Consider the following 576,716-nt stretch of genomic DNA (forward strand, 5'->3'; position numbering starts at 1 on the left):
ATGCTCAGAGAGAAAGAACACATACAAAACAATATAGCACATGACATCACTTCTGAAGTAGAATTCTGTCGTACGGGAAAATTCGTATGAAAAAAACCTCTTCACTTTCCACGTCAGACTAGCATGCCACAAAAAACGGACGACAGATCGTTCGATAATCTGATCGTGTATACGGGGCTTTAGTTAGATTGTGCATCAGGATGTCAGAGTTCTTTGTTTTGAATCTGATAGGAAGACTGTTAATTGCAAGTCTAGGCTGATCGCTACACACATAATGAACAACGGAAAAGTTTTCCAGCCAATGTCTATGATCTAACACCAGATTCAAATCTTCACTGCCCTGGAAAAATAGGAACTAAAGAAGAAATAATTTAAGATACTTTGATGGGTACAGCTAGAATGTACACTGTAATGCTGACCTACAGAATGCATAAATATCAGTAATAAAAAAAAAACAATAGCTTGGCTCCTGTGTCTGATATTAGTTTGATTCAAGATACTTGTAAGTATGCCTGGGACATCATTGTCTACTGCTACAGTAGTTCTCAGAAAAGCTTGCAATAAACGTAGACACCCAAAATCAATTCCAGGTTTTGGTTATTAGAAGGTGGAACCATAACCATAAAAAAATAAATATGCTCTGTAACTGTTTCAGCTGCAATATGAATTTCAACCAGAAGATGTCAGAAGTGCCCAGACTTTTTTCGAATTTAAAATTCAGGCGCAAATATGGGAGCTGCCAAATGGTGATTTGGTTTTAAATTTGCATCCTCTGGGGCTGTCTCCCTAAGGCTGGCCATACACACATAGATTTATTTTGTTCAACCAGAGTTTAGCTGTTTAGCATGAATGAAGGAATGTCCAGTGTCGGCTACGGTATTCATACAGCCACAGCATAAGTGGCTGCCTAAATAACTATGCAATGACTACATCTGATAGGCTCCAGTTAATGTTTGGCTGATAATTTCCCACCGTGGCTAATTTCAAAATTGAAAAAGTATATGGCCAGCTTTAACCTTTGTTCATTACTTCATTGATTTAAGTGCCCTTTTTGTATGTGCTATCCCAACATGACCGACTCAAAAAAAAATCAAACATAGGATAAGGATGACTGACCCAGAGCTAGGCCAACCCCTGGCATATATACTAACCAAGCAACCCCTTCCCACTTCATCATTGTTTCTAAGCTCCAGATGTGGCTATGTCAGAGCTTACAGGGACACTGTTTGGGTCTGGGGAATGTCCGCTCACTTACTTTCTTTTAGAAGTATGGGGAGGCAGTGAGAAAGAGTGGCTGGGTAATTATAAGCTTGGGAATGTGGTCTATGTTCAGATACTGTCTTTCTATGCATTTGGGTGCATTTAACAGGTGCACCTGCTAAAGGAATGTGTGCTTCTTTTTTTTTTTTTTTTTGCATGTGGGAATGCATACAATTTTGAATGTTTCTGAATCACACAAATATGACCCTAGCCTTAAGCCTAGTACATGTCAGGTGGCATCGGCCAGGTCAATAGAAACCAGTTAACATTCGACACGTGTGTACTGTGGCCAGTCCGACAGAAGCCAGCCTTTCAGCCAGCTTCTGTCGATCGGGCAGTCAGTTTTATTTTTTCATTCAGTCCAACTGGGTTGAACAAAACAAAACTAGTAGTGTTTATTAGGCTTTAGAGAGATGCTGGAATACATGGCTGCCCACAGTAGGTAAACTAGATCCCTACACTGAGACCAGCATTTCCTGCTGTGAGGGGAATCTTCATTTCCTGCTCCAGGAAAATCTTTGTTTCCTCCTGCGAGGAGAAATCCTAATTTTCTGCTGCAGTGTTAGTCTTCATTTCCTGCTGTGGGGTAAACCTTCATTTCCTGCTATGCGTTGTGTCTTCGCTTACTGCTGTGGGGTGAGTCTTTATTTACTGCTGTGGGGTAAAGCTTCATTTCCTGCTGTGGGGTGAGTCTTCACTTACTGCTACAGATTGAGTCTTCATTTCCTGCTGTGGGGTGTGTCTTCACTTACTGCTACAGGGTGAGTCTTTATTTACTTCTGTGGGGTAAACCTTCATTTCTTGCTGTGGGGTGAGTCTTCACTTACTGCTACAGATTGAGTCTTAATTTCCTGCTGTGGGGTGTGTCTTCGCTTACTGCTACAGGGTGAGTCTTTATTTACTTCTGTGGAGTAAACCTTCATTTCTTGCTGTGGGGTGAGTCTTCACTTACTGCTACAGATTTAGTCTTTATTTACTGCTGTGGGGTAAGCCTTCATTTCCTGCTGCAGGATAAGTCTTTTTTTTCCTGCTGTGGGGTAAACCTTCTTTTCTGCTGCAGGGTGAGTCTTCATTTCCTGCTGCAGAGTGAGTCTTCATTTCCTGCTGCAGGATGAGTCTTCATTTCCTGCTGCAGAGTGAGTCTTCATTTCCTGCTGCAGGGTGAGTCTTCATTTCCTGCTGCAAGGTGAGTCTTCATTTCCTGCTGCAGGGTGAGTCTTCATTTCCTGCTGCAGGGTGAGTCTTCATTTCCTGCTGCAGAGTGAGTCTTAATTTCCTGCTGCAGGGTGAACCTTCATTTCCTGCTGCAGGGTGAGTCTTCATTTCCTTCAGTGGGGTGAGTCTTCATTTCCAGCTGCAGAGTGAGTCTTCATTTCCTGCTGCAGAGTGAGTCTTAATTTCCTGCTGCAGGGTGAACCTTCATTTCCTGCTGCAGGGTGAGTCTTCATTTGCTTCAGTGGGGTGAGTCTTCATTTCCAGCTGCAGAGTGAGTCTTCATTTCCTGCTGCAGGGTGAGTCTTCATTTCCTGCTGCAGGGTGAGTCTTCATTTCCTTCAGTGGGGTGAGTCTTCATTTCCTGCTGCAGAGTGAGTCTTCATTTCCTGCTGCAGGGTAAGTCTTCATTTCCTGCTGCAGGGTGAGTCTTCATTTCCTGCTGCAGGGTGAGTCTTCATTTCCTGCTTCAGGGTGAGTCTTCATTTCCTTCTGCGGGGTGAACCTTCATTTTCTGCTGCAGGGTGAGTCTTCATTTCTTGCTGCAGGGTGAATCTTCATTTCCTGCTGCAGGGTGAGTCTTCATTTCCTTCAGTGGGGTGAGTCTTCATTTCCAGCTGCAGAGTGAGTCTTCATTTCCTGCTGCAGGGTGAGTCTTCATTTCCTGCTGCAGGGTGAGTCTTCATTTCCTTCAGTGGGGTGAGTCTTCATTTCCTGCTGCAGAGTGAGTCTTCATTTCCTGCTGCAGGGTAAGTCTTCATTTCCTGCTGCAGGGTGAGTCTTCATTTCCTGCTGCAGGGTGAGTCTTCATTTCCTGCTTCAGGGTGAGTCTTCATTTCCTTCTGCGGGTTGAACCTTCATTTTCTGCTGCAGGGTGAGTCTTCATTTCTTGCTGCAGGGTGAATCTTCATTACCTTCTGCAGGGTGAGTCTTCATTTCCTGCTGCAGGGTGAACCTTCATTTCCTGCTGCAGGGTGAGTTTTTATTTCCTTTTGCAGGATGAGTCTTCATTTCCTTCTGCAAGGTGAGTCTTCATTTCCTGCTGCAGGGTGAGTCTTCATTTCCTGCTGCAGGGTGAGTCTTCATTTCCTGCTGCAGGGTGAGTCTTCATTTCCTGCTGCAGAGTGAGTCTTAATTTCCTGCTGCAGGGTGAACCTTCATTTCCTGCTGCAGGGTGAGTCTTCGTTTCCTTCAGTGGGGTGAGTCTTCATTTCCAGCTGCAGAGTGAGTCTTCATTTCCTGCTGCAGGGTGAGTCTTCATTTCCTGCTGCAGGGTGAGTCTTCATTTCCTTCAGTAGGGTGAGTCTTCATTTCCTGCTGCAGAGTGAGTCTTCATTTCCTGCTGCAGGGTGAGTCTTCATTTCATGCTGCAGGGTGAGTCTTCATTTCCTGCTTCAGGGTGAGTCTTCATTTCCTTCTGCGGGGTGAACCTTCATTTTCTGCTGCAGGGTGAGTCTTCATTTCTTGCTGCAGGGTGAATCTTCATTACCTTCTGCAGGGTGAGTCTTCATTTCCTGCTGCAGGGTGAACCTTCATTTCCTGCTGCAGGGTGAGTTTTTATTTCCTTTTGCAGGATGAGTCTTCATTTCCTTCTGCAGGGTGAGTCTTCATTTTCTTCTGCAGGGTGAGTCTTCATTTCCTTCTGCGGGGTGAGTCTTCATTTCCTGCTGCAGAGTGACCCTTCATTTCCTTCTGCAGGGTGACCCTTCATTTCCTTCTGCAGGGTGAGTCTTAATTTCCTTCTGCGGGGTGAGTCTTCATTTCCTTATGCGGGGTGAGTCTTCATTTCCTGCTGCAGAGTGAGTCTTCATTTCCTGCTGCAGGGTGAGTCTTCATTTCCTTCTGCAGGGTGACCCTTCATTTCCTTCTGCAGGGTGACCCTTCATTTCCTTCTGCAGGGTGACCCTTCATTTCCTGCTGCAGAGTGAGTCTTCATTTCCTTCTGCAGGGTGACCCTTCATTTCCTTCTGCAGGGTGACCCTTCATTTCCTTCTGCAGGGTGACCCTTTATTTCCTGCTGCAGAGTGAGTCTTCATTTCCTTCTGCAGGGTGAGTCTTCATTTCCTGCTGCAGGGTGAGTCTTCATTTCCTTCTGCAGGGTGACCCTTCATTTCCTGCTGCAGGGTGAGTCTTCATTTCCTGCTTCAGGGTGAGTCTTCATTTCCTTCTGCGGGGTGAACCTTCATTTTCTGCTGCAGGGTGAGTCTTCATTTCTTGCTGCAGGGTGAATCTTCATTACCTTCTGCAGGGTGAGTCTTCATTTCCTGCTGCAGGGTGAACCTTCATTTCCTGCTGCAGGGTGAGTTTTTATTTCCTTTTGCAGGATGAGTCTTCATTTCCTTCTGCAGGGTGAGTCTTCATTTTCTTCTGCAGGGTGAGTCTTCATTTCCTTCTGCGGGGTGAGTCTTCATTTCCTGCTGCAGAGTGACCCTTCATTTCCTTCTGCAGGGTGACCCTTCATTTCCTGCTGCAGAGTGAGTCTTCATTTCCTGCTGCAGGGTGACCCTTCATTTCCTTCTGCGGGGTGAACCTTAATTTCCTTCTGCAGGGTGAGTCTTAATTTCCTTCTGCGGGGTGAGTCTTCATTTCCTTATGCGAGGTGAGTCTTCATTTCCTGCTGCAGAGTGAGTCTTCATTTCCTGCTGCAGGGTGAGTCTTCATTTCCTTCTGCAGGGTGACCCTTCATTTCCTTCTGCAGGGTGACCCTTCATTTCCTGCTGCAGAGTGAGTCTTCATTTCCTTCTGCAGGGTGACCCTTCATTTCCTTCTGCAGGGTGACCCTTCATTTCCTTCTGCAGGGTGACCCTTTATTTCCTGCTGCAGAGTGAGTCTTCATTTCCTTCTGCAGGGTGAGTCTTCATTTCCTGCTGCAGGGTGAGTCTTCATTTCCTTCTGCAGGGTGACCCTTCATTTCCTGCTGCAGGGTGAGTCTTCATTTCCTTCTGCAGGGTGAGTCTTCATTTCCTGCTGCAGGGTGAACCTTCATTTCCTTCTGCGGGGTGAACCTTCATTTCCTGCTGCAGGCTGAGTCTTCATTTCCTGCTGCAGGGTGAACCTTCATTTCCTTCTGCGGGGTGAACCTTTATTTCCTGCTGCAGGGTGAGTCTTCATTTCCTTCTGCGGGGTGAACCTTCATTTCCTGCTGCAGGGTAAGTCTTCATTTCCTGCTGCAGGGTAAGTCTTCATTTCCTGCTGCAGGGTGAGTCTTCATTTTCTCTGTGGGGTGAACCTTCATTTCCTTCTGTGGGGTGAGCCTTCATTTCCTGATGCAGGGAGAGTCTTCATTTCCTTCTGCAGGGTGACCCTTCATTTCCTTCTGCAGGGTGAGTCTTCATTTCCTTCTGCAGGGTGAGTCTTCATTTCCTTCTGCAGGGTGAGTCTTCATTTCCTGCTGCAAGGCAAACCTTCATTTACGGCTGCAGAGTCTTCATGTCCTACTGCGAGAGGGAGAAATGATGCACCCAAATAACAAAAATCATACATGTTGCCTATGACTTAACATATGTATCACTTTTTTACAATTTTTTTTTTTTTTGGTGTAGTTTTCCTATAAAATGGCACACTGACAAGTGTATTTTAACTTGTAATATCTAATACGATTTTTACAACTAATTCCCTTTTACACGGCCATTTTTGTTCTTTTGCGGCTTCCAGATTCATGTGGCAATAATCTGTGAATTCTTGTTGCAGGAATGACTGGGTTTTGCGATTGGCCGCTCAGCCTATATAAACTAATGGTGGGCTGACAGCTGCCGCTGCTGATCCCACATAGTCACACACAGAGCGATTATCTGCGATTCCAGGACAGATTTCCAAGCCTGGATCCAATCAGCTGCATTCAGGCTCAGACATCTGTTCCCGGAACCACAGCTAATTGCTCTGTGTGTGGTTACGTGCGATCAGCAGTGGCGGCTGTCTGCCCGCCATTAGTTTAAATAGGCTGAGTGGCCGATGCTAATCGCTACCAATGATAAATACATTTCCATATTCCACATTTACTCTCATGTATTTTCATCATAATTGTTGCCTGGATACAGTTTATATTTTGTGGGTCTGTACAAACCAAGAGAGTCTGGGAAGCATAAGATGTTTTTTTATATCACACAAGAAGCCTAATCTGGTGACATCTGACATCTTCTAGCTCTTATATAGTCATGGTGTATTTATTTGGAGCTCGCTGAAGGAAACCAGAGTCAATGCCAGATGTAATGAACATTTTCTACAATCTTTTAAGCAAGATGGTTTCCAGAATCCAAACAGCTAATATTTCTTTGCAAACACATATTACACATTTGTACACCTTAACAGCAGATATGATTGTCTCTATGGCATATATTGCTCACAATGTGAAAACTTTATATTTTTATATGCTGTTTTTGCATTGTCTCATTACACAATTTTTTAAATAGAACAAAGAAAAGTAATTATAATTATAAATATAATAAAAAAAAGAACAATAAGGTATTCATACATATAGCAGGATTTGGGTATAAGGAAAGGCTGCATGGGATTCAAGTCTATAAATGGAATATTTATGATGCTAGACAGCATATCCAAAAAAGGAGAAATGTATTACACTTAAATATCAAAGGCAATTAATCTGAATCGCTAAGTGTTCGTGTTTTTGGGGAGCAGCTAAAACTGTCACAGAGACTGAGAAAATCCAGCTGGCGCACAACTGACCTCTTACTGTATGAGGCACATGCTAGGCCTGATTAATAAGAATGAAAACTGATCATCAAATACAGTACTTTGTTCTGTAGCTGTCGTGCATCTACCGATTACTATGTTTTCTTGTATTTGTATCTTTTCTATGCCAGGATCCAAAATGATGTATACCAGGAGATTTTAGTGATCCAACATTGGAAGTTTTTTGTTTCACAGCACTGGGAGTTAAGACGTTGGAATAAAAAAAAGAAATATTCCTCCTACTAAAGCACCGCCTAACACTTAAAGCGGAGTTCCGGCCACATACACATTTTTTAGCTTATAATACCCCCCTAATCCTAAGCTAACCCCAATTACACTAACACTAACCCCACATTACAGTAGTGTACAGTAAATAAATATAGATAAAATCTTACCTTTAAAATTGATTGAAGAGCGTGGCCATCTCCGGTGTGGGCGTCTAAAGCCGATGTGTCCCCCGCTGTGTCCTTCTTCCTGGTTTCAGCTACCCAGAATGCCGATCGCAATCTCGCGCATGCGCTGTAGATTGCGATCGACAATCAGAGTAGCAGCCGGCCATTCCCATTGCATCCTGGGATTGATGATGCTCATCTCCCAGGATGCAATGCAAAGGAGGATGTGACATCAGGGGCCGCAGCCGCAATAGGAGGAAGAGGAAGGAAGGTAAGTTAATTTTCATTAAAAACAAGGTAAGTGAAAATAAAAAAAATATTAACTATGCAATTCTTTTTCAGGTTTTTTTACTCTACCTGATGCTGCAAAGTTTTTTTTTAGGGTGGAACTCCGCTTTAGTTCTCCCCCACCTGATTACTAAAAACCTAATCTAATCAGGAAAATGAGCCCTAAACACCCCTCAATACTACATAATTAAATACCATTAGAACTAATGGAATTTTTTCAATTTTGGAGAAAGGGAGGGTTATAATCCCTGTCAGTTTTTTTTTTATGTGCCATCTGTGTTCTATTTGGGAGATTTCTCTTCACTTCCTGTCCTATATTCAAACCAGGAAGTGAGAGGAAATCCCTCCAAAGTGGGAAAATCTCTGGTTGTCACCAGGTTTCCCCTCTATTCCTGTTCTGGTGACAACTCAAAATTTGGAATTTTCTTTCACTTTCACGCTAGATAATGATAAACAGGACAAAAAGTGAGGGTGAATTTCCAAAGGCAGAGACAGCAATAAAAACCTGACAGGTGTTCTAATCCCTCTTCACGCTATCCAAAATAAAAAAAAAAAAGGTTTACTTGTTGTTATCCTTACATCTGTTCCGTGACACTTCACCACCTAACCTCAAAACTCCTAAAGTGACTTCTTACTATTTAACCACTTGCCGACCGCCGCACGACTATCTACGTCGGCGGCCAGCCCCTCACAGGCAAAATGACGTAGGGCTACATCACTAGCTTGTGAGGGTCTAGGGAGCGAGCGCGCACCGCCGGAGGCGCGCTCCCGCTCCCACGTGGTCACGGACCCCCCCCGCGCGTGTGACCGGCGGACCCGATGTCCGCCGGTCACTCTGCGATCGGCGGGGGAGAGGGAGAAAGTCAGGCGGCTTGTGTAAACAAGCTGCCTGTCATTCTCCCCTGTGTATGAAGGATGATCATACGGTTCTACTATGTAGAACCGTTGATCACTCTTCATACATCTGAAGCCACAGCCAATCACAGTAGAAAGCACGCCCCTAGGGACACACATAGCCCCTCCCTTTCAAAAAAAGTTAACCCCTTCACTGCCAGTGTATTTTTACAGTAACAGTGCATATGTATAGCACTGATTACTGTAGAAATGTCACTGGTAACCCCAATAGTGGCAAAAATGTCAGTCAAGGGTCCGATCTGTCCGCCGCAATGTCGCAGTACCGCAAAAAAAAACGCAGATCGCCGCCATTACACGTTAAAAAAAAAAACAACAAAAATGACAAAAATCTTTCCCTTTGTTAGTAAACGCGATAACTTTTGCGCAAACCAATCAAAATACGCTTTTTGTGATTTTTTTTACCAAACATAGGTAGCATAAAACAAATTGGCCGAAAATGTTAAAAAATTTAGATTTTTACATTTTTTTGGGGGGGAATTTCATATAAAAAAATGTGAAAAATATTGCTATTTTTGCAAAATTTACGCTCTTTTTTTGTTTATAGCGCGTGATCAAAAAATCGCACAGGTGATCAAATACCACCAAAAGAAAGCTCTGTTTTTGGGAAAAAAAGGACACCAAATTCGTTTAGATACAGCGTTGCACGACCGCGCAACTGTCCGTTAAAGTCACGCAGTGCCGAATCGCAAAATACCCCCTGGTCAGGAAGGGGGTAAAATCTTCCGGGGCTTAAGTGGTTAAAAGGGGAACTAAACTCTTTTAACCCTTTTACACCCCAATAACCCATATGGGCAGCAGCAAAAAGCTGAGCTTTAATGCTCACACACTGCACATACAGTATGTGTCGCTTCCAGCACAAGGACCGAGCTACTGAAAACGGCTCTTGGTCCCAAGAAAACATTGGTAGCTGGTGGAACTGGCTTCTGGTCGTGTGACCACTGTGACAGCCATTCACATTGGTCATTTAATTACCACTCCTTTCTGCCCCCCTGACCATTAGGAACTTTTAAAGTGGACTCGAGGGAGGAAAAGGGATAATCCTTATGATGCTAACCTTAATAAATATAGTATATAAATAGGAAAGTATATCACATTTGCTTGTTTTAAACTTTTTTTTTTTTCATTTCTTCAGTTACTTCCTGGTTTCCAGGCCTAGGGAAATTATGTCATACATCCCAGGTGTCTTTAGAAGAGGAGGAAAAGTTTACTTAGCTAACCAAACCCTCCTGTCTGAATGTCTGAGCTAAGGGCAGACGGATCCCAAGAAGAAGGGGCAGCACAGTGGCTAAGTGGCTAAGTGGTTAGCAATTCCACCTAACAGCACAAGGTTTGCCAGTTCAAATCTCAGCCATGACCCTACCTTACTGGAGTTTGCATGTTCTCCCTGTGCCTTTTTTCTGGTTTCCTCCCACCCTCCAAAGATATGCTGGTAGGTTGATTAGATCCTGTCTAAATTAGCCCTAGTGTATGAATGTAAGTTAAGGGCTTTAGATCGTAAGCTGCTTGAGAGCAGGGACTGATGTGAATGTACAATATACATGAAGCTCTGTAGAAATTGACAGCACTATATAAGTACCTATAATGAATGCTCTGGACTTACTCAAGATGGTCATTGCCAGAAATGCTGGGTGGGGGAGTTGGTTTCAAAGAAATTCCTTTACAAAATAAAGCATGACCACATGGAGAGGTGAGTTTGTTTTTGAATATTAAAAATGAATAAACAGCATTTTCAGATAAAAATCTGGACCTCTGAGCATAATCCAACCTAACCTCTAAATTAAATCCTAACACAAAACCCAGATGGTCTCTTTTGCACTTACTGAATTAATAGCTGTATAATTAAAGAAGACAAAACATTTTAGAAATTCAAAGCAGTAGAAAAAAGGCAAGATACAGAGTAGTTTAGGCCTAAATCCTGCATTAAGACAATGTCCTTCAGAGCTGTAGAGCTTTGAGTAGGTAGCAGTAGGCAGGACAAGCTATGATGAAAACACCATTAATTAATTTGCAAATTCATGTATTACAGCAGACCAGCAACAAAATACCAAAGAATGTTTGAACGTATGTTTTTTGCATTCTTTCAGATCAGTAATGTGTACAGGGTTTGAATCAGACGTGATGTCTTACAAGTCTAGCATTTCATTTTTTACTTGACTGACTCTCAATGGAGCTGGTTCACACAGCTCCAGGACAGCTGCAGAGTGATTTGCAGGAAATTCATCTTCTGGTCTGTTTCAGGTCTGAATTCAGCCAAAAATTCGGATCAAATTTGGACCTGAAACGGGACCGGAATGGGATTCACCAGACCTCCTTCTGCGAGGCACTCTGCAATCCAGCGTGATTCCCAAGCACATAACATGCAGGGATGAACGTTTATGAGGAGATAAGAATGTATGGACTTCAGTTCAGGTTTAATTGATAAAAACAGCTCAAATATAAAGGTATACGCGTGTATAGTAGCAATCTACCCCTTAAAGCTGAACTCCAGGTATAATCATAATTGCATACTGTAACGGATCAACTGGCACCCCGACTGGGTACCTCCGTTGACGGATGCTCCTAGTGCTTCCTGAGGGCTCCAAGCACTCCACCAGACACCATAACCACCGCAGACCCCCACGAACTGCCGCAACTTGGTTGGGGTCTCGCTTTCTCCCACCCACCCTGGACCTACGACAAGGCTCCAGGTTCCAGTGAGTGAACCTCTCTTTCCCCAGAGAGTGAAGCAGGAACAAGAACAAGCTCTTACAAGAGCTTAGTAATTATCCAAGGGAGTATGAAAAGCATAGCAGTCCCTTGTACCCCAATAAGAGACAGGACTCTAGATTGAGGGTGAAGTAGAACTCTTTATTGAACAGTCACACAGAATTTATATACAGCATGAGCACATCCCCCTCCTGATCAAATTACTACACACAGGTCAGGGGTTGTCTGATTACATTATCATATGCAGTTGAAATTGTATACAGAAACAGAATCAACCTGAACGAATTATCTAGCTGTCTGGACAGAATACACATCCCACCTCATTACACAAACAATAGGGAGAGCCTGTCTGACATTAAAGTTCAATACACATTAGCATAAGTGTAAATACAGACCCCATTTGAAGCAATCCAAATCATTAAGTATCTGTCTTTCACTCCCAGTGATGGTTAATATCATCACACATACTTACATTGGTTCAGCTTGGCTCAATGTAAGTATGTATATATCATACTTGAGGGTTCTACTGGGGAAGTTGACAATCGCTGTCAAATTTGGCCCTTCTACAGTGATTACTGCAATCTTCCTGTCCTGTGCCATACAAAGCATTTTCTGATGGATGAGGTGGACAATGTGACATCACCACGCCAACTCTCCACCTCATCCCATTAGGGAACACCTTGTGATCATTGAAAAAAAAACAAAAGGCATTGTGTGAATGGTAGTGGTGCTGAATGAGCAACCCTCTGTGGTCAGTGTGTAGTAGGGTAGCTTGCTTTTTTTTTTTTTGTAAATAAAAGGCATTCTCTGATAGGATAATGTGGAGAGGAGGGGCAGGATATCAGAAAATGTCTTGTATGCGTTGAAAGAAAATACAAGATGTTCTGTGAATGACGGTGGGGTTGAGCGAGCAACCCCCTGTGGTCAGAATGCAGTCGGGCACAGGACCTGGATGAACAGTGGTAATCACTTTAGTAGTGCCAACTACAACAATGATTTTCAGCTTCCATAGCGGTCCCTCATATATTCATAACTACATTGATGCAAGCTGGAGTTACCTGGAGTTACAAAATTTGGACACAATGGGGTTGATTAACTAAAACTGGACAGAGCAATATTTCGTCTAGCTATGTGTGGTAGCCAATCAACTTCTAACTTCAACTTGTTCAATTAAGCAGTGATTAAAAAAAAAAAAAAACTGGCAGCTAATTGGTTTCTTTGCAGAGCTGTACCAGATTTTTCACTCTCCAGCTCTAGCAAATCAAACATAACGTGACACTTAACAACTTTACCACCGGAGGATTTTCCTGCTTTACGTCCAGGCCACTTTTTGCAACTTGGCACTGCGCGACTTTAACTGACAATTGCGCGGTCATGCAACCATGTACCCAAACTAAATTTATGTCCTTTTTTTCCCACAAACAGAGCTTCCTTTTGGTGGTATTTGATCACCTCTGCGCTTTTCATTTTTTGCGATATTAATAAAAAAAGAGCGAAAATTTTGCAAAAAAATTAAATTTTCAACTTTTCTTTTAAAAAATATCCAATATATTACATTTTTGTCATATATTCACACCAAAATGTATTTAGCTACATGACTTTGACAAAAAAATCCTCAATGAGCGTATTTTTAACCGCTTTAAGACCAGAAGATTTTACCCCATTCCTGACCAGGCTATATTTTGCGATTCGGCACTGCGTTAATTTAACGGACAATTGCACGGTCGTGCGACGCTGTACCTAAATTAAATGTATGTCCTTTTTTTTCCCCACAAATAGAGCGGTGGTATTTGATCACTTGTGCGATTTTTAATTTTTGAAAAAAAGAGCGACAATTTTGAAAAAAAAAAAAATTTTTTTACATAGAGGGGGCGGGATCCAGCGACGTATGTCTACGTCGCTGGACGATAACGAGACACTTTGCTGCAGTACCAGCTCAGTGAGCGGTCGGCAAGTGGTTAAAGGCAACCAATCTATAACTTAGCTGACAATATTTGGGAATGCTTCACTATGTTGTACTCTTAGTGTATAGCAAGAAAAAGGTGGGTTCAGCATTGTGAGCAGTTTTCCTAGATTTCCCCTACAAATACATTCACAATTATTTCTCAATTTTTTGTGCATTTCATTTACAGAAGGTTTTCGAGAACGTTACATGATGATTCACTCAGTTAAAACATTTTCATGTGACAACGTTAAATAGTTGCCTGTAAAAAATGTTTGGCTGATGTTGCTGAGATTTGGATTTTTGTTAACATTTAACATATGTACTTTGCTATATAAACATTTATACAGTGAATGATTCGAACAATATATGTTCCTGACAGATCTTTTGCATTTCCCGACAAATGAATGCTGTCTACTTCCTCTTGTTTTTCAAACATTATGTCTGGGAAATATGTTTAACAAAAGCAATGAGGCAACATTTATGTCTTAACGGGAGAAAACGCTATCCTTTCTGTTCCTCATGTTCATAAAACAGTTAATAAAACAACAAAGTTATTTCCTCAATAAAACAGTGTTGATCCTAGATATACTGCTTTTGTAAATAGATGTGCATAGTTGTTTAGTTTCTGTTTTCCAAAAGGACACCTGGATGTTGGGTAGATAGATTTTGGTTGTTACAGCAGTGAACTAATAGCCTAAAACAGGGTTGCTCAAACTACGGCTCTCCAACTGTTGCGGAACTACACATTCCATGAGGCATTGTAAAACTCTGACATTCACAGACATGACTAGGGATGATGGGAATTGTACTTCCTGAACAACTGGAGGGCCAGAGTTTGAAGACCCTTGGCCTAAAGTATACAACTGTCAGCCTTACCAATGCTATCAATCCCTTGATTGTGCTTTGTACCCCACCACTGTTGTTCCTTCTTTCCCCTGTAGGTGTCCAACCAGGGCAAAGGTTTACAAGACCAAGCATAGGGTTTCCAAGGCCAAGCGTAGGGTGTCCAAGGCCAAGCGTAGGGTTTCCAAGACCAAGCATAGGGTTTCCAAGGCCAAGCGTAGGGTGTCCAAGGCCAAGCGTAGGGTTTCCAAGGCCAAGCCTAGGGTTTCCAAGGCCAAGCATTAGGTTTTTAAGACTAAGCATAGGGCTTCCAAGGCAAAGCATACGGTTTCCAAGGCTAAGCATAGGTTTTCCAAGGCCAAGCAAAGGGTTTCTAAGATTTGAAGCATTATTAAAGGCATCTCTCATGAGAAACAGAGGGCTTCAAAAGATCTGTCAGCATGCTTTACAGCCTCCTTTCCTGCACACACTGCAACTTTTCCTTCCAACTCAGATGTTAAAATATGGCACATGCATCATAAAAGGATTGCTTTATTTTATAGAAAGGAATGCAACAATTCTGAATTAGTAAAAAGAGATTTTTCTAATATGTTGAAAAATTGTATCATAACAAGAACTTCTAACGGTCACATGTGCTATTTTTTGCTCAGCTGCTAACCTTAAAAGGGGTAGTAAAGTCAAAATTTAAAAAAATCACTGACATGCAGGGTTTTTATAACAAAAGAGAACTCTAGGTCTCTACTGTCCTAAATGTTCCCCCTGTATCCCTAGTATGTGGAAACAACAGGCTGCCCGACAGTCGCCCAATGGATTGCAAGAGTGAATGATATTAAACTAATGGAGGACCTGACCTTGGCCCTTTGGGACCAGGCTGGGGAACAAAAGACCAGATGGTTCTACTGGAACCTCTTTCATTTCTCGGATGAATACCCTCAATATGTATGACCTGCCCTGTCCCAATTTCATATTGGGCTACTGGCGGTGTAATGGTTTGGCTCCGGCTTGCTCCACAAATTTTTTCTTCTCTTTCTTCCTCTCCCAAAATCAATATGTCAGCTTACATAATCTTTTTCGGCTAGTATAAAAATATACCAGCATATTGGGTCTCTTGGATTGATGCAATTTTTATATACACACTAATACCTCTTCTGTAAAATTGATTATTGCATTATACAATTGTATGCAGTCAATGTATCAGTGTCATCTGGTGCATGCTACTGAATAAATCTATTTTAAAAATAAACAAATAAATGTGTCAGTGGTGATGTGATCTAAGCCCGCGCATGCGTAGCTCAGTTCAGGTTTACGGCCCCCTCTGTGTGTAGCTGCAATGTGACTCCCTTGTGCATGTGTGAGAGATGGAACACCAGGTAAAGTTGGAAGCGTCAAGGACCAAGGGGAGCAGTGACAGCGCTGAGCTGGAGGGCTCCGTTTGCAGGCAAGTCTGTCATAATGACATGAGACTTCTACTAGTATATTATGACTTATACCTGCAGGGGGCCCATTTTATTCTGGAGATTTTTACTACCACTTTAAGCTATCTGATCATTACACTGCAAACACTTAGTTGGGTGAACATAGCATTTAAAGTATAACTTAAGACAAAACTTTTTATAAATTTGGAAAGATGAGTGAAATTTGAACAGCTGACATTTTTTTCCTTTTGTTGTCAGTGTTCTTATTAGAGAGATTCGCCCTCTCTATAGCCAGCCATAGATGGATCAAAATTCGACCAGTCCATCTATAGGAAGTCTGGTTGTACAGAACTCAATCTCTCGTGTAACTTCTGTATAGTCAGCCTGTTGGAAAATTTCCACTCGATCAGTGCCTGCTGGCTGTACCAATGAGTGTACCCTCCCCGCTGTCCGGATACTATAGTGCTGCGGGAGGGATTCCCCCTTCCACATCGAATGTGTGGATGGGGGAGTCAATTCATTTGTTAAACCTCTTGGTTTAATGAAAGAAAATTAATTATATATTTGGCCTGCATAATTGCCCTGTTTACCTTTTCCACTGAGAGTAAAAGTGAAATAAATTTGCTTAGAGGGGAAATCTTGCAATGGGGATATTAGCTCTGGGGATCCTGGTGACAGCCAAGGATTTCTTCTCTTTGGAGGGATTTCCTCTCACTTCCTGTTTTGGCTAAGGGACAGGAAGTAAAGGATAATCTTTCCATTGGAACACAGATTGCAAAAAAAAACAGACACAGGTTATAACCCTCCTGTATTCTATGCAAAATTAAAAAATATATTTGCCTTAATATATACTGTGTGTATATATATATTGTGACAGGAAGTCAGGTAAATCTGGGAATGTAGTCACTGAGAGGAGACACATTTCCACCTGCTTTGAAAAGTTCACTAATTATTATAGGGTGTCGGCTGCCAAAGGCAGCAGGAAGGTGTAAAGAAGTTGAAAGGCCTTCAGCTGTTCAGAATGAGGAAATTAAGGCCTCTATAATTTGTCCAAAGAAAGTCTATGCATTGCTGCATCCTGACGCCATGTGGGTAGAGGACAGTCCTGTGTGCCCCCTGAAAGCTGAGTGAGCATGGGGAAGACCTCCTGAAGCGGTGTGCGCTCAGGAGGGTAAAAACGAGTGAAGACGTCTCAAAGGGGAGAAGACGAAGTGTTTCTGTGTGAAAGAAAACAAAGGGACATGTTCAATGGACAATGTTTATATGTGAAAGAAAACAAATGGACATTTGAGTGTCTGCTGTAGGATCAGCAGTGTCGGCCCAACAGTAGGTTGGGAAGACTTCTTAGGTAGGTTCCAGCTGTGAGAAGGTAGACGCCCACAGCGGCCAGGATTTATTTTGTGTTTTATTTTATTTTGTTGTTTTGCTGCATGCGCTTGTTTGAAGAAATTGGAAGAATAAACCATAAACCTGTTGTTTGCAAGCACTTTTGGGCTATTTCTCTGTGAAAACGCACCCCCCAAGGAGTCATCTACGCCTACCACCGAGCTAATCCCTTACATATGGTGGAGGTATGCAGTGGGCAGAAGCGAAGATCCCTGCAAGGAAGTGCAAATGTTTGATGAACTTTGTCTGGTGCATGAGATTGCACAATCTATGTGTGCAGGAGAGAAGATCCTGACAGAAAAAAAAAACAAAAAAAAAAAACGTGTTTTAAAGAGACAGGGGTCTCAAAATTTTTTGATGAACTTTGTTGTGTCTGGTGCAAGTGACTGCATAAACTGTGTGCGCAGGAAAAGAGATCTTGCAAGAGAGAGGAAAAACTACATGTGTTAAAGAGACAGTGGTCTGAAATTTTTTTTTGCTGGACTGTGAAAAATTTGTGGAGTTATTGAAGATGGGGCGATCCAAACGCCTGAAAAATGCAAAGAGAGATGAAATGAGAGACCGGATTCTATGGATGGAGGGGATGCTACCGTCTGAACCAGCCCCATCCATGCCTAAAGAGAGTCTACTAAAGAGGAAGGGTGTTGTCCCTAGCAACACTGATGAAACTGCTACGGAGACGCAGTGTGCTCAGATGAAAAGTAAACCCAAAATGGGGGAGATGCTGAAACAACGGAGCTTTGCAGCTCAACAAAAGGATCACCAAGAGAGCATGGCAGGCTGGAAACAGAGACGCCAGCAGCCAATGGAGGCCATCGGTTTGGAAGAAACCGAGTATGTGTGCAGGGCTGAGTTGGATGCCTTGCAACGGAAAATGGAAGAAAAGGAACAAGCCGTGGAATTGCTTAAGTTGGAGCATAGAAACTTGCAGGAAACGAATGAACTACTCAAGTCTCATGTGTCACAGTGGGAAGAAACCACTGCTCTTCTTTTGGTCGAGTTGCAAAAATGTCAAGACACTATAAAGGAGAAAGATACCATCCTCATGGAAAAGGAAATTGAAATTCAGACTTTGCAGAAGCAAAGCATGTGTGAAATGTTGGAGTTGCGTAATCAGCTGGAAAAAAGTCTTCAGTGTTTGGAAGTTACAAAAATAGACCTGCAGGAGTCGCAGGAACAGAATGTCGCTCTGAAAACGACATTGTCTCTCAGCGACAACGAGAAAAGTGAAAGAGAGGCTAAATTACTGAGTACTGTGTATGAGCTCACCACTTTGAGCAATGTGGTAGATGAATTATGTGCAGACTGTGAAAGTTGGAAAGGTGAAGCCCAACGTTTCCAGCAGCAGTTAAAGGAGAAAGAAGCCTGTGTGGCAGAATTACAGTCTCATTCCCAGAAACTAGCCAATGAGGTGAAGGCTCTTATGCAGGGAAAAGGAGATTGTGAACATAAGAGGGAAAAAGTAGAGGCACAGCTTCTGGAATCGCAAGTCAAGGTGTCAGAAGGTGACCGATTGTGTGCTAAGCTGTCAGAGAAGGCAAACCGACTGCAGGTTGAGTTGGACAATATTACAAATCAGCTTTCTCAAGCAGACAACAAATCTAGAGAAATTGCGGAAGATTTTTCTATCTTGGAATCGCAGCTGCAAGACACGCAGGAACTCTTACAGGAAGAGAGGTGTCAAAGGCTGAGTTTTAGCACAAAACTCAAACAAATGGAAGATGAGAAAAATGGCTTCCTGGAACAATTAAAAGAGGAGGCGGAAGAAAAGAAAAACCTATCAGAGCAAGTCGCAACATTGCAAGCTCAGATAGCGGATATGAAAAAACGCATGGAAGAAAGCGTTGGTTCATTACAGTGTGTTGAAGATGTGAAAAAGAAGTTTGATCAGATGCTTGGTGAAGAGAAGACTGTGTCTGCAAAATATGCAGAAGAACGCGACCGCGCAGAAGCGGAGGCGCGTGATAACGAGAGCAAAGCCCTGTTCTTGGCTCGCTCTTTGGAGGAAGCTCTAGAGTCTAAGGCTGAACTAGAAAGAGTTAACAAGCAGCTATGTACAGAGATGGAACATGTGGTCAGCTACAAGGATGAGGTTGAGAAAAGCGTTCAGGAGCTAGAAAAGTCTAAACGAGCCTTAGAACAGCAAGTAGAAGAGATGAAGATTCCGTTGCAGGAACTGGAAGAGGAATTACAGGCAACAGAGGATCTGTCCCAAAGAGGGGATAGTGTGCCTGATGCAGTTTTTAAAAGGATCAGTGTTTTGGGGTCTGTCCTGAGTGAGCCTCAGAAATGTGATGACATGTGGCTTGAATCACCCCTTTGGAATAAACCGTTCCTTCAAAAACTTCAAGCATTGGAAAATGTATCATTAGAACTTCAGCAAACAAAGGAGCTGAGTAAGAAATGTGATGATTTCTCAGTTCAGGCTGAAAACCTAGTGGGGAAAACTAAGGCTGTTGGTGAAAACGTGAAGCAAATGAATAAGTGCCTTTCAGGGAGTGTTTCCAAAATGGAACTGGTGAAAGACGGGTGGCAGAAGTTTGATCGTGATCTTGAGATGCATTCCATGTGGAATTCAGATAGAGAAAAAGAACTAGGTGACCTTGAGCGGTCAAATAGTTCAGCAGAAAGTGCATTGAAGAAACCTGTAAAAGAATGTGTTGCAGTTCCATGCTTCTTCACTGATGCAGAGAGGAGGTCTATAATGGATACCACCCAGATCGCTGGGTTCAACTGTGTTGTTGCCTTTAACCCCTATGTTGGTGGAAGGAAAGTTGATGATGTTCTGGTTGGCTACTTCTGTGAAGAGTTTGGCAAGAAATATAAACTGAATATCAAATCAAATAGTAGGCCTTTACTGCGACTCGCTCAGGAGGGCGAAAAGTTTAAGAAGTTGATGAGTGCAAATGCTTCAGATCTGCCTATGAATATGAAATGTTTGAATGATATTGATATCTCTGGGAAAAGGAACAGGGGTCACTTTGAAGAAATGTGTGACAGCCTGTTGTCTCAATTGGAAAATCCTCTGCACAGCATCTTAGAGCAAGCAAAGCTCAAGAAGGAAGATCATTCCCTTTTACAACAAAAAGTCAATGATTGTGTACAGCTGTATGGAGAGGCAACTCAAGTCACAGAGGGATGTCAAGAGTCCCTACTTGGAACAAAGCTTAGTGAAGCAAAGGTTCTCAAAGTTTTGTGGAAAACATTTATGGATTGCAGAGAGAGGCGTCTTAAGAATGTTGAAGACATTAAGACTAGCCCAATTGAGTTGCCTATGGATCACGGTCCTCCATGGTGGATTGGACAGACGGTTATGAGGGACAAGCTGTCTGACATTTATGAGAAAGCTGTCAATGAAGATGACAGAAACGAGAAGGAGCAAAATGATGCCAAAAATGCAGTTGAAGAATGTGTATATGAGATGAGAGACAAACTGTGTGGCATTTATGAGAAATCTGTCAATGAAGATGACAAAACAGTTTCATCCGGAAGCTTGAGGATAATAGGAGGCTTATCAGTGAGTCAGCAGTGCCTGACACATGCGTGCCTGGAAATATGTGTCCCAACCCTAGGGTTGAAACAAGAGGGGGGGGTATGTGACAGGAAGTCAGGTAAATCTGGGAATGTAGTCACTGAGAGGAGACACATTCCCACCTGCTTTGAAAAGTTCACTAATTATTATAGGGTGTCGGCTGCCAAAGGCAGCAGGAAGGTGTAAAGAAGTTGAAAGGCCTTCAGCTGTTCAGAATGAGGAAATTAAGGCCTCTATAATTTGTCCAAAGAAAGTCTATGCATTGCTGCATCCTGACGCCATGTGGGTAGAGGACAGTCCTGTGTGCCCCCTGAAAGCTGAGTGAGCATGGGGAAGACCTCCTGAAGCGGTGTGCGCTCAGGAGGGTAAAAACGAGTGAAGACGTCTCAAAGGTGAGAAGACGAAGTGTTTCTGTGTGAAAGAAAACAAAGGGACATGTTCAATGGACAATGTTTATATGTGAAAAGAAAACAAATGGACATTTGAGTGTCTGCTGTAGGATCAGCAGTGTCGGCCCAACAGTAGGTTGGGAAGACTTCTTAGGTAGGTTCCAGCTGTGAGAAGGTAGACGCCCACAGCGGCCAGGATTTATTTTGTGTTTTATTTTATTTTGTTGTTTTGCTGCATGCACTTGTTTGAAGAAATTGGAAGAATAAACCATAAACCTGTTGTTTGCAAGCACTTTTGGGCTATTTCTCTGTGAAAACGCACCCCCCAAGGAGTCATCTACGCCTACCACCGAGCTAATCCCTTACAATATATATATATATATAGATAGATAGATAGATAGATAGATAGATAGATAGATAGATAGATAGATAGATAGATAGATAGATAGATAGATAGATAGATAGATAGATAGATAGATAGATAGATAGATAGATAGATAGATAGATAGAAATATTCACTTATCTCTGTATTAGCGTCAGTTGTGTCATCAGTTAGCGTCAGATAACGTCAGGGTCAGTAAGCATCTCTCCCAGCCAGGGTAAGCTAGCCTTAGATTGCCCACACACAATGCACACACACACATTGTAAGTCGCTGATCACTGCAATTGCTAGTAAATTTTCTGTAAGGATCAATATATTGATCACAAACAGAACTATTCTAGTGTCCCCCTTGGTATAGTGTCCCCAAAAACCCAGTTTTAGCGGAAAAAGCCCTGTTCGCTGCCAGCACTTGCGTTTGGCCACTACCACCCACCACCACAAGTGCAGTGTAAGTAGATAACTGCCACCTCTGATACATTGCACGCATACCTGCAGTGTTAGAAAGAATAGCAGGTATTTTTATGTTTTCAAATATTTTATTTGTAGCAGTTCAAGCAGTCCCTGACAGCCAAGAGCTCTTTTTCCCGTGAGTCGCAGTAGGTACCTGTAAATTTAGGGCCCAAAATGTCCAAAGAAATGTACACTAGTGAAGTATGATGAATGAGGGCGAAGGGGAAGCCTCACTGTCAAAATCAGGCTCAGAATACAAACCTGTAGAGAGTAGCAGGACAACAGGGAGTTTAGATGATGGAGAAGAGGTCCCTGCTAAGGTCAGGCGTACCCAACCCCAAGTAGCTGAAGTGCTAGGAATGCATGATTTATCTCATATGCAGCAGGGAGCCAGTACTAATACTGCTCTACATTTTGGTGGTCTGGCAAGCACCTGCGGCCTAGTACATCCTGGCCTTTTACACACCAGCACTGCAGTATCTCATGGTGACTTGGCGAGACTTGGCAGTACAAGCTGGTGAAGTGGCTAGCACTAGTAGTGTCCCACAGCCACCAAGAATTCAAACACATTTACATAGAGCCCATAGTGTCCTTTCAGAGATGCTTGCAAATCCTGATTGGCAGCCCACAGATTCAGCAGCACCCATAATTTCCCTATTCACTGCCCAACCCAGAATTCAGGTAGAAACAGCAGATTTAACAACTCCCCTTGATTTTTTTGAGCTGTTCTTCTAGCTGCACACATGTTTTTTATGTCTAAATTGTAGACACTGTTTTACCATGTTTATATAAATAAAATTCTTATTTTTAAAAAATATACATGTGTATGTGCTCATCTCAGTGACACCACCTCCTTCAAAGTCCCCTGATTTGATAGGGGTATGGTTTAACCCTTTCCCATCGTTTTATTTTTTTCCTTGTGATTACTTGGGATGTGGATGTGGTTAGTTGTCCCTGGAACTGGTAAAACATATTCCAAATCTTACATAACATGCATTGCCTGTTCCAAACCAACATAAGTGAGGGGGAAAAGGAGGGTTTCTGGAGCTCACTGAGGACATTACTGTGAGTGGGCGGAGCCGCGATGAGGTCACTCCCGCGCATGCGCGCAGGAGTTTCACTTTCTGGCAAGATCCGGCAAGGATCTCTGAAGGCCCGCCAGACCTTCAGAGTGCATGCGCCGCTGACGTAAGCGGCTGCATGCAGGTTGAATATCTCCTAAACCGTGCAGGTTTAGGAGATATTAATTGTACCTACAGGTAAGCCTTATTATAGGCTTACCTGTAGGTAAAAGTCAAATAGCGGAGCATACTACCGCTTTAAGTAGTGGATATTTATGAATTATTTTAACCACTTAAGCCCTGGAGGATTTGGCTGCTCAAAGACCAGGCCCCTTTTTTCAACTTGGCACTGCGTGACTTTAACTGACAATTGCGCGGTCATGCAATGCTGTACCCAAACAAAATTTACATCCTTTTTTCCCACAAACAGAGCTTTCTTTTGGTGGTATTTGATCACCTCTGCGCTTTTTAATTTTTACAATATTAATAAAAAAAGAGCGAAAATTTTGAGAAATTTAAATTTTCAACTTTTCTTTTAAAAAATATCCAATATACTTAATTTATGTCATATATTTTGGCCAAAATGTATTTAGCTACATGTCTTTGACAAAAAAATCTCAATGAGCATATTTTTATTGGTTTGCGCAAAAGTTATAGCGTCTACAAACTAGAGCGTCTACAAAAAAGTTGTCATTGAAATGATATCTTGCTCACACATGCCATGGGTATATGTGTAATTACACCCCAAAATATATTCTGCTGCTTCTCCTGAGTAGAGGGATACCACATATGTGAGACTTTTTTTGGGAACCTAGCTGTGTACGGGACCCCGAAAACCAATCCCCACCTTCAGAATTTCAAAGGGCGTACATTTTTCATTGCATTTTCTCACTACCTATCACGGTTTAGGAGGCCCTGTAATGTCAAGATACCACAAAACCCCCCCAAATGACCCCATTGTGGAAGGTAGAGACCCCAAGCTATTTGCTGAGAGGCATGGTGAGTCCATGGAATATTTTATATTTTGCCACAAGTTTCAGAAAAATTCCATTTTTATTTTATTTTTATTTTTTTAACACAAAGTTGTCACTAAATTATATATTGCTCACACATGCCATTCTGCTGCTTCTCCTGAGTATGTGGATACCCCATGTGTGAGACTTTTTGGGAGCCTAGCTGTGTACAGGACCCCGAAAACCAATCACCATCTTCAGGTTTTCTAATGGCGTAAATTTTTGATTTTACTCCTCACTACCCATCACAGTTTCGGAGGCGCTGGAATTTCAAGATAGCACAAACCCTCCCCCCCCCCCCACCCCCAAATGACCCCATTTTGCAAAGTAGACACTCCAAGCTATTTTCTGAGAGGCATGGTGAGTCCATGGAATATTTTATATTTAGCCGAAAGTTCCAGGAAATCTATTATTTTTATTTTTTTGTTTTTTTTACACAAAGTTGTCACTAAATGATATATTGCTCACACATTCCATGGGTATATGTGAAATTACACTCCAAAATATATTCTGCTGCCTCTCCTGAGTACAGGGATACCCCATGTGTAAGACTTTTCTGCAGTCTAGCCGAGTACAGGACCCTTAAAAGCAATCACCACTTTCAGGCTTTCCAAGGGCGTAAATTGTTGATTTCACTCCAAGAGTGCACAAACCCCCCCCCCCCCCCCCCAAATGACCCCTTTTCGGAAAGTAGACACCCTAAGCTATTTGCAGAGAGGCATGTTGAGTGTTTTGCAGATCTCACTTTTTGTCACAAAGTTTTGGAAATTGAAAAAAAAAGGAAAAAAAATGCATTTTCCTGTTTTTTCTTAATTTTCCAAAATAAATGAGAGCTGCAAAATACTCACCATGCCTCTCAACAAATAGCTTGGAGTGTCTACTTTGCAAAATGGGGTCATTTGGGGGGGTTTTGTCCTATCTTGGCATTTCATGGCCTTCAAAAGTGTGATAGATAGTAAGGAGTGAAATCAACAATTTACGCCCTTAGAAAGCCTGAAGGTGGGGATTGGATTCGGGGTCCTGTACGCAGCTAGACTGCCAAAAAGTCTCACACATGGGGTATCCCTGTACTCAGGAGAAGCAGCAGAATGTATTTTGGGGTGTCATTCCACATATACCCATGGCATGTGTGAGCAATATATCATTTAGTGACAACTTTGTGTAAAAAAAAAAAAAAAAAAAATTGTCACCTTCCCGAAACTTAGGGCAAATTATAAAATACTCCATGGACTCAATATGCCTCTCAGCAAATTGCTTTGGGTGTCTACTTTCCAAAATGAGGTCATTTGGGCGGTGTTTGAACTGTCCCAGCATTTTATGCTCAATCTTAGCCACACATCACCCACTCTTCTAATCACTTGAAAACCAAGCCTTTTCTGTGACTTAAAAATTTAGTTTTTTTACTAGAAAATTACTTTGAACCCCCAAACATTATAAATTTCTTTAAAGCAGAGGCCCTACAGAACAAAATGGTGGATGTTGTAAATTTTTTTGTCACACGGTATTTGCGCACAGATTTTCCAAACGCAATTTCTGCGAAAAAAAAAACGGAAAATTTATATCAAATACTTACCGAAATTTTCCTTTCCTGATGGACTCCATGGCAGCATACATATCGGGTTTTGCCCCGCCTCCAAACCTACCCATAGGACATCACTCCCATAAATCTTTGCACCTGTTCAGCACACGTTTTCTGTAACTATCCTCCTCAGAATCCGGGAGGGAATTCCTGCTGCCATGGAGTCCATCAGGAAAGGAAAATTATGGTAAGTATTTGATATAAATTTTCAGTTTTCCTGACAGACTCCATGGCAGCATACGTATCGGGAAAAAACTCGCCGTACACAAAAGGGTGGGCAGGTGCGGAACAAAAAGTTTAATTTTACTCTGTCAAACAGACAGGACTTGTAAAAGTTAACAGAAGAAAGAGCCGGGCTGGACAAGGATGCAATATGGTGCCTTGAGATAATAGATCTTGCCTGAGAGGCAGCGGAATTGGTTCCTGAACACTTTGGAGTGTTAGAAGAGGGAACCAGGGCCTGTTGGGCCAGAATGGAATCACCGCTGCTATTTCCGCTGCTTCCGAGCTGAGTCTCTGGAGAAACTGAAGGATTATGGGAACTGGGGGAAAGGCATATGCCCTGTTGAACCTCCAACAATCCGTGAGGGCGTCTATCCCTAGAACTTGAGGATCCCTGAACATCGCATAATTTTTTTTCAACTTGCGGTTGCGAGGAGAGACAAACAGGTCTACTTCTGGGGAGAACCCCAGGCTCAGGATCCACTCGAAGACCTCTTCGTGGAGAGACCACTCGTTGTTGTCTAACTGCACTATCACGTTCACCGGAGGGGACACTCTTAGAAGGTTTCCGCGAGGAGGTTTGTCTTGCTCTCCAGTTGCGACCAAATTATCTGCCAGGCCTATAGGTGTGTGCTTCCCTGGCACGGTCAGGGACATACCTTCTGGCTTGTCCTTTCCTTGGATAGAAAGGGCGCCGATCCTGAGGAAGGAAGCCAGACTTCCCGACCGTAGCCCTGGTTATTGCCTCATCCAGCTTATTCCCAAAGAGGGAAGAACCCCCAAAAGGAATACGATACCAGACTTGTTTGGAAGCTGGGTCAGCCATCCAAGGACGGAGCCACAGGGCCCTCTTGGCTGTTACTGAGGACAGCATAACCCTGGCCAACAGACGTATAAGGTCAATAGATGCCTCCCCCAGAAAAGATGAAGCCATCTTAAGTTCCTGAATCGGGGAACTTCTGGCAGCCTCCTCAGAAAAACTTCGGAAGGACTCATCCACTGAGTCAGACCACAACTCCATTGCTTTGGATAATGAGGCCAAGGCCAGTGCCGGCTTGCAGGCCATCCCCGCAGTCAGGTAGATTCGTTTGAGATCAGAATCCATCCTCCTATCCAAAGGATCTTTAAAGGAGGCTGTGTCCTCTAGTGGGAGGGTCACATGTTTGACCAGCCTCATGACTGCGGCGTCCACCAAGGGAGGAGATTCTAAATGTTTTACATCTTCTTCCTTGAAAGGCTATAACCAGGACATTTTGGAAAGCATGGGATTTTTCCTTTCCACTTTATTCCACTCTTCAGTAATGATATCCCCTAATTCACCCAGAAAAGGGAAGTTGAGTCGCTCTTTGCAGAGCTGCTTAAAGAATCTCTTCTGTTTTGGAGGAGAAACAGCCGAGTCTTCCCAATTCAGGGTCTCTCTTACCGCTCTGACTAAGGAGGGGACGAGAGCATACTCAAACCCCAAGCAGGGATCTTCAACTTCTGAATCACTTTCTGACAGGAAAGTTGACAGGTGACTAGGTTGAGAAGTTTCAGGATCTTCCTTAGGCTGTCTTCCAAAGGGAGGCCTTGGAGGAGTCACTTCTGGGCTCTGCACCTGACCTACTCTCTAGTCTGCCAGGGAATCCTTGACGACCCTCTTGACTAGGGCCTCCAGTCGCTGGTCTGGATTGTCCCTCTCTCCCGCAGCTTGAGAGAAGCATTTGTCGCACATTGACTTGCTTTCAGGGACACGTGCACCACAACCCCAACAGCCCACTCTATCTGGGTGTCGCCTGGGGCCCGCTGAGGCAGATGATTTCCCATGATGATGGGACCCTGACTGTGACCTCCGAGTAAATCTCGAGGAGGAGTGCCGGTGGTGAGGACTTGAACGATGTTCACTCTTGCGTGAGGAATGCTGTTCCGACCTAGGAGGGCTGTAAGACAAAGGAACAAAAGCAAGACCAACAGGGAGCCAGGACATAAATAATGCCCTAATCCCCCCTCTCTACACACCCCAACCCCCAGGCCCCGCATACCTATTAAGGGTGGGCTGACCACCGGAGGGCGAGGAGGCTTCCATCTGGCGCTGACCTACAGGGATGAGCCGGACAACGGGATCAGAGAGGAAGAAAGAGGAGAGGGGGGAACAACTCCCACAAACCTGGGGCCGGTACTCACCAGGAAGACCATATGGGCAAATTCAGAGCAGCAGCGGATGCAGCAGGTATACACACCGAGAAACCGACAGCAAAATATCGACTTCCTGCAGCAGAGTGTGTAAACTACACACTCTGCTGACATCTGAAGGCTTCAAATATGGCGTCCGCTGATGTCATCAGCATGCGCCGCATCGTCACTGAGCATGTGCGAGAACCAAGCCTCGTTCCGAGGCACCCACACATGCTCAGTAGCTCGCAAACCAGAGGCCGATCAGGAAGTACATTCTGACCGGCAACGGAGCCCTAACTACCAGGGTATATCAGGAAATAAAGGTAAGAACATACAAAACCAGCTGAAAAAAACTTAAGCTGCCATGGAGTTACACAAATATAACAGGCAAGGGGTACTCACGACCACCAACGAACCGCTAGCCACCAGGGATAGATGAGCATACAGCACACACCGGACTTCATAATTCTTTAAGGGGAAAGGCCACCCGCAGCAGCTGGGCTTTTTGGCCAGGGTGCACGTCAGAAGAATCTTCACCCCTGCTCCATACCCCGCAACAGCTGGGGCTTATTGGAGAACTCAATACCCGAATAGTAGAGACATCCATCTCCTGGGATCCATCTTCAAGTAGGATACAGATAATCCATTAGGAGGACAAAAAAGGAACACGTGTGCTGAACAGGTGCAAAGATTTATGGGAGTGATGTCCTATGGGTAGGTTTGGAGGTGGGGCAAAACCCGATACGTATGCTGCCATGGAGTCTGTCAGGAAATATATTTTTTTTAATTTAATGCACAAATACACTATATAATTCCAAATTGTTTGGTAAAATTTAAAAGATGATCTTATGCCGAGTACATAGATACCAAACATGACATGCTGTAAAAATTGCGCATACCTGTGCAGTGGCAACAAACTACGTACATTTTTAAAAGCCTTTAAATGTTTTTGTTTTTCGGTCTACAGTGCACACATGATGAGGTCAATATGAGGGATCCCATTTTTCCTCTTGTATTTTTTGTATTTGTTTTATATTTTAAAGAATGCAAACGAGGAGGGCAGGAGAACCCAAAACTCCAGGGAAGACAGGAATGGACCCAGAAATGGTAGCACCCTGATAATCCTGTTTGAGAAACTAAAATATGTGAGGAGCATGAAGCTAAGTCAGCCGACCAAATATCAGTTTTGGGTGGACTGATTCTTTTTAAAGGATAGCTTTCTTCTATTTCATGTACAGTGAGCTTTTATATTTCATATTGTTGTTGTGCTTATTGGACCAGGGCAGGGCTGTTGTTCCAGGGCAGGCTATTGTCTAATTGTTCCACATTTCTGGATTAAACCTAATCATTTCCTGCAAGCTTCCTTTCTTATAAAAACTGTGACTTACAAACGATACTTTAAAAGTGCAAGTAAAAGTTATGTGAAAATCTCCTAGCTTGTTTTGGTTTTCATAAATGAGCTTAGGGCCATCTAGTGGACACATGTATAAATACAAATAAATCCCCCCATGCTCAATAACATTTAAATCAGGGGCGTCCAACCTTTTGACTTAACTGGGCCTTATTGGAAGTAGATTGTCTTGAGCCACAAATAAAATAAACTAACAACAAGGATAGCTGATGAGCAGATCACAAGTTATTGATAACTGATATAAATAATGTTCCTATTTGAGTAATAAAACTTCATTTTGTAATATTTGTTTTTATAAAAGTAAAAGAGGGCAACATAAAACTAGTGCAATATTTGATAATATGTTTTGATAAACTAACGCATCAATATCTCTTTCGATGGATGTAGTAGCAATTCTCAAGGTGCTCATCAGATATTTTGTTTCTAATTCTGCCCTTCGTGTGCTTCGTCCTTGAAAATAGTTGCTCACAAATAAAGGTGCTGCCGAAAACTGATGACACAAATAAGACATGATTGTGAATAATGGGATATTTGTCTTTGGGAAGATAAAACTTGTAACAATCCAGTAAACAGACACTATCAAATTTTTATTTGGCTGCACGTTTCCACGTGTAAATGCATTTTTACAAAAAAAAAAAAAAAAAGAAAGAAATTCCACCAAAAATTTACAATTTTAAGAAAGTTTACAATTTTTTGTTGGGCAGCATTCATAGCCTTCTTGTGGGCTTTAGGTTGGACACCCCTGATTTAAAGTCTAGCTATAGCCAAAACTGTCAATCAGCTGGGTGAATCCCATCAATGTTGTTGGGAACCTTCTCAAACATCATATGGCTCTGCCCTGTCAGCTGACAGCTTATTTTTGGAGAATAAGGATATTGTTTAGTGTCACTTTAGGTTAATTTGACCTTACATGTAAATTGGTCAAATGGTAAATACTACATACAAGTAAATAATGTAATTACAGTAATACCCTCCTATGGTCAGCATAAACCCAGAGATTTCTATGTGAACAAAGACGCACTTGTGAGATAGACAGTCAGCACAGGGGTATCATTTCTGTGAACACAGTCTATTCCCTGCACCACAACATTATTTTAGCCCTGTAACAACAATAAATTGAACAGGGAAAACTACAGAGATAATTTTTTTATATTGTGAATAGAACCTTTTACATATCTATTTGTCGTAGCTGCAAACAACAGATGCTTGTTCTGTTTGGATAATTGACTGTGCTGGAGGTAATATAAGAGATTACCAGCATATTTAATGTATGTAGTTAATGTAATTTCAGTTTGTAGTCAATAAGCATATAGTATTTCTAATTATGCCAGCATAATTTGAGATAATTCAAGCCACGAATACTGCTAATATAATAGCATAACTAAAAAATGGCAATGCTGTCAAAGTAACAGCATGTCCCTGGAGTGCTTAGTATTTGGACCAATATTTACAATTTGAAGCACTGTAAAAAGGATAATTATATACCATATACTGTATATTATTATTATCATTATACAGGATTTATAGACAATACAGACCAGCAACTGGAGGCCCTAGTCAAGAGGGTCGTCAACTGTTTGCGCAGAATTTATACAACACTAGGGCAAACAGTACAGTTACAATACAATTCAATACAGGAGCAATCAGAGGGCCCTGTTCGTTAGAGCTTACAATCTAAAAACAAAGATGCTGATTTACTAAATGTGTTTTTCACACAATAAAGTATGTGAATATTCACATCAATTATACAGTACCTATTACATCTGAACACGATTGGATAATTGAATTGCATATTAACAAAATTATATTGTGTGAACATTCTCAACTTCTTTATAAAGTCATCCAAACTATCAATAAAAAGTCAATGTATTGAGCATTCATTTGTCATTTAAATATAATCATTTGCTTATAGTTATAGCATAAGACCCCTTTCACACCTGTCCGTTCCACCGATGGACTCCGTTCTGCTCAGCGGGGGATCGATCCGCCGATCCCCGCTGAGCAGGCGGATGACAGCTCCGTCTCCACGCTGTGTGCGGAGACGGAGCTGTCAGACCCCTGCTGTCCCCTATGGGGGAATCGGGTGAGAACGGACCGCCTGTCCGTTTTCATCCGATCCACCAGACGGATGGAAAATGGATTTGACGGACAGGATCGGATGTCAGCGGATATGTCTCCGCTGACATCCACTGCCCCATAGGGATGCATGGGGCATCCGATCAGATCCGCCTGTCAGTTTTTCAGGCGGATCTGATCGGATGCCCCATGCATCCCTATGGGGCAGTGGATGTCAGCGGAGACATATCCGCTGACCGTATGTGTGAAAGGGGCCTTAGGAAATTCATAGCAAACTTTTTAAATGACAGTAAAGTACTAGTAAAGGTATACTCAATAGAGTCTGTAAACATTAAAGTCAGTATTGTAAATGAGCAAGTCTGAATGCATTTCTAAAATGTCATAATATGCAGCAACAGTATTATTAAAAAAAAAAAAGAAACTCTACCTTTTATATGCATGGTCTGCATGGGCAGCCGTTCCTTCAGAGTGCATGTGCCAGTGATGTCACTGGCTGTATTCAATGTAAATATCTTCTAAACGGTGCATGTTTAGGAGATATTTACAGTACCTATAGGTAAGCCTTATTATAGGCTTACTGTACCTATAGGAACAAGTTACAGAGGAAGCTTTACTTCCTCTTTAAACAAAGGTGTCCTCAATAATTGAGCCAGTAATCGACTAAATGAGCAGGTGCACATACTTGTCTTTATACTTTATGAGCTGCAGGTGACATGGTTACACTTAAAGCATAACCCCACTTTTGATTAGAAAAAAACATTCCCCTCTGGGTAATCTCTGTACATTGCAAGGATTTTAACAAACTTTCTTGCAGATTCCTAACTTTTGTTATTCTGAAGAAAACCCTGTTTGCTCCTCTGTGCCCCTGTTCTCAGTGAGTCTAATGGGAGTGGTTTCATAATTATCAATCAGCTGTGCAGCTGCAGAGCACTAATGAGGACATCTGCTGGGCCTGCATCCCTTTAGACGTGTTCCTTTTGGGAATATCTCACCAAAAATGAAATTTTTGTTGCAGGGGATGCCAGAAATCTGAGTTGTATCTTAACCACTTAAGCCCCGGAGGATTTGGCTGCTAAACGACCAGAGGGTATTTTGCGATTCGGCACTGCGTGACTTTAACGGACAATTGCGCGGTCGTGCGACGCTGTACCTAAACGAATTTGGCGTCCTTTTTTTCCCACAAACAGAGCTTTCTTTTGGCGGTATTTGATCACCTGTGCGATTTTTTGATCACGCGCTATAAACAAAAAAAGAGCGTAAATTTTGCAAAAATAGCAGTATTTTTCCCTTTTTTTTATATGAAATTCCCCCCAAAAAAAATGTAAAAATCAAAATTTTTTAATATTTTCGGCCAATTTGTTTTATGCTACCTATGTTTGGTAAAAAAAATCGCAAAAAGCGTATTTTGATTGGTTTGCGCAAAAGTTATTGCGTTTACTAACAAAGGGAAAGATTTTTGTCATTTTTGTTGTTTTTTTTTTAACGCGTAATGGCGGCGATCTGCGATTTTTTTGCGGTACTGCGACATTGCGGCGGAAAGATCGGACCCTTGACTGACATTTTTGACACTTTTGGGGTTACCAGTGACATTTCTACAGTAATCAGTGCTATATATATGCACTGTTACTGTAAAAATACACTGGTAGTGAAGGGGTTAACTTTATTTGAGAGGGAGGGGCTGTGTGTGTCCCTAGGGGCGTGATTCTAACTGTGATTGGCTGTGGCTTCAACTGTATGCAGAGTGATCAATGGATCTACATAGTAGATCCATGTGATCAGCTCTCATACAGAGAGGAGAATGACAGGCAGCTTGTTTACACAAGCTGCCTGACTTTCTCCCTTTCCCCCGCCGATCGCAGAGTGGCCGGCGGCGATCGGGTCCGCCGGTCACACGCGCGGGGGGGTCCGTGACCACGCGGGAGCAGGAGCGCGCCTCCGGCGGCGCGCGCTCGCTCCCTAAACCCTCACAGGCGAGCGACGTAGACCTACGTCACTTTGCCTGTGAGGGGCTGACCGCCGCCGTAGATAGTCGTGCGGCGGTCGGCAAGTGGTTAAGCAGACTTCTGGGAAAATTGGTGAGCCAATCACACAAGCCAGAAATGATGTTTCTGGGGTGTGTTCAGTACACATTCTGTGACCTCCAGGTAGCCATTCTGCATTGCATTTTCAGAAAATTACAGCGGCTGCAGATTGAAAAGGAAAGGTAATTTTTAATAACATTCAATGGCAATATGACTTGTGTCGCTATATAGTTTTTTCTATATTTGCTATTTGTTTTTCCCATGAAAGAGGAGTTACCCTTTAAAAGCACAGATGCCTGGTTCTGGAGTTTGTAGGTATACTTGAGATTTAGCCATTTATGATTGTATGTAGGTGAACTGGTATTTCATTCTCATTGCAGGTCTGTGCGCTGAATATGTTTCCATTACATCATTGCATTCCTTTCCTTCCTGGAAGGGGGGATCGAGATGACTTTAAAAACTCTAGATGTTCTTTTTTGTAAGATGCTTTGCTTTTTTCTATCCTTGACATTATCCTCTCATACTGACAATGTGATGGAAGGCTTACCACTTTTTATATGTACTACTGTCTAAACAAAAAAATGCAAAACTGGCTATGTTTTACTAGAAATTACTTGATTAAAAAACGAGGGGGGGGGGGGGTCTCCAATTGCCCAAAACTAGAAAAAAAGTTTGGCCGGCAGCTTCACTTCAGAATACAAAATTATATTCGGTGCTAGACCCTCTTTACTGCAATATAGAACATGAGTTTCTTTACACACTAATAATTATTAGATGTAAGCAGTGATTATTTTAGACACTGCTTATTAAGCTGGCCATACATGGATGGAAATTTTGCCAATTCAGCAGGGACCAGATGAGATTCAATCCATCTATAGGCAGGCTGGTTATACAAAAGTTGATCCATCGACTTGGGTACAACCAGCCTGTCAGATTTTTTACATGCGATTACTGCCAGCGGTTATAGCGGCTAGCAGTTATCAGTGCGTTCTGCTGGCAGGGAAGGCTCCGCCCCCGCCACCACGCTAGCAGAACACAACAGCGCTGCAGGAGAGGAATCAACTGATTTTGTTTCCTTCTACCCGTGGTGGAAGGAAAGAAAATTAAATTATCTATGGGCTGGTTTACTTTTGCATGCCTCCCAACTTTTGAACTTGACAAAGAGGGACAATTTAAAAATAGTAGAATGCATAGATTCTGTGAAAAGTGGGTGTGGCCAGTATAAAGTGGTAGTGATTGAATGGGTGTGGTTTAATTTTATAGAGGCAAAGACAAACGCTCTTGCAGAAAACACATAAGGCATAAAATATTTGGAAAACATAATTTGACACTGACCTTTCTGTTGAGTAGTGTGACACCTGATGGGCATATTTACTGTATACACAGCACACAAATTCCACAGCTCGTTTACCCACAAAATATGCTTTAATGGCACAAGTGAGCACATACAAACCTCAGCACACTCATTCTTAAAAAATGAAACGATTCCATTACATATGATTTAACAAAAAGGCTACCTTAAAGAAGAATTTCAAAGTGCTGTATATCATTTACTTAGAGTGCAGGAGATCAGGAGTATGTCATATAAAACCAAACAGAGTGCAGCAGTCATCATGAGTCTATCGTGACTTTGTGTCTGTCATGCAGGGTTCATGAGTGCATAACGCACACATTGCAGGGTTTAGGAGTGCATAATACAGAGCAGTGTTGCACATGAGTGCACAAAACACAGTAAGGGTCAGGAGTGCAGACTGCAGGACTGAGGAGTATGTAAGGCACAGATTGCAGGGGTCTAGACTGTATAATGCATTGAGTGCTGAGCTCAGGAGTGCATAGTGTTCAGGGCTTGGAAAGCAGAGTTCCTAACACACATAGTGCAGAGGTCGTGAGAGTGCATAACACAGAGAGTGTAGGGGTCTGGAGTGTATAACACACAGAGTGCAAGGTGTGTAACACATAGAGTGCAGGGGTCATCGGTGCACAACACAAAGAGTGCAGGGATCTGGAGTGCATAATGCACAGAGTACAGGGCTAAGGAGTGCATGAGGCACAGAGTGCTGGACTTAGGTGTGTGTATGTCACAAAGTGCAAGGCTCAGGAGTGAAAACGTTGTAGCGTGCAGGGCTCAGGAGTGTGTAGCACACAGAGTGCAGGAGTGTGTAATGCACAGAGTGCGAGGCTCAGGAGTGCAAAACGCACAGAGTGCAGGTGTCAGAGATGTGTAACCAGCAGATTTCAGGGGTCTGGAGTACATAACACACAGAGTGAAGGGCTCCGAAGTGTGTGTGTGAAGGGCTCAGAAGTGCCTAATGCACAGAGTACAGGGGTCAGGAGTGTGTAATACAAAGTGCAGGGGTTAGGATTGTGTGACACACAGAATGGTAGAGGTCTACAGTGCATGAAACACAGAGTGGAGGGGTCTGGAGAGCGTAATACAGGGTGCAGCGGTCAGGGATGTATAACACACAAAGTGCAGGGGTCAGGAGTGCCTAATACAGAGTGCAAAGGTCATGAATGCATGATGCAAATAATGCAGGGGTCAGGGGCACATAGCACACAGAGTGCAGGCATCAGGACTGTGTGACACAGAGAGTGCAGGGGCCAGGGGTTTGTAACACAGAGTGTGCAGGAGTCAGAAGTAAGTAACACACAGGCTAATGTACAGATTATAACCAAAACCGATTCCCTCCTCTCAGTACTAATCCTCCCTAAGCACATATCCTCTAAAGTACATATTCCCCCTCACAGCCATAAAACCCCTCCACCCCAGCACAGACCCTCCACCCCAGCCTACCTCCTCTGTACAAACCTCCCTGGTACAAACTGCCCTTCCCAGCCCAACCACTGAGTACAGAGTCCTCCTCCCGGCCCACTTCCTCTGCACAGACCTTCCTGGCACAGACCCCTTCTCCCAGCCCAACCACTGAGTACAGAGTCCTCCTCATGGCCCACTTCCTCTGCACAGACCTTCCTGGTACAGACTCCTTCTCCCAGCCCAACCACTTAGTACAGCCTCCTCCTCAGCCCCTTCTCAGTACAGACCCTCAGTCAAGACCACCTCTTTAGTCCATCCCGCCCCACAGACCCCCTTCCTCACTTACCCAATGCTGAATACCTGACATACAATAGCAGAGGGAAGTCTTCCCCCCCAGCTGTGAATGTGACAGGAGCCAAGGAGGAGCCTCCCTTGGCTTTGCTTATGGATAGGTGGCATTTGCATATATAAGCCACTATAGCTCATTCATAGGCACATTATGTATTCATATAATGTATATGCAAAGTACTGTGGGCACAATGTACAGGGACAGAGCGTTTGTGGGACAAAACCCCTATGCAAATGACAGGAGGACTAAAGAGGCAAGGACTGTTGGGGTGTATGCTTCTGTAAAATACTCTGTTAGTGGAGGTTGTTTTCTGACAAAGTAGCTGCTTTTCACGTCACTTATCCAGTCTGCGCAATAAAATCAAAATTTGATGTGTTTACAATGTTCTAATCATAGGATTTGGTAGCAACATCTGTTTGATTTGGTTTGATAAGAACATATTTTATCGTCTTGCCTGCCTATGCTATCACATAGTTATGGTGATTGCCTAGGCAATTTTTCTGTGTTCATGTAGGAAAATGTGCATTACAACATACAGCATGTAGTCAAATTAGGCAAATTCCACATAGGCTAATTAGTTGGTGTCACATCTGCCACGGTCTGCATTCCATGTCGAGGATGCAAAATACAGTTAAATGCACACACAGATGGGCAAGTCTGTGATCATAAAGGTAAAGGTAAGAATTTTTTAAATTGATAACGTAACTGATTTTAAAATATTTGTAATAGTTACTATTCACAAGTCAGAATTAAAAATAGATGTCAGTAGAAACATCTCATGCTGCCAATACTACAAGAGAAACATTGTAATAACATTACTAGGGCTGGGTTCATTTGTAAGGCCTCATGCATACTGGTTTGCCCATCTCTTCTGAACATCTTTTCACCTGGCAGGAGAAAAGTAGCGCAAAAAAACGCACCTAAAGTTGCATTTGAAAACGGATTTAAGTACGTCAGACGTTTGGGCGTATAAATTATTCCATAGGCTGGAATAATCATTTACTTTGGCCATCGAAATGAATAAATGCTCATGCACAGGCTTTTAGACGTGATTGGTTGCGGCAGGTGTTTTTGTTGCCCAAACGCTCCTCTTCTGATTGCGCAAGTGATGTTTTGGGGTTTTTTTGCTGACTCCAAACACCTGTAAATGCCTATGTGTGCATGGATGCACAGGCTAATATAGAGGGGCATTTAGAGGCAGAAAAAAAGTCAAATGCCTTTTTTGCCCAGTGTGCATGAAACCTAAAAGTGCTAGGCAAAAGTGGCAGGTGATTGGATGGCAGAATAAAGTGGGGTACACACTATAAGAAAATGGGGCAAACGATCATCTGATTTTCTTCTTTGTTTCACAGCAAATTGAAACCGATGAACAAAAACGCATACGAAAATTTAGGTATGACAAAGGATTTTTTTTTGTTCTTTATTGTTTATGATCATGCGCAGTCTTTCTTTTCTGATTTTTCTTGTACGAAAATCATATGAAAACAGTACACATTAAACGAAAATCGTTCGTTCTGCCCCCGTACGAGAAAAATTTTGGAGTTTGTCCCTTTGAGAATTTTGGTACAAAAAGTCATAATCGGCTGTCCAAAGTTGTGTACACACTACATGAAAATCATACGAAAGTTCTTAGGACAAAAATTCTCGCCCGATTTTCTTATAGTGTGTACGAGCCTTAAGAATCACATCTAGGAGCAGGGTGTGATGGGTTCAAATATGGAGCCCCTCAGCATTATCTTGGTATTAATAAAACCTATCATACAAACAAATGTCTAACATGACATAACAAATGCTGTTAAAAGTCTTAGGCCCCTTTCACACATGTGGACCGTTCAGATCCGCCTGTCAGTTTTTTAGGCAGATCTGAACGGATGCCCCATGCATCTCTATGGGGCAGCGGATGTCAGCGGAGATATCCGATCCGTTAAATCTGGACGGATGGAAACCCTATTTTCCATCCGTCTGGCGGATCGGATTGGATGGGATCGGATGAGAACGGACTGGCGGTCCGTTCCCATCTGATTCCCCCATAGAGAAGAGCGGGGACCTTAGATCTCCATCTCCGCACACAGAGCAGTGATGGAGCTGCCATCCGCCTGCTCAGTGGGGGGATCGGCGGATCGATCCCCCGCAGAGAAAAATGGAGTCCACCGACGGAGCGGACAGTGTGAAAGGGGCCTTATTCTATGTAACAAACACATCATAAGGGCTCCTGCAGACAGTGTGAAAGGGGCCTTATTCTATGTAACAAACACATCATAAGGGCTCCTGCAGACAGTTTAAGGGGCCCTTATTCTATCTAACAAATGCATCATAAGGGCTCCTGCAGACAGTGTGAAAGGGGCCTTATTCTATCTAACGAACACATCATAAGGGCTCCTGCAGACAGTGTGAAAGGGGCCTTATTCTATCTAACAAACACATCATAAGGGCTCCTGCAGACAGTGTGAAAGGGGCCTTATTCTATCTAACAAACACATCATAAGGGCTCCTGCAGACAGTGTGAAAGGGGCCTTATTCTATGTAACAAACACATCATAAGGGCTCCTGCAGACAGTGTGAAAGGGGCCTTATTCTATCTAACAAACGCATCATAAGGGCTCCTGCAGACAGTGTGAAAGGGGCCTTATTCTATCTAACAAACACATCATAAGGGCTCCTGCAGACAGTGTGAAAGGGGCCTTATTCTATCTAACAAATGCATCATAAGGGCTCCTGCAGACAGTGTGAAAGGGGCCTTATTCTATCTAACAAACACATCATAAGGGCTCCTGCAGACAGTGTGAAAGGGGCCTTATTCTATCTAACAAACACATCATAAGGGCTCCTGCAGACAGTGTGAAAGGGGCCTTTTTCTATCTAACAAACACATCATAAGGGCTCCTGCAGACAGTGTGAAAGGGGCCTTTTTCTATCTAACAAACGCATCATAAGGGCTCCTGCAGACAGTGTGAAAGGGGCCTTATTCTATGTAACAAACACATCATAAGGGCTCCCACAGGCAGTTTGAAAGGGGCCTTTTTCTATCTAACAAACACATCATAAGGGCTCCTGCAGACAGTGTGAAAGAGGCCTTATTCTATCTAACAAACACATCATAAGGGCTCCTGCAGACAGTGTGAAAGGGGCCTTATTCTATGTAACAAACACATCATAAGGGCTCCTGCAGACAGTGTGAAAGGGGCCTTTTTCTATCTAACAAACGCATCATAAGGGCTCCTGCAGACAGTGTGAAAGGGGCCTTTTTCTATCTAACAAACGCATCATAAGGGCTCCTGCAGACAGTGTGAAAGGGGCCTTATTCTATGTAACAAACACATCATAAGGGCTCCTGCAGACAGTGTGAAAGGGGCCTTTTTCTATCTAACAAACACATCATAAGGGCTCCTGCAGACAGTGTGAAAGGGGCCTTATTCTATCTAACAAACACATCATAAGGGCTCCTGCAGACAGTGTGAAAGGGGCCTTATTCTATGTAACAAACACATCATAAGGGCTCCTGCAGACAGTGTGAAAGGGGCCTTATTCTATCTAACAAACACATCATAAGGCTCCTGCAGACAGTGTGAAAGGGGCCATATTCTATCTAACAAACACATCATAAGGGCTACTGCAGACAGTGTGAAAGGGGCCTTTTTCTATCTAACAAACGCATCATAAGGGCTCCTGCAGACAGTGTGAAAGGGGCCTTATTCTATGTAACAAACACATCATAAGGGCTCCTGCAGACAGTGTGAAAGGGGCCTTATTCTATCTAACAAACACATCATAAGGGCTCCTGCAGAAAGTGTGAAAGATGCCTTATTCTATCTAACAAACACATCATAAGGGCTCCTGCAGACAGTGTGAAAGGGGCCTTATTCTATCTAACAAACACATCATAAGGGCTCCTGCAGACAGTGTGAAAGGGGCCTTATTCTATGTAACAAACACATCATAAGGGCTCCTGCAGACAGTGTGAAAGGGGCCTTATTCTATGTAACAAACACATCATAAGGGCTCCTGCAGACAGTGTGAAAGGGGCCTTATTCTATCTAACAAACACATCATAAGGCTCCTGCAGACAGTGTGAAAGGGGCCATATTCTATCTAACAAACACATCATAAGGGCTACTGCAGACAGTGTGAAAGGGGCCTTTTTCTATCTAACAAACGCATCATAAGGGCTCCTGCAGACAGTGTGAAAGGGGCCTTATTCTATGTAACAAACACATCATAAGGGCTCCTGCAGACAGTGTGAAAGGGGCCTTATTCTATCTAACAAATGCATCATAAGGGCTCCTGCAGACAGTGTGAAAGGGGCCTTATTCTATCTAACAAACACATCATAAGGGCTCCTGCAGACAGTGTGAAAGGGGCCTTATTCTATCTAACAAACACATCATAAGGGCTCCTGCAGACAGTGTGAAAGGGGCCTTATTCTATCTAACAAACACATCATAAGGGCTCCTGCAGACAGTGTGAAAGGGGCCTTATTCTATCTAACAAACACATCATAAGGGCTCCTGCAGACAGTGTGAAAGGGGCCTAATTCTATCTAACAAACACATCATAAGGGCTCCTGCAGACAGTGTGAAAGGGGCCTAATTCTATCTAACAAACACATCATAAGGGCTCCTGCAGACAGTGTGAAAGGGGCCTAATTCTATCTAACAAACACATCATAAGGTCTCCTGCAGACAGTGTGAAAGGGGCCTAATTCTATCTAACAAACACATCATAAGGGCTCCTGCAGACAGTGTGAAAGGGGCCTTATTCTATCTAACAAACACATCATAAGGGCTCCTGCAGACAGTGTGAAAGGGGCCTAATTCTATCTAACAAACACATCATAAGGGCTCCTGCAGACAGTGTGAAAGGGGCCATATTCTATCTAACAAACACATCATAAGGGCTCCTGCAGACAGTGTGAAAGGGGCCTTTTTCTATCTAACAAACGCATCATAAGGGCTCCTGCAGACAGTGTGAAAGGGGCCTTATTCTATGTAACAAGCACATCATAAGGGCTCCTGCAGACAGTGTGAAAGGGGCCTAATTCTATCTAACAAACACATCATAAGGGCTCCTGCAGACAGTGTGAAAGGGGCCTAATTCTATCTAACAAACACATCATAAGGGCTCCTGCAGACAGTGTGAAAGGGGCCTTTTTCTATCTAACAAACGCATCATAAGGGCTCCTGCAGACAGTGTGAAAGGGGCCTTATTCTATGTAACAAGCACATCATAAGGGCTCCTGCAGACAGTGTGAAAGGGGCCTAATTCTATCTAACAAACACATCATAAGGGCTCCTGCAGACAGTGTGAAAGGGGCCTAATTCTATCTAACAAACACATCATAAGGGCTCCTGCAGACAGTGTGAAATGGGCCTTATTCTATGTAACAAACACATCATAAGGGCTCCTGCAGACAGCTGCATAAAAAATGATTGTTTTTCTCTTATTTTGTATGGATCTCAATGCAGGTATATGATTTGCTAAGGCCCCACCTACACAGCCATGTTAAGTTTAATTAACTTGCGCTGCATTCAGATCTGTAAAACCAAATTAGAAAAATCTGCATCCTGCATTAGAATCATATTTTACACTGTATGTAATGTATGTAAAGTATGTAAACGTTTTTGGACTCCTTATATAGCGCCAGCAGTTTGCGCAGCATTTTACAACATAAGGATAGACAGTACAAATACAATACAATTCAATACAGGAGGAATCAGAGGGCCCTGTTCCTTAGAGCTTACAATCTAGGAAATCAGCATTGTTTCCTCTTTGCAGAATACACGTGCAAAGAGCAGTCTCCTTTTATAGTGTTTTTCACCAATAGATGTTATTGATGAACAATATAAAATGTAACAAACTAAGTAAAAATAGTATTACAAATCGATGCCTGTCTGAGAAGTTTAACATGCTACTTCCAGGGCACAGAAGCCGAACCTACTGAGCGACTGGGAAATCTTTGGCCTGGAGCTAATACACAAATCAATGGTTACTTTCATTACACTTTTTTCACACAAGTGGTTTGATTTTTAATTTTAATGTTTACTGCCCTGTATAAATTCTTCAAAAGCTACATCAGATGCTTGATTTACCATTAAATGTATATATTTATAACAAATGTATCGTATGAAATACCTGCTTACCACAGCCACAGCCACTGTCCTCCAAAACTTTCCAGGCATTGTGCTCAAGCTGTATAAATTCCAATCCCCTCTTAGAACTGATATCCTTGAAAATCCGTATGAAGAAAAGACAGACTGAAAATATGCATCCTCTGAAAGATCACATTGTGCTACAGTGGGATTTAATGTCTTTGCATACTTGTAGTGCAGCAGTGCCATGTGAATGGGACAGATAAACGTCACTTGTACTAGTAGGAGGAAAGGCTACATTGCAGGCATTTTTGGCACAGTAACTACATTCTTATTGTAAATTAAATCTACGATGTGTTTAAAATGTAACATTGTGATTTGTCAGAAAATCTTAGCATGTTGTAAAGCAGCCTTTTACAACCAGGGTGCCCAGGAAACTGCAGGGTGCCTTGAGGTTTCTTCAGGGGTGCCTTGGCAAAACGCCTAAAAATGTATCAAAAATTGTATACAAGCCAGCAGGTGAATCAATCCTGCCTTTTGATTACACAAATCCACAGTTTTTTATTGTGCACCCAACTTTCTAGACACTGGCATCCTAACAACCAATGACATCATCAGTTAATGAAGATGTCTGTTGCCTCCACAGCATCCTTGTTTGATCCTCCTGTGCGTCTCTCCCTCAGTACTGGGGTCACATTGGCTGACTGATAAAAAGAAATTGAGGGAGAAGAGAAACATTAGAATACTAGTCAGTAGCAGTGTGCAAAGGTTTATTTGCTCTGGAAAAATAATTCACCTCTAACGTTGGGTGTCCTACGTGTGGATGTTGCTGCATTGGTTAAAGCTATTAGATTCCTTTATTACATTTTTAGAATGGAATACCTCGAGACTGTCCATAATTTTAAAGGGTGCCTTGACTGCAAAAAGGTTGAGAAACCCTGTTGTAAAGATTTAATACTTTACTCTGAAATAACTTCTGATAATGATTGAAGTAGACATCTTTCTCGTTACCAGCTTTCCCTTACTGTAAAGCAGGGGTGCTCAACTTTTTGAGGAGCAGAGCAAGGGCCACTAAAAGTGTTTGTTACCCCAACATTTCATATTCCTGATATGTGCCTGCCATACCATGTACTTGTATTAGGAAGTATCTTGTTCTCTTTGTACTGCTTCCTTTGTGTAAAATCCTGGTGATCTGGGCAGTCCCTCTGTTTTTCAACTTAATACTGAGCACTCTAAGCACACCATGGTCAGATCTCAAGCCATGCTGAGAACTCAGCCTGCTCTCCTCCAATTATCAAACTTGTCCTGACATGCTCCCCCCTCCCCCGCACAGCCATTCACTGGGAAGATCAGTGTGCTGCTGCATCTCCTCCCCCCAGCTCTTATACAACTGAGAACAGAGGGAATAGGATCTCTTATAAAAAAAAAAAAGGGAAAAAAGGTATTTATAATGTTTTTTTTATATCCATATACATAAGTTTTGGCTTTCATGTCAATTTTAAACTGACTGGATTGTTTTACAAGATGATTGTTTACAAACACTTTAGGTGATTTGGTAACCAGTCGTGGGCCACAATGAAATGAAACGGGTCAGAATTTCAGAGTTTTTATTTTGAATAGCATAATGAAGATTTTAAACACTTAGCCCCCGTTCACACTGGGGCGACGCTACTTCGCACCGCGACCTCGGAGGTCGCGGTGCGAGCAGCGCGCCGCGACCTCGGAGCGGCCGCCACGGACTTCATAACATTGAAGTCTATGGCGGTCGCCTCCTGGTCGCCCCAAAGAAGCTCCGGACCCTTTTTCTGAGTCGGAACGACTTGTGTCGCTCCTATCAGAACGGGTCCGCAGCTTCCCTATGGGAGGCGACCTGCGGCGACCTGTGAGGCGACCAGGTCGCCTCACAGGTCGCCCCAGTGTGAACGGGGGCTAAAGCTCCAGAACATTTTACCCCCTTTATGACCAGAGCTTTTTTTTTTGTTATTCGTCACTGCGCTATTTTAACTGGCAATTGTGCAGTCATGCAACACTGTACCCAAATTCAATTTATATATTTTTTTTCATACAAATTTAGCTTTCTTTCTGTGGTGTTTGATTATCACTGTTTTTTTTTATAATTAATATATTAATTATTTAAAAAAGACTAATTAAAAAAATAAAATTAACATTTTGCTTTGCAAACATATCCAAAAAGTAAAAAAATCCATTTCTTAAAGATATCCATAAAAAGTGTAGTTTAAAGTTTGCCACAAGCCACCTGGGAGACACACCAAACATGTGGAAGAAGGTGCTCTGGTCAGATGAAACCAAAATCAAACTTTTTGGCAATAATGCAAAACGTTATGTTTGGCGTAAAAGCAACACAGCTCATCACCCTGAACACACCATCCCCGCTGTCAAACATGGTGGTGGCAGCATTATGATTTGGGCCTGCTTTTCTTCAGCAGGGACAGGGAAGATGGTTAAAATTGATAGGAATATGGATGGAGCCAAATACAGGACCATTCTGGAAGAAAACCTGATGGAGTCTGCAAAAGACCTGAGACTGGGACAGAGATTTGTCTTCCAACAAGACAATGATCCAAAACATAAAGCAAAATCTACAATGGAATGGTTCACAAATAAACATATCCAGGTGTTAGAATGGCCAAGTCAAAGTCCAGACCTGAATCCAATCGAGAATCTGTGGAAAGAACTGAAAACTGCTGTTCATAAACGCTCTCCATCCAACCTCACTGAGCTCGAGCTGTTTTGCAAGGAGGAATGGGCAAAAATGTCAGTCTCTCGATGTGCAAAACTGATAGAGACATACCCCAAGCAACTTACAGCTGTAATCGCAGCAAAAGGTGGCGCTACAAAGTATTAACTTAAGGTGGCTGAATAATTTTGCAAGCCCAATTTTTCAGTTCTTTATTTGTTAAAAAAGTTTGAAAAATCCAATACATTTCGTTCCACTTCATGATTGTGTCCCACTTGTTGTTGATTCTTTTTTTTTTGAAAAATTCTTTTTATTGTTTTATAACAAGAAAAAAATACAGACAGTGACAAACACCAGTCCCTAACATGGCGGGACGGCACAACAACCCTTCCCAACCCACCCCTCCCACCCTCCCAACCCTGGCAGCTTACCTATAGAACCGAGTAAAGCATAGGGGGCCGGGGGCGGCCGGGACAGCATAACCCGTCCAGACCGCCCCCCCCAGGCCCAGGGGTACAGGACAACAAAAAAAAAAAAAAAACATACATGACAACTGGATCAGAACACAAAGTTACAGGTCAGAAATAGCAGAGGTTTCCTGACTGAAAGAAAAGAACCAATGAGAGTGCGGGCCCAAATAAACCATAAGATACAGACACTTCCCATTCACAATTAGCCCGCCGTCTCGGTGGATTCCACCCATGCCTTCCACACCTTTTCGAACTTCCGGAGACAACCACGGGACTCATAAGTGGCCTTATACAAAGGTAAAACAGCGTTCACCAGCCCCTTCCAGAAGGGTATCGAAGGGGGTGACACTTTTTTCCAGTGTAGTAGGATGGCCTTCTTGGCATAAAACAGTAGTATAATCAACAGCGTCCTATGAGCCACCGAGGGGACCACCTCCTCCACCAGGCCCAGGAGACAGACGCTCTGGGTCAGCGGAACCGGAGTCATAAGCACCCTTCCAAGGCAGGAGACGACCTCCGACCAGTAGCGCTGAACCAGAGCACAGTCCCAAAATACATGTCGGGCATCCGCTGGGGCAGCCGAACATCGCCAACACTCAGCGGACACCGACGGAAAGATCCTGGCCAGGCGGGCAGGCGTATAATACACTCTGTGGAGAAATTTAAATTGGATGAACTTATCTCTAGCCGCCACCAGGTGTTTAAAGGGATCTGTCCACAGGTCATCCCAGTCGTCCCCCTGCAAGTCAGGAATATCCTCCGTCCAGCGCTGCTTGCAGCGCACAATCCCCGGAGGGGTGAGGCGGAACAGTTCCTTGTAGACAGTAGACAGTGTTTTACTAAGGTCAGGGTTAGTCAACATCAATTCCAGGTCCGACGGCACTGGCTCGATCCGGAGATCTGCAAACTGACTCTGGAAAGCGTGCCGCAGCTGTAAGAAACGGAAGAAATAAGTCGTGGGTAAGTCATGTCGGGAACGTAAGGTGTCAAAGGGGACCAGTGCACCCTCGGTGGTAACGTCCCCCAACGTCTTTATACCAACAGCAGCCCATACCCCAGGGTCCGGGAGGTGGTAAAAATGGGGAAGTCTGGGATTCATCCACAAGGGGGCAGAAGGTGAGAAACCAAGGTAACTAGGGCACGCCAGCTTCACCGTCTGGCCCCACGCCTTGATCGTAGCCTTCATGGAGTCGGTCAACGGCAGATCGGTGCTCACCCCTCGAAATAATGCCAGGCGTAAACTCTCATAGGACCCCAGGTGTGCAGCCTCCAGAACCGTAGCCGAATCCTCCGCATCCGCCCTCAACCAACGTCTCGCAAATACCATCTGCCCAGCTAGGTAATATTTATGCCAATCAGGAAGAGCAAGCCCACCACTGGCCTTGGGCTCCTGGAGGGCCCGCAGGCCTATCCTAGGGGGCCCAGGAGACCACAAAAAGGATCCGATGATGCCATCCAACTTGCGAAAAAAGGCTCGAGGGACCCAGGTAGGGGAGTGCCTCAAAAAATACAATACCACGGGAAGAAACTTCATCTTCAATAAGGCAATACGCCCAAGCAACGAGAGCGGGAGCCTCCTCCACACCTGTACCAGCTGTTGTAGCCTAGGCACAAGCGGGAGGAGATTCAGGGAGTAATAATCCCCCGGGCACCGCGTGACTTTAACCCCCAGGTACGTGAAGGAGTCCACCCAACATAGGGGAGGATCAGCAGGGGAGACCGCCACCGGCGCCCCAGTAAGGGATAGGACGGAAGATTTCCCCCAATTCACCCGGAGCCCGGAGTAGGAGCCGAAAGTGTCCAGGATGCGTAAAACCGCCCGTAGGGAGGGACCCGAGTCCCTAAGGAAGAGCAGCATATCGTCAGCATACAGAGCCACGCATTCCCTAATGGATCCCACCTGAATGGCATCAAAGGCATTGGAGGTCCTGAGAGCGGTGGCCACCGGTTCAATCGTGAGGGCAAACAAAAAGGGAGAGAGGGGGCAACCCTGCCGGGTACCCCGCCCCACCCCAAAGTACTCAGATTTGGCCAGACCCAGCCGAATGGCCGTACGAGGAGAGGAGTATAGTAGTTTAACCCACAGCCGGAACGTAGGGCCGAAGCCCATCAGCTCCAGCACTTTATGCATGTACGACCAGTCGACCGAGTCAAAAGCCTTTTCAATATCGATAGAGACCACAATCCGCTGCGGATAGTCAGCAGTGGGTAGCTGAAGATGGGTAAAGAGGCGTCTGATATTGGTATCCACTGACTTCCCTGGCATAAAACCCGTCTGGTCCGGGTCAACCAATGTATGGATGACCCCCGCCAGTCGGGATGCCAGGATTTTGGAAAGGACCTTCAGATCTGCATTTAGAAGGGCTATAGGCCTGTAGGAGGAGCACTCCACGGGGTCCTTACCTGGTTTCAGCAACAACACCATGGTGGCATCGAGCATGGAAGGGGGAAGAGCTTTCTCCTCCAAACAATATTGAAATAGACTACTAAGGCGTGGAGCCAGCTGCTCAGCAAATGATTTATAAAAATCTGCGGGGAACCCATCCGGACCCGGGGCCTTATGCGGAGGAAATGCGGCAATAGCCTTTTCCACCTCCAAAGGGGTAATAGGGGCGTCCAGAAGGGCGCTGTCGTCAGCAGTCAGTGTGGGGAGGTCGAGACCTTGAAGGAGCAATTCCATGGCAGTTTGGTCGTAGTCAGTGGCAGGGGTATACAAGGTCTCAAAGTACCTCCTGAACTCAGCCAGTATGTCCGCGGGGTCCGTCAAGAGGTCACCCCCCGAGCTCCTGAGAAGCGGAACATTAATCGGGGCCTTTTGATCCGCCACCAGCCTCGCCAAAAGCTTGCCGTTCTTGTCCCCCTGCGCAAACACCGAAGCCCGCACATGTGAGGCCTCGGTGTGGGCGAGGTCAGAGAAGTGGAGAGAGAGAGCACGCCGCGCCTCCATTAAAGAAATGTAAGTGGAATCAGAGGCCGACTCCGCATGTTCTCTCGCCCGCTCTCTCTCCTCCTCCTGTAGGGACACAATCGTACTGTTATGATCCTTCCTAGCAGACTTAATACCGGCTATACATTCACCCCTGGCCACCGCCTTAAATGCCTCCCACACCATCCCAGGTTCCGCAGAACCCTCGTTGCTCTCCCAATATGTCTGAATAACCTTCTCCAGCCGGGAGGTAATCTGCTCATTTTGGAGCCATCCAGAGGACAGCCTCCAGCCCCGCTCTCTAGCCTCCACCTGGAGGTGCACTGTCAAGAGAAGCGGGTTATGATCAGACACCCCCCCGGCCAGATAGTCAGCAGTGGAAAGGAGGGATTGCAGACGAGCGTTCCCAAAAGCTAGGTCAATGCGGGCCGCAGAACGATGCGAGGCGGAAAGATGAGAATAACACCGATCATCAGGATGCTTCCAACGCCAGAGTTCCACCAGGCCCAAAGCAGATGCCCAGGCCAAGAGGTCAAGCGAGGCCGGCCGACTGGAGTTGGAAGTATCCAACCCACCATCCAGAATGGCATTAAAATCCCCCATCAAGAGCACTGGCAATGAAACATGATCAGAAAGTTTGTTCATAAGGTCATACAGTAGTTGCACCCTAAAGGGTGGAGGCACATAGACATTAATCAGAAGCAGTTTGAGAGAATATAAAGTAACGACTAAAGCCACATAGCGTCCCTCCGGGTCGGAGACCACCTGGTGGATGGAGCAAGGAATCGCTTTACTAATCAGGATCGTGACCCCCCGTGCATAGGTGGAATGAGTGGCGTGAAACGCCTTTTGTATCCAGGGTTTTCTAAGTGCCGGACCAAACTACCATCCAGGTGAGTCTCCTGAAGGAGGAACACGTGTGGTCTGTGTTGCTTAAGATATTGAAACACAGCAGCCCGCTTATACTTGCTATTAAGCCCCCTCACATTCCATGAGAGGAATCTATAAACATCAGCCATGGGGGGCATGTAGAAAAGGAAAAATAAAAATAAAAATAAAAGGGGGATGAAAAAAAACAGTCAGGGATGGCCAGGAAGGCCACAATCCAGTTGTCCGAGTCACATTCAGTGCACCACAGAGACCAACAGGCCCCGAGGATCCATATAGTCAGGAGGAGGTAAAGCTGCCCAGAAAAAAACAGCCCAAATGCCCTTGTACCAGCAACATCAAACAAGCCAGGGAGTCCTGGCAAAACCCAGCTGGCACGGGCCTGAAGCCCCAAACTTCCCAACATGAGAGTCAGTGAACGCTGTGCAGTGCAAACAAAGTTCGACAGGAACCAAATGAGTGTAGTAGAGACTCCAGCGGAGCCCCCGGGCAGTCAGGAGCACATGAGACCAAAAAAGGGATACAAAACGGGGGGGGGAAAAAGAAAAAAGGAAAACATTGCACAAAGGGACATCAGCACTCCAGGAAGCAGGGGACAGATCCGTGAAGAAGAGCAGTCCGCAGCCGGGAATCAGCGAATACCGTCCATCCACTCTGAGACCTCTTGAGGGGATTCAAAAAATTTCACGGAGCCGTTAAATTGAACCCGGAGCCTGCTGGGGTACAGCATGCTATATTTAATTTCCTTATCTCGGAGGCGTTTACGGACTTCCGTGAACGACCGGCGTTTCCTCTGGGTTTCAGCCGAAAAGTCGGGGAAGAGCATGATCCGGGTATTCTCAAAGTGTAGGTCTTGATGCTTCCGGGCCTCGGCCAGGAGCATGTCCCGATCCCGATAGTTCAGGAATTTGACCAGGAAGGGCCGTGGCGGGGCCCCCGGCGGCCTAGCGCCCAGGGGAACGCGATGGGCTCGCTCCACAACATATGTGGGGGGGAGATCCGTGAGGGCGAGAAGATCCTTAAAGAATTGTTCCGCAAATATGGCCGGTTTAGACCCCTCCACCCCTTCAGGGAGCCCCACCACTCTCACATTATTGCGGCGTTGGCGGTCTTCAGCATCGTCCGCACGGTGCTGCAGGGACTTGACCAGGCCCTGGAGTTCCGCAAGTTGGGCGGCATGAGTGGTCGTGCTGTCCTCCACGTTGGAGATGCGGCCCTCCGCAGTAGCAATGCGGCCCCTCACCTTATCAAGGTCGTGGCGTATCAAGGTGCACTCCGAGGCCAGATGGTCGATCCGCACCATGAGGGAGGCCTTGCAGTCATCGATGGCCGCCAGGATCGGAGCTGTAATGGCCCGCTGGTCTGCCTCCTGCTGTGTGACAGAGGACTGGGACGTAGCCGGCTGCACCTGAGGAGAACCGTCCGCCCGCTGCTCCGGCTCCATGGTCACACTCTCCCTCGAGGCGCGCTGCGGTGTGTGCAATGGCGCCAAGATGGCGGAGGCGGAGCTCTGTGCCTGGCCGCGAGCGGAGCGGGTCTGGCGTTGATCCTTCCGGGTCCCACCGGGAGTGCCGGAGGCCGATGTAGGCATCCCCAGGATGAGCAGAGGTTCCCCCACCGAACAGGAGCGGTTACAAGCCCGGGAAAACGGTCAGGAAGGATTAATGGCAGGATAGAACCAGGAGCTCCGCCGAGACACGTCCTGTCTTGCTCACATCCGGACACGCCCCACATCCGGACACGCCCCCTTGTTGTTGATTCTTCACAAAAAATTACAGTTTTATATCTTTATGTTTGAAGCCTGAAATGTGGCAAAAGTTTGCAAAGTTCAAGGGGGCCGAATACTTTCGCAAGGCACTGTATATAGAGTAGGAAAGAGTTATAAATCTGTCAGTTTTTGTTTTGCCATCTGTGTCTCATTAGAGAAATTTCCCAACACTTCCTGTGCCATAGCCACAAAAGGAAGTGAGAAGAAAGTCCTCCATAGTGAGGGAATCCCTGGTTGTCAGTTGGATCACTAGAACTAGTGTCCCTATTGGTGAGTAAATCCCTTTCCGCTGTATCCAAAAAAAAAAAGTTTTGCCTTTAGTTATAATTTAGAAGTAGACTAAGTAAGCCTTAGCATAGTTGCAATTTTTGCTAGTGCAGGAATCTGCCTTCCTCTACTCTTTGTAAGTGGTTGTGCTTCTTATTAATCAGAGTTCTTTATGCACAATACTTCCCTGTCACCCAATCACCACGTCTCTTTGTGTCTGGGAGAGAAACCCAAAAGGGAAGAAGTAAATAGAGAAAATCTAATACCACATGTCCTGCTATGGAAGAGCTACTACTAACCCAGACCAGAACCAGGGTTTATTAGGCAAGTATTCCTATCTTTAAGAATTTACTATTGTACCTGTAGTTTCTGGGTATATATATACTGAATGTATATATTTAAATACTGGTGACAAAGTATATCTGCCGTCCTGTTGTTATCTCACATACACTATACCAGATAGCCGAATCTGTGATATGCTGTGCGTTTGCAGTGGTCACCTTGCTGCATGTTAGTAGGTGAACCTGTTTATTGCAAAATAGTTTATATGCAGCTTCTGTTAGTCTAGTGAACCCTGTCCCTTATGGTCTGGGATTCTATAGCTAGTTTTAACTTGGGGCCCCAAAACCAGCATAGGCGAGAAGCAGGTTAGGTATCCGATGACCACTTCTGGTAGTTAGAGGTCCAGTTGTATGACAGATTAGAATCTACTAATGACTAGGGACTAAGTGCAGAGTAGAGAAGCTGACTTTAAGTTCCAGTGCCACTCTACGGCTTCTGCTGGTAGAAAGCTGCGTTCCAGGATGGTTGGACAATGGCTAGAGGGTTTCCTCATAATTGTAGATCTTGTCTTCAGGTCTCTGACACCAAGACAAGCACTGCATCATGATCATTCACAGGGGCCCCTGCAAATGGACTTTGCTGTCACATTCATCTGGAGGTATCTCTGCTAACAACTACAGTATATATGCTTGGGTCAGTGTTGGGGGTAACTAGTTACAAAGTAACTAATTACAGTAACTAAATTACTTTTTTTGGTAACTAAGTAAAGTAACTAGTTACAATACTAATATTGGTAACTACACTACTTTACTAGGCTATAAGAAGTAACTACACTACTTTACTAGGCTATAGGAACGCGATTTCCTGCGTTACCCAAGCCGTGCGATACAATCGTTATTTCGAAGAATAGAGAGGGATGAAGTTTATGACTTTTTGTTGCACTTTATGTTTTATTCTGTTTTTTCAGGTTTTGTTCTCATGTTTCCCAAAGCTTGTGTTTATACAATAAACTCTATGCAGAAAGAGTGTCATGTATCTTCTTCTACACGGTCAATTAAGAAAGAGAAAAGTAAAGTAATAAGTAGTGAAGTTACTTTTCAAATGCAGTAACTAGTAAAGTAATCTCATTACAATTTACAGAAGTAACTAGTAACTAGTAACTAGTTAAATTTTTTGAGTAACTACCCCAACACTGGCTTGGGTATACAGAATGTGCACAATTCCGCCAAGACCATTGTTGGACCCTTTTCTTATAATAAAGAGGGCTACACTACACAGTGTGACAATGTGAAAATTCATTTATTGCCTTTCATTGCTCTTTAATAATTCAGACTGAAAATTTCCAGGACTACATGTACCAATCTTGGATGCATTGCAAACATAACAGTAAATGCTGTAATGCTAGTAAATAGTTACTATATGTTCAGCAGATGGCAAAATCACTCAGATCTTGTGAGCAAATCTATTTCTAGATTTCCCAGGGTGCTAGCATTGTTTTGAGAACTGCATATTTCATAGAATTGCAGAATGAGCACCTGGGATCCCAGGGGAATGACATACCATCACTTGGAGTTTCCACTTCCTATCTCAATCTCAACAATGATATCACCAAAATGACAGATGAAAGCTGACTGTGTGCTATGGGCAACAGCAAGATTTCTCTTTGCTATTTCTCTTAGTTGTTTATAATGTATTAGTAGTTTTAGAATAAAAAAAGGGAAACCAAAAGTAGAAAACCTATTGAAACTTTTCAGAAGATTATCACATGGGTCACAAGAAAAAAAAAAAAAAACAGAAAACAAACAAAATTGGTGACTTAAATCATTATACCCATGGGATTATTTTATCATTTTAGATGGAGGTCAGTAATGGCAGCCATTTTGGATAGAGTAAGGGAGGGTTATAACCCCTGTCAGTTTATTTGTTTTTTTACATCTGTGTCCCATTGGGGAGATTTACCTTCTCATAGCCAAAAAAGGAAGTAAGAGAAAATCCCTGAAAATTCAGGTTATCAAGTGGAGACCCTCAGGCCACCAGAACTAGTGTCCCCATTGGAAGATTTCACTCTATTACTTTTCTGGGGACAGCCCAACATTTGGGAAGCTTTCATTTTCAATGATAATCAATGATGATAATGGTAAATAGGACATATAGAGAGGGTGAATTTCTCTAATGGGCCATACACACTATAAGATTTTCTGAAGACTTTTCCTTTAGACTTACCAAAACCATATAATATGAGGTCAAACCTAAACACTTTCAATTTGTATGCAATCTGGCAGGCCCTTGCACTACATAGAAAAGGTAAATCTGAAGGAAATCTAACCACAAAAGTTGGATAGTGTGTATCCAGCTTACCAGGGTCACAGACTGCAGTAGAAACCTATTAGGTGTTCTAATCCTTCTCCACTTTGTCCAAAACTAAAAAAAAAAGTTTTGCCTTTATCTAAACTTTAGGCCCCTTCCACACGGACCGTTTGTTTCATCAGTTCAGTCACTTTTTTTCAAATAAAAAAACAAATTAAGTTTACATCAGTTTGTCATTCATTTTTCATCTGTTTTTACATCAGTTTTTTTACATCTGCCAGCTGGAGTCCCAAAGTCATTCTTTCATGCAAAAACGAATCGTTAGTTGATCCTTTTCTAAAAATGGATGTCAACAGATAGATAAAAATCAGACAAACGGTCCTCTTGTCTGAAAGGGGTCTAAGGCATCTCTTCTCAAGATAGAACAATTTTAATGCTTGTAGTGGTTCCTCACAGCTGAGGTCCTCCAGACCCATTATTAGCTCTGTTGCCCCTCTCTGGACCCTCTCCAGTTCCAGCATATGACTTCTTAGGATTGGTGACCAAAACTGATGGCATACTGAAGATGTGGCCGAACCATAGTTTTGTAAAGTGGTAGAATAGTAGTTTTAAATCTTGAGTAGATACCCTTTTTAATATATGCCATTACTCTGTTAGCTTTGCTTGCTGCAGTTTGGCATTGCATGCTATTTCTGAGCCTGTGGTCTACTAGAACCCCCAGATCCATTTTCATCCTCAATTCTCCAAGGGGTTCACTCCGTAGAAAGTAACTTGCATTCATATTTTTAGCCCCATGTGCATTACTTTACATTGGTACGTTTACGTGTAGTCTCCCACTATATAGTTTCTATATCCTGTTCCGAAGTAATTACCCTGCTTAGCCTTGTATCGACAGCAAATACAGAGATTGAGCTATTTATACCAACCTCTATATCATTTATGAACAAGATAACAGAATTAGTCCAAGGACAGAGCCTTCGGGGTACCCCACTTACAACTCCAGACCATTCAGAATATACGCTATGTATCGCCACCCTCTGGACGTGCTCTTGTATCAAATTTTATGTCCAGGTACTTACACTAACGTCAATGAGAAAAGACCTCAAATTGTAAATTAAGCATTTATGGGGATCTGTATTGAATGCTTTGGCAAAATCCAGATACACCACACTCACAGGCCTTCTTCTATCTAGATTACAGCTCACTTTCCCATAAAATGTTTAAGAGATTAATCTGGAAAGAATGACCTTTCATAACTCCATGCTGGTTACTACTAATGATTTTCATCAGCATATTCTTGTATACGGTCCATTATCATCCCCTCCAATAGTTTGCATGCTAGTGATGTTAGGCTGACTGGTCTGTAGTTCCCAGGTATACATCTTGGCCCTTTTTTTAATATTGGTTCTAGTCAGTAAGTAGTTCTTAAAAATTAGGAATAACGCTCTGGCTATATTATCTGGAATCACTTTTCTCTAGATCCAGTGGAAGACATAGGGATATGTTGAAGACATTTTATAGTGGTAGAAACTATCGTTTGGGCACTTGTACCTAAGCTTATAATAACGCTTACCTGTAAGTACAAAGAATATGTCCTAAACATGCATAGTTTAGGACAGTGTTTCTCAACCTTTTTTCAGTCAAGGCACCCTTTCAGAATTATGGACAGTCTCGAGGCGCCCCATTCTAAAATGTAACAACTATTCTAATAGTCTTACATAATGCAGTAACATCCACAAGTCCAAGTAGGACACTCAACGTTAGAGGTGATTTATTGTTCCAAAGCAAATACACTTTTGTAAACTGGTACTGACTAGTATTCCAATGTTTCTCTTCTCTCTCAGTTTTTCTCTATCATTCAGCCCATGTGAGGGACAGGAGAAGGTCAAACAAGGATGCTATGCAGGCGACTGACATCCTCCTTATCAACTGATTATGCCAATGGTTGTTAGGATGCCGGCAGTTAGAAGGTTTTTTCTAAAGCAATTTTTGGGCAATTTTTAGCTGTTTTGCCAAGGCACCCCTGAAGAAGCATCAAGGCACCTGGGCACACTGGTTGAAAAAGGCTGGATTAGGAGATATTCGCTGTTTTCTTCGAAAATCCCCAACATCGCAAACTAGTACATTATGATATTGCCTTGCAGAAGGAATTTTTCTTTGAAAGTTTAACACCACTCTAAACCAAATATTTTTAAAGGATAAAGTGAATGGGTGAGTTAAATAAACACAAGAAATTAGAATTTGTTGTCTGTTATCAGTTTAAGCACCTTGGGGTTTGATTTACTTAACCTTCCTATCGGTATTCCCGAGTGTGGCTCGGGGTTAAATTTCAGTGCCAAAAGCGGTAACCCCAAGCCACACTCGGGGTACCGCTAGAAAGATCGCTGGATCCTGGTAGAGGGGTTACTTACCTTGTCTCCGGGATCCAGCGATGTATCCCGGCGGTGTGTGGCGGTGGATCTTCCTCCCGATGCTCTGTGTGCCCCGACTTCCGTTATACTGTCCCCCGTCTGACAGTATAAACATATTCCAACATGCCCATGTTTTGGAGTATTGCTCTCGTCTACCCTGTGCGGAGAGTACCAGGTCCTCCAGTTCATGAATCCATTTCACTCTGCGCAGCCAGAGAGAGATCGTCGGGGGGGGGTCGTGCTTTTCCAGCAGAGGCTAATACAGGACTTAGCCGCATCTGTGAGGTGTCAGATCACAGAACGTTTGTAGCGCTTCGGCGCCATCCCAGAGCAGTGTAGTAGGAAGAATGCTGGGTCACCTGGAATAACAGATTCCGTCATTAGTTGGGTAATCCTGCGTACTTCAGTCCAGTAAGCCCGAAGCAGAGGACAGCTCCAGAAGATGTGAAGCATTGTACCCTCATCCTGTTTGCAACACCAGCACCTGTCAGAAGTTTCCGGGAAGATATGATGGAGTCTGACCGGGGAGTAATACCAATGAGTAAGAATCTTATAATTAGATTCCTGGATACGTGTGCATATAGAAGACTTAAGGGAGAACCGAAGGATGTTGCGTCGCTGGGGTTCAGAAAATGTCCTGTGAAGCTCCCTTTCCCACTTAAGGATTCCCGGAAGAACAAAATCTTCAGGTGGAAGCGAGAGAAGGGCGTATAATTGGGAGAGAGCATGAGGCATGTGACCCTGGGTGGTTAGAAGATGCTTGAATGACGTCAAGTCCCTTGCAAATAGTGACGGTTGACCCAGCTCTCTGAGAGAATGGAGAAGCTGCAGCGCCTGCCAACGGGACAGGCGGAATTTCCCCCCTGTGGCGGTCAGTCGAGAGAGGGTCGGCCATTCCCCACCCGTGATAAAGTGGGACGCCTGGAATGAGCCCTCACGCAGGAGGTCCCCAAATCTGTCCCCCGCACAGCCCGGGGGGAACTTCGGGTGTCCCAAGATTGGAGATAACGGGGATAGTCCGTCCGAAAGGCCCTCGCTATGAACAACCGCAACGCACGTTCGAATCGTCGGACCGATGGTGGGATGGGACTTAACTGCATTAGATATGTCCCGAGCGATCAAAGGCGCCCTGGGCAGGAGAAAGGGAAAAAGTTGTGATTCCAAGGGCACCCACTGTTTAAGGTGAGCATGTTGGGCCCAATCAATCCACCTCGTCAGCATAGCTGCCTGATAGTAGCGGCGGGGGTCCGGCAAAGCCACTCCTCCATATTTTTTAGGCAAGACAAGAAAGCGGCGAGCCAGCCGTGGTCTCTTCTCGGCCCACACAAAGAGTATTTTGAATTGAATTCGCTGGGCAATCGGGAGCCAGTGTAGGGATTGGCAGAGAGGGGAAGCAGACGCTGAGGTATGGTAAGGTGAATAAGCCTGGCAGCAGCGTTCATGATAGACTGTAGAGGGGATAGCCTATGAAGTGGTAGGCCTATGAGAAGGGAGTTGCAATAATCGAGGTGAGAAATAACTAGGGAGTGAATGAGCAGCTTGGTGGTTTTAGTTGTTAAATAGGGGAGAATTTTAGAGATGTTGCGGAGGTGAAGTCTACAAGCTTTTGACAATGATTTGATTTGGGGCTGAAAGGACAGGTCAGAGTCCGGGATTACACCTAGTACCCTGGCATGAGGGGAGGGATTGATGGTTGCATAACTAATTTTGATAGAAAAGTCATGGAGGGGGGCACGGGCGGGAGGGAATATTACCAGCTCAGTTTTAGAGAGATTTAGTTTGAGGAAGTGGTGCGACATCCATGTTGATATGTCAGTAAGTAAGTTAGCAATGCGAGAGGAGACTGAAGGAGTGAGGTGAGGAGTAGACAGATAGATTTGAGTGTCATCGGCGTATAGATGGTATTGGAAGCAGTGGGCGGTTATCAAGTGACCAAGGGAGGTGGTGCAGATAGAGAAGAGGAGGGGTCCAAGAACATAGCCTTAAGGAACCCCCACAGAAAGGGGCAATGGGGAGAAGGAGGGTAGAGTTGTGGGTAACACTGAAGGAGCGCTGTGATAGGTAGGAGGAGAACCAAGTTTATTAAGAAGGAGCGGGTGGTCAACAGTATCAAAGGCCGCAGAAAGGTATATATATATATACACACGTATATATATATATATACATATATATATAATATATGAATATTATAATTTATGATTTTGTGTTGCAAACTTTATCATAACCGAGATGTTATAAAGAAGAACGCACAGTAAAAAAAAAATCATATGTAAATAGTTGGTTTGCTTACATGCAAAATAATGGTACCGATTTCAGCACCTAAAATCCGAAAGAATCATACCGCCAGGGAGTTTAAACTGGAGAGTGCAAAATCTTGTGTAACTGCTTAGAAACCAATCAGCTTTGAGGTTATTTTGTCATTGGCTACCATGCACAGCTGCACCAGTTTTGCATTCTTCATTTTCAGTAAATCAGTTTTAGTAAATCAATCACATTGTGTTTGTCAATTGATCAGCTCTTATGGCAAATTACTGCACAAAACCAGGTTATTTCAAGGGGTTCACATACTTTATATTTATATATATATAGTTTTAATGTGGTATACTTTTTATGACATATGAAGTTCTTTAGTTAGTTCCTAGATCAGAAGTCTCCTTATTCTTTTAGGATAGATGTTGACATTACATCCTTTTGTACACACTTTTTGTGGATGATGTTTTAAATGTAAGTTCCATGATTAGACACATGGTTCCTTCATTTTCCCTTTAGCCATTTGTCCCCCCCCAATATGCAAATTTAAGATGGTCCCTCACATTTCCCCCCCCCCCCTTCTCAGGTGTGAATGGAGCTTAAATTACTGCGCTCAGGTGTGAATGGAGCTTAAATCGCTGCGCTCAGGTGTGAATGGAGCCTAAATTGCTGTGCTCACGTGTGAATGGAGTCTAAATCGCTGTGCTTAGGTGTGAATGAAGCCTAAATTTCTGCGATCAGGTGTGAATGAAGCCTAAATTGATGTGCTTAGGTGTGAATGGAGCCGAAATTGCTGCGCTAAGGTGTGAGTGGAGCCTAAATTGCTGCGCTCAAGTGTGAATGGAGCCTAAATTGCTGCGCTTAGGTGTGAATGGAGTCTAACTCACTACGCTTAGGTGTGAATGAAGCCTAAATTGCTGCGCTTAGGTGTGAATGCAGTCTAACTCACTACGCTTAGGTGTGAATGAAGCCTAAATTGCTGCAATCAGGTGTGAATGAGGCCTAAATGGATGTGCTTAGGTGTGAATGGAGCCTAAATTGCTGCGCTAAGGTGTGATAGGAGCCTAAATTGCTGCGCTCAAGTGTGAATGGAGCCTAAATTGCTGCGCTTAGGTGTGAATGGAGTCTAACTCACTATGCTTAGGTGTGAATGAAGCCTAAATTGCTGCAATCAGGTGTAAATGAGGCCTAAATTGATGTGCTTAGGTGTGAATTGAGCCTAAATTGCTGCCCTTAGGTGTGAATGAAGTGTGAATGGAGCCTAAATTGCTGCGCTTAGGTGTAAATGGAGTCTAACTCACTACGCTTAGGTGTGAATGAAGCCTAAATTGCTGCAATCAGGTGTAAATGAGGCCTAAATTGATGTGCTTAGGTGTGAATGGAGCCTAAATTGCTGCCCTTAGGTGTGAATGAAGTGTGAATGGAGCCTAAATTGCTGCGCTTAGGTGTAAATGGAGTCTAACTCACTACGCTTAGGTGTGAATGAAGCCTAAATTGCTGCAATCAGGTGTGAATGAGGCCTAAATTTATGTGCTTAGGTGTGAATGGAGCCTAAATTGCTGCGCTAAGGTGTGAATGGAGCCTAAATTGCTGCGCTCAAGTGTGAATGAAGCCTAAATCGCTGCGCTCAGGTGTGAATGGGGCCTAAATTGCTGTGCTTAGGTGTGAATGGAGCCTAAATTGCTGTGCTTAGATGTGAATGGAGTCTAAATTGCTGCGCTCAGGTGTGAACGAAGTGTGAATGGAGCCTAAATTGCTGCGCTAAGGAGTGAGTGGAGCCTAAATTGCTGCGCCAAGGTGTGAATGGAGCCTATATTGCTGCAACCAGATGTAAATAGAGCTTAAATTGCTTTGCTCAGGTGTGAATGGAGGCCAAAAATAGCTGCGCTCAGGTGTGAATGGAGCCTAAATCGCTGCACTCAAGTGTGAATGGAGGCTAAATTGTTGAGATCAGTTTTGAATGGAGCTTAAATCTCTATGCTCAGGTGTAAATGGAGCTTAAATCGCTATGCTCAGGTGTGAATGGAGGCTAAATTGCTGTGCTCAGGTGTGAATGGAGCCTAAATCGCTGCACTCAAGTGTGAATGGAGGCTAAATTGTTGAGATCAGTTTTGAATGGAGCTTAAATCTCTATGCTCAGGTGTGAATGGAGGCTAAATCGCTGTGCTTAGGTGTAAATGGAGTCTAACTCACTACGCTTAGGTGTGAATGAAGCCTAAATTGCTGCCCTTAGGTGTGAATGAAGTGTGAATGGAGCCTAAATTGCTGCGCTTAGGTGTAAATGGAGTCTAACTCACTACGCTTAGGTGTGAATGAAGCCTAAATTGCTGCAATCAGGTGTGAATGAGGCCTAAATTGATGTGCTTAGCTGTGAATGGAGCCTAAATTGCTGCGCTAAGGTGTGAGTGGAGCCTAAATTGCTGCGCTCAAGTGTGAATGAAGCCTAAATCGCTGCGTTCAGGTGTGAATGGGGCCTAAATTGCTGTGCTCATGTGTGAATGGAGTCTAAATCGCTGTGCTTAGTTGGGAATGGAGCCTAAATTGCTGTGCTTAGATGTGAATGGAGTCTAAATTGCTGCGCTCAGGTGTGAATGAAGTGTGAATGGAGCCTAAATTGCTGCGCTCAGGTGTGAGTGGAGCCTAAATTGCTGCGCTAAGGTGTGAATGGAGCCTATATTGCTGCAACCAGATGTAAATAGAGCTTAAATTGCTTTGCTCAGGTGTGAATGGAGGCCAAAAATAGCTGCGCTCAGGTGTGAATGGAGCCTAAATCGCTGCACTCAAGTGTGAATGGAGGCTAAATTGTTGAGATCAGTTTTGAATGGAGCTTAAATCTCTATGCTCAGGTGTAAATGGAGCTTAAATCGCTATGCTCAGGTGTGAATGGAGGCTAAATCGCTGTGCTCAGGTGTGAATGGAGCCTAAATCGCTGCACTCAAGTGTGAATGGAGGCTAAATTGTTGAGATCAGTTTTGAATGGAGCTTAAATCTCTATGCTCAGGCCGCAGAAAGGTATATATATATATACACACGTATATATATATATATATATATATATATATATATACATATATATATATATATATATATATATATATATATGTAATATATGAATATTATAATTTATGATTTTGTGTTTCAAACTTTATCATAACCGAGATGTTATAAAGAAGAAGAACGCACAGTAAAATAAAAAATCATATGTAAATAGTTGGTTTGCTTACATGCAAAATAATGGTACCGCTTTCAGCACCTAAAATCCGAAAGAATCATACCGCCAGGGAGGTTAAACTGGAGAGTGCAAAATCTTGTGTAACTCTGCATAGAAACCAATCAGCTTTGAGGTTATTTTGTCATTGGCTACCATGCACAGCTGCACCAGTTTTGCATTCTTCATTTTCAGTAAATCAGTTTTAGTAAATCAATCACATTGTGTTTGTCAATTGATCAGCTCTTATGGCAAATTACTGCACAAAACCAGGTTATTTCAAGGGGTTCACATACTTTATATTTATATATATATAGTTTTAATGTGGTATACTTTTTATGACATATGAAGTTCTTTAGTTAGTTCCTAGATCAGAAGTCTCCTTATTCTTTTAGGATAGATGTTGACATTACATCCTTTTGTACACACTTTTTGTGGATGATGTTTTAAATGTAAGTTCCATGATTAGACACATGGTTCCTTCATTTTCCCTTTAGCCATTTGTCCCCCCCAATATGCAAATTTAAGATGGTCCCTCACATTCCCCCCCCCCCCTGCTCAGGTGTGAATGGAGCTTAAATTACTGCGCTCAGGTGTGAATGGAGCTTAAATCGCTGCGCTCAGGTGTGAATGGAGCCTAAATTGCTGTGCTCATGTGTGAATGGAGTCTAAATCGCTGTGCTTAGGTGTGAATGAAGCCTAAATTTCTGCGATCAGGTGTGAATGAAGCCTAAATTGATGTGCTTAGGTGTGAATGCAGTCTAACTCACTACGCTTAGGTGTGAATGGAGCCTAAATTGCTGCGCTTAGGTGTGAATGGAGTCTAACTCACTACGCTTAGGTGTGAATGAAGCCTAAATTGCTGCAATCAGGTGTGAATGAAGCCTAAATTGATGTGCTTAGGTGTGAATGGAGCCTAAATTGCTGCGCTAAGGTGTGAGTGGAGCCTAAATTGCTGCGCTCAAGTGTGAATGGAGCCTAAATTGCTGCGCTTAGGTGTGAATGGAGTCTAACTCACTACGCTTAGGTGTGAATGAAGCCTAAATTGCTGCGCTTAGGTGTGAATGCAGTCTAACTCACTACGCTTAGGTGTGAATGAAGCCTAAATTGCTGCAATCAGGTGTGAATGAGGCCTAAATTGATGTGCTTAGGTGTGAATAGAGCCTAAATTGCTGCGCTTAGGTGTGAATGCAGTCTAACTCACTACGCTTAGGTGTGAATGAGGCCTAAATTGATGTGCTTAGGTGTGAATGGAGCCAAAATTGCTGCGCTAAGGTGTGAGTGGAGCCAAAATTGCTGCGCTCAAGTGTGAATGAAGCCTAAATCGCTGCGCTCAGGTGTGAATGGGGCCTAAATTGCTGTGCTCATGTGTGAATGGAGTCTAAATCGCTGTGCTTAGGTGTGAATGGATCATAAATTGCTGTGCTTAGATGTGAATGGAGTCTAAATTGCTGCGCTCAGGTGTGAGCGAAGTGTGAATGGAGCCTAAATTGCTGCGCTAAGGTGTGAGTGGAGCCTAAATTGCTGCGCCAAGGTGTGAATGGAGCCTATATTGCTGCAACCAGATGTAAATAGAGCTTAAATTGCTTTGCTCAGGTGTGAATGGAGGCCAAAAATAGCTGCGCTCAGGTGTGAATGGAGCCTAAATCGCTGCACTCAAGTGTGAATGGAGGCTAAATTGTTGAGATCAGTTTTGAATGGAGCTTAAATCTCTATGCTCAGGTGTAAATGGAGCTTAAATCGCTATGCTCAGGTGTGAATGGAGGCTAAATCGCTGTGCTCAGGTGTGAATGGAGCCTAAATCGCTGCACTCAAGTGTGAATGGAGGCTAAATTGTTGAGATCAGTTTTGAATGGAGCTTAAATCTCTATGCTCAGGTGTGAATGGAGGCTAAATCGCTGTGCTTAGGTGTAAATGGAGTCTAACTCACTACGCTTAGGTGTGAATGAAGCCTAAATTGCTGCCCTTAGGTGTGAATGAAGTGTGAATGGAGCCTAAATTGCTGCGCTTAGGTGTAAATGGAGTCTAACTCACTACGCTTAGGTGTGAATGAAGCCTAAATTGCTGCAATCAGGTGTGAATGAGGCCTAAATTGATGTGCTTAGCTGTGAATGGAGCCTAAATTGCTGCGCTAAGGTGTGAGTGGAGCCTAAATTGCTGCGCTCAAGTGTGAATGAAGCCTAAATCGCTGCGTTCAGGTGTGAATGGGGCCTAAATTGCTGTGCTCATGTGTGAATGGAGTCTAAATCGCTGTGCTTAGTTGGGAATGGAGCCTAAATTGCTGTGCTTAGATGTGAATGGAGTCTAAATTGCTGCGCTCAGGTGTGAATGAAGTGTGAATGGAGCCTAAATTGCTGCGCTCAGGTGTGAGTGGAGCCTAAATTGCTGCGCTAAGGTGTGAATGGAGCCTATATTGCTGCAACCAGATGTAAATAGAGCTTAAATTGCTTTGCTCAGGTGTGAATGGAGGCCAAAAATAGCTGCGCTCAGGTGTGAATGGAGCCTAAATCGCTGCACTCAAGTGTGAATGGAGGCTAAATTGTTGAGATCAGTTTTGAATGGAGCTTAAATCTCTATGCTCAGGTGTAAATGGAGCTTAAATCGCTATGCTCAGGTGTGAATGGAGGCTAAATCGCTGTGCTCAGGTGTGAATGGAGCCTAAATCGCTGCACTCAAGTGTGAATGGAGGCTAAATTGTTGAGATCAGTTTTGAATGGAGCTTAAATCTCTATGCTCAGGCCGCAGAAAGGTATATATATATATACACACGTATATATATATATATATATATATATATATATATATATACATATATATATATATATATATATATATATATATATATATATATATATATATATATATATATATAATATATGAATATTATAATTTATGATTTTGTGTTTCAAACTTTATCATAACCGAGATGTTATAAAGAAGAAGAACGCACAGTAAAATAAAAAATCATATGTAAATAGTTGGTTTGCTTACATGCAAAATAATGGTACCGCTTTCAGCACCTAAAATCCGAAAGAATCATACCGCCAGGGAGGTTAAACTGGAGAGTGCAAAATCTTGTGTAACTCTGCATAGAAACCAATCAGCTTTGAGGTTATTTTGTCATTGGCTACCATGCACAGCTGCACCAGTTTTGCATTCTTCATTTTCAGTAAATCAGTTTTAGTAAATCAATCACATTGTGTTTGTCAATTGATCAGCTCTTATGGCAAATTACTGCACAAAACCAGGTTATTTCAAGGGGTTCACATACTTTATATTTATATATATATAGTTTTAATGTGGTATACTTTTTATGACATATGAAGTTCTTTAGTTAGTTCCTAGATCAGAAGTCTCCTTATTCTTTTAGGATAGATGTTGACATTACATCCTTTTGTACACACTTTTTGTGGATGATGTTTTAAATGTAAGTTCCATGATTAGACACATGGTTCCTTCATTTTCCCTTTAGCCATTTGTCCCCCCCAATATGCAAATTTAAGATGGTCCCTCACATTCCCCCCCCCCCCTGCTCAGGTGTGAATGGAGCTTAAATTACTGCGCTCAGGTGTGAATGGAGCTTAAATCGCTGCGCTCAGGTGTGAATGGAGCCTAAATTGCTGTGCTCATGTGTGAATGGAGTCTAAATCGCTGTGCTTAGGTGTGAATGAAGCCTAAATTTCTGCGATCAGGTGTGAATGAAGCCTAAATTGATGTGCTTAGGTGTGAATGCAGTCTAACTCACTACGCTTAGGTGTGAATGGAGCCTAAATTGCTGCGCTTAGGTGTGAATGCAGTCTAACTCACTACGCTTAGGTGTGAATGGAGCCTAAATTGCTGCGCTTAGGTGTGAATGGAGTCTAACTCACTACGCTTAGGTGTGAATGAAGCCTAAATTGCTGCAATCAGGTGTGAATGAAGCCTAAATTGATGTGCTTAGGTGTGAATGGAGCCTAAATTGCTGCGCTAAGGTGTGAGTGGAGCCTAAATTGCTGCGCTCAAGTGTGAATGGAGCCTAAATTGCTGCGCTTAGGTGTGAATGGAGTCTAACTCACTACGCTTAGGTGTGAATGAAGCCTAAATTGCTGCGCTTAGGTGTGAATGCAGTCTAACTCACTACGCTTAGGTGTGAATGAAGCCTAAATTGCTGCAATCAGGTGTGAATGAGGCCTAAATTGATGTGCTTAGGTGTGAATAGAGCCTAAATTGCTGCGCTTAGGTGTGAATGCAGTCTAACTCACTACGCTTAGGTGTGAATGAAGCCTAAATTGCTGCAATCAGGTGTGAATGAGGCCTAAATTGATGTGCTTAGGTGTGAATGGAGCCAAAATTGCTGCGCTAAGGTGTGAGTGGAGCCAAAATTGCTGCGCTCAAGTGTGAATGAAGCCTAAATCGCTGCGCTCAGGTGTGAATGGGGCCTAAATTGCTGTGCTCATGTGTGAATGGAGTCTAAATCGCTGTGCTTAGGTGTGAATGGATCATAAATTGCTGTGCTTAGATGTGAATGGAGTCTAAATTGCTGCGCTCAGGTGTGAGCGAAGTGTGAATGGAGCCTAAATTGCTGCGCTAAGGTGTGAGTGGAGCCTAAATTGCTGCGCTAAGGTGTGAATGGAGCCTATATTGCTGCAACCAGATGTAAATAGAGCTTAAATTGCTTTGCTCAGGTGTGAATGGAGGCCAAAAATAGCTGCGCTCAGGTGTGAATGGAGCCTAAATCGCTGCACTCAAGTGTGAATGGAGGCTAAATTGTTGAGATCAGTTTTGAATGGAGCTTAAATCTCTATGCTCAGGTGTAAATGGAACTTAAATCTCTATGCTCAGGTGTGAATGGAGGCTAAATCGCTGTGCTCAGGTGTGAATGAAGCCTAAATCGCTGCACTCAAGTGTGAATGGAGGCTAAATTGTTGAGATCAGTTTTGAATGGAGCTTAAATCTCTATGCTCAGGTGTGAATGGAGGCTAAATCGCTGTGCTCAGGTGTGAATGGAGCCTAAATTGCTGCGCTTAGGTGTAAATGGAGTCTAACTCACTACGCTTAGGTGTGAATGAAGCCTAAATTGCTGCCCTTAGGTGTGAATGAAGTGTGAATGGAGCCTAAATTGCTGCGCTTAGGTGTAAATAGAGTCTAACTCACTACGCTTAGGTGTGAATGAAGCCTAAATTGCTGCAATCAGGTGTGAATGAGGCCTAAATTGATGTGCTTAGGTGTGAATGGAGCCTAAATTGCTGCGCTAAGGTGTGAGTGGAGCCTAAATTGCTGCGCTCAAGTGTGAATGAAGCCTAAATCGCTGCGCTCAGGTGTGAATGGGGCCTAAATTGCTGTGCTCATGTGTGAATGGAGTCTAAATCGCTGTGCTTATGTGTGAATGGAGCCTAAATTGCTGTGCTTAGATGTGAATGGAGTCTAAATTGCTGCGCTCAGGTGTGAATGAAGTGTGAATGGAGCCTAAATTGCTGCGCTAAGGTGTGAGTGGAACCTAAATTGCTGCGCTAAGGTGTGAATGGAGCCTATATTGCTGCAACCAGATGTAAATAGAGCTTAAATTGCTTTGCTCAGGTGTGAATGGAGGCCAAAAATAGCTGCGCTCAGGTGTGAATGGAGCCTAAATCGCTGCACTCAAGTGTGAATGGAGGCTAAATTGTTGAGATCAGTTTTGAATGGAGCTTAAATCTCTATGCTCAGGTGTAAATGGAGCTTAAATCGCTATGCTCAGGTGTGAATGGAGGCTAAATCGATGTGCTCAGGTGTGAATGGAGCCTAAATCGCTGCACTCAAGTGTGAATGGAGGCTAAATTGTTGAGATCAGTTTTGAATGGAGCTTAAATCTCTATGCTCAGGTGTGAATGGAGGCTAAATCGCTGTGCTCAGGTGTGAATGAAGTGTGAATGGAGCCTAAATTGCTGCGCTTAGGTGTAAATGGAGTCTAACTCACTACGCTTAGGTGTGAATGAAGCCTAAATTGCTGCCCTTAGGTGTGAATGAAGTGTGAATGGAGCCTAAATTGCTGCGCTTAGGTGTAAATGGAGTCTAACTCACTACGCTTAGGTGTGAATGAAGCCTAAATTGCTGCAATCAGGTGTGAATGAGGCCTAAATTGATGTGCTTAGGTGTGAATGGAGCCTAAATTGCTGCGCTAAGGTGTGAGTGGAGCCTAAATTGCTGCGCTCAAGTGTGAATGAAGCCTAAATCGCTGCGCTCAGGTGTGAATGGGGCCTAAATTGCTGTGCTCATGTGTGAATGGAGTCTAAATCGCTGTGCTTAGGTGTGAATGGAGCCTAAATTGCTGTGCTTAGATGTGAATGGAGTCGAAATTGCTGCGCTCAGGTGTGAATGAAGTGTGAATGGAGCCTAAATTGCTGTGCTAAGGTGTGAGTGGAGCCTAAATTGCTGTGCTAAGGTGTGAGTGGAGCCTAAATTGCTGCGCTAAGGTGTGAATGGAGCCTATATTGCTGCAACCAGATGTAAATAGAGCTTAAATTGCTTTGCTCAGGTGTGAATGGAGGCCAAAAATAGCTGCGCTCAGGTGTGAATGGAGCCTAAATCACTGCACTCAAGTGTGAATGGAGGCTAAATTGTTGAGATCAGTTTTGAATGGAGCTTAAATCTCTATGCTCAGGTGTAAATGGAGCTTAAATCGCTATGCTCAGGTGTGAATGGAGCCTAAATCGCTGTGCTCAGGTGTGAATGGAGGCTAAATCGCTGTGCTCAGGTGTGAATGGAGCCTAAATCGCTGCACTCAAGTGTGAATGGAGGCTAAATTGTTGAGATCAGTTTTGAATGGAGCTTAAATCTCTATGTTCAGGTGTGAATGGAGGCTAAATCGCTCTGCTCATGTGTGAATGGAGCATAAATCGCTACGCTCAGGTGTGAATGGAGCTTACATCGCTGTGCCCAGGTGTGAATTGAGCCAAAATTGCTGTGATCAGGTTTAAATGGAGCCTAAATCGCTGTGCTCTGGTGTGAACGGAGCCTAAATCGCTGTGCTCTGGTGTGAACGGAGCCTAAATCGCTGTGCTCTGGTGTGAATGGAGCCTAAATCGCTGTGCTCTGGTGTAAACGGAGCCTAAATTGCTGTGCTTTGGTGTAAACGGAGCCTAAATCGCTATGCTCAGGTGTAAATGGTGCTTTAGTGTACCATCTACCCATATTATACAATATAAAACTGGCAGCACAAGAAGTGGGACTCTATAGAATGTGTGCGATCTATAGCAAGGCAGGACAAACAAAGCAGTCCCTATGTGACGCTTGGAGCTAGTGACCTGGGGACGTTCAGCACTGGAATGCTATTATAGAGGAAGTGAGAAGGCTGTAGATGAGACTGCAATGTGAACCTCCGAAAGCACAGGTGGCGCTGTCTCTATGGGAGCGCTTAGCCTTTACTCCAGCCGCCGCTGTAGACCAAGCAATCCGGGGGGGGCCCTTTTCCTCCTCCCGGTTTGTGTATGTGTGTCAGGCTCCTCCTATCACTCTAGCTGCGGCCTCCTGGATTTTCTCCCGGCTGAGGCCTGTGTGACATATCCTCCTCTGACTGACTGACTGACTGTCTGCAGACTCCGGAGCCGCGCTCTTCGGGATTTCCCTTATTGACTGGCATGGAGTAAGCGGAAAGATGGCGGGCGGCGGGCAGAGCCGCTTTCTGGATGGTGAGAGTGTGGCCCTGACTAGCTGTGTTGTGTCTGTGCATCTCTTCGTATTGTGTGTGTACAGCATTGCTTTCCTGTGTTCCCTCTCTGTACATCAGCAGGGGGGCACGGATCAGTCAGGCTCTGCACCTTTCTCTAATGCACTATAATATATGTCTGTGCATTTTCTATCACAGGCTCCTCCAGTCACAGTGATGCTGTGCTCTAGGTTATTGCAGAATGCATTGCAATGCTTCCAATGTCTGTGAGTGCTACAGATGTGTACATGCAATGGTCCGGGGTCCCCAGGCTGTGAGGGCATGGGTCTGCTAATAAATGTTTTCGCGTGCCGGCGGCCCCCAAGGTTCTGTTTGCGCGTGCCGTCGGCCCCCTGGTTCTGTTTGCACGTGCCGTCGGCCCCCTGGTTCTGTTTGCACGTGCCGTCGGCCCCCTGGTTCTGTTTGCACGTGCCGTCGGCCCCCTGGTTCCGTTTGCGCGTGGCGTCGGTCCCCTGGTTCCGTTTGCGCGTGGCGTCGGTCCCCTGGTTCCGTTTGCGCGTGGCGTCGGTCCCCTGGTTCCGTTTGCGCGTGGCGTCGGTCCCCTGGTTCCGTTTGCGCGTGGCGTCGGTCCCCTGGTTCCGTTTGCGCGTGGCGTCGGCCCCTTGGTTCCGTTTGCCTGTGCCGGCGGCCCCTTGGTTCCGTTTGCCCGTGCCGGCGGCCCCTTGGTTCCGTTTGCGCGTGCCTGTCGGCCCCCTGGTTCCGTTTGCGCGTGCCGGCGGCCCCTTGGTTCCGTTTGCCCGTGCCGGCGGTCCCCTGGTTCCGTTTGCCCGTGCCGTCGGTCCCCTGGTTCCGTTTGTCCGTGCCGTCGGTCCCCTGGTTCCGTTTGTCCGTGCCGTCGGTCCCCTGGTTCCGTTTGCGCGTGCCGTCGGTCCCCTGGTTCCGTTTGCGCGTGCCGTCGGTCCCCTGGTTCCGTTTGCGCGTGCCGTCGGTCCCCTGGTTCCGTTTGCGCGTGCCGTCGGTCCCCTGGTTCCGTTTGCGCGTGCCGTCGGTCCCCTGGTTCCGTTTGCGCGTGCCGTCGGTCCCCTGGTTCCGTTTGCGCGTGCCGTCGGTCCCCTGGTTCCGTTTGCGCGTGCCGTCGGTCCCCTGGTTCCGTTTGCGCGTGCCGTCGGTCCCCTGGTTCCGTTTGCGCGTGCCGTCGGTCCCCTGGTTCCGTTTGCGCGTGCCGTCGGTCCCCTGGTTCCGTTTGCGCGTGCCGTCGGTCCCCTGGTTCCGTTTGCGCGTGCCGTCGGTCCCCTGGTTCCGTTTGCGCGTGCCGTCGGCCCCCTGGTTCCGTTTGCGCGTGCCTGTCGGCCCCCTGGTTCCGTTTGCGCGTGCCTGTCGGCCCCCTGGTTCCGTTTGCGCGTGCCTGTCGGCCCCCTGGTTCCGTTTGCGCGTGCCTGTCGGTCCCCTGGTTCCGTTTTTGCGCGTGCCGTCGGTCCCCTGGTTCCGTTTTTGCGCGTGCCGTCGGTCCCCTGGTTCCGTTTTTGCGCGTGCCGTCGGTCCCCTGGTTCTGTTTGCGCGTGGCGGCCGTGGCCGGGTTCTGTTTGCGCGTGGCGGCCGTGGCCGGGTTCTGCCTGCGCTGGCCGGTTTCTGCCTGTGGGGGCTAACATTTTACATACACTGGGGACTTGGGATGGCTAATGGAGAGGCTCTGGGGGTGTGGGGGGTGTTGGGAAAATTGTTTAGTCCAGGTGTTTCACCTTGCATCTGGAATCATCAATAATAAAGTTACCTGGGCTGCAGGGTTACTGGTTATGTCTACATAGACCTACAGACACGGGGGGCAAGAATTGGAGATGGGCTGACTTTAGGGGCGTAGATGTTGGTAGGAAAATTTAGGCCATTACCCTAATCTTACATGTGGGATCATCATTAATAAAGTTATCCATGGTGCAGTTTTATTGCATGTACTTTCTGGAGGTAAACTGCAGTAACTGTTAAACTGATTTAAATTCATAGGCGGTAGTTTCCAGCAATGTATTTTGCATACATGTTGTAAATACTACAGTTTTTGCATGTTCATCCACAGAAATACAGAAAAACATGAGAAAAAATTCAGCATGCTACAACATGTACATTTATCTATCAAAATTGCACCCCACCCCCAATGGAAATGCAGGAATGCTCATTCAAACTACGCTTTTCTGTGTGTTTTTACATGTGGTTATGTGTGTTGGAGCACCTTTGTTTAAAGGTGCAATGCAGATTTTGTAAGAACACTCACAGATATGAATGGGTCCCTTAAAGCTGATCCCCAGTTTTTAAAGAAACTTAAAGCGGAACTCCACCCAAAAGGGAGTCTTCCCCCTGCAGCTCTTGCACAATTGGCACTTTTGAAGGGGGTGCAGGTACCCAGATTTGACTGGTACCTGCTCCCACTTCTTTTCCGAGCACCGCGGAACAGAAGCTTTGTATTCATTCATCATTGTAAATGGCTGAGCATCACTCAGCCTGACCCGATTTTGTCCTGGGTGTGAGATAGGAAGTAACCATCCCATTGCCAGAACACAGCACTGTTTGCTGTGTGTAGCTGAGGGTACATACAGTTTAAAAAGTACTCCCAACCACTGCAGGGTAATAGTTTTTCCAACTACACTAATATCTGGAGATCCACATTAGACCCTTATGCACATTTATGCCTAAAAATGCATCATTTTGCAGGCTTTTTTTTTCTGATCGTCTTCCAGGGCAGCATCTGAGATAGGCTCCTCCCACCTGAAACAGGAAACACAATATTCCACCATTATAAAAATGTCAGTCACACCTGTGTGCCTCAATTTGGTTGTGTTTCTTCCAGATCGACAGGAGCTGCAGACGTTTATTTTTTTTTCTCTATTTTCTGTGCTAATTGCAGGGGACTCCCTGGCCAGCCTCCCATCCAGCTCAGCGGGCTTTGGGTTGTGCAAGTCAAGGACAGTAACTCGGGGCGAGCTGGCCCCCTACTGAGGGGTATGCAACCATCCCCCCAGCTGCACTAAATGTCAATGGCATTCCCCCAAAAACCACTGCCCCTGGAGTTAAGCTAACCTTGAGCTGCCCCCCTAGCCGGTGGCCTCATTACAGAACAGTTGATCCACACTGCTGGAGGAGCAAGATGGCAGCGTCATTTACAGAGCCGACGGAACTTCCGGTGACGCACTTCAGGTCCGCAACCATCTTGGTGAAGGCGGAAGCTCTGGAGCTGGGCGACAGAACAGGGCAATTCCGCGTTCGTCATTTCCGGGCGGCGGCTGAATTTAGAAAAAAAAATAAACAAAGCGAAAGGAAATGGGTAGATGGACCCTCTTCTCTAAAGCAATACACCAGAAAAAGCAGATGGCAGTGCAGGTATATCCACCAACCTGCATGGGGTCAGCTAGGGGAGGGGCTGCAGCAGGAAGCAGTTAAGCACCTATGCAGGGTTTTTTTTTTTTCCTGAGGCTGACAATGTCAGATGCTTCTCCACCCTGCCCTGCAGATCCTGCTTGTCACTACAGCTCCAAGGAAAGCCAGAGCACTCTGGAGTTTCCTCGGTCTTTACTTCACTACAAACTGTTACTTATGATTATGTATGGCAATCACCTGTCTCACTGGGTCCTTTGTGCTTATTTACAAAGACCCCAGAAGAGATAAGGGCAAAGACAAGTAGAGGTCCCAGGTTTCCTCCATAATGGGAAAAAAACATTATGCCAAAAATGCATCAACAAAATGGTGGCCAATCAATCACAGGGGTTCCTTTAAAGACATGCTCAACTCCTTTAAAAAGGAGATAAAAGCATGATTTGGCCACTACGTTCGACTAAAAAAGCTGGAGGTTCCAGTCACATCAATACCCTGTCTTCCAGTAAGCCATCCATCCCCTCGTGCAGCGGGGAAGAGGTGGACCCAGCGTTCCACCTCTTCCCCGCTGCATGAGGGGATGGATGGAAACCAATTCAAATAGCTCAGAATTAGAAGACTGCTCAAACTCAAATGATGAAGACCCAGCATTAGAAGGCAACCTTTTTTCCTTCGGAAGACAGGGACAATTTGCTGAGAGCCATAGCAGATATACTAGGCATCAAAGAGCAAAAAGTCGCAGAGCTTTCCTTACACGATAAGATATACAAAGGTTTACAACCGAAAAAACCAAGAACATTTTCGGTACATGAGACCCTGATATCCTTTCGCAGAGGAGGATATGGAATCCTGGGCAAAATGCCCTAAAGTAGATGCCTCCCTTGCCAGAGTCGCAAACATGTCCGACTTAACCTTCGAAGATTTCGGGACCCTCAGTGATCCTATGGATAAGAAGATAGAGGCACTGCTAAAGAGAGCTTTGGGAAGCTGGAGCAGCGAATCTAAATCCGGCCAAAGCCTCCATTTACATGGCTAGAACCTTGCTAGTCCGGCTGACTCAGCTGCAAGAGTTGCTAGAAGGAGAAATGCCAAAAGAAGAGTTATGGGCCATACACACTATAAGATTTTCTCAAGACTTTTTCCTTTAGACTTACCAAAACCATATAATATGAGGTCAAACCTAAACACTTTCAATTTGTATGCAATCTGGCAGGCCCTTGCACTATATAGAAAAGGTAAATCTGAAGGAAAAAGTCTTCAGAAAATCTTAGTGTGTATGGCCCTTTAGTAAGGACCATGCACACTAAGCAGCAGCAGCATTCCTTGCAGGTGCTTTGCCTGAAGCAGTGAGGGTATCGGCCAGGACAACTGGCCTAATTAATTCGGCCAGGAGAGCCCTGTGGCTGAAGTCATGGGGGGACAAGACATCGTTGCCAAAAATAGATTGTGTGGAATCCTTCACAGGATCCAAAAGGCACAGACCACGCAAAGGCTTTATCTGCACTAGAACCTACTAAAACAAAAAGTGATTTGTCACATACCACCGAAAGAAGAAAAAAACAGGAGTTTATTCGCACAGCTCTACCTTACATGTGCCGATTTAGAAAAAAAAAAGCCATCAAAAATACTTTAAGATTTGCGTTCCAAGGCCCAGCTACCACAGTAGACAGCTCCAGCTTTGGGCATTTCTTTGGCACCCAGGATTTTCCTGAAAATTATGGCAGAAGCCCTGAAAAATCTAAGATCGCAAGGCATAGGTGTGGTTCTATACCTAGACAATCTACTGTTCATCGTGGAATCAGCATACAGCCTGACAGCCAATCTGCACAAAAGCATCTCTTTCCTACAAAGCGTTGAATGGATTGTGAATAAAGAAAAACTGAGGAAAAGGTCATAAAAATCACGAAGGCGATAGTATCTCTGATAGGAGCCAAATTCATGACCATGAGGTGGGGCATGGCAGTGCTGGGACTAACAACGTCCTCAATTCCAGCCATCTCCTGGGCACAGCTCCATATGAGGCCTCTACAAAATCACATCCTGGCCAGATGGGATGGCAACCCGTTGATTCCTACAGATGAATAATTTGGTTTCTCGTTCAATCAAAAGAGGGTTCCAATGGTGGCTCAACCAACTGATTTACCTCAAGGGACCCAGATGGATGCAGTCTGGTGCGGATCTCTACGGACACCAGCACTCTGGGATGGGGAGCGCATATGGCGGATGATTGCGTACAAGGAAAATATATCCCTGATTGGTCCCAACCATCCTTAAACATGAGGAAATTAAAAGCTGTGGAGGAGGCGCTAAGAGCATTCCAATCTGCCATTCAGGACAAAGATGTTCGGATTCAGTCAGACAACACCACAATGGTGGCATACCTTAACAGACAAGGGGGAACAAAATCTAATGAGTCTGGCAGAAACTACACTGTCTTGGGCCGAAAGAAACATCAGATCCATCTCCACCATACATCTGAAAGGAACCAACAACACGCTGGCACACTTCTTAAGTCGAAAAGCCATAAAACAAACCAAATGGTCCTTTAAATCAAGCAACCTTCTCTTGGATTACTCAAACCTGGGGGGGGGGGGGGGGGTACCTGAGGTGGACCTGTTTTGCATCAAGCATAAATCCTAAACTCCCAAAATTCTTCTCCCTGAACCCCACAGATGGAAACATCGGTGTAGACACGTTCAACCAAAATTGGGCATACCAGCTGTGTTATGCATTCCCAACTGTCCTCATACCAAAGGTAGTACAAAAGATCAGGGAAGAAAGGGCAACTGTGATACTTATTTCACCTCATTGGCCCCAGAGACCACGGTTCAGTCACTTGAATCTCAGTTTTCAACCATATCTAATGCTTCCAGATATAGCAGACCACCTATTGCAGGGGCCAGTCAACCACCCGAACCACAAGGTCATGAAGCTTTCGGCCTGGTTCCTGAAAGGGTGAAACTACAGAGGAAGGGTCTGTCAAACAAGGTGATAAGACACCATTTTAGCCAGCAGAAAACCTGTAACCATCTACAGGAAAGTGAGAGAGTTTTCTCTACGGGAGCAAAGGAGACCCCGATAAGGAGACTATTCCAGAAATTTTAGATTTCTCACAGGAAGGAGTGGTCAACAGCATTTCCCATAACACTTTGAAGACCCCCCCCTTCTTATGGGGGGGTCTTCTTCCTGCCAGATATCAGGCTGGCAGAAGACCCCCCCCCCCCCCCATAAGAAGATTTACTCTCTCGTTAAAAAGAGCCAGACCCACAAAGTTCACCAGAACTCTGACGTGACCTCTCCACGGTACTTAAAGGATTCTTCTCTTCTCTTCTACACCTTTTGAACCATGGGAAGAATGCTCAGATACCTTTCAGTAAAAACAGTACTCCTAGCGGTGCCTGTGTCAGCGAGGAGAGTCAGCGAAATACAGGCTCTATCTATGACAGAACCGTATTGTCTGATTCAGATGGATAAAATAATCCTCACCCTAGACCCAGCTTTTCTACCTAAAGTCTCCTACATTCCACAGAACACAGGATGTGGTTAGCCCCTCCCTTCCGGGTTGGCTGGATAGCAGGAAAAGCGATACATACAACAAGCTGGATGTAAGAAAAATTCTAATAACTTACCTTGAGAGGACTAAGGATTGTCGAAAAACTACCACACTAATCGTTCTCCACGCAGGAGTCAACAAATGGAAACAGGCCTGGAAAAGTACTATAGCCAGATGGATAAAGCTTGCTATTCAGGCAGCCTACCAAGCACAAAACCTTGCAGCACCAAGCGGAGTCAAAGCCCACTTGACAAGAGCTTGGGCATCCTCAAGCACAGAAAGGGCCGGAGCAGATCTGCAGGGCATCGACATGGTCAAGCTTCAATACCTTTGCAAGGCATTACTGCATCGACCAGCTGTCCAGTCAGGGTCAGACATTGGTGCCCCAGACTTTATTCCCTCCCCTACTAAGTATTGCTTGATACATCCTCTCATTTGCTGCCCTGGAAGACAATTAGAGAAAACATTTAGGTACCGGGTAACCTTTTTTTCTTTTTCAAAGAGGTCTTCCAGGGCAGCACTCGTTTCCACCCTAAACAACAATACAAAAGGGTTTTGCGGATTCATAAGCTTAGTGAGGGTTCCTTCGATGCTTTACTATTACTGAGCCACAGTAATGTGTTCCCTGTTTCAGGTGAGAGGAGCCTATCTCTCAGATGCTGCCCTGGAAGACTTCTTAGAAAAAGAGTTACCAGGTACCTAACTTTTTTTTTTTTTAACACTGATGTAAATACACCATAAAGATCCTTAAGAAAAAAAACATATGCGTTGCCAGTTAGTATTGCATGCGTGCGTACAATGTTAATTTTGAATAGATTAGAATTTCATTCTGGGAGCTAGAATTTACTTTATGCATGTACGGGCAAATATGTGCAAAATAAACGCAAGAAATTTCCGCCAGAATACTGATGATCAAACATCAGTATCGTGTGCAAGTACCCATAAAGGAGTTGTAAAGGCAGAAGGTTGTTTTATCCTTATACATTAAGATGAAAAGCTTTCTATCTGTAGCAGCTTCCCCAGCACCCCTAATACTTACCTGAGCCCCATCTCTCTTCAGCGATATCCACGAGTCCCTCAGCTGTCCGGGACTACCCCTCCTTATTGGCTGGGACTCAGGAGTGGCGCCATTGGCTCCCGCTGCTGTCAATCGGGAGAGAGGGCGGGGCCGAATGGCAGCTCTGTGTCTGAATGGACACATGGAGCTGCAGTTCGGCCTCGGTGCCCCCATAGCAAGCTGTTTGCTGTGGGTGAACTCGACAGGAGGGAGGGGCCAGGACCAGCAAAGAGACCCAAGAAGAGGAGGATCCAGACTGCCCTGTGCAAAACCACTGCACAGAGGAGGTAAGTATAATATGTTTGTTGTTTAAAAAAAAAAAAAAAAAAAAAGGCACAAGACTTTACAATCACTTTAAGTCTGGGTTCACATCTTCGCATTTCCCAGTGGCCAAGCAGGGAAAATATCCCTGCACCTTTTCAGAAACTAGGCTAGGTTCATATTTCAGCATGCTGGAAACCGTGCCACTTGTTTTAGTACGTAGGGTTGCCATTCAGGGTTATTGTCACTGCCGCATCTTGTTAAAATCAGCGAATTTTTGATGCAGCTGTGGAAATGCATGTGATTCTACGCCTTCCGGCAACAAAGTGAACCTAGCCTTGCCATTTTCTGTAGAGAAGTGTAAGCAATTTGGTGCAGAAGTGAAAGCAGGATTTTTACTGCACTGTTTTGTGTTTTACCTGCTCTCTACTGGTCTCTTGATAAGTTAGGACAGTGAAACAAAGCAAGTGTTTCTCTGTACTATCACATGAAAAAGATCTGTATTGAATGCCTCACAAACTACCAATCCGATGCCAATCTGTGCTGAAAATTCCAATTAGAGTGAAAGCTTGAGAGGTACATCTCAATGGCCCTGCTCTCATATATATTTTATTCTGTTACAGAACATGGCAAAATGCTTAGCTATGGTAAAATAAATTTCTTCCATTGGTGCTATTCTCACCAACATGCAAGGCAAGGTGACATTGTCTCTGAAAAGGGCTCCCTCCCAATCAATATATAGTTTCCTTGCCTGTTCTCCTTTGCAGCTCCTTTTTTCCTCCTTTTTTGTCACTGTTTTGTCATGGTATTACAGTTGGCCATGCACCACCTTTTTAAAGCTCAATGTTTTAGTGAAGTTTGTATAGTTAGTTTCGACCGAGCTGTTCCAAATAAACGATTGACTTCACTAATGCATGCAGCAGCTGTCAGCGCTGTATGAATTGTATGCGATGCTGTGTTCCAGTAGAGGGGTGGGAACTGCCCATCGTGCTTCCGGGAAAAAATGACTCACAGGGAGCTTTGTTTTTTATGAATACAAAACTTGCTATGATTGGCTAAGGTGAAGAGGTAGGAGGATGACATCACAATATCTGACTCAGCCAATTTGAGGAAGCTTTGGATTCATTCAACATACAGTACATTTAGCTGCATGTGTTATTGACCAGATTGGTCCACATAACTATTTAAAAGAGAAAAGCAGGATTTGAAATAAACAGTCAAACTTGCCTTTGTAAATGCAACATGCAGCCACCGATGCTGCATCTGTCCCCCCACGCCTCTACATCGAGAACTGGCCGATAAAAGACTGCTGATCATTCAGTTCTCGGGTCTGCTCTGTGTGCTGCCCCTCCAGTGCTCACTAGAGCGTGGACTGTGGACAGGACGGGAGCAGCTGGCTCAGGCTCTCAGCACCGTACTGAGATTCTGGGCCAGCTGCCAGTCAGGCATCTGCACAGATCTGACATTGTCAGGATCCCTGTAGAGTCTGGACAGGCTGTGTAACATCAGTAGGAAGCGGGCTTTAGCCTGCTGTCGGCTGAATGTGGGTCACAGAAATTAACTTAACTTTGCTAAGAGTTCTCATTGTAAGTGGTAGTAAACCGCCACTAAAATAAAAAAGAAAATGCCCCCCCCCCCCCCCTGCAGGGTTAAGCCATAACTTAACTCAGCCACATACTAGCATATTATGACAGACTTACCTGTAAATGGTTCTTTCCTCTTTATTTCCATTTACTAAAACTGGTGGCCACTCGTCTTGTGTTAACCCCCCCCCCCCAATAGCCTTTTTTTTTTTTTTTCTCTGTGAATGGCAATGTAGTTATGCTGCCACTTGCTGTAGTGGGCGAACCGTGGCATCTCCCGACTCCCAGCCTAACGCGCCCCTCTCATTGCGTTGTTTTAAATGAGTGACACGCTAGGGGACTCCTGGTTTTTCTTGCCTATCAGGGCCTCACACAGTGACTGACAGTCAATCCATGGCTGTAATTCACAGGCTGTGCAAGTGTCCCGTTTTGTGTGTCCTAATGCATTAGAAAGCCATTGACAAACCTGGGATGGCATGAAAGGCACACTTCTGATCTGCCACAAATGTCCACAGCCCCAACCAAATGAACACCCATTGTTGTACACTTGTTTACATTGCATTATGGGAATTGTAGCCTGACAGTGAAGAAGAAAATAACAGGAAGTGACATTGGTGCTCCCCTGTATGTAGCTTCTAGTTCCTGCTATAGCAATGATGCCTCACAGTTTTTTTTTTTTTTAATCAGATTCTACTTCAGCCATTCCCTTCTCTGTCCAAAACTACAAAAAAAAAAAAAAAAATTAGGATGTTCTTTTACATAGTAAGGTGTGCTCACTTTGGATACATATTCACACATGAGGGAAATTACAACCCTAACTCCCAAAAAGTTAGGACTCTAGATAAAAACGGAACACAATGATTTGTAACTCTCATAAATCTCACCCCTGAATGAAAAGAATTTACTCCTTTAATAAGTTAAACCTATTCTAGTGGGGAAAATGATTATTAAATCCCCTGCAGATTTTGAAAGTTTGCCCACAAAAGGAGGTTTTTAATTTTTATTCTAGGTGCGTTTTAAATGATGGAGACAAAAATCGAGAAAAAAAAACAAATAGAAATGTTATAAATTGAGTTGCAGTTCAGTGAGTAAAAGCAGTATTTGATCTCTTACCAACCTGCAATGTGCTCGTGTGGCACACAGATTAGTCGTGTCAATTTAAGAAGGTGCTCCTAGCAAAAATGTATTCTATGTATAAAAGTCACCTGTACACAGAATCTTTCTTCCATTCTTTCTAACCATCATGGAAAAGACCACGGACCTGTCAAATTGATGTCGGGGACAAGATTGAAAGACCTGCACAAGACTGGAAGTGGCTACAAGACCATCAGCAAGAAACTTGGTGAGAAGGAGACATCTGTTGGAAGAAATACAAAATAACCATCAATCGCCTTCGGTCAGGAGCCCCATGCAAGATTTCACCTCATGGGGTAAGGATAATCATGAGAAAAAAAAATCAGTCCAGAACTGCACAAGAGACGCTTGTGAATGATCTCAAGGCAGTTGGGAGCACAGTCACCAAACAAATCAATGATAATACAATAAGCTGCCATGGATTGAAATCCTGCAGGGCCCGCAAGGTCCCCCTTCTCAAGAAGGCACATGTACAGGCCCATCTGAAGTTTGCCAAGGAACATCTAAATGATTCAGAGAGAGACTGGAGAAAGTGTTGTGGTCAGATGAGATCAAAATTGAGCTCTTTGGCATTAACTCTACTTGCTGTGTTGGGAGGAAGAAAAATGCTGACTCTGACCATAAGCACACCATCCAGCACGACCATACGCACACCATGCAGCGTGACTTAATGCAGAAGACGTCTGATGACGAAACGCGTACAGCGCCGTCACGTCACTTCCGTTATCCTGGTGGAACGCATTGCGTTCCAGGACACCATTTCCTTGCTCTGTATTTGCTTTTAACATGGGAGTACCCATTTATTGTATATCCATTTAAATAAAGGTGTAAACGATATTACACTATAATATCGAGCCTTTCTTTGCCCTATGTGACCTTCCCGCCTGTACATACTAACGACTGACCGGACCCCACTCACGGACATTATCACCATACCAGGAGAAGACCCACTAAGCCCGTTTTCTATTTGGGACACCCCGGACTCCCAGGGACGGCCCACAATCCTATCCCCCAGCACAGAAGGGAGTTAAGGAGTCATAGGAAGGAGCACCCAGCCACATTCCAAATACCCGCCCTATACCCCTGTGTGGGGTGGGTATATCTGGTTAACAAGTGTGATACTCGTTGCTGTGCATTTTCCAAATGCACCGCCAAGTATGCAGTTATGTTGCCACACATGCGTTCCTATGTGTTTTTGAAACGCAGAACAAAGTTTTTCTGTGCTGGTTGCATTCGGAAACATGACATACATTGCTGCGCATTTTCGAAAAACACTGCAAAGCATATTTTTTTTATTTTTCGGGCTGCCGTGCATTTGGAAACAGGCAGATGCGAACAAGTGGTAACACACACAAGATTTTGTTTTCAAAGCACACAGCAAAGCGTGGACAGGTTTTTTGCGAGTGCAGATCAGAATGCAGCCTAAATGATAATGAAAGTGCAACGTGCATTGCCGCGCATTTTAGAAATGCACGTCAAAGCGTGTGTTTTTTGTACGGGTTGCCATGAATTCAGAAATGCAGATGTAAACCTAGTCTAAATGACACAGTGCAATTGATGTGTTTGGTGGACGTAGCCATGCATTTTTCTGTGTGGGTTGTGTGAATGAGTGCCTCTTAGCAAGTTGCAGTGGGGTAGGAGGAGGATCAGGGCTGCTCTCTGCAAAACCATTACACAGACCAGAGAAGTATGGCACACCATTACACAGAGCAGGGAAGTATGATGCACCATTACACAGAGCAGGGAAGTATAACAAACCATTACACAGAGCAGGGAAGTATGACAAACCATTACACAGAGCAGGGAAGTATGACAAACCATTACACAGAGCAGGGAAGTATGACAAACCATTACACAGAGCAGGGAAGTATGACAAACCATTACACAGAGCAGGGAAGTATGACAAACCATTACACAGAGCAGGGAAGTATGGCAAACCATTACACAGAGCAGGGAAGTATGGCAAACCATTACACAGAGCAGGGAAGTATGACAAACCATTACACAGAGCAGGGAAGTATGACAAACCGCTACACAGAGCAGGGAAGTATGACAAACCATTACACAGAGCAGGGAAGTATAACAAACCATTACACAGAGCAGGGAAGTATGGCAAACCATTACACACAGCAGGGAAGCATGACATGTTTGTTATTTTTAGAAAATAAAAAAAATTGCCTGTAGAATAACTTTAACTTTCTGACTAAAGTTCCACTTCCTGCTTATTGCACAGAGGAATGGAGTGTGGGTGGGGATAACACAGTTCCGATATTCCCATAATCACCCAGACGAAGGCCCAGAAACACCCACAGTAACCCTTACTTGCCCACATCAACTCCCACAACTGCTACAAGTGACTTCCATAGCCAACCCTAAAATTACAGAGGCTCAAAAAAATCATAGGACATGTAGTATCAGGACTGGCAAAGCAAGCAAACAGGAAGTCGGAGAACTTTGCTATTCAGTCAGGGGGAGGAGTGACATCAGACACAGAAACCTGCTGTATACAGCTAAATGAGGTAAGATACAGAGAAACTGATACTGGGATTGTGATTCATTTACATGCACAATGCATCTGTTGTTTTGGGGAGGAAAAGCTAGAGTTCTGTTTTAAGGATTTAGAGAAGATCTGTAAAGAAGAGTGAACCAAAATCCCTCATGAGATGTGTGCAAACCTGGTCACCAATTACAAGAGACGTCATAACTCTGTGCTTGCCAACAAGGGTTTCTCCACCAAGTCATGTTTTGCTTGGGGATCATTTATTTATTTTTTTTACTCACTGAACTGCAACTCAATTTATACCATTTTTATCATGTTTTTGTCTGGATTTTTAGTTGATATTCTGTCTCTATCATTTAAAATACACCTATGATACAAATTCTAGACCCTTCAATTGGTTTGTAAGTGGGCAAACTTACAAAATCTGCAGGGGATCAAATAATAATTTTCCCCACAACTGTATTTGTAAAGCTGTTACCTGGTATTTGGTTCATAGGTTTACAAAGTTTTATCAGATGGTTGTTAGAGCAACTGAGGGCTGCTGCATGAGATTCTAATCTTTTGTGGTTTGGTTTTGGAGCATGTTGGTTTGTTGCTGTGTTGCCTTCCCCTCATATTCAGTACTTTGGGACATCCCTTGCGTCACGGATATTTAGATGCTCTTTTGTCCTATATTGTACAATAAAGCAATTCCTTTTTTAGAGTACATCACAGGACACGGGGATTTTGCCTGTCCACCTTTTTGGGGTTTATGGCTTGCTACAAAAACTGAAGCCTTGCCCTAACAGGGAGAGGGTATACCTATAAGGGGATTTACTGTCTTTTTTCAGTGTCGAATAGCTGAAGATGGCAGCATGATCCTATCGTCTTGGAAATGAGGATGCTCTTTGTCCCGTGATGTACTCCAAGAAAAGGATTTTACGGCTAAACCAAAAATTCCACTATTTTATAGTGCGGCTTACGTATCCTTAAAATATAAATGTGATGAAATGTAAGGAGTATGGCTTGGTAAGCTAATATTATATTAGGTAGAGCTGCCTTCAATTTAAGTAGTAATACCTAAATAAGAATATGGGTAGTAGTGAGGCACTGCTACTAAATGGTATAAAGTGCAGCTGGAGTATGCAGGATAAACCTTTCCGATCTTGTTATAGTATTACTTCATGTATATAATTCTCAAGGAATGCAGGAGAAACTTCTCATTGTGTAGTATTTTTATTAAAGTATAAAAGCAAAATAAAGGTAATGAACTCACATTTGTGGGTGCCTCTAAGGCACTTGCTGCAAGCCAAAAAAAAAACACAGATTCCAGGGATCGCCGCTCAGGTGTGTGGCGTGCATTCCACAGTGCGTGTCAACCTCCGCTCTGACCAGCCGCAAAACCGGATGTGATGTAGTGCTTGGGAACCTCAAGGCATTTTGCCCGGATATGGCGTCATCGGGAAGTTTCTTTTTTTTTTTTTTTTTTTGTGTATTCATAACACACACATGTGCATGACTCCTTATGTTTTATCAATTGGAATTTTATATTAATTATTGCACAGATCTGGACCTGGCACGTTTTAGGACCAACAGCACGGTCCTGCACTAGCATTTTATCACCTATTTGGTATTATTTATTATTGCCATCTCTTTTTGGCAATTTTTGATGGTGCAGTCACAATCACCTCATTTTCTTTTGATTGTCATATATGTTTAAAGTGAAGTCACCCTAACTCGGGAATTGGAGCCACTTGATCACATTAATTATTGCATGAAGTGTTTATACTATAACAATATTGGAAAAGTTTATCCTGCATACTTTATCTGCACTTTACACCATTTAGTAACAGCACCTCACTACTACCCATATTCTTAAAATATAAATGCTGTCCAAGGGTCCAGCGTCATCCTCACCTAAACCGCTTCTTCATCGGTCTTGGGGTACCAGCGCCAACATGTAAATTGTGGGAAGCCGGCTGTGACTACTTTCAGTTTCACAGCGGCTACCCGCTGCGCTTGTGCAAGCTGAGATGTGCCCTGTGAATGGACCTGCAGCCTGGGACCTGTGATTCATCCCAAAAAGTTGCGGGCAGGGATTGAGGAGGGCAAATTTCTGCTTGGATCTCCTAGGCCAGGGATCTTCAAACTATGTCCCTCCAGTTGTTCAGGAACTACAATTCCCATCATGCCTAGTCATGTCTGTGAATGTCAGAGTTTTACAATGCCTCATGGGATGTGTAGTTCCTCAACAGCTGGAGGGCCGTAGTTTGAGGACCCCTCTCCTAGGCGATCTGACCAGGAGCAGGAGCTAGTACCTGTAACAGGCCCAGAAAGTTGGGGGGAGGGACTTCGGACTTCCAGTGGATTGCCCCGAGATCTATCCAGAAGTGGGAGTGAGCATTCAAGAGTGCCCCATAGCAAGCGGCAGGTGTGCCAGCCAGGGACGCCAAAAGAAGATTGGGTAAGTAGAACATGTTTTAAAAACAACCTATAGCTTTACAATTACTTTAACACACCTCTCCCCTGCCTATGCTGAGAATAAAGTCCCTTAAAGACTCTTCAGAATTCAACCTTTCTGAGGTTGTCGAATTGGGGGTCCTTGCCATGCATTGTGGTTTCTTCTGCTGACAGTACTGATGCAGAGGTCAGAGGGGGGGAACTGCAGCCACAGAGGGGGACATGAAATACTCCCAGTAGAGTCGAAGAACATTTTTTTTTTTTTTTTTTATGCAATGCAGAATTGATCGGTGGCACAGGCAGGGGGATATTAAATATCTACTCACTTTCCTTACTTTTATTCAGGTGACAATGAGACCTGTAACTTGGCCATTCTGGGCAAAAGAATGTTACCCTGCCTTTCACTTGACTCTATGCCTGTGGAGTCTGGTTTAGTACACTATTACCCTGCAGTGATTGCTGGCTGAGCCATCAGATGTTTGCATGCAACAAATTTCAGAGAAGGCAGTCAGTGTCAGTTTAATCAAAAATTAACAAGAACTTTGGGATGCGCTGACAGTTGACCAAGGAGTTGAGGAAGGGACTGCCGGGGGGGGGGGGGGGGGTTACGTCATTAAGATCTATTAAGTGTTTCTACTGCAAAATTAACCTGCTTGTTTTTTTTAGTATAGACAAACTTGTCGTAAATTTAAAATATCTTTCAGATCATCCTACTAACTACTAAAAGTAAGGTTTTACTGTTGCCTGGAGTTCTTTAAATTAAAACTAAACTGGTTGGTTTTACCTTAGTTTGTTGGCAATTAGAACTGTACATGCATTGTCTGATATGGACTGGCTCTGCTTTGTTTTAGCTTTGGGCAGATCAGAGTCCAAGAAAGGCTCAGGTTTTAGAAATTGGAATTTTGAAAGCACGGACGAAAGTGATGGTGATGTTGAAAAAGAGTAAGTATAGTTCTGTGGTCTATGCATTCCATTTTGATGGCATATTGGAAAAAAGTAGCATTTACAATTTCATTTTTCTTTGCTATGTTTCCATCTATCCTTGGTGTATTTGTTACAAAATGCTGCTCCTAAACTTCCAAGTACTAGTAATCCATGTCCCTAGTCCTGTATTTTTCTTTCCAGTGAGAACATATTTGCTTATTTTAGCATTCGCAGAAATTCGTGTTGGCTTTGCACAGTTTGTTCTGCTGCGCTAACCTGTTGCATGTGCATCAAATTCTGCGCTTAGAAATTTTGAGTGTCGGTGGTATGCAAATTCAAATGTAGGCCATATGCATACAATACCTTGCATCTTCAGTGTTGGGCTAAGGCAGGCAATACATTTAAGGCTGTTAAAAACACAGGTAATTCAAACTAATTCATAATGTACAAGAGCTTACCTTTGCAAAAACTTAAATTCTAAAAGCAACAAATAGTTCAGTGATAAAGTAAGCTAAAGTAATGTGCTCATTTTGACTTTTACTGGAAATGTTACATTTGGATACATCCAATTCCAACCCCTAGTGGACAGTGAGGTCATCCATGACCATACTACCAGGAAGCTTTGGAGGCAGTAGGGTCGGGACCAATCTTGTCTTTTACTGTCAGTTTGTTGGCATCTTTCACTGAAGGTAACCTCAAATTTTGTGTGTTCATTTTTATTTCTTTCATCATATGCTTTTCTTTGTATTGCCCAGGCTTGTGATAGGCTTGCTTTAAAGTCCAACTCCACTGCATCTAAGCACCACAAACCAAAAATGCAGCTTAATTTGTTGTTAATATTCAAAGAAAACTCCATATCTCCACGCTTTCTTTTGCTGAGAAATCACTTTGAAAAACACCGCCTAGCATTTCTTGCCATGGTCATCTTGAGTAAGGGCAGAGGATTCATGTAGCATTTACTACCTGGAATCCATGTGCCCTTAGCTCAGGCAGGAAGGTGTGCTTAGCTGGAAAAACCCCTCCTCCTCCTCTCCTGAAGGCTCCTGGGATTTATGACGACATGGAAACCAGGAAGTAACTAAAGAAATGTAAAAAGATGTAAAACAAGTAAATATGCTTCCCTATCTATTTACTAAGGCTAGCAGCATAAGGAATTAAAAAAGTTGATTGGGAGAGTGAAGTTCCGGGTGGACTGCCTGCCGCGTTTTTACGTTGCTACTTTGACGTCAAGTACCCGTGTTATGGCAGCAGATGTGTACCATAAACCTGGTATTTTTATACGCAGCCGGCGGTCCTCTTTCACATAAGTGGTCCCAGCGGGATCACTTTAATGGGTGGCGGGAGAGGTGCTCACCCCCTCCTGCCGCTTCCCGTTTTTCTCTGCTTCCTGGAGCAGAAAGTCAGGTGAGGGCAAGATGGCCCCCACTCGACTCTATGGCTTGGAGGACCAAAGCCACATCATACATCGCTTCCGCCCAACGACCTTAAAGGGCCTTTTTTGGGCTGAAATATACTTTATTTTTTTATTTCTTTTTCATGCAGATGTGAGATCTAAGCTCTTTTTGACCCCAGATCTCACATTAAAGAGGACCTCTCCTGCTCATTTCTATGACAAGGATGTTCACATTCCTTGTAATAGGAATAAAAGTGTTGAAAAAAAAATGTAAAGGGACAGTGTAAAAGTAGAAAATATAAAAGGCAACCTAAGGGGAAAAAAAAAAATGAAAGTATGCCGAAGTGAACGCATACGCAAGTCGCGCCCTCATATGTAAACAGTGTTCAAACCACACGTGAGGTATCGCCACGATCGTTAGAGCAAGAGCAATAATTCTAGCCCTGCACCTCCTCTGTAACTCTAAACTAGTAACCTGTAGAAATTTTTAAGCGTCATGTATGGCGATTTTTAAGTACCAATGTTTGTCGCCATTTCACAGGCGTGCACAATTTTGAAGCATGACATGTTAGGTATCAATTTACTCGGTGTAACATTCTCTTTCACATTCTAGAAAAAAATTGGACTAAATTTACTGTTTTTATTTTTATTTCAAAAAAGTGTTTTTTTTCCCAAAAATTAAGTTTGTAAGACAGCTGCGCGAATACAGTGTGACCTAAAGTACTGCAACAATCTCCATTTTATTCTCTAGGGTTTTTGCAAAAAAAAAAAATATATATATATATATATATATATATATATATATATTTTTTTTTTTTTTTTAAGTACGTACTAAGTAATTTTCTAGATAAAACTGATTCTTTTTAATTTGTAAACAAGACCTGTCAGAAACGGATCTGGTTAAGGAGCATCCAGGTTTTTAAAAATTTGCTTAGAATCTAGGAGCTAGTTTTTTAAATCCGATGCCCAGTGCCCAGAACTGCATGTCTGGGGCGTCGGGCAATAAGAATTGCTCACGCCTAATGCAAAGTGATAAAAAAAAATGAAAAAAAAAGTAGGGCTGAAACAACGAATCGATTATGAAAATATTTTCGTAATCGATTAATTGGTCAGCCGATTAGTTGTCCTGCATACAGAATGCATTATTTGTTTACATATCAGAAAATACAGTGAAACGCACATACAGCTCAGTACACCGTCCATACATGTATGTAGGTGGCAGAGAACTTGTGAATGTGTGAGCAGCAATGCTCATGGGAAATGTAGTCCTGGGCGAGAGAAGAAACCAAGTGATTCTAAAGGCAGAGGTTTTTTTTTACCTTGGTATATGGACACTCTATAGTCTATACAGTACTATACTTTGCTGCTGCCTATAGGGGCACTTTGAAGGCAGGAGGGGCCAGAAGTGCTGTGGGGGGGGGGGGGGGATGGGCAGAAGAGGAGAATCAGGGCTGCTCTGTGCAAAATCATTACACAGAGGGGGCAAGTATGACAAGATTGTTGTTAAAAAAATAAAAAATCCAACGTTTGCAATCACTTTAAGTAGGGATCGACCGATTATCGGCAAAGCTGATATATATCGAGGGCCGATATGCACTTTTTCTGATATATCGTAATCAGCCCCTGAGGTTACCGATATTGCTGATATTCTAGGAAAGTGCATGATATTCTGGGAAAGTGCATGTACCGGAGTAATGCCTGCAGCTAGAGGCATCACCCTGGTACCGGCATCCATAGCTGACGGTCGGCTGTCTTGTAATGACAACCGATGCGGCTTAAAAGCCGCTTGGCTGTCATTACAAGGAGCGGGAGGGACCTCCAGCCGCCTTTCTGCGGCTCACTAGGGTCTTCTTTCCCACCGGGAGACCAGCCTGCACGTCCGCCGAAGACCTGACCAAAGCCGCATTTGGCTCTGATCGGGTATCCATGCAAAAGCCTGGAAGTGATGTCATAAGTGACATCACTTCCGAGTACTGTCTGGCGCCAGATTAAAAAAAAAATTACAGCATTCTAAACGGCAAAACTTGGCATTTTGAATGCTTTAGTGCAGAGGAGGGGTTTGGGGTCTTTTAGACCCCCAGAACCCTCCACAAAAGTACTTGCCAAAAAAAAAAATGTTTTTTAAATGTACAAAAATATCAGTCGATACCGATATGCATTGGCCAAAATATCGGTACCGGCAACGAAAAACCGATATCGGTCGATCACTAACTTTAAGGGCTCTGTGCAGGGAAGATCAGCATCTGAACCCAGAGAAGGTGGAGGCCGATATACTAGAGGTGATATAAGGCATTACAATTACATTTTAAGTAAAAGTTTACAAGTATTGTGCATTATATTTAAAATTATTATATCCATGAAAAAAAGTCTCAGCTTTTAGTAGTACTTTAATGTAAAAATGTGATTTTCCCCCTCCACCCTTCATATAGCTTCATGTCTGACTCCCAGTTAAAATATCCTGCATATCCGACTTCTGTGCATATTTTTTTATATACAAACACATGATACAAGATATAATACTTTCACTGTTTCACAGTAGAAATTATAATTATATTACAGTACCGATATCTGCTGTTTTTTTTACTATAAAGGGCTGTTTTTTATTTTTTTTAACCCTATCATGACCGGTGATAAAAAAAAAAAAGCATGCTGCTGCTACTGAAGGTCTTCTGCTACCCATACATGTATTGGATTTTTTGAAAAAATATTTGCATCTATATTTGTACAAAAATGATTTGTATATTCGTTGAATGGAAGAGTGTTTGAAAATTCCACTTGCTTTTAACATTCAATTTTAAAATGAATATAACTTCTGAGCAAAAACCACATACACTATTTGAAGATTCGTTTGATCGAGAAATTTTTCTATTCTGCTCCTTCAAATTTTCCTGTCACTGTGGTTGACAACGAACACAGAATAGACCCCACTAATGGTTAGCAAATCAGATGAATGTTTTTAGAAATTTGCTAAAAAAATGTAGTTGGTTTATGGCCAGCATAAGTGACAGCAGGTGCAGGGAGCTTGTATCAAGCTACCCGCCTGTTAATAAGGGAGTCTATCGTGAATAATAAGGGAGTCTATCATGAATATTCTATACCAATCTGGTCTGAAAATTTGCAAAACTGTGTTTTAGTTCTTTTAAAAATGTTGATCTTAGAGTCTATGTACCACATTTAAACCTTTAACAATACATATATCTGTCTCAGAGTGGATTAAATATCCAACTATATAGCTGGGTATTTAGATTTACCACTTCATATAGATATTCAAGTATATTAACTAAATTTTCCACCAACTTTTTTTTTTTTGTTTAGGCTTTTATCCGATAATCGGCCAACTAATCGATTATGAAAATAATCGTTAGTTGCAGCCCTAAAAAAAAGGCACTGACGAGGCTACGCTGATGGGCAATGATGAGGTGGCACTGGCAGGCGACCCTAATAGACTGCGCTGATAAGCACTGATAGGCTGTGCTGATAGATGGCACTCCCTGTACCCTCAGCAGCAGTAAGGAAAGGGAGACTGATCAAGCCCAGCTGTCAACCTGGGAAGATGATGTCGGGGGTGGACAGGCAGTGAGAGCAAGCCGTGCTCATCACATCACCGTTCACCAGAGGGTGCCGCTTTTCACATAACTTGTATCCCCCTCCAGCAGGCTGCTGCCTCCATTATCGCCCAGCCCGATGCTAGTCCGCGCACCCGCTGGTTGGGCCACGTGGGAAGAATCCCGATCACTGCTGCGGTGTAACCCAGGCTCCAGGGTGCAATTTCCAGTCGCCATTGCGACCTTGCGCCTAGGTTTTGTCGAGCCCTGTATTGGGGGGGGGGGTATAGGGACATCTAATGTTTACAGTTATTCTGGTTGGAAAATGACACAAGTCCATCCAGTTCAGCCAAAAGAGGGAAAAAGAAAAACCGCACACAACCTGTAAAACCTCCATTTACACTATCCCAGGGACCTTCAAACGACGGCCCTCCAGCTGTTGCGCATGATGGGAATTGTAGTTCCTGAAAAATTGGAGGGCCATAGTTTGAAGACCCCTGCACTATCCTATACCAACAGTTGATCCAGAGGAAGGAAAAAAAAAAAAAACCACAATAAAGCATGATCCAATTTACTCTAGTTGGGGGGGAAAAATCCTTCATGATACCCCAAAAGGCAATAGGATATTCCCTGGATCAGTAAAGCAGAAAAGAAATTCACCTTTGGACCACATTGCATGTTACCCTGTATTTAGAGTGTAATAGGTTTCAGTTTCCCTCCTCCATGTGCCAGCAGGGGAGGAGTTCCTCTCCCTGGCAGCCACTGTCACATTTAATATCAATGTGATTAAGGGCTCTGCACACTCGCCCGTCATTTAGTTGCAGTGATCTGTGTATGAATGAACTACAAGTCCCGTCTGCTGCGGCAGCAGACGGCTTGTAGTTCTTATTGGACTGCGAGCACACTGATTACTGTACTCTTAGTCTATTCACATGTCATTCAAATTTCTAAATGAAAGCCCATTCAGAGGTACGGGCATAAAGCAGGAGGACATGTTTACAGGAGCTTGACATTTCATTCATGATCCACAGATCGCAGGTGCAAGACTTGCAGGCTCTTGTAGTGAAAAATAATGCACATTTTGCTCCTGAAGGTGAACTTGGCCTTTAACCACTTAAAAACCACCAGCCACAGTTGTATTGCTGCAGGCAACCCCTCCTGCGTGAACCAACGTAGGGGTACGTCGGTCGCACGCCTGGTGCTAGGAGGCAAGCGTGCGGGGTCGCTCTCCTGCCCCCACTCGGCAGCAGTGATGCCGATGCAGTTGGCCGGCGATCGCTCACTGCTGAGAGAGGACGGGCAGCTGTTGTAAACACAGCTGGCCATTCTTCTCTCTGGAAGGATCACAGAGCGCCTGTGATCCTTCTATATAGGATCACCGGTTTCTATCTATAATTTCAAAAGCCCCTCCCCCCACAGTTAGAAACACTCCCCTAGGCTTACATTTAACCCCTTGATCACCCACTAGGTTAACCCCTTCCCTGCCAATGTCATTACTACAGTAACAGTGCATATTTTTAGCACTGATTACTGTAGTAATGTCACTGGTTCCCCCAGTGTTAAAAATGCAGGTTAGGGGTCCAATCTGTCCGACACAATGTCGCAGTCTTGCTAAAAATCACGAATCGCCGCCATTACTAGTAAAAAATAAAAAAACATAAATCTTTCCCCTAGTTTGTAAGACTCGATAACTTTTGCGCAAACCGAAATACGCTTATTGCGATATTTATATATTTTCTTTTTTTTTAATATTTTTTTTTATATGTATTAATATCTAAATATGTAGCAGAAAATAAATTGGCCTAAAATGATGAAAACATTTTGATTTTTTAATTTTTTTTTTTTTTTTTTTTGGAAAATGTTATATAGCAGAATGTGAAAAATATAGTGTTTTTTTTTTTTTTTTTTTCATAATTGTCGCTGTTTTTTATTTATAGCGCAAAAAATAAAAATTGCAGAGGTGATCAAATACCACCAAAAGAAAGCTCTATTTGTGGGGAAAAAAAGGACATCAATTTTATTTCGGTACAGTGTCGCACGACTGCGCAATTTTCCGTTAAAATAACGCAGTGCCGAATCGCTAAAAATATGGCCTGGTCATTAAGGGGGCAAATCCTACTGGTCCAGAATTACTGTAAATTAATAAATACATTGTAGCATTGGTAACTTTTCTCAGGGGAGAGCTCCTGAGAAAATGCATACAAAGGACACTGGCATGTGTGTGGGTTGCTCTACCCTCTGAAGAAGCACAGAGATCACACCACTTCTGTGGCAATATAAGATTTTTAGTTACAAAAAAAGTTAACATCTAACAAAAACCGAAACATCAGCTTTTGGATGGACTGTCCCTTAAAGAATTCACCTTCACTACATACATTCATACATAGTGTGAACATGATGGTGAATACTCTGCAAACAGACACTTTTTTTTCCTAAATATGAACAGCCAGATCTGACTGCCTGATGAAAATCTCAGGTAAGGATCAGGTTTAGTGGTGTACCTAAAAAGCACTTGTTTTCACCTAGAGAGACTTGTAAAATAGTTCCTCAATAATTCCCGAGTGACCTGGCTCATTCCTGTCATACAGTCATGGCCAAAATTATTGGGATCCCTGCATTTGTCAAATAATGCACCACTTCGCCCAGAAAATTGTTGCAATTACAAATGTTTAGGCATTCTCATGTTTATTTTTTTTCATATTGGTATGACACAAAAAAGTGGAGAAACAAAAAGCCAAATCTGGGACACATTCAACACAAAATTCCAAAAATGGACTGAACAAAATGATTGGCACCCTCAATTTAGTATTTGACCGCACACACAATCTTTGGGAAAAATTACTGAAATAAATTGCTTCCTGTAACCATCGATGAGTTTCATACACCTCTCTACTGCATTTTTGGACCACTTTTCTTTGGCCAACTGCTGTTTTGAGATCTCTCCACAGTTGCTCTATGGGATTTAGATCTGGACTTATCACTAGCCAGTTCAGTACTCTCCAACGCTTTGTCTTAAACCATTTCTGGGTGCTTTTTTATGTGTGCTTTGGGTCATTGAACTGCTGTAAGACCCATGACCTCTGACGGAGACCCATCTTTCTGACATTGGGCCCTACTTTGCACCCAGGATTCTTTCGTAGTCTTCAGAAATAGATGGATAATTCGGCGGGTAGTTAGACTGTGTATCTATTGCTGTAGGTTAAAAAATCCACATGGTCTGTACAAGCTATATATTCCATAGATCCAAATCAAAGCTGGGTATGTGGAGCATATTTGAAATATGGACATTTTTCCCTATTTCAAATATTCAGGATTAGATATGGTACCTTTATGGATAACAGTTTTTGAATACTAACATACAGCTAATCAGAATAAATTTACCTTTTCTATGCTTTTTTAGATGTCTCCATATACACTATATACCCAATTCTGATTTGGATTTTTGGGATATATTGCGATATATGTTTAGCGAGCTCGTATAGACCATGTGAATTTTTTTACCTACGGCAATAGATACACAGCCTAACTACTCGCCGATTTAATCCATCTATGTCAGATGTTTATAGTAAGCAGATCCCCTTTTCATCAATCTTTTTTACTTTCCTCTTTAATAGTGACTTTCTGAAATTTCTATGCTAACTTTTAAATATTTGATGAATTGATCGTTGAAACATATATTGTTTTTGGGTTCTATTTGCACCTCTGTGTCTGCCCCCCAGACGTTTGCACACAAGAGTCAGATATACGCTGCCTCTGATAAGCCATGTTAACCGCTTGCCGACCGCTCACATGGATACTACTGCAGCAGTGCGGCTCTCCTGGGTCAAGCGACGTAGACCTACGTCGCTGGACTCCTCCCCTTAGCGGCGCACGCACGCCGCCAGAGGCTCGCTCCCGCTTTATTCGGACACAGCGGGAGTCGGGCCAGGGGAGGAGAGGCGGTGATCTGGAATTCAATTCCCAACCCTCAGAGAGGCTATTACCAGTCTACCCAGGGATCGAGTCAAAGCAGCTGCTTTAAAGCGGAGTTCCGGCCACAAAATCGACATAATTGATTTTGGGCCATCCGCTTGCTCTTGGTCACCTGAAAAAGAAATGGATAGTTACGTTTTTTTGTTTACTTACCTTGTTATTGAAGAAAATAAACTCACCTTTCTTCCACTTCCTCCCTCTGTGGCCGCGGCCCGCGTCGTCACTTCCTCTTTGCATTGATTCTTGGGAGCTGAACGTCGTCGCTCCCAGGAATCAATGCGACTGCACCTCATTCCCTGCTAAACAGCTTCTGGGCATGCCCAGAAGCTGTGGAGGGATGACGCGCCCGCATCGGAAGTGACGAGCGGGGCCGGTGCAGGCGCATTCTGGGAGAAGAGGACACGGAAGAGGACGCGCTGGCTTCAGCTGCCCACATCCGAGATGGCAGCGCTGGAGAAGAAATTTTCAAGGTAAGTATTTCTTCTAAAAGGTAAGTGCGACCCGGGGCAGTACAGAGGCTATCCATTGTGGAATGTACAAGCCCTGACTGTCCCGAGGGTATTTTTAGCTAAATTTCACACCAGTGGCCGGAACTCAGCTTTAAGTCTCCAGATCGGTCACTTAGTAGATCAAAAGGTATTGATACCTGTTCCAAATGAGGAACAGAGCAGAGGGTTTTACTCCCACATCATTGTGATAAGAAAACCCTCAGGGAGGTATAGTTTGATTTTAAATCTACACACTTTAAATCTCTCGATAAGGTACAAGCATTTTCGCATGGAATCGGTGCATTCCATAGGAAGTCTGCTGTATCCGAAATGTTTCATGGCAACACTGGACTTAAAGGATGCTTATTTTCCATCCCCATTCACCTGGCTTACCAGAAGTTCTTACGACTTGCAGTGAAGCTAGGGCCGGAAGTCAGACACTATCAATTTCAGACGCTGCCCTTCGGGTTATCCTCAGCCACTCGTATCTTCACCAAAGTCTTGGGGGAAGCTTTAGCCCTGCTGAGACAAGTCCATTCTGATCATCCCCTACCTGGACGACCTCCTAGTAGTGGCGGATTCAGGTCAGAAACTGGAAAAGGACCTCCAGACAGTTCAGGAGTTCCTTGGGTCACTAGGATGGATGATCAACAAACCGAAATCTTGCCTAACACCCTCCTAGAGAGTGACATATCTTGGATACGAGATCTCCTCTCTGGATCAGAAGATTTTTCTCACAAAAATCAAAGTTTTAAAGATGTTTCAAATGGTGGCTTCTTTATAAACCAACCAGTGGGTCTCACTCAGGGACATCACAAGAGTCATAGGCCTCGTGACCTCCTGTTTTTTTTTAACAGCGTCCCCTCCAATGGTTCCTGTTAAACTGGGACGGATTTCCAGATTCCTTGGAACTGAATGTGAAAGTTCCCCCCCAGGGTAAAAAGAACCCTATGGTGGTGGAGATCGCCACTTCACCTTACGAGAGAGTTGAACTGGGTTATTCAAGTATCGCAAAGAATAACCACAGACGCAAGCTCTTCCGGGTGGGGTGCACATCTCCAGAGCCAATTAGCACAGGGAGAATGGTCCCCGCTAGAAGCGCAGACTTCGATGAATCAGAAAGAGCTCATGGCAGTACAAAAAGCCTTAGAGGTCTTTCAGATAGACATAAAGGGAAGTCATCTGCAGATTCGATCCGACAACATCGCAACGGTGGCATACCTCAACAAATGGGGAGGTACACGGAGTCGGGGATTGCAGTTCATAGCCCAGAAAATATTCTCTTGGGCCGAGATGAATCTTGCCTCCATTTCAGCTCTTCATCTGAAGGGGACTCAGAATGTCTTAGCAGACCACCAAAGAGGTCTACAAAACAAAGAGGTTTTTTTCCCTGAACCAATAGGATCAGTCCCTGGGGATCGACGCCTTTGCAAACCACTGGTCTTTCAAACTCAGCTATGCCTTCCCTCCAGTCAGGCTAATCTCGGACGTCCTCCGGAAATTTCTCCAGGAGGATACCGATCTGATTCTAATCGCTCCCTTTTGGCCCAAAAGGCCATGGTTTTCACGCCTACAGGCCTTAACCTCAAAACCTCCAATAACTCTGCCTTTGAGCCAGGACCTGTTGACTTAGGGTTCGGTATCCCATCCGCACATCACGTCCTTGAAACTGACAGCTTGGTATCTGAAAAGCAGATACTAAGTTCCCAGGGATTCTCAGACAAGGTAGTGAAGACCTTGATCAATTGTCGAAAGCCTGTCGCAAGAGCAATATATTCCAAAGTGTGGAGGAGATTTAACTCTTGGCTGGCTGAAAATCATAGACCATCCCCGGATGTACCGTCTATTCTGGAATTTTTTCAAGAGGGCGTTGATAAGGGTCTCTCCCTTAGTTCTTTGAAAGTGCAGGCTGCTGCCATTAGCATTTTTCTCCAACAGTCCCTTTCAAACCCTTGAAGGATTTAACAGCAAAACTACTCACTCTGAAAGCTGCATTTCTTATTGCAGTGATGTCAGCTCGAAGAGTCCGTGAGTTGCAGGCCCTCTCAATTAGGGAGCCTTTTCTTATGATTTTTGAGGATAGAATAGTGTTAAAAACCGATCCAGGGTTTTTACCTAAGGTAGCTACTTCCTTCCATAGAGCACAGGATATTGTACTACCTACCTTTTTGTAGTTCTCCAAAAGCTGACAAGGAGAAGAATTTTAGTTTTTTGGATGTCAGAAGAGCTCTTCTGGCTTATCTAGAGGTGACTAAAACCTTTAGGAAGTGTGATACCTTATTTGTACTTTTTTCTGGCACACATAGGGGTAATAGAGCTTCTAAAGCCACCATAGCTAGCTGGATAAAGCAGGCTATTACAGAAGCTTATAAAGCAAAAAAAGTTGCTCCACCGTTTATCAACGCACATTCAACAAGGGCCTTGTCCGCGTCTTGGGCCGAAGGGGCTGGTGCCTCACCAGAACAAATCTGTAAGGCAGCTACCTGGTCTAACTTTTCGACCTTTGTTAGACATTATCGCCTGGACCTCCTCTCTTCTCAGGAACAGGCATTTGGTCGAAAGGTGCTCCAGGCAGTAGTCCATCCCTAGACTGGTAAGTTTCTGGCTCATCGTCTCATGGGCTGTCCTGGAAGACGACTTGAGAAAAGCGGAGTCAGACTTACCGGTAACTCACTCAATTTAATGCGTTTCCTGTCCTTGTAGGAGGAGCCCTAGGTCTCATGGGCTGTCCTGGAAAACTCTCAGAAAAGGAGTTACCGGTAAGTCTAACTCAGCTTTTTTTTTTCCCTGCAAAAACGTGCATTTATTTTTAGAAAAGTAAACCAGTTAACAGCCTTTTTTTTCCTTGAGAAAGCCTTGCCTTTCTATTGTCTCCGCCATCTTTATTATTGGTTTTTAAATCCGAGGTAATGTTCATTGACGTTCAAAGCGTAAAGAATGAGCAATGTGTACAGCCAACCAAACTACAAAAGCGTAAAAGCGGTACAATGTAGTAAAAAAGTAATATAGGATCATAAATAAGACCGTAGATCTCTTGTTCTAGCATTAACTTTCAAAAAAGATTAAAGAAAAGACCACCTTCTGATATAGACATGGCAGACAAACCTTTGCAACTACAGAGTGCTACACTCATGAGACCTAGTGTGAGGTTAATTATAACAATCTATACAGTACCAAATAGAGCGGGGCAAGACCTGGGGTAGCTAACCAAGCTTCCCTATGTTTATCAAACTTGTCAGGGCACCCACAATGTAAATAAATAACCTATCCTATCGCATACAGTTCCCCGACTTCAAATGTATGAGATTAGCCATGCATGCCTGAAACAGGACCTTGGAGAGGACTTCCAACACAAAGGCATCTTGCGTAACAATGTCTAGGATTCCCAATAAGCATTGCTTCGGTTCAGGGGCTAAGGTGATTTGAAATAGAGTTAGGAGTAGTGACTACCCAGTGTAATTTCGGGCAGCGCCATAGCATATGGATTAGGTCCCCACATTCCTGTTGACACCTGCTACATATAAGATTCTGTTACAATTACAAAGTATATAGTTTAGTGGGCGTGCTCTGAGCAGAATATATATTTGTGATATGCGATTAGAGACATTAAAAGAGCTGAGCTACCCTGCCTGTATTGTAGGTTCCAATTGGTCCTCCTCAAAGGCCTCAACATTTCATTACCATTTCTCACTTTCCCTACTCGGGTGTTCATCCAAATAGTCCAATAGGAGCCCCTAAGTAGTTTTAGCTGTTTGCAAGTGATTAAAAATAGGGGTAGGGGAGGAACGCCAGAGTTCTGATGGGCTCTGAGTGGAGAAGGCATGTTTTAATAGTAAGTAGTAGAACCACATATTTTTCGGTAGGTTAAACTTGGATCGTAAAGTGTCAAAAGGGAAAAGGTGACCAATTTCAAATATATGCGGTAGGTGTGTCACTCAAAAGGATTTTCACTTAGTGTATTGTAGCTTAGCTAGTTCGGGTTAGGCCAAGTTATGCTAAATGGGGCTATTGACCGTATGACTCGTGACTTGCTTCAATTTAACCCAGATTTTGTGTAACAGTCTATAAGTAGGAATAGTGTGTTGGGCTTACAAAAAGACTGTGATTCATGGCCTTCTGTTGGGAGCTAGAGGGCGTGCAATACAACTGTACCAGCTAGGAAAGTAGGAGAATATACTAAGACCATTGGACCTATGCTGCAATTGTCTGGCTAAGTAATACAGCCAGAGATTCGGCAAAACTATGACTTCCCCCCTGTCTATCTTTTGGGTGCTGTAATTGTTCTAGACGTATTCTTTTTATTCTTGGTGAGCAGTCTCCCCCCCCCCCCCATATCAAAATTTTGTGTTAACAATGGAGAATACTTTAAGACCACTACCAGTGAATTTTTGAGAAAGTATAACAATTGGAGCATGAATATAATTTTCATAAGATATGCTCTACCTGCCAGGGAGAGTAAGAATTTGGGCTATACCTTAACCACTTTGCATCTGGGCCAATTCTGACACTTCACTTCTACATGTAAAAATCTTTATTTATAAAATATAATTTTTTATATTTTGTTGCTAGAAAATAATTTATATCCCCAAACATTATATATATATTTTTTAGCAGAGGCTCTATAGAATAAAATGATGGGTTTTGCAATTTTTTATATAATGCGTTAATTGTGCAGCGGTTTTTTAAAAGCAATTTTTTTGGAAAAAGTACACTTTAATGATTTAAAAAAATAAATAAAACACAATATTTACCCCAATTTTTCTATAATGTGAAAGATTATGTTACATTGAGTAAATAGATACCTAACATGTCATGCTTTGGAATTTGGTATGCCCGTGGAATGGCGGCAAACTACAGTGCTTAAAATTCTACATAATCAACGCTTTAAACGCCTTCACAGTTTAGCAGTTTAGAGTCACACAGGAGGTCTGGTGCTAGAATTATTGCTCCCGCTCTGACGTTTGCGACAATAACATAAGTCGTGAGATCATTGTTTACATATGTATGTGGGAATAACGTATGTGTTTGCATTTGCGCATAAGCACGCGGGGACGGGGTTGCCTTTTACGTTTTTTTTTTTTTTATTTATTTCATACAAAACTTTGTTTTTTTTTTTACACTTTTTTTTTACACTTTTTTTTTTTTTTGGATTAATGTTATTGCTATCACAAGGGATGCACAATATTCCTTGGAACAACATGGGTCGTAACAGGTCCTCTTTATGGAGAGATCTGGGGTGTACTAGACCCCCAAATCTCTCCTCTGGCCTCCAATACACACATCAAACACAGGTCAGTCTGAGTGGCTGCTTTCCTGGCCACTAACGGGCAAGTAAACAAAGAGGCTGAACCGGAAGTGACAACATGCTCCTCATTTCCGGGGTCACAGAGAGGCAGGAACAACCTCAGTCTCCCGCATATGGTCTGCGGCTCCCTGATACCCGCTGGTGTCGTGCGATATCCCGGCTATCTGTGTCAGCTGTCAGAATGGAGCCGATGCTTCCTGTATAGTTCCGGCTCCGTCCTGTCATAGGCGGAGGGATATTAAATGCATTCCGCATGTGAGGAGACTGAGAAATACAGGAATCATCGGCTCTGCATGCTTCCTCCAATGCCGCTCCTCACACACTCCGCCAGCAGTACCCCACAGCAGTACTCACCAGCAGTAACCGCCAGCAGTAAGTCACATGTGCTAGGGGTGCAACTAGCCCACAGCACATGTAAATATCATGTATACATATACATTGTAAATATCCCATGTCAAAAAAACCAAAGAATTTCCAGTCAAATTTTACCAACCAGCCTGCGACCAACCAAACTAACCTGTCTTAACAGGATGCGTTAAAACCAGGGGTTTAGTTCAACACATTTGCAAATACAGTAAGACCAATATTAGTGCCAGACTCCAAATGTCACTAAACCAAGGGAACACTCGTCACATCCCTAATACATGTAGAAACTAGAGAGAAAACAGGTGTATCCAAAACAACGGACCCTGAAATGGCCCCATAGGACCCGTGTGTAGCGACAGGATACACCAATGTGGGACTTTAAAGGCGGGGTTCACTTGGTATATGTAGATAAATAATAATGAGAGCAATGAAATGAAATACAATAATTTTATTGATACATAGATAACATGAAATCTAGACCACCAGAGATGCAAAGCATCAGTACAGATATTAAAAATTGTGCAATAAAAAGGGAATGGGATTAAGAACCATATCCTAAAGCAACGGGTCACACAGGTCCGACATGTTTCGCTGCCATTTGTGGGCTTCTTCAGGGACCATAGATACTGGTGACCTCCGAATAGGTTCTAGATACAAATGATATATTATAAGTATCATATATACAGTTTTATTTTAACATTGCAAAAAGGTTTAGACAAAAACCATTTATATAGACATGTCAAATCAGACACTCACCAATATAATAAAATCCGGGGCACAGTTAATAGATCAATGGCAAATGGCATAATCTGCAAGTCCATCCGGAGAGTGCTCACACTCCTGGTTTAAGTCCAGCTAGGTATGTTCTCCATAATGTGGTAGAAACTGGACCGAACAGTGGCAGACCACGGGGGTTAATAGAGCGGCCAGCAATAAAGAAGATTAAATCGCTGCCTCCTTAAAGTCAAGCAAAAAAAGGAAGAAGAAAAAATTGGCATAAAAAAATCCATCAATGTATACGTGGTCTGGGATGGCGTCTATGTAAGCCAATATTGCCAGACCACTATTGTTATCAAGGTTTTAAGCCAATGAAGCGGACATAAATTGGGCAGTATATAGAGATAAGAAAGAAAAAAGTGCTTGATTATTTGGGCATCAGTTTTGACCAAATAATCAAGCACTTTTTTCTTTCTTATCTCTATATACTGCCCAATTTATGTCCGCTTCATTGGCTTAAAACCTTGATAACAATAGTGGTCTGGCAATATTGGCTTACATAGACGCCATCCCAGACCACGTATACATTGATGGATTTTTTTATGCCAATTTTTTCTTCTTCCTTTTTTTGCTTGACTTTAAGGAGGCAGAGATTTAATCTTCTTTATTGCTGGCCGCTCTATTAACCCCCGTGGTCTGGCACTATTCGGTCCAGTTTCTACCACATTATGAGGACATACCTAGCTGGACTTAGCCCAGGAGTGTGAGCACTCTCCGGATGGACTTGCAGATTATGCCATTTGCCATTGATCTATTAATTGTGCCCCGGATTTTATTATATTGGCGAGTGTCTGATTTGACATGTCTATATAAATGATTTTTGTCTAAACCTTTTTGCAATGTTAAAATAAAACTGTATATATGATACTTATAATATATAATTTGTATCTAGAACCTATTCGGAGGTCACCAGTATCTATGGTCCCTGAAGAAGCCCACAAATGGCGGCGAAACATGTCGGACCTGTGTGACCCGGTTGCTTTAGGATATGGTTCTTAATCCCATTCCCTTTTTATTGCACAATTTTTAATATCTGTACTGATGCTTTGCATCTCTGGTGGTCCATATTTCATGTTATCTATGTATCAATAAAATTATTGTATTTCATTTCATTGCTCTCATTATTATTTATCTACATATACCAAGTGAACCCCACCTTTAAAGTCCCACATTGGGTGTATCCTGTCTCTACACACGGGTCCTATGGGGCCATTTCAGGGTCAGTTGTTTTGGATACACCTGTTTTCTCTCTAGTTTCTACATTTGCAAACACATGCGTAAGCTGCAGACACCCCGGCAAGGCACCCTGATATGTGCAGTCCTTAACTCTACATTTTATAGAGTCTCCACACTTGGAGCACATGTATTCTGATGGCTAGATGGAGGACAGGTGACTGGAGGGAGCCCACCCCTCCTTAAAGGCACATTGCATAATGGCCGCAAAGGTGTCAGTGTGTTGCCTGACCAATATAACAATACAAAAAGTGGTCACTTCCCCCACCTATAATTGGCCTAAACTGCAAGGAGCACTGGAAGGGCAAACGCATTTCAAAAAAGCCAAGGAATTTCCAGTCAAATTTTACTAACCAGCCTGCGACCAACCAAATTAACCTGTGTAACAGTATGCGTTAAAAACAGGGGTTTGGTTCCACACATTTGCAAATACATGCGTAAGCTGTAGGCCCCGGCAAGGCACCCAGATATCTGCAGTCCTTGGCTTTTTTGACATGCGTTTGCCCTTCCAGTGCTCCTTGCTGTTTAGACCAGTTATAGGTGGGGAAAGTGACCACTTTTTGTATAATTATAAATATCCCAGCATGTGCAGTGCTCCTACCACCATGACCACTTCAAGTTACTGATGTGGTCATGGTGGTTAGAGCTTTCCTTTACTATCTCTCAGAAGAAGTAAACCTCTGTATACTTTGCATTTCATTTTATCATCCTCTGGTTGTGTTAAATTGGTGGTGGGAGGGGGGCCCGGAGTTCCACCTCCCTGAAATTAGTTTCTGCAAGTTGGGATGTCTGTTGTCCCCACACGCCCCCCCACCCACGGGTGCGCGGACTAAGATGCTGCGCCGGCCGGTAATTGCGGCCTGCTGTAGGAAGATGCTTACATCAGGGAACTGGCGCCCTCTTGTTGTGGCTGGGGCTGCAGCAAGCAGTCACTGGTGGCGCTGAGGGTTTCCCTGCCTGCTCTCACTGCTTGAAGAGGTTGAAGATATTGAGGGCTTGATCTGTCGCCCTGTCCTTACCGGTGAGTGGACAGGGAGTGTGGGGCAGCTGGTCGGAACAACCTCAGTTCCATTTACAAACCCACAAAGATGGAAACAGTTTTTTCATTTATTTTAATTTTTTCCATTAAAATTATTATTTTTTTTTTTTCTCATGCCACCCAGCCGAAGGCCCCTTTCATATGGGCTGTCTGATCAGGTCCGCCTGTCAGTTTTTCAGGCGGACCTGATCAGACCCTCCAGTCTCCTCTATGGAGTGGCGGATGTCCGTTGACAACCGCCACTATCCGATCCTGTTGGCCAAAAACAGACAGATGGTGGTCCTACTTTCCATCGGATCGAATCAGATGGCATCGTATTGAGATGGACAGGCAGTCAGTTTCCATCTGACTCCCCCATAGAGGAGAGCGGGACTCTTCTGTCGCTCTTTATAGCGGAGCGGAGAAGACCTGTCATCAACCTGTTTAATGGGGATTAGCAGAGAAATACCCACTGAGCAAGCGGATTCCACTTAGCGGAGGTGCACATGTGAAAGGGGCCTAAGGTGGCATGAGTTACTGGATCTCCTATCGCCTCCAACTTGCAGCACTGCCCTTCCCTAGTGAGCCGCTGCCCATCACACCATCAAGTACACACGGGTCGAATGTCGCGCAACATCAGCCGGTTCATTAAAAACTGGTTGCCATTCAGCCTGTGTCTGAATGTGTCTGACATAAGCCGTCCATTCGGCATGCGTGGGAAAAAATTGGCTAACTTTTTTTTTAGCTGGCTCCTGGATTTCAAGCAAATTTGTTAAGCCCTGTCCTACTACTACTACTTAAAAGCTCCAAGTCTTTTTGTTAGGTCATCATTAGATTTCTTCATCAGGACTGCACATCGCTCATTCAAATCTTCAGCTGTGCATGCAGTGGTCTGATTACACTTTGACACCACAGCAGGACTGGACTGTTGATGCCCTACTTTCCATATGCACAGCATTGCTAGCAAATGCTTGTTTCTGTTTAGGGGAACATTCAACAACAGTTGCACTTCCATTATCCCACAATCCTGTAGGCTTTCTCCTCTCCTTGCTGCTACATACCTCCCAACTTTCTGAGATGGGAGATGGGGACACCTTTTAGCAAAAAGTATGTAGGCAAAAGACACACTTCTGCCTCACCCTCATTACATGAAAAAAGGGTAATTTTAGTTTATTTTTGGCTGTTGAAATATGTTAATGAACCACAATGGATCGTAAAAAGGTGTGAAGGGAGCTCCGTTCAAGCACCCGACAGCCCTTTAAAGAGCTCTTGATGCTAGAGGCATTTCCTGGGCTTCCTGATCATGTGATATAATATTTGCCTGTCACAGTGATCTCTTGATTCTGAACCCATCCAACCAGCTATTGATTTTAACCACTTCAGCTCCGGAAAGTTTTACCCCCCCCCCCCCTTAATGACCAGGCCATTTCTTGCGATTTGGCACTCCAATTTAACGAAAAATTGCGCGGTCGTGCGACGCTGTACCTAAATACAATTGATATCCTTTTTTTTCCCCACAAATAGAGCTTTCGTTTGGTGGTATTTGATCACCTCTGCAGTTTTTACATTTTTGCGCTATAAACAAAAAAAATAAAGTGACAATTTTGAAAAAAAAAACACAATATTTTTTACTTTCTGCTATAAAACATCGCCTATAAAAAAAAAATCCATTTTTTTTGTTACCGTTTAGGCCAATTTCTATTCTGCTACATATTTTTGGTTTAAAAAAAAAAAACCCAGAAAGCGTATTTTAATTGGTTTGGATTTTTGGACTTTTTATTTATTTTGCATTAGTATTGGCGGCGCTCAGCGATTTTTGATTTTTTTTTTTTTTTTTAGCAGGGCGGCGGACAGATCGGACCCCTAACTGACATTTTTAACACTTTTTGAGGACCAGTGACATTATTACAGTAATCAGTGCTAAATATGCACTGTTACTGTATAAATTAATACTGTATAAATGACACTGGCAGGGAAGGGGTTAACACTGGGTGTGATCAAAGGGTTAAATGTATGCCTGTTTGTGCTTACTGACTGTGGGGGGGGGGGGGGGGGGGCTCTTTGATGGGCACAGAGAGATCGGGGTTTCAGCTGAACCTCATGATCTCTCTGCCTGTGTGACAGAAAAACCGCCTGCTTGTTTACATAAGCAGGCAGGTCTTCTGTCAGTTTCTGTGAAGATAGTGGAAGGCCGGTGGCGATCGCCACCACTCCTCCCACAGTCTGACTTTCGCTGTACCTAATCACAGCGGGAGCGCGGTGCGCGTGCCGCCGACACTGCGTGCACATAATCACATAAATCTACGGGATTATACACAGCCGAGCCTCCGTGCTGCAGTGTATCTGTGTGGGATTGTCGGCAAATGGTTAAACAGTGACTGGTAGCTGTCAGTCCCCTCCGCCATGCTGCCACAAATATGCATGTGACAACTGGTTAATGCACAGTTAGGAATACATATGTGAACTGTTTTATTTGCCAATGATTGGGAAATACGTTCATCCAGTATTGATCTAGGCATAGCTACCAGCTTGCTCAAACTAGGCAGTCCACTTTTGTTGAGAAGCAACTCTAGCCTGTAATTGGACAATGAAGGAGCAGCAACACATTGATGAAGACATCCCTGCATTCTCCCTTTCTGTAAGCATTTTTGCAGTAGACCCAGAAATGTTTGTTCAGGTTAGTAGGTTGATGGTGCTAGGGAAACTCATACCTAAAACCAGCAGCCTAAACACTTGGCAACCTAAAGGCCCAGTTCACAAATGTCAGACACTTTATAGTCCTTTGGTGGCTTTATTACACATGGACCATGTATTACAATGAAAGGCTTTTCTGACAGCAGTATTTAACAAGCCACAGGTATTTTCAGACCTGCAGCTTTCATTGGTAAAATTGTTTAACTTTTAAAACCGTTTGCATGCTATAAGAAGGAATGCTTTTTGATATGTCTAAAACACCACTTTAATAATTTCTAAGGATTATATTGTTTTATGTGAGGTATATGGAATTATGCAGCCACAGATTTGCATTTTTAGGGCCAACACAGTAAATGCTCAAGTGTTTTTAGGGGTTTGGTGGCACCATGCTATATTGGTAAGGATACCAGCAGGTGCATATGAGAGAGTTTGCACAGCCAGGATTTGTAGTAATGTACAGTTATTAGAAGGTAAGACGAAAAATCACTGATCTCAGTAAAATCAATAGACGATGCAGAAATGTTTTTGGTTTGTTTCCTAATCTCATGATTTTAGCCAAGATTGATTAGCACATTATTTTGCATCCATACTGTGCAATTAGGACTAAAATCAACAGTAATCTATTATAATAGAACACAAACAGCAACCATTATACCATGTGACATTTATAACTGTGTAAAATATTACAAATATAAATGAAAACAAATCATGTAAAATAAAATTTGTATACACATTACTTTTTATTCTTATTCATAGTGATATAAACTTGCTCAGCCTCGAAGAAAGTGATGGATCCAGCTCTGAGCTTAGAGAACAAAAGGCAAGTTGACAATGTTTTTGCTTCTACAAGTTCTTTCCTGCAGTTTTTTTCATATAAAAGAACGTACAACCTCAATTCCAAAAAAATCTACATGAAAACAGAATGCAATGATTTGCAAATCTCATAAAACCCATATTTTATTCACAATAGAAAACATATCAAATGTTTAAACTGAAAATGTACCACTTAAAAAAAAAATAATAAGGTCACTATGATGAAATTAATGGTAGCAACACATCTCAAAGAAGTTGAGACGGGGCCTTGTTTACAACGGGATAGCATCCCCTCTTTTTTAACACTCAAAATATCTGGAAACTGTGGAGACCAATTGCTGGAGTTTTATGAGAGGAATGGTGTCCCATTCTTGACTGATATAGGATTCTAACTGTTCAACAGTCCTGGGTCGTCTTTGTTGCATTTTTCATTTAAAGATGCGCCAAATATTTTCAGTTGGTGAAAGATCTGGACTGCAGGCAGGCCAGTTAAGCATACCTGTGATTTCAGTTATATAAATAAAAACTTTGCGACCCTAAAAAATAATCTTAAAATTAAAGACAACAGCTGCAGCACTCAGAATCAATTACCCTTCTGTGTAAAATGTGTGCACAAATGTGCCATGTGAAATCATGAAAAAACTCATCACCAGCGATGTGATAAAAACACAAACTAGTGAAAATCGAAATGAGTCAAAATTTTTACAATAATTGAATCCATACAAAAAAACTTGAAAATCCTTTGTCCCAAATGATGACAAAGATTTAAACATGTATGTGCAACTTTCCAGGCAGTACATAAATTCAGCCCGTGTGATTTAAACCTTGAAACGTCTTCAACCAAAAAGTGACATAAATCTTAAGCATTACACACTTAAACAAAATTCACTCATACACCCATTATATATTCTTATAGCTGACCTCTGGGAAATTTAGAAATGATCACTTGCAGTAGGGCTTATTGTGATGACTGGCTTTTTGGGCATTTCTCCTCGAATATGTGCTCTTCTCAACCCAATCCAGACGTGAACCAAATGAGGACTATTGAGGACCTTTAAATTGTAAAGGTCACGTAACACCTTTTCCCCTTTTAAGAGCCAGGAACACTGGCAAGCTAGTAATTGTTCAAATGAAGAGGTTATCTCCGTAATAAACAATGGCCATAAAAGATACAAGAAGAATACAAATAGTGTTCTCTGTATAATAAAGTACCCAGACTCTTCTACTATGAAGCCATGTTCGTTAGAGGTGCGCATCTTCACTGGTTTCACAATTCCATTAGATTAGGATTATCTGGTCAACGATTCCATTTGATTCGATTCCACGATGCATCACAATGTATCACAATTACTGCTCATGGTTTTCATCAACAATTCGAGGAGAAATGCCCAAAAAGCCAGTCATCACAATAAGCCCTACTGCAAGTTTTCATTTCTAAATTTCCCAGAGGTAAAATGGGTGTATGAGTGGATTTTGTTTAAGTGTGTAAAGCTTTTTTTTTTACACAGCATGGATCACTGTTCCTTCTTTTGGCTAAATGAAGTTTGTAGGCAGGACATAAAATGTAGAACTTTACACTGTGTATTCTGCCTTCCATGCACACACCCTCGAAATGAATATTAGGTTATTACTGACATTTTACCATGCGTTTAATCCAAACCTAGGATATAAAAAAAGAACAAACGAGAAGTGATATATCCATGTGTTATGCCTTCCATTCCATTGTAATTTTTTAATTACACATTCTTTTCAGAACACAAAGCACAAGGCAGGTGCCGTGGCCTGCTTCCCCCTGTGTGTGTCTGCAGGTTTATCCAGACAGGAGTTGATACCAGGATAGCATAAATGAATTGTTTCAACAGGCAAAAAGTAATTCCACCCAAACAGGATAGTGGGCTTGGGTGCTGGCATTTACCCGTTGGCTTTCTTAAGGAACACAGCAGCTAGATCTTCTCCCCACAATTCAGAGATCTGTCCCTCCTGACACTCAACTGACCTCCAGTTGTTGTTATTTAGCAGTTTTTTTTTTCCCCCGAGGAACACAGCAGCTAGATCTTCTCCCCACAATTCCCAGCTCTGTCCCTCCTGACACAACTGATCTCCAGTTATTATTTAGCAGTTTTTTTCCCCTGAAAAATAACCGAACAGTCCAGATAGAATAACCCATTGCCATGGCTGTAACAGCACACCAGGGAACGAGCTTGGAAGGAACCTAAGTGCACACATCACTTTTCACCTGGGAGAGTGCTCCCTGCATACTCTACTTGCATGTCAATATAATAGACTGTAGAGTCTATAACTGTTATACAGTTATTGGAAGTATATAAAATGTGTATACTGGGATCCACCTTAAAAATGACAAAGTAGAAAACAAGTAAACAGTTATTGTCCTACCCTAATGATAGGGAATACAGTTCATTAGGAGAAATGTATGCAGTCCTAGAATTTAGCCTTCCTCTAAAGTGAGTGTAGTACTCTACACCGAAACTTCTCACAGGTTAAAAAATACATTCAGTATAGTGCAGAACCACTTTTGTTAACTACCACCATTAGCCTGTTACCTTGAGGTGTTGACCTACTATTTCGATCAAAAAAGCACTTCAGCCTCCTTTAAGGGATCAAATTTTTAGGTCATGTCCAAAGAGATATCCTCCTCTAATGAATGTAATGCCGTCACATGCATTTAAAATACAATGAGAGCGATCATAGTGCTTTCCGTATGAACATATTTTATTGCATAAAAAGAAAGAAACTCACTTAAACTCAAAAAGTGCACTAATCCAGTGCACTACATGGTACAGGCATTCACATAGGAGAAAGGCACTACTGTCGGGAGGGCAGGCATGATAGAATCCCCTTTGACAAACAGCCCTAGTGAAGTTCATTCATACTGGCTCCATGCTGGGAGTTCCGTTCTGCTTCTCCGTTCCCCAGGGAGGGGCCCACGTTCACCCCAAAAACCCTCCAGCGATAGAGGGGGGGACAGCTACTTATCATACCAGGAACTGGGTAGGCACCACTCCTGACAGACCACCGCGCCATCAGGCTGTGGGTGGCTGTCGGCCAGGAGGAACGCTGCAACTCGGGCTGAGGCCAGGTCTTATGCGCCCTTGCGAGATGTTTAACTCGCAGGCCAGTCCCCGTCCAGTGGGGCTATGTCGCGGCCGACCTAGTGCAGAGCTGAGGCCTGCATGCGCTTACTGGCCAGACTGGGGGGAACCTCTGAATCTAGATTATCCAGTCCAATGCCCAGTCCAGCAGTTGATAGTAGATCCTCACAGGAACAAAATAACAAAGATAGGAAAAAATCCATTTAAAAGCAAAAAAAAAAAAAAAAATTGCTATGACCAGAGATCCCAGCAAGGAACTAGGTCCTTACCACTTACTAGGCAGAAAATAACTGAGTGCCTATAGCGGAGTGTGGGTGTATACCCCCTGAGACTGCCCATAGGCGTAGTCAAGCTTTTTCCTCCCTGGTGTCCTACTCTTGTAGGGGGCAGTATAACTCAATGGTTAGATTTAGGAGCTGTGTCCGTCAATGAACAAAAGAGAAATAAAAGATTTCTTTGATTTTGAGAACAAAGCCTTACCTTAGCACTTGCTGTATTTCTTAGAAAGCTTATCTTTTGCTGGCGTGTAGATTTGGGATAGAGAAAAGATACAGGAAGAAGTTTACCAGCTGACCTCATTGGCGCACACCCTTCACCCATCAACTATGTTTGCACAGCATCCCATATATTGGTGCATTTACGCAAGAACAATGAGGCTCCATTCACATGTGTTTCCAAATGCATGGTAACTCACACAGAAAATGCACCGTTTGCCATGCGTTTTAGAAACACTGCAAACACGCATCATGTTAGTGAGGTCATTACACGTTAAAGGCTCCCTGAGTGCAGCAAACACACCAAAAACTGTGGTAACACACCATGCTCTGTTTCAAAAAAACAGGGCAATTGTTACGTGTAGGGCAGCCCTTTAAAGGGAATTGGCTGCCCTATGCGTGACGAGTGAAAACGCTCCAAAACACCTAAAACAAACGCATGCGGAAATGTGCGCTTTCGCTACATAGAGATGTGAACGAGGCCTGATAACTGAGTGTCTCTGTCCACTCCCTCATATGTACTTGTATAATGATGCTCAAATACTATGCAATCTGCTTGTACAATCTCTGTACAATTTCCTTTAGATTTACCTTGAGATTTACCAGAACTATACAAAAAAGGATGACACACTTGAACAATTCATTCAGTTTGTATCAAATCAGACAGGCCCTTGTACCACAAAGCTGATGGGAGATCTAAAGTAAATTGTACAATCATATTGTAAAAAAAGTGGTTGGAAGGTGGTATTGTAACGAGGGAGCTGTGGTCCAGAGTGGTGAACATCCTATTATGGCCTCTTCGGTGATGCAACAAGAAAGTGAAGATATCTGGGAGATGATCTACAAGAAGTGATGCAATCGGAAAATCATGTTAAAAATTTAAAAAAACGGACAAGATTTTAATCGTCCCGTGGATAAGGTAAGCCAGAGAAAAGCACACTTTTACAAAGTTTTATAAAGTGGATGTGTTGGCATCTGCGGCTGCTTCTTTTTGCAGGCTGCTGTTTAGAGAACCTGGTCCTCGTTGAGGGTGTATGTTTTTTCAGGTGAGCTCCAGTTGTTTTGGTTGAGCTCAATGTTACCTGGTTGGCTATGGTTAGCCTTGGGAGTTTTTTTCTGCTGTTTTTCTACTCCTCATGTTTAACACTGCTTTGGGACGCCCCAATGGTTAAAAAGAATCAGGACCTGTGTCTGCCAAAGAACGAGAGAAAATGGGATTTTTGACTTACTGTAAAATACATTTCTCTGCATTCAATGACGGACACAGTACCCATCCCTCTGTGGAACTGGCTTTCTTTTGAAACTGCTTTTAACAAAACTGAGTGCCTATAGCTGTGTAGGTGTATACCTCCTGCCTAGTATCCTACTCCTGTAGGGGGCAGGATAACCCAATGGTTAAGAAGAATCAGGAGCTGTGTCCGTCGGTGAACATCAGAGAAGTGGTCAAAAATCCAATTTTTTTTTTTTCTGCAACCAAAGTACATTAATGGTTTATTGGTACATAGGAGAGCTGGATTCTAGAAAAAAAAGGGGTGAACTTATCCTTTAAATGAGATTTGGCCCAGGGAAGACGGCGGTGTTTCTGCATCATATTCAGATGTGGCGGCTTCTTTGCATTATAGCGTTTTACCTTTCAGTTTTGGATGGCACAGAAAACTGTGTTCACAGACAGTAATTTTTGGAAGTATTTCTGAGCCCATACCGTGATGTCCATCTCAGAATCATGCCTGTTTTTTTAATGCAGTGCCATCTGAGGCCTGAAGATCATGGGCATCCAGTATTTTGCATTGGCCCTGTCCCTTGCACACAGATTTCTCCAGATTCCTGGAATCTTTTGACGTTATGTGCTGTAGATGATGATATATTTAAAATCTTTGCAATGTTATGTTGAGGAACATTATTCTGAACTGTTCCAACAAGTTTTAACTTTTCACAGATTGGTGAATTTCTTCCCATCTTTACTTCTGAGACACTCTAGCATGCTCATTTTATACTCAGTCATGTTACTGGCCTGTTGCAAAATGTTCTTACAGCTCTTTCTTGTTAGTACCACATACTAGATTTTTGTTTCCCTGTCCCAACTTTTTTGAGACCTGTTGCTGCCATAAATTTCAAAATGACCTAATGGTACAAGTTCTAACCTCTGCCCCAAGCACCGCAACGTACCTGTACTTCCTGGTTTAGAAGCACACATTCCCCCTGCTGACCTGTGCTGTGATTGGACACGGCACATGTTTGTCAGCAGGGTACATCCAATCATTTGGGCTATATATATGCTGATTGGCTGTGGCAAATGTGGTGTGTTGTGGTAAACACAACACATAGATCTGGCTGGATTTCTCCCTGCTTTCACTTGCTGTTCAGAACTGAAAGCAAGGAGAAACCCAGCAAGATCAGTGAGTAAAAGTATACACTTGTTAGGCACACAGTTAACCCCTTGATTGCCTTCCTCATCTCTCTGGTCACCCAGCCAGTGTCATTGGTACAGTGTACTGTATTATACCTGATCACTGTATTAGTGTCACTAGCAACGTCGGTGTCCCTCCCAGTTAGCTCCAGATTTCCCACCACACTATCGCAGTTACACTGTAATCGCCAATACTAGTATAGTGTCTGTATGGATCAGTTTCTTGATCACGATCAGAACTATACTAGTGTACCCAAAAATGCAGTGTCTGCCCCGATCACCGCTAGCACTTGCGACATGTGGCAGAATACATTTTGGCTTAAATTTATGAAGAAATTCGATTTTATTGGATATGATTTAAAACCCACAGTAGAAAATAATATTTTTCAAAATTTCAATATTTTTTATTTTGTATAGTAAAAAATAAACCCAGTGATGACCAAATGCCACCAAAAGAAAGCTCTATTTGTGCGAAAAAAATATTTGAATTTCATTTGTGTACAGTATTGTGTGATCCCGCAGTTACCAGTTAAAGAAGCACAGTGCCGAATAGTAAAAAATGGTCTGGTTATGAAAGGGGGTAAACCTTCCAAAGGTCAAATGGTTAAACATTTGATATGTTTTCTATTGTGAATAAAATATTGTTGTAATTTTTGCAAATCATTGCATTCTGTTTTTATGTAGATTCTACACAGCATCCCAGCTTTTTGGAATTGAGGTTGTATAAAAGGCTGATCATTTCCATGTCAATTTGTTTTAAAATTCCTGTGTTTTTGTAATTCCCCATGAATGCGGGGCAGTCATGTACACTGTATTACCAAAATTATTGAGACACCTGCCTTTACACGCACATGAACTTTAATGGCATCCCAGTCTTAGTCGGTAGCGTTCAATATTAGGTTGGCCCAAGCTTTGCAGCAATAACAGCTTAAACTCTCCTGGGAAGACTGTCCACAAGGTTTAGGAGTGTGTCTATGGGAATGTTTCACCATTCTTCCAGAAGCGCATTTGTGAGGTCAGGCACTGATGTGGAAGAGAAGGCCTAGCTCACAGTCTCCACTCCAATTCATCTCAAAGGTGTTCTTTCGGGTTGAGGTGCAGGCAAGTCAAGTTCCTCCACCCCAAACCCACTCATCCATGTCTTTTATGGACCTTGCTTTGTGCGCTGGTCCAAATCATTTGGTGAAGGGGGTATTATGGTGTGGGGTTGTTTTTTAGGGGTTGGGTTTGGTCCCTTAGTTCCAGTAAAAGGAACTCTTAAGGTGTCAGCATACCAAGGCATTTTGGACACTATCATGCTTTAACGCTGCAAGATTAAGCGTTAAAAAAACGCAATCTCGATTTACACACCACGATCTTAAAACTGCATGTCCTCAAATTCTTATGCCTCATGCACACTAGGCGTTATAAAAAAAAAAAAGCCAGTAACTTTGTAGTGAGTTTTTTTAGCTTTTTAGCATTGGCGTTATTAGTTAAAAATCCCCTTTCTGCTATTTTAGTGACTCCGACTTTCCCACAATGCAATGCCTGCCAGAATTGCGTTGCATAGGTGCAGGGGAAAAAAGGGCCCTACAACATTTGTGCAAATGTGGACCCTTTGGAACGGGGGACAGGGCCAAGTTTCGCTGTCTGGGTCAATGGGCACAGCAATGGGGCTCAAAAGTGAGTAGGCACAAGTGCCCTATGGGAAGCGTTTCCCCTGGAAGCACAGGACAGCGAGGAGGAGCCAGCAGCACTGGTGAGGGACCCAGGAAGAGGAGGTTAAGGACCGTTCTGTGCAGTTCTTTTACAACCTCTTTTAGGAACAACCACACACACACACACATTCCAATTTAAGTTTCTTTGTACATAGTTTCAGATAGAGCAAGTTTGAAAAGCAAATAGCTGTGCACTGTTTAAAAAATGCTTTTCTGTTTAAAAAATAGTAGGAAAATCAGTTTAAATATGTATACAAATAAAAAATAGTCTGAAATAACAAATTCTTGTTGAAGTAACTGATGTTCAGCAAGTACAAGATTAATATGAAGGTTTTGGTTATAAACACTGATTTTTAGGCAGGTAAAAAGAAAAAGTGTCAAGCAGCTCATTTCAGCTAAGTGGCTAAGCAGTTAGCACTTTTTACTGGCTGCATTAGGGTTGTTGTTTTGAATTGCAACCATGGCACTGCCCGCCTGTAGCTTGCATGTCTTCTGTGACTGTGTGGGTTTCTTCTGGGTCTCTGGTTTCCTCCCACACTGCAAAGATTTGCTGTTCGCTTAATTGGCTCCTGTCAAAACTGGCCATACATAGTATGTATATGTATGATAGTGAGTTAGGGCGTTTACATTGTAAGCTCCTTGAGGGCTGAGACTGATGTGATTTTATAATATACTGTTTACACAAAGCTCTGTGTAAATTGTCCGCGCTATATACTGCGTGTGGGTGTATGTGTATATGTGTGTGTGTGTGTGTGTGTGTGTGTGTGTGTGTATATATATATATATATATATATATATATACGGTATATACAGATCTGTTTGTTTTCGTTTGTTTTGTCTTTAAGATTGAAATTTTAAATGTTCTAAATAAAATCTGATTAAAAAGGTTACATTGCTCCTAAAGTGGTTGTAAACCTCAGACATGTCATTTCTGTCTGCTGCTTCATTCCTCTGCCATATTTGCATAAAATCACTTCTAAAAGTTTCCCGACACCAAGAGAAAAAAGGTGACATGGGAGGGACCTCCAGCTGGTTGACAGACTCAGCTCTGTTCCTGTGTGCTGTATGAAGAGGAGTGTGTCCCCCCTCCCTCCCATCAGCTCTGAGCTCTCCTTACTGAGCTCTGCAGAGTGTAATTTCAGCTCTCCACCCACTATTTTCTGACAGTTCAGACAATCTCGTTATAAATTCTGGATTTTGATCAGCAGTAGAGAAGACCACAGATAAAAAGGTACTATTTATCTAGGAGGATTTGTTTCATCTGTGTATCACCGGAGGCCAGTCAACTTCACTGGGTATATATAAGGGTTTACAACCACTTTAAATAAATCAACACCTACACATGACCTGCACCAGAGTTTATATAGCTACACGTTAAACGGTCTTATTGCTTTGTGTTTTTTTTTTTATATATCCAAGTACTTTTTGTGGTTAATAATGTACTTATTTCTTGCAGTCCAGACAATTTAGACCTGGAACAGGGAGAAGTACTGGGGACACAATTAGGACTTATGAAAGAAAAGTCAAACCCCTTCACTTGAGGCCTATGAGGGGCAATGCGACTGGACTGAACATGTTGGGAGGAAGCAAGAAATTAGGGTAAATGTGCACTCATCTAATATATACAGGCCATTCATAAATCGGCCGCCACCAAGTAGTGTTTATTTTAGAACATACAGTATCTCACAAAAGTTAGTAGACCCCTCACATTTTTGTAAATATTTTATTGTATCTTTTCATGTGACAACACTGAAGAAATTACTCTTTGCTACAATGTAAAGTAGTGAGTGTACAGCTTGTATAACAGTGTAAACTTGCTGTCCCCTCAAAATAACTTAACACAAAGCCATTCATGGCTAAACCACTGACAACAAAATTGAGTACACCCCTAACTGGAAATGTCCAAATTAGGCCCAAAGGGTCAATATTTTGTGTGGCCACCATTTTCCAGCACTGCCTTAGCCTTCTTGGGCATTGAGCTCACCAGAGCTTCACAGGTTGCCACTGGAGTTCTTTTGGGGTCGTTATGTTGAAATACTGCCCTGCGGCCCAGTCTCTGAAGGAAGGGGTCCATGCTCTGCTTCAGTATGTTACAGTACATGCTGGCATTCAAGATTCCTTCAATGAACTGCAGCTCCCCAGTGGCGGCAGCACTCATGCAGCCCCAGACCGTGACACTCCCACCACCATGCTTGACTGTAGGCAGGACACACTTGTCTTTCTACTCCTCACCTGGTTGCCACCACACACGCTTGACACCATCTGAACCAAATACGTTTATCTTGGTCTCATCAGACCACAGGACATGGTTCCAGTAATCCATGTCCTTAGTCTGCTTGTCTTCAGCAAACTGTTTGCGAGATTTCTTGTGCATCCTCTTTAGAAGAGGCTTCCTTCTGGGACGACAGCCATGCAGACCAATTTGATGCAGTGTGTGGCGTATGGTCTGAGCACTGACAGGCTGGCCCCCCCACCCCTTTAACTTTTACAGTAGTGCTGGCAGCACTCATACGTCTATTTTCCAGACAACCTCTGGATATGACGCTGAGCACGTGGACTCAGCTTCTTTGGTCGACTATGGTGAGGTCTGTTCTGAGTGGAACCTGTCCTGTTAAACCACTGTATGGACTTGGCCACCGGGCTGCAGCTCAGTTTCAGGGTCTTGACAATCTTCTTATAGCTTAGACTAGGGATGCACCGAAATTTCGGCCACCGAAATTTTCGGCCGAAAATGGGCCTATCCCATTTCGGCCGAAAATGGGTTAAAATGCCGAAATTAATGGCCGCAGCGCAGGTTTGAAAAGTCCCTGATTCTCCCGTCCGTAGGATAGGAGAATCAGTCTGTTCAATTAGGTGCCGTGGCTGCAGCAGAGCGCAGCGTCTGTGACACCTCGTCTATCACACAGCAGCGAGCAGTACTCACCCCTCCCAGACACGGACAGGAGAGGAGAAAGACACACACAGCTCATCCTCCTCCCCCTCCCACCCCAGTTTTTCTGTCTGCCCGGGGCCGCCCACTCTCCTATCTCGGCGTATGTCTGTGCAGGACAGAGAGGGAGATGTGGGCGGGAAATATGCAGAACAGCAAGCAGCTACGTACACATTCCAAGCCTCATGAATGAAATCTGAGCCATCCTTTTTTTTTTTTTTCTCTAGCAAAGCGTCCACATGACAACCAGTGAAACTAGTTGTTAAAACTCTTGGGCTATCTTGACCAGTATCTGCCAAAAGCTCCCTGTCTTTGAACTGAAAAGAAGCAGTGCAGAAATGGCAGTACCAAACACCAAATTATTCCAAACACAGTTCAATTACTTTGCTGTTTGTAATTAAGTTTATTCTAATGTTTGAAATAATGTCAGTTTTTAAGACATGTACTTTATTTGAAGGTTACCCTGAAGCAGCAAATTTACTTTTTTACTTTGTATGTATACACAATGTTTCATTTAAGTTTATGCAATTCTGTGTTCTATAGGAACATAAAAATAAATCTTGCATAAAAAAAAAAAAATTAACCCCTTTTGTACTGCATTAGTGCAACCAGTATCAGTGCAGCCAGTGTTAATTAACACTGATACGGGTTGCACTAATGCAGCACAAAGGGGTTAATTAACTGCCACTGGTTGGTCACTAATGCATCAGTGACCATAAGTGGCAATACATTAACCCCCTCATGCTGCATAATACAAATACCTTTGGTAATTAAATTAACCTCTTGCCAACCCATCACAGTACATATACTGTGACAGGGTGGCAGCGACAGGTGTACGTCGCTGCCTGTTTTTTGTGTATGCCCTGTTCTATCTAATTTAAAATTATTTGGGGGAAAAAGTCATTTTCGGTTTCGGTTTTCGGCCAAGGGCATCCTGCATTTTCGGTTTCGGCCCAGAATTTTCATTTCGGTGCATCCCTAGCTTAGACCATCATTATGTAGAGTAACGTTTTTTTTTTTTCAGATCCGCAGAGAGTTCTTTGCCATGAGGTGCCATGTTGAACTTACAGTGACCAGTATGAGAGAGTGAGAGCGCTAAAACCAAATATAACACACCTGCTCCCTATTCACCCCTGAGACCTTGTAACACTGAGTCACATGACACTGGGGAGGAAAAAGGGCTAATTGGGCCCAACTTGGAAATTTTCACTTAGGACTGTACTCACTTTTGTTGCCAGCGGTATCGACATTAATGGCTGTGTGTTGAGTTATTTTGAGGGGACAGCAAATTTACACTGTTATACAAGCTGTACATTAACTGCTTTACATGAAAAAATGTTTTTACTTATTTGATACTTTTTTTTTTTTTTTTTTTAAGAATACATTTGGAATTAAGCCTTGCCCTAGCCAAACATTTTTTTTGTATTGGGTAGAACAGGGAAGGGTTTGGGCACCTGTCAGTGTTGTATTACCATCTTTGACCCTATTGAGAGTAGTAGAATGAGAAATGGTCAGAGATTCTTTAACATGTTTTTCTGGTGACCCCCCCCATTGTTCAAAGGGTAAAAATGTGCTCCTATTGGATAACAGATTTTAAATGGAACACTTGCTTTTAGATTAATAACAGCTGTCGTTGCTGGCTTCACACGCATAGATCAGAAAGTACCGCATGGTCCCACAAATTTCAGTTGATTTAGCCAGCAAATACACTTCCTGCTATGATCGGATGATTTGGCCATGATGCTGCAGTGCTTCTGAATTCAGAACAGAGTGTCCACTTTTGCCTGCTTTTGGCACAGTGGGATAAAGTATTGTTTCACGGTTGTGGCTATCTGCATCAACGTCAGTGCCAGGACAAGGTCATCCAGTGCCCGTGGCAGAGATGCCAAATAACAATCTGAGTATATTCTACGCTTCCTGCATAGCCGTGTGCCTACCCTGGCCTTTTTTGTCCACTGGCTGGGCATCATCGTCGTAAGGGAGAGCAGGGGGTGGGCAAGCATGCATGACCAGGCCACCCCTATAGAGCGATTAGCAGCACAGAGGAAAAGGGTCTGCCAGTCAAGGAGAAGTGCATGGATGGAATGGATTGAGAAGACAGCACAAGGTGGTTTCAATGGGGCACAAAACAATTTGAATATCTAGTACAGCCTTTCCCAACCTTTTTTTACCCTGGAGGAACTGTTGAAATAATTGTCAGGTCTGTTGAAATAATTGTCAGGTCTAGAGAACCACTGCTCAAAATTAACATCCAGTGCTCTTTTTAAGTAAAGAACAAAGATTGTAGCATGCTTATAATATTTAATACCCAGAGAAGATCATTGTACAATACACGCCTTCTATAGAAGATACTGCTATTCTGAATATAATAATCCTAATATAAAATGAATAATAATAAAGGCTATAAATCATAGCTGCCTGTTTCTGTCTGGAAGAGCCAGGTGAAGCAGCTGATTGAGAACAGTTTCCTCATCAGAGTGGCACGAGTTCAGTGGAGGTATCTTAGGTTCAGAAGACCCCTGATGTCTCCATAAAGAAGACCTGTACTCAAAAAGTGCTATCACATTGTGAGAACAATAAAGTTGACTAAAAAAAAAAAAAATTAGATATTGCATATATAGTGTGACAAAAAGGTACACTCCCCACGATTTTACTGTACACTTGTGTGCAAAAAATAAAAAAGGCTCTGCAGCAAGGGTAAACTATGCTATCAATCCCTTGATGGACCTTTTGCTGCCTACAGCCACCAATCAGGTTTCATCCCTTATTCAAAGAGAGAAAAGCAAGGGATGTGGTTGCTATTGGCATGTGAGACAAAGATGGAGGATATGGCTCATTCAGAAAAGGTAAAGGCCTTTTTTTTTTTCACTTGTGTCTTGGTTTGTACAAAAGGTTAAAGTAAAAGATTTTCTCTTGTCAATGACAGGGACAGTGTCCAAAGCATTACACCAACATCTGGAACATTTGTTCAGGGAAGACTATTCCATCACACTAGTATCACTCGAACAGTCGTCAAAACAGCTGCACAAAGGTAGGTCATGTTTTTTTTCCCCTCCATTTAATTATTATCCATACTTTTGTAGTCTGTATTTAGAACCATTTCTGAGTCGGTTGTCGGAAGCACCATACTAACAAGCCGAAAATCGGCAGATTGGTCGTCGGACGAAATTTCCCGGCCGAATTTCTACTCGTGTGTACGGGGCTTTAGTGTTACTAAACCCAGGGCCCTGCATTCACTATATCTGGTCTCCCACAGTACATAGTTACATAGCCCGGTTGAAAAAAAGACACAAGTTCATCTAGTTCAACCAATTAAAAAAAGACAACGAAAAATCATACAATCCCATATACACAATCCTATACCCCCCAGTTAAACCGGAAGGCGAAAAAAACCCTGCAAAGCATAATCCAATTTGCTACAAAAATCCTTTCTGTTCTTCGGAGAGGTCGTCGGATATTCTCTGCATCAACTTTAGCTATAGATGTTAGTACCCAAATATATTATGTACATTTAGGATCCAGGCCTTTTTTAAAGCAATCTACTGACCTAGTCAGAACCATCTCTTGAGGGAGTCTATTCCACATTTTCACAGCTCTTTTTGTGAAGAAACCTTTCCGTATTTGGAGATGAATCTCTTTTCCTCTAGGCCAGCAGTTCTAAACTCTGGTCCTCAGGACCCGCTAACAGGCCAGATTTTAGGTATTACCCTGAGGAGATGCAGACTAGAATACTGCAATCACTGAGCAGCAAATTATTTCACCTGCAATGTATTTCAGTTAAACCATAAAAGTGTAGCGCTAAAAATATTGATGATCAAAAATTGAAAAATAGTGTCCAAATAAATGGAAGAAAACCACTAATCACAATATTGTTTGTAATAAAGAAAAAAGTGTCCAAGTGAATAAGTCCCAATATAAATAATATAAAATGAAATCATGAATCCACGTGCACAATGTTGCAAGAAGTGATTCAGCCCGTGACACCCAGGGTATGAGAAGGAAGGGAACACCTCGGTGGTGGGATATATTAAGCAGCTTACCAGATTTCCGTGGCTGTTCAACTTAATGAACCAGCCTCTCCCAGCTAGTAATCAAGACCGTTGACGATCCGGTGTTCAAGGGATGCTTAATTGATGCAAATAAACCACTTCTCAAGAAACATATAACTGATCAGTGCAGGATTCGTACTCCTCAGTATTTTTCACCAAACATAAATGAATATGTGGGAAGAAAAGAAAGCGAAGCCCATAGCGTAATCCCATTTAAAAACAGTATTCCATTTTATTAAAAAATATTACTCACAATATCTCAAGAACAAACAGGCTTGTCAAATCATTAAACCTGGGGATGAAGATGCGGCGTCCCGCGAATAATCCCACGTGGCAAAAGATGATGGAGGCCGGCTATTTTCCAGGGGGCGTGTGGATGTTGCGTCTGGAGTCGCCAACGTTTCGTCTCAATAGACTTCGTCTGGGCGTGACCCCAGACACAACTCACACGCCTAAAATAGCCCCACATCTCCGCCTATTGGTCCCACACCACGCCGTAGTATGTCTATAATTAGTAATGTCGTCCTACGTCCACCAATCCGCAATCAGCGGAGGGGACGCTCATTAGCCAATCAGGTGCAGCTTGAGCCTTGAAATGGTTCCGAACGCCTACCAATCCGCAATCGGCGGAAGTGGCGTCCACCAATCAAGAGCGCCCAACAATGACGACGAACTCCCGCCAATCCGCGATAAGCGGAAGTGACGTTCGTCTGTCAGACGAGCGCCGGCGGAAGTGAGTCTCGTCACCTCCGGCGGGGATAACCGGAAGACACACATCAGCGGAAGTCATGTGACCAAGAAGCGGAGGAAGAAAACAATCTTTAGCACATCGCTCCTCCTGCTAATGTTAGCCCAGGGGGTGAGCGTTTGAAAATGGGGAAACTCCTCTATAATGCCCTAATTATCTTTTGGATGGAAATTAAATGTCCTCCAAAGAAAAATAACTATTGCTGATTATTATTAAACAAATTAACATAACTGGGCAATGATGGCTATACCTAAAAAGGGGAGTCCGCTCATTAATTGTTCTTAAACGATCAAGATAATAAGATTTATGTCATTCTAAAAACATTTTGGGGTAACGATAAATTTAGATCATCTCATAGTAAATTAATTATATTGAGATTTATAGGCAATGTGTCTATTTCATCTGGCTGAATACAGGATAATTCAAAAAACGCCATCTAGTGGCCAAAGTAGTGTAGCATTTAAAAAATGTGAACTACTGAAAACCATGTGAAAAAAAGTAGAAAATACAAAAGATGTGCATGTTAATGAAAACATGTATGTGAATAATCTCATATATGAAAATACAGAACGTGAATATGGAAAAGGGGATCTGTGACGATCTCACACAAAATGTATAAAGTGCTAAAATACAAAATAAGAAAAATATATAAAATATAAAAAACATATAAAATATATAAAAAATATATAAAAATGGCTAATGACAGCCATATATAAGAAATCAAGTGCTAGTTTAGAAAAATACAGCGAGATGTGAGTATAACTCATAGACACATTACCATAAAGATCTCCCCCCAGTAAATTTCATACATAAAAGTGTGAAACCATAAAACAGATTAAAAGGATAAAAGTGTGTAAAATCAACTATTATTAATAAAAGCATTTACATCCCATTCCACATTTAACCCATAGGGACTGTAAGTTTTGAGGGTATAGATCAAGCGAGTCTCCATTTTAGATACTTCTCGTCTTGCATTGGATCCCCTCCAATGAGGTGTAAACTTGGCAATCCCTATAAATAATGTATTTTTGGGGTTATTGTGATGACACTGGTCATAGTGTTTTGATACACTGTGGCCTGGGAAGCCCTTCCTGATATTGCCTGCATGTTCTCCCAGCCTAACTTGCAATTTCCTCATCGTGCGTCCCACATATTGTAGCCCGCACTTACATTGAAGCATGTATACAACATTAGTGGACGAACAGGTAATAAGTGAGTCAATCCTATATTCTCGTCCAGTTACAGAGGATGTAAATTTCTCAATTTTTCTTCCCTTGAAGGAGTTGAGAGCACAGATTTTACATCTACGGCATGGGTAAAAGCCTTTAAAGTCACCAAAGAAGGTAGGCTGGATAGGTTTTTCAATAACATTTTGGGCTATTTTATGTCTCAAGGAAGGCACCCCCCTAAAAATAATTTTGGGATGTTCGGATAGCAGAGGGCCCAGAATCCGGTCATTTTTTAAAACCGGCCAATGTTTTTTAATAATTTTCTTAATCAGAAAATGTTGGGTCGAATAAGAAGTGATGAACGAATTCTTAAAACCTTCGTTTTCACTTCCCTTCGGTTTTGGACGTAATAAAGATGACCTGTCTACGGCTACTATGTCTTTAATAGTGGCGTCCAATTGATTTGCATCATACCCTTTTTCCATAAACCTAGCCTTGAGGGTGTTAGCCTGAAGTAGGAAGTCCTCCTGTCGGGTACAGTTTCTGCGTAGCCGCAGAAACTGACCTTTTGGGACGGCATTAAGCCAAGATTGGTGATGACAGCTGTCACGTGGAATGAAGCTGTTCCGGTCCGTTTTCTTGAAGTGAGTGGTGGTTATGATTTTGTCACCCTGTACCACCAAATTCAAATCAAGAAAAGTAATATTAATAGGGCTACTGGTATAATCCAGTTTAATGCCTCTGTTGTTAACATTTAAACCAGAGATAAAGGAGTCAAGTGAGGGGGCACTGCCATCCCATAGGAGGAGGATGTCGTCAATGTATCTCCGCCATAAAATCAACTGCGGCGGGCGGTTCACAAGGACGACATCCTCCTCCCACTTGGCCATAAAAAGATTGGCCAAGCTAGGGGCAAATTTGGCCCCCATCGCGACTCCCCTATTCTGTAAATAAAAGGTGTTATCGAACCAAAAGAGATTGTGTGACATAGCGAATTTAATCATGTCTATTACAAAACTCTTTTGTTCCTGAAGCAAAGGACTCCATAGGTCTAAATAATATTTTACAGCTTCTAGTCCCTGTTCATGGTCTATTATGGTGTACAGCGACGTTACGTCGGCTGTAGCCATGATGTACCCTTCTTTCCAGGAGACGTCATGCAGAATATTCAGGACGTGAGTAGTGTCCTTAAGATAGGATGGGATTTGCTTAACCAAGGGCTGTAAGAACTCGTCCACGAAAACGAAGGTTTTAAGAATTCGTTCATCACTTCTTATTCGACCCAACATTTTCTGATTAAGAAAATTATTAAAAAACATTGGCCGGTTTTAAAAAATGACCGGATTCTGGGCCCTCTGCTATCCGAACATCCCAAAATTATTTTTAGGGGGGTGCCTTCCTTGAGACATAAAATAGCCCAAAATGTTATTGAAAAACCTATCCAGCCTACCTTCTTTGGTGACTTTAAAGGCTTTTACCCATGCCGTAGATGTAAAATCTGTGCTCTCAACTCCTTCAAGGGAAGAAAAATTGAGAAATTTACATCCTCTGTAACTGGACGAGAATATAGGATTGACTCACTTATTACCTGTTCGTCCACTAATGTTGTATACATGCTTCAATGTAAGTGCGGGCTACAATATGTGGGACGCACGACGAGGAAATTGCAAGTTAGGCTGGGAGAACATGCAGGCAATATCAGGAAGGGCTTCCCAGGCCACAGTGTATCAAAACACTATGACCAGTGTCATCACAATAACCCCAAAAATACATTATTTATAGGGATTGCCAAGTTTACACCTCATTGGAGGGGATCCAATGCAAGACGAGAAGTATCTAAAATGGAGACTCGCTTGATCTATACCCTCAAAACTTACAGTCCCTATGGGTTAAATGTGGAATGGGATGTAAATGCTTTTATTAATAATAGTTGATTTTACACACTTTTATCCTTTTAATCTGTTTTATGGTTTCACACTTTTATGTATGAAATTTACTGGGGGGAGATCTTTATGGTAATGTGTCTATGAGTTATACTCACATCTCGCTGTATTTTTCTAAACTAGCACTTGATTTCTTATATATGGCTGTCATTAGCCATTTTTATATATTTTTTATATATTTTATATGTTTTTTATATTTTATATATTTTTCTTATTTTGTATTTTAGCACTTTATACATTTTGTGTGAGATCGTCACAGATCCCCTTTTCCATATTCACGTTCTGTATTTTCATATATGAGATTATTCACATACATGTTTTCATTAACATGCACATCTTTTGTATTTTCTACTTTTTTTCACATGGTTTTCAGTAGTTCACATTTTTTAAATGCTACACTACTTTGGCCACTAGATGGCGTTTTTTGAATTATCCTGTATTCAGCCAGATGAAATAGACACATTGCCTATAAATCTCAATATAATTAATTTACTATGAGATGATCTAAATTTATCGTTACCCCAAAATGTTTTTAGAATGACATAAATCTTATTATCTTGATCGTTTAAGAACAATTAATGAGCGGACTCCCCTTTTTAGGTATAGCCATCATTGCCCAGTTATGTTAATTTGTTTAATAATAATCAGCAATAGTTATTTTTCTTTGGAGGACATTTAATTTCCATCCAAAAGATAATTAGGGCATTATAGAGGAGTTTCCCCATTTTCAAACGCTCACCCCCTGGGCTAACATTAGCAGGAGGAGCGATGTGCTAAAGATTGTTTTCTTCCTCCGCTTCTTGGTCACATGACTTCCGCTGATGTGTGTCTTCCGGTTATCCCCGCCGGAGGTGACGAGACTCACTTCCGCCGGCGCTCGTCTGACAGACGAACGTCACTTCCGCTTATCGCGGATTGGCGGGAGTTCGTCGTCATTGTTGGGCGCTCTTGATTGGTGGACGCCACTTCCGCCGATTGCGGATTGGTAGGCGTTCGGAACCATTTCAAGGCTCAAGCTGCACCTGATTGGCTAATGAGCGTCCCCTCCGCTGATTGCGGATTGGTGGACGTAGGACGACATTACTAATTATAGACATACTACGGCGTGGTGTGGGACCAATAGGCGGAGATGTGGGGCTATTTTAGGCGTGTGAGTTGTGTCTGGGGTCACGCCCAGACGAAGTCTATTGAGACGAAACGTTGGCGACTCCAGACGCAACATCCACACGCCCCCTGGAAAATAGCCGGCCTCCATCATCTTTTGCCACGTGGGATTATTCGCGGGACGCCGCATCTTCATCCCCAGGTTTAATGATTTGACAAGCCTGTTTGTTCTTGAGATATTGTGAGTAATATTTTTTAATAAAATGGAATACTGTTTTTAAATGGGATTACGCTATGGGCTTCGCTTTCTTTTCTTCCCACATATTCATTTATGTTTGGTGAAAAATACTGAGGAGTACGAATCCTGCACTGATCAGTTATATGTTTCTTGAGAAGTGGTTTATTTGCATCAATTAAGCATCCCTTGAACACCGGATCGTCAACGGTCTTGATTACTAGCTGGGAGAGGCTGGTTCATTAAGTTGAACAGCCACGGAAATCTGGTAAGCTGCTTAATATATCCCACCACCGAGGTGTTCCCTTCCTTCTCATACCCTGGGTGTCACGGGCTGAATCACTTCTTGCAACATTGTGCACGTGGATTCATGATTTCATTTTATATTATTTATATTGGGACTTATTCACTTGGACACTTTTTTCTTTATTACAAACAATATTGTGATTAGTGGTTTTCTTCCATTTATTTGGACACTATTTTTCAATTTTTGATCATCAATATTTTTAGCGCTACACTTTTATGGTTTACTGTTATTTTTGAGTCACTGTTGGTTGATTTTGTGTTGGCTGCTGACATACATCTACTAATTATTTATCATATTAGCGCGGAAATTTTTTCTATTTTTTCTATTAATGTATTTCAGTTATCTTGCAAACCTGGCCTGTTAGTGGGTCCTGAGTACAGGAGTTGAGAACAACTGCTCTAGACGTAACAAGTGCTCCCTTGTCCTCTGTGATGACCTTAAAATGATTAACTCAACACCAAGTTCACTATATGGACCCCTTATGTATTTGTACATGTTGATCATATCCCCCCTTATTCTCCTCTTCTCAAGACAGAATAAATTCAGCTCCTCTAATCTTTTCCTCATAGCGGAGCTCCTCCTTGCCTTTTATCATTTTGTTTGCCCTTCTCTGGACTTTCCCCAGTTCCCTGATATCCTTTTTGAGAACTGGTGCCCAAAACTGATCTGCATATTCCGGATGAGGTCTTACTAATGATTCTCCTATGATTGCAGTTGTATTAAAAAAGAAAAAGTCATGGTTTGCGCAGAACGTCTGGCTAAAGCCAAAATAATAGCAAATAAGTAAAACAAATGGGAAAAAAGTTTTAAATGCATTGCAACATGTGTAAAAAAACCAACACATTTCCCTGTGGTGTAGCTTAAAATTGCATGCCAGCACGTGCAAATAATGCATGAGCTATGATGTGAACAAGCAGTGATGGTAAATAGGCAACTGAACTAGTCTTTTGTGAGGTACATGAGTGTGAAATCCGGAGAGCTAAACCTGACCCAAATATCCCAACAATGCTTCTAGAAGAAGACCTAGACACAGCTGAATGACATGTGCAGTATACAAGCTGTGTTACATGCCAAAGGATTTTTAATTGCTTTTTTGACAATCTTGTGATTCACACACCTCTTCTTCATTGTATACTGTAGCTAGTTATGTGACAAATTTAATATCCTGATTCAGCTTTGCAGCTTCTTTTGTCACCTCTCTCTCCAGTCTGTTTAAAATTGCTCCACGCCTAAAACCCACAGGTGTAAAGAGGGCCTAGTGATGTGCAGTAAGTGCTATACTAACTAAAATATCCAGTGATAAATTAATTCATAAGATATATATATATATAACAACACACATGAGATATCATCATAAATAAAAAGTGATAGCGACATCAATGAAAGTAAATAGTGAATGATTATAAAAATTGCTGAGAAGGTGATATATGATCCCAATCACCAGTTCTTTGTTAGCTTGCATTAAGAGCTTAGGGACAAGGTTAACACTTCAAAATATGGTTTTATTAATGAAAAGGTCAAAGATGGTGCAAATAAAATATTTACAGTAAAAAGGCGTTTTAGAGAAATAGAGACATAATGCAGCAATAGCAAAATAAGGTAGAATTCAGGAGGAAGAATACTTGTAGTCAATGTCCTGGGTGTTATCAGAGGTCAGTTGATGAGCTAGGTGTTATCCGTTCTCAAACTTGACAGATGTTCTGCTTTGATGGTGCCATGAGAGCTCACAACTGATTAGGCATCTCCCTTTTTCTTTGGGATCAAAGGGGTGTTGACAGATGCCCTGACCAATAAAACAGAGTGGCCATGGGCTGTCCTGGGTTTGAGTCCCTCCATTATAGTCAGTTTTATTCCACCATTCATACCTTCCCAATATGTAGCGGTTGCATTCTTGAAGCTGGTAGATTATGGTGCAGCATTGAGTTCCGCATCCAGGGATACTAACCACAGGGTGGCTCAGATAAACCTGACATCCAGGAGGCATCTAACAGCTATCTTCCCTTCTATATGTGCTTGTGGTCATGTATGACCTTATTTCCTCCAGTACAAAATTTCTCATTCAAATATATACTTAATATTAAGATGTCATGCTCCTGTCTGAGTTTATGACCGTGTGTGAATTTAAGTTTTGAATTGGGTAGCGCTCTCTGATTGCCTTTTACGATCCCTATTAGTTTTGGGCATACTTTATGGCATTGTCATAGTTTTATGATAGGCCTGGACAGCAGAAACCGACATCATGCCAGGACTCAATTAGCTGTTTACTGCTCTGCACAGGCCAGGCCTAGACACTGTGTAAATCCTATGCATTCCATGAATTATAGGAGGAGTGAGGGGGCAATCACTACAGCAATGTTTAACTGTTCTGCAAGACTGTCAGGGCTGATCTATGATAACTGATCAATATGACCACTTGCTACAGCTTTTCATGTGTCCAGTACGTGATATCATTACAAACGCGTGTCCAAAAAACACTCAATATGAGCTTTTTTCTGCCAAGAGGACAGGCGTTTATTTCCATTGTGCATGGGCCCTAAGCGTTGTTTTATACTCAAGCTGTTCTCAGAAATGCGATTCTGAACTTTTTTTTTAACTGCCTCTAAATGCTCCTCTGAAAATAATTATTAAATTGAAATCGCACTGATCCACTGCTTGTGTTCCCCAAGTGCACCGTCACTTCAAATTATAAGGACTCCTACCGAAACCTTTGGGCCCTTACAGAGTCAAATAGGCATGTAGCTCACAATTGCATCCATATAGATAGGATCTATATAAAACCCATTTATCGAAGATCCTGTGATAGCTCTTAATCTATTAAAATGCCATCCCAAAGTCCACAGATGATTCACCATAACATGGAAAAGAGTAGGGAAATTCACATAGCGTAAAACTTTAACAAAAGCCAAAGATTAATATACTACTCACAAAATTTAAATGAATAAGCGCTTAGTACAAAAAACACTTCCTGGTACAGATGAGCGAGGTAATGTCGTGTGCGTTCGCTCCACCTTGATGTCATTGGGGGCATTTTGTGAGTAGTATATCGGTCTTTGGCTTTTAATAAAGTTTTAAAGTTGTATTTTATGTGAATTTCCCTACTGTTTCTATGATATGGTGAATCATCTTGGCCTCCAGATCCCACCCCCCCCCCATGTGAATGGTATCAGGTACATAGTATTCCTACCCATTCACCAAAGAAGTGTACAAAAGTAATAAACACAAAGGAAATTAAATTGAAAAAAGTGTCCCGCAATGTAAATCCATTGTCAATCACGCCACTAGCTGGACCCACGGAAAAAAAAAAAAAAATGGAAAAAGGCTTGTGCGTCCTGGAAGGCCTCCTGCCGCTGTGCTTTTTGACATTTCATATATAGGCAAGGAGCGGGCCACCTGGCTATGTCACCCGGCGGCACCCCACCATCTGACGCCCTGTTAATAAAGGATTTGTCAAAAAATCTCTCTTGTGTTTATTACTTTTGTAAACTTTTCTAGTGAATGGGTAGGGGTACTATGTACCCGATACCCATTCATATGGGGGGGGGTGAGATCTGGGAGCCCCCTTATTAAGGGGGGGCTTCCAGATTCTGATAAGCCCCCCGCAGACTCCCGCCAACCACAGCCCAGGGTTGTTGGGAAGAGGCCCTTGTTCCCACAAGGTGCTCTAAGGGGGGGGGGGGCTGAGCACCCTCCCCACCATGTTGAATGCATGTGGACTGGTATTGTTTAGGAGGAGGGGGGATGCTTGGTTGCCCCCCCCCCCCCCTCCTGACTTGCCAGGCTGCATGCCTGGATAAGGGTCTGGTATGAAACAGTGCTGCGATGCAACACCAGAAAGGTAAAAAAATACAAGTTAAACTTTTGGAACTTTTTAGCTAATTGTTGGCGAGGAATGGGGTGCAGCAAGTAGAAAGTTGTTTTATTGGCTGAATTTTTACTTTGTGTAAAAGGAAACTTGAGTAGGATTGTGTGTGGGTTGGCTTTATGTGGTAATTATCTTAGTTAAATACCAGCTATAGGCCCCTTTCACACTAACGGACCACTCAGGTCCGCCTGTCCGTTTTTTAGTTAGACCTGATTAGACCATCCATTGTCCTCTATGGAGTGGTGAGTGTCAAAAAACATCCGATCCTATCCACTAAAAACAGACAGATGGGGGGTGTGATCCTCATCTGTCGATCGGATGGCTGTTGGGTGTAAACAGACAGGCAGTCCATTTACATCCGGCTGCCTATAAAGAACAGCGAGCGTTGTCGGTGTCTGCTCTGACAAGGACAACTCATCCGCCTGCTCAATGGTCAGCTAAAGAGGACTCCAAGCGGAGTCCCCCCCCCCCATGTGAAAGGGGCCTAAACCTGGATGCACACTATACAATTTTCTCGATTTTTTCCTTTAGATTTACCAAAACCATATATTATGAGGTCAAACCTAAACACTTTCAATTACATGCAATCAGGCAGGCCTGTGCACTACATAGTTGGAAGGTAATTCTAAAGGAAATCAATAAGGAAATCAATCAACAAAAGTTGTATAGTGTGTATCCAGCTTTAGTCAAAATGTGGTGTTTTTTTTTTTTTTTTTTTGGTTTAGGATAGGAAAACAGGGAAGGACTGAACTTATGTTCAGTTTCAAAAGATTCTTTGTCCACATAGACTTCTCTTAATTTTCTATCTGAACAGGAACTAAGTGGAAATGTACCTAATGGAAAACAGCAATACAATCCTGACCGCTTTTAGTCCCGGTTCACATTCGTGATCCCGCATCGCATCCGCACCCCTGGCAGTTCACACTGCCATATGCGATACGCAGGGGGTGTCAATTAAAAGTTAACGACACCCCCAGTTGCGATCACATATCGCAGTGCGATCTGCAAATTCGCACAGAATCGGATCGCACTAGTGTGAACCACTACGCGATCCGATTCTGCTGCGGATGAAAAAAAGCCTCATGTGCGTGTTTATTGCGGATGCGGTGCGAATTCAGCCATACAAAGTGTATGGCTGAAATTCGCACCGCACATGAGATCGCATGTAATGAAGGAGCAGTGCGCTCCGAATTACATGCGATCTCCGCAATCGCACAAATTTGAACCGGCATTTAAACCCTTCTCAGCTCTGCTAGACAATTAGATGTTTTTGCTTTCCGTGTTGGGGTATTGCCCCTCATTTTGTCTTTTGGCTGGCACTCATCAAATAGACAGGAAGTAATAAAAATCTCCTAAATATAAACATCACAATATAATGTATTGTAAAGAGAAAAGAAACCAAGTTTTGGCTGGCATTGGGCTCCCAACACCTGAATGGTCATAATAACTTTAGCCACCCGATTTTTAAACTTTTGAATTGTATCAAATAACTATATTCTATAGATGACAGATGATGTCGTGCAATGAAGTCTAAAACCTGCATGTCCCTACAGCATTTTACAGCTTTTATTTTGGTTTAAAATTTACAAATTTTAGGCAACAGAAAATGCCAAATTATCTTTAGAGTATGTTCTGTGAGTCAAATAAAAATAGTCTAAGTTAAGATTTTTGTTTTTTAAAATTAGAAGAGCAGGGCTTTTAACATAGGGTTTTGAATCTTATATTGTTTTTCTTTTTCACATTTAAGCAGTCTGGAAAGAAGAGAAAGGTAAGTTTATGGTTTTAAAACAAACGCATGAAACACCATTTCCCCTATATCGCTGAGCCAAGCTTAGTGCTTTTGTTTTTCATGCTGTATGGCTTGCATTCCGCAGCATATCTTGAAGCACTTTCGTTTTTACCTTGAAAACATATTGGTTTGTATGTTCAAAAAGGATCTTTTTTCAATACTTTACTGCTTGTATTTGTTTTGCTATAAAGGAAAGAATATCCACCTCATGTCCAGAAAGTAGAAGTTGATGCTAGTAGTATGCCTCAAAAGCCAGGTAAGTTAATCTGTTTATATTAACAATTGCAATGACATGACTAAACGCTGCTAGTCCTTTGTCCGTCAGTCTTGTGGTTTGCAAATCCCACTAAACATTTATGTACATTTTCTTCAAATTTACCAATTGCTTTAGCACTTTTTTCTTCATGTACTCAAAAACTGGTTAAAAGTGTGCCTAAGGCTAGCCATATAGCAGTATACACATTTAGGATACCGCTGCACTATAGAAATGCATCTGGATTGATTGTGCTTTGACTGCCCTTGCAAGTCTTTTACCACATTCAGGATTTGTACATTTTGCTCCTCACACATAACATGGAACAGAGAGTCTTTCCTTCACAAACTGTTCCATTTATTGATGACATGGTATTGTGGCTTTATAGGTTTTAGGCATATGCTTGATTTAACCCAGAAAAATGTAAATAGTAAAATGCTTTGCCGTTACTTTGCCCATTACTGAGTGTTCCTTTGGAGAACCAAACTTTCGATGGCTGCTCTTAAGTGGTTAAAATATAATAGGGTGAACCCTGTTGTGTCCTGACAGACTCACTGATCTGGTGTGCAATATAGGCCTCACATGGGCATAAAAAAACGCTGCTCTTAAAGGCATTTTTTTTTTGTCTCCAAACGCAGCTCTCAGAGAGGAGCTTACTAGGATAATTTATGGATGTAGAGCATAAATGTGCATATTCATATACATAAGTCTATTAATTTCAGTGGCTATAATAAATGAGTATTCTAGCCAACAAAATTAGTTTACCCACACACTTCTATACGTCATAGTCATACTACTGTAGACACCCATGATTATGGGCATTTTGTTACCCTGGATTTTTCTGCAAGCTCCTGGCAGAACAACCCAGTATATCCAGTATTGTAATACACCTTTGTGCATGAGGCCTGAAAGCTGTTCTACCCTTTATGCATTATTACCCTTCATACTGTATATTGATCCAAGCTGTTATTACAGAAGGCTTTATCCGCTACAGGTTCTACTATTGCTGTACATGAAAAAAATATATATTTTTCAAAAAGTCCCGTTTACCTTCTTTTTTTTCTTTTCATTAGTGACATAGTTGGGTTTTTAGGTATATATAACAGAAAAGGGTATATAGGCTAGAAAAGGGGGCTGTATCGATGCTGATTCTCCCGCCCTGAGAGACAAAAAATTCAAACCGAATAGATATAAAGAAAACCTTTTATTGAAAATACATATTATAAAATTCTGCACACCAAAGGTACAGTTATACAACCACCAACATATATCTAAAAACATATGTGGACCTCTTAATGACACCTTACCCACACCCAGCCCCACATAAGTACATATGGGAATGTCCTAAAGTGGTGCGAGGTAAGGGTATCCAATGCATTTCGCCTATTCGGCTTCTTCAGGGAAGGGTAGGTGTGAAGGATTCACAATATTCACAGTGTTTATACTGACATACAAAAAGAGAAAAAAGATAAGTACAATGTAAAAAATATTAATTATTTATCACTCTAAACTTCAAAAAAAAAAAAAAAAAAGTATCTAATTGTACAATATATTAAGGAGGTATAATCATATGATACACTTTAAACATGACCAAATCGATCATACATTAATCCACTATGGCTACATATGTCTTTATACTCACAAATCAAAGATGGTCCCACATATATAAAGGTAAATCAACCGCCTAGAAGCGTTTGAAGACTAGATTGTCCATACAGAGGATCAGATTTCCACAGAAACAGACACTGCCCAGACTTTCAGGAGGATATCTATCCATCATAGTCCAGAAGAAGGCATGGAAAAGGACAAGAGCTTGTCTTTATGTGGTCTTTACTACTAAACTTATGTAATCACCCATCAAATTTGGTCTCCCATATCAGGGCTTTGTATTGAGTAAAGGGAAGTGATAGAAAATTACAGTGAAGGATCAGAATCGCATTATTACAAAAAATGGGAAAATTATAGATCATTTTTCAAATAATGAGTTCGCCCGATTTAAGTCAGAGGGGTTTAATGCTCCTTATAGAGGTAATTTAGGATAGACTATTTGTGATTTCCACCATTAATCCGGATATGAGGGTGTAAGTTAGAATAGGAAGACCTATAGCCGAACTTCTATCTATTTAGAAGGACTATTTTTCCTCTCTCCTTTGGAATATGGCTAATGAGAAATACCTTATATGTGTATGTTTGGGAGGAGTAGACTTATTTTTCCATAATAGGGAGGTCTGGGATTAGGGCTATCTGGGATTAGGGCTATCTTAATTGTATTCCTTTTTCTTTTGGAACCGCATAATGACATTTCCTTTAGTATGAAGTAAGTTATGTGTTTTGAGGTATATGTGAGGGCTCTTATTCAGCAACAAGACAAGATGGCATATTCTCTTTCCCTTTCTCCTTCCCCCCTTTCTCCTTCCCCCCTTTCTCCTTCCCCCCCTTTCTTCTTCTTCCCCCCCCTTCTTCTTCTTCCCCCCCCCCTTTCTTCTTCTTCCCCCCCCCTTTCTTCTTCTTCCCCCCCCTTTCTTCTTCTTTCCCCCCCCTTTCTTCTTCTTCCCCCCCCTTTCTTCTTCTTCCCCCCCCTTTCTTCTTCTTCCCCCCCCTTTCTTCTTCTTCCCCCCCCTTTCTTCTTCTTTCCCCCTCTTCCCCCCCCCCTTTCTTCTTCTTCCCCCCCCTTTCTTCTTCTTCCCCCCCCTTTCTTCTTCTTCCCCCCCCTTTCTTCTTCTTCCCCCCCCTTTCTTCTTCTTCTTCCCCCCCCCCTTCTTCTTCTTCCTCCCCCTTCTTCTTCTTCCTCCCCCTTCTTCTTCTTCCTCCCCCTTCTTCTTCTTCCCCCCCCTTCTTCTTCTTCCCCCCCCTTTCTTCTCCACCCCCCCTTTCTTCTTCCCCCTCCCCGTCTAATTCTGGCATCTGCCTCTATATGTATATCTGCCAAATATAGGCAATTTCACATTTTGGCCACAAGGGAGTGCTGGTAGATGGCATCTTTTATGTTCCCCCTATGTGAAATACTGGTACTTCCTGTGCTGGGGGTATGTATGGGCGATTCAGTATCTCCCTGAGGAATGAGGAAATGCCTTGTTGGTGGCTTTAATGGGTCCCCTATGCTCCTATTCTACTTGTGGTGGGAAGTGGCGATTGTCTTGCCTTCCCCCTGAGCCATCAGGGAGGACATTAGACAGTGGAGAGGACATTGCACGTCCCGCCATTACTGCGCATGCGCGGTAGCACCCTCTTGTCTGACAATCTCCGGCTAACAGCCGGAGATGTCAGCAATTAGCATGGAAAGTGTATGACAGCTGGAGCGGCTGCTGTTTCGGCGCCAATCCAGCTATTTAAACAGCCCCAAAGTCTGCAATCACAGCAAGGCTGCTGTGAGAGCAGACTGAACGGGCTAAAGGTGAGTGCAGCAGTATGTAGGAGATATTTTCTCTTATGGTAAATATCAAGAGGCGGAGGGATCTCCTATTTGGGCAGCAGCAGTAATTTTACGATGTGTAATTTTGCCCCATAGATCTTCCTTGTATCTATATTCTAAGGCTCATCTGTGCATTCCAAGTTAGCTGGGTTGTCTCATCCATATATTAACCAAGCCCACTGCAGCAGTCCCATAATCCTTAGACACCGTGGAAAGGTAGGTTTTCTCTTTCATATCTGTTTAGTACACAGTGTCTGACGAGACTCTTTCTGTCATTCAACTGTTGCCCAGCTATACTGTTGATAGCTGTTTATTTAATATCAGTTCAACATAAAGCCTTTTCTAACTTTCTAGGGATATCTTTGGAGGGCAAAGTATTATCCAGTATATGAGGGGATTTGGTGTTAGTGGATGGCTTCTGTGATCAAAAAGCTCTTGTCCTTTTCCATGCCTTCTTCTGGACTATGATGGATAGATATCCTCCTGAAAGTCTGGGCAGTGTCTAACTGTTTCTGTGGACATCTGATCCTCTGTATGGACAATCTAGTCTTCAAACGCTTCTAGGCGGTTGATTTACCTTTATATATGTGGGACCATCTTTGATTTGTGAGTATAAAGACATATGTAGCCATAGTGGATTAATGTATGATCGATTTGGTCATGTTTAAAGTGTATCATATGATTATACCCCCCTAATATATTGTACAATTAGATACTTTTTTTTTTTTTTTAAAGTTTAGAGTGATGAATAATATTTTTTACATTGTACTTAAATATATCTTTTTTCTCTTTTTTGTATGTCAGTATAAACAACACTGTGAATATTGTGAATCCTCTATACCTACCCTTCCATGAAGAAGCCGAATAGGCGAAATGCATTGGATACCCCTACCTCGCACCACTTTAGGACATTCCCATATGTACTTATGTGGGGCTGGGTGTGGGTAAGGTGTCATTAAGAGGTCCACATATGTTTTTAGATGTATGTTGGTGGTTGTATAACTGTACCTTTTGGTGTGCAGAATTTTATAATATGTATTTTCAATAAAAGGTTTTGTTTATCTATTCTGTTTGAATTTTTTGTCTCTTAGGGCGGGAGAATCAGCACCCATATAGCCCCTTTTCTAGCCAATATACCCTTTTCTGTTATATATTTGTGGGGTGATGGTGCAGTAGTTGACTGGTGGAACGCTAATCTTTGGTTTTTAGGTATATAATGGACCCAGTGTAGAAGATACATATGTATAAGCTTTTGGGCTTGGTTTGACTACATCTGTTTTAAGAAAGACTTAGGCTACATTCACACCGGAGATTAAGGCCGGTGCGTATACTAGCGGCAGGAATCAAATTCCTGCTGCGTCTCTGAGTGACTAGGTGCGGCTGCTGGCCCCATTTACTGTAATGACAGGTCGCTGGCGGCCACAGTTATTTGCGATTCTCTGCACAGCCAGTGATTACCTGTGGTGATCATTGCTGGACCCACTCACTCGCTCACTGTAGGTAATCGCTGGCTGTGCAGACAGCTGCAAATACCTGTGTCGGCCAGTGACCTGTCATTCGTACCCGTGCCTAGCCACTCAAATGCAGCAGGAATATTATTCCTTCTGCTACTATTTGTACCAGTCTTAATCACTAGTGTTAATGTAGCCTTAGGGCCATATTTATAATGGAGAGTGACTATCCCTATCTGATACTCCTCCATTCCACTGTCAGCATTTTACAGCTGTTCATAAAACGTAGACTCTGGTGTTATGAAGTTCTTTCGAATGAAGCAAGAAAGGGAAAAACAGAAAGCGCCACCTGAGTGTAGTATTAGTGTAAATGGTTTAATAGCAAATTACATAACACTCACAGTATTTAGGTTAAAAACAGCTCATCTGGTATATAATGTCAGTCTGGTCTCCCCTGGCATCTTTCAAACTGCATCCACAAGCTGCTGGGTGGAGAGAGGTCCGTAGCATGTCCTGTGGCCACCAGGAAGTTGACCGGAACCGGCATGGAACACACAGAACGGAAGCAGGGAGACGGCCGGAAACAGTGTACCGAAAGGGCGGGCTACGCGCTCGGAGCTTCAGCAGCTCCTACTGGCCTAAGATGGAATGTCTGTGAAGACCTTTATAACTAGAGAAGCTGGCGGTGGGAAAACAGCCAGCACCCCCCCCCCCCCCCTCCCCCCCTGCGAGCAATAATGTGCAAAAAAACAACGAATAAACTCGCAAATACAAACTTTAAAAACAGAGAAGGCCTATGTAATGGTTGAAAAAATCATAACATGGAGTCACTTTCACATATCTCTAATATGCTGTTGCAGGAAACAATTAAGACCAATAGTGACTAATCATAAAACAGATAAGAAACGTTTGTACATAATCAATAGAAAAGGTTATCCATGTCCTGACAGGGACTTTTTAGAACAAGCTAAATATAAATAACAATAACAAAGAATAATTAAAAAAAAGATAAGACTTCTTTAGTAAGCTATTACAAAAAGCAACGAGGAGTCAAAGTGGGTTCTACTGGCCAATCCTAGAATAACAGGGGAGGGGGGTTGTTAAAAGATGGAGCAAGGGGGAGGGGAAGGGGTTGAATAAAGGATGGAGCAATGGGAGGGGGGGGGGGTTGGGAGAGCAAGAATATAGTGTACTTACTATGGCTGAAAGATTGTATTCAAATCAAACCTCTTTGATATAGGAAAAAAGGGGGGAGAAGAGGACTATAAGGGTCTGTTTGAAAGAAAAAATAAGTGATTTAAATTTACACACATAACGAGATCATTCACAAATCGGCAAGTTATGAAGTTCTTTCCACTTAGTGCAGAGAAATCCTTGATTAGTGGAGAGGCACTATTAAGTTACCAGGACCAGAGCTTTATAAAAGCAAGGAGCTCCTCCCTTGTATTCTAAGAAAAAATCTGCATAGAACAAAGTTTTTAAATTGGGCCTCTAAGGTGATATAATTGACCATCACAAGTAGAATATATTATAACATCTTGAAATATAAAGTTTTTACTGAAGATTGAGATAATAGTGTTATGGTTTTTTTTTTGTCTTTGAAGGCATTGAGGATGCAAGGCTGTATGCTGATGGGGAGTTAGAACCTCAACTTAGAAGAAAGGTTCAGACACGGCGTAGCTTAAATGAATGCAATTTGCCTGTGACTCCTGCTCAGCTCCGTATATCGCAGACAGAGGTCTGGTTTAGTCCACTTTCATTTTTACGTAGTGTATGTTTTTTTCTTGGTTTGTGTGCGTAGATAGATAGCTAGATATATAGATATAGCTATAGAGATATATACATATATAAAGAGAGATATAAAGATTATATATATATATATATATATATAATACATACAGTGGGTACGGAAAGTATTCAGACCCCCTTAAATTTTTCACTCTTTGTTATATTGCAGCCATTTGCTAAAATCATTTAAGTTCATTCTTCTTCCTCATGAATATACACATAGCACCCCATACTGACAGAAAAACACAGAATTGTTGACATTGTTGCAGATTTATTAAAAAAGAAAAACTGAAATATCACATGGTCCCAAGTATTCAGACCCTTTGCCGTGACACTCCTATATTTAACTCAGATGCTTTCCATTTCTTCTGATCATCCTTGAGATGGTTCTACACCTTCATTTGAGTCCAGCTGTGTTTGATTATACTGATTGGACTTGATTAGGAAAGCCACACACCTGTCTATATAAGACCTTCCAGATCACAATGCATGTCAGAGCAAATGAGAATCATGAGGTCAAAGGAACTGCCTGAAGAGCTCAGAGACAGAATTGTGGCAAGGCACAGATCTGGCCAAGGTTCCAAAAAGATTTCTGCTGCACGTAAGGTTCCTAAGAGCACAGTGGCCTCCATAATCCTCAAATGGAAGATGTTTGGGACGACCAGAACCCTTCCTAGAGCTGGCCGTCCGGCCAAACTGAGCTATCGGGGGAGAAGAGCCTTGGTGAGAGAGGTAAAGAAGAACCCAAAGATCACTGTGGCTGAGCTCCAGTGATGCAGTCAGGAGATGGGAGAAAGTTGTAGAAAGTCAACCATCACTGCAGCCCTCCACCAGTCGGGGCTTTATGGCAGAGTGGCCCGACGGAAGCCTCTCCTCAGTGTAAGACACATGAAAGCCCGCATGGAGTTTGCTAAAAAAACACCTGAAGGACTCCAAGATGGTGAGAAATAAGATTCTCTGGTCTGATGAGACCAAAATAGAACTTTTTGGCCTTAATTCTAAGCGGTATGTGTGGAGAAAACCAGGCACTGCTCATCACCTGTCCAATACAGTCCCAACAGTGAAGCATGGTGGTGGCAGCATCATGCTGTGGGGGTGTTTTTCAGCTGCAGGGACAGGACGACTGGTTGCAATTGAGGGAAAGATGAATGCGGCCAAGTACAGGGATATCCTGGACAAAAACCTTCTCCAGAGTGCTCTGGACCTCAGACTGGGCCGAAGGTTTACCTTCCAACAAGACAATGACCCTAAGCACACAGCTAAAATAACGAAGGAGTGGCTTCACAACAACTCCGTGACTGTTCTTGAATGGCCCAGCCAGAGCCCTGACTTAAACCCAATTGAGCATCTCTGGAGAGACCTAAAAATGGCTGTCCACCAATGTTTACCATCCAACCTGACAGAACTGGAGAGGATCTGCAAGGAGGAATGGCAGAGGATCCCCAAATCCAGGTGTGAAAGACTTGTTGCATCTTTCCCAAAAAGACTCCTGGCTGTATTAGATCAAAAGGGGGCTTCTACTAAATACTGAGCAAAGGGTCTGAATACTTAGGACCATGTGATATTTCAGTTTTTCTTTTTTAATAAATCTGCAACAATGTCAACAATTCTGTGTTTTTCTGTCAGTATGGGGTGCTATGTGTACATTCATGAGGAAGAAGAATGAACCTAAATGATTTTAGCAAATGGCTGCAATATAACAAAGAGTGAAAAATTTAAGGGGGTTTGAATACTTTCCGTACCCACTGTATATATATATATATATATATATATATATATATATATATATATATATATATATATATATATATATAGTGTGTGTATATACAGCTGCAAGAAAAAGTATGTGAACCCTTTGGAATGATATGGATTTATGCACAAATTGGTCAAGAAATGTGATCTGATCATCATCTTAAGTCACAACAATAGACAATCACAGTCTGCTTAAACTAATAACACAAACATAATGAAATGTTGCCATGTTTTTATTGAACACATCATGTAAACATTCACAGTGCAGGTGGAAAAAGTATCTGAACCCCTAGACTAATGACATCTCCAAGAGCTAATTGGAGTGAGATGTCAGCCAACTGGATTCCAATCAATGAGATGAGATTGGAGGTGTTGGTTACAGCTGCCCTGCCCTAGCCCTATAAAAAACTCTCCAGTTCTCTGTTTGCTTTTCACAAGAAGCATTGCCTGATGTGAAGGATGCCTCGCACAAAAGAGCTCTCAGAAGACCTACGATTAAGAATTGTTGACTTGCATAAACCTGGAAAGGGTTATAAAAGTATCTCCTTGCTGTTCATCAGTCCACGGTAAGACACATTGTCTATAAATGGAGAAAGTTCAGCACTGCTGCTACTCTTACTAGGAGTGGCCGTCCTGCAAAGATGACTGCAAGAGCACAGCGCAGACTGCTCAATGAGGTGAAGAAGAATCCTAGTGTCAGCTAAAGACTTACACTGGCAAATGCTAACATCCCTGTTAGCGAATCTACAATACGTAAAACACTAAACAAGAATGGATTTCATGGGAGGATACCACAGAGGAAGCCACTGCTGTCCAAACAAAACATTGCTGCACGTTTACAGTTTGCACAAGAGCACCTGGATGTTCCACAGCAGTACTGGCGAAATATTCTGTGGACAGATGAAACCAAAGTTGAGTTGTTACACACAACACTATGTGTGGCGAAAAAGAGGCACAACTCACAACTGTGAAGTATGGTGGTGGAGCCATCATGGTTTGGGGCTGCTTTGCTGCGCTAGGGCCTGGACGGATTGCTATCATCGAAGGAAAAATGAATTCCCAAGTTTATCAAGACATTTTACAGGAGAACTTAAGGCCATCTGTCTACCAGCTGAAGCTCAACAGAAGATGGGTGTTGCAACAGGACAATGACCCAAAGCATAGAAGTAAATCAACAACGGAATGGCTTAAACAGAAGAAAATACGCCTTCTGAAGTGGCCCAGTCAGAGTCCTGACCTCAACCCGATTGAGATGCTGTGGCATGACCTCCAGAAAGCGATTCACACCAGACTTCCCAAGAATATTGCTGAACTTAAACAGTTTTGTAAAGAGGAATAGTCAAGAATTACTCCTGACCGTTGTGCACGTCTGATCTGCAACTACAGGAAACTTTTGGTTGAAGTTATTGCTGCCAAAGGAGGTTCAACCAGTTATTAAATCCAAGGGTTCACATACTTTTTCCACCTGCACTGTGAATGTTTACATGGTGTGTTCAATAAAAACATGGCAACATTTCATTCTTTGTGTGTTATTAGTTTAAGCAGACTGTGATTGTCTATTGTTGGGACTTGGATGATGATCAGATCTCATTTCATGACCAATTGTTACTTTTTCTTGCAGCTGTTATATATATATATATATATATATATATATATATATATATATATATATATATATATATATATATTGATGTGTTATGACTTACATTCATAACATTTGTATATACTTTATGTATTCCTGCTTAATTTTCATTTCAAATGCGTGCTGGTTTTTTTCTTTTACCAGGTACCAGTGTTAAAGTAGGGCTTGTGATGTCTTGGGGAAGAAAGAAATGGCTGTTGGCTAATGATTTTCACTTCACACAGTTAAATGTCCACCCTAATCCATTTTTTTCTCTCTGACAGAGCATGGAGCAAAATGAACCTTTTCAATGTTGCGCATCTTGTGGTAAAGACAATAGGAATAAGACAAAATGCCAAAGTTGTGGAGGTATACAAAAACTTTACAGACAAAACACCTCCATGTCTGAATTACCTGCTTCCCTAGGTCGGCCTTCAATTCATCAAAACGAAACTGTAGAAACTCCTGTCAACAAAATAAATGCTAAGAACTTTTATGGCTCTTCTTCTATTAAGGTTCCTATGGATTCCATTTCAAAACATGAAACATTAAGGTGGAAATCAAATACACCAAATGGGAAAATTGGACTTTCTGCTGAAAGCAAGGTTACAAAAAATGCAAGAATTAGAAATACTAGATCATCAGAACCAAATGACACAAGTAAGTAGTAATTGTCTTCATCATTCTTTCTATTCTATGGTATGCACTACAGCAATAATTTTTTCACATGCTACAAAACTAGATTAAATGTCTGCATTTCATAATGTCTCACAAAAAAAGATTATGGGATTTGCCAGTGCATCAGTCTTAAATAAAGGTAGGTAGTAGTAAACAAAAATGTGTTTCTACCTTTACCTTCCAGGACGGCAACACATGAGAGATGAGAGGCTCCACCCTACAGGAAACACAATAGGTTCACAGCTGTTAAAAGGCCCCACCCTTCCCTCTTGTCCCTCAGTATTGATTGTTTCTCCCACAGCAAAACATTTGTTTTTTTTCTCTGACCAGAAGACCTAGAGAGTCGGATGGTACTCCTCTGAGGCAGGTTCAGGAACGCCAGTGAGGGCCCGCACTCTACCTGTATGCATTTTGAGCTTCTCACAGGTTGCCTCTTGTGACACAGGCAAGTTGGACGCAGCGTGGTGATCCATCCACTTGTTGCCCCACTCAGCAGCTCAGGTCTCCTCCTGTCCTTCCCTGTAAACAGTGGGCGCCAAACTGTGTAGGGCCGGCTGCATAACCTCAGCATTGATGAGGGGTGGACTCAGTGCACTCCAAGCTTAGTTCTGAAACCGGAATTTCCTGTCTGAACAGGGAAGAGGCCGAGTATGCACAGCGCGACCCGGGAGTGGGTGTAAGGCGTGGTGGAGACGCCGGACCCGCATAGCGGCGGGAAAGTAACAGGCTCTTCAGCTACCAAGGGCCAGAAGGCTGTTAAGAGTGTGAACTCCGTGTAGACCCACCTCATGGAGAAGTAAGACGGAATGACGGCGCAGTTGGCTGCAGGTAACAGCAAATCGGGGCCAGGTAAGTGCCTTCTCTGAGGTGAGTTTAGAAAATTGCAGAATGCCTTAGAGCAGCGTTTCTCAACTGTTTTTCAGTCGGGGCGCCCTTGAAAAGTATTTTCAGTCTTGAGGCACCCCTGCCCAAGGTTTGATTCACGTTACTGTGTATCGCAGAACACGTGCAGAATCGTACTTGTTCCTGACACACAGACAAATGCTCTGCTCTTTAGGGGTGCCATTAATTCTTAATGGCACCCCACACTTTGGCAAACATGGGGTGCTTTGGGTGCTGCACAAGTGTAAAAAAAGGGTCAGGGACTTCTTTCCCTACATTTCTGCTGGTAGGGAAGCCCTACACGCAGCACACATACAAAACACAGGGCTTGTTCACATGTCAGGTTGGAGGGGCAGTAAAATCACATTGTTGAGCTGTCTTTACTACCCTCAGCTGCTCCCCCTTTAGCTGCAGAGGCAGCATGTGGGGATGTACACATGTGGTGGCTGCAGCTGGATATGACGCTGAAGGGATTAGGAATCCAAGCTCCCTTATGTCAGGTGACAGTCTTCATTCCACAAATTTATTTATGGGGCAGCAACCTGCATCTGGCTCTTGGGCTACATCCGGTTTCTCCCTGACTCCTTTAGGGGCTTTATCCTCAGGGACCTTCTTTTCAAAGAGGAATTCTCTGCTGCCTATTCCACTGTGCTGGAACAGAGTGCAGATATCCGTAAGGATTTATGTAGAGATGACTGTAAGAGGTCTAGATCTCTGTCCCCACAGAAGCTACCTTTAGATTATTCACTACAACCTATTCTCAGGTTAGAGGAGATGGAAGTGGGGGAGGGAGGCAAGGTCCAAAGAAGGGGATTCCTGTGAAGAAGATGAATGTTCTGATAGGAAGCCCAGGCCACTAATGTTACCTCATCTCAGCAGTCTGCAGTGGGTGTGCTCCTAAAGATGGTCTGTAAGAAATTAGTACTGTTGTTACTGGAACCTTTAGTGTCTAAGGTATCTTACTTGGGGTCGTGGAAAGCACCCAAACCAATCAAGTCGTTTTTCTTGTATCCGCATATTGAAGATAACCTGAACAAAGACTGGGCCCACCTGGACAATATATTTGCACCCCCTAAGTCGTTTGTGAACCAATGTCCTCCTGTTCCTCAGGGCCCTAGGTTGGGTTGCAAGGATTTTCTTCTTCTTACCCCATTTCCTTATCCTCCTAGTCCAACAAAAAAATGTTGATGCCCTTAACTCTAAAGAAGTTTACTGAACTACAGACTTGGATAGGCATTCCTCCCGCTTGTTAGCAATTCACTTCTGATGTTTGAAGCACAAAGGACTGCAAGAACACCTCATCCAGGTATGATGACTTGCACTAGTGAGCCATGCCTCTCTTTTATAAGGAACACTTCACTAGGTCTGTAGTTGCCACCTGGGTGGAGCAGGTATTTCCGTCTTTTAGGCTCCCTTCACTCATACTGCAGCCACAGTTCACAGCATGGGGTCCAGTGAGTCCCTGTTCATCGATTCAATCGGTCAGTTCTTGCCTGAATTTGCACCAAATTCGAAGACGCACAGGTCCCCTTTTCCCCGGAGCGTTACGAAACCCGCATCCAATTTTCATATGTGTGAACAGAGCTGCAGAGCCACAGTTTGATCCAGCTGCTTCCCTTTTCTAAAATATTATTTAGTAGAGATGCATCGAGATTACATTGGCTAAAATATATCGGCCGAAATAGTTTTTCTCTATTATCCATCAACAGAGACAGCCTCATCTTCATCAGCTGAATGGGTTATGCTTCCCCCTGCAGGAGTAGTGTAAGCAGTAAAAAATTTACATGTACACGTCCACGGGGCTGTCCCTGCAGGCATAACTCATCTCATCAAACCAGTTTTTTTGCCTAGTGGAGGAGTAGGACCTAGGTTTCCTGCTGGGACTCCGGTCTCATTTTTTCCTCTTTTCAGAATATTTTATTTCTCTTTACTCGCTTGCTAGTGTCAAGGGGATTCTCCTGGTGATCTACAAGCAATGCCGGCTGGGGCTTCGCACTGGATAATCTAGATCCTTATCTAGATTATCTAGATGGGTTACTGTAGGTTCTGGAAGACTTAGAGTGGTGGATAGAAGACATGTCCCACAGTCGGTGGTTCTCCATAATTCATTTGCAGCACTCTCAGAATGTAAGGACAACATGGATATGGACTCAAGCACAGAGGGTGAGAAACCATCGACTCCTATGTCTAATGTATGCAAGACTGCAGCCAAGGACAAAAAAGATAAAGTGAAGTCTCAAAGGAAGCAGCTGTTGCTGGGTGATTCAATCATAAGAAGTGTGGAGCTTAAAGAAAATGGTTTTGTGAGATGTCTCCCTGGTGCTACTGCTAGACGAGATAGAAGACGTATTATTAATACAGGGAGTGCAGAATTATTAGGCAAATGAGTATTTTGACCACATCATCCTCTTTATGCATGTTGTCTTACTCCAAGCTGTATAGGCTTGAAAGCCTACTACCAATTAAGCATATTAGGTGATGTGCATCTCTGTAATGAGAAGGGGTGTGGTCTAATGACATCAACACCCTATATCAGGTGTGCATAATTATGAGGCAACTTCCTTTCCTTGGGCAAAATGGGTCAAAAGAAGGACTTGACAGGCTCAGAAAAGTCAAAAATAGTGAGATATCTTGCAGAGGGATGCAGCACTCTTAAAATTGCAAAGCTTCTGAAGCGTGATCATCGAACAATCAAGCATTTAATTCAAAATAGTCAACAGGGTCGCAAGAAGCGTGTGGAAAAACCAAGGCGCAAAATAACAGCCCATGAACTGAGAAAAGTCAAGCGTGCCGCTGCCAAGATGCCACTTGCCACCAGTTTGGCCATATTTCAGAGTTGCAACATCACTGGAGTGCCCAAAAGCACAAGGTGTGCAATACTCAGAGACATGGCCAAGGTAAGAAAGGCTGAAAGACGACCACCACTGAACAAGACACACAAGCTGAAACGTCAAGACTGGGCCAAGAAATATCTCAAGACTGGTTTTTCAAAGGGTTTATGGACTGATGAAATGAGAGTGAGTCTTGATGGGCCAGACGGATGGGCCCGTGGCTGGATTGGTAAAGGGCAGAGAGCTCCAGTCCGACTCAGACGCCAGCAAGGTGGAGGTGGAGTACTGGTTTGGGCTGGTATCATCAAAGATGAGCTTGTGGGGCCTTTTCGGGTTGAGGATGGAGTCAAGCTCAACTCCCAGTCCTACTGCCAGTTTCTGGAAGACACCTTCTTCAAGCAGTGGTACAGGAAGAAGTCTGCATCCTTCAAGAAAAACATGATTTTCATGCAGGACAATGCTCCATCACACGCGTCCAAGTACTCCACAGCGTGGCTGGCAAGAAAGGGTATAAAAGAAGAAAAGCTAATGACATGGCCTCCTTGTTCACCTGATCTGAACCCCATTGAGAACCTGTGGTCCATCATCAAATGTGAGATTTACAAGGAGGGAAAACAGTACACCTCTCTGAACAGTGTCTGGGAGGCTGTGGTTGCTGCTGCATGCAATGTTGATGGTGAACAGATCAAAACACTGACAGAATCCATGGATGGCAGGCTTTTGAGTGTCCTTGCAAAGAAAGGTGGCTATATTAGTCACCGATTTGTTTTTGTTTTGTTTTTGAATGTCAGAAATGTATATTTGTGAATGTTGAGATGTTATATTGGTTTCACTGGTAAAAAAATAATTGAAATGGGTATACTGTATATTTGATTTTTCTTAAGTTGCCTAATAATTATGCACAGTAATAGTCACCTGCACACACAGATATCCCCCTAAAATAGCTAAAACTAAAAACAAACTAAAAACTACTTCCAAACATAGTCAGCTTTGATATTGAGTTTTTTGGGTTCATTGAGAACATGGTGGTTGTTCAATAATAAAATTGATCCTCAAAAATACTAATTTGCCTAATAATTCTGCACTCCCTGTATTGTTAAGCAAGCAAAGCAGGAAGGGGACGTGGATGTTCTTGTCCATCTAGGGACAAATGACCTGGCTTGCAATGAAGTGTCAGAGGTGAAAAAATATTTTATCACACTTGGTAATGACGTACAGGATTTTGCATCCACCATTTCATTTTCTGAAGTTCTGCCTGTGCATAATGTTCAGAATGATAGGCAGAGGCGCATAAAGGAGTTCAACATATGGCTTAGTAAATGGTGTCAAGAGCAAGGATTTGGCTTTGTTTCTCATGATAGCTCTACTTGGAATAGAAAGGAACTGTACAAAAAAGATGGTTTGCATCTTTCTCTCAAAGGAACAAATGTACTTAGTGAACAACTCCAAGAATTTCCGAAAGAGTATTTAAACTAGGAAGGGGGGAGCAAAAAAGTGAAAATACAAGAGTCCAATTGCCCCCCGAAACAATGTCAGAACAGGTCAGAAGCACAGAGGTTAAGAAATGATAAGCTCAGAGTCCTGTCTACAAATGCTCGCAGTTTAGGTAAAAAAAATCAATGAACTTGGGTCAATAATGGCATCTGAGAATGTAGATTTAGTGGCTGTTACGGAGACATGGTTTAATGAAAGAAATGACTGGGACATAACCATACCAGGGTACTCTTTATACAGAAGAGACAGAGAAGGCAAGAAAGGAGGAGGAGTGGCCCTGTATGTCAAAGATAGCATTAAATCGAACCTAATACAAGTTGGTGAGGCCAACATTGAGTCAGTTTGGGTTACGTTGCAGTTTGCTAATCATGCAGTAACTCGTGTAGGTGTGATATATAGACCACCTGGTCAAGTTAAAGAACTAGATGATCTACTAGTTGAAGAAATAGCTAAAATGACAATGAAAGGAGAAGTTATCATTATGGGAGATTTCAATCTTCCAGATATAAACTGGAAAACCAAAATAGCAAGTTCTACCAGGAGTACAGATTTTCTAAATTCCCTACTGGGGTTGTCTCTGCAACAAGTGGTTGAGGAGCCAACCCGGAGGGAGGCCATTTTGGATTTGGTATTCACAAATGGGGATTCGGTATATGATGTCATTGTAGGCGAAACCTTGGGATCTAGTGATCACCAGTCAGTGTGGTTTGATATATGAACTGTGAAAGAGTCACACCACACAAAAACAAAAGTTTTAGATTTTAGAAAAACAGACTTTTCAAAAATAAAATCAGTCATAAATGAGCCCTTATTAGACTGGAACAGATTACATGGAGTCCAGGAGAAATGGGACTACTTAAAAGGTGCATTATTGAAGGCAACAGAAAATTGCATTAGACTTGTCAGTAAAAGCAAAAAAAGGAAGAGACCACTGTGGTACTAGGCAGCAGTGGCCCAAATCATTAAAAATAAAAAGCTAGCATTTTGTAATTATAAAAAAACCCAGAGCAACGAAGATAAGGAAATCTACAAGATTAGGCAGAAAGAGGCCAAGCAAGTTATAAGAACTTCTAAAGCGCAGGCAGAAGAAAAACTAGCTCAGTCTATGAAAAAGGGGGATAAGACATTCTTTAGATATATAAATGGAAAAAGGAAATTAAAACAAGGAATAACTAAATTAAAGGACGGAAGGTATGTAGAAGAGAATAAAGGGCTAGCCGACTGCCTTAATGAATACTTCTGTTCAGTTTTTACAGAAGAAAAAGGACCTCCACTTGAAAGGATGACTAATGAATCGTTTGATGCATGTGTCTTTACAGAGGAAGACGTTCTAAGATTGCTGTCTAAAGTGAAGACAAATAAGTCACAGGGTCCTGATGAGATACACCCAAAATTATTAAAAGAGCTTAGTGGTGAGCTGGCAAAACCATTAACAGATTTATTTAACCAATCATTAGTAACAGGAGTCGTCCCGGAAGATTGGAAATTGGCAAATGTCGTGCCCATTCACAAGAAAGGTAGTAGGGAGGAATCGAGCAACTATAGACCAGTGAGTCTGACATCAATAGTAGGCAAATTAATGGAAACCCTATTAAAGGATAGGATTGTGGAACATCTTAAATCCCATGGATTGCAAGATGAAAAACATGGGTTTACTTCAGGGAGATCATGTCAAACAAATCTTATACATTTTTTTGACAGGGTGACTAAAATAATAGATGGTGGAGGTGCAGTAGACATTGCATATCTAGATTTTAGTAAGGCTTTTGACACTGTCCCACATAGAAGACTTATCAATAAACTGCAGTCATTGAGCATGGACTCCCATATTGTTGAGTGGATTAGGCAGTGGCTGAGTGACAGACAACAGAGGGTTGTAGTCAATGGAGAACATTCAGAACAAGGTCATGTTACCAGTGGGGTACCTCAGGGATCTGTACTGGGACCAATTTTGTTTAATATCTTCATAAGTGATATTGCAAAAGGCCTCGATGGTAAGGTTTGTCTTTTTGCTGATGACACAAAGATATGTAACAGGGTTGATGGTCCTGGAGGGAAACGCCAAATGGAAAAGGATTTAGGAAAACTAGAAGAATGGTCAGAACTCTGGCAACTGAAATTTAATGTGGATAAGTGCAAGATAGTGCACCTGGGGCGTAAAAACCCAAGGGCAGAATATAGAATATTTGACACAGTCCTGACCTCAGTATCCGAGGAAAGGGATTTAGGAGTAATTATTTCAGAAGACTTAAAGGTGGGAAGACAATGTAATAGAGCAGCACGAAATGCCAGCAGAATGCTTGGATGTATAGGGAGAGGTATAAGCAGTAGAAAGAGAGAAGTGCTTATGCCTCTGTACAGAACACTGGTGAGACCTCACTTGGAGTATTGTGCGCAGTACTGGAGGCCATATCTCCAGAAGGATATAGATACTCTAGAGAGAGTTCAGAGAAGAGCTACTAAACTAGTACATGGATTGCAGGAAAAAACTTACCAGGAAAGGTTAAAGGACCTTAACATGTATAGCTTGGAAGAAAGAAGAGACAGAGGGGATATGATAGAAACTTTTAAATACATAAAGGGAATCAACTCGGTAAAGGAGGAGAGCATATTTAAAAGAAGAAAAACTACCACAAGAGGACACAGTTTTAAATTAGAGGGGCAAAGATTTAAAAGTAATATGAGGAAGTATTACTTTACTGAGAGAGTAGTGGATGCATGGAATAACCTTCCTGCAGAAGTGGTAGCTGCAAATACAGTGAAGGAGTTTAAGCATGCATGGGATAGGCATAAGGCTATCCTTCATATAAGATAGGGCCAGGGACTATTCATATGATTCAGATATATTGGGCAGACTAGATGGGCCAAATGGTTCTTATCTGCCGACACATTCTATGTTTATGGTCCCCCCAGCCTGGCCTACAAACGTGAGCAGGTTATAGTCCCGCACTACGCCTTGCCAAGACGATGCCCCTTTCCGGATGTGGACGAGCCTGCGAGCGGATGCCTCATCGGGACGCGATAACCTGGAACGCCCTGAGTCGCAGCATACCCCTCGGCTGGCAGCACCCCCACTTCGGGTGGGAGATGGTCTGCCCGGAGCAGAGGCCACCCGGTCAATGGTATGGTGAGTAAATGTGGCCTTGGGGGGATGTGGGCCCTCTCCTTGGGATGATAGGACCTGTACCTCCTAAAAGATCCCCCCTGGCCTGCCTGGTAGCCGTCCTTTTGCCTGTCTCACGTCCCCGTGGGGGGCTATGCGACTAGGGGTGCCTGGCGCCCTGAGGGGGTAGCATCATACCTTGTGGATTGCTGGGTCTTGTTATGGATCCTGTAGGCCTCATTGTGTTGGTCCCTGGCCGCTTGGCTCGCCGTGGGCGCCGCCATATTAAGTGTGGGCAATGTACAGCTTTTTCCCCATTGACTTGTATGGGGCAGCCATTTTCCCTGAGCTTCCTATTGTAATGTATTGGCAACCATTTTTGTGTGGTCCTCTGTACTGCACTAGGCAGCGTGACCTTTTACATCCAGGCGGGATCACTTCCTGTGCTTCTGCTTCCTGCTGCTGGCCGAGGTCATTTCCTTTCTCTCTTCTACATGTGCTTAGGACGATCAGGAGGGTTTCTCTGGCGGTGGTACAGTACTGGGGTCTTTGCGGGCATATCCCTGCACACTCTGCTGTTAGTGTATTTTAAAGGGCGACTCTGCAGACCTCTGCCATCGGTGGTGGGAACCGTGATCAGCGCTCCTTAAAGCGACCGTTTTTTGGTAACTTTAATTATGGAGTCCCAGGCTGTGAATTCACCCTCAGATCCACTCTGTGCGACTCCCAGACAGCCCGGATCGCAGTTGCTGGCCACAATTTCAGCAACCAAAGTTGATTTTGTCATGAAAAAGGTTAATAGCCGGAAATGGCCGCTGCCTTCTACGTTTTTGGTGGTGTCCTCTGATTCAGAGGCTGATGTGGTTGCCCCGGACACCCCCTACTTGAATGGTCACTGTCCTCGCAGTCAGATAGTGAAGAGAACCTGTCGTCTTCAGCTGCAGTGCGGGATGCGCTTTGGTGGAAGCCCTGATTATTTCAGTGCTGGAAACTTTGAAACTGGTTGAACGCACGCCGGCATGTGGCTTTTGGCTCCCGCAAGACTTAAAAGTCTGGCAAGGTTTTCCCTTGTCCCTACACCTTTCATGATATTATGAATGACCAATGGTGGTGCGTTAAGCACGCGCTAGTGGTGCCAAAAACGCTTTAAACACCAGTATCCTTTTGCTAATACGGTTTCCAACCCTTGGACGGTGCCACCTAAAGTGGTACCACCCTGTTTCCAGGTTGAATAAATCTACTTTTGTGCCTGTGGAAGATTCCCTGGGTTTTACAGATTCAGTGGACAGGCGGGTGCAATCCCTTTCCTGCCATCTTCATGTGTTGGTGGGTTCCATTTTGAAATCAGTCTGTGTCAATTTTGGTTTCACAGACGGTTATGGAATCATGGCCCTGAAGGGGACTTTTGAACCAGGTGGCCCAGGCCCCGGTGTTCCTGTGTGATGCGTCCATCAATGCGGCTCCCCTGATGGCCAGGGTCTCGGCTGTGGGGATTGTCTTACGACGCATGGTTTGGCTGAATAGCTGATCGGCTGACCAAGCTTACAAAAAAGCCCTGACAGATCTCCCTTTTCTGGGAGAACGTTTGTTTGGTGACTCCTTGGATGAGTTGATCAAAGATCTGATGGCGGGAAGAGTACTCTTCTTCCTCAATCCTCCAAAGGTAAAACACCCTGTGCTAAGCGGGGTCCTTCCTTTACTACTCACAGACGGTTTCTTCGTGCCTCTGGGGCGCAAGAAAAGGCTAAGCCATTCAGAGCTTCTGGAGGGGCTAAAAAGCATTGGGGCACGCCTAAAGCCATTCAGTCCGGTACAAGTCCTCTTCAGCATGAAGGGGCGCTCTCGCCCATCTTCTTCCAGAAACCCAGGACTTCGTTCATTCAGGTCAATTAGGTTTGCAAGCTGGTTTGTTCCAGGTACAAGATCGAATTTTGATCCCGGCCGGGGGACAAGTTTTTCAGTCAAATCTTCACCTGTCTCCAGAGCGTTTAAAGGATCTTCGGGAAGCTGTGCAGGTTATCCTGGCTCAAGGGGTGATTGTGGTGGTTCCGCCGCAGGAACGCTCTCAGGGTTTCTTTTCAAACCTGTTCACGGTACCCAGAAAGGTGGGCAAGGTGCGTTCCATCCTAGATCTCAAGGCTTGAAACCGCTTTGTGTGGGAGCAGAAGTTTCGAATGGAGTCCATTCGGTCAGTGGTGGCATCATTGAACCAGGGGGATTTTATTGCCTCCATCGATATCAAGGATGCGTATCTCCTCGTCCCCATATTCGAGGGACATCAAAGATTCCTCCGCTTTGCGGTGGCAGAGGATCTGTTGGGCAACATCTATATTACAGTTCAGACCCTTCAGGAATTCGGGTGAACGATCAATTTCCAGAAATCTGTTCTGATGCCATTTGTATGGGTCACTTATCTGGGGCTGATTCTCGACTCTGCTCTGGCGAGGGTCTTTCTTCCTTTAGACCAAGCGTGTCTAAACTATGGCCCTCCAGCTGTTCAGAAACTACAATTCCCTTAAGGCATTGTAAATCTGACATTCACAGATCAGGTTGCTGAGGGAAACCGATCAGACTTCCTTGCGGACTTGCATGAGGGCCCTGGGCCTGATGGTGTTGACCTTCGAAGCAGTCCTGTTTGCTCAATCTCACTCGAGACCTCTGCAGAAGGAGAATCTGGCAAAGTGGAACAGGGATCATCGTTCATTGGACCAGAAGATTTGTTTGAGCCATCTCACGACGTCGGCTCTGTCCTGGTGGATCCAGTCACCTGTCCTGTGCCAGGGCAAGTCATTCCTACTGTTCTGGACGGTGGTGACCACGGACGACAGCCTGTCAGGCTGGCTTGGAGTGCTGGGGAAACTTTGTGCCCAAGGGACTTGGGCAGCAGAGGAATCCTCCCTGCCGATCAATATTCTGGAGCTGAGGGCGATTTAGGCTCTGCCTGCTCCATTGGACGAGTCGGCTACGTGGCTCTCCGGTTCGGATACAGTCGGACAATGCTAAGGCTGTGGCTTACATCAATCATCAAGGGGGCACCAAGAGTGCCCTGGCGGCCAAGGAGGTGGCAGAGATTCTGGTTTGGGCGGAAGCCAATGTTCCGGCTCTCTCCGCAGTCCACATCCCGTGTGTGGAAAATTGGCAAGCCGATTACCTGAGTCGTCAGGTGTTGGATCAAGGGGAATGGTCCCTTTATCCGGAGGAAGTGTTTCACCTCCTGTGTGCCCTGTGGGGTACTCCGGAGGTGGATCTGTTTGCGTCTTGCCTCAACAGGAAAGTTCAGTGGTTTGTGGGCAGGTCTCAGGATCCTCTGAGCGATGCCACAGACGCTCTGGTGGCTCCCTGGAGCCAATATCGCCTGATTTATGCCTTCCCCACGCTCGTACTCCTGCCGAGGTTTCTTTGCTGGGTGGCGGTGGAAGGCATTCTGGTCGTTCTGGTGGCACCAGGCTGGTCATGGATCCTCCATGGCGACTTCCTCTAAGGAAAGATCTGCTGTCTCAAGGACTGATCTTCCATCCTGCTTTACGGTTGCTGGCTTTAATGGCCTGGCTGTTGAAAGCAGGGTGTTGAGGGATAGAGGTCTTTCTGACTCTGTGATTCCTACCCTTTTGAAGGCCAGGAAATCAACATCTAGGAAGATTTATCATCATACGTGGAAATCGTACATTTCATGGTGTGAATCGCTGCAGCTGCACCCTCACTTGTTTCCTATAGCTAGGGTTTTGGCCTTTTTACAAAAAGGGGTTGAGCAGCACTTGGAGTTGGGCGCTATCAAGGGTCAGGTGTCTGCCCTGGCCATTTACTTCCAACGTTCGTTGGCTACTAATAGCTTGATTTGCTCTTTTATTCAAGACGTGCGTCATCTGGCTTCTCCGAGGAGATCCCTGTTCCGTTGGATCTCAATCTGATGTTTGTTCTTCAAAAGCCTCCCTTTGAGAACATTTGGAAGATTTCTCTGCTTTCCTTGTCGCAGAAGGTTACCTTTCTTTTTTTTTTAAAATCAGATAATTTTTATTGAGAAAAAAAAAAACACACAAAAACTTTTTTCACATACAATACATAACAAAACCAAACATAAAAAAGGGAACAGACGATGAGTTCTCCATTGCTCGATAATACCTTACTTAGAGAGGCATGGGCAGAACAAATGCGGCGGCCGAGGAACCGTCGCCGAGTGCACGACATCACTACAATATGTCATCCATGAAAATACAGTGCAGTAGAAATAATCTAATACTCTAAGCATCATAATTCCAGAACAAAGTTCCAGGAGGATATGTCTCCTTCATCATCAGAAACAAAACAAAACAAGACACACAAATTCCGGTGAGCAATTCCATACACGTGGGCCACAGGGGATGTCTACGTATCAGCCATAAGGAAATTGCGGTAGACCCAAGATCGTCGAACCCCACCCATAATCCTATTGGACACTAGATGAAGTGGGGCTAGACCCGAGACATCTAACCATGGGCCCCATATGCGCTCAAATTTCATGGCATTCCCTCTGTGGTTATAGGTGAGATGCTCCCTGTTCAAGAGTACCTTAACCTCCTCCACCCAGGCGTCATGCGTAGGAGCCTGAGCAGAGATCCATTTCCGGGCTATCCGTTTTCTAGCAACAAAGAGTACTCTGAGGATTGCAGTGTGTACCTCGGGGGGGTAGAGTTCCTCATCCAGCCACCCCAGGATACACAGTTTGGGTTCCACAGACAATGTCAGTTTCCAGATATCGTTAATAGAGCGTATAATCCCATGCCAGTAGCGATGTAACTTCGGGCAGCGCCACAGCATATGTAATAAATCGCCCGTGTGAACTTTGCATCGAGGGCACAGGGGAGTATCCCTCCGCCGCCAACCATGCAAGCGCTGCGGGGTCCGGTAGGTACGGTGTAAAATAAATAATTGAGTAAGCCTCTGTGAGGAGGATAGAGAGACCCTGGGAACATTGTCCAGGATACCGGTCCACTCCTCAGCAGAAATGGGACCCAGGTCCTCAGCCCAGGATTCCCTGCATTTAAGTGTCATAGCTCTTGAAACCTGTCCCATGAGGGCCGTGTAGAGCGAGGAGATCTGCCCCTTTTTACTCGTGGTGTTAACTAAACTCAGAAGGATAGCTGGCTGGCACATACCCCACGGAGAGACCCTAGACTGAGTATTAATGGCATGACGTAGCTGGAGATACTGAAAGAAGAGGGAGTTAGGCAGGCCAAATTCGGTGCGTAAAGACTGGAAATCCTTAAGCACATCCCCCCTATACAATTGGTAAATAAAGCGGATGCCATAGTCCCCCCATCGCAGAGAGGTCCGCAATTTATCCAGTTCGGGATAGTTAGCATTATTCAGTATACGGGAGTATTTGGAGAATCCAACATAAGTAAAATGTTTCTTAGCTCTCTGCCAAACCCTGTCAAGAAGCGCGAGAGTGGGACAGCCAGACAAACCTCGCAGGGTGCCCGACTCCAGCGCCTCGACAAGCGTCCCACCAGCCAGACGAGTCTCAAGGATCCGCCTGACAGGATCAGTGGCGTCATCTCGCAACCATCCCGTCACGTGCTGCAGTTGGGACGCCAAAAGGTAATAGAAGGGGTTCGGAACGGCCAAACCACCACTATCCTTGGCTTCCTGCAAAGTTTCTAAACGAATCCTGGCGGACTGTTTCCTCCAAATGAGTGCACGATAAACAGTGTTGAAGCGCTTGAACACATGTATGGGGACCCATACCGGCGAGTTATGCAAAACATATAAGAGCTGTGGATTCCAGATCATCTTGATCAGGTTGCATCTGCCAACCACCGACAGAGGCAACCTGACCCAGCTAGTCAACTTCTCTCGAAACCTATGCAACAAAGGGAGAATATTGAGCTTAATATATTGCCCCAGATCAGGGTGGACCACCACTCCCAAATAGCGGAATTGGGACACCACCTCAATCTGTGACGCAACCGGGGGCAAAGCAACCTCCAGGGGGTCTAGCGGCAGCAAGACAGACTTATCCCAATTTATCTGGAAACCCGAGAAGGATCCGAATCTATGAATCAGGTGCATTAATGCAATCAGAGAGCCCGACGCGTCGCCCAAAAACAACGCGTCGTCAGCATACAATGCAAGCTTGTCCTCCCGTTCCCCCCGGCGGAAACCCACAATAGCTGGGTCAGCCCTCACCGCCGCCGCCAGGGGCTCCACCGCTAGGGCAAACAGCAGGGGGGACAACGGACACCCCTGCCTAGTGCCCCTACACAGCGGAAATGATCGTGAAAGCGAATTATTGACGCGGAGACAAGCCGTAGGTGCAGCATATAGGATCTTCATCCATTTAATAAAGGAGGGTCCCAGGCCAAAGCCTTCAAGGGCCGCCCATAGGTACTGCCATTCCACGCTATCGAATGCTTTAGCAGCGTCAAGCGATAGTATTGCTCTTCGACCACAATTATCCGGAGGGACCTGCATATTCAAATACAGTCTACGGATATTGGTGGCCGTGGACCGGCCCGGTATAAAACCGGATTGGTCACCATGCACCAGCTTGGCAATAACTTTCGACAAACGAGTAGCCAGCACTTTAGCCAGTAATTTCAAATCAGTGGGTAATAGAGAAATCGGTCTATAAGATTCTGGGCGAGTCGGATCCTTCCCGGGCTTCAGGAGAACAACTAACACCGCCTCATACATGGAGCGTGGGAGCTCCCCCGTTTCATAAGAGGCCTGTAGGACAGTAAGTAACTCAGGCAACAAAACCCCTCCAAAAGTTTTATACATCTCTAATGGTATCCCATCCGTCCCCGGGGCCTTAGAATTAGGGGAAGAAGCCAGAGCCTCCTGTAATTCCTCCAACCGGATAGGGGAATCCAGCATCGCCCTATCTCGGGCAGACACCCTCGGCAGCTGGAGTTCCCCAAGGAAGGTCTGTAGGTCCACCGGGTCATAAGACACCTTGGAGGAGTACAGATCCTCAAAAAATGACCTAAATCCCTGTAAGATATCCGCAGTGTCCGTGACCTCCCGATCAGCAGAAAGAACCAGCCTGTGTATTACGGATGGAGGGCGCTGAGCTCTAGAAATCACAGCGAGCATGTGACCTGTCTTCTCCCCTTCCTCAAAGTAAGCCTGGGAGGTGAAGAAGCGCTTATGGTCCGCCTGCTGGTGTTGTACCGATCTATAGAAACGTTGTGCTTCCAGCCAACGGCCCTCCGAGGCCGCCGTGGGGGAAGCTAAGTAGTCGCGCTCGGCCTGGAGCACCGCCTCACCAGCCTCCTTTGCCCAGCGTCTGCTATTAGATTTAATAGAGGAACCCTCCTTAATGCACATCCCACGTAAATATGCTTTCATAGTGTCCCACACAATCCCCGGAGCTGCAGAGTGCCTGTTCTCAGTAAAAAAGTGCGTCAACTGGGTGGCAAATGATGCATGATCCGGGAACAGCGAAAGCCAAAACGGGTTCAGCTTCCAATGCATGGGTAATCTACCCCCCGGAAACTGGAGCCGTAGCTGGAGTGGGGAGTGATCCGACAACCCCCTAGCTAAATAGGTAACTACCGGGGAAAGGGCGTGGGTAAGGTCCGATCCAAAGGCAAGGTCAATGCGGGATAGTGAGGAGTGAGACAGGGAATGACAAGAGAAACCGGCAGCAAGCGGATGCGAACTGCGCCAGAGATCCACCAGGCCCAGCTCCCCCATAAATCGAGCAAACGGAGTGGGCCTCCTGGAACCCCCGGGGCAGAATCTCCTATGGACATCTAGGGTCGGGTCAAGCACGTTATTAAAATCACCCATCACTAATATTGGCACTTGGGGATGTTTCCCGACAAACCGAGACAGGCACTCTAGCACCTCAAAGGAGAAGGGGGGAGGGATATACACATTCGCTATTATACACACAAATGCATTCCATACTCCAGCCAAGAAAATAAATCTGCCTTGAGAGTCCACCAAGGAGTCCTGCAATTCAAATTTGACAGTTGCTGAAAGTAAAATCGAGACACCCCTAGAATATTGACTGTGATAGGAATGAAACTGGATCGGAAACCGCCTAGAGCGGAGTCCGCCGGCCGAGTCCGGAGTAAGGTGGGTTTCCTGCAGGCACACCATCGCAGGACCTTGGTGCGACAACAGGGTCATAACAGCAGTGCGTTTACCAGGGTCTCCCAGTCCTCGGACATTCCAGGATAACAAAGAGTCATTAATGGTCGCCATGGTAACTAAACATTGCAGGAAAGTGGCAGGAGGAGCCAACAGGGGGACCGCGAAGAGGATCCCAGCAGGGGGACCAGGTATTCAGGAACTGTAGAGGAGGCCGAGGGGCACAAAGTTCAGTACAGGTAGCATAGGGCGTAGGGCGTGCAGGAAAAGTTCCATAGTGTATGTCACCGGAAAAAAAAACAGACAGAAAAACAAAAACCAAAAACACATAATGAAGAACAGGGACAAAAAAACGTGGCGAAATGTAGCCGGGGGAGCTACATTCACCCGTGCCCCGCAGGGAACAGTCATCCAGCCCTAGCAGGGCGAGGGGGTAGTAGAAGAGGGCCCGAACTTCCATAACTGTATAGACCCGATTCTTCCCTTCCACGGGCTCCAGAAAGTGAGACAACGGTGGTACCATAATCCCCGAACAATGTACGGCTCCGTGGCTCACAGCAGAATATTAAAGGACCCAATCAGCTTAAGTAAACCCTTGCTCCACGTGGGGATGATCATTCCGCCGCAGCTCTGAGCTGCCGCTCCTGGCGATCCAGCCAGTTAGTGGCAGAAGTGGGATTCTCAAAGAAGTGCACTGTTCCGTTCGCCACTACCCGAAGTTTGGCCGGATACATCATGGAATACACCAATGGAATGGCACGCAGGCGTTTTTTGATTTCAGTAAAGCGCACCCTCTGTTTCTGTAGAGCTGCCGAAAAATCAGGATATATGGAAACTCTAGTGCCTTGAATCTCCATGCGAGGCTGTTGCCGGGCAAGTCTCAGAATAATATCTCTATCTTTATAGTGAAGCAGCTTCAGCAGAAATGGCCTATCAGGGACCCCTGGTGGAGGAGCCCTGAAAGGCACCCTATGTGCACGCTCCACAGAGAAAAATGGGGAGAGATTGTCTTTCCCAAAGGTAGTTAGCAACCATTGTTCGATGAATTCCACCGGAGATTTACCCTCTGCTTTCTCTGGGATGCCCACCAGGCGCAGATTACTACGGCGCAGCCGGTTCTCCATATCCTCCAGTCTGTTCATCGCTTCAGAGACCCCTGAGGAGTTAATTCGCACATCTTGGATCAGGGGGGGTAAATCATCCTCAACCGCACTCACCCGGCCCTCCAAAGCTGTGGTCCGCTCTCTCATCTTTTGCATGTCTTGCCTGATATGAAGCAGACCCTCCTTCATATTCTTAACTTCCCCTGACAGCTCAGAGAGGGAAGCACCATAGGTATGGATCGCCGTTAGGACGTCCTGAATAGTGGGGACGGCCTGGGAGACATCCTCCATCGGAGCTGCGTCCCCAGCACCCTCCGGCTGTGTACTCACTGCGGGTCCTGGAGGAGATCCGGCCTGGATAGCCTCGTGCGGAGACAGCGCTGCCATAGGAGGAGAGGGAGGATTCCTGGAGGTCGGTGAAGGAGCTGGAGGAGAGGTAGCGGGCTTGTGCTTAGCCGGGTCCCGGGCAAACTTCCCCAGCTTAGCGATGGCTGTGGGCGGCTTTTCACGGACCGCACGCTGTGGGAGCGGGCCGGCGCCATCTTGGATCTGCCTGGCTGCGGCGGCACTGTCATCCTTCCTCCTAGTCATGGCAGAGCGAAGCAGCGAGGAGCACCGAACGATCACCGGAGTGCAATGTACGGAGGTGCGGGTCAGATTGATAGTTGTATCGGGTGTTAGGGTCCAGTAATCAGGATGTTATCAAGCAGGATAGCAGAGCCGACTCGGGACACGTCCGCTCACATAGGCAGTTCAGCCACGCCCCCAAGGTTACCTTTCTAGTGGCTATTACTTCTGCTCACAGAGTCTGAGTTGGCGGCGCTGTCCTGTCGTTCGCCTTATTTGGTGGTCCACAGAGTTAAAGTGGTCCTCCGACCTAATCCATCTTTTCTCCCTAAGGCGGTGTCGGATTTTCACCTTAATGAAGACATCGTGTTGCCTTCCTTATGTCCTAAGCATCCCAAGGAAATTGCCTTGCATCCCTTGGATGTGGTCTGGACGATAAGAGTTTATCTGACGGTTACGGAGCCCTTTAAAAAATTGGACTCACTCTTTGTTCTTACGGAAGGTCCTCGCAAAGGTTTGGCTGCGTCTGCTGCGACCATTTAGAGATGGATCAGGCAGACGGTTGTTCAGGTTTCTCCTTTTTCCCTGTAAGGCCCATTCTACTAGAATGCTGAGTGCCTCTTGGGCTTTTCGCCATCAGGCCTCTGTTCTACAAGTTTGTAACGCAGCGACTTGGTCGTTTGTGCATACTTTTACAAAATTCTACAAGGTAGATCTGTTGTCATCTTCAGATGCCTCTTTTGGCCGCAAGGTTTTGCAGGCTGCTGTTTCGTAAGAGAATGTTTGGTTTATCTTGGGGATCTTTACCTGGTGAGCTCCTGTTGTTTGGTTTAGCTTAATGTTACCCAGTTGGCTAAGTTTAGCCTTTTGGAATTTACGTTACTTTCCGGTTGCGTATTTACAACCCCTCATGACTATACTGCTTTGGAACGTCCCATTCAGCTGATGAAGGTGAGGCTGCGTCTGTCGATGGACGATAGAGAAAATACGATTTCTGTAAGATCTTACTGTAAATTCATTTTCTCTGAAGTCCATCGACAGACATAGCACCCACCCTTCTAAACTTGGGATGTTTTTTTTCTTCACTGCTTGCAACTAAACTGGTTTGCTGAGCTTAGTGGATGGGTTATGCCTGCGGGGACAGCTCCGTGGGCGTGTACATGTACATTTTTTACTGCCTAGACTACTCCTGCAGGGGGCAGCATAACCCATTCAGCTGATGATGTGGCTGCGTCTGTAGATGGTCTTAAGAGAAAAATATATCACGGTAAGATCTTAAAAATATCTTATTTTTCAGCATTTAGCAGATGAAGATAAAGGTAATGATGATGGCGCTGAAAAAGCTTATGGTGTGTTTTTTCATAGGTCATGTGATTCAAAAATGTTATGCAGGTGCGTTAATGATGCGTTCTTGCTGTGTTTTCAATGAATTTCAACAGGGAGGTGCGTTTTTGGTGCGGTGAAGACATAGAATTTAAGGGGATGCATTCTTGAGCTTTTTTTTTTTTTTTTGCACTAAAGGTGCTGATAATGGCAGACAATGAATTCATATTTCTTTAAATTAATATTAAAAAGTCAAATATAATACAATTGTGAATAAAAAAAAAAAAAAAAATTATATATATATATATATATATATATATATATATATATATATATATATATATATATATATATATATATATATAAAATTATTTTTTTTTTTTTGGCTTGCATCCTACATTTCCAGTTTCAGCATCAAAAGTTCTATTCAGCGTACCTCTACTGTTTAGCTGATTTTCTGATTAATCTGTTGTGGAAAAAATGAATTTCTAGCACTGTACCTCCTGAGAATGGGAAAACCACAATGTCATCTTATATATGTGTGTATTTGGATGCATATGCAGTGCATCTCTGCAGTGTCCATTCCCTGTTTTATCCCTTTTAAAATACTGCAAATTCCAAAAAATACCTGATGATTTTTTTTTTTTTTTTAAATCCATTAAGCTCCTGATTGCCTCTTGCATGCTAACAGTTCTGTCTCTACTGCCCAGAAATCTAATGCAGTGTTGCCAGCCTTGCCTTAGTTCTCTCCAGCCGTTCTGAAGAATGTCACCTACTGTGTATTTTGCCAGCAAACAGTGTTATTGCCATGATGTGTTTAAATCTGTTCACACATTGTGTGTGCAGTAAAAGAGCTCCTGGGAGATGGATTACTGATCTGTCCTTCCAGCAGCTGCCATAGTTTGCAAGGCTTGTGATGACATCACAGGGAGTATCAAAAGCTATTTCTCTACACATGCACAACGTAAAAAAAATTCTGGTAATATTTGAGAGGAGAAAATTGAGGTTTGGAGGTACATTTAGGTCATGGGTAGAGAATACCTATAACAATGTATGTATTTAGCATAAAATAAATTTTGTTAGAACACGATCTCTTGTTGATGATCACCTAATTTACACCACTTCTTCTGTTTTAAGCTCCGTTCACATGTCAGCGTATGGATCGCGGGCAGAACCGCCGCGGTTCCGCCCGCGATCCGGAGATTATTGCAAATCGCGGGACGCCTGTGCGTTGCCCGTTGATTTGCAATAGCCCCCCAAACGCTGAGCGATGTTGCCGCAATTTTTCTCCTGCCGAATCGCGGTAACATCGCGCAAAAAAAATCGCGGGACGCAATACGTTCCAAAGGAGCTCTTGTACTTTTTTGGGCGTAATGCGTCCCACGATTTTTTTTTGCGCGATGTTACTGCGATTCCGCAGGCCGAAATCGTGGCAACATCGCTCAGCGTTTGGGGGGCTAGTGCAAATCAACGGGCAACGCACAGGCGTCCCGCGATTTTCAATAATCTCCGGATCGCGGGCAGAACCGCGGCGGTTCTGCCCGCGATCCATACGCTGACATGTGAACGGAGCCTTAGGGTCTTGGGCACACCGGGTTGTTTTATATGCCGTTTTCACCTGTCTTTTGTGATCTGAATAAATTTGATTTCTTTGGATAACACTCTGCATTATTTATAGTTGCTTACTTGAAAATTTCTTTTGTACTTCCAGTAATCCTATCTAGTGATGATGAAGACAATTCTAGCACTGGAAGTACAAGTAGAATGGAAAGCATCTCTCCACGACCTGCTGATTCCGCTTGTTCTTCTCCCGTTCCATCATCTGGAAAAGTAGAAGCAGCGCTGCGAGAAAATTGTTTTATAGATATCAAGTTTAGTAACCCAGCAGAGGCTGACATCACAATTCCCAGGAAAGCAAGAATGAAAGATCAGGTAGTGTTTTAATTAAAATACTTTTTTTATCCTTGTCTTTCTCTACCGATAAAGGTTTTTTTTTTCCTTCTCGTTTGTACCTTTTTAGGTCTCATGCACACAAGACATTTTCTTTTTTTTTTTTTCTTACCTGTAAATGCCCCTAAATGTTAGGCTATGTGTCCATGCACACATAAGCATTTACAGGAGTTTAGGCAGAAGAAAAAACTGCCAGTGCATTCAGCAGCGTTTTGGCAGAAATAACACTCTTTAGCGTTCATTCATTTCAATGGCCAGAATAAGTTAATATTCTGGCCATCTAATTGAATGAACACCCACGCACATGAAGCACTTAAACACCCCAAAAGGTGTTTCCAAGGCTTTTTTAACACTGCTTTTCTCCTGGCGTTTAGAAGGGTAGGGCAAACGCCCAGTGTACAATAGGTCTTATATGTAGTGCTAAAAAAATGGTAACTTTGTTGGTCAGTTTACCATATAAAGATCATTTATACTGCATTGACAATTTATTGCTTAAACGAAGTGTAGTAGAGAGACTTTTCATTGTTTGGTAAAACAGGAAAGTGCAAATGTACATTTTAGGATTTAAAGTGCATTCTTGGCAAAAAGGAAAATATAATTTCTCTATCGTCCATTGACAGACGCACTAGCTATGCTTCTTTACCAATGGGTTATGCGCCATCTACAGTAGTAGACTAGACGGTGAAAAAATTCACTGACGCCTATAGGGGCTGTCCTTCTCGGCATAATCCCGCACACAATGTGCTCTCAAATCAGTTTCTTGCTGCCTAGTGAAGGAGTAGGACCTAGGTTTCCTGCTGGGACTTCGGTCCCAGTTTTTTATTATTTTCAGAATATTTATGTTTATTTCTCTTTGCTCACTATCACTAGCTAGTGAAATCCTCCTGGTGAACTACAAGCGACAGCCGGCTGAGGTTAATCTAGATCCTTACAGTCTCCCAGCCTGCCCATCGAGCGTGAGCAGGTTATAGTCCCGCACTAGGCCTTGCCACGACGGAGCCCCTGTGGAGGGACGAGCCTGCGCATCGACCTGGAGCGCCCTGAGTTGCAGTGTACCCCTCGGCTAGCAGCACCCTCACTCAGGGCGGGAGGCAGTCTGCCCGGAGCAGAGCCCACCCGTTCCATGGTATGGTGAGTAATGCTGAGCCCCCCATTTCCCTAGCGGCCTCTGGGGGGGGGGAGATGTGGGCCCACTCCTAGGGGATATCAGGACTGTTTCATCCTGAAAGATCCCCCCCCAGGCCTTTCAGGACCCAGCCCTGCCCTCTCTGCTCCCACATCGGGGCGCTATATTCAACGCCCCGGGGGGGGGGGGAGTGTATACATTGTTACGTTGTCCTGTGGGGTCCTTTTTGGTGGATACCTGAGGTGGCCTCATGCCTGGGTCCTGACCGTATGGCAGCGATTCCGGCCGCCATCTTAAGTGTGGGCATTGGCTCTCTGTGTGTAAGGTACAGCAGCCATTTTCCCTGAGCTTCCTATACTTTTGCATTGGCACCATTTTTTTGTAGCCTGGAGCTACACAGGCAGTTCGGCCTCTTGTGCTTCCAGGTCACTTCCTGTGAGACATTATATCTGCTGACTCTCCATGCTGCAAAGCTGCTGAATACACTGTGAGGTGGTACAGTATAGGGGTCTTCTTGGGCATTCCTCTGGCACACTCTGCTACCTGCTGCTATTTAAGGGTGACTCCAGTTACAGCGCGATATAGCGGTGCGGACCGCAATCCTAATTTAAAGGGGCAGAACACCTTTTTTTGAGCAAATTTCAAAATTAAGTCCCCAGCAGTAAATTCTCCGCCAGACCCCCTCAGTGCGACTGCTAGTGCATCCGGATCGGAGTCTCTGCAGCATTGGAAAATCTGGCATCAGAGATGAATTTTGTAATGAAATCATTCACTAACCAAAAACGGCCACTGCCTTCTCTGTCCTCTGATTCAGAGCCTGATATGGTCGTCACGGACAACCCCCTCCTCGAGGGATCCCTGTCCTCACAGTCGGATGGTGAGGAGAACATGTCCTCCTCGGCTGCAGCGCGGGAACGCGCTTTGGTGAAAGCACTGATTCATTCAGTAAGGGAAACATTAACAATGGATGATGAGCCCACACAGTCAGGAAGGCGGGTAGTTTTTGGCTCCCGTAAAGCCCAGAAGTCAGGTCAGGTGTTCCCTTGACCCGAGGATTTTCACGATATTGTGAATGAGCAATAGCGGTGCCAAAGCGCTTCAAACGCCGTTATCCCTTTGCTAACTCGGTCTCAAACTGCTGGATGGTGCCACCTGGGGGTGAATCACCCTGTTTCCAGGTTAAACAAATCTACTGGGGTGCCCATGGAAGATTCCCTGGCGTTTACATACCCGGTGGACAGACGGCTGGAATCCCTTTCCCGTCACCTACATCTTTTGGCGGGCTCGGTACTAAAACCAATCTTTGCGTCCGTTCTGGTTTCACAGGCGGTAATGGAATGGATTAAAGTACTTAGGGGTAACTTGAACACTGACATTCCCCCGACCCTGATTGAGCACACGGACCAAATGGCCCAGGCCCTGGTGTTCCTGTGTGATGCGGCCTTGGGTGGGGCCCCTCTGGTTGCCAAAGTGTCAGCGGTAGAGATTGCCTAAGCCGCATGGTGTGGATGAAGAGCTGGTCAGCAGACCAGGCCTCCAAGAAGACCTTAACTGATCTCCCTTTGTTGGGTGAATGTCTTTTCTCTGAAGAACGCAACCGGAAAGTATGTAAATTCTAAAAGTCTAAACTTGGGTAACATGAAGCTCAACCAAACAGGAGCTTACCCAGCTAGTAGAAACAAAACATTCTCTTACGAAACAGCAGCCTGCAAAACCTTGGGGCCAAAAGAGGCATCCGAAGATGCCAACAAATCTACCTTGTAGAATTTTGTAAAAGTATGCACAAACGAACAAGTCGCTGCCTTACAAACTTGTAGAACAGAGGCCTGATGGCGAAAAGCCCGTCCAAGAGGCACTTGGCGCTCTAGTAGAATGCGCTTTCACAGGGAAAGGAGGAACCTGACCCTTCAACGAATTGGCCTGAACAACCGTCTGCCTAATCCATCTGGATATGGTCGCAGCAGACGCAGCCAAACCCAGCCAAACCCTTAGGTGATGCAGATTGACGAACGTTGCTCATCAGTGGAGGAAGGCTACAAAAAACAGATTTGTCCTTTGTATGATAGCGGACAGTTACTCGATAGTTTTCAACATGTCCCCCAACCAAGTACCATGCGACGACACTCCCAAAATACACACCACGCAAAGGGCTTTCTATCCGCACTAGAAAACTTATGGAAGCAGAAAGTGATTTGTCACATCCCGCCGGAAGAGGAAAACACAGGAGTTAACTCTCACATATTTGCGAGTGAAGAAGCCATCAGGCAAGCTAAGGCTCATTTCTGAAAGAACAAGAAAAAGTTTGGGACTTTGTATGAGGCACTGCCTATCAACGACTAGATGCCTCCATCCCTATTATTCAAAGAAAAAGGGGGGGGGGGAGAAAAGGTGTAAACCTATATAGGACAATTGGCCCACAATATAATATATAATGGGTAAAATCACATGATGGGTGGGCAACTCCACAACATAGTAGCAATATTACAATGGCCAACTGCCTCTATCCCTAATATGGGAATAAAGGGGAAATTGGGACTTTATATGAAGTGTGTGAAGACAGTTAACATAAAATGGGTAGAATGATTCTCCAAATATATACAGGTGAGTACAACATATTATAAAACAACAATTTTATTAACGATTGTCATGAACTCAATACAAAATGACATGATGGCATAAAGTATACATATAGTAAAAAGATCATTAGTACATTGACATATCAAAACAATATGTTAAAAAGTATCTGCACATACTTGTATGCAGAGTAAAAAATCCCTACACAATTGAAGGGACAAACCAATCACGCATATCTCTGCATGTATGCCATTCCATCTTTTGATATTTGATATTTCTCAACATGTTTCTCAGAAATAACTGCTTCAGGAGAATGTATAACAATTACTCTACAGGTCCCTCTCAAAAAATTAGCATATTGTGATAAAGTTCATTATTTTCTGTAATGTACTGATAAACATTAGACTTTCATATATTTTAGATTCATTACACACAACTGAAGTAGTGCAAGCCTTTTATTGTTTTAATATTGATGATTTTGGCATACAGCTCATGAAAAACCAAAATTCCTATCTCAAAAAATTAGCATATCATGAAAAGGTTCTCTAAACGAGCTATTAACCGAATCATCTGAATCAACTAGTTAACTCTAAACACCTGCAAACGATTCCTGAGGCTTTTAAAAACTCCCAGCCTGGTTCATTACTCAAAACCGCAATCATGGGTAAGACTGCCGACCTGACTGCTGTCCAGAAGGCCATCATTTACACCCTCAAGCAAGAGGGTAAGACGCAGAAAGACATTTCTGAACGCATAGGCTGTTCCCAGAGTGCTGTATCAAGGCACCTCAGTGGGAAGTCTGTGGGAAGGAAAAAGTGTGGCAGAAAACGCTGCACAACGAGAAGAGGTGACCGGACCCTGAGGAAGATTGTGGAGAAGGACCCATTCCAGACCTTGGGGGACCTGCGGAAGCAGTGGACTGAGTCTGGAGTAGAAACATCTAGAGCCACCGTGTACAGGCGTGTGCAGGAAATGGGCTACAGGTCCCGCATTCCCCAGGTCAAGCCACTTTTGAACCAGAAACAGCGGCAGAAGCGCCTGACCTGGGCTACAGAGAAGCAGCACTGGACTGTTGCTCAGTGGTCCAAAGTACTTTTTTCGGATGAAAGCAAATTTTGCATGTCATTCGGAAATCAAGGTGCCAGAGTCTGGAGGAAGACTGGGGAGAGGGAAATGCCAAAATGCCTGAAGTCCAGTGTCAAGTACCCACAGTCAGTGATGGTCTGGGGTGCCATGTCAGCTGCTGGTGTTGGTCCACTGTGTTTTATCAAGGGCAGGGTCAATGCAGCTAGCTATCAGGAGATTTTGGAGCACTTCATGCTTCCATCTGCTGAAAAGCTTTATGGAGATGATTTCATTTTTCAGCACGACCTGGCACCTGCTCACAGTGCCAAAACCACTGGTAAATGGTTTACTGACCATGGTATTACTGTGCTCAATTGGCCTGCCAACTCTCCTGACCTTAACCCCATAGAGAATCTGTGGGATGTTGTGAGGAGAAAGTTGAGAGACGCAAGACCCAACACTCTGGATGAGCTCAAGGCCGCTATCGAAGCATCCTGGGCCACCATAACGCCTAAGCAGTGCCACAGGCTGATTGCCTCCATGCCACGCCGCATTGAAGCAGTCATTTCTGCAAAAGGATTCCCGACCAAGTATTGAGTGCATAACTGAACATAATTATTTGAAGGTTGACTTTTTTTGTATTAAAAACACTTTTTTTTTATTGGTCGGATGAAATATGCTAATTTTTTGAGATAGGAATTTTGGTTTTTCATGAGCTGTATGCCAAAATCATCAATATTAAAACAATAAAAGGCTTGCACTACTTCAGTTGTGTGTAATGAATCTAAAATATATGAAAGTCTAATGTTTATCAGTACATTACAGAAAATAATGAACTTTATCACAATATGCTAATTTTTTGAGAGGGACCTGTATATCTTCTTAGAGTAATTGTTATACATTCTCCTGAAGAAGCAGTTATTTCTGCGAAACATGTCGAGAAATATCAATACTCAGCCAATACTTATGCCATCATGTCATTTTGTATGAGTTGATGACAGTCGTTAATAAAATTGTTGTTTTATAATATCATGTTGTACCCACCTGTATATATTTGGAGAATCATTCTACCTATTTTATATGTTAACTGTCTTCACACACTTCATATAAAGTCCCAAATTCCCCTTTATTCCCATATTAGGGATAGAGGCAGTTGGCCATTGTAATATCGCTGCTATTTTGTGGAGTTGTCCACCCATCATGTGATTTTACCTAATATATAATATTATATTATGGGCTAATTGTCCTATATATGTTTACCCCTTTTCTCTCTTCCCCCCCCCCCCTCTTTTTTCTTTAAAGCCAAGGCTCATACTGAACCTCAAATCACTCAACAAAAGGATAAGGTACAAGAGATTCAGGATGGAGTCCATCTACTCAGTCAGGAATATCCTTCTGGCGAGAGTATTCATGGCTACAGTAGATCTGCAGGATGCATATTTACACGTGCCGATAAAGAAGATTAATCAAAGATACTTAAGATTTGCGGTCCAAGGCCCGGCATCTACTCTACACTTGCAGTACACAGCTGTGTCTTTCAGTTTCTCTTCTGCACCTAGGTTATTCTCAAAAATAATGGCAGAATCCATAAAAAACCTAGGACAGCAGGGCATAGGCTTGGTGCCATATGTAGACGACCTGCTGTTCACCGAATCAGCAAAAAGTCTGAAAGCCAATCTGAGCACCATCATCTCTTACTTGCCAAGCTTAGGATGGATAGTGAGCGCAGAAAAATCAAAAATAACCCCATGCCAGAGGGTTACATACTTGGGCTACGTACTAGATGCCAAAATAACCAACATTTTTCTAACAGAAAAAAAGGGTAAACAAAATCAGAGGCCATAGTATCTCTGATGGGAGCCGAATTCATGACCATCAGACCAGGCATGGTGGTGTTGGGACTAATGACGTCCTCAATTCCAGCCATCACCTGGGCACAGCTCCATATGAGGCCTCTACAAAATCATTCTGGCCCGGTTGGATAACAACCCATCATCCCTAGAGACTACTATCCCAGACCCTTTTTCATTCAGGGCAGAGATGTCCGGATTCAGTCGATCAACGCCACAACTGTGGCATACCTGAGCAGACAAGGGGGGGACAAAATCTACTCGCCTAATGGGCCTGATAGAAACGATGCTGTCATGGCCCAAAAGAAACATCAGATCCATCTCCGCCATCCATCTGAAGGGAACCTACAACATGCTGGCAGACTTCTTTAGTCGAAAAATCTTAAAGCACACGGAACGGTCCTTTTTAAATCAAGTGAAAATCCTTTCCACTCTGCTTACAGCGGGGACCCAGCGGTCCGTGTTTTTTTTTTTTTGAAAATTTTGTTTTTATTGAATTTTTGCACAAAAAAACAGACAAGACAATGCCACGCAGGGCAACAACCATAAACAGTGACAACAGGTCAAACCCCTCCCACACCACCCCCCCACCCCCCCCCCCACCCCAGGCTCCATCCAGCACGTCCAGTGGAAAAACAAAGCATCCATCAGTAATAAAGATACCCCTCAAGACTGCTCCAATTATCCAGTAGTAAGGTCATAGAACATTATAGATTAGTCCAGCACAGAGCCCATTAGCAGCAACCCCATGGCTTAGTCAAAAAAAAAAAAAAAAATATAGAGAGACTTCTATACATGCAGTAAGAGCACAATGAACAGGAATATATCACCGACCGGCATGGCCATCCCCCCCCCCCCCCCCCAGACAATCCCGAACAGTAGCACATAGAACACTAAAGCTGATCAACGGAGGTCGAGGCCGGAGAGTCTATCCATGTTTTCCATACTTTATCAAACTTGCGGGGGCATCCCCTACTGAGATACGTGGCCTTATAGAGCGGAGTCACTTTATTAACCAAGCCTTTCCAGAAAAGGATCGTGGGAGCCAAGGGACTCTTCCAGTGTAAGAGCAGAGCCTTGCGCGCATAGAAAAGCAGAAAGCTGACCAGAGTACGAACGGCCCTCGCAGGGGCCAAGCCATCCACCAACCCCAAAAGGCAAACCTCCACGGAGCTGGGGACCGGAATCTTAACCACCTCCACAATACAAGCTAAGACGGATGCCCAATAGTCCTTGACCACCGGGCACCCCCAGAAGATGTGACTGAAGTCCGCCGGTGAATGGGAACAACGCCAGCACTCCGCCGAGGCCGTCTGATAAATACGTGCCAGCCTCGCCGGCGTGTAATAAATCCGATGCAGAAATTTAAAGTGAATCAGACGGTCCCTCGCAGAGACCAGGTAGGCGAAGGGTGAACTCCACATATCATCCCAGTCATCACCATCCAGGTCAGGCACCTCCTCCACCCAGCGTTCCCGACATCTACGTACAGCAGGCGGAGTGACAGCGAACAATTCCCTGTACAATTCTGAGAGAGGCTTCCGCATACCCGCCGCTTGGATCGCTGTTTCAAGAGCTGAAGCTTTAATCGCAACCCGAGAGGAACCGAATTGTGCCACAAACGCATGGCGAAGTTGGAGATAGCGAAAAAAATACCCATTTGGAAGATCATAACGCGCCTTCAGGGCATCAAAGGAGCACAGCTCCCCACCAGAGACAATATCCCCCAGCAACTTCACCCCCTTAACGGCCCAGATGGTAGGATCAGGGATCGAGGCAAAATGAGGAAACTTGGGGTTCCACCACAATGGGGAGGCCGGGGAAACACCAGTGGCTCCTGGCTCCACCAGCACCTGCATCTGTTCCCAAGCTTTGATGGTAGAACGCATCGTTCCTGTCAGCTGAAATGTAGCCCTGGACCCTCGATGCAGTAAAAGGCGAAGACTCTCGTAGGAGCCCAAAACAGCCGCCTCCTGCACCGTGGCGGAGTCCCCATCGTCCCCTGCAAGCCAGCGTCGCGCCACCACCCCCTGCCCAGCCAGGAAATATTTATAAAGATCAGGTAAAGCCAATCCCCCCTGACCCCAGGGCTCCTGCAACACCTGCAGACCAATTCTAGGAGGAGAGGTACCCCAAATAAAGGAACCTATCAGGCCATGAACGCGGCGGAAGAAAGAACGCGGGACCCACACCGGGGAATTTCTAAGGAAGTATAGAAAGACAGGGAGAAGTTTCATTTTCACCAAGTTAATGCGCCCCAGAACCGACAAAGGTAAGTCGCGCCACACCTCCGCCCTGCGTTTAAAGACCTCCAGCAGTGGGTTAAGATTCAGAGTAAGATAATCCGCCACCCTCGCCGACACCCTGACTCCCAGGTAGGTGAACTCCGTCACCCATTTCAATGGTAGCGTCCCATCAGCTGCAGCAATGGCACCAGGATCAATAGGGAGCATAGTGGATTTATCCCAATTCACCCTTAGGCCGGAAAACTTTGCAAAAGTGTCTAGGATATTGAATACCGCCCGCAGAGAAGCATTGGGATCCTTCAAAAATAAAAGCATATCATCCGCATAAAGTGCCAGGCACTCCTTAATGGAGCCCACTTCCAGAGCTCCCACCTCCGGAGATGCACGCAATGCAATAGCCAAGGGTTCAATCATCAGAGAGAACAAAAAGGGCGAAAGAGGGCAGCCCTGCCTAGTCCTCCTACCCACTGCAAAAAATGAAGACAGGGAAGATCCAATCTTCAACGCCATACGCGGGGAGGAATACAAAAGGGAAATCCACTTGCAAAATTTAGGACCAAACCCCATGCGCCTCAGCACCACCCCCATGTACCCCCAATCCACCGTGTCGAAGGCCTTGGCAATGTCCAAGGACACCACCACCCTAGTGCCAACGGATGCATGGGACACCTGCAAATGAGTAAACAGACGTCGAAGGTTGGTGTCCGTGGACTTGCCCGGCATAAACCCGGTCTGATCAATGTCCACCAGGGAAGGCAAGACCACCGCCAGCCTAGTAGCCAAGACCTTCGTGAGTATCTTGAGATCCACATTGAGTAAGGCAATGGGGCGGTAGGAGGAACACAGGGTGTGATCCTTCCCCGGCTTGGGCAGGAGAACAACATACGCCTCGAGCATGGAACCCGGCAGGGCCCCCTGATCGAAACACGCAGCATACAATGCCTGGAGCCTGGGAGCCAGGGAGTCTGAGTACTGCCGATACCACTCCACCGGGAACCCATCAGGGCCCGGCGATTTATTGGAGGGAAAGGATGAGATGGCTCTCTCTATTTCCTTCAACGTGATGTCATTGTCCAGCCACGCACTGTCCTCACCCTCCAAGACCGGAACCGGCAAACCAGATAAAAGGCGCTCCAACTCCTCCAGGTCATATGCAGGTAGGGGGGAATAGGTGTCAGAGTAGTAATCCATAAAGACCCGGGAGATCTCCCCCGGGTCCCTAACCAGTTCCCCTGAACTAGACTGGATGCACGGAACACTTACCGAAGCCCTCTGATCTGCCACCAAAAAGGCCAAAAGCTTACCATTCTTGTCTCCCTTCTCAAAAAGTGACTCCGCTCTATGTTTAAGGCTGGCATGCGCAAAATCAGTATCCAACAAAGCCAAACGCCTCCTGGCCTCCTCCAGGGCCGCTTAGGCCGCCGGTCCCGGAGTGGCCGAGTATTCATCCTCCAACCTACGGACCTCCAGCAGAACAGCTTCCCTGTCAGCATTAGCCTCCCTACGAGATGCCTTAATCGCAGAGATGTAATGACCCCGCATAACCGCTTTGAAAGCATCCCACAGGACCACCCCTGCCGTGGACGAGGCATTATCTTCCCAATATGTAGGCATCTGGGGCTCCACCTGCTGCATCACCTTGTCAGTTTGCAGCCAACCCGGCGAAAGGCGCCATGCACCCCTAGTTCCACCCGCAGAGTCAGCAGCAGTGGGTTGTGATCAGAGAGGCCACCCGCCAAATATGTAGCATCCTGGACCAAAGCAAGACAAGGCCCATTAGCAAAAGCCAGATCTATCCTGGACGCCGTTCTGTGCACCCCAGACCAACAGGAGTAGCCACGTACCCCAGGGTTTTTCCAGCGCCACAGCTCCGTAAGCTGAGCCGCGGAAGACCAGGACACCAGTTCAGGAGACGACAGTCTACCCGGGTTAGAGGAGTCCAGCCCGACGTCCAGAACAGCATTGAAATCCCCCGCCATAATTAGAGGAAGATGCATATAAGGGGCCAAGGTCACCAGGAGATCCACCAGAATCTGAGAGTGGAACGGGGGAGGTAAGTAGACACTCACCAATACCACCTGCCGGTGAAAAATCTCCAGGAGAACAATAACATACCGTCCGCCAGGATCCGTAATTACCTTTTGAATCGAGCAGGGTGCATTTCTTCCCAGCAAAATAGACACCCCACGGGCATACGTGGAGTACGTGGCGTTGAAGATCCTCTGAATCCAAGGCCTCTTCAAGGCAAGCACCCTGCTCCCATCCAAATGCGTCTCCTGGAGGAGGATAACATGCGGTTGAACAGATTTAATATACCTAAAAATGGCTGTGCGTTTCACCTTGTCATTGAGACCCCGCACATTCCATGACATGATTTTAAGTAGCTCAGCCATAGAACAGCAGAGGGACACATAGCAGGAGGGAGCCGGAGGACCAAGCACAGCCCGAGGACCAACCTGATCCCCCAACTCCATCCAGACATTCAGCAATACAGACACATAAGTAAAAAAGAACAGTGACCACCGGATGGAGCCTGGAGCCAAAAACAAAAAAACATCCCTGCTGTGATACCCAAACCTGGAACAAAAAAAAGTGCAACAGGGTACCCAGCCTAATCCCAAAACCCAGCAAAAATTTTAAAGGCATGGCTGCAACATAAAAACCGCAGCCGGCGTTACTCGTGTCCACCAAAGGCAGCCCCAAAAAAGGGGGGGCCGCTAGATAGTCATTCCTCAAAAAAAAAAGGAAAAAAAACCTAAAGGGAGGAAAAATAGAGTCAAAACAAAAAAAGAGAAAAATGTCAGTTCAACAACGTGTAGCACACAGAGCTCCAATGACCTGTAGACCATTCCACAGCCCCAGGAATAGAAGCATGGATCCAGCCCAGGGCAACCCAGGAAACTTCAGGGCAGGATCAACAATACAGGAACCATAGATGTCCCCCCAGCAGCAATTGAGGAGTCAGACCGTGCGTAGACAGGAGCTGCAAATAGGGAGTACAGTGCAGCAGGGCCCCAAGAGCCCCATATCATCCAAGAGAGCAGGTGCAGCAGAGGAAATTAAATGGAGTCCAACCAGTCAGCAGCCTCCCCCGCCGAATTGAAGAAAAGGACAGATCCCTTGTAATCCACACGCAGGCGGCTCGGGTACATCATGCCATATTTCAGGCCCTTGGTTCTCAGGAGTTTGCGCACTTCAGTAAAGTATCTGCGTTTCTTCTGCGTTTCCACAGAGAAGTCAGGAAATAACATTATCTTGCTGTTCTCAAACTGCAATTCCTCCTGTTTCCTGGCCTCAGAGAGGATACGATCCCTGTCACGGAAGTTCAAAAAGCGGACCAGAAACGGGCGCGGGGGGGCCCCGGGCGGCCGAGGTCCCGTGGGAACCCTATGGGCCCTCTCCACCACATATGTCGGGGGAGGGGGAGGCAATTTGAGTAGATCACAAAAGAACTTCTCAGCAAACAATGTAGAATTAGATCCCTCAGCCTTCTCTGGCAAGCCGACCACCCTGATATTGTTGCGACGCTGTCGGTTCTCAGCATCCTCCATCTTGTCCGCCAAAGCATTCACCTGGGCCTGCATGGCAATGATTTGTGCCGAATGGGAAGCGGTGACATCCTCCACCTCAGACACCCTGCCCCCAGTCTCAGTCAAGCGCCCCCTGATTTTATCCAGATCATGGCGGATTAGGGTACATTCAGAGGCCAGATGGTCAATCCGGAGCATCAGGGCAGTTTTTGAGGCGTCTATAGCAGCCAGTATGGGAGCAGTAATATCCCCCCCTCCATGCGACCCCCCAGTCTGACCAGCGGTCCCCGGCAGAGACCCCCCGGTACCTGAGTCCATAGGCTGTGCCAGAGGAGGGTCCCCGGCCCCCGCGGACATCTTTCCCGACTTCAAGAAGGCCTGGGCGCCTGTGGCTGCAGAGGAAGAAGATGAGGCCTGGACCTGCAAGATGGCGGCGGCCGCTTTCGCGCCTCGCGGCGGGACCGCTCGTTTAGGCCGCGGGGTCGGTGCTGAAACCCGGGATTTTCTCCCCGGCATCCGTGCCCCACCTGTGCCCGATGCGGAGGAGGGCAAAACCGCCGCGATCCGAGGCACAGGGGCCGTGGATGGAGCCGGATAAGATCAGGATGGTGGAGAGCTCTGCTAACACACGTCCGGCGCCGTCTACATCCCGGCCACGCCCCCCCAGCGGTCCGTGTTTATGTTCATCTTGTCTTACTGATAATGTAGGTTACTATTGTTTTTCTATTAAACATCACTTGATATACTACACTATGGAGCTCTCATTTGTTTTTATATGAGCAAACCACCAACGAGATATTACTTCAGATACGTCTGGTGACCTAGCCACCTCTCCATTCCATCTGAGCCAATGCTATTATAGGACTTACATGGATGATTTAGAAAAAATGAAGGATGGCGCTCAGGTATGTATATTGCTGACAATTACTCCTCTCTTCCATCCACCTACTCTGCTTCTTCCTTCCGGCTGCTAGCCTTCTCCCTCCCTTCGGGACCCACATCAGGGATTCCTGTCACAGGCAGCTGTGACACACAGAGGCTTCATGGACTGGTAGGATGATTTATTTTAATATATTTCTTCACCATTGTGGATCCATTCAATACATTTTTATCAGACTCTCTATTCAAGTTTCCATTGGGGCTAATTGTCAGCAATATACATACCTGAGCGCCATCCTTCATTTTTTCTATTTCATCCACAAGCTATCCAGCATTTAGGATTGGGTGAACAGTGTTGTAATGGACATTCTGTGTTTTTTGTACATGTGTGCACCCTCTGCATTAAGACATTTCAGGAGATCACCTTTTGGAGTAGCGCTAGAACCCATTCTTTGAGCTGCTACACGGATGATTGAATATCCTTGATAAAAGCTTTATTTATCCATCATTGAGGTGAGCGGCCACTGCACTTAATGGTGGATCTTGTGTTGGGATTTCACATCTATGACACCATTTTTATTAATCATATCACCTTTGCACATTCACGTGGACTTTTTTTTTGGACTTTTACTTTTACATTTTTACTATAATAATCACTATTTAATGAATTATCTCTAATATATTTGTTATGCTTTTTTTTTTTGGGACAAAAACTTCAACAAAAAGTGTTCCCATAATACTTTGAAGGTCCTAGTGGCGGCTCTATATTCCTGACTGGACATCAGGTTAGCTGGTGATCCACTCCTAAGAAGACTCCTTTTCCCGTTCAAAAGAGCTAGACCCTCAGCAGAAGTGCTGACGTGGCACTTTTCCACGGTGCTGAAAGGATTCCTCTCTCCACCTTTTGAACCACTGGAGGAATTCTTAGATAGATACCTTACGCTAAAAAACGTACTCCTGGTGGTCCTTGTGTCTGCCAGAAAAGTAAGCGAAATACAGGCCCTATCTAGGATAGAACCCTACTGTCTGATTTAGACAGAAAAGATAATCTTCAACCCAGACTCAGCTTTTTGTACCAAAAATCTCTTCAGCTTTCCACAGGACACAGAATGTGGTTATCCCCTCCCTTCCAGGTTTGATGGATAGCAAGAAAAGACACATACAACAAGCTAGATGTAAGAAAAATTCTCATAGCTTACCTTGAGAGGACTAAGGACTGGCGCCAAACTACATTATTCCTTCTCTATGCAGGAGTCAACAAAGGAAAGCTGGCCTCGAATAGTACGATAGCCAGATGAATAAAGCTTGCTATACAGGCAGCCTACCAAGCACAAAACCTTGCCCCACTGAGCAGAGTCAAAGCCCACTTGGCCAGAGCTTGGTTGGGCATCCTCAAGCTCAGAAAAGGCCGGGGCAGCAACATGGTTGAGCTTCAATACCTTCGCAAGGCATTACCGCATCGACCAGCTGTCCAATCAGGACCAGACATTTGATTGCAAGATGCTCTAGACCTTATTGCTTAATATATCCTCTCAGATGCTGCCCTGGAAGGCGATTAAAGGAAACAGAGTTAGGTGCCTGGTAATTTGTTTTCTAAGAAGTCTTCCAGGGCAGCACTCGTTCCCTCCGTAAACAACCATACAAAAATTTTGGCGGATTTATAAGCTTACTGAGGGTTCCTGACATTTTTATAATGGTGGACTATTGTGTTTCCTGTTTCAGGTGGGAGGACCCTATCTCTCACACTGCCATGGAAGACTTGTTAGAAAAAGTTACCAGGTACCTGTTTTTCTTCCCCCCCCCCCAGTGTATCAGTGGGGGCAGCCATGGTTATCATACAGTGTATCTGAAAAGTATTCAGAGCGCTTCACTTTTTTCACATTTTTTCTTCACTGTGACACTCGAAATTGAGCTCAGGTTCATCCTGTTTTCACTGATTATTCTTGAAATGTTTCTACAATTTGATTGGGGTCCACCTGTTGTAAATTTAGGTAATTGGACATGGTTTGGAAAGACACACACCTGTCTATGTAAGGTCCCACAGTTAACAGTGCATGTCAGAGCGCAAACCAAGCCATGAAGTCCAAGGAATTGTCTGTAGACCTCTGAGACAGGATTGTATCCAGGCACAGATCTGGGGAAGGTTACAAAAAATTGTCTGCAGCATTGAAGGTTCCAATGAGCACAGTGGCCTCCATCATTCATAAATGAGACGTTTGGAACCTCCAGGACCTTCGTCAGGGAGGTGACCAAGAACCCAATGGTTACTCTGACAGAGCTCCAGCGTTACTCTGTGGGGAGAGGAGAACCTTCCAGAAGAACCATCTCTGCAGTGCTCCACCAATCAGGCCTGTATGGTAGAGTGGCCAGGCGGAAGCCACTCCCCTGTAAAAGGCACATGACAGCCCACCTGGAGTTTGCCAAAAGGCACGTGAAGGACTCTGACCATGAGAAACAAAATTCTTTGGTCTGATGAAACAAAGATTGAACTCTTTAGCCTAAATGGCAAGTGTCATGTCTGGAGGAATCCAGGCGCCGCTCATCACCTGGCCAATACCATCCCTACAGTGAAGCATGGTGGTGGCAGCATCATGCTGTGGGGATGTTTTTCAGCGGAAGGAACTTTGAGACCAGTCAGGATCGAGGAAAAGATGAATGCAGCAATGTACAAAGACATCCTTGATAAAACCTGCTCCAGAGCGCTCTGGACCTCAGGCTGGGGCAAAGGTTCATCATCCAAATGGACGACAACCCTAAGCACACAGCCAAGATAACAAAAGGAGTGGCTATGGGACAACTCTTTGAATGTTCTCGAGTGGCCCAGCCAGAGTCCAGACTTCAACCTGACAGACAATCTCTGGAGAGATCTGAAAATTGCTGTGCACAGACTCTCCCCATCCAACCTGTTGAATGAATGGGAGAAACTGTCCAAATATAGGTGTGCCAAGTTTTTAGCATCATACTCCAAAATACTTGAGGCTGTAATTGATGCCAGTAGTGTTTAACAAAGTATTGAGTAATAGCTGTAAATACTTATGTACATGTGATTTTTATTTTTAATACATTTGCAAAGATTTCAAACCCACTTCTTTCACATTGTCATTATGGGGTATTGTTTGTAGAATTTTGAAGAAAAATATTTTGGAATACGGCTGTTACATAACAAAATGTAGAAAAAGTGAAGCGCTGTAATTCTTTCCAAGTGCACTGTACAGTCTAGTCACCCAACAATTCTGCCTTTGTTCATATCCATTACATTACATTAGGACTGATGAAATTAGTATACAGAAAAAAAGATGTACTTTCAAGCTCAAAAGAAGTCACAAAGACGTTGCATTTGTGGCAAAATAAAGTAGTATTAAACCCAAAAGCAAACATTTATTTTAATCCAGCGTACCAATTTTTTGATGTGATGACTGCATTTGTTTTTTTTTATGCTTACTTTTTTTCTTTTATATTTGGTGATGTTTTAAAAGAACAAGTTCTCTTCCAGATGTATCAGTTTACAGAGCTGAGACAAGCCATTTATTGCTGACGGTGCATACATTGATTAGCTTTTATTCATGTAAAACCTTTATCCCAAGAGGAAAAGAAAGTTCGCTGTAACTGAAGTGTGAGCTGGAGTTTGGCTTTGATTTGTTAGTGTATTTAAATCTGCTGGTACATTTACCCCTCCTCCTCCAATATATTACATTTTTGGTTTTGGGTTTAATACTGCTTAAATTGGTATTTTCTGAACTGGTTATAAAAAAAGATATACGGGCAAACAAAAATCCCACGTTTTGCTTCCATGTCATACGTTAGTGGCTGCAAAGGCTTAGGACCAAATTTAGAATATTGGCACCCCCAACCCACCCCCCTTCTAACTAATCGCTGGTATTAAAAAAAAAAAAAAAAATAACAAAACTCTCCAAATGTCCATTTCAATTACCCAAAGCCAGGGTCAAGTAACGATCCTTCTCTCATCTGCCTACTTCTGGGGTCCTCCTCCTGGTGTTCACATCACTGCCTGTGTTTTGTGCACACCTTCTTTTGGCGGCATTAATTCTGATTAGGCTCCAGAGGCAGAAAACTCCTGGGCCAGTTAGGGGAATTGGTTTGCATAAAGGGAGGGAGCGTAGAAAAATGCTTGGTCTCCAGGGCAGGAAATTAGCTTGACTCATAGAGGAAAGTGTGATCTTGATCCATCAGCAAGATGGCTTGGAAAGAAGTGTTTGGAATCAAGACTAAGGAGTTAGGTAATTGATGCACAATGCACTATTTAAATGTTGTTTGCCTTGGCTTTCTTGTTGTTTGTTGGGCTTTAAATTGGAATTAGTCAAATTCTAACTAAGTCTAAACCCATTACTACCCTATGGGCCGCATAATGGTGTAGTGGTTAGCACATTCACCTAGCAGCAAGAGGGTCACTGGTTCGAATTCCAACCACGACACTACCTGCCTGGAGTTTGCATGTTCTCCCTGTGCCTGCGTGGGTTTCCTCCGGGTACTCTGGTTTCCTTCCACACTCCAAAGACATGCTGGTAGGTTAATTGGATCCTGTATAAAATTGGCCCTATTATTTATGTATGAATGTGAGTTAGGGACCTTAGATTGTAAGCTCCTTGAGGGCAGGGACTGATGTGAATGTGCAATGTATATGTAAAACGCTGCGTAAATTGACAGCGCTATATAAGAACCTGAAATAAATAAAATAAATAAATTCTAAGACTATTCTAGATACCCAGTAAAAGAAAAGGTGTCTTAGTCGCTCTGGTCCAGTCACATGATTGGGTCTCAGTGCCGGCTTCAGTGTAGAGAAGGGACAGCTGGCAATGCATGCCCTGTAGTAAGCCTCTGGGTAATATCATTGCCCATGCTCTGCAGCCATTGTCGCTGCCTCTTTTCTACACCGAAGCTGGCGCTGGAACCGTACTATAGCGGCTTCAGAATTAGCAGGTATAGACATCTTTACCTTTACATGGTAGATAGTGTAGCTGTAGAGTAGGGGGTGGTAGTAGGTTTAGGCTTAGAATTTGACTGAAATTCATTTTTAAGTTTGTAAAGATAGATACAGCATCGATCTGTTCTCCATTTCAGTGCCTAGTAAGACAAAATATTTGTGGTAGCCGTGGTACGAATTTTTTATTTTTTTTTTCCCCCACAGTTTGGCAATTCTGTCACGAATACGCCTGTTAAGCGCCGTAAGGTTGCCCAGTCAGATGTTCCGAGTGATCCTTTACCAGCGGGCTATGGAAACTGTGAAAGTATCATTGTGATTTGTCGAAATATACGTGTGGGAACCTTGTATAGAACAATAGTAGAGCCTGTTGTGGTAAGTACATAAACACATTGTTATTCCAAGGGGACAATATACAGGCTTTCTAAGAGTTCTGCACTGCTGTATCCTGCTGTGATTTTTGCCTGAACTCTGCAAACAAGACACTGCAGAGACTTTTCTCCAGGCCATTTAATGTGGCCCTCACACCTCTCCTGCAGCTGCAGAAGAGCTCCAGCCCTCCTTTGGACCTCCTCTAGATCCTGCACCTTCTGCTTTCCAGCATTGCCTCCAGCTTCTTCCCAGCAGCATCACAAGGCAATGGGGGTGCAATGTGATGTAAGGGAGGGTGGGGTACTCAACTTCTGATAGTGGAGAGGCTCCTAACGTCTTATGTAAGGGTAGAGAATGCTCTGGACATCTAGTCTAACAGATACAACTGGCCCTTTTCAGGGCAATCATAATGCTGATGCGGCCTGCGATTAAATTGAGTTTGACACCCCTGTGCTACTTGCTCAAAGTAGCTCCTTATTGGTACTTGCTAGTTATTCGAAACAGCCCAGTTATAATATTGTTCAGTAGAAGTGGGCTTTTTATTGCAACCCTAAAATTATTTTGTACAAAGTGTTTTGAAGTTAACATGTCATGTTTTTATAATGTAGGATCCTTGCATAAAACTATTTAAATGAGAAGGTTTATGCCATACTGATGTATTTCTATTGTTTGTATAGCTTGGACACATTACATAGCTCTTTATAGGGTACATTCACATTTGTCTTCTACCAAAGTATTCATACCATATTGTTACACAGATGTTGATATTGACAGATGTTTAAAGTTCTTCCCAAAGCTGTAAGCCTTGTACATTAGGAAACATTAACACATTGTTTTCATTCTTTTTCAAAGTGGATTTTATTTTCCTTTCTCGCCTGTGGAGTGAAACCGTCTTAAACGTAACTCCACTTTTGTCTGCAAAAAAAAATAGCAAATTAAATAATTGCAACGCAAACCATGTTGTATTACTAAACCCACAACAGTAAAATCAGTCTGTATATGCAGTAAAGCATACTTGTTAAACTCGCTGTGGAACCTAAGGGGTAATCCTTTGCATTGTGTAAAAAGGCAGTTTGATCCTGTCTTCTCTGATGCTCCCCTTCTTCCACAGTCCCCAATCCATCTCTTGATAGTACAGAGCCTTGGGGCACTCTGTTCTTTCTCAGTTTGGAGTGTATTGCTAGAGAGGGACAGGGACAATCGGCACTGTTCAGACAGAGGGTCAGGGTCCTGCAGCCTCATAGGACAGTCAGACAAGAATGGAAACTCCTACAAGCTTTAACCAGTGCTCAACCGGACACTGATAGAAGTCACAAAACTGCTATATACTACTGATAAGAAAAGGTATTTAGCAGTTTATATTTACTAAAATAAATGCATTTCCATGTTCTGTGTACTGTTGTAGACCAGATATAGTGAATGCAGGCTCCTGGGTTTAGTAACACCTTAATGTTATTAAAAAAATTACCTTTCCTTTTCAATCTGCAGTGCTGTAATTAGGTGTAAAATTCAACACAATATTGCAACCTTGATGTGGTGTTCTATATCACTTCTACTTATGTTGTGTGGCTCGCTGATTTTTCCAGAAGTCTGGACTATGATGAAATTCAGATTTTAGGCTGTATAAGTTATGGTGAGATACTCCCAAAGGGTTAATCGCTTCTAAAGGAATGCAGACACCTCAGCTTGCATCATTAGAACACAGAAAGCTGATTAATAATGAACCAGACCCTCCCTTTCAAAATAAGTATGTGATCAGTCTGGTGACAAAAAGAGCCCTTTTTCACAGTAAAAAAAGTTAGGAATCTGCTACAAAATTAAAATGTTACAATCCCTGCAATGTACATTGATCCCCCAGAGGGGTTTGTTTTTGTTCTCCACAAAAATGGAGTTACTCTTTAAAACTTGGGGTTATATTGCCACCTACAAGGGGATTGAACATTGGCAAAAAAATTGTAGGCCAGTCCAGGATAACCCCTCCTTCTTACCAGCATGCCTCTGTTTTCTGCTATCATCCTAGGTAAATGGACATCTTTCTCTATCGTTCGACAGAGGCAGCTCCATATCTTCTTTAGACCATTGGGTTATGCTCCTCCCATCAGGAATAGGACACCAGGCAGGAAAAAGCTTTACCATGCCTATGGGGGCTGTCCCTGCAGACATAACCCCACACTCTGCTACATCTAGTTTTTCTGCTTAGTTTAGGAATAGTACCTAGTTCCCTGCTGGGTCTTCGGTCTTAGCTAATAATAGGGAAATTTGTTATTTGTGATTTTTTAATTATTTTTTACTAGTTAGAGTTCCTGGAGAACTACAAGCAACAGCCGGCTGTGGTTTCAGTCTGGATATTTTAGATCCTTATGGTCTCCCAGCCTGGCCAGCGAGCGTGAGCAGGTTATAGTCCACTACAGAGTCCTGATGGATGGGGAAGAGCCTGTTAGTGGACAAGTCTCACTGGGATGCGATCGACCTGGAACGCCCTGAGTCGCAGCATACCCCCGCGCTGGCAGCACCCTCACCCCGGGTGGGAGGTGGACTGTTCGGAGTGGCGCCCACCTGGTACCGTGGTATGGTGAGTAAAACTGCCCCCCCCCTATTATCTGGTGGTTTAAAGGTGGACGTGGGCCCCCGTCCTGTAGTAGTCGAACCCTCGGGGCTCCCTCGGTTCCCCTGGCCTCTGGGATGTTAGGCCTACCCACTCCAAGTACTTTTCCCTACCCACCTTGGGGGGGGGGGGGGGTGGAAATATTGCGGCCGCGATGGCATTTTTCTGCGGGGGTGACCTTATCCTGATGGGGTCCCTTCCTAGGGACCCTCTGATGCCTTTTGTCTGGGACCCCGCATGGTGCGCCGTGGGGGGCCACCATTTTGCTGTAGATTCACGCTTTCTTTTCTCCCATTGAAATGCATGGGCAGCCATTTTTTTGTTCTCTCCCCATAGGAATGCATGGAGCGGTTATTTTCTTGTAGTCCACAATGCTGGACAGGCGAATGGCATGTAACACAGAAATCTAGCTATGACAGGCTGTGCTTGTCATTTCCTGTGGCAGATAATTTTACTTTGTTTCCCAAGAACATGCTGGCAGTCTCCTGAGCGGTTTGGTAGCGTTTCTGGGGTCCCCTGTAGGTTTTGTCACCCACTCTGCTATCGGATTGTTAATTGCTAATTTAGCAGTGGGATCGAGATTTAGCGACTTTTAAAGTGACACTGCATTATTTTCATCTTAGTGTAAAATGGAGTCCCAGGGTACTATTTCACCTATAGCCCCCCTAGAAGTGGCTGCGGAACGCCCCTGTCTGCGATTACAGCAGTCTTGGAAAGCCTGGTGTCAAAGGTTGTTTTTGTATGTAAAAGTGTTGCTAGCCGCAAATGTCCTCTGCCTTCGCCTCCCTCTGTAGTTTCCTCAGATTCTGAGGCAGATATGGCCCCGCAGACGCACCCCACCCTGAGGGGTCGGTGTCTTAGCAGTTCTGATGGGGAAGAGGACCTCGTCTGCTGCCACGTGTGAATGCGCATTGGTGGAAGCAGTTATAGTTTGTGTGGAAAACTTTAAAATTGGCAGATGAAGCTACAGTGTCGGGATCGCAGCTGTTTTTTGGTTCCCCAAAATACAGAAAATCAGTTTTTCCTTGTCCGTAGCTTTTTGACGATATTGTCAATGAACATGCTAGTGGTGCCTAAGTGCTTTTAACGCCGTTATCTTTTTGCAGATGCAGTTTCCAGTAGGTGGACCGTGCCACCAATGGTGGATCATCCAGTTTCCAGTCTGAATAAGTATACTGTGGTTCCTGTGGAAGAATCCCTGGCCTTCGCGGACTCTGTGGATAGACAAGTGGAGTCTGTCCCGCCATCTACATGTACTAGCGGGTTCCATATTGAAACCAATATTTGTGAATGTTATGGTGTCACAGACGGTGACTGAATGGGTGAAGTTACTAAAGGGTAACTTGGAAGCTGAGCAGCTCCCTTCAGCGGTGCTGGAACTGATGGCCCAGATGTCTCAAGCCCTGTGCGATGCGTCCCTGGATGCGGCTCCCCTAGTGGCCAGAGTGTTGGGAGTGGGGATTGTGATTAAACGCATGGTGTGGTTGAAAAGCTGGTCTGCGGACCAGGCTTCCAAAAAGGCTTTGACAGATCTTCTCTTTATGGGGGAGAGGTTGTTTGGGATCCTCTCTGGACGATTTGATCAAAGGCCTTACGGGGGGGGGGAGTACTCTACTCTTCTTCCTCAGTCCTCTAAGGGCCAGGCACCATGTGATAGGCTGGGGCCTTCCTTCACTGCTCATAAGCGATTTTTTCGTATTTCAGGGTCACACGAAAAAGGGAAGCCGTTCAGGTCTTCTGGAAGTTCCAAGAAGCCATGGTCGGGTAAATCAAAGACCGGTCAGTCCGGATCTGCAGATAAATCCTCATCTGCATAAAGGGGCACCATCGCCCGCTTCTGGGGTGGAAAGACATCTTTGCTTCCTTCCTGGGACCTTGGACTTCCTTGTTTCAGGTCTAATGGGTTTACAAGTGATAAGAGGAAAGAGAGGGAAAGGACCCTCTCGGAATGGTTGCAAAAGCCTGGCTCACAAGGTAGAAGGTGCATGAAGAAAAACTTTATTCGGGTGGTGGGAATACAAAGACACATATATTACACAAAATTGGGATAAAAGTTGCTATTACACTAGCATGTATCGTCCATGGTGTATGCAAAAACCCTGGAGACCTGTGTGGGTGAATGTGCCGTAGTCGGCACTACCCTTGCCAATGCCCCACCCACCCTGCAAACCCTGTTGGCACCGATTCGGAAGGTGGGAATTGATCTGTTGCCAGGAACCTTCAATCACTTCAGCCAACCTAGGGGATCAGAGTGCCATGGCATGCCAAACAAGTTGCAGTGTGTCAATAGCTAGCTGAAAAAGTCGTCATAGTGCTATAGCTATCTATGCAAAAATAGGCAGCTACCTGTGTCTATGGGGACAATAAGCCATGCAAGTTTCTATGGAGATGGCCGTGTGTTGGAGGCATCACAGTTCATAGAAGCACAGAGCAACAAAGCTCTGTGCTCAGACAGCCAGGTGGAGCACAGAGCTTTGTCTAGGGGACAGAAAGCTATGCTGAGTGATACGATCCTTCGGGTTAACCCAATCAAGTGGCTGTCAATATCATCTGGATTAAGAGATACACTCTTCTGAGAGTTTGTGGCAGTGTGCGTTATCCATATCCATCTGGTAAGAGGCCCAGCGGGGCTACCTTGCATGCACGGTGGAGAGCACATATTTTGGTTGGAGCACAGGGATTGTTGGTTTTTGCAGAGGAGAGCACTTACTTTTATTCCGTCCGGTAAGGAGGAATTCCAGCAGGTGGAGGGAATTTAAGTCACCATTTGAGTTCATCACCATCTGTCAACATTTATAGCACGGGATTGTTATTCCGACACATAGACACGTTGTGTCTGGGACTTTATTTATCACAATTTTGCATCATAATATTTTGTTTATTTTGAATTTGCATCTGTGATTTCTTTGCACATTTATTGCACATCACCATTTTGATAAAGCGCACCATCTATCACACAGCATATCTACACATCCCTATCTACGCTGGTCACCAGCGGTTCCTTCGCTTTGCCGTAGCAGAAGAGCATTATCAATTTGTGGCGTTACCCTTTGGTCTCGCCTTCGCTCCCAGGGTGTGTACCAAAGTATTGTCCCCGGTGTTGGCTTTGTTGCGCCAATGGGGGGTTGTGGTACTGGGGTATCTAAACGATTCCCTATTGAGAGCAGTCTCTCATTCAGCCCTGATGAGCGACCTGGCGATTACTGTCAGCTCCCTGCAGGAGTTCGGATGGAACATCAACTTCAAGAAGTCCGCCCTGATACCTTCTTTGAGACTGGATTATCTGGGCCTGACTCTGGTTTCAGCTTTGGTGAGGATCTTTCTACCCCCGGACAAGCTGCAGAACTTGCAGGGGGTGATCCAGTTGTTGGCAAACAATCTGTCCTCGCTGTGAACTTGCATGCAGGCCTTGGGTCTAAAGGTATCAACCTTCGAGGCGGTTCCGTTTGCTCAGTTCCTTACCAAACCTTTGCAAAGAGAGATTCTTGTCAAATGTAACAAGGATCCAAAGTCCTTGGACACTTTGATTCGGCAGAGTCGCAACACAAGATCTCCTCTATTATGGTGGCTTCATTCTCCAGCACTATGCCAGGGCAAGTCCTTCCTCCCGTTGTTTTGGACGGTGGTAACCACAGACGCCAGCCTGTCGGGCTGTGGCAGGGTACTGGGGAAGCTCTGTGCCCAGGGAACCTGGACCGTAGAAGAGTCCAAACTGCAGATAAATGTTTTGGAGCTCAGAGCAATAAAGCCACTGGACGAATTGTCTGCAAGATTGTCTGGTTCGGTTTCAATTAGACAATGCCACGGCTGTGGCTTACATCAATCATCAGGGGGGCACCAAGAGTGTCTTGGTGGCCAGGGAGGTGGCCGAGATTCTGGCCTGGGCGGAACTGTTTTTTCCAGCACTCTCTGCTGCGCACATCCCAGGTGTGGAAAACTGGCAAGCGGATTACCTGAGTCGTCAGGTGTTGGATCAAGGGGGAGTGGCCCCTACACCCGGATGTGTTTCATCTCCTGTGTGTTTGGTGGGGGGACACCCTAGGTCCATCTGTTTGCTTCTCAACAAGAAGGTGCGGAGGTTCATAGCCAGGTCTCGGGATCCTCTGGCCGACGCCACAGACGCACTGGTGGCTCCTTGGGATCAGTATTGGCTGATTTATGCCTTTCCTCCGCTGAAACTCCTGCTGAGGCTTCTACACAGGATAGAGGTGGAAGGGATTCTGGTGGCTCCAGACTGGCCTAGTAAGGTTGGTCACTGATGCTCCTTGGACACTTCCTCTCAGGGAAGATCTGTTGTCTCAAGGTCCAATCTTCCATCCTGCTTTACAGTTGCTGGCTTTAACGGCATGGCTGTAGAAAGCCAGGTGTTGAGGGATAGAGGTCTTTCTGATTCTGATTCCTACGCTACTGAAGGCTAGGAAGTCGACTTCCAGGAAGATATATCATTGTACCTGAAAATTGTATATGTCATGGTGTGAATCGCTGAAGGTGCACCCTCACTTGTTTTCAGTAACTAGGGTTTTGGCCTTTCTGCAAAAAGAGGTTGAACAGGGGTTGGCTTTGGGCACTATCAAAGGCCACGTGTCGGTTTTGGCTATATATTTTCAACGCCTGTTGGGAATGCGCCAAATGGGTCCTCCGAGACAGTCCCTGCTACCTCCGTGGTATCTGATCTGGTATTATCTGTTCTTCAAATACCTCCTTTTGAGAACATTTGGGAGATTCCTCTGCTTTTATTTTCTCAGAAGGTTGCCTTTGTGGTTGCTATCACTTTTGCCCACAATCACTTCTGCCTGCAGAGTATCTGAATTGGCGGTGTTGTCATGCCGCTCACCTTTGTTGGTCCACAGAGATAAAATGGTACTCCGACCAAATCAGTCTCTTCTCCTTAAGGTGGTTTCTGATTTTCATTTGAATGAAGACATTGTACTGCCTTCACTCTGTCCCAAGCCTAAGCATTTCAAGGAAATTGCCTTGCATTCTTTGGATGTGGTTCGGGCGATCTGGGTTTACCTGAGTCTTTCCGAAAATTCGATGCTCTATTTGTCCTTACTGAGGTACCTCGTAAGGGATTGGCTGCGTCTGCTGCGACCATCTCTAGATGGATCAGGCAGACGGTTGTTCAGGCTTATTCGCTGAGGGGTCACGTTCCTCCATTCCATGTGAAGGCGCATTTTACTAGAGCGCGGAGTACCTCTTGGGCTTTTCGCCATCAGGCCTCACTGATGCACGTTTGCAAGGCGGCGTCTGGGCATACGTTCACAAAATTCTACAAATGTGATGTGTTGGCATCTTCAGATGCCTTCTTTGGCCGCAATGTTTTGCCCACTGCTGTTTTTAAAGAGAATCTTTTTTGTTCTCTTTAAGGGTGTATGTTTTTGCCAATTGAGCTCCAGTTGTTCCTGGTTGAGCTCCATATTACCTTGTTGACTAAGTTTAGCCCTTGGGGAGTTACGTTCTTCTTTGCGTTATCTTCCCATCCCTCATGAAAATACTGCTTTGGGACATCCCAATGGTCTAAAGAAGATATGGAGCTGCGTCTGTTGATGAACGATGGAGAAAACTGTTTTTTTGTATTTACCGTAAAAGCCTTTTCTCTGAAGTTCGACAGACGCAGCACCCGCCCCTCTACTTATGAGTGCAATGGGGTTTTTGTCTTCTAAACACTGCTTGCAATGAAACTAGATGCTGTAGCACAGTATGTGGGGTTATGCCTGCGGGGACAGCCCCCATAGGCGTGGTAAAGCTTTTTCCTGCCTAGTGTCCTATCCCTGATGGGAGGAGCATAAACCAATGATTATGATATATGGAGTGGCGTCTGTCGAAGAACTTCAGAGAAAAGGATTTTACAGTAAGTACAAAAATCCAGTTTTTCTTTACCTCTGCTACTATAAATACTAACCTATTTTGCTACCTACCACCCTAGGTTATCACCCTAACTTGAGAATCTCCAATCTTTCTAAACAAATGGGCAGTTTATTGTCCTTCAGACTGTAGGGGGAGCTGGACTGCGGCCAGGGAAAGTGGAAGTTTTCCTGGCGTTAGTTGAAGTAATTTTTACCACATTAAGGTGGAGGAATAATGCCCCATGGTTGGTGTCAATGGGAGGACTAGAGCCCCATTGTTGGTGTCGATGGGGAAATAGGGTGCCCCATTGTTGTCAGTTGGCTGAAAGGGGTCTTGTATTAGTGGGATATTAGTGCCCCAATATTTGGCTAAAGGCAAGCAAAGGGCCGCAGTTTGGTGACTACTGCCGCAATTTATAAGTTAGGTAACGTAACACATAATATGAAATTATTTATAATATTTCCTTTTTGGGTGTTTCAATAAATATGTTTAGATGATCCTTATTACGTTCTCTTATGTCATTTTGTTTCTTAGCCATGTTGACTGTCTTATTTAATCTCTTTTTATGTGTAATAAAGATTTACTGGACTCGCATTAGACTTTTTTAGCACACTAATCTCTTCTACGCTCACTTGCAAAATCTGGCATTCCAAACTTGCCAAATCTCAAAACAGCCTCCGTTTGCGTGAAGGTGTGCCTCCACTTTCCAGAGGGTCTTCTGAATCATGGCAGAATGGTTCCTAGTGTTTTTCTCTTGTATCTCAATGCTCTAAATGTTCAAATTTGAGTCCAATAGTTAAAGATGGAACCCACCTGTTATTGCCTCCCTCAACCAGGTGGATTTTCTAGCTTCTGTGGACCTCAAAAATGTTCACTTGCTTATGCCCATCATTGCAGCACTTTCTGTGCTTTACTGTTTGGCCCCTACTAGTTTTTGGCATTGCCTTTCTGTATTTCTTCTCTACCTTGGTTGTCCTATCAGTTTCTGGTTAGTTTTAACCAGTTCTGTTTTTGTGGCATCCCCAATATGGGCTACTTGAATTTCCTCCTACGAAGTGAATTATTGGCGAGAGCTCTGTTGACATGCACGGTCTCGAACTGTCCAAACATTAGAGGTTTGGGTGGATACTGAACCTTCAAAAATTGTCTCTGGAATCAACTCATCTTTTGGAGAAATTGAGTCTGGTCCTGGACACTTCTTAGTCATTGGCCTTCCTTCCCCAGGAGAAACTTCAGATTCTCTGGTCTAAGGTTTGAATTATTTTTTCAAAACCGTCCGACTCTCCGCTTCTGCACGAGAGTCTTTGGGCTGATGGTAGTCTCCTTCGAGGCACTCCCCTTTACCCATTTTTACTCCAGACATCTACACTACAATGTTCTGTTGCTGTCGGACTAGTTAGTCCTATCTCTGGACAGGCCTTGTGGCTCAGGAACCCAGCTATGAAGTTGGGGGAAGCCCTTTCTTCCTGTGTTCTGGAAGATTCCCATTGCCAATGTAAATCTGTTGATCTGGGTAGGACTCTTGGGCACCTTGTCATCAATGGAATTTTTTCCTGATAAACATCCTAAAATTTCAGGTGATTTGGTTGTCTGTTCAGTGTTTGACCACCTTTTTGGAGAGATTTCTGATCCAGATTCAGTCTTCTACAATAAGAAAGAGAGAGTGGATCCAGTACTTAACAGAGCTTCATGTTCCAGCCTTGTTAGCAATGTACATTTCAGGTGTAGGTAGGTCGTTTTCCCCAGCCAGAAGCACCTGAACCTGGGAGAGTGGTCCCTGAACCCAGAGATGTTGGGAGATCCCCCCTGCTTACGCTGTCCCAGAAGATGGCCTTTTTGGTGGCTATTACCCCTACTTGCAGGGTGTCTGAGCTGGTGGCGTTATCTGTCTTACCCCCTATCTGGTGGTCCGCAAAGATAAGGTGGTTCTTCGCCCATGTCCGTCGTTCCTTCCTAAGGTAGTCTCTGATTTCCATTTGAATGAAGACATTGTGTTGCCTTTCCTGTGTCTCAGGCCCAAACATCCTTAGGAGGTTGCGTTGCATGCCCCGGATGGGGTTCGGGCAAATTGAGTGTATTTTGCAGCCATGGTGTCTTTTCGGAGGTCAGACTCACTGTTTGTGATCATGGACGGGCCAAGAAAAGGGCTGCCCGCTTCTTCTGCGACAATTTCCAGATGGATCAGATAGACCGTGACACAGGCCTATTCTATCAAGGGTCAGGTTCCTCCTTTCCTTCTACTCGGGCACTTAGTGATTTTTGGCCCTTCCGTCTTCAGGCGTCAGTGGTGAATGTTTGCAAGGCGGCCACTTGGTCGTTGGTGCACACTTTCACTAAATTTTACAAAGTGGATGTTTTGGCATCTGCGGATGCTTCTTCGGCCACAAGGTTTTGCATGCTGCTGTTGTTTAGAGGGTCTGTTCCCTCTTTGGGGGTGTATTCATGTTGGGCTCTAGTTTTTTTGTTGATCTCCTGTTTACCTGGTTGGCTATTGTGTTTTACCTTTTTTAGGGATTTTTTTTTGGTGTCCCCCCCCCCCCCTCCCTCATGTTTGGCACTGCTTGGGGACGTCCCTATGGTTTTGAGTAATGGAGAGCTGTGTCCGTCAATGAACGAATGATAAAATAGTACTTTACTTACCGTAAAATCCATTTCTCTGAGTTCATTGACGGACACCGCACTCGCCCCTCTATGGAGTTTTAATACTTCTGACACTGCTTGTTACTAAACTGAAGGCCTATAGCAGAGAGGGAGATGTATACAGTGGGGTGAAAAAGTATTTGATCCCCTGCAGATTTTGTACATTTGCCCACTTACAAAGAAATGAAGGTGCTATAATTTTTATCATAGGTGCGTTTTAAATGATGGCAGAATATTACCCAAAAATCCAGAAAAAAAACACCTAAAACAAATGCTATAAATTGAGGTTCAGTGAGTGAAAGAAGTATTTGATCCCCAAGCAAAACATAACTTAGTACTTGGTGGAGAAACCCTTGTTGGCAAGCACAAAGGTAAGAGGTTTCTTGTAGTTGGTCAACATGACTTAGTACTTGGTGGAGAAACCCGGAGAAACCCTTGCCAAGCACAGAGGTGAACATGACTTAGTACTTGGTGGAGAAACCCTTGTTGGCAAGCACAGAGGTGAGAGGTTTCTTGTAATTGGTGACCAGGTTTGCACACATCTCAGGAGGGTTTTTGGTCCACTCTTCTTTACAGATCTTCTCCTAATCCTTAGGCCCCTTTCGCACATGCGTATCTGTTTTATAGGCGGATCTGAACAGATGCCCCATGCATCTCTATGGGGCATCGGATGTCAGCGGAGACATGTCCGCTGACATCCAATCCTGTCCGTCAAATCCGGACGGATGGAAACCCTATTTTCCATCCATCCTGGCGGATCGGATCGAATGGGATTGGATGAGAACGGACAGGCAGTCTGTTCTCATCCGATTCCCCCATAGAGAAGAGCGGGGACTTGACAGCTCTGTCTCCGCACACAGCGGAGCGGCAAGTGTGAAAGGGGCCTACGTTTTCTTGGCTGTGGCTTGGCAACTTGAAGTTTAAGATTCCGCCATACATTTCCAATAGGATTAAGGTCTGAAGACTGACTAGGCCACTCCTTTGTTGCCTTTGCAGTATGTTTTTGGGCATTGTCATGCTGAAAGACACATCCATGATCCATCTTCAGTGTTCTGACCAGAGGGAAGAAGGTTTTCATCCAATATTTTACAATACATAGCTCCATCCATTGACCCCCTCAATGTGGCAATGTCAGTCTGTATCTTTAGCAGAGATCCATAGGGATAAATAGGGATAAAGTGGTTATTCGTTACTGTCCATCATTCCTGCCCAAAGGTGTCTCTGACTTCCATTTGAATGAGGACATTGTGTTGCCTTCCTTGTGTCCCAAGCCGGCTCATCCCAAGGAATTTGCTTGCATACATTGGATGTGGATCTTGCGATTCGGGTGTATCTGGCAGCTACTGAGTCCTTTAGGAGGTCAGACTCGCTTTTTATGGTTACGAACGGACCAAGAAAAGGGCTGGCTGCTTCTTCGGCTACCATCTCCAGATGGATCAGACAGATGGTGACTCAGGCCTATTCCATTAAAGGTCAGGTTCTACCTTTCCCTGTCATGGCGCATTCTACTCTAGTGCTGAGTGCTTCTTGGGCCTTCCGTCATCTGGTTTCAATATCACAAGTTTGTAAGGCAGCCACTTGGTCGTCCGTGCATACCTTTACAAAATTCTGTAAGGTAGATACTTTGGCTTCTGTGGCTGCTTCTTTTGGCCGCAAAGTTTTGCAGGCTGTTTAAGAGGGGCTGTTCCCTCTTGAGGGGTGTTATTTCTTTAAACCTTTATTTTTCAGATGAGACTCCTGTGATCTGGTTAAGGCTCCTGTGTCCTGGTTATGGTTTTTCCCCACCCCTCATTTTCCTATTGTGACTGCTTTTGGACGTCCCACTAGTTATGATTTATGGAGCGCTGTGTCCGTCGAACTTCTATGCCAGCAGCTGTTAAATGCTTATTTTGTTGTATTTTTCCATAGTTTTTGTTTAAGATTTATTTTGTACCTCCATGGAGGAGAAAGAAAATGATTTCTGTACTCCTGTAATAGCCTTTTCCACCCCTCTCTAATTGATCATGTTCTCAGTACTGATTTGCTACAAAATGGAGGCATACTGATAGTAGAAAAGGATTATCCTTGGCTGTACATTTTTTTTTTTTTTTTTGACACTGTCTTGTTCATGTGTAGGTGGCTGTCTTTTGTCCCTCAGTGGACATAAAGAAACACGGGTGCAAAAATCCTATTTCTCTTACGTCCTCCGACAGTCGCCGCCTCTTCATATTCGTCACATATGGGGTATTAGACTTTGCTCCGAAGGAGTAGCTAGGCAACAGAATATGTTAACAATAAAGCTTTAACATATCCCACCCTCAAGGGGTGGTCCCCTCAGTCAATACCCTCCTACTTCCTGCAACCATATCTCAGTTTTAATGTCTAGCTTGTCAGGAGTGGCTGGCTCTCTCTGTGCTGGGACTTTTTGTCCCAGACTCTTTCTTCTTTTTAATATTTTGTTTGAGTTTTCTCTCTACCTTTACTTAGCTGTTATTTTTGTCAGCATTAGTTAGTTCTTCGGACGAAGAGGATCATGCGGACTGGGTCTCGGGCTGATCCCCCTGGTCGCAGGTCGTGGGTCAGTGGCTTCCCAGTCTGCCATCGATCGTTCAGCCAGGTAACGCTCCTGGCACAGTGAACGACCCATCCCTGTTCGGTGCAGGGATGATTGGTGAGGTGGCTACCTCACCGGACGCTGTGCGGTTTCTTAACCTCCATTATGTGCGTCTTGAATTGCGACTCTCCCTGCCTCATGTGCAGCGGCTTGTTCGCCTGTGCGGGTTCCCCACGCCATGTGAGGTAAGTGTATTTATGTGGGGACCTGTCTGTCTGGGGGGGTCTCAGTCTGGGACTGTGTAACCTGCCTTTAATCACACTGCTTGTCTCCCTATCTCTCGGCTGCATGCTGTGGGCTGCAAGGGGGGGGGGGGGAGCTGTATGACACTGTGTGTGTCAGGCTGGGCAGTGTGAGGTGCTGTGTGCTGTGGGGCATGTTTTTTCTTGGCATGTTTGGGCATATACAGCGATCGCTGCGGCGATCTAACATGTATCCTTATATTGGGATGTAATGTGTGTGTTTTTTATGCACTGTGGAGCGGCGTTTTCGGCGCCAAACGACGCCATTTTACCGGCGCCCGCTCCGGCCGCATGGTTTACATGCACGGCGGCCAGTTTCTTGTAGCCTCCATAGGCTTACATAGAGCGCCCTGGCAGCATCACTTCCTCTCTCCTGGAACACCGATCGAGGCAGCAGCGGGGTCTCCTCAGGTTTTATCCTTCTGTTCTTGTTATCCATTGCCTGTACTCAGTTTGTATATTCCCTGTGGGGGTCTCATTGTGCCTGAGTGTGGTGCGGTGGGCTGCGCTTGCCGCGCTTGCTAAAAGGGGGCAGTTAACCCTTGGTTGTCTGGCATTACAGGGGCAATGGATTCTCAGGAGGGCAAGTTTCCCACAGTATTGGTGGAAAGCCAGGGGACCGCTGTTTCCCCCCCAGGGGGGGATTTAGCCACTATTGTGGCTGGCCTTGCTGCCCAGGTGCAAATGCTGGTGGCTGCTCAATCTACTAAACGGCCCAGAGTTGCTCTGTCCTCTGATTCTGAGGGTGAAGGTGATTGGGCTGTTCTGGCAGGGACCCCCCTATCGGGGTCCCGCTCCTCTCTTGATCTAGTGGGGTCTGAGGTAGAGGCTGAAGTTGAGGGGGTTGATAATTCTCCCCCTGGCTCGCCTGAAGAGCTTGCAATCATGGATGAGTTGATTGCTTCCATTAAGCAGACGCTACGTTTGCAGGACGAAGTGTGTCCCCCCGCTGCTTTGGCGGCTTATGGGACGCAGAGAAAACGCAGGACGCCGCAGGTTTTTCCCTGCAATGCTGATTTTCAGCGCGCTGTTAAGGATCAATGGCGCGATCTGCGCAAGCCTTTTGCGGTACCAAGTAAATTCAAGCTGCGTTATCCTTTCTCGCCTGCCACTGATGAACGGTGGTGTGTGCCTCCGCCAGTGGATCATGCAATTGCGGTTTTGAACAAAGCCACTGCGATTCCTGCAGAGGGTTCCCCTGTTTTCCGTGATGCCACGGATAGGAGACTGGAGTCTCTTGCCCGTCATACTTATTCTGTTACGGGCTCTATGCTTAAGGCTCTGTTTGCTTCTCTCATGGCGGCCCAGGCGATCGCAAGTTGGACGCAGATGCTTAGGCGCGTCCTAGTGGCCGATTCGGCCTCGGCGGCGACCCTGGATATGGTGGATCAGATCCACCAGGGTGTCATGTATCTGTGTGATGCGGACCTGGACCTGATTCCGTTGGCTGCACGTGTGCACAGCGTGGCGGTGTTGTCTCGCCGCCTGGTTTGGTTGAAATGTTGGTCGGTGGACCAATCTTCACGTAAGACCTTAGCCAATCTACCTTATGATGGGTCTCGCCTTTTTGGGGAGTCCCTGGATGTGTTGATTAAGGGGATCACCGGGGGTAAGAGCACTCTCTTGCCCCATTTCCCCAAGGCTAAGGGGGCTTCTGGGAAGAAGCATGCAAATTTTCGGCCCCCTCAGGGGTCCTTTCGTGCCTTTCGGCCGCACTACAAGGGCAAACCGTTCAAAGGCCAAGGCTCTCAGAAGAAGCCCTGGTCTGGGAAACAGAAGTCCGGCCAATCCGGACCTGCTGCCCATAACAGTTCGGCCTGAAGGGGCGCCCTCACCCGGTTTTGGGGTGGGGGGACGCTTGCTCGGTTTTCTTCAGCCCTGGTTGGCCCGTGTGCGGGACAGATGGGTTCTGGAAATCGTTCGATCTGGTTACAAGATCGAGTTTCTCTCTCGGCCGGAGAGCAGATTTTTTCCCTCAAATCTTCAACTATCTCCAGAGCGACTGCGGGATCTGCACCTGGCGGTGCGGGACCTGAGGGCTCAGGGAGTGGTGGTTCCGGTGCCTCATCGGGACAGATTTCGGGGGTTTTATTCCAATCTGTTCACCGTGCCCAGGAAGGAGGGCAAGGTTCGTCCGATTCTGGACTTGAAGGCTCTGAACCGCTCTGTGCGGGTTCGCAAGTTCCGCATGGAATCCCTGCGCTCGGTGGTGGCTGCCCTGGTTCCGGGGGAATTCATGGCCTCCATCGATTTGAAGGATGCGTACCTTCACATCCCCATATTCGAGGGTCATCAGAGATACCTTCGATTTGCCATTGCGGAGGATCACTACCAGTTCGTGGCGTTGCCCTTTGGTCTCGCCTCGGCTCCGCGGGCCTTCACCAAGGTGCTTGCACCGGTTCTGGCATTATTGAGGGCCCAGGGCATTTCTGTCCTGGGGTATCTGGACGACATTCTGGTTCGGTCTGCGACCAGACAGGGTCTGGAGAAGGACCTGTCTGTCACAATGCAAACTCTGCAGGAGTTTGGTTGGACGATAAATGTTCCAAAGTCGACACTGAGTCCGTCGGTTCGTCTCCCCTATCTGGGAATGATACTGGACTCGGTGCAGGCGAAGGTCTTCCTGCCGGAAGACAAACTCAGGACTCTTCAGGAGGAAGTCAGGTCCCTCAGGGACGTTCCACACTCGTCTCTGGGGACGTGTATGAGATGTCTGGGATTGATGGTCTCGGCCTTCGAGGCGATTCCTTTCGCGCAGTTTCACACGCGGGGTCTCCAAGCGGAGATCCTGTCCAAGTGGGACGGGCGACCTCAATCTCTGGATCTTCAGATCTCGTTGAGTCATCGCACCAGGGAAAACCTTCTGTGGTGGCTCCAGTCCCCGTTGGTGTCCGGGGGCAAGTCGTTTCGTCCGATCTCGTGGACGATAATCACCACGGATGCCAGCCTGTCGGGCTGGGGTGGTGTTCTGGGCGTTCTGTCCGCCCAGGGGACCTGGTCGGAGGGGGAGTCTTCCCTCCCGATCAACATTCTGGAATTGCGTGCGATAAGGCTCTGTCTTCATCGCTGGACGGACCGGCTGCAGGGCTGCCCGGTTCGGGTGCAGACGGACAATGCCACGGCGGTGGCCTACATCAACCACCAAGGGGGCACCAGGAGTGCCCGAGCGGCTCGAGAAGTGGCCGACATTCTGTCTTGGGCCGAGACTCATGTCCCGGCGATAACGGCGGTTCACATTCCGGGAGTGGAGAACTGGCAGGCGGACTATCTGAGTCGCCAGACCCTGGATCAGGGGGAATGGTCTCTCCACCCGGCTGTCTTCCAGATGTTGTGCGCGAAGTGGGGTCTTCCAGATGTGGACCTGTTCGCGTCTCGCCTCAACTACAAGGTGAAGAGGTTCGTGGCAAGGACGCGCGACCCTCGGGCAGACGCGTCGGACGCGTTAGTGGCCCCGTGGCATCAGTACAGGCTGATGTACGCGTTTCCACCGATTCAGTTGCTGTCCAGGTTCCTTCGCAGGTTACACTCGGAACGCAGCACGGTGATTCTTGTGGCACCGGACTGGCCTCGCCGGTCCTGGTACGCAGACCTCGTGAATCTGGCGGTCGACGCCCCTTGGCGTCTGCCTCTTCGAGACGATCTACTGTCTCAAGGACCGATTTACCATCCTGCTTTACAGTCGCTGGCTTTGACGGCCTGGCTGTTGAGACCGAGGTCCTGAAGGAGAAGGGTCTCTCTCCAGAGGTCGTTCATACTTTGATCAACGCGAGGAAGTCTTCCTCGGGGAAGGTTTATTACCGTACTTGGAAGGCCTATTTTGCCTGGTGTGAGTCCAGGGGGTTTTCACCCCGCACGTACTCGGTTTCCCGTATGCTGTCTTTCCTTCAGATGGGTGTCGATCAGCGTTTGGCGCTGGCTACGATAAAGGGTCAGGTGTCTGCGCTGGCCGCTCTGTTTCAACGTCCCGTGGCTTCCAACTCCTTGGTTGGCACTTTTATTCAGGGTGTGCGGCATCTGGTTCCTCCTAGGAGGGATCCTTTGCCCCCTTGGGACTTGAATCTCGTTCTATCTGTGTTTACAACGTGCTCCTTTTGAACAGATCAGGGAGATCTCGTTGTCTATGTTGTCCAAAAAGGTCGCCTTTTTGGTGGCGATCACTTCGGCTCGCAGAGTGTCGGAACTGGCGGCTTTGTCCTGCAAGTCTCCGTACCTGGTTGTTCATTTGGATAAGGTGGTCTTGCGACCTAATCCTTCTTTTCTGCCGAAACGAGTTTCGGAATTCCATCTTAACGAGGATATTGTTTTGCCTTCGTTGTGCACGAAGCCTAAACATCCAAAGGAGGTGAGATTGCACTCTCTGGATGTTGTTCGGGCGATAAGGGTTTACCTTAAATCGACTGAGTCTTTTCGTAGGACGGACTCCTTGTTTGTTCTTCCGGAGGGTCCTCGGAAGGGCATGGCGGCTTCGGCCTCTACCATCGCCAAATGGATCAGGCAGACCATTGAACAGGCCTATGCTTTGCAGGGGAAGGTTCCCCCTGTACCTGTGAAGGCGCACTCTACTAGATCTCTGAGTACGTCTTGGGCCTGCCGTCATGGGGCTTCTGTAGCCCAGGTGTGTAAGGCGGCGACTTGGTCGACTGTGCACACTTTCACAAAATTCTACAAAGTAGATGTTCAGGCATCGGCGGATGCTTCCTTTGGCCGCAAGGTTCTTAGTGCGGCTGTTCCATAGGGTCCCTTGTTGGGGACTCCTGGCTGTTGGGATAGTTTTTTGTATCCCCTGGTTTTTTTGTCTTTTCCTGGGTTGTTGCTCCTGTTGAGCACTTATTTTTGCTGTTGCCCAGCTGGTTTCCTTCCTTTGGTAAGGTTCCTTTCTTTGATGTGGAGACTGCGTTGCCTTTCGGCGCGGATGCGTTTCCCACCCCTCATGTTTGCACTGCTTTGGGACGTCCCCATATGTGACGAATATGAAGAGGCGGCGACTGTCGGAGGACGTAAGAGAAAACGGAATTTTTGTAAAATCTTACCTGTAAAATTCCTTTCTCTGAGTCCTCCGACAGTCGCCGCCCCCGCCCCTCTTTTGGGGTTTGAATGTATACTCTACTGCTATTCCACTAAAACTGAGATATGGTTGCAGGAAGTAGGAGGGTATTGACTGAGGGGACCACCCCTTGAGGGTGGGATATGTTAAAGCTTTATTGTTAACATATTCTGTTGCCTAGCTACTCCTTCGGAGCAAAGTCTAATACCCCATATGTGACGAATATGAAGAGGCGGCGACTGTCGGAGGACTCAGAGAAAGGAATTTTACAGGTAAGATTTTACAAAAATTCCGTTTTTCTCTTACGTCCTCCGACAGTCGCCGCCACTTCATAATCTTCACTAATGGGGTAATTGACCTTTGCTCCGCAGGAGTAGCTAGGCAACAAGATTTGTTAATATCAAAGCTTTTAGCATATCACACCCCTAGGGGGTGGTCCCCTCAGTCAATACCTCCCTGCTTCCTGCATTCTCAACTCAGTTTCTAATGCCTAGCTTAGGAGTAGCTGGCTGATCCTGTGCTGGGGCTTTCAGTCTCAGCCTTCTATCCTCTTTTTGATTTTATTTGGAGTATTATTTTCTTTCTTTTACTTAGCTGTTCTTTTTCTCAGCATTAGTTTAGTTTCTTCGGATGAAGATGATCATGCGGAGCTGGGTCTCGGTCTGGCCGCCCTGGATCCCAGGGCTGAGAGCCAGGGGCTTCCCAGCCTGCCATCGAGCGTTCAGCTCAGGTTTTCCTGGCATATTGAACGACCCATCCCTGTTCGCTGCAGGGATGCTGCCTGTGAGGTGGCTACCTCACCGGACGCCATTTGCGGTTTCGCACCGCAGTTCCACTGCTTCCTGGCTGCGACACTCCCTGTCATCAGTGCAGCGGTTTGGTCGCTGGAGAAGGCTCCCCACGCCATCCGGACTGGTAAGTGCAATTCTATGTGGGGACCTGTCTGTTTTTGGGTGTCAGTCTGTGACTGTGTGACCCTGCATGTCTGTGTAAGTGCTGAGCTCCCTGTCAGATTCCTGTGTGGAATAGCTGCTTTTCTGTGGGCTGCGGGGGGGGGGGGGGCTCTCCCGCTCTGCTATGTGAGAGTATGGGGCAGACTGGGCTTGGACATGCTGTGCGGCGGCCGCTACTGTGGCCCGCCATTTTTTTGCGGCAAATTATGGTGACCGGCCCTGTGTGGTACGGCGCGGTGTTTTGGCGCCAAACGCTGCCATTTTGGAGATGATCGATCGTACAGCCACATGTCGGCGCCATTTTCTCATTGCCTGAAATGCCTCGGCCGAGCGGCCATGTTTGTGTAGCCTGCATAGGCTTTATAGGGCGGTCAGTCATTGCATCACTTCCTTTTGCTCTGGAACAGCGATCGGTGGCAGCAGCCTGTGTGGTCTCTCCAGGTTTTTACCTTTTCCTTTCCCTGTATTTCCTTGCTCAGTGTCCTTATCCCTGTGGGGGTCGGTGCATACGGTAGTATGCGGTGGGCTACGCTCGCCTTGGTCTTAAAGGGGCATCCCTCCTCTTTCAATTATTGCTGGGGCATGGATTCTCAGGATTGCAAGTTTCCTCCCACCTTGGTGGGGGGCCAAGGGGCTGCTGCATCCCCCGAGGGGGCTGATCTGGCTGCTATGGTGGCAAACTTGGCTTCTCAGGTGCAGATGCTAATGGCTGATCGATCCGCAAAACGGCCCAGATTGTCTATTTCCTCTGATTCAGAGGGCGATGGTGCTGCTATGGCTGGAGTGCCCTTCTCAGGGTCTCGCTCATCTCTGGACCTTGGGGGGTCTGAGGGGGAGGCTGCGGTAGAAGGGGTTGATAATTCTCCCCCTGGCTCGCCTGAAGAGCTTGCACTCATGGATGAGTTGGTTGCTTCTATCAAGAAAACACTGCGTTTGCAGGATGAAACGTGTCCTCCTGCTTTGATGTCCTCTTATGGGACGCAAAGGAAACGCAAATAGCGCAGGTTTTTCCCTGCCCTGCGGAATTTCAGCGCGCTGTTGATGAGCAATGCCGCAATTTAAAGAAGCCCTTTACTGTGCCAAGTAAGTTCAAGCTGCGTTATCCCTTTACACCCACCACTGATGAGCGTTGGTGTGTGCCGGCTAGAAAAGGTGGATCACGCGGTGGCGGTTTTGAATAAATCTACTGCGATTCCTGCTGAGGATACCCCGGTGTTCCGGGACCCTACGGACAGGAGATTGGAGTCTCTAGCCCGTCATACTTATACGGTTGCTGGTTCTATGCTGAAGCCTATTTTTGCTTCCATTTTGGCAGCCCAGGCTATTGCGGATTGGGCGCAGGTGCTCAGGCGCACCCTGGTGGCTGACTCTGCTCCACCGACAACTTTGGCTATGGTGGATCAAATTCATCAGGGTGTCATGTATTTGTGTGATGCGGACTTGGATTTAGTCCCTTTTGGCTGCACGCCTCTCAAGTGTGGTGGTATTGAACCGTCGCCTGATATGGCTGAAATGTTGGTCGGTTGACCAATCATCTCGCAAGACTTTAGCTAATTTGCCCTACGCGGGATCTCGCCTTTTTGGCGAGTCTTTGGATACTCTGATAAAGGGAATTTCCGGGGGTAAGAGCACTCTCTTACCCCAAACTCACAAGAATAAGTTTGTTCGCGGTAAGAAGAATACCTCGTTTAGGCCCTCTCAGGGGTCCTTTCGTGCCTTTCGGTCGCAATATAAGGGCAAGCCCTTCAAGGGCCAAGGCTCCCAGAAGAAGCCGTGGGCAGGTAAGCAGAAGTCCGGCCAGTCCGGGTCCGCTGCCCATACCAATTCGGCCTGAAGGGGCGCCCTCACCCGGTTCTGGGGTGGGGGGACGTTTGCTCGGTTTTCTTTAACCCTGGCTGGCCCGCATTCGGGACAGGTGGGTTCAGGAAATCGTTCAATCTGGATACAAGATCGAGTTTCTCGGCCGACGAGCAGATTTTTTCCCTCAAATCTTCAGCTGTCTCCGGAGCGCTTGCAGGATCTGCACCTGGCGGTGCGGGACCTGCGGGCCCAAGGAGTGGTGGTTCCGGTGCCTCATCGGGACAGATTTCGGGGGTTCTATTCCAATCTGTTCACTGTGCCCAGAAAGGAGGGCAAGGTACGTCCGATTTTGGACTTAAAAGCTCTGAACCGCTTTGTGCGGGTTCGCAAGTTCCGCATGGAATCCTTGCGCTCGGTGGTGGCTGCCCTGGTTCCGGGGGAATTCATGGCCTCCATCGACTTGAAGGATGCGTACCTTCACATCCCCGTTTTCGAGGGTCACCAGAGGTACCTTCGATTCGCCATTGCGGAGGATCATTACCAATTCGTGGCTTTACCCTTTGGTCTCGCTTCGGCTCCGCGGGTTTTCACCAAGGTGCTTGCGCCGGTCCTGGCTTTATTGAGGGCCCAGGGCATCTCTGTCTTGGGGTATCTGGACGATATCTTGATTCGGTCTGCGACCAGTCAGGGCCTGGTGAACGACCTGTCCATCACGATGCAGACTCTGCAGGAGTTCGGTTGGACGATAAATTTTCCAAAGTCAACGCTGTGTCCGTCAGGTCGTCTTTCCTACCTGGGGATGATCCTGGACTCTGTTCAAGCGAAGTCTTCCTGCCGGAAGACAAACTCCGGACACTTCAGGACGCAGTCAGGTCCCTCAGGGACAATCAGTGCTCGTCCCTCCGGACGTGTATGAGGTGTCTGGGATTGATGGTCTCGGCTTTCGAGGCGATTCCCTTCGCCCAGTTTCACACGCGGGATCTTCAGGCGGAGATCCTGGCCAAGTGGGACGGGTGTCCGCAATCTCTGGATCTGCGGATTTCGTTGAGCCGCCTCACCCGAAGGGGTCTTTTGTGGTGGCTCCAGTCCCCGGCGGTGTTGGGGGGCAAGTCCTTTCGTCCTTTGTCATGGACGGTGATCACCACGGATGCCAGCCTGTCGGGCTGGGGTGGTGTTCTGGGCGTTCTGTCCGCCCAGGGAACTTGGTCGGAGGAGGAATCCTCCCTTCCGATCAACATTCTGGAATTGCGAGCGATAACTCTCTGCCTTCTGCGTTAGACGGACAGGCTTCAGGGCCGTCCGGTTCGGGTGCAGACGGACAATGCCACAGCGGTGGCCTACATCAACCACCAAGGGGGCACCAGGAGTGCCCAAGCGGCTCGGGAAGTAGCCGACATTCTGGCTTGGGCTGAGACGCACGTCCCGGCGATATCTGCAGTTCACATTCCGGGGGTGGAGAACTGGCAGGCGGATTATCTGAGTCGCCAGACCCTGGACCAGGGGGAATGGTCCCTTCACCCGGATGTCTTTCAGATGTTGTGTGCGAAGTGGGGTTCCCCAGATGTGGACCTGTTCGCGTCTCGTCTAAATAACAAGGTGGAAAGGTTCGTGGCAAGGACGCGCGATCCTCAGGCAGACGCCTCAGAGGCGTTAGTGGCGCCCTGGCATCAGTATCGTCTGATGTATGCCTTTCCACCGATTCAGCTGCTGTCCAGGCTCCTTCGCAGGTTGGCCTCGGAACCGCACACGGTGAATCTGGTGGCGCCAGACTGGCCTCGCCGGTCTTGGTACGCAGACCTCGTGAATCTGGCGGTCGACGCTCCGTGGCGTCTGCCTCTTCGAGAAGATCTCCTGTCTCAAGGACCGATCTTCCATCCTGCTTTACAGTCGCTGGCTTTAACGGCCTGGCTGTTTGAAAGCCTGGTCCTGAAGGATAGGGGTCTCTCCCCTGAGGTCATTCCCACTTTGATCAAGGCTAGAAAAGCCTCTTCGGGGAAGATTTACTACCGTACTTGGAAGGCGTATTTTGCCTGGTGTGAGTCCAGGGGGTATTCCCCTCGCTCGTACTCGGTATCGAGAGTGTTGGCTTTCCTTCAAACGGGCGTGGACCAGCGTTTGGCGGTGGCCACGATTAAGGGTCAGATTTTTGTGCTGGCCGTTCTCTTTCAACGCCCTGTGGCGTCTAATTCTTTGGTTAGCACCTTTGTTCAAGGGGTGCGACACTTGGCCCCTCCTCGGAGGGACCCTTTACCTCCATGGGACTTGAACCTTGTTCTGTCCGTGTTGCAGCATGCTCCCTTTGAGAAGATCAGGGAGATCTCGTTGTCTCTGTTGTCCAAGAAGGTTGCCTTTTTGGTGGCGATCACTTCGGCTCGCAGGGTATCGGAGCTGGCGGCCTTGTCCTGCAGCTCTCCCTACTTGGTGATTCACTTGGATAAGGTGGTCTTACGACCTAACCCTTCTTTTCTTCCGAAAAGGATCTCGGACTTTCACCTCAATGAGGACATTGTCTTACCTTCGCTTTGCGCGAAGCCTAAGCATCCAAAGGAGGTGGCTTTGCATCCCTTGGATGTTGTCCGGGCGATCAGAGTTTACCTGTCATCGACGAAATCCTTTCGCAAGTCGGATTCTCTATTTGTCCTCGGAAGGGCATGGCGGCGTCGGCTGCGACCATCGCCAAATGGATCAAACAGACCATTGTGCAGGCCTATGCTTTGAAGGGGAAGGTTCCTCCTTTCCCTGTGAAGGCGCACTCTACCAGGTCTCTGAGTACGTCTTGGGCCTATCGTCATCAGGCTTCTGTGGCCCAGGTGTATAAGGCGGCGACTTGGTCGTCCGTTCACACCTTCTCAAAATTTTACAAGGTGGATGTTCAGGCATCGGCAGATGCTTCCATTGGCCGTAAAGTTCTTAGTGCGGCAGTGCCTTAGGGTCCCTTGTTTGGGTCCTTGGCTGTTGGGGTGTTTTTACCCCTAGGTTACTTGTTCTTCCTGGGTTGTTGCTCCTGTTGAGCACGTTTTTCCTGTTGCCCAGTTGGTTCTCTTACTTTGGTAAGGTTCTTTTTTCTGCTGTGGGTACTGCGTTGCTTTAGGCGCGGCTGCGTTTTTCCCACCCCTCATGTCTACACTGCTCTGGGACGTCCCCATTAGTGAAGATTATGAAGTGGCGGCGACTGTCGGAGGACGTAAGAGAAAACTGAATTTTTGTAAAATCTTACCGTAAAATTCCTTTCTCTGAGTCCTCCGACAGTCGCCGCCCCCGCCCCTCTTTTGGGGTTTGTTTATGTACTCTACTGCTATGCTACTGAAACTGAGTTGAGAATGCAGGAAGCAGGGAGGTATTGACTGAGGGGACCACCCCCTAGGGGTGTGATATGCTAAAATCTTTGATATTAACAAATCTTGTTGCCTAGCTACTCCTGCGGAGAAAAGGTCAATTACCCGATTAGTGAAGATTATGAAGTGGCGGCGACTGTCGGAGGAGTCGGAGAAAGGAATTTTACGGTAAGATTTTACAAAAATTCCGTTATTCTGGTCATACAAATCTGTTTCTAGAACTGATGATGTAAGTCTAATGTACCAGTTAGAAAATGTCAATCTGTGTAATAAATATGCCCTTTTTCTTTTTTCCCCTAAACATGACAAGAGTTTTATCCCATTGCAGAGCTTTATACTGTTTAACTGGGTGATTTTTTTTTTATCTCTACAGTTTTGTTTAGATGTCATCAAGGTACAGCTGGAAGGTAAGGGTTTTTATACTTTTGGTACGTACTTGGTGTAATAGAGAAGTCTCCCTTTATGTGCGTGGGATTACCATTATCCTAGGGTAGCCAGTAATGTTGGCTAAAGATGCCTAACCCAAAAGAAGAGCAGATAAAGATGTCAGCAACAGCAAGGGAGCTGGCAGACTTTGCAGCGCTGGAGTGCAGGTAAGTACTGATTGCAATATTTCCCTAAACAATGTTTACCAGCCTGAAGTTATTAAATGCATAATTCTGTGGTGTTGGGTATATATGTCAAGTTTTGCAGTTAAAGAGATTGTGAACCCTGTCTTATAACTTGTACCTATAGATATACCTTTAATAAGGCTTACCTATAGCTACTGTAAATATCTCCTAAACTTGAACCGTTTAGGAAATATTTACTTTTAATGCAGCCGATGACTTCTTTGGCGCATGCGCTCTGAAAGAACAGCCACCCGAGCCGTTCCTTCAGAGCCCTGTGCCGTGAACGGGGGCTTCTGCACGCATGCCAATCAGATGGCCGGAGGACACGAGCCAGGAAGCAGGACGGCCAAACATGTCGGCCGTGTCTCTTCTGAGCGGGCGGCACTGTGGGGGGCTTCGTTCTAAGGTAAATATTTCTTTATTCCTTTGTCTTACAGGGTTTTTTTTTTTTTTTTTTGGGGGGGCTTTACAACTTCTTTAGGAATAACCCCGATGCATGAGATTTATATAGTGGGGCAGCCCATTGAAACTGTATCTTGTTTTCAATGTTATCCTGATTCTCAGGAGCAGATGGGGAAGGACTTTATCTATGGTCGATTTTTAATTTGTTTCCTTAAATTGGTAGTAATCTGTTAAAGAAAAAAAAAAGTTTCCATCTGCAAGGCATTGTCCTAATTTGCTCACATTACGAAAGACTTACCTTGAAATTAAGCCCTTCAGCGGCGCACTGTCACTGCTGCAGAGGCTTCCCTCTTCACCCTGTCTTCCTTCCAGGTTTGCGGGCTGCAGCTGCTTTAATGGGCAGGCTGTGCACTGGAGTATCGTCCACTGGACAAAGCTCTGAAGGAACAGCACGGACATGCCGTTCCATCAGAGCGTAAATGCTGATGATGTCACCGGTTGCTACTCACTAAAATATTTCCTAAACTGTGCACATCTGGGACTTATTCACAATAAAAGGCTGACCATTTTGAAAAAAATATTTCTTTCTGCTATAAAACATCCAATAAAAATAATCAAATTTTATTATCAATGTAGGACAGTATGTATTCTACTACATGTTTTTGGTAAAAAAAAATAAAAAAAATTCCAAAAAGCATAAAAGTCTTAGCATCTACAAACTATGGGATAGACTTATGGAATTTTTTTTTTTTTTAACTCGTAATGGCAGCAGTCAGCGACTTATAGCAGGACTGCAAATTTAAGGTGGACAAATCAGACCCGAAGTGACACTTTTTGGGGACCAGTGACAATATTACAGTGATCAGTGCCTACAAAATATGCATTGTTACTGTACAAGTGACATGGGCAGGAAGGAGTTAACGGGCGATCAAAGGGGTAAAAATATTCTTAGGGAGTGATTTAATAACTGTGTGGGAGGTGCTGGTACTGTGGAAAGGCAGAGGTCAGTGTTCCTGCTTAGCTTCCTGCTTATACAGGATAACAGTCTTCCCTTGCCACAGAACGGCGATCTGCCTTGTTTACATAGGCAGATCGCTGTTCTGCCTGCCGCCCAAACGATCGACAGTTCCCATCGGATTGGACAGAGCGGGGACGGGTCGCCAGCTGCGCGCGTGCGCACCCCAGACCTGGAAGTGCAGAATCACTGTACAGGTACATGATTCTGCACAGGGGAACCGCTTTGCTGCTGAATATGTACAGTATATGGCCGGCAAGTGGTTAAAGAATAACATATATTTTCTGAAAGTAGACACCCTAGAGAATAAAATAGTGGTAATTCTAGTTTTTGATGTCACTTGATATTACTGCAGATATCAGTAAAAATCTCATTAAAGTGAATTTTAGGGCAAACAAAAGCAAAAACTGCCCAATTTTTTGGTAAAATATAAAAGACGTGCTGGCACCAAGTAAATAGATACCCAACATGTCAACTTTAAATTTGTGTGCACCCGTAAAATGGCGACAAACTTCAGTACCATCTATTTTCTATAGGAGACCCCCTATAGGTCATCAGTTTAGTGTTATGGAGGAGGTCTTGTGCTAAAATTATTGCTCTCACTCTGATGTGCGTGGAAATATGAAACGAGTAACTAGATGGACATTTTGACGTATAGGCGCCCCAGACGCGTGCATTTACATTCGTACATGCGTATATGTGGGGGGGGGGGATTTTAGTTGCTTGGGTGTAACTTGTATTTTATTTTATTATTTTTTTTTTGTTGCCAAAAAAAAAAATATACAGTATATCTATATAAACATTTTTTTTTTTGCCTATCTTTTTTTTTTTTTTTTACATCACAAAAAAGTACACAAAAAGTGTTGATTTTAAAGTGACAGGTTCTCTGTAATGAGACATGCAGGGATCCCTTCCCAGCTATGCTAGCTAGGGGCATTGAGAGGCTGACCTGAAAGTGATGTAATACACACCACTTTCTGGGTTACAGCAAGAAGGGGAGGAGAGCGGACTTGTCAGCTTTTCTTCCTTCCCTCTACCTGCTATGTCGGTCCTTGTCCCACAGATGGGCAAGAGGAGCCCGCGGAATGCATAGCGGGGGCGTGAATGCTGGGGGGAGGGGTTGCCGATACAAGGGGGGGTGTGTGGAGGCAATCGAGCCGCAGCGCTGCCGCCCGAATGCATCCACCTGACAAGCAGTCAGTTTTACACACGATCCTGGTGGCTGCAGCGGTTGAGCAGGGGGACAAACGCAGACTGATTCATCAGATTCAAATGCTATTTTCGGTTAGATTGCTACTTTTATGCTCTGACAAAGTGTGCAGCGTTTGTAGCTGGCTGTTGCATATCAGTATGGAAGCTGGCAGCCTTGTCCAGAATAGCAATTTGGCAAAAATCAATGTCTGCTTTTTTTTTTTTTTTAATACTTTGCAGTTAATATCCGGAGAAGGTGGAGAGAGGCAGGCTTTGATTTCTGCCAGATCATTACTTTACTGCCTTTGATGGAGCGCTGAACTACTTATATTAATGTACTCTTTTTCATTAATCAATATGTTCACTTTTTTTATCTTTTTGCAAAATGTGCACTATGCCTTTAAAGTGTTGGTTTTGTGGAGAAAAGGGTAGTCAGACCTACTGTGAACTGAATGGGGGAAACTTCTGAATGTTCTGGAGTCTGACTGGAGAAGCACAAGATTTGAGACCATTGACTGGACTACAGTGATGACCGGGCACCTCCCTCAAAAGTTGTAACGCTAATCTGGCAGGGCCGTACTTAGATGAACAGGAAGACACTTAAGCCCCGTACACACGCACAGATTGTTGGCCGACCGATCGGCCGTCTTTTGTCCAGTGTTGTTTGTTGGTTGAAATGTGCTCTAGACTTGCACTGGACTTTTGTTGGCCAACAAAAACCAACTTCAGAAGTGATGTCATGTGATGGTTGACTTTCCGTGTGTTTTTTCTTCTCTGAGCATGCCCAGTCTTGCTCATCTGATTTTTGTCTGCCGAAATCTGTACTGACTGAGGAATAATCGGCCGTTCTGTTGTTGGCCAACAAAAATTTTATAGCATGCACGCCAGATTTTTTTCGGCCGAAAATTCGCAGTTGGTTGTCGGAAGCATCATGCTAACAAGCCTACAATCGGCAGATCGGACGTTGGCCGACAATTTACGGCCAACAATCTGTGCGTGTGTATGGGGCTTTAGGATGCCCTGCTGACTCCTACCACTCACTTCTGCTGCTAGATTTGGAAGAGAGCAGTGTGATGGCATGGGATGGCACTTGAATGATTTCAATAAAGAAGCCATGTATGTGCGAACATCTTTTTCTTGCTTGGAAAGGGGGGTTTTAGAAGATTTTCTACCTTACTTGGCGTTCAACTTTACATTTTAAGGGCAAATCATGTAAGCACCTAATTTTGACCTAAAGCGGGGCTAGAGTGTGAGTGGAAGAAGGCAGTACAAGGAGCCAATCATTTAATGCTTTAACAAGAAAAATGCTGATGGAAAGTTCAAGCAATGATAACCGAGAGATGAGCTGATCACTATGCTAATTTTTCTTTCACTGTCCAGTCACTGGCTGGGGCAGGTCCAGGACATCCTGGGCAGAGGAAGTGGCCAAAGTATAACATAAAAACACATTTTCTCTTACGTCCTCTGACAGTCGCCGCCCATTCATACAGTCTTCACGATTGGGTATTGGCCTTCTCGGCAGGAGCAAGCTAGGCAGTCATTTTTATAATACAACAAACATTAACATATAGACACACCCACAGGGGGCCGTCCCTCTGGCCTATATCCTCCAGCCAGTACCACTCTAATCCAGTTCTTTGCTGCCTAGTGTCAGCGTCCCGCAGACCGATTATTTCCATCAAATCTCCATCTAAATCCTGATCGTTTCCAGGATCTACAACGGGCGGTTCAAGATCTTCTCGCTCAAGGGGTCATCATGCCGGTCCCTCCGCGGGACAGGTTTCGGGGGTTTTACTCCAATCTGTTCACAGTGCCCAGAAAAGAGGGCAAGGTGCGTCCGATTTTGGACCTAAAGTTACTGAACCGCATTGTGTGGGTACAGAAGTTCCGGATGGAATCCATCTGGTCGGTGGTGGCATCTCTGAGTCCAGAGGAATTCATGGCCTCTATCGACCTAAAAGATGCATATCTGCACATCCCTTTTTACGAGGGTCATCAGCGGTATCTCCGCTTCACAATCGCAGAGGAGCATTACCAGTTCCTGGCATTGCCCTTCGGTCTCGCTTCGGCTCTAAGGTTGTTCACCAAGGTTTTGGCTCCTGTGTTGGCTCTGCTACGGGGCAGAGATCCTTACCAGGTGGGACAGGCATCCTCAGTCTTGGACAGAAGGATTTCTCTAAGCCACCAGGTGAGATCGGATCTTTTGTGGAGGCTCCAGTCACCGATTCTGACACAAGGCAAGTCCTTCTGGGAGTTATTGTGGACGGGGCTCTCCACGGATGTCAGCCTGTCGGGCTGGGGTGGAGTTCTGGGCACGATTTGTGCCTAGGGGACGTGGTCAGTGGAGGAGTTCTCCCTACCGATCAATGTCCTGGAGCTCCAGGCAATCAAGCTGTTTGTTCCGTTGGTTGGCTCGGATTCAGGGCTGCCCTGTATGAGTGCAGATGGACAATGCCACAGCGGTGGTGTACATCAATCATCAGGGGGCCACCAGGAATGCCCGGGCGGCCAGGGAAGTGGCCGAGATTCTGTCTTGGGCCGAATCGCATGTTCCGGCGATTTCGGCCGACTACATTCCAGGTGTGGAAAACTGTCAGGTGGAGTATCTGAGTTACCAGACCCTGGACCCTGGAATGGTCCTTACACCCGGAGGTGTTTCACCTTCTGTGTATCCGGTAGGGGTCTCTGGACGTGGATCTGTTCACATCCCGTCAACAAGTGGAAAGATGTGTGGCTCGATCTCGCGATCCTCTGGCGGACGCCTCGGACGCGTTAGTGGTGCCGTGGTATCGGCTGATATATGCCTTTCCTCCGATTCAAATGTTGTCCAGGTTCCTCCGCAGGTTAGCCTCAGAATGGATGCTGGTGATTCTGGTAGCTCCAGACTGGCCGCGTCGGTCTTTGTACGTGGACATTATGCAGATGGTTGTCGAGCCTCCCTGGCAGCTTCCACTATGAAACAATCTTCTGTCTCAGGGACCGATCTTCCATCCTGCTTTACAGTCACTGGCTTTGACAGCTTGGCTGTTGAATCCAAGTCTTGAGAGACAGGGGTACCCCGTCGGCTGCCATTCCTACCTTGCTAAAAGCTAGAAAAGCTTCCTCTGGGAAGATTTATCATCGCACCTGGAGGGCATATTTTGCCTGGTGTGAGTCACAAGGTCTTCACCCCCGCTCCTTTTCAGTGGCGAGGGTTTTGTCCTTCCTACAGACTTAAGGTGGATCAACGCCTGGCACTGACCATGATCAAAGGCCAATTGTCGGCCTTGGCCATTCTTTTTCAGTGCCCTTTGGCATCTAATTCCTTAATTCGCATTTTTATTCAGGGGGTGCATCATCTGGCTCCCCCGAGGAAGGCTCCCTTATCTCCCTGGGACCTGAATCTGGTTCTGTCCATTTTACAATGACCTCCCTTTGATAACATCAGAGAGATCCCTCTGCCTGTGTTGTCACAGAAAGTTGCCTTTCTAGTGGCGATCACATCTGCTCGCAGAGTGTCTGAATTGGCGGCTCTGTCTTGCCGCTCCCCCTATCTGGTTGTTCATAGAGATAGAGTGGTCCTGCGACCAAATCAGTCTTTTCTTCCTAAGGTGGTTTCAGCCTACCACCTCAATGAGGATATTGTGTTGCCTTCGCTTTGTGCGAAGCCTAGGCATCCGAAGGAATTTGCCTTGCATTCCTTGGACGTGGTCTGGGTGATCAAGGTTTACCTTTCCGCCACTGACTCTTTGCGTAAGTCGGATTGTCTGTTTGTCCTTCCTGAAGAACCTCGGAAGGGTACAGCGGCGTCTGTGGCAACCATTTTTAAATGGATCAGACAGACGATTGTGCAGGCCTATTCGATTAAGGGTTGGGTTCCTCCCTTCCCTGTTAAGGCGCACTCTACTAGAGCGGTTAGTGCGTCTTGGGCTTTTCGCCACCAGGCGTCGGTGGCTCAGGTGTGCAAAGCGGCGACCTGGTCGTCTGTACACACCTTTTCTAAGTTTTACAAACTTGATCTGTTAGCATCCTCGGATGCTTCTTTTGGCCGCAAGGTTTTGAGTGCGGCAGTGGTTTAGAGACATGCTATTTTTTTAATGTCTCTTAGTCATGGGGTTTATTTCATTTTTTTCCTGGGTTACCTCCTGTTGAGCTTTACTTACCCCACGGGTTCAGTTCAGTTTTTTTCTCTGACCTGGGTGCTGCGTTGCCTATTTTAAGGTTGCGTCTTCCCACCCCTCAAATCTACACTGCTTTGGGACGTCCCAATCGCGAAGACTGTATGAATGGGCGGCGACTGTCAGAGGACTCAGAGAAAAGAATTTTACAGTAAGATTTTACAAAAATTCTATTTTTTATTAATGCATCACAAAAAAGGAAAAAGGGCAGGATGGAGTTAATTATAATGGGTTAATATGGGTTTACATAGGAACTTTTTTTTTTTTTTAAAGGTTCAAGGATGCTTTAAGTCAGTGTTTCTCAACCTTTTTTCAGTCAAGACACCCTTTAAAGTTATGGATAGCCTTGAAGCACCCCATTCTAAAATGTAAAAAGCTTTCTCTTTCGTTCATTGACGGACACAGCTCCTTAACTTTTTGACCATTGGGTTATACTGCCCCGTACATGAGTAGGACACTAGGCAGGAAAAAGCTTGACTACACCCATGGGGCAGTCCCAAGGGGGCATACTCCCACTCTCAGCCATAAGCATTGTTTTTTTTACACCTCTACTGTAGAAATCAGCGCCCAATAGGTGAAGACGTAACGCGTATAGCGGCGGAGCCTATCCTGCCGGATGCTACATCCTCTCAGCTGTGCGGAGCTTGTATCTTATATGCACCTGTCTAGTGCTTGCTCTGGGAGTACCTAATTTTAATAAATACTTTGCTGATTCATCTATACGGAGAACATTAGATTCTTTGTGCTTTTCCTTCATATGCCCGGTATCTGCTTATGGTGAGAGTGGAGCCTACCCTGGGAATTTCTATTGGTGTCCCTATGAAGATCTTCTACACTATCTTATGACCCTTGTGGGGTAAAGCTGTTTCTGGCCCGGGTTGATTCCTGGATCAGTGTGTAAGGTGAGAGGCTTTGATTTCTGGTGGCGGTGAAGCGGAGCGCATCACAGATTTTTTAGTGGTGATCACAGATTGAAGCTTTGTTTTCACGAGTCACTCTTATAAGTTATCACATTTTTTGGACACTGGAAATACTTGTATATATTACCTATAGTCCTTATACCTTATGTTGTATTTTTTCTAGCGCAGCACAGTATATAGTTTTGGTATTTACTATTGCCCTGGTGTCACAAACTCTGACAAAATGGACTAAGCTTTTACGCCAGGACCTGGAGGGGAAAACCCTCGGTCACCAGCGCTTCCTCCTCTTTTGCCGTGGGCAAGGAGCATTATCAGTTTGTGGCGTTACCCTTTTGGTCTCGCCTCCGTTCCTGTGGTCTTCACAAAAGTTTTGGCCCCGGTGCTAGCATTGTTGCGTCAGCGGTGGATCGCGGTACATGCTATGAGGAAGGCTTAAAGCCGAAAACGTGTCAGCATTTGTCATGTTGTCACTGCTATCCATGCTGAAATAAAGAATTTTCTCTTACGTCCTCCGACAGTCGCCACCTCTTCATATTCGTCACAATGGGGTAATTGACCTTTGCTCCGTAGGAGTAGCTAGGCAACAGAATATGTCAATATTAAAGCTTTTAACATATCCCACCCCCAGGGGGTGGTCCCCTCAGTCAATACCCTCCTACTTCCTGTATCCATACCTCAGTTTCATTGTCTAGCTTGTCAGGAGTAGCTGGATGTCTCTATGCTGGGGCATTTTGTCTCAGCCTTTCTCTTCTTTTTTGATTTTATTTGAGTTTTTTTCTCTCTCTTAGCTGTTACTTTTGTCAGCATTAGTTAGGTCTTCTGATGAAGAGGATCATGCGGGCTGGGTCTCGGGCTGGCCCCCCTGGTCGCAGGTTGTGGGTCAGTGGCTTCCCAGCCTGCCATTGAGCGTTCAGTCAGGTATTTTTCCTGGCACAGTGAACGACCCAACCCTGTTCGCTGCAGGGATGCTATGGTGAGGTGGCTACCTCACTGGACGCCATGCGGTTTCGCACCGCAGTTCTCCTGCGTCCTGACTGCGACTCTCCCTGTCCCATGTGCAGTGGCTTGATCGCTTGTGCGGGTTCCCCACGCCATTTAGGAGGTAAGTGTATCTGTGTGGGGACCTGTCTGTTTGGGGGGTGTCAGTCTGGGACTGTGTAACCCTGCCTCTGTTCACACTAAAGGACTCCCTATCTGTCTTGGCTGCATTCTGTGGGCTGCAAGGAGGGGGGCTATGCTGCACTGTTTCTGTGTCTGACTGTGTGCTGTTTTTTTACTGTGTGACAGGCTGTGTGCTGCGGGGCATGATTGGATCGTGTTATGCACACTTGCGGCGACCGCTGCTGCGGTCAGCCATTGTTTTATTATACTGCACGTGTACTGTGGTTTTCACTGTGTGTGGGGAGCGGCGTTTTCGGCGCCAAGCGCCGCCATTTTGGCGGCGATCGCTCCGGCCTCATGCTAGCACTGCGGGCGGCCATTTTTCTGTAGCCTTCCATAGGCTTTAACAGAGCGCCCTGTGTTGCATCACTTCCTTTTCCCTGGGCGCACCAATCGAGGCAGCAGCAGCGGTGGTCTCTCCAGGTTTTATCCTCTCTATCCCTGTTATCCTTGCCTGAGTTTGTACTTTTCCCTGTGGGGGTCGGCTTTGTGCTGGTGTGTGAGTGCGGTGGGCTGCGCTCGCCGCGCTTTTAAAGGGGCAGTTACCCTTTATTCTTCTGCAAACTTTTGGGGGCATGGATTCTCAGGAAAGCAAATTTCCTCTCACTCTGGTGGGAGGCCAAGGGGCTGCTGTTTCCCCCCCCCAGGGGGTGATTTGGCTACTGTTGTGGCTAACCTTGCTGCTCAGGTGCAAATGCTTGTGGCTGCTCAATCCACAAAATGGCCCAGAGTTTTCAATTTCCTCTGATTCAGAGGGTGCTGGTGATGGGGCTGCTGTGGCTGGGGTCTCCTTATCGGGGTCCCGTTCCTCCCTGGACCTTGTGGGGTATGAGGTGGAGGCTGAGGTTGAAGGGGTTAATTCTCCCCCTGGCTCGTCTGAAGAGCTTGCACTCATGGATGACTTGGTTGCTTCTATCAAACAAACACTGCGTTTGCAGGATGAACCATGTCCTCCTGCTGTCCTGGCCTCTTATGGGACACAGCGAAGACGCAAGACATCGCTGGTTTTTCCTTGCACTGAAGATTTTCAGCGCGCTATTAGTGAACAATGGCGCAATTTACGCAAGCCTTTTGCTGTACCAAGTAGGTTCAAGCTGCGTTATCCTTTCACACCCGCTACTGATGACCGTTGGTGTGTGCCGCCTCCGGTGGATCACGCGGTGGCGGTTTTGAATAAGTCCACTGCGATCCCTGCTGAGGATACCCCGGTGTTCCGGGATGCCACGGACAGGAGGCTGGAGTCTCTTGCCCGTCATACTTATTCGGTTACCGGTTCTATGCTAAAAGCTATTTTTGCTTCACTTATGGCAGCTCAGGCTGTCGCGAATTGGACGCAGGTGCTTCGGCGCGTCCTGGTGGCTGACTCTGCCCCACCGGCGACGTTGGATATGGTGGATCAAATCCATCAGGGTGTCATGTATTTGTGTGATGCGGACTTGGATATAGTACCGTTGGCTGCACGTGTACACAGTGTGGCGGTGTTGTCTCGCCGCCTGATTTGGCTGAAGTGTTGGTCTGTGGACCAATCTTCGCGCAAAACCTTAGCTAATCTACCCTATAATGGATCTCGCCTTTTTGGCGATTCCTTGGATACACTGATAAAGGGGATCACGGGTGGTAAGAGCACGCTCTTGCCCCAATTCCACAAGGCTAAGGCTGCAACTGGTAAGAAGCAGGCTTCTTTTTGGCCCCCTCAGGGGTCCTTTCGTGCCTTTCGGTCGCACTATAAGGGCAAGCCTTTCAAAGGTCAAGGCTCCCAAAAGAAGCCGTGGAAAGGTAAGCAGAAGTCCGGCCAGTCCGGATCCGCTGCCCATAACAATGCGGCCTGAAGGGGCGCCCTCACCCAGTTCTGGGGTGGGGGGACGCCTGCTCGGTTTTGTTCAACCCTGGCTGGCCCGTGTTCGGGACAGGTGGGTTCAGGAAATCGTTCGGTCTGGTTACAAGATCGAGTTTCTCTCTCGGCCGGAGAGCAGATTTTTCCCCTCAAATCTTCAACTGTCTCCGGAGCGTTTGCGGGATCTGCACCTGGCGGTGCGGGACCTGCGGGCTCAGGGAGTGGTGGTCCCGGTGCCTCATCGGGACAGATTTCGGGGGTTCTATTCCAATCTGTTCACCGTGCCCAGGAAGGAGGGCAAGGTGCGTCCAATTCTGGACTTAAAGGCTCTGAACCGCTTTGTGCGGGTTCGCAAGTTCCGCATGGAATCCCTGCCGTCGGTGGTGGCTGCCCTATTTCCAGGGGAATTCATGGCTTCCATCGACTTGAAGGATGCGTACCTTCACATCCCGATTTATGAGGGTCACCAGAGGTACCTTCGGTTCGCCATTGCGGAGGATCATTACCAATTCGTGGCGCTGCCTTTTGGTCTCGCTTCAGCTCCATGGGTGTTCACCAAGGTGCTTGCACCGGTTCTGGCCTTGTTGAGAACCCAGGGCATCTCTGTCCTGGGGTATCTGGACGACATTCTAGTTCGGTCTGTGACCAGCCAGGGTCTGGTGAAGGACCTGTCCGTCACGATGCAGACTCTGCAGGAGTTTGGTTGGACGATAAATTTTCCAAAATCGACGCTGTGTCCGTCGGTTCGTCTTCCCTACCTGGGAATGATTCTGGACTCGGTCCAGGCGAAGGTCTTCCTACCGGACGACAAACTCAGGACTCTTCAGGAGGAGGTCAGGTCCCTCAGGGACGTTCCGTGCTCGTCCCTCCGGACGTGCATGCGATGTCTGGGATTGATGGTCTCGACCTTCGAGGCGATTCCCTTCGCCCAGTTTCACTCGCGGGGTCTCCAAGCGGAGATCCTGTCCAGGTGGGACGGGCGCCCGCAACCTCTGGATCTCCAGATTTCGTTGAGCCAGTCTTTTTTCGTTGAGCCAGCAAGTCTTTTCGTCCTCTTTCATGGACGGTGGTCACCACGGATGCCAGCCTGTCGGGCTGGGGTGGTGTTCTGGGCGTTCTGTCCGCCCAGGGAACTTGGTCGGAGGAGGAATCCTCCCTTCCGATCAACATTCTGGAATTGCAAAAGATAAATCTCTGCCTTCGACGTTGGACGGACAGGCTGCAGGGCCGTCCGGTTCGGGTGCAGACGGACAATGCCACGGCGGTGGCCTACATCAACCACCAAGGGGGCACCAGGAGTGCCCGAGCGGCTCGGGAGGTGGCCGACATTCTGTTTTGGGCCGAGACACACGTCCCGGCGATATCAGCGGTTCACATTCCGCGGGTGGAGAACTGGCAAGGCGGATTATCTGAGTCGCCAGTCCCTGGACCAGGGGGAATGGTCCCTCCACCCGGATGTCTTCCAGATGTTGTGCGCGAAGTGGGGTCTTCCGGAGGTAGACCTGTTCGCGTCTCGTCTGAACACCAAGGTGGAAAGGTTCGTGGCAAGGACGCGCGATACTCGGTCAGACGCGTTGGTAGCTCCGTGGCATCGGTATCGACTGATGTATGCGTTTCCACCGATTCAACTTCTGTCCAGGTTCCTTCGCAGGTTGACCTTGGAACCGCACGCGGTGATTCTTGTGGCGCCGGACTGGCCTCGCTGGTCCTGGTACGCAGACCTCGTGAATCTGGCGGTCGACGCTCCGTGGCGTCTGCCTCTGCGAGAAGATCTCCTGTCACAAGGACCGATATTCCATTCTGCTTTACAGTCGTTGGCTTTGACGGCCTGGCTGTTGAAACCGCGGTCCTTAGTGATAGTGGTCTCTCCCCTGAGGTCATTCACACTTTGATCAACGCGAGGAAGTCTTCCTCGGGAAAGGTCTATTACCGTACTTGGAAGGCCTATTTTGCCTGGTGTGAGTCCAGGGGGTATTCCCCTCGCACATACTCGGTGTCTAGGGTGTTGTCCTTCCTTCAAACGGGTGTTGACCAGCGTTTGGCGCTGGCTAAGATCAAGGGTCAGATTTCTGCGCTGGCCGTTCTTTTTCAACGTCCTGTGGCATCTAACCCCTTGGTTAGCACTTTTGTTCAGGGGTGCGGCACTTGGTCCCTCCTAGGAGGGAACCTCTGCCTCCTTGGGATTTGAACCTTGTTCTGTCCGTGTTGCAACGTGCTCCTTTCGAACAGATCAGGAAGATCTCTTTGTCCATGTTGTCCAAGAAGGTCGCCTTTTTGGTGGCGATCACTTCGGCTCGCAGAGTGTCGGAGCTGGCAGCTTTGTCCTGCAGGTCTCCGTATCTGGTCATTCACTTGGATAAGGTGGTCTTGCGACCTAACCCTTCTTTTTTTCCGAAGAGGATTTTGGATTTTCACCTCAATGAGGACATTGTCTTACCTTCGCTCTGCGCGAAGCCTAAACATCCGAAGGAGGTGGATTTGCATTCCTTGGATGTTGTTTGGGCGCTTAGGGTTTACCTAAAAGCGACTGAATCTTTTCGCAAGTCGGATTCTTTGTTTGTCCTTCCTGAGGGACCTCGGAAGGGCATGGCGGCGTCTGCTTCTACCATCGCCAAATGGATCAGACAGACTGTTGAACAGGCCTATGCTTTGAAGGGGAAAGTTCCTCCTATGCCTGTGAAGGCGCACTCTACCAGATCTCTGAGTACGTCTTGGGCCTGTCGTCATGGGGCTTCTGTGGCCCAGGTGTGTAAGGCGGCGACTTGGTCGACCGTTCACACATTCACGAAATTCTACAAGGTGGATATTCAGGCATCGGCAGATGCTTCCTTTGGTCGCAAGGTTCTTAGTGCGGCGGTTCCTTTGTTTTGGACCCTTGGCTGTTGGGATATGTTATTTTTTATCCCTAGGTTATTTGTTTTTTCCTGGGTTGTTGCTCCTGTTGAGCAAGTTTTTTTCATGCTTCCCAGCTGGTTTCCTTCCTTTGGTAAGGTTCCTTTCTCTGATGTGGAGACTGCGTTGCCTTGGGCGCGGCTGCGTTTCCCACCCCTCGTGTTTGCACTGCTTTGGGACGTCCCCATTGTGACGAATATGAAGAGGCGGCGACTGTCGGAGGACGTAAGAGAAAACGGAATTTTTGTAAAATCTTACCTGTAAAATTCCTTTCTCTGAGTCCTCCGACAGTCGCCGCCCCCGCCCCTCTTTTGGGGTTTGGTTATATACTCTACTGCTATTCCACTAAAACTGAGGTATGGATACAGGAAGTAGGAGGGTATTGACTGAGGGGACCACCCCCTGAGGGTGGGATATGTTAAAAGCTTTAATATTGACATATTCTGTTGCCTAGCTACTCCTACGGAGCAAAGGTCAATTACCCCATTGTGACGAATATGAAGAGGCGGCGACTGTCGGAGGACTCAGAGAAAGGAATTTTACGGGTAAGATTTTACAAAAATTCCGTTTTACTTGGAAGAAGCATTTTTGTGTGCCGGCTTTATTCATATAGTACCTGGACATTGGTCTTCTGCGAGTGGAGCCTCCAACTACTCTGATGGACAACTTGGAGCTTACTCTACGAACTCTGAGGGAGTTAGGTTGGATTCTAAAACTTCAGAAGTCTGCTCTGGTTCCGTCCACTAAACTGGACTATCTGGGTCTGACTCTGGACTTGGCCTCAGCCAGAGTGTTTCTTCCTCTGAAAACATTCCAGATATTGCAGGAGGCGATTCAGCTTCTGTTGTCCAGCAGATGGTTTAACGGCTTGGCTGTTAAAAGACAGGTGCTGAAGGATAGAGGTTTGTTAGAATCTGTGATTCCTATGCTATTAAAGGCTAGAAAATCTACCTCTAGGAAGATATACCATTGTACTTGGAAGAAGTACATTGCGTGGTGTGAGTCTCTTGGGGTTCCCCCTCTTCCTCCAACGAGGGGTTTAGCAGCGCCTGGCCTTGAGTATCAAGGGCCAGGTTCGGGCCTTGGTCGTTTCTTTCAACGTCCATTGGCCACACATTGCTTGGTGGGTACCTTTTATCCAGGGAGTTCGACATTTGGCTCCTCCAGTGCGGTCTCCATTGCCGCCGTGGAACCTCAGTTTGGTTGTCAGTTCTCCAGAAACCTCCCTTCGAAAATATTTGGGTGGTTCCCCTGCTTAGGTTGTCCCAGAAGGTGACCTTTTTTGGTGGCTATTACTGCTGCCTGCAGAGTGTCGGAGCTGGTGGCGTTGTCTTGTCATTCACCTTACCTTGTGGTTCACAGAGGTAAGGTGTTTTTTTGGCCCTGTCTGTCGTTCCTTCCAAAGGCCATCTCTGATTTCCATTTGAATGAAGACACTGTTGCCTTTCCTATGTACCAGGCCTAAACATCTTAAGGAAATTGCCTGGCATTCCCTGGATGTGGTTCGGGCAATCAGGGTGTACCTGGCAGCTATGAAATCTTTTAGGAAGTCAGACTCATTATTTGTACTCACAGATGGACTTCGGAAAGGGTTAGTTGCTTCTGCTGCAATAATTTCCAGATGGATCGGGCAGACAGTGATTCAGGCCTATTCAGTTAGGGGTCAGGTTCCTCATTTCTCTGTTTAGGCTCACTGTACTTGGGCACTTAGTGCCTTCTGGGTCATCCGTCATCAGGTGTCAGTGTTGCAGGTTTGCAAGGCAGCCACCTGGTCGCCTGTGCACAATTTCACAAAGTTTTATAAGATGGATGTGTTTGCATCTTTGAGGGTGTATTGTTTTTTTTCAGGTGATCTCCAGTTGTTAATGGTTGAGCTCCATGTTACCTGGTTGGCTACGGTTTAGCCTTGGGAATTTTTACTTGCTGTTCCCACCCCTTATGTTTGACACTGCTTTTGGATGTCCCAATAGTCAAGAAGATAAGGAGCTGTGTCCTTTAATAAATGAAAGAGAAAATTGGATTTTTGACTTACCGTAAAATCCATTTCTGTGATGTTGGTTGATGAACACAGCTCCCACCCTTCTGTGGAGTTGGCTTTTTTCTGACACTGCTTGTAACAAAAGTGTGCCTATGGCTGAAAGTGGGAGTTATACCCCCTAGGAATGCCTCATAGGCGTAGTCAAGCTTTTTCCTGCCTAGTGTCCTACTCCTGTAGGGTGCAGTAAACCCCAATTGTCAAGAAGATAAGGAGCTGTGTCCATCAATGAACATCAGAGAAATGGATTTTACGGTAAGTCAAAAATCCTATTATTCTAATAGTTTTACATAATGCATCAACATCCACACACACAGGACACACAACATTAGAGATGATTTATTCTTCCAAATCAAATATGGACTAGTATTCCAGTGTTTCTCTTCTTCCTTAGTTTTTCCCCATCACTCAGCTAATGTGACCTCAGCACTAATGGAGAGGGGCAGGGGAGAATCAAACGAGGATGCTATGCAGATGACTGACATCCTCCTTATGAACTGATGATGTAATTGGCTGTTAGGATGCTAGCGGCTAGAAGGTCGAAATGGTGCACAATAAAAAACCCGTGACTTTGCGTAGCTAAAAGGTGGGCTTGATCCACCCGCCAGCTTGTAGACAGTTTTTGGGTAATTTTTAGGCCTTTTGCCAAGGCACCCCTGAAGAAACCTGAAGGCACCCTGGTTAAAGGCTGCTTTAGGTCACCCTGGTTAAAAAAGGCTGCTTTAAGTGCCGGTTCACACTTCCGCGTGTGCGGCGATCGCATGTAATATCGGAGCGCACTGCTCCTTCATTACATGCGATCGGATGTGCAGTGCGAATTCAGCCATACACTTTGTATGGCTAAATTCACATTGCACCCGCACAAAAGTCGCACATGAGGCATTTTTTCAGCCGCATCAGGATCGGATCGCACAGTGGTTCACACTTGTACGATCCGATCCTGTGTGAACTGTCAGATCGCACTGCGATATGCGATCAAACTGGGGGTGTCGTTAACACTTCATTGACACCCCCAGCGTATCGCATAAGTGTGAACTGCCAGATGTGCGGATGCGATGCGGGAACAGGCTGCGAATTCGCAGCCTTCCCGCATCGCACAAGTGTGACCTGGCACTAAGTGACAGCATATGAAAGACCACTTTTTTGATCTGGTGTGAATTAAACAAAGTGTTTGCAATGTTGAAAAATCAAACTGTTACTTTTTTAAATTTTAGGGCTCTCATGCTGCTGTTAAGGCTCGTACACTCTATAAGAAAATTGGGCAAACATTTTTGTCCAAAGAATTTTCGTACGATTTTCGTATAGTGTGTACAGAACTTTCTACAGACGATTCAGAATTTTCGTCCGAAAACTCTCAAAGGGACAAACTCCAAAATTCGTACGAGAAAAAACGAATAATTTTCGTTTAACCGCTTCAGCCCCGGCCATCACAGTTTTACTGCGGCAGGCAGGCGCTCCTGGGCAAAGTGACGTAGTACTACGCTGCTCGCTCAGGAGACTGTAGGGCCCCGCTTGTTAGCTGGGGAGCCAGCGCGTGTGACCGGCGGCTCCGATGGCCGCCGGCCACTTGCAATCTCCAGCAGAGAGAGAAGGACAGACGGCTGTTCTAAACACAGCCGTCTGTCATTCTCCCTGAAGTGATCACAGAGGTTATGTGATCCTGCTATATAGAATTGCATGTCTCTGTGATTACTTCACAAGGCACGCCCCTCAACAGAATCACGCCCCTAGGGACACAATTAACCCATTGATCACCAGTACAGTTAACCCCTTCCCTGCCAGTGTCCTTTTTACAGTAACAGTGCATATTTTTAGCTCTGATTACTGTAGTAATGTCACTGGTACCCCCCAAAAGTTTGAAAAATGTCAGTTAGGGGTCCGATTTGTCTGCCACAATGTTGCAGTCCCGCAAAAAAAAAAAATTGCAGATCGACGCCATTACTAGTAAAAAAAAAAAAAAAAAACAATAACAATTAAATCTTTCCCATAGTTAGTAAACGCAATAACTTTTGCGATTTTTTTTTTTTTTTTTTTTTTTTTTTTTTTTTTTTTTTACCAAAAATATGTAGCAGAAAACAAATTGGCCTAAAATGTTAAAAAAATTAGATTTTTAAATTATTTTTTTTTTTTTTTAGAATTTCATATAAAAAAATTAAAAAATGTTTTTTTTTTTTCAATATTGTCACACTTTTTTTTGTTTATAGCGCAAAAAATAAAAATCGCACAGGTGATCAAATACCACCAAAATACAGCTCTATTTGTGGATAAAAAAGGACGTAATTTGGGTACAGTGTGGCACGACCGTGCAATAGTCCGTTAAAGTCACGCAGTGCCAAAACGCAAAATAGGGCCTGGTCATTGAGCAGCCAAATCCTCCAGGACTAAAGTGGTTAATGTGTACCGTTTTCATACTATTTTTGTACAAGAAAAATCAGAGAAGAAAGACTGCGCATGATCAGAAACAATTAACAACAACAAAAAAAAGCCTTTGTCATACGAGAATTTTCGTACAAAAATTCTTTCATTGGTTCCGATTTTCTTTGAAACAGCGAGGAAAATCGGACAATCGTTCGCCCGATTTTTCTATAGTGTAAACCCCACTTTAGTTGTGCTGGGCAGTGAGGGAGCAATGTGCTGTCTACTGTTTTTTTTTTTGTTTTTTTTTTACAAAGTGTACACTCCTTTCAGGGCTCTCTATGGTGGGGTGACCTAAGGTACTATCCAGTGCACTGTGAAAAAATGCAGCCTGTCTGCATTTTTCCGCACCACATGTCACAGCAGTGTTGTGGTTTAAACTGACCCCATGGCAAAAAAATTTTTTCTTTGTTTCCTTGTAGAGACTGATTTACAGATGCAGAAAGCCCCAGGTCTCTGCACTTTGTGTGAACAAGCCTCTATTGACCCTGCAGATGCTGTTCTATTAATGTCAATTTACACAGAAGCAGCAAGATCTGCTTCTGTGTTGCAGCTCATTTATACCAACTTGCACACTAAAAGCAGAAATCCAGAAGCAAACATTTATTAAATTGCAGCTTAGCAGTTCTTAGATGTATTAGCTGCATTTGTTTTATTTTTAAGGCTTTATTTTCCTCTAGTGATCCAGCCAGTGAGTTTGATGTTTTACAACAGAACACGCTCTCTTGCTGTGAGAGGGATGAGGCAAACCCTTTACCACTGACAGGGGTGCTTACAATGATTAGCTTTTATTTATGTAAACCCTTTATCCCAAAAGAAAAAAAAAAAAAAAACTATTTGCTTTAACTGCTTATAAAGTATTAGCTGGCTTTTGGCTTCAGTTTGTTTGGGTATTTAAACCTATTAGTCCATCTAACATCCACCTTCCCCCATACTGACATTGCTACTATTCAAAGGTGCCCCCTGTTCTGCTTCATCCAGAGTAGGTGCACTCTAATACAGGAGGTGTGATAATGGCAGGATAACCACTTGAAAACAGAGAGGGAAATGCCCCCCCCCTATAAAAAAAAAAAAAAAAGAAAAAAAGAAAATGAATGCAGCCATCACATCTAAATATGTGGTAAACTGCAATATATTACTTTTTCAGTTTTGGGTTTATCACCACTTCACCACAGCATGTCTGCATTTGTATGCAACACACCTGGAACCTTGACCCACCTCAATGCAATGTTATGGTGTGCTCAGAGCACATAGAAAACATTTGTTTTCTATGTGCTCTTGTGTTAAACCTGCATTGCTCTGCACAGATCTTGGCTGCGTTGCCCTGTGAACTGACTTTACTAAACATGTTTTGGTGGTAAATGCAGCCAAGGAGTTGTGGGGGAGAGCAGGGCACACCACACACATCCAAATAATTTAGATTTATGGTGTGACATGCCCAAAGTCCAAGACTAGTAAAAATTATTGAATACAACAATACCAATCCTAAATAGATTAATCAAAGTGTTCATGTGTAATAAAGATAAAAATTCAAATGTTCATGTGCAAAATATACATAACATCCAAAAGGTGCCAAACTGTTAATGTGTATGTAATTCACGACATCAATAAAAGCTTGAGTGTTCAAAAAAAGTTCTTATAAAGTTGCTGATCAAGGTGCTATGGTGCTCCAAGGTGTCCACAAAGTATGCTAAAGTGCTTCAAAGTGAAGAAAAGTGCTGGGGTGCTTCAAGGCAGAAAATGCGGTGCGGGGTGCTACACTCCCCTCCTGTGTCCCCACTCACCAGAAATAATGGACCCTCAGCTTTTTCAGTCTGGGGGTCAGCAGAGCTTTAGACTGGTGAGATGGAAGCCAGTTGAATACCTGGATAAGGCCACACAACCGCTTTACACCAGCTTGTTAGAATCTTTAAGGCTTTTTGAAGAAACTGCTGCTTGTTTCACCAGGTTTGACACAGTTGCACATTTAATAAATGTTTTGTATTCTTATGTGTTTTAGTGCAGGTTATTATTTGAATATTAGTAAAAATAATTATTCACCAAAACACAATTATTTTGCTTTAAAACAGTATTGAACCCAAAAGCTAACATATTGCAACTTACAAATTCTTAGATGTGATGGCTGCAATGGTTTTCTTTTTTATGCTTTCTTTCATTTATTTTCACTGGGTGATCTGGTCAGTCTGTTGTTTTTCTACAGAATAAGCTTTCCTCCAAATGTATCAGTTAAGAGTGCTTAGACAAACCATTTACCACTGACTGCTTTCCATAATTTATGTAACACTTTTATCCCAAAAGGAAAAACGCATTTTGCTGTTACTGCTTATACAGTATTTGCTGGAGTTTGACTTTAATTTGTTAGTGTATTTAAAAAGGGCAATAAAACTACCCTCCTGCCAGACTGACAGTGCTGTTGTCCAAAGGTGCTCCCTGTGCTCCTTTTCCAGAGTGTGTGTGTGGGGGGGGGGGGGGGGGGGATGGGGGCTCTAATATAGGAGGTATGGTCATATGATGTCCTTAGGTTTGAGTGGAAATATCTGATCAGGCATCATTGAGATATCTTTTATTTTTATTTTTTTAGCCGGCGATTCCCTGCACAGTAAAGCAATCATAGTAGCAGTTCAGCCATGTGATTGTTTTTACAGGCGGTGGGAGGGGAACGTCTCCTCCCCTCCTGCCACCCTTCGGTGCTTCTACCAGCTTGCCTGTGCGATCGGTGAGCCGGAGAAGGAATCCGCCGGCAGTGGAGGTTTACCATAGTGCTGACCGAGGACTAGATGGGTCCCTGGTCATCTCTGACTCTCGGAAGCCAGGCAGTTGTAAACACTGCGGTGTGTTCGGTTGGAAAGCTTAAGATCGTTTTTTAATTTTTTCCTTTTTTTTTTTTTTTTTATCTAGGGCTTTCCAGCCTAGAAGAGAGATGTGGGGACCTGTCATGCCCTATTCATTTTACAAGGGATGTTTACATTCCTTGTAGTAGGAATAAAAGTGATAGTAAAAAAATAAAGGGAAAGCTTAAAAAAATAAATAAAAAAAAATACATTTTTATAACTTTTTTTTTTTTTTTTCAAGCACCCCGTCCCTTTGTGCTTGCATGCAGAAACGAATGCGTAGGTCCTGTCTTCATATGTAAACAACGTTAAAACCACGCGTGAGGTATTGCCGCAAACGTTAGCGCAAGAGCAATAACTCTAGCACAGGACCACCTCTGTAACTCTAAACTGGTAACCTGTAAAAAAAATAATTAAAACCTAGCCTATGGAGATTTTTAAGTACCAAAGTTTGGCGCCATTCCACCAGTGTGCACAATTTTAAAGCGTGACATGTTAGGTGTCTATTTACTCTGCGTAACATCATCTTTCACATTAAGCAAAAAATTGTGCTAATATTACTTTTTTTTTGTTTTGTTTTTTTGTTTTGTTTTTTAAATACAGAATTTTTTTTTTTCCCCCAGAAAATCGTGTTTGAGAAATTGTTGCGCAATTACTGCGTGAGATGAAAAATTTCAATGACTGCCATTTTATTCCCTAGGGTCTCTCTTTAAAAAAAAAAAAAAAAATATATATATATATATATATATATATATATATATATATATATATTGTTTGGGGGTTCTGGGTAATTTTCTAGCAAAAAAGTTATGATTTTTACATGGAGAGAAATGCCAGAAATCCTCCCGCTATAGAAGCGGTTAACAAACATTTCTCGGGTATATAGAGGTGAAGAGATCTCTAATATCTTTTGGAGCAGAGGGGTGTAAAGTTATGACGATCAGTGTTACCCTGTGACATTTATTATTAGATGCATTCTCCTAGATTCTTTGTTCCTATTTGATGTGTGTAACTGCAGTGTCATTTGTCCTAATAAGCTCCTTTTTTTTGATAAAGTCATGAAAATAATGCATAGTTTTTACTTCTAGCAGCACCTGAAGATTCAGAAGGTGGTCCTCTGGAGTTGTTGTTGAATACATCCGAGCTAATAAAGTGTGAATGGTGCAGTGCACGAAAACTTTCAGTGGTGTTTTTCCAGAGTACAGCCTCCCATTGCCAGAAGCTACGGTCACAGTTTAAGATGAGCAGACAGAATGTTTTAGGATGGTATGATTCCAATTCTTCAAGTAAGTTTCTACCAGTCTAAAATTAGGGTAGAACAGAACAGTTGTCTAGCTTTTAATGGGCAGCACTGTAGGAAAAAATGTCAAAATGTATACTGCTATCTGCCGTAGAGTAGCAACTGCTGTTAAAAGGTTCAACAGAAAAACAGAAAAGGGGCATCTGTAGATAAAAACAAACTGTTCAGCTCTGACAAAAAAGCCTGGCACACATGAACAGAAACTGACCGACATTTGGCCCGTATGTACGACAAAACCAGTACCACAAAAGCTGGCTGAATGTTCAGCTTTTTTCAAAGGGGCATGTTAGAAAAACATCTGTTGCTCAGCATCAGATCAGCGCTCGGAGCTGATGGCTGCAACCACTGAACAATGTGTTTGGGTGGGGGGGGCAGTCCCCCTGTCCGATCACTATAGCTCAGCGGGGAAGATCGCTGTACTAGCATCAAATAGTACAGTGGCTCCTTCCGAGTTCTTCAGTTCTTTTTTATTTTTTTGTTCAGCCTGCTGCTTTGAATGAAAAAAAAAAAAAGATAGCATGTACTAGGCATTAAGTTGAATAATGCCTTTGCTGTATGTATAGGCCATTTACCTACCTCCTGAAGCCCAACTGGGATACTCCCAGGATGTTACTAAAACATTGCTAAGTGAGGCCCTAGCTCACCTCCACCATCACAGATGCGGGCTCTCAAACGCTGAGCTCAGAGCTACTGCATCAGAGTAGAGAATATGCACATTAAAAAAAAGGGAAAGTGTAACAATAAAAAAGTTTAAAATAAACATTACAAATGTGTTTTTTATTTTTTTTTTTTTTTAAAGCGCCCCGTCCCCTTATGAACGTTAGCGCGAGAGCAATAATTCTAGCACAGGACCTCCTCTGTAACTCTAAACTGGTAACCTGTAAAGAAAAAATTAAAACGTAGCCTATGGAGATGTTCTTGACAATTGCAATACAGTGTGAGAACCTACTTGCCACAACTAGCTGTTTGTAAATCCAAAGAAGAATATAAGGTGTCTGATTGTAGCAATTATGCAATCAGATAGTTTTGTGCACAACCATTTTAGGTCTGAAGAAAGCAAACAACTCCCTTACAATCCCTACTACCAGAATAAATAGTTGCCTTCAAAGCATGTTTTTTTTGTCCCAGGTGATGAACAATGTTATTGAATTATAGCATCTCTAGTACAGTGTGTGGTTTTGATTTGGTGCATTAAATTCTACTTAAATATATGTACAGCACCATCTAGTGGCTGAAACCTATTAATGGAAAGATAGGCATAAGTTTTAGCTGTATGACTGAACTGCCTGCTGTGACAGGAGGAAGGGGCACTACACAGACTCATTACATCCCAAGATGGAGTTATTTGTACCAGCAAATTGCCACATGTATCACCAGTTTACAAGCCATGTTGACCTCAAAAACGGTAATGTTGGCCAAACAGATGCCAGTTTTCAAGCGATTTCAACCAGTTTTTTATCACACTCATCACAAAAAAATTGAACAGATAAAGAGAACAAACTATTCCCAATTTAGAAAATTATATGGTAGTTAACTCCTTAATGAAAAGGTGACACACACCTTAAAGCCTGAACCCACTTTTGCAACTTTGGCCTGTGTTAGTAATATAATATTTGCAGCTACTTGTATCCCGGTGAATTATCCTTTTTTTTTTTTTCAGGGCAAATTGGGCCTTCATATAGTGATAAATGTTAATGGATATCTCCTATTTTTTTCCCCTTCATTAGCAAAGGAAACCTAACCAAAAATAGTAAAAAGTGGGGGGAAAAAAAACGCTTAAGCTGTATATTTTGTTTGCCATTACCATAACCCACAACCAAAAACGTGTTCAGAAGAGTGTGTTTTTGTGGAGGCTCAAGAAAAAAAAATGCAACGGTGGTAATTTACTAAAATGGGTAGCAGACAGAATCTTTTTGTTCAAGAAAAATAAACCTTTATTGAGGGTAAACAGAGCATCGTACAATTATCGCATAGGTAATATGTCATACATGCCGTATACATTGGTACAATGAGAGTAAAGTAGAAAGAGATCTGCGCACACGTTAGAAATGTAACAATTGCAATATAGATCATTAAAGAGTTCAACCGCAGGAGAGGGAAACCTCAAGTTAGGTTCACCCAAACCCGTCTAGATAACAGACACCTCAGCAATAATTATTAAACCACAGTTGACGAACTCTGAAAGGGTTCTTGACAGAAAACAAAGGAGGGAGATAAAAGGGAAAAAGAAAGGTGAAGGGAGACAAGGGGGGAAGAAAAAGGAGGGGGGGGGGTTAAAAGGTGGTAGGGGAAAGAAAAGGACATTCCACTGCAAGTCATAACCAGGAACATTTAGTATTTGCACATCTCAACCTTCCAGTAGCCTATTCATAACCAATTGTGGAGGAGCCAGCGATGGGTCATCCAACCACGGTTGCCAGAGTGAGGAAAACTTCTTGTGAGCCTTCCTGTGTTGATATGTTAGTTTTTCTCTAATCAAAGAAGCGTTAACTTGTGCAATCCACTGATCTGCGCTTGGTACCCGGGAGGAGATCCAGTATCTAGCAATAAGCTTTCGAGCAATATAGAGCAAACGAAGAATAGCCACATGGGCGTTTTGGAGTCAGAGTCTCCACCTCCAGCGCACCAAGCAAGCAGACAACAGGATCCCGAGCAGACAGAATCTAGAGCAACTGTGCATGATAACCAACCATTTTCTAACTTCAGCTTGTTCAGTAGAACTAAATCCTCCTAACCTGTATAGGCAAGGGGGCTGCCACCTTAGCTTCTGTGTGATCTGCAGTTGCCACAACGCTGTAGATGTGATCAGTTATGACACCAGCTATTTGATGGCTTAATAGTTTGTGAGCACAAGCAACTGTGACAGTTATCATTCACAGCATGCCTTGAATGTGACTCTTTTAGGAAACTGTTAAATTGAGGGGTTTAGTTGTGCTTTAAGTTTTGACAATAAAAGCTAGAAGTTGACTGGTTGCCATGCATAGCTACTTTAGATTTATTGAATTCACTTCAACATCTCTTTCTATTCACAGATGTTTTGAGAAGAAAGGGATACAGGGAAGCTTTCCCAAATTAGTGATCCTTGTTATTGGCTATCACAGTGATCTCATGATTTGGAATCCATCCTACCAGCTCTTGATCATTACCCTGAGATCAGGAGCTGATGGCGACAGCTCAGTCTCAGTGCTGTAGGCACACAGTCAAATAGGTTTCCAGCACAAACACAGATACAATATGGCAGCATTACCTAATGCTCAGTTCATGCTGACACATATATGTGTATTGCTGGACTCCAAAGAATTCAAATAAGCTCTTGTTTGGTCTATTTTGGGATTTGAAATGTGAGGAACTTGGTTAAAATTGCCTAAAATATGCAGTACATTTTTTCAACCTTTTTCATGCCAAAAAGTTTGTTTTTGTAAAATCGTGGTGGAAATTTATGGGCGCAGTTTGGATATAAATGCTGTGTTTTGGATTTCATATTTCATTGTCCAGTCAGCAGGCTGGCTTGTGCTTGACCAAGCTATGCTTCTGTAGTGAAAGATGAGTGTATGGTTAGGCTGTCTAGCAAGGATAGCTACACCCCAAAACTGGTAGACAATGACTTTCTCTTTTGTTCATTGACAGACACAGCTCTTGATCTTCTTAACCATTGGGTTATACTGCCCCCTACACGAGTAGGACACTAGGCAGAAGAAAAAATCTGGCTATGCCTTTGGGCATTCCCAAGGGGTATACTCCCACTCTCTGCTATAGTCACTCAGTTTTTTTTTCTGCCTAGTCAGGAGTTAGGACCTAGTTCCTTGCTGTGATCTCTGGTCCGGGCAATTTTTTCTTTTAGATAGAAGATTTTCTCCTGTTTTTTTTTTTTTTTTTTCCTGTGAGATTTACAGTCAACTGCTGGACTGGGCCACAAGCTGGATAATCTAGAACCAGTGTTCATCCCAGTCTGGCCAGTGAGCGCGCACAGACCTCAGCTCCGCGCTAGGTCAGCCGCAACATAGCCCCCCCCCCCCCCGGACAGGGGCTGGCCTGCGAGTTAAACGCCTCGCGAGGTCGCATACAACTGGGTCTCGGCCAAAGTCGCAGCATTCCTCCTGACTGACAGCCCCCCCATTTCAACGCCGATGAGTTCTGTCTGGAGCGGTGCCCACCTGGTTCTTGGTATGGTGAGTAGCTGCCCCCCCTCCCCGGTACTAACTCCTGGATCATTTTACTTCCTGATCGCGAGGGTTGTCCCTTACCAGTGTTTTACACTTTTGGGGGGTCCCAATCTGTGGAGCATATTTCCCCACCTGATTCTCTCCGGGTCCCAATCATCCATCCATGCACTTGCGGCGTTCCTGGAGTCCCTTGTGTCCTGGGTGGAGATGGCTTGCGGGCAACGGGCTAGCAAAAAGCACCCACTTTCCCTGCCTCATCTGTCTTATCAGATCCTGAATCTGATTTGGCCGCCCCGGACATGGGTCACCCTGTTGGGTCTGCAACCATGCGCCTGGCATCCTCAGATAGTGAGGATGATTCCTCCACATCTGCAACCATGCACCAAAAGGCGCTGGTGGATGTATCTGTGTGTGAGACCCTGAAGATGCAGGACGCAGCTGAAGCTGCGGTGGAGGCGCAGGTGCCCTTTGGCACTCACAAGCCATCCAGAGCAGCAAAGGAGTTTCCCCGCCTATTTTGATAGAATTGTCTCTAAAGAGTGGGGACGACCAAAGCGTTCCTGTGGGGTCCCTAAGCGGTTTACTAGGCGATACCCCTTTGAGGAGTCACTTAAGAAGTGGACTGTTCCACTGGTGGTGGATCCTACCTTTTCCAGGTTTTTACAAGGCAACCATGATTCCCGTTGTAGAGTCCCCGGCCTTTAAGGATCCGGCTGACAGGAAGTACACTCTGGCTGGTTCGGCACTGAGGCTGGTATTCTCCATTGCCCTCATGTCACAAACTCTGACTGAATGCGCTAAGCTTTTACTCTGTGACCTGGAGGAGGAACAGCTCCCCCCTGCATTTGCCGAGCTGGTGGAACAGCTGGTCCAGGGGCTGCAGTTTTCCTGTGAAGCCTCTTTGGATGTGGTTTGCCTCTGTTTTGGCAGTGGTCCTTCGGCGTGTCTTTTGGCCCTGACTATTCTTCCTTTTCAAGGGGATCGCCTGTTTGGAGGTACCTTGGATGACATAATTAAAGGTCTCACGGGGGGGGGGGGGGGCGAGTAGCTTTCTTCCGCAGGCTACTAAGGGCAAGCAACCTCGTTGTAGAACTTCCTTAGCTCATAAGGTTTTTTTAGTCCCTCAGGGTCGACTGACAAAGGCTCGAAACCTTTCAGGGCCTCTTCTGGACAATCCAAATGAACCTGGTCTGGCAATCCAAGATCGGGCTTCTCCAGACCTGTGGAAAAAGGCTCCTTCTGCACTAAGGTTCGCCGTGACCAATATCGGGGGTGGAGGGACAACTTTGATGGTTTTCGGACCCGTGGACTTCCCGGGTGCAAGACAAGTGGGTCTACAAAGTAATTCGGACCGGCTACAGGATCGAGTTTCGCTCTTGTCCCCCGGCAAGGTTTTGTCCTTCCAACTTGCGCCTGTCCCCAGTCCGCTTACAGGGCCTGTTTGGGGCACTACAATACCTGTTCTTTCAAGGGGTAATTGCCTTGGTTCTGACCTCGGAAAGAAAGAAAAAACTCCTCCTGCTGTCCAACAAATGGTCTTCCCCCTGGACTTGCATGCGGGTTCTGGACCTGGCGGTGTCTACCTTCGAGGCGGTTTCGTTTGCACAATTCCATATGAGGTTCCTGCAAAGGGAGATTCTGACTAAATGAGTCGGGGAAAGAGTGAGTCCCTGATAAGGTGGCTTCATTCTCCTGCGCTTCGGCTAGGATATTCCTTCCTCCCCTTGTATTGGAAAGTTGTCACCACAGATGCCAGCCTGTCCGGCTGGGGAGGTGTCCTCCACAAGCATTCTGCTCTGGGGATGTGGATGCTGGAAGAGTCCAGACTACCGATCAATGTCTTTGAACTCTGAGCCATCAGACTGTGTCTGGATCATTGGTCAGATCCTCTTCAGGGTTGTCCAGTGTGCACTCAATCGGACAATGCCACTGCCATTGCTTGTGTCAATCATCAAGGGGGCACAAGAAGTGTCCTGGCAGCTCCAGAGGTAGCAGGCATTCTAAGATGGGCAGAACCGTTAGTTCCAGCCCTCTCCACTGTACACATTCCCGGGGTGGTTAATTGGCAGGCGGATTACCTCAGTCGGCAGGTGTTGGGCCATGGGGAGTGGTCCCTTCATCTGGAGGGGTTTCATCAGCTGTCTCTGGTGGGGGCACCCCCTAGGTGGATCTGTTGGTGTCTCTTTCAGAAAGGTGCAGAGGTTTGTGTTTCGGTCAAGGGATCCTTTTGGGGACGCACTGGCGGCCCCTTCCCTCAAGCTTCTGCCCAGACTTCTACGCAGGATCAAGGTAGAAAGGATTCTGGTCACCCTTGTGGCTCTGGACTGGCCTCGCCGGGCTTGGCCCGCCGATCTGGTGCGGCTGGTCACCGACGTTCCTTGGCAGCTTCCTCCCAGGGAGGATCTGCTTTCCCAAGGACCGATCTTCCATCCTGCTTTACAGTCGCTGGCTTTGACAGTTTGGCTGTTGAACGCCAGGTGCTGAAAGATAGGGGTTTCCTACACTGTTGAACGCTAGGAAATCTACTTCTAGGAAGATCTACCATCATACATGGAAGACGTACATTGCATGGTGTGAGTCTCTTGGGGTTCATCCTCGCTCCTTCTCGGTGGCTCGGATCTTGACCTTCCTTCAACAGGGGGTTAAACAGAAATTGGCCTTTAGTACCATCAAGGACCAGGTATCGGCTTTGGCAGTTTTCTTCAACGACCTTAAGCCACACACTCCCTAGTGTGTAACTTTCTTCAGGGTGTTCGACATTTGGTTCCTCCAGTGCGGGCTCCATTGGTGCTTTCAGCTCTACAAAAGCCTCCCTTTGAAAATATTCGGGATATTCTTATGCTGTCCAAGAAGGTGGCCTTTTTAGTGGCTCTGGCCGCAGTGTCGGAACCTTTAGCGTTATCCTGTTGTTCACCTTACCTGGTGGTTCCCAGGGATAAGGTGGTTCTTCGACCCTGTCCGTCGTTCACTGTCCGTCGTTCCTTCCAAAGGTTGTGTCTGATTTTCTTTTGAATAAAGACATTGTGTTGCCTTCCCTGTGTCCAGGCCAAAACATCTAAAGGAAATGGCCTTGCTTGCCTTGGATGTAGTCCGGGCAGTTAGGGTGTATCTGGTAGCTATGGAGTCTTTTAGAAAGTCACTCTCTATTTGTGCTCACGGATGGACCTTGAAGATGGTTGTCCGCTTCCTCTCCGACAATTTCCAGATGTATCAGACAGATGGTTTTTCAGGCCTACTCCATCAGGGTCCAGGTTCCTCCTTTCCCTGTCAAGGCACACTCTACTAGGGCGCTTAGTGCCTCCTGGGCCTTCCGTCTTCCGGCATCAGTGACGCAGGTTTGCAAGGCAGCCACCTGGTCATCGGTGCACACTTTTAGAAAGTTTTATAAAGTGGATTTGTTGGCATCTGTGGATGCTTTTTTTTTTAGCCGCAAGGTTTTGCAGGCTGCTCTTTAGGAGGACTTTGTCCTCTTTGAGGATGTATTGCTTTTTTCAGGTGGACCCCAGGCGTTTGGCTGAGCTCCTGTTGCCTGGTTGGCTAATGTTTAGCCTTGGGAATTTTTTGTTTTTCCCGCCCCTCATGTTTACCACTGCTTTGGGACGTCCCAACGGTTATGAATATCAGGAGCTGTGTCCATCAATGAAAGAAAGATAAAATGGAATTTTGGATTTATTGTAAAATCCATTTCTCTGATGTTCATTGACTGACACCCCTCTGTGGAGTTATAATTGTCCTGACACTGCTTGTCACAAAACTGAATGGCTATAGCAAGAGTATACCCCCTGCCCATGAGTGTAGCCAGAATTCTTTTCTGCCTAGTGTCCTACTCCTGTAGGTGGCAGTATAACCTAATGGTTATGAAGGTCAGGAGCTGTGTCTGTCAAGAACATCAGAGAAATGAATTTTATGGAAAGTAAAAAATCCAAATTTTTTCCAGCATTTGATAAATGGCTGTGCATATACTGCGCAACATTAAAAAAAATGCAGCAAGCACCAATTTATTTCCAGGGCCTCTGCTTTCAGAAGATATATAATGTTAGTGGTTTCTAAGTAATTTTCTAGCAAAAGCTGGCTGATTTTAACATATGAGGAATGTCAAAATTGGCCCGGAGAGCAAGTGGCTAAAGAAGTCACGGTGCAACAGTTTTGCTTCCTCAAAGAAAGGTAACAAAACCCTCCTCTTCAGGTGCTCTTAGCTCCACTAAATGCAGATGATCTTCAACCTCTTCTCAGACTTCATCCTCAGAGCCTAGATTCAGTTGTTAAGCTAAGCACAAGGCTTTGACCCACTAAGGCCACCAAGCCCTGACCAAAACCCTCTTCACAATGAAGGCAGCACCCTCACTTCTAAGAGTGGGGGATGCATGTTGCAGTTTGGATCTCTCTGGACATCCCAGACCCATAAGTTCACTCTAGATTCCGTAGGTTACAAGATTTTAAAATCCATACTTTACAGTACCAGGTTCACTTTACAACATAACTACTTCCGGTTTCTCAATGATTACTTTTTATAGATACAGGGTACAGCTATAGGCGCTAATGTGCCCAACTAAGATAACCTCACCATGGGGTATTCAGAGGAACACTATATCTGGAGACATAACCCCTTCTCCCAGCAGATTATTTTTCTGCCGCTAATCAATTATTAATTTAGGATAGGGAACCTGCCTTTATAGAACCTTATCTGTTCTAATGAGTTGGGCCTTCATTTTTACCCATGTTGCAGATGTATACATTTTAGTATTCCTGGAACTGGAATACCATGAACACAATAAGATTTGCAGCAAAAATCACTTTAGGCCCACAAGTGGGAAGTTGTATCTGCACCACATCAATCATCACAGAAAATGGATCAAAAACATACGCAAAAGCCAATTCTGCAAATTGAACAAAAAAACTGCTCAAAAGTGGACAGTTACATTCTAGAGAAAGATATTAAAGAATTTTCTTTTTTTTTAGATAAAGGCTACTAAGAGAAACACATTGAGCAATCATTCCAGCTACAGTGCATTGCGAAAGTATTCGGCCCCCTTGAACTTTTCGACCTTTTTTCCACATTTCAGGCTTCAAACATAAAGATATAAAACTGTATTTTTTTGTGAAGATTCAACAAGTGGGACACAATCCTGAAGTGGAACGAAATTTATTGGATATTTCAAACTTTGTTAAATAAAAAACTGAAAAATTGGGCGTGCAAAATTATTCAGCCTATTATATCTAATAGGATAGTTACTGCATGAGTAGTTTAGTTAGCTGCTTAGTTAATTCCAGGTGGCGACTTTTTTTTGGCCAGGCAGTGTATTTTACCATGTGCTATCCTAACAGCCAGATTCAGTGCTTGTTTGAAAATGGATTTGGGATTCTGTGGTATTATGGGACCTAGGAATTGATTGCGTTGCAGAATATGCCAGTTTTTTCAGATGTTTTTATCAATATACTGTAACGTGTAATAAAGTTGGCTTTAGGGGTATTCTCAGTATCTGCGATGTTATGAGATACAGTATATGACAAATATACAGTACAGTGCATTGCGAAAGTATTCGGCCCCCTTGAACTTTGCGACCTTTTGCCACATTTCAGGCTTCAAACATAAAGATATAAAACTGTAATTTTTTGTGAAGAATCAACAAGTGGGACACAATCATGAAGTGGAACGAAATTTATTGGATATTTCAAACTTTTTTAACAAATAAAAAACTGAAAAATTGGGCGTGCAAAATTATTCAGCCCCCTTAAGTTAATACTTTGTAGCGCCACCTTTTGCTGCGATTACAGCTGTAAGTCGCTTGGGGTATGTCTCTATCAGTTTTGCACATCGAGAGACTGAAATTTTTGCCCATTCCTCCTTGCAAAACAGCTCGAGCTCAGTGAGGTTGGATGGAGAGCGTTTGTGAACAGCAGTTTTCAGTTCTTTCCACAGATTCTCGATTTGGATTCAGGTCTGGACTTTGACTTGGCCATTCTAACACCTGGATATGTTTATTTGTGAACCATTCCATTGTAGATTTTGCTTTATGTTTTGGATCATTGTTTTGTTGGAAGACAAATCTCTGTCCCAGTCTCAGGTCTTTTGCAGACTCCATCAGGTTTTCTTCCAGAATGGTCCTGTATTTGGCTCCATCCAACTTCCCATCAATTTTAACCATCTTCCCTGTCCCTGCTGAAGAAAAGCAGGCCCAAACCATGATGCTGCCACCACCATGTTTGACAGTGGGGATGGTGTATTCAGGGTGATGAGCTGTGTTGCTTTTATGCCAAACATAACGTTTTGCATTGTTGCCAAAAAAGTTTGATTTTGGTTTCATCTGACCAGAGCACCTTCTTCCACATGTTTGGTGTGTCTCCCAGGTGGCTTGTGGCAAACTTTAAACAACACTTTTTATGGATATCTTTAAGAAATTTCTTTCTTCTTGCCACTCTTCCATAAAGGCCAGATTTGTGCAGTATACGACTGATTGTTGTCCTATGGACAGAGTCTCCCACCTCAGGTGTAGATCTCTGCAGTTCATCCAGAGTGATCATGGGCCTCTTGGCTGCATCTCTTATCAGTCTTCTCCTTGTATGAGCTGAAAGTTTAGAGGGGCGACCAGGTCTTCGTAGATTTGCAGTGGTCTGATACTCCTTCCATTTCAATATTATCGCTTGCACAGTGCTACTTGGGATGTCTAAAGCTTGAGAAATCTTTTTGTATCCAAATCCAGCTTTAAGCTTCTCCACAACAGTATCTCGGACCTGCCTGGTGTGTTCCTTGTTCTTCATGATGCTCTCTGCGCTTTAAACGGACCTCTGAGACTATCACAGTGCAGGTGCATTTATACGGAGACTTGATTACACACAGGTGGATTCTATTTATCATCATTAGTCATTTAGGTCAACATTGGATCATTCAGAGATCCTCACTGACCATCTGGAGAGAGTTTGCTGCACTAATAGTAAAGGGGCTGAATAATTTTGCACGCCCAATTTTTCAGTTTTTTATTTAACAAAGTTTGAAATATCCAATAAATTTCATTCCTCCTTATGATTGTGTCCCACCTGTTGATTCTTCACAAGAAATTTCAGTTTTATATCTTTATGTTTGAAGCCTGAAATGTGGCAAAAGGTCGCAAAGTTCAAGGGGGCCGAATACTTACGCAATGCACTATACTGTATATTTGTCATATACTGTATCTCATAACATCGCAGATACTGAGAATCTAAAGCCAACTTTATTACACGTTACAGTATATTGATAAAAACATCTGAAAAAACTGGTATATTCTGCAACGCAATCAATTCCTAGGTCCCATAATACCACAGAATCCCAAACCCAATTTAAAACAAGCACTGAATCTGGCTGCTAGGATAGCACATGGTAAAATACACTGCCTGGCCAAAAAAAATGTCGCCACCTGGAATTAACTAAGCAGCTAACTAAACTACTCATGCAGTAACTATCCTATTAAATAGTTACTGCAGGTGCCCAAAGAATGCGGTGACTACCTGAATATACTGAATGACCAGGTTATTCCGTCAATGGATTTTTTCTTCCCTGATCGCACAGGCATTTTTTAAGATGACTATGCCAGGATTTATCAGGCTCAAATTGTGAAAGAGTGCTTCAGGGAGCATGAGATGTCATTTTCACTCATGGATTGACCATCACAGTCCAGAACTTGACCCCATTCAGAATCTTTGGAATGTGCTGGAGAAGGCTTTGCGCAGTGGTCCAACTCTCCGATCATCAATACAAGATCTTTGTGAAAAATGAATGCAACACTGGAAGAAAATAAATCCTGTGACATTGCAGAAGCTTATCTAAGCAATGCCAAAGCGAATGCGTGCTGTAATCAAAGCCAAAGAAATATTAGAGTGTGAGACCCTTTTTCTTGGTGGTGACTTTTTTTTGGCCAGGCAGTGTACTTTTCTGGAAGAATCTATAGTCTCGGTGTTTGTTTAATAATCTTCTAAGGTGCTTTTCAATGAGATTAAGACAATGATCCAAAACACAAAGCCAAGGAAACTCTCATCTGGTTCTAAAGAAAAAAAATAAAGCTACTAGAATGGCCCACCCAATCACCTGACTTGAATCCAGTAGAAAATCTATGGAAAGAACTAAGATCAGAGTTTATAGACGAGGCCCACAGTGTGGAAGAATGGGCCAAAATCACACCTGAGCAATGCATATGACTAGTTTCTACATACAAGAAGCATCTTGAAGCTGTCATTACCAACAAAGAATTTTGTATGAAGTATTACATTTTAGTTAGTCTGTTCAATACTTTTTCCCTGTGTCATTTCGTTTTATTACATATAACCTAATTTCTGAACTTATTTGTTTTGGTTTCTTTGTATGGCTTTCATGGGTTGTTACCGACGTGGTAAAGATTTTAATGTCAATAGCACCTTTTAGAAATCTTTTTGCCTAGAAAAATGGTGAAGTGTTCAATACTTATTTTTCCTGCTGTATAGGAGCTCCCCTGTGCCCTAAATGGGCTTGTCAAAAAGGAAACCACTCCAAAATGCATTGTCATAGTAGCAAGACACATCCTCCCATCTCCTGACTAAACTAAGAAGCTCTCCTATACCTGCATGCAGCATACACGCTGACACACAGCTGCTCTGCATGATAAAAACAGCCTATATCCAAGATTTGCATCCACTGCAGGCCTCACTTCTGAATCATTTCTTTCCACTGCCAAAGTAAGGGCTGAATTTCCACTGTTTCTACTGCCCTGTAAGTTCTCTCTGCATTGCCATTATAGTTAGTTTAGCCCTTTCGTTACCATTCCTATTTACATTGCTGCTAATTCCAAGGCTATTTCCTGTGCTGTGTCTATTAAATGGGGACTGTTTAAAACTCCTACCTCCTCACCTCTTTCTTCTGGCAAATAGACCAAAGAATGTTGAAGCTAGAATTGCAAATTGTTCTGAATCACCTCTTGTCCCAGGGAGTTGTACCAGTACTGTCATAGGACAAGTTCAAGGGGTTCTACTCAAATCTGTTCATGGTACGAGATCTCAACTGGGGTATCTATCCTTGACTTAAAATTATCAACAAATTCCTTCACGTTCCAAAGTTCCATATGGAATCAGCAAGGTTACTAATTGCCTCTCTGAGAGCAAGGGGAGCACATTGCATCAGTGGACATCTTGGAAGCCTATCTACATGTTCCATTTACCACCCACATCAGATTTTTCTTTGCATTGCAGTGGTGGCTGACCATTTTCCATTTGTTGCACTGCCTATTGATCTGTTCTCTGCTATCAGAGTGCTGTCAGAGATCATACTATTGCTTGCCCTTTTCAGAACTCGGGGCATCCAAGTGACAGGCTGTATGGTCGACCTTTTCCTACAGGATGCATCACCCTTGCAACTCTCAGCGAATGTCAAAAACACAAATCAACCTACAGTCTTTGGCTGGGTGATCATTAGCCTAGAGTCTAGGGTCTAATTCTAGATATGTCTCAGGCAAAAGTGTTCCTTCCAGAAAAGAAGGTTCTAGAGCTTATCCTTGACGGCTGAGATCCAAAAGAAATCCCTCCATAAGAGTTCTGTGCCTAATGGTTTCCTCAATTGAGCCAGTAAGTACCCTTCCTCCAGTTCCATTCAAGAACTCTCCACCTAAACATTGTCAGCATGGAAAATGCAGACCCTTTACCTGAATCTACCTATGCTTCTATCTCCCCAAACAAGAAATTCTTCGTCCTTGTGGATCATCACTTCAACTCTGACAGTGGGAAAATCCTTCCTCCCCAAATATTAGTGTGTTCTTACAACAGATGCAAGTTTGGTGCAGGCTGTGGAAGAGTCTTCCTTGACAGTTCAAAGGACATGGTCAAGGGAGGAGGCCAAACACTCTCCATCAGTATTTTGATGTTTAGTGCTGTGGGGCTGTCCCTCCAGCACTGGATCCACGTTCTAAAGGGACACCCAATTTGGCAGCAGTCAGACGATGCCACCACACCACAGTGGCATATATCCTCGATCAAGGGGCAGGAGGCATCTGGCTGCCTTGAAAGAAGCAACCAGATTTTTCTTGTGAACATAAACTCCTGCCCAGTAATTTCTGCAATTCTCATCCCAGGGGTGGAAAGTTGGCAGGCCAATGCTCTCGGCTGCCACCACCTGCACCAAGAAGAATAGTCTCTTCATTCAGGGGTGCTCTGCCAAAAATGGGACTCTGTATGTAGACATCCTAACCCCTAGACACAACAAGTTACTTCTATTTGTATGCAAAACCATGGATACTCCAGCTCCTGGCCTTGGACGCTCTAGGTATCCCTTGGTCTAGTTCAGGTTAGTTTTTGCCTTCCCTCCACTGAGCATTTTACCTCACCTGTTCCACAAAAAAGAGAGCGAAGACGGTGACTCTTCTGGACCGGAAGAAGCTGGTAAATAGATGTACTCCAACTTCTCTCAGCGGCAGCTCCCTGTCTAAATGGATACACAGCTGCAGCTCGGCTCAGTACCCCCATTGCAAGCTACTTGCTGTGGGAGCACTCAAGAAGAGGGAGGGGCCTGGACCCGAGAAGAGGAGGATCTGGCTGTGCTGCCCTGTGCAAAACCACTGCACAGAGGAGGTATGTATAATATGTTTATTTTAATAAAAAAAAAATAAGAAAGACTTTACAATCACTTTAACATCCTATGGAAGTTTCCAAACAACAAGATGGCTGCGGTCCTCGTGTGCAGTGATGTCACGTGTCCAGGTTGAACGGAAACTTGTTTGGTTGTTTGGAAACTTCCATAGGGTATGCTTGAATTGACCTTCTACTTTGTGAAGATTTTTTTTATAAATATTGAAATACCTTTTATGCCTTGTTCATATATGGACACTCTTTGAAGGACTTTTTTGTTAATAGAAAGAGCTGCATTTTTTTTCTTTATAACCCATGGTGTATGAATAAGTTGCCTGTGTCTTCTACTGCACTCCAAAATATGGAATTTAGAGGGATCTCGAAATTTCTGTTATTTAATCTGCTAATCTAGCTGTTTGTGCTTGGTTTAGAATTTGATGTGTTTATGTACAATGTTTTTACAATATTTATAGACTTAATATGGCTTTACTGGACGACAGCAGTGTGTATTTTATATATTTATATAAACTTTTGTCTTTCTGGATAGCTGATCTACAGTGCCTTGCAAAAGTATTCACCCCCTTTGCATTTTTCGTGTTTTGTTGCCTCACAACCTGGAATTGACATGGATTGTTTGAGGATTTGCATCATTGAATTTACAGAACATGCCCACAACTTTAAATATTTTTTTAAATTGTGAAGCAAACAACAAATAGCACAAAATAAAATTGTGAAGCAAACAACAAATAGCACAAAATAACAGAAAAAGTCAATGTGCAGAACTATTGCCCTAAAGTCAATACTTTGTAGAGCCACCTTTTGCAGCATTCACAGCTCCAAGTAGCTTTTGATAAGTCTCTATAAGCTTGCCATATCTTACCACTGGGATTTTTGCCCATTCCCCCTTGCAAAACTACTCCAGCTCCTTCAAGTTGGATGTTTTGCACTTGTGAACAACAATCTTTAAGTCTGACCACAGATTTTCTATTGGATTGAGGTCTGGGCTTTGACTAGGCCATTCCAACACATTTACATGTTTCCCCTAAAACCACTCAAGTGTTGTTTTAGCAGTGTGTTTGGGGTCATTGTCCTGCTGGAAGGTGAACCTCTGTCCTAGCCTCAAATCACGCACAGAGTGGTACAGGTTTTGCTCAAGAATATCCCTGTATTTAGCACCATCCATCCTTCCCTCAACTCTGACTAGTTTCCCAGTCCCGGCTGCTGAAAAACATCCCCAAAGCATCATGCTCCCACCACCATGTTTCACTGTGGGGATGGTGTTCTTTGGGTGATGTGAGGTGTTGGGTTTGCGACTGGCCAAAAAGTTCAATTTTAGTATTATCACACCAGAGCACCTTCCTCCATACATTTTGGGAGTCTCCCACATGCCTTTTGGCAAACTCAAAACGTGCCATTTTGTGTTTTGCTAAAAGTAATGGATTTCTTCTGGCCACTCTGCCATAAAGCCCAACTCTATGGAGCGTATGGCTTATTGTCGTCCTATGTACAGATACTCTAGTCTCTGCTGTGGAACTCTGCAGCTCCTCCAGGGTTACCTTAGGTCTCTGTGCTGCCTCTCTTATTAATGCCCTCCATGCCCAGTCCGTGAGTTTTGGTGGGCGGCTGTCTCTTGGCAGGATTGCTGTTGTGCCATGTTATTTCCATTTGGTTGTGATAGAATTCATGGTGCTCCTGGGGATCATCAAAGATTTGGATTTTTTTTATAACCTAATCCTGACTTGTACTTCTCAACAACATTGTCCCTTACTTGTTTGGAGAGTTCCTTGGTCTTCATGGCAGGGTTTGGTTAGTGGTGCCTCTTGCTTAGGTGTTGCAGCCTCTGGGGCATTTCAAAAAAGGTGTGTATATGTAATGACGGATCAAGTGACTCTTAAATTGCACACAGGTAGACATCATTCCACTAATTATTTGACTTCTGAAGGTAATTGGTTGCACCAGAGCTTTTTATGGGCTTCATACCAAAGGGGGTGAATACATATGCACAGGCCAATTTTCTGTTTTCCATTTCTAAAAAATAGTTTTATGTATATATTTTTCTAATTTCACTTCACCAACTTAGACTATTGTGTTCTGATCCATCACATAAAATTCAGATTAACAAAACATTGAACTTAAGGCTATAATGTAACAAAATAGGTAAAAAGTAAAGGGGGTGAATACTTTTTCAAGGCACTGTACAGATAATGTACCATGTAAAATCTAGTATATGTAATAAAGTCGAAAGAACTTGCTTTCCTTTTTGACCATGTGTTTTTCAAACAAGTTTTTTCTTCTTTTCTAGATGTGGAAGAACAATTTATTGTCTTAATCCTTGATGAGTCCCTAAACGTGGGAGCAAATGCTGTTTTCGAAAAAATTTTAAATGATATTGGAGTGAAAAATTCAATCCCAAATTTTTTCTCAAAAATTGGGTTCGAAGAAGCTAACCGAAGACTCGTAGCCTTTACAAAACACTTGGAAGAAACTCCTCCTCACAATTCAACCTCAAAAGACCACACGGCAAGAAATGTAAATTTTTTTTTTTTTATTATTGTGCTTTTTCCTTGTATATTCAAGCTGTGCATTACTACCTTGTGTTTAGCCAGTTTTATTAAAATATAAATCCAACTGAGACAATAAAATTTCATAAAAGCTATTTTTAGCAGAACACTGACAGCTATCTACTTGAAACAGGTGGTCTCGGAAACCCGAATGAAGCTGCGCAATTCTACAACACAGTTGAAGTTTTTTGATGATGAAGATGAAGCTGGTGACACACACAGTGTCTTTGTTGGTCCCATTGAAAAGTATGTACTTGTTTACCAGTAAGAATTGGTGATTCCTAGAAGTTAGCTTATAGAATTGTATAGAATATGTGTAAAGTTATAGGTAAAAAACATGGCAAGCTTCTGACTGTAGTTGACTATACTTGGCAGAAGACATAAATGTCTATGATGTAGTAACAGAAATTCTCCAAAAAATCAGTCAATAAGAATGTCACAGTAAAGCAATGTGGTCGTGCCCGCATATGTAAACAGTGTTCGCACCAAACGTGCGATAGTATCGCAAATGTTCTAGCTGGAGCAATAGTTCTAGTGCTAGACCTCTCCCTATAACTCTAAAATAGTAACCTGTAAAAATTTTTAAAGACCACCTATGGAGATTTTTAAGTACCGTAGTTTGGCACCATTCCACGAACATGCACAATTTTAAAGCATGACATGCTGGGTATCTATTTACTTCATCTTTAAAATTTTAGCTGAAGTGGGTTATATATTGTGTTGCATTAAAATTAAAGTGTATTTTTTCCAAAAAAACAAATTGCGTTTAAAAAATAGCCGCGCAAATACTGTGAGGCATAAAAAAATTGCAACGCCATCCATTTTATTCTCTAGAGCCACTGCTTACAAAACATTTATATATATATATATATATATATATATATATATATATATATATATATATATATATATATAGAGAGAGAGAAGTAATTTACTAGCAAAAAATTGATTTCTCTTCCTTTCAGTTTTTTTCCAGCTAGTCAGGAGTAAGGACCTAGTTCCTTGCTGGGATCTCTGGTCCTAGCAGTTTTTTTATTTTTAAACAGATTTTTTTCCTTTCATTATTTTCTGTGAGAACTACAATCAACTGCTGGGCTGGGCGACGGACTGGATTTTCTAGATTCTTATGGTCTCCCTAGTCTGAACAGCAAGCAGGATCCGACCTCAGCTCGGTGCTAGGTCAGCCGCTACTTGGGAGCTGGCCCAAGGCTTAAACATCTCGCGAGGACGCATACAACCTGGTCACAACCTGAGTAACAGCATGCTTCTGGCCCGCAGCACCCCCATTCCGATGGTGCGGTGGTCTGCCTGAAGTGGTGCCCACCTTGTTTCACGGTATGGTAAGTAGTGTCCCCCCTCTCCCCCTTGCGGGTTTTGGGGTGGACGTGGGCCCCTTTCTGGGACCGGGGCACCCCTAAGTTCCCCTCCTTCTCCCCAGCCCCTCTAGGGTCACCGTGAGTCTTCCGTACCCCCTGGAGGTTCTAAGCTTGCTTTTGTCATATGCTCTGAAGGGGGGCCTCCTTTGGGGCTGCTGCTGGCTGGTTTCTCAGGGTGCACACCAGGGGTTACCACAGAGTCTTTTGTTACCCTGGGGGGTTAATGACCTTGGCAAGGGGGTCCTAAGGGTTCCCGGCTGTTGTGTTGGGCTGGGGAAGTGGATGGCTGGGCTGGACATGGAAAGACCCGGCCGAAAATTTAGGCCTCGGCTTTGCGGCCTACCGGCCGGACGCTATTTAGGGTGGACCCAGTGAGAGTATCCGCCCACTATCCCGTTGTTCCTGGGCGGTTGGCTCCAGCAGCCTAGGCGCCCTTAGAAATTTAGGCCGCGGACTGCAGCCTACTGGGTCTTGCGGCCGAGTAGGCGCCTCCAGGAAGGGGGGGGGCGGTCTCTGTTGAGTGTCCTTTGCCCGCCTGCCCCTCCCCTTGAATGGGATCTGTGCAGGTGGGCCTCCACCGAAAAATTTAGGCTGTGGCCTACTAGGCCATTCGGCCAGCTTGGCATCTTCCCTGCGGGGGGGGGGGACGGACGACGACAGAATGCCAACATTTTGCGTAGAGCACTCCCCTCCTTTAGCGCTGTGGACCCTCTAGGGTACCTTTTAAGGGGGCCATTTATTTTCTTGCTGGCCTCTATGGAGGGGTTCGGAGGGCGACCCCCTTTTTTTTTTTTTTTTGCAGGGTCCAATAGGTTGTCCATCCTCTCTTCCCTTGTACTGGACGGTGGTCACCACGGATGCCAGCCTGTCGGGGTGGGGAGGTGATTTGGACACAGATTATGTTCAGGGGGTCTGGACTCTGGAGGACTGGAACTTCGGGCGGTCAGACTTTGTCTGGTCCATTGGACAGTTCAACTTCAGGGGTGTTCCGTACGGATTCTATCAGACAATGCTACAGCCGTGGCATATGTCAATCACCAAGGGGGCACAAAGTGTCCTTGCGGCTTGAGAAGTAGCCTGCATTCTAAGGTGGGCGGAACATTTCGTTCCAGCTCTCTGCTGTGCATATTCCGGGGTTGGAAAATTGGCAGGCAGATTACCTCAGTTGACAGGCCTTGGACCACGGGGAGTGGTCTTTTCATCCGAAAGGTGTTTCAACAGCTGTGTCTCTGGTGTGAAACTCCCGAGGTGAACCTGTTGGCCTCTCGTCTCAACAGGAAGGTGCAGAGATTTGTGGCAAAGTCTCAAATTCCTCTAGCTGATGCCACAGACGCACTGGTGGCTCCTTGGGGCCAGTACCATCTGATATACGCCTTTCCCCCTCTCAAACTTCTGCCAAGACTTCTGTGGAGGATGGAGGCAGAAGGAACTCCCGTCATTCTTGTGGCCCCAGACTGACCTAGCTGGACTTGGTACGCAAATCTAATGCGGCTGGTTGCCAATGTCCCTTGGCTACTCCTTCTGAGGGGAGACCTGTTGGCCCAGGGGCCGATCGTCCATCCTGCTTTACAGTTGCTGGCTTTAATAGCTTGGCTGTTGAAAGCCAGGTGCTGAAGGGTAGGGTGTTGTCGGACTCGGTGATTCCTACGCTGTTAAAGGCTAGGAAATCTACCTTTAGGAAGATTTACCATTTACCATCTACCATCAGAGAGATCAGCCAAGACGGTAGTGCAGGCCTATTTGATCAAGGGTCTGGTTTCTCCTTTCCCTGTTAAAGGTGCATTCTACACAGGTGCTTAGGGCTTCCTGGGCCTTCTGTCATCAGGCGTTAGTGATGCAGGTTTGTGCACTAACTGGTCGTCTGTGCACACTTTTGCAAGGTTCTCGGGGGGGGGGGGGGGGTCTTGGCCTGTACCTCCAGGGCCCACCTGCTGATCGATCCCGCTGTGGAGTCTGGGGGTCCCCCTGAGGGTCCTAGTTAACTCTGCAGGCTGCCATTTTCTTGTAGGCACATGTGCTGAGGAGATCGGTGGCCATCTTGGTACACCCAGCACGGCCATTTTGCGGTTGATTCTTCTCCTAGGAATCCGTACGGGAGTTCCTGGAGGCGTTGTTCTGTGGGTGGAGCCTCTCCCTATACCCTGGGCAGTTTCTCAGCTTATTTCCTTTTGGATCGAGCTTGCTATTGACAGTGCAGATTTTCTGGGGTCTACTGCTGCATCTTAGTACAGGGAGTCTGGGGGTCTCCCTCTCTCTCTGCTGGGGGTCTTCAGCGCGATTGCCTGACCTTTGGGGGGGCGCTGCAGCGCAGTGAGACTTTAAAAAAAAAAATTTCTGTCACTTTTTCAGCTTTTTGCTGATGGTACCCTGGTGCAACATGGACCCTACAGATCATGTGTCCCTACCTTACCCCCTTGGGGAGGCCACAGGGCCCTCATCATACCAGCTGTCTATCAATGCAATTTCGGTGGTCCTGGAAGCGTTTGTGTCTCGGGTGGAGGCCTCATCTGATACCTCAGGTTCTGAGTATGACTCAGCCACCACAGATGCGAGTCTCCCTACCGGGTCCGCTACCTCACGCCCTGTCTCCGCTGACAGGATGACTTATCTACCTCTGCTGCCGAGCAAGATAAGGCGCTGGTGGACGCACTAGTTGTTTCTGTGCGTGAGACCCTGAAAATGGAGGACGCAGCTACGGCTGCGACTTGGGTGCAGGTTACGTTTGGCACAAGCCATCCAGAGCAGAAAATGTTTTTTCCTTTCCTGCATATTTTGACAACATGCTGAAAAAAGAATGGGACCGCCCAAAGCATTCCCCTGGGTTGCCTAAGTGGATTGCTAGACGCTATCCTTTTGAGGAGTCCCTTATAAAGAGGTGGACCCTCCGTTCTTGAGACTGAATAAGGCTACTGTTATCCCAGTGGAGGATTCCCCGTCCTTTAAACATTCGGAGGCTAGGAAGGCGGAGGCTGTGGCCCGCAATATGTACTCCCTGGCGGGGTCTGCACTGAGACCGGTGTTTACGGTGGCCCTTGTCACGCACACGTTAACTGAATGGGCTAAGTTACTACGCCGTGACCTGGAGGGAAAACGGGTTCCCTCTGACTTCGAGGAGCTTTTGGACCAGCTGATGCCTAGTCCACTGGACCGAGTACCTGCAGGGTTGTCCAGTGCACATTAAATCGGACAATGCCACGGCCGTGGCTTATGTCAATCGCCTTGGAAGTGGTGAGCATCCTTCATTGGGCGGAATGCCCAATGCTGTTCACATTCCAGAAGTGAAAATTGGCAGGCGGATTACCTCAGTCGACAAGCCTTGGATGCGGAGGAGTGGTCCCTCCATCTGGAGGTGTTCCAGCAGTTGTGCCTTCGTTGGTGCACTCTAGATGTAGATATGTTGGCGTCTCGGTCAACAGTAAAGTACAGAGGTTTGTGGCCCGCTCCCGGGACCCTCTGGCGGATGCCGCAGACGCGCTGATGCCCCGTGGGGTCAGTATCAGCTGATGTTTGCCTTTCCTCTTCTCAAGTTGCTGCCAAGACTGCTTCGCATTATGAAGGCGGAAGGGATTCTGGTCATTATTGTGGCTCCGGACTTGCCTCGCTGAGCTTGGTACGCCAACCCGGTCAGACTAGTCGCACACGCTCCTTGGAGACTTCCTCTCAGGGAGGATATACTGTCTCCAGGGCCAATCTTCCATCCTGCTTTACTGTCGCTGGCTTTGATGGCTTGGATGTTGAAAGCCGGGTGCTGAAGGACAGGTGATTCCCACTCTGCTTAAAGCGAGAAAAGCGACTTCTAGGAAGATTTATCATCATACCTGGAAGTCGTATATTGCATGGTGTGAGTCTCTTGGGGCTCCCCCTCGATCTTTCTTGGTGGCTCGGATCTTGGCTTTCCTTCCACCGGGAGTTGATCAAAAGCTGGCCTTGAGTACTATCAAGGGTCAGGTCTCGACCTTGGCAGTTTTCTTCCAAAGGCCATTGGCCACCAATTCCCTGGTGCGTACCTTCATCCAGGGGGTGTAACACTTCGAGGGATTGATTGGTGCTGGCAACTGGGTGGTGGCTGACATAAAAGCACCCCCTATCTTCCCCTGCCTCATCTGTCTCATCAGATCCTGAATCTGGTTCGGCCGCTGCGGACATGGGTCACCCTGCTCGGTCTGTGACCACGCACCCTAAATCCTCCGATAGTGAGGATGATTCCTCCGCTTCTGGAACAGAGCACGAAAAGGTGCTGGTGGACGCACTGATTGTATCTGTGCTTGAGACTTTAAGTTGGAGGACCCAGCTGCGACGGAGGCACAGGTTCCCTTTTGGCACTCGCAAGCCATCCAGAGCAGCAAAGGAGTTGCCTTTTTCCTCCTCTTTTGACAGAATTGTCACTGAAGAGTGGGGACGACCAAAGCGTTCCCTTGAGGACCCTAAGCGACTTGCTAGGCGATAAACCCTATGAGGAGTCCCTAAAGTGGACTGTTCCCCCAGTGGTGGACTCTTCGGTTTCCTGAATAAACAAGGCAACCATGATTCTGGTTTAAGAGTCCCCGGACTTTAAGGACCCTGGCTAACAGGATGGCGGAGGCTGTGGCCCGCAATTTGTACACCCTTGTTGGTTCGGCATGGGGACTGATATTCACCATTGTCCTGGTGTCTCAGACTCTGATGCGGTGGGCTAAGCTTTTACGCCTTGACCTGGAGGGGGGAGTAGCTCCCCCCTGCCTTTGCTGAGCTCGCGGACCAGCTGGTCCAGGGGCTGCAGTTTATCTGTGATGCCTCTTTGGATGCAGCTCCCTTAGTGGTTCGGCTCTCTTTTTCGGCAGTGGTCCTTCGATGTGTGTCTTGGCCCAAATGCTGGTCTGCAGACCAGACTTCTAACAAGGCCTTCACTGATCTTCCCTTTCAAGAAGATCGCCTGTTGTTTGCTACCCTGGATGACAACATTAAAGGTCTCACAGGGGGAGAGTAACTTTCTTCCGCAGGCTACTGAGGGCAAGACATTCATAGATGTGGGCCGCCCTCCTCGTCTCATAGGAAGTTGTTTCGTCCCTCAGGGTCGCTTGACAAGGGATCGGAGCCCTTCGGGGCCTCCACGCAAACTTGGTCTGGCAAGTCAAGTGCGGGCTTCTCCAGACCTGTGGACAAGGCCCCTTGAGCAGGAAGGTGCGCCCCCACCTTACAAGAACAAGTGGGTCCACAAGGTCATTCGGTCCGGAAACAAGATTGAGTTTTGTTCTTACCCTCCGGTAAGGTTCTTCTTTTCTTTACGGGTGATGGTTTCCGACTTCGGAAAGTTTTCAGGGGTTTTACTCAAACCCGTTTACAGTCCCCGGGAAGGAAGGCAGGTGCGTCCAATTCTGGACCTCAAGATGCTGAACTGTTTTGTGTGGGTGCAGAAGTTCAGAATGGAGTCCGTTCGCACGGTGGTGGTTTCCCTGCATCTAGGGGATTTTCTTGTCTTCGTCAACATCAAGGACGCTTACTTTCACATTCCGATATGTGTCGGTCTCCAGCGTTTCCTCCTCTTTGCCGTGGGAGAAGAGCATTATCCGTTTGTGGCGTTACCGTTTGGTCTCGCCTCTGCTTCTTGGGTCTACACGAAAGTGTTGGCCCTGGTGCTTGCCCTGTTATGCCAATGGGGGATGGCGATACTGGGCTACTTGGACGTCCTCATTCTGCGAGCGGAGTCTCGTACTTCTCTGGTGGAAAACCTAGAAATCACCATACAAGCTTGCAGAGTTTGGCTGAATTCTGAATTTTCAGAAGTCTGCTCTGGTTCTGTCCACAAGCTGGACTATCTGGGTCTGACTATTATCTCGGCCTTAGCCAGGGTGCTCCTTCCTCTGGACAAACTCCAGAACCTACAGGCTGAAATTCGTTTCCTGCTGTACAGCAGATGGTAATCCCTCCAGACTTGCATGCGGGTGCTGAGCCTGATAGTGTCTACCTTCGAGGCGGTTCTGTTTGTACAGTTCCATACGCAAAGGAGATTCTGGCAAAATGGGAAAAGTCTCCGCAGTCTCTCATTCCTCCCCTTGCAATGAACATTGGTCACCACGGATGCCAGCCTCTCTGTTTGGGAAGTGTCCGCGGCAAAAATTCAGCTCAGGGGTTCTGGACACGGGAAGAGTCCAGAATACTGATCAATATCTTGGAACTCAGAGCGATCAAACTGTGCCTGGAACATTGGATGGTTCGTCTATAGGGATGTCCAGTGCGTATTCAATCGGACAATGCCATAGCAGTGGCTTAGGTCAGTCACCAGGGGGGCACGGGAAGTGCCCCGGCGGCACTGGAGGGTCCTGGCATTCTAAGGTGTGCAGAACGGTTTGTTCTAGCACTCTCTGCTGTGTACATTCCCGGGGGTGGAAAACTGGCAGGCGGATTACCTCAGTCGGCAGGCGTTGGACCAGGGGGAGTGGTCCCTTCATCGGAAGGGGTTTCATCAGTTGTGTCTCCCTTGGGGCACCCCCAAGGTGGATCTGTTGGCGTCTCGGCTCAAGAGAAAGGAGCAGAGGTTTGTGGCTTGGTCACGGGATGCTCTGGCGACACCACAGACGCGCTGGTGGCCCAGTGGGGTCAGTTTCATCTGATTTATGCCTTCCCGCCTCAAGCTTCTACCAAGACTTCTACGCAGGATCAAGGCAGAAGGGATTCCAGTCATCTTAGTGGCTCCGGATTGGCCTCGCCGGGCTTGGTACGCTGCTTTGGTGTGTCTGGGCGCCGACGTTCCTTGGAAGCTTCCTCTCAAAGAGGATCTCCTGCCCCAAGGACCAATCTTCTATCCTGCTTTACAGTCGCTGGTTTTGACGGCTTCTCTGTTGAACACCAGGTGCTGATGGATTGGGGTTCATCCTTGCTCCTTCTCTTTGGCTCAGATCTTGACCATCCTTCAATGGGGGGATTGAACAGAAATTGTCCTTGAGTACCATCAAGGGCCATGTGTCGGCTTTGGCGGTTTTCTTCCAATGACCCTTGGCCTCAAACTCCCTGGTGTGTACCTTTCTTCAGGTTGTTCGACATTTGGTTCCTCCAGTACGGTCTCAGATGCCGACTTGGGACCTCAATTTGGTGCTTTTGGTTCTCCAGAAGCCTCCCTTTGAGAACCTGCAGGAGATTCCCTTGCTTAAGTTGTCTCAGAAAGTGGCTTTTTTGAAGGCTATCACCTCTGCGCGTGGGGTGTCAGAACTGGTGGTGGTATCCTGTCGTTCACCTTACTTGATGGTTCACAGAGATAAGGTGGTTCTTCTCCCCTGTTCGTCGTTCCTCCCAAAGGTTGTCTCTGATTTCCATTTGAAAGAAGACAGTGTGTTGCCTTCCCTGTGTCCCAGGCCAAAACATCCTAAGGAACCTTGGTGCTTACGGATGGGCCTCGGAAAGTGCTGTTCGCTTCCTCTGCGACCATTTCCAGATGGATCAGACAGACGGTGATTCAGGCCTATTCCATCAGGGGATGTGTTGGCATCTGCGGATGCTTCTTTCGGCGGCACGTTTTTTCAGGCTGTTGTTTAGAGGACTTGATCCTCTTTGAGGGTGTATTGTTTTTTTCAGGTAGGCTCTAGTTGTGGGTGAGCTCCTGTTGGCTACTGTTTAGCCTTGGGAATTTTTTGCTGTTCCCACCCCTCATGTTTAACACTGCTTTGGGACATCCCAAAGGAGCTGTGTCCGTCAATGAACGAAGGAGAAAATTGGATTTTGACTTGCCGTAAAATCCATTTTTCTGATGTTCATTGACGGACACAGCACCCACCCCTCTGTGGAGTTGTAATTCTTCTAACACTGCTTGTAACAAAATGGAATACCTATAGCAGAGAGAGGGAGTATACCCCCTGGGACTGCCCATAGACTTACGCCCCGTACACACGTACTGATTGTCGGCCGTAAATATTCGGCCGATTATAGGCTTGTTAGTATGATGCGTCCGACAGCGCATTTTCGGCTGAACAGAATCTGTCGTGCAAGCACTAAAATTTTTGTTGGCCAACACCAGAACAGTCGATTGTTCGCCAGTCAGTGCAGATTTCGGCCGACAGACAGCAGATTTGCAAGACTGGGCATGCTCAGAAAAGAAAAAAAGACAAGGAAAGTTAACCATCACATGACATCACTTCTGCAGTCGGCTGTTGTTGGCTGACAAAATTCGGGTGCAGTCTTTTGCAGTTTTCAACAGACACGACAGCCCTGGACAAAAGACGGCCAATCGTTCGGCCGACGATCGGTACGTGTGTACGAGGCTTTAGTCAGACTTGTTTTTCTGCCTAGTGTCCTACTCCTGTAGGGGGCAGAATAACTCAATGGTTAAGAAGATCAGAAGCTGTGTCCATCAATGAACAACAGAGAAATGGATTTTACGGTAAGTCAGAAATCCCATTCCCCCCCCCCCCCCCCTCTATTGGTTTAACTAGATTGACTTGTATTTTGTTGTTCATCCAGACTATGTACCAGAAGGGTTGGACCACATGATCCATTAGCTCTAGAGTAGAAGACAGTGGTATATTCTATAGTACTCTGTTCCCAGTTTCGCATGTCCTTTTGGTAAAAGTTTCAATGTGAACTTTCACACTATGGTGTACACATTGTACTTTTTGTTCCTTTTTAGATTGATTGTATATCCTCCTCCTCCTGCAAAAGGTGGAATCTCCGTTACAAACGAGGATCTCCATTGCCTAAATGAAGGAGAATTTTTGAATGATGTAATTATTGATTTCTACCTAAAGTAAGTTATCCATTTGCTTTTTTTACATTCAATTATTTTTTATTTAAAAGGGCACCTAAAGGTTGGATTTCTTTGGTTTGAAAACCATGCAGTTACATTTCCTAATCGGTGTAAAGTTGAATTATGTCAGATTTATCCATTTGGTGGCTAAACCTAGCGTGCCTGTTCAATTTGGGCTAGTATACTTCTTAAACGAGAAGAGAACTAAAATAGGAAGAAATGTGCTGTTTTTAGTTAATTTTGTTTGGTTGTTTTTTTTTTTTTTTAAATATGAGAGTGTTTGGGTTAAAACCTCCAACGCCCTAATTGCTTTATGTTTCCCATTTATTTGTCTTGGTGAAAATCATACATTTTGAGCTGAACAGTAATTAAGAGGACATTTTCCAATGGGAACACTTGTTCTGGTGACAAATGTCTGGGAGAATTTCCTCATGCTTTGGAGAGATTTTCTCTTACAGTTATGTCAACAGAACAGGAAATAAATGGTTACTTCCACAGTGGGATACAGGAGGAAAAATAAATCTAAGTTTTAACTACTCCTTACTTAACGCAAATGAATAAAAATAGTTTGGCTTATATATAGTTTATTACTTTATTTTGCAACAAATAACGGGGGAAAAAAAATGGCGCCAATTTAAAGCAAACCATCTTTCCATTGTACAGCCGTGGTCAAAAGTTTTGAGAATAACACAAATCTTTATTTCTCTATCGTTCATTGATGGACGCAGTTCTCTCTGATTCATATCAGTAGGGTAATACTGACCCCTTATGGAGTAGGACACTAGGCAGAAAAAAGTTCTGGCTACGCCTATGGGCAGTCACGGAGGGTACACCCTCTCTCTTCCTGCATAGGATGCCAGTTTTAATCTGCCTAGTCAGGAGTAAGGACCTAGTTCCTTGCTGGGATCTTTGGTCCTGGCATAGAAGTAATTTTTTTATGTAGATTTTTTTTTTTTAGCTAGTCATTTTTTCTCCGGGTCGTTTTTTCCCGTGAGATCTTCTAGCAATTATGCTGGGCCTGATGACAGACTGGACCCCCATATCCAGTGGTCACCCCAGTTTGGCCATCGAGCGTGTGCAGGCCTTAGCTCAGCGCTGGGTCGGCCGCGACATGGTCCCGCTGGACGGGGACTGGCCCGCGAGTTAAAGTCTCTCGCCAGGACGCATACGACAGGGTCTAGGCTGATGTCGCAGCATTCCTATTTGGCCGACAGCCCCCCTACTCCCGTGGCGTGGGGTCCTGTCATGAGATGGTGCCTGCCTGTGTTCCCGGTATGGTGAGTAAACGAACCCCCCCCCCAGCGGACTTTGGGGTGGGCGGACCCTCACACGCCAGGGTTCCCTCTGTCCTGTTGTGACCCCCCCTTCTCTCCACCACCCCGCCTCCCCCTCCCATGTGGGGGACTGTTTGGGCCTACCTGAGGCTGGGGCCTAGTGTGCAGGCCGCATTGGGGGCTGGGGGAGTGTGCCGTCCACGGCGCTCGTCTAATCCTGCGCGGGGGTGGGGGGGCCTTGGTGGGGTTTTCTGCTGTGGATGGGTGTTTGGGGGGTCCCCATGTGGGTCCCGATTTACCGCGATTCCTGTGCGGGCTGCCATTTAGTTGTAGCCTCTGTCTGCTTCCATCTTGGTACACCTGTTATCGGACATTTTACGGTAGATTGTTTGCTGTGGAGGCCGGTGGCTGGAGGGACAGAGTGTCATGAGGGTGGTCTCTCCCTCTCTGTGGGGGTCTGTTAGCGCACGCCTGACCTCCGTGTAGCGCTGAGGGGCCACGTTTAAAAAAAAAAAAAAAATGTAATTTTTGTCTTTTTTTTTTTTTAAAGTTGCTGGCAGGGTCCTCAGGTTCAGTATGGACCCTGCAGGCCATTTGTTCCCACCTGACCCCCTCACAGAGGCTGCAGGGCTTTCCGGATCTCCACTGTCCGTCGATGCCTTTTCGGCAGTTCAGGAAGCATTTGGGCCCGGGTGAAGGTGGTAGGTGCTCTGAGACGTTTCTCTGCCTACCCTTGCCTCATTTGATGTCTCGGAGTCCGAGTCTGGCTCAGCTGCAGCAGACGTGGGGCCTCCCTGCCAGGTCTGTTACCTCGCACCCTGTCTCCTCGGATGATGAGGAAGACATTTCTACCTCCCTTGCCGCGACAGGTGCTGGTGGATGCACTGGCTGTTTCGGTGCGTGACACCCTGCAATTTGGGAGTCGCAGCGGCTGCGCCTGGGGCGCAGGTGGCATCTTGCACTCACATGCCATCTGGAGCTGCTCTTTTGCTTGCTGCTCATGTAGGAGGGGACCGTCCTGAGACATTCCCCTGGGGTGTCTAAGCGGCCGTTAGACCTTTGGTGGACATACAGTCTCGAGCTGAATGGGACTACCATTGTTCCAGTGGAGGAATCCCCCTCCTTTAAGGACTTGGGGGATAGGATGGCACAAACTGTGGCCTGCAATCTGTACTCCCTGGCGTAGTCTGCACTGGGAACGTTTGTTTTCCCTTGCCACGCAGAATATGCCTGATGGGCGGAGTTCCACCACCGTGACTTGGTGTGGGGCATGTCCCTCTTGCCCTGGGCGAGCTGTTGGACCAGCTGGCACAGGGGCTGCAATTTGTTTGCGATGCCGTGCCTGGTCGAGGCTCCTTTTGTATGGGTCACCTTGTCGTTTTTGGCGCTGGTTGTCCAGCATCTACTTGACCGTAGTGTTGGTCTGCGGATTAAACTTCTACGACGGCTTTAATGGATCTCCCTGTTCAGGGGGATCGCCTGTTTGGAGCTGCCCTGGATGACATTATACAAGGGTCTCACGGGGGCGAAGAGTATTTTCTTCCACAGGCTAACAAGGGTAAGGGCCTTTGTCGCAGTCAGGGTTCTCCCTTTCGGCTCACAAACAGTTTCCCTCAGGGACGGTCGATCTGGCAAAGTCTTTCCAGACTTCAGCGTGTGGTTCCAAACGACCCTGGTCTGGAGAACATGAGATCTTTTTTTGCCGGATCTGCGGCTGGCCTGGATCCCAGGCTTCTGGGTTCAGGAGGTCATGCGGTCCAGTTGCAAGATCGAGTCCCAATCCATTTATTTCCGCTAAGGTTTTTTCCCTTCCAATGTATGGCTGTCCTCGGATCGCTTACTGGCGCTCTGTGGGGCAGTTCAGGCTCTGGTTCAACAAGCTGGATCAACTGGTCCTTTGATGGTTCCGTGCAAATCAAAAATTCAAGTTGGCATCGGTTCGCACAGCGGTGGCTTCCCTGCATCAGGGAGATTCCTGGCCTCCATAGACGTCAAGCTGCCTACCTTCACATCCTGTTATGTTTGGGACACCTACGGGTTCTCATTTTTTTTGCCGTGGGGAAGGATCTCTATCGGTTTGTGGCGTTGCCCTTGGATCTCGCTTATGCTACTAGGATCTTCACAAAGGTGTGGCTCCGGTCCTGGCGCTGTTGCGGCAGCAGGGCGTATCGGTCCGGGGTTCCTGGCTGATCTGCTTCTCCGTGTGGAGTCTCCTATGGTGCTGACTAACGAATTTGGAAGTCACCACGAGAACTCTGGTGTAGTTCAGGTGGGTTCTGAACCTTGATGTCATCCATGGTCCCTTTCATGAGACTGGACTATCTGGGCCTGACTTTGGACTCACCCTCAGTCAGGGTGTTTTCTCCCTCCGGGGAAAATACTCTTGGAACTTCAGACTGCGGTTTATGTCCCTCACATGGTTGTCCGTTCGGACCTGTATGCGAGTTCTGGTACTGATGGTGCTGTCTTTCGAGACGGTCCCTTTTGCTTAGTCCCTCTCGGGGATCCCCCAGAAGGCGATCCTTCTTGAACAATGTCTGTCCAGTGTGACCATGCTTTCGTCTGGTTTGGTAGTCTGGAGACGAATGCATGACCTTGTGGGATTACTTTCATGGCAAAGTTCAGAGAACCCAGGAGGAATTGGAGGTCTTTCTGAGACGTGGTACCTCTAAAGAGGAACAACTGGACTTCTGCCTTGATTCTCTGAACTTTGTTGACAGGGAGACTCGCTTGCAATGTGACTGAGTCTAGGCAAATGCCTAAAAATGTCAGTTTGGTGGTGGGATCTACTGTCTTGTCCGTGGCTACCGACACCCTTAGTGTGCAAAAGAGTGCTACTGTTTTGACTATACTTTGAGGAGTAGACGTGGTGCTCTCTGTCAGAAAGTCGTTTAGGTAATGAATTATGAGTGGACAGCAGCTGATATTCAATAGGTCAATAGGAGCCAGCACTACATTTCTGCAAACAGATCGAATAGTTTAGGGCTACTCTTAGCCCCGAAGGTTAAGCGGTTGGGGAAATAATAAAGGCCTTTCTATTTTGCTCCATGCAGATGCTGCAGTGACGTGTGTATCGGAAGCAGCTTGAAGGCATTGGAGATATCAGTTTTCCCAAGTGGAACTGCTTCCCCGGCCTCCATGATTGCCTGTATGACATTGTCTACCGTGGCATACTGGAAAGAAAATTCCTCGGAAGGTGTTAGTGAATTTAGGCTTGGTACAACAACAGAATGAGGAGCCGAAAGATTGATTATTAAACGTTTTTTATTATTGTATTTGCCGGTTGCTATGCCCTATGGGTTGGTTCGCCAACATGCGAAAGGTGGTGTTTGAAACGGCCCAAGCATTGTCTGTAAAAGAGTGTCTACTGTTGTTGGGTATATATTGGTTGATTGTAAATTGTTACATTTGACTGTGCCTGTCGGCCGTGCAATTAACCCTGTGTGGAACCTTTCTGTGAAACCTGTGAGTAAGAACTAACTAGATCCTGTGAAAGGTGAGAATTGAGAAAAAATGGCAGCATGTCGACCTGTACTTAGGTCAGTCATTTTTTAGGAAAGAGGCGGTTTGGGCACATCGATTTGGCATGCGATCAGAAGCAGATGGAGCAGACCTGCAACAACCTGACTGCAGCCACTTGCGTTGAAGTTGTTGCATATTTGTGCCTTGTCCAAAAATATTATCGGTCTCCCCTAGTGCCAGGGGTGTCGTAGCTAATGATGGGTAACCTGGGTTCGTTGGGGCGCAAGTTGGTAGAATGGGAGTTCGCAGAGCAAATTGCACAAGCCGGCGGCACAAGCCCGGCAAAGTGGCGACAAAACAACTCGGTGTCTGTGTGACTCCAGTCTATTCTGATGTTGAACTGCACAAAGGTTGCCGCTACCTTGGTCGAAAATGATTTGTGGTTATCGTAAAAAGTGGTACCACTGTACTTTTTCCCCAGATCAACTTGTGCATTTACAAGTCCAGTGCCTTCTACGTTGTGGAAAATTGAAACCTATTGCGTCTCTATACAAACCGAAAGTTAATACAAAGTCTGGAATGGACAACTTTTGTTCAGTCTGGGATCTTTAGCTTTTAGCATCACTGACAGGTCACCGTAGTTGTATGTTTCACTCTCTACTACGTCTTGACGCTATTAGTAAGCTACATGAGGTTTACGTCCTTGCCCTCCAAGTATGTCTTTCCTAATATTGGGAAGAACCATATTTGCTGGTGTGATATGTGTTTTGGAGCCCTGTACAGTCTGTGCACCTGTGACAATACCCTGAGAGACGTAAGGTCGATGATTCGTGCGGGTAGAAAATCTGAGGAAATCGCGGTAATTGGTTCCGGAGATTCTAACTTTTCCATTCCATTCTTTGGTTCAGATTATTAATGGACGACAGAATAGACGTCTTCATGGTCTGTATACTTGTCAGGGTGTTGTTAATGTTTTGCGTACTGGCCCCTGGTTGTGGGTTATCTGTATTGTTCAACAAAATTGTTTATAGTTCTGCCTTTCTGGCGGTGGCAGGATATGGTATAGCCCAGCCAGCAAACGTGTGCAGACCACAGTTACGCGATGGATCGGCCGTGACAAAGCCTCAGGGACAGAGGCTGGCCCGCGAGTTAAACATCTCGCAGGGTCTCATGCGACCGGGCTTGGGTCTGAGTCGCAGCGGTTCCTTGGCCGACAGCTCCCCTACTTCGGTGGCAAGGATTCTGTCTGAAACCTAACCTGCACCATGGAAGGGTAAGTACAGTCCCCCCTCTCCCCTTTTAGCGTTTTTTTGAGGTGAATGTGGGAAACCTCCAGGGACGGTCGGACCTGCCTACAGTTCCCTCCTCCCATCCTTAAATCTCTCAGTGAACTGGGCTTCCCCCACTCCCTTTCCCTCCTGTCTGGACTGGGAGTCTGGTGGGGGTCCCAGGGCAGAGGATGCAGCAGAGACCCCTGGGGTCTCCCCCGCTATCCCCACTCTTTAATCGTTGTGGAATAGTGTGTATCCTGCCCTGGTAGTCTGGAGTAGTCCCAGTGTAGGAGGCCCCTAGTTGCATGCCCTACTATTTGCAGTGTGGGTATAGTGCAGGGGGTCCCAGTGCACAGTGGATTCTCCCCTAAACCTGTGTCCTACCTTCAAGGGGAGTCCCCTTGCAGAGGGTGCAGCATTGCAGAGGGCGCAGGGAAGATCCTGGCAGCATGCTGTAGCTGACAGTGTAATGTCACGGTGGCCATTGTGGACCATTTTCCTTTAGCCTGGCTGGTCTCCAGTTGGCGGCCATGTTTGTGTAGCCTGATGTCACGAGGGCCATTTTCCCTAAGTCCGAGAGATGCTGGAGATGACCGAAGCTTTGTGGGGATGGTGAAGTTCCTCCTCTTTCTCTTTTTCCTTAGTTTCCTCTTCCTCCTCAGTTTCTCCTTCCTGTGTCTGGGACATATGAACAGGAATGGCGTCCATGATGATGCTGGGTTCGAATTCTCGGCGCTCCTCTGGTTGGTAGTCCTTAGGGGTCCCTGTTATCTCTCTCTCTCTGCTGATGGGTATCCTGAGCCTTGAGGGGATCCTTTAGTGCTGCCAAAAGTTTGTTTTTGTACTGCAAGGTCTTCCTTTTCTTATGGAGCCTCAGGGTCACATCTCCCCCACTGACCCCCTCATGGAGGTGGCAGGTCCCGCAGAATCCCAGCTTCCTATGGTTGCACTGATGGCTGTCCTGCAGTCCTTAGTGTCCCGGGTGGAAGTGGCATGTGTGCAAAGGCCCAGGAGAAAGTGTCCCCCGCCTTCCCTTGCTCAGTCTGTCTCATCTGATTCTGACCCTGATGCGGCCCATCCAGGGGGGCTCAATATCACACCCCCAGATCCATCCAATAGTGAGGATTATTCCTCCATGGTCGCAGCAAATTAAAAAGCTGGTACACGCACTAATCACTGCAGTGCATGAGACACTTCAAATGGAGAATTCGGCTGATGTAGCCACCGACGTGGCTGTGTCGTTTGGTATGCATACAGTCAGGTCCATAAATATTGGGACATCGACACAATTCTAATCTTTTTGGCTCTATAATGGTTTTGAAATGAAACAAACAAGATGTGCTTTGGATGTAAATACCCTCAAATTAAAGCTGAAAGTCTGCAGTTAAAGCACATCTTGTTTGTTTAATTTCAAATGTTTAATTTCAAATCCATTGTGGTGGTGCATAGAGCCAAAAAGATTAGAATTGTGTCGTTGTCCCAATATTTATGGACCTGACTGTAAGTCACCTCGCACTCCCCCTAGCCACGCACTATTTAGTTCGTACCTTCATTCAGGGGGTTCAACATTTGACTCCACTTGTATGGTATCTTTTGCCGCCATGGGATTTAAATTTAGTGCTTTCGGTTCTCCAGAAACCTCCATTTGAGAATATTCAGGAGATTCCCTTGTCTACGTTATCCCAGAAGGGGACATTCTTGGTGGCTATTACCTCGACCCACAGGGTATCGGAATTAGCAGCATTTTCCTGTCGCAGTCCCTATTCGGTGGTCCATTTGGGATAAAGTTGTTCTTCGTCCCTGTCCATCATTCCTGCCCAAAGTTGTCTCCGACTTCTATTTGAATGAGGACATTGTGTTGCCTTCCTTGTGTCCCAAGCTGGCTCATCCCAATGAATTTGCTTTGCATACCTTGGATGTGGTTTGTGTGATTCGGGTGTATCTGACAGCTACTGAGTCCTTTGAGAGGTCAGACTCACTTTTTGTGGTTACGGACAGACCAAGAAAAGGACTGGCCTCTTCTTCGGCTACCATCTCCAGATGGATCAGACAGACGGTGCCTCAGACCTATTCCATTAAAGGTCAGGTTCCACCTTTCCTTGTCATGGCGCATTCTACTCGGGCACTGAGTGCTTCTTGGACCTTCCGTCGTCAGGCATCAATATCGCAAGTTTGCAAAACGGCCACTTGGTCGTCCGTGCATACCTTCACAAAATTCTATAAGGTAGATACCTGACCCCCTGACATGCCACATTCAGCAAGTAATTTTTTGGGGGGGGGGGGGGTGGGTACCTAGATTTTTGCAGGTACCCGCTCCCACTTCCTCTCGGGTCGCCTAGTTCTCCTTTTCCTCTCCCTCACTGCAATCTTCTGGGACACGTCAGAGGTCCCAGAAGATATCCTGGCTATTTTAGACGTGCAGCGCGTCTCGCACCTGGCTGTGAACCTGCAAGCTGTCACAGCCTAGAGATGCTGGCGCCACAGGGTGAGGAGGGCGGCTTGGGGCGGCCGCATCGCTGGATCCTGGGACAGGTGAATGTGTGTTTATTAAAAGTCAGCAGCTACACTTTTTGTTGCTGCTGACTTTTAATAAACACAAAATCAAGTGGAACTCCGCTTTCAGATTAAAACAGAATTTTATTTTCTACAAAAAAAGTTTCTATAAAATGTAAACTAGAAGTGATTTGGGAAAAGGTTCACCAAGTCGAATTCAAATGTTATAGCTACTACTAACTACTCTGGGTAATTAACATTGTTTTTGTCTGAAAGCTCATTTTAAGCACACCTGTCAATGGTTAATGGTTTGTCTTACACCTCTAATTCCAGTAAAGCTTGTTTTTTTTGAAAAACAGCAGACTTGCAGAATCAACAAGTAAAAAAGAAAAGAAAAAATACTTTAAAAAGAAAAAAAGCTTGTGTTTAACCACTTCCTGCCTGCCATATAGCAGAATGATGGCAGGAAAGTGGTTACGTTATCCTGACTGGGCGCCAAATGACGTCCAGCAGGATAAGGCGCTCGCGTGCACCCACGAGGGCGCGCAGAGCGGCGTTCGGTGGTGCGGTGTTTCACTCTGACACACCGCATCACCAATCCCGGTAAAGAGCCTATGATGTTGGCTCTTTACCATGTGATCAGCTGTGACCAATCACAGCTGGTCACATTGTAACCAGGAAGTGCCATTTATCTGCTTTCCTCCACTCGCGCTGACAAGACGCGAGCATAGGAGAGCCGGTCTGGGGCTCTCCTGACGGGGGGGAATCTGCACTAATGATCAGCCCATTGATTATCTGTGCAGACCCATCAGGGATGCCCACTAGAGCCCACCAGGGATGCCAATCAGTGCTAATTAAAGGTGCCAATCAGTGCTCATTAGGGATTCCAATCAGTGCCCATTAGTAATGCCTGTCAGTGCCTCATAAGTGCTGCCTATTAGTGCCATCTATCAGTGCCACCAACAGTGCCCATTAGTGCTGCCTATGAGTGCCCATCAGTGCCATCTATCAGCGCCCATCAATGTTTCATATTGGTGTCACCTATCAGTGCTCATCAGCGCCGCCCATCAGTGTTACATATTAGTGCCACCTCATCAGTGACTATCAGTGCAGCCTCATCAGTGCAGGAGAAAACTTATTTACAAAATTTTTAACATAAAGAAAAACTTTGTTTTTCAAAATTTTAGTTTTTTTTATTTAGCAAAAGAGAAAAAAACTTGCTGTGATCAAATACCACCAAAATAATGCTCTATTTGTAGGAAAGAAAATGATAAAAATTGTGTTTAGGTACAGCGTTGCATGACCGCGCAATTATTCAAATCGTGACAGCGCTAAAAGCTGAAATTTGGCCTGGGCAGGAAGGGGGTGAAAGTGCCCTGTATTGAAGTGGTCAATATAGATTTAGGAATACATACTTGAATAGAGTTGTCTTTGTTTTTGTTTTTTTAAACCAGTTTAGTGTCACCTAAAAGATTAAATGTGCTCAGATCTGCCATCTGGTGGACTTAAAAAGCTATGCAGTCTAATACAGTTGTATATATAGTTCTATATATACATGTTTCTAGCTTTTTTTTTCTTTTTTGAATTATAAGGTTTTATTCAGTTTTCAAATATAAAAGTACAGGGGTTAAAAGAAGATAACAAGCTTCATCGTGGTGGTTCCATATGGCATCCCCGATATAAAAAATTCAAAAGACATGTGAGACAGTGGAAGCAAAGCAACCCACATTGGGGAATAACCAAAATTCATTGGAATAATAGGATATGATTGACATAGACGCACAATCCATACCTCATGATGATAGGTGTATATGAATATCAGATCCAGAGCTTCCTGCATGGGTAAATCACAGGAATAAGGTTCAGACGCCTAAAGTGAGTATCTTTAGATAAATAGGGACGGGGGAAGAGTTGTACTACTAGGGGAATAGACCTGATGATGAAGTAGGGCAGAAAAGAAGAATAAAAAGAACAGAAAAGGAAGGAGCAGATAAGGTAAAGGGTGGGAAGAGAGAGGGGAGAGCAGGTTGCAAGAATGGGAGAGACCTAGCTCAGTCATGTGGCCAGAAGTTTCCACGTTTCAGGGAAAATGGCACAAAAGCAAGGAGAGTTTCAAAAGAGTATCCATATACCCCAGGTGGCCATGTAGCCACAGAAAATGTGTCATGATGTTTTGCTACTAGCCTCTAAAAAAAAAAAAAAAATCTGGTGCGTTTTCCTGGATATAGATGTTGGTGTACACAAAGGAGGAAGTTGCTGGGGACACAGGAGGAAAAGAGTGATGTGGAGAACAAAAAGCAGTGTGTTAATTAAATAAGCAAGCACAGAGCATATGAAGCACTTTATTAAGAGACTTTGCTGCGTGTTTATATGAACTTGTGTATTGCACAACAGTAAATTGTGACGTTTACTGGTTTTTACGTTTTTTTCATAAAGCATTGGACACTTTATTTTATGGGATATCAATAGCACAAAGCACTGAAGCACTTGCATATGTGTGATACTTTTTTTATATGCGTTTTTCACACATGTATATTAACGTTTTTTCATTTTAATTTTTTTATTGTGGTGATAGCCAAGTACACAAATGTAAATGGGAAGTAAATACACATGAAATAGGACTACATAATTTGAAATACTCGATGCAAGGCACAATTGTGTGTCGGGCTGCAACAGCTGGTTTACCTAACAAGACACAGATGCATATATACAAAGTTCTGAATGTTTTAATATAAACACAGTTTTTTTTTTTTTTTTCTTTTTTTTTTTACTACAGGCCAATATACAGGTTACATCTGCCAAAATGTAAAAAAAAAAAAAAATGTATTGTTTTAAAAAGCCTTTAGACTGCAGGTGAACAGTTTTTCACAGATGACATTCTGGTTCCCACTGACAGCTCTTGGGATCCGATCTGTCAGTGATGGCTGGAATTTAGAGCCCTGCAGTGTTGGTTTCTGGTTTTCAAAGGGGACATTGGTAAACATACCCCAGTACAGGGCACCATTCTGAGAATAGTTTGTATACAAATTGTGTCTGTAACAGTAAACTAAATCATGTACAGAGTCACAGGTAAGGGTTATGTAGTTTTAACCACTTAAGCCCCAGAAGATTTTACCCCCTTCCTGACCAGGGGGTATTTTGCGATTCGGCACTGCGTGACTTTAACTGACAATTGCGCTGTCGTGCGACACTGTACCTAAACAAATTTGACGTCCTTTTTTTCCCACAAATAGAGCTTTCTTTTGGTGGTATTTGATCACCTGTGCAATTTTTTGATCATGCGCTATAATCAAAAAAAGAGCGACAATTTTGCAAAAATAACAATATTTCTCTATCGCTCATTGACAGACGTAGTCCTCTGTGATACAGCACCTTCGGGTTATGTTGCCTCCACAGGAGCAGGACTAGACAGGAAATTAAAAAGCTCTGGCTACACCCTAGGGGCAGTCCCAGAGGGTATATCCTCTCTCTCTCTCTGCCTCAGCAAATCAGTTATTTTCTGTCTAGTTAGGAGTAAGGACCTAGATACCTTGCTGGGATCTTCGGTCCTGGCAAGATTTTTTTCTTAAAAAGATTTTTTAGACAGCTTTTTTCTCCAGTGTTCCTGTGAGATCTTCAAGCAAGAAAGCTGAACTGGGCGACGGGCTGGATGTTGAGATCCGGTGGTCACCCCAGTTCAGCCTACGAGCGCGTGCAGGCCATAGCTCCGTGCTGGGTCGGCCGCGACAAAGTCCCATTAAGGGACTGACCCCGCGAGTTAAACGTCTCGCTGAAACGCCAAAGACCATGAGTCACGGCGTCCGTATTGGTCGACAGCCCTCCCGCCCCGGTGGAGAGGGGTACTGTCAGGCGTTGGTGCCCGCCTGGTTCCGGTATGGTGAGTAGTATGTTCCCCCTTTTCCCCCTGACGGGTCTTGTGGTGAACGCGGGCCCCTCTCTGTATGGTAAGATAGAGTCCCCCTCTATCCTATAACATGGCACAGATCCCCCTACTTTGAGTGTGATTTTATGTGCAAAAAGCCAGGAGGCTTGGTTTGGGAGCTAACAATCTAATTGTATACATGTTTAAAAGATTGTAATCAGTGGCAGTCTGGGAATCTTACTGTGATAAGAATAAGGTACCTACCAGTCAGAAGCCACGGACATGTAGACTGCCTTCCTAGTCAAATCTCCAGCTATAGCAGGCCTTCCGAACGGCCATGAGGTCCGCCAGGGCCGGTACCGCCAACCACGCCAAAAATCCCCATGCAGAGATAGTGTTGTGTGCCCTGCAGCACACCGCTATTCGGTACAGGCCGCCGCCATTTTTTTTGCTGGATTGCACGAGCCGCCATTTTGGCGTAGCCTCGTGTCTCCAGCATGGGGGCGGCCATGTTTGAGGTGATCCAAACACCTCGTGGAGCTAGGGGAGGCGCCGGAAGGCGTGCAGAGGGGCGGAGCCGCCTCCTTTCTTCCTGGGCAGCCAGCCAAAAGACTTCCTGTTTGTCAAGACAGCGCTGTAACCTGTTGCAGTTAAACTCTGAGCATCAAGTGGTGAGCCTGGGGGTCTATCTCTCTCTCTCTCTCTCTCTCGATCGATAGGGATCCCTAGCAGGTAACACTAAGGGGCTTTTGTGGCGCTGGGGGTCTGTGAAAAAAAAAAAAAAAGAAAAAAAGTTTTTTATTTTTGAATTATATTATCCGGGAAGTTACTGGAATAATCATGGACCCTGCCACACAAATTCCCCCACCTGTTTCCCTCGAGGGGGCCACGGGACCCGCCGGTGCACAGAGTGTAGAGGCATTTACAGCAATTTTGGAGTCTATGGTGGCTCGGGTGGAGGCGGCCTGTCAGGGACGAGGGTCAAGGAAGCGACCCCCGCCTACCCCTATATTATCTGACACCTCTGACTCAGATTCAGAGATGGTCACTGCAGTTGCAGGTCCCTCTGCAAGGGCTGTTACCTCAGGTAAAGCTCCCTCAGACAGTGAGGAGGACGTTTCTTCTCCCGCTATAATTCAGGAAGAAGCATTGGTGGACGCACTAGTTGTGGCAGTGCAGGAAACCTTAAAACTTGAGGTTTTACCGGCAGAAGCAACTGATACAGAGATTTTTTTGGTACTAACAAGCCCTTCAAAACGGTGAAGGTTTTTCCTGTACCCAAGTGTTTTGGTAATAAGATTAAAGGAGAATGGGAGCATTCTAAACGTACCTTTACTATTTCCAAGCGTATTGCTAGACGCTATCCGTTTGAGGAATCCATCATTAAGAAATGGACGGTACCACCAGTGGTGGATCCACCTATTTCCAGGCTGAATAAAGCCACGGTTATCCCAGTGGAGGACACTTCGTCCTTTAAGGATCCGGTGGATCGAAAGATGGAAGCAGAGTCCCGCACCATCTTCTCTCTGATAGGGTCAGCATTTAGACCAGTAATTGTTATTGGTCTAGTTTCCCAGACACTTACGGAATGGGCGAGATTGGTACGCCAAGACCTCAGGGGAAAAGATATTCCCCAGGAAACATCTGATTTGATGGAACAGATTATACAAGGGCTACAGTTTATCTGTGACGCAGCCTTGGACACTACTCCCCTATTAGGGCATGCATCTATGTCAGCGGTAATCCTCAGACGTGTGCTGTGGTTAAAATGCTGGTCAGCTGACCTAGGTTCCAAAAAGACCTTGACGAATCTCCCCTTTCAGGGGAATCGTCTATTTGGGGCCACCCTAGATGAAATCATTAAGGATGCCACTGGGGGCAAGAGCACTTTTTTGCCACAGGCTGCTAAAGCTAAGGGACCTCGCAACAAGCGAGGACCTTTCTTTACCGCCCATAAAGGGTTCGCACGCCCGGCTGGAACAAGCGGGAGAGGCAAGACTCCTCCAGGAGGGTTCAAGAAAGGCTGGTCGGACAAACAGAGGACCAACTCAGCCAAACCCGAAGCAAAGGATTACACAGCCTGAAGGTGCGCCCCCACCCGGGTTGAGGGTGGGGGGACGTTTTCACCGGTATTCAGGACATTAGATCGAGCATCAACTACTACTACCGGTGCGATTCTTCCCTTCCAACATTTAAGTACTACAGGGAGCAGTAGTCACCGTTCTCTGAATAGATCTTTTCCTTTTCCTAAGATTAGTCTCAATTCCCCACAGGAATCGGATCTGGTTGACCAGACAGGCCAAGAAGCCTCTAGCCGGGTGACTTCGGTCCCTGAAGTTCAACCAGAAAAGATCACCCTTCCTGATAGCAATCAGGTATCTGATAAATGTGTGGGAACAGAAAACGACCAGACTTTCTCGGTTGGTCGGGGCCAGATAGTGCTAGGGACGCCTGGTTCAGATCCAGTCAGCACCAGTGGTCCTAGAAATTCTAGGCTGGCCTCGTCAAGCCGGCCTGGCCGACTTGGACAGGCTAGTCGCAGACGTTCCATGGGAACTTCGTCTCAGGGAGTGTCTGTGGTCTCAAGGACCAATTTACCATCGTGCTTTACAGTCGCTGGTTTTAATGGCCTGGCCATTGAGACCCAAGTACTGAAGGACAGAGGTTTGTCAGCTTCAGTCATTCCTACCCTTATTAAAGCAAGGAAAGCGACTTCCAGCAAGGTCTATTATCACACATGGAAGACTTATATTGCGTGGTGCGAATCTTTAGGATTTCCTCCACGTACCTATTCGGTGACTCGAATATTGGCTTTTTTGCAACAAGGGGTTGAGCAGAAGCTAGCCTTGAGCACCATCAAGGGTCAAGTTTCAGCATTAGCAATCTTCTTTCAGAAACCTCTAGCTACCAAGTCCTTGGTGCGGAATTTCATCCAGGGGGTGCGGCACCTGGCTCCACCAGTCCGCGCGCCCTTACCGCCCTGGGATCTTTAGTTTTGTCGGTTCTACAGAAACCTCCCTTTGAAAACATCAGGGAGATTCCCTTGTTTACTTTATCCCAGAAGGTGGCCTTCTTGGTGGCTATCACTTCTGCTCGCAGGGTGTCAGAACTGGCTGCATTATCATGCCAGTCCCCATACCTAGTGATTCATAGGGATAAGGTAGTACTTCATCCTAAGCCATCCTTTCTTCCTAAGGTGGTTTCAGATTTTCATCTGAATGAAGATATTGTACTACCTTCCTTGTGTCCTCAGCCCAAGCATCATCGGGAACATGCGTTGCATTCCTTGGATGTGGTTCGGGCAATCAGAGTATACCTGAAAGCTACGGAATCATTCCGTAAGACGGATTCACTTTTTGTGATCACGGATGGCCCCAGAAAGGGTTTGCCTGCATCTGCCGCGACCATTGCCAAATGGATTAGACAGACGGTGGTACAGGCTTATTCTATTAAGGGTCAGAATCCTCCGTTCCCTGTTAGGGCGCACTCCACTCGAGCGCTCAGTACTTCCTGGGCCTTTCGCCATCAGGCGTCAGTGGTCCAGGTATGTAAGGCGGCCACCTGGTCGTCGGTACATACCTTTACAAAATTCTATAAAATTGATGTGACGGCATCGGCGGATGCCTCATTTGGCCGCAAGGTTTTGCAGGCCGCAATTTGAGGAGACCGGTGGTCTACCTCGAGAGTTTTTTTCTGTTTGAAAAATTTCTTTTTTGTTGAGTCTCATCATTAAGGATGAGCATTGTAAACTTCTAGTTGGCACCGGTTGGGCCTTCTAGATTGGGATTTGATTTCCATTTTCCCACCCCTCATTTGTGATACTGCTCTGGGACGTCCCGAAGGTGCTGTATCACCGAGGACTACGTCTGTCAATGAGCGATAGAGAAAAATGGATTTTTGTAAAATCTTACCGTAAAATCCTTTTCTCTTAGCTCATTGACAGACGTAGTCCCCGCCCCTCTGTTTTGGAGTTGGGTTGGGTTAAAATCTCTAAAGACTGCTTTTTGACATAACTGATTTGCTGAGGCAGAGAGAGAGAGGATATACCCTCTGGGACTGCCCCTAGGGTGTGGCCAGAGCTTTTTAATTTCCTGTCTAGTCCTGCTCCTGTGGAGGCAACATAACCCGAAGGTGCTGTATCACCGAGGACTACGTCTGTCAATGAGCTAAGAGAAAAGGATTTTACGGTAAGATTTTACAAAATTCCATTTTTTTATATGAAATTCCCCAAAAAAAATGTAAAAATCAAAATTTTTTTAAATTTTTGGCCAATTTGTTTTCTGCTACCTATGTTGGGTAAAAAAATCACAATAAGCGTATTTTGATTGATTTGCGCAAAAGTTATTGCGTTTACTAACTAAGGGAAAGATTTTTGTCATTTATGTTTTTTTTTTTTTTTTTTAACGAGTAATGGCGGCGATCTGCAATATTTTTTTTTTTGAGGGACTGCGACATTGCGGCAGACAGATCGGACCCTTGACTGCCATTTTTCACACTTTTGGGGGTACCAGTGACATTACTACAGTAATCAGTGCTATACATATGCACTGTTACTGTAAAAATGACACTGGCAGGGAAGGGGTTAACTTTATTAGAGATGCAGTGACTGTGTCCCTAGGGGCGTGCTTCTAACTGTGCAGGGATGTGGCTGTGTGTGTAACAGCACAGATCAACGGTCCTCCATAGCAGGACCGTTAGATCAGTGCTTTTACACAGGAAAGAATGACAGACGGCTTTGTTTACATTAGCTGCCTGCCTTTCTCCCTTCACAGCGGACGATCGCGAGTGACCGGCGGACATCGGATCCGCCGGTCACATGTACGGAGGTGTCCGTGAACGAGCCGAGGCGGGAGCGCGCCTCCGGCGGCGCGCGCTCGCCCGCTATTGGCTCCAAGGCTAGTGACGTACCAGCGGTCGGCAACCGGTTAAACATCTCTTAGGCTACGTTCACATGTAGGTATTTTGTGGCTTTTTTCAGCTCTAAGGATCAGCTCAAAAAACGTGACAAATCCTATTAATTTCGATGGCCCCTGTTCACATCTGAGCGTTCCGACGCCTTGAGCAAAATGCCTGACGCTCCAAAAAGTACATGAGCTACTTTTTGGCAGATTACAGGGTAGATTTTGCCCCATAGACTTAATGCAAATGCTGGAAAGGCGATATAGAGCCTATAAAATAGCTACGCCTAGATGTGAACGTAGCCTTAACCTCCCTGGCGGTATGATTCTTTCAGATTTTAGGTGCTGAAAGCGGTACCATTATTTTGCATGTAATTCTTGAGAATGAGCAGCCCAAACCACCTATTTACATAGTTTTTTTTTTTTTTTTCTGTGCGTTCTTCTTTATAACATCTTGGGTATGATAAAGTTTAAAACACAAAATTTCTAAATTATAATATAATAAAAAACTATAAATAAGTTAAAGAATGTATGTATATATATGTATGTTATATATATATATATATATATATATATATATATATATATATATGTGTGTGTGTGTATATATATATATATATATATATATTATATACATATATATATATATATATATATATATATATATATATATATACATAAAAAGTACAGTAAAACTGCAGGAAAGGGCACTGGGGGGCAATGTAATGTGAATTTATTTTATTTTGAATGGTATCAGTGTGTTTGGTGTGTTTTACATTTGAATTTGCCGCCGGTTCCACCCCCCTGCGAACGTCACGTCGCAGGAGACGGAAGCCAGGGCACGGAGACGATCGGGAGGAAGATCCGCCTCCGCATACCACTTGCATACATCGCTGGATCCCGGTGACAAGGTAAGTAACCCTGCTTACAGGATCCAGCAATGCTTCTGGCAGTACCCCGAGTGTGGCTCGGGGTTACCGCTTTTGGCTCTGAAATTTAACCCCGAGCCACACTCGGGAATACCGCTAAGAAGGTTAAAGTGAAGTGAATGTATGCAGTAAACCTTTTGTCAATCATTACAGTCTTTTTTTTTTTTTTTTTTAACAGGTATTTAGTACTTGAGAAACTAAGAGAACATGCAGACAGGATCCATATTTTTAGCTCTTTTTTCTATAAACGCCTCAATCAGAGAGAGAGGAGGAACTTGCAGGATACCGCTAACCTGACGTAAGTATGCTTTTTTTCTGCTTTAGTCAGTTCTTGTTGTGGTTTTTGTGCACATTATATAAGAATTTTTCTTTTTTTAAAAGTCAGCATATAGTACCAAACTACAATTGTGTTGCGCTTCAACCAAAACTGAAACATAAACTAATAATACAAAAAAAAAAACTTGTAATTAAAGTTACACCTTTGCATTAAGGTTGACTGCAATCCCAATTGATATAAATCATAAAAACATCAGGTTTAACCAGTGCTAAATAAATACATGCAGATAAAAATAGTCCAAACAGTGTAGTTTATCCCAGCCCCCAATCTTCTTCTTTATTCAAGAATGCTCAATCCTTCTCCCTTTGTGGGTGTTCCAATAAAACAAATCCATGTTTTACCACAAACTTGCTCCCCCCCTTAAGTTTTAACTCTAACCTTCAGCAATGCGACCTTGCAATTAAGCTTGGTCAGAAAACACCTTTTGACCTCTCCTGGGCTTGAGCAAAAGTTGCCAGTAAGCGGTCAGTGATTGCTCTTTTTAAGTCACCCCACTCTGTTTGCTGTTTTCCAGGTACCATGAGTGAAAAAAATCTCAATAGTGCTTATACCTTTTTAAAAACAATCTTTATATTTAAAAAACAAATGCTAGGTACTCACAAATTACTGGTGCTTCCAGTGCACCAGTCTATACACGTATAAGACTCCTCACTTATGTATAAATAAGCCACTAGCACACACTTCGGGCTCCTGACTCCACAGAGCTGCCGGGTGTCGTCACGGTCTTTCAGCAGATTTGCAAGTTTTGAGTTACTTTAGAAGCAAATGTGTTTTCCAAGTTAGGTTGAATCACACCATATGAAGCCTAGAAACTTTAAACAGGATTGTAGCCCTAGAACTTGGCTGATTAGCATTGGGTATGGTGGTTGCGCCCCCTGTTGGTGATTACAGCACAGGCCTGGAGAGTTCTACCTCACAGTGAGGAAAGCTCTTCAACACTTAATGTTTGTGTTCAAGTGAATAAACTGTAAAAGGAAATCTGAAGCCAGTTTAGTTTTCACACATGAAAAATGCCAAAATTTTAAGAACTGTTTTAGAACTACAGTCAAATAATAGGAGGGCTCCTTGAGATGCTTGCACTGTGAATTGCTCAGAGATCGTGCGTTTCACATTCTCATTTTTTTCTCTTTGATGCAATAGCTTTCTGTTTCAGTAGTTGCTGGAATAAATAGTTTTGTATTTGTTAATTGCTAGATGTATGTTGCCTAATGTAGGTAAGAAAAGCTTGAGTGATTTATGTCATTTCCCTTCCCCAGACTGCAGCAAAGAAGGCATGGAAGAGTCAAAACCTGGACTCGGCATGTGGACCTCTTTCAGAAAGACTTCATTTTTGTTCCACTGAATGAAGCGTATGTAGAATCTTGAAATGTAAATCGCTAACTACTTAGATTACTTGTTTAAATATTATGAAATGTTGCTACATGAAATCCAAATCTTGGGGTCATAAAGCAACCTTGTTGTATACCCGTGTCCAGGTCTTACCAGAGACCAGCATAGTGTGCAGATGTGGACACAGGTTATCAAGGGCATAGCAGTAGTTAAGTGCTCTGCCTGGGAGACAGGAGGTTCAATGTCCAGAGGCTGCAGAGAGTGTGAGAGAGAGGTACAGTGGTTGTACATGAGCACAAGGGTACTGTAAGTAGGTCTGGATGGCCAAACAAAAGGCCTAGGCTTGAGCAGTGATACTGCAGGAGGAAGCCAGGAGGCTTAAAGTGATTGTAAATTAACACCTGGTAAAACACTCAATTTAAAATAGAAATGAAAGGCAAAGCATTTTTGTATAGATAAAAAAAAAAAAAACATAAAACCTTTTTTCCCTTTTTATTTTTTTTTTTAATTACATTCAGGGTACCTCCTAAAATATCACTACCAGGTAGGAGGGACTAAAAACTAGTTGTGAGGTTTCTGCAGTCTTTTTGTGGCAAGTGGAAAACCCCACTGGATAAAAAAATATGCATTCTAATGAAAGGAATAACATATACAGTATCTCACAAAAGTGAGTACACCCCTCACATTTTTGGTAAATATTTTATAACTTTTTATGTGAACACTGAAGAAATTAAACTTTGCTACAATGTAAAGTAGTGAGTATACAGTTTGTATAACAGTGTACATTTGCTGTCCCCTCAAAATAACTCAACACACAGACATTAATGTTTAAACCGCTGGGAACAAAAGTGAGTACACACCCTAAGTGAAAATGTCCAAATTTGGCCCAGTTAGCCATTTCCCCTCCTCTGCGTCATGTCACTCGTTAGTGTTACAAGGTCTCAGATGTGAATGGGGAGCATTCTCTCATACTGGTCACTGGAAATTCAAGATAGCATAGAACTCTGAGAATCTGAAAAAAAAATTCCTAGGCTATAAGAAGATTGACCCTAGACCCTAAAACCGAGCTGCAGCACGGTGGCCAAGACCATACAGCAGTTTAACAGGACAGGTTCCGCTCAGAACAGGCCTCGCCATGGTCGACTAAAGAAGTTGAGTGCATGTGATCAGCGTTATATCCAGAGGTTGTCTTTGGGAAATAGACGTATGAGTACTACCTGCATTGTTGCAGAGGTTGAAGGGATGCGGGCTCAGCCTGTCAGTGCTGGACCATACATCGCACACTGCATCAAATTGGTCTGCATAGCTGTCGTCCCAGAAGGAAGCCTCTTCTAAAGATAATGCACAAGAAAGCCCGCAAACCGTTTGCTGAAGACAAGCGGACTATAAGGACATGGATTACTGGAACCATGTCCTGTGGTCTGATGAGACCAAGATAAATGTATTTGGTTCAGATGGTGTCAAGGGTGTGGCGGCAACCAGGTGAGGAGTACAAAGACAAGTGTATCCTGCCTAAAGTCAAGCATGGTGGTGGGAGTGTCATGGTGTGGGGCTGCTGCCACTGGGAGCTACAGTTCATTGAGTGAACCATGAATGCCAACATGTACTGTGACATATTGAAGCAGAGCATGATCCCCTCCCTTCGGAGACTGGGCCGCAGGGCAGTATTCCAACAGAACGACCCCAAACACACCTCCAAGACGACCACTGCCTTGCTGAGGAAGCTGAGGATAAAGGTGATGGACTTGCCAAGCATGTCTCCAGACCTAAACCCTATTGAGCATCTGTGGGCATCTGCAAATGGAAGGTGGAGGAGCACAAAGTCTCTAACATCCATCAGCTCAGTGATGTCGTCATGGAGGAGTGGAAGATAACTCTCCAATAGCACCCTGCAAAGCTCTGGTGAACTCCATGCCCAAGAGGGTTAAGGCAGTGCTTGAAAATAATGGTGGCCACAAAAAATATTGACACTTTGGGCCCAATTTGAACATTTCCACTTAGGGGTGTACTCATTTTTGTTGCCAGCGGTTTAGACATTTATGGCTGTGTGTTATTTTGAGGGGACAGCAAATTTACTTATTTTATACAAGCTGTACACTCACTACTTTACATTGTAGCAAAGTGTCATTTCTTTAGTGTTGTCGCATGAAAAGATATAATAAAATATTTACAAAAATGTGAGGGGTGTACTCACTTTTGTGAGATACTGTATTTGCACTGCAGAAATCTGCACAAGATAAGTATCAGCTTGACTGAGACTCATTTGCGTAAACCTTTGCAATCCCATCTGAGTATGAATAAAGTTCCTGTGATTGCAAATCTTAAAAGGAAGTGTAATCTGTGATTTTTAATGGAACTGTGTAGTGTAAGGTCTGATGAACCCCAAGCTGCATGGGGAGAATAGGGACGATGTACTGAATACAGTACGACCCTCATTTCACCAAGCTTTGCATGTCCATGACAAAGATGGTCAGTTTGCTATTTTGTATTTGTGGTGAAGAAATTATAAATTTCATCTGATCCCCTACTAGAACACAGCTCAGTGCCCAAACAATTGGCAAAGAAGGCCCTGAAATCTTCTTCATTGGCTGAACAAAAATTAGTGAAAAGTCCTACTTCTGTGCTGAACCCTCACACTGTAAACATACTTAACACTTACCTTTCCTACAGCCCTTGATTTAAAATTCAGCAGTTGATTAGGCAGTACATTTGAAAAAAATGTCGCTCTGGCCCATTTAGTAAAGTAATATAGCAATTTAAAGTAATATAGCGATAAAGCAGAACTCCAGCCATACAGCTAAACATGTAGTTGATTGTTATGAGAACTGTTGTGTTGGCTATTTGTAATTTTGTTTGGCTACTTTTAAAATTCACACCCACCTGACACCACTATTCAGAATTTGCAGATTAGCACCTTGCTGGTTCGCCTACAACCCTGCTCACTGGACTATAAATGAGGTTTATCCCACTAGTTAAGAACTTTGGTTTCTCTACGGCTGTAAGCCTGCCTTCTGGAGCAACAGTACTTTCATTCTTGTCCAATGAGAGAGAAGGAATTCAGATACAGTTGAGTCATACTGTTGCCTACAGGAGATATAGACATTGGCAAACAGGAAATGTCTAAACTAGTCCCCAGTGTAACTCATTCTCTACCCAGCATGCCTTAGATTTTTTTTCTAGTAGTCTAGGAGGATGCACATCTTTTCTAATTTTCTAAATGTCTAATTGTATTTTTTTTTTTTTTATGCTAGCTTTTTTTGTCTTTATCAATTGATTTTCAGATTTCCTGCCATGCCACTGCTTGGGCTGGTCTCTACATAGCAGCTATCCAGATCAGCATTTCTTTAGTCTTACTTTGAAGGCCTTATCCAGACATTGCTGGACTGGGCATTTTGGGCTAGCCTTGAATGTGACCTTCAGGCGTTATGCTTTTCATTGTGGTACTTTCCAGACCTTAGTGTATTGGTAAAATATAGTCACCGAGTGTTTTCTAGGTCCAGAGCCATTACACAGCCCTCAGAGTGTGTGTCTAGGGCCAGTTAGGCTACAGCCACTGGAGCTACCTCACTATCCAGACTGTTAGGTGCCTTTCAGGTTTCCCGCCATCATTTAACCGTAGTAAGGGTTAACACTGAGGGACTGAGCGCTACATTCGTCTGCTGGGTGGAGTGTCGTCCTGTACTCTTTTTCCCTCCATTTAGCATGAGGGAAGCTGTATTCTGCTGCTGCTCGCGCTTGCAGGCACCTTGTGGATCTCTGGTCTCCATTCCATTTTCACTGCCTTCCTCCAGCCACTTGACTTTCGTAACACCTGAAATTATGAGTAACTAAGGACTTGCCTCACACTTTAGGACTAGTTGCTTTACTGCTATGTGGGCACAAAATGCAGTTTAATGCAGTTAACTCAGAATTACAGGAGCTGGTGTCGGACCCTCTTGATGCAGTATATTCTGGCCTGCATTTGCAAAATCAGCCTGCTGTCTCCAATCTTCTCTTCTAAATTGCCTCCAAACCTTAACCTTAAATCCACTAACTCTGGTATCTCTCTTTTTGGACTGGAAGCACCCTTTAGGGGTCCTGGGCTCCACTTGACTTTTCTTGAAATGTTCTCATTTGATGGGGAATTTGTTAAATCAGTGTACCACTTTAAAAGGAACACCAGTAATTAGGTTGAAGGTGTGCTTAGCTTTAAAGATTCTGATGATAGGCCCTCCTCAAATCCCAGTAAATAGTTATGCCCTCCATCCTGTGTTGGCTGTGACCTTAATCTCTCAGCCTGTGCCAGATTGCATTTGTTCTTCTAAAATGATCTCCTCTCCACCAGGATGAACCCTTGTTTCATGGAGTGGGTGGAGCAAACGTCTGGGAACTTGTGCTTCAGTTGTAATGACTTGTAACATGCTTCTTATATTCTGTAGGGGTTTGCTATCTTCAGATGCACAGGGAACTCTGGTTGCAATGCGATCTCGGTGAAATGCTGATCATATGTCCAAAAAGCATCCAACATGGTTGGCTTTCAAGGTGCATTGTCTCTTCGGCCCTGCATCGGACATCATGAGCAGTAATGTCACAGGAAACTAGAATGTACTTCTGCCCCAACCTAAGATGTTCAGGGTTAGGTTGGGTAAATCACACGATTTCTGCCATAGATGCCCCAGGCTCTCTGATTCTGGTTTCCACTCTGACTGTGGTCTCAAACTCAGGTCAGCCTAATCCCTTTGAAATGCCTTCTACATGAAGGCAATAAGCCTCCACTTCAAGTGGGGCTTATTGTGCATCCTGGTGGACCCCCAGGTAGTTTTCCTTCTCTGGAATTCAGGTCCAGAAAGCCCCCTCTTTTAGCCCACATGCTTATTTTTTTTTTGCCTCTGGTGACCTCTTCTGTTACTTCTGATCTCCTCTGTGCTGCTTCACAGGACCCTGCACCTTCTCCAGTCTGTCTGAGTTCTCCCCATTCTGGGACTGTGTGCTTCAGTCCTTATATTGAATTGGGTTCTGGAGCTGCGCCACATCTGGGCCACTACTCCCTTCCTCAGAAAAGCCCCCTGTTCCTGGGACATGAACAGCCTCTCGTGACACATGGTGTTCCACAGGGTCCCTTTTCTCTAGAGGGATTCCTTGACCTAGATGATCAAACAAGGCCAGCGCTGGCTGTTCTGCATCCTTCACAGCCAAGCGCTATAGTGAGTGCTGGAGGAGCAGAGAGCCAGATACTGCTACTGCTCTCTGCTCAGAGTGGAGGGGAGAACTGAGTAATCAGCGGTATTTGATCACTCAGTTCTCAGTGCATAGGCAGCGGGGGACAGGGGACAGATGCAGCATCATATTGATGCTGCATCCACTTAGGATATATACTTTTTTTTTTTATGGGAACCCTATACTTCTCTTAAGAGTCTCTAATGCTAGCCTATCTTCTTCTTTTTCCCACTACACATACTTCCTGCTAGACAAGTCATACTTTTTCCTACACCTTCTTGCGGCTTACAATCACAAGGAGTGGTCATCTCCTTTACAAGATTTTTCAAAATATGGTGCATGGACCATTATCCACCTAATCGCGCATTTCCTATCATGTCTATATTTCCAAGCCACACATTCCTGGATCACAGGCTCATCTGTAGCGGATGCTATAACAATTACCATCTGGATACTGGATATGTCACAGATCAATATACCTATTCACCAGCACACCATGGTTCTTCAATTATAGTCCAAACTTTTTATTGTACAGTGATCACATCACAAAGGAATAAGTGCAATGTTTCGGAGTCAAGCAGGACCCCTTTGTCACATGCAGGACGAAGAAGTCCTGCATGACTCCGAAACATTGCACTTATTCCTTTGCGATGTGATCGCTCTGTAATAAAAGTTTTGGACTATAATTGAAGATCCATGGAGTGCTGGCAGATGTGTATTGAAATGCCCCATCATGCTCTTAAAATCATTGATACAGATTACTGCATAAACTGTGTGCTGGCTGGTGTCTTGCAGACTTGGCAATTAAAGCCAGCCGTAGATGGATCATCTATGGGCAGGCTGATTATACCCAAGTCGTTAAGGTTTTTAGAATGAGATTATTATAAATAAATGTGTATGGGTGCGCTTAACTAAAGAAAAAAATAGGGGGGGAGGGGGGTGGCTGCACTTGAACTCTATGAACAATAGAGTGAAGAAATTAGTGAAATAAATGAGAGTGCGCTCTACCTATTCTGATGTGTGTCCCGAGAAATCAACATAGGTACACGTCACAATCTTTTTTGTTTAGTGGATCAAGTCAAAATGGATACGTGCAATATATATAAAAATATATGCAAAATTAATACGTGCAGTATTTATAAAAATATATGCAATATAAATTAAATAAAATAAACACTTGGATGAATAAAATATGTGACATAAATCCAAACAATAATGTTAAATCTAGATGCTCCGCACAGTGCTGGGTACAACCTCATTGACACATTGTGATAAGTAATGTAAACGAAACGTAAAGTTCAATCCAAGTAGATGAATAAATCAGAAGTGAGTTCAATATGCTCCGCAAGAAATGCCTTGTGTCAAAATCAATTATGGCTTTAACTTGTTATAGTCCACAAGGTGAGCAATGAGCGAATCCTTCCACACAAAAGTTCCTTCTTAGAAAGTGCTCAGCGTGCGGACAAGTAAAGAAGACACTTTACGTATTCCACCTTGAACAAATATAGTGATAAATGTGCGCTTAAGGGTGACTCCTTACCAGATGCAACATGCAAAACTGCAATCAAACGACTCAGCATAGGTGGTAAAGGATGTGCGCTTAAGGGTGGCTCCTTACCGGATGCAAAATGAATTACCGCAAAAAGACACACAATTCAGCCCGTGTTCTATCCCTTGCAGGATCCCTTCCTCGGTGTAACACCTCGTGTTTAACACAAAATGTAGTTCCTAACTTCTTACCAGATTGTATATAGTAGTGGGCTCAGACATATACATCCCATCTGTGTCTCTCCTAGATTCTAGTCCCTGGATATGACCACAGATCAGCACCGATGGCTATCAACGGTCCCCTGATTCCAGCTTTCAACGTCCGGAGGATAGATCCTCCCAAGAGGCAGTTCCACAATCAAAAGAAATGCTAATAGTGCATTATCCTCAGTAAAAATAAACTTTATTAAAGACTTGCACTTACATGGTATAAGGATGGATTAGGTATGTATGATGATCTTACAGCCGGCGCGGCTGCCTGCAGTGCAGACCGCACTGTATGATGTGACGGCGCCGCTCTCCTGTCCAACGCGTTTCCCCTCACTAGGCTTCCGCTGGGAATGGAGAATGTGATTATGGCCATTGGCTATAGAGGCTAATAGTAATCATTGTGTTCTCCCGGCAGGGACAGCTGCCCGCCAAGAGAACACAATAGCTAATGGACCCCTTTTCTACATATTGCCTCACATTGCCATATTGCCTCGTTTTATGAGCTGAGAAGTCTTTCTGCTGTCTCCCCCTTAAAAAACCTGGTCTCGGGACCAGTTGACTTCTTTTGCTAATTTAGTACTGGAATAATTTGCATTTCCACTGTTCTCAGTACCCCTTGTGTGTTTCTTTCCCCTCCACATGTGCTCTGTAAATGCGCCTGTACTTCCCGGTCCATCACCGAAAACTGTACTGTACTTCCCAGCAAAACATTTGCCAGTGTTTAATCACCTGAAGGTAGCGGCATATAACCCATGGTCTAAGAATCAACTCCTGAACTGTATTCCAAGATATGGAAATTCCAAGTATGTCACAAATCCGGTTTTATTTCTTGGATTCCATTGAGTGACACAAGTTCTGCACCTCTGTGTTTTGTTAAAGCCCTTAGTACTACTTTATAAAAAAAACTGAGGCATGCTGTGTAGAGGATGGGTTATACTGGGAAATAGCTTATGATCTTATGATTTTTCTCTGTCATTGTCCATTCTTCCTGTAGGTAGCAGTATAACCCGATTGCTTCTGCCAATGGACTTCAAGAAATTAATTTTATTATGTCTAGGTTCCCTCTTGTGCGGTTTTTGTGCAGCCGCTATAAAATTGTTGGGCTACTAAGACTAAAAGAAAGCAGGTCTACGTTTTTCTGTATCAGCAGTATAACTATAAAAGTTGAGAGAGATTTGGTGAAATGTTTTAAAAATATAACGGCTATTACTCAACCAAACATAGATGTTGAACCTGTGTAAAAACTACCTCTTTTCTTGACATTTATCTCTGTTTTCTAGTGCTCATTGGTTTTTAGCCGTCATATGTTTTCCTGGTCTAGAAGAACCCGTGTATTATCCAAACCCTTACTACCAAGCTGGGATTTTGCAACCTGCATCACAGGCAGATGACAGCAGAACCTCTGCCATCCCAGGGGATTCACAGGCTTGCCTGCAAGGTTCTTCTGCCAAGTCAACTGCAAAGAAATCATCTAACAAGAAACAAAACCTTGCTCCAAATGACACAAGCTCTGAGACTGTTGAAAGTGACGTATCTGGGACAAGACGGGGTCATTATGTTGGAAGGCACACCCTTAGAAGAAATGATCAAGAACAGGAGACAACTGCAACTCCTAAGGCTCTCTTTCCACAAACAGACTCAACTCCTAAAAATGGAATAACACATGAATGTAAAACACCAATAAAGCATCTTGGTAAGTATACTATGATGCAGAGTACTGCTGTGAGAAGACTCAAACGAAAACTGGAATTTATTAGATCGGGGCTTGACAAATTTGCGTTGAATTTAGAATCTAGAAACCAGCTAAAAAAGTTAGGAGCCAGTTTTTTTTTTTTTTTTTTTTCCTTTTACCATATTTTTATTGAAGATTTTCATCAACAGATTTTTATATCCAGATAGGAGATAATCCAATTTCTGTCATTATGATAGGTATATCATAGGTATACTTAACATAGCCAGTGCAAACAATACAAGAAATGTAAAACAAAACAATGAGTATAAGGAGCCCTATAACAAACTGGTGATTGTGTTCCTAGGAAATCCGGACACCTCTGTTGGGAGCAAACTGTGTCCAAGTGGGGGCAAAACCAACCATCTTTCTCAAGAACAGTTATGTTTTCACATAAGGGAAAGAACAGAGGGGGACCATAGGTTGGAACAAGTCATTCATCGGGAAGAGGATTGGGCCTCCTATAGGTTATAAAACCAGGAAAACGATGTCATGATGGATCAGGAAGGTCATGTTTGACCGAAGAAGCCTTGTGGCAATTCTGCAGGGAAATCATGAAGAAATGATCTTACGGGAGCTAGATAACCAATTGTCACACTAGTAGGGTAAACAAATAGTCAAGTAACAATAAAATAATAAAACCGAGATCATGTTACTAGGAAGGGGGTGTACTGTGGAGAAATCGGAAAACAAAGTTTTTGTTTTAAAGACAAAACTCCTTCTCTAAGGCTCCATTCACACCTGAGCGTATAGATTTTCAGGCGTTTTTTTTAAGCTTTTTTTTTTTTTTTTTTTTGCAGCTTTTTACAAGCTTTTTTAAGGCGTTTTAGAAGTGTATTTTAAGCGTTTTACAGCTTTGGGCATTTTTGTTTAGCCAATAGACAACACTAGGCATTTCTATTAAAGTCTATGGGACCAAAAGGCTTGTAATCTGCTAAAAAGAAGCTTATGTACTTTTTTGCGTTTCAGGCAGCAGAATGCTCAGATTTGAACAGGGACCATTTTAATGAATGGAATTTTGCTTGTTGGGCGTTTCGGAGCTTCAGAGCTGAGCATTTTACAAGCTGAAAAATGCTCAGGTGTGAACAGAGTCTTATGTAGTCCTGATGTGTATCTTTACAGATGTACAACACCGGGTATTTACCTCCGCCATTACAAGAGCGCGCTCTCTCTGATTCAAGTACCATGAATACAGTCTCTCCAGTTTCTACGGTGCCCAGCTCAATGCCATGACAACTGGATGCACCATCTACCCTAGTGCAATGATGATGAGCTCATCACCTGAAAACTGGGGATAAATTATAAAGCATGCATGTGCTCCATGTATGGAGGCTGCCATTGCTGTGCTCCTTTTGAAAATGCTAGTTGCTAGACTTCCTGTGCCCTGAACACAGAGTGAAGGCAGCCTGGCTCCTGGGGATCACTTTGAATGACAGAAGCAGTAATGGCAGCCTCTGTGACGAACAGCAGGCTTTCTGCAGTGGTAGTTGAGTGAAGTTGGTGCCATGTGAACAGGCCAGTTGTGTGTCAGACGTGATTACCTCCTCGCACTTCTGGCGGCTAGCCCAGCTCTCCAGTATCTCTATGAACTGTTCGCGGCTCAGCCTCTCCTCCAGCCAGCAGAGCAGGGCGCTCTGATGCCAGGAGACCATTGACTCTGGAGCCCCCACATCCGTTAGGCTGCCACCCCCCTGAGCTGGGCCTGCTCCAGCAATACACTGGGGGAGGGTGACAGTAGCAGCAGCAGGGATGACAGGCCACCTGGGATCCCTAGCTGGACTGCACACGCCATGTCAGCGGCTGCCGCGGCACTCTTTTGCTGCAGCAGCACCCCCCCCCCCCCCCCCGGCTGCCACTGCTAATCGTTTTCACTATAATTTACCAGTGTTGTGTTTGGAGGGCCTACAAGGCTCAGGCCGCCTCCACCTTCCCAGCCAAGACCCACCTGCAGCCCACCCTGTAATGGCAGCTGAGGCACTTGTCACTGACAAAAGCCCAGGTGCCTGGGATTTGTCGAGCCCTTGTCTATTAGATTACAAACTATTTTTTGGGACAGTACAGGTAACACTTTACTGTGATTGTGCCTTTCCTTGAGCATGTTTGTTAATTGTAGAATGAGGAGGAAAAATTATATTTCAGGTTTCTCATGGTATTGTTTTACAGATTCTCTTTAGTATTCTAGTATACACAATGAAAGTAGTAAACTGGTTTCTTCATCACCCATTGAGGAACCCAGGAAATTCAAAAACAGTTGGATTTTACTGCCAACTACAGGAGGTTGGAGCACTGGCAAACCGATATTTACCTGTCCCCGTATAATCCCTTCTCTAATCAGTGTGCCTCCATTTTTTCTTCTGTTTTTTTTTTTTTTACTACTGCTCTAGCAAGTTGCATGCCTTCTTTTTTTTTTTTTTCAGCTCTGCGGAAACAATAATTTTTTGCTTGTGGAATTTTTTCCTCTGTATTATAGGGGTATAGAGCCATGATACAGCCCCAAGTGTGACTGTCTGTGAAGATTTGTTTTGTGACTAAGGCTGGTTGTGCTGAAGCATCAGGAGCTACATTTCAACTTTCCCAGCACTGACACAGGTTTTACTGCTGGAAGGTTTAAGGGTTATGGATTTAGCACTGTTGTCATATGCTAGGTGGAGTGCTGTACATGCTCTCTTTACCTCTGTTTAGCTTGCAAGAAGCACCAGTCATGCTTCTGTTTCTTCTCTTAACCCCTTCTTGCCTACAGCATCTGCAAAATGGGCCTGTAATCACTGTTGCCATTTCTGACTCTACAGTTTGTTTCGGGAGAGGCTGCTTTTGTGTCACCACAGCCTCCTGCAGTTGACTAAGATATATCGGGGGTTGCTTTCAACATTATTGATGCAGTGCGCACAGATTTCTGCTATATCTGCATTTTGTCCTTTTTCTGCATAGACTGGAAAAACCTTGATGGTGCCTGAGCCGCTAAACAAGTTTTAGGAATGTGCTCACTTTTCAGGATTTCACTGACAGTTGAGTTCCCTCCTTAGATTTAAGTTTGAATAAACTGGCTTGGCCCTCTATTCTGTGTTAGCAGTTACCTTGACCAGCCAAACCATGTCAGAATTGGCAAAATCACTTAAAGGAGATCCTTCCATTGTGGGGTTAGGCCAGTTTTATAGAGTGGTTGGAGCAAAGGTATGGTGTCTTGTGCTTTGTCTTGTGATGGCCTGAAAGCCTCAAAACCTCACATGGGACTGATGTCTGTGCAGATGTATAAAGCCCTCCGAGTGCATGCTTGGAGCACTGATGAGACATCTAAAAAAGATCTGATTCAGTCGCCCTTTGCTTAGCATTGTCTGTACAGACATGCTATTGAGACCGTCCTTACCGATGCTACAGGTGGCCAACGCGTGCTCTTCTCACAATGCAGAAGATCTGTGGGAGGGTCGGAGAATTCCACCCTTAATTTTAATGTGCTTTGGCAGATAGTATTTATAGGCTTTCAGAGCCTAACTCCTTCAGCCCTAGTGCCTCAAGTCAGAGGTCCACTAACCCCTCTATTAGACCTCCTGTATGAAGGTGTGCCTCTACTCCTATAAGGGGAGGGTCTTTGGGTAGTTTGCTTTTCTGGCTTTTGGATGCTCAGGACACTTCTTTTAACCCATTAGCTATCTCCTTGTTTGCTGCATCTCGTTCAGTTGCCCTTCATCTCCCTTGTGCTACTCTATTCAGTAGTCTGTCTTACCAGGCCAAAACCCCATCTCTCCTCCTGAAGACTCCTTGGATGTATGACATCATTTGCCTTGGCCTGGAAACCAGGAAACAACTGAAGAAATGATTAAAAAAATGTTTAAAACAGGAAAATATAACACCTCTTTCTATCTATTTACCAATGCTATCAGCAGAAGGATTTAAAATAGTCAATGTTGATTGAGAGAGTTTCATTTTAAATAAATATATAGAAAAAGAACTCCAGGGATTGCTGCACTTAAAATTTATTTGAAAAAGGTTCACATACAGATAAGATGCATATTGTTTATATCACAACGGGCTGTAAAGCTTGTGTCCTCCTTCAGGTAAGAACAAATATGAAGTGACAATACCATTCCTACATTCCTTATATTTAAATACATATCACACCAGGAATAAATTAGGTATCATTGCTCATAATGCTCCTCTGTTCTTCAAGCCTACGTTTGTAAAAATAGTAAATGGTATAAAAAACAATGCAACTGAAATATCTACCTTTCATGCAGAAAGCAGTGCTGCAGGTTTCTTCTAGCGCCAGCCATGTTAAAGCTAGGTTTTTTGTTTCTTTCTAACAAAGGGTAAGGTCACTGTTGAGCATTGCGGTTTGCTTAGCTGTTTGTAAACTTTACTCTTCCTAAACACATATGACAGGGACTATTTGACCAGTACTTAAGCATTTTGTCAAGATCACCTGCAGAAATGATAGAGTTCCTGTACATGTGATTGGATCACTTCTGTTCACAGCATATTTTCACTTACTACAACATTGGGAATGGTCATGTCATTAAAGCAGATAGTCTGCCTACTAAGCACTGAGGGAATGGGGAGTAACTGGAATGCAGTGCAGTTTCAGCAAAACAATAGCAGGTGAACCTTTGCAATTAAAGCTGAACTTAAACCTTTGCAATTAAAGCTGAGCAAATACATGAAATGCGTTTAAAGGACCGGCTTGTTTTGTTTGTCAGTAGATTTGTATTTCTGTCCAGTCCTGCAGTTTGCACAACTCTGTTGCACTCACAGGAAGGCGCATGGCACCACTATCTTTGTTCCTATTAAGAAATACAATGCTCGCACCACCCTGTCTCCATTCTGTGATTGTACAGTGAAGGAGAAGCAGCACACTGATAAGGACATCCCTCTGCTTTTAAACTCATGTCAGCTTGTTACTTGTTGGCTCTCAGTGCTGTCACTTCCTTTCCCCAGTCTTAGAGCTGCTGTACAGGTGATTGCAAGAGGCTGACGAGGGATGGTTGCAGCACTGGAGGAAGCTTAAAGTGGATGAAAACCCCATTCATGAAATCTGACCTATGCACATATATCTGTGGTGTTTACTTATCTCTCTCCAAAACTTTGAGTCATTTGTCTTTCTGCTGCTCCGTTCCTCTGTTGTCAGCATTATAACTTTTGACAAGTTCTCCAATACAGGAGATAAAAGCAGCTTGAAAACTGTGTCAAGATGGGTGCTTAGAGAAGATGAGCAGAGAGATTGTCTAGTCACAGCACAGCTCTGCAAGTTTCTTCGTTTCTCTGTCTATGTAAGGGGGGGGGGGGGGGAAATGTGTGCCTTACCTCCAATCATCTTGCACACAGTGTATGCCTAGACTCCCCTCCCACTGCTGAATGTGGAAACAAAATGTGCACTTTCTAAACAGTGTAGGAAGCTTAAGACCGCAGATATGCAAGTAAAACATATAGGAGGATTTGTTTCATCTCTGTGTATCATCTAAGGCTGTTCACTTTACTTGGTATATGTGCGGTATTTGCTCCTTAATCCTCTACTCCTTAACTAAACGAGTATTTAACCTTCACAGGGTTTAGAAAAATTCTGATTATTCCTTTGCAACGATGACCAAAATTTTAGGGTTCATTTGCACTTGCAGCACAAACATGCCGGGATATGATTTTTGCCTCAGCCGCAGCATGTTTAGCACCCCCATCCCTGCTGTTGAATTTTAAGGTGGATGGGGAGGGTGTAAAACTGTGGCTTAGCTGCCTATTTTTAAGGCAAGTTTAAACAAGGCCTCACTTAGTAGTCAGAAATTCTCAGACTCTTTGTTCCTAGGTTTCTTGCTTCACTCAGAGGACCTGAGACATTTTACAGAAGTTATGTCCTTGGCAGTGTTCTTAGGCCCATGTCACACTTTCTGACTGCACCAGAGACTGGATCGCTGTGCACTACAGAAAAAGGTAGAAAAATTCTTGTTTCCGTCACTGGCTGGATGAGCATGGCATCCCCATCTCACTGGTAAATTATGTTTTCCAGCCATTTCTGTCAGTGAGGCGTGTACTCACTCATCCAGCCAGTGCCCGAAAGGGTCTGGGCAGTGGGCTGAGGTGGGACACAGATTGTTGCCTTGCTGAGCAATTTTCCCTGCAATTTGTAGCAATCTTGGCACTAGCAGCAGGATCGTAAATCTAATGTGTGCCATAGGTTTTCTCCTTTTGAGGGTTCTTACTGTGTATGAAGATTTTGCAATATCGAACATTAGTACAAATTTTCAAATCTAAATATTCTTCAAAATGCTGTAAAGGTGTTTAAATCCTTGCAATGCCTTATTTTCCCAAGAAAAATAATTTTCACATTGAAACCAAAATTACATATGGGGTAGTATAGAACTGAACTAAAGAACAGTCTCCATGAAATCGAGACCTTGCCAATGGTTACTTTAATTTTACAGAAGACTTGATGAGAAAGTGATTGCTTGTTGGGAAATTCTTCAGTTTTTATAAATAAGCCTAATGCATGTTATCTGTGTCAGCAGATAGATTTGTAAATATGCAAAAAGAAAAATCTAGCTATTGAGAGCTCTGTAGTTTCCTGAATGGACTTGTATTTGAGTTGTAGCTTTAGCTTTAGTTCTAAACAACATTTAGGATGTGAACAACTACTCTTAGAGCCGGTTCACACTGAGGCGATCCGACTTTGAGGGGCGACCTGTGAAGTCGCGGTGCACAGCGACTTCGGCACGACTTGCAGGGACTTCACATAATGGAAGTCTATGCAAGTCGCTCCCAGGTCGCCCCAAAGTAGTACAGGACCCTTTTTCTAAGTCGGAGCGACTTGTGTCGCTCCTATTAGAACGGGTCCTGTACTACTCAATGGCGAGCGACCGGCCGCGACTTGTCAGCCTGACAAGTCGCGCTAGTCTGAATGGGGTCTGAAAGCAAACACATATTGCACCAGACCAATTCCAAGATGTGATAGGCTTTATTTCTTCTATTTTTTCATCTGGTGATCTGGCCAGTATGTCTGTTATTTTTCAAAAGTACAAGCTCTCTTGAAGCTATATACAGCTACAGGTATGAGACAAATTAATTACCACTGACAGAGGTGCTTACAATGATCAGCTTTTATTTATGTAAAACCTTTATCCCAAAAGGAAAAAATTGTTGCTGTAACTGCTTATAGGGTCCGTTCACACCATAGAAACGCAGTCCAGATGCGTTCCGGATGCATTTCTGCATGCATGTTTTTGATGCTTTCCAGTGCATTTTTTACCCTCTTTTTTTTTCCTTCATCTCAAATAGGGACATGTGCGTTCCACTGCTTTTTTTGGTGCATTCCACTGCATTTTTAATGCGTTTACTGTTTCTCTTACGTCCGACAGTGGCCGCCCATTCACACAGTCTTCACTAATGGTGTATTGCTTCCTCTCTGCAGGAGTTTGTAGGCATAAGACTTGTAAAAGAACAATTCATCTACATAGTCACACCCATGGGGGCTGTCCTTCTAGTCCAATACCCCCCTGCAATAGCCATCCCAACTCAGTTTGTCTTCTGCCTAGCTTAGGAGTGGATAGGCTTCCCTGTGCTGAGGCTACAGTCTCAGTCTTCTTCTTTCTCTTATGATTTATTTTCTGAAAATGTCTTTTCTCTTACGTCCTCCGACAGTCGCCGCCCCTTCCCAAGTCTTCACCAATGGGTATTGACCTTTTCTCCGCAGGAGTAGCTAGGCAACAAGATTTGTTAATAAAAGCTTTTAGCATAGACACACCCCGAGGGGCTGTCCCCTTAGTCAATACCTCCCTGCACCAGCATTCCCAACTCAGTTTGATCTTGCCTAGCTTAGGAGTAGCAGGCTTTCCTGTGCTGGGGCTCAGTCTCAGCCTTCTACCCTTTATTTGATTTTATTTCAAGTATTTTTTCTTTTCTTTACTAGCTGTTATTTTGTCAGCTTTAGTTTAGGGATCTTCGGATGAAGAATCATCATGCGGAGCTGGGTCTCGGACTGGCCGCCCTGGATCCCAGGGCTGAGAGCCAGATGGATACCCAGCCTGCCATCGAGCGTTCAGCTATGGTTCGCCCTGGCGCTATGAACGACCCATCCCTGTTCGCTGCAGGGATGCTGCCTGTGAGGTGGCTACTTCCCTGGACGCCATTCTGCGGTCTTGTGCTGCGGTCCACTGCGTCCTGGCTGCGGCACTCCCTGTCATCCTGATAGCTGTTTGTCGATTGAGAAGGCTCCCCACGCCATCCGGTACAGTAAGCACCTTCTGTGTGGGGACCATCTGTATGGGTGTTCAGTCTGTGGCTGTGTGTACCCTCATGTCTGTGTACTGTGCGGGCTCCCTGTCAGATCCCTGTATGGATGCGTGCCTTTTGGGCTGCTAAAGGGGGGGGGGCCCTCCCGCTCTGCTGTGAGTTTTCTGTGGGGCTGAATATACAGACATACCTGAGCGGCGACCGCTATGCGGCCGCCTGTCTTTTTGCAAGAAAATGCTATGGATGGCCCTGTTCTGTACAGCGCTGTGTTTTGGCGCCGATTGCCGCCATTTTGGCGGGCCACGCTCGTTCGAGCGCGTCGGCGCCATTTTCTTGTAGCCTCGATCCCTCAGCCTGAGCGGCCATTTTTTGCGGAGCCTTCATAGGCTATAATAGTCAGCCGGTTATTGCATCACTTCCTCTTTCTCTGGGACAGCGATCGGTGTCAGCAGCCTGTTTGTGCTCTCTCCAGGTTTTTTACTTCTTTGTCCTGTCATTCCTTGCTCAGTGTTCTCTATCCCTGTGGGATCAGTGCATGCAGTAGTGTGCGGTGGGCTGCGCTCGCCGGGTGTTGAAGGGACAGTACCCCTTTTTGATTTTATACTGTGGGCATGGATTTTCAGGATAGCAAGTTTCCCCCCGCCCTGGTGGGGGACCAGGGGGCTGCTGCACCCCCCGAGGGGGCCGATCTGACCACTGTAGTGGCATCCTTAGTGTCTCAGGTGCAGATGCTGATGGCTGAACGATCCGCAAAAAGGGCCAGGTTATCCATTTCCTCTGATTCAGAGGGCGATATGGCTGCTGGGGCTGGCGTGCCCTTCTCATCTCTGGACCTCGTGGGGTCTGAGGGGGAGGCGGAGGTGGAAGGGGTGGATACTTCTCCCCCTGGCTCGCCTGAAGAGCTTGCACTCATGGATGAGCTGATCGCTTCCATTAAGGATACTTTGCACTTGGAGGATGAGCCAGCACCTCCAACTAGGGTGTCCTCCTTTGGGACGCAAAGGACCCGCAAATCTGCGCAGGTTTTTCCCTGCCCTGCTGAATTTCACCATACGGTTAATGAGCAGTGGCGCAATTTAAAGAAGCCCTTTACAGTGCCGAATAAATTTAAACTGCTTTATCCATTCGCACCATCCACCGACGAGCGTTTGTGTGTGGCGCCTCAGGTGGATCACGCGGTAGCCGTTTTGAACAAAGCTACTGCGATTCCTTCTGAGGATACCCCGGTTTTCCGGGACCCTACGGACAGGAGATTGGAGTCTCTTGCCCGTCATGCCTACATGGTTGCTGGTTCTATGCTGAAACCTATTTTTGCTTCGGTTATGGCGGCCCAGGCGGTTGCCGATTGGACGAAGGTGCTCAGGCGCACCCTGGTGGCTGCTTCGGCTCCGCCCACCACATTGGCCATGGTGGATCAAATCCATCAGGGCGTCATGTATTTGTGTGATGCGGACTTGAATTTGGCTCCTTTGGCCGCACGTCTGTCTGGCGTGGCGGTGCTCAACCGTCGCCTGATATGGCTGAAGAATTGGTCTGTGGACCAATCTTCTCGCAAGACGTTGGCAGATTTTCCCTATGTGGGGTCTCGCCTTTTCGGCGAGGCTTTGGATACGCTGATTAAAGGTGTTACTGGGGGCAAGAGTACTCTCTTACCCCAAAATCCCAGGCACAAGTCTTTCCGTGGCAAACGGAACCCCTCGTTTAGGCCCTCCCAGGGGTCCTTTCGTGCCTTTCGGTCACAAGCCAAGGGCAAGCCCTTCAAGCGCCAAGGCTCTCAGAAGAAGCCGTGGGCGGGTAAGCAAAAATCCGGTCAGTCCGGTTCCACTACCCACGCTAGTTCTGCCTGAAGGGGCGCCCTCACCCGTTTCTGGGGTGGGGGGACGTCTGCGCGGTTTCCTACAACCTTGGCTGATCCGCATTCCGGACAGATGGGTTTAGGAAATCGTTCGATCTGGTTACAAGATCGAATTTCTCTCTCGGCCGGCGGGCAGATTTTTTCCCTCAAATCTTCAGCCGTCTCCGGAGCGTTTGCAGAATCTGCACCTGGCGGTGCAGGACCTGCGGGCCCAGGGGGTGGTGGTTCAGGTGCCTCATCGGGACAGATTTCGGGGGTTTTACTCCAATCTGTACACTGTACCCAGAAAGGAGGGCAAGGTGCGTCCGATTCTGGATTTGAAACTCTGAACCGCTTTGTGCGGGTGCGCAAGTTCCGCATGGAATCCCTGCGCTCGGTGGTGGCTGCCCTGAGTCCGGGGGAGTTCATGGCCTCCATCGATCTGAAGGATGCGTACCTACACATTCCCATCTTCGAGGGTCATCAACGGTACCTTTGATTCGCCATTGCGGAGGAACACTACCAATTCGTGGCGTTACCTTTCGGTCTCGCTTCGGCTCCGTGGGTTTTTACCAAGGTACTGGCGCCGGTTCTGGCCCTGTTACGAGCACAGGGCATTGCTGTCTTGGGGTATCTGGACGATCTCCTCATACGGTCAACTGCCAGCCAGAGCCTAATGGCCGACCTGTCCACCACGGTGCAGACTCTGCAAGAGTTCGGTTGGACCATAAACTTTCCGAAGTCGACTCTGTGTCCTTCGGTTCGCCTTCCATATCTGGGGATGGTTCTGGACTCTGTACGGGCGAAAGTTTTCCTTCCGGAGGACAAACTCCGGACGCTTCAGGACGAGGTCGGGGCCCTCAGGGCCAACCACAGCTCGTCCCTCCGGACATGCATGAGATGTCTGGGGTTGATGGTCTCAGCTTTCGAGGCGATCCCCTTTGCCCAGTTCCACACGCGGGGTCTCCAGGCGGAGATTCTGGCGAAGTGGGACGGGCGTCCGCAGTCCTTGGATCTGCGGATATCGTTGAGCCACCGCACTAGAGTCTTCTGTGGTGGCTCCAGTCCCCGGCAGTGTCGGCAAGTCTTTTCGTCCCTTGCTGTGGACGGTGGTCACCACGGATGCCAGCCTGACGGGCTGGGGTGGTGTCCTGGGCAATCTGTCCGCCCAGGGGACTTGGTCGGAGGAGGAGTCCTCCCTTCCGATCAACATTCTGGAATTGCGAGCGATAAAGCTTTGCCTTCTGCAATGGTCGGAATGGCTTCAGGGCCGCCCGGTTCGGGTTCAGACGGACAATGCCACCGCGGTGGCCTATGTCAACCACCAAGGGGGCACCAGGAGTGCCCGAGCGGCTCGGGAAGTAGCCGACATTCTGTCTTGGGCCGAGACGCACGTCCCGGCGATAACGGCAGTTCACATTCCGGGGGTGGAGAACTGGCAGGCGGATTATCAGTCACCAGACCCTGGACCAGGGAGAATGGTCCCTTCACCTGGATGTATTCCAGATGTTGTGCGCGAAGTGGGGTTCCCCAGATGTGGACCTGTTCGCGTCTCGTCTAAACAAAAAGGTGGAAAGGTTCGTGGCAAGGACGCGCGATCCTCAGGCAGACGCCTCAGACGCGTTAGTGGTGCCCTGGCATCAGTATCGTCTGATGTATGCCTTTCCACCGATTCAGCTGCTGTCCAGGCTCCTTCGCAGGTTGGCCTCAGAACCGCACACGGTGATTCTGGTGGCACCGGACTGGCCTCGCCGGTCTTGGTACGCAGACCTCGTAAATCTGGCAGTCGACGCTCCGTGGCGTCTGCCGCTTCGAGGGCCGATATTCCATCCTGCTTTACAGTCGCTGGCTTTAACGGCCTGGCTGTTGAAAGCCAGGTCTTGAGAGAGAGGGGTCTCTCCTCAGAGGTCATTCCTACTTTGATCAAGGCTAGAAAAGCCTCTTCTGGTAAGATTTATTACCGTACATGGAAAGCTTATTTTGCCTGGTGTGAGTCCAGGGGTTTCTCCTCGTTCCTATTCGGTGGCGAGGGTGTTGGCTTTCCTCCAGACTGGTGTGGACCAGCGCCTTGCGTTGGCCACGATTAAGGGCCAGGTTTCTGCACTGGCTATTCTTTTCCAGCGCCCTGTGGCATCCAATTCCTTGATTTGCACCTTTATTCAAGGTGTGCATCACTTGGCCCCTCCTAGAAGGGAGCCCTTACCTCCATGGGACTTGAACTTGGTTCTGTCCATGTTACAGCGTTTCCCGTTTGAAAACATCAGGGAAATTTCGTTACCTATGCTAGCTAAGAAGGTTGTGTTCCTGGTAGCGATCACTTCTGCTCGCAGAGTGTCGGAGTTGGCGGCGTTGTCTTGCCGCTCCCCTTACCTGGTGGTTCATAGGGATAAGGTGGTCTTGCGACCTAATCCGTCCTTTCTGCCAAAGGTGGTTTCGGATTTTCACCTGAATGAGGACATTGTTTTACCTTCGCTTTGTGCGAACCCTAAGCATCCAAAAGAGGTTGCCTTGCATTCTTTGGATGTTTTCAGGGCGATCAGGGTTTACCTGTCGTCGACTGAATCCTTTCGAAAATCGGATTCTCTCTTTGTCCTTCCTGAGGGACCTCGGAAGGGTATGGCTGCGTCTGCGGCAACCATTGCCAAATGGATCAGACAGACCATTGTACAGGCCTATTCGTAGCGGGAACGGGTTCCTCCCTTCCCTGTCAAGGTGCATTCTACCAGGTCGGTGAGTGCGTCCTGGGCCTTCCGGCATCAGGCTTCGGTGGCCCAGGTGTGCAAGGCTGCGACTTGGTCGTCGGTGCACACCTTTTTCAAATTCTATAAAATTGATGTTCTGGCGTCAGCTGATGCCTCCTTTGGCCGCAAAGTCTCTGTTCTCTGGCCGCAAAGGGAACTCTGGTTTTGTATGGGTCCCTGGCTGTTGGGGTTGTTTTTCCCCTTGGTTATTTGTTTTCCTGGGTTGTTGCTCCTGTTGAGCCCTTTTTTGTTACCCAGAAGGTTACCTTTCTGTTCATGTAAGGTTCCTTTCTCTGATGTGGGTACTGCGTTGCTTTTCTGACAGTTGCGTTGCCCACCCCTCATGTCTACACTGCTTTGGGACATCCCCATTAGTGAAGACTGTGTGAATGGGCGGCAACTGTCGGAGGACGTAAGAGAAAACTGAATTTTTGTAAAATCTTACCGTAAAATTCCTTTCTCTGAGTCCTCCCGACAGTCGCTGCCCCCGCCCCTCTTTTGGGGTTTTTTTTCTACACTATCTCTGCTTGCGACCAAACTGAGTTGGGATAGCTATTGCAGGGGGGTATTGGACTAGGACAGCCCCCATGGGTGTGACTATGTAGATGAATTGTTCTTTTACAAGTCTTATGCCTAGAAACTCCTGCGGAGAGGAAGCAATATCCCATTAGTGAAGACTGTGTGAATGGGCGGTGACTGTCGGAGGACTCAGAGAAAATAATTTTACGGTAAGATTTTACAAAAATTCAGTTTTTTCAGTACAGATCAGTGCAGAAAAAATGCATCATGTTCTACTTTTTTTTCTGGAAATGGAATGCCCTGGAACTGACTGCACTGGTGTGAACTAGCCATTGGAAGCCATATAACCTACTATCCATGCGTTTCCCATGCAGAAAAAAAAAAAAACACACTGGACTACATGCGTTGTGAACCAACCCATAAAGTGAGCGTTTTTGTTCAGCTTCAATTTGGTAGTGAATCTAAATCTGCTAGTACTTCTAACTCTCCCCTCCCTCCAAACTGACAATGCTGCTGTCTGCTTTGTACTCCTAAATCCAGAGTGGGGGCATGCTAATACAGGCGGAGTGTTACTGGCCGTATCACCAAGTGAAAACAGGGAACAAAGCCTAAAAAAAAAAACGAATGCAGCCCGCACATCTCGTGATTGGTAAGCTGCAATATTATATTGGTTTTGGCTTTAATACAGCTTTAACACTAACTTTTCAGTGTAGGCCTAGCCAAAGAAATTACTTCTCAGTTGAAAGTCATGACTAATAGGATAAATGCTTTCTATAAACATGCTTGTTGTATCAACACTTCCATGGCTGATTGATATTGGAGAAGAGGGGAACTGATCATTTAAAAAATTTTTGCAGACAATTATGCATGTCAGAGCGAAGCTTTCATATGTGTATTAAACATTTTTTTAAAGACATGTTAATATGGACAAGGGCCTCTTCCACACAGCCCTCATCGTTTGTTGTTGGGGGTCTGCAGGCGGGGGGCTTATCAGAATCTAAAATACACCTCTAACAAGGCGGTCTCCAGATCTCCCCCCCCCCCCCCCATGTGAATCAGTAGGGGTACATAGTGACCCTACTCATGTACCAAAAAAGTGTAAAAAGTAAATAAAATCAAAACCGTTTTTGACAATGTCCTCTGCTGTAGATCGCTTGTCATTAATGACGCCCACCGACCTGAGAGTAAAATAAAAATATCTGGTCCCGACTAAGGCTACTGCTGTCTGCCACTCAGCCCTCTGACGGCTCTTAAATAACTAACGGGCACTTGTGTGTTATCCCCCTTTCCTGGCCTGCCTGGCTGCATGTTCGGATAAGGGTCCGGTATGGATTTTGGGGGGCGCGGCCCCCCTCCCCATTTGTTATGGCATGCATGAGGTTCCCTTCAAAATCCATACCAGTCCCAAAGAGCCTGGTATAGATGTGGGGGGGGGGGGGGCACACTTTTTTTTTTCTTTTTCCTTACATTTTTTTTATTGCCAGCAATACTTTGTTTTTTTTTTACATTCAGCTGTTAGCAGGGAACCCCGCTGATAGCTGATGACCCATCCGTTGTCAAAGACAGGATGGCCGGGCTTCCTGGCCCTCTCCTTCACAACCAGCTGTTCACTGGTTGTTAAGGACCCAAGCAGCAAAATGCTATAACATTAGCTTTTTTGTCCAGCGTTTCTAAACCTGATTTTTAGCTTACTACTAGGCATATAAAGCCTTAAAGCAGAGTTCCAGTCTCCTAGCCAAAATTATCCTAATCACATCATTGAGATCGTTGTAATTTCACCATAACTGCAAGGGATAGAGCTGGCCATGTGCACATTATAATTACTTACTAGATGAGGATTTCTCTTTTTTTCCGTCGATTCCTGTTGCGGCCATGGAGGATGTGGGCAGCTGAAGCCTGGCCTGGCTTAATTTCCTGGATTTTGTGCAGCTGGCTACCCAGCATGCACCTAGCGATCTCGCGCCTGCGCAATAATGACACGGCATGCTTTGCTCCGGTCAGAAAATCTCCCAACTTCTGAGATCAACGACATAGATTTGCCAGAAGTCAACGGGCCGGGCTAATGACAGTCACCTAGCTGGCCGCGACCGGAAGTCGTGGGGAAAATTAATGAGAAAAAGGTAATTTCACCAAATAAGCAGCCAAACATTACATCACTGTGGGTGCACATTACAATGTGATTAAGTTTAAAAAATGAGTGGAACTCGGCTTCCATGAGAGATGTAAATGCAGTTTTTGTGTTTATTGACACTTGTGCTGACAGTAATTACATAATTTGTTATAGCATGAAGTTTGCCCTTTTTAGCAGGCTTTAAATTTTTATTGTGGTTACTAAATGGAGATCATGTCAAAAAGCTAGATTATAGTTGCATCCCAAAGAAGCTAGCTTTCCTATACCTTCTCCTGTGTATTCAATCTTAAGTTGTCACATATTCTTCACAGATGTTAAACTGCAGCAAGAGACTTTTACAAATGTGGTTTCTTTTTAACCTAGTATTCACTCCAAATCCAGTCCATGTGACCTACTTAAATTGTGTTTTATCCCACGCAGATGGTTTGCACAGAATACAAATAAGCTATAGTGATTCACCAGATGACTTGAAAAAGAATGAAGAGGAGTTCATAGATTTTTCAGATGACCAAGATAATCTGGTATGTGAAATAACTGTAAAGTTTCAAAAATATTTTTTGATTTGCAGCACAAATGAGTGTCGAAATAGGATGCTAGAACAAATCTCTAATGTAATTGTAAAGTTATGGCTTGCACATCTGTGCATTTTGTTTGACAATGCTACATTTCATCACTTTCTTTAAAGAAAACCCTGTTTTATTAAAACACTGATTTGTCTTTATGCAAAATAAGCCATTTTGTAATTTAAAGTTGTCAAAAGTAGTTTCTCTTTCGTTCATTGATGGACACCGCTTCTGATCTCCATAACCATTGGGTTGTACAGCCCCCTACAGGAGTAGGACACCAGGCAGAAAAAAAGTCTGTCTACGCCCATGGGCAGTCCAAGGGGGTATACTCCCTCTCTCTGCTATAGGCACTTTCTGCCTGTTTTTTTTTTTTTTTCCTGTGAGATCTACAATCAACTGCTGGACTGGGCGACGGGCTGGATAATCTGGATCCAGTGGTTGTCCCTAGTCAGGCCAGCAAGCCCACGCAGACCTCCGCTTTGCGCTAGGTCGGCCGCGACGTAGCCCCACTGGATGTGGGCTGGCCTGCGAGTTAAACACCCCGCATGGTCGCATATGACCGGGGCCTCACCCTGAGTCGCAGTGTTCCTCTTGGCCGACAGCCGCACCCCAACCCCCCCGTTTTGATGAGGAAGGGTTGTACCTGGTGGGGGCTCCTACAAGGGTCCCCCGTCCTGCCTTGGTCTGTTCTTAAGACCTTGGTCACTGTAAGCCTCGTGCTGCCATTTTGTTGTAGCTATGTTTGTGTAGTCCGGCAGCCATTTTGCGGTGGTTTGCCATTGAAAATAGCAGCGACCATGACAGTGGAGCCCTGTGGGTGGTGATTTTGGTGGTGGGAGCCCCTCCCTATGCCGTGCTGCTGTCTCCTAGATCCTTTCACTTCCTGGTCGCTGCACGTGGAGTGCAGATTATCCTGGTTGCTGCAGGTGCCTGTTTCTGCGGGGTGGTGAGTCTGGTGGGGTTCTCTCCCTCTCTGCTGAGGATTGCCTGGTGATTGTGTCCGGCAACCGGTTGGTACTGCCTGCACGGTGAAGGGTTGTCCATTGCAGTGTTTTACACACTTTGTGGTGTCCCCCTGGTGACTCATGGAATCTTTGGCGCACATCTCCCCACCTGATCCCCTCTTTGAGGCTGTGGGGCCCTCTGAGTCCCAACCATCCATTGATGCACTGATGGCGGTCCTGGAGTCCTTTGTGTCCCGGATCGAGGTGGCTTTCGGGTGACAGGCTAGCAAAAGTCCCCCAGCCTTTCCTCTGTCTCATCAGATCCGGCCGTGGCTTATGTCAATCACCAAGGGGGCGCAAAAAGTGTCCTGGCGGCTCTTGGAGGTAGCCGGCATTCTAACGTAGGCAGAACAGTTTGTTCCAGGCCCTCTCCACCACACACATTCACCAGGGTGGAAAACTTGCAGGCAGATTACCTCAGTCGGCAGGCGTTGGACAAAGGGAAGTAGTCCCTTCATCCTGGAGGTGTTTAATCAGTTTTATCTTCGATTGAGCATCCACTAGGTGGATCTGTTGGCGTCTCTGCTCAATAGAAACGTGCAGAGGTTTGTGTCTCGGTCAAGGGATCCTCTGGCGGACGCCACAGACGCACTGGTTGCCCCGTGGGGTCAGTATCCTCTTTCCCTAATCTCAAGCTTATACCAAGACTTCTACGCAGGATCGAGGCAGAAGGGATTCCCTTCATCTTAGTGCCTCTGGACTGGCCTCGCCGGGCTTGGTACGCCGATCTGGTGCGGCTGGTCGCCGGCATTCCTTGGAAGCTTCCTCTCAGGGAGGATCTGCTGTCAAAAGGACCGATCTTCCATCCTGCTTTACAGTCACTGGATTCGACAGCTTGGCTGTTGAACGCCAGGTGCGGAAGGATAGAGATTTATCTGAGTTGGTGATTCCCCTACACTGTTGAAAGCTGAGAAATCTACTTTTAGGAAGATCTACCATCGTACGTGGAAGTTGTACATTGTGTGGTGTGAGTCTCTTGGGGTTCATCCTCGTTCCTTCTCGGTGGCTCCGATCTTGACCTATATTCAACAGGGGGTTGAACAGAAATTGACCTTGAGTACTATTAAGGGCCAGATGTCGGATTTGACGGCCTTCTTCCAATGACTTTTGGCCACACACTCCCTGGGGCGTACCTTTCTTCAGGGTGTCCAACATTTGGTTCCTCCAGTGCGGTCTCTGTTGCCGCCTCAGGTCCTCAATTTGGTGCTTTCGGCCCTCCAGAAAAACCTCCCTTTGAGAATCTTCGGGAGATTCCACCTGCTTCCGCTGACCCAGAAGGTGACCTTTATGGTGGCTATGTTGGAACTGGCGGCGTTATCCTGTCGTTCACCTTACCTGGTGATTCACAGAGATAAGGTGTTGCTTCGACCCTGTTCATCGTTCCTTCCAAAGGTTGTCTCTGATGTTCATTTGAATGAAGACATTGTGTTGCCTTCCCTGTTTCCCAGGCCTAAAAATCCGAAGGCACTTGCCTTGCATGCCTTGGATGTGGTCTGGGCAATTAGGGTGTACCTGGCAGCTATGGAGTCTTTTAGGAAGTCAGACTCTCTATTTGTGCTCACCGATGGGCCTCGTAAAAGGTTGTCCATTTCCTCTGCGACCATTTCTATCACAGATGCCAACACATCCACTTTTTAAAACTTTGTGAAAGTATGCACCGACGACCAGGTGGCTGCCTTGCAAACCTGTGTCACTGATGCCTGATGACAGAAGGCCCAGGAGTGACTAAGCGCTTAGTAGAGTGTGCCTTAACAGGGAAAGGAGGAACCTGACCCATGATGGAATAGGCCTTATAAAGTGGATGTGTTGGCATCTGTGATAGCTTCTTTAGCGATAGAGGAGCATTGTACTAGTTTTTATTCTGTTTTGTGCTGGGCTACATACACTGCTCCTTCTAGGGTCTTTGTGTATTTCATTTTCCACTTGAGCCCCTGTGAGGCCTTGGGACCTCAGTCTTGTTCTCTTGGCTTTGCAGCCAACCATTTAGGGATTTTATCTTGTCTGACCTTACTCATAGGGTGACCTTTTGTTGTTTTTATAATCACATCCTGTGAGGAGTCTCTGAATTAGCAGCCGTGTTCTGTAAGTAGTCTCTCTGTGTTGCACAGGGACAAGGGTGACCTCTGCCTTTTTGTCTTAATCATGATATTGCCCTTTGTGCCTTATGTCCCGTTCTGAAGCATCCAAAGAAAATGTCCCTGCATTGTCTGGACATAGCACTTGCTGAGAGATTTTACCTCTCAGCTATTTCCTCCTTTAGGCCATTGAAATGCCTTTTTGTGCTTACTGAAGGTTTCCATTAGGTTCTTCCTGCATCTCACTCCACTATTGCTAGGTGTATCAAATTCATTCTTGTTAGACTATAATCTGATAGAATTCCTCCCTTCTGTTTTCAAGCATATTCTGTCAGATCTGTTTTTCAGATTTGCAAGGCTATCACCTGGGTGTCTGTTCAGGTGTTATAAGTTTTACCAGGTGGATATTCAGGACTCTTTTGATGCCAGTTTCGGGGATAAGGTGCTTCTAACTGCTCTGAATCTGTCAAGAATTTGTGACTCATTTGTTATGTGGCCTGTTGGCTTTTTTGCTGTGTTGCCCACTCTTTTTAGTTGTACTGCTTTTGGAAGTCCCAGTTGTAATGATTGAAAGGAGCCTGCCGGTATTGTACCATTAGGACAATAGAATTTTTGACTTACCAGCAAAATCTATTTCCTTGCGTATAGTACAGGACACGGGTCCATGTTCTCTGTCCTTATGATCACTTTATTGCTTGCTACAAAACTGAAGCTAGTTTTGAGACGGAGTGGTTATATGTGGGTTATCCCAGTGTGATTCTATCAGTGTCCCATCCCCTAAATATGTACCTGCATATAACCCAGTTGTAATGATTTTAAGAAGTCAGACTCATGTACTGTATTCCAGGAAACATTTTTTTTTTTTTTTTAACTTTTACTAAACCCAGGACCCTGCATTTAGTATATCTGGTCTCCCACAGTGCACAGAACATTGAAATGCAAGTATTTTAGTAAATATAAACTGCTAAATACTTTCTCATCAGCAGTATATATATATAGGTCTTGTGACTTCTATTTGTGTCCGGCCGATGGCTAGCTAAAGATTGTAGGAAGACTTTTCATTCCGCTTTGACTGTCCTATAAGGCTACATGACCCCTGACCCTCTGTCTGGACAGTGCTGATTGGCCCTGTGCTGATCACATGCACCCTCCCAAAAAAAAAAAAAAAAATTCTCTAGCAATACACGCCAAACAGCATGTGAAGAGTGCCTCCTAGGGCTCTGTTCTATCAGGAGATGGATTGGGGAAAGTAAAAGAAGGGGAGTATCAGAGATGACAGACTCCAACAGTCTTTTTACACAATGTGGAGGATTAACCCCTATGGTTCCACAGTGAGTATAACATGCATTTTTTTACTGCATATACAGATTGATTTTACTGTTGTGGGTTTTGTAACACTTGAAGTCAAAAATCCTACACTGCATCACATACAGGAATGCTACTGTAATGGAAATCACAACATGAGCTCAGGAATACTTCCAGAAAACATTGTCGGTGAACACAGTCCGCCGTGCCATTGGCCGTTGCCAGCTAAAACTCTATAGGCCAAAAAAGAAGCCATATCTAAACATGATCCAGAAGCGCAGGTGTTTTCTCTGGGCCAAGGCTCATTTAAAATGGACTGTGGCAAAGTGGAAGACTGTTCTGTGGTCAGACAAATCAAAATTTGAAGTTCTTTTTGGGAAATCGGGACACCATGTCATCCGAGCTAAAGAGGACAAGGACAACCCAAGTTGTTATCAGCGCTCAGTTCAGAAGCCTGCATTTCTGATGGTATGGGGTTGCATGAGTGTGTGTGGCATGGGCAGCTTACACATCTGGAAAGGCACCATCAATGCTGAAAGATATATCCAAGTTCTAGAACAACATATGCTCCCATCCAGACGTCGTCTCTCTTTTCAGGGAAGACCTTGCATTTTCCAACATGACAATGCCAGACCACATACTGCATCAGGTACAAAATCATGGCTGCGTAGAAGAAGGATCTGGGTACTGAAATAGCCAGCCTGCAGTCTAGATCTTTCACCCATAGAAAATATTTGGCGCATCATAAAGAGGAAGATGCAACAAAGAAGGCCTAAGATAGTTGAGCAACTAGAAGCCTGTATTAGACAAGAATGGGACAACATTCCTATTCCTTGAACAACTTGTCTCCTCAGTCCCCAGATGTTTGCAAACTGTTCTAAAAAGAAGAGGGGATGCCACATAGTGATAAACATGGCCTTGTCCCAACTTTTTTGAGATGTGTTGATGCCATGAAATTTAAAATCAATTTTTCTCTTACGTCCTCCGACAGTCGCCGCCATCTTCATATTCGTCACAATGGGGTATTAGACTTTGCTCCGAAGGAGTAGCTAGGCAACAGAATATGTTAATATAAAGGCTTTTAACATATCCCACCCCCAGGGGGTGGTCCCCTCAGTCAATACCCTCCTACTTCCTGTATCCATACTTCAGTTTCAATGTCTAGCTTGTCAGGAGTAGCTGGATGTCTCTATGCTGGGGCATTTTTTGTCTCAGCTTTTCTTTTCTCTTTTGATTTTCTTTGAGTTTTTTCTCTTGCTTTACTTAGCTGTTATTTTTTTCAGCGTTAGTTCTTCTGATGAAGAGGATTCGTGCGGGCTGGGTCTCGGGCTGATCCCCCTGGTCGCAGGTCGTGGGTCAGTGGCTTCCCGGCCTGCCATCGAGCGTTCAGCCAGGTATCGCTCCTGGCACAGTGAACGACCCATCCCTGTTCGGTGCAGGGATGCTTGATGAGGTGGCTACCTCACTGGACGCTGTGCAGTTTCTTAACCCCGGTTTAGTGCGTCCTGGATGCGACTCTCCCTGCCTCATGTGCTGCGGTTTGTTCGCCTGTGCGGGTTCCCCACGCCATTAGGAGGTAAGTGTACTTATGTGGGGACCTGTCTGTCGGGGGGGGTGTCAGTTTGGGACTGTGTAACCTGCCTCTGTTCACACTGTTTGGCTCCCTGTCATTCTGCCTGCACGCTGTGGGCTGCAGGGGGGGGGGCTGTGTGGCACTGTGTGTCTGCCTGTGTACTGTGTGAAGGGCTGTGTGCTGTGGGGCATGCTTTTGGTCATGTTGGGGCACTATACAGCGGTCGCTGCGGCGATCCGCCATGTTTTTTACATGGGTGGTGTTTTGTAGTACATCACAGAGCGGGGGAGCGGCGTTTTCGGCGCCAAACGGCGCCATTTTGCCTGCACTCGCCCCAGCCGCATGTTTTCACTGCGGACGGCCATTTTCTTGTAGCCTTCCATAGGCTTTAACAGAGCGCCCTGATTGCATCACTTCCTCTTTCCTGATGTGCACCGATCGAGGCGGCAGCTACAGCAGGGGTCTCCTCAGGTTTTAACCTTTCTGTCTTCCTATATCCATTGCCTGTGTTCTGTGTTATCCCTGTGGGGGTCTCATTGTGCTTGTGTGTGTGTGGCGGTGGGCTGCGCTCGCCGCGCTTGTTAAAGGGGCAGTTAACCCTTTCTTTGCCAGCATATTTTTTTGGGGCAATGGATTCTCAGGAGGGCAAATTTCCTGCCACATTGGTGGGTAGCCAGGGGACTGCTGTTTCCCCCCCAGGGGGGGATTTGGCTGCGATTGTGGCTAATCTTGCTGCCCAGGTGCAAATGTTGGTGGCTGCTCAATCCACAAAAAGGTCCAGAGCTTCAATTTCCTTTGGTTCAGAGGGTGATGGTGCGGGGGCTGATATGGCCGGGGTCTCCTTATCAGGGTCCCGTTCCTCCCTGGATCTTGTGGGGTCCGAGGTGGAGGCTGAGGTTGAAGGGGTGGATGATTCTCCTCCTGGCTCGTCTGAAGAGCTTGCACTCATGGATGAAATGGTTGCTTCCATCAAGCAAACGCTGCGCTTGCAGGATGAACCGTGTCCGCCTGCTGCCTTGGCAGCTTATGGGACAAAGAGAAGACGCAAAACATCGCAGGTTTTTCCCTGCACTGATGATTTTCAGAGCGCTGTTAAGGAACAATGGCGTAATATCCGCAAGCCTTTTGCTGTACCCAGTAGGTTCAAACTGCGTTATCCTTTCACGCCCACTACTGACGAGCGTTGGTGTGTACCACCTCCAGTGGATCATGCGATCGCGGTTCTGAATAAGTCCACTGCGATTCCTGCTGAGGATACCCCGGTGTTCCGGGATGCCACAGACAAGAGGCTGGAGTCTCTTGCCCGTCATACCTATTCTATTATGGGTTCTATGCTGAAAGCTCTGTTTGCTTCCCTTATGGCGGCCCAGGCGGTCGCGAGTTGGACGCAGGTGCTTAGACGCGTTTTGGTGGCTGATTCCGCCCCACAGGCGACATTGGACATGGTGGATCAAATCCATCAGGGTGTCATGTATTTGTGCGATGCGGACTTGGATATGGTCCCGTTGGCCGCACGTGTACACGGTGTGGCGGTGTTGTCTCGCCGTTTGGTTTGGTTGAAGTGTTGGTCGGTGGACCAATCTTCGCGCAAGACCTTAGCCAATCTACCTTATGACGGTTCTCGCCTTTTTGGCGAATCCTTGGATACTCTGATAAAGGGGATCACAGGGGGTAAGAGCACGCTCTTGCCCCAATCCCAAAAGGCTAAGGCGGCTTCTGGGAAGAAGCATGCTTCCTTTCGGCCCTCTCAGGGGTCCTTTCGTGCCTTTCGGCCGCACTTATAAGGGCAGGCCATTCAAAGGTCAGGGCTCCCAAAAGAAGCCGTGGACAGGTAAGCAGAAGTCCGGCCAGTCCGGATCCGCTGCCCACAACAGTGCGGCCTGAAGGGGCGCCCTCACCCGGTTCTGGGGTGGGGGGATGCTTGCTCGGTTTTCCACAACCATGGCTGACCCGTGTTCGGGACAGGTGGGTTCAGGAAATCGTTTGATCTGGTTACAAGATCGAGTTTCTTTCTCGGCCGAAGAGCAGATTTTTTCCCTCAAATCTTCAACTGTCTCCGGAGCGTTTGCGGGATCTGCACCTAGCGGTGCGGGACCTGAGGGCTCAGGGAGTGGTGGTCCCGGTGCCTCATCGGGACAGATTTCGGGGGTTCTATTCCAATCTGTTCACCGTGCCCAGGAAGGAGGGCAAGGTACGTCCAATTCTGGACTTAAAGGCTCTGAACCGCTTTGTGCGGGTTCGCAAGTTCCGCATGGAATCTCTGCGGTCGGTGGTGGCTGCCCTGGTTCTGGGGGAATTCATGGCCTCCATCGACTTGAAGGATGCGTACCTACACATCCCCATTTTCGAGAGGTACCTTCGATTCGCCATTGCAGAGGATCACTACCAATTCGTGGCGTTACCTTTTGGCCTCGCTTCGGCTCCGCGGGTTTTCACCAAGGTGCTTGCACCACTGCTGGCCTTGTTGAGGGCCCAGGGCATCTCTGTCCTGGGGTATCTGGACGATATTCTGGTTCGGTCTGCGACCAGCCAGGGTCTGGAGACGGATCTGTCCGTCACGGTGCAGACTCTACAGGAGTTTGGTTGGACGATAAATTATCCAAAATCGACGCTGTGTCCGTCGGTTCGTCTTCCCTATTGGGAATGATCCTGGACTCGGTCCAAGCGAAGGTCTTCCTACCAGACGACAAACTCAAGATTCTTCAGGGAGAAGTCCAGTCCCTCAGGGATGTTCCGTGCTCATCCCTGCGGAAGTGCATGCGGTGTCTGGGACTGATGGTCTCGGCTTTCGAGGCAATTCCCTTTGCCCAGTTTCACACGAGGGGTCTCCAAGCGGAGATCCTGTCCAGGTGGGACGGGCGTCCGCAATCTCTGGATATCCAGATTTCGTTGAGCCATCGCACCAGAAGGGGTCTTCTGTGGTGGCTCCAGTCCCCGGCGGTGTCGGGGGGGAAAGTCTTTTCGTCCTCTTTCATGGACGGTGATCACCACGGATGCCAGCCTGTCGGGCTGGGGTGGTGTTCTGGGCATTCTGTCCGCCCAGGGGACTTGGTCGGAGGAGGAATCCTCCCTTCCGATCAACATTCTGGAGTTGCGTGCGATAAATCTCTGCCTTCAACGTTTGACGGACAGGCTGCGCGGATGTCCGGTTCGGGTGCAGACGGACAATGCCACAGCGGTGGCTTACGTCAATCACCAAGGGGGCACCAGGAGTGCCCGAGCGGCTCGGGAAGTGGCCGACATTCTTTCTTGGGCCGAGACTCATGTCCCGGCGATATCGGCGGTACACATTCCGGGGGTGGAGAACTGGCAGGCGGATTATCTGACCTGCCAGACCCTGGATCAGGGGGAATGGTCTCTCCACCCGGCTGTCTTCCAGATGTTGTGCGCGAAGTGGGGTCTTCCGGATGTGGACCTGTTCGCATCTCGTCTGAACAACAAGATGAAAAGGTTCGTGGCAAGGACGCGCGATCCTCGGGCAGACGCGTCAGACGCGTTAGTAGCCTCGTGGCATCAGTATCGGCTGCTGTATGCGTTTCCACCGATTCAATTGCTGCCCAGGTTCCTTCGCAGGTTGAACTCGGAACCACACACAGTGATTCTTGTGGCACCGAACTGGCCTCGCCGGTCCTGGTACGCGGACCTCGTGAACCTGGCGGCCGACGCTCCTTGGCGTCTGCCTCTTCGAGAAGATCTCCTGTCTCAAGGGCCGATATTCCATCCTGCTTTACAGTCGCTGGCTTTGACGGCCTGGCTGTTGAAACTGAGGTCCTGAAAGATAGGGGTCTTTCTCTGGAGGTCATTCACACTTTGATTAACGCGAGGAAGTCTTCCTCGGGGAAGGTGTATCACCGTACTTGGAAGGCCTATTTTGCCTGGTGTGAGGGGGTTTTCACCTCGCACATACTCTGTGTCTAAGGTGTTGTCCTTCCTTCAGACGGGTGTCGACCAGCGTCTGGCGCTGGCTACGGTCAAGGGTCAGGTGTCTGCGCTGGCCGTTCTCTTTCAACGTCCTGTGGCGTCTAACTCTTTGGTTAGTACCTTTGTTCAAGGGGTGAGACATCTGGTCTCTCCTAGGAGGGAACCTTTACCTCCTTGGGACTTGAATCTTGTTCTGTCCGTGCTACAACATGATCCCTTTGAACAGATCAGGAAGATCTCGTTGTCCATGTTGTCCAAAAAAGTCGCTTTTTTGGTGGCGATCACTTCGGCTCGCAGGGTTTCAGAGCTGTCAGCTTTGTCCTGCAAGTCTCCGTATCTGGTCATTCATCTGGATAAGGTGGTCTTGTGACCTAACCCTTCTTTTCTTCCGAAGAGAGTTTCGGATTTTCACATCAATGAGGACATTGTCCTGCCTTCGCTCTGCGCGAAGCCCAGACATCCGAAGGAGGTGGAGCTGCATTCCTTGGATGTTGTTCGGGCGATTAGGGTTTACCTAACATCGACTGAATCTTTCCGCAAGTCGGATTCCTTGTTTGTCCTTCCTGAGGGACCTCGGAAGGGCATGGCTGCGTCGGCCTCTACCATCGCCAAATGGATCAGACAGACTGTTGAACAGGCCTATGCTTTGAAGGGGAAAGTTCCCCCTGTGCCTGTGAAGGCGCACTCTACCAGATCTCTGAGTACGTCTTGGGCCTGTCGGCATGGGGCTTCTGTGGCCCAGGTGTGTAAGGCGGCGACTTGGTCGACCGTGCACACTTTCACGAAATTCTACAGAGTGTATGTTCAGGCATCGGCAGATGCTTCCTTTGGCCGCAAGGTTCTTAGTGCGGCAGTTCTTTAGAGCTCCTTGTATGGGCTCCTTGGCTGTTTGGGATACATGTTGTTATCCCTAGGTTATTTGTTTTCCTGAGTTATTGCTTCTGTTGAGCAAGTTTTTTCTACTGTTGCCCAGCTGGTTTCCTTCCTTTGGTAAGGTTCTTTTCTCTGATGTGGAGACTGCGTTGCCTTTAGGCGCGGCTGCGTTTTCCCACCCCTCATGTTTGCACTGCTTTGGGACGTCCCCATTGTGACGAATATGAATATGGCGGCGACTGTCGGAGGACGTAAGAGAAAACGGAATTTTTGTAAAATCTTACCTGTAAAATTCCTTTCTCTGAGTCCTCCGACAGTCGCCGCCCCCGCCCCTCTTTTGGGGTTTGGTTGTATACTCTACTGCTATTCCACTGAAACTGAAGTATGGATACAGGAAGTAGGAGAGTATTGACTGAGGGGACCACCCCCTGGGGGTGGGATATGTTAAAAGCCTTTATATTAACATATTCTGTTGCCTAGCTACTCCTTCGGAGCAAAGTCTAATACCCCATTGTGACAAATATGAAGATGGCGGCGACTGTCGGAGGACTCAGAGAAAGGAATTTTACAGATAAGATTTTACAAAAATTCCGTTATTTTTCCCTTAAAATTATACGTTTTCTCAGTTTAAGCATTTGATATGTCATCTATGTTGTATTCTGAATACAATATTGAAATTTGAAACTTCCACATCATTCAGTTTTTATTCACAATTTGTACAGTGTCCCAACTTTTTTGGAATCAGACTTGTATATTTCATACTTTAGTATAGAGGGTTTGCAATGTGTAAGTAAAATTCCTCTTTTGTAGGATGAAAGCAGTGATGATGGTGGACTTGCTGATGACAATTTCACTTCAGAAGCAGGAAAATGGCATTTGAAACCTACATTCTGCAAACAGTAAGTACACACACTGCGTTTAAATGGTGGTTCACCTTTTTATTACCATTTGCCAAAAAAATTCACCATGCAATTTAGCTTCCCCAACACAATTACATACCACTCTTCTGCTGTTTAAATAGTTGCCCCTGTTCCCCTCCATACATGTAGGCCATGCACAGGCTGTCGGAAAAGAAAAAAAAAAACTTAGTAGCTGTTAATAGAACACCCTTCTATTCTGCCTTAAACTCCTAAAGTTAGAAATGGCCAGATGCTAGCAGTGCACCCCCATTGGCCACTCTAGGTGCACTCACTCACCTGCTCTCAACAGCTGAGCTATGCCCCTGCCGCTACAAAGGGAGCGCACTGTTTGAAGGAGCCAGAGTATCAGCTGCTAGACTTGCAGCTCTGTCATCTGGCTCATCCTACTGTTAAGGCAGGACAGTGTGGGGGCAGCTTCTTCTTTTTTTTTTTTTTTTTTTATTTCTTTATTAAATTTTCCAGGTAAAAAATTATTTACAACACTCCAATCGCTGGAGAATTTTTTCATATACATTTTACACATATTACCTTTTATCCCTTTTTTTTTTTCCCCCCCCTCCCTTCCTTATCCCTCCCCATCCCCCCCGTCCCCCGTCTCTTCTTATCATTCGACTCCTATTATTTCTCTGTATTCCCTTGTGTCCTTAAACTCTTGCCACTCATCCCAAATCTCCTCTTCATTCCCCTGTTCCTCCTCCTCCCAGGTCCTCAGCTGCTCCAACTTTCTTATTTTCTCTACTTTTAACAGCCAATCTTTCCTGGAGGGGGCCTCTTCTTTTTGCCAATTAAAGGGAATCAAGCTCTTAGCTGAGTTTAATAAGTGAGGGAGTAATGTTTTTTTATATTGCTTCACTGACATATGGGTTCCATGAAACATGCATTTCCAAGGATCCAAGGGAATATCTATTTTAGTAATTTTACTTATTAATTCTATAACTTCACTCCAGAATACTTTAATTTTTGGGCACTCCCACCATATATGGGCTATAGTCCCTACCATCTGACATCCCCTCCAGCAAAGTCTTGAACTCTCCACCTGAATTCTTCCCATCTTATCAGGAGTGTTGTACCACCTTGTGATCAATTTATAGTTCATCTCCTCCATGTTGGTGTCTATCGCGGATTTATGTACTAATTGAAGGCTCTTATCCCACTGTTTGTTGTTACTACACGGGCCGAGGTCTCTTTCCCATTTTTCTTTTAATGATATTCCTCTCTCTTTTGTTATTGTTAACAGTATTTTATACACATTCGAAATATTATTTATTATCTTATCCTTAAGACATAATTGCTCAAAAGGGCGGAGGTCGTTTATATCTCTCAATGGCTGCGGTAGTGACAATGTGAAGTGCTTTAGTTGGATATACCTCCACTCATTTATCTTCCAGTTTTCTTTCCTTTGTTTCAGCTCCGCCAAGGTTATAATTTTCCCCTTCTCTACTATATCCCCTAATTGTGCTTCTCCTTCTTCTATCCATTTACCTAATTCCTTCTCTTCCCCTGGTGCAAAAAATTTTGTGCCCTGTAACGGGATCAGTGGTGAATTGCGTTTCCAATTTTCTTTTTTATGTATATTATCCCAAACCTTAATAGCATGTCTTGTGATTATATGCGTGTTAGTGTCCAGATTTCTAAACCTCTCAGGTATCCATATAACTTTTGCTAGGTGTGTACCACTCATCGTGCTTTCTATTACCACCCAATTTCTATCATTATTTTTTTTTTGTCCATTCTATCACCCTTGTGAGTATTGCTGCAAAATAATAATTTTTAAAGTCGGGTAGGGGCTAGTCCCCCTTGTCCCTTACCTTTACATAGTGTAGTGTACTTTACCCTTGGCTTTTTGTATTTCCAAATAAAGCGGGATATTAATCTTTTAAGTGTTTTAAAAAATACTTGAGGTAATGAAATCGGAATCATCTGGAATTTATATATAATTTTGGGCAGGATTATCATTTTTATCGTATTTATTCTCCCTATCAAGGAAAAGATTCTCGGGGATAATCTATTTAATTCTGATCTTACTTCATTCAGAAGTTCTAGAAAATTTGTTTTGTAGTTTTTCTGGAGTTGGGGTTAATTTTATCCATAAATATTTAATCTCATCTTTTCTCCAGTTGAACTGAAATTATTTTTTTAACATCTCCTCTTCTTGTTTAGGGATATTAATATTTAATATTTCTGATTTTTTTTTTATTAATTTTTAAATTGGATAGTTCTCCATATTGTTTCATTATTTTAATTATGTTGGGCAAAGTGATCCTCGGATTACTTATGTAGAGCAGGATATCATCTGCAAAGGCAGATACCTTATGCTCCACTTGTCCCACCTTTATGCCCCCGATGTCCACACTATTTCTAATAGTTGCCAGTAGTGATTCCAAAGATAAGACAAATAACATCGGAGACAAGGGACATCCTTGTCTTGTTCCATTGAGCATTTTAAACGAGTCTGACAAAGTTCCATTGACCTTTACCTTTGCAGTTGGTTGATTATACAAAGTTTTGATCCAGGCCAACATTCTAGGTTTTATTCCCAACTCCACTAGGGTGTTTATCATGAACTCTGTGGGGGCAGCTTCTAATAGACTTTTACCAAGAGGCTGCTCACAGCCCACTTGTATGTATGGGGGGCAGGAGCAGTTATTTTACCAGTGAAAGAATTGTATGTAATGTGCTAGGGTTGTTGGAATTGCAAAGGGGTTTTTTTTTTATATGTACAGATGTAACAAACCATATACTTTAGGTAAATTAAGCAAAGACAAATTCAATTCTATGCCAGGGACTCCTCTATTAAAATGTCTCAAATTACCACCTCTGCATGGCAACATTAGACATTCTCCTGGTCATATTGATTTAGAAAAAAATTGAATCGTCTCTTTATGAGCTAGTGACAAGGAGATTGGTGTCTGGGAGAGGAGGAAAGTAGCGTGTGTAGGAGATGAAGGAAATAGTGTAACAAGGAGGAGCTTTTTATCTAAGAGTGAAGGAGATTGGTGTTCACGAGAGGAAGGAAACCGTTTGTAGAGAGGAGATTAATAACGGTGAAAAGTAGGAAGCTCTGAACAGTTTAAAACAGGGGGGGGGGGGGGCAATACTAAGGATGAGAATGGAAACTGTAGAGTAGAGCCGCTCAGGAGTAAAGTATAAAACAGTCCTGAGGGTGCAAAGCTGTTGCCCGAAATGTGGAACTGAGCTTTCTTCCATAGAACAAAGACATTGCATGTAAATTGTCACTGCCTTGTAAAAAAGGTCACTGATTATATGTACAATTTTAACTTCCTGTAAATGTTGTAACTGTGTTTTATTTTAGAACATGATGAAAAAATATGTAATCCCTTCCCCTTTGCTGGTGTTCTTCCACAACAAGCCTCTAAAGTGTTTTGCTAAGTTTCCCTAGAGAGAACACAATTCCATAGGGTTTGGCAGCTGTCGTGTTGAAAAGCTTGGTGTTACCAGCTGGTGTTTAATAATAATTAGGAGGCAGGAAAGCTTGCCGAATGTAAGAAACCAGGTGGGAACATGTACCTGTAAATATTTTTCTCTGTTTTAATTTGCCAGAGACGACATTCTCTTTTCCATTGAAAATCGGTGAGGTAACACTATTGTGTGTCCTATCTTTAGTATTCTAAAAATGTGAACTCAGTGCCCAATGTTGAAAATCAGGTGACGTTAAACCATGACAAAAATGGTAATATTGCATTCCATATAGAAAAGAATAATTGTGACCTTTTGTATGTCTTGACCTCCCTCTTAGATTGTAATAAGCAGGACCCTCTGATTCCTCCTGTATTTAATTATATTGTAATTGTTCTGTCTGCCCTTATGTTGTAAAGCACTACATAAACTGTTGGCGCTATATAAATCCTGTATAATAATAATAATAATATTGTGCTTACTTGTCCCTGACTTTGATTTTGAATATTTGTTATAACGGCAAGAGTTGGTGAACTTTGAATATTTAGTTAAAACCTCATCTAAAATACATAAATATTTTTTTAAGTGACAAACAGTTTCTTCCTTCTCCAAAATTAATCCGTACATATTCACTACTTAAGGGCCTTTTAACACTGAAACACAAGAAAAATTTTCTCTTTTCGTTCATTGATGGACAAAGCTCCTAATCTTCTTAACCATTGAGTTATACTTCACCCTACAGGAGTAGGACACTAGGCAGAAAAAAAAAGTCTGGCTACGCCTATGGGCAGTCCCTGTTATAGGTACTCAGTTTTTTTCTGCCTAATCAGGAGTAAGGACCTAGTTCCTTGCTGGGATCTCTGGTCCTGGCAATATTTTCTTTTTAGATAGAAATTTTTTGCCTGTTTTTATCCTGTGAGATCTACAATCACCTGCCGGCCTGGGCGACAGGCTGGATAATCTAGATCCAGTGGTCACTCCAGTCAGGCCAGAGCAGACCTCAGCTCCGCGCTAGGCTGGCCGCGACATAGCCCCACTGGATGGGGGCTGGCCTGCGAGTTAAACACCTTGCAAGGTCACATACAACTGGGTCTCGGACCGTTGCAGCATTCCTCCTGGCCAAGAGTCCCCCCCCTTTCGATGGCGAGGGGTTCGGTCTGGAGCGGTGCCCGCCTGGTTCCTGGTATGGTGAGTAGCTGTCCCCCCTCTCCCCATGGAGGGTTTTGTGGTGGACATGGGCCCCTTCTTGGGATGGTCGGACCCCCGAGTAACCCTCCATCCCATCAGTCACCCCCTTCATCTGTCCCCCCACCCTACCCCCTCCACTTAAGCTGGGGCTGTGTGGGTGGTCTGGTCCACCTCCTGGGGGTGGGGGCAAGGCACTGTGCTGGTGATGGGGGCAGGGTGGGTGCACCGCTGACTACCGGACAATCGGCTGTCCGGGGGGGGGGGTTGTACTTGGTGTGGGCTCTTGCCAGGGCCCTCTGCTCTGCCTGTCTTTGAGGCCTAGGGATCCCTCCTGGGAGCCTCGTGTTGCAGCGCAAGGCCATCATTTTGCTGTAGCCTGTGTGCTCAATGCATGGCGGCCATGTTTGTGTAGTCTGGCCATTTTGCTTGGTTTTCCATTGAAAATGGCAGCAGCCATGACAGTGGAGCCCTGTGGGAGGTGCTTTCGGTGGTGGGAGCACCTCCTCATCCCCTGGTGCTGACTCCTGGATCTTTTCGCTACCAGATCGCTGCACATGGAGTGCAGATTATCCTGGTGGCAGCGCAAGACCTTTTTCTGCTGGGTGGTTATTCTGGTGGGGTCCTCTCCCTCTCTGAGGATTGCTTAGTGCTTTGTGCCTGGCGAACCTATAGTGACTTATGAAGTCTTAGGAGCACTTCTCCCCACCCGATCCCCTCTCTGAGGCTGCGGGGCCCTCCGGGTCCCAACCATCCATCGATGCACTTCCCGCGGTCCTGGAGTCCTTTGTGTCCCGGGTGTTGGTGGCTTTCAGGCTTACAGGCTAGCAAAATGTGCCCCCAGCCTTCCCCTGCCTCATCTGTCTCATCAGATTCTGAATCTGATTAAGCTGCCCTGGACATGGGTCTCCATGCTGGGTCTGCGACCACCCTCCCACAATCCTCATATAGTAAGGACGATTCCTCCATATCTGCAACCGCGCACGAAAAGGCACTGGTGGAAGCACGGATTGTATTTGTGCGCGAGACCTTAAAGATTAAGAACACAGCTGCGACTGAGGCGCAGGTTCCCTTTGGCACTCACAAGCCATACAGAGCGGCAAAGGTGTTCCTTCCTCTGCCTATTTTGACAGAATTGTCACTAAAAAAGTGGGAATGGCCAAAGCGTCCCTAAGCGATTTGCTAGGTGATATTCCTATGAGTAGTCCCTTATTAAGAAATGAACTGTTCCACCGGTGGTGGACCCTCTGGTTTTCAGATTGAACAAGGCAACCATGATTCCAGTTGAAGAGTCCCCAGCCTTTAAGTATCCAGCTGACAGGAAGGCAGAGGCTGTAACCTGCAATATGTACACTCTGGCTGGTTCGGCACTGGGGCCGGTATTCACCATTGCTCTGGTGTCGCAAACTCTGACCATGTGGGCTAAGCTTTTACGACATGACCTGGAGGGAGAACAGCTCCCCTCTGCCTTTGCTGAGCTGGCGGACCAGCTGGTCCAGGGGCTACAGTTTATATGTGATACCTCTTCGGATGCGGCACCCCTAGTGGCTTAGATCTCTGTTTCGGCAGTGGTCCTTCGGCGTGTCTTTTGGCTCAAATGCTGGTCTGCATACCAGACTTCTAGAAAGGCCTTGACTGATCTCCACTTTCAAAGAGATCGCCTGTTTGGAGCTACCCTGGATGACATAATTAAGGGTCTCACATAGGGAAAGAGTACCTTTTTTTCTGTAGGGCAAGGACCCTCGTCCTAGACGTGAGCCCTCCTTCTCGGCTGAAGTTTTTTTTTCGTCCCTCAGGGTCAACTGAAAAGGGCTCAAAGCCTTTCAGGGCTTCCTCTGGAGGATCCAAATTAACCTGTACTTTCAAGCCGAGAGCAGGCTTCTCCAGACCCGTGGACAAGGCTCCTTCAGCATGAAGGTGCTCCCTCATCCGTATCGGGGGTGGGGGGGGACGTCTTCGCTGTTTTCTGGACTCGTGGACTTCCCTAGTACAAGACAAGTGGGTCCACAAAGCAATTCGGTCCAGCTACAAGATTGAGTTTCGCTCTTGTCCCCCGGCAAGGTTCTTTCTTTTCAACTTGTGCCTGTCCCCGGACCGCTTATAGGATCTGTTTGGGGCGGTACAAGACCTGTTACTTCAAGGGGTGATTGTTCCGGTTCCGACTTCGGAAAGTTTTCAGGGTTTTTACTCAAACCTGTTTACAGTTCCCAGGAAGGAAGGCAAAGTGCATCCAATCCTGAACCTCAAGGCACTGAACTGCTTTGTGCGGAAGTTCAGGATGGAGTCCATTCGCACGGTGGTGGCATCCCTGCATCAGGGATTTTCTTGCCTCTATCGAAATCAAGGATGCTTACCTTCACATTCCAATATGTGCCAGTCACCAGCACTTCCTCTGCTATGTCGTGGGAGAGGAGCATTATCAGTTTGTGCCATTACCTTTGGTCTCGCCTCTGCTCCCCGGGTCTTGACAAAAGTGTTAGCCCCGGGGATCGCGGTACTGGGCTACTTAGACGACTACCTTCTGCGAGCGGAGTCTCCTACTGCTCTTAAGAAAAACCTGGAAATCACCATACGAACTCTGAGGGAGTTCAGCTGGATTCTGAATTTTCAGAAGTCTGCTCTGGTTCCGTCCACAAAGCTGGACGGTCTGGGTCTGACTCTGGACTCATTCTTAGCCAGAGTGTTCCTTCCTCTGGACAAACTCCAAAAATTGCTGGCTGCAATTCCTCTCCTGCTTTACAGCAGATGGTCATCCTTCCAGACTTGCATTCGGGTGCTGGGCCTGATGGTGTCTACCTTTTAAAGGCGGTTCCGTTTGCACAGCTCCATACGAGGTCCCTTCAAAGGGACATTCTGGCCAAATGGGACAAGACTCTACATTCTCTGGACAATCAGATCCCACTGAGTCGGGAAAAGAGGGATTCCTTGATGTGGCTTAGTTCTCCGGTGCTTCTGCTGGGAGAAGGGGGAGTGGTCCGGAGGTGTTTCATCAGTTGTGTCTCCGGTGGGGCATTCACGAGGTGGATCTGTTAGTGTCTCGGCTCAACAGAAAGGTGCAAAGGTTTGTGTCTCGGTCAAGGGATCCTCTGGCGGATGCCACAGACGCTCTGGTGGCCACATGGGGTCAGTATCGTCGGATTTACGCCTTCCCTCCTCTCAAGCTTCTGCCAAGACTTGGATTCCGGTCATCTTAGTGGCTCCGGACTTGCCTTGTCGGGCTTGGTACTCCGATCTGGTGCGGCTGGTCGCCGACAATCTTTGGAAGCTTCATTCAGGGAGGATCTACTGTCCCAAGGACCGATCTTCCATTCTGCTTTACAGTCGCTGGCTTTCACAACTTTGCTGTTAAATGCCAGGTGCTGAAGGATAGGGGTTTATCTGAATCGGTAATTCCTATACTGTTGAAAGCTAGGAAATCTACTTCTAGGAAGACCTGCATTGCGTGGTGGAAGTCGCTTGGGGTTTATCCTCGCGCCTTCTGGCTCGGATCTTAATCTTCCTTCAACGGGAGGTTGAACAAAAGTTGGGCTTGATTACCATCAAGGGCCAGGTGTCGGCTTTGGCGGTCTTCCAATAACCTTTGGCCACACATTCCCTGGTGCATACCTTTCTTCAGGGTGTCTTACACTTGGTCCCTCCAGTGCGGTCTCTGTTGCTGCCTTTAGATCTCAATTTGGTGTTTTCAGATTCACAGATGCCTACCTTTGAAAATTTTCGGGAGATTTCCCTGCTTACGCTGTCCCAGAAGGTGGCCTTTTTGGTGGCTATCACCTTTGCGAGCAAGATGTGGAAACTGGTGGCGTTATTCGGTCGTTCACCTTATCTGGTGATTCACCGGGATAAGGTGGTTCTTCGCCCCTGTCTGTCGTTCCTTCCATAGGTTGTCCCTGATTTTCATTTGAAGACATTGTGTTGCCTTCTCTGTGTCCCAGGCCTAAACATCCAAAGGAAATTGTCTTGCATGCCTTGGATGTGGTTCGGGCAATTATGGTGTACCTGGCAGCTACGGAGTCTTTCAGGAAGTCATACTCTCTATTTGTGCTCACAGATGAACCTCGAAAGGGTTGTCCGCTTCCTCTGCGACCATTTCCAGATGGATCAGACAGACGGTGGTTCAGGTCTATTTCATCAGGGTTCAGGTTCCTCCTTTCCCTGTCAAGGCACACTCTACTAGGGTGCTTAGTGCCTCCTGGGCCTTCTGTCATCAGGCATCAGCGACACAGGTTTACAAGGCGGCCACCTGGGCGTTGATGCACATTGTTTTAAAGTTTGATGTGTTGGCGTCTGGGGATGCTTTCTTTGGCCACAAGGTTTTGCAGGCTGCTGTTAAGAGGACCTGATTCTCTTTGAGGGTGTATTGTTGTTTTTCAGGTGGGGCTCTAGTTGTTTGGTTGAGCTCCTGTTTCCTGGTTGGCTAATGTTAAGCCTTGGGAATTTTTTTGGCTGTTCCCACCCCTCATGTTTTACACTGCTTTGGGACGTCGCAATGGTTATGAATACCAGGAGCTGTGTCCGTCAATGAACGAAAGAGAAAATGGGATTTTTGACTTACTGTAAAATCCATTTCTCTGATCATTGACGGACACAGCACCCACCCCTCCCTGGAGTTAATATTATTCTGAGACACCTTGTAACATAACTATAGCAGAGAGAGGGAGTATACCCCCTGGGACTGCCCATGGGTGTAGCCAGAATTCTTTTCTGCCTAGTGTCCTACTCCTGTAGCTGTGTCCGTCAATGAACATCATAGAAATTGATTTTACAGTAAGTCAAAAATTCCTTCTTTTTTTTTTTTTGCAACCCAGGGCCTTTTAGCCAAAATGCGACAGCATATTAATACATTTTGGCAGACTTGAAAGCAGTCCACTCCATTGCTGCGCTGTTGATGCTTTTGCTGATCACAGGCATTGCCATCTTCTCCCGGTCCTTCTCCTTCATCAACACTGACAGGCAAGGTTTAGGAAAGAAGAAACCGATCTTTTCTGCGATAAAAAAAAAAAAATCCTGCCAGTTATCGTTTATTTCATATTCATCTAGCTGTTATGTATGACCTTTGGGTATTGCACAGACATCACACCCTTGCAACTTAAGTGTTCAGGAAGTGTAGAGAGTATAACTGCTTCAGAGAGAAAAAAAACTAGGTGGAACACTAACTAGTCAGTTCTCTTTATGTCATAAAGTAAATTATTTAAAAGCGGTCACAAAATTAGGTTGCTTTTATGTACTAAGACTTATCAGCTGTGAGTGCCCCATACCGCTGCTGCTTTTGCAGTGGTTATAAACTGTTACTTATTTCTGACTCTGAATTCATTGCTTTTACATGGTGAATTAAAAACAAAGCAACATGTAAACTGCTCCATAGGATCCAGTTCAAGCAAGACACCTTACATCTATCAGATAAGTTAATGTCAACATATGTCAAAGCCAAACACAAATGTCAGTGTATACTAACTATTAATGTTATGAATTTAATTTTGCAGTTTACTATGGTGTAATAGCAGGCTTACTACTACAGATTTTTTTTTTCTGGTTCTTTATATTGTTCAAGATACTTATGCTTCCTTACAGACCATGCATTCTACTTATGGATTCACTGAGAGGTCCCTCCCGTTCTACAGTAGTAAAAACATTACGAGAGTAAGTTGTATATATTAAATCCTTATTTTAAAATTTTGGTGCTATTTCTTTGTTGCACTAAAACTACCTTCCTATGACCTTCTTTCCTAGATACCTAGAAGTAGAATGGGAAGTTAGGAAAGGAACTAAAAGAAGTTTTTCCAAAGAGGTTATGAAAGGTTCCAATCCCAGAGTTCCTCAGCAAAACAATTTCAGTGACTGTGGTGTATATATACTTCAGTATGTGGAAAGTTTTTTTGAGGTGAGTGTATCAGTATGGCGTTATCTATGTGTTAAGACTATGTAGTAACCCTTTTAGGCTTCATGTACACTGGATGGAACTTGGCAGCTAGTAACCAGTGGTTAAAAACTTCAGTTTTGCCGCGTTTACATGCTGTATTTATGCGCATTTAGCGGCGTTTGTGTTTAGATGCTTTTTACATTGTAAAATGTTCAGAAATGTATCCCCATTGAAAACATCTATAAACAAAACGCTTATAAACGCGAGTTACCGCGTTTAGACAAGTTTACACGCTGTTACAAGCATCTGGCATTTCATATGCCAATAAAATTCCATCTGAACGCATTTTTTTTGCTTTTTTTTTTTTTTTTTAACCAAAACTTTTTTTTTTTTTTTTTTTATCAAAAAGCGTCTGTTCAACAAAAATCGTATAAATCAGTACATAACACATGTAGTGTACAGAGATCGGAAAAAAAACAGTCATGCCATACACAACACACAAAAGAACAGTTGTGAACAGAAATAACACCAGTTAACCAGAGCATGTTTAGCATACTACACAGGGTATCATTTATTTTCTGCTTCAGTAAAAAGGATAGCAGGAGTAGGACTAGGCAGAACAAAAAACACCTGGCTATGCCCATGGGCTGTCCTCAGCTTGGTATATAACCCCTCTCTCTGCTCTAGGTAATCGGTTTTAATCTGTCTAGTCAGGAGTAAGAACCTAAGCTCCCGACTGGAATCTCTGGTCCTAGCAATTTTTTCTCCTTCCTTACATATTTTTTGTTTTTTCTCTCGGGAGATCTACAGTCAACTGCCGGGCTGGGTGATGGGCTGGATAATTTAGATCTAGTGGTCCCCCCAGCCCAACCAGCGAACGCTAGGTCGGCTATGACATAGCCTCACAGATCGAGGCTGGCCCGCGAGTTAAACGTCTCGCAGGGTCGCAAACGACCGGGCTTGGGTCTGAGTCGCAGCGGTCCCTTGGCCGATTGCTCCCCTACTTTAGTGGCAAGGATTCTGTCTGGCGCGTTACCCATATTGTGGAAAGGGTAAGTACAGTCCCCCCCCCCCCCCCTCTACGTTTTTTTTTGGAGTGGACACAGGTAACCTCCAGAGACGGTTGGACCTGCCGTCCTTCCATCCTTAAATCTCTCGATAAGCTGGGCTTCCTCCACTCCCTTTTTCCCCTGTTTGGACCTGGAGTCTGGTGGGGGTCCCAGGGCAGAGAATTCAGCGGACACTTCTGGAGTCTCCCCCACTATCCCCACTCTATAAGGGTCCTGGGATAGTGTGTGTCCTGCCCTGGTAGTCTTGAGGGGTCTCAGTGTAGGAGACCCCCTAGGTGCATGCCCTACTGTATGCAGTATGGGTATAGTGCAGGGGGTCCCAGTGCAGAGTGCACAGCGGAATCTCCTGAATACGTGTTTCCTACTTTAAGGGGGTGGGGTCCCCTTGCAGAGGGTGCAGCATTGCAGAGGGCCCAGGGAAGCTCCTGGTGGCAATGACCACTTTTTTATTCCCTAGGATCTCTGCTAAAAAAATATATAATGTTTGGGGGTTCCGAGTAAATATCTAGCAAAAAAATCATGATTTTTACATGTAGGAGCTGAGTGCCAGAAAGCAGTATGGAAGTGGTTAAGGTCCTGGAGGGGCCTAGCCAGTCTCCAGACCTTAATCCCATAGAAAATATGTGGAGGGAGCTGATGGTTTGAGTTACCAAAAAATCTGCCTCAAAATCTTAATGACTTGGAGAGGATCTGCAAAGAGGAGTGGGACAAAATCCCTCCTGAGATGTGTGCAAACCTGGTGCCCAACTACAAGAAATGTCTGATCTCTGTGATTGCCCACAAGGGTTATGCCACCAAGTACTAAGTCATGTTTTGCAAAGTGGTCAAATACTTATTTCAATCAAATTTAAACTTTTTTGAAATGTGTTTTGCCGGATATTTTTGGTGTTCTGTCTCTCACTTAAAATAAACCTGCTATTAAATGTATAGACTGATATTTTTTTTTTTGTCATTGGGCAAACGTACAAAATCAGCAGAGGATCAAATAGCTTTTCCCCTCGCTGTATATTGTTGTTGAAAGGGACCACTTCAAAGCAATGCTTCAAGGTCTGCTGTGTAACTGTACTACACTGATTTATTATGTAATATATATTTATATGTTTTTTCTTTTAATGTTGATATCTAACATTACCTTGACTGAATGAATTGCAGATGTAATTATTTTGCTTTATATTACCTTCCTGCATCAAACTTTTGCAGAACCCCATTCAAAGTTTTGATCTGCCAATGAATTTGACCGACTGGTTTCCTCAGCAAAGAATGAAGACTAAACGTGAAGAAATCCGGAATCTTATTCTTACTCTGCAGGAGCTTCAAAGTAAAGACAAGAAAGGACAAAGGGACTTTAGCACAACACAGCCCACTCCGCCAGAGGGAGCAGAGTAGATCATCAATGATTTTGCTTTATGAGCATTTCATCTGTGGCATGCAACTCTGCCTTTACAAAAACAGAGTTGACTTCTTTTGAAACTTTTTTTGAGGTTTGTATCCATGGAATGGAACATGCACTCTCTTCATAAATTTGAATGCCGTGTGACTGTTATTCAGAGTACAGGTCCCCAAACAATTGTATGAACAGTTACACATCTGTACATAAGATGATGCGACCATTTTCTTTTCAGTATTTATAAAATGATTTTCTCTTTGCATTCTTTAGAAGTGTTTATGTATTCTTAACAGTGACTAAACAAATCTAAAGTACACTTCAAAATAAAACAGAATATTTATAGGCTCACATTTCAATGTGTATTCAGTTTGGCGGCCCACTGTGTGCATTTCTGTCCCATAAGAGCAATATACACATAATCCGTCCAGCTTGGGTTTCTGATTTTATCCAACTTTTACATTTATTTATAGAAAAGATTTCAGTTAGGTTTAGTTTTATTTGGCTGTCCGTTCATCCTTTTTTGCAGAATAAACATAAGAGCAGTGTTAAATGTGTTGCATATGGTAATCCAAACACTTGCTCAAGAGGTGCTTAAAAGCTGTAAAGACATGCTTAAGGAGGTTTAGACATTTTAGTTGCATTTTTATGCCACTGTTGGTACATTTTGTCCCTAATTTAATATTTATTTGTATTTTATGCCTGGAAATGGTGCTGTATGCATTTTCATATTATCAGGCTTATTCTCATTCTGTTGTAGAGAGAGCAGTACTTTTTATGAACCATTGATTGTGAAAATCTAGGTGATGCCTTCTCTAGAACTTGTTGGTGTCACTGTTTTTGAGTGAGGTGATAAGCAGGAGTGTAATTCGAAAGCACAGGGACCCATAGCAAAAATATATAGAGCTTCCTCCCCAAACAGAAAAAAAAATACTGAATAACACCCTGGTTACTAAAGTGATGTGGCCCAGGGCCGGAGCTACAGAATTATTTTAACCAGAAAAAAAATATGCAAAAAATGTATGCAGCAAATGAAACAATAGTTATGGGGCCTGTTCACAATAAAGTATTGCGCTTGCATGCTACCATGTGTTGAAATACTGTTTTAGCAGCACACAGCAACAAATGTTAGCTGCACTACTATTCAATGTACGTGGAACCCCAACATCTTGGTCAGGACAATGCTTTTACAGTATAACATATAGTGTGCATGGGTGTGTAACCTACAGTGTAGTTTCCATACATGCAACATAAGACACAAGAGACACTGTCTCCTTGGCCACGCAGGGCAAGTGTTTTTGCAAAGGGCTGCTCCCCAGCCCCCTTAAAGTGACTTTACCAATGATTCTGTTCTGCTCTTTCCTTCATCTCAGCCATCCAAAATACCCAGCAATAATGGGTATGAAGGAGCATACATGTCGTCTTTTCCTGCAACAGTGCTCAGGTCAAGCAGCCGATGGCTACGCTCAAGCACTGGCAAGAGTGTCATTCAAGCCATACCAAGCTCTTGCCCCTCAACCCACACCCAATAGCCAAAGTCCACCACTCACCTTTGTGCTCCTTGACCACTGCTTACCCATGAGGAAAGGAACAAGTACTGTCAGCCAGGCTGAACAAATGATGCAGGAGGGGAAGAGGTAAGCACTATCAGTCACACCACATGCAACTATCGGGCAGAAGAAGGTACCCAAGTGATCGCATTAATGGTCTTTTCCAGGCCCCCACTCTACTCTGGTGCCCTTTAGCGCTGGTATGGTGGTAGTTCTGACACTGGGGTTAGGCATTCTGTTGGCTACTAATCAAGTCTCAAATCTCTAGCTGACGTTTATTAACACAAGTGTCCTAAAGTGCCCTTTTGTAGTTTGCTTTCAAAGCAAACCTAGTGCCAGCAAACTTAAAACTGTTGCTACTACTAAAATTCAGAACATTAAATTAGAGCCATTGCAATGCAATTTTTTGTGTAGATATATGTTCTATGCTGCTATTTTAGGCTAAGTTTCGATTCATAGCAGTTTGATGTGGTATTATCTGGATATATTGGGCAGAAAGACACCCTGTAAGAAAATTGCCCCTATGTCACCTTGTATTTAGATCTTTGTAGCTTTGCTGAGCGCCTAAAACATTTTATGTAGTTTACCAAACTATTATTTCAAGCTCTTTTAGACATGCCAATATGTAATTGTCTTATGAAGTGATTTGGGTTTATTTAATAAAAAAATGGACATTTTATTTATACCAGTCAAGCCCGATGTCACTTAATTCACCCGAATGTTCTATGTTCAGCACATGATGGGAAATATAAAGTGATTACAGCTTTGGCAAGAATATGATCTTTTAATTTCTCCATAGAAGCACTGCATTTATATAAAGCAAGCAGAACGTCTTTACATTTGGCTTATCAGGATTAGGGAATTGTGATGAGGTAGGGAAGCATAGACATGTGTAGCAGCAGAGGACGTACCACGAGCAGTGCCTGTTCCTGTTTAGACCATCCTCTTTGTTGTGGTTTGTCAGAGAGTGACACAGAAGAGTGGTGGAGGAGGAGTCTGAAGGTGTATACTTAGTGTCTTAGCAAACCAGGTTTGCATCAGTTTCTTCGACCCACTCGAATTGTTTAGGACGACAGGGACTTGTTACGACTGAGGCATCATCTTGTTTGTCCAAGGATTCGGAATCCTCTTTTTTGCAGTAAGTCATGGTGCTGAACTGGGATATTGAATACTAGTACAGAGGTCAGTAAGTTGTAGCCAGCAGCAGTGGTGGCTGGTGCTCCATTGGAGCACCCCCCCCCCCCCGGACCACAGCAGGACCCCCCCCACCCCCCCGGCTCACTCACCCTGCCTGGACGCAACATCTGGACAAGTGCAGCGGCGTTGGCAACTTCGGTTTCTTCCCTTCTCTGTCTTCAGCGTCTCCTCCCTCTTCCTCCATGCCCAATGGCATAGCTTCTTCAAATTTAGGCCAATCGGGAAACGGGTCTCACAACCCGCTTTTTGATTGGCCAGAAGGAGGATCCATGTGACAATGGCGAATTGAGCAGGGTTCCCGACCACCCTGGGGGTTGGTGACTAGGGCAGGGATGTCCTCTGGGCTCCCTGTAGCAGTTGTTGGGCTTTGGGAGCGGATAGTTTAGTATCCGTGAGCCTATCATGGCTGGATCTGGCCGAAAATGTAGGCCTCGGCTTTTCGGCCTACTAGTCAGAAACTACATGAGCCAGCCCCTGTGAGGGTGGCTGAAGCCCCTGCCTCCCGTTTGGGCATCCACCCTCCCATCTGCTACCCCTGGGTGGTCGGCTCCACTGTGGCTCGCGTCCAAGCGGCTGGGCGCCCACAAAAATTTTGGTCACAGCTTATGGCCTACCAGGCCATGCAACCAAGTTAAGCGCCTCTGTTGGTGGGCGGCCCCAGTGCATTTAGCTGAAGTCCCTACTCTTTGTTTGGGAATCTGCCAGGCTGGGATCTGTGCACTTGCGGTTGGCCCTCCCCAAAAACTTAGGCCGCGGCCTGATAGGCCATGTGGTCAGTTTGGCGCCTCCCTTGGAAGGGGTGGTGCTGTGGGGGCGCTTCATTTTTTAATGACAGCCTTGCCGCCATTATTGTGTGGGGCACCTGCCCCTTTTAGCTCTGCGGACCATCAGGGTACCCTGCCTGCACGTCCGGCGGGCGGCCCCCTTTTAGAGGGGCTATTTCCTATTATGCCTTTTATGGAGGGCTCAAAGGGCAACCCCTTTGTTTTTTTGCGGGGTCCAGTAGGTGGTCTATTCGTGGGCCCTTGGTCAGGGTCCCCTTTGCAGGATCACAGTTGGCAGCCTCCCCTGATTTTTATATTTTCCGAGTGAGCTTACTATATGGCAACCCTACTGGGTCTGCGTCCACGCACCCTGAGTGCTCAGATAGTTAGGATGATTCCTCTGCTCCTCTAGCCGCGAATGAAAAGGCGCTGGTGGATGCCCTGTTTGTGTCAGTGCATGAAACTTTAAAACTGGAGGATGCAGCTGATGCTGCGTTGGCGGCGCCAGTCCCTTTTGGCACACACAGACCCTCCAAAGCGGCAAGGGTGTTCCCTTTTCCTGCTTACTTTGACAACATTGTCACAAAACAGTGGGGTTGTCAAAAAAAGCACTCTTGTGGTTCATAAATGTTTTGCTATGTGCTAGCCTTATGAGGATTCCCTGCTTAAAAAGTGGACGGTCCCACCTGTGGTGGACTCACCGATTTCCAGATTGAAGCTACCTTAATTCCAGTTGAGGACGGAGGCTTGGGCCCATATGTTCACTGTGGCTGTTTCGGTACTTAGGCCGGTATTTACTATTGCCCTGGTGTCGCAAACTCTGACCGAGTGGGCTAAACTTTTATGTCGGGACCTGGAGGGAAAACAACTTCACCCTGCCTTTGCGGAGCTGGCAGATCAGTTGGTCCAGGGGCTACAGTTTATCTGTAATGCCTCTTTTTGGATGCGGCTCCTTTGATTTCTAGGCTGTTTTTATATCGGCAGTGGTCCTTCCACATTATCTGAGGACCAGACTTCTAAGAAGGCCTTATCTGATCTCCCCTTTGTAGGGGATCGCCTATTTGGAGCTTTCTTGGATGACGACATTGAGAGTCTCCCATGGAGGAAAGAGTGCACTTCTTCCACAGGCTGCCAAGGGCAAGGAGCCCCATCCTAGACGTGGGCCATTCTTCTCGGGTCATAAGAGGCCTTTTTGCCCCTTTAGGGTCTCAAGATGAGGGATCAAAGCTCTTCAGGACCTCCACCAGAGGTTCCAAGAGGACCTGTTCTGTCATGCCATGAGCAGGCTCTACTAGACCTGCAGACCAGGCTTCCTCTGCATGAAGGGGCACCCTCCCCTGTATCTGGGGGGGGGGGGGCGTCTTTGCTGGTTTCCGGATCCATAGACCTCCCTGGTACAGGACGAGTGGGTCCACAAAGTTATTCTGTCCAGCTACAAGATCGAATTTCGGTCTTATCATCCAGAAAGGTTCTTCCCTTCCAACTTGCACTTGTCCCCAGATTGCTTAAGGGGTCTCTTTGGGGCAGTGCAAGTCTTGTTCCTTCAAGGGGTGATTGTCCCAGTTCTGACTTTGGAACCTTTTCAGGGGTTTTACTCAACCCTCTTTACAGTTCCCAGGAAGGAAGGCAAGGTACGTCCAAATTTGGACCTCAAGGCGCTAAACTGCTTTGTTCAGTTACAGAAGTTCAGAATGAAGTCTATTCACACTGTACTGGCATCCCCACCTTGGGGATTTTCTCGCTTCTATCGACATCAAGTTGCCAGTCACCAACGCTTCCTCCATTTTGCTGTGGGCGAGGAGCATTATCGGTTTGTGGTGTGCACCTTTGGTCCCGCCTTGACTCATCAGATCTTCACAAAAGTGTTGGCCCCCGGTGCTGGCATTGTTTGAGTCAGCAGGGGATCGCGGTACTGTGGTACCTGGATGGTTCATCTTCTGCGAGTAGAGTCTCCGACTGCTCTGATGGACAACTGGAGATTGCTCTGCGAACTCTGAGGGAGTTTGGTTGGATTATGAACCTTCAGTGTCTGCTTTGGTTCTGTCCATAAAAACTGGACTATCTGGGTCTGACTCTGGACTCAGCCAGAGTGTTTCCACCTCTGGAATAACTCCAGACATTGCAGGAGGCAATTTATATTCTGTTGTTCAGCAGACAGACGGTCATCCCTCCAGGCTTGGGTGTGGGTGCCTTGCTTGATGTGTCCATCCTCGAGGCGGTCTGTTTGCCCAGTTCCACACAAGATCTGGTGAAATGGGACAAGGATCCACGGTCTCTAGAGATGGTTTTGTTCTCTGGCACTTCGACAGGGAAAACCCTTTCTCCCACCTGTACTGGAAGGTTGTCTCCACGGACGCCTGTCCGGGTGGGGAGGCGTCCTCAGCACAGATGTGCTCAGGGGGTCTGGACTCTTGGCAACGTTCTGGAGCTCCGAGCGATCAGCCTTTGTCTGGCTCATTGGAAAATTTGTCTTCAGCAGTGTCCGGTACGAATTCATTTGGACAGTGCCACGGCCGCAGTCTGTCAATCACCAAGGGGGCACAAGTAGTGTCCTCGCAACTCGGTAAGTAGCCGGCATTCTAAGGTGGGCTGACCGATTCATTCCAGCTCTCTCAAATTTCTGCCACGATTCCTGTGCAGGATCAAAGCAGAAGGGATTCCGTCCAGACTGACGTCACCGGTCTTGGTACGCTGATCGGGTACGGCTGGTCGCTGATGCTCCTTGAGGACTTCCTCTCAGGGAGGATCTGCTGTCCTGAAGACCAATCTTCCATCCTGTTTTACGGTCACTGGCTTTAAAGGCTTGGCTGTTGAACGCCAGGTGCTGAAGTATGGAGGTTTGTCTGAGTCAGTGATTCCTACGCTTTTGAAAGCTAGGAAATCTACTTCTAGGAAGATCTACCATCAAACGAGGAAGAGGTACATTGTGTGGTGTGAGTCGCTTGGGGTTATCCTTGCTCCTTCTTGCTGGATCAGATCTTAACATTCCTTCAACGAGGGGTTGAACAGAAATTGGCCTTGAGTACCATCAAGGGCCAGGTATCGGCTTCGGCGGTCTTTTTACAACGAAAGTGTCCGGCATTTGGTTCCTTCAGTGCGGGCTCTGTTGCCGCCCTGGGATCTTAATGTGGTGCTTTCAGCTCTACTGAAACCTCCCTTTGAAAATATCCTGTAGGTTTCCCTGCTTGCACTGCCCCTGAAGGTGGCCTTTTTTGGTGGCTATCACTTCTACGTGCAGGGTGTCGGAACTGGCGGCGTTATCCTGTTGTTCACTTTATGGTGATTCACAAGGATAAGGATGGTGCTACGCCCCTGTCCGTCATTCCTTCCTAAGGTCGTTTCTGACTGTCATTTGAATGAAGTCATTGTGTTGCCTTTCCTGTGTCTCAGGGTAAACATCTGAAGGAAATTGCCTTGCATGCCTTGGATGTGGCCCGGGCAATTAGGGTGTACCTGGCAGCTATGGAGTCTTTAGGAAGTCAGACTCTCTATTTGAGCTCACGGACGGACCTCACAAAGGGTTGTCTGCTTCTTCTGCGATCATTTCCAAATGGATCAGACAGACTGTGGTTCAGGCCTATTGCATCAGGGGGTCAGGTTCCTCCTTTCCCTGTCAAAGAGCACTCTACTAGGGCGCTTAGTGTCTCCTGAGCTTTCCGTCCTCAAGCGTCGGTGACGCAGGTTTGCAAGGCGGCCACCTGGTCGTCGGAGCACACTTTTATAAAATGTTTAAAGTGCATGTGTTGGCATCTGCAGGTGCTTCTTTTGGCCGCAAGGTTTTGCTGGCTTATGTTTAGAGGACCTGGTCCTCCTTGAGGGTGTATTGTTTTTTCAGGTGAGCTCCAGTTGTTTTATGGTTGAGCTCCATGTTACCTGGTTGGCTATGGTTAGCCTTGGGAATTTTTTTCTGCTCTTTTCCCACCCCTCATGTTTAACACTGCTTTGGCGCGTACCAATGGTTAAGAAGATTCAGGTGCTGTTTCCGTCAATGAACTAAAGAGAAAATGGGATTTTTGACTTACAGTAAAATCCATTTCTCTGATGTTCATTGACAGACACAGCACCCACCCCTCTGTGGAGTTGGCTTTCTTCTGACACTGCTCGTAACAAAACAAGAGTGCCTATAGCTGAGAGTGGGTGTATACCACCTGGGACTACCCACAGGCATAGCCAAGCTTTTTCCTGCCTAGCGTCCTACTCCTGTAGGGGCAGTATAACCCAATGTTTAAGAAGAATCAGGAGCTGTGTCCGTCAATGAACATCAGAGAAATGGATTTTACGGTAAGTCAAAAATCCCATTATTTCTTGCTAGTATAGGAAGTTTTTATACAGCTAGGACCAACGTAGGTTAATGGCAATAAGTGATAAATGGATATTTGTGCATTTAAAAAGAAATGGTAAACAAAATACAGATTTACATGCCTTTCCTTGTTTTATCTCAGTGTTTTTACAGCAACACTGCAATCTTTTCTTTTGTATCTAGCTGTCTAATTTATGCTGTAGTGTTGTCAGTACCACTGACTTTTCCATATAAATGCAGTTTTTAAAAGTGAGCTTATTTTATGAAACTCCATGAATTAGTATATTTTTGAGTTTAACCTCTAAACAAAAATATATCTTTTTAAATTCCCTTTAATGGCAACTTCCACTAAACACTATATCTATGTTTCGAAAGTGTCCATGATACCATTGCTTGAGAACAGCAGCTGTCCTTTTTTTTTCCTGCAATATACCGTATATGGACAAGACAGCCGTAAGAAGATGCAATATAATTATGGTGTACATGCACAGAAATCACCCTGGTTGTTCATGCTGCGTTGAACCTCCATCATAGACTTTATCTAGCGGAACAGTAAACCTGGCCATGCGCTAGTAGAATGTCACGTGAAAATTGCCTTAAGGTCATTTATTAATTTTTTAAATTATTGGTGGGATTAAATTGATGTTCTTTAATCATTTAGTGGTGAGAGAATTCAGTGACATTTGTCATGTCATCTAATGCACTGATGAGATTTTATTAGATGAACGTTCATTCAAAAATCAACTAGTGTATGGCCAGTTTAACAGTTTGCTTCTATCCTGAATCTGATCTTCCTCAAACGGCTCAGATTGTTCTGCATTTGTTTTGGGATGCCTGTGGAAAAGTAAACATCTCCCAGTCCATGCCTGAGTAAGCCACATACCTGTAGGGGCTTGTTCAGATGCATGGGTGGGGTGGTGGGGGCACAAAAGCAGGTGGTAAAGCTGCGGGTAGCTGCCCACCCTAACTTCTCCCCTGATCAGGGACATGCAGCCGCTTAGGGTTGCTCACATGCCGTGGCAAACATTAAGCCCCCTGCTGCATTTGGTGGGCATAACCACTGCCAAACCTAACACATTCACGTTAATGGGGCCACGGCACGAGTGCTCTCTTGAGGTTTAGTCCTTGATGGTTACAACAGGTGGTGGGGAGATGACATGTCAACTGCCCTCTAAAAAGCAATTCAAGGGCTGCCACACACAAGAATAAGCTCTAACAGTGGGGTACATTTTTTTTTTTTTTAATATAGCACCCTACTTTTCTAATATAATAAAGGTGGTCCTTACTTGAAAAGGCTCAATTTTTATGTCCTCTCAGATCTCTATAGATCATTGCAGACTTTGTTCACTAATAACAAGATGGACAGATTAGTGTTTACTAGAAGTAAACATGGAAATGTTTTGGTGTGAACACTAAGCACAAAATGTGGCTCAGTACATCATCTAGCTAAGCCATGGCATTTCTGAAGTATAGATTTCCTGTGGCATCCTTTGCACACCAATCGTTGCTCAGCATTCTCTGAACTAGTAGTAACTTGACTTAATAAGCACTGCCTTAGAACCTGCCCCCCTTTTTTTTTTAACATATTTATTATTTTAGAAAATGTATTTTTTAAGGACTTCCTTCACTTAAAATTGACCTTGGTAACTTGAGGTAACCTGATAACTTGTCACTAGAGATCCCAAGAGTTCTAAAGAGCCCCATACAGCCACCTAAAACAGAACTCCTTTATAGATTGGATTGCTCTTTAATAGACCTAATTAGCTGACCTCAGAACCATGCTGTCTGCAATAACATAATTGTGATTAGAACTGTTCTAGCAAAATGTAATTGTGTCATGCTGTAGTACAACTTACATGAAAGCAAGTGTACTGTGGTTTCTGTTTCCTTATTTTTTTTAGAATAATATGTTAGTGCCTTGCATCAACTGTTCAGTCATGGAATGCCATCAGAACAGCTATATGACATGCAAGTGCTGAAAATAATTCCATTTTTTACTTGTATTGAGTTTGTTCACTCCACAGTATTGACTGGTAATTTATGATGAAAGTACTGTATAGCCTGACATATACATGTATTGTAAGTGGTTTCGTTTTACCCTTTGTGATTGTGAAATGTCCAAAGTAGGCCACAAACCCACCAACATAATTGTCCATTGTATGATATAGACTGAATATTTCTTGGCTCTGTTCTTGGCTACTGACCTACATAATGCTTTGGTCACAGTAAATGTATCTCATATCTTTATGCTGGATAAATTTCGACTGCCATGTCACTAGTTTGCTTTTAGTCTGCAAACCTTTATATTACTCCTTGTTAGACCATTTGCACACCCTCTTTTTGGGTCCATTTCTTTTCTTGACAGATTCTGTTCTCCTTAAGCAATTTAACAGTGAGTTTTCGTCACTGATAAGGATGGTCATTCATTAGCATTTGTCTTATCTTTTGGATGAAGAAACATGTATTTTATAAATGTATACAGATTGTTGAAGTGCTTAATCTTTCAAACAAAGTAGTGTTAAATCTATTGCAGTTATTAGCCCTGTAATAGGTTAATTCTCTAAATAACATATTTATTATTTTTGAAATAAAGACAAACCTTGAAAAAAAATCACATGAAGTACATTTTTCAATTGAAATCCTGGTTTCATTGGTAGCATATGTTTTTCATTATAATATGAGCAGAGCTATTTAAAAGAATGGAGGAACAACATTATGTAGCAAACCGCATCAGACCTTCAATATTTGAATGTTGCAGTAAGCAGCCACTTATGCCATTAGAAAGTCATAGATGAAGGTATGGATCAACATTTCGCAACTTTAATTTGCAGTCCCTCTAATAGGCAAGAGTGACATACATTAAGGGCTGCATTAAGAGCTCTAAAATGTTACTACTTTAAAGTTAATTCCACTTTCGTGTGGGGGGGGGGGGGGGGGGATTGGCAATTAAAGAAAAAATTATATTGCATATACAGTGGCGACACAAATATTATTTTTATTTCAGGTACTTATATAGCGGTCAATTTACGCAGCGCTTTACATATACATTGCACATTCACATCAGTCCCTGCCCTCAAGGAGCTTACAATCTAAGGTCCCTAACTCACATACATACACAGTAAGGCCAATTTTTTTTTATACAGCATCCAATTAACCTACCAGCATGTCTTTGGAGTGTGGGAGGAAACTGGAGTACCTGGAGGAAACCCACATGCAAACTCCAGGCAGGTAGTGTCATGGTTGGGATTCAAACCAGCGACCCTCTTGCTGCTAGGTGAAAGGGCTAACCACTACATCACTGTGCCGCCCATTATTTGAATGTTATTAAAAATTACTTTTCAATCTGCAGCTGCTGTAATTTTCTGAAAATGCAAGGCAACATGGCTACCTGGAGATGTTCTCCACACCCCAGAAACATAATTTGTCTATGGTCCATTGACAGACGCAGCTCCTATGCTTTTTATACCATTGGGTTATGCTGTGCTCTACAGGAGTAGCATTAGGCAGGAAAAAAAGTTTACCATGCCTACGGGGGCTGTCCCTATAGGCATAACCCCACACACCCTGCTCCAGCATACCAGTGTTTCTGCCTAGTGAAGGAGTAGGACCTAGGTTTCCTGCTGGGATTTCGGTCTCACTTTTTTTTTTTTTTTAAAGAATATTTTGTTTTCTATACTCATTTCTGCTAGTTAGTGTTCAGGGGGATCCTCCTGGTGAACTACAAACGATAGCCGGCTGAGGTTTTGCACTGGATAATCTAGATACTCAAGGTCTCCCAGCCTGGCCTACGAGCGTGAGCAGGTTCTAGTCCCGCACTAGGCCTCGCCACGACAAAACCCCCGTTTTTGGATGAGGACGAGCCTGCGAGTGGATGTTTCTCTGGGATGCGACGATCTGGGAAGCCCTGAGTCACAGCGTACCTCTTGGCTGGCAGCACCCCCACTCCGGGTGGGGAGGTGGTCTGTCCGGAGCGAAGCCTACCCAGTCCATAGTATGTTGAGAAAATGCAACCCCCATATCCCTTAGTGGTCTTGGGGGGGGGGGGGGGACGTGGGCCCACTCCTGAGGATGATAGGACTGGTGCTTCCTAAAAGATCCCCCTGGCCTGTCAGGATGCCTGGTCCTGTGCCTTCCCCCTGCCCTTATTGTGGTTTTCAACTGGGGGCGGTATTGCTGCCGTGCCGGGCACCCTGGGGGGGGGGGGTGAAAATGGTACCTTTTCCTTTTGGGTCTTGGAGATCCTCTGTGGCCTCCGATTTGGGGTCCCCTGACCGCATGGCACGCCGTGGGGGCCGCCATCTTTAGTGTGGGCATAGGAGAATTTCTCCCTATTGACTTGCATGGTGCAGCCATTTTCACTGTGCTTCCCATAGACTTGGGCAGCCATTTTTGTGTAGCTCTATGGACCTTTCACATTCTATGCAGGCTGATGTCATATCCTGTGACTTTCACTTTCCTGCTGCACAGATCGGCTCTGGAGGTTTCTCAGAGAGGTGGTACTGGGGTCTCTGCGGGCATATCCCTGAGCACTCTGCTATCTGCATATATTTAAGGGGGACTCCGCATAACGTGGTGATCGGTGGTGGGGACAGCGTTCTTAGAGACAGTACACCTGTTTTCTTTTGAACTAATTATGGAGTCCCAGGCACTGGTTTCACCCTCAGACCCCCTTAGTGCAACTACCAGACCTTCCGGATCGCAGTCGCTGGCCGCAATTTCAGCAGCACTGGAAAGCCTGGCAACCTAGGTCGATTTTGTGATAAAAAAAGGTTAATAGCGGAAAACCTCTTCGGTGGGGTCCTTTGATTCAGAGACTGATATGATCGTCCTCTTCAGCTGCGGTGCGGGAATGCGCTTTGGTGGAAGCCCTGATTGTTTCAGTAAGGGAAACTTTGAAAATGGCAGATGAGCCCACACCGGCAGAGACACTGGTGTCCTTTTGGCTCCAGCAAAACCCAAAAACCGGGCAAGGTTTTCCCTTGTCCCGAGAATTTTCATGATATTGGTAATGAACAATGGCGGCGCATCAAGCACGTGCTAGTAGTGCCTAAGCGCTTTAAACCCTGTTATCCCTTTGCTGAGATGGTCTCGAACCATTGGACGGTACCAACTAAGGTGGATCATCTTGTATCCAGGTTGAACAAATCTACTATAGTGCCTGTGGAAGATTCCCCATTGTTTGCCTAGCCTTTGGAGTGTACTTTAACTATTTGGTTTGCGTTCTTCCAACCCCTCGTGCCTGCACTGCTTTGGGACATTCCAATGGTATAAGAAGCAAAGGAGCTATGTCTGTCAATGGACGATAGAGAAAACTGGATTTTTGTAAGAACTTGCTGTAAAAATCTTTTTCTCTGAAGTTCATTGACAGACGCAGCACCCGCCCCTCTTATATGGGGATGGTTTTGTGTCTTACTGCTTGCAATGAAACTGGTATGCTAGAGCAGGGTGTGTGGGGTTATGCCTATAAGGACGGCCCCTGTAGGCGTGATTAAACTGTTTTTTTCCTGCCTAGTACTACTCCTGTAGGGGGCAGCATAACCCAATGATATAAGAAGCATAGGAGCTGTGTCTGTCAATGGACTTCCGAGAAAAGGATTTTACGGTAAGTTCTTATAAGAATCCAGTTTTCCTGATTGTGTGATTGGCTCACCAATTTTCCCAGAAGTCTGCCTAAGATTCAAGTCAGATTTCAGGCATCCCTGCAACTGAAATGTCATTTTTAGTGAGATACTCCCAATAGGAACATGTCTAAAGGGATGCAGGCCCAGCAGTGCTCTGCAGCTGCACAGCTGATTGATAATTATGAAACCACTCCCATTAAACCTACTCAGCACAGAGGAAAAAACAGGCATTTCTTCAGAATAACAAAAAGTAGGAATCTGCAACAAAGTTTGTTATAATCCTTGCAATGTACAGAGATCACCCAGAGGGGAATGTTTTTTTTTTCTCAACAAAAGTGGAGTTTAAAGAGGAAGTAAAGCTTCCTCTGTAACTTTTACCTATAGGTAAGCCGATGATAAGGCTTACCTATAGGTACTGTAAATTTTTCCTAAATATGCCTTGTTTAGGAGATCTTTACTTTGCATGCAGCCAGTGACCTCACTAGCGCATGCGCTCTGAAGAAACGGCCACCCATACCGTTCCTTCAGAGCCCTGTTCCGCGAACGGCGGCTCCTGTGCGCATGCGCGGGAGTGACGTCGTCATAGCTCCGGCCAATCAGATGGCCGAAAGGACACAAACCCAGAAGCAAGATGGCTGAACATGTTGGCTGTGTCACCAGTGAGCGGGCGGCGCTGCAGGGGCTTTGTTCTAAGGTAAGTATTACATAATGAGCTAGTATGCAATGCATCCTAGCTCATTGTGCCTTTGTCCTTCAGGTTTTTTTTTTTTTTTTTCCTGAAGTGTACAACCTCCTTAATAAAGAAGCACACGATGTGCTGTATTCCACACTGTTTTCTATGTAAGTGATGTGTAGACGCCAAGACCAAATATAGCTGTGTCCATTAACTTGAAATTAGCTCTGTACAGAACTGTTTAAGGATATATAAGGCTTTTATTTGGTGTAGATTATTAATAAATGCCCTGCTTAAAGCTGACATGATGATCACATGATCAAAAAACCATGCTGATTTCTTCTTGATTGATGGTAGCGATCAGGAGCTGTAAGTGACTCCCTGTCTTGCAGATAGCAGCACTCACAGCTGTGCACTCCTAGCTTTGAAAGATAACATAAATAACATTCTTTCAGTATAGGTGAGCATGAGGAATGTTTTCTCTTACGTCCTCTGACAGTTGCCGCCCACTCATTCAGTCTCCACGTCTGGGTATTGGCCTTCTCCACAGGAGTAAGCTAGGCAGAAGATTTTTGTTATAAATAATCACAAAACCTTTGTATAGACTCACCTACAGGGGCTGTCCTTCTGGTCAATACCCCCAGCTAGCCTCATTCCCAATCCAGTTTTCTGCTGCCTAGCTTAAGAGTAGGCTGGGATTCCCTGGCTGTAGCTTCGGTCTCAGCTTTTTTCTTCATTTTATGTTTCTCTCTAAAGTGTTTTTTCTTTTAAAAGATAGCTTTTCATTTTCTCCTTCGCTTAGTTAGTCGGACTTTAGAAGACTACAGCGTTTGCAGAGCTGGGCCTCGCACTGGTTGTCCTAGAACCTTACGGACTCCCAGCCTGCCATCCAGCGTTAGCAGTTTATTGGTACACCCAGGCCTCACAAACGACAATGTCCCTGGCGTCAGGGATGAGCCTGCGAAGTTGCTATCTTCGCTGGGATGTCTCAGCTGCGGTACGCCTGCGTGTTGCTAGCGTCCCCTTCCGCTGACGGCACCCCCCCCCTCCAGGTGGGAGGTTTCCAGTCGCAGAGCGGTGCCCACGTTTTCGCTGGACCGGTGAGTACCATGACTACCCCTCTGTCTTTGAAACATGTTTGTCGGGGTGTGTATGTGGGCCCTCTGTTTGGGGATGACAGTTCAGGTAAGGGTTCTATGATAACCCCCTCATGGCTGTAGGTGCGGCTCCTGTGTGTTCCTTCCCGGTCCCTGCAGGGGCGCTGTCGCTGTTTGACTGCGGTGTGTGTGGGGGGGTGTTGGGGTCTCCTACGTCCCAGGGGTGCTTGTGGTGCTCTTTGGGGGCCAGTGCATGGTGGTTTGGGGCCGCAAATAGCGCTATTCTGTGCGGCCGCCATTTTGGGTGTGGGCAGGCTGTTCGGCCTCAGAGTGTGGGCATCAGCCATTTTCTGTCATCTTTTTGGCGCCGATAGGGCGCCATCTTTAGTTTGGGCTTGATGTCCTTTGTGGGCAGCGGCCATTTTCCCAGGGCTTTTCTCGCATAGACTTCTATTGGCAATCATTTTCTTGTGGCTCAGGGCTGGCTTTGCCTCTAGGGGAGTGAGGTCACTTCCTCCTCCTTCCCTTCAGATCCTCAGCAGCGTGGGCAAGTATAACACACCGTGGGGGGCTTTTTACTGTTTTCTCTGGCTTGGATTCCTGCTAGCACTCATTTTTATAGATTCCTGTAGCCAGGGACTAGGTCTCCATTTGCGGTGGGGGCCGCAGGAATCGCCGTTTTAAAAGGCCAGCGTCACTTAAATTGTGTATTACTATTATGGAGTCCCAGGATAACAAATTCCCCACAGACCTGGTGGGTGGTTCAGGTACCCCTGAATCCACTTCTATGGCCTCTCTATCTGCTGCACTTAAGACTTTAACGTCAAAAGTGGATTTGCTGATGTCTGACCGGGTTTCTAAAAACGGCCTATGCTCTGTCTTCTGATTCAGAGCCAGATTTGGTTGCCACGGACAACATCCCCCCTGAGGTGTCCCTGTCCTCTGTCGGATGTGGAGGAGAAGGATTTGTCCTCTGGGTCGGCGCGGGACTGCGCTGCGGTGGACGTGCTTATCAGCTCTGTTAAGGACACGTTAAATTTGGATGATGAGCCCCCCCCCTGTCGGGTAAGAAGGTTTCCTTTTGGGACCCGCAAAGCCCAAAAATGGGGTCAGGTTTTTCCTTGTCCCGGGGAGTTTCATGAGACAGTGAACGACCAATGGCGTCGTATCAAACATAATTTTGTGGTGCCCAAGAGATTTCAGTACCGTTATCCCTTTGCGGATCCGGTGGACTCTCGCTGGACTGTGGCTCCTAAGGTGGACCACACTGTGTCCAGATTAAATAAAGCCACTTTAATGCCCGTGGAGGATTCCCCGGTGTTTAAAGACACGGCGGACAGGCGGGTGGAGACACTTTCCAACCACGTTTCTTGCTGAAGCCCGTGTTCGCTTCAGTAATGGTATCTCAGGCTGTTGTAGAATGGGCCAAAACGCTTAGGCGCACTTTAATTGCTGACTCCGCCTCTCCTGCTGCGCTGGAGATGGTGGATCAAGTGGGCCAGGCCGTGCTGTACTTACAGTGCCTTGCGAAACTATTCGACCCCCTTGAACTTTTCGACCTTTTGCCACATTTCAGGCTTCAAACATAAAGATATAAAACGGTCATTTTTTTGTGAAGAATCAACCAGTTGGACACAATCATGAAGTGGAACGAAATTTATTGGATATTTCAAACTTTGTTAAATAAAAAACTGAAAAATTGGGCGTGCAAAATTATTCAGCCCCTTTACTTTCAGTGCAGCAAACTCTCTCCAGAAGTTCAGTGAGGATCTCTAAAAAATCCAATGATGACCTACAGTGGGTACGGAAAGTATTCAGACCCCCTTAAATTTTTCACTCTTTGTTATATTGCAGCCATTTGCTAAAATCATTTAGGTTCATTCTTCTTCCTCATGAATGTACACATAGCACCCCATACTGACAGAAAAACACAGAATTGTTGACATTGTTGCAGATTTATTAAAAAAGAAAAACTGAAATATCACATGGTCCTAAGTATTCAGACCCTTTGCTCAGTATTTAGTAGAAGCCCCCTTTTGATCTAATACAGCCAGGAGTCTTTTTGGGAAAGATGCAACAAGTCTTTCACACCTGGATTTGGGGATCCTCTGCCATTTCTCCTTGCAGATCCTCTCCAGTTCTGTCAGGTTGGATGGTAAACGTTGGTGGACAGCCATTTTTAGGTCTCTCCAGAGATGCTCAATTGGGTTTAAGTCAGGGCTCTGGCTGGGCCATTCAAGAACAGTCACAGAGTTGTTGTGAAGCCACTCCTTCGTTATTTTAGCTGTGTGCTTAGGGTCATTGTCTTGTTGGAAGGTAAACCTTCGGCCCAGAGCACTCTGGAGAAGGTTTTTGTTCAGGATATCCCTGTACTTGGCCGCATTCATCTTTCCCTCGATTGCAACCAGTCGTCCTGTCCCTGCAGCTGAAAAACACCCCCACAGCATGATGCTGCCACCACCATGCTTCACTGTTGGGACTGTATTGGACAGGTGATGAGCAGTGCCTGGTTTTCTCCACACATACCGCTTAGAATTAAGGCCAAAAAGTTCTATTTTGGTCTCATCAGACCAGAGAATCTTATTTCTCACCATCTTGGAGTCCTTCAGGTGTTTTTTTAGCAAACTCCATGCGGGCTTTCATGTGTCTTACACTGAGGAGAGGCTTCCATCGGGCCACTCTGCCATAAAGCCCCGACTGGTGGAGGGCTGCAGTGATGGTTGACTTTCTACAACTTTCTCCCATCTCCTGACTGCATCTCTGGAGCTCAGCCACAGTGATCTTTGGGTTCTTCGTTACCTCTCTCACCAAGGCTCTTCTCCCCCGATAGCTCAGTTTGGCCAGACGGCCAGCTCTAGGAAGGGTTCTGGTCGTCCCAAACGTCTTCCATTTGAGGATTATGGAGGCCACTGTGCTCTTAGGAACCTTAAGTGCAGCATAAATCTTTTTGTAACCTTGGCCAGATCTGTGCCTTGCCACAATTCTGTCTCTGAGCTCTTCAGGCAGTTCCTTTGACCTCATGATTCTCATTTGCTCTGACATGCATTGTGATCTGGAAGGTCTTATATAGACAGGTGTGTGGCTTTCCTAATCAAGTTCAATCAGTATAATCAAACACAGCTGGACTCAAATGAAGGTGTAGAACCATCTCAAGGATGATCAGAAGAAATGGAAAGCACCTGAGTTAAATATGAGTGTCACAGCAAAGGGTCTGAATACTTAGGACCATGTGATATTTCAGTTTTTCTTTTTTAATAAATCTGCAACAATGTCAACAATTCTGTGTTTTTCTGTCAGTATGGGGTGCTATGTGTACATTCATGAGGAAGAAGAATGAACCTAAATGATTTTAGCAAATGGCTGCAATATAACAGAGTGAAAAATTTAAGGGGGTCTGAATACTTTCTGTACCCACTGTAAATGACTAATGATGATAAATAGAATCCACCTGTGTGTAATCAAGTCTCCGTATAAATGCACCTGCACTGTGATAGTCTCAGAGGTCAGTTTAAAGCGCAGAGAGCATCATGAAGAACAAGGAACACACCAGGCAGGTCCGAGATACTGTTGTGGAGAAGTTTAAAGCCGGATTTGGATACAAAAAGATTTCCCAAGCTTTAAACATCCCAAGGAGCACTGTGCAAGCGACAATATTGAAGTGAAAGGAGTATCAGACCACTGCAAATCTACGAAGACCTGGCCGTCCCTCTAAACTTTCAGCTCATACAAGGAGAAGACTGATCAGAGATGCAGCCAAGAGGCCCATGATCACTCTGGATGAACTGCAGAGATCTACAGCTGAGGTGGGAGACTCTGTCCATAGGACAACAATCAGTCGTATACTGCACAAATCTGGCCTTTATGGAAGAGTGGCAAGAAGAAAGCCATTTCTTAAAGATATTCATAAAAAGTGTCGTTTAAAGTTTGCCACAAGCCACCTGGGAGACACACCAAACATGTAGAAGAAGGTGCTCTGGTCAGAAGAACCAAAATCAAACTTTTTGACAACAATGCAAACCGTTATGTTTGGCGTAAAAGCAACACAGCTCATCACCCTGAACACACCATCCCCACTGTCAAACATGGTGGTGGCAGCATCATGGTTTGGGCCTGCTTTTCTTCAGCAGGGACAGGGAAGATTGTTAAAATTGATGGGAAGATGGATGGAGCCAAATAAGAAGATGGGAAGATGGATGGACCATTCTGGAAGAAAACCTGATGGAGTCTGCAAAAGACCTGAGACTGGGACGGAGATTTGTCTTCCAACAAGACAATGATCCAAAACATAAAGCAAAATCTACAATGGAATGGTTCACAAATAAACATATCCAGGTCTTAGAATGGCCAAGCCAAAGTCCAGACCTGAATCCAATTGAGAATCTGTGGAAAGAACTGAAAACTGCTGTTCACAAACGCTCTCCATCCAACCCCACTGAACTCGAGCTGTTTTGCAAGGAGGAATGGGCAAAAATTTCAGTCTCTCGATGTGCAAAACTGATAGAGACATACCCCAAGCAACTTACATCTGTAATCGCAGCAAAAGGTGGCGCTACAAAGTATTAACTTAAGGGGGCTGAATAATTTTGCACGCCCAATTTTTCAGTTTTTTTATTTGTTAAACTTTGAAATATCCAATAAATTTCGTTCCACTTCATGATTGTGTCCCACTTGTTGATTCTTCACAAAAAGTGACAGTTTTATATCTTTGTTTGAAGCTGAAATGTGGCAAAAGGTCGAAAAAGTTCAAGGGGGCCAAATACTTTTGCAAGGCACTGTATGTGACGCGGCCTTGGATGAGGCCCCTTTAGTCACATGGCTGTCGGCGGTTGCGATCCGCCGCATCACTTGGTTAAAAAGCTGGTCGGCCAACCAGTCTTCCAAAAAGACAGTGACTGACATCCCTTATGCGGGGGAGTCGTGTTTTTGGGGACTCTCTGGATGAACTGATCAAAGGGCTCACTGGGGGCAAGAGCACTCTTTTGCCCCAGGTGGCTAGGGGTAAATCGTCCCGCACCAAGCGGGTCCCTCCTTTAAACCTAACCAGGGGTCCGTTTGTGCCTTCAGGGCACAGGACAAAGGGAAGTCCTTCAAGGCCTCTAGTGGCCAGAAGAAGCCTTGGGTGGGTAAGTCCAAAGCCGGCCATACTGGCACAGCGACTCAGTCCGCTTCGTCCTGAAGGGACGCCCTCACCAGTCTCAGGGGTGGGGGGACATCTGCGTTGTTTTCCCGAGCCCCGGCTGTCCAAGATTCCGGACAGATGGGTTCAAGAACTCATTCGTTCAGGGTACAAGATCAAATTTCGGTCTCGCCCCGCAGACAGGTTCTTTCCCTCAAATCTTCATTAAACTCCCGATCGGTTCTGGGATCTCCGCCGGGCGGTTCAGGATCTCCTCGCCCAAGGCGTAGTCATCCCGGTTCCACAGCGGGACAGGTTTCAGGGTTTTTACTCCAATCTGTTCACAGTGCCCAGAAAGGAGGGCAAGGTGCGTCCGATCCTGGACTTGAAGTTTCTAAACCGCTTTGTCCGGGTTAAGTTTCGGATGGAGTCTCTCCGGTCGGTGGTGGCATCCCAGGGGATTTCTTGGCTTCCATCGACCTCAAGGATGCTTATCTACACATTCCTCCCTATCTACGAGGGTCATCAGAGGTCCCTCCGCTTCGCAATCGCGGAGGAGCATTATCAGTTCGTGGCGTTGCCTTTCGGCCTCGCTTCAGCACCAAGGGTTTTTACCAGTGTTGGCTCCTGTTCTAGCCCTGTTAAGGGTGCAGGGGATTGCCATCCTCGGTTACCTGGACGATCTCCTATTAAGGTCGAGTTCTAGTGCCACTCTTGTCGCGTGATCTGTTGATCACGGTTCAGACTCCGCCCAGGGGATGGTCTTTCTTCTGGAGGACAAGCTCCGGATTCTGCAGGACGAGGTTCGGTCCCTCAGGGACAACGAGTGCTCCTCAAGCTTCAGACCTGTATGCGGTCCCTGGGCTTGATGGTGTCGGCTTTCGAGGCTATCCCATTTGCACAGTTTCACACGAGATCTCTTCAAGCGGAGATTCTGGTCAAGGGGGACAGACATCCTCAGTCCTTGGAAAGGAGGATTTCTTTGAGCCCCCAAGTGAGATCGGATCTCCTGTGGTGGCTCCAGTCTCTGGTTCTGACTGAAGGCAAGTCCTTCTGACCGTTGCTGTGGACTGTGGTCACCACGGATGCCAGCCTGTGGGGCTGGGGTGGCGTTCTGGGCAAGTTGTGTGCCTAGGGCACTTGGTCGGAGGGGGAATCCTCCCTGCCGATAAATGTCTTGGAACTGCGGGCAATCAGGCTCTGTTTGCTCCGTTGGTCGGATCGACTTCGGGGCTGCCCAGTGCATGTATAGACGGACAACGCAACTGCGGTGGCTTACATCAATCACCAAGGGGGCACCAGGAGTGCCCGGGCGGCCAAAGAAGTGGCCGAGATTCTGTCCTGGGCCGAGACGTAGGTCCCGGCGATTTGGGCAGTTCACATTCTAGGTGTGGAGAATTGGCAGGCGGACTATGTGAGTCGCCAGACCCTGGACCAGGGGTAATGGTCCCTCCACCCGGACGTGTTTCAGATGCTGTGTGCGCGGTGGGAATCCCCGGATGTGGATCTGTTTGCGTCTCCTCTCAACAACAAGGTGGAAAGGTTCGTGGCACGAACGCGCGACCCTCTGGAGGACCCGTTGGTGAACGGTACCGACTGATTTATGCCTTTTCCCCCGATTTCAGTTGTCCAGATTCCTCCACAGGTTGGTCTCGGAACCGAGATTGGTGATTCTGGTGGCCCCAGACTGGCCACGTCGGTCTTGGTACGCGGACATCATGCAAATGGTCGTCGAGCCCCCCTGGCGGCTTCCGCTAAGAGACGATCTTCTGTCTCAAGGGCCGATCTTCCATCCTGCTTTACGGTATGTGGTATCTGGAGTATGCTGTCCAGTTCTGGGCACCGGTCCTCAGGAAGGATGTGCTGGAACTGGAGAAAGTCCAGAGAAGGGCAACAAAAATAATTAGGGGAATGGAGGACATCAGCTATGAGGAAAGACTACAAGCACTGAACCTATTCTCTCTGGAGAAGAGACGATTGAGGGGGGATATGATATCAATGTACAAATACTGTACTGGCGACCCTAGCATAAGGAACAAACTATTCAGAGAAAGGAGATACAATAAGACACGTGGCCACTCACTAAAACTTGAGGAAAGGCGGTTTAACCTTAAAGTGCGTAAGGGGTTCTTCACTGTAAGAGCGGTAAGGATGTGGAATTCTCTTCCACAAGCAGTCGTATCAGCAGGGAGCATTGATAGTTTCAAAAAACTATTAGATGGACACCTTAAAGACCACAACATACAGGGGTATACAATGTACGGTTAGAAGCAAACACACACACACATAGGTTGAACTGGATGGACTGATGTCTTTTTTCAACCTCACTAACTATGTAACTATGTAACGGTCGCTGGCTTTGACGGCGTGGCTGTTGAAAGCCAAGTCTTGAGAGACAGAGGTCTCTCGTCGGCGGTCATTCCTACCATGCTCAAGGCCAGGAAGGCCTCCTTTGGTAAGATTTATCATCGCACCTGGAAGGCTTATTTCGCCTGGTGTGAGTTGCAGGGGTTCCATCCCCGCTCCTTTTCGGTGGCGAGGGTGTTGGCTTTCCTGCAAACCGGTGTGGACCAGCATCTGGCGCTGACCACGATTAAGGGCCAGTTGTTGGCGCTGGCCATTCTGTTTCAGCGCCCCTTGGCGTCAAAATTCCTTGATCCGAATCTTTTATTCAAGGGGTGCGTCATTTGGCTCCCCCGAGGAGGGCTCCCTTGCCCCCTTGGGACCTGAATTTGGTTCTGTCCGTTTTACAACGTCCTCCCTTTGAGAACATCCAGGAGATTCCTCTGCCTGTGCTGTCACGGAAAGTTGCCTTTCTGGTGGCGATCACATCTGCTTGTAGGGTTTTAGAGTTGGCGGCTCTGTCCTGCCGCTCCCCCTACCTGGTTGTTCATAGGGATAAGGTGGTCTTGCGACCTCATCAGTCCTTCCTCCCGAAGGTGGTTTCAGACTTCCACCTCAATGAGGACATTGTGTTGCCTTCGCTGTGTGCAAAGCCTAAGCATCCTAAGGAGTTTGCTTTGTATTCCTTGGATGTGGTCCGGGCGATCAGGGTCTACCTGTCGTCTACTGAATCCTTCCGGAAGTCGGATTGTCTTTTTGTCCTTCCCGAGCGCCCTCGGAAGGGTGCGTCTGCGGCAACCATTTCAAAATGGATCAGACAGACGATTGTGCAGGCCTATTCGATTAGGGATCAGGTTCCACCTTTCCCTGTCACAGCGCACTCTACCAGAGCGGTTAGTGCGTCTTGGGCCTTCTGCCATCAGGCGTCGGTGACTCAGGTGTGCAAAGCGGCGACCTGGTCGTCCGTGCATACCTTTACAAGGTTTTACAAACTTGATGTATTGGCATCTGCGGATGCCTCTTTTGGCCGCAAAGTTTTGAGTGCGGCAGTGCCTTAGGGGTGACAGGGCAATTTTTTGCCTGTCTCCTCCTGTTGTGGTTTCTTTCTTGTTTTTTGTTTTCCTGGGTTCGCTCCTGTTGAGCTTTTTTGTTGCCCAGTTTTCTCTGGATCAGAAAAGATTCTTTTCTCTGACCTGGATGCTGCGTTGCCTCTTTGACGGTTGCGTTTTTCCCACCCCTCACATCTACTCTGCTTTGGGACGTCCCAGACGTGCAGACTGAATGAGTGGGCGGCGACTGTCAGAGGACGTAAGAGAAAATAGAATTTTTGTAAGAACTTACCGTAAAATTCTTTTCTCTGAGTCCTCTGACAGTCGCCGCCCCACACCCCTCTTTTGGGGTTCATGGATCTCTGTACTGCTTGCTACCAAACTGAATTTGTAATGAGGCTAGCTTGGGGGTATTGACCAGAAGGACAGCCCCCTGTAGGTGTGTCTATACAAAGGTTTTGTGATTATTTCTAACAAAATCTTCTGCCTAGCTTACTCCTGTAGAGAAGGCCAATACCAAGACGTGCAGACTGAATGAGTGGGCGGCGACTGTCAGTGGACTCAGAGAAAAGAATTTTACTGTAAGTTCTTACAAAAATTCTATTTTTCTACATATTGCCTGGAGTTCAGCTTAGTGGTTTAGGACAACAAGCGGCAATAAATATACAGTTAGTTCTCATATGTGTAATTTATCTGTCAATCTCAGTTTTTTTAATGGGCAACCCACATTTTCACACACAGCTTTATTAGCCACATTTTAAACACGATTACAATGATTTTAATTATCTGTGTACACAATTACTTATTTGGACATTTTGTTTAAAAATTGAAGTCATGTTCAACTTTATATTTCCAAATGCAGCTAGTGAAAGTACATCAGTTTGACTTGTTATTCCTTGTTCAGTAACACTGGAATATACATATTTAAGAGAACATATAGTTTAGTGCCAAAGCGGGGTAGACGGAAAGCAAAAAAAAAGCCCCACTCCAGCACTGTTCCTTGGTTCCAAAACCTTAGTATTGAAATTAATTATGACATTTACTCTATGTCCTGGGTTTGTAATTCAGAAATATTAAAGCCAGACATAGTCGGGCAACTAGAATTTTCATTAGGAGGCCAGCCCCTATATTTCTTCCATGATAAGTTTACTTTATAGTATGTTCGTGTCATGGGATTCCAGTGCTGAGGGTTTTCTATCAACAGCAATGGGAACAACTTGTTCCCAAGTTTCTTATGGTAAATGCTTGAGCGTGAAAAATCCAGTATTGTATAGTGACAGTCCATGCTATAAAATAATGCAGGTAGGAGTACAGCAAGTTTTAATTTTGTTTACTGCAGGCTTCTATGCTTCACTTTACATATCAGTCCATGCCCTCAAGGAAATTACATTCCATGGCAAACACATACTTGGGCCAATTTTGGACAAGAGCCCGATAACCTACCTGTCTTTGGAGTGTGTGAGGAAACTCTGGTATCCGGGGTGGGGATTTGAAACAATGACCCTAGTGCTGCAAGGCAAAAGTGCTAACCACTAGGCTGCCCCACATTTATTTTTAATTTAAAAATCGACAGGTCTTTTTACCACTTTCAAAAAAAATGCACTTGCCACACACACCCAAACACTTAATCATAGTACATGGGGCATGTGTAGAATGTCCAGTCCTCCTTTCCTGCTTCTGGGACCTCCCTTTCTACTCACCTTCACTTCTCGCCTTTGATTAATAAGTGCCAGAGTTGCTGTGTACACAGAGCAGCTCTGACCATTGCTGCTGTCAAAAAAAGCTGTCGGTCTGTGTTTATCAACAACATTGTTTAGACTGAAAATGGAAAGATATGCATAATGTTGTTACTTTTATATCTAGCCTGTTTCATTCATCTGCAGATCAAAGGAATGAACTTATATCTGCATATGATGTCCGCTACGGGCCCATTAACACTATAATTCAATAAAATTCCGCTCCTGTGCATGTGTGTTTCATTCATTTTTATGCTTGTTTTTCTGCATCGTTTTTATTTTATTTTTTTTATATAAGGCATGTTTTCTCTAATCTAATTGTTGTGGGAGAGAGGTGCATTAAAGAGGTTGTAAACCCATAGATTTTTTTTTTCGCAACCTGAAAGAGAGACATAATGAGCTAGTATGCACCGCATACTAGCTCATTATGAAATACTTACCTTAGAACGAGCCCCCGCCGTGCCGCCCGCTTACCTGTATGACTTCCGGGATCGCGGCATCCGGCCATCTGATTGGCCGGAGTCGTGGTGACGTCACTCCCGCGCACGCGCGCGGAAGCCGACAGTCACGGCACCAGCGGCCGTTCCTTCAGAGCGCATGCGCCAGTGACGTCACCGGCTGCATGTAAGGTAAATATCTCCTAAACGGTACATGTTTAGGAGATATTTACAGTACCTATAGGTAAGCCTTATCATATAGGTAAAAGTGTCAGAGGAGGGTTTACTTCCTCTTTAAAGGACAAGTTCACGTTGAATAAAAATAAAAAATGCAGATTTGCAGGTTAAAAAAATGTGCATTTCTTTTTCCTAAGGAGCCTGCAGAGCATTGCACCTGCAATCAGCAGTTAATCCAATATGCTTATCTACGTATTCCCATTTACCCACCTCATCTGTACTTTGCAGTAGATAACACACTTTGCCAATTTGTCACATTGCAATTTAACCTATCCTTTGCACCCAGAGTATTACCAAAGGTACTTATACCTCCTAATAGCTCTCCAAAGAACTCTGGACATTCGGGTAACAGGGTACCTAGTTGACCACCTTCTGAATGTCTCCCCTCCCTTTCAACTATCTGCAAACATTCAAAACACTATTTAGATGCTTAAGGCCTTTGGTTTGGTAATCGACTTTCAAAAGTCTGCTTTCCAAACTTCCCTTAAACACTCCAATCTGGAAACAGCCCAGACAAAAGTCTTGTTCCACAAAACAAAATCACCTCTTCAGGATCTTCTGCTCAAATTTTAAAACCAGAGAGGCATCCCTCAGTAAGGTTCTCTGAGTTCTGGGCTACCCTCATAAACAAAAAAGGACCAACAATTTTGGAAAAAAAAAATGTTTTTATCTTCTGACGGCACTCCCCTGCTATCTGAGGGAGGGCGGTTTCCCGTTTGATATGATGCACCCCACGCCATCGGGTACAGGTAAGTACACTGTGTGGGGCCTCTGTCTGGGGTCGGCAGTCCTGTGTGTCTGTGGTGTCCCCTATGTCTGTGCGTTCTGGGCTCCCTGATCCCGGTCCCTGCTTGGGTTTTTTCTCTCACAGCCAGCGCTGTGTTGGGTTTTGGGGGATCCCTCTCCTGTGTCACTTTAGGGTGCTTGGAGGTACAGACACGTGCGGCGACCGCTGCAGGGTTAAAAACCGCCGGTCCGCCATTTTAGGTGTGGGCAGCATGTCTGGCTTCACTGTGGGCGCTTATACAGCATTGTATGTAGTGTATATTGGCGCCTTGCAGCGAGTGGGAGTGTGTGGCAAACGATCGTTCCGAGCACATGTCGGTGGCCATCTTGCCGAAGCCTCCCATTGCTTTACATAGGCATCCATGTTTCCTTAGCCTCAGTTCAGTCTTCCTTCCTTCACTCGCGACTGTGGTGGTAACACACTTGTGGGGTTCTGTTCTGCTGTCCTTCTTTTCCTCCATTGTGCAATCTTCCTGGCTTTCAGTTTGTCCCTGCGGGGGGGTCTGTGTTCCACAGTCTTTGTAGCGGTGTGCTGCGGGGTCCGCGGCGCGCTTAAAGGGCCAGTACCTTAAAAAAAAAAAAAACTTTTTTGCAATGGAATCCCAGGACAGCAAATTCCCTCCAGCCTTTGTGGGGGATTCAAGTTCCACTGAATCCTCTACCCTGACTAATTTGGCTGCTGTAGTGGCGACTTTGGTGTCCAAAATGGATGTGCTGATGACTGAACATGCTGCTAGAAAAAGGCCTAGGATTTCTTTTTCTTCTGATTCTGAATGTGACATGGTTGCTGTAGGTAGCGTGCCCCTTTCAGGGTCTCGCTCTTCTCAGGACCCGCAAGAGTCTGAGGGGGAGGCGGAGGTTACAGGGGTGGATCAACCCCCCACTGGGACGCCCGAGGAACGCGCAGCTATGGATGCGCTGATTTCTGCCATTAAAGAAACACTACATTTAGAGGATTAGCCCAATCCTCTGGGCATTGTGTCCTCTTTTGGTATACACAGGACCCACAAGACGGCGCAGGTTTTTCCTTGCCCCGCTGAGATTCATCACACTGTGAATGAGCAATGGCGCAATTTAAAACACACCTTCACGGTGCCTAAAAGGTTTCAACTTCTCTACCCTTTTGCGTCTATTACGGTTGCACGCTGGTGTGTGGCTCCTCAAGTGGATCACACTGTAGCCAGATTGAACAAGGCTACTCTGGTTCCCACTGAAGATTCTCCGGTATTTAGGGATCCTACTGATAGGAGGCTGGAATCTCTTGCCCGCCACACCTATGTGGTGGCGGGTTCCATGCTAAAGCCTATTTTCGCCTCTGTCATGGCGGCTCAGGCTGTGGCGGATTGGACCAAGGTGCTCAGATGCACTCTCGTGGCTGATTCTGCCCCCCCCCCCCACTACCGTGGAGATGGTGGACCAGATTTATCAAGGGGTCATGTATTTGTGCGATGCGGCCTTAAATGAGGCCCCATTGGCTGCGCGCCTGTCCAGTGTAACCATCGACTGATATGGTTGAAGAGCTGGTCGTCTGACCAGAGAGGCGGTAGCTGATATTTCCTATGCAGAGTCTCACCTTTTTGGTGAATCCCTGGATGAATTGGTTAAGGGAGTCACTGGGGGCAAGAGCATTCTGCTGCCCCAGAATCCTAAGGGCAAGTGTTTCCGCGGCAAGCGGGGTCCCGCCTTTAAACCTAATCAGGGGTCCTTTCGTGCCTTCAAGGCACAGTACAAGGAAAAACCCTTCAAGGGCCAGGGTGGCCAGAGAAAGCCCTGGGCCGGCAAACAAAAATCCGGCCAAGCTGGTGCGGGGGCTCAGTCCGCCTCTGCCTGAAGGGGCGCCCTCACCCATTTCAGGGGTGGGGGACGTTTGTGCGGTTTCCTTCAACCTTGGCTGCTCCAAGTTCTGGACAGGTGGGTTCAGGAAATCATTCGATCAGGGTACAAGATCGAATTTCTTTCACGGCCGGCAGACAGATTCTTTCCCTCAAATCTTCATTTGACCCCAGGGCGGTTACGCGGTACAGGATCTCCTCGCTCAGGGGGTAATCGTCCCGGTGCCTCAACGGGACAGGTTTCGGGAGTTTTACTCGAATCTGTTCACTGTGCCCAGAAAGGAGGGCAAAGTGCGTCCGATTCTGGACTTGAAAGCTCTGAACCACTTTGTGCGCGTTCGAAAGTTCCGCATGGAATCGCTCCGCTCTGTGGTAGCCTCCCTTAGTCCGGGAGAATTCCTGGCCTCTATCGACCTGAAGGATGCCTGAAGGATGCCTATCTACACATCCCCATTTTCGAGGGTCATCAGAGGTACCTCCGGTTTGCTATCGCGGAGGATCATTATCAGTTTGTGGCATTACCTTTTGGTCTCGCTTCGGCACCAAGGGTCTTTACCAAAGTGTTGGCGCCTGTTCTGGGACTGTTGCGGACACAGGGCATTGCGGTCTTGGGATATCTGGACGATCTCCTGTTAAGGTCGAGTGCCAGTCAGAGCCTGCTGCGCGATCTGTCCACTACGGTCCAGATGCTCCAGGAGTTCGGTTGGACCATCAACGTTCAGAAGTCGACCTTGTCTCCTTCGGTTCGTCTCCCGTATTTAGGAATGGTTCTGGACTCTGCTCAAGCAAAGGTGTTCTTACCGGAGGACAAGCTCCGGACCCTGCAGTCCGAGGTCAGGTCCCTCAGGGACAATGAATCCTCGTCACTCAGGACCTGTATGCGGTCCCTGGGGTTGATGGTATCGGCCTTCGAGGCGATACCATTTGCACAGTTTCACACGCGGTCTCTCCAAGCGGAGATCCTGGCCAGATGGGACGGACTACCTCAGTCCTTGGACCTGAGAGTGTCTCCAAACCAGAATGGATCTCTTGTGGTGGCTTCCGGCCGTTACCACGGATGCCAGCCTGTCGGGCTGGGGTGGCGTCCTGGGCAACCTATCTGCCCAGGGCACTTGGTCGGAGAAGGAATCCTCCCTTCCGATAAACATATTGGAATTGAGAGCGATCAGGCTGTGCCTGCTCCACTGCTCGGATCGTCTTCAGGGCCGTCCTGTACGGGTGCAGATGGACAATGCCACTGCGGTGGCTTACATCAATCACCAAGGGGGCACCAGGAGTGCCCGGGCGGCCCAGGAAGTGACCAGTATTCTGTCTTGGGCCGAGACTCATGTCCCGGCGATATCTGCAGTTCACATTCCGGGTGTGGAGAACTGGCAGGCCGATTATCTGAGCCGCCAGACCCTGGACCAGGGGGAATGGTCCCTGCACCCTGAGGTTTTTCAAATGCTGTGTGCGAAGTGGGGATCCCCGAATGTGGATCTGTTCGCGTCTCGGCTAAACCACAAGGTGGAAAGGTTCGTGGCAAGAACGCGCGATCCTCTGGCAGACGCCTCAGATGCGCTGGTGGTGCCTTGGCATCAGTATCGTCTGATCTATGCCTTTCCTACGATTCAGTTGTTGTCCAGGTTCCTTCGCAGGGTGACCTCGGAACAAACACTGGTGATTCTGGTGGCGCCGGACTGGCCACGCCGGTCCTGGTGCGCGGACATCGTTCACCTGGCCGTCGAGCCTCCATGGCGGCTGCCAATGCGAGAAGATCTGCTGTCTCAGGGACCGATCTTCCATCCTGCTTTACAGTCACTGGCTTTAACGGCATGGCTGTTGAAAGCCAGGTCCTGAGAGACAGGGATCTCTTTAGAGGTCATTCCTACTTTACTCAAGGCTAGAAAAGCCTCGTCTGGTAAGATCTTTTACCGTACATGGAAAGCTTATTTTGCCTGGTGTGAGTCCAGGGGTTTTTCTCCTCGTTCATACTCGGTGGCGAGAGTGTTGGCTTTCCTCCAGTCTGGTGTGGACCAGCGCCTTGCGTTGGCCACAATTAAGGGCCAGGTATCTGCACTGGCTGTTCTTTTTCAGCGCCCTGTGGCGTCTAATTCTTTGATTCGCACCTTTGTTCAAGGTGTGCGTCACTTGGCCCCTCCTAGAAGGGAGCCCTTACCTCCATGGGACTTGAACTTGGTTCTGTCCGTGTTACAACGTTCCCCGTTTGAAAACATCAGGGAAATTTCGTTACCTCTGCTGTCTAAAAAGGTTGCCTTTTTCGTAGCGATCACTTCTGCTCGCAGGGTGTCGGAATTGGCGGCATTGTCTTGCCGCTCCCCTTACCTGGTGGTTCATAGGGATAAGGTGGTCTTGCTACCTAACCCGTCCTTTCTTCCAAAGGTGGTTTTGGATTTTCACCTCAATGAGGACATTGTTTTACCTTCGCTCTGTGCAAATCCTAAGAATCCTAAGGAGGTTGCCTTACATTCTTTGGATGTTGTCAAGGCGATCAGGGTTTACCTGTCGTCGACTGAATCCTTTCGAAAATCGGATTCTCTCTTTGTCCTTCCTGAGGGACCTCGGAAGGGTATGGCTGCGTCTGCGGCGACCATTGCAAAATGGATCAGACAGACAATTGTTCAGGCCAATAGTTGAAGGAACGGTACCGCCCTTCCCTGTCAAGGCGCACTCTACCAGAGCGGTGAGTATGTCCTGGGCCCTCCGGCATCAGGCTTCGGTGGCCCAGGTGTGCAAGGCTGCGACTTGGTCGTCGGTGCACACCTTTTCAAAATTCTACAAAATTGATGTTCTGGCATCAGCTGATGCCTCCGCTTTGGCCGCATTGGTTATTTGCTTTCCTGGGTTGTTGCTCCTGTTGAGCTTTTTTGTTGCCCAGTGGGTTCCCTTTCAGTTCAGTAAGGTTCCTTACTCTGATGTGGGTACTGCGTTGCCTTTTCTGGCGGTTGCGATTCCCACCCCTCATGTCTACACTGCTTTGGGACATCCCCATTGGTGAAGACTGTATGAGGGGGCGGCGACTGTCGGAGGACGTAAGAGAAAACTGAATTTTTGTAAAATCTTACCGTAAAATTCCTTTCTCTGAGTCCTCCAACAGTCGCCGCCCCTCTTTTGGGGTTCTTATACACTTAACTGCTTGCTACCAAACTGAGTTGGGATGGCTATTGCAGGGGGGTATTGGACCAGTGAGACAGCCCCCATGGGTGTGTCTATGTAAATGCTTTTGTTTTAACAAGTCTTTTGCCTAGCTACTCCTAAGGAGAGGAAGTCAATACCTCATTGGTGAAGACTGTATGAGTGGGCGGCGACTGTCGGAGGACTCAGAGAAAGGAATTTTCCGGTAAGATTTTACAAAAATTCCGTTATTTCACATGTCTGCAGATACTCTGTAACTGGGTTAGCGATATCAAAGATTTGCATGAACAGGAATGAGATGAGCAAGACTTCATATTGTATCAAGTATGAGTGACGGTTCACACTAGTGCGATGCCAGACATTGCATGTGATTCACACTGCATTGCTGTGCAGATCACATGCGATGTCTGTGCAATGCGATTTCAGCCATACAAACTGTATAGCTGAAATCGCATCTCATTTGCACCAACATTTTGCAGGACCCTTTTTTGTTTCTCACTGGAATCGGATTGCATGCGTGTTCACACCTATGTAATCAGATTCCTGCACCATTTCACAGTTCTCATGTGCGATCTGCGAACCAATTTGGGGTGTCATCAACATTACATTGACACCCCAGCGATTCGTAGATCTTTAGTGTGAACCACTATGTGATTCTGGTGCGATGCGGGAACTGGCACAGAATCACAGGATTTCATGCATCCCAACAGTGTGAACCAGGACTGAAGCACACTTTTGGCCTCATTACTACAGGTTACTTTGGGCTTTTGTTTCACTTGCCAAAGATGATAGGTGCCCAAATCCTAGCACTACCATTCCGGAGTTGAGTGAATGACCCCAATTAATAACCAATCTTACTGTGCCCCAGGATAGAGTTTTTCAATTGTTAAATACTGTATTGAGATTACTTCAGGCTTTTTTTTTTCACCTGCTAAAGAAGATGGCCAAAATCCCAGCATTAGCAGTCCTGAAGTGTGTAACAGTAACAGACCTGCAAATATTTACATTTTAGTCAGTCAATTATTATGACTACTTTAGGCTTTTCAGGTTCACTTGTTAAACTGCTAGTCCAAAAATGGGTAGTTGATCCCAAAATAAATTATATCATTCTTACTGTGTTCCAGGATCTATATTTTTTTCATTTTTGTCAGTTATTTAGATTATATCAGGCTTTTCTTGTTACATACAGTATATTGAAAAGACAGCCGTCCACATGTCTGCCACATGTGCCATAACGTGTCTCTTCCAGTTTCTTCCTGGATGCCTGGCCTGCACAGCTAGCCTGCTTAGCACAGCAGCGTGCTCCCCTGCAGCTCATAAAGTATGCCTGGATGGGCTACTTTTTATTCTAGTTGCGGAGTGTGCTAAAGGGCAGGAGAAGGTCAGGGGTCCAACATTAGTCCTTAATACTTATGTCATGTATGTTCCTGCCTAGCAATGCAGGCACATTAAAAGACAGGGGGCGAGTTGGCAGGCAGCAGCCGTCAATTGTAGTGGGGGGGGGGGGGGGGGCTGGGGAGGTAGAATGGCTCAGGGAGGCAGACTAGACATTGACAGGAACAACAGGTAGAAGTGACACACAAATGAGTCATTAACCACTTAAGGACCTGGAATGTTTTACCCCCTTAATGAAAGGCCATTTTTTGCAATACAGCACTGCGTTACTTTAAATGACGATTGTGCGGTCGTGTGCCACTGTACTCAAATAAAATTGATGTTTTTTTTTCCCTTCAAATTGAGCTTTCTTTTGGTGGTACTTGATCACCTCTGTGGTTTTTATTTTTAGCACTATAAACAAAAAAAGCGACAATTCTGAAAAATAGAAACAATTTTACTTTCTGCTATAAAACATTCCCAATAGAAAAAAAATCTATTTTTTTCATCAATTTTGGCCAATATGTATTCTGCTACATATTTTTGGTAAAAAAAGGCAATCTGCAATCTTTAGCGGGACTGCAACATTGTGGCAGACAGATCGGACACCTGACACTTGAGTGTACCAGTGACAATACTACAGTAATCAGTGCTAAAAAAATGTGCACTGTTACTGTACTAATGACACTGGCAGGGAAGTGGTTAACACCAGGGGCAATCAAAGGTTTAAATGTGTGCCTTGGGGATTCTTTTTAGCTGTGTGGGGGGTTTACTTACTGCATGAACACAGAGACCTCTGTTTCTAAATAGGAGGAACACAGGATTCCTGTGTTCATCACTGATAGAACAGCGGTCTGCCGTGTGTACATCAGTAGACCGGCGGTCTGTCTTTATGGGGAGCGATCGCAGATGCCTGTTGGACATCATGCCTGCAAGACCCGCTGATTGGCTCCATCTCTAGCCCCTACTATCTGCTACACGAAACAACGCACAGGTTCTTTGTTTCACGTAACAGAGCTAACCTGACGCAGTATAACTACGGTGGCTGGTCGGCAATTGGTTAATGACAGATACCCACTAGGTACAGTTTAATACATTTTTTTGGCCACATACTCAGGGCCCACCAAATTATTCTCTGGTAGGTCAGTCTTTCCCCGGGTGCAAAAACAAAGGGGCATATTTATAAAAAAAAGTGCATCTGATACACTTCCAGTTGTAAATGCTTTAAATGACAACGAATGATTCACTTTCAGTAAATGTTTGTTTAAGGTTACTGCTTTATAAGGCTCCATGCACACTAGTGTTTTTTAAAGTTCCTAGAAGCTAAATCAGGCAGCATGTCCAACCTGCGGCCCGGGGGCCACATGCGGCCCGGAACCCCAGGCAATGCGGCCCACTGCCCCCTGAAAAATGTTTTTTTTCCTGGTGAGGAAGGAAGTCGGGTAGGGGACATGGCCACAGCAGCTTCCAACTAACGGTAGGCAGAGGCTGCCTCGGAGGGGAGGGGGGAGGCGAGCATGTGTAGTGTTTCTGACTTCTACCACCATGACCACATGGTGGTCACTGAAGTGGTCATGTTGGCTAGAGTGTTCCTTTAATATCTTTCAGAAGAATTAAACCTCTGTATACTGATTCCATTTCATTTTTATCATCTTCTAGTTGTGTTAAATTTGTGCGGGGGGGGGGGGGGGGGTTGCGGCGGCGCGGGAAGGGCGCGGCGGCATTTTATTACTTGTATATACCTTAACTATAGTATATATTTTATATGCGGCCCGAGAACATTTCTCTACACTCAATGTGGCCCAGAGAATCCAAAAGGTTGGACACCCATGAGCTAAATAGTGTTGCACACAACTTTAGGATATTAGCGTTTTTTTTTTTTAATTCATCATCTTGGAGCAGAAAAAAAATAGTTTTTGTAGAGTTTCTTGGAGCGTTTTTCCAGCAGAAACGCTACTAATAACGTTTTTTTTTTTTAATGAACTGTAATAACGTTAATAAAATGCTAAAGCTCTTAAAACGCTACTACAAGAAGCTATTACCAGCGTTTTTTATCCCGCATTTTTTAGCTTAAAAATAAAAGCTAGCATGCATGGAGCCTAAATGTGCCTGAAAGTATACTGTATGTGACAGTTATGTCTTTTTTACTGTGCTGTCATTACAGGGATTAGCAGTAGAAGAGTTAAGTGGTGCCAGTAAGTGGCTTTAACCAGTTCTCATTTTAAAACAATATACTCTTTTATATGAGCTATAATTCGTTCACTGAAAGAGGAGATTAGGTGTTTTTTCACTCCTCGCTGTAAATACAGTAAAACCTGTGATATGTTGGGGAACTCTAAACAGAACCTAAAAAATCTGATCAACGGCATCTGCTGGGGTTTGGGTATGCTGTTTGTATTTTATTTTAGTGTGTTATTTCATCATCAAGCATTCAGGAGTTAGAAGCAGACATGGCTATCCACTTTATTTCTGCCCAAAAATCTGATAAATAATGGATCAAACATGCCCACTGAATACCTGCTTCTGCACAATGATGAAAACTGTTTTGCAGTTATGGACAACAATCCGCTCCACTTTTTATTGATATATATCCCCTCTGTCTCTTAGTTTTGTTTGTGGATGCTTTGTTTGTTCACACTGCTAAAATGGACCTTTTGGTAAATTTATGAATCTATTTCTGACACGCCACAATATACAGTTGTAGTATCGTTTAAAAAAAAAAAAAAAAAAAAAAAAACGGTCACATCTACAAGGAAAAGGTCTGGTCAAATGGCTTGGCCTAAACTGAGATAAATAAGGTTAGCAGTCTGCTGCAGGCAGAAGTAAGCATTTTCTTGGTCTCCTCTCCCCCAGTTATCAGACTGTAACTTTGTGGTAAGTCACAAGGTGAGAGGCTGCAACAGATTGATTGCACAGCGTGCTCAGCAATGCGTTCAGTCTAGCTACAGCCCATTGACAGGCTGCCTGCTCAATTTGTTCCTCTTGGGTGAACTTAAATGCTGGGAGGGATGCACTGCAGCTGGACTGAATATATGAAACGTGTCCCCACACAGTGAAAAACCTCTCTGCCATTTTTATACAAAGAACTGGGTGTATGAAATCTGTCACCACACAGTGAAAAAAACTCTCCACCTATCCATTTTTAATAGAGCCAGCAACCAATAATATGTGCTTCACACCCAAAATCCTAAATAATAAATCAAAATGTGCAGTACTGCAATTAATACATATACAGTGAAAACAATGATTCTGATAATCCAAATACATACCTCATGCGTCAATGTATGAACTATATACAAGCAAATCCTATGTGCATACAAAAACATAAAAAAAAATTGTATATGAACAATCGCCATGAATCTAAAACTCAGTAAAATCTTGTGAATATTGTGAAAAAAACTAGTGTCCAATAAAATAAATGATTGCAGTGAGTCCAATTCTGTGTGTCTTTATGTCTTGTCCACAAAACGCCACTGTCTTCAAAATTAACCACCCCCACATGTGAAGCTTCCGAAGAAGTCCATCAGGACGTAACACGTAAAATAGGTGGATCCTCTGACATCATCACGCTGGTGGCTGGAGTTGTACACATCCCATCAGGAGACCAATACACAACCAGGAGAATGTATGCTAATTGATCTGTACATAAAGCGTATGTTTTATATGATACATGTGAGTGGATTTTTACCATATTTAACCACTTAAGCCCCGGAAGATTTTACCCCCTTCCTGACCAGGGCCTATTTTGCGATTCGGCACTGCGTGATTTTTAACGGACAATTGCGCGGTCGTGCGATGCTGTACCCAAACAATTTGACGTCCTTTTTTTCCCACAAACAGAGCTTTCTTTTGGTGGTATTTGATCATCTTTGCGGTTTTTTTTGATCATGCGCTATAAACAAAAAAAGAGCGACAATTTTGCAAAAATAATTTTTTTATATGAAATTCCCCCCCAAAAAAATGTAAAAATCAAAATGTTTTAACATTTTAGGCCAATTTGTTTTCTGCTACATATGTTTGGTAAAAAAAAATTGCAAAAAGCGTATTTTGATTGGTTTGCACAAAAGTTATTGCGTTTACTAACTAAGGGAAAGATTTTTGCCATTTTTATTGTTTTTTTTTTTTAACGAGTAATGGCGGCGATCTGCGATTTCTTTTTTTTGTGGGACTGCGACATTGCGGCGGAAAGATCGGACCCTTGACTGACATTTTTAACACTTTTGGGGTTACCAGTGACATTACTACAGTAATCAGTGCTATACATATGCACTGTTACTGTAAAAATGACACTGGCAGAGAAGGGGTTAACTTTATGTGAGAAGGAGGGGTTAAGTGTGTCCCTAGGGGCGTGATTCTTACTGTGATTGGATGTGGCTGTGTGTGTAACACAGATCTACGGTCCTACATAGCAGGACCGTATGATCTGTGCTGTTACACAGGGAAGAACTTTTTTACATTAGCCGCCTGCCTTTCTCCCGCTGTAACGGACGATCGTGAGTGATCGGCGGACCTCGGGTCCGCCGGTCACTCGCGCGGGGGGGGGTCCGTGAGCGAGCGGGAGCGCTCCTCCAGCGGCGCGCGCTCGCTCCCTAGAGCCTTACTGGCTAGCGACGTAGTACTACGTCGCTTTGCCTGTGAGGGGCTGACTGCTGACATAGATAGGCGTTAGGCAGTCGGCAAGTGGTTAAGAAATAATATTACACAGTGAGCACTCTTTTTCTATTTTTGAGACTATAGGATGCCTTGTGTGGGTATTGTCAGTGGGACATGGATATTCTGTTCATATAAAAGAACATTTGGGTAGCATTAACCATAACATGATTTAATTTATAGTTAGCTGTAAGCAACAAACACATATGGGAAAGATAACGCTTAACTTTAAGAGCAAATTTTCCAAGGCTGCTCTCCAAGACTTAGACTTGGATAGAATATTAGTAAAAAAGGAACACAAAACAGAAATGGGAATTCTGCGAAGTGACTGTATGTGAACACACTGCAAAGTATATTCCCATGGGCAACAAGTTTATTAGGCTAAAAATAAAACCTGCATGCCTCACTGTTAAAGTTAAAAAAGCGACTGTATATATAATAAGAAAGAGAGCTTTTAAAAATATAAAAATGAAGAAACACTATCATCGTTTAAATGTTACAAAGAATATAACAGAATATGTAAAAGAAATAAAGGATGAAAAAATTAAAAACGAATGACAGATTGCAAAAGATAGAACAAACCCCAAATTATTCTTCAAATATATTATTAGTAAAAAAGCCAGGTCTGAGCATGTGGACCCTTTACAAAATAACCTGGAGTGGGTGACTGGGGACAAAGAGAAGGCAAATGTATTAAATACTTTCTTCAGCTCTGTGTATAAAAAGGAGCATGGGGGAGCTCATGACCATAATGGGGATGATATTGACACAGCCCCAAGTGAACCGCTATGGATCAAAATTGATAGGGTTCAGAAATATTTATACAGAATAAAGGTGAATAAAGCGCCTGGAGCAAATGGCATACACCAACAGATCTTAAAAGAGTTGAGCTCTGTCATTTCAAAGCCATTGTTTCTAATTTTTTAGGTCTCTTTAATGACTGGAATAGTATTACTGGACTGACATAAGGCCAATGTGGTACCTATATTTGAAAAGGGATCAAAGTCTTTACCAAGTAACTATAGACCTGTTAGTTTAACTTCTATAGTTGGGAAGATACTGGAGAGAAGGGATGGGCCGAACACCCCCCTATTCGGTTTGCAGCAGAACTCCTCCTCCTTGCTGACGCGTTTCCTCTGATTGGATGTCTTCAGACATAGGAGGCATCCAATCGGAGGAATCGTGCCGTCACTACGTCGCTCGGAGTCCGCGCTGCAGCCGGACACGAGCATCACAGAAATTTCCTCTCTGCTCTAATATAGTGTTTCAAGCGATATCATACCATCTACATGTAAGTGCATTTTTTTCCCTAATAAATGCTTTTAAAAGGGTAATGCACTATCGGTCATTATTACTTTACATGCTCATGTTGGAGAGGATGATATAAGCCCTGCTGAACCCTGGGAATTGACCGCATCTATTCGTATGGAGAGAGGCAGTTTGATCATCCCTATGATTTTGCAGAGTACTGTATAAATACCGTTCTGGTAAGAGGCCATCTTGGTTTTTGCACATACGGTGAAGAGCACTATTTCTTTTGTGTGGTCACAAGAAATTGGTTGTTTGGAACATCATATATTTTGCACTTATTTTATATCCGTCCGGTAAGGAGGAATTTCCCCAGGTGGAGGGATTTCAAAATCACCATTTGAACCTATCACCGTTTAGTCATCTTTATTTTGTATCACCAGAATTTGTAATCGGAAAAGATTCATTACTTTGAATTTGGGACTTTATGATCACATTTGTTTTGGTCACATTGATTTATGTACATTGATTTGTTCATATTTATTGGATTTAGCGCACCACCCACGTTTACACATTCTATTTATTTTTTCTGGTAGCAGCTTAATCACAGACCAGCGCACTTTTCTTCTTATACACCCCTGGGACACTGGTCGCTGATTCGTGGAGCACAGGCATTCAAAGAGCAGTGCTAGAGTGTAGTGTTAGAGCTTCACTGACATTCCTGTGGTCTCCCCTCCGGCCGCTCCAGCCTGGTTTTTCTGCTGCTCTGCTCCGGTAAGTCTGACTGCACTGGGTGCCTGCTTGCTGTTTTCTATTCTAGAGCATTTATGTGATTAGCTGTTACCAGATGGGGCACCTGAGCTTTGCTTCTATGGTTGAAGGTCTCCTTTTGTGGACTACGCCTATCTCTAGCACTGAAGATACAGATGAAAAGGTGTGTATTTTTTTTTTTTTGTTTGTTTTCAGAGAGAAGAGCCCAATGCAGGATAAACATCCGCAAAGAGGTTCAAAGTCAGCTCTCAAGGCTCGGAAGAATAAAAAGGGGGCTAGACATGTCAGGTCACAAAGTTGTTTGCTGTGGAGTAGCCTTCCGTCCCAACGACATTCCAGATCGCTTTTCGCCTTTGCCTCACTGTAGTCGCTCCGATCTGAGCCAAGAGAAGTTACGGCACCAGAAAGCCTCCAAGAAACGCAGGTTTGGCCACAAGCACAGGAGAAGGTCTTCTTCCTCTTCCAGAGCTTCTAAACCAGTTCGGGCAGTCGCGAAAGCCTGTTGGGCTTGTCGTGCTCAGGCCTTGCCAGAGAAATCAGTATGCAATTCCTGCTTAAAAGAAGCTGCACGGGATAATGCTGCGGATGTGTGGCAGGTGAAATCTTATATTAAGATAGAGGAGAATATGAGCACTTCCGTGGGACAGAGCCCTAGGTCCAGTCAGTGGTTTTAGTCAGCATGCATTCGAGCAGTGCTTAAGGAGGAGAAGCAGCTCTGTGGAAATGTAGGAAGAACATAAGGCACCTCTAAATGCGGTAATGACCATTTATTGAGACATGAAAGGAATAAAAACACTTACAGGACATTCCATATTTGTGAAGCCTTAAGAGTGCTTTTTCTCAGTTTTCAGCATCGCATGTATGGATGGAGTGGGTAAGGGGAACCGACATGTGGCTATCCGGTGTCCAGGTGAGTGCTGGCATGTGTGCTTGCGGAGAACAGCAGCGTGGTTCCAGAAGCCCGGCCACACTGCTGTTCTCCGCACGCACACATGCCAGCACTCACCTGGACACCGGATAGCCCCAGGTCGGCTCCCCATTCTCACTCCATCCATACAGGTGATGCTGAAAGCTGAGAACAACCACTCTTAAGGCATCACAAATATGGAATATCCTGTGTTTTTAATCCTTCCATGTCTCAATAAATGGTCATTACCATAATCTTATATTAAAGCTGCAGTCAAGGAGGGGATCAAGAGCATATTAAGAAGATCAGCTCGCCCCACACTTTCATCTGTATTAGAGGATTGGGATCCGGGAACGTTGGCGCGTTACAACTCAGATGATGAGGGGAGATCTTACTCTTCGGATTGTGAGATTGACCTGGAATATCATGCGTTTGAATTCTCTTTAGTTCCCTCCATGGTACAAGCAGTCAAGGAGCTATGAAGTGGTGGGAGAAGGCCTCGTCTTCTAAGAAACAGCGCAGATATTACCCAGATTTGAAGAAATCAGGGAATTAGTTCTTCCAGCTTTTCTAGAGGATGGGTCAGAGGATGAGTGGAAAAAAATGGATTTAGTTGCCTCTTTATCGACCTTCTTGGAACGAACTAAAGAATTTTGAAAACAAGAACAACTTTTTGTCCTCCTAAAGGGACCAAAAAAGGGAACAGCGGTCCTGTCTAGAATAATGTCTTCTTGGATTGTCAAGCAATACAAATTGCATACCAGTCATTAGGTCTTCCTCCACCTTCACAAGTTAAGGCACAGTCTACTAGAGGTATGGCTACGTCCTGGGCGGCGTGTGCTAGTGGTATGCAGAGCAGCAAGCTGGAGCATGCCCAATGCTTTTATCCGGCATTATAGGGTGAATGTATCTCTTCCACCCACGAAGGCTTTTGGGTCTTCTGTTATAACAGCAGCATAAAATGTAAGAAATGTTTAGGTAGCAGTATTCCCCCTCACCCCCTTTATAATTACCTCACTTGATCCAGTGCTGTGTTCATCTGTAGTGGTTCTCCCTACTCTTCCACTAGCTCCCGCTGCTGTCTGTCATATCCTGTGACGAGAGAGCGGGGTGGGGCCGAACTGCACTTTGTGTCATTGGATGGAGGCAGTGTGGTTCGGGAGCGAGCCCACAGGTGTGCCCCCAAAGCAAGCAGCTTGCTATGGGGGCACATCAAGAAGTGAAGGAGCCAGGAGTACCACTGGGGGACCCGAGAAGAGGAGGTTCAGGGCCACTCTGTGCAATTCCATTGCACAAAGCAGGTAAATATAAACCTGTTTGTTATCTTATTAAAAGAAATATGTTTATGATCACTTTAAAAAGCTTCCCTGAGTCCCACCCTGGTGTTATAAATGCAGTGTGACAGGACTGCCAGGAACATTATTGCTATGTAAGTGCTCCTGCAGAGCAGCATTCATCATGACCTGCATCTTGAGGATGTGGTTCTAGAGCCCTCTCCATCCTGGATGCATGTTGGATATATGCATTTCACAGTTTGACAATGTGGTGATGGAATATTTCTGTGGTGTCTGCAGGTCCTCCTCTGAGCTGTCTGCTTCTGCATTCATCACAGACTTACAACTTTTAGCACCCCCAATTATGACTGTCGTTGGTATTTTTGGGTTGCATTTGCTACCTTTGGATCTTGAGGGCTATGTTTCTCAAATTTAAGAGTACTCAACCATGCCTCAGACTAGTGTCAGGACAAGGTCCTTTAGCACCCAGGGTGAAAAAGTGAAAGTTCATCTTTTTTTTTTTGGATTATAGCTTTGGATGGAATGCTCTGAAGGTGGCAATGTGATTAGGTCACTGCTTTTGTGGGGTTTTAAGGAAACCTGCTCCTTTCGGTAACCCTATTGTTGTAGGCCTGTTTCCATAGTTCAATATTTTGTGTTTTGTTCTTAAGTTATCCTTTTTCTGTTATTCACAGCTTCACTATTACTGAGCTTGTATGCAGAAACAGGTCTCCAAACCTTCTAGGAGGGAACAGCTATGCCCATGCCTCGATGAATAACGTATTGTGTCCTCCAATGAAGTTACATAGTTAGTGAGGTTGAAAAAAAAAGACATCCGTCCATCCAGTTCAACCTATGATGTGCGTGTGTGTTTGCTGTTAACCGTACATTGTATACCCCTGTATGTTGTGGTCTTTAAGGTGCCCATCTAATAGTTTTTTTAAACTATCGATGCTCCCTGCTGATACGACTGCTTGTGGAAGAGAATTCCACATCCTTACTGCTCTTACAGTGAAGAACCCCCTACGTATTATAAGGTTAAACCGCCTTTCCTCTAGTTTTAGTGAGTGGCCACATGTCTTATTGTATTCCCTTTCTCTGAATAGTTTGTTCCTTATGCTAGGGTCGCCAGTACAGTATTTATACATTGATATCATATCCCCCCTCCTCCAGAGAGAATAAGTTCAGTGCTTGTAGTCTTTCCTCATAGCTGATGTCCTCCATTCCCCTAATTATTTTTGTTGCCCTTCTCTGGACTTTCTCCAGTTCCAGCACATCCGGAAGAAGTAACGGAGAAAAATATTTTAAGCAAAGCCAAAATATCCTATTATTTAGGTGAATAAAAAAATTACAGTTCACCTGATTTGTGAACTAATTTGTCTATAAATATTGTATTTCCCAAAACAAATATTTTACACTAAGATATTCCACAGTCAGGGCTACCCCCTGTCACCCACACTATTTGCGTTCACAACAAAACGACTTGCACTGTTACTTGGTAGCTCTGTCCTTAATGGGGTAATTCCCTACTCCCGGAGTTTCATAAAGTGTCTAGTGCTGGATTTTGGGCCTCCAGGAGTCTAAAATTTCTGCACCAGTTATTCCATATGAGCAAGATAAAGGATTTTATTATAATATGGGAGGAGTTGGAGGTTTCTCCAAAATACTTTTTTCACCTTCAGTTGCATCATGCAGTTAATACTCAATTTCAATCCCTAAAGGCCCGTACACACGATAAGAAAATCTGTAGGGAAAATTTGTCCGAAGACCGATCTGCCGATTTTCAGATTGTTAGTATGGTGCTTTCGGCTGACAAAATCCTGATGTGCAGGCTATAACATTTTTGGCGTCCGTAATACAACGTCCGATTTTTGTCTCATTAGTACAGATTTAGACGGCAAAAAATCTTAAGAGCAAGACTAGGCATGCTCAGAGACGAAAGAACACATACAAAGCAATCCAACACATGACATCACTTCTGAAGTAGAATTCTGTCGTACGGGAAAATTCATATGAAAATAACCTCTTCACTTTCCACATCAGACTAGCATGCCACAAAAAACGGATGACAGATCGTTCGATAATCTGATCGTGTGTACGGGGCTTTATAGTCAAGCGCCACCAAACGCCACTGGAAAAACCCCTGTTATCCTCTGAAGATACCAAATCAATCTGATATTATTCAGAACGTCTTAGTATTAAATTTACATCCCCCTCCAGAGTTAGATCCAAGTGGTTTGAGATGATGCCCTATTTATCTGAGGAAGCTTGAGAAGATGTGGAGGAAACCTTTATGACCTTAGTCATTTCGTCCAAAGATAGCCTTGTACAGCCTAAGTTGCTGAGCCTGGTGAGCTGCAGCAGGGGACCATCCAGAGGTACCTACTCCGCACAGCTCCTCCGGGCCGGACAAGATGGCGCCGGGCCGAGCTGCAAGGAAAACCAAGCCCCATTCCTCCTCTTCAGTAGCAGCACAGGCCTGTGAGGAAGTGGCACCAGAGACACAGGCTGTGCAGACTATTCCTCCAGCCTCTACAAACAGGTCAGTGTCACATCCCGATGTAAAAATTAATACTGGCCCTGCAGAACCTGGAGGAACTTTTGGGTCTGAAGCTGCAACCCTATTATCTGCCTTCAGGATGGATTTTGAGTCCTGGGCGCTTAAAATGGAAACATCACTGCATGTAGAACTAAATACTTTAAAGCAACAGGTCACGGCAAACGAGGCGACTGTTTCATCCCTGGCTGTCATGCAGGATGACCATGCGACCCATATAAGGGCATTTGAAACTGCATCTAAAACCCACCTTCTCCGCCTGCGGCAACATCAGCTCCACGTAGAAGACGGTGAGAATAGGAGCCGCAGAAATAACATCAGGCTGCAGGGCATACCAAAGGCCACAACTGGTGCTGACCTGAGACCCACTGCTCTCTCCATCCTAAATCTAGTTCTGGGAAGGGAGGCCTCACTACCCAAAGAATTGGACCGGGTCCATAGAGTGGGAGGTCAGGGTGGGGGCCGTAAAGGTCGTCCCCGAGATGTACTTTGCTGTGTACATTATTATACTCTGAAGGAGGAAATTATGCAGAAAGCTTGGAATCTGGGGCCTGTGGACTTTGATGGCTCCTCCATTCATCTTTATCCTGACTATCCCGCAACACGCTATACATGAGGAGAGTGCTTCTCCCCTACTGGACCTTATTAGACAAGCTGATGCAACATACACTTGGGGGTCATCCATTCAGCGTTAAGGTGACTTGCGATGACCACAAATTTGTCCTCTAGGACCCGGAACAGCTCCCTGATCTTTTCCTCTTCCTTGAGCAAGGCATTCTGAACTGGTTGGACCCTCCTGAGGACAAACCAGGGATACAGAGATAGACCGCTCTCCCACATCGGCATAGACGTCCAAGATCCAGATCCGTGTCTATAGGTCATGGAGTGAGACGCCCTACCTCGCCAGAAGATTAAATAGACCCTATATTGGAGGGCCACTGAAGACCTTACTTGCCTTAACTGATGGACTAGATGCAGTCACCTTTATTAAATCAACTCCCATTAGATCTACTCTAGTCATGTCCTTTCACTTATGGTGCCTTCCTCCCCGTGGCCACATTCATGACTTCTGGGGGTGGGTATGTTGGAGCTGGGGGCTTATGGTTAGACATGCTCTTACCCTGCTCTTCGCCAGTGAGATGTATCTGGCTGGCGTTTGGGCCGTACCTTGACACCTGTGGCCCTACATTAGTTATTACAAGATGTAGCTGTATACTATATTCTATAATCTCAGGAGTGGTTACCTATGGTTTGTTTTATTGTTTACATGCGCTCCCCCCCCCCCCCCCCAAAATCCTAGGTATGCTTTTGCCGACCTTTTGGGCAATGGCTATGCTAATGGTTTGTGTGGAAGACCGCTGGAGAGCTGGGGACTGCATTCTGCTTATGATGCATGGACCATTTTAAGTGCTGTTGTTTTTCCGGTAATTATCAATGCACAAGTGTTACTATATTCCCCCTAATTTTTATTTTCTAGAGGGTGTGTTTAGTACTCTTCTTCTATGCCTGTCATACTGCCGGGATCACATCTCGGATTTTTCCTCTTCGACCTTTCTCCCAAATTAGGTTTGGAATGGTTTGTGCCTGAACGTGATAAGCACGTAGTGTTTTACTCTGCAAACACTTTAGTTTTGTTGGACACTCCCCTCTGTGTCCTTTCCTCTCTATTTTTTCCTTCCTTCCTCTCTTGATTCTCTTCCCTCCCTGCTACCGAATCTTTTCCTTGTTCCTTTTCCCCTTCCTCTCCCTCACTCCCCCCTCCCCTCCTATGTGTTGGTGAAATTCTCTCTCTGGGGCACTAAGCTCACGGTAGCTAATATTAATCTACCAAATGTCAACCAGATCTCGATGGCCCTGCTGTACCTAGGGCTCCTGTCAGGTTTTGCGGAGGGCAAGCTCATCCTGGGAGGGGATTTTAATGTCCCGTTGGATCCTCTATTGGATTCCTTGTCTTCCCGTTCCTCAATACCTTTCACTAAGCTGAGGGCCCTGAAGCGTACCCTATTCAATTTACACCTTGTTGACTTGTGGAGGATTCTCCACCCTAAATCCCGGAACTATACTAATTTTTCTCATGTCCATTAGTCATATAGCCGCATATTACCTTTTGGTAGATCATAGCTTTCTAGATTGGTCTCCCGAGTGCGACATAGACTCTATAGTCTGGTGGGGTCACTCTCCAGTATCTCTCACTTTCTCGCTTCCCTCCACCCGGGTTAAGGAGTGGACTTGGTGCCTGAATGACTCCCTGCTCTCGAATCAGGAGTGCATCTCTTGAATCACAAAAAACATTTCTAACTTTTTTGCAGATCACGCGACGGACACCACCTCACTCCCCATTCAGTGGGAGGCACTTAAAGCTGTCTTACGAGGAGCCTTTATTCAAATAGGGACCTATTTGAAGAAAGAACGTTCGGCTGCCATAGTGTCCGCAGTCCACAAACTTGAATCCCTAGAAATGGATCACAAACAGGCTCTCACTGTGGACACGTTAACTGCTCTATCGTAGGTCTGGTCGCAACTTAGGGAGTTATATGAAGCGTCACCCCGCACCTACGCGGACAAGTTAGCTCTCCACCAGTATAAATTGAAGGATAAATGTGGTAAGCCTCTAGCCCGCTCCCTCCATATTAAGCCTCCTCCTACCTTTATTACTCACATTCGGGGAGAATCTAGTGAATCAGTTACCGCCCCCTTTACAAATTTCTCAGACCTTCAAGGATTTTTATTGATCTTTGTACAATATACCTTCAGAACCTAATCTAAATTCCTTGCCTTACCCGGAGGAGACTAAGGCATCCTATATTGCTAGGACTGCCCTGCCAAGTCTAGATGTAGATACTATAGATCAGTGATGGTGAACCTTGGCACCCCAGATGTTTTGGAAGTACATTTCTCATGATGCTCAACTACACTGCAGAGTGCATGAGCATCATATGAAATGTAGTTCCAAAACATCTGGGGTGCTAAGGTTTGCCATCACTGCTATAGATGAACTTGAGCAGCCTTTCTCAGAAGACGAAGTGACAAAGGCTATCGCTGGTACTCCTACTGGCAAGAGCCCGGGCCCTGACGGCTTCACCCCCAAATTCTAAAAAGGGTTTGCTTCCCTCCTTGTCCTTTTTTTGACCAATGTATTTAATTCCTTATCAGCAGGCTCTGTCTTCCCCCCACAGATGCTTGAAGCCCATATCTCCCTTATCCCAAAACCAGATAAAGACGCATACCTCTGTGCAAATTACAGACCCATCTCTTTAATTGGTGTGAATCTGAAAATATCTGCCAAAGTGTTGGCAAATAGGCTACAACCCTTGTTACCTCAACTGATACACATGGATCAGATTGGCTTTGTAAGTGGACGTGAAGCAAGAGATAACACTATCAAAGCTCTCCTTCTCACTGATTATGCGCATGCTCAGGATCTTCCTCTTTGCTTGTTAACGGTAGACGCCGAAAAGGCATTTGACCGAGTGGATTGGCAATTTCTTCGTTTATCTCTGCAACAGATTTGGCTCGGCCCACACATGCTTTCGAAGATCATGGCTCTATATTCTTCCCCGTCGGCTATAATTCGAATCAATGGCTCGTTGTCCCCAGCGTTTTCCATTCGGAATGGGACACGGCAGGGGTGCCCCCTTTCTCCCCTTCTCTCTAAGTCCTTATGATGGAACACTTAGCCATCGCCATATGGACTAACCCATCTATCCGAAGAGTTCGGGTGGGCCCCATACACTCCAAACTTGCTCTCTTTGCGAACGACATTCTATTTTTTGTCACTCAGCCACTCTCCTCATTGCCCTCAATTGTACAAGAATTCCAAGACTTGGGGAAGGTGAGTAACTTCAAAGTTAATCATAACAAGTTAGAGATTCTCAATATACCGCTGCCAGAGATGACTTTGCGTCAGCTTTCATCTTTATTCCCTTTCAAGACGGGATCTCCATCTATCCGCTACTTAGGGATCAGCATACCATCCGATGCATCCCAATTCTTTGCTGATAATTTTGAGCCCCTACTTCTCAGAACCCAATCAGACTTGACTGCATATGCCAAAAGAGACTCTCCTGGCGGGGGCATAACTACAGGGGTTGCAGAGGTTGCAATTGCAACCAGGCCCCATGCTCCAGGGGGCCTGTGTGGCTCCCCTGTACACCTGGATAGGAGTGATGGCGGGGGCAGCATATAGAGAAATCACTGTCCTCGTTTTTCCTCCTGTAGCTGCAGGAGGAAAATGGAGGAGATTGGTTCCTTTGTATGCTGCCCCCACCGCCTATCCAGTTCACTTGTGTTCTGCTGTCTCTGGGCCCCCGTGTGCTCCCCTGGTCCCCCCCCCCCCCCCACTGTGCTGCCAGCTTCCTCCCTCCCCTCTCCTGCCGGCTGCTGCAGGGGATGTGTCACAATAGAGAACCAGGAAGGGGGTCAGTAAATATGTAATTCACCAGCTCCTTCCTTTTCTTAATAGATAGAGCCATAGTCAGTGACATTGTAAAAAAAATTTAATAAAATGATAAAAAATATTACAATTAAAATACCAAAAAATAAAGACTACTGACACCAGTGGGTGAACTTCCAGGATCACAAAGGTCACACTTGCGACCGGGCCCTGGCATTTCACCACCGTGGGGAGGCCCCAAGATGGCAGGAAGGGGGCCCAGTGCAGAATTTGTGAAAGGGTCCTACTGCAGGGCTGTAATAAAGGGCCCCGCAACGAGAGTAAAGGGCCCCAGGATTAGTGGGAAGAGTCCCAGGTTTGAAGGGAATGGCCCCGGCCAGGGGTCTGGGGGGCTCCTCATGGTTTCTTGCATCGGGGCCCTGAAGGTTCTAGTTACGCCTCTGTCTCCTGGTTTGGGAGGATTAATAAATTGAAAATGGATGTACTTCCCCGCTTTCCATATTTATTCCAAACGATACCTGTGTTTATTCCTACATCCTACTTTAGTAAGCTCCGCCGGTTGTTCTCCAAATTTCTTTGCAAGGCGGCCCGTCCTAGGATTAGAAATGCAACATTCTCCCTTACCAAGGCCCGAGGGGGTGCTGGAGTACCCGATGCTTCTCTATACCACAAGGCAGCGGTAGTTACACGTATTGTGGACAGGTTCCACCATCACTCATCTAAACTGTGGGTCCAGGTTGCACGCCACATCAATTTAATAGACCTTTGTGCCCTGCTGTGGACACCTGTTGTTCATCGCAGGGTTACACCTCCCTTTTGTACTCTTACTTGTCAGACCCTTCAGATTTGGGATTGACTGACCACATCCGGCAACCTATCTAAATTGCAGGGCCCAATGACCCCCTTCTTTGGAACCCTGGCATTCTCGCTGGCTTCTAGTGGGAAGAGGTTTTGCCCATGGAGTAAAGTCGATCACAGACGCCTTGCCAGAGTTCTCCGCACTGGTCCATCACTGATAGCTGAGGTCTTATCAACACATGACGGGATGGTTACAGAGACAACAGGTCATTTCCTATCTCCGTACACTTCCTTCTCTATCAGATATCCTGGCGGACCCTTCGAGTTTTGCAAGCCGATTCTCCTGAGCGGGTCATCTCCAATCTGTACTCCCTGTTGCTTCGGGCCTTTTTTCCTGATCTGCCGCCCTATATGCGAGCGTGGGAGAGGGAGCGCCAACACACTATCTCACCTATCGACTGGCAGAAATGCTTCATACTAACACATAAACTATCACTGGCCACCAAAACTCAGGAGAAGGGCTTTAAATTGTTGACCAGATGATACAGATGCCCCTCCACCATAAAATACATAGACCCCTCCCTCTCAGATGTTTGTTGGAGGTGTTCATCTGCTACAGGGACACTACACATATACATATATATATATATATATATATATATATATATATATATGTGTGTGTGTGTGTGTGTGTGTGTGTGTGTGTGTGTGTGTGTGTGTGTGTGTGTGTGTGTGTGTGTGTGTGTGTGTGTGTGATTGCCCCCCAGTTCGGAAACCGTGGGAGACAATTTCTACTCTGTACTGCAGTCTGATGTTGACCTCTCTTCAACCTACAGACTTGCCCAGTGAATTCCTTATATCCCCAATTCCTGGATATTCCCCAGTTAGGTACATCCCAAATTCTGATTTGGATGCCCCAACATTATTTCTTGAACCATGCAGATCACTTCCTTCCTGCTCTGCAGTCTTTCTTATGAGACAGTTTCACCTAGTGGGCTGATACAGGACCTCATTACAGAGATTGTTTTTGCTTCTCTTTCAGCACCTCCTCCTACTACCCTGTGGGTGTTGGTTTGAACTTGTATATCATTTTCCTAACTCATTAGCTCTTGTACTCCCTGCAGGTCCTTTTGACAAGCAGAGCCCTCCATTTCTGTTCTACGGAGTTGCTTTATTCATGGATTTTTAATGATGAATGAACCTCTTTTGCTCCATTACCCCTAGCAGCAATAGTTCTGCCTTGGCTCCCCCTTTTTTTCATTTGCTATTTGGGGACTGGGTATCCTGGTGCTCTTCTCATTGCCTTTTGGGAATTTCAATACCAAAGTCTTCACCAAATGTCACCAAAGTCTTCGCTTGGGACCTGATCCCCTATTCTCTTTGCTTCTTTCAGGGAGGTCCCTCCTTCCTCTTCCACCTGGCTGGGTAATAATTTTGCCTCAAGCACTCATTCCTTGAGAAATTGTTTTACCTCAGGGACAAAGTCTCTGAGGAGAGAAGCCATAGAAAAATATTGCTTTTGCCCTCAGGGGAGGAGTACCTCCTTCCCTGTCTGTGCCCATTTTCCCATTAAGGGTCTGGTTCTTCCACCTATACAGCAACTAGCATCCGTTCTTCTAACATATGCGGAGTCACCACCTGTTCACAATATATTTTATTCACATTATTTGCTTGTTTGCCAGTTGGCTATTTGAGCCTCTGCTGTTTCTTGCTTTGGCTGCAAGTTGCAACTACTGTTGACTGTATATTCAGGTCAGTTAATCCTCCTTGTTTTTCCTGTGGGTCTGTTGCTGCTATTTTGGCTGGTTGGGGATGTCCTATGGTCTATGAATCAATTCCTGTGTCCTGTACTGAACAATAAAAAATAAGAGGAATTTTGACATATCTATAAATTTAAAATCTTGAAATGCACTACAAAATAATAAAAGATATGTACTGTAAACCCTTCGAAGGGCTTTGTTTTCTAAAAGACACAGCTCTGTGGCATATTGGTTTCATAGTGTAGGATCTCACACCAACCCCTTCTCCTAGAAGTGATGCATTTTCAAAACTTGGATCTCTGACAAGACTCTGAAGTTTATAAGTCACGTTCAGCCCAACTTCAACTTATTATCTCATGGCCATATCTTCACACATCATCACTCATTTGTATCACGTGCTTTCAGCCACTCTTCTCAAACATCCATCGCATTGAGCCAAGGAACCTTCTTGTGCCATCATGGTGGATGAATGTTTCCCCTCAAGACTGATGGTAACTCTCTGTCCACTATGAATCCATGGAAAGGATTATCTCATTACTGTACTAGATATGCTGTCAATAGTTTTTTTTTTTTTTTTTACAAAACAGAAGAACATTAAGAATTTTGTGAGTCTACAACAATAGGATAAATTGTGCAGTTATTATTCTACTTTAGTTCAGATGAGTTTCTACCCCTTTGGACTTTTCTTGGTCCTTTTCTTCTTTAGTGACTTTAGACAAGTATTATCTAGGCATTTGCACTACTAAATTTAATGCAAATAAAGACAATAGTCATAACAGTTTTTTTCTCAAAGGATATCACTTCTGCATGTGACTAGAGCTTCTTGAAGATGCATGCCTTTGTGCACTGGCAAGGCTATCAAGTAGCTGGCTAATTAGATGTTGCTGTTGTATTGGCTTTCACAGCAGGATAGAATAACCGTTAGTAATTCTTGTAAAAAAAAGTTTTAGATTACTCTGCATAAAAAATGTATGCATCTCTGGTCAACATTTGCAGAGTGGCTTCAGAAGCAGAAGTGACATTTAAGAATCCCTTTGAGACTTTTCACTGTTCCCTTGTTCTTTGTAGATATTTTTTCACAACACAGTGCATGACGTCACATGTTTATTAGAGAAAAACTAAAATAGATCCATGCAAGGCTTGGAAGGATTTAATGCTTGGGTCTTTCCTAATTAATCTTCACATTTAGAATGTCGGAAGGTGTTTCTTAAACATTTAAGAGCAGACATAATATTGAACTTTGACTCAAAAATGATCCATTCTGACACTAGCAGTTAAAGATTACATACTAACATGCATAGGGTTGTAATTCATTATACTTCTGCTATAATGCACTTACTTAAGAGTATAAATACCATAAAAATAAGTTGTTTCTTTGATTTTGAATGACAAACATGACAAGTTACATGGAAAAAAAAGTCAGCATTAATTAGTGTCAGGTTAAAATCTATCTTGAAGTGCAGAGAGGCATACACAGAATATTATGGGAAATATAGGAATTACTTTTTTTATTGTTTTAGTCCCAAAATGTTCTCTGCAATCTTCTTCTTATTTTTTTTTTGTTTTGTTTTTTTTTTAACCCCAGCTAGTTTGCGTTAAACCTAAAGCTAACCCTGCAATTTGCAATCTTAGTGTATCAAAGGTCAATTTTTTTTGTTTTGGATTAAGTAGAGAAGGGTTAGAATCCTTGTCATATTTTGTTGCTGCCTGTTGAAGAGGTTTACCCTCTATATTTGTCCTGCAGACCATGTTCACTGGGACTGAAAGTGGCAAAAAGTACAAATAATTGAAGCTGGGCATAAACCGTTCGAATCTCAGCCAGGTTCAGGAGGGACCAGCCTAAATTTGAACCATGTATGGGCAGGTTGATTGTACTCAATTTGATCAATCGATCAACTTGAGTACAACCAGCCTGTCAGATTTCTCATGCAATTATTGCCACCCCCCCTCGAGAGAACGCAATAGCTCCACGGGAGGGATTCCCCCATCAACACTGACTGCGTGATGGGGGAATCATGCAATTTTCTATGGGTTGCAGTAAAGAAAAATTGTACCATCAATGGCCGTCTAAAGTTGACAGGAAAAAAGGCAAACCTTTCAATAAGGACACTTTTTGGATGATAACCGTCTAGAAGAGGATTTTCTTTACTTTTGAGAGATTTCCTCTCATTTCCTGGTTTATTTTTACTGGTGAAGAAAAATCAGCCCAAATGGACAGAGGTAGCAAAAAAAAAAAAAAACTTTTCACATCACATCTGTCTAGTGAGCAGGAGCTTACATACCAAACAGCAGAACTGTCCGTGGAACAGACCAGTAAACACATACAGTCGGTATAGAAAAAAAGTCACCCCTTTAAAAAAATTACATATTGTTGCTTTGCAGCCTGAAATGAAGACTGACATAGTTTGTGTTTTATCCAGCTGTATTTAACACCAAGTCAAGATATAACACCACGTCAGAAAAAAAATAAAAATTAAAAAAACAGAATCACTGAGTTGGAAAAAGGATTACCCCCCTCTTAAAAATGACTTGTGAACTCATCTCAGTGTAGCTAATCACCTTCTCAATGACACACAAAGCCATTTGACTTTCAACTGTGATCATCTGTGGTCATTTTGATTAGCTCACCATGAAAAGAGCTTTTATGGAGCATTTCAGTCCCTGGTAGTGTAGCTTAAGCAAACAATTAACTATGGGTAACAAGGAACTGTCAAAAGATCTCCGGGATAAAGTTGTGGAGATGGATACAAAGAAATCTCAAAGTATTTATTAATGCCTAGAAGAACAGTGAAGTATATTATTAAGAAGTGGAAGGTATTTGGTACAACACAGACTATCCCTACATCAGGACGTCACTCCAAACTGGATGAAAGAATCAGGAGGTAACTGTTCAGAGAGGCTACCAAGAGGCCTACAGCAACACTGAAGCAGTTGCAGGAATTTATGACAAAGAGTGGTCATTGTGTGCATATGACAACAATGCCATAGATTCTCCACAAATGTTGTTTGTATGAGAGGCTTGCAAGAAAAAAGGCACTTCTTACAAAAGGCTAGATGTAGTCACGACTAAGCTTTGCCCAACTTCCTTGGATTCTGTGACACCTATTCACTATGCCCTGTGAGTTGGCTCACCTATGTCACAGAATTCACAAAGCCTGCCTTCTAACTACAGATGTGCTAAAGGGAAGAGTTTTAGGAAATGGAATCAGTTAAAGGAACCTCTGCTAGTAGGCAGCAAAACACCACGGGACATGTAATCCTTACAAATTGAATGTAAACCAATTGAATGAGCAGAGGAGAAACTGAGAGCATGGTGGAAAGAGATGGCCAACAAACAGGTAGCACTCATACCATGGACAGAGATTTGTCAAATATTCTTATACTGGTTGGTCAAAAATAACTATTATTTGTTTTGTTATTACAATACTGATATTATAAAATGAAAATGAAAGCTGTGACTATACATCTCCTTTACCCCCGGTTTTGTGCAAGTGCCGGGTTCGCATGTAATGTCGGAGCGCACTGCTCCTTCATTACATGCGATCGGCTGTGCGGTGCGAGTTTAGCCATACACTTTGTATGGCTAAATTCGCACCGCAGCCAACACGCACAGGGACCCTTTTTGGAAGCCGCATCAGGATCGGATCGCACAGCGGTTCACACTTGTGCGATCCGATCCTGTGCGAACTGCACGATCGCACTGCGATATGCGATCAAACTGGGGGTGAACCGGGGCTAAACCACTTGTAAACCAGCCGCTGCACTTTTAGCCCCGGTTCACACTTATGCGAGTGCGGGAAGGCTGCGAATCCGCAGCCTGTTCCCGCATCGCACACGCACCCCCGGCAGTTCACACTGCCATATGCTATACGCTGGGGGTGTCAATGTAATTTTAACGACACCCCCAGTTTGATCGCATAGTGTGAACCGCTGTGCAATCCGATCCTTATGCGGCTTCCAAAAAGGGTCCCTGTGCGTGTTTGCTGCGGCTACGGTGCAAATTTAGCCATACAAAGTGTATGGCTAAACTCGCACCGCACAGCCGATCGCATGTAATGAAGGAGCAGTGCGCTCCGACATTACATGCGAACCCGGCACTCGCACAAGTGTGAACCGGGGCTTACTGCGGCAGGTCGGCTCCATTAGGTGAAACCACGTACCTGTATGTTGTTTCATGTAATAGCCAGTGGGGGTGCAGGGCGCGCACGCACGCTGATTAACCAGAGGGGGAGCCAATCAGCGGGACCCTCGGCCACGATTGCTTCCCATAGAGACAGAATGGGGGTCTGCCTATGTAAAGAAGGCAGACCGCCGTTCTGTCAGAGATGAACACAAGGATCTTGTGTTACTGCTAATTAGGAACATGGATCTCTATGTTCATCTAGTAAGTACATCCCCCACACAGTTAAAAAGCATCCCCTAGGGACACACTTAACCCTTTTTATAGCCCCTGGGGTTAACCCCTTCCCTGCCAGTGTCATTATTACAGTACCATTGCATATTTTAGCACTGATTACTATAATAATGCTACTGGTCCCATCAAAAGTGTCAATTAGGTGTCTGATATGTCTGCTGCAATGTCGCAGTCTCACTAAAAATCGCTGATCGCCGCCATTACCAGTAAAAAAAAAAAAAAAAAATGACATAAATCTACTCCCTAGTTTGTAGACATGATACCTTTTGTGCAAACCAATCAATATATACTTATTGGGATTTTTTATTTACCAAAAATATGTACAAATTGGCCTAAATTAATGAAAAAATTTGATTTTTTAATTTTTTTTATTGGCTGTGATTTAAAGCAGAAAGTAAAAAATATTGTTTTTGTTTCAGAATTGTCGTTCTTTTTTTGTTTATGGTGCAAAAAATAAAAAGCGTAGAGGTGATCAAATACCACCAAAAGAAAGCTCTATCTGTGGGGAAAAAAAGGATACCAATTTTATTTGGGTACAGCATCGCACCCAAATAAAATTGGTATCCTTTTGTTCCCACAAATAGAGCTTTCTTTTGGTGGTATTTGATCACCTCTGCGCTTTGTATTTTTTGCGCTATAAACAAAAAAGAACATAGCAAAAAATGGCCTGGTCATTAAGGGGGTAAAACCTTCCAGTCCAGAAGTGGACAATTCTGCATGGGAGATCCTGCTGTTTATGGCTTTCCTAACATTTTGTTTGGAAACAATAAACTAGGGACATAGAGGGTGAAACCATCAAGTGAAACTTTTTTTGCACGATGACAACAAAAAGTAGGGTCTTTTGGACAATGCATTTTGCAGACTCTGCAGATAACAGGAGGCTGTAGTAAATTTCTTCCCTGTGGGAAGTTTGTTAAATCTTGCTGGATCAGATTTTAGAAAACTCTTATTGGCCACTGAGGTCAGAACTCTTGTTCTGCATTGTTGTTCTAAATCCGTGACTGAGCATTAAAACAATCATGACAACCAGGCATCTAGCATTTTCAGAAGTAGAGGCCAGAAATGACCATTTATATCTCTCTCTAAGCATGGTAATTATTTATAGTGCAGAAATAGTTTCTAATTAATACAGTCTCTTAATATTTTTTTTCTTCGGAAGCTAAATGTAAGGTTTTATAATACAACTGTAAGAATACCTCACCTGCATCTTCATGGTAATGACAGGTAGTATATTTTCTTGGTCTATTCAAGATAGCACCTGCTCCCCACTGCCTGAAGGCGAATTTGATGTTACACATTAGTGGGAAATAGAATATTCACAGGTTACCTTCTGCTATTACCAGAATCCAAAGTTAACATGCGGTATATGGGTCTTTACATCATTTTAAGAAAGGCAGATGTCATATACTGAATGTTTAGCTTAGGGTCCCTAGCCTTATCAGCCCTTCTATAACAGATAAGAAGTGGATGTGAGCCACACTAGGCTTCCTTTCTATATAGCTGCCATATGGCCTAACCATGACCATTCCACTGCTTTGAAAAATACTATGGTGCTTTTATAAAGCACAGTGTTCTGCTTTACAAATGTACTTTCTAGTCTACTTGCTTTAGGGCTCTGAAGCAGGTGGAGCTCTATTCATTTTCATTATTGTTATAAAAAAGTGCCAGGAGGATTCTCCACTTGTCTTGGAGTATTCTCTGCTGAGTTATGAAGAGAACAATCCAAAACCGCGGGCTCCACATTGTGCTTTGCATTTTATTAATGAAACATGGAATGCAGGTACAGTGTGGAGTAATCATTGTAATGACCTGTAGAGAGAGGTATCTGCATTGCAAATCAACCCCTAAGGTTGAAAAATATCACTTAAACAGCTAGCAATAATAATACCTACCCTAAAGGAAACCTATCATTAGAGAAATGTGGAGACTACTATTGATGACCTTGGAAAATACTAGCTGCCTGACTGCTATGCTGAACCTATTCCAAAACCTTCTTAACATGGGCAAATGCTTGATAACTTTAACATACAAAACTCCTACAATGTCTATTATCTGTTCACTTCTTTATATACACAACAAGGAAAGAATCCATTAATTGTATCAATACACAATTAGGCATTTAGCAGTGACTGAACGCAGTAAACTATCTGCCTATAGAGTGCTTATGGTGTCCAATGTGGGGGTTCCAGATATATGCACCAAAGTGTGTCTATGATTGTATGGGCTTCACAGACATATCTTCATTGTTCTAGAGCAGGGGTGACAAACTCTAATTTAATCGCGGGCCGCATCAGCATTATGATTGCCCTCAAAAGGGCCGGTTGTATCTGTAAGACTAGATGTCAAGAGCATCCCCTACCCTTACATAACACGTCAAGAGCCTCTCCACCATCAAAAGTTGAGTCCCCCACGCTCCCTTACATCACAGTGCACCTCACTTAGCTTGTGGTGCTGCTGGGAAGAAGCTGGAGGCATTGCTGGAAAGCAGAAAGTATAAGATCTGGAGGAGGACTGGAGCTCTCCTGCAGCTACAGAAGAGGTGCGAGGGCCACATAAAATGGCCTGGAGGGCCAGATTCGGCCCGCGGGCCTTGTGTTTGACTGCTGTGTTCTAGAGTCTTTTCTTGCCGTGTTTGTACACTTTGGAAGTTTTCTCTGAATGGGTACAGTATGAATGTTAGTTTTATTATTTACTTTAATGGATATTAACAGCTTACCATATCCAAAGAATAGTCCCATTACACTTAGGCTTGAGGTGTGAAGCTACCCCGTTAAAACAAGGGGTGTAAAAGCAAACGGTAAATTTAGGAATCACAAAAAACAGAACAATGCGGTAGGTATGCTAACAGCCTGTATTGAGAAATACATGTTATTTACTTGACCATTGTATAGGTTCTTTGACATAATCTGATCTCCCCTCGCAACCACAAAATAATGTACAAACCAGGGTTTCATACTTCACTTGCTATACTTTATTGGCTTAAAATCTACAGTAAACACCCTTAGAGCTATTTGTTAATCACAGATTATCTGATTGTTCAAAACTCCACTGTTTAGACTGAATCTAATTAAAATTACTTTTTTCTTTTTAATAATTTTTAAAACTTTGCTCTTTAATTTCTTGCCAAAGGCAGTCTCAATTCCCTATGGCCTTGCATCTTAGAGAGCTTCTGTGAATTAGATGATGCCACATTACATAAGAAAATCACACAGACAAGAACAATGGTAAGGAATAAAGGAACAAAAGAAGAACACAATAATGGTCATAGTGTGTATGTGTTCTACTGTAAATCAATTATCTTTTTACAATGTATATTACAGATACAGGGGAGTTGAATAATAAGGCTTTGTCCCTAGAAAAGCTAAAACAGAATTGACAACAACATGCAGTTATCTCATATGTTAGATCACAATAATGTATATGACAACAGTTCCTGCTAAACAAATGCTGTACAATTGGTCCACACTGAAACCACCACTCACACTATGTAGTATGTTGCGCATATGTGCATTATTGTTTGTTTTTACATAACATGCATAGGGCAGCTTGTTCATTTTAATGGACTGCCCTACACATGACAAACACAACAAAAAACTATAGTATAGTTTTAAATTGGTACTAAAGGCAAAAGGTTTGTGGTGCACCTCCGCCCCCCCGCCAATACTTACCTGAGCCCCATCTCGATCCAGCGATGTGCATGAGAGCAGCAGCTCTCCTTAGTCCCTCTCTCCTCTTCAGCTCACACAGCAGTGGTAGCCCTTGGCTCCCGCTGTTGTCAAATGCCCCACCTGACCTCTAGCAACCAGTGATGCAACAGAGTCTCAGAGCGCCTAGTGCTACATTGCACAGCTGTCTCCAGCCCCCTCAACCTTCTCCAGCGCTCAGCGGGATGCAGAGGGTGTGACTTGCAGGCAGCAGGGACTGGTGTGTGATCTTCTTCACTCCAGTGTCTCCACCCACCTCCATCTTGGGCACCCGGGGCCCACCACCCAGCAGCATACAGAGAGAGTGACTTGCAGCAGCCGGCCCGGTGTCTGTGATCGTCTGTACTGTCTATGTGCTGCTTCTGCACTGCTGGCTGGCTCAGATCCACAGCTGCCCAACTTCTCCTCCTTCAGCCTGCAGCTTGTCTGAGGGACCAGTGGACCACTCACCAGAGGGGATATTAGAAGGTGAGAATTGGAATAGTATATAGTATTGAAGAAGAAGGGAACACAAGTTGGGGCACTGGGGGACAGTAATGAAGCTGACAAGTGGTGGATATAAAGGTGACGCAGGGGAGCAATAACTGAGGGGATAGTAATGAAGAAGGAGGTGACACAAGTGGGGGACAGTAATGAAGAAGAAGGTGACACAAGTGGGGGACAGTAAAGAAAAAGGTGACACAAGTGGGGGATGGTAAAGAAGAAGAAGGTGGCACAAGTGGGGGACAATAATGAAGAAGGTGACACAAGTAGGGGACAATAATGAAGCTGACAAGTGGTGGATATAAAGGTGACGCAGGGGAGCAAAAACTGAGAGGATAGTAATGAAGAAGGGGGTGACACAAGTGGGGGACAGTAATGAAGAAGGTGACAAGTGGGGGACAGTAAAGAAGGTGATACAAGTGGGGGACAGTAAAGAAGAAGGTGACACAAGTGGGGGACAGTAATGAAGAAGATGGTGACACAAGTCGGGGACAGTAATGAAGAAGAAGGTGATGGGATGGGTGATTTGCAAAGTATGCTGCTGTCACTAAGTGACTTAGTTAAAGCAGGTGAACATTGTATACCAATTGTCTTAACTGGCGACCACTGTTTGCTTTAGTTTTTTCCAAAAATTGGCAAAAAAAAAGGTATCAAAAATTTTGTTGGGCAGGCCCTGCCTTCGAGACCTGGCAGAGGCCACTGGCACATCTTCACATGCACAGATGACAAGAAATGATTTGGAGTTTCCTGGTAGCAGTCTTTGCACATGCCCGGGCATTTAGCTTATGCACAGATGTGCCACATCTGTGAGGGCTCTCTCAGGACCTGAACCCTGTGGCACATCTGCATATGTGCAGGGGTAGAAAGAAATTCCTGCCAAGGTGGAAATTTTGCTTTGCAGCACAAACAAATCACTTTAAAAAAATGTACATTTGTAAGAGAAGGAAGGGGAGGAGGCCAGGCACCACAACATGCCTTTTAGGCTGAAGGTCTGCTTTAAAGGGGTTATGGTTGAACTGGATATTGATGGTGGTCTAAAGGAACCTGGTTAAATTAAGCCGAAGCCTAATTACAGTATGCACTGCCCACAAAATACAACTACTGTACCACAGACACGCATAAACCTGATGATCTTAAAAAAAATAAATCAATATAGACAAAACCTTAAAATAAAAGCTTAATTAAAATAGTCGTAACCAGCAACTGTTGAGACAAAGAACACTTTGGTTAGGAGTATGTAATGTACAGCAGTAAACACTTTGTTGTGTACAATAGTGTAAAGAGTGTAGTGGACTGTATATATCATAGTGCCTCTTATATTGCTGGTCAGCAGGGGGAAAAGGTGGGTGGAGTCTTTGGTCTATGAGAGAAAAATAAAAGGTTGGTGTCATTGGTCATCGGGAGAGAAATGGTCAGGGAGTGGAAAATTGTCTGCCATTAGAGGTTAGGGTTAGGGAAAAAAAACCAGTGTTGCTGGTCAGGGGGAGAAAAAATCCCCTGTAATAGTAATTTAGCTGGAGGAAAAAAAAGAAAGCAGAAGGATCCAGATCATGTGATGCCAGTTGGACTTCTCTCTGTGCCGTTTCTGTCACAGGCATAGAACATGGAGCAGATTGCTCCTGATTAACAAAAGAACTTGCATCCCCTTTATTAATTAGAAACAAGTTCTGTCCTGTTTCCAGGCTTAGAAGAGTGGTGCAGGCATAAAGCCTCCACCACTCTTTGTTTATTCCCCCAATATGTCTAATTACTTGCACAACTTGGAAACATATATAAGTTCTCTTATTCTCCAAAAGAATTGTAGAGTTTTATTCTGTTTGACCCGTCTTAAGATCAATTTGAAAGATATATATTTGAGGTGCTGAATCATAAGCTGTACTAGTCAATTATGGAACAAGGTTTAATTCATGCTGCGTGAGAGCTAAGAGAGCTCATGTATATCAGGAGGCTTCAGGGCGCACCCTGAGAGAAGTCTGAATGTTTCAGAAGCTTGGTAGCCTTTGTGCTAAGGACTAGTAAAACTAGAGGTAGGCATGCTGAATCAGTCTACTCACTCCTCTTCAAAATTAGAGTTGAGCTCTTAGTTTGGTCCAAACACAGGTTCGAATAGAACTTTGCTTATCTGAAAGTTTGACTTTTAGCTCGTTTGGTGGGAGTTGAACGTCATATATAGTATGTTTTTTTTCCTTCTGCCACTATATATATATATATATATATATATATGATAGCTTCCTCTGTCCAATGGTTCTGGCACTCACCACGTCATTAACAACCAGTGATTTCACATGGCCATATTCATTTGTTAGCCAGAAATCCCCGGACATCTAAACAAATAGGCAGGGAAAGTGCTGACATCACTGAACAATCTAACTAAACCCAGGTACGTTTGGCTCATCACTCTCCTCAATGCCCCTAGATTCCAGTGCAGCTGCATCTTGCCAAGTCCACTGCCACCTTAGAAGCCTCCATTGACAGGTATGAGTTTGACCCAAACCCAGCATGTTAACAGTTGCTAAACAGCCAAACAGACTGGCTATATTTGGCCAGCCTGCCTGTCTTTTTGCATATAAAAATACATAAAATATAATTAGCATAATTGTACTCAGTTGTGAAGGACCCTAAATTCTTAGTGATGAAAAGGTAAATCTTTTTAAGTTAAAGAGATTCCTTGAAGTATAAACTTCTTAATAAATTATGATTCTAAGACCCAATATTTGCTGCCTGAAGGCTTTCTTGCTCTGTCTTACGAGTAGCTCTTTCTCTGCCTGACAAGTGATAACATTTTTGGATGGATGGGTTGCATCCTGACAGATATATACTCAGGCCCTCTACAGATGCAATGCCTATACTAGTTTAATTCTTGGTCCTGTCCAGAGTTAGAGATTATTGGTGAGATGCATGATTAACTGAAGAAAGTCCTGGCATTACAAACAATGGGTAGGTTTCTCTCCCTCCATAGTCTCAGTCCACCGTCACTAAGTTAGGCCAAATATTCAAGAATACAGGTAAAGAGACTGGATCTTTTCATCACTAGTGACCAGCACGATTTTGGATTTATTCAAATAAAATGTTTAAATCTCTGTATAGCGTTTATGTTACATACAATATACTCTATAAAATTCATAAAAATCTTACCTCAACCTTTCTATACCAAACTTTGGTCTCCAATGAAAGAGAATATTCTCAGGGTTGTAAGATCCTGGACAGCCCACTAAACTTGTAGGAACATTTCACACTGACTTCCTCCTGGTGGAACAGAGATCATCATCTCAAAGAGGATTTTTTAATAGATAATTCTCAATTGTAATAAATCCCTGGAAGGAAACGTCCATATAATACATTGTTTATACCAGAAAGATGCTTTTAACATGGTATCCAGTTTACTTAAGGCCTCAGGCAGTCTATGTAACAAAAAAATGCCAGAAATAAAGGCTTGAAGAAGCTCAAACTAAAAACACATGTATTCCCGCATTTGTATTGCATGTTCATGAGCGTTCATGTTTAGAAGCATTTTGTTTTTCACAAGCTTGTTTTTAACTCCCAAATGAACTGTGTGATATATATATTTAGATAGATAGATAGATAGATAGATAGATAGATAGATAGATAGATAGATAGATAGATAGATAGATAGATAGATAGATAGATAGATAGATAGATAGATAGATAGATAGATAGATAGATAGATAGATAGATAGATAGATAGATAGATAGATAGATAGATAGATAGATAGATAGATAGATAGATAGATAGATAGATAGATAGATAGATAGATAGATAGATAGATAGATAGATAGATAGATAGATAGATAGATAGATAGATAGATAGATAGATAGATAGATGTACATCTCATAAAATTAGAATATCATCAAAAAGTTAATTTCTTTCAGTAACTCAATTCAAAAAGTGAAAAACTCATATTAGCACTTCTTTCTTTTCATTTTGATTATAATGGCTTACAGCGAGTGAAAACCCAAAATTCAGTATCTCAGAAAACTAGAATATTACATAAGACCAATAAAAAAAGAATTTTTAATACAGAAATGTTGGCTTATTTAAAAGTATGCCCATGTACAGTATAGTATACACTCAATACTAGATCAGGGTTCCTTTTGCATGAATTACTGCATCAATGCAGCATGGCATGGAGGCGATCAGCCTGTGGCACTGCTGAGGTGTTATGGTATCACTGTGCTTAATTGACCAGCAAACTCACCTGACCTAAACCCCATAGGAAGATGAGAGATACCAGACCCAACAATGCAGATGAGCTGAAGGCCGCTATCAAAGCAACCTGGGCTTCCATAATACTTCAGCAGTGCCACAAGCTGGTCGCCTTCATGTCACACCGCATTGATGCAGTAATTCATGCAAATGGAGCCCCGACCAAGTATTGAGTGATCACTATACTGTACATGGACATACTTTTCAGTAAGACAACATTTCTGTATTAAAAATCCTTTTTTTTTTATTTTATTGGTCTTATGCATTATAATAATTGTCTGAGATACTGAATATTAGGTTTTCACTAGCTGTAAGCCAAAATCATCAACCTTAAAATAAAGAAATGCTTGAAATATATCACTCTGTGTGTAATGCATCTATATAAAATATATGAGTTTCACTTTTCAAATTGAGTTATTGAAATAAATTAACTTTTTGATGATATTTAAATTTTATGAGATGCACCTGTTTGTGTATATGTATATACACAAACACGCACATATATATATACACTATCTTATCAAAAGTATTGACACGCACATGAACTTTAATGGCATCCCAGGCTTAGTCCGTAGGGCTCAATATTTAGTTGGCCCCCCTTTACAGCTATAACAGCTTCAACTCTTCTGGGAAGGCTTTAGGAGTGTGTCTATGGGAATGTTTGACCTTCTTTCAGAAGCACATTTGTGAGGTCAGGCACTGATGTGGATGAGAAGGCCTCGCTCGCAGTCTCTGCTCTAATTCATCCTAAAAGTGTTCTATTGGATACAGGCCAGTCAAGTTCCTCCACCCCAAACTCGCTCATCCATGTCTTTATGGACCTTTGTGCACTGGTACAAATCATTTTGTAGAAGGGGGTTTATGGTGTGGGGTTGTTTTTAGGGGTTGGGGTTGGCTCCTTAGCTCCAGTGAAGGGAACTCTTAAGGCATCAGCATACCAAGACATTGTGGATAATTTAATGGTCCCAACTTTGTGGGAACAGTTTGGGGATGGCCCCTTCCTGTTCCAACATGACTGCGTACTAGTGCACAAAGCAAGGTCCATAAAAACATGGATGAGTGAGTTTAGGGAGGGGAAACTTGTCTGGCCTGCACAAAGTTCTGACAACAACCTAATGGAACACCTTTGGGATGAATTAGAGCGGAGACTGCGAGCCAGGCCTTCTCATTCACATCAGTGCCTGACCTCACAAATGTGCTTCTGGATTAATGGTCAAACATTCCCATAGAAACACTCCTAAACCTTGTGGACAGCCTTCCCAGAAGAGTTGAAGCTGTTATAGCTGCAAAGGGTGGGCCAACTCAATATTGAACCCTACAGAATAAGACTGGGATGCCATTAACCACTTCCATACCGAGTCATAGTAATATGACGTCGGCATGGTGGTTGTACGGATCCTGGCGGGCGTCATATGATGTCCGCCCGCTCTAGCTGCTACTGCGCGCCCCCGGGGGTTCGCAGTGCAGCGATCGGGGGTGAGGCTCGTCCCTCGGACATAGCCCATCCCTGATCAAGGTAAACAGCCAATAGAAATTGGCTGTTTACCACGTGATCGGCTGTGTCACATGTGTCGGCATGTGAGGAAAGATTAACCACATTAACCACATTTAATGTATTGTGTAAGTTCGAATTAGATGAGGTAATATACCCCTTCCTCCCCTGCCTTTTTGTGGGGGACAGGTCCCCCGCAGGGAGTTTAAAGGCCCATTGACCCCTGTGGAGAGAGATGACTGGCTTGTATTGCTGGATGTATCTGATAAAGAGGACTCCATTTCCAGAGATGGTACATTAGTGGATTGTGGAGGGTGATTAGATGATGATTGGATGGATTGTACTGTATATGCATAGTCTGAATCCGTTTCTACTGTACGTTTTTTGATATCTTTTTCAAAGTAACCTTTATAGTTCCTTGTTCTCTTATGTTTCCCGCGACTTCTTGTTGAAGATTCGTGAGTTGGTTGCCTGGTGTTGGCCCCACTACTGGTAGGTGGATTAGTCTGATTGTTATAGTGGGGAGGTTCTCTATATGAGTGAAATTGTTTAGGAACAAATCCAGCTGGATTGTTCCACCTGTGTGCCTTCCCAGCCGAAAAGGCTGTTTTATCCCGCCAGAATTTTTGTTCTTTTTTATGAAGAATATTTTTATTATATAAAGCAAGACTTTCTTGCAGTTTCCTCTGGAGACTTGAGTAAAGCTCATGTTCAACAAACGGGGCAAGGGCAAGTTCAAGACTTTTGATTTCAGTATCTAGAGAAGAAATCTGTTTTTCATATTCTTTAGTTAGAAGAGCCATCATGTTTTTAGAACAACTTTGTAAGTTATATTCCCAGGCTCCCCACACACACACACTGCCTTCTGCGGCTCTCTCCGGCTCTCCCATGCCACAGGGAGACCCAAGCGACCGTCTTATTGGCCAGACAGCTGAACAAAGCTGGGATCTTGTTCAGCTCTTTACCTATGTGATCAGCTGTGTCCAATGATAGCCAGTCACATGTAAATACAGAAGTGCTGTTTATTGGCGCTTCTTGCCTCACACTGTCAGAGTGTGAGGCGAGGAGAGCTGACCAATCAGCAGCTCCTCCGAGAAGGGGTGATCAGGACAGGTAATCAGGGCACTGATCATCAGTGTCCTGATTACCGTAAAGCCCCAGCAGTGCCCATCAGTGGCACCAATAAGTGCACATCAGAGACAACAAACAGTGCCATTGCCTATCAATGACCCCAATCAGTGTCCATTAGTGACCCTAATCATTGCCCACTAGTGATGCCAGTCAGTGCTAATCAGTGCCACCTCATCAGAAGAGGAAAACCTTTTTTTTTTTCAAACTTTTCGGTCAAAACCAGCACTGTCACACTTTGAATGACAATTGCGAGATCATGCAACACTGTACCCAAATGCATTTTTTTTATAATTTTCTTTACAAAAATAGAGCTTTCTTTTGGTGGTATTTAATCACCACTGGGTTTTTTATTTTTTGCTAAAAAAAACACTCATAAAAATTTTGAAAAAAAAAAAAAAGTTTTTCTTCTTTTGTAAGAAAATTTTGTAAATAAGTAACTTTTCTTCTTCACTGATGTGTGCTGATGAGGCTGCACTGATGGGCAGTGATGAGGTGCCACTGATATAGAGGCACTAATATGCAGCACTGATGGTCGGCACTGATGGGCGCTAATAGGCAGCACTAATATGCAGAGCTAATGGGCACTGATAGGCAAGCAGCACTGATGGGCCCTTATAGGTGGCACTGATGGGCATTTAAGGGCAATGATAGGTGGCACTGATGAGCGGCACTATTGGGAACTGATGGGCAACACTGATGGGCACTGATTGGCTTATTGGCCTCACTGTTGGACACAGACTGGTGTCACTGATGGGCACAAAGTGACAGAGCACTGCTGGGGTTGCATTGTAATTAGGGCACTGATGATCAGTGCCCTGATTACCTTTAAATTTCTTCCCTGTGAGGAGATGCCGCTGATTGGCTCCTCCTTTCTTCACACCCCTGTCAATGTGAGGTGAGGGAGCCGATAAACGTCACTTCCTTGTTTATATGTGATCGGCTGTGATTGGACACAGCTGATCACATAGGTAAAGAGCTGTGGCCATGGCTCTTTAAACTACATAAATATTCCCGCGAGCTAAACAGGTCTAGCACTTATTTCTCAATATTGCTGCGAGCACAGCACTCTCTCAGAAGTGTAAATGAGTAAATAAATATGGGAAATGTCGCGCAATATGTAGTGCTTGAAAAAACTTATATGTGCAAATGTGATTTAAATATGTGCAAAATCTATACAATAAATAAATATAAATATATAAGGTGCATCCACTGTCGATGTGATACTTTACAAATAATCTAAAAAGGTGACTTCAATATTCTAGTGCTCAATATAATTAATGTTCTTGCCGTGATAATAAATATCAAATAAGAATAAATATTTAAAGTGATAAATATTCAGAAAAAAGGCGCATACCGTGCCCAAATATATAAAAACAATGGTATAATAAATAAACCTGTGCTGTTTAGCAACTAAATGCTAAAGAATATTATATAAAAGTTTTTAAAATTTGCCAAAAAACTTCAATAATGGTGCAAAAAGTGCTGTTTTCCAGTGCTAAATATTGCACTTCCCATTGGTATCTGGGGAATAGTTCATTAGAGTGTATGTTCAATATTGATCTAGAGTGACCTCCACTGCAACACGCTGTGAGTCTGGGTTCTCACTTCCACTCGTGCGACTCAGCGGCTAAGCTGGGTCATACAGCGCAGTTTGCCCTATTTAGGGTCATCTTTCATGGAACCGGTGGTTTTCTGGTCTCCTCAGGGGGGTTATTTCTCCTTGGGGTCATGCCATATCCCACAAACACGGTGCACCCGTGATCGTGGCTAAGCTGGGCGCCATCATATGACGTCGCCCCAGAAGGCAGCACCGCTCTGCCATCGTTTTACTATACGGCGGGTGAGAAGTGGTTACAATGTTAAAAGCAGTTAGTCATATCATTTGTTAAAAATAAAAAAATAAAAACTGTATTTCGTTTGTTCATATGTGTGCACTGTGCAGGGCGCCAGACTAATGGGTGTCTATTAGGTCCGTAAACTTTTAAAAGCATGTGATTTGAGGCTGAGCTCTTATTGGCTTCTTTCAGATTGTCCTCGGGGTGCAGAGCATCCTCCCACTTTTGATTTTAGCCAGGGCTAGCGCTACCTCTAAGGCGACCCAGGCAGTCGCCTAGGGCGCAACTCAGCAGGGGGCGCCAGCATCCTGCCTGCTGCACCCGGTCCCAGGAATCAGTATGCTGTGCCCGTGCCGGCGTCTGCCTGGGCGCTTTTGAGCTGAGTGAGTCAGGGGGCTGTGCGGGCTCCAGCGTGGGAAATCTTCGTAGAAAAGTGGTGGTGCCACCGCGCATGCGCATTAGGTATCCCCTGCTGACAACGTCAGCCGACGGGGGAGACCTATTGCGCGAGTCACGACAGTGGAAAGGTTTGACTTAGCGCTGACTCTGCCAGCTGCCAGGGTAAGTCACTCACTGTCTGAAGTGGTTCTAAACCCTTCAACTTGGGATGGGGCGGCGGGAGGCTAGAGAACAGTCTCTCCATTGGTGAGGCTCTCTATATTACACAGTTACAGTATTGCAATGTAATAATAGCAGGATTAATGTATGGTATCTTGCTTGATTTTTATAGAAGTATTGATTTTACTGTTTGTTTTCCTAATTTCTGTTTATTAAAGTGGAGTTCCGCCCATTTTTAATAAATTGGATTACATAGATGTATGTAATCCCCTTTAAAACGACTTTTACCAATGGAAAGGTTTTTTTTTTTTGTTGCTAGTAAATACCTGATTTTCTGCTTTATTTATCCTCTTCTCACTTCCGGGTCTGGTCGGCGATTACGTCATTTGGCAATTCGCAGGGTGTGCTGGGTTGGCATGAAATCTCGCATTATTACACAGGAGATGAGCTGCACTGCGTGCTCTGCCCCGCCTCCGCCCCGCCTCCTCTCAGAGAGCCGTATGTATGTAGTGTATTGAGGCTGTGCTCCGCCCCGCTTCCTCTCAGTGAGCTCAGTTAGGATATAATGCTTTCAGTCATCGCTCACTGAGAGGAGGCGGGGCGGAGCACGGCCTCAATACACTACATACAGTGGGTACGGAAAGTATTCAGACCCCCTTAAATTTTTCACTCTTTGTTATATTGCAGCCATTTGCTAAAAGCGTTTAAGTTCATTCTTCTTACTCATGAATGTACACATAGCACCCCATACTGACAGAAAAACACAGAATTGTTGACATTGTTGCAGATTTATTAAAAGAGAAAAACTGAAATATCACATGGTCCTAAGTATTCAGACCCTTTGCTGTGACACTCATATATTTAACTCGGGTGCTTTCCATTTCTTCTGATCATCCTTGAGATGGTTCTACACCTTCATTTGTGTCCAGCTGTGTTTGATTATACTGATTGGACTTGATTAGGAAAGCCACACACCTGTCTATATAAGACCTTCCAGATCACAATGCATGTCAGAGCAAATGAGAATCATGAGGTCAAAGGAACTGCCTGAAGAGCTCAGAGACAGAATTGTGGCAAGGAACAGATCTGGCCAAGGTTAAAAAAAGATTTCTGCTGCACTTAAGGTTCCTAAGAGCACAGTGGCCTCCATAATCCTCAAATGGAAGATGTTTGGGATGACCAGAACCCTTCCTAGAGCTGGCCCTTCGGCCAAACTGAGCTATCGGGGGAGAAGAGCCTTGGTGAGAGAGGTAAAGAAGAACCCAAAGATCACTGTGGCTGAGCTCCAGAGATGCAGTCAGGAGATGGGAGAAAGTTGTAGAAAGTCAACCATCACTGCAGCCCTCCACCAGTCGGGGCTTTATGGCAGAGTGGCCCGACGGAAGCCTCTCCTCAGTGTAAGACACATGAAAGCCCGCATGGAGTTTGCTAAAAAACACCTGAAGGACTCCAAGATGGTGAGTAATAAGATTCTCTGGTCTGATGAGACCAAAATAGAACTTTTTGGCCTTAATTCTAAGCGGTATGTGTGGAGAAAACCAGGCACTGCTCATCACCTGTCCAATACAGTCCCAACAGTGAAGCATGGTGGTGGCAGCATCATGCTGTGGGGGTGTTTTTCAGCTGCAGGGACAGGACGACTGGTTGCAATCGAGGGAAAGATGAATGCGGCCAAGTACAGGGATATCCTGGACAAAAACCTTCTCCAGAGTGCTCTGGACCTCAGACTGGGCCGGAGGTTTACCTTCCAACAAGACAATGACCCTAAGCACACAGCTAAAATAACGAAGGAGTGGCTTCACAACAACTCCGTGACTGTTCTTGAATGGCCCAGCCAGAGCCCTGACTTAAACCCAATTGAGCATCTCTGGAGAGACCTAAAAATGGCTGTCCACCAACGTTTACCATCCAACCTGACAGAACTGGAGAGGATCTGCAAGGAGGAATGGCAGAGGATCCCCAAATCCAGGTGTGAAAGACTTGTTGCATCTTTCCCAAAAAGACTCCTGGCTGTATTAGATCAAAAGGGGGCTTCTACTAAATACTGAGCAAAGGGTCTGAATACTTAGGACCATGTGATATTTCAGTTTTTCTTTTTTAATAAATCTGCAACAATGTCAACAATTCTATGTTTTTCTGTCAGTATGGGGTGCTATGTGTACATTCATGAGGAAGAAGAATGAACTTAAATGATTTTAGCAAATGGCTGCAATATAACAAAGAGTGAAAAATTTAACGGGGTCTGAATACTTTCCGTACCCACTGTACATACAGCTCACTGAGAGGAGGCTGGAGGTAGGCGGGGCAGAACACACAGTACAGCTCATCTCCCGTGTGATAATGCGAGATTTCATGCCCTGAGATAAATCCCAGCACACACTGCGAATCGCCGAATGACGTAATCGCCGACCGGAAGTGAGAAGAGGATAAATAAAGCAGAAAATCAGGTATTTACTAGCAAAAAAAAAAAAAAAACTTTCCATTGGTAAAAGTCATTTTAAAGGGGATTACATACATCTAAAGTGACTAAAATGGGTGGAACTCCACTTTAGGTTGGAAGTATAATATATATATTTTTAGTGTGTAGTGTCAGTAAAAAAAATTGTGTTGTAAGGTGCAAACAAAGTCTAAAGTATTCCTCCTTAGTGTCCTTGGTAAATAGTAAGTGGGTCATATATAACCATCAATATCATAAAATCAAACACTGGTTCCTAAGTAAACTCTAATACAGTGATTATAAATGTGAAACACAAAAATGTACTGTGAAAAAAAAAAAAAAAAAAATCGCAACTGAATGGTGTAATCGTAAAATCACAATATCTCAATATAATCGCATAAACATAAAAAATACTTAATAAATGTAACATGTTAAACCCCTCCTTACTCGAAGCACATATCACGGTAATTCCAAAACCAGGCAAAGATCCTTCCTTCCCTCCCTACAAATTATCACCCAATATCGCTCCTGAACGTCGATATAAAAATTTATGCGAAAATGCTAGCGAATAGACTGCTTCCCTTCATCTCTTCTTTCCCCAGATCAAGTAGGCTTTGTACCAGGAAGAGGGGCAAGGGAGAACACCCTTAAGGAAATCAATATCCACCACTGACCAAAAACAATTCACCTGGATTATTTCTCTCCCTTGATGCCGAGAAGGCCTTTGACAGGTTAGATTGGGATTACCTAAAAGCGGTATTAACATCATCGGGCCTTGGAAACAATATGCTCAGATACATATTGGCACTATATTATAACCCTTTTGCCAAAGTAAGGGTTATTGGCCTCCTGTCAAATGCCTTCCACATCACGAATGGCACTCGCAAAGGCTGCCCACTATCCCCAATACTTTTTATACTAACACTGGAGCCTCTACTTCGTTCCATACGCTCCAACGCCAACATTCAAGGTATTGAGATTGGACAACGAACATATAAAATAGAAGCTTTTGCTAATGACATCTTGCTATTCCTAAGAAATCCCCATATAACCTTGCCACGTCTCCTTAAAAATTCTTAACCTATACAATCACGTTTCTAATCTAAAAATCAACTACTCCAAATCTCAAGCTTTGAATGTAACCCTTTCTACCACACAAATCAATCTATGCAAAGCAAATTTTCCCTTTAAATGGATGTCGGACTCAATTACATATTTAGGTATATAACTCCCTTCGAAACTACATTCCATTATCGATATAAATTTTACCCCGCTCCTCCAAAGACTAGATCAAGACTTACGTGATTGGCATAAAGCTCACTTCTCATGGTTTGGGAGAGCAAAAATATTTAGGATGAATGTGCTACCTAGACTACTTTATCTATTCCAGACTATCCGTGTACATCTTCCATTGTCCTTATTCCAAAAAATGCGTAATCTATGTAGACGCTTTATTTGGGCTCATAAATCTCCCAGAATTAAATTTAAACAAATCATGAAACCCAAACTGAAAGGAGGAATTGGTCTACCAGATATATATAAGTATTACCAAGCTTGTCATCTTCAAAGAGTGGTAGAATGGCACACTCTCTCTGAGTCCAAGAATTGGGTTGTGTTGGAAAACTTGTCCTCTGACACCCCCCTGTCTTTATTACCCTGGCTTAAAACCAAAGATATTCCACCAGAAATATTAAGTCACCAACTAATTGGAGCCACCCCAAGTGCTTTCATACTACCTGCTCCAAGAATAAAATATCCTCGATCCCGGGCCCCTTATCACCTATCCTAAAGAATTCAGATTTTCCCCCAGGTTTAATTGATCAACACCTCTACCAATCCTTACCTATTAAATCTCTAAGAATTTTCCACTTTATCGACCAAGATAGACCACTATCTTACGAAAAACAAAAATTACTCCCCCAAACTGCAAATGTTTCCTTTTGGGACTATGTTCAAATTCGTCACTTTCTCACATCCGGGGCAACAACAAGTCGCTTTCGATAACACAATTTGATAAACTGTGTCTCGATGCTAACCCCCAATCACACTTAATATCAAAAATATACTCAATACTATGGGGCAGTGTCAAAGAAGATGAGTGCCAAATGGAAAGCAGACTTGCATATAAACCTTACTACAGATCAATGGAAGACAATATTTCATATAGTCCACAAAGGATCCGTTAACGTCACCACGCAAGAAAATAATTACAAATGAATAGCCCGCTGGTATCGTATGCCTTATCGTTTGCACATAGCAAATCATAGTGCAGACGATAAACGCTGGAGATGCCAACAACTTGAAGGAGACTTACTACATATATGGTGGTCATGCCCCATCATCGCCCAATTCTGGACACACATACATACATTACTTTTTCAGATTACCAATGTACCCATCGATTTCTCTCTGACTTCATTCCACCTACACTTACATCATGAATCCAAGCCTTCATCGATTAAATTGTTAACTACATTCTTAATCAACGCTGCTAGACTCTGCATTCCTAGACATTGGGGATCTACCACAACTCCTTCAATTATAGAATGGTTCAAACTGATTGAAAAATTGTCTGAAATGAAAGAGATTATTGCAATTGCCCATGATACTCTAAATAAATATGCGAAGCTTTGGAACCCTTGGCTATTATTCAAATATACTGTCACCTATTCCCAGCTAATGGGCTCATCCTAACCGGACTAACATACTTTAATTTCTAAGGCTTACTTCCCTCTGCACATACCGGACATTTTTTTTTATATGGCCCTCGTGTACACGCGTTTCTCTCTTGTCTCTACCCCTCCACCACATTCCTCCCTCCTCCAGGGACCACGCGGGCGTGTGTCCCCACCATACCTTTATTATAGATTTCTGTATAGTATTACATCCGCTCATCACCAATATACCACTGTTAATAGAGTTATTGTATAAACTCTGAATATCTCGACTTTGATAGGAAAACAATCTTACTGCACCTTCTCATGATTCTAAACTAGATCCTTCTACTGTATTCCAGCTATTTGCTAATTGTGATATTTTATAGTGTTACAATGTTACATCTCATGTTTAACACCTATGTTAGTTACTATTGGATCACCGAGAATGTTGATCGGAATGGTCCAACTGTTGTACCCTCTCTTTTATGTGCACATTTATTAATAAAGCTTTTTGGGAAAGAAAAAAAAATTAACATGTATATGCAATTCATAAGTGAATCCACATTATCACCAAGAACAAGTGCAACCAAAGTCTGAAACTTTCTTCCTTATAGTCCTTTATAAATAATATTGGTGAATACACAAATATAAATCAATATCATAAATTCAAACCCTGGTTCCTAGGTATGCTCTAAATCAGTGCAAATAAATGTGAAACACAATGTGTAATGTGAAAAAATGCAAAATCAAAATATCGCAGCGTAAACCAGTGTTTCTCAACCTTTTTTCAGTCAAGGCACCCTTTAAAATTATGGACAGTCTGAGGCACCCCATTCTAAAATGTAAAAAACTATTCTAATAGTTTTACATAATCCAGCAACAAATATATGTAGAAAGCCCAACTGATTTATTCTTTCAAAGCAAATACACTTTTGCACACTGGTACTGACTAGTATTCATATGTTTCTCTTCTCCTTTAATTCTCTCAGGTAATGTGACCCCAGTGCTGAGGGAGAGGGGCACAGGAGGGTCAAACAAGGATGATGTGGAGGCAACAAACATCCCCATTAACTGATGATGTCATTGGTTGTTAGGATGCCATTATCTAGATACAGGGGTCTTCAAACTACGGCTCTCCAGTTGTTTAGGAACTACAATTCCCATCATGCCTAGTCATGTCTGAGAATGTCAGAGTTTTTCAATGCCTCATCGGATGTGTAGTTCCGCAACAGCTGGTGGGCCGTAGTTTGAGGATCCCTGGTCTAGAAAGTCATAATGAAAACCAGTGGCTTTGTCTAATTAGAGGGCAGGCTTGATCCACCTGTTGGCTATACAACTAAAAAAGTCCTTAAATCTGTGACATGTATATACAATTCATAGGTGAGCCCATAATAATCTGTAATCAGAAAAGTGCTGGTGCATCGATGATCCCCACCACCTCTCAACTAATACGCTTACCTCTATGTTTGACCTCTCTTACTAGGTGGAATTTGGCCTTCCCCCCTATATGCTGGGGAATGCTTGATGAGCTCCTCTTGCATCCTCCTCCTCCTCGTTTTATTCCACTGTATGTCCTGATACCCTTTATTTAGTGGGGTGTGTGGCCCTTTAGAAAATTGTTTTTTTCCTCCATGTAAAGATTCATGCAAAAAAAGAGGATCCTCGTGGTGTGGTCATTTCAAAGTAGGTATTTATTTAACCACTTACCGCATACTAACGTATATTTACGTCAGCAGACTTTGCGGTAGTATACCGGGATGATGCCTCTAGCTAGAGACACCATCCCGGTACCGTGGTTTAATGCCAATGGTCAGATTTCCGTCGGTAACGACCGATGTGGCTCGGGAGCCGCTCGATCGTTACCCGGGTGAGCGGGAGGGGACGCCCCCCCTCCTGCCGCCTTCCGTGACTTTGCTCGGGGCTCCCGTCCCACCGGGAGCCCGGAGCACCCAGCCGGCACGTTCGCCGGCTGGATGGAGTCCCGATCAAAGCCGGAAACGGCTTAGATCGGGTCTCCGATGACATAACACGGAGGCGGCTTCCATGACGTCACTTCCGGGTTACTGTGCTGCAAAAGGCGGCAAATTAAAAAAAAGGCTGTATGCAAAAAGGCAGTTTTCTGCGTTTTGCATACATGGAAGTGTAGTGGAGGGGTCTAGGGTCTTTTAGACCCTCGATCCCTCCATAAAGAGTACCTGTCACTACATATTGGTGTCACAAGGGATGTTTACATTGCTTGTGACAGCAATAAAAGTGATCAGATTTATTTTTAAAAAAAAAAACCTGTAATAAAGTTAAAAAAAAAAATTTTAATAAATAGGAACGCTGTCACCGTTAGCTCGCGCACAAAAAAAAAAACATATACGGAAGTTGAGCCGTGAATGAAATCGCTGTTCAAACCACACATGTGAGGTATCGCCGCGATCGCCAGAGCGTGGGCAATAATTAAAAAAAAAGAGCTACACTCTAACTCTAAACTGGTAATCGTTAAATAAATTTAAAGCGTTGCCTATTCAGATCTCTATTGACCGTAGTTTGTCGCCATCTCACAGGGGGGCGCAATTTTAAACGGTAACATGTTGGGTATCTATTTACTCGGCGTGACATCATCTTTCACAATATATAAAAAAAATTGGCTAACTTTACTGTTTAGTATTTTTTAAATGCAGTGAAATGTGATTTTTCAAACTTTTTCCAAAAAAATGGCGTTTTAAAGACCGCTGCGCAAATACCGCGTGACAAAAAATATTGCAATGACCGACATTTTATTCTCCAGAGTCTTTGCTAAAAAAATATATATATATAATGTTTGGGGGTTCTAAGTAGTTTTCTAGGAAAAAATACTGATTTTAACTTGTGAACAAAAAGTGTCCGAAATAGGGCTGGGGCTTAAGTGGTTAAAAGTAGTAACTTACAAGTTTAACCGCTTCTGAACCGGAAGATTTTCCCTCTTAATGACCAGGCCATTTTTTAGCGATACGGCACTGCGTTAATTTAACTGACAGTTGCGCGGTCGCACTACGCTGTACCCAAATAAAATGTCCTTTTTTCTCTGTCGCTCATTGACAGACGTAGTCCTCCTTGATTAATATCAACTCGGGTTATACTGCCCTCTACAGGAGTAGGACTAGACAGGAAAGAAAACGTTCTGGCCACACCCTAGGGGCAGTCCCAGAGGGTATATCCTCTCACTTCCTGCTACAGCAAATCCGTTTTTTTTCTGTCTAGTTAGGAGTAAGGACCTAGATTCCTTGCTAGGATCTTCGGTCCTGGCAGGATTTTTTTAGAAATACTTTTTCTAGACAGCTTTTTTTCTCCAGTGTTCCTGTGAGATCTTCAAGCAAGTACGCTGAAACTGGGCGACGGGCTGGATGTTGAGATCCAGTGGTCACCCCAGTTCAGCCTACGAGCGCGTGCAGGCCATAGCTCCGCGCTGGGTCGGCCGCGACATAGTCCCACTGGACGGGGACTGACCCTGCAAGTTAAACGTCTCGCCTGGACGCCAATGACCAACAGAGTCACGGCGTCCGTATTGGTCGACAGCCCCCCCACCCCGGTGGAGAGGGGTTCTGTCAGGAGTTGGCGCCCACCTGGTTCCGGTATGGTGAGTAGAATGTTCCCCCTCTCCCCCTGTCGGGTTTGTTGGTGGACGCGGGCCCCTCTCTGGGATGGTCGGACACTCAGTTTCTGGGTCTCCCCTCTATCCTATAACAGGTCACAGATCCCCCAATTTGAGTGTGATTTTTGTGAATAGAAACCAGGAGGCTTGGTTTGGGAGCTGACTATCTAAAGTCACTATATGACTGTAAGGGTGACTGAAGTCAGTGTCAGACTACTAAAAGGCATTACTATTGAGGTATAGAGGTATCCTACCTGTCTAGTGTGTACACAGGCCGATGCCTATGCCTGAGTTACTGCAGCCACAGATCGCCATCCCTCCAGAAAGCCGGTCACTTCCACAGGCCGCACAGCCTCCCGCAGGCCGAGGACACCTCCCGCAGGCCGAGGCACTTCTGCATGCCGCACAGGCCGAATGCACACATCCCGCAGGCCGCTGCTAACTTGCAAGCCGCCGCTATCCTACACAGGCCGCCGCCATTTTCCTGCAGATCGCACGAGGCCGCCATATTGGCGTAGCCTCGTGTCTCCAGCATGGGGGTGGCCATGTTTGAGGTGACCAAGCACCTCGTGGAGTAATTGGGAGGCGCCGGAAGGCGTGTAAAGGGGCGGAGCTGCCTCCTTGGCCCAGGGAAAGCAAGCCAAAGACTTCCTGTCTGTAACAGACAGTGCTGGAAGCAGGTTGATAAGAAACTTCTGTGCATCAGGTGAGCCTTGGGGTCTCTCTCTTTCTGAGGGGTCCAAGCAGGTAGACTGAGGGGCGCTACTGCGCTGGGGGACTAAGTTAAAAAAAAAAAGATGTTTTTTTCTTGCAATTAATTTTTTTGTGTTTGCTGGCAAGTGTCTTGTTACATGAACCCTGCCACACATGTATCCCCACCTGATCCCCTCCAGTACCCCACTTGTGATGATGCATTATCAGCAGTTTTGGAGTCTTTGGTATCCTGGGTGGAGGTAGCCTGTCAGGGACGGGGGTCAAGAAGAGCGACCCCCGCCTACCCCTATGTCATCTGATACCTCAGATACGGATTCTGAGCTGGTCATTGCAGTCCCTTTTCTGGGGTTGTTGTCTCAGGTACGGTCTCCTCAGACAGTAAGGAGGACGCTTCTGCCTCCACCATAGCACAAGAAGCGTTGGTGGAAGCACTAGTTGTGTCTGTCCGGGAAACCTTAAATCTTGAGGTTACACCGGCAGAGGTAGCTGAGACTCATATTCCTTTTTTGGTACTAGCAAGCCTACCAAAATGGTGAAGGGTTTCCCTTGCCCAAATAGGGTCGTCCGTAAATGAGCCCTGCTATTTCCAAACGCATGGCTAGGAGCTATCATTTTGAGGAATCCCTCATTACAAAGATGAACGGTACCACCAATAGTGGACTCACCGATTTCCAGACTAAATAAAGCCACTGTTATCCCGTTGGATTGACAGAATGGGCCCCACCCATCTCTAGGGTGGGGGGACGTCTTCACCGGTTTCCAGATCCAGGGCTTTCCAGAATCCCGGATAAAGGGGTTCGCAAGGTCATATGGTCGGGATACAAGATCGAGTTTCGATCACTTCCACCGGTGCGATTCTTCCCTTCCAATAGTCGACATCCCCGGGTCGCTTAAAAGCTTTGCGGGGGACAGCTTGATACAACAAGCAGTGGTAGTTCCCATTCCTTGGAGGAGTTCTAGTCGAACTTGTTCACAATGCCCAGGAAAAAGGGCTAGGTGCGTCCAATTCTGGTCTTGGAAGAGATGGAGTCCATCCATACAGTGGTGGCCTCCCTGCATCAGGGGGATTTCCTGGCGTCCATAGACATTTAGGATGCCTATCCTTATATCCCCATCTTCGCAGGACATCAGCGTTTTTGTTGCTTTTCCCAAAGATCATCCCTGGTTCCCACCAGGAGACTGAACTATCTGGGCCTAATTTTGGATACATCCTTGGCAAGAGTGTTTCTCCATGCGGAGAAACTCCAGAAGATTCAGTCAATGATTCGGATGTTGCTGTCCGTCAACTGGCTGGGATTGATGGTCGCCTCCTTAGAGGCAGTACCGTTTGCCCAGTCTCATACCCGAATTCTCCAAAGAGGAGATTCTTCTCATATGGAATCGGAATCCCGATTCCCTGGACAATCGGATCCGATTGAGTGAGCGGACCAGGGAGGCTCTGGTCTGGTGGCTTCGGTCTCCGATGCTCAGCCAGGGGGAAGTCATTTCTTCTGATAAATTCCAGGTTACCGATAAATGTGTTGGAACTGAGAGCGATCAGACTTTGTCTGATTTACTGGACCGAGCAGCTCCAGGGCAGCCCGGTTCGGATCCAATCGGACTATGCCACGGTCATGACTTAGGTCGATCACCAAGGGGCACCAAGAGTGCCCTGGCGGCCATAGAAGTGGCCAACATTCTTATTGGGGGAACAGTTGTTCCAGTTCTCTCCGCAATATTTATCACGGGGGTGGACAGGCAGATTATTTCAGCCGTCAGATTCTGGATCAAGAGGAATAGTCTCTTCATCCAGAGGTATTTCACCAGCTGTCCCTTCATTGGGGCACCCCGGATATGGATATGTTGGTAGGTTGGCTCAACAGGGCTCGCACCCGCGATCCTCTAGCGGATGCAGCAGACGCGCTGAACGGCCTGTAAAGGCAGTATCAGCTACTATATGTCTTCCCCCCTCTCAAATTGCTGCTGAGATTTCTCCGCAGGATAGAGGTGGAGGGAACTCCAGTTATCCTGGAAATTCCGAGCTGGCCTCGTTAAGCCGGGTACGCCGACTTGGACAGGCTAGTCGCGGACGCTCCTTGGAGACTTCCTCTCAGGGAGGATCTGCGGTCTCAAGGACCGATCTTCCATCGTGCTTTACAGTCACTGGTTTTAATGGCCTGGCTATTGAGACCCAGGTACTGAAGGACAGAGGGTTGTCAGCTTCAGTTATTCCTACTCTAATTAAAGCAAGGAAAGCGACTTCCAGCAAAGTCTATTATCGCACATTGAAGACTTATATCGCGTGGTGTGAATCTTTGGAATTTCCCCCACGTACCTATTCGGTGACCCGAATCTTGGCTTTTCTGCAAGAGGGGGTTGAGCAGAAACTATCCTTGAGCACTATCAAGGGTCAGGTTTCAGCATTTGCAATCTTCTTTCAGAAGCCTTGGGCTACTCATTCCTTGGTGTCCAGGGGGTGCGGCACTTGGCTCCGCCAGTGCGCGCGCCCTTACCGCCCTGGGATCTTAATTTGGTGTTTGTCGGTTCTTCAGAAACCTCCCTTTGAAAATATCAGGGAGATTCCCTTGCTTACATTATCCCAGAAGGTGGCCTTCTTGGTGGCTATCACTTCTGCACGCAGGGTGTCAGAACTGGCTGCATTATCATGCCATTCCCCATATCTAGTGGTTCATAGGGATAAGGTAGTTCTTCATCCGAAGCCATCCTTTCTTCCTAAGGTGGTTTCAGATTTTCATCTGAATGAAGATATTGTGCTACCTTCCTTGTGTCCTAAGCCCAATCATCCTCAGGAATATGCGTTGCATTCCTTGGATGTGGTTCGGGCAATCAGGGTATACCTGAGGACTATGGAATCGTTCCGTAAGACGGATTCACTTTTTGTGATCACGGATGGCCCCAGAAAGGGGTTGCCTGCATCTGCCGCGACTATCTCCAAATGGATTAGACAGACGGTGGTACAGGCTTATTCTATTAAGGGTCGGAATCCTCCGTTCCCTGTTAAGGCGCACTCCACTCGAGCACTCAGTACTTCCTGGGCCTTACGCCATCAGGCGTCAGTGGTCCAGGTGTGCAAGGCGGCTACCTGGTCGTCGGTTCATACCTTTACAAAATTTTATAAAGTTGATGTGATGGCATCGGCGGATGCCTCATTTGGCCGCAAGGTTTTGCAGGCCGCAATTTGAGGAGACCGGTGGTCTACCTCGAGGGTTTTTTTCCGTTGGAATTTCAGCTGAGTCTCATCGTGTGATTGATGAGCCTTTAAAACTTCTAGTTGGCACCGGTTGGGCCTTCTAGATTGGATTTTGATTTCCATTTTCCCACCCCTCATTTGTGGCACTGCTTTGGGACGTCCCGAGTTGATATTAATCAAGGAGGACTACGTCTGTCAATGAGCGACAGAGAAAAATGGATTTTTGTAAAATCTTACCGTAAAATCCTTTTCTCTTAAGCTCATTGACAGACGTAGTACCCGCCCCTCTGTTTTTGAGTTGGGTTGGGTTAAATTCTCTAAACACTGCTTTGTGACATAACTGATTTGCTGTAGCAGGAAGTGAGAGGATATACCCTCTGGGACTGCCCCTAGGGTGTGGCCAGAACGTTTTCTTTCCTGTCTAGTCCTACTCCTGTAGAGGGCAGTATAACCCGAGTTGATATTAATCAAGGAGGACTACGTCTGTCAATGAGCTTAAGAGAAAAGGATTTTACGGTAAGATTTTACAAAAATCCATTTTTTCCCCACAAATTGAGCTTTCTTTTGGTGGTATTTGATCACCTCTGCGATTTTTATTTTTTGTGCTATAAACAAAAAGATAGAAACAATTCTGAAAAAAAAAAAAAGAAAAATTTTTCAACTTCTGATATATAACATTCCCATAAAGAAAAATGCTTTTATCATTTTAGGCCAATTTGTATTCTGCTACATATTTTTGGTAAAAAAAATCCCAATAATCGTATATTGATTGGTTTACGTAAAAAGTTATAGCATTTGCAAGCTAGCGGAAAGATTTGTCATTTTTATTTTTTTTTTACTAGTAATGGCGGCAAACAGCGATTTTTAGCAGTACTGCGAAATTGCGGCGGACAAATCGGACACCTAACTGACATTTTTGACACTTTTGGGAGGACCAGTGACTTTACTACAGTAATCAGCTCTAAAAATATGCATTGTTACTGTAATAATGACACTGGCAGGGAAGGGGGTAACCCAGGGCCAATCAAAGGAATTGGAATAATGGCGTTATAAGTAAACGGCGTTACTACCGGCCTTACTTTTTACAGTAACTAGTAATCAAATGAATTACTGTTTCTCCGGTAGTAACGCCTTTACCGTTACAAACAATAAAAATGCAGTGTTACTATTCAGCTAGTTTAGTCCGCTGGATGTGTATAGTAAGCTTTGGCTACTTAGGCCCCTTTCACACATACGGTCCGTTTTTCATCCATCCGTTGACGGATGAAAAAACGGACATCAATGCATCTCTATGGAAAAACGGATGATCATTTATTTGAAATGTTTTCATTTGCTTCCATCAATGTCCGTTTTTTGGAATGGATGAATGCCCTATTTTTCATCCGTCAATAGAACGGATCGGACGAAAAACTGATGTAAACGGACAAACAGTCCGTTTTTCATCCCTTTTTTCATTGGTAGTGGATGTAAAAAAAAAAAAAAACGGATTAAAAAACCGATGAAAAACTGATACATTTTGACGTGACTGAACTGATGAACTGAACGGGGACTATATGTGTGAAAGGGGCCTTACAGAACATCCCTGTGCTGTAATACTCTTATGTACCGTGCTGAGCCAATCACGGCAAGCGGCGTATTCTTTTAATGCATACAAAGTCTGCTCGGATTGGCTAAGTCAGAGAGGCGGGTTTATACAACCTTTGCCAATCCGAGCAGGCTTTGTAAGCATTAATAGAATACACCGCTTGCCATGATTGGCTCAGCACGGTACATAGAGTATTACATAGAGCAGTTGGAGCTGTGCATGGTCCTGGAATCATGGCATCTGCTGGCAGCGCTGCTTCGGACCACTTCCAGGAGAGCCAGCCTGTTGTGGATGGCGGTCATCATCACCCTGTCTATGGGGTTCTTCACAGTAAGAGGGGGGAGGGGGGGGGGGGGTTAGTGGAAGATCATTCCATGGTCAGCACATTGGAGGCTGTGTGTCATGTGGGGGGGGGGGGGTGGACATTGATTAGACTAGTACACAGGACATTCCACTATAGGACTTCTATAGAAGAGGGGAGTCTGCATTACTAGGAATAGGTGAGAAGCTGTCATCACAAATCATGACATACCTGGGTTCCCTCTATAGGGGTGTGATCAGCAGACACCATCATTGTATCCAAGGTGGGGGCTGGGTGTACCCACCATCACTGGATCCAAGGTCACAGAATACACAGCTTGCCGTGATTGGCTCAGCGCGGTACATAGACTATTACAGCACAGGGACGTTCTGTAAGTAGTCGCAGCTTACTGTATACACATCCAGCGCACTAAAATATTAATAATACAGACGTTCTGTATCCCATACAACCAGGGCCGATCCTGGGAGGGTGCGCAGGGTGCACCGCACCCAGGCGCTTCATACTGTTGAAAAGGGGGGGGCGCCGGCCGAAGCTGCCAGTGACTCCACTCCACTGTCTCCGGACTGATACTGCAGAGCCAGAGTTGCAAACTAGTAAATCCTTCCATCCAACAGCGCTGACTGACCGGCCCGGCGTGACCGCTCTGCAGCCTCTGCTTTCTTCCTGCTGTATCACTGGTTGCTAGAACCGCCTAGCGTCTAGGAACCAGTGACGTCATATGCCCGGGGCCGGCCCGCCACCCCAGCATTCACAGCGGAGGAGGAACATATTCCTCCGCGTCCGCGACTAAACTGTGTTGGGGCTGGCGCTCCATCTCCACCCCCTCCAGCGGCGTGCTGTGTGTTTATTAGAGCCTGCCCGCCTGCCACCACAGCGGCTGCCACCACAGACGCCTGCCCGCTTGTCTGGCCCCCTACTTTTAGTTTATCTGTGTATCGCTCTTGGTAATACTATATAGCATAAAGTGAGAAATACTACTTTTTTTCTTTTTTCAAAATTGACGCTCTTTTTTTTTCGTTTATAGCGCATACTCTAAAAATTGCATCAGTTTCTCCTGAAGGGAGAAAGTGGCACCTCGGCCTCCAGTTCAAGCTCAGTCGCCCTCAGCGACAACACAGTACCCTGCCTGCCTGCCACAGCTGCACAGCACATTGTGTGCTTCTAGCTGAGTCTAAGGTAGCCATATATATTTGGTCATATCATAGCTAGCTAGGCATACATAAGTTTTTTTTTATTTTTTATGTGGTACTGGTAAAATGGTGCCTGCCTTTTTAGTGAATAAAAATATCTCCCGGTTACAGTTACATTTCATCTTTCTCTTTCTGTTTTTCTGTCTCTCTCTCTCTTTCTCTCTCTCTTTTTCTCTCTCTCCTTTCGCTCTCTCTTTTTCTCTCTCTCTCTTTCTTTTTCTCTCTCTCCTTTCTCTCTCTCTTTTTCTCTCTCTCTCTTTTTCTTGACAATACCCCACAGATTCTCTATGGGGTTTAGGTCAGATGAGTTTGCTGGCAAATCAAGCACAGTGATACCATGATCATGTGACCAGGTATTGGTATTTTGGCAGTGTGGGCAGTGCCAAGTCCTGCTGGAAAATGAAATCAGCATCTCCATAAAGCTGGTCCGCAGAGGGAAGCATGAAGTGCTCTAGAATTTCCTGGTAGAGGGCTGCACTGACTTTGGACTTCCTAAAACACAGTGGACCAACACCAGCAGATGACACGGCTCCCCAAATCATCACTGACTGTGGAAACTTCACTGGACCTCATACAACTTGGATTCTGTGCCTCTCCACTCTTCCCCTAGATGCTGGGTCCTTGATTTCCAAATGAAACGCAACATTTTCCACAGTCAGTGAGGATTTGGGGAGCCGTGTCATCTGCTGGTGTTGGTCCACTGTGTTTTAAGTCCAAAGTCAGCGCAGCCCTCTTCTAGCAGGAAATTCTAGAGCACTTCATTCTTCCCTCTGCTGACCAGCTTTATGGAGATGCTGATTTCATTTTCCAGCAGGACTTGGCACCGCCCACATTGCCAAAAGTACTAACACCTGGTCACATGATCATGGTATCACTGTGCTTGATTGGTCAGCAAACTCGCCTGACCTAAACCCCATAGAGAATCTGTGGGGTATTGTTAAGAGGAAGATGAGAGCCACCAGACCCAACAATGCAGATGAGCTGATGACCGCTATAAAAGCAATCTGGGCATTCCATAACACCTCAGCAGTGCCACAGGCTGATCGCCTCCATGCCACGCCACATTGATGCAGTAATTCATGCAAAAGGAGCCCCGACCAAGTATTGAGTGCATACTATACTGTATATGGATACACTTTTCACTAAGACAACATTTCTGTATTAAAAATCCTTTTTTTTTTATTGGCTTTATGTAATCTAATTTTCTGAGATACTGAATTTTGGGGTTTCTCTAGCTGTAAGCTATAATTATCAAAATGTAAAGAAAGAAATGCTTGAGATATATCATTTTCAATATAAAATATGAGTTTCACATTTTGAATTGAATTACTGAAATGACCTTTTTAATGATATTCTAATTTTATGAGAATCACCTGTAGATGCCCAATTAGTAGTGCATTGGGGTGGACTTGTAAGTTGAAGACATTCTGTAAGGATGTTATTTCCCTGCAAGAACTGCTCAAGTTCAGTTAAATTTAATGTTGACCATTTGTGGACTGCAGTCTTTAAGTCATTACACAGATTTTCAATGGGGTTTAAGTCTGGGCTCTGACTAGGCCGCCCAAGGACATTCACTTTTTTCTCCTTCAACCACTGTGTGGTCAATTTTGGTGTGTGCTGTGGCTCATTGCCATGTTGGAAGGTAAACTTTCTTCCCATTGACAACTTTATGGCAGAGGGCAGTATATTTTCCTCAAGAATTTGACAGCATTTCGCCTCATCTATTTTTCCTTCTACCCCGAATCTGTGCTGCAGGATATTACCACCTTCATAACAGGCTATTTTCACCTCCATAGTTTACTATAGGAATATTGTTATTTGGATGGTGCGCTGTATTGGATTTCTGGCAGACATATTGTTTGGTAATGAGGCAAAATAATTACATTTTAGTCTCTTCTGACTATAACACCTTTTTCCATGTGGCCTCAGAATCTTCAAGGTGTGTTTTGGCAAATCTAAGTGAATGAATGTGGCCTTTCTGAAGGAGCGGATTTTTTCTTGCAAGCCTCCCATAAAAGCCACATTATGGAGGACGTGTGATGTTGTCACATGCACACAATGACCACGTTTTGTTCATTTACACGGTTGTTGAAAGTGGCAGGTGGGGGATCGGGAGGAGGCAGGGAAGAGGGGGACCGAGTTGCACCATGGGCGCCTGGGTTGTACTTGGCCCCTGAGCTAAAAGCTGCCAGTCAGACCCTGCCGGGAAGTAGTAGTGGAGCCGGGAGGAGGATTTGTTTTGTGCTACAACTATTTGATTTACATGCACTTTACAGAATTGTCAGTAAATTAAACATTTATTTTGACTTGTCAAACCTGTTGACTAAATTATTGTCCGAGCATTAAGATTACAAACAGTGGTGGGGCTTAAAGATGGAGTTGTTGCCATAGAAACATTTTAAAGGGGAGGAGTTAGTAAGATGACCACGCCCACGTGGGGGCGCCAAAAATATTTCTGCACCCAGGCGCCTGTGACCCCAGGATCGGCCCTGCATACAACACATTCCTGAACCTTGCACCCCGTACAACACATTCCTGAACCTTGCACACCGTACAACACATTCCTGAACCTTGCACACCGTACAACACATTCCTGAACCTTGCACCCTGTACAACGCATTCCTGAACCTTGCACCCCGTACAACACATTCCCGAACCTTGCACCCCGTACAGCGCATTCCTGAACCTTGCACCCTGTACAAGGCATTCCTGAACCTTGCACCCCGTACAACACATTCCTGAACCTTGCACCCCGTACAACACATTCCTGAACCTTGCACCCCATACAACGCATTCCCGAACCTTGCACCCCGTACAACACATTCCCGAACCTTGCACCCCGTACAACACATTCCCGAACCTTGCACCCTGTACAAGGCATTCCTGAACCTTGCACCCCGTACAACACATTCCTGAACCTTGCACCCCGTACAACACATTCCTGAACCTTGCACCCCATACAACGCATTCCCGAACCTTGCACCCCGTACAACACATTCCCGAACCTTGCACCCCGTACAGCGCATTCCTGAACCTTGCACCCTGTACAAGGCATTCCTGAACCTTGCACCCCGTACAACACATTCCTGAACCTTGCACCCCATACAACACATTCCTGAACCTTGCACCCCATTCAACGCATTCCTGAACCTTGCACTCCATACAACGCATTCCTGAACCTTGCACCCTGTACAACACATTCCTGAACTCTGCACCCCGTACAACACTTTCTTGAACCTTGCACCCCATACAACGCATTCCTGAACCTTGCACCCCGTACAACACATTCCTGAACCTTGCACCCCGTACAACACATTCCTGAACCTTGCACCCCATACAATGCATTCCTGAACCTTGCAAACCCATAGAACGCATTCCTAAACCTTGCACCCCGTACAACACATTCCTGAACCTTGCACCCTGTACAAGGCATTCCTGAACCTTGCACCACGTACAACACATTCCTGAACCTTGCACCCTGTACAACGCATTCCTGAACCTTGCACCCCGTACAACACATTCCTGAACCTTGCACCCTGTACAACGCATTCCTGAACCTTGCACCCTGTACAACACATTCCTGAACCTTGCACCCCGTACAACACATTCCTGAACCTTGCAAACCCATAGAACGCATTCCTAAACCTTGCACCCCGTACAACACATTCCTGAACCTTGCACCGTGTACAACACATTCCTGAACCTTGCACCACGTACAACACATTCCTGAACCTTGCACCCCATACAATGCATTCCTGAACCTTGCACTCCTTACAACACATTCCTAATGCAATAGTTACTTTCCCTGGTAATTAGTTACTTATTTAATGATGTAACTCAGTTACTAACTCAGTTACTTTTTGTGAGAAGTAACTAGTAACTATAACAAATTACTGGTTAGGTGTATGCCTAGGGGGAGCTTTCTAACTTTGGGGTGGGGGGGTGGACTTGTGAAATCTACACAGAAACCTGTGATCCTAAATAGAAGGAACACAGGGGCTCTGCATTGATTCCAGAGAGAACAGTCTTCTGTATTTACAACAGCAGACCACCATTATCTCTTCATGGGGATCGATCGCGGGTGCCCGGCACTAATTGCGACCGCCTGCCCCATGGATCAGCTTCCCTGCTGGCGAGTGGGTGCGTGCCCCCAGGATCGCTCTCATGGACCGCCATACAGGTGCGGCGATTCGATGGCGGCTGGTCGGCAAGTAGTTAAAACAAACAGCTCCTGTAATGGACAGTAGGATACAAAGGTTGTCACATCACTTCCTGTGTGCAGCGGTGTCACCTGACTCACGTTCTAGTAAGCACAATATCTCTTGGTGGTGGATGTTCACACTGTGGCGATTGATAAACGAAGTGTGACTCTCATCATTCATAACCACAGTGATTGCACCGGGATTCTTATCTCTTCTCTTTTTTATTTGGGACTTTTATCTATGACATGAACTGGACTACAATAGAACTTTTTGGATTATTTTGCACGTTGCACTTTATTCAATATTTTGCAATTTATATGTGGGGGTGGCACTAAGGCTCTGTTCACATATTGGCGTGCCGGCGATTCTGAATCACAGCAAATCACGGGACACATGTTTACATCACTTCCAATGGCACCCCAAACACAGTGTGATTTTCCCGCGATTGCGCTGAAATTGCGCAAACAGAATCGCAGGACGCCTGTCGCCCAAAAGAAGTTATTGTACTTATTTTAGGGCGACAGGCTTTCCACGATTCTGTTTGCGCGATTTGTCAGGCGACAATCGTGGCAAAATCTTGCTGTGTTTGGGGTGCCATTGGAAGTGACGGGAATCACACGGGAGTCCTGCCATTTGCTGTGATTCAGAATCGCAGGGATGCCAATATGTGAATAGAGCCTAAGACCCCTTTCACACTTGTACGACCTAAACATTGCGCGATTTTGGTGCAATTTTTTTTTTTGCCCTGAGTTTGACTGAACATGAAGCAATGCCTGCCTAGGGCTATGGACCTCAAAACGCAACAAAGTCAGCCCAAAGTAGTGCAGGGACTACTTTGAAGTCGCACACATATGAACTGTACTCACTGGAAATCATGGAGTACGACTTGTCATTCGACTTAGAAGTCCCAGGACAAGTCACACAAGTGTGAAAGGGGCCTAATGCCTTGTACACACGATCAGATAATTGAACGACTTATCGATCACATTTGTTGCATGATACTAGTATCGAACCTAACAGTGCGTACTAAACGTATGACTTTTTTCCGTACAGTTCTGGAAAAGCTTCCTGGTTGCGTAGCTACGTATCGGATAGTGCAAAATAAAAGCAATGGAAGCCAGGCATTTTCCGGGGGTTCCGTGAAAAACCCTACCCGTGAAAATTCCCTACCCTCGCCACTTCCGGTGCACCTACGTCATTGAACAGCTGAGCAGCTTACCGCTGCGCATGCTCGAAGCTTCGGAGGGTAGGGAATTTTCACGGGGTAGTGTTTTTTAACGTTACACCGCATCAGCTGTTGCCGCGGGTACATTAAATCATCTCCGCTTCAACATGAAATCATCTCCGCTCCTACCCCTGTCACTTCCAAGATCTCCGTGATTTAGATTTTTATACACCCGCTGCTTTTACTAGTAGCCGAGATCAGGGCAGTCACAGGGGTAGGAGCGGAGATGATTTCATGTTGCAGCGGAGATTTTTTAATGTACCCGCGGCAACAGCTGATGGGGTGTAACATTACAACACACTACCGTGAAAATTCCCTACCCTCCGGAGCTTCGAGCATGCACACTGCTAAGCTGCTCAGCTGTTCAATGACGTATACGGAGCTGTGAGCATGCGCAGTGGGAAGCTGCTCAGCTGTTCCATGACGTATGTGACAGGAAGTGACGAGGGTAGGGAATTTTCATGAGGTATGGTTTTTTAACGCTACACCGGGTTATTTTCGTGTTTCTGATCATACGTGGTCTTTGTCTATCGATTTTTAGAGGACGCAAACTGTACTGAATAAACTATTGTCATTCGCTAGTCTATCGTACGACAAACGTTTTTGTGTTTGTTCCTTTAGATTTTGTTGAACGAAATGTCGTGATCGGCTGTCTAAAGCTGTGTACTAACAATCAGATTATTGTGCGATCAATTAGAAAGTGACTTTTTTTTGTTTGATTATCTGATTGTGTGTACGAGGCATAAGTGTTCACATTTTAGTTGTTTGTTTAGCGCTGTGCTGTTATAACCTCTTCTCGCCCCATCGAACGCAAGGCGTCCTTTGGTGAGTGTGGACCTGAAAGGGGGTGAGTGCGGACCTGAAAGGGGGTGAGTGTGGACCTGAAAGGGGGTGAGTGTGGACCTGAAAGGGGGTGAGTGCGGACCTGAAAGGGGGTGAGTGCGGACCTGAAAGGGGGTGAGTGCGGACCTGGAGGGGGTGAGTGCGGACCTGAAAGGGGGTGAGTGCGGACCTGGAGGGGGTGAGTGCGGACCTGGAGGGGGTGAGTGCGGACCTGAAAGGGGGTGAGTGCGGACCTAGAGGGGGTGAGTGGGGACCCGTAGGGGGTGAGTGCGGACCTACAGGGGGTGAGTGCGGACATAGAGGGGGTGAGTGCGGACCTAGAGGGGGTGAGTGCGGACCTGGAGGGGGGGGTGAGTGTGGACCTGAAAGGGGGTGAGTGCGGGCCTGAAGGGGGTAAGTGCGGACCTGGAGGGGGTGAGTGCGGACCTGGAGGGGGGTGAGTGCGGACCTGGAGGGGGGTGAGTGCGGACCTGGAGGGGGTAAGTGCGGACCTGGAGGGGGGGGGTGAGTGTGGACCTGAAAGGGGGTGAGTGCGGGCCTGAATGGGGTGAGTGCGGACCTGGAGGGGGTGAGTGCGGACCTGGAGGGGGTGAGTGCGGACCTGAAAGGGGGTGAGTGCGGACCTGAAAGGGGGTGAGTGCGGACCTGAAAGGGGGTGAGTGCGGACCTGGAGGGGGTGAGTGCGGACCTGAAAGGGGGTGAGTGCGGACCTGGAGGGGGTGAGTGCGGACTTGAAGGGGGTGAGTGCGGACTTGAAGGGGGTGAGTGCGGACCTAGAGGGGGTGAGTGCGGACCTAGAGAGGGTGAGTGAGGACCTGGAGGGGGTGAGTGCGGACCTAGAGGGGGTGAGTGCGCTCCTAGTGGGGGTGAGTGCGGACCTGAAGGGGGTGAGTGCGGACCTGGAGGGGGTGAGTGCGCTCCTAGTGGGGGTGAGTGCGGACCTGGAGGGGGTGAGTGCGGATCCCGGAGGGGGTGAGTGCGGACCCGGAGGGGGTGAGTATGGACCCGGAGGGGGTGAGTGTGGACCTTGGGGGGGGGGGGGGTGAGTGCGGACCTAGAGGGGGTGAGTGCGGACCTAGAGGGGGTGAGTGCGGACCTAGAGGGGGTGAGTGCGGACCTACAGGGGGTGAGTGCGGACCTAGAGGGGGTAAGTGCGGACCTGGAGGGGGGGGTGAGTGTGGACCTGAAAGGGGGTGAGTGCGGGCCTGAAGGGGGTGAGTGCGGACCTGGAGGGGGTGAGTGCGGACCTGGAGGGGGTGAGTGCGGACCTGGAGGGGGTGAGTGCGGACCTGGAGGGGGTGAGTGCGGACCTGAAAGGGGGTGAGTGCGGACCTGAAAGGGGGTGAGTGCGGACCTGGAGGGGGTGAGTGCGGACTTGAAGGGGGTGAGTGCGGACCTAGAGGGGGTGAGTGAGGACCTGGAGGGGGTGAGTGCGCTCCTAGTGGGGGTGAGTGCGGACCTAGAGGGGGTGAGTGCGCTCCTAGTGTGGGCGAGTGCGGACCTGGAGGGGGTGAGTGCGGACCCGTAGGGGGTGAGTGCGGACCTGGAGGGGGGGGTGGACCTGAAGGGGGGGAGTGCGGACCTGGAGGGGGGGGGGAGTGCGGACCTAGAGGGGGTGAGTGCGGACCTGGAGGGGGGGTGAGTGCGGACCCGTAGGGGGTGAGTGCGGACCTGGAGGGGGGGGTGGACCTGAAGGGGGGGAGTGCGGACCTGGAGGGGGGGGGGAGTGCGGACCTAGAGGGGGTGAGTGCGGACCTGGAGGGGGGGTGAGTGCGGACCCGTAGGGGGTGAGTGCGGACCTGGAGGGGGGGGGGTGTGGACCTGAAGGGGGGGGGGTGCGGACCTGAAGAGGGGGGGCGCCACAAGTGATTTCACCATTTTCATTTATTGGCTTGTGCCCCCCCCCCCCCCAAAAAAAAAAAAATTTGAAAACCAGCAACTGAATGTGACTTTGCTGTGTAAAGTTGTATGAGAAGTCAGACAAGTGTGATAGTGGGACAGCCCCCACCTGTATATGACAAGTTCCATGGAGTAGTAGAAATGAGGCAGAGTACAGAGCTGACACTTGTCCCGGTCAGTACAGTACAGAGGGTAGCCTGTGAGGGAGGCAGGTAGGTGTTCCAGCAGACAGGTAGGTGTTCCAGCAGACAGGTGCCATGTCATTGCAGTGTAGGAGTCTCCATAGACTCGCTAAGGTGTGACAGACGCTGGGTGAGGTCAGGGAGATGGCCACGTGCTCCGCCCTCCTCTCCCGGCCATTGGCTGCTGACGTCAGCGGTGGCTGTGCTCCGGAGGAGAGGCAGAGCGGAGCACTAGTCGGGGGTCAGAGAGTGGACGAGGCCCCTCTGGATCCGGGTGAGTGATCGGCCTGTGTGTGTGAGAGAGAGAGTCATTGATCCGTCCTTGTCCCTGTCCTCCCCTCCAGAGCCGGACTGTGCTCTGATCTCCGGGAGGATCATTCTCCTCCCCCCTCCTGATCCCGGATGGATCCCTCTTCCTGATCCCTGGCCAGGGACTCCATAGAAGCTCATTCATTGTATGCCTGCCTGCTGGAAGTTTGTGTGTGATGACATGGGATGGAGCCACAGCGTGATCATATCCTACAACTCTATGGAGGAACATAGGAAGACTAATCATTTACTACACAGGGGACAAGGGTGACAGCTCATGTCATCTACTTACCTGTCATATCCCAGGCAGTCATCTACTTACCTGTCATATCCCAGGTACTGATCTACTTACCTGTCATATCCCAGGCACTGATCTATTTACCTGTCATATCCCAGGCACTGATCTATTTACCTGTCATATCCCAGGCACTGATCTACTTACCTGTCATATCCCAGGCACTGATCTACTTACCTCTGTCATATCCCAGGCACTGATCTACTTACCTGTCATATCCCAGGCACTCATCTACTTACCTCTGTCATATCCCAGGCACCGATCTACTTACCTGTCATATCCCAGGCACTGATCTACTTACCTGTCATATCCCAGGCACTGATCTACTTACCTGTCATATCCCAGGCACTGATCTACTTACCTGTCATATCCCAGGCACTGATCTACTTACCTGTCATATCCCAGGCACTGATCTATTTACCTGTCATATCCCAGGCACTGATCTACTTACCTGTCATATCCCAGGCACTGATCTACTTACCTGTCATATCCCAGGCACTGATCTACTTACCTGTCATATCCCAGGCACTGATCTACTTACCTGTCATATCCCAGGCACTGATCTACTTACCTGTCATATCCCAGGCACTGATCTACTTACCTGTCATATCCCAGGCACTCATCTACTTACCTGTCATATCCCAGGCACTCATCTACTTACCTGTCATATCCCAGGCACCGATCTACTTACCTGTCATATCCCAGGCACTCATCTACTTACCTGTCATATCCCAGGCACTCATCTACTTACCTGTCATATCCCACTCCTTGTACCCTATCTCAGGCACTGATCAACTTACCTCTGTCTTATCCCAGCCCTTTTACCCTATCCCAAGCACTGATCTACTTACCTCTGCCACATCCCACTCCTTCTACCCTATCCCAGGCACTGATCTACTTACCTGTCATATCCCAGGCACTGATCTACTTACCTGTCATATCCCAGGCACTGATCTACTTACCTGTCATATCCCAGGCACTCATCTACTTACCTCTGTCACATCCCACTCCTTCTACCCTATCCCAGGCACTGATGTACTTACCTCTGTCACATCCCACTCCTTCTACCCTATCCCAGGCACTGATGTACTTACCTCTGCCACATCCCACTCCTTGTACTCTATCCCAGGCACTGAGGGTGCTTTACCAAGTCCCTGATCACTCTGAGAAGTAATCTGCTCTGGATCACCTTTCAGAGTGCTGCCAGAAGGCGATCCTGCCACTTTCTACTTATATTTATTTTATTACAAAGGGGCTAATGGCCCTGTAAGCAATTCCTGGCTCCTGGCTGCAGTGATACCCTGTTAGCTAAGTCTAGGTTCACACTGTGCCAGTTCGCCTATAGAAAATGCAGGGAAAAGGTAAAAAATTGCAGGTGCAGAGAAACCACACAGCGCTATGCAGTTCCCAGCATGTGTTTGATGCAGGGAAGAGTGGGGTTATACGCAGTCCCACACCTACATGTAGTGCCAACCTACCCTAAAGACAGCCTGTACTCGCCTATCCTTTTAAAGCAGTTCTTTTTTTTTCCCCTTACCTGCGAGGCAAAGGCATAATGTGCTAGTATGCATTGTATACTAACACATTATGTCAAACGTATCTGAAAACAAAGCGTTCCAGTGGTGCGATCTCGTCGCTGGAGCCGATGTCCATCTATACGCAGTCTTCCTTCCCGGTTCGCATCTCCAGCTCTGTGATTGGTCGGAGCTGCGATGATGTCGCTCCCGCACATGCACACAAGAGTCGCCAGTCACAGCACACTGCTCTGAAGAAACAGCATGGCGGCCGTTCCTTCAGAGTGCATGTGACGGTGACGTAATTGGCTGCTAGGTCAGTAAATATCTCCTGAATGGTGCAAGTTTAGGAGATATTTCCACTTCCTATAGGTAAGCTTTAATATAAGGTTACCTATAGGTGAAACTTAAAGATGGACTTTTACTTCCTATTTAACAATTCCTGTCTGTTACTCCGTGTGCCAGTTTTCAGCCATCTTCATTGGCCGGAGTGGGATGATGTCATTCCTGCGCATGCATAGGAGGCTGTCATTCCAGCACACAGAGGCCAGGCCGGGTGAATTTTATTGCAAAGGAGATATTGTATGTTTTTTCTGCAATAAAAAACCTATCTGCTTGCAGTGACCGACAGCAAAGCTTTATTTCGGCTTGAAACAACTGAATTTGACAGATTGGGGATGATTTGCTAAAACTGGAGAGTACAAAATCTGGCGCAACTGTGCATGGTAGCCAATCAGCTTCCAACTTCAGTTTGTTCAATGAAGCTTTGACAATAAAACCTGGAAGTTGATTGGTTTCTATGCAGAGCTGCGCCTGATTTTGCACTCCAGTTTTAGTAAATCAGCTCCATAATGCAATCTTTTTAACCTGACATGCTGCTTTAAGGCTCGTTCAGAAGGGCACTGAGACCTGTTCTGCATGCTGAGCCGCTGTGTGTTTTCCTCCTCAGAGCCCATAGATGCAGGACACAGTGTCTGCAGGGACCTCAGAGCCCATAGATGCAGGCGCAGTGTCTGCAGGGACCTCAGAACCCGTAGATGCAGGCGCAGTGTCTGCAGGGACCTCAGAGCCCATAGATGCAGGACACAGTGTCTACAGGGACCTCAGAGCCCATAGATGCAGGACACAGTGTCTGCAGGGACCTCAGAGCCCATAGATGCAGGACACAGTGTCTGCAGGGACCTCAGAGGCCATAGATGCAGGCGCAGTGTCTGCAGGGACCTCAGAGCCCATAGATGCAGGACACAGTGTCTGCAGGGACCTCAGAGCCCATAGATGCAGGACACAGTGTCTACAGGGACCTCAGAGTCCATAGATGCAGGACACAGTGTCTGCAGGGACCTCAGAGCCCATAGATGCAGGACACAGTGTCTGCAGGGACCTCAGAGGCCATAGATGCAGGCACAGTGTCTGCAGGGACCTCAGAGCCCATAGATGCAGGACACAGTGTCTGCAGGGACCTCAGAGCCCATAGATGCAGACGCAGTGTCTGCAGGGACCTCAGAGGCCATAGATGCAGGCGCAGTGTCTGCAGGGACCTCAGAGGCCGTAGATGCAGACGCAGTGTCTACAGGGACCTCAGAGGCCATAGATGCAGACGCAGTGTCTGCAGGGACCTCAGAGGCCATAGATGCAGTGGCTGCAGGGACCTCAGAGGCCATAGATGCAGGACACAGTGGCTGCAGGGACCTCAGAGCCCATAGATGCAGATGCAGTGGCTGCAGGGACCTCAGAGGCCGTAGATGCAGACGCAGTGGCTGCAGGGACCTCAGAGGCCATAGATGCAGTGGCTGCAGGGACCTCAGAGGCCATAGATGCAGGACCCAGTGGCTGCAGGGACCTCAGATGCCATAGATGCAGTGGCTGCAGGGACCTCAGAGGCCATAGATGCAGATGCAGTGGCTGCAGGGACCTCAGAGGCCATAGATGTAGATGCAGTGGCTGCAGGGACCTCGGAGGCCATAGATGCAGATGCAGTGGCTGCAGGGACCTCGGAGGCCATAGATGCAGATGCAGTGGCTGCAGGGACCTCAGAGGCCATAGATGCAGTGGCTGCAGGGACCTCAGAGGCCATAGATGCAGAGGCTGCAGGGACCTTGGAGGCCATAGATGCAGATGCAGTGGCTGCAGGGACCTCGGAGGCCATAGATGCAGATGCAGTGGCTGCAGGGACCTCGGAGGCCATAGATGCAGATGCAGTGGCTGCAGGGACCTCGGAGGCCATAGATGCAGATGCAGTGGCTGCAGGGACACAGTTGCATGCCAGAATTTGACATGCGTGCTGGAGTGGGTGTAAGATGTCTGCATTCAGATCCGTGCATCCGCTTGCTCCTGCATGGCTGTCAAATTTGGACATTTGACTGTGTCCATACAGCCACTGCATCCACTTCTATAGGCTGCCCCACAGAGCTCCGAGGAGGATTCACACAGAAGAGCTCAGCACAGAAAACGGTCTCAGCGCCCATCTGGATGAGCCCTTAAATGTGAACAGTCTCCTCCGGCTGTATTTTAGATGGGAAGCAAAGGGAAGGGTTGGGGGACGGGGGCGGAAGTAAAAAGGGTGGCTCAGCCATCTACTTTTACCACCCCTCTGGCCACCTGTGTGAAAGAGGCCAAAAAGAGTTGAGAATGTTCCAATAAAATGTTTAAACATTCACTCCAATTACGGGATTCACGTATTTAATCTGCACACTGTTGGGTAATTGCGGTTTATTGTGTGAATATTGTCCTAAACACAAGAAGAGTAATCTGGGAAGTATGAACTTCCTGTGGTTGTACAATATAAAATTCAGGTGTATTTCCCCATTTGGGTGACACTTACGGCTGCCCAAAACATCATTACTTGGATAAGCACACTTGCGTACAGACCTACCATTTTGGTCGCATGACTGTTTGCATCTAGGATTGTACGTCTGTCTGTCTGTCTGTATGCATGTGTTTACTGGTGTATAGCCATGTCCAGCTATTGATTTCTATGGGCAGCTGGACCCAACATCCAACTGTTTTAGTAAATCAGCTTAAATGTATTAGCGTATATCTTCACACCACATGCAGTCCTAGTGAGTTGTTTTCCTGCATCCAAAATGCATGGAAAGTAGGTTCTATGGTTTCCAATGGCATAGTTCACACCAGTGCGGTCAGTTCCAGAAAAAAAAAAAGAACATGCTACATTTTTACTGGACTGGACTGTAATGGAACGAGGTAAAATGCACCAGACCCCAGTACAGTGAAAAAAAAAAAAATAATATCTGGGATGCATCCAGAAACGCATCAAAAATGCATCGTAACGCTGTAAAAATGTGCATGCAGAATGCATCTGGAATGCTCTGTTTTGCCATGGACATTGCTGGTCATCCCTGGACCAATTGTGGCCCCTCATTTAACTATTGGCCAAGTAAAGCAAATAACCATGCCTTGCATAATACAGATAAGTGTGACAGTGGGAAGGGGTCACCCCGTTACCTTTCCCCACATCTAGTATATATGGGCTCCTATTATGCACATATTAATTGCTGATCAATCTCTCAGCTATTGCTAATAGGCGATTTATCATGAGTGATGCAATATATACAGTATTGATTCTTTCTGGAAGATTGTAATTTCAGTCTGTGTAAAGTGATCATTTATTTAATCTTTATTTTGATCATTTGTCTGACATGCATGCAGATATTCCATTGATCAGAAACGATCAATAAAATTCCACAACAACAGATTGATCAGCCAAAGCAGCAAAATCAACTGAAAGCTTGCTAAGGGGCCTGTTCACACCAGCAATGTGTTACAACATGCATGCAATGGTGTGTGCTGTGAAGGGGTGAGGCTCCACTCACACTAATGCGTTTTCTTTCATGCTTTTTGCAGAAATGCATTTCATTTTTTTACCATGAGTTCCTATGGAACATGTTCACTGCATCAATGCATTTTTATGCCTCTGCGTTTTTGGAAAGGGTCCAAAGAATTCCTACAAAATGCAGCATTTTGCATGTAATAGACTTCAATGGGCCTGCATCTAAAACGCAAGTATTGCGATTTTGCCATGATTTGCATTTTAAAAGCTAGCCAACAACAACCCCCCCCCCAAAAAAAAAAGCATAAAAAAACGCAAAATGCAAATCGCATCAAAATCGCTGTAAAAAGCACTACAGAAATGCTCAAAAGCAACATGCATAGGTGTGATTCAAGCCTTAAGGCTGCATTCACAGCTAAGCATAGCATTTTTATGTGCAATTTTGGAGCATTTTTACATGCAACTAGCGTGTTTTTGAGCTTTGGTGTTTTTTTATGTGCCAATGGAGAACACTATTATCTGTTGCATCATTTGTTCCTAGACAGTTCAGCTTTTTTAGCTTTTCCATTAGCTTTTGGCCCCGTTCACACTGGGGCGACGCTACTTCCCGGGGCGACCTCCGAGGTCGCGGCGCGCTGCTCTCACCACGACCTCGGAGCGGCCGGCACGGACTTCATAACATTGAAGTCTATGCAGGTCGCTCCGGGTCGCCCCAAAGAAGCTCCGGACCCTTTTTCTAAGTCGGAGCGACTTGTGTCGCTCCTATTAGAACGGGTCCATAGCTTCTCAATGCAAGGCGACCTACGGTGACCTGTCAGGCGACCAGGTCGCCCCAGTGTGAACGGGGGCTAAATGTCTTCTTATTATTCATTTATTGTTGTTATTATTTTGTTAGGGTCAGGGGTTAGGCTGCATTCACACGTCAGCTTATAATCGCGGGCAGAACCGCCACGGTTCCGCCCGCGATTCGGAGATTTATTGCAAATCGCGGGACGCCTAGCGTTGCCCGTTGATTTGCAATAGCCCCCCAAACGCCGAGCGATGTTGCCGCGATTTATGCCCGCCGAATCGCGGCAACATCGCGCAAACAAAATCGCGGGACGCAATACGCTCCAAAGAAGCTCTTGTACTTTTTTGGAGCGTATTGCGTCCCGCGATTTTGTTTGCGCGATGTTGCCGCGATTCGGAGGGCGTAAATCGCGGCAACATCGCTCGGTGTTTGGGGGGCTATTGCAAATCAACGGGCAACGCTAGGCGTCCCGCGATTTGCAATAAATCTCCAAATCGCGGGCGGAACCGCGGCGGTTCTGCCCGCGATTATAAGCTGATGTGTGAATGCAGCCTTAGGGTTATATATTTATTTATTTTCTTAGGGTGTTTATAATACTACTAATAGTAATAATAAATAAATATAAAATACACAAAATAAAACCAGTCATAAATAATTAATAATAAATACATTCAATAAATGAGTACGAAGTAATAAATAATTAACCCCTAACTTAAAGCTCTAAACCTTATAAAAAATAAATAGCTAAACACCTTAACTCTAACACAAAATACATTAATATTATAGTAATAGTAATTTATTTATTTTTTTGGGGTTGGGTGTTTGTTTATGTGTTATTATTGTTTTTTGTATTATTATTTATTATTAATAATATAAATTATTACATTTTAAAAGGTTAGGGGTTAATTATTATGTGTTACATATTCATTTATTTATTATGATATTTATAATGATGATTTTTGGTATTTCTGTATTTATTTTACATTTATTCATATATTATTACTATATTTTTTTTTTTACATGTTTTCATTTGAGCAGACAAAACACGCAAATGCGCACAAAAATGCACAAATGATACATTTCCATTTATTGCTATGGGAATTAAAACGTGTCAAAATGCTAAAATCTGCTTGATTCAGAACAAATCCACAAAAACGCATCCAGAACAAATCCAGACTGTGTTTCTATGGTTGCCTGGTTGTGCCTAGCCTACATATTCCTAGGCTTAGAAGAACCTGGCAATAAATGGGATCATTCAGAATTCTTTGTCCACACACTTGTTTGGCTCAGTTAACGCAGCATTGGATACAAAGCATCTTTCCTCCTTCTCTGTACACAGGCAAATATTTATTGACCTGATGCTAAACTGTCAGGAGTTTGGGAATTGTGTTTACTGCTAAATGAAAAAAAAAAATTGCTACATAGAAAAAAAATTGCTACAAGTGTTGAACTGATCCTGGAATTTATAATGTAGATCAGTGAAGATGATTCTATAGAGATTGTTGGGTGACACTTTGACAGTTGTCACTATTCCTGCTGGGGAGCTCTCAGTGATCATGGTCATCTACTATCCAGACACGGAAAGTTGGGATCTCCTATCCTGGTTGTGGTTGTTTGTAGCATACAAGTTGTCATCCTTGTGTACCAACATTGGCAGTAGCAGTGATAAATCTCCTGGCTAGAGAATACTTTTGGGGATGATTTCTCCATGGTCCACACTCTTGCCGATAACAACCAGCAATGTGTTAAATCGAGCTTGGTAATTAAAAATTGGGCAGTTATGTTAGTTATTAGATATTTAACACAGTGATGGCTTCTACCTTCTAATCTAAGCATTATAATTCTGATTCACACCTTTTTTTCCCCTTAATGAAATCGATGAACAAAATACACTGCCTGGCCAAAATAAGTCTCCACCAAAAAAAAGGTCACACTCTAATTATTAATTGGCTTTGATTATGCCACACTTTCGCTTTGGCATTGTTTCGATAATCTTCTGCAATGTCACAAGATTTATTTCTGTCCAGTGTTGCAATCATTTTTCACCAAGATCTTGTATTGATGATGGGAGAGTTGGACCACTGCACAAAGCCTTCTCCAGCACATTCCAAAGATTCTCAACGGGGTTAGGGTCTGGACTCTGTGGTGGCCAATCCATGTGTGAAAATTATATCTCATGCTCCCTGAACCACTTTTTCACAATTTGCGCCCGATGAATCCTGGCGTTGTCATCTTGAAATATGCCCGTGCCATCAGGGAAGAAAAAAATCCATTGATGGAATAACTTGGTCATACAGTATATTCAGGTAGTCAGCTGACCTCATTCTTTGGGCACATGCAGTAACTATCCAAGAGGAATAGTTACTGCATGCTTAGTTTAGTTAGTTGGTTAGTTGATTCCAGATGGCGATTTTTTTTTTTTTGGCCAGGCAGTATATCCAAACACATAATGTGCCTGGGAGCACATCGTAATTTGTTTATATGTGGATGAAAGAGGTTGTAAACCCCCGATTTAAAAAAGAAAAACACCCCTGTAAGACATTGGCATAATGAAGTAATAGTCATCGCATACTAGTTCATTATGAAATATTCACTTTAGAACGAAGACCTCCAGTGGTGCCTGCTCACTACTGAGACTGCTGACATCTTCTCTGATGTTTATTCTGGGTTTGTGGGCTCCAGAGCTGTGAGTGGCTGGAGCCGCGATGATGTCACTGCTGTGCCATCATGTGGGAGCCGCCAGTCACCACGCAGGGCTCTGAAGAAATGGCACACACGGCTGTACCTTCAGAACGCATATCAAATAAACTGTGCAGGTTTAGAAGATATTCACAGTACCTACAGGTAAGCCTTACTATAGGCTTACCTGTAGGTACAAGTAAACACGAAGACTTTACTTCCTCATTAATGCATGCATTGAAATGTGTTTTCATGTCTTTTTTACTGGAAAACGTAGTAAAGTGATTGTAAATGATCACCTTGTAAAACAACTTATTCAGTTTAAGCCCCCGTTCACACTAGGGCGACCTGTCAGGCGACCTGGTCGCCTGACAGGTCGCCGTAGGTCGCCTTCCATAGAGAAGCTGTGGACCCGTTCTAATAGGAGCTACACAAGTCGCTCCGACTTAGAAAAAGGGTCCGGGGCTTCTTTGGGGCGACCCGGAGCTTCTTTGGGGCGACCCGGAGCGACCTGCATAGACTTCAATGTTATGAAGTCCGTGCCGGCCGCTCCGAGGTCGCGGTGCGAGCAGCGCGCCGCAACCTATGAGGTCGCCCCGGCAAGTAGCGTCGCCCCAGTGTGAACGGGGCCTTAAATAGAAATGAAAGGCAAACATTTATAAAAAAAACATAAATACCTTTTTTTTTTATAAGCAATCAAATTCCCTCTGTTCTTAGCTGCATAAGAGCTGGGGGGAGGAGAAGCAGCAGTACACGGAGCTTCCCAGTGAATGGCTGTGCAGCAGGAGCATGCCAGGACAAGTCTGCAGGGGAGCAGGCTGAGTTCCCAGCATAGCTAGAGAACTGACCACGGTGTGCTCTCCTTCTTATGCCCCGTACACACGTGCAGATTATCTGAAGACTTTTGTCTGCAGATTTACCTTTTCTATGTAGTGCAAGGACCTGCCGGATTGCATACAAATTGAAAGTGTTTAGGTTTGACCTCATATTATATGGTTTTGGTAAATCTGCAGACAAGTCTTCAGATAATCTGCACGTGTGTACGGGCATAAGTGTGGTCAGTTTTTAATAGGAAAGCAGAGAGACTGGCAGGGACACCAGGGATTTTAATTAAAGGAATCAATATAAAGAGAACAGGATACCTTCTCATACAAGTACATGGTACAGCAGGCACATATCAGGAATATGAAGTATTTAGGCGAAAAACCCGAGCGGAACCAGCTGAGATACACTTTGCTGGATTTCTCCAAATATCATACACTTTAGCAGCATACGTTTTCCAGCAGGAAAGTCTTTCCTCTAAAACTTTTGACGACTGCGAATGCCGAAACTAATATTTAATTATTATTATTATTTTGTAAACTGTTGGCACTGTATAAATTCTGTATAATAAGAATTAACCTGTGCATTACCTGATTTGGTACAAACCGCTTTGCTAGTGAGAGAACAATAAAATCCAGGGAGCAATTGCAAAAATGTAGTTTCATGGCCCACTCAGAGATGTAAGTTTGATGTGTTGGACCAATACCCATTGATTTGATTTAGGTCCCTATGACATGTAGATGCATGAGCCTTCTGGTGTATGCTTATTTTACTGGGTGGATGCACATGGGGGCCTGTTAGAAATGACTTGAACACCCCCAGAAAACCTGCACTGTGCCCAATGCATCATATTGTGCATGCATTGGTATAAATCTGGACTTTTTGGGTATTCCACCACCTGGTTCCTGGAAATGTCCTTTGACGTTCGTTGGGAATAAATCTACTAGTAATAGAATGTGTTTAATTCATATATACCACAGTACGTTGTAAATATGAGCACCAACTTATCTGTGCATGTCTGTGGAAGTGGATCCAGTTATTGAGTCTAGGCTATCTTATATACAATGTACAGGCTGAAAATGCTGGAGTCAGCCAAGTGATTTACTGTATGTATATTACACATTCACCATCGCCTTCCATTTGCATAGCAATTCTACTTTTCTTTCACAGAGCTTCTATAGTGCTGACATAACTATACCCCACTCATTTTACATTTAAATTCAAATTACTTTGGCTTATGTGATTTCCAATCAGGTCCATCTGTCACTTATTATGGTGGACCTTAAGTTCTCGTTCACATTAAAGAGGTTGTAAACCCGATTTTTTAATTTTTTTTTTTTTTTTACACCCTGAAAGAGAAACACATAATGAGCTAGTATGCATCGCATACTAGCTCATTATGAAATACTTACCTTAGAATGAGCCCCCGCCGTGTTGCCCGCTTACCTGTATGACAGGCGACATGTTCAGTCGCCCGTCTTCCGGGACCGCGGCATCCGGCCATCTGATTGGCCGGAGCCGTGGTGACGTCACGCCGACGTTGACGGCATGGGGCTCTGAAGGAACGGCACCAGCGGCCGTTCCTTCAGAGCGCATGCGCCAGTGACGTCACTGGCTGCATGTAAGCTAAATATCTCCTAAACGGTACATGTTTAGGAGATATTTACACTACCTATAGGTAAGCCTCATCATAGGCTTACCTATAGGTACAACTTGCAGAGGAGGGTTTACTTCCTCTTTAAACGCGACTTTGAACCCTCCCCCCCCCCCCCCCCCCCCCAACCACTATCCTAAAACTACATGTCCTTCGATTACAGAGCTGTTCTCTGCTCACTCACAGCTGTCAAAAAAAAAAGAAGTAAAAAAGCCTCTGGGCAAATATTTATCAACATTGTTAAGGCTGCTAGATAACTATAAACACAACGTTTTACAATGTATCATTTCATTATTTTAGATCAAAGCAATGAATTTCCATCTGTAAGGCTCCGTTCACATCTAGGCGTTTTGGGGCGTTTTTGGGGCGTTTTTCTGCTCTAGGATCAGCTCTCAAAACGCCCAACAAGACAAATGCTATTCATTTCAATGGCCCCTGTTCACATCTGAGCGTTTTGACGCTGTTTACAAAACGCCCAACGCTCAAAAAAGTACATGAGCTTCTTTTTGGGCAGATTACAGGCGTTTTCCATTGATCTCTATTCAATCTAAAAACGCCTGCACAAAAATCGCGGTAAAAATCGCGGTAAAAAACGCCGCAAAAATCGCGGTAAAATCGCGGTAAAAAACGCGCGAAAAACGCTACGCTCAGGTGTGAATGTAGCCTAAAGAAGGGCACTTTAACCTCTTAAGGGCTCTTTCACACGGTCCGCCTCCGTAGGCGGATCCATGTTGCTCAGCGGGGATCGATCCGCGATCCCCGCTGAGCCGGCGGATGACAGCTCCGTCTCCGCTTGCAGAGCGGAGAGGGAGGTGTCACAGCCCCCGCTGCCCTCTATGGGGGATCGGATGAGAGCGGACCGCCTGTCCGCTCTCATCAGATCCGATCCGCTCCGATTACTGAATGGATGGAAAAATAGGGTTTCCATCCGTCCAGATTTCACGGACAGGATCGGATGCGGATGGCAGCGGGTGTCAGCGGAGGTGTCTCCGCTGACACCCGCTGCCCCATAGAGCTGCATGGAGGATCCAATCAGATCCGCCTAAAAAACTGACAGGCGGATCTGATCGGATCGCCCATGTGAAAGAGCCCTTAAGACTAAGCCTTTTTCTGACACTTGTTGCTTACAAGTTAAAATCAGTAGAAAATTACTTTGAACCCCCAAACATTATATATATGTGTGTATGTGTGTGTGTGTATGATTTGTTTGTTTTTATTTTTTTTTTTAAGCAGAGACCCTAGAGAATGAAATGGTGGTCATTGCAATCTTTTAGGTCACACTGTAGTTGCGCAGAAGTCTTTCAAATGCAGTTTTTTGGGGGAAAAAATGCACTTTAACGAATTTAAAAAACTAAACCGCCCAGTTTTTTGTATAATGTAAAAGATGATGTTACACCGGGAATCGTGATCTTTATTCTAAGCAAAAAAAATGTGATTCTAATTTTATCCAGAATCGTGCAACTCATATATATATATACACACACACTAAATAAATTGACTTTTTTTAATATAAAATATATTTTTATTAAGATTTTCATCATAAAAAAATGTATATATATTTATATTGTATGTATATATTTTTCTCCTTTTTTTTTTTTTTTTTTTTTTTTTAATAATGAAAATCTTAAAATATTTTGTATAAAAAAAATCGGAGGTAGCCTGATGTAACAGGACACTTGGCTGCCCCTAGACCCATCACGGGTCCACTACAGTCAAAATGCAGACACAAACTGAATTGATACTGACATCTGTCCCATTCAGCTCTGATTGGGGGGATCTGTTGAACACAGCACAGTGTTCCATTTCATCACTAGTTCCATTATGAAAATTGTTTAAGAAATGTCAAAATGAAATCCTTTTACATCAATGTATACATCCATTTTATTTATTTATTTTCAGTTTCCTTCAGTATACATCTGTATTTCTTAGTTGTTGAAGAAAATAGTGGTATATAGACAAAAGTATACACACAAAATATATTTCTTGCATAAAACAGACGTAAATGGAACTGATCTAACCAGATAACACCTGTTTTTATCTGCAAAAATGGAAAAAGCCGCAAAACTTTTTCTTTGTGGACGTGAACAGACTGCAATGTAATCAGATATACATTCTTTTTAAATTGCCTGCCCATAGACATCCATTGTGGTTCAGTGTGGGTCCATCTGAAAAACATGCCTGCATGAAATGCTCCTGAATAAGGTGCATGTCGGGAAGTGTTAGAACCTCCGATGTCACCTGTGTTGTCAGTGTGCAAAGTGCTGAAGGAGTCACTGACTTTGCAGCAGGGTTCTTCCATTGTGAGGGTAAGGCACACCTGTCATTGTGCTGGGTCCCTCTACACCCGACTGGTGAATTCTTTTCTACTTATTGTACAGGCAAATTATAACCAAGCCCAGTTTCTAGACTTATATTTTAGGTTCACGGCTCATTTAAAATTAGAAACGTGGTCATCTGATTTGGCACGCCTAGTGACCTCTCCTTAAATAAACGTGTCTATCTTCCTCAGGGAAGTATGGTAATGGAGTGATCCTGTAATGAAGCAGTAAATTTCTGCTCATTATGCTCAGTGTGTGTGATAGCAATCTCTGTCTTTTTGGCATTCTGTTGGATTGTAGTTGATGGTTGAGTCTAGGTATGTCAGGCACACCTCCTAAAATTGTAGCCTTTTTCTTTAACGCAACCCTATAACTGCATACAAGCATTGTAATTGAATGCCAATCCTTGCCGAATATTTTCTGTTCTGGTGGTTCAAGTCTTAAATCTCTAGATTTTGAGCTTCATGCTAGATCTCGAGCTTCATGCTAGATCTCGAGCTTCGTGCTAGATTTCGAGCTTCGTGCTAGATTTCGAACTTCGTGCTAGATTTCGAACTTCGTGCTAGATTTCGAACTTCGTGCTAGATTTCGAGCTTCGTGCTAGATTTCGAGCTTCGTGCTAGATTTCGAGCTTCGTGCTAGATTTCGAGCTTCGTGCTAGATTTCGAGCTTCGTGCTAGATTTCGAGCTTCGTGCTAGATTTCGAGCTTCGTGCTAGATTTCGAGCTTCGTGCTAGATTTCGAGCTTCGTGCTAGATTTCGAGCTTCATGCTAGATTTCGAGCTTCATGCTAGATCTCTAATGCTTGTTAGTTGAGCAAATTGTCCAATGTCCGAAGGGGGCTGTAGCTCACCAATAGAACTGAGTTTTAAAACGCAAAATAGGTGAGTATCTTTAAAAAGGCTTACTTTACTATAATTGTATATACTGATGGGGTCACATTTAATCCTCTTGCTAAGAGAAATATGGAGGCTGCCATGAATAATCTCCTTCTGAAAATGCTAACTGCTTGGCTGCATCATTACCCAAAAAAGAATAAGTATGCAACAAGCAACTACTGATTCAAAATATATTTAGTGCTGGTTTACCCCTCTGCTATTTGCTGCATTAGCATGCATAATAAGTAGAAACCCCATTCTTCCTTATGTAGATGGTTCACATTTATGCGCTGCAGTTTAGTGTAAATACTTGTTCACACTATGTACAGTGATCTGCGTTTTCTCACTTTGGATAAGCACAGGTCATTGCTAAGGCACATAGAAAACTATTGTTTTCTATGTGCCCTGTTCACAGCACAATACCGATACGATGTGCGCAAAATGGAAACCATAGGGGCCCATTCACACTAACACGTATGCATCATCCCATTCAATACAGGTTACATGGAACAGTGAGAATCAAGCCTTAAGCTACTGGATGAAACTTATTCTCAGTACAAATTTTGCAATCGCATGATGATTGAGTAATTGCTGTTTTTCAGGTTACACTAAAATCTGATGACTCCTTTTGGATTCTTCTGCTTAATTATGGTCTCATTCACACTGAAAATGGGGTGCCACTGTATGCCCCAGAGTTACCGGTGTTTGCGTACAGTCACCTGTACAAATCTATGAAAGGCGGTGGCTGTATGTGGTAACCACACATCGGAGCATTTGCTTGCAAACAGGGACAGATGTGCGCCCCTGGACACAGACAGTTTGCATTAGTAAATCTGTATGTCATGTTGCACTTTTTACTTCCCTTTGCAAAGGCCACATTTCTATACTTTATTTGAAGATTTAAGAAGTTGTAAATGTAAAGTCAAATTCTTTTTTTTTTTTAATCAACTTGTTATACTTGCCTACTTTGTGCCATGGTGTTGCACAGTGACCCTAAACCTCCTCTTCAGGGGTTCCCCACTGGCGCTCTCAGCTAATCCTCTGTGTGCCACCATAGGAATTTGCTTCCTATGGTGGCACATGTGCGGACTCGCTTCTGAGCCAGGCTGTGTTGTGTGCGTCTGTTGACACACACAGCGCAGCTTGGTCCTGCCCTCCACTCCCTCCTCACAAGATTTAGGTTCGGTAGTAAGAGAGGGGTCCACTGTGGCTGAGTAGCCCAGAAAGTGGAGACCCCTCAGTCTTGTTGGCTAAAAACTCAGCAAGTGAATTTTTATTTATTTTACCAAAAATATAGCAATTATGTTTCATTCATGCAGAACTCAAGTTGTAACCTTTCTAAGTTTAGTCCAGAAAATCTCATTGTATTTGAAATGGCAAACTCGTTTTTCTAGTCTTATTTTGTGTTCTTAGCTTAGCAGTCTTACCTCCTGGAGATATAAAATATGCAAAGGCCGTCTACGTAGTTAAAGTTTTCTTTGGTTTAAATGCATGATTAAACCTGTTGATTTATTTTTAAACCAAGAATGCTTTCAAATACATAAGCCTGCATTCACATTTAGGCAGAGCGTATTCCTGGTAGTTTTTAAAGCGTTTTTTTTTTTTTTTTTTTCAGTTGCCTTTGCACTTGTATCAAGCTTAGCCCCGGTTCACACTTCTGCGTGTGCGGGGTTCGCATGTAATGTCGGAGCGCACTGCTCCGACATTACATGCGATCAGCTGTGCGGTGCGAGTTTAGCCATACAGTTTGTATGGCTAAATTCGCATCGCACCCGCAGCAAACACGCACAGGAGGCATTTTTGCTGCCGCATCAGGATCGGATCGCACAGCGGTTCACACTTGTGCGATCCGCTCCTGTGCGAACTGCACGATCGCACTGCGATATGCGATCAAACTGGGGGTGTCGTTAAGATTACATTGACACCCCCAGCGTATCGCATATGGCAGTGTGAACTGCCGGGGGTGCGTGTGCGATGCGGGAAAAGGCTGCGAATTCGCAGCCTTCCCGCATCGCATATATGTGAACCGAGCCTAAGGCATTTGTTTCCTGGGCTGGACTAGGGGAGGAGAGTTCTTCAGGTGCAAAAAATGTGCCAAAGCATTTCCATTGAAGTTTATGGGGCCTGAAAATGCCTGACTAAGCTAAAAACATAGAGCGTAGGGTGACTGAGCGTACAAATGTGAATAGAAGTGAAAAAGTAGGATTTTTATTGTTGAGCGTAGTAAGGTGTAAAGAAAGCAGCTGAAAAGTGAGGTGGCATTTACACTATGGTATTTCAGGAGCACTCAAAAAATTGCAAGATTATGTGCACATTTACAAAACACACAAAAAAAGTGCATCACGCTTGTGATGCCATTCATTATTTATGCATCACGGTTTAAATTTTTTATGAAGCTCACCACTCAGAAAGCTGCATGAGCTACTATGACGCAGGCAGGGTAGCCCCTTGAAAGGAATGGGTGTCCCGTCCTGTCCGCAAAAAAAATAAATTGTGATGCCTACCGCTGCGTGTCATAGTGTGGGTGGGGGCCAACGATTTTAATGAAATGCCCCTTTCACACAGACGTTCTGATCACTTGTCAGTTTTTCAGGCAGACCCAATAGGAACCTCCATTCTTCTCTATGGAGCGGCATGTCCATTTACGCCCAGCTACATCCAATCCGATCAACCAAAAACAGACAGATGGGGATCCGTTCCCCTTCTGTCTAGCAGATCAGATGGCAGTCGAGTGTAAATGGACTGGTGGTCTGTTTACATCTGGCCGCCCATAGAGGAGAGTGGTCTGTGTCCTGAGCAGAGCAGACACAGACCCGTCATCCTCCTGTCTTGTTCAGCAGAGAGATTTCCTGTTGAGCAAGCGGTTTACAGCTGCAGTCTGTCCTGTGTGAAAGGGACCAATGGTAAAGCGTAACTCCGCTTTTGTTGAGAAAAAAACATTCCCCTCTGGGTGATCTCTGTACATTGCAAGGATTTTAACACATTTTGTTGCAGATTCCTACCTTTTGTTATTCTGAAGGAATCATTGTGTGTTTGTGTCCATGTGGGAGAATGAGTCAAATGGGAGTGGTTTTATAATTATCAACCAGCTGTGCACCTGCAGGGCTCTAATGAGGAAAGCTGCTCGGTCTGCATCCCTTTAGACTTGGTTAACTATTAGGAGTATCTTACCAAAAATGACATTTTTGTTGCAGTGAATGCCTGAAATCTGACTTGTATCTTAAGGCCCATACACATGTGCAGATTGTCGGCCGAAAATGTTCGGCTGCCGAACGATCGGCCGATTTTCGGCTTGTTAGTATGATGCTTCCGACAGCCGACAGCGCACTTTCGGCCGAAAAGAATCTGTCATGCGAGCATTAAAATTTTTGTATGCCGACACCAGAGCGGCCGATTGTTCGCCAGTCAGTACAGAATTCGGCCGACAGACAGCAGATTTGCAAGACTGGGCATGCTCAGAAAAGAAAAAACACAGGGAAAGTTAACCATCACATGACATCACTTCTGCAGTCGGCTGTAGTCGGCGGACAAAATTCGTGTGCAGTCTTTTGCACTTTTCAACAGACACCGACAGCCCGGGGACAAAAGACGGCCGATCGTTCGGCCGACGATCTGCACGTGTGTACGGGGCTTTAGTGTAGACTTCTGGGAAATTTGGTGAGCCAATCACACAATCAGGAAATGTTTCCAGGCAGCCATATTGCATTGCATTTTCAAAAAATGACAGTGCTACAGATTGCAAAGGAAAGGTAATTTTTTTTAATAACATTCAATTACAAAATGATTTGTGTCACAAATGCGATTTGTGTGTGTATGTATGTATGTATGTATATATGTATATGTTTTTTTTATGTGTGTGTGTATATATATATATATATATATATATATAATAATATTTTTATATTATTTTATATACTGTAAATATTATATATTTTTTTTTGCTATTTCTCTTTTTCCCATAAAAGTGGAGTTCCCCTTTAATATCTATTTTAGTGAATATGTCCAAGTGTCCAAGGCATTATACCTTTGGTATTGTTCTTGCATTTGGCATAACTCCCTCTTAAGTTTAAACTGTTTATGATACATTTAAAAACTAAACTGTTCCTAATAGTGCGTCTGCTCTTGTTGGCATATCTGGCTTCAAGCAAACATTTTCATGTTTCTTGCTCATCCCTGGGATTAGCAAATACTTTTTCTTTTCCTTTAACATTTCCTGCTTGGACAAATGATGAGGATCGCTTCCTGTCTACAGTAAACCAAGGGAAACCTAATGCAGACTACAGTACGCCATGGCATGGGCACATATCCAGCATTATGAAGAATACTCAGATGTAGCCAGTGAAGTCCTATACTGTGTATTAGTGATATTCCAGAGGGACATTGGTCACTTTACTTTGTTTAGATACTTCAGAGGCATGGGAAAATCTAAGGAAAGGGAGAGGTCTCTCCTTTGGGATCCAGATGGCTTGCATTAGTACTTGGTGTCATTTATAGAAATCTTGTAGGAATTGTTGGACAAATTCAAACAGTTTGTGCTGCTTCTGTATTACGGGGGGATCTGGGTCGTTCTTCACATGGACAGTACATATGGAGAAGTGATCAATGAAAATGTTATTGGGATGTAATCCAATATGTTGGCTCACATAATCTTCATGCCGTAGAGTTGCCCACCAGTAAATTACTGCTTTTTGAAGTGTCCTCCATCTGGAAGTCATTATCTTTATTGATGTCATGCACTGTCTTCCCTCCTACATTCTTCAGCAGATAATGTTCATGCATTTCTTTAGCATTTTCTTGTAGTTGTTACATCTGGTTTACAATATTTTCTGCAGCTTCCTTATTGCGGTTTGTTGTCATTACCGATCAGTCATTATAAATCACATTCCTTTTAACTCCTTCAGTTGGATCTTGCACTAAAGGCCGGTAAAGTGGTAATAAACCCAAAAACAAAAATTTAAGTGCCGGTTCACATTTCTGCGATGCGGGAGCGCTGTGAATATACAGTGTGTTCCCGCAACGCATCCGCACCCCTGGCAGTTCACACTGCCATATGTGATACGCAGGGGGTGTCAATTATAAGTTAACGACACCCCCAGTTGAGATCGCATATCGCAGTGCGATCTGCAAATTCGCACAGAATCGGATTGCACAAGTGTGAACCACCATACGATCCGATTCTACTGTGGAAAAAAAGGGTCCTGTGCGTGTTTCAGTGCGATTGCGGTGCGAATTCAGCCATACAAACTGTATGGCTGAAATTTGCACCGCACAGAGATCGCATGTGATTTTAGGAGCAGTGCGCTCCGAATTACATGCGATCTCTGTCATCGCACAAATGTGAACCAGCACTAAACTATTGCAGCTTACCAATCCTTAAGTGTGGGGTTGCATTTGTTTTCTTTTTTCTTTTTTTAGCCTTTTTTATCCTTTATAACAGTTTATGTATTTTCTCATAACAGGGTTTCATTGAAATTCAGAATTGGACTCCTTTTGACCACTTGCCAATCAGGCGCCATAGTTATACTGCGGCAGGTTGGCTTTGTTACGTGAAACGACGTACCTGTAGCAGATTTTGGGGGCCTGGTCAGAGGGGGAGCCAATCAGCAAGTCTGGCAGACGCAATGTCTGCAGGGAACCCACAATGGCTCCCTATGGAGACAGAACGGCAGTCTGCCAATGTAAACAAGGCAGATCACTGTTCTGTCAGTAGTGAACACAGGGATCCTGTGATCCTCCTATTTAAAAACACAGATCTCTATGTTTATCTAGTGAATACATCCCCCACACAGTTAGAAAGCATCCTCTAGGCACACATTTAACTTTGATCACCCCTGGTGTTAACCCCTTCCCTGACAGTGTCATTAGTACAGTAACAGTAGAGCTATACGATTCTGGATAAAATGAGAATCACTATTTTTTTGCTTAGAAAAAAAAATCACGATTCTCTCATGATTCTCTCACGATTTGCGGCAAAACATCATCTTTTACATTATACAAACAAATTGGGCTAACTTTACTGTTTCGTTTTTTAAAAAAATCATTAAAGTGTATTTTTTCCCAAAAAACTGCGTTTGCAAGACTTCTGCGCAAATACAGTGTGACTTAAAAGATTGCAGCAATCACTATTTTATTCTCTAGGGTCTCTGCTAAAAAACATATTATAATGTTTCGGGGTTGTAAGTAATTTTCTAGCAGAAAATACTGATTTTAACTTGTGAACAACAAGTGTCAGAAATAGACTTGGTCTTTAAGAGGTTAAACTGCCCCCTCACTTACAGATGGAAGTTAATTCCTTTGATCTAAAAGAATGAAAAGATACATTGTATTTATATTTATCTAGCAGCCTAGCAATGTTGAGGCCCTGTTCACAACTAGTGTCGGATCACACTTATGCGATGCGGGAAGGCTGCGAATTTGCAGCGTGTTCCCGCATCGCAAACGCACCCTTGGAAGTTCACACTGCCATATGTGATACGCAGGGGGTGTCAATGGAATGTTAACAACACCCCCAGTTTGATCCCATATCGCAGTGCGATCTTTACAGTTTGCACAGGATCGGATCGCACGTGCGATCCGATCCTGATGCGGCTGAAAAAAAGGGTCCTGTGCGTCTTTTGTGCGGGTGCAGTGCGAATTTTAGCCATACAAAGTGTATGGCTGAATTTGCACCGCACAGCCGATCGCATGTAATGAAGGAGCAGTGCGCTCCGATATTACATGCGATCACCGCAGCCGTAAGAAAGTGAACCGGCACTGAGCAGATTTCAGCTCCTAAAATGCTCACCTCGAAACGCCCAACAAGCATAATCCCATTCATTTCAATGGCCCCCCTCATTTTGTTATCTGAAGCAAAATTCCTGAAGCTTAAAAGAGTACATGAGCTTCTTTTTTGGCAGATTACAGACGTTTTTGTTATGTGTCATGTTAATGCCTTCCTCCAAACACCGGAAAAAAAAGAAACGCCTAAAAAAACACCTGAAAACGATACGCTCAGAGGTGAATGGAGCCTGATAAACATTTGCAGGGACAGCTGTGAGTGAGCTGAGAATTGCTCTTCAAGAATCGAGGACATGCTGTTTTAAGATCGTGAGGGAGGGGGAAAAAGGACGTCAATTTAATTTGGGTAGGCCCTGGTCTTTGAGCAGCCAAATCCTCCGGGGCTTAAGTGGTTAATAATTCCTGCCTAAAATCATGCTAGTTGACTTTCGGTGAGCAGTATATATGTAATATTACAGCCTACATCCCGAGAAGAGGGATATTAATGTCTGGGGCAGAGATCTGTGCAATGTGTCTTGACACATTATGACCTAAAGCAATGATCTTTTATGAGTCACATGACTGAACTACAATGAGATTTAGAAATGTGGGGTCATAGGTCACAGATGTATCCAGATAATCAAAGTTCAAGCAGGATGAAGTGTGTATGACGTTCTGTACAACTGATTATACACAGTATGATATAATCAGTTCAGGAACACATTCCCTCATGTTATATGAACTTTAGGCCAACAGCTGAATACACATGCCAAAAAAAAAAGATATATCTTTTACTTGCAGTTCAGAAATGTAGCCTCAGTTCACACTAGCCTGACTCCAAAGTCGCACAACTTTCAGTGCAACTTTGTAATCCGAGTTTAAGCCCTGGTTCATATCTTTGAAGTTGCGCTGCTTCAGCGACACTTCCACGCAGTGGGTTTCATGTGTAGCTTGCTGAAATCCTTGCAACTTCATTTAACGGATGTCAATGCAAGTTGCACAGAAATAGTACAGGAACCTTTTTCAAAGTCCCTGCTACTTGAGTCGCAGCAATTTGAACAGTTCCCTTGCCGCAGAGGGAGTGCCACTTTTTGTGCGACTTTGAATTGTCAGGTCCACCCTGTAAACTTATGAACTCATTCCTTTGTCACTCTGCTTTCTCCTCCTATCAGTATGTTCCTTGTACTGTAGCGCATCTGCTTGGCTCCTATTGCTGCTTCTCTCTTCACCTTTCTGAACTGTGTTTTACAGAGACTACAAGAGGCCGATTCCAAGTCTAATTCAGGTTCTTACACTATCAGCATTCACAAAGCTACAGTAATGAGGTGTTAAAGGCTAAGTTCACCTTTAGTGCCGATTCACACTGGTGCGATGCGAGAACCATGTGAATCCACTGTGGGTTTCCCCATCTCACCTGACTCGCAGGCCGTTTACACTACCATATGCGAACTGCTGGGAGTATCAATACAAAGTCAGAGTGGAGTTCCACCCTAAAAATGAAGTTTGCACCGTCCGCTAGCTTAAAAACACCTGAAAAAGAATTGGATAATTAAACAATTTTTTTTTTGTTTCACTTACCTTGTTTTTAATGAAAATATACTTACCTTCCTTCCTCTTCCTCCCTCTGTGGACACGGCCGCCGACGTCACTTCCTGCTTGCTCCTGGGAGAGGAGCGTAATCAATCCCAGGAGTCAATGCGCCTGCACCAGAGTCACTCATCACTTCCGGTGCAGGCGCGTCACTCCCTGCTGAACAGCTTCTGGGCATGCGCAGAAGTTGTTAAGGGATGACGCGCCTGCATCGGAAGTGACGAGCAGGGCATTCTGGGACTCCGACCTCACTGAAGAGGACACGAAGAGGGGCGCTCCTGCTTCAGCTGCCCACACCTCAGATGGCAGCGCTGGACAAGACATTTTCAAGGTAAGTATTTCTTCTTACAGGTAAGTGAAACCAGGGACAGTTCAGAGGCTATCGTTGCTTAAATGCACTAGCCCTGACTGTCCCGGGGGTATTTTTAGCTTAAAATTTTTGTTTTTGCCCGGAACTCCGCTTAATGACACCCCCAGATGAGTTTGCATATCGCAGTGCAAACTGTCAATTCAGACCGGAATCTGTAATCACCTATGCGATCCCATTCTGGTGCGGACCAAAAAAAGGGCCCTGCAGGACTTTGGTCCGAAAGTGATGCAAATTCAGCCATATAGTCTGTATGGCTGAATTTGCATCGCACAGACATTGCATGTGATTTGTATAGCAGTGCGGTGTGAATCACATGCAATGTCTGACATCGCTATAGTGTGAACCGGCACTTAGGCATCGGCACTTAGGACCCTTCCACACGGAGCGGACTCCGCGAGATCTTGGGTAATCTGTATGCTGATCCCCGCTAAGCAGGCGGATGGCTGGTCTGTGCCCGCTACACTTATACAGAGCAGACACAGCACGCTCTCCTCTATGAGCGTTTGAATGTAAACGGACCACCTGACTGCCATCCTATCCAATAGACCATGGGTGTTCAACCTTTGGCCCTCCAGCTGTTGTGCCATGAGGCATTGCAAGGCTGATAGTTACAAGCATGACTCCCAAAAGCAGAGGCATGATGGGACTTGTAGTTCCGCAACAACTGGAAGGCCACAGGTTAGGCACCAATGCAGATGGAGAACGAATCCTCATCCGTCTATTTTATCAGATCGAAAACTGACACATGTCCGCCGACATCTGTCGCTCCATAAAGGAGAATGCAGGGTCCAATCACAATCAGGTTCACTTGAAAAACTGACAGGTGGAACCCATCGATCCGCTAATGGGAAAGGGACCTAACAGAAAAAATAATAAATGCACATATTTTTGCAGAAAAAAAAAACATGCATTTGTTCTTTTTTACTGCAGACATGTCCTCCATCTTTTAGTCTGTACTTCTGTTTGAAAGCTGAAGAGCACTCATCAGCAACCCCACAGCCCATTGAAATGACAAGTCTTTCTGCTATGGTAGAAGATGGTACTTGTAGTTTATTCATTCTGTGAATAAATGGGGACCCTGCGTGGGTGGAGCCCCACACAACTGCGCTGATTTATAAAGGTTACACTGGGTTTGGAGAGAAGATCTGTCCACAAATACAGGGAGGAGAACATTGGGGGGGGGGGAGGGGGAGGGGGAGTAGGCAGGAGCTGGAACCTGAAATACGGGTAGAGCATCTAACATGTTCCAAAGGTGAACTTATAACCATTCATTTGTGTCTTCCCTGTTTTAAAGGGATTCTACACTTTTCAGTTTTTTTTTCTTAGATTTATCCCAGATATACCATAGCAAGTACTGATATTAACATTTAGAATGTATCTTTGTTACTAAATGTCAACAGTCCCCAATATAATTATTAGTCCCCATTCACACTAGCGCGACTTGTCAGGCGACTTGGTCGCCTGACAAGTTGCGGTGGGTCGCCTGCCATTGATTAGCACAGGACCCGTTCTAATAGGAGCGACACAAGTCGCTCCGACTTAGAAAAAGGGTCCTGTACTACTTTGGGGCGACCTGGAGGCGACTTGCATTGACTTCAATGATATGAAGTCCGTGCATGTCGCGCTGAGGTCGCGGTGCACAGCGTGCACCGCGACTTCACATGTCGCCCCGGCAAGTCGTGTCGCCCCTGTGTGAATGGGCTCTTACAGTGTTTTGATGGGCACCACCAAGTTTACTCACATGGTATGTCTAAGGTTGACCATACACTATAGAGTCTAATTGTACGATTTAGATATACCATCAACTATGTAGTGCATGGGCCTGCAATGAATTGTTTAGGTTCGTTTTTATATTAAATTTTGGTAAACCAAAAGTTGATTGTATGTATGGAAATTGTACAATCTGATTTTTTTTTTTTTTTAGTGTATGGCCAGCTTGAGATAATTTCTTTTATAGCAGTGTCTGAATTATCTCCTACAATGTTGCAGTGAAGACATGGCTCCTGCCGTAGTGATGCTTCCCAATTGTATATTCTTCACAATGAAAAATCCATTGGGGGAGCTTCATGGTGCTCATCAGATTTTTCTTGACTATGGCAGGTAAACTAAACATGGATTTCTAGTAAGATACCTAGAATCTATAGGAAGCCATCCAGTGATTCCCCACACGGCAATCCTTGGCACATTTTTTTTTTGGGGGGGTGGGAGAGTGGGTACCTAGTTTTGACAGGTACCCACTCTCCCTTCTGTTCATATTGCCTAGGGCCTAGGTGATCCAAGCAGATGTTCTCCCTTTTCCCCTCCTTCCCTGCAGTCTTCTGGGACCTTAAGACTGCTGGACCATTCACAAAGTGTGGCTCACGCATGCGCTGTGGGCAGCTAGCTGTGAAGCCACAAGCTGCCACAGCTGGCTGGCGACAGATAAGATGCCAGGGACCAAGGACCTATGAGAAAACCGCTCGGGTGAGCACTACGCTGGATCCTGAGACAGGTGGTTGTCTGTTTATTAAACGTCAGCAGCTACCGTTTTTGTAACTGCTAACCTAATTTTCAGAAATATGACTAGAACTTCTCTCAATACCGGCACTTTCACCTGACCAGACTAATTTGCAGCTTTCAGTGCTGTCACATTTTGAATGACAATTACTCAGCACCATACCCATATGACATTTTTATCATTTTTTTATACAGATATAGGTTTATTTTGGGATTTTTTATTTTCTGCTAAACAAACGAAGAAAGACCGAACAATTTGAAAAAAATAAAATCTTTTTCTTAGTTTCTGTTATAAAATTTTGCAAATAAATATTTTTTTTCTTCACTAAACGGTCACTGATGAGGCTGCACTAATGGGTCACTGATGAGGCTGCACTGATGGGTCACTGTTGGGGCGGCACTGATGGGATGGCACTGATGGGTCAATGTTGGGGCGACACTGATGGGTCACTGTTGGGGCGGCACTGATAGGTCACTGTTGGGGCGGCACTGATAGGTCACTGTTGGGGCGGCACTGATGGGTCACTGTTGGGGCGGCACTGTTGGGACACTGTTGGGGCGGCACTGATGGGTCACTGTTGGGGCGGCACTGATGGGTCACTGTTGGGGCGGCACTGTTGGGTCACTGTTGGGGCGGCACTGATGGGTCACTGTTGGGGCGGCACTGATGGGTCACTGTTGGGGCGGCACTGATGGGTCACTGTTGGGGCGGCACTGTTGGGTCACTGTTGGGGCGGCACTGATGGGTCACTGTTGGGGCGGCACTGTTGGGTCACTGTTGGGGCGGCACTGTTGGGTCACTGTTGGGGCGGCACTGTTGGGTCACTGTTGGGGCGGCACTGTTGGGACACTGTTGGGGTGGCACTGATGGGTCACTGTTGGGGCGGCACTGATGGGTCACTGTTGGGGCGGCACTGATGGGTCACTGTTGGGGCGGCACTGATGGGTCAATGTTGGGGCGACACTGATGGGTCACTGTTGGGGCGGCACTGATAGGTCACTGTTGGGGCGGCACTGATAGGTCACTGTTGGGGCGGCACTGATGGGTCACTGTTGGGGCGGCACTGTTGGGACACTGTTGGGGCGGCACTGATGGGTCACTGTTGGGGCGGCACTGATGGGTCACTGTTGGGGCGGCACTGTTGGGTCACTGTTGGGGCGGCACTGATGGGTCACTGTTGGGGCGGCACTGTTGGGTCACTGTTGGGGCGGCACTGTTGGGTCACTGTTGGGGCGGCACTGATGGGTCACTGTTGGGGCGGCACTGTTGGGTCACTGTTGGGGCGGCACTGTTGGGTCACTGTTGGGGCGGCACTGATGGGTCACTGTTGGGGCGGCACTGATGGGTCACTGTTGGGGCGGCACTGATGGGTCACTGTTGGGGTGGCACTGATAAAGCAGCACTGATGGGCTTTGATTGTCACTAATGGAGCTGCACTGATGAGCAGTGCCCTGATTATTATGATTGTACACTATATACTCACTGTACCCTGTCAGATTTGCCTGTTATCGGCTCTCCTTTCCTCACACAGAGACAGCTTGTGAGGAAAGGAATGCCGATAAACGGCAAATCTTCTTACATGTAACCAGCTGTGATTGAACATAGCTGATCACGTGATAAAGGGCTGCTGTGATTGGCCCTTTACCACAATCTGTGATTCAAGGGACACCGCTGTCACAGAGCGTGCGTCCATGGATGCCCTCCCAGAACTTCAAAGACATGCTGTAGCCGTCTTAGTCAGGAAAGAGTCAAATATGAATTACGACTTGTCTATTATGTTTGCTTCTTCAGAAGAATCTTGTGGCACACCCATATGGTTGTCTATACGTAATACATTCCACTGTGCAAAGGGCAGGCTTAAAGATGAGCTTTTAGCACAAAGTTGGGTAGATTTTATTTTTCTGGCCATGTCAAGATACTTATCTATGAGTCTGTGTGATAGGGCAACCTGCTGCTTTATGACCCGTCTAGTAATGGGATGGCATCCAGGAAACAACAAATAGTTTCTTAGTTAGAATACTCATTTAAGATGAAAGCTACTCCAGTATATACTAAAGTATATAGCCGACATAGATAGCTTCCAGCGTTTGTATGGAGTCAAAGTGTACGCAGCCCTCTGAATTCATTCATCCATTTTGTTCTAAGCAGATGGTACTGCAATTGTTGTAGTACTCGGGGTATTGTGTGTTTTATGTAATGTACTTCCTGAAATGTCGCTTAACAAAAGATTGAAACCCAACACATCCCCTGCAATTCAATCCCTCACCTGCCCTGTGTATCGGGAAGAATTGGGGATCATGTTAACATAGCTAGCATAAACACGCTGTGATCTCTTCATGTCTGACTCAAGAAGAAAAAGACAGACTTGCGACCAGATATAATTATTATTATTCGTATTCATTGTGAGATGCTTATTAGCACTGCGTCTTAGCAATGTGTTTTTATTTTTGTCTGCAGTCGTCATCGCACAGAAAAATAATTTTGGCCTCCTTTTACATTGGTGCATCTCCAAAGTTGCACAATTTTCAGTGCGACTTTGATCTGACGTAACATTCTCTGGACCAAGGTCGCATCAAAAGACAGACCAAAGTAGTGCAGGAACCTTTTCTGGAGTTGCAGTGACTTCTATAGTGACAGTAGGAACGGTTCTCATAGAAATACATTGAGTTTCACATGTCCTGTGACTTGGGGTCTCACAAGTCAGATCTCAAGTTGCAGAAGTGTGAAAGGAGGTGATCCTTCCCTTCTTGGAATAGTTACAACATATTTTTAAATGCATAATTTCCACATGGGTAACACAATATTCTACCCAATATTAAAATGACCCTAAATAATATGCTTCTTCTACAAAAATAATTCATACAAGATCATTACATAATGGCCCTGTAATCTGTTTTTCTTGAGATATTTTCTTAAGCAGGGTATACATAGACAGCCACCACCACCCCTCTCGCCGACTGCCGCCGCCTCCACAACCACCCCTCTCGCCGACTGCCGCCACCACCCCTCTCGCCGACTGCCGTCACCACCACCACCACCCCTCTCGCCGACTGCCGACGCCTCCACAACCACCCCTCTCGCCGACTGCCGCCGCCTCCACAACCACCCCTCTCGCCGACTGCCGACGCCTCCACAACCACCCCTCTCGCCGACTGCCGCCGCCTCCACAACCACCCCTCTCGCCGATTGCCGTCACCACCACCACCACCCCTCTTGCCGACTGCTGCCACCATCACCACCACCCCTTTTGCCGACTGCCGATGCCACCACCGCTCTCGCCGACTGCCGCCACCACCCCTGCAGAGGGCCTGGCATTTTTGTCTCTTTTTGCCGTTTGTTTTTGGATCCCATTTTTTTTTTCTGTGGAGATCTTCTAGCAACTGCCGGGTTTAGTGACTGGCTGGACTATTGCAGTTCCAGTGGTCCCCTCAGCCTGACCAGAGAGCGCGTGCAGACCGTAGCGCTTGGTCGGCCGCATCATAGCCCCATCGGACGGGGGCCAGCCCGCGAATTAAACGCCCTGCAAGGTCGCATTTCTTCTGCATGACCGCTCCCCCACTTTGGTGGCGAGGAGGTTTCGGTCTTGGAAGTGTTACCCGCAAGCTTTGCTGGATAAGTAAGGGCCCCCTCCTCTCCTTCCCTGGATATGGTGTGGGGTGAGGGTACTCCCTGGGGTAGTTGGTTCCCCCTGGGGTTCTGATTCCCCCCTTCCCTAGGGTGGCATTTAAGTGGCTCTGCTCATGGGGGGGGGGGTGGTTGGTTCCCAGGCTGTGAGTGCCCCTGTCCTTGGTGCCTGCGGGGCACTGTCCCCCTGTCGCCCACGGTGGGCCTGCTATGGGGTGGGTGGCCTTTCTCTGTTTCCTTTGGACAGCTGGTGGGCCTAGGGGGGCGGGTGGCCCGATGTCTGCAGGTCTAAAAAAATTTAGGCTGTGGCTGTGCAGCCTACTTGCTGGAATTAGTATGGGGCAGCCCCAGGTGTGGCGGCTATAGCTACCATTTTACCCTGGGGCATCTGTCTTTCCTCCGCTCCCCTGGTTAGTTTCGGGTTTCTCCTGGATTGTGCTGTCGCGGCAGGGCGGCCGAAAAATTTAGGCCGCTGCTTTGCGGCCTACCGGGCCACACGGCCAAAACTTTAGGCCACAGTTTAGTGACTTACTAGGCGCCCTTCTTTGGTAGGGTGGCTCTGGGGGGACAGGGTCCCAGGCAGGTTTTGCTGCCATGGTTCTGTGGGGTATCCACCTTTCCCAGTGGTCATGGCCCCCGAATTAGCGGCGGGTATATAAAGGTTAAACAAGCAGTCCAACTCCCCCAGGATGGCACATCAATTTGTGCCATTGCCAGAAAGTTTGGTGTGTCTCCCAGCACAGTCTCAAGAGCATGGAGGAGATTCCAGGAGACAGGCAGTTACTTTAGGAGAGCTGGACAGGATCGTAGAAGGTCCTTAATCCATCAGCAGGACCGGTATCTGCTCCTTTGTGCAAGGAGGAACAGGCTAAGCACTGTCAGAGCCCTACAAAATGACTTCCAGCAGGCCACTGGTGTAAATGTCTCTGACCAAACGATCAGAAACAGACTTCATGAAGGTGGTCTGAGGGCACGATGTCCTCTATTGTGCCCTGTGCTCACTTCGTTTACAGGCTACCTTTTAGTTTTAATGCATTGCCTTAAATAAGAATTCAAGATATACGTTTTTTTCAGGGAATGCAAAGCATTCTCTAACTGGATAAGGGGGAGAGTGTGATATCATCTCCCCACCTCTCTGCTTCGTCCAGTCAGAGAAAAAATACAATGTGAGCTCTGAATGTTACCTGAGCCTAGCGGCCGATCTCTGTTTGCAAAGCACTAGGGCAGCTTCTCAGCATACGGCATGGAAGCTAGTGGAGATCAATGTAGTGCCCACTATAGTGATTTTCAGCTTATAGAGCAGTGGTCTCCAAACTGCGGCCCTTTTCTTGGTTTTATCTGGCCCTTGGGGCACTATTTCATCCACTGATAGCAACAGTGGGGCATAATTACACCCCACTGACACCACTGAAGGGGCATAATTCCTCTCTGTGAAAACAACAATGAGGCACAATTCCTCCCAATGACACCAACCATTGGGCCCAATGATTGGGCACAATTCCTCCCAATGATACCCAGCAATTGCAAAATTGTTGATGACACCCAGGGATAAGGCACAATTCCTCCCATTGACACCCAACGATAAGACACAATTCTTCTCAATGACAGCCAGCGATAAGGCACAATTCTTCCCAGTGACACCCAGTGGTAAGGAACAATCGCTCCCAATGACCCCCATTGGTAAGGCACAATTGCTCCCAATGACACCCAGTGGTAAGGCACAATTGCTCCTAATGACACCCAGTGGTAAGGCACAATTCCTCCGAATGACACCGATGATGTTTACCCATTGATGTCCGGATGTTTTTACTCCAAATGGCCACAGTCTGGCCCTCCAAAAGTCTGAAGTAAATTAAACTGGCCCCTTGTTTAGAAAGTTTGGACAGGACCATCTTACCGAATGGGCACGCTGGGCAGTTGCCCAGGGGCCCCATCTGCCCAGCGACCCAGCCGCAGTCAAGCATTAGTCCCAATTCCCGCGTGCCACCGAACTTAGCAGGTGGCAAGCGCCTGTTGGCCCTGCGCTGCTGTCAGGCCACTTTGGCCATGGAGGGGAGCCCACAACTGCAGGAATGCCTGTCTGCCTCCATGGGAACAGGCGCACACACAGGACAGTCGAGTCTGACTCCCGTCCGTGTGTGTGTTCACCGGACCCAGCCGCCGAACCTGGAAGGTGTTATTAGCCTTGCACTGCTGTACCAATAAATATCGCCTTATCGATAATTTGCATTTTTATTCTCATGGGTAATTGTGTAGGCAGGGCCCCAGTGCACTGCATTGCCCGGGGCCCTTTAATGCTCTTAAGATGGCACTGAGTTTGGAGACTCCTAATCTAAAGGGATGCCCTAGGTACATGGACCCAATAAAAATATCAATATTTGGAATTCTTTAGTGACAGGGTGACTTTAAAGTCCTAAATAGCCTTCAAATGCAGTGTCATGTAATAGAGATTATAGAGTGAGCAGCTTGGCTAAAGTGAGAGCTGTAAATATTTTATGTGTTCATATAATTTATGGTAGATATTATAGAGTCCCAGAAGCTTTGCATACAAATCAAATCATGCTCAGTAATAGTGTATAGTCATTTTGTAGGCCTATGTAATAATGCAATGTTTCTCCGATATAACAAGATTCAGATGTTTGTAGCTACAGTTTGCTATTTTTAGCCATAAGTGAGTGTTTTTCATGCAGCTCCTGGTAATTTTGGTAACTCTGTGGTTATGGGAACATGTAATCTGGCAGGTTCATTGGCAATGTCGTGTGGGTGATGATGTACTCTTACACGAGGCAGACAAACAATCTATGTATTCCTTTAGTTAGAGCGACTTCTCTGCATGGGATTGCTAATTACGCATCCCAAAGTGTGCAGCCTCTTTGTACTACAAACCCTTCTTTGTTTTTAGGAAGAGCAATGCCATTCTGCCCTGAAGGCTTTTACAATTTTGGTTATTTCTAAAACAATCATTTTGAAAATCACTTCTGTAAACTGAAGGAACCAGCACAGAGAACAAATACACAAAGGTCAAATTAGATCAGAGGAGGTTAGTGGAGTACTGTTACTGAAAAAACCTTTACAGTGTCCATTGAAAGAGGAATTCATTATTGTTTCCATAAATTGTGTGTTTGCTTTCATCTTTTTTCTTCGCTATTGTAATTCAACGAATGCAATGGGAATACCGCTGGTTTTGGTTTGTCAAAAACACTTTATAACTTTATGCATTTTTAGCCCCCATGCACACAGGGCGTTAGAAGAAAACGAGCTGGAGAGCCGCTACCAACGTCAGAAAAAAGCAGCTGGAAAAAATGTGCTTTTATGGCGCGTTTCCACTGAGCTTTCTGGTACGGTTTGGTACGGTACGCTATTTATGCCATTTCCATTATGAATGGTACCCTAATTCCGAACCGTACCGTACCACTTTTTGGTACCCTTTCGTTGGGGTACCAAGCACATTAGACCCGTACCAACTGGGTGGAGCTACACTCTGCAGAACTTTGATTGGTTGACAGAGAATCGTCTATCACAGCTTTCCTGCTGTGACCAGCTACACCACGCCTATCATGAAAAGGGTACTATTGGCAGTGGAAACGCAATGTGAACCGTACCGAACCGTACCGTACTGAACCGAACCGTACCGTACCATTCAGTGGAAACGAGGCATTAGTAGTTTTTGCATTGGTGTTAATGCGCGTTTAGCCACGTTGGCTTTTAGCAGTGTTTCTCTGCCTCTATTCAAAATCAGTGGTTCCCTGTGAAACTGGAGGAAGAAGACCGGAGAAACGGCTGCGGCGCCAGAAACGGTATTTAGCCTATTAATTTCTAACAAACACTTTCACTTTCGTTAATGGCAGCATATTTGCAAGGGATACATTGTTTTGTGCAGTGGGAGGGGCAGGGAGGAAATGCTTTCATGCTGACAGGGAGGGAGGGGTGGAGAGACTGTCAGAGGAGAGAGGAGAGCTGCGGATGACGAGGCCCTTATGCTGACCACAGTATTCAGGGCTCAGCAGCCATGATTACCATGGTTAGCAGAGGGGACACAGGAACTGGCAGGATCAGCCAGGTTTATTACCAGTTGGGAAGAGAAGAATTGCACAGCACAAGCACTGTGCTGTTGTTGATGCTCTAAAGAAGCAGGATCTTATATTTTTTGGGGTTAAAAGCTTTAAACAGTGTGTGTTTAGTATCAATGTAATTTTTTGTCCTTTGAGAAACACAGGAATTTTTAGTCTGCCAGTTAAACCGCCTACAGAAATGAATGCTGGCAACAAAAAACAAAAAAAAAAAAAAAAAAAGGAAAGTTAGCCTGCAGAGGATAACCCTGCCCACAACCATCATGCCTCAGGCTTTTGTTGGTGTTCTCAGGAGAATACATGTTTCTTTAACAGCTCTTCTGTTCTGTTTTTACTTGGAAGATTTTATTTCTACGTTCATCAGCTGCTGTTATGCTGGATATGTTAAAGAGGAGCTCCAGTCTCCTGTGTAAAAATTAAGCTGTAGCTGCTGACTTTTAATAAACAGGCACTCACCTGTTGCAGCGATGTGCTCACTCCAGCTGTTTTCATCTTGTGTTGTCTGTTCACGGCGCTGGCATGTTAACTGTGGGCACCCAGCTGTGACAGCTTGTGGCTTCACAGCCGGGATTCCGCATTGTGAATGGTCTTGTAGTCTTCTAGGACCTGTCACGTGTCCCAGAAGACTGTGGGGATGAAGGGGGGGGAGGAGAACTTCCGCTTCTGATTGCCTAGGTCAGTGGTCCTCAACTCCGGTCCTCAGGGCCCACTAACGGGCCAGGTTTTAAGTATTACCTTGGGGAGATGCAGATTAGAGTACTGCAATCATTGAGCAGCAAATTATATCACCTGGGATGTATTTCAGTTATCTTGCAAACCTGGCCTGTTAGTGGGCCCTGAGGACCAGGGTTGAGGACCACTGGCCTAGGTGATTGGAGCGAAAGTTGGAGTGGCTACCTGTCAAAATTAGGTACCCGAACTTGCAAATTCTTTACCAGGAAGCAGGGAGGAGGCCTTAAAGTGGAACTTACCTTTTTGGGTGGGGTTTTAAAGAGGTTGTAAACTCGTTTGATTTTTTTTTTTTTTTACACCCTGCAAAAGAAAGACATAATGAGCTAGTATGCATCGCATATTAGCTCATTATGCAATACTTACCTCAGAACGAGCCCCCGCCGTGCCGCTCACTCACCTCTATGACGGGCGACATGTCTAGTCGCCCGTCTTCCGGGATCGCGGCATCCGGCCATCTGATTGGCCGGAGCCGCGGTGACGTCACTCCCGCGCACGCGCGCGGGAGCCGACAGTCACGGCACGGGGCTCTGAAGGAACGGCACGATCTGCCGTTCCTTCAGAGCGCATGCGCCAGTGACGTCACTGGCGAAATGTAAGGTAAATATCTCCTAAACGGTACATGTTTAGGAGATATTTACAGTACCTATAGGTAAGCCTTATCATAGGCTTGCCTATAGGTACAAGTTGTAGAGGAGGATTTACTTCCTCTTTAAGTCCTGAAAGTGTCTTCAGCCAGCTACTGAGCGTAGGTTTTCTCATATAATACTGTCGGTGTGGCCTGTGTACAAGCAGTGGCAGATAGTTCACACAGAGGCTGCAGGTCTAAATGATCCTTTACTATTCTAAATGAACAAGCAACACTGATAAAAAGGAAAGGGCACACAGAACTGCGGGACTGTGTGATCTATCTGCCAGCTGCTTGTAAATTCAGCCTTGGCTGATGGATCTTCCCTTTTAAGAATGAAAGATCAGCATGTCAGCCCAGTGCTATGTAAGACACAGCCTGGCAGTGCTGATCATTCATTCCTAAAAGTGTGGCACTTTGTGATTCATCAGCAGGGGTGTGGTTGACCGTGATGGTCTCCAGAGCGCCCCCAGCTGCCAGAGACCGGAGCTGTTACTCACAAATCCGTCTCCTTTCTAGCTGTGTGGCCTGACAATGAGGGATGTCAATGATAGATTTTGCTAGCATTACTTAATAAACATAAATGGATTAAACTAAGAGGAGGTTCTGGCCTAAAGGGGTCAGCCCATTGAAAAATGATTTTGTTGGCAATTAGAAAGGTAACCCATTTATCTGGTGCATAGAACTCTCTAGGTCTCAGGTAAGGAAAATTCAGTGCATGAGTTTTCAGGTCTGCAAGTCTGCTGCAACCATTACCAAGGGCTCCCTCTGTCTGTGATAGATTTTCATTATTTTTTTGGGATGCCATTAAAGTTCATGTGCGTGTAAAGGCAGGTGTCCCAATCCTTTAGTGTAGATCAATTTTATAGTCCAGGATCAGGACCAGGAGGGATAAATAGACTAGCTAGCATAGGAGGACACAGGGCAGCTCTCACTTTCTGACATGAGTCACAGCTTGTTTTTTTGCACTCGTCAAACAGATATATAAAACATGTTTGCATGCAATTAATAAAAGACCAAAAGGGAGTGAATAAGAGAAGTTTGTGAGGGTTTACATACACTTTGATAAATACTTGTCTGGGTGTGTATTCTACACCAGAGGACAGTATAAGAAGGGCGCTCTGCAGATACACATGCAGATACAAAGCTTCCCCTGTAATTTCTTTTTCAAGTGCATTTCTGATCTCGCAAAGCTTTTTACTTGTCTTGTAATTACAGAGTGAGTGGCAATGGCAGTAAAACACAGCACTGTTGGCCAAAGCCAAGCAGTTAAGACTGTAATTACAAGCAGCTAAAAGAGGTTTATTGTTATCTGGGAAATGTATAGGAAGTGAACGTGTTTGTTACTGCCTGAATTGTAATGGTTTTCAATTTTCACTGTGAGTAATCGGCCATTCTCTGCAGTTTCCTCGTTTGTAAAGGATAAAAGTCCCTCAACATTTAGGAGCAGTATTCCCTTACTAGAGCATAGATACCTTTCTGTTTAGACTAGGGGGGTATGTTCCTGCAAACCCACAACCTACTTTTCCTACCCACCATCAACTTGTCCTCGTGCTGCTCCTGTTCCCCCTAGTTGTATACAAAGTTGCGTATATTATTATGTAAGTTTGCATTTAAGTGCCGGTATCCGACTTGTCAGGCAACTTGGTCGCCTGACAAGTAGCTCCCAATGCTGTGCAATGGAACCGTTCTAATCAGAGCGACTCAAAAAAAGGTTCCTTTACTATTTCTTGGCAAAGTCGGAGAGACTAGCATTGACTTCTATTATGAGAAGTAGTTTGCAAGCCGCGGTGAAGTCGCGCTTCACGAAATCGGGGCGACTGAGTCGGATTAGTGTGAACCGGCGCTTATAATTTTTAGTACTGTGTCTCATACTCAATCTTTATCAACCTGTTCCTGTTGTGGATCTTTTTCTATGCCCAACCTAAGCCTATGCCTTTTCGGGCCACATGCAGGTGCCATGTATTGCAATTCACTTATACTGACTATATGCGGCTCTTGGGGAAAGTGGTGCATTGTGGGAAAAACTCTATACATGCAGAAGCGGCCTACGTTTAAGGGAGTATGGACTTGTACAGGCAATAATTTTTATTGGTGGCTGTACCAGCTCCCGACGTATGGGAAAGCTTTAAAGACTTTTAGGCCTCATGCACACTGAAAGCTTTTCCAGCTGCTGTTTTTGGCTTAAGGCGCTTTTTTCTACAGCCGACAAAACTCCCCAGCATGTTATCCTATGTGTCCATGCACACATAGGCTGTTATCAGCAGTTTATAGCAGGAGATGTTTCTGGCAGGAAAAAAACCCAGGCCTAGTGGGTTTTGAGAGGAGTTTTTCAGCTGTAAAAATGCTCTAACTCTGAAAAAAGCTTAAAAACGCAGATTAATGCGGCTACTCGGTTTTTATCGGCATTTTTGAGCCATAAGCTTTTGTGGGAGTATAATTTTATTTAAAAAATCTAAAAAATGCTACAGCTGAAAAACACTACTGCAAAAAATTCTGAAAACCCCATTCTACAGCTTCCTCCAGCTAACGCTGCTGTCTTTTTTTTTTTTTTGTACCGTCCAATGTGAATGAGGCCTTAAGGGCCATACACACTATAAGATTTTCTGAAGACTTTTTCCTTCAGATTTACCTTTTCTATGTAGTGCAAGGGCCTGCCGGATTGCATACAAATTGAAAGTGTTTAGGTTTGACCTCTGGTTTTGGTAACTCTAAAGGAAAAAGTCTTCAGAAAATCTTATAGTGTGTATGGCCCATTAGGCTAGAAGACTTTTGAGCATGTAAACGTCAGTACGTCAGTACATAAGGTCTTAATCTTCTTTCCCAACTCTTGAGCAGCCCTGAAGGCCCAGTCTTCTGAGACTCTGCTCATTGGATCATCAGCCCAAGGGGCATCATGTTTTACGCCACCTGGGACTACCTGACCAGTGCAGGGTACAGTTTTCCAGACTTTTCCTAAATTGGCTTTCTAAACAGTAGCTAGTTTTTTTTGAAACGTGGGCAATTTGACTTCAGGGGTCTTATAGGGGATATTGTGCATTAAACGTACAATATATAGACTGGTTCAGCTAAGTCGTGACAGCTGTGCCCCTCCTGTATTTTTCTGTAGTCATGTGGATTACAGTAAGCAGTGAGGGTCATTATGGCTTCAGGCTGTGATAGGATTTGGGGTTGCTCTGGGATCTCCTTGATGGGTGATATTACTTGGAGCCAGGAATCTGCAGTGATGGGGATTGACAGTCAGCTAAGGAAACATTCTTTTTTTTTTTTTTTTGTTCCATAAAAATTTTTTATTGAGAAAAAGGTAACCAAACATGGAAACTTTAAATAGTGACCTTGAACAAGAAATGCGTCATGACGCATGCGAGAAGTACATTGCATCAAACATACATGAAGAATCAATTGTCGACGGGAAACATCAAGTATATAAATGATGTAAAACGGTAAACTTATACCTGAATAAAATAAACTATTAGTAGGAATGGAGTCTGGTCTTGGGATAGGTGAGGTATCAGTGAAGTAAGGTCACATGAAGTGTCGAATGGGTGATGGGGGGGGATAATGTGAGGGGAAGTTACGGTGGGGGGGGGGAGTTAAGGGGGGGTTTGATAAAGAGTATTGTAGGGTAGCAACAAAAGATTGGGATCTTCAATGTAGATTGCTGGGATACTCCCTTAACTGCCCTTGTGTAGGGAGTAAAAGGTTAGTGAGATCCCAAAGGTCAAGGTACATAGGGTGATGTGGGTGGTTAGACGTAGGTGTCTGGCTTTTAATCATGATGGGGGGGCCCTGGGTCTATATGGTCAGCATATTGTTTGTTTAGAGGAACAAAAATGTAGCCAGCCTGCCCATGTTTCATAGAATTTGGTTGGAGTGTCATTGGCAGAGTGTCATTGGCAGAGGAAACATTCTTTTTAAACATTTTGTATAGTGGATGGACAACATAGGTCTGTTTTTAAAATTAAAAAGTCATACTAAATCTTTACCCAACTAATATGCAAAACCATGACTTGTATCTACTGTAGTAGCAACTGTGCGCATGACTTTGGATAATCAATAATCTAATAGACTTTAAATAATCAATCAGTAATAGCCTGGTTACATTTTTACTTTAAAGTGACCATTTTCTTTTCCCAATGCAGGAACAATGTTAAAGGATCACCTAACTTTCCTATCTCTTGCAGCAAATACCTTGCTGCTCTGTTCTGCTGACAAAGTTTCAAGCTTTAGCATCTCCATTTCCTCTCCCCATTTTACCGTCATGTTTGGTATCTATTTAACTGGTGTAACATCATCTTTTATGTGTGTGTGTGTGTGTGCATTAAAATTTAAAGTGTAGGTCCAGGCAAAAACTAACTCTAACTCTGCTCTGTGTCACATTCTAAACCTGATCTATCCAACCCTGTAAGGCAAACATTTCTGTACTTGCCTATTCTGCTTCTGATCTGGTCTGGTTTCCAGTGGCGGAAGCTGTGTGCAGGAGAGGAGAGACAACGGCTGTGAAATGGCTGGAAAGTGACGTCACCCATAGACTTATTATGGGGCTTTTGTTGTCGGCTGCCTCTCCTGCACCCGCCTCCACACTGAAGCCGTCGTTGACAGCTGATGCTGGGACCGGATTGGACCTGCTGCAGAATAGGTAATTATAGCGATTTTTTTTTTTGCTTTACAGGGTTAGATAAATTAGGTGTAGAATGTGGCAGAGAGCAGGTTTAGCGTTAGTTAGGTTTTGCCTGAACTTCCCCTTTAGGCCCCTTTCACACAGGCAGACTGTTCAGATCCACCTGTCAGTTTTTTTGGCGGATCTGAACGGTCCCCCCCATGCATCCCTATGGGGCATCGGATGTCAGCGGAGACATGTCCGCTGACATCCCATCCGTCAAATCTGGACGGATGGAAACCCTATTTTCCATCCGTCCAGCGGCTCGGATTGGACGGGATCGGATGAGAACGGACAGACGGTCGGTTCCCATTCGATTCCCCCATAGAGATGTATGGGACTCTGACAGCTGTGTCCCCGCACACAGTGAGAACAGCTGTCATTCTCCTGCTCGGCAGGGGATCGGCGTATCGATCCCCAGCTGAGATAAACGGAGTCCATCCGGCGGTCGGACTGTGTGAAAGGGGCCTTAAAGTGTATTATCCCCCAAACAATTGTGAAAAAGCACTGCACAAATCTAATGTGATATAAAAAATTGCAATAACCAATATTTTTTTTTTTTAACCCTTTAAAAAAAAAAAACCTTTTAAAATGTATTTTTTCTCCAGGCAAACCCCCCCCCCCCCAAAAAAAAAACAAAAAAACTGCAATGCATGTAAAATGCACACCACCGCATTACAGCACATTACAAAAAAAAAAGCAGCACACTGGAACGGGCATGCATTAATGTGTTGTGGTGTGAATGAGCAATGACTTATATTGTCCTACCTTGGCAAAGAGTATGTAAACTTTAATTCTTCATTCTCTTTTTTTTTTGCCACCAATCACTCGGTATCTCAACGTGTTTGTACAACCCAGAGAAAGCCGGTTGTGTAGACTTTTGCCTTTCACTTGAAATCTTACCAGTAAGTAAGCATTACAAGTAAGGCTAGAAACAAATCCTCCAGTAAACAGATAGAAGTATCACTTAAATATCAGAATACAGTTCTACACCATAAGCCTAATTGACAACTTTTTTGCTCAGTTGTAGCAGCCTTCGACTATGAAGCGATGTGCTGATATTTTCCTAAATGAACAGAGATCTGCAGAGAGGAATGTACAGAATGCTAGGCCCAGACACACTCCCCACTCAGCCCTGTTTTTCTGTCACTGGAGAGATTTGTTTGCAATTTGCATTGATTTCATGTCTCCCCCCTACACAAAGCACGTCAGGCTCATTGTCACATGGTGTGGTATTGTGTTGGTCTCTACTAGTCTAGCAAGCAAAGCACATAGTATTGTAGTAAGCCCAGTTCCGCTTGGAGATGTCAGAGCAAGTGCATATCTGCTGTTTAGGATTCTATTGTGACATCCACATTTGATTTTAAAAAAGCTATTTATTCTAAAAACGATTAAAATTGTTTTAAACCCTTCAGCCCGGGAAGATTTTACCCCCTTCCTGACCAGGGCCTATTTTGCGATTCGGCACTGCGTGATTTTAACGGACAATTGCGTGGTCGCGCGACGCTGTACCTAAACGAATTTGACGTCCTTTTTTTCCCACAAACAGAGCTTTCTTTTGGTGGTATTTGATCACCTGTGCGATTTTTTGATCATGCGCTATAAACAAAATAAGAGCGTCAATTTTGCAAAAATAACAACATTTTCACATTTTTTATATGAAATTCCCCCCAAAAAATGTAAAAATCAAAATTTTTTTAACATTTTCGGCCAATTTGTTTTCTGCTACATATGTTTGGTAAAAAAAAAATCACAAAAAGCGTATTTTGATTGGTTTGCGCAAAAGTTATCGCGTTTACTAACAAAGGGAAAGATTTTTGTCATTTTTGATGTTTTTTTTTTTAACGTGTAATGGCGGCGATCTGCGATTTTGTTTTGCTGTACTGCGACATTGCGGCGGACAGATCGGACCCTTGACTGACATTTTTGACACTTTTGGGGTTACCAGTGACATTACTACAGTAATCAGTGCTATAAATATGCACTGTTACTGTAAAATTACACTGGCAGTGAAGGGGTTAACTTTTTTGAGAGGGAGGGGTTATGTGTGTCCCTAGGGGTGTGATTCTAACTGTGATTGGCTGTGGCTTGAGCTGTAGGAACAGTGATCAACGGTCCTACATAGTAGAACCGTATGATCACTATTCCTACACAGGGGAGAATGACAGGCGGCTTGTTTACATCAGCCGCCTGCCTTTCTCCCTCTCCACCGACGATCGCGAGTGACCGGCGGACATCGGGTCCACCGGTCACACGCGCGGGGGGTCCGTTACCGAGCGGGAGCGCACCTCCGGTGGTGCGCGCTCGCTCCCGAGACCCTCACAGGCTAGCGACGTAGTACTACGTCGCTTTGCCTGTGAGGGGCTGACCGCCGCAGTAAATAGTCGTGGCGGCGGTCGGCAAGTGGTGAAAGTCCCACTCTGGAAAAAAACTAAGGCCCTTGTGCAGGCTGTACTGATATATGAGCATCAGACCTTGAATCCTGGCAGAAAAAAACGTAAATGAGCCCTATATCTCTTGTGCGTATTTGCGATTATGCACTCACAGGTATAAAAATTATTGTAGCTTTAAGGAGGTGTAGCATTTGCACATATTTGTGCATATTTGCATGTATACACGCAAAAATACTGACCAGCAACTGAAATTTTTGTTTTTTCTTTCTTTTTATCAATCTATTTGCCGTGCATGTTTACGTACCTGTGTGTACAGGCACATTGAAAATATTGATTTTATTTATATATATATATTGTGGCAGTGCAGTTAGTGGTGAGCAGGTATTTCTCCCAGGATTATCAACCAGGCAGGTTGAGAGGCTCCAGGGGGACTGTTTTACTGGGAGAAGACTGGGTTTTCAGTTTCACCTATGGTGGATAAAGTCCAGTTGGGGACCTGGGGTCTGGAGATTTCCAAGCGATCTGGGTGGGAGGAAATCTCCAATCCTGGGACCAGGTCTTAGGAACAGCCAGCACACTGATTGTGCAGGTGGATCTGGGCCTTTTAACCACTTAAGCCCCGGAGGATTTTCCTGCTAAACGACCAGGGGGTATTTTGCGATTCGGCACTGCGTGATTTTAGCGGACAATTGCGCGGTTGTGCGACGCTGTACCTAAACAAATTTGACGTCCTTTTTTTCCCACAAACAGAGCTTTCTTTTGGTGGTATTTGATCACCCGTGCGATTTTTACTTTTTGCGCTATAAACAAAAAAAGAGCGTACATTTTGCAAAAATAACAATATTTTTCACATTTTTTTATATGAAATTCCCCAAAAAAAATGTAAAAATCAAAATTTTTTAACATTTTCGGCCAATTTGTTTTATGCTACCTATGTTTGGTAAAAAAAATCGCAAAAAGCGTATTTTGATTGGTTTGCGCAAAAGTTATCGCGTTTACTAACAAAGGGAAAGATTTTTGTCATTTTTGTTGTTTTTTTTTTTTACGTGTAATGGCGGCGATCTGTGATTTTTTTTTTTTTGCGGTACTGCGACATTGCGGCGGACAGATCGGACCCTTGACTGACATTTTTGACACTTTTGGGGTTACCAGTGACATTTCTACAGTAATCAGTGCTATACATATGCACTGTTACTGTAAAAATACACTGGTAGTGAAGGGGTTAACTTTATTTGGGAGGGAGGGGCTGTGTGTATCCCTAGGGGCGTGCTTTCTACTGTGATTGGCTGTGGCTTGAGCTGTAAGGACACTGATCAACGGATCTACATACTAGTTCCGTGTGATCAGTGTCTTTACAGCGAGGAGCATGACAGGTGGCTTGTTTACACAAGCTGCCTGACATTCTCCCTCTCCCCCGCCGATCGCCGAGTGACCGGCGGACATCGGGTCCGCTGGTCACACGCGCGGGGGGTCCGTGATCGCGCGGGAGGGGGAGCGCGCCTCCGCGGGCGCGCGCTCGTCCCCAGAGCCTCACAGGCGAGCGACGTAGACTTACGTCACTCTGCCTGTGAGGGGCTGACTGCCGCAGTAAATATACTGTGAGCAGTCGGCAAGCAGTTAAGACAGACAGGACCAGGGTTCTGGGCTCCACCCTCCCAAGGAGTCCTGGCGTCCTAGGGAGAAGGGTGCATGTCTAGATGGTGAGCCTTTGGGCTGGAACAGCAAGGAAGCTGGAGAAAGTGTGCTAACTGAGGTACAGTGTTTGTACAGGAACTGTTAGATGGCCAAGAGGGTCGAGGCTTAAAGCCTGAGCAGCAGTGCTTCTAGAGAGCCAGGTGGCTTTGGATTTTTCATTTACATTATTGCTGTGGAAAGCTGAAACCCCTGCATGGGCAACTGTTATGTTATTGGACTTGTGTTACTTTATATTTTCCTTTAATAAAAGTGGGCCAACAAGCCCTTAAATGGCACAACTGTGTGGACTAAGCTCCCTGGTAGGCTCTGCACTCAAGCTAAACACCCCCAAATATTACTATATATACATATATATATATATATATATATATATATATATATATATATATATATATATATATATATATATATACAGGCATACCCCACTTTTAAGTACACAATGGGACCAGAGCATGTATGTAAAACGAAAATGTACTTAAAAAGGTTGTAAACTCGTTTAAAAATTTTTTTTTTTTTTTTTACAACCTGCAAGAGAAAGACATAATGAGCTAGTATGCATCGCATACTAGCTCATTATGAAATACTTACCTTAGAACGAGCCCCCGCCGTGCCGCTCACTCACCTGTATGACGAGCGACATGTTCAGTCGCCCGTCTTCCGGGATCGCGGCATCCGGCCATCTGATTGGCCGGAGCCGCGGTGACGTCACTCCCGCGCACGCGCGCGGGAGCCGACGGTCGCGGCACGGGGCTCTGAAGGAACGGCACGATCAGCCGTTCCTTCAGAGCGCATGCGCCAGTGACGTCACTGGCTGCATTAAAGGTAAATATCTCCTAAACGGTGCATGTTTAGGAGATATTTGCAGTACCTATAGGTAAGCCTTATCATAGGCTTACCTATAGGTACAACTTCCTGAGGAGGGTTTACTTCCTCTTTAAAGTGAAGCAATACCTTTTTTCATTTCTCAATGCATGTAAATACACTACCATAGGAAACCTTGGTCAGCTTGACATGGCATTGCTCCCAAACCATGTGACAAGGACACAAAGCTTGGGCAGCATGTTAAGGGGATCCAGGAGTATGACATGGTAGATTACCTAGGCAAGCTGGCCAGCCACAAACAGGATATGTTGTAGTCCTGGGTCCCCTCTCGGTGCTCCCTAAGTTTGTTATCCCTGTCACTTATGGTTTGGGAGCAGTGCCATGTCAAGCGGACCAAGATTTCCTATAGACGCCAATGTTAAAAACCGGGAGTAGTGTCATGCCAAGCTGAACAAGCTGTGTCCTTACTCGCGAGTGTACTTAAAGTGGGGTATGCCTGTATGTATATGTGTATGTATGTATATGTATATATATATATATATATATATATATATATATTACACAATCTGCATTTACATGAGTGAAAGAAGCTTTCAAGTCCTGCCTTGCAATGATCCTCCCTCCACAGACGCAGGACTGGTAATGGCAGGTGCTACCGGGTAGAGGGGAGGGAGACCAGTGAACATGTAAAATGTCCCTTCTGGTTTCAGCTGTTTTGTTTCCTGGCCACTGTGAGTATGTAAGAAGCTAATAGAGCACAATCTGTGGTAAATGAGCTTTAATGGAGGACAGATGAGACATCTGAGTTGATCCAGGGAATATCAGATTGCCTCTCGGGAGATCAGGAAGTAATTTTTTTTCTCCTGCTGTAGCAAATTGGATCATGCTTTGCTGGGGTTTTTTTTGCCTTCCTCTGGATCAACTGCGGGTATAGGATTGTGTATATGGGATTGTATGGTTGGGTTTTTTTTTTTTTTAATTGGTTGAACCAGATAGACTTTGTCTTTTTTTCAACCTGACTAACTATGTAACATGTTAGTCAGGTTGAAAAAAAAAAAAGACAAAACCGTATCACATAGGGGACTTTTTGTCTCCTATGTGATACAATTCATTAACATAATCATAACATAAATTACATATTACAACGCATGATGCAGTGAGTGCAATAATTTTAGGCCCATTACCCACAGTTAACTCTAAACTGATGACCTGTAGGGCTTTTAAAGCATTGCCTATGAAATATTTAGGAGGTACCAAACTTTGTCACTGTTTCCTGGGTGCACACAATTTGACAGGTTGGGTATCTTTTAACTTGGTACAACCTCATCTTTTATATTTCTCAAAGAAATATGTAGCGCTACCCCCCCCCCCCCCAGGTGCCGCTTAAATATCTTTGGTTGCTTACTCTGGCTTTCAACCCCTAGAACAGTCTCAGACCCACTGGCACACCTGGCAGTGTTGTTAGTGTAAATACCACAGTAAATAGACACAGATTGTAGTGAACACAGAATTTGTCTTTACTGTGAGCTTGCTTGAAGCATGAAAAAGAGATAGTGACAATAGTATTGAGTAATAGAGAAATATGTATATAGTAGGTCAAACTACAATAACAAGGACTAGAGGTTATTAGCATAACCTCTAGGAGATTATTTGACTGCTTTCAATGGACTCCTCAAAGTGAATTACCCCCCAGAGCAGAGGTAACCACACAGAAATGATAGCACTTCAGTAGATCAATCACCAACTTTACCTAAAAGAGTCCAGGCAGGAGGAGGGCAGAGGAATGACCCTTTTTTCTATGTTGGTCAGTTCTCTCCCTTCTGTGCCCCAGAACCACAGTCCTAAATGACCTGTTTAATGCAAAATTCCAGCCTGTTCCAGCTTTTTTTTATTTTTTTTTAAATCACCCCCATGGTAGTCACCAATTATGTATTGAAAATCAGCAAATGCTACACCTGACAATGTTTTCTGTGGTATCAAAAGTGTTGGTTCTCACTGTAGCCTCCTGATCCAGCAAGTGTCCATCCTGAGTGTGGGCATCTGAAGCCCACTAGGAGTCTCTTCTGGGATAAGGTGCTGCTGGCTACCCAGCAAGCACTTCCCGAACTTCCTGATGGGTCTTCATCACGGCCGTAGCAATGGAGCTTAGCAACACGTCCATTCCGGTTTAGAAATAACGCAATGCTAGCAGCGGAGGATGCCCATTGACTCCTGGGATTGATTTCACTGGTATCCCAGGAGCCAATGCTAAAAAGGATATGATGAACCTCGCAGCGGCCGGGTTTGGATGGAAGTGGAGCTTTTTTTTTTTAGAAAAGAAAGGTACTATATATTAAAAAAAAAAAAATGACACTATCCAAAAAGGAATGGCGGAATGATCAGCAACACATGCAGATGTAAATGCAAATTAGGGTGGAACTCCGCTTTAAATACAATATCTAAATCAGTGCACTGAATTAACCCCTAAGGCCTAAACCTGCCTGTATAGCGACTAGAGTCCTGAGTGTAGACAAGGCCCCTATGTCTTCAGATTATTCTTTCGGTGTTGCACTTAAAGAGGAAGTAAACCCTCCTCTACAACTTGTACCTATAGGTAAGCCTATGATAAGGCTTACCTATAGGTACTGTAAATATCTCCTAAACATGTACCGTTTAGGAGATATTTACCTTACATGCAGCCAGTGACGTCACTGGCGCATGCGCTCTGAAGGAACGGCCGCTCGTGCCGTTCCTTCAGAGCCCCGTGCCGTGACTTTCGGCTCTCGCGCGCGTGCGCGGGAGTGACGTCACCGCGGCTCCGGCCAATCAGATGGCCGGATCCCGCGATCCCGGAAGACGGGCGACTGGACATGTCGCCCGTCATAGAGGTGAGTGAGCGGCACGGCGGGGGCTTGTTGTAAGGTAAGTATTGCATAATGAGCTAGTATGCGATGCATACTAGCTCATTATGTCTCTCTTGCAGGGTGTAAAAAAAATAAAAGAAAACAACCTCTTTAAGGTTCTTTAGTGAAGTGAACAAAGAGTATCCAAAAGAGCAACTACAGCTGCTCAGCAGAGTGTAAGGTTATAACAGGTTCTCCTAATTAGGTGAGGCAAAGAGATAGCACCGGTGCAGTGTTCTGGGAAGACTGGCCAGGTGCCCTCTCACCAATCCAGTGTCAGGAGGCTCCAAGGGAAAGATATCCTGGGACAGATCCTTCAGATTACATGACTGGCCATCTAGTACTGAAACATCACACGCTGTTAGGGATGCCTGGAGATGTATCGGGGGTCCTCTTTAGCCCTGTATATCGCCACCAACCTCAGAGATATAGCAGGATCGCCAACACAGGACTGCAGCACACCTCTCCAGCATCCAGTCTTCCCCTCTCCACGTGGTAGCTCTCTCTTCTCCCAGGAAGCCTCTGCTGCCTGACTCCTCCTCTTTGTCTGAGCTGCTGGTATGAGTAGCTTTTATCCTGGAGATTACAGTGGGGTAGCTTGGGGACTACATATCCCAGAGTTCCCTACAGTTCTTCAGCCCTCCCTGGATTGGCCAGCTCCTTCTGGGGAGAGATGGGGGAGGGTACTGAGTGTCTGAGAATATACCTCTCACTTACTGCACAGTAAGAGAGGGGGGGGTGGGTTCCTGCATATAAGGCCCGGGCTGCAACGGCACCCGCTACAAATATAATATATGACGTTTGTGTGTTCCAAAATCAACTTTAGTGTATTTTTTACTGAAATGTGTTTTATAAACCCGTGCACAAATGGGATGTTAGAACCACTACCATTTTATTCTTCAGGGTCTCTACTTTTAGAAAAAGTATATCATATATTTGGGCGTGGTGAGAATTATTCAGGCCCACAACTATTTTTTGAATGTCTGCAAAAAAAATAAAAATACAAAACCCGCTCTGGCAGTGAAAGGGTTAAAGGGGTTGGTTCCAACCTTGTCATCCTAATGCAAGGGCTCACTGCCTAGTGATTTACTGACACATAATAAGCATGAGGACTTGCTGGATGCATGCTAATGGTGATGCCCAAAATTAGACTTAAAATACAAAGCAATTTCTTTTTAAGGTTCTAACTAATTTGGTAGATGGCAATCAGGGATCGTAAAGTATGAGGTCAGATATTGTCATAACTATTTTGTGAACTTCCGACATTGAGCTCCTCATTGTTGTTCGGCTTGGCAAGGTGTTTGAATTGGCTTTTACTCCCAGTTTGTTTTATTTATTTATTTATTTTTTTTTTTTGAATGGCTGAACTTATTGCAAGTTTTTTCTGCTGTTTCCAGTGGAAGAGTCTGCAAAACAACTTTATTTTAAGCGGGTTTTTATTGGAATGTATAACCAAATACACAACAGCTTACATGTTGTCATATTCTCAAACCAAACCCAATTACTTCCAATCCATACAAAATATATTAAAAGTTCCCAATTTGAAGAAAAGTGTATGCCGAAGCTTGGTGCTTTATTGGTGCTCACTGAATAGATATTTGATTCCTCTAGATCAGGGGTATTGAATTAAAATGTATCGAGGTCCGGTCAGTAAAATTTTCTTGTAGCAGAGGTCCGAATATCATGTCGGAACCCGTGGCGTCTTTTCGCATGTGCCAAACAGCATTTCAGTTCTGTGCGATTTTGGAAAAAAAAGGTCAAGGACTTCTTTCTCTATGTTTCTCGTGGGTAGTTCAGCCTGCGATGTGTGCGCCACATGCACAGATCTGAATCCCTCAGTCCCCACTGCTCATCACAGTCCCCTCCGTGCCTTCACATTAAGATCTCCTCTTGATGAGTGTCCTCAGGTTCCCCTTTAAATCACCCCCCTCCACTCCTTTCACAGTAATGTTCTCACACTTCCTTGTCATCGACCCCCCCCCCCCTTGACAGTACTATCCTCTGCCCCTATTTACATCACCCCCCCCCCCACATTACTGTTCTCTGTCCCCACATTCCCCCCCCCCACCCACAATCCAATCCTGAGCTACCCCGCATTACTGTCCTCAGCCCCTTTCACATTACTCTGCTTATTGTCCCCCACATTACATTTCTTAGCCCACCCACATTACAGTCCTCAGTCCCCCACTTTATTGCCCTCCGCTCTCTCCACATTACAATCATCAGTCCCCCCCACATTACAGTCCTCAGCCTCCCCCAATTTAATGTCCCCCCCTACACACACACAAACACACACTACAGTCCTCAGCCTCCCCCAAATTAATATCCCCCCCCCCGCACACACACACACATTACAGTCCTCAGCCTCCCCCAATTTCCCAATTTAATGCCCCCCCCCACACACACACACATTACAGTCCTCAGTCCCCCACTTTATTTTCCTCCGCTCTCTCCACATTACAGTCATCATTCCCCCCCACATTACAGTCCTCAGCCTCCCCAATTTAATGTCCTCAGGGCCCACCGAACATCACAGTCTTCAGGGCTCCACTTTAATGTCCTTAGCTCCCCCCCCCCCCCACTATGATGTCCTCAGCCCACCACATCACAGTCCTCAGCCTCCCCACTTGAATGTCCTAACCTCCCCCCACACCCCACATTAAAATCCTCTGTCGTCCACTGTAATGTCCTCAACATACACACACCACAGCTCTTCCACTTCGCTGTCCTCAAATACACACACACACATCACTGTCCTCAGCACACACATTCCTCATTTTCAGCTTTTCAAACTAGTGTCCTCACTCCCTGGGACTTCACCCCCTCCCTTACTGTCTTACCTTGCCTACACAGATCGAAGGTTCGAGGGAGGCACAGGCACAGCATATTTGGATGGAGGGGGGCGTTGCAAGATCGTGATTGGTTGCTAGGACTGCCCTTCATCCTAGCAGCCAATCCCTGCTTGTGAAACTCGGGCAGCTCCGCCCTCCATCCAGAACTGTCCTGCCTTCTGCTGTCTGCTCTGTGAGCAATGGATTACAGAGCGACGGCAGGGAAAGAAAAGGCTGCTAAATAGCGAGTACCGCGGCGGTCCGAATGGAAACATGACGCGGGCCACATGTGGCCCGCGGTCCGCCATTTAGTGATCACCGCTCTAGATGATATAACAGGAGTTGGTGCTATGGAAAAAGGTGGATACATGAGGTGGAAACTTTTCCGTGTTACTTCCTTTAGGCCTCTTTCACACATGCTGTCCGTTTGTCCGTTTCTCATCCATCCGTTGACGGATGAAAAACGGACATCAATGTATCTCTATGTAAAAACGGATGACAACGGATGATCATCAGTTAACATCCGTTTTCATCCGCTTCCTTCAATGTCTGTTTTTTTGAACGTATGAATGCCCTATTTTTCATCCGTCAAAAAAACGGATCGGACGAAAAACGGATGACAATGGATGAAAACAGATAACAACTGATGAAAAACGGATGAAAAATGGATGACAACTGACGAATAATGGATGACAACTGACGAAAAATGGATGACAACTGACGAAAAACAGATGAAAAACTGATACATTTTGACGTGACTGAACTGATGAACTGAACGGACCGTATGTGTGAAGGGGGCCTAAGGAGACTAAAACAGCTGCTCTGCTCTGCTTTAGTTGAGAGGGAGAAATGTACATAAATGTAGAAATCCTTTTTGGTGGACACTAGGATGGTTGAATCACCACCTGACTTCTTATATCTCCGAAGGAGTCCAATAGCAATATTTCTCCAATGGATTTTGTTAGAACCCTCTCATTCTGTAAAACTCATAAAAAAATGTGTAAAGTTTTTTACTCTACTAAATTCTAGAGCCAGTGGTCTCCAAACTGCGGCTAGTTAGAAAAATGTGGCCCTTTGCTTGCTTTTAACTGGCCTAGAAGCACCATTCCTTCCAGTGACACCAGCAATGGGGCACTATTTATTCCAGTGACGCCAACGATGGGGCGCACAATCCTTTCCAGTGACACCAACAATGAAGCACCAAACCTTCCAATGACCCCAACGACGGAGCACCATTCCTTCCAGTGACACCAACAATGGGGCACTATTCTTCTGTATTCTGAGGTATTGTTTAGCCCCACTGATGCTGGGCATTTTCTATCCAACTGGCCACAGTCTGCCCCCTGATAAAGTCTGAAGAACAATTCACTGGCCCTTTAGGAAAGTTTGGAGACTCCTGTTTTAAAGGATGGAGTGACAACCTGTGAAGAATCCAGTATCATAAGACTGATTGCACTGTAAACATGGTATGTGGTGGGTGATAACAAAGGTTCTGGTCTCACTGGCTGGCCATACCCATACTCATACTCCATATGTGGCCCTGTTTGCAACACCCAAACCGACAAAAGTTGATTTTTTTGAATCAAGTTTTGTTGAAGGAGCCAGGTGGGAAATTGTCGGTCGAACAACACCTACATTCAGTCAGATGCAGCCACTGTTGGGGTATTCTCTCAGCCGAAAGTGCTGGCTGTCAGAATACAATAAACTGCTGCAAGAGATTGGTCTATCCCTGCTGTAGTAGATGGAGGAACCTATTAGCTTTTGGGCAGAACAAAAGAAATCTATCTATATGTATATGGGCAGCTTCAGACTCTGAAAGAGATAAAATAATCTGCCAGTTGAATTGCCCACTGGATTCTACCCTAAGCGAAAAAAAAAATAAAAAATATTGGACTTATTCTTTAAATAGGAGTAGCAATTATTATGTACATAATGAACAAATGAAACAGTCATTAGGTGATCCGTATTAAAAGAGATGGCGAGAACAGAAAATGATTATTTTTTTCGTTAATGCATCCTGTGAAAAGGATAAGGAACAAAGACACTTGAGCTATTGATAACACATTGTTTCTGAAATGTGGCTTTTTTTCCTTTAATCACAACTGACAAAAGAATTCATTAATATAAAAAAGAGAGAAGCTAGAATCTCTGTTAGCAGTAAAAGCCCAGTGATCTTGATCTTAAAGCAGTACTAAATCCAGAAGCAAAAATGTGTTCTATTGCAGCTTACCAATGAGATGCGGTGACTGCATTCCTTTTCAAATGCCTTAACCTTCACCCAGTGATCCAGCTAGTAAGTTTGTTATTTTTCAACTTCCTTTAAAGCACAGTTCCAGTCTGTAAAAAATAAAAATAAAATTAGAAGTCGCTATTGCAGCTGTAGCTGCTGACTTTTAATATAAGGTCCCTTACCTTTCCAGGGATCCCGCCATGTTGGTATCTCTAGCTGATTAGTCAGTTAGCTTTGGGTGTAGGCGCCGGCATCTTCACTAAGGAAAACAAGAAGTGAAGCCTTGCCTGTTTCCCATCGCAAAAGAAAAAAAAAAATGTATTAGCACGCTGCCACCTAGTGATAACAATATACAGTGGGTACGGAAAGTATTCAGACCCTCTTAAATTTTTCACTCTTTTTTATATTGCAGCCATTTGCTAAAATCATTTAAGTTCATTCTTCTTCCTCATGAATGTACACATAGCACCCCATACTGACAGAAAAACACAGAATTGTTGACATTGTTGCAGATTTATTAAAAAAGAAAAACTGAAATATCACATGGTCCTAAGTATTCAGACCCTTTGCTCAGTATTTAGTAGAAGCCCCCTTTTGATCTAATACAGCCAGGAGTCTTTTTGGGAAAGATGCAACAAGTCTTTCACAACTGGATTTGGGGATCCTCTGCCATTCCTCCTTGCAGATCCTCTCCAGTTCTGTCAGGTTGGATGGTAAACGTTGGTGGACAGCCATTTTTAGGTCTCTCCAGAGATGCTCAATTGGGTTTAAGTCAGGGCTCTGGCTGGGCCATTCAAGAACAGTCACGGAGTTGTTGTGAAGCCACTCCTTCGTTATTTTAGCTGTGTGCTTAGGGTCATTGTCTTGTTGGAAGGTAAACCTTCGGCCCAGTCTGAGGTCCAGAGCACTCTGGAGAAGGTTTTTGTCCAGGATATCCCTGTACTTGGCCGCATTCATCTTTCCCTCGATTGCAACCAGTCGTCCTGTCCCTGCAGCTGAAAAACACCCCCACAGCATGATGCTGCCACCACCATGCTTCACTGTTGGGACTGTATTGGACAGGTGATGAGCAGTGCCTGGTTTTCTCCACACATACCGCTTAGAATTAAGGCCAAAAAGTTCTATTTTGGTCTCATCAGACCAGAGAATCTTATTTCTCACCATCTTGGAGTCCTTCAGGTGTTTTTAGCAAACTCCATGCGGGCTTTCATGTGTCTTACACTGAGGAGAGGCTTCCGTCGGGCCACTCTGCCATAAAGCCCCGACTGGTGGAGGGCTGCAGTGATGGTTGACTTTCTACAACTTTCTCCCATCTCCTGACTGCATCTCTGGAGCTCAGCCACAGTGATCTTTGGGTTCTTCTTTACCTCTCTCACCAAGGCTCTTCTCCCCCGATAGCTCAGTTTGGCCGGACGGCCAGCTCTAGGAAGGGTTCTGGTCGTCCCAAACGTCTTCCATTTGAGCATTATGGAGGCCACTGTGCTCTTAGGAACCTTAAGTGCAGCAGAAATCTTTTTGTAACCTTGGCCAGATCTGTGCCTTGCCACAATTCTGTCTCTGAGCTCTTCAGGCAGTTCCTTTGACCTCATGATTCTCATTTGCTCTGACATGCATTGTGATCTGGAAGGTCTTATATAGACAGGTGTGTGGCTTTCCTAATCAAGTCCAATCAGTATAATCAAACACAGCTGGACTCAAATGAAGGTGTAGAACCATCTCAAGGATGATCAGAAGAAATGGAAAGCACCTGAGTTAAATATATGAGTGTCACAGCAAAGGGTCTGAATACTTAGGACCATGTGATATTTCAGTTTTTCTTTTTTAATAAATCTGCAACAATGTCAACAATTCTGTGTTTTTCTGTCAATATGGGGTGCTATGTGTACATTTATGAGGAAGAAGAATGAACTTAAATGATTTTAGCAAATGGCTGCAATATAACAAAGAGTAAAAAATGTAAGGGGGTCTGAATACTTTCCGTACCCACTGTATATGTAAACTAAAGCTGCTGCAATCACCAAATGTGTTCCCACATCCACAATAAATCAATAATAAAATGTGTGATCGCGGTGCTGCGATACTATGGTAGGGTGATAATTGAAAAGTGACAAATAACTATAAATGTACAAAATTAATCCTTGAATGTATGTGTGTGTGTGTGTATGTATATGTGTGTGTGTGTGTATGTGTGTATATATATATATATATATATATATATATATATATATATAGTGCCTTGTGAAAGTATTCGGCCCCCTTGAACTTTGCGACCTTTTGCCACATTTCAGGCTTCAAACATAAAGATATAAAACTGTAATTTTTTGTGAAGAATCAACAACTAGTGGGACACAATCATGAAGTGGAACGAAATTTTTTGGATATTTCAAACTTTTTTAACAAATAAAAAACTGAAAAATTGGGCGTGCAAAATTATTCAGCCCCCTTAAGTTAATACTTTGTAGCGCCACCTTTTGCTGCGATTACAGATGTAAGTCGCTTGGGGTATGTCTCTATCAGTTTTGCACATCGAGAGACTGAAATTTTTGCCCATTCCTCCTTGCAAAACAGCTCGAGCTCAGTGAGGTTGGATGGAGAGCGTTTGTGAACAGCATTTTCAGTTCTTTCCACAGATTCTCGATTGGATTCAGGTCTGGACTTTGACTTGGCCATTCTAACACCTGGATATGTTTATTTGTGAACCATTCCATTGTAGATTTTGCTTTATGTTTTGGATCATTGTCTTGTTGGAAGACAAATCTCCGTCCCAGTCTCAGGTCTTTTGCAGACTCCATCAGGTTTTCTTCCAGAATGGTCCTGTATTTAACTCCATCCATCTTCCCATCAATTTTAACTTCCCTGTCCCTGCTGAAGAAAAGCAGGCCCAAACCATGATGCTGCCACCACCATGTTTGACAGTGGGGAATGGTGTGTTCAGGGTGATGAGCTGTGTTGCTTTTACACCAAACATAACGTTTTGCATTGTTGCCAAAAAGTTTGATTTTGGTTTCATCTGACCAGAGCACCTTCTTCCACATGTTTGGTGTGTCTCCCAGGTGGCTTGTGGCAAACTTTAAACGACACTTTTTATGGATATCTTTAAGAAATGGCTTTCTTCTTGCCACTCTTCCATAAAGGCCAGATTTGTGCAGTATACGACTGATTGTTGTCCTATGGACAGAGTCTCCCACCTCAGCTGTAGATCTCTGCAGTTCATCCAGAGTGATCATGGGCCTCTTGGCTGCATCTCTGATCAGTCTTCTCCTTGTATGAGCTGAAAGTTTAGAGGGACAGCCAGGTCTTCGTAGATATGCAGTGGTCTGATACTCCTTCCATTTCAATATTATCGCTTGCACAGTGCTCCTTGGGGTGTTTAAAGCTTGGGAAATCTTTTTGCATCCAAATCCGGCTTTAAACTTCTCCACAACAGTATCTCGGACCTGCCTGGTGTGTTCCTTGTTCTTCATGATGCTCTCTGCACTTTAAACAGACCTCTGAGACTATCACAGTGCAGGTGCATTTATACGGAGACTTGATTACACACAGGTGGATTCTATTTATCATCATTAGTCATTTAGGTCAACATTGGATCATTCAGAGATCCTCACTGAACTTCTGGAGAGAGTTTGCTGCACTTAAAGTAAAGGGGCTGAATAATTTTGCACGCCCAATTTTTCAGTTTTTTATTTGTTAACAAAGTTTGAAATATCCAATAAATTTCTTTCCACTTCATGATTGTGTCCCACTTGTTGTTGATTCTTCACAAAAAATTACAGTTTTATATCTTTATGTTTGAAGCCTGAAATGTGGCAAAAGGTCGCAAAGTTCAAGGGGGCCGAATACTTTCGCAAGGTACTGTATAAATAATGCAAATAAGTCCAATAGAATATGAATAGTAAAACTTCTTATAAATTGTGCAATACAGAAAGTCTCTATTTTATAAAGTGCTTCATAGAGATGACACTACGGTGTTTCAACAATTTCCAACTTGCGCACCTTTCACCAGGTGAGGTGCAAGCTTACCTTCATTAAAGACCCCAAAGGGTTCAATAAAGCATAAAAGCAGATCAATCCTGAGGGGATTCCTTCTCCAGAGTGGCTCCACACAGCTCAAAAGTAGGTCATAGGCAATAAACAAAAAAGACAGCCTCCAATAATGAAGTACCCGAGTTATTAAGCTCAACAAACTGCCCAGAACCCACTTCATAAAATGCACTCATATTTATTTGATAAAAACAAGCATGTAATAAAATAACGCATCTCACGTTATCCGGAATAATTCCACCGCAGGGCTCTACCTGTACGCGTTATGCCAACGCACGTGGCTTCATCCTTTGATCTGAGTTTGGTCCAACAGATTTATCTGCTTTTTTGCATTATATATATTTATTCCTTCAAGGATTAATTTTGTACCGTCGCTTTATATGAAATGTTTACATTTTATAGTCATTTATTGTCACTTTTCAGTTATCACCCTACCATAGTATTGAGGCAGCGCAATCACACAATTTATTATTGATTTCTTGTGGATGTGGGAAATTGTTGAAACACCGTGGTGTCATCTCTATAAAGCACTTTATAAAATAGAGGCTTTCTGTATTGCACAATTTATTAGAAGTTTTACTATTCGTATTCTATTCTATTGGACTTTTTTGCATTATATTTTCCTTCAAGGATTGATTTTGCTTTGTCCCTTTTATCTATATGACATGTTTACAGTCATTTATTGTCACTTTTCAGCAGCTCATTTATTGTCAGTCACCAGCTCTCCGCTCACGGAGCTCTGAGAACCGAGCAATTAGCGTTGTTTGATTGCTCGGTTCTCAGTCTTGGAGCCGGCGGGGGACAGATGCCTGGGTAATTATGATGCCAAAAATAAAAACATTCCAATACTTCTCTTCTTTAGGATCAGGGTCTACTGTTAATTCAGTTTAGAAGTGGCACAGGCTTTATGCCTCCACCACTCCGTTTAATTTTCCCCATTTTGTTCATGCCAATCAATTCAAGGCCCATCGACTAGCATTTAGAAGATTTTTTTTTTTTTTGCGGTAAAGTGCCTGATTTTTTATCAGTTCACGTTTTTGTGGAATGTTATATAGTCTGTAGTTCTAAAAGAAGACATGTCGCAAAATAATTTGGTGACTATAATTCTTGTCTTCTCCATCTGAAAATACTTGTTGGCTGGCTGTTGTGCTTGTGCTCTTGCTCAGATAAGAACCTCTGATGTTTCTCCAGCTTTCCTGACTGTATCTTTTTTCTGTATATGTGACTTATGCCTCGTACACACGTTCAGATAATCGTACGAAAAAACTCGCTTTCGACCTGGTTGCACGATAATCTGATCGTTGGTACACTGCTTTCGACAGCCGATCACAACAGTTCGTCCAACAAAATCCGAAGGGACAAACAGGAAAACTTCTGTTGTACGATAGCCTAGCGAACGACAATCGAGTAATCCGTACACTATGCGTCCGCTAAAGATCGTTCGACAAACCCCGCGCATGATCGGAAACAGCGAAATAACCCACACATGTCACGCGCATGTGACGTATGTGACATCACTTTCCAAGACGTAGCTACGCATTGAGGTTGCTTTCACACAATCATACGACAGAAATCATATGGTTAGTACACATGGTTGAATTCAACATTTTGTAGCATGCTACTTTACTCGAATGATATGTCGTACGATTATCTGAACGTGTGTACGAGGCATTAGACTATTACAGTGTATGTTTCAGCCATTTATTATACACACTTGTAAAGGTACGGGTGGCATTTTTTTGGGAGCCATTGTGTTTGATGATTGCTCTGTATGGTCACACAATAGCCACATACACATGGAATTGTGCTTTTTAGAGTATCCTTAAAGGGATTGTAAAGGCAGAAGGTTTTTTTTTTATCTTCATGCATTCTATGCATTAAAATAAAAAATAAAACCTTCTATGTGCACCAACCCCCCTAATACTTACCTGAGCCCATCTTTATCCAGCCATGTTGCAGGAGTGTCTAAGTTGACTGGGACTCCCCTCATTGGCTGAGACAGCAGCGCGACACAATTGGCTCCCGCTGCTGTCAACATCATCAAGCCAATCAGGAGAGAGCGGAGGCGGGTCGTGGCTCTGAGTGGACACAGGGAGCTGTCACTCGGCTCGGGTGCCCCCATAGCAAGCTGCTTGCTGTGGGAGCACTTAACAGGATGGAGGGGCCAGGAGCATCGAAGAGAGACCCGAGAAGAGGAGGATTCTGGCCACTCTGTGCAACACTAACTACACAGAGCAGGTAAGTATAACATGTTTGTTATTTAAAATGAAACAAAAAAGACTTTATAATCACTTTAAAGGCTATCACCACTTTTAGCAGCATGTTACACCCATGTTTAAGGTGTAACCTGCTGCAAAGCATCCCAAACCTCAGCTCCGTGTGACAGCGGGTGGGGTTTCTCTCCCCCCCCCCCAAAGCTGCTGTTGTTTTAAATTCGTCATGGCTGCGTGGGTGGAGCAGAGATCTGTGAGTTAATAAACTACAAGTCCCTTCTGCCACTGGCAGATGGAATTGTAGTTCTGAATGAACAACAAGCGCAGTGATCAGCATACTGATATATGGGCAGAGAGCTGTAGGAAGGGTTTGCAGGAGCCTGACTTCGCACCCACAATCAAACTGATAGTGGACGCTAGGGCTGCCCATCTTCACTGGTCTTACGATTCGATTTGATTATGATTATCATGTGACCGATTATCGATGCATCACGATTACTGCCCACAGCCCCCATTTACATAACACAGCCCCCCATAACATTAGACAGCCTCCCATTGACATAACACAGCCCCCCCCCATTGACCTAACACAGCCCCCCCCATTGACCTAACACAGCCCCCCCCATTGACCTAACACAGCCCCCCATTGACATAACACAGCCCCCCCATTGACATAACACAGCCAATTTACATTATATAGCAGCCCCCCCCCCCCTGCACTTCACAGGAAAGCCCTGCCGGCTGCCAGTGCACTTAAAAGTTAAAACAAATTAGTGTCAGTGACTCAGTTTTAGGGACCCTTCCTAGTAAGGGTTAATGTAAACTGATGCCTGATTACCTTATTATCTCCCAATCTTTTCATCGCCGTCAGTCTTGTGCACTCCACAACTTCGGCCGGAGGGGAGGAGGAGATCGGCCGGCCAGAGGGCATGTGACTGACAGCCGAGACTGACGGTGATGAAAAGATCGGGAGATAATAAGGTAATCAATCAATCATCAGTTTACATTAACCCTTACTAGGAAGGGTCCCTGAAACTGAGTCACTGACACTAATTTGTTTTAACTTTTGAGTGCACTGGCAGCTGGCAGGGCTGTTCTGGAAGAGGTGGAGGGGAGGCGGGATGACATCCATGCATCGATGCGGCCATTCCTCAGCATCATATTTGAATTGTTTAAGGCCGCATCGCGATGCAACGAATATTTTCAACACCCCTAGTGGATGCAATGCTTTGTGGGCTCCTGTAGAAAAAATAATTAATGCACATTTTTCTTACCTGCAAAAAACGTGCATTTATTATTCTTTTTTCTTAAAAGTGAACTTTGCCTTAAGGTGCAATCGCGTTACTCCCAACTTGGTCCTTCTTCGGGTGTCAATGTCAGTGCCTGTATTGACATTTTATTGGCTGTCCAGCGGTGGGGTTCTTTCAGGACCTAGAACAGTGGTCCTCAACCCTGGCCTACAGGGCCCACTAACAGGCCAGATTTGCAAGATAACTAAAATACATCACAGGTGGTATAATTTGCTGCTCAGTGATTGCAGTACTCTAGTCTGCATCTCCCCAAGGTAATACTTAAAATCTGGCCTGTTAGTGGGCCCTGAGGACCGGAGTTGAGGACCACTGACCTAGAAGATGATGTCTCTACAGGGGAGCTGTGATCTCAGAAAGGGCAGTTGTAACCCCCCCACTTTTAACCATTGGCAGCGAGGGGCTTGTAGGGGTAACCTTTAGGTGAGCATTTCTGGAGTCACTAAGTAAGGAGGAAAAAAATGCATAGTGGGATAGGTTAGAGGTGGATGGGAAAAAGTTTTTTGCTTGGAGTGGGAGATAAAGATAGCAAAGTTAGGACTCACTCCCTGCTGGAGAGCGAAGTCATAGCAGTCTTGTTTTGCAGTGAGTTTTTTGGAGAATTTATTTTCAAGGATCAAAGTCCCTTTTCAGAAATGCTGGAATATGACCTGTTTTGAAATGCTGGTTACACCTTGATTTTAATTGTCTTGCTTGGGTGTGACTGTTCTTATTGTTAGTACTAATAACTCAACTTTATGCAGGTATTATGATTCACAGTTTGCAGCCTTTAAACAGTTCATTACAATCAACTAGACATTAGTTTAGTGCTCTTCTGCTGTTGTTTACCTGTGGTTTTTAGCAAAAAAAAGTATTCTAGAAGTATTAGAATTCAGCATCTTTGGCTCTTTAGAACTCTTGGTAAGAGCAAGAGTATGTGCATGGGCTGTATCCAGGACCCGTGTGACACTGCATGCAGCACTGTCCAAGACCAATGGGCTGGAGACCACAACATGGATGCAATGAAAGGTTTACAGCCACTGCCAGATTTTTTATTTTTTTTTGCTTTCTGTGCAGTTCTGTCTCTGTGACAACTGAACCCCACATTTCTTGTATAAGTGTCACTTGGACACAAAGGGAAATCTCACTAGGGTCATGTTCAGAAGAAAGAGATTGACAGAACTTTCAGTTCTTTCCCACCACATAAAAAATGGGCTTAATAGGGGCAGTGTTTTATGCTTCATTTCACAATTGTGTGTGAGCCATAAATGTCCATATATATTTTGTATACATAGTGATTAAAGAGGTTTATAAAGTGGAAGTAAAGGCAAACCCCTTACTAAAGCCTAGTACACACTGCTATTTTTTTTTTTATTCAACCCGAAATCAAATGACAGCTAAGGTCAGAGTAGCTGTACTAACAATCCGGCGTTAGTACATCGATCTCACCTGTGATGACGACTGCGGGGAGAAGTTCCCCTGCGGGGACCAGTGCATCCGTAACAAGTCAACACCTATTTCCCCCCCCCCCCCCCCCCCATTGAGTTTGTAGACACTGTACATTTTTTTATCCATATATCCTGTTAACGGAAGTGGAAACATGACCGATTTACAGGCTATAAAACTCTTACAAGAGAGGCTCAGAAAAAGGAAAATTTGCTGTGATAATGCTAATGACAGACTTTAATATACAATATATTGCCAAAAGTATTGGGAAGCCTGCCTTTACACGCACATAAAGTTTAATGGCGTCTTAGTCTGTAGGGTTCAATATTGAGTTGGCCCACCCTTTGCAGCTATAACAGCCTCAACTCTTCTGGGAAGGCTGTCCACAAGGTTTAGGAGTGTGTCTATGGGAATGTTTGACCATTCTTCCAGAAGCGCATTTGTGAGGTCAGGCACTGATGTGGACGAATAAGCCTGTCTTCCAGTCTCCGCTCTTATTCATCCCAGAGGTGTTCTATCGGGTTGAGGCCAGGACTCCGTGCAGGCTGCTCAAGTTCCTCCACCCAAAACTCGCTCATCTATGTCTTTATGGACCTTACTTTGTGCACTGATCCAAATCATGTGGTGGTGTGTGTGTGTGTGTGTGTGTGTGTGTGTGTGTATTTGTTATTTTTCAGGGTTTTGGTTTGGTCCCTTAGTTCCAGTTAAGGGAACTGTTAAGGCGTCAGCATACCAAGTCATTTTAGACAATTTCGCTCTCCCAACTTTATGGGAACAGTTTGGGGTTGGCCCTTCCTGTTCCAACATTACTGCGCACCAGTGCACAAAGCAAGGTCCATAAAGACATGTATGATCGGGTTTGGGGTGGAGGAACTTGACAAGCCTGCAATGAATCCGGACCTCAACCCCATAGAATATCTTTGGGATGAATTAGAGAAGAGACTTTGAGACAGGCCTTCTTGTCCACATCAGTGCCTGACCTCACAAATGTGCTTCTAGAAGAATGGTCAAACCTTTCTATAGATACACTCCTAAACATTTTTGACAGCCTTCCCAGAACCGTTGAAGCTGTTATAGCTGAAAAGGGTTGGCCAATTCAATATTGAACCCTACAGACTAAGACTGGGATGCCATTAAAGTTCATGTGCATGTAAAGGCAAGTGTCCTGATACTTTTGGTAATATAATGTACAGGTGCATCTCCTAAAATTAGAATATCATCAAAAAGTTAATTTTATTTTAGTAATTCAATTCAAAAAGTGAAACTCCTATATTTTATATAGATGCGTTACACACAGAGTGATATAGTTCAAGCATTTCTTTCTTTTATTTTGATAAATATGGCTTACAGCTAGTGGAAACCCAAAATTCAGTATCTTAGAAAATTAAAATATTCCATAGGACCAAAAAAAACAAAACAAAAAAGATTTTAAATACATAACTGTTGGCTTGCTGAAAAGTGTGTCTATGTTCAGTATAGTATGCACACAATACTAGATCAGGGCTCCTTTTGCATGAATTACTGCATCAATGCGGCATGGCATGGAGGCGATCAGCCTGTGGCACTGCAGAGGTGTTATGGAAGACCAGGTTGCTTTGGTAGCGGTAGGGACTTCCTAATGACGCAATCCGCGGAATGCATTGTGGTCTAAGCATCGCCCAAAAATTCTCAAACCAGTGACATCACTTCCTCTTCGAGCGGTGGAACGCACGCCGACCGCTGCAAGGCTACCAGGTTATCAGTGAGAGAGAGAGACCCTGCACGGCTGATATCCATATTGGCATGATACTTCCTGTGCCAGGAGGGCACTTCATATGTAAGCACCCATTTTTATCTTTGCTCCATGACCTTATAATAAAGCAGGATTACCCTATTTGCGGCTTCTTGTTTCCCATTTATACCCACTGAATGAGTGATCCAGGGGACCCTTTCAGGAGGAGAGAGGAGGAGAGAGGAGGAGGAAAGTGTCCATCCCCAGTGATCTGGATTGTTGAGTGAGCGCTATAGGTCTGTGTGACCTGCTTATTTCTGGTGAGCACACACATTTATCACAGCTCACGAGGTGGATTACTTTCAGTTCGCACATTTTGGGAAATATTGCACAGACTTTTTATATCTGGAATCACTTTATTGCACCCATTTTTTGCATTTTATATGATTTGTTCACATATGTAAATTACATTATTTGTGTCCTATTTTTGAAACACCAAAGCACTGTATATATTGTGTTGAGCCATATATAACAGCAGTTGTATATTTGCGCATTACACTTATGAGCACTTCCTTTTGCTATCACTTATTGCTTGATTATTATTACACTAGTACCAGCGCCTAATTTTACTTTGTTTATTTGCTTTGATTGCGGCCTTCAGCTCGTCAACATTGCTGGGTCTGGTGTCTCTCATCTTCCTCTTGACAATACCCCACAGATTCTCTATGGGGTTTAGGTCAGGCGAGTTTGCTGGCCAATCAAGCACAGTAATACCATGATCATTAAACCAGGTATTGGTACTTTTGGCAGTGTGGGCAGGTGACAATTCCTGCTGGATAATTAAATCCGCATCTCCATAAAGCTGGTCAGCAAAGGGACGCATGAAGTGCTCTAGAATTTCCTGGTAGAGGGCTGCACTGATTTTTGACTTGATAAAACATAGTGGACCAAGATGAGATGGCTCCCCAAATCATCTCTGACTGTGGAAACTTCACACTGGACCTCATGCACCTTGGATTCTGTGCCTCTCCACTCTTCCTCCAGACGCTGGGACCTTGATTTCCAAATGAAGTTAAACATTTTCCACAGTCCCTGAGGATTTGGGGAGCCATGTCATCTGGTGTTGGTCCACTGTGTTTATCAAGTCCAAAGTCAGTGCAGCCCTCTACCAGGAAATTCTAGAGCCCTTCATGCTTCCCTCTGCTGACCAGCTTTATGGTGATGCTGATTTCATTTTCCAGCAGGACTTGGCACCTGCCCACACTGCCAAAAGTACCAATACCTGGTCACATGATCATGGTATCACTGTGCTTGATTGGCCTGCAAACTCATTGGACCTAAACCCCATAGAGAATCTGTGGGGTATTGTCAAGAGGAAGATGAGACACCAGACCCAGCAATGCTGTTGGAGCTACTATCAAAGCAACCTGGGCTTCCATAACACCTCAGCAGTGTCAGAAGCTGATCACCTCCATGCCACGCTGCATTGATGCAGTAATTCATGCAAAAGGAGCCCCCACCAAGTATTGAGTGCATACTATACTGTACGTGGACATATTTTTAAGTAAGCCAACATTTATGTATTAAAAATCCATTTTTATTGCTCTTATGATATATTTTAATTTTCTGAGATACAGAATTTTGGGTTTTCACTAGCTGTAAGCCATATTCATCAAAATAAAAAGAAAGAAATGGTTGAAATACTGTATTTATCGGCGTATAACACGCGCCGGCGTATAACACGCACCTAAATTTTAGGAGAGAACTTTCAGGAAAAAAGCTGAAATTTAAAATAAACAGCTTTGAACTCAGAACATTTTTTTAAATCAAATGCAGTCTCACCAGTGCCCACGAATGCAGTCTCCTCATCAGCGCAGTGCCCACGAATGCAGCCTCCTCATCAGCGCAGTGCCCACGAATGCAGCCTCCTCATCAGCGCAGTGCCCACGAATGCAGCCTCCTCATCAGCGCAGTGCCCACGAATGCAGCCTTGCCAGCGCAGTGACCATCATTGCAGCCTTGCCAGCGCAGTGACCATCATTGCAGCCTCGCCAGCGCAGTATCCATCATTGCAGCCTCGCCAGCGCAGTATCCATCATTGCAGCCTCGCCAGCGCAGTGCCCATACTTGCAGCCTCGCCAGCGCAGTGCCCATACTTGCAGCCTTGCCAGCGCAGTGCCCATACTTTCAGCCTCACCAGCGCTGTGCCCATACTTTCAGCCTTGCCAGCGCTATGCCCATAGTTGCAGCCTCGCCAGCGCTATGCCCATAGTTGCAGCCTCGCCAGCGCTATGCCCATAGTTGCAGCCTCGCCAGCGCTATGCCCATAGTTGCAGCCTCACCAGCGCTATGCCCATAGTTGCAGCCTCGCCAGCGCTGTGCCCATAGTTGCAGCCTCGCCAGCGCTGTGCCCATAGTTGCAGCCTCGCCAGCGCTGTGCCCATAGTTGCAGCCTCGCCAGCGCTATGCTCATAGTTGCAGCCTCGCCAGCGCTATGCCCATAGTTGCAGCCTCACCAGCGCTATGCCCGTAAATGCAGCCTTGCCAGCGCCAATTACACTATGTGAATCTCTTTTTTGAAAGTCCAGGAAGCAGCGCCGTGAGGTAGAAGGGGGCGGGCAGGGCCGAGGAGACGGAAGGACGCATGCGCGGTCATCGGAAGTCCCGGCGCCTATGATAGACGTCGGCATAGGAGGCAGGACGTCTGATGACAGTGCGTCCTTCCTTCTCCTCAGCCCCGCCTGCCCCCTTCTACCTCACGGCGCTGCTTCCTGGACTTTTTTTTTTTTTCATATCGGCGTATAACACGCACTGCTACTTTTTCCTCCATTTTTAGGAGGAAAAAGTGCGTGTTATACGCCGATAAATACTGTATATTACTCTGTGTAACGCATCTATATAAAATATGAGTTTCACTTTTTTTTTTATTACATTTCTGGTATAAATTAAATTTTTGATGATATTCTTAGTTTATGAGACGCACCTGTATGTATGTATGTATGTATGTATGTGTGTGTTTTTTTTTTTTGTCTTTTTTTATTTTTCCCATAGTTACACTTTGAATTCAGCTAGGAGCAGGGGACCTAAGAATTTCAAAGTTTCTGAAACTCACATTTAAAGCAAAGGACATATCAAGTGAAAGTAATGGAATGAATTTACTGGTTATTGTGGTCTTGACTGAGGTTCTTCTATAGGAATGTATCTTCTGTTTGATCAGGATACTCTTCAATGCAGAACTATCAGCCTTTGGTATCTCTTGTGTCCTTAGATTTTTTAAGAGGTGCATGCTGTGTCATTGTTTGCTAGAGCAGTGTAACCTGCAGGGGCGGATTTTCTTTTTACTTGCTTGAGCTGTAATTGAAGTGAGCCATGCAAAAAACAATACGGTAGAATAAACCTAATATATTTGCATAATCATAAAGAAAATACTTTGCTCCCAACAGGGCGCACTGGATATATAAATAATTTTTTTTTAATTTGTTTTTGTTTTGTTCTCTAATCTGAAATGTCTGCTGCATGCAGTGACCTAGAAACTTTGGAAAGGACACCCGCCTAGCAGGTCAATCATAATTAACATATCTGCTGTGCTGATAAATATTTTTATTATACATATATTTTTAGCTTGTGATATGGCTTTATTCTTTTTGTATTGGCTCACCTGTTTTTTTAGTATGCTTTCAAAGGTTTTGAAAACCTACAGCATTACAAACCATTTAGGAGATTACCACTGTAAAATGGATTAAGAGGGGCTAAGAGGAACATTAGGTAATTTACAAAGAGCTAATGTTTCTACTTCCGAGTTATTGCTGTAGGAGTCGGTTGCAGCAAAGTAAAAGTGTGTTTAGTATGGTTCTGAGATGATTTCTGAATCAAACGAAGGCGCTTACGTTTGATATTTTTAGTAACAGTTTAACCCCTTGTTAACAGGGTTGGTAAATAAAGCATATCTTCAGACTAAAAGTAAATAGTACACAGTAGTTGCGCATGTAGTCAAATGGAACCGATAGTGAAGATCAAGATATATATGAAATGGATCTTCAGCACTTCTGGTCGTAAGTTGTTTAGTCTGTCCTGATGCACTTTGGTCGATTTAGGCCCCTTTCACACAGGCGGACCGTTCAGATCCGCCTGTTCATTTTTTTGGCGGATCCGAACGGTCCCCCCATGCATTCCTATGGGGCGTCGGATGTCAGCAGAGACATGTCCGCTGACATCCGACCCGATCCAATGAGTCTTGATTTCAGCTGCAACATTCAGATGGTAGGGTCAGAATTTGGCATTAACAACATGAAAGCATGGACCCATCCTGTCTTGTATCAATGGTTTAGGTTGCTGGTGGTGGTGATGTAAAGGTGTGGGGGATATCTTCTTGGCACACTTTGGGCCTCTTAGTACCAAGTACTGGCATAGTAAGTGAATGAAAACCTTTCTAATGGAGTCTGATAGCAGTCAAACCAGACCTGAGGTTCGGATTTTTTTCGAACTGTCCACAACACAAATTTGGGCTGGACATACATATTTTTTACTGGTAGATGGGAAATCGTTATAGTTACAGAGACAATATGTACATTCTTCATAAACAGCAGTGTAGAGGGAACAAACCCTGAAATTTCCAACAACTTCCCCTGGAAGTTTTTTATGCAAATAGAACTTTACGAGCAGTATGTAAAATGAAAAATCCTATTCATTTTCTTATTTTCCTGGAAAATCCCTATATTTTCTTCATAAATATAAAGTTATTATTACATATTAAAATGTTAAAGCTGGACTCTAGGCAAAGCAGCAACATGTTGGCAAAAGCCATGTTATGGCTTACCTAAGAAAAAAAATAAAAATAAAATAATGCCAGTGCCCCTAGCCCCGTGCTTCCATGTTACACGACTGGTAACCACTGTGCTCTTCCTTTATGGAGGGCAACTGGTCATGTATCAGACCATTGTAGTCCTAATCTGCAGTGCTGCCATAATGATGGAGAGAATGGACCATTTCTGCAGATTCTACTCAGTGTCTCCCTAACCATCCCTAATTTTGTATCATGAAGGTCACCAGCCTGCCTATTACTATGACTACAGTCCCAGAGGTAACAAGACATGTAATACTTCTTAAAAGTTTTGTTCCACATGCTGATTTTTTTTTAAAAGCTGAGGCCTGTGTGAACAATGTCTTAAAAAAAAAATTTGAGAAAAAATTAGTGAATAAAAAAAAAAAAAAATAGCGTATATAATTGCCAACACAAGACATATTGTGATATAATGTTATTTTCAATCTGCAGCACTGTAATTTTCTGTAAAATACAATGCAATATGGAAACCTGGAGGGGCTCTGTACAGAGATGTTATACAGAACGCCGCCCCGAATCATAATTTCTTGCTTGCGTAATTGGCATACTGATTTTTCCAGAAGTCTGCATTAAGATGCAAGTCAGATTTATGGCATCCTCTGCAAAAATTTTTTTATTTTTGGTGAGAATGCTACCAAAAGTAAATTAGGTCTAAAGGGATGCAGACTATGCCACTTTTCTCATTGAGCCCTGCAGGTGCAGCAGCTGATTGATAAATATAAAACCACTGCTATACACATTCACTCTGCACATAGACACAGACTGCTATTTCTTCAAAATAACAAACTGTAGAAATCTGCAACACAGTTTTATTAAAATCCTTGCAATGTGCATAGATAGATCACTCTTGAGGGGAATGTTTTTTTTTCCTCAAAAAAAGTGGAGTTACTCTTTAACGCTAAATTGATACATTGGTCCAGCTTGGAACAATGTAAGTATGCATATAGCAAATCTGGCTGATCCCTGTGGAAGCAAAGAATCACTATAGTAGCCAGTAGCCACCACTACTACAGCGATCCTTACTGTCTTCCTAGTTCCATGCCGTCTTCCTGGTCCTGTTCGGCCCAGTATAGAGCAATGTAAAAAAACAAAAAAAACTGCTATATGTAACATACTGGGATGCACCTGACAGATCATTATAAAATATGTACTTTCTGCAGACATGTAGAGTTCCAGAATATTTGCTGAGATAAACCGTATTCTACATGCATATGTTTTTATATTGTACGTAACCATGCCTAAACCAAAGTATTTTGTAACTATCACATCCGCGTGTTTGAGTCCCGGCATGTACTGTGATATGATCATATTTGTTTTTTCAGTTTGTAACAGTTCTATCTTCAATTGGCTTTTTAATTAGTTGATTTGGCTTTGAGGATGCGCTCAGTTAAAGTAAGATGATCATTCCTAGATCATGTATCACCGGCGAGGCTATGTCCACTCATTGACACTCTTATACAAAATGGAATACTATTGCTGGCTTCGAATAGATTCGTTTAGTTTACCTTTCAACCTATATGTAATTCTCTAGAAAATGATGAAATTTGTCAAGTTTAAAAAAGAAACTACAAAACAAATTGGAGCACTGGAGATTTATGGATACTATTTAACTACCTGTAATTATATATTCACTGTAATTGTAATATCTTAAATTTATTATCCTCTCTTTTTCACGTACTCACCCTAGGTCTCTAACCAAGCACAAAGAATACATATATTCTGTAAATATGAACTTTATGTAAATATCTCTCTTAATTTTCAATAAATATTCTATGATTACATGTGATATTATTAATTACCTGCCATAAAAGTCCCACCCCTACTTGAGGTACCAACCAACATATACAAACTTCTTATCACCAAATCCCACAGGGTCACTTTGCAACAGGTGAATAAAGGCCCATGCACACGATCAGAAAATCACAACAGTACAGCTTTCAAATAGATCTTACGATAATTTGATTGTTATTACACTGACTTCGAGACTCGATCAGGACAGTTCATCCGATTTTATTATCCGAAGAAACAAACCCAAAAATCAGTCTTGTATGATACCAGAACGTACGAATTTCGTTTTAATCAGTATTGTTGTCATCCAAAAATACAGTATAACTACAAATACAATACGTTACATCACTTCTGAATTTTTATTTTGTCATATGAGAATTTTCGGAATTTTAGTAACCTTTTTTAGTTTCGATATGAGACTAGCATGCAAAAAAGAAAACAGACGATCATTCATCCAATAATTCATGTGTACCAGGTATTAGAGTGGAGATGCACTTAGATAAAATGAATTGCAGATGTGTATCCAAAGTTCATCCATTATGTTGATTCATCGGGTGGGAATTAACAGTGAGTAGTGCAAGTACATGCAGTACATGTGCAACATGGAGCAGATGCTGCTCTTAATTAACCACTTAAAGTCTGGACTGCTTCACCCCCCTTCCAGTCCAGGCCATTTTTTATAATTCATAAGTCACACTTTGACAATTACCCATGCGACAATTAATTTGATATAATTTGGCATTTGGGGTTTTTTTTTATCTCTTGCTATTTAAAAAAAAAAATAAAATACCAGAAATTGAGGAAAAAAAAACATTTTTCTTAGTTTCTGTTATAAAATTTTGCAAAAAATTAATATTTCTTCATAAATCTAGGCCAAAATGTATTCTGTTACATTTCTCTAGTACAAATAACCAAAATCAGTGTATATTATTTATTCTGTGTGAAAATTAGTGTCTACAAACTATGTGGTATATATTTGAAAATTGATCAGTCCTGATGTACTGGCTGCCTATCTCAAAAATGCCCCAAAAATGCTAGGACAGTACAAATACCCCCCAAAAAAACACTTTTGGAAAGTAGACTGTCCAAGGTAGTAAGACTAGTAAGCGGCATGGGGAATTTTTTGAAGTTGTAATTGTCAGTCAGTTTTTGGGAAAATTTAAGAAATTTACATAATTCATTTCACAAACTTGTAATTTTAGCGAGTTATTTCTCACACACAGCATAGGCATACTTACAGGTACACCCCAAAACATATTCTGCTTTGCCTCCCGCGTTTGGTTTTACCATATGCGTGGGATTTTTCACAACCTAGATGCAAAGAGGCAATTCAAATCCAAGGAGCACCTTTGGACTTTCAAGGAGCATACATTACCCATCTAATTTCCTGACTATTACATTTTTGGAGGCCCTTGACTACCAGGGCGGTGGAAACTCCCTCAAAATGACCACATTTTGGAAGGCAAACGCCCCAAGGTATTTTCTGAAAGGCAAAGTGAGTCTTTTAAATATGTAATTTTTTGATACAGGATTTTGGAAAATACAGGGAAGAAAACTAAAATATATTTTTTATACACAAAGTTGTTAATACAATATTTCGAACACCTATCATAGGTATACTTAGAATTACATCCCAAAACACATTCTGGTACTCCTCCTAAGTATGGTGATACCACATTTGTGAGACTTTGACAGCCCAGCCACATAGAGAGCCCAAAATCCAAGGAACACCTTCAGGTTTTTCAGGGGCATAAAGTATGCTTCTAATTTACTGGCTACCTATGACATTTTCGGAGGCCCTGAAATATCAGGACAGTAGAAACGCACACAAAATTACAACATTTTTGAAAAAAAAAAAAATAACTGAAGGTATTTTCTAAGAGACATAGTGAGTCTTTTGAAGACTTCATTCTTTTGCCAAAAGTTTTTGGAAAAATACGGAAAAGAAAAGGACAAATATTTTTTTTTCTTTCAAATATTTTATTTTAGAAAAGGAACAACAGGCGAAAAACAATCAGTGACACGCACTGTACATACATACGTATCAAATATAACATAAAATGAAAATGTAAACCATAACATCTCAGTGAAAAACAATGAGGGTCCCGGTAAGGTCAAACGTGCCGACCCCGGAGTCGGGGAAGGTGCAGAAACCACTACACGAAATCATGGATAACCGGGCCCCTATACGGGCATGTGGAGGGGCTAGATTATAGAGAAGGGGAAAACCTTTCCCGACCGTCGTTCCTCAATTTTATCCCAGAAATGGAAAAGAGAAATGAAAGCAGAGCCCCAGATTGGGCGACATACAAAAACCACAAGGAGGGAGGATGAAAGGAATGGGAGAGGAGGGGGGGGAGAAACAGATGGGGGAATCCCCCGCATGGACAGACCCACGGGCACCCCCGTGGTAGTAATAATCAACCGCACATCAGAGACTTGCCTTTGTCGGAAAGCACGAAGACATTCCAGAAACCCCAAATCTTATCGTATCGTTCCCTGCGATGCTGTCTCGTGAGGGTGAGGTCCTCCATTCTGTTAATGTCCTCCGTCCTGCGCATGCAGTCCCCAATAGTCGGCACTCTAGTCGTCTTCCAGAGCAGCGGGATGCAAGCCCTCGCGGCACTCAAGACATGAGGGATGATTGATTTTTTGCATTTCGAGATTGGCATAGAGGAAACCTGGAGCAGGAAGAACCCCGGGGTGTCCGGGATCTCCCGGTCTGATAGTTCCCCCAAAAGGGCCCGGACGTAAGGACAAATATTTAAACACAAACCGGATTCCCTGCGCTCAGTGAGCAAATCAAAAATGTATGACATTAACAAAACTAAAATATCTGAATACTAGATCCTAAAATGTGCTGCCTACAAAATAGGTGTGCTGTCACTTTAGGGTTCTATTCATAACCATAGAATTTCATCATGCTTATTAATGCAATAAAATCCATACAATGATAATAACAATGTGTAATAAGTAAACAGTACTATGTTATCTTCAACCAAAAATTAGTAAAGAGTCTATAAAGTGATAAAAGATTTAGTGCAAATAGTCCCAGGATTGACAACTCCAGATTGTGAATCAGCCCAGATAATGTATGCTTGCCGTTTAATAGCCATAAGTGCTCACATACTCCATAACAGATAGATGGAAAATCTCAACAAACCGAGATCAATTGTGCATTGCTGAACAAACTGAGATCAATTGTGCTTTGCTGTCACACAGCCACACTATCCCCAATGACTACTCAGGTCAGCTTGACTCCAGTCAGGTAGTACATGAGGCAAAAAAAGAACAAGGGCATGACTCCTAGTGTATTATATTGAAAAACATAGAACATGTATTAGGCTATTTCACTCACATGATAAAACAGTAAGGTTGCAGTATACAACAACCAAAATGGCACAGCAGCAACTTCTGCTGGAGTGTGCGATAACACAGGTGCAAACTCTGCCCAATGCGTTTCTACTACATGCTCATCATACGGAAAGGCAATTCCTTAGATCAATACATTTTTTTACACAGTTGTGAATGTAAAAAGACACACAGCATTTCCACACACAGCATTGGCATAGTAGAAATTACAACCCAAAACGCATTCTGCTGCTCCTCGAATATGGCAATACCACGTGAGGCTTTTTCACTGTTTGAACTAATTATGTACTGGACATTATATCTTGTGTATCACACATATCAACCAATTTGTATCAAAACCAATGTACTGTAATGGGTGCCTCAGTATGAGTGGTCAGGGGAATTATACAACCCCAGTTCCAAAAAAGTTGGGACTTTGTGTAAACTGTACATAAAAACTTAATGCAATGACTTGCAAAATTCATGAACCCATATTTTTTTCACAATAGAAAATAGAAAACCTATCAAATGTTTAAACTGAGAAAATGTTAATGTTAGGAAAAAATAAGGTAATTTTGAAATTGATGGGAGCGATTTGTAACATAGAAACATAGAAACATAGAATGTGTCGGCAGATAAGAACCATTTGGCCCATCTAGTCTGCCCATTATATCTGAATCCTATGAATAGTCCTTGGCCCTATCTTATATGAAGGATAGCCTTGTGCCTATCCCATGCATGCTTAAACTCCTTCACTGTATTTGCAGCTACCACTTCTGCAGGAAGGTTATTCCATGCATCCACTACTCTCTCAGTAAAGTAATACTTCCTCATATTACTTTTAAACCTTTGCCCCTCTAGTTTAAAACTGTGTCCTCTTGTGGTAGTTTTTCTTCTTTTAAATATGCTCTCCTCCTTTACCGAGTTGATTCCCTTTATGTATTTAAAAGTTTCTATCATATCCCCTCTGTCTCTTCTTTCTTCCAAGCTATACATGTTAAGGTCCTTTAACCTTTCCTGGTAAGTTTTTTCCTGCAATCCATGTACTAGTTTAGTAGCTCTTCTCTGAACTCTCTCTAGAGTATCTATATCCTTCTGGAGATATGGCCTCCAGTACTGCGCACAATACTCCAAGTGAGGTCTCACCAGTGTTCTGTACAGCGGCATAAGCACTTCTCTCTTTCTACTGCTTATACCTCTCCCTATACATCCAAGCATTCTGCTGGCATTTCGTGCTGCTCTATTACATTGTCTTCCCACCTTTAAGTCTTCTGAAATAATTACTCCTAAATCCCTTTCCTCAGATACTGAGGTCAGGACTGTGTCAAATATTCTATATTCTGCCCTTGGGTTTTTACGCCCCAGGTGCATTATCTTGCACTTATCCACATTAAATTTCAGTTGCCAGAGTTCTGACCATTCTTCTATGGTCTCAAAAAAGTTGGGGCAGTACCATGTTTACAACGATGTAGTATTTCCTCTTCTTTTAACAACACTCTGTAAATGTCTGGGAACTGAGGAGACAAGTTGCTAGAGTTTTGGGAGAGGAACGATGTCCCATTCTTGCCTGGTATAGGGTTCTAACTGCTCAACAGTCCAGTCTTTGTATTTTTCGTTTCAAGATGCACCAAATATTTTCAATTGGTTAAGGGTCTGGCCAATTAAGCACACGGACCCTTCTACTACAAAGCCATGCTATTGTCATAGATGCAGTAGGCGATCTAGCATTGTTCTGCTGAAATATGCAAAGCCTTCCCTGAAAGGCTGTGGGGATGGGTGCATATGCTGCTCTTAAACCAGGATATATCTTTATGGTGCCTTTTCAGATGAGCAAGCTGCCCGTTCCATATGCACTAATGCACCCCCATACCATCAGAGAATAAAGGCTTTTAAACTAAGTGCTGAGAAGCGGGAAAATCCCTCTCCTCTTTAGTCTGGAGGACACAGCACCCATGGTTCCAAAAAAGAATGTTCAATTATGATTTGTCTGACCACAGAACAGTTTTCCACTTTGCAAGAGACTTTTTTTTTTTAAATTATTTTTGGCCCAGAGAAGACAGCTGTGTTTTTGAATCATGTTCAGATATGGCTTCCTCTTTGCATGATAGAGTTTTACCTTGAGCCTGAGCCCATGCAGTGATTTCCATCACAGAATCTTGCCTATTTTTAATGCAGTGCCTTCTGAGGGCCCGAAGATCGTGGGCATCCAATTTTGCATTTTGGCCTTGTCCTTTACAGAGATTTCTCCATATTCTTTGACTCTTTTGATATTATGTACTGCAGATGATGATATATTTAAAGTCTTTGTAATTATACATTGAGGAACAATTTTCTGAGGCACTCTGACTCTTTAAGATGCTCTTTTTAAACCCAGGCATGTTACTAATATGTTGCCAATTAACCTAATTAATTGCAAAATATTCTTCCAGCTCATCCTTGCTAGTACCACTTACTTTTCCAGATTTTTGTTGCCCTGCCCCAACTTATTTTGAGGCAAGTTGCTGTCTTAAAATGACCTAAATTTTGGGGCTTACGAGATTTGTAAATCATTTTATTGTTTTTATGTAGATTTTACACAGTGTCTTTTTTTAACATTGGGGTTGGTTAGTGTATGCATCACCTATAGCATAAATCTCAAAAATAGTGCTATGCCAGATCCCTGGATAAATCCCAGTGAATATATAAATAAATAAAACCAGGGATAAAGAATATATAATAAACTAAACAGTGCTACGCCTGTATCACTCAATTTTTATTTTTTTTTTTAACCACGTAAGCCCCGGAAGATTTTACCCCCTTCCTGACCAGGGGGTATTTTGCGATTCGGCACTGCGTGATTTTAACGGACAATTGCGCGGTCGTGCGACGCTGTACCTAAACGAATTTTAACGTCCTTTTTTTCCCACAAACAGAGCTTTCTTTTGGTGGTATTTGATCACCTGTGCGATTTTTTGATCACGCGCTATAAACAAAAAAAGAGCGTCAATTTTGCAAAAATAGCAATATTTTTCACATTTTTTATATGAAATTCCCCAAAAAAAAGTAAAAATCAAAATTTTTTAACATTTACGGCCAATTTGTTTTATGCTACATATGTTTGGTAAAAAAAATTGCAAAAAGCGTATTTTGATTGGTTTGCGCAAAGTTATCGCGTTTACTAACAAAGGGAAAGATTTTTGTCACTTTTGTTGATTTTTTTTTTTTAACGAGTAATGGCGGCGATCTGCGTTTTTTTTTTTTTTTTTTTGCGGTACTGCGACATTGCGGTAGACAGATCGGACCCTTGACTGACATTTTTGACACTTTTGAGGTTACCAGTAAATTTACTGCAGTAATCAGTGCTATACATATGCACTGTTACTGCAAAATGACACTGGCAGGGAAGTAGAACCGTGTGATCACTGTTTCACAGGGGAGAATGACAGGTGGCTTGTTTACACTAGCCGCCTGACTTTCTCCCTCTGTAGCGACGATCGCAGAGTGACCGGCGGACATCGGGTCCGCCGGTCACACGCGCGCGGGGGGGTCCGTGACCACGCGGGAGCACGCCCCCGGAGGCGCGCGCTCACTCCCTAGACCCTCACAGGCTAGCGACATAGATCTACGTCACTTTGCCTGTGAGGGGCTGACTGCTGACGTAAATAGTCGTGCGGCAGTCGGCAAGTGCAATACTTCAAACAGTTTAGAAATAAATAAATTGTCAAATTAATACAGACATCACAGTGTAAAAAATGTAATCAATACAGCAGTGTATACACTTCCATAAATAAAAATAATGTTGAAGGAAGAGATAAATAAAAAGTCCAAAATGTGATAAACATAGTCCATGAATGATCAAAGAAATTACTCCAACAGTATCCACCTCCGTGCTATTAAATCAATTCACAGTGCTCTGTGTGTCACCACCACCCATGCGTTTTAAGCCTCTCACCTTCCGATCTGACCCCTGTGTAACCAGCGGGTCAGATTAAGCAGTTCCTTTCAGGGATAGTGCACAGATGGAGACCTGAAGCTGATGGCTTATCCCAGAACCGACAGAGGATCATATACAGTCCGGACCAGGCATGAATACAGACACAGATCTAGTGCTCTCTGAATGAATCCAGAAATTAGTTTATTAAAAGGTATACAACTTACAAGTAAGGCACTTCAATAGTGCAAACTGTACAGTGTTCTCAGCTTTTTTTTTTACCAACATCACCTATAGCAGTCCCTGTTTCTGTAAACCAAGCAAGATTAGCCTGCTGGTATGTGGCTGCCCCCAAGAATGCCATGTTCACTGGCCAGAAAGTACAGGAGTCTGAAAAAAGGAAGGACAAAAGAGTTCCTGTGGTTCCAGGAGTGCAGTTGTCCACAGGGGATGGTTGGGACTGGTGTCCCACAGGAACATAGTCAGTGGAATGTCCAGATGGTTCAGTTCAGGCAGCAGGCAGAGTGACATGGTCAGCTAACAGGCAAAGGATCGCTCCAGGCAGCAGGCAGAAACATGGTCAAAAAATAAGCCAGGGTGAGTAGGGGCGGCGGGAATAGGCAACACTGCACTGATGTGGCAGTGATTAGGAACACTGTTGTTGGCTGTACTGGTCTGGTGAGAGTGGGACTTGTATAGCAGTGATCAGGAGCATTGTTGCTGGCTTACACTGGTCTGGTTACACTGGCAACTAATGTGGCAGCAATCAGGATAACTGTTCCTGACTTACAGTGGGCTGATGACAGTGGGACTGGTAAGGCAACAGTCGGGGACACCGTTGCTTACTTATACTGGTCTGGTGTAGCGGGGATCAAGAAAACTAGCTGCATTGGTCTAATGGCAATCTGATTTCAGCTTTGCTGTTTGGCAACATTGTGACTGGTGTGGTGGTGATTGGAGACACTGTTGCTGGCTGCACTGTTATGGCTCATTCTTAAGCTGCTGAGGCAGCAGCAGGGGGTGTACTGCAAAGCTCTGCATCACAGCTGTGGCAGAAATTATACCCCCTCGACACCTGTCAATCGCGATCCATTCAAATGAAGGGGTACTTGTATTGGGTTCAAGGATTCAAAGCAGGCGGTGAGGAGGTGATGCTTCTCAAAGAGCACCGCACATGTGAATTAGTCCAGTTGGTGACACTATGACTGATGTGCTGGTGATCACAGACACTTTGGTGCGACGATGAGCAGGTTCACTGTGACTGGGGTGGAGGTGACCAGGGACACTGGGACTGATGTGGGGGTGATCAGGGACACTGTGGCTGGTGCGACCTGGTGCAATATACTGTGGCAGTGATCCGTTTATGGCTGGTGCGCGGCACTGGCATAAAGCAATTTTAGAGTTGCCAGCCATTGTACATGATCACTGCCACAGCAGTACAATGTTACTATAGTGACAGGATGTAAAGAAAAAAATATATAGAGTATTTATTTATTTATTTTTTTACATATTGTAAAATGTATGAATTATAAATTTATTTATTTTTTTTTTTTTTACACATACTATCACCAGAGCACTGCAGTGACATCATAGGGACATTGTTTTTTTTTTTTTTTCTTTTAAGCACTGTGATTGTTTACACAGTGATCTCCACTATGTACACAATCGCAGTGTAAAAAAAAAAAAAAAAAGTTCAGAGGCTTTTATTATTCATGATTTAGCACTGTGATGTTCTGATTTATCACACCAATCACATGGTACTAGGCTCCTGTGATTGGCCCTGGTACCATGTGATTTCTGTGACCAATCAGAGAGATCACACAGTTTAAAAAAAAAAAAAACGCGTCATGAATGACTGCCAATGTTTACTACTGTAACTGTGATCGATTTGATTTGGTTACAAGGCCAATCACAGCTGCCCGGTACCCTGATCTGTATCCAGTGGTCACAGATTGTGCTGCTACATACCGGTTCGTCCATCCTCACTGGTGCTGCTCTCGTTCAACCAGTGCAAATAAATGGCTGGACAGGAGCCACGCCAATGTGGGTGGTTAACAAATTGGGCACAAGCCCCTTTGTTAATTAGGAATGACCTGTTCTGTGGTAGACAGCACACAGGACAGACCATGGAGAGCTGGAGCTGCATAACTCCAATCTCTCTGCTTACCTTGTCCCCGTCTCAGCTCAGAGCAGGAGGTAGGAGGAGGGCTGTAAACCCTGCAGGCTCTGCTCGTGTTGTGTTGTCACTGCACGGGTAGAGAGAGGCATCCTTTACGACAGGGTCACACCCAGCCAGGATCTTCAGCAGTTTCCTATGTAGAAAACTGCAGCATTTTCTCTAATAATTAGGTGCAGACCTACACTAGTTTCTATTTCTCTTTGAAATAGAAATTGGCGCAGGTGGCACAGATAGACCTCAGAGGTCGGTCTGATTTGTTAATGTGCACGCCACTTTGGACATAATAATGGTGTAGGAAGCTTGGTTAATTCCCAAACTTGTCTTTTAGGTATTGTTCTAGTTCACAGTCTTCAGTCATTTGTCTTTGGTACCCTTTGAGTGACTGACGACCTGTACGTGTAGTTTGGCCTTTTATTGTCTCTTATTTGTTCAGGTTTGTAACTAAAAATATTGAAGCTAGTGACAGACAGTGCACTTTTTCAGCCTACTTATTTATTTTCTCTTTTCCTTATTTTGTGAGCCTGCAGTAGCAATAAATTGCTGTTAATTTTCCTTCATGGTTTATAGCAGGCCCATAATTAATGCCAGATTGTTGGTGGCTCTGTCACTCAGTCCTCTTCCTGATCGGCAATATTGCTAGGATGATAAAAATAATACAATTTTATGTTGAATTAACCACGTGTGTGCCTGTTGTAACCTAATCTATGGAGAAAAAGATAATAAACAGTACAATTACAGTGCTGGACAAATGTCCTCAAGTTTCTCATGGAGGTCAGCTAATGAGATTTTTTTCTTATGAGTCCTAAATACAGTCCAGGGAAACTACCTGTGAAATATCCGCAGTGCAGAGGCCATCTGGACGCAGTTTTGTATGATGCCTGCAATGTTGTATCCTGAGCAGAGGTAATCAGAACAATTTGACATCTTATTGTTTTAATTGTCTTCATTCAAAGTTCCATAAAAAGCTCTTAATGTTAAGAAGTGAATTAGCAGGACATGATTTAACTGGAGTAGCGATGAAATGGACCATATCACTTAAAGTGTTACTATACCCAGGACTCTGCATTCACTATATCTGGTCTCCCACGGTACACAGAACATGGAAATGCAATAGTTTTAGTAAATATAAACTGCTAAATACTAGAGCTGCACAATTCTGGATAAAATGAGAATCACAATTTTTTTTGCTTAGATTAACCACTTTACCACCGGAGGATTTTGCTGTTTTACGTCTGGGCCACTTTTTGCGATTCGGCACTGTGCAACTTTAACTGACAAATGCACGGTCATGCAATGCCGTACCCAAACGAAATTTACGTCCTTTTTTCCCACAAACCGAGCTTTCTTTTGGTGGTATTTGATCACCTGTGCGATTTCTACTTTTTGCGCTATAAACAACAAAAGAGCGACAATTTTGAAAAAATAACAATATTTTTCACATTTTTTTATATGAAATTCCCCCCCAAAAAAATGTAAAAATCTATTTTTTTTATCGTTTTAGGCCAATTTGTTTTCTGCTACATATTTTTGTTAAAAAAATCACAATAGGCGTATTTTGATTGGTTTGCGCAAAAGTTATTGCGTTTACTAACTAAGGGAAAGATTTCTGTCGTTTTTGGTGTTTTTTTTTTTTAACGAGTAATGGCGGCGATCTGAGATTTTTTTTTTGCGGGACTGCGACATTGCGGCGGACAGATCGGACCCTTGACTGACATTTTTGACACTTATGGGGGTACCAGTGACATTACTACAGTAATCAGTGCTATAAATATGCACTGTTGCTGCAAAAATGACACTGGCAGGGAAGGGGTTAATTTTTTATTGGTGATCAAGGGGTTAATGTATGCCTGGTGCTTACTAACGTGTGTGGGGGGAGGGGACTGAGTGACACAAGGACAGATCGCAGGTTCAGCTATGCTGAATCCTGCAATCTGACCCTGCCTGTCACTTAGGAGATCCGCCCGCTCTGTTTACACAAGCAGGCGGATCTCCACACTCGATTCCCCGACGATCGGGGAAGAGCGGCGGTGATCACCGCCGCTCTTCCCCTGGCCTGACTCCCGATATGACTGAATACAGCGGGAGCGAGCCTCCGGCGGCGTGCGCGTGCCGCCGAGAAAGGGGAGTGTCTGGCGACGTCGCCAGACGATAACGAACAACTTTGCCGCAGTAGAGCTCTAGTGAGCAGCGGTAAAGTGGATAAAGATCATGATTCTCTAACGATTGTTGGCGTAACATCATCTTTCACATTATACAAAAAAATTGGGCTAATTTTACTGTTCAGTTTCTTTTTAATTAGTTGAAGTGTATTTTTCCCCAAAAATTGAAAGACCGCTGCGCAAATGCAGTGTGACATAAAATATTGCAACTACTGCCATTCTATGGAAAAAATACACTTTTTTTAAATATACAAATAAAAAAAAAAAGTTGGCCCAGTTTTTTTCTATAATGTGAAAGAAAATGTTAAACCAAATAAATTCATACCTGACATTTCATCCTTTAAAATTGGTGCTAAAAACCTCCATAGGCAATGCTTTAAAAATGTCTACAGGTTACCTATTTAGAGTTGCAAAGAAGGTCTAGTGCAAGAATTATTGCTCTTGCGATCATGGCGATACCTCACATGTGTGCTTTGAACACTGTTTACCAAGGTGAGCTTATGCGTTCGCTTCTGTGCGAGAGCCCGGAGGGACAGGGCGCTTTACATTATTTTTTTTCCTTTATTTAACTTTTTAAAATTTTTACGCTGTGGCTTTAAAAAAAATATTTTTTTTTTGATCACTTTTATTTCCATTACAAGGAATGTCAACATCCCTTGTAATAGAAATAAGCAGGACAGGGCCTCTCTAATCTGAAGCTCTGGGGTAAAAAAGACCTCAGATCTCCCATTTCCAGCAATAAAAAAAAAAAAACAATGGGCCTTTAAGGCCGGAGAGCGTAAGTGATGTTTGACGTCGCTCCGGTCCTCCAAGAGCATAGAGTTGAGTGGGGGCCATCTTGCTTTGACTTATGACACAGATCCTCTGTGCGGATGGGCAGGAAGTCAAGTGAGGGCAAGATGGTGCCGCCCATAAAAGTGGTCCTGCTGGGACCACTTTTATGTCAAAGCGGACCACCCACCAGTTAAAAATATACCAGGATTATGGCAGTTATCTGCTGCCATAACACTGGTAATTAACGTCAAAGTAGCGAAGTAAATACATGGTGGGCTGTCTGGAATTGTTTAAACTGACCTCATTTACAGGCTGAAGTTCCTCCCTTTGATCTGAAAGAACCAAATGATACAATGTTTCTTTTTATCTCAGCGCTGAGCGATGTTGTAATAAACTTTCCCGGCTGCTTTTTTTTTTTTTTTTACAGCTCTGAGCAGAGAATGGCTCTGCACTTGTTTTAACATGAATCATAGAAATTCCAGATTAAGATAGTGAGGGGGATTGAATCAATGTTGTGATTTTTTTTTTAAACGATTAATCCTGCAGCTCCACTAAATACCTTTTCTCATCAGCAGTATATAGCAGTCTTGTGACTCTATCAGTGTCTGGTTAAAGCTTTTAGGAGGAGTTTTCATTCTCCTTTTACTGTCCAATGAGGCTGCATGACCCCTGACCCTCTGTCTGGACAGTGCAGCTTGTCCCCTAGTTTCTATAATATCCAGAGATGAGTTGGAGACACTGGAAGAAGGGGAGGGTCAGAGAAGACAGGATCAAACAGCCTTTTTACACAATGCAGAGGATTAATCCTTTAGGTTCCACATTGAGTATAACCAGCATGCTTTACTGCACATACAGACTGATTTTACTGTTGTGGGTTTAGTAACACTAAATCCTAGGTGCTCAACCTGTGGCCCTCCAGCTGTTGCGGAACTACAAGTTCCATGAGACATAGCAAGCCGTTGACAGTTACAAGCATGACTCCCAATGGCAGAGGCATGATGGTACTTGTAGTTCCGCAACAGTTGGAGGACCACAGATTGAGCACTCATGGCTTGAATGATAACATCGAATGGCTTGTATACCAATTATAGGTTATTAAAAACTGTTTCTTTTAAATCCATAAACTTGTATGTTTTTGGCAAAAAGCATTTGCAACTGTAGATTGTAAATCTGAATACCCCAGAAATTGAATTCTCTGCTGACTTCTTTCCCAGGAGTCTACAGAGAGTTTGAGCTTAAACATATGTACACCCAAGACCAAAAATGTAATATATTGCAGCTTACCATTATTTAGTTGTGACTGCATTCGCTTTTCCCTTCTGTTTTTTTTTTTTCCCTTGGTATTTCCTCCCAGTAACCTACTTCTTATCCTAGCTAGGGTGACAGCACTCACAAACCATATTGTTTCAATGGAAGAGCAGCATTGTCATCATAAGCTGCTTGCTCTTGATTTCAACAACCAAAGTTCTCCCCATTTCCCATCTCCTTACAGTGGGAGGTGTTTTATAGTTCACAGGGCTGAACTGAGCAGGACTGATAATCATGCTAAAAGATTTTAGCAAACTTCAGTGATGATTCCTACCCCTGAAATTCTTTTTTCAAAATGGCTACTTAGTGATGTGGGACAATCTGCTTCAATTAATTCATTGCTTTTGTTACATCTTTCCATTGGAGGATATACCTTCATGTCTTGCTCTCATGACCCCTTTAAAATTCAGAATACCTGCATTCAGTAGCTACCAGGGCAAATCTCTCCTTGAAGATACAGACCCCAATCAAAATTGTAAAAAGGTCTAAACCTTCCTCGTTCTATAAAAAAAAAAAAAAAAAAAGTTTTGCCTTTACATATACTTGAAATAGAGCAACGCGATCGTTAAAAAATCGTGCCTTCTCCCTTCTCACGATTCTGATTTGGCATTTCCTCGATTCATACAGAGCAGAGCTGTTCTCTGCTCACTCACAGCTGTCAAAAAAAAAAAAAAAAAAAAAGGGCCTCCAGCAAATGTTTATTAAATTGCTAAGCACTGGGAGACAACTATAAACACGTTTTACAATGTATCATTTCGTTCTTTTAGATCAAAGGAATGAACTTCGATCTGTAAATAAAGGCAGTTTACTTACCTAAAGTGGTGTTCCAGCTGTTAAAAAAAATTAAAAATTAAAGTCAGCAGCTACAAATTCTGTAGCTGCTGACTTTTAATAAATAGACACCTGTTCATGGAGCCCACGATGTCAGTACCCCAGCCAATTTTCGGATCGATCGTCGGGTGCTGCCGCCACCATTCATTCTATGGGCAACCGGAAATGAAGCCTTTCGGCTTCACAGCCGTTTCCCTACTGCGCATTCTAATTGGTTCGGTGGCGGGGTAAGGAGGAGGACGGAACTTTCGAGGGACAGCGCCACGGCGCTGTCTCCCGGAAGTGGCAAAGGGTACCTGTCAAAAACAGGTACCCGTTCCCCCCTGAAAGGTGCCTAATTGTGGCAACGGAGAAGGGGAGGAAGCAGATGAGCGAAAGTTGCACTTTTGGGTGGAATTTTGCTTTAAAGGCTTTGTAACCGTACATTTTGCTTTGCTGCCAGCCCCTCTCTTTCAAGCTCCCATCCTGCACTGTATAAGTGTTTTCAAGAAACAAAGGCTCTAAATACCTTTTTGAGAAGTGTCTTCAGGCCGGTCAGGTGACTCCTGGCCGTTCTGCTATTATTATCTAGGGCTACAGCAGGAGGATCCGAGCTCTCTCTCTGACATCAGCTGGGAGTCACTCGGCTCCTCCCGCTGTAGCCCTGGATTGTGTTATCAGAGCAGCTGGGTATTTAGAGGATTTGTTTCTTATAGTTATACACTGCAGGATGGCAGCTTGAAAGAGAGGGACTGACAGCGACAGTGTCCTCCTTTTTTTTTTTTTTTTTTTTTACAACAGCAACTTTTGTTAAAGAAAAAAAGCATTCCCCTCTGGGTGATCTCTGTACCTTACAAGGATTTTAACAAACTTTGTTGCAGATTCCTACCTTTTTGTTATTCTGAAGAAATCATTGTTTGTTCCTCTGTGCTGAGTGGGTCTAATGGGAGTGGTTTCATAATTATCTATCAGCTGTGGCAGCTACAGAGCTCTGATAAGGAAATCTGCTGGGCCTGCATCCCTTTAGACGTGTTCCTATTGGGAGTATCTCACCAAAAATTACATTTTTGTTGCAGGGGATGCCGGAAATCTGACTTGTATCTTAGGCAGACTTCTGGGAAATTGTATTCGAAATTGTGCAGTTCTAACTTTAAAGTAGAATTGCACCAATACAAGTATCGGTGCCGATACTAAGCATGTGCTCGCCGCCTTGTACTTGTGCAAATGCTTTGATACCAAAACCAATGCCTGCGGTGTGGTGTGATTTGAGCCTATACAAAATGAATGGGCTTAATTTGCACAGCAAAGAATCGCATGTGATTTGAACAGGAATGCGGTGTGATTCATGTCTAATTCACATGCAGATTCCCTCAACACTCTTCCTGGTTTCCCACTTTCCATGTAGTATATATTACAAGGACCCTAAATGGTGGTCTGCAGCAGTTATTACAAGAATATGCAAAATCTGGAAATCTGACACACCTAAGGGATGCAGTATGGTCTAAATTTTTACTTAGAGGTTAATGACCAATCAAAATTATTGTTTAATTTCTCCATACAATGAAAGATGGAACCTGACTAAACTCTTATAAGACTTATCAAAAACTAAGTTGTGCTTTTTAGCAGTTGCTATATTAAAGTGATACTAAAGGCAACAATATTGCACAGAAAAGGTTGTTTTCCTCCTCTTCTTCCCCGCCAGCACTATCCTTCAGATGCCTCCTGTAGAAAGGAGTCTCTCTTTAGAGCCCTGAGCTGGCCTGTGTGCATCAATAGACACACACAGTGCCAGTAAGCCACAACCTTAATCCCTACTCAAAAGAGTTTGACTGACAGCAGCAGGAGCCTATGGCTCTGCTGCCTTCAGTGTCTCCTGTGGGACCCTGAGATTAGGGAAGCAATGCTGGAGCCATGATATGGAGTGAGGTAAGTGTTTTACAGATGGGGGAAGGTCGCAGGACAGGAAGTGGGGTGTATTTTTACTGTTATTGCGGTTCATGCATTAAGGTAAAAAAAAAATAAATTGATTTTGGTACCATTTTAAGTATATAAGGAGATGCGTTTTATGTGCTTTCGTTTAGTACTATTTAGGTCTATTCATACTATATACAAAACTGGAATAAGTAAAGCCTAGTACACCGGGGGTGAATGTTGGGCGGCATTGGCCGGTGCAATAAAAACTCAGCTAGTGTGTACTGGAGTTGGAAGGGGCATGACCGAAAAAAGTCTGCCAATTGGCTCTTGATCAGCGCTCTCAGCTTACCGGAGTGTTCTGGTGGGGGTATGTCAGAACACAATAGCACAGCAGGGGGGATAGCTGTACTAACATTGGCTAGTTAGTATAGCTCCTCCTGAGCTGTCAGGTTTTTTTTTTCCGCTCAGCCCTGCTGTGTTGAATGGGAAAAAAATGACTAGTCTGTACAGGGCTTAAAGTGGATGTAAAACCTCACATATACCCAGTGAAGTGAACAGCCTCAGATGATACACAGAGATGAAACAAATCCTCCTACATAAGTTTTACATGTATATCTGCTGTCTTCAGATTTTTATATTCTTTAGAAAGTGAACATTGTGTTAGAATTTTTACTACCTCTTTCAGCAGTGGGAGGGGAGTCTTGGCATACACTGTGTAACTGTAGATATAAAACAAAGAAAAGGGCGCACCAGCCTAGCGCATTATCCTCAGCGAGGCTCTGAGGAAGAGGCACAGCCTCGAAACGCGTCAGCCCTCTGCTTCTATGAGATATTGGACTCCTATAATGAGGCGGCTTTATGGAACTGATATGCTTGTTTTCTACGTATGTTTGTGAGTAGCCGATTTTTATCTTGATATTTTAAATAAACTCGCTGAGGATAATGCGCTAGGCTGGTGCGCCCTTTTCTTTGTTTTATATCTACAGTGTCTGGTCGACCGCCCCGGTCGTAAGGGGCAGCAAAGCCTAGCCATATTGGATGCCAAGTGTAAGTACGAGTTCCGGGATTGAGGCAGCCTGAGGACCGGGTTCTGAGCGCAGGAGTGAGGTGCTGAATAGCGCTCATTTTCTTTTCTGGCATATACACTGTGTAACAGCTGATTGGAGGAAAGGTACACACCCCGCCCCTCCACATGGGCAGAGGAACGAAGATATTTGCTGTGCTGTGAATAGCTCTCTGCTAATCTATTTATAGCAACCTCCCTGACACAAATTTCCTGCTGCTTTTATCTCCTGTGTCAGAGAACTTGTCAAAAGTTATCATGCTGATAACAGAGGAAGGAAGCAGCAGAAAGACACAAAACCCAGGGCTTTGGTCAGAAATAAGTAAACCCTACAGATATATGTCCAGGTCAGATTTTATGAATCGGGTTTACATCCACTTTAAGTAAGAATGAGCTGCATATCTTCCTCCCTCTTGCCAACTTGCACTTGTATGAAAGGTGCTGGGCTTTCCTAATCCTAGTATTCATAACAAACTGTTGTGGAAGCTCACTCTATTAAATGTGTCTTTTAAAAATAAAGGATAAATAAAATTTATGAAAAACTGACAAGATTTTATAAATATGCAAGAAAAAATATTTAGAATTGACAAAAATTTGTTATAGTCTTTGTCCCAGCCCTTCAATATGTTTGTATTATTAGAGTTAATCACATCCTTGTTCGGGTTAATGTGGATAGCCCATGCATTATAGTTGAAATTGCTGTATTCCTAGTTCAGACATATTGCTACAGTACATTTCATCTTTTTCTCATAGATATGCTGTGCTTGTTCTTGCTGTAGTCAGAAAATCTTTTGACATTTGCTGAACTTTCTTGTTTACATGCCATGGGAGGTTGAGCTCCCGCTGTATCTCAGTCCTCAGCCCTACGGTCGGGTCTCCACCTCCCTCCATTCCAGGTCATTCACATCCCCAGGCTTTGTATTACCAGCTTTTGACTCTGCTGCTACCTGAGGCAAAAATGTTCACAGAACAGAACTTGTGATGTTTAAAAAGTTTCTGTGTTAGATGGAAGTTGTAAAAAAAAAAACCTAAGACACCGACAAATTTTCATCCGTCAGAATAAGAACATTGAACCCAAAAGCATTCTACAGAATTAGAAACAGTAGAATATACTGAAGTCGATTATACATACAGTTGTGCTCAATAGTTTGCATAGCCTTGGTGAATTGGTAATATACAGTATGTACCATTTATAAAGAAAACATGAGTGAGCGGGAAAAACACATTTCTTTTATTTCTTATTAGATTCATATTCAACTCTAGGTTATAACAGAATGGCACAATCCTAAATCAAAACCTGGCAACAAGTAAACAAATGAAATGACCCCTGTTCAAAAGTCTGCATATCCTTAGTTCTTTGTACTTTGTATTGCTCCCTTTATTATCAATGCCAGCGTGCAGTCTTTTGTGATAGTTGTCTATGAGGCCCCAAATTCTTGCGGGTGGTATAGCTGCCCATTTATCTTGGCCAAATGCCTTCAGGTCAAGCAAAGTCTTTGGTCGTCTTGTATGAACCACATGTTTGAGATCCCCCCCCCCCCCCAGAGTAGCTCAATGATATTGAGGTAAGGGGATTGTGATGGACACTCCAGGACCTTCACTTTTTTCTGCTGTAACCACTGGAATGTTAATGTGGCCTTGTGCTTAGGGTCAGGGCTGGCCCGAACATTGTGCTGCCTGGACCAAGAATGAAATGTTGCCCCCTCCCCTCAAAAAAACCCCGTCCACCAAAGGGCCCCCACATCCATTATTTTATATTATGATAATTAAAATGAAATTATCAGGAAGTCAGATTTACATGCAACAGCACCTTGTCTATATGCAAAGATGTTTAGTAAACAATAAATAATGCAGCGCTAGAAATAGGAAATTAGCATTAATATATATTATGAAAATAGAAAAGCCAAAAAAGTCAGCACAAGACTCTCTCGGAAATCAGTGGAATCAAAATACTGATGACACATGCACGTGAGACCAGAGATCCTGAGCCAGGGACACACTTGGTGGGACTAGACCACTTCCTTAAGAATCCAAGCTTTTTATATCAAAAGGGCTCCAATCCTCAAAGTAAATCCACTCATCTATATAAAAAGAAAGGTCTAGACATAGTGCTTTATCCCTTTAAAACCACTTTATTGCTACACATAAATATAAAAGTACCTTAAAAGGCACTGGACACAGTGCACTACGAGCGTCTGTAATACAATCACACTATCCGTGATGGATGCTGGGTGATGTCACCGGCCCCTCCCCCTCCATACACGTTGCGTCGCTGGGCGGGACTTCATCGGCGAATGCAAGGGAGAGGAACACGGCCGCATAAATAGAGCGGAGGGCTCACAGAAGACCGCCCTCCGGACATACTAGCTCTACACCCGGAAGATGAACTCAATTGCCATGGATACAATGCAGTAAACAGCAGGACTTTATAGCGGGGAATAATTACAACCCGGAAGCCAAACTATATCACCATAGTGACAATGCGGTAACAACTGGGCTGCGAGCATAATATAGCAGGAAATCCCCGATCGGAACTCCTATAGTGCAAATACTAAACACCATAAAATTAATAGTAATGATAGCCAAACTCATAGTATATTACCGAAAATCGGTATAGATACATAAAACCCGGTGAGGATCAGACCAGCTGATGCCATATCACCGGTACCAATAAATAAAAAAACTTATGCCTGAAATCACGGGAGAGGGGCCAGGACCTCAAACCAGCTACCCATTTACAAAAGACGTGTGCAAATAAATTAAATAAATAACAAAGATCTATAATGCAAAATATAAAATAAAAGAAACTAAAAGCAACTAATGCTGCACAAAATCAGAAATAAAGCAATTAGGATCAAACTCAACATTAAGACCTCTGGGAACAGAAACCTTACTCTCGTAAATCCAGAATGATTCACGATGACTAAGCTGAGGTATAAAATTGCCACCGCGCCAGTGTTTAACATTTTAAATGCCCCAGAATTTAAGGCTCTGTGGGTCACGATTTTGGACATTCTGGAAGTGACATGACACACTATGTGTTTTTAAGGCCCTTTTTGATGTTACCCACATGTTCTCTAAGTCTAACATGTTGGGGCCTGGATAGTCCTCCCGATTTATTGCAAGCCACATCCACAATCTAACATGTAAACCACTCCTACCATGGTACATGTAATTAAACCTTTGATGGTATAAGTTCTATTAGTGGCTGACGCAGTAAATTCCTTGCGTTTTTTGCAATTCACCTTGGAGTGTCTACAAGCTATGCAGCGCCCACAGGCATAAAAGCCTGTCAAAAAGGAAAACAACCTGTTTTCAGACTGTATAGGGGGGTCAACTACACCAGGGGCCTTTTTGTAGACAAACTTAGGTCTAACAGGGAGGACAGGGCTGCCTAAAAATAGACCAGTTCCTTTCCACTATCTTCTCCAGCTTTCTATATTGAAGATTATAGTCAAATATAAACCCAAATTGGTTATCCCCAGCTGGTTGGTTGGCAACAGGTTTAGGGGATAGGAGCACATTCCTATCCAGCTGTTTCACTTTGGCCACTTCATTGGTTAATGCATTCCTACAATAGCCATTTTGAACAAAACGGTCAACCAGTACCTCCGACTGTGATAAACAATCACACTCAGAGGTACAGTTGCGCCGCAACCGAACGAACTGGCCCCTCAAAATATTGCGAAGCCACGATCATAGATGGCAACTCTCGAGCGGAATATAAGCATTCCGATCTGTTGCCTTAAAATGTTTAGTAGCTGCATTGGGGGGGGGGGGCTGCTTTGTGGGGTATAGGGACAAAGGGCAAAAAAAAAAGTAATAAAACTTTAATAAATATAACATTTTAGAAAATATTATATATACTGTTATCTGTTTCCATACCTCACCACCGGACCGGTCCACCAAACACCCACTGTCTGTCCTCCTGTCACTCCTGTGTCTGCCGCGGCCACTGCCATCCAGGATCCAGCCTGCGCTGCGTGAGATGGAGTGCGCTGATGTCTGACGTCATTCTGCACACCACAATCATGCGAGGGACATTTCCTGGAGGAGACACTCACCTCCATACTCATCAGTTTGCCCTACGGGTGGCAGTATGAGATGGTTTAAATGCCGCCCGTAACACGCCGCAAACTGATGACACCCAAAACTCCTGAAAAAAAAATCTGAGGCTTCAGTTTGCTGCCCCTCTCAAAGCTCTGCCTGGGTCCAATGGACCCAGCAGGACCCATGGTAGGGCCGGCCCAGCTTAGGGTCTTTGTCATGCTGGAAAGTCCAAGAGCGTCACATGCGCATCTTACGTGCAGAAGAATGCAAATTGTCTGCCAGTGTTTTCTGATAACATGCCGCATCATCTCGCCTAAGGGTACCCCCACAATAAACAAGTACTGTGGTGTAGTATTTTTATTGCAACAAATATTAAAGATTGCAAGGTATTTATTGTGGTGGTACCCTTTGGAGCGATTGGAAGATATAATGAAGAGGTGTTGATCGATTTGGATGAGTTACCAAACATCCCAAAGCGCTTATTGACCTTTATTCATTTAGAGGTCACTGGCGTGATGGTGAGTGCGCACTTTTCACTATGATGGTAGAATTTGTCTCATTGGCAGACTATTCACCAGAACATAAAAGATTACACTTTATCATGTTTGTTTATGGACTTTATAATGATTATTATTATTACACTTTTTAATGTATGTTATTAGGGCCAGTTCACACCACAAAAAAGCACTCCGGATGTGTTCTTGCTTATGGTTCGCACCACACTTTTTTCGAATGCGTTTTTGATGAGTTTTGCTATTTTCCAGTATAGTTCTGTGCAAAAAAATCACGTTCTACTTTTTTTTTTTTTTTTGCACCCAAAACTGACTGGAACTGACTGCACTGGTGTGAACTAGGGTCATTGAAATACATGGAAAACACTCTGTATGCATTTTTGATGCAGAAAAAAAAACGCTGTGGACTGCATCTGGTGTGAACTAGCCCTGAATGTGTATTGGCACCATATCCTTTTTTGGTTGAATGTTTAAAAATGAATGAGCAGCCCTAATTCAACACATATATTATACATCTGATCTAAAACCATTGTGGTGCGGTAACGTCCGTGAATGACCCTTAGCAGCACTGAACAGGATGAAAAGGATAATTATACTAAAGAACAAAAAGATAAAGACTTATCTCAAACCTCATTGCCAATCTGATACCACCACTATAGTGGATCTTTACTTTGCCATTCTCACCCTTCCTCTTTTTTATTACACAATTTTTAGAAATGTTCATGTTTTGCTACCTGTAAATAGTTTTAATATACTGTAGATTTTTCACCCTCCAACTTCTTTAGGGCTAGTTTACAGTAGTGTTACTCATTTGGATCACTCTTCAGAGGGCATTTTATCGCCTTCTCCTTATCGCCTGTTTTAACCCCTTAAAGTGATTGTAAACCCTTTTTTTTTTCTCTTTAATTTAAACAGGTTATACTTAGCTGCGCTGTGCAATGGTTTTGCACAGAGTAGCCTTGATCCTCCTCTTCTTGGGTCCCCTGCCAACACTCCTGGCTCCTTCCCCCTTCCAAGTGGCTAGCATAGCAAGCCGTTTGCAATGGGGGCACTCGTGTGCTTGCTCCAGAGCCAGTTCTGTGTATCCATAGACCTCCTCATTGGCTGTGATTGCTGCCCCATGGCTCCTGCTGCTGTGTCTGATCCTATGAGGAGGGAAAGATCTGAGAAGGGCTCTGCTCATCTCTTGATCAAGATTGGGCTCAGGTAGTATAAGGGGGAGATGTAGGGGAAGCTTCACTCAGAAGGATATTTTTTACCTTATTGCAGGAAATGCATTAAGGTAAAAAAACCTTCATCTGTTAGAACGACTTTAAACCCCGCACCTTTTTAAACTCATGCATTGCATTTCCTTGTAGGGGCAGGTCAGTTTGGGTGCACCCTTATTGAGTTGAATGAGTCATGTTAAGAGGTTTGGTACTGGTCATGCAGAGTGCTGCAGCGTATGTATAACCCCTCTGCTGCCCTTGCAGAGAGGTGGGGGTGGTACTGCCCCTTCCAAACACAAGTGTAAACGAGTCCTTGTTTCTTCTCATTGACTTACTGTACCTTCAGCTTCCTGCAGCCTCCTGGGATATTCACATCAATCATCTCACAAGACTGGAGGTTGGTTAGTGCCAATTTATCACAAGATTTCGCTTCGACAAAGCTGAAAAAAAGAAGTCCAATTCTTGGAGTTTTAATTGTCCTTTTTTTCTGAAATCAGCTTACCTTAGTAGGTCTGCTAAAACACTATTCAATAACAGGACTGGTTTGGAAGATTTCAGCTTGACAAAAGGCCTACAGATTCCTGAAATTTTGTCTTTGTATCTTCTAGTTAGCCGGTAAACCGTATTCTTTAAATGGCATGTGTGGCTTTTCGGCTGAGAACAAAAAAAAAATGGTTTAGTAATTGCCTATGAATCTATCAGCACAAAAGCTGCTGTATGCATTCATTGGAGATTGCTCACGTCGCATTGATTGCACATGTAATTTCCCCTATTATTTTGGTGTCAGGTAAGGAAAGAACCTACCTCCATTATTCAGATATTGCTACATATTCATTGTAGGTCAATGTAGTGCATCCATGATATTACAACTGAGTTCTATAAAATAGTGTATCTTAATGGGTGGCTTAAAATGTACTGATTTTCCTTCAAATGGACGCACAAAAGGTCTTTATAGCTTTGTATGATTCGGGGGGTGTCAATGGTAAATTGGGCATTACATAACTAAGAATTGTTTCTGCTTATACATATAGGCTCATTAGTGTAACCGTCAAGGTATTACACTTAAGTACTTTTTTCAAGAAGGTAATAAAAGTTGCCATTGTGTATGGTGATCATAAACAATTTGCATTATAATGACAAATAGTCTATTCTTTTTCTAAAAGATGTTTCCTTGCATTAGATCTCTTGTAAAATATATCCATTTAAATACCGCTATACTCAGGTTTTGTGTTCTGGCCACTTTAATTTCAATGCTGAATTTGTGCAGAAGGATTTAGGTTTTTACTTGTTGCATATGACCAGGATAATCTGACCTTTCTAAGGTTTTATTATTTCAAACTGTGTTGAAAGTAAGGATTTTTGTAGACATTCGTATTTGGAGGAATTGCTTACACAATAGTATAGTACAGTATAAGTTTAAACGAGAGGCTTGGGTGTACCTGCAAGCTAACTGACAAACCTACAGGCCTGTCCTGGTTTTATTCCTTTTTCAACAGAGGAAAGATCACCAAAACATGTAATATACTTAAAATAATTGTAAAGTTCTATTTTTTTCATAAAATAATAAACCTGTTATACTTACCAGCTCTGTGTAATGGTTTTGCACAGAGTGGCCTGGATCCCCCTCTTCTCCGGTCCCACGCCGGTGCACCTGGCCCCTCCCTCCTGTCAGGTGCCCCCACGGCACGTAGCTTTCTATGGGGCACCTGAGCCGCTGCTCTGTGTGTTTATTTAAACATGAGCCGTTGTTTGGCCCCCTCCTTGCCCCCTCCATCTCCTAAATGGCTCACTGGCTGTGACAGCAGCAGGAGCCAATTGCTTCCACTGCTACCCATAGCCAATTAGAAGTGTGAGTCCCTGGAGAGGCAAGGCTCTCGTGGACATTGCTGGATTGAGAGGGGGCTTGAGTAATATTTTTTTTTTTTTTTTTTTGGGGGGGGGGGGGGGGACTTCTGCACACTGAAGGGCTTTTTATCTTCATGCATAGAATTCATGAAGGTATAACAACCTTGTGCCTTTACAACCACTTTAACTGAAAAAGGGAGTTGGGCTCTAGCTTCACTCTTCCAGAGTGGCAACAAACAGTTCAATAACACTATCCATTCTCTCACTGTGAGTCTTTGGGAGCTTATGTTAAAATTACTTCTTTGAAGTTACCTAACTTCTATGAGACTTGCTCAGATTTTTCCGGAAGAATCACCTCTCTGTTGGATGAATTGTGGTGCAAAAGGGAGTATAGTTCACATACTGTAGGAGGGCAAAAGCCTTCAAAGCTTTTGGAACTTGGCCTTAAAATGAACAACATCCCAACCCAATTTAAGTGTCCTATCATCCACATTTGATTAGCTGGAAGTCACTAATGCACCCAATGTCTCGAGGTAATATAGAGTTAGGACTCAATCCTTATATGAAAAATACTTTGCATTCTCTTCCAATGTGGTTATCGTGTTTACTTCATGATGGGCCTCATGGATTTCACTCTATCCAGTTGATAGCTAGGTGGTGGTGGGCATCCTCTCCAACTCAGGTGAACTTCATTGGTCAACCCTTGCATTGTGATAGTATTTTTCTGTTTCGGCTTTTGTTCAATTTCTTTTCTTTTTTTGTTGAATATAAATGCATTATCTTGCAATTTGCACTACCTTTACATGGCTCTTCTTTTTTCATTTAATCAAGCCCAACAGTAATCCTACTCAAACATTTTCTCATATGTCATTGTTTCGTACTTACATTTTTGGCCATGTATATACAACTTTGTATGGTTTAAGCGTCAATGAAAAACAATTATAAGAAATGCTGACAATTACGTTTTGTTTTTAATCTCTCGAAGGGTACCTTTTTTTACTTTTATTATACAACGTGCCATAGGACTCTTGCCTTCACAAACTATGGGAAACAATGGGACAACTGTAGGATAAAAGTACACTTTTAAGTATTATGAGTACTGAAAGCCTACTTAACCACTTAAGCCCCGGAGGATTTGGCTGCTAAACGACCAGAGGGTATTTTGCGATTCGGCACTGCGTGACTTTAACGGACAATTGCGCGGTCGTGCGACGCTGTACCGAAACGAATTTGGCGTCCTTTTTTTCCCACAAACAGAGCTTTCTTTTGGCGGTATTTGATCACCTGTGCGATTTTTTGATCACGCGCTATAAACAAAAAAAGAGCGTAAATTTTGCAAAAATAGCAATATTTTTCCCTTTTTTTTATATGAAATTCCCCCCAAAAAAAATGTAAAAATCAAAATTTTTTAATATTTTCGGCCAATTTGTTTTATGCTACCTATGTTTGGTAAAAAAAATCGCAAAAAGCGTATTTTGATTGGTTTGCGCAAAAGTTATTGCGTTTACTAACAAAGGGAAAGATTTTTGTCATTTTTGTTGTTTTTTTTTTAACGCGTAATGGCGGCGATCTGCAATTTTTTTTTGCGACGTTGCGGCGGACAGATCGGACCCTTGACTGACATTTTTGACACTTTTGGGGTTACCAGTGACATTTCTACAGTAATCAGTGCTATATATATGCACTGTTACTGTAAAAATACACTGGTAGTGAAGGGGTTAACTTTATTTGAGAGGGAGGGGCTGTGTGTGTCCCTAGGGGCGTGATTCTAACTGTGTTTGGCTGTGGCTTCAACTGTATGCAGAGTGATCAACGGATCTACATAGTAGATCCATGTGATCATCTCTCATAGAGAGAGGAGAATGACAGGCAGCTTGTTTACACAAGCTGCCTGACTTTCTCCCTCTCCCCCGCTGATCGCAGAGTGGCCGGCGGCGATCGGGTCCGCCGGTCACACGCGCGGGGGGGGTCCGTGACCACGCGGGAGCGGGAGTGCGCCTCCGGCGGCGCGCGCTCGCTCCCTAGACCCTCACAAGCTAGTGACGTAGCCCTACGTCACTTTGCCTGTGAGGGGCTGACCGCCCACGTAGATAGTCGTGCGGCGGTCGGCAAGTGGTTAAATGTTTTTGTTTTGGGTAGAGTGGGAAAGAGTTAAAGCAGGGCTCTCTGATTCCTACTGTATTAAATGATATTGTAATTGTACTGTCTGCCCTTCTGTTGTAAAGCACTGTATAAACTGTCTGCGCTATTATAAATCCTGTATAATAATAATAATAAACCCTCCTATCCTTTACAGCCAAAGAAGGTGACCGCTTAGCCTTTGATCTGCAGTTGCCATGGTGCTGAAAATATGATCAGTTATGACAACATCCATTTAATGGTTTGACCGTTACGTGGAGAGAAAAAGCAACTGCTACAGTTATCAATCACAGCATGCCTTGACTGTAACTGTTTTTGGAAACCGTTAAATCGATGGGTTTAAATTTCTGTCCGGTTGTAATTTCTGCCTTTTGACATTTTCATCACTTCGTATTCCCTGCGATGCCCAAGAAATGGGAGGTGTGAGCCTCACTGAGACTGCTATAGGAAATATTGTTACATGTTTAAACCCTTCTCTCTGCCTTCTGATCTCTTTCCCAGTTGCCCCTTTTGCCATTACTTCTGTTCAGATGGAAAGTGAGGTGAAATCTTTATAAAGTGGGGTACAGACTATAAGAAAATCACCCGATTTTCCTTGTTTCACAGCATTTCGAACTGAAGAAGGAAATATTGTACAAAAATTCTCGTACAGTAAAGGCTGCTTTTTTGTTGTTTGTTTCTGATCATGCACAGTTTTTAGTTTCTGATTTTTCTCGTACGAAAACGGTACACATCAAACAAAAATCGATCGTTCTGTTCCCGTACAAGAAAAAGTTTGAAGCTTGTCCTTTCGGTAATTTTATTTCGGAAGGTCAGAATCGGCTGTAGAAAGTTGTCTACAAACTATCAGAAAACCGTACGAAAATTCCTTGGACAAAACTGTTCGCCCGATTTTCTTATAGTGTGTACGAGCCTTAAGGCTCCTTTACTTCTGTGCGACTCAGAATTATGCGATTCTGCCCATGTTTCCAGTCTGAGCTAAAATGCACATTTGGGTACCAATCAATAATAAAGCTGACCTACACTGTATCTGAGCACCACAAATCAAAAACCCTATTTAATTCATTTTTAGTATTCAAAGCAAACTCTCTCATCCATCCATCCATGTCTGTATGCTTTATTTTGCTGACATGTCACATTGAAAAACACCCCTAGCATTTCTGGCCGTGGCCATCTTGTGTAAGGGCAGATGATTCAAGTAGCATTTACTTCTTGGAATCCATCTGCCCTTAGCTCAGGCATGCATGTAGTAGGGTGTGCTTAGCTGAGAAAACCCCTCCTCCCCTCCTGAAGACCTCTGGGATGTATGACATTGTTTGCATAGGCATATAAACCAGTAAGTAACTGAACAAATGGATAAATAGGATAATATATACTTTGCTATTTACTATGTTTATTGAGAGAGTAAAGTTCCACCTAACCGCTTGCCGACCGCCGCAAGTAAATTTACTGCGGCGGTCAGCCCCGGCCAGGCATAGTGACGTTAATTAACCACTTAAGCCCCGGAGGATTTGGCTGCTAAACGACCAGAGGGTATTTTGCGATTCGGCACTGCGTGACTGTAACGGACAATTGCGCGGTCGTGCGACGCTGTACCTAAACGAATTTGGCGTCCTTTTTTTCCCACAAACAGAGCTTTCTTTTGGCAATATTTGATCACCTGTGCGATTTTTTGATCACGCGCTATAAACAAAAAAAGAGCGTAAATTTTGCAAAAATAGCAATATTTTTCCCTTTTTTTTATATGAAATTCCCCCCAAAAAAAATGTAAAAATCAAAATTTTTTAATATTTTCGGCCAATTTGTTTTATGCTACCTATGTTTGGTAAAAAAAATCGCAAAAAGCGTATTTTGATTAGTTTGCGCAAAAGTTATTGCGTTTACTAACAAAGGGAAAGATTTTTGTCATTTTTGTTGGTTTTTTTTTAACGCGTAATGGCGGCGATCTGCGATTTTTTTTGCGGTACTGCGACATTGCGGCGGACAGATCGGACCCTTGACTGACATTTTTTACACTTTTGGGGTTACCAGTGACATTTCTACAGTAATCAGTGCTATATATATGCACTGTTACTGTAAAAATACACTGGTAGTGAAGGGGTTAACTTTATTTGAGAGGGAGGGGCTGTGTGTGTCCCTAGGGGCGTGATTCTAACTGTGATTGGCTGTGGCTTCAACTGTATGCAGAGTGATCAATGGATCTACATAGTAGATCCATGTGATCATCTCTCATAGAGAGAGGAGAATGACAGGCAGCTTGTTTACACAAGCTGCCTGACTTTCTCCCTCTCCCCCGCCGATCGCAGAGTGGCCGGCGGCGATCGGGTCCGCCGGTCACACGCGCGGGGGGGTCCGTGACCACGCGGGAGCGGGAGCGCGCCTCCGGCGGCGCGCGCTCGCTCCCTAAACCCTCACAGGCGAGCGACGTAGACCTACGTCACTTTGCCTGTGAGGGGCTGACCGCCGCCGTAGATAGTCGTGCGGCGGTCGGCAAGTGGTTAACGTCACTAGCCTGGGAGGGTCTGGGGAGCACGCGCGCGCCCGCGGAGGCGCGCTCCCGGACCCCCCCGCGCGTGTGACCGGCGGACCCGATGTCCGCCGGTCACTCGGCGATCGTCGGGGGAGAGGGAGAAAGTCAGGCGGCTTGTGTAAACAAGCCACCTGTCATTCTCCTCGGTGTAAAAACACTGGTCACACGGTTCTACTATGTAGAACCGTTGATCAGTGTCCTTACACCTCAAGCCACAGCCAATCACAGTAAGAATCACGCCCCTAGGGACACACACAGCCCCTCCCTCTCAAATAAAGTTAACCCCTTCATTACCAGTGTATTTTTACAGTAACAGTGCATATGTATAGCACTGATTACTGTAGAAATGTCACTGGTAACCCCAAAAATGTCAGTCAAGGGTCCGATCTGTCCGCCACAATGTCGCAGTACTGCAAAAAAATCGCAGATTGCCGCCATTACGCGTTAAAAAAAAACAACAAAAATGACAAAAATCTTTCCCTTTGTTAGTAAACGCGATAACTTTTGCGCAAACCAATAAAAATACGCTTTTTGCGATTTTTTTTTTTTTTTTTTTTACCAAACATATGTAGCATAAAACAAATTGGCCGAAAATGTTAAAAAATTTTGATTTTTACATTTTTTTTTTGGGGGGAATTTCATATAAAAAAATGTGAAAAATATTGTTATTTTTGCAAAATTTACGCTCTTTTTTTGTTTATAGCGCAAAAAGTAAAAAGCGCACAGGTGATCAAATACCACCAAAAGAAAGCTCTGTTTGTGGGAAAAAAAGGACGTCAAATTCGTTTAGGTACAGCGTCGCACGACCGCGCAATTGTCCGTTAAAATCACGCAGTGCCGAATCGCAAAATACCCCCTGCTCGTTTAGCAGCCAAATCCTCCGGGGCTTAAGTGGTTAAGGAATTGAACGGGAAAAATGCGCACAAAATGCACTGTTCAAAGACATGCCAAAGTCAGCACATTTTTAAAGCGGAGGACAGCCCATTCAAGTGAATATTGCCACACAAAAAAAGTGATGATTCCATGTCGTATGTTGTAAATGGGGCCTATTAGTGACACAGATGGCAATAAAAGCTGACATCGACTTTAACCTCTCTGGTCGGTAATGCTCATGCTCTCTGTTTATTGGCAAGCTCTAGCTCTGACTCACATACAGGGAGTGTTGGACCTTTACAGACACTGGACCTTTACAGAGAGACCACTGCCTCCACACACTAAGCAAGCAGGTCGGGTACAAGTTTTGTTGTGTTCTTCAAACCATTCCAGAATTCATCAGATCAGGCCACCTTCTTTTAGTTTCTCTGTGGTCCAATTTTGATGCTTGCTGTCCATTGTAGGTGCTTTTGGCTGTGTACGTGGGTCATAATGGACACCCTGACCGGTCTGCAGCTACGCAGCTCCATATACAACAAACTGCTATGCACTGTGTGTTCTGGCACCTTTCTATCAGAACCAGCATTAACTTTTTTAGCAATTTAAGTTACAGTAGCTCTTCTATTGTATCAGACTACACGAGCCAACCTTCGCTCCCCATGTGCAATAATGAGTCTTTGTCGCCCGTGACCCTGTAGTCGGTTTGCTGGTTCTCCTTCCTAGGACCACTTTTGGTAGGTCCCAACAACTGCAGACTTGGAACAGCCCCCAAGAGCTGCAGTTTTGGAGATGATCTGACCCAGTTGTCTAGCCATTACATTTCAGCCCTAGTTAAAGAGTTTTACCTATAGGTAAGCCTATATTAACGCTTACCTAATAGATAGTATAAATATCTCCTAAACGTGCACCGTTTAGGAGATATTTACTGTCCTACCAACCAGTTACATCACTAGCGCATGCGCTCTGAAGGAACGGCCAGCCGGGTATGCGATGCCGGCCGTAGTATGTGATGCATACTAGCACATTATGCCTTTGCCTTGCATGTAAGGGAAAAAAAAAAGTGCAGTGGTTTACAACCACTTTTATATCGCTAAAATGCTTATGCTTGCCTATTTTCACTGCTATCAACTTCAGGGAAAATACACTAATACACATTTTCACCCAATTTCCCACCCATTGTAAGAAAATAATCAGTGTTCTTCACTTTACCAGTCAGTGGTGTTATGGTGCCCATACACTAGACGAAAATTTGTTTGAACATCTGTCATTAAAAATTGAGCTGTTGGTACCACACATATGTGACCCAGAAGCCAAAAACGAAGGAAAAACTGTCCATTGACCGATTTATCATTGGAAATTCGGGCATTGCATGATGGCATTGTTTGCTCTCACGAACAAGTGTTCGTTTTTCGAAAGCATGTTCAAAACTATTTCTAAGTCTAGTGTAAGGCTAGCATTAATGTTATGGCTGATCAGTGTATTAGGCCATTGAAAACAGGGATCGTTGACGTGTAGGTGGAGGTATCGTTTTTTGAAAATGTTTGACCTTATGGAATAATAGACTAATTATCACTGCATGTGCCTTTTTACTCCCTATTGTTTAATGGACTAATGGAACTTGAATCACAGCAGGGCATCATATCACACATTTTTGTCACAATTTGTGAGCCCTGTTGTTTGTTCGAGTGTGTGGCTGTTAGCTACTTATTTTCCAAAAGTACTGTGAGCTTTTGTTGGCTCACCAAGGAAGAGAATTTACATTGGCAAAGTGTGAGAAACGGCAACTAAAAATTTGTAAAAAGTTGTATGCGGTTTTTTTTATGCTATGACTTTTGTGTCCTCACGTTTTATTTCTTATGACTGAAGATTGTTTTGACTCATCATTTCTGCAATATTCAGCAGATAACTGTAAACTAAATTAGGACAATTGCACTGAGCAAGGAAACTGTTGGCAGACTATCAGTTCAGTTTGTCTGCTTGAGTTAAATGTAATAGAATGCTGATTAGCGGCTCTCTGTATGTTAATTTGCTGTTCCCACAGCTCCTGTTTCTTCTGAGATTTCCTTTGCTAGTTCTCACAGTTCTGCGGCATTGCATTTAATATCCAATTTGTTTATTAGACATATCAATAGTCAGAAATGGATAAGCACAGATTGCAATCTAAACCCAGACAGGCACAAATTATCAATACATTTTCATTGATATTATTATTATTAATAATATATCTATATATATTTTTTTTTTATAGATTCCTGGCCCCAACAGCCATGGCAGCCATGGCAGCCTGGCACACCTGGCATACTGATTGATTTGCCTTTAGTTGAAGGCTGGCTAGCTTGCACAAAATACTACATTGTCAACAGTACACAAGCCTGTTGCTATAGAATTGGTGTTCCAAAGGGTCCCAGTAAACCTTATGGCCCCTTTCACACATGTGAATCGTTCATTTCGTCAGTCCAGTCACTTTTTTCCAAAGAAAAAATGGAGTTTAAATCAGTTTTTCATCAGTTTCTCATCACTTTTTATATAAATTTTTTTTACATCCACTACCAATGCAAAAACAGACCGTTGGTCCCTTTTTTAAATCCGTTTTTTCGTCCATTATGTTTTTTTAATGGAACAAAAAATAGGGCTTTGGTCAGTTTTCAAAAGACTGATGTGTAAATTTATGATCATCTGCTTACATCTGTTTTTCCATAGATATGCATTAGTGTTCGTTTTTCATCCATCAAGGAATGGATGAAAAACTGACAAATGGTCCGTATGCGTGAAAGGGGCTTTGTTTGCATCCTGCCAGTAATCACCCTGAGAGTTAGGCCCCTTTAAGGCCCTTTTTACACATACAGACTGTTGGTTTCATCACTTCATCCGGATTTCCTTTTTTTCCCCACAAATAGAGCTTTCTTATGGTGTTATTTCATGCGATTTGTATTTCTTTGCGCTATAAACAAAAAAAAGAATCTCACAAAAGTGAGTATACCCTTCACATTTTTGTAAATATTTTATTATATCTTTTTATGTGACAACAATGAAGAAATGACACTTTGCTACAATGTAAAGTAGTGAGTGTACAGCTTGTATAACAGTGTAAATTTGCTGTCCCCTCAAAATAACTCAACACACAGCCATTAATGTCTAAACCGCTGGCAACAAAAGTGAGTACACCCCTAAGTGAACATGTCCAAATTGGGACCCACCTAGCCATTTTCTCTCCCCGGCGTCATGTGACTCGTTAGTGTTACAAGATCTCAGATTTAAATGGGTAGCAGGTGTGTTAAATTTGGTGTTATTGCTCTCACTCTCTCATACTGGTCACTGGAAGTTTAACATGGCACCTCATGGCAAAGAACTCTCTGAGGATCTGAAAAAAAGAATTGCTGCTCTACATAAAGATGGCCTAGGCTATAAGAAGATTGCCAAGACCCTGAAACTAAGCTGCTGCAGCAAGGTGGCCAAGACCATACAGCAGTTTAACAGGACAAGTTCCACTCAGAACAGGCCTCACCATGGTCGACCAAAGAAGTTGAGTGCACATTCTCAGCGTCATATCCAGTTGTCTTTGGGAAATAGAGGTATGAGTGCTCCCAGCATTGCTGCAGAGGTTGAAGGGATGGGGGGTTGGATTTGAACATTTCCACTTAGGGGTGTACTCCCTTTTGTTCCCAGCGGTTTAGACATTAATGGCTGTGTGTTGAGTTATTTTGAGGGGACAGAAAATTTACACTGTTATACAAGCTGTACACTCACTACTTTACATTGCAGCAAAGTGTAATTTCTTCAGTGTTGTCACATGAAAAGATATAATAAAATATTTACAAAAATATGAGGGGTGTACTCACTTTTGTGAGATACTGTATTTTTTACTTTCTGCCATAAAATATATACAAAAAAGAAATTGAAAAAAAAAATCAAAATTCTTCATCCTTATTTTTGGTAAAAAAATATATACATAAGTGTATATTGATTGATATGTTTATTTTCTTATTTTAATTATTTTACTAGTAATATCGATCAGCGACTTATAGCGGGACTGCAATATTGCGGCGGACAGTTGGACTTTGACACGTTTTGGGGACCAGTGACACTAATACAGTGATCATTGCTAAAAATATGCACTGTCACTGTACTAATGGCACTGACAAGGAGGAGGATAAACATCCCCGATCAAAAAGGTTAACTGTGTTGCTAGCCAGTGTTTTTAGTGTACTGTGGGAGGTGCTTTTATTAGGGGAAGGCATGGATCCCTGTCTCTCTGAGACACAGGCTTCATGCCTTCCCTCCTGTCAGAACGGTGATCTGCCTTGTTTCTGTAGGCAGACCGCCATTCTGGCTCTTTGCCTAATGATCAGCGGATATGTAAGTTATATGGTTGGCAAGTGAATTAAATTTTTTGGTTTGTGCTGCTCAGATGCAGTGAAGATCTGCTTTGAGCAGAGTGACCTCTTTTTGCAGTTCGCAAACAAGCGAGATCTCCTGTTCCTCCTTAATCATTTTTCTGTGATGTGAATACTATAAGATGAATAATCTAGTGCTATGACTTCAAGAAAAATGACAGCAGCATGTGGGGGAGCTAGGTAAAAGTAGAAATTGAAATCCCTAAAATGAAATAAACAAGCAGCTGATTCCTCAAGACCACTAGAGCCAAAAACTGTCAGAGACTTTTAGGCCTGTTTCACATGGCGCAGATCCGTTTGGACAGACTCCGCTTGCTCAGTGGGGATCGCTCCGTTGATCCCTGCTGAGCAGGTGGATGCCAGGTCCGTCTTCACTCACTCTGCTTTATGGGGAGATCAGATGAAAACGGCCAGCCTTTCATCTGATCCCATCCCATCCGACCCGGTGTTTACCTTCCGTCTGTTTTCAGCGGATCTTGTCAAAAAAGATGCCAGGCGCGTGTCAGCGGACACATGTCCACTGACATCCGCCTCACTATAGAGGTCAATGGGGGGCCTGATCGGGTCCCCCTGAAAAACAGACAGGCGGACCAGATCGGTCCGATTGTGTCAAGGGGGGACTAAGAGTTGTAAATATGTTCTTTAGAGTCCAAAACTAAAGTCCTTTAATTCATGGACACGATGACGTGGATCAAAGCATGCCATTTTGTCTATGAATAAAAGGACTTTCATCATTGACTAATGGTATGGCACGATCTTTAATTTCTTCATAGAATTCCACCTGGGATTCATTGTAAGGCTCCTGACTAATTGAAGTCTGCCTAACCAGAGAAATCAAGCTTTTCTAACAATTCAGTTGTGGCATATCAGAACCAAGTGGGTGTGTATCTAGATCGCTCGAACATATTAAGGCCCCTTTCACACAGGCTTTCTGATCAGATCCGCCTGTCATTTGTTCATGTGGACCTGATTGGATGCTCCATGCACCACTATGGACTGGCGGATGTCAGCGATGACTTCTCCACTGCTCTCCGATCCAATGCTGTCCGTAAAATCTGGCATTCGGGAGGATCGGATCCGATAGGATCGGATGAAAATGGACAGGTGATCCGTTTTCATCCCATCCCCCATAGAGGAGAGCTGGGATCTGACAGGTCTGTCTCTGCAAAGTAAGCGGAGACGGACGGGTCATCCGCCTGCTCAGCGGGGATCAGTGGATCAAACCCCGCTGAGCAAAACGGAGTCCGCCAGGCGGAAAGCCCTTGTGAAAGGACCCTAACAGAACGTGATACTGATCAGCAGCAGTCAAGGCATGTACTGTAGTCATTTTTGCAGCCCCAAAGAAGACAGTAATATTATAGAAATGTGTGGCAATCACAAACAAAAGGTCTTGCTGTTTTCACCATAGGTTTTTTTATTTGCTCTATTATACTTTGATTTGTCTCTGTAATCATGCTCTATTCTTTAATCAGCTTAGATTAGCAGCACTGTGCAAAGAGGCAAATCTTACAGTGCTGCCCTTTCTTCTACCTTGAATGCTGATGTGTATGTGCACAGACGTTACAAAAGATGCTTTTGAAAAAATACAATGAAGCATTTTTAATGGATACATAAATGAGTGTCTTTTATATCTATAGCTTTAAAATGGTGCAGTCTTACTTTTTTCAAGAACTAGCGATTTTGTTCTTTCTTTTTATGATTGCTTAGTCTTCCCAACAGAGTGGAACTGTCAGGCTGTCAGATCACCCTGTCTCCTGTCTGAGCTCAGTGCTTCTAACCGACATGCACAAATCTGTCTTCTACTAAAGGTGCTGTCTGTTAGGAACAGGCTTTGATAATTGCTACTTTTACCTCCAGCAACCTGGACAGGTTGTTGGGCGTCATTTTTGAGCTTTGGAAGTAGACAGGTTGGCCTCCTTGGCAGCCTTACTGCCTGATCTTTCTGCTTGGACACAAAGAATAACAGCGCACAGATCAGTCCCTGAGATGCAAGGCTTTACTGTTATAACACTTTATTCAGGTTCTCAGGCTGAAAACTGCTCCAAAGAGCTGTCACTGTTGTTTTTGTATTCTAGTCCCTTGCAGCATCCTTAGCTTAGGTATTAAGAATAGGTATTGCATGTATTGTAAGTGTCTTAGTAATGGTTCATTTTTCATTTTTGCATATGTGTTTAAAGTGTCATAAAACCCACATTATCAAAAACTATCAATAAATGGTGTATTACATGCTGTTCATACTCAGTCACTATGAGATTAGTTTTCTGTATTCAGCTAAAAACATGTTTGATCCTGCTGCTCTCTATCGCCACCTCCTGTCCAAGTCCCCACTGCATTGAGGAATTTTGCAGAGCAGTGTTAGCAGCTCTGCACATGCTCAGTTTTCAATGAGTTTCTATGCTGAGCATTTCCTCCCTATCACATCTGAGCAGCTCATGTGACTATGGAGTCACATATGTTGGTGTATACACAGTGGTCAATGACAGCCCACTACCTCCCTCCTCCATGCCCACTAACCAGCTAAATACAATGAGGGTGGGATATTACATGTAGATTGATGGAGTCTTTGCCTCCCTGTTATTCTAAGACACAGGCTGGAGAGAGAATTCCGCCCACACCACGTTATTGCCAAAAAATAATAAAGATTTGATATCAAATCAAATATATGTTTGTATGACAATTTAGAACAGTATATATATATACAGTAAACCCCCCTCCATTGCGGGGGTTACGTTCCGGACCCAGCCGTAAAAAGTGAAAATCTGCGAAATAGAAAAACCCTATTAAAATGTATTGTAGGCATGTTTTTTTTACTGTCACTGTACTGTAAAAGCATTTTAAGGTCTTTAAACACACTTTTAAAACAATAGAAACTCATTTAAACACATAAAAGATACTGAGAGACATAGCAAGAACTATGGAAAACACAAAAATATTTCATTTTTAATGATTTATATAGTAAAATAACATTACAAAAAAAAACGCAATATACCGGGACCGCAAAAACTGAACCGCGATGGAGCGGGGGTTTACTGTATATATAAATGTAAGGCATTTTTTATTTTGAACATGAGACCAGCAGCAGAGGACTCCTGCTTATGTTTCCCTTCCATCTATATATGGCGGCAGGTTGGCTGGTTCCCATGAATCGCCGTACCTGTACGGTTCGCAGGAGCAATCCTGGGGGCACGCCACTGGGCACATGCAATCGATCCCCGTGAAGAGAGAATGGCGGTCTGCTGTTGTAAACACAGCAGAACATTGTTCTCTCATCTATCAACACAGAGCTCCTATGTTCCTCCTATTTGGGAACACAGGTCTATGTATTGATTTGACAAGCCCCTCCCCCCACAGTTAGAAAAAAAACCTCCCTGGGCTCACATTTAACCCTTTGACTGCTCCTGGGTTAACCCCTTCCCTGCCAGTGTCATTAATACAGTAACAGTGTATATTTTTAGCACTGATTACTGTAGTAATGTCACTGTCCCCCCCCCCCCCCCCAAATGGTCAAAAATGTCAGTTAGGGGCCTGATCTGTCCGCCACAATGTTGCAGTCCTGCTAAAAATCGCAGATCGCCGCCATCACTAGTAAAAAAATAAATAAAAGACTTAAATCTTCCCCTAGTTTGTAGACGCGATAACCTTTGTGCAAACCAATCAAAATATGATTATTGTGATTTTTATTTTTACCAAAAATATGTAGCAGAATACAAATTGGTCAAAAGTGATGAAAACATTTGATTTTTAATTTTATTTTGGGGAGGGGGATGTTTTATAAAGCAGAGATTGGAGAAGTGGAAAATTTTTGAAGTTTGAGAAATTTAAATCGCACAGGTGATCAAATACCACCAAAAGAAAGCTCAATATGTGGGGAAAAAAGGACATTAATTTTATTTGGGTACAGCGTCGCAGGACCTGGTCATTAAGGGGGAAAATCTTCTGGTCCAGAAGTGGTTAAGAAATAGAGGGACAAGGAGCCATTTAATTCCATGCCTACATAATTGCTGAGTGTTTTCTAGTAGGTTACAACATCCAATAAAAAGAATACTGCAGGTATCTTATGTCAGTAATTGAATATACTAAAACTAGAAGGTGGAAAAGTGCTGATGTTATATTCTCACTGTGTCTGAAATAACGATTTATATTGCCCAACAGCAACCCATGCTATTCCAATATTCATTTTCCATCCATAAATTTCCAGTATAGCTTCAGTCAGGCAACACAAACAATACTTATTTCAGAAGCTGGGATAAAAAGGTCTAATGTATTTAACACATGATTTGGTTCTGATTTTGGTAACTCAGCAGGAGACAGCTTGATCTTTTCCGAATTTAAATGTAGCCTTGTTATTTTTACTTTCCGATTGTTGATGTTTGTTAGATGCTTCCATGTATTCCTCCCAGACAAGTTCCCTTGTGATATCACAGATGCATTCTCATTTCTTGTCCTGAGATGAACTGTAAAAAGTTTTTATGCTTCCGATTAATATGATATTCATAGATGTAGAAAGAAATGGAATTCTTGTTAGCAGTTTTTGGTAAGTGACAGACGTATTGGTAAAAGGAAAAATCATTTTACGCAGGCTGACTCTGGTACCCAGCAAAGCACTTTGGTATTTACTGACTTCTATTTGCTGCAAACAAATTAGTTTCAGTAGTGTAAAAATGTTTTTACACATTAAGAGCCGGTTCACACTAATCCGACTCAGTCGCCCCGACTTCGGGCGACTTTGATGTCAAACAAAACAAGTTTTAAGGTGCAAAGCACCAGTTCCCTGCGCTCAGAGAGGTGTAGCTTCTAGTCCACCTCATTAAGGTCTTTCCACTGTTTCTGGAGCTGTGGATGCGACAACCCAGGAAAAAATGCTGCGGCCTTGCTGCCCTTTATACGACCAGGGAAGTCTGGAAATACTGTAAACAACAAACAAACACAGGGGCGCACAGGCCTAGTGCATTATCCTTTGGTTGGTTTATTAAAAATAAGAAGATTAAAAATACTCACAAACGAGTTTCTTGGTTAAAAGCATATCATGTAAGGAACGCAGTCCTCAGTAGTATGATCCGAGGGTAAGTTATCCCTTGAGTTAGTAGTGGCTAACGCGTTTCGAGGGTTAGCCTCTTCCTCAGACTTTGATGTCGCCTGTGCAGCACGACTTCATCGCGGCTTGCAAACGACTTCTCATAATAGAAGTCAATGCTAGTCGCTCCGACTTTGCCAAAAAATAGTGCAGGAACCTTTTCCTAAGTCGGAGCGACTTGAGTCGCTCTGATTAGAACGGTTCCATTGCACAGCATTGGGAGCTACTTGTCAGGCGACCAAGTCGCCTGACAAGTCGGATTAGTGTCGGATTAGCTCTGAAAGCTTCTTTTATTAACATATTAGGAATAGTAAGGAACTCATACAGAGTATCAGAGAAAACGTGATTGAGTCTGAGCTGCCACCAACTTTCCCAATAGTTATCCACTCAAATAGTTAAGACTGCAGATGTGTGGTTGCTGAACACAGTCACATTGTTCTATACCTGATTAGCAAAAGCCAATTATAGATCAGTCTTAAAGTGGAAGTAAACCCTCCTATTGTTTTTAGCCAGGCAAGCTGCCATCTTGGCTTCTGTTTAATCTACAACTGCCATGGTGCTGCACATGTGATCAGTTATGATGACACCAGCCATTGGATGGTTTGACAGTTCAGTTGCGAGCACAACCAATGGGAGTGTTACATTTCCGGCACTGTTTTTTTTTAACTACTTCTGGATTGGAAGGGTTTGCCTCCTAAGAGCCGGTTCACACTATTACGACTTGCCAGGCTACTTGGTCAGCCTGGCAAGTCGCGCACCGTCGGGTCCATTGAGTAGTATAGGACCGGTTCTAATAGGAGCGACACAAGTCGCTCCGACTTAGAAAAAGGGTCCTGTACTGCTTCGGGGCGACCTGGAGGCGACTTGCATAGACATTCATTATATGAAGTCCGTGCAAGTCGCGCCGAAGTTGCGGTGCACGCGACTTCACAGGTCGCCCCCAAAGTCGAAGCTACCTAATGTGAACGGGGGCTTAATGACCAGGCCATTTTTTGCGATTCGGCACTGTTACTTTAACGGACAATTGCGCAGTTGTGCGACGCTGTACCCAAATAAACTTGATGTTCTTTTTTTCCCCCACAAATAGAGCTTTCTTTTGGTGTTATTTGATCACCTCTGCGATTTTTGTTTTTTTCCGCTATAATTAGAAAAAGGGCGACAATTCTGAAAAAATATATATATATATATATATTTTTTACATTCTGCTATATAACATACCCCCCCCCCCCCCAAAAAAAAATAAAAAAAACTAAATTTAACATTTTAGGCTAACTGGTTTTCTGCTACATATTTTTGGTTTTAAAAAAATCGCAATAAGCTTATTTTGATTGGTTTGCGCAAAAGTTAACGCGTCTACTAACTACGGGAAAGATTTATGTAATTTTTATTGTTGTTTTTTTTTTTTTTTTACTAGTAATGGTGGCGATCTGTGATTTGTAGCAGGACTGCAACATTGCAGCAGGCAGACCGGACCCCTAACTGCCATTTTTGACACTTTTGGGAGGACCAGTGACATTACTACAGTAATCAGTGCTAAAAATATGCACCGTTACTGTAATAATGACATTGGCAGGGAAGGGGTTAACACAGTGGGTGATCAAGGGGTTAAATGTAAGCCTAAGGAAGTGTTTCTAACTGTATGGGGGTTGAGCTTTTGAAATGATCACAGAGACCTGTATTTATTCTAGAGTGAAGAAGGGTCAGCTGTGTTTAGAACAGCTGACTGCCCTTCTCTCTCCGCAGGGTACGATCGCGGGTGCCTGGCGGAGCCGCCTGCCCCGTGCATCGGAGTCCCCGCTGCCGAGTGGGGGCGGGAGCGCACTGCCGGCGGCGGCGCACACTCACCCCCCTAGCTGCAGGTGAGCGACCGACATAGAGCTACATCTGTTCGCGCAGGTGTGGCTGCCTGCCGCAGTAAATCTGTTTAATGGATGGGTTTACTTCTGCTTTAAGGCTGATGCGCACAGGCAGAATACAGGCCGGTAGAACAGAAACCGGCTCACATTCAGCCAGTTTGTGCAGCAGCCTGTCCAACAGAAGAAGATTGCTTAACATCTGGCTTCTGTGTAATGGGCATGCTGGAAAACCAGCAGCCGACTGACATCCGATCAGTGCTGGCAGCCAATGGCTGCGAGTTATGATTGGTGTGTTCTGAGGGGGGTCAGTCCCCCTGTCGGAACACAAAAGCTCAGCGGGGAGATCACGGTACTAACATTGCATAGTTAGTACAGCAAACCATTTTTTTTCTTTTAGCCCACTGGGTTGAACGCATAAAAAAATAAAATCAACTGTACCAACAATATTAAACTAACAAGGGTCGTGCTTTCTGATTGCAGTCCATAGGTAAAAAGTATACCACTGGGGTATAATAAATTACATCTATAGCCACATTTTTTTTTCTTCTTGTTTGTTTTGGATAGAGTGGAAGTGTTAGAAGCCCTCTTGAGTCTTTATTACGGACTGTGTCACTGCCGGTGAGATACACCCTTTCTACTTTTCCCAGAATCCAGAAAGAGATTGAAAATCCCAAATGTTACAGCTGTCACAATTGAAAGAGGGGAAAAAGATGTTGACAACTGCCAAATAAGAATTAGAACCTCACTGTCATTTTTGAACAGGGGCCAATACCAAATCTTCTGAAGGAGACAAAGATAGCAAGAAAAAGAAAAAACTGATGGGTCTCACTATTCCCGCTGCATCCAAAACTGACAAAGAAATGCATTTTCGCTATGAATTGGTAGTATCTATGTTAGTAAGGCCTCATGCACACAGGGCATTAAAAAAAAAAAAAAACGAGCTGCAGAGCCACTGCTAATGCCATAAAAAAAGCAGCTGTAAAAATGTGCTCTTTTTCATTGGCATTAATGCTCGTTTAGCCACGTTCGCTTTTAGCAGCATTTTTCTGCCTCTATTCAAAATCCCTGGTTGCTTATGAGCCATCTTTGGTACGGCTTTCAGCCCATTGATTTGAAAATCAGTTGCATCCAAGTCGGATCAGGATGATCTGACTTGAGGATTTTGAGGGGGAACTCCACGCCAAAATGGGGGAAAAAGTCAGATCGAGCATCCCCCCCCCCCAGGTTCCAAACCAGACCCTTTGGGTCTGATATGGATTTTGAGGGGAGCCCCATGCAAAATAAAATGGTTTGGGGTCCCCCCCCAAAATCCATACCAGACCCTTATCTGAACATGCAGCTTGGCAGGTTAGGAAAGGGGGGGGGATGAGCGTGCAGTCCCTTCCCCCTCCTGGACCATACCAGGCCACACGCCGTCAACATGGAGGGGTGCTTTGGAGCATGGGGGGCTCTGCACCCCCCCACCCCTGAGCACCTTGCCCCCATGTTGATGAGGACAAGGGCCTCTTCCCAACAACCCTGGGCGGTGGTTGTGGGGGACTGCGGGCAGGGGGCTTATGAGAATTTGGACGCCCCCAGTAACAAGGGGGCCCCCCAGACCCAGACCCCCTCCCTATGTGAATGAGTACGGGGTATGTTGTACCCCTTCCTATTCACCCCAAAAAGGCAGTGTAGTGTAAATAATGACAAAAGATGGTTTTGAGAAGTCTTTTATTAAAAATCTTCCTCCGGTCTTCCTCCCACACTCCAAAGACCTGCTGTTGGCTTAATTGTCTCCTTTCTAAATGTGTACTACTATGTATAGTATACAGTATGTATGCATGTGCGGTATGAATCTTAGATTATAAGTTCTCAAGGCAGGGACTGATGTAACTGTACAGTATGTAAATAATTGGCACTATATATCAATGATCAATTGGTTATAGGGTTATAAGTATAAAAAAAAATGACTATCTTTTATTTTTCATGTTCTCTTTGCTTGTTTTAACTTCTTCGTATCTAATATATTCCCCTTGGATTTTTTTTTTTTTTTTTTTAGTCTGAATAAATATTTAAAACTCCTGAGATGATTTAAGTACTAATGAGACTGAAAAGTCCAGTTTGAAGTACACGGCAGGCATGCTCGCTGTGGTTCCAACTCATAATTTTCAGGCACCATGTCTGTGTTCATGATTGGCTCTTTAAAGTTACATTTGAGTGTTACTGGCGGCTTCTGCTAGCAGTGAATTTGCATAATATATTTTAGTGTTGCAGAAAATTAGAGGTATCTTTACAGTTCATTCTTTTAAAATGTAGGGTTAAGGCAAGTTAAAGTTGTGCTCATAGCTAGAACATACTAAAAACATACAAAACTTGTAAGATTTTTCAAGAAAGCATGTTAAAGCGGTTGTAAACCCTTGGAAAAAAAAAAAAAAAAACCTGCAAGACAAAGGCATAATGGGCTAGTATGCATCGCATACTAGCCCATTATGTGTAACTTACCTTAGAACGAAGCCCCGACACGGACCCCCGGACATCGCTGCGGGCGCTGCCATGATCCCTCGCCGTCTCTTCCGGGTTCGGCGGCTCCGGCGCGGTGATTGGCCGGAAGAGACGGCTCCGTCGCGATGATTGGCCGGAGCCGCGGCATGCGCGCGGGAGTGATTTTCCTGGCAAGCTCCCGGCAAATTAATTGAAGGTCCCCCCGGACCTTCAGAGCGCATGCGCCGCTCGCGAGAGCGGCTGCATGCACTGTAAATATATCCTAAACCATGCCGGTTTAGGAGATATTATTTGTACCTACAGGTAAGCCTTATTATAGGCTTACCTGTAGGTAAAAGTGTCAAAAAGCGGGATACTACCGCTTTAACCACGTCAATACTGGGCACTTTCACCCCCTTCCTGCCCAGGCCAATTTTCGAGTTTCAGAGCTGTCACATTTTTAATTGACAATTGGGCGGTCATGCAATGCTTTACCCAAACTAATTTTTTATCATTTTTTTAAGACCGCATTCTTTTGGTGGTATTTAATTATTTTTTTGCTAAACAAATGAAAAAAGACCAACATTTTTTGAAAACATGTTTTTGTAAATAAGTAATTTTTCTCCTTCACTGATGTGCGCTGCACTGATGAGGAGGCACTAATAGGTGGTACTGATGGGCACTGATAGGCGGGACTGATGGGCAGCCTTTATGGGCACTAATAGGCAGCACTGATGGGCAGCCTTTATAGGCACTGATGGGCTGCAATGATAACTATTATACTATATAATGATGGGCCCTGATAGATGGCACTGATAGGCATCACTGATGGGCACTGAAAGGCATCATTGATGGTCTTCACTGATGGGGCTGCGCTGCTTATTTTATTGATTATCAGTGCAGATCCCCCCCTGTCAGGAAAGGCACTTATTGGCTCTCCTGTATTCGCGTGCTGTCAGTGCAAGTAGAGGAATGCCAATAATTGGCATTTCCTACTTACACTGTGATCAGCTGTGATTGGACACAGCTGATCACCTGGTAAAGAGCCTACGTCATAGGCTCTTTAGCATGATCGGAGATGCAGTGTGTCCGAGCGACACACTGCACCACGGATCACCATGCTGCGCCCCCCCCCAGGGGGAGCGCACGAATGGCACGTTCTGAAGAACTTCATATGACGTCCAGTCAGAGCGGGAAAGCCACCGTCCAGCCAGCATCTTGCTATAGGCCAGGCGGAATGTGGTTAAGTGAACAAACACATTTATTTTAAATGTGCTTTAAATTACACAGTGCTGAGTCACCGAATAACCAGGACATTAAACAAGCCATAACAATTAGGGCTCATTTACACTATGTGTCCGTCAAACGGACTCCGTTTATCTTAGCGGGGGATCGATCCGCCAATCCCCCGCTGAGCAGGAGGATGACAGCTGTTCTCTGTGCTGTGTGCGGAGACACAGCTGTCAGGTCCCCATACATCTCTATGGGGAAATCGGATGAGAACGGACTGTCGGTCCGTTCTTATCCGATCCGCTGGACGGATGTAAAATAGATAGGGTTTCCCTCTGTCCAGATTTGACGTATCGGATGTCAGCAGACATGTCTCTGCTGACATCCGATGCCCCATAGGGATGCATGGGGGGACCGTTCAGATCCGCCAAAAAAACGGACAGGCGGATCTGAACGGTCCACCTGTGCGAAAGAGCCCTTAAGGTAAATAATAACCTTGGTTATTATTTACCTTAATGGTTCTGTTGAAGATTTCGCATACCCTTAGTTCTTATTTTTGTTTATTGCTCCCTTTTGCATCTATCATGCTTTACAGAGTTTTGCGATAGTTTGTGTTTGATTCTTTCTATTTTCTCATGTGGTATAGTGGCCCATTCTTTTTTGGCAAAAAGCCTTCAGGTCCTGTTTATGCTTTCGTCTGCTTCTTAGAGATGTCCCAAAAAGTGACTTGGTGATGTTGAGGCCAGTAGATTGTAATGGCAACTCCAGAACCTTCAAGGATTTTCTTCTGCAGGCACTAAAGGGTTGACTTTGAGTTATGTTCCAGAAGCAGGCCATGGGCATCTTTTAGGCTGATGAATGCAAATTTTCCTCTAATCATTTCTAAAAAATATGCGGTTGTCCTTTTGCCATAACGTTTGGCCATATTTCTTATGCCACGGTAGCTCACATACCCTCAAAATAGCATACCTGCCAACTGTCCCGTTTTTCCCGGGACAATCCCGGCAAATAGGAGCCTGTCCCGGGTAATTTACACTGTCCCTGTTAATCAGGGACAATGTAAATCATTAAAAAAAAAAAAAAATTATTATTTTTTTTTTTTTAATAATTTTGTTCCACACAGTGTCGCTCTCACCCCAGCTATGTGTTGTTGTTCTGGCAGCAGGTTGTCTCTCTCTCTCTGTGCCCGCTCACTCTTCCCGTCTGTCGCAAATTTAACGTGTCAAAGGAGCCAGGGTGTCAGCATGGTGCACTTTCCGAAATCCACCAGCAGGGGGAGGCAGAGCACCTTCCGACAAGCTGACACTTTAGAATTGCAGGGAATTGTGATGAGAATTTTAAACTTTAACTTTATTCAGAAGTAGTGCAGCTGAATGGTAGAATTATTCCAACTCTGCAACTTTGGCCTCATGTTTTCAATTCCCTTTTCAATTTCCTGTAATTCTCTCTTTATGAAGTAGACCCTATAATCTGATAAGTAGGCGGAGATTAATTATGCAGAGTGGGCGGAGCTTCAGGGAAGTGGGTGTGGTAAGTAATTGATAGCTGTGCTGCAAAGTGTCCCTGGAAATTTTTTTCAAATGTTGGCAACTATGAAATAGCCAATATCTATTTACATGGTTTATGCATGGCCTTCACTTCATAGGCCTTGTTGAACATGACGTCTATGGTTGTGACCATTCATTTTCGACTTGTTACTCCAAATAACATTTTAAAGCATTTTGAAGGTACAGTTATGTGTATTGTAAGGGGACTATTATGTGACATTGGTGCAGCAAAAATGGCTAATATTTTAGAAATTCTACCAGAGAATGTAAACTTATGAGCACAGAAGTACACGGCATGCTTTGTTGCATTTTATTTATTTTTTTGATTTTTCAGAACTCTTTGATTCTTCAGAACTGTTTGGCAGGTGTTCTTAGTCATGCTTTAAAGGTTTTTTTGATTATTTGTAAAGCTGCTCTGCCAGAGTGCTCAAAGCCCCACGGTTATATTCGGAGCTATGCAAAAAAAAAAAAAAAACTATTAAAACCATTATTTAAAATCGGAGAAGATGCTATTCTTAAAATATGCATGTAATGGCCTTTAGGAAAACTGGTAACTCTATAACCATATTAAAAGTCTGTTCATCGATATAGTACGCTTCAATAAATGTTACAGACCATGTACCGCTGTGCTAGAAAAGACATTTTATTGTTACATAAGAATTATTTCTTATCTATTTTTTTGTTTTTGTTTTTACTTTTTAGCAAACTGTGACGACTGCGGCAGAGCAGCATGGAGGACGGAAAGCCTGTGTGGGCGCCACACCCAACCGATGGATTTCAATTAGGAAATATTGTGGATATTGGGCCAGATTCTTTAACTATTGAACCACTGCATCAAAAAGGAAAGGTAAGCTTTAAAAACAAAATAAAGGTGGTTTTCGGACACAAACTTTTAAAGAAAACCGGCCTTGAGACCCCTACTGGGGCTGTGCTTATTGACATACCTCTGAAAATGCTAGTTGCTTGGCTGTCTTTTTTTTTTTTTTTTGTTCCCCAGTTCTTTCTGAGTGTCAGGTTTAAAACAAGAAAGCCTGTAAATGTGATCTAGATATTTTCGCTTGGTAAGGGACTCAGACTATTGAAGAGGATCCAGTACAGAAGACAACCATTTTTGCAAGACTTTGTCAGAAATGGCACTTCTAGCATTATTCTTAAGATGGGCTTGCTTTCAAGATATTAATTCCTGACAGAAAAATTACTTTATCATAAATACAATAAATCGTCCTGATTTACAGTGACAATTAACCTTTTTTCCCATGTTGGCTAGGACTAATATCTCACGTTACAGAGTTGTATATGTAGCACCCTCCTATGTAGGTACTAGTGAGAGAGTATAGTTTTTGGCTCTGTCTGCCTATCAGAGGAGCAGCAGGCAAATCTATATTGCTCTCTGTCTATTAAAGAGCAGGATCTGTTGGTGAGGTCTGCTCATTGTGCTCGGTGTTTGATTTATTATGTCTAGAGAGTGTTTCATGCTGGTCCAATAGGGAGGCATGTTGGACAATGGGAGGAAACCTGACGAATGGATGCATAGGCTTTGGTACAGTCCTGGTGATTGGCAGGGGCAGGTCGCCTCGGTGCATTATATGGGATACTGTATAAAAGCCAGGAGCACATGTGCTGTGGGGTCTTTGGCTGGAGAGCAGAGTCCCGGAGGGAGGGTGGCGGCTGCCGCCTCCTCTGTAGCAGTGGCATGTGGCTTCAGGAGGTTGTCCTGAGGGCCAGAGGAACAGAGCTGAACCTAGAGATCCAGGGGAGCTGACTGGGGGGGAGACACTGGAGACCCTAGAATAACAGTATCGTGAGTATAGGGACTCGTGTCAAGGGGCCTGACCTGAGGCCCCCCCCCCCAAGAGTGGGACAATCAATGGCAGTGGGCGGGTGTCTGCAGTTGAGAGATTGGATTCTGAGGTGAGTGTCCTGAAGATAACATTAGTTCAACAAGTCATCTTAGGAAAGAGACTTAAAGCTAAATCCACCTCATTGGCAAGGTGGATCAACAGCCTGGCTGTACCGAGAGATAGAAGTCCTCAAATCTTGTGCATAGTTAATTTGGAGTATCCCACTATTTCCTTCTCCCAACCCTAATTTATAAATAAACACAAGAACAACTACATACCCCTGGACTTATTATTGGACGAGCCAAGAAGGAAAAAGAGAGAGACTGTGCATGTCAAGGTTGCTAATGGCAACTCAGGGGGACCCGTGAGTAGTGACATCTGGCAGTCTTCAAGGGGGCAGTGCTACATATAAATAGAAAGCTGACTAAAAAATGGGGTTCCAGACAGGATTCTGATTTGATACCGGACTATATACAGTGCCTTGAAAAAGTATTCACACCCCTTGAAATTTTCAACATTTTTTCATGTTACAACCAAAAACGTAAATATATTTTATTGGGATTTTACGTGATAGACCAACACAAAGTGCCACATAATTGTGAAGTGGAAGGAAAATGATAAATGGTTTTCAAATTTTTTTACAAATATCTGAAAAGTGTGCCACCTTTCGCTGCAATTACAGCTGCAAGTCTTTTTGGGTATGTCTCTACCAGCTTTGCACATGTAGAGAGTGAAGTTTTTTTCCCATTATTCTTTGCAAAATAGCTCAAGCAATGCCCTATTGGATGGAGAGCATCTGTGAACAGCAATTTTCAAGTCTTGCCACAGATTTTTAATTGAATTTAGGTGTGGAGTTAGACTGGGCCATTCTAATGGCCATACACACTATACAATTTTCTTTAGATTTTTTCCTTTAGATTTACCAAAACCATATAATATGAGGTCAAACCTAAACACTTTCAATTTGTATGCAGGCCCCTGCACTACATAGTTGAAGGTAAATCTGAAGAAAATCTAACAACAAAAGTTGTATAGTGTGTATCCAGCTTCACACATGAATATGCTTTGATTTAAACCATTCCATTGTAGCTCTGGCTGTATGTTTAGGGTCGTTGTCCTGCTGGAAGGTGAACCTCTGTCCCAGTCTCAAGTCTTTTGCAGACTCTTTACGGGTTTTCTTCTAAGATTGCCCTGTATTTGGCTCCGTCCATCTTCCCATCAACTCTGACCAGCTTCCCTGTCCCTGCTGAAGAAAAGCATCCCCACAACATAATGCTGCCACCACCATGTTTCTTGGTAGGTTAGCAGTTCTTCCATACACTATCCATTTTCAGATGATAGATTGAACAGTGCTCCGTAAGATTATTATTATACAGGATTTATATAGCACCGACAGTTTGCGCAGCGCTTTACAATATGAGGGAAGACAATACAGTTACAATACAGTTCAAAACAGGAGGAACTAGAGGGCCCAGCTCATTAGAGCTTACAATCTAGAAGGGAGGGTCAAGTGAAACAAAAGGCAATAATCGTGGGGGATGGGCTGGTGGAGAAAATGGAGGTATATTTGTTAAGTGTGGGTAGGATAGGCTTCTCTGAAACGGAGGGTTTTCAGAGATCGCCTAAAAGCTGATAGAGTAGGAGATAATTGGACAGATAAGGGTAAGGAGTTCCATAGGATTGAAGAGATGTACAAAGCTTGGGATATTTTTTTATAACCTAACCCTGCTTTAATCTTCTTCACAACTTTAACCCGGACCTGTTTAGTGTGTTCCTTGGCCTTCATGATGTTTGTTCACTAAGGTTTTCTAACAAACCTCTGAGGGCTTCACAGAACAGCTGTATTAATACTGAGATTCAATTACACACAGGTGGACTCTTTTTACTAATTAGGTGACTTCTGAAGGCAATTGGTTCCACAAGATTTTAGTTAGGGGTATCAGTGTAAGCTGAATACAAATGCACACCACCCTTTTAGGATATTGATTTGTAAAAAAATTTGAAAACCATTTATCTTTTTTTCCTTCTGCTTCACAATTATGTGCCACTTTGTGTTGGTCTGTTACATAAAATCCCAATAAAATACATTTACCTTTTTGGTTGTAACATGACAAAATGTTTAAAATTTCAAGGAGTATAACAACTTTTTCAAGGCACTGTACTTAACCTGTGTATTTAAATGTGAATAATGTCCTGGGAGAAAAGATTTTATTCTTGTCTTATTAAGGTGCTCATAGGTCTAAATTTTCTGGCTTGTTTTTCTGGTATTACCAAGGTTACTGAATGTGCAGTGTGCCTTTTGACATGCTCTGATATGCTTGGAAGACGCCTTAAGGGTTCATTTACACTGTTTGGGGGAAGGGTAAAAACATGCGGATGAGCCACATTTTGACCACTCCCCAACCACTCCCTTTTATGCAAAAAGTATCCCGCTGAAAGTGACCCGTTCAACTGAATGGGGAATCTTTGCAAGGTAGAATGTATACAATTGCAACATGCTAGAGCAAGGTTTAAGGAGTTAAAGCAGGCAGTGAGGAGGCGATACAGCACCACCTCAATGCCTGTCAAATGCTGTCTGAAGAGTGATCTGAAGGTGGAAGTGTAAACAAGGCCTAGGTGTCCCAAAATTGAGAAGTGCACACACATGCAGACACAGTCCAGATACATTGGGCTCATGTGGTTGACTTTTTAGGTTATCAATTCCCTTGCAATCGGCAGCTTTTGGGGAGTTTTGCAAAAATCAGTAAAAGACCTGATTCTATCTAGATGCTTTGCACTGTGCTTCCCGAAACAGCCAAGCACACAAAAGTATAGAACTACACTTCTTGAACTAAAGCACTGCTGCTTGAACACAGTAAGCAGTGGGTGGGTGTCCTCTTTGTTTTTTATGGAGGGTAGAAAAACAACCCCTGCCCCCCCTCCCCCCCCCCCAAAAAAAAAAAATATATATATATAAATATTGGAGCATAGCAGACGTGGTGGTTGCTGCATTTGTTTTATTTTTAAGGCGTTTTCCCCTTTATTTTTATCTGGTAATCCTAAGACTTCCACATGTCTGTCCTTGCATATCAACATCATTCACCTTATGAAGGCAGCCATAGTTGTATGTCAACATCGCTCACCTTATGAAGGCAGCCATAGTTGTATGTCAACATCGCTCACCTTATGAAGGCAGCCATAGTTGTATGTCAACATCACTCACCTTATGAAGGCAGCCATAGTTGTATGTCAACATCACTCACCTTATGAAGGCAGCCATAGTTGTATGTCAACATCACTCACCTTATGAAGGCAGCCATAGTTGTATGTCAACATCACTCACCTTATGAAGGCAGCCATAGTTGTATGTCAACATCGCTCACCTTATGAAGGCAGCCATAGTTGTATGTCAACATCGCTCACCTTATGAAGGCAGCCATAGTTGTATGTCAACATCGCTCACCTTATGAAGGCAGCCATAGTTGTATGTCAACATCGCTCACCTTATGAAGGCAGCCATAGTTGTATGTCAACATCGCTCACCTTATGAAGGCAGCCATAGTTGTATGACAACATCATTCACCTTATGAAGGCAGCCATAGTTGTATGTCAACATCGCTCACCTTATGAAGGCAGCCATAGTTGTATGACAACATCACTCACCTTATGAAGGCAGCCATAGTTGTATGACAACATCATTCACCTTATGAAGGCAGCCATAGTTGTATGTCAACATCGCTCACCTTATGAAGGCAGCCATAGTTGTATGACAACATCACTCACCTTATGAAGGCAGCCATAGTTGTATGACAACATCGCTTACCTTATGAAGGCAGCCATAGTTGTATGTCAACATCGCTCACCTTATGAAGGCAGCCATAGTTGTATGACAACATCACTCACCTTATGAAGGCAGCCATAGTTGTATGACAACATCGCTTACCTTATGAAGGCAGCCATAGTTGTATGTCAACATCACTCACCTTATGAAGGCAGCCATAGTTGTATGTCAACATCACTCACCTTATGAAGGCAGCCATGGTTGCATTTCAACCTTGCTTTGTTCACTGGTGCACAGTCATGTTGGAACAGGAAGGGACCACCCCCAAATTGTTCCCACATAGTTGGGAGCATGGAAATGGCCAAAATGTCTTGGTATGCTAACACCTTAAGAATTCTCTTCAGTGGAACTCAGGGGCCAAGCCCAACCCTTAAAAAACAACCCCACACCATAAACCCCCTTCCACCAAATGATTTGGACCAGTGCACAAGCAAGATCCATAAAGACATGGATGAGCGAGCTTGGGGTGGAGGAACTTGACTGGCCTGCACAGAGTCCTGACCTTAACTCAATAGAACACCTTTGGGAATAATTAAATCGGAGACTACGAGCCAGGCCTTCTCATCCACATCAATGCCTGACCTCACAAATGTGCTTCTGGATGAGTGGTCAATCATTCCCATAGACACACTCCTAAACCTTGTGGACAGCCTTCCCAGAAGAGTTGAAGCTGTTATAGCTGCAAAGGGAGGGCCAACTCAATATTGAACCCTACGGAGTAAGACTGGGATGCCATTAAAGTTCATGTGCCTGTAAAGGCAGGTGTCCCAATACTTTTGACAATACATTGTACATTATCATCTATCAAACTAGGTAGTATGGAGTCATTTTCCCTCGGTTTCCCAGTAAGTGTAGACTTTCTACTGGGTTTTTGTACAGTTCATACATTTTAGTGACCGGTATTAGAAGCTTTCTTCAGTAGTAAAAGCTCTTAAAACACAAAAACATACGTGTGTGTGTGCGTGCGTGTGCGTTATTAATTCATTATCCAATAACCCCTCTAGTATAGCCTCAGACAGGGAAGTTCTAGGCATAATTCTATTGTCTGCGCCTGACTCTTCAATCTACTATATCTTTGATATCTCACATCATGCATCGTTTACAGTCAGTACATGCCAACAGAAAATTATATTCTGTGCCTCAACACACCAGCTACTTTTCACCAAGAAACCAATAACATGAAACTATAAGAAGTAGATCATGTACGGGGCTCAATGTGGGAAGCAGCATTTTCAAATAATTTTATCACTACACATGAAAGACTATCAGAGCAGAAATGGGTAATGAAGAGGTAATAAAGAGCAAAAAAAAGTTTTTCTGTGTGCTCATAGTATGGAATCCTGGGATTTGAAAATGCTGCATAGGATAAGCGCATTAATATTGATTTTTGTTTATAACAATTGGAAAAAGAAAAAGTTGGGAAACTAATTTTTAATAGCCAGCTGGAATTCACATTTTTTATTTGATTTACTGAGCTGAATTGCTTTGGTGTTGTGGTCAGCACCTCAATTATTTACCTTAAGAGCCCATTCAGACAGGGGCGACACGACTTGCTGGGGCGACCTGTGAAGTCGCGGTGCACAGCGTGCACCGCGACCTCGGCGCGACATGCACGGACTTCATATAATTGAAGTCAATGCAAGTCGCCTCCAGGTCGCCCCAGAGTAGTACAGGACCCTTTTTCTAAGTCGGAGCGACTCGTGTCGCTCCTATTGGAACGGGTCCTGTGCTAATCAATCGCAGGCGACCGACCGCGACTTGTCAGGCGACCAAGTCGCCTGACAAGTCGCGCTAGTGTGAATGGACCCTTAATCAAAATGTAGTAAGAAAACAAAATCCTATATGCGTTGGGGAGGACCAACAAACATAATTTTGATGCCCACATGTAAAACTACCTAAGGTGAATAATTGGCTGTGACTTCTGCCTACCTTGTTGCTTCACTTCCTATTCTACAGAATGAATAACTTCTCACTGGGGTCCTAGTCTAGCCCCAACCTATTGTGGTATAATATAGAGTTGTGGACTAGCATAGCCCATAGACTGACAAGAATTATGTCCTATCTCTTTGTGACATTGATATCAGACCTTGCATTCCAACATTGCGCCCCTATATTATTAAACTGCATGATACTGTTATAACGTATAGCCCAACAGAAAACTGTGGTTCTAAAGGCTCAAGTCTTTTTCTTTACCTTAATGCATTCGATGTATTAAGGTAAAAAACCTTCTGGGTGCAGCTCACTTTTCCTGAGCCCCATTTAGATCCAATGATCTGCATGAAAGCATCAGCTCTCCTGGGTCTCTCTCTCTCCTCATTGGCTCACACAACAGCTGGAGCCATTGGCTCCTTCTGCTGTCAGTCACAGCCAGTGAGCCAATGAGGAGAGAGTGGGGGTGCCGAGTCGTGCTCTGTGTGTGTGTGAAATTGAAACGGGAGCCAACCTGCCCAAGAGCCCCCAAAATAAGAGACTTGCTGCTGGGGGCACTTAGCAGGGGAAAAGAACCAGGATTTTTGATGGGGGACCCAAAAAGAAGAGGAACGGGGCTTCTCTGTGCAAAACCATTGCACAGAGCAGGTAAGTATAACTGGTTTGTTATTTAAAAAAAAAAAGAAGGCAACAAGGTACTTTCCACAGTCTGAAAAAAGCTTGAAGCTGGACTCCAGACAGATATAACGAAGAAAGTATGGACTGTTGCACTGTGTTCATTATCACATCCTTAATGTATTCATTTAAAGCCTACGTTTAGTTACATTTGGCACTTTCATTCAGTGAGAAGTGTCTCTTGTGCTGGTGGCTGCAGTCTTAGTTGAAATCTTCAGTCCTTTAACACCCCCTCCCCCCATACCGTTGCAGCAGTAATCATCTGGTGCTGTGGAGTTAATACAGTCGCTGGAACTTTCATAGCAACTCTTTAGGAGTGCTGACTATCCCATTCCCCGCCCTTTCCAGCCCCTTCTTCCATTCAAAGAAGCTGTACTTCAATCACAAGTGCTCTATGAATGGAGGATGGGCAGATGAACGAAAAGGCTGCCTCCTCTATTCATCCCATCAAAAAGGGGGCTTTTCATTGGTGGAAGCTATAATACAGCTTCTGTAAATGGAGCAGGGGGGTGGGCATAGTCAGTACTCTTGTGACAATGCCAGCAGCACTGGAAGATTGCAACTGCCAGGGTATAGGGAAAATCGAGGAATGACGATTTCAGCAAGATAGCCGTGCCCAAATGTTGTGCCTTATCACCAATTTGGCCCCCTTTATCAGCAAGTCCAGGGCTTGAAATGCATATGCACTAACACTCAATGTGTGTAGCTTTTCTTATTTTAGGGAGAAATCAAGAAAGCCACACGCTAAACATTAGCATAAGTCAGTTGATCAAATCTCTAACATTCCGACCATTATAATGTAATAAAGTAAGAATAAAATTGTACTGCATTCATGTCAGTATCTAAATGTTTTCTCTGATTTTTGTGCATATTTGTTTTACAGACTTTTTTGGCTGCTATAAATCAAGTGTTTCCTGCAGAAGAGGACACTGCAAAACATGTTGAAGATAACTGTGAGTGTAACTGTACAATCTAAATGGTGCTCGTCATACAGTACTTTACACAATTGTAGAAGATATTAAGTAGGGGAAATATTCGGTGCATGTGTGTATGTTAGAACTTTGGAAGGAATTCATTCTTTCCAGACCAATGTTAGGATCCGATTTCAAAATTATTATTATTATACAGGATTTATATAGCGCCAACAGTTTGCACAGCGCTTTACAATATGAGGGAAGAAAATACAGTTACAATACAATTCAATACAGGAGGAATTAGAGGGCCCAGGTCCGTAGAGCTTACAATCTAGAAGGGTGGGTCAAGTTAAACAAAAGGCAATAACTGTGGGGGATGAGCTAATGGAGAAAATGGAAGTACAGTTATTAGGTGTGGGTAGGATAGGCTTCTCTAAAGAGGAGGGCTTTCAGGAATCATCTTAAAGCTAATAAAGTAGGAGATAATCAGACAGATTGGGGTAAGGCGTTCCATAGGATTGGAGAGACTCTGGAAAAGTCCTGGAAGTAAGCATGGGAGGAGATGACGATGGAGTAAGAGAGCCGGAGGTTTTGAAAGGAACGAAGAGAACGATTAGGTTGGTATTTTTAGACTAGGCTAGTGATGTAGCTGGGGGCTAAATTGTGGATGGCTTTGTAAGTTGTTGTTAGTATTTTGAATTTAATTTGTTGGGTGAACGGAAGCCAGTGGAGGGATTGCGGTAGTCAAGGTGCGAGATGACCAGGGATTGAACTGGGAGCTTTGTTGTGTCATTGAGTAGAAAGGGACGTATTTTGGAGATGTTGCGAAGGTTGAGGCGGGAAGATTTGGACAGTGATTGGCTTTGGGGCTTGAAGGAGAGTTCAGAGTCCAGGACTACACCTAGGACCTTGGCATGCGGAGATGGGCTGATAGTTGTGCCATCGATTTTGATTGAGATATCAGTGGAAGGGGCATGTGGTGGAGTTAAAATAAGCTTGGTTTTGGATAGATTGAGTTTGAAGAAGTAGTGTGACATCCAGACTGATATATCTGCTAGTAAATAAGTGATATGTAAGGAGACTGAGGGAGTAAGCTAAGGGGTGGATGTATAGATTTGGGTATTGTCCGCGAAGAGATGGTATTGGAAGCCATGGGAGGCTATCAGCTGACACAGAGAGGAGGTGTAGATTAAAAATAGGAGAGGTCCAAGAACAGAACCTTGGGGGACCCCAACAGAGAAAGGAAGAGGAGAGGAGGAAGTAGAATTGTAAGTAATGCTAAAGGTGCGGTTGGATAAGTGGGAAGAGAATCAGTGAAGAGTACAGTCATGGAGACCAAAGGCGTGGAGTTTTTTTTTTTGAGGAGGAGGGGGTGGTCAACCGTATCAAAGGCAGCAGCAAGGTCCAGGAGTAGGAGTACAGAATAGTGTCCATTGGTTTTAGCCTGTAGTAGATTGTTTCTTAGTTTTAGGAGAGCAGTTTCTGTTGAGTGTTGAGGCCGAAATCCAGATTATTAACAGTTGTTCTTGTCTACTCATTGATTATAAAGGTTAATGAAAAATGAAAGTTTGACTTTTGACTGGTGGGAACGCTGTCTGGATCTCCCCAGTTTAAAAAAAAAAAAAAAAAAAAATGATTAAAAGTTGAGCAAAGTTTCAAGCACTATGACCTACAGACTCTATTAAGGTTAAAGTTTTACTAAACCCACAACAGTAAAGTCAGTCTGCATATGCAGTAAAGCATGCTTGTTATACTCACTGTGGGACATAAGGGGTTAATCCTCTGCATTTTGTAAAATGGCTGTTTGATTCTGTCTTCTCTGATCCACCCCTTCTTCCACTGTCCACAATAAATTTCCTGATAGAACAGAGCCTTTGGAGTCACTCTGCACATGCTCAGTTTTGGTGTGTATTGCTAGTTTTTTTTTTTTTCTTCTTGGGAGGGTGCATGTGATCAGCATAGGGCCAATCAGCACTCTTCAGACAGAGGGTCACGAGTCATGCAGGCTCATAGGACAGTCAAAAGAGAATGAAAACGCTTCCTACAAACTTTAACTGGACACTGATAGAAGTCACAAGACTGCTATATACTGCTGATGAAAAAAGGTATTTAGCAGTTTATATTTACTAAAATAATCTAATTTCCCTGTTCTGTGTACTGTGGGAGACCAGATATAGTGAATGCAGTGTCCTGGGTTTAGTAATCCTTTAATGTCTGATCCCTGTATTTTATCATTGGAAAGTACCTTCCTGTTCATTTTTCAAGAAGCAAGAGATCTTTGCAATTGAAGCTTCAAAGATAATTTAGATGTTCTTGTTAAATGATAAATCGTTGTGGCTAATTATTTAGATTTAAGCTAAGGGTTGACATTGTGACTTGAAGGTAAGGTTATATAAACTATGTCCGTCAGTCATAATATTTAAAATAACCAAAAAGAAAAAGTTTTTATTCAGAATCTTCAATTTGACAGCATGGCCAGTGCATGGTTCTTTTTGCACATTTAGTGACCGCATTACCTACCTACATTGCCCAGACCAGCCTGCAATATGGCTTTATCAATGTCCTGGACCTGTAGAAAGTGTGAATTAAGATTCAAAACATTGATAAGCAGTAAGGTTACTAAGCGTATTTGGGAGTACATTTAAAAAATCGATCTGGGCATTAGCTGTCTGGATGAGTGAAACTGCTGCCTCGGGGGCCTGTTATTAGCAGTACACTTTTCAGTTCTACTACCTACCATTAAGATCAATTGAAACAAAAATCCATTATTTGAGTCACACCAGAGGGAGAAGACAAATGAGACTATTTCACTTGACTGCCTACAGCTCTGTATGTGCCAGACATGTGTCAGACATACTAATCTTGGGTAAAGGTGTTGTGTGGCGACACCACGTTTGGCTTTCTGGCCTCTAGAGCTGTGTTTAGGGAATAAAAGAGTGCGCTTGATAGAAAATGTTAAGACCAGAATTTCTTGGTGCATTAGTTACATTGATGTTTTTTTGTAATCATTCCGGATGTGCTTAATATTTTACATAGTTTTCCATACATTCAAACCAAAATCAAACATATTCCACAATGCTCATATAGTACAGAGAGCTAGTAGTGTCAGCCCCTAAACGTAGAGTAACTCTACTTTTGTTGAGGGAAAAAACCTCTGGGTAATCAATGTACATGAGATTTTAACAAACATTCTATCAGATATCTTCACTTTATTACAGTGAAGAAATAGCTGTTTGTTTCACCAGACTGGTCACACACTCATTCCGAATGGGAGGGTCTGGTTCCTTATTAATCAGCTGATGTACATTATGTGTTCTAATGATGGAAGCTGCTGTGTCTGCTTTCCTTTAGCAGTAATTAAACTTTGGGGAATATCTCCCAAAATGTCTATTTCTAATGACATTTTTGGAGGCATTCTGTACACCAGCTCCAGGTTGCCATATTGCATTGATTTTTACAGAAAGTTACAGCACTGCAGATTGTAGCAATTGTGTGTGTGTATAATATATACACTGCTCAAAAAAAAGGAACACTTTTTATTCAGAGTATAGCATCAAGTCAATTAAACTCTTGGGATATTGATGTGGTAAGTTAAGTAGCAGAGGGGGTTGTTAATTAGTATCAGGTGCTTTGATGTTATTAAATTATAACAGGTGCACTAGATGAGATGACCTCCAAAACAGGCATGGTTTTACAGGTTGAGGCTACTGACATTTTTTCCCCTGCTCATCTTTTCTGACTCTTTTTCACTAGTTTTGCATTTGGCTAGGGTCAGTGTCACTACTGGTAGCATGAGGCAATACGTGGACCCTATAGAGGTTGCACAGGCAGTCCAACTCCTCCAGGATGTCACATCAATTTGTGCCATTGCCAGAAGGTTTGCTGAGTCTCCCAGCACAGTCTCAAGAGCATGGAGGAGATTCCAGGAGACAGGCAGTTACTCTAGGAGAGGTGGACAGGGCCATAGAAGGTCCTTAACCCATAAGCATGACCAGTATCTGCTCCTTTGTGCAAGGAGGAACAGGATGAGCACTGCCGGAGCCCTACAAAATGACCTCCAGAAGGCCACTGGTGTGAATGTCTCTGACCAAACAATCAGGAACAGACTTTATGAAGCTGGCCTGAGGGCCTGACGTCCTCTGGTGGGCCCTGTGCTCATTGCCCGGCACTGTGGAGCTTGACTGGCATTTGCCATTGAAAACCAGAATTGCCAGGTCCACCACTAGCGCCCTGTGCTTTTGACAGATGAGGGCAGGTTCACCCTGAGCACATGTGACAGATGTGAAAGGGTCTGGGGAAGCCGTGGAGAACGTTATGCTGCCTGTAACATCGTTCAGCGTGACTGGTTTGGTGGTGGGTCCGTGATGGTCTGGGGAGGCATATTCATGGAGGGACGCACAGACCTCTACAGTTTAAAAAAATGGCACCCTGAATGCACTTAGGTATGGGGATGACATCTTTGGACCCATTGTTAGATCCTACGCTGGTGCAGTGGGTCCTGGGTTCCTCCTGGTGCATGGCAATGCCTGGCCTCATGTGGCGAGAGTATGTAGCCAGTTCCCAGAGGATGACGAAATTGATACCATTGAATGGCCCCCACGTTTGCCTGACCTAAATCCAATAAAACACCTCTAAGAATGTTATGTTTTGGTCCATCCAACGCTGCCAGGTTACACCTCTGTCTGTTTAGGAGCTCAGTGATGCCCTGGTCCAGATCTGGGAGGTAATACCCCAGGACACCATCTGTTGTCTCATTATGAGCATGCCCTGACGTTGTCAGGTATGCATACAAGCACATGGGGGGCCATACAAGCTACTGAGTACTATTTTGAGTCGCTGCAATGAAATTTCAGCAAAATGGACTAGCCTGCTGCATCATTTTTTCATTTTGATTTTCGGGTTGTCTATTAATTCAACTCTCTGAAGGTTGATAACTTTCATTTACATCAAACGATGTGACATCCTTTTGTTCCGAACACATTACCCAGTCCATATTAGTATACATATCCAGTATGATATTTTTCCCCATTGAGATCGGATGTGTTTTCAAAGTGTTCCTTTAATTTTTTTAAGCAGTGCGTGTATATATAAATCATTTTTTTGCTATACTTTTTTTTTTCTTATGAAAGTGGAGTTGCCCTTTTAAAAAAAAGCTTACATACAGTCTGTCCTGTTCTTACACAGCCTTTCTTACACACTCCTTTGGACTGTGGGAGAAAACCTCTTTTAAGCTTTAAGAACATACAACTTCCATGTAGATGAAATCCCTGGTGGCAAATAAACCTAGGACTTATAGTAACACTCCCTTTTTTCTTTTAGAATTAGGCAGAACCTGGAAGTAATTGGATTTAAATGACGCATGTCTGTTTACATTTGCCTCCTATAGGCTGCATTGAGCTTTTGGTTAGATCCACCTGAAAAACTGACGGGTAGATCCGATCGGAATGCTGATGCGAAAAGGACTTGTGACTGCCTTACATATCACTTTTGGAAATCGTTTAGGACTGAACTGGTTCCAGTTGTAGCTAAATGTTGTTCACAAATGTGCCAGTTTTTACTTGTTTGAGCCTTGAAAAAAATATCTAAAATAATCAGGAATATACAATTTGTTCTTGAATAAACCCTGCAAAAGGTATTGGCATCTATATCAAATTATTTTTGAAAAATGTAACATTTTTGTGTTTGTATCTGTCTTGTACGCGTATCTGCTCTAAAAGGGTAGATCAGATAAAACGGGCAAATCTTGGAACAAAGGAATGATGATTTGAAAGGACTCGAACTTAAAAATTCTAACCAAAGGGATCTATATTAGGAATCTTTAAACAGAACAAATATTTGTTTCCTACTGATTCATTACAGGAGAAGTAGGGCCAAAGCTCTTGCTCTACTTTTCCTTGGGATCACGGAAGTGCGCTTTCTTTGATCCATATTCAGCTTGGCTAACGTCACTCAGCCAATCCAGGCTCAGGAGAAATTCTTAATGTAATATCGAGATCCACCCAGATGCCTGGACCGGCAGCTGGCTCAGCTTCTTAACATGCCCTTGAGAGCCTGAGCCAGCTGCTCCTGCCACCTTCACTGCTCAGTGCTCCAGTAAGTGCTGGAGGGACAGAGCAGAGAGCTGGTGACTGACAGTCACTGTCTCTCTGCTCACTAAAGACCAAGAACTGAGCAATCAATGGTCTTTGAACGCTCAGTTCTCGGTTTAGAGGTAGGGGACCCATGCTGCATCCACCAAGGTGAGTATAAATGTTATATATTTTTTTTTTTTTTTTTTACTAATCATCAGCTTTAAAAGAGAAATTTGGGATTAGAAAAAAAAAAAAATCATTTTCTCTTTCATTCATCGACGGACACAGTGCTCCTTAAATCATAATTTCTGGGATATATGGCCTCCTCCAGGAGTAGGACTAGGAAGAACAAAAAACACTTGGCTACGCTAATGGGCTGTCCATATATAACCCCCTCTCTGCTATCAGTATTCAGTTTTAATGTCTAATCAGGAGTAAGGACCTAGGCTCCCTGCTGGGATCTCTTGGTCCTAGCAATTTTTTTTTCTCCTCCTTTGATTCGGGAGATTCCCTTGCCAATGTTGTCACAGAAGGTGGCATTCTTGGTGGCTATTACCTCAGCCCACCGGCTATCCTGTTGTACTCCCTATCTATTGGTCCATAGAGATAAAGTGATTCTTCCTCCCTGTCCGTCATTCCTGCCCAAAGTGGTCTCTGACTTCCATTTGAATGAGGACATTGTGTTGCCTTCCTTGTGTCCCAAGCCGGCCCATCCCAAAGAATTTGCTTTGCATGCCTTGGATGTGGTTCGGGCGATTCAGGTGTATCTGGCAGCTACTGAGTCCTTTCGGAGGTCAGACTCTTGTGGATACACAAGGACCAAGGCAAGGGCTGGCTGCTTCTTCGGTTACCATTTCTAGATCAGACAGACGTTGACTCCGGCCTATTCTATTCAGGGTCAGGTTCCTCCTTTCCCTGTCGCAACGCATTCTATTCGGGCGCTGAGTACATTCTGGGCCTTCCGTCATCAAATGTCAGTTTCTCAAGTTTGCAAGGTGGCCACTTGGTCGTTGGTGCATACTTTCACCAAATTCTACAAAGTAGATACTTTTACATCTGCGGATGCTTCTATTGGTCGCTAGGTTTTGCAGGCTGCTGTTTAAGAGGGGCTTTTCCCTCTTGAGCTGTGTTTTTCTAAATCTTTATTTTTTATGTTTTATTTTATATGGGGCTCCTGTGACTTGGTTAAGGCTCCTTTGTTCTAGTTAAGGCTCTTGTGTTTAGCCTTGGTTTATTTTCCTCACCCCTCATTTTCCTTTTGGCACTGCTTTTGGACACCCTAGTAGTTCTGATTTAAGGAGCGCTGTGTCCGTCGATGAACGAAAGAGAAAATGGGATATTTGTACTTACCGTAAAATCCATTTCACGGAGTTAATCGACGGACACAGCGCCCACCCCTCTATGGAGTTTTAATACTTCTAATACTGATTGCTACTAAAATGAATACCTAAAGCAAAGAGTGTTTTTTGTTCTGCCTAGTCCTATCCTGGAGGAGGCAATATAACCCAGTAGTTCTGATTTATGGAGCGCTGTGTCCGTCAATGAACTCAGAGAAATGGATTTTCAGCGAGGTTTTTTTTTTGGGAAATAATTGCTACATTTTCTAACATTTATTTGTATGCAGATATTTTTTTTTCCAAGGTTCAAACAAGTACCAATGGTTTTGTTCTTGATTATTATTTTAGGCATGTATGCAGATATTTTTTTCCAAGGCTCCTACAAGTACAAATTGATAAATTGGGGAATAATACGTAGATACAAGGAGAAGTAGATCAGTTCTGAATTAAAGTGGAGTTCCACCCTATTTTTATACTTACCTCCATCTTCTCGCTCCGGGTCACCTGAAAAAGAAATGGATAATCGCATATTTTTTTTTTTTTTACTTACCTCGTAGCGAAGAAAATATACTTACCTTACTTCCTTCTTCCTCCTTCCTCGGCCGCGGCCCGTCGTCACTTCCTGGCTCTGCAATGATTCCTGGGAGCTGGACGTCATAGCTCCCAGGAATCATTGCGCCTGCACCGGCCCCGACGTCAGTTCCGGGTCGCGCGCGTCATCCCCTTCTAAACAGCTTCTGGGCATGCCCAGAAGCTGTGGAGGGGTGACGCGCGCGACCCGGAAGTGACGTCGGGGCCGGCGCAGAGCATCGTGGGACCACAGAAGGCGGAAGAAGACGCCGAAGAGGACGCGCTGGCTTCAAGCTGCCCACATCTGAGATGGCAGCGCTGGACAAGACGTTTGCAAGGTAAGTATTTCGTCTTGCAGGTAAGTGCAACCCGGGACAGATCAGATTGTGGAATGCACTAGCCCTGACTGTCCCGGGGGTATTAAAAAAAAAAAAAACAAATCCAGGGTGGAACTCCGCTTTAAGCTGTTAAAAGCTTTCACTTTCTTATCTTTATATAACAATCTATTATGATGTTGAATTTCAGCAGGCTTATTTGAAAGGACATAATGTAAATACAGTTTTACTCACAGTGGTATTTAATAAGAATAGTTTAATGGTCATCTGTTGTGAAATGCGATCTTACACTTTTGTTTGATGAAATGTAATCTTACACTTTTGTTTAATCTCCCAATGTGTTTTATGGAATGGTATATTTTTTTAAACATGTTTTTATTGATATGTACATATTATGATCTTATCTATATTATTATCTTATTATGATCGTATCATGTTTTATATTTAGATCTATTTTGTAGCAATGATAAAAAGGGGCTGTTGTTGCCCTATAAATATGTTGGCTATCTTTTATGGTCGAATTATGAACTATTAAATACTTTTTGGACTCTTTTACCTCATAATTTGGCACCCATTCTTGTATGTTTACATTTTTAATACATTTTGGTAGCCGCTGAGGGATGCTTCATTTTGGGAGCTGCCTCACCAAGTGAGTGAGCTCATTTGATAGCTTCTTAAATGTGATTGTATACATAGGGATTGAAATCCCAGTGCCTATTCAATATTTCTTTGAGTAATAACATTTTTGCAGGGGTTCTTTCTATAGCTAAGAAAAAAAGGTCTTGCCTTAAGATACACTTTTATAAATCCTAGCGTTAAAGCAACCCTGGCAGTCAAAGTAAATATGCCAAAATAATACCCCTGTAAAAGATATCAAATATGTACTAACTTTTACAGGAACATATTTTTTAGCCAGTTTTTTTCGTGGAGAAGGAATATAATCCCAACTAGTGTTTTTATTAGGGTCTTGGCCCCCACTGGGACAGGATATTCTATGAAATCTCTCCACTGAAGACATAGACTCCCAAAATAATTTTTTTTCGGTAAATTTGGAAGGGTCAGAACATCTTTCAGGTTAATATGATTTGGCTTCCTGCCCCTGTAATGATCTCTCCACTAACTCTTTTCCTGCTGTTACATATTGTCAGAATGACGTAAGGTGAAATCTCTTCAACATGTTCAAGAACAGTGATAAAAAGTTTGACAGAAGTATCTACTTTTTCCTAGTTTATTCAAGTTGTGCTTTGGGATTTATTGCCAGATTATGCCCAGTGTTTGGTAATCAAGAATGCAGGGGAGGATGTCAATTTTGGTAAAGAAGTAGAAGTGGATGTAGTTGGAATAAAATAGCTCCCTTCAATTCCCTCTTGTACTATTATATTGGCTGATAATCACACTCTTCTGCACGTGGCCAAAGAAAAGGGAGCACAGTGATGAAGCACTGGGATAATTTTATTTCTACCAGATGTTGGAAATTGCTCAAGCCTAAAAGCAAAATATGGATTCTGATAAATGAAGGCTTTACATCTGCAAAAATAAATCTGTCCTTGTGCCCCTTCGTTGTTGGTGTTTTCAGAGGTGCTCAGTCATGACTTACAAAGACTGGCCACATATAGACATAAAAAAATCAAATCCTTTCTTGTATTGACTTTTTATAGAGTCATGGTCTAAAATTCGAATTGTTTTAGTATTTTGCAGCATATCAGCGAAGAGCTATAATGTGGGCAGGGACTTAGGATAACAAACATTGACTGATATTCCCATACTTTCAGAGCTGTATGACAGCATTGCTTTAAACAAGGCATCCATGCGACACCTGTCATTAGGTAATACTAAAGCAGACAGGGCTGTTGACAGAAGCTTGTAAGTTAGTCTGCTGCGGAAATTATTGTTAATTTCTTGGTTAAGTTACCAATTAACAAGGAATTCGCTAATATAACTCCTAAGTCATTTATTACCACTTGACTTGTATGAATACCATTTGCTGCACAAAGTCCATATGTAATCTTTTTTTTTTTTCTGTAACCTCTCCCATTTTCATTAAAAAGAATATACAGATTTTTTTTTTCTTTTGTAAATACAATTTGCAGGCAAAGTTTACCAACCAAAAGCAATAAAATAAAAGGATCATTTTAAAATGATAAAAGTGAAGAGGTTATTTTCATACGTATTTTCCCGTACGACAGAATTCTACTTCAGAAGTGATGTCATGTGTTGGATTGCTTTGTATGTGTTCTTTCATCTCTGAGCATGCCTAGTCTTGCTCTTAAGATTTTTTTCCGTCGAAATCTGTACTGAGACGAAAATCAGGAGTTGTATTACGGTCAACAAAAATTTTATAGCCTGCACATCAGGATTTTGTCAGCCGAAAAGTCTGAGTCGGCTGTTGAAAGCACCATACTAACAATCCGAAAATCGGCAGATCGGTCGTCGGACGAAATTTCCCTTCCGAGTTTCTTATTGTGTGTACGGGCCTTAAGAGGGAATATGGGGGGAAAACAAAGTAGGGGATGATGTAGTATTAGAGAGAGAGGTTCCTCCCTCCAACAAGTAAGGTCCCAGGTTCCAAATGCACATCGGTGAGCAAGGGAGGCTTAGGTTTCACATTGTCACCTTATTTTTTTTTTTTTATATATGACCCTTGGGGTGCATTCTCATTATTCGCATTGGACCGCGATGGTCAGCCTTGCCTGCTGCTGTCCCAACACAAAGACAAAGCAATGTATCATGTTTTCTACCACTGCATTCTGTGCTGAACAAAAATACGCCATGTAGTACCTTTCTCAGCGAAGCCTGTTGAAACTACCACATCTCAACTCTGCAACAATCGATAGAACTGACTTATTTTGTAACTTCTCCTATGTTTTTATATTAACAGTATAAATTAATAACTGTGGCTATCTTTTCAGGTTCTTTGATGTATCTTAATGAAGCTACACTCCTCCATAACGTTAAAGTTCGTTATAGTAAAGATAAAATATATGTAAGTGGCTTTGAACTTTTAATTTTTATTCTGTGGTGTCATATTTATTTGTATCATTCTTTAAATATATTCATTGATGTGATATTAGTTATTAGATTAATTATGTATGTTTGTGTATAATGAAAATATATTTCACCCACACCCGCTATGTATGTGTGTGTATATGTATGTATGTACATATATATGTGTGTGTGTGTGTGTGTATATATATATATATATATATATATGTGTGTGTGTGTGTGTGTGTGTGTGTATATATATATATATATAAATATATGTATGTGTGTGTGTATATATATATATATGTGTGTGTGTGTGTGTGTGTATATATATTTATATATATATATATATATATATACCGTATATACCACACATCCTAAAATTTTTAACAAGCTTCAAATAGATGCAAAATCTTTTGCTGTTTTTTGCTGCCATTACGAACACCTGTTATAAATATTAAGCTATACAAAGCATTTTTAATGTGATTTGTGGTCTGCAGCGTTGGTAGCTGCTAATATAACACTTACTTTGTGCTGACTTTATTCTCTCCTCCCTTGTTCAGAAGGTAAGCACACACAGGTTTCCTTTGACAGCTACTAGCTCAAATGACAACCTTAATCTTTTATACTACTCTCAGGTTACCTAATTGTACTTGATCAATTCTGACCAAATAACAGAAGTAATCCAGCCATCTGCCAGAATAGTAACAGCTGGAATATAGGTTTGACACAGAACATTTCCTAAGAGAAATTTTGGTAATTGACACCTAATGACCACATTTCCACCTTTCTTATCTCATACAGTTCCTGAATAAAGGAGTGATACATTGTAAAATGACAGCCATGTGGGTTTTTTTTCTTTTAATACTGCTTGCTTTTTTTTTTCTTTCACTTGCTCTGAAATGCTTTTCAAGTTTGTTAGATCAAACTTTGTAATATGCTAGCAAAGTACCATAAGTATTGCTTTCTGTTGGTTAATGCCTCTTGTAGTTGTAAAGGTGCACTTAGGAAGACGGATGTTGCCTAGAGAATACAGTTTTTAAAAAAGGCTGTATTTTATCTTTTTATCATGCTTGCCACTGAGTTTATTAAAGAGGAACTACACTGCATCTGAGCACCACACATTAAAAGTTCTATTTTATTCATTTGTATTGTTCAAATTAGGGATAGACCGGTATAGTTTTTTCAGGGCCGATACCGATATTTTGGTCACAACGTATCAGTGTCGGCCAATATGGGCCGATATTTTGTACATTTAAAGTTTTGAAAAATAAAGACAATTTTTGACACAAATCTGGTACTGAACATGTTCATTTTTGTTTAATGCTTAATGGCTGGCTTGCTTTCACCCTGTGCTGGGTGGGTAGGTGGCTGGCACCCTGTGGTGGCTGGCTGGCACCCTGTGGTAGGTGGGTGGCTGGCTGGCACCCTGTGGTTGGTGGTTGGCTGTTTGGCACCCTGTGGTGGGTGGCTGGCTGGCAGGCACCCTGTGGTGGGTGGCTTGCTGGCACCCTGTGGTAGGTGGCTGGCTGGCACAGGGCCTGTGGGCAGCTGGCTGGTACAGTGCTGGTGGCTGGCTGGTACAGGGCCTATGGGTGGCTGGCTGTCTAGCACCCTGTCTGTGGGTGGCTGGCTTTCTGGCACCCTGTGGTGGGTGGCTGGCTGGCACCCTATGGTGGGTGGCTGGCTGGCACAGGGCCTGTGGGTGGCTGGCTGGTACAGTGCCTATGGCTGGCAGGTACAGGGCCGGTGGGTGGCTGGCTGGCTCGCTGGTACAGGGCCTGTGGGTGGCTGGCTGGTACAGGGCCTCTGGGTGGCTGGCTGGCACGGGGCTGCTGTGGGTGGGTGTATGGCTGTGATACACTCCCGCAAGACTAGTCCTGACTCCAGATGAGACTGTCCAAGGCGAGGGAGACGGCCTAAGAAGGCAGAATGACGTCACAAAAATATTGGCAATATCAGCCAGTTCCATGCATATACCGATATATCGGGTAAAGTGCATATCGGCCACCGATATATATCGGCTTATCTCTAGTTCAAAGCATACTCCCCTATCCATCCATGTCTCTTTGCTTTATTTTGTTGAGAAATCACTTTAAAAACCACCCTCCTAGCATTTCTGGCTCTGGCCATCTTGAGTAAGGGAAGATGATTAATTTAGCATTTACTTCCCTAAATCCATCTGCCCTTAGTTCAGGCATGCAGGCAGGAGGATGTGCTTAGCAGAAAAAAACCCTCCTCCTCTTCTGAGGACTCCTAGGGTGTATGACATAATTTGCCTATGCCTGGAAACCAGGAAGAAACTGAAGAAATGTAAAACAAGTAAATAAGACATACTTTCCTATTTACCAAAGTTGGCAGCATAAAGATTAAACATCGTAAATGTTGATTGAGAGAGTGAAGTTCCGCTTTAATATCTTTTTCATACGATCTGCTGATATTGAACATTTTTTTATTCTCTTGTTAACAAGTATGTTGGGATAGCTCATCAGCCAGTTGAAGACTTTGTCCTATGTTACACTAGCAATTTGCTGGTAATAACTTACCAAGAACAGTATTGTTATCACTTCCTCTCTGACTGAACCAGTGATGTGCTGTCAGTGTTAATTTTGGCAGCAAATTTCAATTTAGTTTTAGTCTTAGTCTTAGGACTAAAATGGCATTTTAGTTTTAGTCCTATTTTAGTCTTCTGCAAGTGTTTTAGTTTTAGTCGTATTTAGTCGACTAAAACTCCAGTATATTTTAGTCGACTAAAACGCCCTACATTTTAGTCGACTAAAACTCATTTTAGTCATCTATAATCAAATGGGTGTAGTTCAATTGTAATTTGTAATGTATTATTTAAGCATTTCTCTACAATTTCCAAACTCATTATATACTACTGCTGGTCCTGGAGTGAAAAATCTAATATGTTATTATTTATGCTTTGAGCACGCACTAGTGTTAATTTTTGGCAGCAAATTTCGATTTAGTTTTAGTTATAGTCTTTTGACAAAAATGCTATTTTAGTTTTAGTCGTATTTTAGTCTTAAGACTAAAATGCCATTTTAGTTTTAGTCGTATTTTAGTCATCTGAATTGTGTTAGTCGACGAAAACGTTTTAGTCGGTTTTAGTCGACGAAATTAACACTGTGTGCTGTATATTAGAAATCAAGATTCTGCAGTGTTTTGGCCAGTGAGGTAGTAAAATGGAAATTGCACTTTGACAATTCTGCAGTAGAATTATTAATGTGATGTGGCCCTAATTATTAAAACATTTTTTTTTTTTTTTTTAGTTTTCAATAGAGTAGAGAATGATTAAAACCCCTGCTAGTTTATTCATTTATTTTGTATTTGCTGTCTATATATCATTGGATATTTTTTCCAATATCCCAGAGACGCCACAGGAAGTTGGGTGAAATCTCTAAAGTTAGGGTAATTCCCCTTTTAGACACTGCCAGATCATGTATTCCGATTCTAAAATTTTATCTTGCCTCCTGTTCTGGATTTCGGATTTTCCTTTTTTTTTTTTTTTTTGGTAACCGCATTCACCGGTACAAATAAAGGTCTGAATCTCCCAGATGTGAACACAACAATAAAAACTTGTCAGAGGGTCTCACCCTTCCCCATTCTATCCAAAAAAAATAAAAAATTCCCATTTTGGGCTTTAATTATAAAACACGTTCTTGCAAACTGAATGGAATGTCACTGTCATTTTTTTTTTTTTTTTTAAAACTCCTGCATCATCAGCTCCATCTAGTGACCAAAAAGTGGTATAGGTTTCACATTGAGATATTTCCGAAAAGGATGTCATGTTTTGGCAATTAGATGGAGCTGAAAATCTAGGCATTAATCACTTCTAAATCTAAGAATTGCAGAATTCGTGTAACAAATGTTTTATAAATAGACCCTTTTAAACATTGTATATTTTTTAAAAGACAAGTTAAAAACTCATAAAAGGAATACTGATCCAAAACCATTATAGTTTTCTGTTACAATATGATGGGGCAATATATTATAAGTATAATGTACAAAACCAAAACACAACACAATGGAGTCCTGCATGGTTGGAACCCCCTAACCCTCTTGATCGATGGGAGAGATGCTCCACTATTTGGAACAAAAAGAAAAAAAAATTGACCTAAAGATGGATATTGCTCAACCGCTACCTACTTATATGAATGTATGTGCAAAGAAGGACTCCAGCATCCATTGGGGTCCTAATAAATTAAATGAAGAAAATCAGGAAATATCAAGTGGGAGCACGAAAAAACTGTAAAACTGAAAAATTTGGTGCTGTCCCCATTCACATAGAAAAATATTCGACTTTTATTGCACAAAACCTAAATTACATGATGTATTAAAACCACTAAGCCCCGTCACATCTGCTCCCAATGATGATGAAATTCCAGTAGCACTTTGGATAACCTAGGTTGGCTTGACAACATGGATATTCATTTCTGAATGAAGTATCTCTCTAGTTTTAATGGGTGACCACCCCTATAATATATATTTTTTTTTTTTATTCACCCCTATAATATTTAGGTGAAAAGGAAGTTGATCCAATTGACAGCTGTAGAGTAATTGACTTGTGTAAATTCTAGAGAAAAAGGCTGGTTTCTTTCATAATATCATTGATGATGTACGCATAGTCCTTCCTTTAAAGAAGAAACTTGTAATGAAACAAACATTTATTGCCACATTTGTATGTATGCCTTATCCCCCAGCTGCTTTAATGAACTATAAGGGAGGACTGGTCATTCTGGTAAAGCAAATGTTTAGTCCAATCATGTTGATTGATCCATTCCAAAATAACACAAAATAAATGGTAGATTTGTGAACGGTGGTTGGAACACCTGTGGTCCAGAGGAGGTAAACGGCACATATAGAGAGTTCCCCAATAGGGATATATAACTCCTCACCTCACTCGCACTGGTGCGATCCTATCCCAATTGAATATAACTTGTGTTCCTGGTCCAGAGGAGTTCATATGTACGGTGGATGAATCCCCACATGCAGTCTATCTTCCGTTCCTCACAGGAACTGTAGATAGTCCACAGGGACATGGTGATATATGTATTCACTGTATCAAACAACCTTTTAGGAGTATAAAGAAAAACGCATTGGCGTATACTCTGGTTATGTATGTCCTTATACACAGATGCAGTGAATAAGTCCAGGTCCCATATCACAGCACTGTTTGAGTTGGATACAGAGCCAAATTTCATACATCCATGCAGGTTGTTGTTGAATATTCCCCATGCATATGGGTACTTATACAGATAAATATCTTGTTTAACACTTGGTACTTATCAGAGTTTGTGTCCTCGAGTGTCGTCCTACAAACCATCATTTCTGGTAGACTCCACCATTCACAAGCTTCTGGAACTGAGAGTGGCCATTTGGAGCAGGTGGATAGGCTCAGAAATCCAGCCTGACCGGTTTCGTGGGGTGTCCTGGCTGCTTCAGAGGCTGCTGCATAGGACAGGGATTCACTTCTTGTTTAGATCTGAGAATTTCCCCAGGAAAATGGCTGAAATGGTCGCTATCACACATGCACGATGCGTCATGATGTCGCGGCGCCACCCACATTGCTGTAAGCAGCATTGCGACGTAATCCTAATACAACAGCCCCCTCTCTCTCAAGCCAGAGAGTACAGGCATATAACATCCATTCAGGGAGCCGTGAATCCAATGTTCCCCACTAGATGTCCTCAGAGCTCACATTTCATACCCTTTCCTTGGAGATTTTCTAATCTTATTGCTCTTGTCCTAATTGCTCTGTAGTATCTGCTTATGTGGCCTGAGTTTGCCTCCACTTGTCATAATGGGGTTGGAGCGCTATTAATATGCGAATGGGGAACCAAACATCACATCAAAATAATATTTGTAGTATTTTACATTATATATTTCACATCTGTCTCTATATACATGAATGATTGAGAAAAAAAACAATTAGATAATCCAGCAGCATGCTTAATGTAGGGTGTCCCTTACATACGAAAACTGATTGGTTGCAAAACTCGATCAATGTATTTACTGACCTTTTCGGTCAGTGAACTATTGCCATCTGGGTGGATCCAACATCGAAGCTCTCGCTCTCCCTGCTGACGGGGCTTCATCTTCACCCGGTCTTCCTTCTGGGTTTGCAGGGTTCGGCAGTTTGACTGGCTGACCCGAAATGATGTCTCTCCCATGGGCATGGCATGGCTTTCTCAATAGACGGCACGCCGTTCATTGAGGACGCAGTGCTTATGCACCTGTGACCCCACCGGCTGCTACTATAGTAAATATCTCCTAAATGGTGCATGTTTAGGAGATATTTACTGTTCCTACAGGTAAGCCTTATTATAGGCTTACGTGTTGGTGCAAGTAAACAAGGTAGGCTTTGCTACCACTTTAAATTTACGATTGAGCAAATCACTTCTTCATAATCTCATCCAGTCTACTGAATCCTTTGTAGACCTTAACAGTCACACACGGTTCAAGTACTTAAAGCAGAGCTCCACCCATAAGGGGAAGCTCCGCTTATCTGCCTCCTTCCCCCTTCCGGTGCCACATTTGGCACTTTTTGGGGGTTAGGGAGAAGCGGGTTACCTGGGTTTGACAGGTACCTGCTCCATCTTCTGAGTGATCTCGCCGCAGAGAGATTACCTGGAAGTTCGGCCCCTCTCCTCCTTTCCCCACTGACGTACCAATCACAAAGCGCAGTGCAGTAGGTAACCAGCTGTGTAGCTGCAAGGCAGCAGCACCCGAGAGCCAATGGTTAAATCAGCTGGTCTGCCTTTACAGACACATGAACTTTAATGGCACCCCAGTCTTAGTCTGTAGGGTTAACATTGAGTTGACCCACCCTTTGCAGCTATAACAGCTTCAACTCTTCTGGGAAGGCTGCCCACAAGGTTTAGGAGTGTGTCCATCGGAATGTTTGACCATTCTTCCAATGGCTCCCACTTCTGTATATAAACTAATGGGGAGTGAGAGAGCCGAGCGAGCCTCGGCTCTCATGCTCATCACTGGATCGAGATCGGGCTCAGGTACGTTTTTTTAAGGGGGGGCGGGGTGGAGATCTGAACTCAAAAAGAACAAAATAAACTTGGACATGTTAAAGCTTAGATTTTGGTGCCCCTGTGAAGTTTTGTTGATTATGCATTTAATATTGTTATATGTATGATATTTTTTTTTATACTTCATTATATTAGAAATATAAAAAAATCTTTACATATATTAGATCCTTTTACGCAATTTTGTGTTTGTGTACATTCAAAGTGTCATTTTTCCGCAAGTTAGTATCTGCTTATATTCTATGAGTTAGTTTTCAACAAGCTGACTCTTCTATGTTTGAATTTAAACTCTAAGGCTCGGTTCACATTTATGCGAGTGCGGGAAGGCTGCGAATTCGCAGCCTGTTCCCGCATCGCACACGCACCCCCGGCAGTTCACACTGCCATATGCGATACGCTGGGGGTGTCAATGTAATCTTAACGACACCCCCAGTTTGATCGCATATCGCAGTGCGATCGCGCAGTTCGCACAGGAGCGGATCGCACAAGTGTGAACCGCTGTGCGATCCGATCCTGATGCGGCTGCAAAAATGCCTCCTGTGCGTCTTTGCTTCGGGTGCGATGCGAATCTAGCCATACAAACTGTATGGCTAAACTCGCACCGCACAGCCGATCGCATGTAATGTCGGAGCAGTGCGCTCCGACATTACATGCGAACCCGGCACTCGCAGAAGTGTGAACCGGGGCTAAAACTGCTTCATTTACCAGGAATGTTAATGTCTTACACTGACAAGAAGTTTAGGATTTTTTTTTTTAAATATTGTTTTATTCTAGCTGTACTGTTTTACTGTATCCTAACTGGCTCTCTTTGTTTTTTAGACTTATGTGGCCAACATTTTAATTGCAGTTAATCCATATTTTGATGTTCCAAAACTTTATACGTCTGATATCATTAAACAATACCAGGGTAAATCACTAGGAACTTTGCCACCACATGTCTATGCAATAGGTATGTTATTTTTATTTATTTTTATCCATGATGGGTATTTTGTGCCCTCTGTCTTAAAATTAATGTGTCTGTTTTTTTATGGCTAATACAGCTGGGAAGCTTGTTTTCTCTTGCAACTTTTTGGATCTTACTGAAGGGGTGGGAAGGACTTTTTGGCACTTTTACTGGACTTTTGCATCATTTTCCTATGCTCCTGCAGATAGAGCAGCGTGCATTCAAACTGGGCTCCCTGTTACCCCTTGGGACATTTTGCAAATACCTGATGATCCTGTCAACATAACCATTGTATAGGCACTTTTTTGTGATAGGATGACAACTTTCTATCTTCCTTCTGAAATCACTGTAGTGTTGTCACCCCTGTCACTTTTGTAGCTTCTTAGCTTTTGGTAGCCCTATCAGTGAATTGCCCCTCTTGTCTCTGCCCACAGCTGTAAATGGTTGTAGGCAGAGCTAAGAGTGCTATTCCCTGATAGGACTATCAACAGTGCCAGCAGCAAAGCAGCTACAGCGATGACAACACTGCTGTGATTTCACTGCAGAAGGAAGCAAGTTGTCATCTTATCAAAAGAAGTGCAAATACAGCGGTTCTATTGACAGTGTCAACATGGATTTTTAGAATGTCCCAAGGGGTACTTAGAAAAGCAAGACGTTTTACTGGTATGATCAGCAGACGTCACATTTTATGCTTGGACCATAGCTTTATTTTAAGGGGCATATTTATTAAGAAAAGAATATGGCTTTCGCCAAACATTCACTGATGGAGAATCAAACATTGTCATTTAAAGACATGGTTAACATTCTAACGTTTGTTTTTTTTCTTACATAGGATGTGCATTGACCATGTAGTTTTATAGTGGCATTTGTTTACCTGTAAGCACAGCGTGCAGTAAAGTAAATCTTCCCATTCTTTTGTCAGAAGTTTCTGCTTTTGTTTAAACCTGAGGCATGCAGAATGGCTCTGCACAGGTTATTATGACTTTTGCCTGCAGTTTAAGACCTGACACCTTCTGTGAAGAAACTATATATCCCACAATCCCTGGGTCTCTTAGTATAGTGCTCTATAGGTGAGAGCTAAGTAGTAATTAGATCTGAAACAGACAACACAGAGGAAAGGAAGAGGCAGGCTGTATGATGATGTGTGACCCAGAAACATTGCCTGTTACATTGGTAAATAGGGACAACTAAGCTGAATAAATAAACGGCATAGGAGATTTGATGTGCCATGTCACTGCAAACTGCAGCCAAAATATGTGAGCCTATCATTACAACGTATGGCAAACAAATGGCACAGGGAAATAAATTGCACTAATGCCTAGATAGAACATCAGAAAGATTTGAAAGTGTTCAATGTCTTAAAAACACTTGTAACTGGAGTTTTGCCTGCAGTAAATGCTTGGCGAATGTCAAAATATGCCCCTAAGTATTTTTTATATTTTTTAAAGGCCAAGTTCAGCTTTAGTAACATGTTACATCCATATTCAGGGTGTATCATGTTACTATGCAGCACTTCCTGTTGGATGTGGTCTCATCAGATATCGTCAAATGGCATGAAATGTGGCTGGGTATACTTAATAGCATAAAATGAGCTCTGTCAAATATTCAAAAAAAATGTGTTATTTGGAAAAATGTGAGATCTGGGTGGGGCCACTTCTCAGCTCAGGTGCCAAGGACAAACACAGCATACCATAGCTTTGATGCCAAGGACAAACACAGCATGCCTCCCAGTTATTGAGCAATGCTAGGATGGGTGTGCAATCATTAAAGCACTGGGATAGAGGCAGCCAATCAGTGGGCTTTCTTGCATGCTGATCCTGCCTCCTCGCTTCTTTGGCAGGAACCAGGCCTGAAGATACTCAAGAGAAAGTCTGTCCTTCCCAAAAAATTAATATTACAGCAGTGTTTGTATTAGATTACAGGTCAATTGGGCAGAGTGAATAGCTAACACTTAGTTTTTAGGTTGAGATCCACTTTAAGGCTACATTCACACCTGAGCGTAGCGTTTTTTGCGCGTTTTTACGGCGATTTACAGGCGTTTTTTTGTGCAGGCGGTTTTAGATTGAATAGAGACCAATGGAAAATGCCTGTAATCTGCCCAAAAAGAAGCTCGTGTACTTTTTTGAGCATTGGGCGTTTTGCTCACAGCGTCAAAACGCTCAGATGTGAACAGGGGCCATTGAAATGAATAGGATTTGTCTTGTTGGGCGTTTTGAGAGCTGATCCTAGAGCAGAAAAACTCCCCAAAAACGCCTACATGTGAACGGAGCCTAAAGAAGTAGTTCACCTTTGGGACGTGTAACATGTTTCCACGTCTGCAGCCTCTCGCAGATCCTCCTTTTAATTGTAAAAGGGGGTTGGGGATCTGTTCCCTGCACCCACTGTCACAATTCGAAAAGAACGTGCCCATGCCGGGCTCTGCCCACATGGCCATGTAATTTGTTCACAGAAATCTCTGATTGAATGAGCTACAAGTACTGCCAGTGTTTGTAGCTGACAGCTTGTATTTCTCAATTAATTACCAGGGCGCAAGCAAGCGTCATCAGTAGTATATTGGGTCTTCCTGTCATTGTGTAACTTCCTGCCCTTTTGAGGTACCAGCATACAGATATACTGACAGTCCACAGGAGACCAGCATTGCACCCGTGATCTGCCTATTGCGGGTGCAATGCTTAACAGCCTCCAAAAAAATAAAAAATAAAAATAATAATAAATGCACATTTTTACCTGCATAAAATTGCACATTTAATACTTTTTTAAAGAAAGGTGAACTTATCCTTTAAAGCATATAAGGCACAGCCAACAGGGTGTCTTATTAGGAAGTCAGCATTTGGCAATCCAGTCTGCTTTAGAAATTGTATGAATATGTGTAGTACCTTGGAAAATACACTGTCCTGCAGTTATACTCTGTGGAAAGTTTTTTGCTTAGGCCAGAATTCATGTTTTTTTAAACTTTTGATCATTCAGAAGATATCCATACTTGAAACTAGCTTTTTACTTGGGCTTTCAAAAGTATCCAGAGCCATGCCTGCATAACCTCATTTTATTAAGATTCCAACAGCACACGTTTATTAAGATTCATGAAGTAGAGTTAGAAGTTGTTAGAAGTTAGGCGATATAAAAAGTGTATTCCTATTGACAGAAATCTAGGGAAATGTGCTTTTATTTCATTTCCATCTGATTTTCTCACCTTTTGTCATCAGGGATTGCTAAAGGGGACCCATAGACATTCAGTAATTATTAGCTGCCAATTAAACCAAAATTAGCTGGCCATGGTAAAGCCATACTCTATGCCAGTGATGGTGAACCTTGGCACCCCAGATGTTTTGGAACTACATTTTCCATTTTGTTCAACTACACTGCAGAGTGCATGAGCATCATGTGAAATGTAGATTCAAAACATCTGGAGTGCCAAGATTCGCCATCACTGCTCTATGCTCTGGGTCTATTATCCTATCACCATGGCTTTACCTTTTGGTGGATGACAGATAAGGAGCAAATATACAGCCAGTGAAGTTTGAGTCTGAATGTCCATCCTATTTGCTTGTTCAGGTCAGCAACTTGCTAAGGCCTTGTCCACACTGGGCTTAAAAAACGCCACTTTTACAAATGTTTGGAATTTTTTTTTTTCAGCCTTTAAAAACACATTTGCTAGTCTGTGTCCATGTACACACAGGCATTTACAGGAGTATTGGAAGAGGAACGTTTACTGGCTTAAAAAAACAAAACACATCACCAACATATTCAGGAGATGAGCTTTTAAACAGAGAAAAACAAGGAACACGCATACACGGTAGAAGCGTTTAGGCACGTTGATATATTCTAATGGCCAGAATAGATTCATATTTTGGCCATTAGAATGCATTATCGCACGAATGTGCACATGAGTATATGCACATGTGCAATACGTGTCTTTTACGATGATTTGTTTGTAGCTTTTAGGCCTCTGTTGCTATTAAACTCACGTTTTTTCCCTGCCCTTGAAACCCCCTGATGTGTCCATGTCACACGTGGATGTTTTTAGCAGTTTAGTAGCAATGCAGTTTAGAGAACTTTTTCTGAACGTACTAAATTAGCGTTCAGGAAAGGGAATTTTGACCACAGGAAACACTGAACACTGTTAAACCCATGTAAACGCTGTTAGCTATGTGCGTTAGGCACTTCAGAGTTTATTTCAATGGCCAGAATGAATTAAACTTTTGGTCCATGAAATAAACCCCTAAACTCTGCTGAACTAGTTTAAAAAAAAAATTGCAGCTTAGGTGGGTTTTATAACACTGATTTACTCATGTCAGGATGAGCAGAATTTACAAGAAACCAGTGTGCATGAGCCTAAAGCCAGTAGAAAAGGGGTTCAGAGGGGCTAAGCAAATGCCCTGTGTGCATGAAGCCTAAGTGTTGAAGTTATAAGAAGAAAAGCTGTGATACCTGTACCTTCAAAAACAAAGTCAACTATGGCAGCTTTCATCTTTCTATCTTTAAAGAGGAAGTAAACCCTTCCTTCCCCCCCCCCCTGCTAAGTAAATGCATAATGTGCTAGTATGTGCCGCATACTAGCACATTATGTGACACTTACCTGCAACGAAGCTTGCGCGGAACCCGCCAGTCACGGCACAGGGCCCTGAATAAATGGCACGGGCGGCCGTTTCTTCAGAGCCCATGCGCCAATGATGTCATCGGTTGCATGCAAAGTAAATATCTCCTAAACGGTGCAAGTTTAGGAGATATTTACAGCACCTATAGGTAAGCCTTATTTTAGGCTTACCTATAGGTAAAAGGTCATCTAAGTGGGTTTACACAACACTTTAAAGTTTAATACTATAGCAGACTCCTTTGGCTAATTAATAGTGCTGTTTACTTGGTAGGATTGTCCTTCAATGTTGGGCTATTCTATCCAAAAACAGTAGAATGTTGTTCACCAGAATAGGGCCAGGGGTTTCTTCTGTGTTCATAGAGCACAAAAGCCATGTGAATGTGCCAGTCTTCTTAAAAAAAAAAAAAAAAGGTTGAAGTTCACAAGTTCTTTGAGATTGCTTGTCCTCCATCTTCTATTTGGAGTCAAAAGAACATGCTCCTCAAATCTCTTTGCAGGTGAAATATTAAGGCCCCTTTCACACATACAGTTCAGTTGATCAGTTCAGTCACGTCAAAATGTATCAGTTTTCAATCCATTTTTCATCAGTTTTTCGTCAGTTATCATCTGTTTTTCGTCAGTTATCATCTGTTTTTCGTCAGTTGTACCCGTTTTTCATCCGTTTTTCGTCAGTTGTCATCCGTTTTTCATCCATTGTCATCTGTTGTCATCCGTTTTTCATCCGTTGTCATCCGTTTTTCATCCGATCCATTTTTTTGATGGATGAAAAATAGGGCATTCATCCGTTCAAAAAAACGGACATTGACGGAAGCGGATGAAAACGGATGTTAACTGATGATCATCCGTTGTCATCCGTTTTTACATAGAGATACATTGATGTCCGTTTTTCATCCGTCAACGGATGGATGAAAAACAGACAAACGGACAGCATGTGTGAAAGGGGCCTAAATGTGTTTCTGCACCTGTGCTCACACCTATTAGTGTGGAAAAGATGAGCTGCTAGTTGTTTTTAAGGGAATGTTTGTGAATAATTATCACTCATGCATAAATCTTTGCTTGGCCAGAAATCTAATGCCAATGTGCTGTAAATGAAAATCATAAGAGCATTTGATGATGTCTTAATATACTCAGTAAAGAAATTATATTCCACATAAAAGCTGCCACGTTCAAGCCCACGTTCTTTCAGCTTTTCTTTTCCGCAGTACATGCGAAGTAAATAACTTTTGAAAGCCGGGATTGCCAGAGCATTAAAGTGTTGCTTATTACAATATGTTTTGTTCCAGCCGATAAGGCCTTCCGAGACATGAGGGTTTTAAAGATGAGCCAATCAATCATCGTGTCTGGAGAATCAGGAGCCGGCAAGACAGAAAACACAAAGTTTGTTCTGAGGTTTGTATACTGAAAATTACATTTGGATTCTCTACTATTATTATTTTCACATTTTTTTTTTGTTTTGTTATACTGTTCCATTTTCTTTAAAATAGGTTTTCTCTTTCTTGAAAAGAACCATTTTGCTCTCTACCTAAAAGAAAATAGAAGGTAGACAGATTTCTGATAGATAACTGGGTCAACATTGCACACTAGTAGTGGGAAATTACCTGGATATGGTTGCAGTAATGAGCTAAACTATTCCAGATCAGATATTTTGTCTGAGTTTATACAATAGGGAAAATTATTATTTGATCCCCTACAGATTTTGTAAATTTGCCGACTTATGAAGAAATGAAGGGTCTATACATTTTATCATACTGAAGGTGTATTTTAAATGATAGAGACAGAATATCAACCAAAAATCCAGAAAAAACACATGATATAAATTTTATAAATGTAATTGCTGTTCAGTGAGTAAAATAAGTATTTGATCCCCAAGCAAAACATGACTTAGTACTTGGAGTAACCCTTGTTGTCAAACAAAGAGGTAAGACGTTTCCTGTTGTTAGTTATCAGGTTTGCACACATCTCAGGAGGGATTTTGGTCCACTCTTTTTGACAGATCTTTAAATCTTAAAGGTTTCTTGGCTGTCGCTTGGCAACTCGAACTTTGAGCTCCCTCGATACATTTTCTATAGGATTAGGGTCTGGAGACTGGCTAGGCCACTCCATGACCTTAATGTGCTTCTTCTTGAGCCACTCCTTTGTTGCCTTGGTGGTATATTTTGGCTAATTTTCATGCTGGAAAGACCCATCTTTAGTATTTAGTATACATTGCCCCATCCATTGGCCCCTCAATGCGGCAGAGTCAACCTGTACCTCTAGCAGTGAAACAGCCCCAAAGCATAATGTTTCCACCTCCGTGCTTGACTGTAGGGAGGGAGTTCTTAGGGCCATAGTCAGGATTTTTCTTCCTCCAAAGACTGCGAGTCCAGGTAATGCCAAAGCGCTCAATTTTGGCCTTATCTGACCACAGCACTTTCTCCCAATCCTTCTCTGAATCATTTAGATGTTTATTGGCAGACCAGACGGGCCTGTACAAGTGACTTTTTGAGGAGGGGGGACCATGCTGGTGATGCAGGATTGCAATCCATGGTTGACAGCTTTTTGGTATGGGGATGTCTGCCTTTACACGCACATGAACTTCAGTGGCATCCCAGTCTTAGTCCGTAGGGTTCAATGGTGCCATAACAGCTCCAACTCTTCTGGAAAGGCTGTCCCTAAGGTTTAGGAATGTGTATATAGGAATGTTTGACTATTCTTTCAGAAGTGCATTTGTGAGGTCTGGCACTGATGTATACAAGAAGGCCTGGCTCATCCATGTCTTTATGGACCTTGCTTTGTGCACTGGGGAGCAGTCCTGTTGGAACAGAAAGGGGATATCCCCAAACTGTTCCCACAAAGTTGTGAGCATGAAATCATCCAAAATGTCTTGGTATGCTGATGCCTTAAGAGTTCTTTTCACTGTAACTAAGGGGCCAAGCCCGACCCCTGAAAAACAACCCCACACCATATTCCTCCCTCCACCAAATGGTTTGGACCAGTGCACAAAGCAATGCCCATAAAGACATGGGTGAGTGAGTTTGGGGTGAAGGAACTTGACTGGCCTGCACAAAGTACTTACCTCAACCCGATAGAACACCTTTGGGATGAATTAAAGCGGAGACTGCGAGCCAGGCCTTCTTGTCCAGCATCAGTGCCTGACCTCACAAATGCGCTTCTGGAAGAATGGCCAAACATCCCCAAAAACACCTCTAAACCTTGTGGGCAGCCTTCCCAGAAGACTTGAAGCTGTTCTAGCTGCAAAGGATGGGCCAACTCAATATTGAACCCTACAGACTAAGACTGGGATGCCATTAAAGTTCATGTGTGTGTAAAGGCGTCCCAATACTTTTAGTAATATAGTGTATATTATACGGTTAGCAACTACTATGATCCGAATATATTGCTGTATTTTGTATGAGAAACATTTGTTGTGTCTGTTCATTTGTCAGGTGTGGTTGCAGTTAGAGCTTGTAAACATCAGGTTAATAACCTATCCGGCAAGCGCCTGTTATTTGTTGTGAGCTTTTTCTTCTATATTGAATTCTTGATTGTAAATGCACACTTGACTACCTGTAAACATTCTACGATTCATGAGTCAATACTAATGGCAACTGTAAATAAAAACAATTTACGCAGAGGAAGCAGCTCCGCTCTTCAAAAATACTGTAAATGCAATAACCTTATAATTGTTCTGTTCCATAAAATATACCAAATGTGCTTTTTATGGGCATTTTTGTTTTGAATATTTTATATTTGGAAAAGTTATCAAGAA

The 576,716-nt window shown here is 44.4% G+C and overlaps 2 protein-coding genes across 6 annotated transcripts in view; both read left to right on the forward strand.

Moving 5' to 3' along the window:
• Positions 1-69,436: 69,436 nt before the first annotated feature.
• On the forward strand, positions 69,437-329,080 carry SENP6 (SUMO specific peptidase 6; the record flags this gene model as incomplete). Its single annotated transcript, XM_082250891.1, is given in 25 exon segments — positions 69,437-69,649; positions 86,363-86,453; positions 107,983-108,046; positions 117,204-117,346; positions 121,603-121,707; positions 133,841-133,861; positions 134,074-134,138; positions 140,603-140,736; positions 144,444-144,819; positions 165,931-166,151; positions 184,586-184,753; positions 210,183-210,216; positions 232,362-232,559; positions 249,599-249,825; positions 249,991-250,103; positions 259,830-259,946; positions 278,314-278,433; positions 279,729-279,821; positions 288,036-288,448; positions 304,338-304,438; positions 316,045-316,133; positions 326,325-326,393; positions 326,484-326,634; positions 328,884-329,063; positions 329,066-329,080. Coding segments are annotated over 25 exon segments (3,342 nt in total). The 5' UTR covers positions 69,437-69,615.
• Positions 329,081-422,716: 93,636 nt separating this feature from the next.
• MYO6 (myosin VI) overlaps positions 422,717-576,716 on the forward strand; it is a 394,715-nt gene continuing 240,715 nt past the window's right edge. For all 5 annotated transcript variants that reach the window (XM_082249660.1, XM_082249662.1, XM_082249661.1 and 2 more), the window contains exons 1-6: positions 422,717-422,854; positions 540,617-540,761; positions 549,063-549,132; positions 560,316-560,389; positions 568,251-568,380; positions 574,252-574,357. In XM_082249660.1, coding sequence (XP_082105786.1) covers positions 540,645-540,761; positions 549,063-549,132; positions 560,316-560,389; positions 568,251-568,380; positions 574,252-574,357 — 497 coding nt within the window. In that variant the 5' untranslated portion in view covers positions 422,717-422,854; positions 540,617-540,644. The remainder of the gene's footprint in view (positions 422,855-540,616; positions 540,762-549,062; positions 549,133-560,315; positions 560,390-568,250; positions 568,381-574,251; positions 574,358-576,716) is intronic.

The sequence above is a fragment of the Pelophylax lessonae genome (genome assembly GCF_965119305.1).
Source record: "Pelophylax lessonae genome assembly, chromosome: 3".
Taxonomy (NCBI): domain Eukaryota; kingdom Metazoa; phylum Chordata; class Amphibia; order Anura; family Ranidae; genus Pelophylax; species Pelophylax lessonae.